We start from the raw sequence: 504,428 nt of genomic DNA on the forward strand, positions 1-504,428 counted from the left end.
ATGTTCAAATCAGTTTTTATTTATTTTTTTGGCAAGACAACTTCACAGGTTGTGTTGTATTCTTCCATCAGCAAGCGCATAATATCTTTTGTGATATTAGCAGCTGTTGCTATTTAATTGACATGTTTATTGATTTGAAAGAGAGAGACATTGACTGGTTGCCTCCCATATGTGCCACAACCAGGGTTTGAACCCACAACCTAGGTGTGTGCTCTGATCAGGATTCAAACCCATGACATTTTGGTGTATAGATGCTCCAACCAACTGAGCTACCCAGCTAGTACATTATTTAATTGATATTTAAAGCCTAGATCTATTTGTTCATCAGTGGTTTTAATTTATTTCTGATATCATAAAATTCACTTTTTAAAAAAACTTTTGTACTGGTCAGAGTTGTAATTAAGATAAAGATGTAATTAATTAAGAAAATAGTAATGGTAACTATGGCTATATGTCCCAACCTCTAATATTGTCCTACTTCACTTCAAAGATGTGTTCATTGATGGCTAGAGGGGAACAAATGTAGAAATAACTTTATAATGCTGTAAATGAAGGATGATTATAATATGATTTTCCCAGATCCTTTTAATAGAAATGGCTCTATGGGTTTTATGACATAATAAATAAGAAATAATCTCCTATATTGCTAAACACACAAAAAGTAATTAATAAAGCTTATCTACACTAACATCCACTAAATTTTTCATTATTTCTTGGCTTCAAATTCCAATAATTAAATCATACTAATCTCTAGCTTCTTTTCTAGGAACAAACATCCGAGCATAGTCTCGGATGCTGTGTTCTTTTGTTATCACTAATAAAATACTGTTATTTTAATTTAAAAATGACAGTATGGCCCTATAACTATACCTAAGTATTTTGAACTACTTTTCCAATAACAGTGATTAACTTTTGATGAACCAGTCATATCCCTCCATCCAGTTCCTGGTCAAGAAATAATGTTATCATCTGACAACTGGCAAAGATTAAGTCAGCTGTGGCCACTGCACTGGCTGACTCACCCAGAGATCTAAACCACGACCTTGACCTCATTATCATGCTGTTATAATCTACTGGGGAACAGAGTAAAATAAACTGAAGAAAAGCAGTAAAAAATTCTGCTATTTGTGGCTCCAAACCTACACAATGTACAGCTGTGTCCTTTCAGTAATTTTATTAGCAGGTGTTCTGGATATGGATGAGGAAACAAAGGCAGGAGATTATCTTGAATATCAAAGCTGATGATGTCTGTTCTCTGACTAGAAAAACCTCTACCGCCTGTGTAGTGACTGACTATAGGACAAGTTCAAATTCTTTAGCATAGTATATAAGATTGTAACATAATCTTGCCATAACCTATTTCTCCAGCTTTACCTCATGCTACAACTCTTTGACTCCCTTTCTTCACACTCCAGTAACAGTAATTTTTCTCATTATTTTGTGACTGTTCATATAATTGTGCAGCATATATTTATTGAGTGCCTATAATATACAAGACAGTTTAATAGGCCCTGCGGAAACTGGAGTAAAAAGCATATTCCTTGCCCTGCCCTTAAAAGAATTCATGGTCCAGCTGAGACAGACAAGAAGATAAATGTCAACAACACTGTGACAAGTGCTATCTGTGAGCAAGGCATGTACAGCGCCTGGGGCAAACAGGTAGGGGTAGGAGAAAGGAAGAAAAGAGCATACGGTGAAGACAAAGAAGTTAACTGGGAGGAAGGTTATGTGAAAGAGTAGAAAAGGTGATCTGTAAGTTGAGGGAACAGAAAAATCACAGAGATAAGAAACTATACATTTGGTGAAATGCAAGTAGGCTGTCATGGTTTAAGAGGGTGACGACGTGTTGGTAGGCTGGGCTGGAGATAAGGCTAGAGGTAGGCAAGGGCTTAATTCTAAATGAATCTATATTCCCTGACAGAATTTAGATCTTTTCTGTACCAATTTCTCTCTTTTGAATATTTTTCTTTCTCCTGCCCAACTGAAACCAATAATGATGACAAATCCTTTCCCCAGAAATTCATTGAATAAGTATTTGTTGGAATACCTATTATGTGCCATGTAGTTTTAGGCACTTGGGATACATTAGTGTAAATACTGCTTTACCTGCTTATATTGTAGTAGGAGGCAGCTGATGATTAATGATAAACATAGAAAATATTGCTATGGAGAAAAAAAAGGAGGTTGGATAAGGTAAATGAGGCTGGAGTGAACAGAAAGTGGGGGGGGGACAGGCTGGAGTATTAAATAGGATGGTAACTGAACACAAATTTGACAAGTGAACCAAGTGAATATCTTATCAAAGAGTATTCTAGGCAGTGACAACAGCTAGAGGAAAACTTAAAAGAAGTAGACGAGGCAAAAGAGATCATGAGGGACTTGGAGGTCATTTGAGTTTAGCTCTGAGAAAAATGGATTTTTTAAGGTCAAAAATGCTCCAAAGTTGTTGTTTTTTAAAAAGATTTTATTTATTTATTTTTAGAGAGAGGGAAAGGGAGGGAGAAAGAGAGGAAGAGAAACATTGATGTGTAAGAGAAACATCAGTTGGTTGCCTCTCGCACAGCCAACTGGCATGTGCCTTCATGGGACTCCACCAAGAGACCTTTTGGTTTGTAGCATGACGCCCAATCCACTGAACCACAACAGTCACCACAGGATTGTGACTAGTGGAGTGGTATGATCTGACTAATGTTTCAGGAGGCTTGCTCTTTATGCTGTGTTGGGAAAAAGACTATAGAGCTATAAGGAAAAAAAGCAGAGATCTGTTGGGAAAAAACGTAGAAATGCCAACCATTCATGTATATTTTGAGCAGAAGAGCTATAACGATTCCAAGCATTGTGAGGTAACCAGATATCTAAGCAATACTGAATCTGCAGTAAAGTCTAGTGATATGACTGTTGTAGTTTATGATTTTAGTTTTGATATGCCTCCTTTGAAGATTACTAGTAAGCGGTCCTTACTCGTGTGAAAATGAAAATCCCCAGACTCACAGGCTTCAGAAGCTTGTGTTCCTATAGGAAATGAAAAAAGTACTTGCATTTTGGAATTACTCTGTGGCTCATTAAGACCTTGAGAATTCAGTGAAGATAGCTTATTACTTACAAAGTTAAATAAGAACACAGTTTTTACTTCAAATATGTTCATATATTTGAGGGCTATGCCCAAGTAAAACATAATGCCATACATGACACAGTGAGATATCATTAAGATTTTAGGTAAAGTAGTATACCAGAATACACAAAACATCTCTAAGGTCCATACTGTAGTAAGATCTAACAATAGATATTTTGAAGTTATTTTATTTTCTTTAGTTCTGAGAATAGCAATTTTATATTAAATTGGGCCTACAACTTTGGAAATTAGTCCATTTAAAATTCTATGTGATATTCTAGCTATATGATATGTAACAACCTTTTATTTTGAAAAGGTGTATGAATCAGGGTAGAAGATGATTTTAAGATATTTTCACTCCTAAGGATTCTCTTTAATAGGAAAGAGACGAATAATTGTAGTAAAGAAACATAAAAAGGAAATACAGTAAGCGTAAGCTCACTCCTGCTTCAATTCTGTAACAGAGGTGTCTCAGTGATACCTGCCCATGTACATTGTATTTCATATGCCGGCATTGTCTCTAGGCTGGTGAGAGCCAGCGGGGGTGCAGGCAGACACGGCTGCAGGGAACCAGCATGCTCTGTGACTGGTGGAAAACTGTACAGGGCCCAAGATGTGACTCTCTACTGTAAAGGAAGCCAAAACTGCCCCGTTTGCACTTTTAAGTTCATATTTTATGTACTCAAAATAACTATACTATTTTAACCTCAGAGTAATATGTGTATTCTGGCCTCTGTTTCTGCTTGGGTTGATAGTTGGCTGGAGGATGGAGGTGGTGTTACTTCTTTAAATCTGGCTCAGAAAAAGTTGGATAAGGTAGAATATTCCACCCATCCTTTTTGATTATTTTTGGTTCTCATCTTCTCCCTTTTAAAGGAGCTCTTAGCTATTTTAGTGGCACAAAGGGTTTCCTTGGCTGAAGTCATAAACATGTATACTTACTGGTACTTGTCATTACATATGAGTAGAAATGAAAGTGTGACTTAGAAAACTCAACTTTTCAATTTTAGGTTAAAAAAAGTTCAGTCTCCCCAGAAGTGTTCTTTTTGCTCATTTTCCACTTCCCAGTTTCTCCTCCATTATCTATTTTGCACTGCACATAGTGTAGTTCTCAACCTTCACTATCCATTGTTCATTTGGAAAATTAAAAAAATATACCCATGACAAGGGTCTTAACCCCAGATCTAGGGCTGGATCCAGGTGGTATTTATAAAAAGTGACCCAGGTAATATTAATGTGCAGCTAGGGTTGAAAACCACTATGGTTTCAAGAGTGAAAATACCTAGGTTCTAGTTGTAGTGCTGCCATTTACTAGCTGGCTGATCTTAGTACCCAGTTTCCCATTGGATGATGAGATTGGATTAGAGATTTACAAAAATTCTCTAACTCTAAAAAAAAGCTGAGTCTATGGCCATACCACCTTGAACGCACCCGATCTCGTCTGACCACGGAAGTTAAAAACAAGATTAACTAAAATGAGATTCGTATACCAAGTTTGCTCAGCTCCAAGAAGATGAAAACCGAATCATTTGGAGTCTGAGCGTTAGGTTTGAATCACGTGAGTAATAATAAAATAAACACAAACTTTCCCCTCTTCCCAATTACAAGGCGTGTGAGAAAAGAAAAGCAAGCTCCCAAGAGACTTCTAGGGCTGCTTTGTCTGTCCCCAGCTCTCTTAAATTGGTAGCTAGTCAGATGGTACCAGGGGACAGAGGAAGGCGGGGCAGAGCTGACTCTTCAAGAAGGTAAATATAACATAAACCCCAAAGGCTTTACACTACTCATCAGACTATAATCTGGTCTGATATTCAACAGGCGAGTGTGGAAGGCGGAGTTGGGGTGTGTTCACGTACGGGCACCTTCCCCCACCTACTCCTGTCATCCACTGCGCTGGCCGAGAAGCACCCAGAAGCGGGGACGAGCCCTGGAGACCCACCCCCAGCCAGGTCCATCCCAGCCCGCTCCCTGCGCTGCCCCCACCAGGAGGGTAGTCGGACGGCACTCAACCGAGCCAGCAAAGCGGGTTTGCCGGCTCGGCCTCCTCCACCGAACGCACCTCCAGACTCCCACTGGACTCTAGTCCCATCCCCTAGCTTCTTTGCCTCGTCTCTCTAGACAGGGCCCGCCAAAAAAGGCTAAATACCCGTAGACCTAAGCCCTTGGCCCCAGCGCCGCTCACACTCAGCCTCCGGATCATTCTCGGTCCCTGTACCCTGACAGCCTACTACCTCCTCCCGGTCCTCACACCGCTCCCAGACAACCCTAGCTCTCCGGTTTCATCTCCCCACTTCCCTACGCTCTCTCTGACGTCTTCCCCTCAGCACCTCTTCGGGCTTTTTTTTTTTTTTTTTTTTGCCGCCAACCCTCAGTTTTCCAGAACTTCCTCACTGCACCCCGCCCCTTCCCGCCTGGCCCCAGGTCCTTGACATCACCTGAGCTTCCCACTCTCTCAAGACTTCCCTTCTCCACTCTGGTAACCCTTTGTGCCCCCCACCCCTGACATCCCAGGGGCTTCCCCCAGGCCTACGCTCTCCCTCCTTCCAGAACCCCGCCCACGACCTCAGGAGCCCCCCCACCCGCTCACACCTTTACCTCCCAGCCTGACACCCGGACGCACACCTCACCTGCTATTCCTTTCACAGACTGTGGGTTCCCCTAACCCCTGATCACACTTCGCCTATGGATCTGATACTCCCTCCACTTCAGTCCCCACGCTTTCACTTCTTCACTTTCCGACTTGACCCACTGGGTGCCCCCAACTACCCGGCTCACACCCCTGACTCCTCGGAAGCCCCCTCCCGCGTTCTCATTCTCCACACCCCCGCTCTTGGCCCGCCTCTTCCCTCCTAGCCTTCCTCGCGAGGCCCCAGCCCACAGATCGCCCTCGGCAGGGGTGGCCGCCGCCCGCCCCGCGCCCGAGGTGCCGGTGCCTGTGCCTGGGCTGCCGGGAGGTGACGCGGTCCCCGCGGGAGGAGCCCGGGAAGCGGAGGGGAGGAGGCGCGGGCAGCGGCAACGGGCGGCGGCGGCAGCGGCGTAGGGAGCGAGCGGGCCCTAGGCGCTGACTCCACGGACCTAAGGGGTGACGGCGGCTGAGGGACCCCGAACCGGCGAGTGATGAGGGAGGACAGGCGCCCGACCCTGCGACGTGTCGGAGGTCGCTGGGATCCGGGCGTTGGCAGCCGAGGGGCCCTGGCCTCGGGATTCTCCGCCGCTAGCCCCTGTCATCCCTTCTCCGCTTTCGCTTCTCCGCTCTAGCCCGGAGGGGTCTCCGGCGGCTCTCCCCGGCCCCGCGGCCATCTCCCTTTCTTTTCTGGAGGGATCTTTCCTCCACGGTGCCTGGGAGCCCTGTGACGCGTCAGTCGTCGGGACGGCTGAGCTGCTCCTCTAGGAAATTAGCCCCTGCTTCCTCACCACCTTCTCTGCTCCCACCTCGGTGCCCCTGCGGCTCGCGGGACGCTGCCTCCGGGCGCTCGGAGCGAGTTGCCGGGACTCCCCTGGGGAGCTGGTTCGCGGCAACCCCTTTTCCTTCCGAGGGGGGCGAGGTGGCGCGCGCGTGCCTCGCCCCCGCCGCGGCCGGACACACTCGCGCCCTGGCCCGCGCGCCGCCCTCGCGCCCGCTCCCTCCAGTCACCCCACCCTTAGTCGTCCCCGCCACCTTACTCCACCACCCTCCCCCGCCGCTTCGCGCACACCGCGTCCCGGCCCGGCCTCACGCTCGTCTCTCAACCCAAACCGCTCACTTGCCAGCCCTTCGCCCCCGGAGGCTGAGGAAACATTTCCCGGAGCGCACTCCTCAGCCCGCCCTCCCCCCACATCGCTCGCTCTCCCCTCCCCCCGCTCTTTCTTTCTTGGGGGAGGGGGGCTGTCGCCTGGGATTGAAGGCCATTGATTTGTATGTATTTGTCCCGGCGCCGGAGGCTGCCCCAGCCGCCCGAGCGGGTGCCGCCACCGCTGCCGCCAGTGGAGTTGCCTCCCAGCTTCCCTAGAGTGGTTAGGCTCCACCAAACATGTCGGCTCCTATCGGGCCGCGGGGCCGTCCGGCTCCCACCCAGGCGGCCTCTCAGCCGCCTCTGCAGCCCGAGATGCCCGACCTCAGCCACCTCACGGAGGAGGAGAGGAAAATCATCCTGGCTGTCATGGATCGGCAGAAGAAAGAAGAGGAGAAGGAGCAGTCAGTGCTCAAGTAAGGACCCAGCTCCATCTTCCCGCCTCCCTCCCTGCCCTCCGCCCCCACGGCGGCTGCCCTGCGGCCGCCTGCGCGCCCGGGATCGCCTCCCTCCCTCCCGCCGGTGGCGCCTGGCCCACGAGGGCTGCGGCCGGCGCCGGTGGCCGGGGCTGCTTTCTGGGTGTCAGGGCACGGGGGTGTGTGTCGGGGAGAGAGGCGCGAGGCCGGCTGAAGCGAGAGTGGCGAGTCTTTGGGCGTTGTAATTTTCCCGAGCGTCCTTCATGATATCCCCGCGAGCAAGTTCGGCTCCCGTGGCCCCGCCGGGGCGGGGGCTGAACCCCGGCTCCGCGCGTGCCTTCTTCTATGCCGCCGCCCCTGCGTGGAGGCAGTGACTGGGGCAATGCATCCAATATGGCCGTGCACAGGTGCTCTTAGTCCGGACCCGGGCGTAGGCGCGTTGGCCGGGGATGCGGACGCCGCCGCGGGCCGCACGTCCGGCGCTTCCACGGGGCAGCTCTGCCGCCAGCGCTGAGAAGAGCAGAGCTGGCCACGGTCACCGCGGGCAGGAGGGCAGCAGTGCGGACGAGGGCCCTGTGCTCTGCTGTGCCTCGGGTGGGTGTGCGACCGCCGCCATCTTCCAGCCCCTCCCCCTCGGCGCGTTCTAACTAACACCCTGCACTCTGCTGCTCTTCCTGTTGGCAACTAGTAAATCTATTTAATCCTGACGAGACTCCAGTTCCTACCATTACTGCAGTTTGGGATGCTTCCTTACCTTGTGAAGTTCTATTCGTGCTCACGGTCTAGGCTGCCCGGATTTGGCCGAGGGTGGGAGTGAAAGCAGCCGCCAGACAGCGGTTTAGCGGCGGTGTAACTTCAGCACTAGGGAACTGTCCAGACCGATAGCTGTGGCGTGGAGTTGCTTTCTTGTTAGTTTCTTGTAAATGTTTTACGGTGATTTGTTTTCTCAGTTACTGGGTGAAAGAGATTGTGCAGAAGATGTGTAACCTTTTTATGTTCTTCCAACTGAACTTTTCTCTTCTTACTTGAATTATTCACTAAGAGGTTAACTTGCACAGTTTATACGCCAAAATGGAATGGCTCTTTTGTGTTGTTAAATATACTTTCTTATGTCCTCCACAGAAACACACAATTGAAAGTGTGGAGTTCCTCTGTGAAGGAATTAACACCCTAACCTCTAATCATGTAAATTTTAAAAACAGGTTGTTGAATTCAATGTTCTTTAATACATTTAACAAGTTTCTGTCTATACGTATATTTCCATACTTTAACAACATTATTATTTCAGTTTATGATAAAAGTATCAATTATTTGTACGTTTGAGAAAAATATCATCAAAAAATATTGAAGGACTAAAGAGCAAATGTATTTCTGACTTGTTAACTGAAATAAGAAGAATGGCTTCTTCAAAGATTATTTCTGGGCTCAAGTCCTTTCTGGGACTGTGATTTATTAGTAGCTATGGAAATGAAAAAAAGATAAAGAGATTTAAGTAGATTATTGCAACTAATAGAAGAATAGAGCATTATTTTTAAAAGCTTTTTGAGCGTACTCCTAACTTCACTTTACTGTATATACTTAGAATACCAAGCTTTTGATGACTTAGATATTTAGATATATTAATATATATTTTTACTATATTGTTATAAAATTAGTATTGCCAAAGTGATGCTCAAATAAAACATAGTTTTATTTCTTTGACCCAGATATTTAAATGTAGAATGTTTTTTATTTATAGTATGTTAAGTAATAGTATTTATTGGCAAATTCATTATAGTTTCAAACCTATTTATTCTAATGAATAGAAATTAAATGAACTTTTGAGTACTGAATTAAGAATTACTGAAAATGAACAATATATTATACCAGAAAAATGTTGTGAAAGGGTTGGTTACTCAGGTGGATACACATTAATAAATTACACTTCTATATAAACCTGCATGCTGTCAGTACATATAATGTCTGATCATTCATGTTTACAATTTAGGTAGAAACGAACATTCTCTAAACATAAACAGTCTATGAATTTACATGGATGAAAAATCCATTCATATTTATTTTAAATATATATATATTTGCATTTTTTCCTAACAGTCTTGGAAAGGGTCTTAGCTCAAAATGGCCTACATGGTTTCAGAATTATTTTTGTTTGCATTTTAACAATAAGTTATTTGGAGGTTAAAACCATAATACAGTGTAAATGTTCTTTAAAAGTGCTTTTGTCTTTAATGAAATAATTGTAGGCAAGGAAAATGTAGAAAACAATAGACTTCATAATAGAATTATAATGAGAAATGAAGCATTTTCAAGAATTTGACAATTTATTAAATAATATATTATCAATATTGATATTAAGTTTTACATTGTTATATGTAAGAAAAAATACTAATATTCTTCAATGGTTACTATTTCCCATTAACTTTGAAGGGGCAAATATCTGGTTATGACTATACTATTCTTTGTTTCTTTTTAGTGATATCTATTTAATTGTATGTTACCATCTGTTCTGAAAGGTCCTGGACAAAGAGAAATAAACTGAAATTCAAAATCTTATCTGCTATCTTTTAACAATTGTGTTAGAAAAAGAGTTTGATGCGTGAAAAATTGAAACTTGGATGAAAATATTTTTGCATGATCTGTGAGTTTCAATATTCATGTTAAGTATTCATACAAAGTGGGTGTGCATTACAAGATTATATATTGGAGTACATGAAATATTAAAACTTATATTTACATTTCTATTTTATTCAAAAAGAAAGAAATTAAGCTTTACTGATACTATATAGATTCACAATATTAAGATGCATATAATTTACAAATAAATATTTATGTAGTAGGAGGTTCATGCCTGAGATATTTTTAATAAAGGAGGTGAGCGGTGATAAAACAGATTGAGACCACTATAGTAATTTCTTGCCTTAGGAGCTGGAACAATTAAAAAACTGTATTTATTGTTAGCAATTTCTTCCAAGCCTAGCTAAACCTATCACTGTCAAGTGAGCGAGACACTAAAATTTTGGAAGCATTTTTATTTACCTAAAGATCTCTAAATAGATCAATAGTTACTTTTGTTTATCCTTACATGAATTCCATTAAAATTTTTAGTTTGAATAACTCAATCTACCAGTAAATTCTAGAGTGCCCTTTTACTGATTAATGTTTTTAAATCTTGTCTTTCAAGACTAAACTCCTTGAGGGCAAGAATAAAAATGTACCCTTCTTTGGAGTTTGCATTTTACAGTATCCTTAACACCTGTGCATAGTAGTTACGTAATAAATAAATGTTGATTTAACTTGTGATAATGTCAATAAAGTAGTTTACCATTTTTGTTGGGAAAGTGGAGTATGATTTTTTTTTTTGAAAGAAAAGCATAATGAAAAGGTTTCTATTTTCCAATGAGGCTTTTTTTGTTTGTTTTTTTGGTGTGATACTATGGAAAAATATGAGGAACACAAACCCACTGAAATCAATAGAAAGGTATTCATTCAGTAAATATTTATTGAATTTCTACTGTATGCATGTCATAGTCTTTCGGATGAGATGTTTTTCTCACAAAGTAGAAATTACATGTTTCTTGACCTGAAAATTATCTTTTCGATCTCAGTTTAGATTTTCTGTTAATGTCAAAGGGATAATTTGCTCCTGATATAAAGGAAAATAATAAAAAAAGGTCCCTGATAGATCAACTTAATAATTTAGCTTATATTGAAAACAGGAGAGCAGTTCTACCTATTTTAATAACTCAGTTTTAAAAGTACTTTCCAAAGTCAATTTGTAATCTTCTTTATTTAATAGGTAATAAATAAGCGGTACAAAATTTCTTATGGTTTTTTAAGAATTTCTAAACATTTTCCCTAATCAGAGGCAACTACTATTGCCAGCTTATTGTAGTCCACCAGAAAATTCTATATATAGGAATAGATAGGAATATATATGAAATATTTTGTGTCTGTATATTTGTATATGTGTGTGCACATTCGTGCATGAATTTGTGTGTATAAACATAGAAAACACAAATGTATCCTGAAGTTTACTCTTTAATGAACACTTACTAATTTACAGCTACCTATTCATTTTAATGACTGCATAATATTCCATTTTATGAATATTCTCTAATTTCTTTAACTAGTACTATATTTTTGGATAAGTTAATTCTAATTATTTTGCTATTTGGAAAAACACTTAAATATCTTTGTATACATACCATTTTCAGACATGTGTGAGCATATCACAAGGATATGTTTTTAGGAATAGAATTATGGTCAAAAGGTCAATATATTTTGTATTTTAATAAATATTGCCAAATTTACTTTCATAGAAGAAGTATAGATAAGTAGCATATACTGGGGGACTTACCACATCATTGCCGACTCAGTGTGTGATAATCTTTGCCAATATTTTGGTGAAAAATATGCCATTGTAGATTTAATTGCTGTTTTCTCAGTGAGGGTGAGAGCCTTTTACATTTGTATAGAGCCTTTTGTATTTCTTTTTCTGTTGGTTATTTTTAGCGATCTGTAGACGCTCTCTGTCTTTTGTTTTGTGACCTTGTTTGTGCTTTTTTTTTACTGGTCAAGATTTTAAAAAATGTATTTGAATTTATTACTTTTTGTTTTATGGCTTGGGGTTGGTGATATTCTTAGAATGATCTTTCTCATTCTAATATTAAAAAAAACCTACCATATTTTCTTCTTATAGCTAAATGAAAATTTAAGATCATGGCATGTCAGATAAATGATGCAATGTAATCATGCAGACTTTTAAATAAAAATTGTTATACATGTAAATAACCATAGCCGTTACCATTGCCAGAATTGAAAACCTGTATTTTTTAAGGACTCAAAATGCATTCTAAAATTTTAATTGGCATTTTTATAAAAAAGTACCCAATAAGTTCTTTATATATATTCTATTTTAAAGTAACTGGGACAATTAAGTAATACTTTCTTGTTGTCAGTACTGATAAAGAACTGATTATACTGTGTGATTAAGAGGCAGGTAGTGGAAGCAAGGGCGATGGATCAGATGGACTTTGACCTGAAACCTTACTTTACTAATTATTAATAACTGTAAGGTCTGGCTTATGTTATTAAGCCCTCTGGGCCCGTGTTTCCTCATCTGTATTATCTCAGTAATACTAAAACTCTCAAGTCTCCATCCCACCCAAACTTTATCTTTCATTTGTAGATAAGAGCTCATGGTCAAGAAACTCACTTAAAGTGGTTCAGAAGGTCTGGAGCATACTGTTTAAATATGGAGATGAGTTAATAGAAGAGACTGGAGAGATGGAAAGGGTCAGAACTTAAAAGATTTTTTTCTCCTGTTTTTTATTGAATTTATTGGGGTGACACTGGTTAACAAAATTATACAGGTTTCCGGTGAACAATTCCACAACACGCCATCTGTACACTTATTGTGTGTTCACCACCCCAAGTCAAGTGTCCTTCCAGCACCATTTATCCCCCCATACCCTCCTGCACTTCCCCCTGCACTCCTCCCCACAGTCACCGCACTACTGTCCCTGTCCATGAGTTTTCTCTCTTTTATTTTTCTTGCTTAATCCCTCTACCCCTCTGTACCCTACCCTCCTCCCCCTAACTGTCAGCCTGCTCTGTATCTATGAGTCTGTCTCAGAGCTTAATATAATTTTTATGCTGGTCTTTCAATTTGGATTTAATCCTGTGTTCCCAGTGGGTGGTCCGTTGTAAGTGAATATAAATGGTTTTTGAATGAATGATTAAATCTGGAATCACCTGAGTGAATAGCTGCTAATACCTCAAGAAATAATTGTCCTTGGGATTTGGTGATCACATTTGTACGAAGTTTCATTGTTTACTTTTCTTGGACATGAGAGCTATTGGTTATGATGTATGGTATCAATTAAACTAATCGAGTGGTGGGCAAGAAATATGAAATCAGTGAGAACAAAATATATTTAATAAATATTATTTTTTCCACTTAAAAAACTTTTAATAAACATTTATTCAATGATGTGAGAGTTTAAGCCACCTTTCCTGGTGACAGACCCCTGTTTTTGCTATGGTGTGGAGTATTTTTCTATTTGAAATAGTAGTTGTTAACATTTTAGATAACTACCACCAACAGAAAATTCTTTGGGCAATGATGATGGTGGTATTGCAGGGGTAGGAAGCTAAGTGGACCCTCAGAGAGGATTTGTGGAATTGGATCATCTTGTAGATAGGCTTAAAAAAAAACCCACAGAATTTTAAAATAAAGGGAACTTCAGCACAGATATTTAAATGGTCAGTTAGTGCAGATGGTATATACCTTTTAGGACAAAGCATCTTTTACCAGGTTCAATGTTGATATCTAGCTAATACAGGATATAAGGAATGTTAGCATAAGGAATATTACGTAATGGGCAGTGCCGCTCTTCTTGTATGCTAACAAGAACAAAGGTAACATGGGAATGAAGTTGAGCCAAAGAAATGAACCAGGCCTTGACTGGGTAGCTCAGTTGGGGTGTCCAACCCATGGCCTACAGGCTGCACATGGCCCAGGATGGCTATGAATGTGGCCCAACACAAAATTGTAAATTTACTTAAAACTTTTTTTTTTTTTGCTCATCAGTTTTCATTAGTGTTTGTGTATTTAATGTGTGGCCCAAGACAACTTTTCTTACAGTGTGGCCCAGAGATACCCAAAGGTTGGACACCCCTGGTAGAGCATTGTCTACCAGGTTCCATCCCCAGTCAGGATCCTTACAAGAATCAACGATTGAATACATAAATAAGTGGAATGACAAATTGATGTTTCTTTGTCTCTGTCTCTCAAATCAATAAATTAAAAAAATTAAAAGGAAAAAAAGGAAATGAACCAGAAGATGTGTGTGATCAACTGTTTCTTCTGAGGCAATCTATACCTAAGATTAAATCAAAGAGCCTTTGCTCTGCCTGTATCTCATGTCTAATTTCTTAAAATATTTTCCCCTTTCTAGTAATATTCTTACAGTAAACTCTAGTCTATTTCTGTTGACATAATAATGAGGGCTTATAGTACCCCTGGAGACAGTCTTATTATAGTACCATACGTTGTCTTAGCTGAGATCTGAGAAGGAATATGTGGAACTGGAAGAAAGAAGTGGAAATTCAGGAGTATGAGACTAGTGTTCAGTTTTTATCTTAAGACTGTTCCTGTTCCACACAGGCTTTTTTTAAAATTTTTTTAATTTTTTTAATTTAAATAGATGCCTGGAGTTGGAGCAGGAATTGAAGGAAGGGACTAACATTCAGTGTCTATTATGTGCTAAGATCCAGGCCACAAAGCTTACAAATACCAGAACACAGATATGTACCTAGATCTTTCTAACTCCAAAACCCATTTCCTTTTCATCATATTGCTGTTTAGTCTTTTGGAAAACAGTTAAGAGCCCAGTGCTTAAGTGCCTGAACTTGGACAAGCTTGGGTTTGAATCCTAGCTCTGTTACTTGGTAGCTGTATATAAGTGTGTTTATCTGTAAAATGGGGATAATAACACTCACTTGAGAAGCTGTTATGAGGATTAATTGAGTTTGCCTTTGTAAAGCCCTTAGAATTCTTAGCACATAATAAATACCATAGAAGTGTTTGTTAAATAAATAAATTAGCTACAAGGGGAAAGTGTTGATAGCTATAGAGAATATCAATCTAGTTTATCATCAATAAATACTTTTATGAATCCCCAATTTCTAAATGCTTGTTGAAGGGACATTGTTACTTTCTTTAGTAAAGACCTAGATCTTCCAAGGTTATAAATAGTACTTCTTGTATTAGTTTTCTACTACTAACAAACTTAGTGGCTTAAAACAACACATTTATTATCTGACAGCTGTCTAGGTCAGAGTTCTAACAGGGGTCTCACTGGACTAAAATCAAAGGAACTGGCTGCATTTCTTCCTGGAATCAAAAGGGGGAGGATGTCTCCTTGATCATTCAGGTTGTTAAAAGAATTCAGTTCCTTGAGCTTATATGATTGAGATCCCCTTTTCCTTGTTGGCTATCAACAGAATGCTGTTCGAACCTTCTAGAGGCCTGTCTCTAGTGCTTAGAAATAGCCTTCTTCGTCAACAGGCTGTTGAGTCCTCATGATGCCATCTCTCTGACACTACTTCTGTGGGCATCTCTCTGCTCACCACTGGGAAAGTTTTTTCTCTTTTAAGGATTCATGAGACTCATATGATAGATTGGGCCCACTAGATATTCTGGAACAATCTTCCCTCTTAATCATATCTGTGAAATCCTTTTTGCAATGTAAGGATACATATTTATACTTTCCTGGAATTAGAATGTGAACACCTTTTGTGGTGGGGGGCTGCGTTCTTACATTTCTCTAGTGAGTGCTGCTAGATATAAGATTGGATATATGTTTTTTATAAAGTAGACATTGTGTTCTTATTTTAAAAAAATGTATTTTGTATTCAGAGACACAAATTTCAGAGTGATATCTTTGAGATACTATTTTACAATGCATTTTTCCATGGATTCATAATGCTTTATTGCCCTCAAATTACTGCCAATCTGATCTTCACTTTTTAATTTAACATTTTATTCCTGAATTAAAATGTTCTAACTGGGGTTAGGATTGAGGACCTGGGGACCAACAGTATTAATTGTTCTGGGCTCTGCACATAAGTGCTCTTCCTAACTAGTCATTTTAATTATTGTATTTATTTTTATAGAGGGAAGAATAAATAATATAGCCATATGACTAGCATAATGAAGTGTTATTGAAATCTTTCCAAATGCAGTCTTTTAATTATCATTTAAAAGACTCATCATAAACTTTATATTGCAGTATGACTAAATAAAGATTTGGATTTAATCTTTTGACAAGAATATGGTTTCTCTTGGAATGTTTGGTTGAAGGCCCATTTCTGATCCTACAATGTGTGCCTTTTTTTTCTTATGGTTATTAGCCTAGAAGTGTGACTTAATAAAAAGATACAGTATGCATTATTACTTAAACATTATGTTATTTAAAATATAATAAGGTGTTTTAACTTAAGTATATAAAATATTAAAAGTAGTTGTGAAATAAAGTAGAAAAAGAAAATAATCCAAGGTTGTCTTTCAAAAGTACTAATAATAATTCATGCTGCAGTATATAGTTTTATGTGATAGGATACACTAGATATTAGAGTTCTGTCAGGAGACAAACTGAAATAGTAGTTTAAACAGGAAAATTTTAATATAAAGGATTATCAACCTGTAGCACAGAGCAGCTCCCACTTTAAGGGTTGAGGTCCAGTTACCTAAGCAAGGAACAAACTTGGAAGAGGCCTCTCCCCTCATGGCTAAGGCTGAGATTCAGCCCTTGTAGGAGGGTGTGGCTATGGCTCATTGCTGTCACAGTATTGGGTAAACAAGTAGGAAATCATCTGTGGGGATGTCAGTGGGACTTGCTGAGAGGCTGGCAGGAGTGCTCAGGAAACTCACCAGGAAGCCACGTAGTGGGTTTCAGCAAGACTTGCTGGGATACTGTGTGGAGGGCTGCTTAAACTGTTGGAAAGATGCCTCATGGTTAGCCCTGCTAAGAGGGCGCGTGCCAGTGGGTGTTCTCTAATCTCTTGGCAGCCAAATATCTCAGGAAAACAGCAAGGCACCCAGAACTAGGAGTAGCCCCTTCCTTTAATGTCCCTCTAGCTCCCTCTACTGACAAAGCTTAACATTGTGCCATCTGGTAAAAGGGAAATGGTTCGAGTCCAGATCTAGTATCACGAAACAGGACAAAGAAGGGTGGATTTGGAGCTAGCAGGCAATAAATTTATAAATTTACAGTAGACTGTGTTATTACAAAATATCAGTAGCATAAAACAACAAAGGTTTATTTTTCTTCCTGCTACATGTTTTCTCTGGGTCACCTAGGATCTCTGCTCCATGTCACCCTTATTCTGGAACACACAGGCTGATGGAGATGCTAGCTGGAGCACATGAAAAGAGAGGCTGTGCTGAATAACAGGTTGTGTCTTAAAGTTTCCTCTCAGGTGAAATACAGGGTCTGGTACAAATAACACCCCCTTTTTATTACAAAATCTTTTATTACAAAATCATAAGCATGTAATTCTGTAACATAACAATATCACACTCAAGCCCACCATGTGAGATTTTAGGTGAAATGTTCAAATTAAAACTATAAATTATTATACCTATATTATTATCCTACCAGCCACACTCAATCAGGTGTTTATTCTGCCAGACCCTGTGTGTACATGTGTGTATATGTGTGTATGTATGTATGTATGTGTGTGTGTATCCAGCCATGTAATATGAAAAATAGAGACATTTATTAAAGAAGATACAAGAAACACAGTACATAGGACAATGATGCCTTAGTCCTCAGGATCTCACATAGTTCTCCCAGTCACCATCAGCAGCCCCGTTGTATTTTCCTGAATCTTATTGATGGCCTGAAATCTCTTCCCTTTTAAAGGTGATTTTAGGTTTGGGAAAAACCGGAAGTTGCAAGGCACCAAATCTGGGCTGTAAGGGCCTGAGTCCCCTGGGTGATTTGATGTTTCACCAAAACACTGAGCAGGACACGTGATGCATTAGTGGGTGCATTGTCATGATGAAGCTGCCAATCACCAGTTGTCCATAACTGTGGCCTTCTGAATCATCAGAATAGTTTCCGCAGAGGAATGTTGAAGCTTAATGCAAAATTTGATGCAGAATTGTTGCTCTACTTGCTCAAGTCGTTTTGAATGTGATGGCCACACAGTACACAAATTCATTCAATGGCATCTACTGCCACCACTGACTAGTAGAGTGGGGTCCTCATTGTTCATGCATGTGCATTCCAGTCCACTCTCCTTGGCTGCCAGGCTACATGGGTGTTGCACAAACTGGTCTCATTATATTAATTAACAAAGGCTGTACTTTTTCCAGACAGACTGCTGCTCACATTCCATTGGCCAAATCAAGTTAAATCAAGTTACTTGATCAACAGGATAGAGAAGTGCAGTTCTACCGTGCATGGACAGAGAGGCAGAAATATTTTTCAAAAAATAATTACAAGATTGACAAGATTGGCATTAGAATATTTGGCAATCCCTAGGATAATTATTTAAAGTTCTCCCTTTAAATTTTTATTTGCTTTGCAGTTTTTATGAATTTTAGTGAAAAATTACATCAACATAATTTTTTTCCATATACATATTTGTTTATTTTAGTAACTTTTACATATATAAATGTACTAAACTATATGCAAATTACTACAGTCTAACTCTTCAATAAACACAATCAAAATATAAATAAAACATGCATAGATAGGACATATGCTGACATTTTAATGGTAACCTCTGGTGAGGATGAAAATGAAATGGGATCGTGCTGCAATATTGTTTTTCTTAAAAAGAAAGAGTTAAATATGTTAACATGTTATAATGTGTTAACATGTTAAAATATGTTAAAACATGTTAACATTTGTCAAATTTTGATTGTGGATATACACATTATTGTTTTATTTTATTTTATTTTATTTTTTTAAATTTATTTACTTTTTAAATACATTTGTCTCTGCCTCCCCCCCACCTCTTTCCCTTGCCCCCTCCCACCTTCCCTCCCTCAGCTCTTCCCCTTTGGTTTTGTCCATGAGTCCTTGCTATATGTTCCTTGACTTTCCCCTTCCCTTCCCTTTCCCTGCCCCCGTCTTCCCTCTTGTCTCTGTTGATTTCTTTTCCTTTCAGTGTTGCTGGTCATATTTTTCTTGCATCTTTGCATTGTTGGTTAGGTTCCGCTTATAGGTGAGATCATATGGTATTTGTCTTTCGCCCCCTGGCTTATTTCACTTAGCATGATGCTCTCCAGTTCCATCCATGCTGTCTCAAAGTTTAGTACTTCTTTTTTTCTTTCTACTGCGTAGTATTCCACTGTGTATATGTACCATAATTTTTTGATCCAATCATCTACTAATGGGCATTTAGGTTGCTTCCAACACTTGGCTATTGTCAATTGTGCTGCTATGAACATTGGGGTGCATAGGTTCTTTTGTATTGGCGTTTTGGTGTTCTCAGGGTATAGTCCCAGCAGGGGAATCGCTGGATCAAAAGGCAGTTCCATTTTCAGCTTTCTGAGGAAATTCCACACTGCTTTCCATAGTGGCTGCACCAGTCTGCATTCCCACCAACAGTGGACTAGGGTTCCCTTTTCTCCACAGCCTCGCCAGCACCTGTTGTTTGTGGATCTGTTTATGATGGCCATTCTGACCGGTGTGAGGTGGTACCTCATGGTGGTTTTGATCTGCATTTCTCTGATGGCTAGTGATGCTGAGCATCCTTTCAAATGCCTCTGGGCCCTCTGTATCTCCTCCTTAGAAAAGCATCTGCCCAGGTCCTTTGCCCATTTTTTGATTGGATCGTTTGTCTTCTTGGAGTAGAGTCGAGTGAATTCTTTATATATCTTGGAGATCAAACCTCTATCTGTACATCAACATAATAATTGATGGTATTCTTAACTTGAGGTCAGTGACCTCAAGCCAGATAGTGAAGTTATTCTTCTGTGTAAAACAGTGAAGTTGAAAACAAATTAAAGCATTAAAGTAGCAGGAAAAATTTTTTTGAGGGTTAGATATAAACAGACTTGACTTTACACTTAAAATTTGTTATATTAATCTATGCTTATGTTATATATGAAATATGTGGAATGTCCTTTTATGCAGAAAAAAGTTTTTTCATTTATGGTCAGTCTTGGGTAGGGTTAAAAAACCAGATTTAGAGATCTGGATTAAAGTTTTGTTTCCATCATTCACAAGCTAAGTTATCTTGAAGAATCACCTTAAACTCTCTCAGCTCTGTGAAATGGAGATTGAAAACAGGTCCGAAATCATTTAACTGAAACTCATGATGCCAGATGTGTTTTAGAATTCAGTTGTTTTGGATTTTAGAAATGTAAGGTGCATATACCATATTGTAAAGTGCTATAATATGAAACTCTTTGCAAGGTCAGGACAGCAGCCCCTAATCAAAAATCAAACACGTTTATGTATCTCCAGTGAAACACAAAATATTTGTAAGTGGGTTAAATAAAGACAATCTAACACCTCATGCTAATTAATATCAGGAATTTAGGACAGAGTTACAAAATTCGTTTTCAGAGCTTTTTGGATTTTGGAATTATGGGTAAGGGGTTATGGGCCTGTGGTGGCCATTGATGGTATTATTCTCACCAGGCATTGAAAATAATATTTAATGGTAAGAATTGAACATTAGATTTTTGCTGCGGTTGGCTCACTTAAATAGATCAATATTGGGGTCTTGATCTCAGGTCATTTGGATTTTTAGTAAAAATGATTTAAAAGGTACTGTTGCCAGAAAGAGTTTCACATATGAAAAATGATCATGTAAGTAACTCTTTTGCTTAAAATATCAGTGTCTTCCCAGTGCTATCTGCATGCAGCCTTTAACTGGAGTCCCTCCTCTCTACCATGGAACACACAAAATTATGGGTAATTCTTTTTTCACTTTTGCCAGGTATGAGTATATAGCTATTACCATTGTAGATGCATAAGAGATAAATTAATTCATTTCATACAATGGTTGCTTTAGGACCTTAGAGGTTAATTCTCTTCTAGATCTCTGGTTGACAAAGGCAGGCAAAAGTATATAATTCTTAGGATGACACACAAGACCTGTGATGATCTGTCCCCTATTTATTTACTACTTGCGGTCCTGTTTTCTTCCCTTCCACTATGTATTTTAGCTAAATAATTACACTCCTTTACTTAGTGCTTTCAAACATTTTTCATATCATGCCACACACAGTAAATGAAAATAGACACATATGTCATGATGGGGTAAATTGAAAAGATTTGGGGGTATTTACATGGGACTTTCTAAAAAAAAATAAATCTCATGAATCTCATCTATTATATAATTATAAGCAAAACAAATGTGAAGTATTATGGAAGATAGTATATGCTGAATTGTAAAAACTTTTAAATAGTATCTTTCTGACATCTAAAATGGGAAAATTAGCTGGCCTCTGTAAGTACAACATTTGAAAAAAAATCACTTATTTTCTTAGTTTTGAAACATACACATAATTCCTGATCAAGATTGTTCAACAATAATCTCTTTAAGTTCTCTATAGTCACTGCTGATAAGAAATACTGTGTCAGTAATTGGTAGGAAATTACAGGAAAGAATTCTTTTTAAACAAAAAAGGTGATGGAAACTCTTATATTAGCCAGAATTTTGAAAATTCATCCTCTTTAAATTTTACTTCAATGGTGGTAATATTCTTTAACTGCCCTTCTTTTTCTTTTATTGACAAATGTAAAGTTGAAATTTTTTATAATGTGAATGGATTTCATGTCCACTTGAGCTGTTAAATATCTGTTTGTTTGTTTGTTTGTTTATTAGAGAGAGGGAAGAAAGGGAGAAAGAGAGGGGAGAGAAACATTGATGTGAGAGAAAAATCCATTGGTTGCTCCTCTTACCCGACTCGCGCCCAGACTGGGATGAACCCGCAACCTAGGCATGTGCCCTGACTGGGCAAACCAGCAACCTTTTGCTTTGTGCGTTGACGTCTGCCTGAGACACACTGGTCAGGGCTCCACTTGAACTTTTAAAGAATATCTATTATTTAAAAATAATGTTGATATTCTTTTTAAAGTATATACAATACTGGCTTTGGGACTCAAATGATAACTTTCACTAACCCTGGTGAATCATTTTACCCTAGTTTTTATGAAGTTGAGTTATTGCTTTGACTCTATACACTTTGTCATACTCATTAATATACATGGTTCGTGGAAAATTTTTGTTTATTTTAGATATTTGGAACTGTCAAGTAAGCCATTTTTTGAAACCAGTTATCAACTATTAACAAAATCTGTAAAGCGAGAATTACAATGTTAATCCTTCTATTTAGACCAAAAACTTTAAAATAAATGCTCTCAGCCTGGCTGGTGTGGCTCAGTGGAATGAGTGCCTGCCTGTGAACGTAAAAGGTTACAGGTTGGTTTGGGGTCAAGGCACATGCCCGGGTTGCAGGCCAGGTCCTCGGTTGGGAGTGTGCAAGAGGCAACCAATGGATGTTTCTGTCTTTTTTCCCTCCCTTCCTCTTTCTAAAAATAAATGAAATCTTTAAAGGAAATACTTTCATTTTGAATAAACAATGCACCAAAAGTACAGGACAGTGGAGAGTAGTATTCTGAACTCATTTTTGTTGTACACAGTCAAAAGTAATTGCTGTTGCAGCAGTTTGGGATTCATTGGATTCTTCTTTTTGAAAACAGTATTTAATGTGAAATTTGTATCTACAGGCAAGATTTTACAATAAGAACATCTCTAGGAATAAGATAGTATTATTTGAATTTCAAATTTTTCAGAATTTATACTTTCTTCTCTTGCAAATTTATACATTATTGCTACAATACTTTGTTTTAAAATCTTCATTTACTGAACTGAATATTTCATTTTTTGGGGTACAGTGTAAGACAAATAATACCTTTTTAGCTATTTCCCTTCAGGGGCTGTAATATCGGTTGTTAACTAGATTACTAACTGTAGATTCACTAATCTGCATTGAAAACTTAGTACTAAGTAACCTTCTTGGTTAGGGTTGTCTCTGTGTTCTCTCAAATGCTATATAATATGAATGTCCTCTCAAATACTAATAATATTGTTGCAAGTGCCACTTGTTCTTTTTCTTTTTTCCCTTTTGGTTAATTGATTTAAAATAAAGTTGGCAGTTTCCTTGCAGACTGGTAAATAAGCAGTTCTGCCTTGTGCTTTGTTATTTTTCATGTGCAGACACTTTAAAAAGTAAAATCTTTTACTTTCTGTTAAGGTGCTGATGTTGTTTATTTGGCTCTGTTGCTTTGTGATAACTTTTCATGCAAAAAAGACAGTTTGAGGAGGAGAAGAATTATCAGGATATAGAAATCCAAATTGAGATCCTTATTATATTGTTAACTAGTGACTTAAACTTTCACTTCAATAATTAAAGTTTTGAAAAATTCACAGTTGCTTTCCTGAAGGATTAAAATGGTTTTCAAAAAAAGTCTATTAAAATTTATTTAATTATTTAAATTACTTTTATTTTTAAAATTAAAGTAATTCACTATGACATTCTGTCATGAATGAGTCTCTTGCTAATTGTTAGCATCAAAAGCCAATTAAAAAGAAAAAAATAAAAGAAAGGAAGAAAAAGGAAAGAAGGACAAACAATAAAAAAATGACAATAATTTATGTTCTAATAGGGACATTTAATATGGGATAATGATGATGCTGATGAGGATAGTGATAGCAATTACACATCATTTATATGTTAGAAAATGTGAAAGTAAGGGCAAATTAAATTAAAATGAAATACTTAATATTATTGTATAAAATGAAGAACTCAATAGATAATAACACCATTGTGGTAAATGTACTAATTAGACTAGACCACCTGAGGTGATCCATTGGGAAGGCCAAGGAGAGATGCTACATGGTGCTGCTTTGACAAAGCCATGTATACTCTATACTCTCTAAAATAATTTAGAAAAAATTGATGTATTCTTGTACATGTTTAAGTTTGCATGTACAATTTTCCATTATGGCATACAGTATAGTAAAGATGATTATTTTTTGTTTAGGTATTTATTCATTCTTATTTTAAATAACTGTGTTTTGAGTGTCTCTGCCTTGTACTAGTCACTGTACTCATTTAGGAAATAGAGAGGAATAGGATGTAGTCTCTACACTTGAGGTGCTCAAAATCTAGTGGGCAAGAGTCATGGAAATGAATAATTAAGTACATTATAAGTGCTTTATAATAGTTATGTACCAGTTGTTGAGCTGAAAAAGAGAAAGAATAGGTATATGAATATGGAGAATTTAAGAGAAGGCTTTATAAACAAAGATAACATTCAAACTAGCTTTACAGGAAAATTATAATTCAGTATGTAGAAGAGAAGGACATTTTGGGGGAATGGCCAGTATATCTTTATTGCTAGATGCATGGAAGATGGGAAGAAGGGATGGAGAGATAGAAGCTAATTTGTGAGGGTCAGTTGTAAAGGACCTTGTATGTAGGCCTGGTATTTAACTGATATGCACAAGCACATCGTTATTAAAATACAGAGTAGGACAAAAGTAGGTTTATAATTGTGACTACGCAAAACAGAGTTTATTCTTCTGTTATTATTTATTAATTATCTTTTCCATAGGAACAATTACAAACCTACTTTTGCCCCACCCTGTACTGAATAACTGTCATGTAGACTGGTAAATTTTATTGAGAGAATAGGTTACCTAGAGATATTATCCAATGTAATAATCTGTAGAGGAGGATTATGGGTCTTGGTAACCTTGCTGGTATGAATTAATGTGGTCCTTGGGAGGTATGTGGTGGCTGGAGTGTCAGTGTTTGCCTGATATTCCAGAGTGTCCTGTTGTTGGAAGCAGTGGAGCAGGCTGCAGTGCAGGTAGTTTTGTGGAACCATTTTTTGGGAGGTGTCCTGAGACACCAAGGGTTCATGCCCTGTGGGAAACACAGGCATCTGTATATGTGCTTATGTGACAGTGACATGCAGGTGGGATGCCCAGCTGCCTTATAGCTGCAACAAAGTGCTGCTGGGTACCAGCCACTAATGACTGTTATTGTAATGAGAATGATGTTGGGAAAAGCTTGGTATGGTTCTAAATACTAAGTTATGGTCCCATTAAAGAGGCTAAAACTCAACAAATAATTTGGAAATTATTAAAATGACTATATCAATAATTTATTCTTCAACTGTTTTTTAAAAAAGATTGTATTTATTTACTTTTAGAGACAGGGGAAGGGAGGGAGAAAGAAAGAGAGAGAACCATTAGTGTGAGGGAAACATTGATTCGTTGACTCTTGTATGTGCCCTGACCGGGACTGAACCCGCAACCCAGGCATGTGCCCTGAATAGGAATAGAACTGGTGACCTTTCACTTTGCAGGATGATACCCACTGAACCACACTGGTCAGAGCTTCTCGGCAACTCTTATTACACAACAAGCAGGTATCTATATCTATATCTATAGTTTATTTGGAAATAATGTTAATCATACTAATTTTTTATGATTGTATCAGTTGATAAGTATTTAGATCACTTATCTTTGTATGCCATGTTAAAAAGTTTGAATTTATCTCATTGGAATATTTGATTAGAGTGAAAGGTTTTGAAATAAGAGTATGATAGGGTCTGTTATGTCAATAAATTCTACTGATTTAATGTCAGAAAATCTAACTAGTGTAAACATTGTCACCGGTGTATTTTCACTGGAACTACCATTGTCTTGTCTCTATATTATGTCTCTGTAGTGGGCTTTTCCTTGTATTGCTGCAGAGTGCCATCTTAAAAATCAAATTTAATTAATTCATTCCTTAGTTTGAAGGCCTCTTTAGGCTTCCTAATGCTTTGGATAAAATTCATACCACTTATTTTTGCTTATGAGGTCCTTCACAGTCTCTTTCTAACCTATCTTTCTAGCTTCTTCTTCCATCTCTTCCTTTAATAAATCTTTTCTTTCAGCTATAATAAGATTTTCACTGTTTCTGGAGACGTAAGGTAGGGAGGGAGCCCCTCTTATAAGGGAGATATGTATGGAATAAATAATTCAGTGAATTAATAACATACTATATATACAATATGTCCTGAAATATAATGGGACAATATCAGTGGTGCTTTCAATTAAAAACTTATGCTGGGATCCAAAATGGTGGAGGAGTAAGTGGAAGCTACACTAACCTCCTCCCAGGACCAATCTGGAATTACAACTAAATTGTAGAGAAATCATTCTGAATAACCAACTGAACTGTAGCTGGGGAGAAGCCTTATAACAACAGACAGAAGAAACCAGTTTACCACAACAAGACTGGGTAGAGTGTGCAGGAGGCACGAAAGGGCTGGCTGGGCTCCCAAGGGCTGCAGCTGAAATTCCAAAGGGATCGTTCAGCCGCTGGCGGGTCCCCCCTAAGAAATGTGGAATATAAACCCCAAGCTGGGCTCCCTGGCCTATAACACCATAGCCAGAAAAGAACCCAGATAACATCCAGCTGTGAAAAGAAGCAGGGTTTCTGTCTGCCAGGGAGAGACAGTTGGAGACACAGAGAGCCTCTTCAAGGGCCAACACAAAATTTCTCCAGAAGAAGAGCTAGATGAAATGGAGGCAAGCAATTTATCAGCTAGAGAGTTTAGAGTAATGATTATAAGATACTCAATAGCATGAAAAAAGACATAGAAACTATCAAAAAGAACCAGTCAGAAATAAAGAATGCAATCTCTGAAATACATAATATACTGGAAAGAATAAACAGTAGGCTAGGTGAAGCAGAGAATCGAAGCAGTGATTTGGAAGACAAGGTAGGAAAAAAACACCCAGGTAGAGCAGCAAAAAGAAAAAAGAATTTTTAAAACATGAGGAGAGCTTAATAAACATTTTGGACGTCATGAAATGTAACAACAAAGGTATAATGGGAATAAGAAGGAGAAGAGAGTGAGCGAGGGATCAAGAACCTATTTGAAGAAATAATGACTGAAAACTTCCCTAATCTGGTGAAGGAAAAAGACACATAAGCCCTGAAGCTCAGAGAGTCCCAAACAAGTTGGACCCAAGGAGGCCTACACTGAGACACATCATTATTACAATGACAAGGCTTAAAGACAAGGAGAGACTCCTAAAAGTGACAAGGGAAAAGCAGGTAGTTGCCTACAAGAGATCATCAATTAGACTATCTGCTTTCTTAACAGAAACATTTCAGGTCTGAAGGAGGTGGCGTGAAATATTCAAGGTGATGGAAAGCAAGGACTTACAACCAAGGCTATTTTATCCAGTAAGGCTATCATTTAACATTTAACGAGAAATAAGGAGCTTCCCAGACAAGAAAAAGCTAGAGGAGTTTTTAAGAGCAAACTAGTACTGCCTCAAATGTTAACAGATGTTAATGGGCTTGCCTGAAGAAGAAGAAGAAAAAAAAGAAAACCGTCTAACAATAAAATGGCACTAAATATGTGTCTGTCAATAATCACTTTCAATGTAAATGGCTTAAATGCTCCAATCAAAAGACACAGAGTAGCTGAAAGGAGAAGAAAATAAGACACCTGTATATGCTGCCCATAAGAGATACATCTCAGATCAAAAAGTACATACAGTCTAAAAGTAAAAGGGTGGAAAAAGATACTTCATGCAACTGGAGAGGGAAAAAAAGCTGAGGTAGCAGTAGTTATTTCTGACAAAATAGACTTTAAAACCAAGGCTAAAGTAAGAAGCAAAGAAAGGATACTACGTAATGATAAAGGGAACAATACAATAAGAAAATATAAGCGTAACACACATTTATGCACTCAACTGAGGTGAGGAGCACCTCAGTATGTGAAGCAAATCTTGATAGACAGAATGGAAGAGAGAAACAGAAATACAGCCGTAGTTGGAGATTTTAACACCCCACTGACCTCAATGGATAGATTTTCCAGGCAGAAAATCAACAAGGAGACACTGGCCTTAAACCACACACTAGGTAAAATGGTTTTAATAATATCTTCATAACATTTCACCCCAAAGCAGCAGAATATACATACTTTTCAAGTACACATGGATCGTTTTCTAGGGTAGACCACATGTTAGGACACAAGTCTCAATGAATTTAAGAAGATTAAAATCATTTCAAGACTCTTCTGTGACCGCAGTGTTATGAAACTAGAAGTCAATCACAAGAAGAACACTGAAAAACACACAAAGACATGGAAGCCAAGTAACATGTTATTAAATAATGAATGGGTCAACAACAAGATCAAGGAAGAAATCAAAAGATACCTTGAAACAAATGAAAATGAAGGTACAACAATCCAAAACATGTGGGAGACTGGGAAAGCAATCCTAAGAGGGAAATTTGTATCATTACAAAAGAGAGGCCTATCTCAAAAAGAAAAAGAAAAACCCCAAAAGCCAGAAAACCAAAAACACCCCTACAAAACAACAAAAAAACCAGACAAACTCAAAACAAGAAAAAGCTCAACTAAGCAATCTAACTTTACACTTACAGAAACTTGAAAAAGAACAACAAAGCCTAACGTCAATAAAAGGAAGAAAATACTAAAGATCAGAGCAGAAATAAATGAAATAGATGCTAAAAAAATGATACAAAAGATTAATAAATCCAAGAGCTGGTTATTTGAAAAGATAAATAAGATTGAGAAACCTTTAACCAGACTCATCAAGAAAAATAAGAGAGGACCCAAAAATAAAATCAGAAATGAAAGAGGAACAATACCAACTGACAGCAAAGCAATACAAAAGACTTAAGAAAATATTATGGTTTTTTTTTCCCCCATCTTGCAAGATGGCAGGTGAAAAAACTGAGAAGATGGATGCCAAGGAGAAGAAACCTGAAGCCAAGAAGGCTGATGCTAGTGGCAAGGTTAAGAAGGGTAACCTCACGGCCAAGATGCCTAAGAAGGGGAAACCCCATTGCAGCCCAAACCCTGTCCTAGTCAGAGGAATTGGCAGGTATTCCCGGTCAGCCATCTATTCCCAAAAGGCCATGTACAAGAGGAAGTATTCTGCAGCTAAATCCAGGATTGAAAAGAAAAAGGAGAAAGTTATGGCTACTGTCACAAAGCCAGTTGGTGGTGACAAGAATGGTGGTACCCTACTGGTTAAATTTTGCAAAATGCCTAGATGCTATCCTACTGAAGATGTGCCTTGAAAGCTGTTGAGCCACGGCAAGAAGCCCTTCAGTCAGCATGTCAGAAAACTGTGGGCCAGCATCACTCCCGGGACCATTCTCATCATCCTCACTGGGCACCACAGAGGCAAGAGGGTGGTTTTCCTGAAGCAGCTGAGCAGTGGCTTGCTACTTGTGACTGCACCTCTGGCCCTTAATCGAGTTCCTCTGTGTAGAACACATCAGAAATTTGTCATCGCCACCTCCACCAAATTGATATCAGTGGTGTGAAAATCCCCAAGCATCTCACTGATGCTTACTTCAGGAAGAAGAAGCTGCGTAAGCCCAAGTACCAGGAGGGGGAGGTCTTTGACGCCGAGAAGGAGAAATACAAGATTACAGAGCAATGTAAGGTTGATCAGAAAGCCATTGACTCACAAATTCTGCCAAAAAATCAAAGCTGTCCCTCAGCTCCAGGACTATCTCCGCTCTGTGTTTGCTCTCACAAAAAGGCTTTATCCTCACAAAATGAAGTTCTAAATTTCTTTTGAAAAACCTAATTAAACAACTGATCTGTTAAAAAAAATATTATGAACAACTATATGCCAACAAATTGGACAACCTGGATGAAATCCATAAATTCCTAGAAACATACAATCTTCCAAAACTAAATCAGGAAGAAGCAGAGAATTTGAATAGACAGATTATACCTAGTGAAGTTGAAGCAGTAATCAAAAAAATCCCATCAAAGAAAAGCCCAGGACTGGATGGCTTCACAGCTGAATTTTACCAAGCATTCTGAGAAGAACTAACATCTCTCCTTCTCAAACTCTTTCATAAAATTCAAGAGGATGGAAGGCTCCCAAACTCATTTAATGAGGCCATAATTATCCTAATTCCAAAACCAGATAAAGATGCAATAAAGAAAGAAAATTATAGGCCCATATCCTTCATGAACATGGACACTAAAATCCTCAACAAAATATTCGTAAACTGAATACAGCACTGCATCAAAAAGATCATACACCATGATCAAGTGGGATTTATTCCTGGAATGCAAGCTTGGTACACCATTCACAAATCAATAAATATGATTCACCACATAAAGAAAATGAAGGATAAAAACCTCATGATCATATCAATAGATGCAGAAGAAGTATTTGATAAAATCCAGCACCCATTTATAATAGAAATTCTCAGTAAAGTGGGATTAGAGGGGATGTACCTAAACATAATAAAGACCATATATGACAAACCCACTGCCAGCATCATACTCAGTGGGCAAAAACTGCAAGCATTCCCTTCAAGATCAGGAACAAGACAGGGATGTCCACTTTCACCTCTTTTATTCAACATAGTACTGGAAATCCTAGCCACAGCAGTCAGACAAGAAATAAAAGTCATCCAAATTGGAAAGGAAGAAGTAAAACTGTCATTATTTGCAGATGCTGCTGCCCTGTACGTAGAGGACCCCAAAGGTTCTACCAAGAAACAACTAGAACTGATGAGTGAATTCAGCAATGTAGAAGGATACAAAATTAATATCCAGAAACCAGTTGCATTTTTATATGCCAATAATGAACTAACAGAAATGAAAATTAAGAAAATAATCCCATTCACAATTGCTTCAAAAAGAATAAAATACCTAGGAATAAACCTAACTAAGGATGTAAAAGACCTGTACTCAGAAAATTATAAGACACTGAAGAAATAAGTAGAAGATAAAAATAAATGGAAGCATATACTGTGTTCATGGGTAGGAAGAATAAACATCATTAAAATGTCTATGCCACCCAAAGCAATCTATAGATTCAGTGCAAGTCCTATCAAGATTCCAGTGACATATTTCACAGAACCAGAACAAATATTTCAAACATTTATATGGGACCACAAAAGGCTGAGAAAGAAGAACAAACTTGGAGGAAACACGCTACCTAATATCGAACTGTAATATAAGGCCATAGTCATATCAAAATGGCACGATACTGGCATAAAACAGACACACAGATCAATGGAACAGAATACAGAGCCCAGAAATAAACCCACACCTTTACATTCCATTAATATTCAACAGAGGGAGCAAGCACATACAATGGGCTAAAGATAGTTTCTTCAATAAATGGTGTTGGAAAAATTGGACAGATACATGCAGAAAAATGAAACTAGACCACCTCTTACACTGTATACAAGAATAAATTCAAAATGGGTCAAAGACTTAAATGTTAGACCCAAAACTACAAAAATCCTAGAAGAAAATGTAGGCAACAAAATCTTGGACATTGCTCATAGCAATATTTTATTGGATATATCTCTCCAGGCAAGGGAAACAAGAAAAAATAAACAAATGGGACTATATAAAATTAAAAAGCTTTTGCATAGCAAAAGAAATCTTCAACAAAATAAGAAGACAACCCATAGAATGGGAGAACATATTTGCTAATACATCTGATAAGGGGTTAGTGTCCGAAATTTGAAAAGAACTTACAGAACTCAACACTAAAAAAATCAAACAACCCAATTAGAAAATGGGCAAAGGACCTGAATAGACACTTTTCCAAAGAGGACAAAGAGAAGGCCAATAGACACATGAAAAGATGCTCAGCATCACTAATCATCAGAGAAATGCATATTAAAACCACAATGAGATATCACCTCACACCTGTCAGAATAGCTATCATTAATAAATCAACAAACAACAAGTGCTGACAAGGATGTGGAGCAAGGGGAACCCTTTTGCACTGTTGGTAGGAATGCAGATTGGTGCAGCCACTGTGGACAGCAGGATGGAGATACCTCAAAATATTAAAAATGGATCTGCCTTTTGATCCAGCTATCTCACTTCTTGGAATATATCTGAAAGAACCGAAAACACTAATTCAAAAGAACATAAGCACACCTATGCTCGTTGCAGCATTATTTATCACCTAGTTATGGAAACAGCCCATGTCCATCAATAGATGAGTGGCTAAAACAACCATGGGACATTTACACAATGGAATCCTACTCGGCCGTAAAGAAGGAAATTTACCCTTTGTGACAGTATGGATGGACCTGGAGAACATTATGCTAAGACAAAGAAACAAGTTAGAGAAAGACAAATACCATATGATTTCACTCATATGTGGAATTTAATGAACAAACTGAACTAACTAGGAAAGTTACAGTCTCCTAGATGGAGAGCAGGATAACAGCTAGGGGGGAGGGCAGGTTGGGGGATGGACGGATTGAACAAAAAGGAAAAAGTACTCATAGACTTGGACAACAGTGTGGTGATTGCTGGGGAACGGGAGGGGGTAAGGGTCTAAATGGTAATGGAAAAAATACAATAAAGATTAAATTAAAAAATAAGAAAAACAAATAAAAACTTATACTAAAAACACCTTTGAAGAGACTGAGATAACATTAAAGGCACACAGGTCTCATTACTCATTTTCTTCAAATTTAATAGAAATCTTATGGAATTGTTCTGGAACACATGCTTCCAATCTGCCACCAGATTTTGCAGCAGGAATTTACATAACCATGCCATAGCTCATAATTTACTGTTTCACAATTTACCATATGTTTCAGTATTTCCAGTGTTTTCAAACACTCTTGTATTTCCCACCCTTTCCAGTTCACATTTCTTTTACCCTGGCTTTCCCCCACAGTTCTCATTCATTCTGTGATTCATGAATAATCTCTGCTACAGCCTTTCAGTTTAGAGTCAGTTTCTAATCTAGTTCTCTTTCCCAGACCCATTTCTAGACTATTATAAACAATGCTTAATCCTCAGTTTAGTACTCTTGATCTAGCCTAGGCTCAGGACTCTATTCCCAGTACTTGTTTTTTGTAGCTTTTCTACTTGACTTTTTACCTCTGTTCAAAGTTACTGGGGTCAGAAGGTTTTGATTTAAGAATTGGGCAATCTTGTAATGATATAAGATAGTAGGTTAAGGGGGGTACCACGTCCTACACAGAATCCCCCTGGGTCGCCACGGATGAAGGAAAATAAAATAATTTGTTCCAGACACTCTTGGTCTGCCAGGAAAAGGGGGTGGTGATTCCCTCTAATGGAGAATGCCCTGAGCCCTTCTGTTGAAGTGGCTTTTAATTGAGAAAGATAGGTGCAGGGGTATACAGCATGCATGCAAAGCTCATCAATCAATGTCACAAGGCTATGTTTACAGAAAACAGGTAGAGATCATAGATAACAATAGAAGGCACACAAGAGATTTACTTCAGGTCAGTGTCTGGTAGACAGGGTGGTACCCACTCAGCCCTGAAATCTGGGAAACTGATCACATTCTATGCTTGACCCCAAACATCAGTACTTGTTAACTTGAGGGCATTCTTAGCAAAGTAAGTTTCATAGGATTTAATACATTCCTTTTCCAGGCCTGATTGTCGCCAGATCCAGATTAGGGCTGTACGTGCCTTTAGTATTGTTACACTGACTCAATCAGGCAGGTGGAGCAGAAGCAGCCAAGAGGTAAGGAGACTTCTTTCAAATAGAATGAGGATCCTGGCCATGACAAAGACGAGGGGTGAGGGTCTTTTGCCCCTTCTCTGTGCCCCCCAAGTCCTTCCCTGATGGCCCCCATGCGACTGTGCCTGTCTTAGGTTGCCCCTGCCATCGAGGGGTCTTACCCATCACTGACTAACCAGCCATCCTCCAGAGCCAAGCAGGGTCTATTTTCCTAAGGCCTCCTTGCTCAGCTCCAGCCTTGGGGCCTTCTTGCCTGTCAGCAAGGCTACAGTCCCTGAAACCAGGAGGGACAGTTCCCAACAGTAGGTCTAGTAAAAATTCCCCTCTTGTTTTCATCTGGTTAGTATGTAGGGGAATTTCTATAGTCTCAATCTAATCAGTTAAAAGAGCTTTGTAAGTGGCTATATCTTTATGACTGCAAATACTGCTTTTTCCGCTTATTTTCTTAATCCTGTGCTTCCTTAGCTGGTTTCAAGAAGTCAAGGCAATACAATGTGTTTAAGAAGTATAAAGGAAAGGCTTGGCATTAGGCAATCCTGGGTAATATCCTAGTTTGCTAGTTAGTAGTTGTGTGACCTTGAGCAAATCAGTGTCTTGCACTCTGTTGCTTTATCTATAAATTGAGGACAGAAGTGTCTGTTTCATAGGATTATGGTAAAATGCAAATATAATGCACTCTACACATAGAATATATGCAATAAACTTTAATAGGAAAAAAATAGGTATTATAAATTTTAGGCTACTTTTTCTGCTACCAGCCTTGAGCTTTCTATCCTTATCTGAATTTAGATTCATTTGCTATGTAAAGGTCAGTGTTGAGGTTAGATGGTGAGACTAGTGTGAGAGGAAGTGAGAAGAATGCAGGTGAAATTCATCTGAGTATTTGTCCTTGAACATTTTCTTCACTGAAGGATTTTTGAGATTGTTGATAATAGCAAGTTGCCCTCTTTGGTTTGGAAAGTGGGATGTCTTTTTTTTTTTTTTTAAACACATGCTGAAAATAGTTCATCAGTATCTCAGCCTCACTTTACTATTGTCATTAGTAACTTGACAATTGTATTTTCAAAGTCTTTTCATAACTAAAAAAAGTAATAGTATTTAAAAAGTTGTTTTGTTCGTAAACAAACTGCTTATCCAAATAAGCCCTGCTATGGACTTATGTAGTTTGACAAGTATATATTTCAAGGCTGTTCATAACCTTTTCAAATTGATCCAAGGAGTAATACTAAATTTATATCAATTCTTTTCTTACCATCTTAGGTACTGAAATCACCATCTTTCACATACTTTCACCAACAGCATTGATTGTATTATATAGAAATAGAAAATTCAAAGACTATTCATTTATTTCAATTTTTATTATATAACGATAACAATAATACATTTTTTAAAAAGACCAAAATTCTGTAATCTCTTACCACCCTACACTGTAAACTGTTTGTTTTTACATATTTCATATATGTATTATATGTTTATATCATATGCTTTACATATGTGCTGGTATGGCGTATGAGGTCTGTCTGGAAAAAACCCAGCAATTGTTTATGAAACGAGAATGGTATGCACAACATCGATGTAACCTGGCAGCCTAGAAGAGTGGATTGGAATGCACATGAGTGAACAATGAGGACTTCACTGTACTAGTCAGTGGGGGTGGTGGATGCCATTGCATGAACATGTGTACTCTGTGGCTCTCGCATTCAAAATGACTGAGTGAGTAGAGCAACAAATTTGCATCAAATTTTGAATTAAGCTTGAACATTCCTCCATGGAAACTAACTGGATGATTCAGAAGGCTTTCGGAGACAATGCAGTAAGTGCAGTGCAAATAAAAGTGTGGCACAAACACTTCAAAGGTGGTCAAGAATCTGTTGAAAATGATCCACATTCTAGTAGGCCTGCAACAAGCAGAACACCTGAGAATGTTGAAAGTGTATATCTGCAATCAACAAAGTTTGGCGACTGATAGTGTGAGAACTTGAAGCTGACCTGGGGATTCCAAAAACTACTGTGTCCAAGATTTTGACGCAGGATCTTGGCATGAAATGTGTCATGGCAAAATTCGTTCCATGGCTTCTGCTACCAGAGCAGAACAGACATTGCGCTGCAGTTGCTAATGACTTGATTCAAATTGCTACCAGTGAACAAGATGATCATAACTGGAGATGAATGGTGGGTATACAGCTCTGATCTGGAAAGGAAGGCTCAGTTGTTCCAATGGAAGTCACCTGGTTCTCCACACCCAAATAAGGAGTGGCAAAGTCACAGCAAGATCAAGACCATGTTAACTGTGCTTTTGATTGGGAAGGTGTCCATCACAAGTATGCCCTTCCTGGACAAACAATTAATAAGCCGTATTACCTCAATGTTTTTCTTTAGTTGAGAGATGCAATGTGACAAAAATGGCTGCAGCAATGGGTAACTGGTGATTGGCAGCTTCATCATGACAATGCACCTGCTAATGCTCACATCTCCTGCAGAGTTTTTTTGTGAAACATCAAATCACCAGGTCATTCAGCACCCCTACAGCTCAGATTTGGTGCCCTATGACTCCCGGCTTTTCCAAAACTAAAATCACTTTTGAAAGGGAAGAGATATCAGACTGTTGATGAGATTCAGGAAAATATGATGGAGCAGCTGATGACAAGTCCAACGAAGGATTTTGCAAAGTGTTTTGAACAGTGGAAGAGACCCTGGGAGAACTGTGTGAGGTCCCAACATGCCTACTTTGATGTGGACTGAGACATCACTGTCCTATGTACTGTGTTTCTTGTATCTTGTATCTTCTTTAATAAATGTCTCTATTTTTCATATTACATGACTGGATACCTTCTGAATAGGCAGTGTATGTACAATTTTATATTCTGCTTAGTACTTTATTATAATTTTTTTTTACTTAAAAAGATATCAGTTTTTTTATGAATATATTTCTCAATCATCTACCTCATCACCTGTAACATGCCATGCATATTCAATTAAATGGATTCTCCTCTATTGTTTTTTAATACGGTGGAACATATCATTGCAATTACAACAACAAAAAAAATTAAACATTCTACTATTTATTTTTTGCTGTATGTTTTGCTTTCATCTTTGTTCTTGTTTCAGGCCAAATATGGGACATAGCCCTATATTCTGGATTCTAAAATTTTACCCAGATTAGGCAATAGCGTTAATAGCATTTCTCTGGGGATTTAGGGATAATAATAATGAGGTGGTTAATTCAAATTGAATTATACTTTTCCACTCTTAAAAGTATCTCAGCATTTGGGTTCCAACTTATGGGTGTAATGTTAGTCCACCATTTTTTTCCCTCTCCTTTTTCTCTATTTCTTCTCTCTCCAATTTCTATTAATTTTTATACATACCGACGTATTCCCTTAGAGTTTCCCTTCCATTTGGAAGTAGCTTATTAAGTAAAAACTTAAATGTACAGTTTTTTTTCCCAAAGAAAAACCTCCAATGTTATTTAAGAATATTTTTTCTACTCTGGTGCATAGGGTTTATTTTTTTGTTTTTGTTTTTGTCTTTTTTTTTGTAATAAGTTGTGGTTTAGTTGCTTTGGGTTCGTCTTTAGGGAATTTCTTTAGACTATGAGTTCACTTGAATCTGGATAATATTAAAATGTGGGTAAGAGCTTTATGGTGTTTACTTAAGAAAAAAGATAAGGAACACTAGGTAGACATTATAATTAGATTTCATCAATATTTTCCTGGGGTTTATATGGAGTGATCATCCTGATTAACAGATCCTCTTAAGATGCAGCTTTTTTTATAATAGCCTCAGTAAAATAGAAAAGAAAAATACTTTTCTTTTGAAATAGGGTTGTTGTGATTCTTGTGGCCCAAAGACAACTAAGGACAAGGCAGCTTCCATTTGTATGCCAAGTTTGATGAGAACGAGGGTGGGGCCACAGTGAAATAGTAAACCTGGTGGAACCTATCTTGTGTTTATCCTAGTTTTACCATTTGATACATTTTCCACATTTGTGAATGACTTCTTTGGGCATCTACTACTCTCCTACGTTTTAATCTTCTGTCCTCAATCTGTAGCACATTAGAGAAAGAATAATCAATCATTTATATGTTCCCAAATGGCAAATAATAATAAAATCTTAAATTTTCCCAATGATTAATTAAAGTTATAACCTTAGTTATTTACAGGTTAAACTAGTTGTTAATGTTATTTTCGTGTGGAGACTGAGGACAGGAACTGCGTGTGATGATGTATCACTATTCCTTTTTGAGGTTAGCACAGTGCCTGATATATGATAGGTGCTCAGTAATGACTTAATGAAGGAATTAAAGACACATTGTTTAAAGCATTTCAAGGTACCAATAGGAGTTATGAAGGGGTACAATGTCAGGGCATTTTAGTATAGTATTAGAAATACCCTAAAACCTGATCCTGAAGGCAAACCTGAGTTAATCATTTTGGTATAGCCAGAAATGAGGTCATGCGGTGTAAGAGTGTGCATGCCAGAGGGTGTGGGGAGAGTGAGCGAGGGAACGATAGACAGATAGATAGATAGATAGATAGATAGATAGATAGATGAAACACATGAGAGATGATTTACTCTTCACCACATAGGAGAAGGTGGTGATCTCTTGAATATTCAGTATCCATTCTGTGTTAATGTATTCCCTGCCAAACAATGCAGTTTCCACCTTCAATTTTAGATTGAGTGTTAATTTACTTGCTACCTATTATTTGCCTAGGAAAGATGTCATTAACTTTAATTTTAGCCATTTCTCTGGAAGAAGAGAGAGGACAGGAGACAAGAAAGTATGTGGGGAACTTGCATAGGAGGGTCTTGCCCAAGGACTGAAAGAGACTTGGTGCATGCATGTGTGTCTATGTATGATGAGTTAGGTTGAGTAATTCCGTGATCACTGGTTATTTTCCTTATCTCTATGTGTTGAATGAGGGAAGAGATAAATTGAAGATGGATCAGTAGTAGGCAGGAGCCAGCCAGATTAGACAGAGATTTAAATGATGTGACAAAAAGTTTGGTTTTATTCTAAATATAATGGCAATTTAAGGGTATAGGATTTGAATGTATAGATGTGGGGTGGGGTAAGTGGTGGTAGAGAGTGTTTTAGAGTAGGGCAAGAGAGGTACCAGGTTTTTGGTTTAAACAAGAGATTAATTTTGAACAAATGCTAAGTTTGGTTTGTGATCTCAAGTGAACAGATAAAGTTGTTGTCTCTTCTAGGCACAGCTAGTAGATTTAAAAAAGAATCTTTTAGGTGAGTTAAATATCTTGACATTGTCTTGTTATGTTCTGAAACATGTACCAAGCTTTTCTTGTTTATTATGGGATAATTATGATACTTTAAAAATGATACATGAAATAAACCTAAGGCTATGAATTATAATTTATATTTTAATTAAAGTTTTTACTTGCCTTGTTTTTTGGGCTAAGAAGATGTTGCTACTCAAGTGGTGAATTATGGTAGTGTTTATAAAATTTTTTTCTAGGTATTGATATTTGTAATTATAACAAAAATTAGATTTTAATAGAGTTATTATTTCTAAGGAACTTAATGTTTTTGTACTTGAACTCCTGATTACTTAAATCGAAAACATTCCAACATCTTTTGCCCTGAGTGTCATTATAATAAAAAAAAATGACATAGATACTATTAGTATACTTAAGAACTAGGTCAAGAAGAAAGAAAAAAAAAGAAATGAAGAGAGAGGGCAGAGAAATGGAGTGGATGAATGAAAAAAATGAGTGGACAAAAGAAACACAAAAATGGAAAAATAAAAAAAGAAAATGCCCATGACACTGAAAGTTGTGTAATTATAAAAAAAAAGAGTTACTTTAAGGATTTCAAACAAAGAGAATTTAATATAGGGAATTAGTTACAAAAAGTAAGGGCTGGAGAAGCAAAAAGTGTGTGATGAATTTACTGAAAGACCACCAACTTCAGGAAGCCATTACTTGTGAGACTAGAAATGAAAATGGTGTTAAACTGAGCCCATAAGTACTATGATGCTAAGATTATTGAAGTATTATTGCTACCTCTGAAGCTGCTACTTTACATCTAGTGATATAGACAGCTTGTGGTCTTGTTGATGATGCTGGACTCACCTTAGAAGATTCCAGAGCCTGCAGTCACCCACTGCTATCTCTACTGGAACTGCACTGCTGTTGTAGTAACCAGCATTTGCAAGGTAGTTATCTGGTGCTGCTATTGCTGCTGGAGCCAGAACCCATGATCAAACTTCTGCTGAGTTTCCTGGAATACTGCTGCTGTCTCTTCAGGAACTAGAAATAGACGGAAGAAAATAAAATGGTTTATCTTCTCCTGCCATCTAATTTTGACTAGTGTTTCCCAGTGGCAGAACTTAAGGAAACCAGCTGTCAAGGGTGTATGAGAAATATGGTCTTCTAACCCTCTGAAGTAAAAGGAGATCATGGAAGAGCAGGAATGGAACTGAGAGCCAACAAAGAACCAGCACAAAGAGATTATACAATTCTGATTCTTTAATCATAATAGAGAGAAGCATTTTTGCAACTTTTAGAGTAATGTCAAGGCTCTTCATTTTTTTTTTTTCTGATTGACAGAAAGATTACATTATAGGGACCTGTAGAAAACTTTTGAAAGTGAGGTCTCCATTGGGGTATCAATTATGTATTTTCGTTTCAAGCAACAAAAAATGGACCCTGGTTAACTTAAAAAGAAAATGAATTTATGGTAAGAGTATTGGATAGATCTCAGAGAAGTAGAGCAACTAGTCCCTGGAAAAGACAGAATTTGGAGAGCTCTTGATAGCTAGTTTTCCAAAACTAACGGATGGCCTGTTCATGGTGCTACTTGCTGTCTGTATGGATCAGCTTCACGATTTTCTTCTTAAAAGTCACATTACCAGTAGAGAGGCAGATCTGCCCCAGCTTTGATTAGTTGCCCACCTTTCATCAGAAGAGGACATGGCACCTTGATTTACAGCTACATCAAGAGCACTCAGTGGTTCAAGACTAGTTTATTAAAGGAATTTTCAGGAGTTAGAGGAGAATGGATAATAGGCAGGCAAAAGCACAACATATATATTAACTGTGCCTTGTTTTGGATTATCGAAAGGTAGCTCAAAACCATAGCCAAAAGTTCTTGAGCACTTAGTATAATCTCTTTTAATAATATGTTTGAGGAAGTTGTCATTATTATCCTCATTTTACAGATAAGAGGAATTGAGAGGTGCACTTCTGGTGATGGTGGATTAGGCAATTTGGACTAACTCTCCCACTGAGAACAACTAGAAAAGATGGATCATATATAAAAATCATCTGTTTGAAGGTATCAGAGAGCTAACACATCAGTGAAGACTATGGGGACAAGATCCTGGAGAAGAAGGAAACTCAAAGAGGTGAGCTGGGCATGTGAGGCTTTTTTTCCCTTAGGAGAAACTTCTGTTGCCAATAGAGGTGTCTGAGAGGCTAAGAAGCTGAGAAGAGCTTTTGATGCGCTCATGGGATGGGGCTCAAAGAGCAGCAGTTTGAGTTTAGGGTGACCCAGAAGGGAGATATCCTGCTAAATCCCCCAGGCCTGGGGTTGGGTCCCTGAAGTGCTAAGCCGTAAGAGTAAGGGTAAATCAAAAATAGGATGGTCTACTTGTAAATAAAACCTAGTCTCGAATCATTGATTGGATTAAAGATATGAGGATTGTTAGTGATTCTAGCCACCTGTTTAAACACAAGTCAACTCCTTTTGGAGGAAGATGATGTTATCTTAGGCCCAAATAATTTTTAGTTTTTTCATAAAATGTCTTACATGCACACAAAAATAGCCAGGCATTCTGGAGACAAGATGGTATGACTGAAACTAAGTGAAACAAAAGACTATAGCAGATGACTCAAAAGGGAGCCAAATAATGGATATTTCAGACACTCAGCCCTGGATTTGTGGCTCAGTGGATTGAGCGCCAGCCTGTGAACTAAAGGGTCGCTGGTTCAAATCCTAGTCAGGGCACATGCCTATGTTGCAGGCCAGGTCCCCACTAAGGGGCCCATGAGGGGCAACCACACACTGATGTTTCCTTCTCTTTTTCTCTCCTCTCCCCTCTCTCTAAAAATAAATAAATAAAATCTTAAAAAAGACACTCATTAGCTCAGGAAAAAAAATTAGTAGTAATATAGAATATGTGAACAAATGATATGCACCCAACACCTGCAGAATATATGTTCTTTTGAAGTGCACATGGAACACCAAAATTGATAATATCCTGATCATAAAAGATCTCAACAAAATCAGATAATAAAATTATACAGAGTATATTCTCTGAACATTACTGGAAATCAGTAACATAAAGATAATTAGAAAATTCCCATATATTTAGAAATCAAGAAATCCACTTCCAAATAACATGAGGGTTAAAGAAGAAATGACAAGGAATATTTAAAAATATTTTTACCTGAATAATAATGAAAACAGAACTCGTCAAAATTTGTATGATGCAGCTAAGGTATTTTGAAGATACTTGATAGCTTTCTGGCCATATATCATAAAAGAAGATGGATGAAAATGATCTAATGCATTTATTTCAGGAAAGTAAAATCAGAATCCCAGCAAATTAAGCCCAAGAAGAAGGAAGTAAATAATAAAGACAAGAGAGAACTCAATGAAGAGAAAACAAACATAAAATCAACAATGAAAAGATTAATAAAAAGCGGTAAACACCTGCTATCACTGATGAAAAAAAAAGAGAGAGAAGGTACAACTAACTAGTATCAGGAACGGAAAAGAAGACATCACTATAGACCCTATAGACATTAGTAGTAATTAAATGATATTATGATCAATTTATGACAATACAGTTAAAAATGAATTGATATGGACAAATGCCTAGAAAAATACAACTTAACCAAAATTGCTATAAGAAGAAATAGAAAAATTGATTTATTTTGTAACTCTTAATGAAATTGAGTCTGTAATTTTAAAACTTTCTTACAAAGAAAGCTTAAAGACCAGATAGCTTAGCAGACATCTCTGAACAGGAAGTAATGCTTGTCTTAAACTCAGAGAATAGAAAAAAATGAGAATAATTTAAACTTTATTTTGTAAGGTCAGCAAAACTTTGATACCAACACTTGCTATTACTTATTATAGAGAAGAATTATGGCTAAGTTTTGCTCAGAAATGTAGAAGAAAAATTTAAAAAAACAATTAGTAGAAGTCTATCAAGAAAAAAAAATAGAGCATGATTAAATTGGGTTTATTCCAGGAATATAAGGTTGGTTTAGCATTTGAAAAATCAATGTAATTCACAAAATCTGTGATAATGTCATCAGATGTAGAAAGTATATTTGATAAAATCCATTCTTAGCAAATTAAGAATTGATAGGAACATTGTTAATCTGATAAAAATATTACAAAGACTCTATAGCAAATACCAAACTTATGAGAGAGAAAGGGATTCGCCTTCTCAACACTTTTTGTGACTCCTAGCCAGTAAAAAAAAGAAATATATCATGTAGGGATTGGGAAGGAAAAAAATAAAACCATTATTCACAGATGTTGGTATGGAGAGAATTTAAAAAAAATAGATAAACTTTTATAATTAATAAGGATCTTAACAAGGTTTCTGGATGCAGTGTTAATGTATAGAAATTTATATAGAAAAGTATATTTTTATATGAATACAACACCAGAAAGTAAATCTAAAATGTAATGATTTACATTATATAACAAGAAATAAATCTAAGGAAAGATATCTAAGGTTTTCACACCGAAAACAATGAAACATTATTCATTTAGACAAATAAGAATGAAGTAATGTTGGTAAATTGGAATGCTCAGTGTTATTAAAATGTTATTTATCTCCAAGTTTGTCTTACTGATTCAGTGCAATCCCAGTGAAAATTACAGCAGTTTATTTTAATGTTTAAGTAAACCAATAAGCTAGTTCTAAAATTTATATGAAAATGCAAATACTCTACTAGATGTTAAGAATTATAATTACACCATAATTAAGACCTTGAGCTACTTGTGCAAAGGTAAATAGATGAATCCATAAACAAACCATAAATATATGGACACCCAGGTTTATGACAGAAGCGCACAGCAGAGCAGCAGGGAGAGATTGTGTTTTCAATGAATAGTGCAGGACCAATTGTGATATTGTGGTAGAAAAAAATTACTATTTTTCTCCTAGCATATTCTATATTCATGTATTAATCCCAGATGTGAATGTGGAAGCAAAATAATGAAACTTATAGAAGATAATTCAGGAAAACATCTTAATGATTTTGAAATGGGGAAAGAACTCTTAAAACAGGAGTAAAAGAGCAGTAATCATGTAGCAAATGGTTGGTGTATTGTGTTATATTGAATATAACTTCTGTTCATCAAAAATATCACAGAGTACAAAGCAAGTCAGAGTTAAAGGTATTTGAAAATTTGAGTAAAAACCATAACATGACTGGAAATACAGCCACAGTATCTTTTAAGTATATATTATATATATTTAGTATATATAAAAAAAATATAGTATGCTTTGTATCAAGTACTTTCCCTACTGAGCTGTTTACATTTTAAAATATATATAGTATATATTCATATACATATATGTATATGTACGTAAGTATGTATATAATCCATATATTGCATATATATTATGTACACATAATATATGTATATATGTATATATTATATACATATATGCATCTTTTAAATATATATTTATATATTTAATATATATAAAAATATATATAGTATTCATTGTATCAGATACTTTCCCTACTGAGCTGTTTACGTTTTTTTTAGTGCAGTTGCTCAAATGGGATCTTAGAAAGTTCTTTTTGCTGGTAAGGGATGTAAATTATTATATTAAATAACAATATATTTAGTCCAAAGAGGTTGCATTTTCCTATATTCTGTGTGTGACACTATAATAAAATGATCTGTATGTGTCTGTGTATTTGATAGACTCTGAGCTATTGAAAATATTTGCTCTGTTTTCTTTATTGCATAGTTTGAACTCATTGTTTGATGGATAAACGAATAGTACTGATTTAGGTTGGTAATGATAATACTAGCTTCAAACTAAAAACATGATTATTATAATGTTACAAAAGAGAAGTTCAGGGCCATTTCTGATTAGCCACCTCAATTTACTCACATATTGAAAAGTCAGTTTTTGCATTTTAATAAAAGTGAAACAAGAGGTAGCAACAGTCCTACCTCTTCCATCAGTTCTGTGGCCTTGGAGTTTCATACCTTCCTTCATTTGTAAAATTAAGAGACTGGGCTGACTGGTCTATCTCTGGCTTTTCCCACTTTTAATGTTTTTAATTCTATTATCAGAAGAATTTAACTTTTACCCACTTGTTGCATTATGAAGCAAGTGAAGTAATTATACTTTAGATTTTTAATGATTATTGAAATATAAAACTTGAGTTTTAATAGTACATGTCCAATTTCTGCTAATTATTTCAACATTGTATGTTCTGTGGTTATGTCTTTAAAATTGTATGTGGTACAGAAGATACTTTTAGGATCAATACTTAATATTTTAAATTATTTAAAAACTAAGAAAAAAATTGATCACACTTTTAACAACAGAATATTTGCTGTAATGTTGATTGGCTTTATTGGATTCAAGTATAAAATTTAGATTTTGGAAGCAGACAAAGCTGGTTTGGAATATTTCTTTCATCTATTAATAAGTTATTGTTAGTTTGTCCTTTAATAAGTTATTTACTCTGAGGGACTGTAATATAATGTGATTTATCTTGTAGTATGTTGAGAATGGAGTAAGAAACACATCAAGTGCCTGATACAGTGCATAGCCATAGTATTTTCAGTTAAAAATTATTTATTTTCCATTCTCTCTTTAACAAGCTGAGTGGGGTTCTCTACCTGAGGCTACATAAAGATAAGAGGACTAGAAGTCACATACTATGCAATATTCAATAATTAGCTAATGTAAATTTAGTCATAAATACATACAGTAAAGTATGATCATATGCAGCTATAACTAGTATGTGCTTCTAATGTTAATTTCCAATTATTCCTCATAAAGTTATGGTGAAATGCTCAGTAAAATGTGGCTGAAGAAAGTAGCTTTGTTATGGTTCCAATCAGATCTTTCATTTTTTGGCTCTTCATTGTCCACAAATATAATTTTCTATTTAATTCAAATCTACTTACCACTCATTACAATACAGAATTATGATTCATTAGATCTGAAATGTGGTCCTAGGTAGGAATGAAGGAAAAGTTTTCTAAGATGTTCTGATTTCTATATCTCTCACTCCATTGATGGCTTTTAGCTAGGGATTAGCAAATTACTGACCATGGGCCAAATCTGCTATTTTTTTGTATGACCTATGAGATGAGTGGTTTTTACATTTTTAAGTGGTTATAAATAAAGTCCCACAGGAGCTGTCATGATCATTTATGTCTTGTGTACGGCTGTTTTTGTAAATACCATAATGGCAGAGTTGAGTAGTTGGATTGGAGACCTGTATGTAGCACTCTTTTTCTCTGTACTGCTGCTTGATCACAAATTATGTGATGCACTTGAAACTCAACAGCATTATGAGTGACATGTGTCCAGTTGTACTGTGACATTTAGTCATATTTATTTTTTACTTACCAGTGCATACTCATCATGTCAAAACAAGAAGAGAAAAGTGGACTTCCGATGTGCACTTTTGCAGCACAGTGGAGTGTGGATTATTTTGTTACCAAATCAGATGATAAAGCATCATGTTTATTATGTATTGATGCTATAGTTGTGTTAAAATAAAACAAAATATGGTGACATTACCATATTAAGCTCCCATCATGATTTTCCCATGCAGGGAAAATTAGAAAATTTAAAATGGAATGTTTATGATAGCAGAGTTTCTTTACAAAAGTAATAAAATGAAAACATGCTTTAATCAAAGAAAGTTTCCAAATGGCTCATTTGTTATTCAGTCCATTTACCATGGTGAGTTATTTAAATCACATTTGTTTTGCTGCAGCTGAAAAAAATGTGTCCAAAGAAAAGAAACTTGTTTAAGACTATTAAGCTTTTCAGTAAGAATAGTTTTTCAGAGTTGAGGATGTTAGGAGTAACATCTTACAGTCAATTAAAAAACAAGACAAATGAGTTTGAATAGTTTTCTTTGGTCCTGCTGAGTTGACAGATATTATTGGTACTGCTCTGTTGTTTATTTGAGGAGTCAGTATTGAGCTGTGACTGAAGAATAAGCCTCTGTGAATAGTCTGTTTGGAACAACAAGAGGCAAGACCATTTTTAAAGAATGTAAGAAAACACAAATTCAGTACAACTTGAAGTGGAATCTTCTACGATGTGTTAAAACTGATAATGATAAAAATTTGTATGGAGTAGAAAAAGGCTAACTGGGATAAATTTACAAACCTTATGGAACTAAGACTTTTAACACCCATGGTTACTCACTCTGTTATTTATGAGTAAGTGCTTTGCAGAAAATAGTAGTGTCAACAATGAACTCAATTCTCTCTTCTCTCTCTGGATTTAACCATCAGTTACATTTTTGTCAGAAATGGAAACTGAATATCATGACTTGCTCTATCACAGAGAAGTTTGTTGGCTTACAAGTGGTAAAATTACAGTTTTTGAGCTAGGGCCAATGTTTTATCTGTCTCTACAGGAGAAAAACACCCGTAACCACTGTTACTGAACACTGTATGGCTTTGGAAATTTGTTTTTGCTGCAGAATTGGTGAAATTTCTGAGTTTAACCTGTAGTTACAAGGCAAAACTGTGCTTATCTGTTTAATTTATTATACTATGATACAGTCATTTTGATGATAATATTTATCACAAATAATTTAAGCTGCTTTTATGCTCCCTATGCTGTCAAAAGTTACAGCAATTAGTAGCAAGTTATCCATTCCCACCCAAATTTTCAGTGTTTGTTTTCCCCAGCTCCAGCTATGGTTCCAATAACATTTTTCAGACTTTGAGGCAGGTGCAAAAATTTTTCATGTTTAAAGATCCAATTGAAGAGCTACTATTCAACCTTAATCTTCAATGTAATGACATGCTAAAAAGCAAATACCAAGAGAAGACTAATTCAATTCTATAAATGTCCTTTAAGTGATGAATATGGTCAATATCAGAACTTAATATTTTTTTATCTGTGTGAAAAGACATAGCTAAGATGAAATATGTAAAGTCATGTTATAGATCATTAACAAAAGAACATTTGCAATTTATTTGGATGATTTAGAGTACTAACTTTGTATCCTAAGTAAAATATTATTCCTTCCAAAAGAATTCCATTATATTCTTATTAATAGACATATTATTCACTCAATTATTTTAATGTTGTCATTAAGAATTTTGTGGAAATGTGTTTCCTCTCTTGTTATATTAGCAATGCACATATTATCCTTAATCTTGCCTTTTGACCTACAAAGCCTAAAATATATACTGTCTAGCTTTTTACCGAAAAACTTTGCTGACCTTTGATTTAGGCCAGTAAATGCCAGGAGATACTAATTGGAGACCTGTACATTTTATTAGTTGTTTTTTTTTTTTTTTTGAGTAATCAAGAGGAATGTGTTTCTCTTTAGCTTGATGTATCCAGTTTGTTATTGTCTCCTTCTGGCTAAAAGAAGGTTTTTCCAAGAACTTTTGAATTTAATTTGTTTACAACTTCAGAATATTATTATATATGGGTGGTCTCAGTATCATCACATCCTTTTTCCCCCCTCCCCCCATTCTTTTCAAAGTGGGCCAGCCAGAAACAACTGTAAACTGTAGACAGAACTAAAACAACTTATCTTCATCATCAGCTCTGAGTGCCAGAGCTCCTATCTTCTAATGAAATTTTATTCTAGCATTGTGAGAGATCAGAACAGTAATGTCATCCATGGAAGTGTGCTCTTTCACAGGATCCTGAGAAAAACATTTCATGGACTCATGCATGGGAGATTGTGGTATGGCAAGATTTTTTTGGGTGGAGAACTGACCCATGTCCCATCTCCATCTGTCCCACCATGGAAAAAGTTCAACTATGTCTTCAAAATGGCCAAAACAATACCAATGTCCAGAGTATCTGTGCCATATTAAAGCTTAGTCTAGTCCAGCCTTTCTCTCCGTCCACCTAGTTTAGCTTGTGTTCCTGGCTGCCGTTGATTGCTGTTCTGCGGTATCCAGACTCCAGCCTGGGAGCCTGTGTTTTGAGTCTGAGGGACTGATGGTCATAGGACTGCTAGGGCCACATGGTTATGGAGAGAGAACGTGTGAGTGCGGAGAGGATGAATGCAGGTCACTGAGAGAGCTCTTCTTTGTTCCCTTCTTCTTTGTTCCCTTCTTCTTTGTTCCCTGGGGTTGGGCTTGGGAAAAGACCAGGAGCTTTATCAAAATAACTAATCACATTTCCAAGCTTTCACAGGCTTCTGATGGGGCCACCCCCTTGCTCCTTTCCCAGGTTAGAGTGACAGGCCTCTATGGTCAGGTACCTTCCCCTACCATTAACTTCTTTGCTTGCCTCCCCCTGCACCTCCCCCCCAACACTCCAGTATTGGAGGAGGGAAGGGTGGAGTGTTAATCCTTGTCAGGGCAATGCAATGATTCCCTGGGGAGTGTGAAGCTGTTGTCTTCTGTCTAAGCAAACAAGGCTTATGCTCCCCAGCCCATTAGGCTCCACAATGTCAGATTCTCTTGCTTCCTTCCTTTATTAATAATTAGCAAATACCTATGGTAACAGTAGGAGTAAGATTAGGTGTGGAGGGGTAGTAGAAACGCTTTCTCTTCCTTTGACGTGCACCTATCAGTTCACCCTGATTATTTCAAATAGTCTAGTAATGAGCTGCATTTCTAGAAAGCCTTATCTAAACCCATATTCTAAACTTTTGACTCTCATATTAGAAACTGCCAAGGCCTTGTTCATAAATGTGATTATTCATTGTGTAAGTGGCACATCAGGCTCAAATATGGTCAGGATTTTAATATTATAATGTTTAACCCCATCATTGAGCTGATCTACTTGGAGTACCTGTAGAGCTTTGCCAGAATTCACCATTAGGTTTTGACTAGGCTCCAGGAACCAGTGGTGAACCTTGGCCATCTGGTTGGCTTCTGTACTTTCTGATTTTACCAAACAGCAAGGCAACAATTTGGTGCATTTTGATTAATGATAGGTTTAGCAATGGGTGATGAGTTAGGCTTTTGGGTAGCTAAATGTGATAATATGAGTAGAGCTTTAACACTCTTCTGAATACTGTAAGCTCAGAGTGAAGGAGAAAATGTGAAAAGGCCTAAGAACCAAAGTTCAGGAAGGGACTAAAATTTATAGAGCAGCAGGCATGGTGCTAGATGTTTTACATGTATCATTTTATTAAATTATAGCCAAAAAAATCTGGGAGTGAGGTAGTCCCATTCTTATGTGATAGAAGAAACTCAGAGATCAAGTAATTCTATTTATTGAATTTATTGGACATTGGTTAATAAAACCATACAGGTTTCAAGTCTACAATTCAATAAAACATCTTTTACATACTGCGTCATGCACTCACCACTCAAAGTCAATCTCTTTCCATTCCCATTTATCTTCCCCTTTCCCTCTGGCTATCATAATACTGTTGTTCATGTATATGTGTCATATATATATCTATATATATAGATATATATTTTTTTCTTTTTTTGCTTAGTCCCTTCACCTTTTTCACCCAGTCTCCTAACCGATCTCCCTTCTGCCAGTGGTCAGTCTGTTCTATGTACCCATGCTTCTGTTTCTAGTTTGTTTGTTAAATTATTTTATTTTTTAATTTAGATTTTATTGATCATGCTATTATAGTTGTCGCAGTTTTTCCCTCTTTGCCCCACTCTACACAGTCTCTCCCTCATCCCTCAGGCAGTCCCCACACCATTGTCCATGTCCATGGGTCATACATACATATTCTTTGGCTACTCTAATTTCCTATCTGTACTTTACATCCCCATGACTATTCTATAACTACCAATTTGTACTTCTTAATCCCTTCCTCTTTTTTTTTTTGTCCATCCTCCTGACCACCCTCCCATCTGGTAACCATCAAAATGTTCTCTGTATCTGTGATTCTTCTGTTTTGCTTGTTTATTTACTTATTTTTTTAGATTCAGTTGTTGATAGTTATGTGTTTGTTGCCATTTTATTGTTCACATTTTTGATCTTCTTCTTGAAGACCCTTTAACATTTAATATAATGCTGGTTTGGTGGGAATGCATTCCTTTAGCTTTTTCTTGCCTGGGAAGGTCTTTATCTGTCCTTCAATTCTAAATGATAGCTTTGCTGGGTAGAGTAATCTTGGTTGTAGGTACTTGCTTTTCACCACTTTGAATATTTCTTGCTAGTCCCTTCTAGCCTGCAAATTTTCTTTTGAGAAATCGTCTGACAATATTATGGGGGCTCCCTTGTGGGTAACTAAGTGCTTTTCTCTTGCTTCTTTTAAGATGCTCTCTTTGCTATAACCTTTGGCATTTTAAATATGATGTGTTTTGGGGTGGGCCTCTTTGGGTTCATCTTGTTTGGGATTCTCTGCGCTTTCTGGACTTGTATGTCTATTTCCTTCACCAAGTTAGGGAAGTTTTTTGTCATTATTTTTCAAATAGGTTCCCAATTTCTTGCTCTTTCTCTTCTGTCTGGCACACCCATGATGTGAATGTTGGTATGCCTGAAGTTGTCCCAGAGGCTTCTTAATACTATCCTCAGATTTTTGGATTCTTTTTTCTTCTTGCTGTTCTGATTGGGTGTTTTTTGCTTCTTTATATTCTAAATTGCTGATTTGATTCTTGGCTTCATCCACTCTACTGTTCATTCCCTGTAAATTGTTCTTTATTTTAATTGTGGTATCCTTCATTTCTCACTGGTTCTTTCTTAGGGATTTTATGCCCTTTTCTATGCTGTTGAAATTCTCACTAAGTTCACTGAGCATCCTTATCATTAGTGTTTTGAATTTTGAACTCTCCATCTAGTAGCTTGCTTGTCTGCATTTTGTTTAGTTCTTTTTCTGGAGTTTTGTTCTGTTCTTTTGTTTGGGCCATGTTTCTTTGTCTCCTTATTTTGGCAGTCTTCCTATGTTTGTTTTTGTGTATTAGGTAGAGCAGATAAGTCTCCCAGGCTTGGTAGAGTGACCTAATATTGTAGGTGTTCTGTAGGGTCCAGTGGCATAGACTCCCTTACTACCCAGGCTGGGTACTTGAGGTGCGCCCCTGGTGTGGGCTGTGTATAATTTCCTGTTATAGTTGAGCCTTGATTGCTTTTGGCACATCCAAGGTCAGCCACCACCTCTGTTCTATCCAGGGTAACACAGCATAATCAACAAAGCAATCTTAGTGATTGCTTTGTCAAACAATTGCTAGGTAATTGTGATTTAGTAATTGCTAAGTCAAGCAATTGACTTAGTATTTTGGGTTTCTTTTTTTGAGGTAATTCAAAGTAGTAAGTAGTAGACTAAAGCCCCGGCTGTCTGACTGCAGTGTTTGACTCTTATGATACAGTTGATACAAATAGATACTTTAGCAAAAGGAAAAGGCTGATAATAAAAAGGCAGTTTGAGACACTCTGATTTCAGCTTCATCATATTGCATTTTATTGGGAAGCCCAGTTGTGCTTGATCCAAACTTCTTTTCTGGGAATGGAACTACAGAGAATATCCTGATCTTTTTTTTTGTCATTAGGCTCTAGGAAGAAGCTTTCTTAACTTTGTCATAGTAGAAACACACAAGAGCGCTTTTGTGAGAATGGGATTGAAGAGAGATTTTATATAAGAAAAAATGTAAAGTTATATGTATTTTTGTATATATGCTTTATGGTAGAGGAGGCTTGAAAGAGTCTGCATGGACTTAAGAAAAAGCAGTAAAAAAGTATTAATACAGTGTAGAAACTGTGAAATAATGTCAAGATACAAACTGGCCTGACTTTGAGTAATATCTGTTTTTGAATTGCAAAGTTTAGAAAAGATAAGACAAGTCACAATTTTAAGTGTACATAAATCAATTTACGTACTGTATTTAGGTATTGCAGGAGTAGTGGGAGAGGGTAATCTGTGCTCTAGCTCTTAACAATCCCCAAACTAAATGTGCAGCTTTGGGTAAGTTACTCTTCTAGTAATGTATAAAATTAAAATGTAAGATTGGAGTATGTCTAAGGTTTCTTCAGGTCTAAAATATTTCTGTGATTCTAAGATTTTAAAACGGTGTAAAAAGGATAACTTCTCTATAGAATGCTATTGTTCTAATGATACTGTCAACTCAGTGAGGATCCAGAATTCCAGTCTTATTCTTTTGTAAGTTAAAACTATGTCACCAATATCAATTATACTGAATGAGAATCAAGGAGACTAGGTAAAAGGCTACTGATAAACCAAAATCCTTATACCTTGAAGTTTCTATACTTCAGCATTTCCACTTAAAAATTTCTTGTTGCTAAGGATTTACCCCCAAATATGATCATGTAGCATTCTCCTTTATGATATATATCCACCAACCTCAATATTAGTTAAATAGATACGGTAAAAGTCTATGTAGAACAAAAGATAATTTTTGGTAGAGGGCAAAACTGAAAATGATGTTACGTTCTTCAGCTTTTAGGTTTAAAGAAATCTTTGTTGCTGGGCACTATGGCATGTTTCCAAGGCTGAGTGAACAGTGTGAATAGAAATTATAAAATAAATATATCACCTAGCACAGTTCTAAGCACATTAGAAGATATTCAATAAGTACTTATTAAATTATATTGATTTATTGGATTGTCAAGAACTTTAAGAGGTCTGAGATTTTTAATTCTACTTAAAAGTTAACCTGCCACAGTTTCATGGATGCTGGTGGAAGATGAGACTGTGGTCAGAGATGAAGGACTGAAGGACAGTTGAGTGTTTACTACAGCAGCAGTAGCCAGAGTATCATCATTTGCGCCAATTCTTTGAACTCCTATTCCCATAGAGTGACAGACATGGAGTTCCAGATTATATCTGCACATGTAGTATGTTACATTATAGGAGAGAAACTTTGAGCCTCAGAGCCCCCAATTTTTTTTGATGTGTAGTAAGCATGCCTGCTCTTTGCTCTGGTAGGAGATATTATCTTCCAAGGCTGCAGGCATATCTGCCCTTGGCTTTGGAGGCAGTTCTTATTTTCCAGATCTTTTTTTTTTTTTTTAAATAAACATCCTTGAGATGATAGTACAGAACAATGAGAAGTCAGTGTTCTTGTACATGAAGCACACTGAATAGAGACAACCCCAAGGAAAATCGTCTCCCAACAGGTTCTTTATTAGAATTATTGTTATATTAAAGAATGAAAAAGCAAATTTAGATTTCATCTTAGTTATCTCTATTCACTGAAATACTAGGAACTGATACACATGTGACCTTTATGTAAAATTCTTCAGAAAGAGTGTATTCTGAAAGCATTGTTTAAGTCAGTTCTTGAGTGTTAGTGAACACACAGTTCACATATTTGACTATGTTTAGTCTTTGAGTCAAGGAAGATGAAAAAGTAGCTCATATTTCAAGTGTGTTATATATAAAGTAATGAGGCTGTATGTCAATGTCTAGGGACTTGGAGACTGCTCAAAAGCACAAGATGCAATCCTATGAAATTTAAGATGTTTTAAATTTTAAAAATAAGGTTACTTTAAGACTCTCATTCACTTTATCAAATCCCTTAACGAACAGTGAAATCCCAGATACCATATTTTTGTTCTTTTGAAGTTCTGTTAATAAATGTAGATGTACTCTTTGTGTAAATAGGAATTGTTAGCAGTTTGCCTTGTATTGCTGGCAAACAACAAAAAACTACAAAGACTCATGAAAATAAATCAATAACCAAAATTACTATCAGTATCTTTAAATTCTTAAATGTGTTTTGGAACTTGACAAAGTTAGGTTGATTTTAAAATTTAGTGTAGTGACTCAGTTGCAGCTGTTTCAATTGGTCATGAGCTTTTTATACTGTTTGGCTTAATTTAACTGAGTACAGCTTCTTGCCATTTTTTTCCTCAGTGTAATCAAGAATCTGAAATATGCACATATTAAACCTTTAACTTAGTTGTTCATATTTAAGAATAACAACCCAATTATTAGTCTTATGAAGAGCAGTTTTCATATTCCTTTTATTTTAGATACTATCATCTGGATAGATAAAAATAATAGGAATTCCAAATGATTATGTAATTTTAAAATAAAAAAACCCATGCTCTTTGTATCAACATAAAAAATCCAGGCATATATCAGTAAAAGAAATAGTTTTCCTTTCACTAAGAGACAGCTACTTAAACGTTTGATATATCACCCAATCACTATGCTTTGACATCTAATTTATTTATTTCTTTTGTAATGATTAAAATTATTTACCTATTATAATTATGGTGGAAGTCAAGAGATACATAAATTATCAGTCCTGATCCATTGAAAACCAGTACCTTAGTCATATTAGCAATATAACAAAAAGGTATGCTCCTCTTGACTTAAATATTAGCTACTTGATAACAATAAAGATGAGTTAGTGCCTACCTGACTGGGTTACTCAAGATCTTTATATAGTAAGTGTTTCTCCTGGCTTGTTTTTATGACCTCAAATCACAGCCTATACTGTTGCACTGCAATGACTAAGTCTTGCATATTTTTGGTCTTACTTCTCCTTTATGGAGGAAGGATAGAACTTTTGTAACACTAAAGTTAATCTTTTTTTTCCCCCAACTCTCATCTCACATGTGTTTATTTGAAATATAATTATAGGGAAAAATGAACTGATTTTTAATAAATGCATCAGAACCTGTACTTTTGAACAAATATTTTATCCCTTAAAGTAGTCACCTTTGGGAGATTATGGGTTTATTTCAATATCCTGCCGTTGCTGTTCACTTCTGTAGGCATTAGGCATGGTCATCTTTCTGTAAGTATGATAACAAGAGAGAGAATGAGAGAGTGTGAATGAGAGGGAGGGAGGGAGGAAGAAGGGAAGGAGGAAGGGGAGAGAGACTGACTTTTACATGGTATAGTTCCATCTTCAGCTTTTTAGCCACATCTTTAGAGTAGCCTCATACTGAGGACTCTGTCTAGGTGCTTTTTGGCTGGCTGGGTCCTGTTTGGACTGTCATGTGAGACATGACAGAGAACATATATATATGTTCACTGTCTGTCATGGTTTTGGTTTGCATTTCCATAATGACCAATAATGTTCAGCATCTTTTCATGTGCTTGTTAGCCATTTAAAATCTTTCTTGAACAAATGCCTATTCAAATTCAAATTGTTTGCTCAGTTTTAACTGGAATTAGCTTTTTAATTATTGAATTTTAAAAGTTGTATATTTTTGTTTACAAGCCCCTTACTGGAAATGTGACTTACAAATATTTTCTCCCATTCTGTGGATTGTTTTTCACTTTCTTGGTGATGTTCATTGATGGACAAAAGTTTTAAATTTCTGTGTAGTCCAATTCACCTTTCTTTGTTGTCATTTATTCTTTAGTGTCATATCTATGAAACATTGCCTAACCCAAAATCATAAAAATTTACTCCTCTGTATTAGAGAGTTGTATTGTTCTAGCTCTGATGTTTATGTCTTTAATTTATTTTGAGTTACTTTTATATTAACTGATTTCATTATCTTGCATGTGGATATACAGTTTTCTTAGCGGCATTTGTTGAAAAATCAATTTATTTCCATTGGATTGTCTTGACACCCCTGTTGAAAATCAATTCATCACTGATATAAGGATTTATTTCTGGAATTTTAGTTCTATTCTGTTGATCTACATGTCTCTCCTTATGCTGGTCCTACTCTCTTTTGAATGTTGTAGCTTTGTAGTAACTTTTGAAATTGGGAAGTGAGCAATCTTATTCATCTTTTTCAACATTATTTCGGCTACTCTGGGTTCTCTGAATATCCAGTTGAACTTTAGAATCAGTTTGACAATATCTGCAAAATCCAACTTGGATTTTGGTAACCTTTGCACTTAATTAGTAGATTAATTTAGGGTGTAGTACTATCTTAATAATATTAAGTGTTCTTGTCTGTGAATATGGGATATCTTTCCATTTATTTAGATCTTCTTTAATTCCTTTTACCAATAATTTGCAGTTTTCAGTGTACAAGTCTTACATTTTTTTTTTGGTTAAATATATCTAAATATATAATCCTTTTTGCTATGTAATTATTTTCTCAATTTCATTTTTGGAATTTTCATTGATAGTGTATAGAAATACAATTAAGTTTTATATATTGGTCTTGTATCTTGGAATGAGTTGTAATCTACTCAGTTAAGACTCTTCTCAAATATCATCTTTCTGTGAAGTTTTCACTGATCCTTTGGAGGGAATGAGGTAAACCTTCTTTATGTTGCTATAAATCTCTACCCACACCCATATTATATAATGTACTTCTATGATATTTTGTTATTGTGGGTTTATATCCAGCTCTCTTATCTAAACTATGAGATTTACTTTCAATCCCGATGTTGTAACATACTTGTATGCTAAGTTTAGTGAAAAGGTTTGTCCCAAATATTTTTTGAAGTAATAAAGTTTGTGAAGGATTTATTTGCTACTTAATAATAGTAACATTAAAACTCTGTAAATCTAACTCTAACAACAAAATAAGGTTTATTTTTCAGTCTTTGAATGGCACTTGTTCCCTTGTCTTATTTATAATATGTATAGAGTGGAGTTTTGGGGGGAAAAGGGCAACTTTGAAAAAAATAAATTTCAAGATTTAAAAATTATGTCTTATTTCCTATTCTTTATTATTTATTTAACCCTACTGAAATGATTTTTTTTTGTTCTTTAAATGAGTTTACTAAATTCACATGCACATTTAATGTTTTTATGAATAACTCTCTCCTACTCTATTAATTCTCTGATGCTTGACTTTTGTAAGCATTTTTTTCCAGGAAAAAATTTGGGCAGGAGATGCAAATGTGTTTAGAGATGGAAAAGGTTAACAATACCCCTAAAGACTATGAGTTTCTTAAGGCAAGGAATTGTGTTTTATTTGTTAGTACAGCACCTGACACATAATAGTTAATAAATTCAGTATTGGATGAATATTTCTTCTTGTAAATCTTAAAGATACCTTGTTGAAAAAGAACCCATTTATTGAGCACCTATTAAGGGCTAGACACTACTTTAGACCCTGGGTTTTAATAGTGATTACAACTTTCACGGAGCTTTCCCTCTAGTAGGAAGTACTTAAATTTTCAGATCTAGCTCATAGTATTTGTTGACATAAGCTATTTTTTTTACTGTTTTTCTAATATTAATTACTCAAAAATAGATATTTTTGAGTCATTTTTAACTGTTTTCCTGCTAGTGACTAATTCAGTCTGCTTTAGATTTTTCCTTTTTCTTATCTATTCTCATTCATTTTCTTATCTGTTCTTATTTGTCATCAGTGTTATCTTTAAATAACCCAGACATGATCACTATATTATAAATTCCACTAAAGCAGCTCTCATGTGTATATATACTCTAACACAGTGGCTGATGTATAGGGGGTATTCAATAAATAGACACTGCATGAATAAAAGAATGTCACTTATGCTCTTAAAAATATCATAAATCTCTATTTTTAACAGAACAAATTTTAAATTTCTCAGTATGATATAAAAGTCCATGGTAATATGAACTTTTCCAACCTCATCTTTATTATTCCTCTTTTCTACTTTTCCCACACCAGTCTGTCACGGGGAGTGACGCATTGCAGGGAGCTTCTGGATCTGAGGGTCACTGTCCAGAGGCCAGCTGAGGAGGGAGCGGGGCTCTGAATCCCACAGAGCCCGACCCGGGATTGTCACAGATGGGGGGAATAAACATGAGTCGTCCCAAACACATCTCTGTTTGCCAGGAGAGAGGACATGGCTCTTCCCTCTAATGGAGAAGGCCCCGAGCCCCTTTGTCCAAAAGCTTTTATTGAAAGGGTTATCAGTGGGGCTAGGTAGTACAAATATCTCATTACATCAGTATGTTAATGTCAGAGAATAGATGATGTTTTGAAGAAAACAAATGTCAGGAACACACCGATATACATGGGTCTGAGAGAAGACCAGTAAACTTGAGAGTGACAAAGGTTTAGGGTTAGGGTCTATGAATAATGTAAATTTCCTTCCCAGCATGAGCTAGCTATCATAGATTTTGAGGGAGAAACAAAGCATGCTTTAAAGAATTTACTTGTAGGCCTGATTTCCCCTGGGAACTGCCAGATCCAGTTTAGGACTATCTCCAGTATTGTTTCAAGCCTGAGTCAGGCCGGGGGGAAGGAGCTGCCAAGAGACAAGGAGACATCTTTCAGATAGAATGAGGACCCTGGCCATGTCCAAGATGAGCTGAGAGGTGCGGGTGTTTTTGCCCTTTCTCTGTATCTCCCAAGTCCTTGATCTGCTGCCCATATCGGCTGTGTCTGGCTTAGGTCATCCCTCCTCTTGAGGAATCTTACCCAGCATTGACTACCAGCTATCACAGGGCCAAACAGGGTGATGTGAGGGAGGCAGGGGCTGCATCGCTGCCAGGGGGACAGGTTTTGTCTCCTCAGTGGCCTGTTTTCCCAACGCCTCCTTGATTATTTCCAGCCTTGGGGCCCTCTTGCCTGTTGACGGGGCTACAGTTCCTGAAACCAGACAGGGTGCTTCCCAACACCAGTCTTCTTGAGGTTTCCTGAAAATACTGTAACAAGACATTAGTAGAAATAGGATATTAATTTGAAGATTTGGCCGATTCTTAGTCAACATATATTACCTCCCAGTAGAGTTTTATTTAGCTCTTTATCCTCTGGGTATACTGAGTAAAGCTGCTTTCCTTTTGTGTATGTGTATATACTGCATCAACAAATTATGAAAATCTATTTGTTTGATATATGTGTATACATTTCCATTTATTTTGTGATTTAAGATGTTATATTAGTATCTTTTTTCTTTGACTTAAAAAAACATTAAATTAGTTTAAGGAAAAAAAATTATTGGCTCATATACCTAGGAATTCCAATACGTGACTGGAACTAGGGTCTCAAAAAGTGTCTTTAGGACTCTCTTTTCTCTGTTCTCCTCCTTTTATTTGTTGGCTTCAGAATATTTTTCTATCTGCTCTGCAACTGACAAAGCCTAACTTGCATATTTAGGCCACATGTCCCAATTTATCAATCTTAGCATGCATTTATAACACAAGCAATAATAACAGTAATGGTATTAATAAGTAATATTAAATTTATTTAATTCTTTTTACATGCCAGTTAACTATGCTAAGTTCCTTTTGTGTTTTTACTATCTTTAATCTTCTTAATAACTCTATGAGGAAGGTATTATTAGTAGCTACATTCTTAAGATGAGGATTTTAAGAGGCAGGCCAGTTAAGTAACTTGCTTAATCATCCAGCCTATTTAGTGGTAGAGCCAAGAGTTCAAGTCCAGGTGGACTGTGTGTGCTTATGACTACGCTATGCTGTCCACCTAGAACTAACCCAGGAAAGAATTCTGTTATCTTGCTTCAGTCACATGCCCATTTTCAGACCAATTACTGTATTCAAAAAAGAATGGTACCATGTTTACTTAGAGCTGACACCATTGGCAGCTTTATTGGAACCACATAGCATGGAGGAGGATGATTCCCTAAAGAAAGTGCTCCTGGGCATATAGAAAACAAAATACATCCACTAAACAAATATTTTGTTGACAGTGTTGCTTAGAAACAGAGTCCCATATTAAACATTGAAAGGCTTAGCTGCAACTGTCAGAGGCTAAGTGTTGTCAGTTTTGATTATAGACTATTTACATGTGTTGTTTCTGTAGGTGAGACCATTTGCTGTTAATATGTTGTTTGACTATTTATGAAAATCGTAGATTACAATTTTTTAAAATAAATTTCTTTGGGCAGTTTCAAAATACTTTATACTCCTTTGTATTTTATTTATCTACATTTTAAAAGAAATTTGATTTAAAAATAATCTTAAGACTCTTAATTGGAAAAAATGAAAATGAAGCAGATAAAATAATGACTAAAGATACTTTTCAAAATGTTTTTTAGCCTTCTTTTTTTTAAAAAAATTTAAATTTATTCTAGGTAAGACCTGGCTTTTTAAAGCTAATTACTAGAACAACTTGAGTGATTAAGGTAGAACTTCTTTTGCCTTCAAGCGGATTGGATTTTAGGTATTTGTATTATTTTCACTGGTATATCAATATTGTGTTTATTAATTTCAGGTTATTGCATCTTTCCCATAACTTTCCTCAGTTGACCAGCGAATCTTTGTTTTTTTACCCTATCAAAGCCTTTCATCTGCTTACTATAGGTAGGCTTCATTCTTTCTTGAAATGAACTGCTTACCTGTATAGCACTACTTAAGAGACAATACTTATTGGATGTTATTCAAGGAGAAATTGGATATCATATTTGCCTTAGGCTTATTCATTACATAAAAAGATATTTGGACAAAAAGTATTTTTCTAACAACCATAATAATTCTGATGTGGAGTGCTATTGTTATTCTTAGAGCACCGAATCTTAAGACAATACTTTTGTATACCAGTCTTCCCTCCTGTACTTTCCGCTAAGACTTTGTTATATAAAAACAGGTATCTCTTAGCCTAATATTGTTCATAGCCTTATCCTGAACAATTTCCTAAAGTTTGTTATGGTTGACTTGTTCCTATTTCTAGAGGTTCATTTTCCAATTATTTCTTTACTCCTTTGATATATAACTATTCTGATGTCATTCTCTGTCTATAATGTTTGCATTTATGACAATTTCATTCTTTCTAAAATATCTTTGATTACCCTGTAAAAATATGCTACTTGGTCCACCTGGTTCCTGCCACTTCCTGGCACTTGGCTGTTATACATTTGCTTGAGCTTCAGTAATTGTGACTGGCTGATTACCAGGAAGTCCTTATTTTGGAAGTTGAATGAATTCTGTTTGCCTAGGGGACTCTTTCATTTAAATGTATACTCAGTATACATTAAATGTATCCTTAGGATCTTCAGAGGATACAAAGGAGATAGGAGATATTTTTAGCCCCTGCTCTGAAGTACCTTTTAATCTAGACATTTAGCCATGTTATATTAAAGGCCTTTGATAAGTCACAATGTCAGAACTGTAGCCATCAAATCTCTGACAAGGAAGGGTCCACAGAGAGCCACCAGAATGCTTCCTTTTTAACTCTTAAATAAAAGTCCTGATTCATGTGATAATGTGGACTCATCCAGATTATGTAAATGATTCACACACATGAATAAAAGGACAGGCTATTCGACTGAAAAATGGGTAAGATGTGTGAAAATTCTAGATAAAAGAGGTTATACAAATGGCCAATAAACATGTGAAATGTGCTCAATATCATTGGTCACAATGGGAATGTACATTATAATCACAAAACTGAACTGTGTACCTATCAGAGTGGCTAAAATAATAATTTAAAAAAGCAATGCCAAGTGTTGCAGGGTATGCAATAACTGTAATCTGATACACTATTTCTGGGAGTATAAATTAATTCACCCACTTTGGAAAATTGGTAATATCCACTAAAACTGAACAAATGATAGGTATCTTATGACCAGCATCCCATTCCGAGGAATTTACCCAATGGAAATGAGTACATGTACAAACCAGAAGTCAAGAATATCCATAGCTACATTACTTGTAATGATTCTGTGTTAGTTTCCCATTGTCTGTATTAGTTTCCCATTGCTGTGTTATAGCAGCAATGGGAAACTAATTACCACAAACTTAGTGGCTTGAAACAACACAGGTTTATTCCCGTACAGTTCTTTAAGTCAGAAGTCTAAAATGGGTCTTACTGAGCTAGTCAGGGTGTTGGCATGCTGCTTCCTTTTGGAAGCTCTAGTGAAGAATCCCTTTCCTTGTCCTTTCCAACTACTACACAGTGTCCATTTCCCTTGTTTCTCATCCCATGTTTCATTGCCTTTTCTCCTTTTGCTTCTGTTTTCACATGGCCCTCTTTTCTGACTGTCTTGTACTCTTCTTATAAAGACCCTTGTTATTACATTTGACCAACCTGGGTAGTCCAGAACTATGTTGTCACCTCAAGATTCGTAATCACATCAGTAAAGTTCCTTTCGCTATATAACATTCACAAGTTCTGAGAATTATGATGTGGACATCTTTCAAGGGTCATTAGTTGGCCTACCACAATCCCCAAACTAGAAACAGCCTAAGTGTTCATTGAGAATACTGTATTTTTGTTGTGTATAATAGGCACCGATGTTTTTGGGCCAAACTTTCAGGGAAAAAAATCATTTTAATTCAAATACACCCCCCCCATTATTGTATTCCAGGGTATTATTTTTCATATGGATATTGTTATTGCTTTCTAGAGTTACACTTAACACATAAGCATAAATAAAAACATTATATAGAGACGGAATTAGTACCACCCATGTATAATGTGCACCCTTATTTTTTCTGCAAAAATTTGGGCAAAAAAGTGCATATTATACATGGCAAAATACAGTATAATGGATAATTATACTGTAGTCTGTATAATTGAATACTAAAAATTAATACAAATGAAAGAACTATTACTAAGAACCATGGGTAAATTTTTCACAAAAACTGTTTACAAAAGAGGCTAGATACAAAAGAATATATACTTTGTGATTTCCTTTATATAAAGTTCAAAAACAGGCAGAATTAACCTATAGTTATTGAAGTCAGTAAAATAGTTAACTGTGGGAAGTGTTAAATGACTGAGACCCATTTTTGGAGTGCTGGTAATAATCTATTTGATGATTTTTGTGGTGATTATACATGTGTAGTCACTTTGTATAACTTAATTGAGCTGTGCACATATGACTTGTGCAATTTTCTGTAAACATACTATGCTCCAGTAAAGAAACCCTGAGTAACTATGACTTCAAATTTTAATTGTTTGACTTAGGGGAATTACCATCTCTTTTCCAGTCAACTTTATGCAGTTAAATGCTTACTGATGAGGGGGCAAGAAAAGTGAGTTACATATAGTATTGAAATGAAATTCTTTGAAAATGATAATGAGAAAGAGAATATATATGTGACTCAATTAGAAAAGTAATTTTGATGGCATAGTGGCAGAATAACTAGAGGAGAGCAGTTTGAAAGAATATTTTGGGTTGGGATCCCCAGGAAATAGATTCTGAAATGAGGGTTTGTCTGCAGGAAGTTTATCAAAGAGTATTCTTGGTAAACGGAGGGTGAGGGTTTGCAGGGTGGGGTGAAGGAAGCAGAACTAAGGAGAGGGAGAAGTTAAGACTGTGATGGAGTTGCAAAAAGGCCTTAACCAGTACCAAGGAGAGAGTTCTGGAAGTGGATGGCCTTTCAGGGTTTCCCTGACTTGAGGCAGTGGAGCTGAGCTTTTGTATGTCCTCATGCCTGGGTCATTGCATGTGGACACATCCTGGGGAGGCTCATAAATTTGGATGAGGCAGTTCTTTTCAGCTGAGAGAAGTTTCTTTGGACGCATTCCATTGTAAGCTGTCAGCCAGCAATACTCTTTACAGCACTGGGGGATTGTGGGCCTTTATTCTGAAGGGCAATGTAGGCAGTGCACCACAGCATTCACTACAAAGAGGTACAGAGTCTATTAATTAACAGGCATTTTTAAAAGTTCTGGTGAAATAAAGCATTTAAAAAAATCAGGATAACCATAAGAGGGAATAATAGGTTAGGGAAATTATATAATGGATATATCAGATTTAGAAATGACCACATTTTAGAAGTCAGATATAACGAAGAAGTTGGATGTATGTTGATATCCTCTATTGCGGTTTGGGAAATAAAAGAAAAAGTAGAATTTAAAGTTAGAAAAGGAGTACCTAAATATATAAAGCAGATATTAACATGTCAAGGGAGAATTAGACAGTAATATAATAATAGTAGAGGACTTCAGTACACCATTTTCAACAATGGATAGATCATCCAGACAGAAAGGTAATTTAAAAAAAAATTGGGGGTGGAGGGTAGTGGGTGGGGGGATTGAGCAAAAAGGAAAAAGGACTCATGGACATGGACAACAGTGTCAACAGTGTGGGATTGCAGGGCAGGGAGTGAAAAGGGTTATGAGAGGCCTAAGTGGTAATGGAAAAGATACAGTAAAAAAGTAACACAATATTTTTATTCAAGCAACAAAAGAGGATTTCTTTTTAAACTTACATTGAAAAAAAAATTAGACTTAAATTACACATTAGATCAGACCTAGCAGATATTTATAGAACATTCAATTTAATAACAACAGAATACTCATTCTTCTCAAGTATACATGGAAAGTTCTCCACTATAGATCATACATTAAACCACAAAACAAATAATAAATTTGAGAAAATTGGAATCATATCAAGCATCTTTTCTGACCACAATAATGAAACTAGGTATCAATTACAGGAAAGAAATTGGAAAATTCAAAAATTGTGAAGATTAAACAATGTGCTCCTTAGAAACCAATGGCTCAAAGAATAAATCAAAAGGAAAATAAAAAACCTTGAGACAAATGAAAATGGACATAAAATATACCAAAGCGTATGGGCTGCAACAAAAGCAGTTCTAAGAGGGAAGTTTATAGTGATAAATGCTTACATTAAGGAAAAAGAAAGTGCTCAAATAAATAGCCTTACTTTACACATTAAAGAACTGGAAAAAGAAGAACAAACTAAGCTCCAAGTTGATAGAAGGAAGGAAATAAAAAAGATTAAAGCAGATGTAAATGAAATAGAGACTAAAAGACAATAGAAAAGATCAATGAAACTAACAGCTGTTTTTTAGAGATTAAAAAAAGGAGGAAAAGAGAAGGGACTCAAATAAAATTAGAAAGGAAAGAGATGTTACAACTGATAGAACAGGAATACAAAGGATCATAAAAGACTGCTGTGAACAATTACCCACCAGCAAATTGGATGTCCTAGAAGAAATGGATAAATTCCCAGAAACAGAACCTAACAAGAATGAATCATGAAGAAATAGAAAATCTGAACAGACCAATTACTAGTAAGGAGATTGAATAAGTAATCAAAACCTCCCAATGAGCAAAAGTGCAGGACCAGATGATTTTACTGGTGAATTCTTCCAAAAATTGAAGAGGAGTGAATACTTTCAAAATTATTTTACAAAGCCAGCATTTTCATAATATCAACACCAGAAAAGTACACTAGAGAGAAAGAAAGTTATAGGCAAATTTCCCTGATGAATATAGATGCAAAAATCGTCAACAAACTGTTAGCGTACTGAATTCAACAGTATTGTCATGGGCCACTTCATACTAGGGATATGATCTCAGAAATGTGTTGTTAGGAGACTTTGTCATTGTGTGAACATATGAAGTATGTGTTCACAACCTAGATGATATAGCCTACTATACATCTAGGCTGTATGGGATAGCCTGTTATTCCTAGGCTACAAACCTGTAAAGCATGTAATTGTACTGAATACTGTGAGCAATTGTACCACATGTTAAGATAAGCTTATCTAAACATAGAAAAGGTAAAATAAAAATACAGTGTAATAGATAAAAATGGCATACCTATATAGGGCACTTACCATGGATGGAGCTTGCAGGACAGGAAGTTGTTTTCAGTGAGTCAGTAAGTAAGTGGTTAGTGAATGTGAAGCCTTAGGACATTACTGTGCACTACCATAGACTTTATAAACACTGTACATTTAGGCTACACTAAATTCATGAAACAACATGAAGTTAAATCACGAGAAAGTGATGTAATCAAAAGATATACTAAAGATGTATGAGATAGATGTGCCACCAGTGTTATATGACAATACTGTATTAACAGCAGAATTTTAAAAATGTATAAATACAAATAGTATACTCTAAAACAATGATAAAATATAGTAAATTCATAAACTAGTAACACTTATTATTTTCAAGTATTATGTATTGTACATAATTTTATGTGCTATACTTTTAAAAAACTGGCAGTGCAGTAGGTTTGTTTACACCAGAATCACTGCAAACGCATGAGTAATGAGCTGCAGTATGATGTTACACAGCTACACTTAGGAGCTTTTTAGCTCCACTATAATCTTACGGGATCACAGTTGCATAGTCATTGACTGAAGTGTTGTGATGTGGTGCATGGCTGCATTAAAAGGACCATACACCTTGGCGAAGTGGGATTTATTAAGGGATGCAAGGATGGTTCAACATCTGCAACTCAATAAATGTAATATACCTCATTAACAAAGTAAAAACATGATCATCTCAATAGATGCAGAAAAAGAATTAGATGAAATTAAACTTTTATTTATGATAAAAACTCTCAATAAACTGTGGTTAGAGGGAACGTACCTCAATGTAATAAAGGTTGTATGTGACAAGCTCACACTTAAAAGCTTTCCCTCAAGACCAGGAATAAAGCAAAGATGCCAACTCTCACACTGTCATTCAGCATAAGACTGGAAGTAATAGCCAGAGCAGTTAGTCAAGAAAAAGAAATAAAAGACATCACATCAGAAAGGCAAAAGTAAAATTGTCTCTATTTGAAGATGACATGATATTATCTATAGAAAACTTTAAAGATCTATGGCCCCTCCACCAAAAAAAACTGTTGGAACTAAAAAAAAGCATGGATTAAGTAAAGTTAGAGGATACAAAATCAATGTACAAAAATTAGTTGTGTATATACTTACCGTTGGAGAGCGAAATTAAGAAAATATTTGTATTTACAGTTGTGTTATAAAGAAAACAATACCTAGGAATAAGTTTAACCAAGTTGGTGAAAGATCTGTATACTGAAAACTGTAAGACACTGATGAAAGAAATTGAAGAAGACACTAATAGTGTAAAATATTCTGTGCCTGTGGATTAGAATAACTAATGTTGTTAAAATGTCTATCCCACTAAAAGCCATGCATTGATTCAGTGCAATCCCTATAAAAATTTCAATGTCATTTTTTTCACAGATGTAGAATAAACAATCCTAAGATTTATATGGAACCACAAAAACAGCTAAAATGATCTTGAAAAGGAACAAAGCTGGAGGCATCCATCACACCTCCTGGTTTCAAACTGTATTACAAAGGTGGAGTAATCAAAACTGTATGTTATTGGCATAAAAACAGAATAGATCAATGGAACTCATAGAAAGCACAGAAGTAAACCCATGTACATATGGTCAATTAATTTACAGCAGAGGAGCCAAGAATGTATAATAGGGAAAAGACAGCCTGTTCAATAAATGCTGTTGGGTAGACTTGACAGCCACATGCAAAAGAATTAAACTGGTCCATATCTTACACCATACACAAAAATCAACTCAAAATGTATTAAAGACTTGACCATAAGAGCTGAAACCATAAAACTCATAGAAGAAATAAAAGGGGTAAGCAGCTTAACATTTCTCTTGACAATGATCTTTTTTTTTGGATATGACACAAGAGCATAAGCAACAAAAAGCAAAAATAAACAAATTGGGACTACATCAAACTAAAAAGTTTTTGCCCAGCAAATGAAATTATCAACAAAATAAAAAGACAACCTACTGAATGGGAGAAAATATTTGTAAACCATATATTGGATGAGGTGTTAATATCCAAACTATATAAAGAACTCACACATCTCAATAACAAACATATAAACAATTTGATTAAAAAATGGGCGGAAGAAGGGAATAGATATTTTCCCAAAGATGTCATACAAATGGACAACAGATCATGAAAAGGTGTTTAACGTCTTTAATGATCAGGGACATGCAAATCAAAACCACAGTGAGCTATCCCCTCATGCCTATTAGAATGACTATCATTCTAATGACAAGAGATAACGTACTGGCTCAGATGAGCAGGAAAGGGAAACCTTGAGCAGTATTAGTGGGAATGTAACTTGGTTTAGCCATATGGAAAACAGTATAGAGATTCCTCAAAAAACTAAAAATAGAAGTATATGATCCAGCAATTCTACTTCTGGGTATATACCAAAGGACATGAAAACAGGATATTGAAGAGATATCTGCACTCCCAATTTTGTTGCAGCATTATTCAAATAGCTGAGATATATTGAATAAATCTATGTGTCCATCAGTGGATGAATGGATAAAGAAGATACACATATACACCCAAACACATGCTCACCCATGTACATACACAATGGAGTATTACTCAGCCATGAGAAAGAAGGAAATACTGTCTTTTATGACACTATGGATGAAACTTGAAGGCATTATGCTAAGTGAGATAAATCAGAGAAAGAAAAATACTGTATGATATCACTTATGTGTGGAATGTAAAAAAGCCAAACTTATAGAAATAGAGAGTAAAATGGTGGTTACCTGGGGTAGAGCTTGGGGTAATTGGGGAGGAGTTTAAGTGTACAAACTTGCGACTAGAAAGTGATTTAAGTTTGGGGGGCATAATGCACAGCATAGTGATTATCATCAATTATACTGCATTACATACTTCAAAGTTGCTAAGAGACTGGGTGATAAATGTTCTCACCATAAAAAAGGAATGGTAATTATGTGATGTGATAGCTAATGCTAAGGTTGTGATTATACTACAATATAAATGTATCAAACCAACAAGTATTATACCTTAAACTTTCACAATGTTATATGTCAGTTATATAGTAATAAAAAACCCCCAAAATATGGGAAGTGGTGGTGGTTGTTTTTGGTAACCTATTTCCTGTTACAGGTTAATTTCAATATTTCTTTTAAAAACTGTATTGCAGTGAACATGCTTGCCACATTCTTGGGTTTTAGGGTATTTTGCAGCTTTTACTCCTTTTTTAGATGCTTCATAATCTTCTGAAATTTATCTTTAATGTAACTTATTTTCATATCTTTAGCAACCAATTGATCTTTCTCTCTCACATGAATGTTTCTCTCTGTCTCTCTCTTTCCCTTTCTCTCTCTCTCTCTCAAATCAATAAATATATCCTCAGGTGAGGATTAAAAAAATTAAAATAATATAAAAAAGAAAGAAAAAAACTTTAGTCATTTTTCAAAGATGTAAGCATTGCTAAATGTTAATTACTTTGTAGTAACTGCATAACTAATTTATTGAGCTATCCTGGAAATTTATTAGTAAAGAATAAGGAAAATGATAAATAAAAAGTTAGCTTCTTGTAATATGAATCAATGTATTTTTCAACTAAAACAACATACATATTTCCAGAGTATAGTTGTATGCATGAACTATTAAAGAAATTAGGAAACCACTTGGAACTGCAAAGAATTATAAAACAATGTAGCAGAATTTTATTCTAAATTCCGGCAGTAGAAAATTATCAAATAGATAATATGTTTGTGTACTCAGTAGAGCATTTTAATAAAAATAGGTCAGGATAATTGGTAGGAAAGAAGTGCTAATTAATAGAGCATAATAAACAAAGATCACCTTTTGTTTAATTGTAGTGAGTTGTAGTTGCATAAAAAGTTCTAGCTCTCTAATAGCCCCAGAGAACACACATAATAGCATGGTTCCATGCCTTTCTGCTCTCATGCGTGAGGCAGCCAAATGCCATCAGCCTTTTTTCCTTTCTGGCATAGCATATTCTTTTCTGTTGGCCTTGTTTCCTTTTGGGTGCCTGTATCTGCTTTCCCTTCTGGTTCTGGCTCCATTTAGCCTCCTGCTCCAGGTTCTGCTCGTTTTCCTGGCTCAGACTGTGTTTATATTCCATTCTCTGCTTCCTTTGTCAGCCCAGTAGGTCCCACACCTCCTGCCTCTCTGCCCACTTAATGTTCATTTCCTTTTCTTTGCTCAATATTTATGCTTACCTTCTGGCCTTAATAAACTTTCCTCTCCTGATTTACTCTTCTTTTCACTCCTTTACACATAGAATTACAATGATTTGAAACCAACAGGGCTACCCAACAACCTATTACATCTGCATGTATAAAAAGGTGGTTATAAAGGCACCTTAGGTTATCTGGCTATTTGGCTATTTATTTAACCTGCTGTCCTAAACATAAGATATATTCTGAAAGTCATGAGGAACTCATAAGATGTGGATTTGGCCTGAGGATATAAGGTATAGTTTATCTGTACTTACTGTACAGGAGTGTTTTTTTAAACTGTAGGTGATAAAATCAGTTTAGTATGAGTACAACTAGCAATTAAGAACAAAGATGTCAATGGAAAAGAATAGACTATATCATTGTATATTATACCCAGTAAGAATTGTTTCATGGAATTTTATTATATGTCTTTATATAAATATGTAAAATATTTCTTACTGTGGGTCAAGTTAAAAAATGTTTGACTGTCATTGTGCAAAAAATTTACTTTTAGCCTTGGCTGCCTTCACATGATACTTATTCAAAGAGACCACTCCATATGGTTATGATCAACTTTAGAAGCATACACGCAAAACTTTGAGACTAGGTCTGAACTAAGTCAGATTTACAACAGAAACTCTTGAATTCTTCCAAAATTTTTGCATTAGCCCTAGAACAACATTCTTCTCTCTGAGACGCCTGGCTCTGAACTTCATTTGATGAAGCTACTGTGGATTCCAAAGTGTAATTGAGCAGCATATGAGCATTTGAAGCTCTTTTGTAGCTCCTTTGGTCCTATACTACATTTGGAATTGACTAGACTAAGAAGAATGCACAGAAAGATTCATAGATATTGAAGTCCTACTCTTCTATTTATAATTTTTAAAAAATTGAATTTATTCAGATAATTTTTTTCAGGAAAATATGCATTAGGGGATTGTATACTTTGTTAGAACTAGAAATTTGAACTCAAGTGGGAGCAGTTGCCAACATATTAAGAACAAATAGTGTTAGAAGCAAAACCTTATTCCTATACTCTGTCCTGGTACCAGGACTTTGTCACCTGCCTGAGTGTGGAGTGTTCTTTGACATTATGATAGAACATGGTTTTCAGCATCAAGTCTTATTCTCAAAATTTTCCAGACCAAGTACATCTCTTTAATTGTTTAAGGTACAGAAAAAAATCTGGGGGTTCTACTACTAAATACTTGTTCTAAAACTTGAGCTAGAGTTGCTGCTGCTGCTTCTGTTTCTTCTTCTTCCTTCTTCTTCTTCCTCTTCCACTTCCTCCTTCTCCTCCTTCCTCTTCCTTTCTCCTTCCCCCTTCCTTTTCCTACTTCTTCTTCCCTCATAATTAGCTGCCGGTAGTATTTTAGCTACAGAGAGTTCTGTAGTTCTGTTGTCTGCTTCTATGAAGAAGTGAGACATCTAAGATAGGATCTTTATTTTTTACAAAAATTGCTATCTTTACCATTTAGGTATTTGATAAGAAAATATATTCATCTTTCAATTAAGAGAAAACCTACTCTTAGTCACCTGAGCTTTGACTGTTTTGTTCTTCCAATTTTTGCCAACAGTTAGGGAGAGACAGCTGATATGCAGGAGTTGTCTCGAAGGCATATTAAAACTTTTCCACCTTGTCCTCCTCTTCTTTATTTTCTTTTTCTTGAAAACAATAGTAACAGTAATTGGTAGTAGTAGTACTACTTGAACACTTAATGTAAACCAGGACTTTTCTATCTGTATTGTATGTATTTTATTCAAATGTCAACTTTGTGAAGTGGATACTGTTTTTTTTTAAAGTTAAAATTATTGGGGTTAATAATATTGGTTAATAACATTATCTAAGTTTCAGATGTACAGCTCTAAAATACAACATCTGTATACTCCATTGTGTCCTCACAGCCCAAAGTCTAGTCATCCTATCACCATATATTTGACCACCTTTACACTCTTCATCCTTACCCCAATTCTCTTTCCCTTGGATAAGTACCATAGTGTTATCTGTGTCTGTGAGTTTGTTTTATTGGTTTGTTTGTTGCTTTTGGTTTTATATACTGCATGAATGAAATCATATGGTTCTTGTCCTTTTCTATTTGATTTATTTGAGTTAGGATGATACTTTCAAGTTCCCCCTGTGTTGTTGCAAATGGCAGTATTTCATCTTTTTTTGTGGTCAGGTAGTATTCCATTATACTTATATATGTATTACATCTTGATCCAATTACCCATTGAAGGACCCAAACATTGTTTCTGTGTCTTGGCTGTTGTGAGTAATGATGCAATGAACATGAGGACAACACATATTATTTTTACGAATAAGTGTTTTCAAATCCTAAACAAGATACTGGTAAATTGATTACAACTTTACATTCAAAAGGTAATACATTATGATTAAGTAGAGTTCATTTTAGGGACTGGAAGACGATTTGACATATGCAAATCAATTAATGTAGTATACTATATTAACAAAATAAAAGATGAAAATCATATGATCATACCAATAGATATGGAAAAAGCATCCGACAAGAGGCAATATCTATTTATGACTAAAACAGTCAATCAAATCAGTTTAGAAGGAAAGTATCCCAATTTAATAAAGGCCATATATGACAAACCCTCGGCTCATATAATACTCAGAGGTAAAAAGCTGAAAGCTTTTCCTCTCAGATCAGGAACAAACCAAGGATGCCCACTCTGGTCACTGTTACTCAATATAGTACTGGAAGTCTTAGCTAGGGTAATCAGGCAAGAGAAAGAAGAAAAAAGGTATCCAGAATGAGAAAGCAGAAGTAAAACTCACTATTTGCAGATGACATGATTTTACATACAGGAAATCCTAAAGACTCCATCAAAAGACTAGAAACAATGAAAATACAGTAAAGTTGTGGGACATGCCATCAGTATATGCACTTTTGTTGCATTCCTAAATAGTAACAATGAATTATCAGAAGAAAAATGAAGAAAACAATTCCATTTACAATTGTAACCAAAAGGATAAAATACCTAGAAACAAACTTAACCAAGAAAGTGATGGACCTCTACACTGAAAACTACAAGCCACTGTTGAAATAAAAGACAAAGAATTGGAAAAAATATTCCATGTTCATGGATTAGAAGAATTAACATCATTAAAGTGCCCATACTAACCAAAGCAGTCTATGGATTCAAGATACCTATGTTGTATTTCACAGAACTAGAACAAATACTCCAAAAATTTATGTGGAACCACAACAGACCCTGAATAGCAACAGTGATCTTGAGAAAGAAGAACAAAATTGGAGGAATCACATTACCTGATATCAAACTATAGCACAAAGAATAGTGAAAACAGCATGGTACTGGCATAAAAACAAACATATAGGTTGATGGAACAGAATGGAGAGCCCAAGAAATGAACCCACGCATTTATAGTCAATTAATGGACAAAGAACATGAAACATACAATGGGGTAAAGACAGTCTATTTAAAAAATGGTGTTGGGAAAACTGGACAGATATGTGCAAAAAATTAAACTAGACCATCTTACACCATACACAAGAATAAACTCAAAATTGATTAAAGACTTAAATGTTAAACTTGAAACCATAAAATCCTAGAGGAAAGCATAGACAGTAAAATCTCAGACATTTCTCAGAGCAATGTTTTCTGATATATCTCCTCAGGCAAGGGAAAGACAAGAAAAAATAAACAAGTGGGACTACATCAAAGTAAAAAGTTTTTGCACAACAAAGGAAACCATCAACAAAATGAAAAGAGAACCACTAAATTGGGAATACGTATTCACTGATACATTTGATAAATGGTTAATATCCAAAATTTATAAAGAATTTATAAAACCAACACCAAAAAGACAAACATTCCAATTAAAAATTGGGCAAAAGACCTAAATAAACCCTTCTACAGAGAGGACTACAGATGGCCAATAAGCATATGGAAAGTTGCTCACCATCACTAATCATCAGAGAAATTAAAGTTAAAACCACAATGGGATATCACCTCACACCTGTCAGAATGGCAATCATCAATAAATTGGCAAAGAACAAGTATTCGCGAGGATGTGGAGAAAAAGTAACCCTCATGCACTGTTGGTGAGAATGCAGATTGGTGCAGCCACTGCTTTCCACAGTGGAATTACCTCAAAAAATTAAAAATATAACTGCATTATGACCCAGTGATTCTACTTCTGGGAATTTATCTGAAGAAACTGAAACTAATTCAAAAGGAATACATGCACCCCTATGTTCATTGCAGTCTTATTTATGATAGCCCAAGATTTGGAAGCAGCCCAAGTGTTCATTAGTAGGTGAATGGATAAAAAAAATCAATGGTTCATTTACACAATTGAATATTACTTGCCCATTAAAAAGAAGGAAATCTTACCCTTTATGACAGTATGGATGGACCTGGAGAACATTATGCTAAGTGAAATAAGCAAGTCAGAGAAAGACAAATACCCTATGTTTTCACTCACATGTGGAATCTAACGAACACAATGAACAAGAAAATAGTGATGGAATTAGATATAGAGGAGGCAGACAGCTGTCAGGGTTGTGGGCCTGGGTGGGGGATGGAGGAATTGAGTAAAAAATAGAGAGAAAAAAACTGATGGACCAGGACAATGGTGTGGTGATTGCTGTGGAGGAGTCATGGGTGGAGAGAGGTGGAGGACAGTGTGGGAGAATAAATGGTGTTGGAAGGAGACTTGAGTTGGAGTGGTGAACACACAATACAATGTACAGGTGATGTGTTGTAGAATTGTGTACCTGAAACTTACCCAGCAGACCAGGGCCTGTCTACGTGGTGCTTTGGTGCATGACCCAACAATTAGTGCTGGAAGGAGCAGATATTTATTTACAGCATTCCAACTTTGTGGGGGCTCAGAGTTCTTCAGCTCAGAGTCCTCCTTTCCCATGAGACCCAGCACTTCCCATGCTCCCCACCAGGCAACTAGCCAAAAGCATCCCCAAAAGTTTCCCATGCTCTTATCTGTGCCGGATCTGGAATATGTTGCCATCAGACTGTATAATAGTGCAGAAAAGCATGGGCCATGTTATTCGGGATCATGGTGAAACTGAGGAAAGGCACAGGTCTTAATAGTCCAGGTAAAATCCAGGTGTAACAGGTCAGGATCTTGCTAGGAAGTCCTTTGCAGCTAGAGTAGGCAATCACAGTAGCATCATCTCCTTTCTTATTAGTCCAGGCTGCATGGCCTCCTTCCTAACTATAAACTACATAGCTGCTTGCTTACTTCTCCCTTCTCTCTGCTCTCTTTCAAACCACATAGCAAAAGTTCCCTACTACTGACAACATGTCTCTTCCCTCACTATTACTCCCTACGTGGCCAAGAGTCCTCCTTCTCAAGCTGCATGATCAAGAGCAGCGCGAGAATGGCTGCTGCGCCTAGTTTAAAATCCTGGTGCCTCCTCGGGAACCTCATTTCCAACTCCTCCCACAAAGGGCTACATCTGCCAGCCCCAGTATCTTCTGCCTTTCTTGGCTGCCTTTGTTAGTCCAGGCAGGCGCAGAGCAAACCTCCAAGCTCTTGTGCAGCTGCAGCAAGCGCCTTAGGCTACATCATGCCTCAGAGTCCTGCCCATCTCCCTCAGTCTAAGCAGTCAGGCTCAGCTATTTAACATAACTCTAACATGAGCCCCTGTTACTGTTATGTAAAGTACTTCTCAACTGCCCCTTCCACTTTCTGCAGTCAAAGCTGTAGAGGCTTTGGGATTTTTTTCCTCTATATTCCTGGTGTGGAGGCGAGGTGTAGGGGGCTTCTCCAGTTTGGGGAGAACTCTAGCTCAAACACTCCGTTCTGAACCCCGTTCCACACCTGTTACAAAACCTGTATAATTTTGTTTACCAATGTTACCCCAATAAATTCAATTAGAAAAAAAAGAATTTTTACAGTGCCAGTAAGGAAAAGATTCAGATAATGAACCTTGTTAAATAGTGAAGCATGAACATAATCTCCCCATTGTTATTTAGAGAGTAAATTGCATTAACCAACAATCAAGTATAATTGGATTTCTTCTTGTTGATTTGTAGGAATTCTTTGAATAGTCTAGATACTAATGCTTTTTTACTGTTGCAGATTCTTCTTCCACTGTATTACCTTCCTGTTAATGATAGGTGTCCTATGTTGTCCATTAAATAGACATCTTTAATTCTAATGTCTTCAAAAGTACAAATTTTTACCTCAATGTGATTTTCAGAACTCTTTATTCATTCTGAGTCAGTTAGATGTTTTTCTTTATTTTTATGTTAGTTTTATAGTTTTATCTTTCACATTTAGTACTGTAATTTGAAATTTTTTCATTGAATTTATTGGGGTGATATTGGTTAATAAAATTATAAGCTTCAGGTATATAATTCTATAATACATCATTTGTATATTGTATTGAGTGTTCCCTACTCCAAGTCAAGTCTCTATTACCATTTATTCCCCTATCTACCCATTTCTACTGCCTACCCACCACTTTTTAAAAAAAGATGTGTAGCAGGATTTATCAAACTACAACCCACAGTCCATATTTGTCTCAAATTTGAATTTTTGTACAGCTTGTGAGTTATGAATGGTTTGATATTTTTAAATGGTTAATAAAATCAAAGAATAATAATACTTTGTGGTATGTGAAAATTATATGAAATTCAGTTTTTAGTATTTATAAATAAAGTGTTATTGGAATTCAGCCATGTTCATTTGTTTATGTATTGTCTATGGCTGTTTTTGTGCTAAAATGACATAGTTGAGTTGCTGCAACAGAGAATGTATAGCCTGCAAAGCATAAAATATTTATTATCTGGTCCTTTAAAGAAAATTTGCTGATCCCTGATGTAAAGTAAGAATATAATTTCAGTGTTTCCTTTACAGTGAGTTAGTTTCTATGATAGAATCAGCCAAAACATCCATTTTTTTTCTTCTACTGATCTGTGATACAACCTATTCTTTGAGTTTTATATGTTTGAACCACTATGGCTTTGTAAGTTTTGGCCATCAAACTACAGGGGTCCTTAGAAGTACCTTTTTGCAGTCTGCCTTAATTTTGTCTATCCTGGATTTACCCAATCACTATTTTTCTATTTATGTTTCTTTTCTCTTAGGCTTTGAGAAAACTCCCTCTCATACTTTTGTGTTGAAAGTCATCACATGATATTTATTTAATGTGATAAATCTGCCTAGAGGTCTAAATTTGGTGACCTCCTCTTGTTTCTTCTTTTTTTATTCAAGCTAAAAAAACCCTTCTTTAATTTTCATGATTGTAACAAGGAAGTGAATCAACATTTATTAAGAGCCCATTATATGCCACTCATTGTACTATGTGTTTTTATAATATTCCAAACCTATAGAAAGTTTAGAAAGTGATAAAACATACATCATGTATTTTCATCCATTCTTTTTTAAAATCTAACTACCACTGTATGAGGTAGCTATTTTAGTCCGTATTTAAAAAAAATGTTTATAAAATGATTAAGTAACTTGCCAAATGGTGAACATTGGAGCTAGTAGTATTCAAATTTCAATCTGCTTGACTCCAAAGCCTATACTATTCCATATAAAATTAAACTGGGAGATCAGTGTTTCTTTCTTAACCTCCAGTATGTCAAATACATCTTCATATTCTTTTTGCATCTTGTAGATAGAATACAGACACTGTCTTTATTCCTTTTAAGTTTTTCTAAAGCCTCATTTTGGGTTCTCTCATATGTTGTGACAGCAGGTTCCTTTGTTAGCCATCCTGTTCAGAATAAATAGCCTGTGCTATGCCAGCATGATTTATTGTTGCTACTTCCTTTCTTTATATTTTGAGTAATTTTATCAGGAGTATATAAAGTATTTTAGACATGTGAAAATGCCTGAGTGACTAGAATAGTTCACCTGGCTGCTTGGCCAACTGCCTGTGGACAGTGCTTCATTTGATAACAGAGAAGAGAAGATATGAGAACAAATTAGTTTTCTCAAATAAGATCCGTATACCCAATCTCATCAGCATTTCTACTCTAACTACATCGACAGAGAATTGCCAAAGGATATCAAAGGATCAGAGAACACACATATAAGATTTATTTCTGTTCTTTGAAAAACTCTAAGTTATTGTGATGAGGCCAGAAAGAACTTGTGTAGCTGAATGGATGGTGCTAATTGTAAATCTCTTTTCCTGGGGACTTTGAAAATGGATTTTATATCTGTATGTGAAAGTTTAATGTTTAAACTGCCTATAAACATAGGGTGTGCTGGATGGTTTCTTCTTTTTTTAAACCAGATGGTATCTTTTTAAAAAAAGAATGCTTTATTGATTATGCTTTTACAGTTGTCCCAATTTTTTTCCCCTTAATCCCACTCCGCCCAGTATCCCCATTCCCTGCAGCATTACATCTCCATCTTAGTTTGTGTTTATGGATTGTACATATAAGTTCTTTGGCTTCTCCATTTCCTATACTATTTTTACCCCCCTATCTATTTTGTAGCTACCATTTATGCTTCTTATTCCCTGAACGTTTTCCCTCATTCTCCCTTTTCCTCTCACTGCTGATAGCCCTCCATGTGATCTCCATTTCTGGGATTCCGTTCCTGTCCTAGTTGTTTGCTTAGTTTATTTTTGTTTTTGTTTTGTTTAGGTTCAGTTGTTGTTTGTTGTCATTTTACTGTTCATAGTTTTTATTTCTTCTTTTTCTTAGATAAGTCCCTTTAAAATTTCATATAATAAGGGCTTGGTGATGATGAACTCCTTTAACTTTACCTTTTCTGGGAAGCACTTTATCTGCCCTTATATTCTAAATGATAGCTTTGCTGGATGGAGTCATCTTGGATGTAGGTCCTCGCTTTTCATGACTTTGAATACTTCTTTCCAGCTCCTTCTTGCCTTTAAGGGTTCTTTTGAGAAATCAGATGATAGTTCTATGGAAACTCCTTTGTAAGTAAGTTTCTTCTTTTCTCTTGCTGCTTTTAAGATTCTCTCCTTGTCTTTAATCTTGGGTAACCTAATTATGATGTGCCTTGGTGTGTTCCTCTTGAGGATTCTCTGAGCTTCCTGGACTTGTATGTCTATTTCCTTAGCAGAATTGGGGAAGTTTTCCTTCAATATTTGTTCAAGTAAGTTTTCAATATCTTGCTATTCCTCTTCTCTTTCTGGAACCCCTATGATTCAGATGTTGGAACATTTAAAGTTTTCCTAGAGATTTTTAAGCTTCTCCTCATTTTTTAAAATCCTTGTTTCTTCATTCTGTTCTGGTTGAATGTTTATCTCGTCCTTCTGCTCCAAATTGTTGATTTGAGTCCTGGTTTCCTTCCTTTCACTGCTGTTCCCTGTATATTTTTCTTTATTTCACTTCGCATAGCCTTCATTTTTCCCTTCACTTTGCGACCATATTCAACCATTTCTATGAGCATCCTGATTACCAGTGTTTTGAACTCTGCATCTGATAGGTTGGCTATCTCCTTGTTGCTTAGTTCTTTTTTTTTGAGTTTTGATCTGTTCTCTAAGTTGGGCCATGTTTCTTTGTCTCAGTGGACCTGTTATGTTGTAAGGGATGGAGCCTTAGGTAAACACCACGGTGTGGCAACCCACTTTGCTGCGTTGTGATGCATTATGTGGGGGAAGGGTCAGAGGAGGAACAATGCTGCTTGCTCGGCTCTCACCCTGCTTTTAGTCACTTCCCCTGCTTTCCACAAACAAATTATGCCCTCTTAGGTGCTGCACTGGTGCTGATTCCCAGGTGGGCGGGCTTGTGTATGTTCGAGGATCCTGTGGACCCCTCCAACGGACTCTCTTGTGAGGCTTGCAATCTCGCTTGCTGCTGCAAGCCCCACAAGTTTTTATAGTCAGAGGTTTTGAGACTTTTATTTCCCCAGCTGGAACCCTGAGTTGCACTGTCTGTCTTGCTCCCCATTTGTTCCTCCTGGTTTATCTGTATGTGAATGTGGGGCTGCCCCATCTGCCAGCCACCATTTCACCTGCCTGGTCCACTAACAGCTGCCATCCCACGCTTCCTCTCCATCCTGGCTCTCTGTCTCTATCCCTCCTATCTGTCTGGATGAATGTTTCTTCTTTAATCCTCTGGTTTTTGGACTTCCATGCAGTTCGATTTTCTTGTAGTTCTGGTTGCTTTTGTTTTACATTGGTTGTTACCCTTTTGGTTGTGTGAAGAAGTGAAGCGTATCAACCTATATTTCCTTCTTGGCTGGAACGAAACCAGATGGTATCTTAAATATTTTTTACAGACTTAATTATGAGAAACTGTAATTATATTATAGAAAACTTAGAAAATACAGGAAGAATGAAATCACCCACAACCTTGCCACTCTAATCGAAATACTAATAATATTTTGATGTATTTCTTGCTTGTCTTTTTTAAATCTTATGCATTTAAAAAAGAAGCAAAACAACTTAGAGCAACTCTGCCAGATACTTTCTTAACATTTCTTCTGGACTCAAGAGTATGATTTATAGTGATGATGCCAAGGAATTTCAAAATGTCTATTTCTGTGTCATTGCATATATTTATTTAATCAGATACAGATACCTTTCTAACAGGGGCTGGTTTGTTGCTTTGTCCACCTGAACTATTAATTCTCATAATCTACTATGGAAAAATAGTTTTTCCATCTTTATGATTTCCCTGGTTTTCTTATTTGTAAAATGTAATGACCCTCCTCATTGTGAGCAATTTTTATATTTTTGAGAAACGTATTTTCGTAAGTCTCTAAAAATTAAATGGTAGTTTTTAAAAAAGTGTATATTGAAATAATATGTATTTTACAAAATATTCACTAAAATTAGTACTTTTTTACACAAAAAATAGCAGTGAAAGAAGAGTATGTAAAATATTAACCTTTATATCTCTAAATGGTGGAATGATATTTTTGTCATCTGTTTAACTCTTAAGAAGCTTTTTTTAGCCATAAGAAAGAATGAATATATTTGAATATTCTAAAATGAAAAATGTACACAATAAATACATCACTGAATGAAAAGAAGAAATTCTAAGATATGTATGTGACCCTATTTTTATTAAAAAACGTTTGTTAAACTATTTTTCGTTAAAATTATTGGAGTGTCTTTGGTTGATAGGATCATATAGTTTCAAGTGTACATTTCTATGATACATGATCTGTGTATTGCATATGTCTCCACCACCCAAAGTCAAATAATTTTCCATCACCATATATATGGCTCCCTTTACTCTTTACTTCCCCTACAGCCCGTCCCTTTGGTAACCATCACAGTATTGTCTGTATCTATGGGTTTTAGTTTTATATCCTACATAAGAGTGAAATCATATGCTTCTTAGCTTTTTCTGACTTATTTCACTTAGCATATTATTTTCAAGGTCCTTCCATGTTGTCTCAAATGGCAGTATTTCATCTTTTCTTATGACTGAATAGTATTACGTAGTACATATATACCACATCTTCTTACCCAATTCTCTATTGTCCACCATGCTGCAATGAACATAAGGGTGCATATGTCTTTTAGAATAAGTGATTTTGATTTTTTTCAGTAAATACCCAGAAGAGGGCTTGCTGGGTCACATGGTAATTCTTAATTTTTGGAAGAACTGCTATACCATTTTCTGTTGTGACTGTACCAGTTTACATTTCCACCAGCAGTGAGTGAGGGTAACTTTTTTCCACAACCTCTTTAACACTTGTTATCACCAGTCTTATTGATAATAGCCATTCTAACAGGTGTGAGGTGGTATCTTATAGTAGTAGTTTTGATTTGCATTTACCTAATATCTAGTGAAGTTGAACATCTTTTCATATATCTGTTGGCTGTTTATATGTCTTCTTGAGGGAGGCGTCTGTTGAGGTCCTCTGCCCATTTTTTAATTGGTTTGTTTGGTGTTGAGTTGTGTGAGTTCTTTATATATTTTGGATATTAACCTTTTTTTGGAGCTGTTGTTTGCAAGTATCTCCCATATGGTTGGCTGCCTTTTTGTTTTGTTGTCACTTTCTTTTGCTGTACAGAAGCTTTTCAGTTTGATATAATCCCATTAATTTATTTTTGCCTTTACTTTCTTTGCCTTTGGGGTCAAATTCATAAAATATTCCTCATGGTGAAGGTCTATAAGTTTAGTACCTATGTTTTCTTCTGTGTAATTTATTGCTTCAGATCATATATTTAGGTCTTTGATCCATTTTCAATTAATTTTTGTACATGGGGACAAAGTGTAATCTAGGTTTATTCTTTTGCATGAGGCTTTCCAATTTCTCCAGCCCCATTTATTGAAAAGACTTTCTTTTTTCCATTATATATTTTTGACCCCTTCATCAAAATTATTTTCCCATATACATGTGGTTTTATTTCTGGGCTCTCAATTCTGGTCCATTGATCTGTTTGTCTGTTTTTCTGCCAATACCATTTTGTTTTAATTATCGTAGCTCTGTAGTATAATTTGAAATTAGGTAGTGTGACAACTCCAGCTTTATTCTTTTTTCTCAGGATTGTTTTGGCTTTCAGGGTCTTTTGTGATTCCATATGGATTTGATAATTTTTTTCTATCTTTTAAAAAAATAACATGGGATTTTGATGGGGATTGCACTAAATCCGTTTATTGCTTTGAGTAATAGAGCCATTTTAACTATTGTTGATTCTTCTAATCCATGAACATGGAATATCTTTCCATTTTATTGGGTCTTTTACAATCTCTTTTAATAATTCTTTGTCTTTTTAGTAGATAGGTCCTTTACATTTTTTGTTAAGTTTATTCCTAGATATTTTTATTCTTTTGGTTGCAATTGCAAAAGCAGTTGTTTTCTTTTCCTTTTTTATTTTTGTTTCTTTTTCTGAGGTTTATTTGTTAGTATATTGAAAAGCAGTGAATTTTTTTTACATTGATTTTGTATCCTGCAACTTCACTGCATTTGTTTATTGTTTCTAATACATTTTTGGTTTATGGATATTTAAACGATGTTAATTCTTCCTATTTGTGAGCTTGGTAAATATATACTTTCATTTATTTGTATCTTCTTTGATTTCTTTCTTCAATATCTTATAATTTTTTTGAGTGCAGCTCTTTTATCTTCTTGGTTAGATTTATTCCTAGGTATTTTCTTTTCTTTTTTGGTGCAATTGTAAATGGGATTTTTATTTAGTTTCTCTTTTGCTAGTTTATTGGTGTATAAAATGCAACTGATTTCTGAATATTTATTTATCAGCTCTACTCAATATTTTATGGAACCTCTAGGGTTCTCTATATACAGTATTATGTCATCTGCTAATAATGACAGTTTTACTTCTTCCTTTCAAATTTGGGTGCTTTTTATTTCTTCTTCTTGTCTGATTGCTGTGGCTAGGACTTCCAGTAATGTGTTGAGAACAGATATCCCTGTCTGACTCTGGAGCTTATTGGAAACACTTGTAGTTTTTGCCCATTGGGTATGATGTTGGCTGTAGGTATGTTATATATATCCTTTATTGCATTGAGGTATGTTTTCTCTATCTTCACTTTGCTGAGAGTTTTTTTTTTTTATCATAAACGGGTGCTCGATTTTGTGAAATTTTTTTGCATCTGTTGATATGATCATACAAATTTTATTTTTTGTTTTTATGGTGTAGCACATTAATTGATTTGTGAATGTTGAACCGTTCTTTCATTTCAGGAATAAATCCATTTGATTATGGTCTATGATCTTTTTAATGTATTGCCAAATTTGGTTTGCTAATACTTTGTTGAGGTTTTTTGCATCTAAGTGCTATTGATTCTTAGCATTTCCTCTCATTCTTTTTACAACTTTACAAACCATGTGTTCTTTCATGTTTCCTTTTTCTATTAGAATCCTTAACATATTAACACTAGTTATGTTTCCCAATCAGATAGGGAAAAATCTAAATCTTTGTCATTTCTGAGTCTGGGTCTGATGCATGCTTTGTCTGTTCAGACTATGTGTGGGTTTGTTTGTTTGTTTGTTTATTTTGCCTTTTAGAATGTCCTATAGGTTTTGTCAGGTAAAATGAATATGTATAGATAGCATTTTTGAGTCAGGGTTTGTATTTATCCTACTAGGATTTACGTTGTGGCTACTCTTTTGTGTAGCTGTGGTGTCAGAGGCTAAAATTTCCTCTATTATCCTTATATTTTTTCTAATTTTTAAAGTTGCAGTAAAATACAGAAATGTATAACATACCACCTTAACCACTTTTAAGTGTACAGATCAGTTATATTAAATACATTCATAATGTGCTCCCTTTACCACCATGTATATCAAGAATGTTTTTTTTTTGTGCTGTAAAATTGCAACTGTATATGCCCAATAAAAAATAACTACTCATTTTTCTCTTCCATCGGCACCTGGAAACTGTCATTCTACTGTCTGTTTCTCTGATTTCAACTACTCTAACTACCTTATATAAGTACAGTCATACAGTATTTGCCTTTTTGTGAGTGGCTTATTTTACTTAACATAATGTCCTTAAGATCCATCCATGTTATAGCATGTCAGAATTTTATTCTTTTTTAAGGCTGCATGGTTTCCCTTTTATGTGCACACCATATTTTGCTTTCCATTCATCCATGGATTAACACATCCATGGATTAACACTGAGGATGTGTTTATTCTGTAGCAATTGTGAATAATGCTGCTGTAAACATGGATGTACAAATATCTTTTTGAAGTTCTTTTACTTTTTAAAAGTATATACCCATAAGTGGAATTGCTGGCTCATATGGTGATTTTTACTTTTTTGAGGAACCACTATACTGTTATCTATGGCAACTGTACCTTTTTATATTTTTACCAAAAGTGCACAGTCATTCCAATTTCTCCACATCCTTGCCAATACTTGTTTTTTTCTGTTTTGTTTTTTTTTAAATAGTAACCATCCTAATTACCGGATGTGAGGTGCTGTCTCACAGTAGTTTTGATTTGCATTTGCTTGATTAGTAAGATTGAGCATATTTTCATGTGCTTATTGGCCATTTGTATATCTTTTTTTGAGAAATGTCTAATTTCTAACTTGCCCATTTTGAATTTTTTTTTAGTTATAGAAGTTCTTTATATAATAATCACTTACCAGATACATGATTTGTGAACATTTCCTCCCATTCTGTGGCTTGCCTTTGTACTCTGTTGAGAGTGTCTTTTGATGCACAAAATTTTAAATTTTTTGTGCAGCTGAATTTGTCTATTTTTTTAATAAACTGTGCTTTTCATGTTATATCCAAGAAATCATTGCCAAATCCAGTGTTGTGCAACTTTTTCTTATAGTACTTTATATGAATTTTATAACTTTAAGTCTTTCATTTCAAGTTAATTTTTTCATACAGTGTTAAGTGAGAGTTCAACTTCATTCTTCTGCATGTGGATATCCAGTTTTCCCATGTGTTGAAAAGGTGGTCCTTTCCCCATGTAATGATCTTGGAAGCCTTGACAAAAAACATTTGACTTTATATGTGAAGGTTCATTTTTGGGGTGTATTCTATGCCATTTGTCTGTGTCTGTTTTTATGATAGTACCACACTGATTACTCTAGCTTTGTAGTAATTTTTGGAATCAGGAAGTGTGTGCCCTCAAGCTTCGTTTCACCATTTCAATACAGTTTTGATTGTTTGAGGTCCTTTGAGATTCCATGTGAATTTAGGATGAGTTTTTGTATTTTTGCAAAAAACCATTGGGATTTGATAGCAAATGAATTGAATCTGTAGGTCACTTTGTGTACTATTTGGATATTTATTTGTAGTTTTGTTATACTGTCTTTTTTTGGCTTTGGTATGGTAATGGTAGTCTCAAAGAATGGATTAGGAAGTGTTTGTCCTTGAATTTTTGGGACGAGCTAAAGAAGTATTAGTATTAGTTCATCTTTAAAGATTTAATATAATTTACCAGTGAAGACATCAGGTTTATGGCTTTCTTTGTTAGGATATTTTTGATTAATGATTCAACCTACTTACTAGTTACAGGTCTATTGATATTTTTATTTCTTTATGATTTCTTGGTGAGTTTTGTGTTTCTAGGAATTTGTCCACTTAATATAGGTTGTCTAATTTGCTGGCATACAATTGTTAGTAGTACTCTAACATTTTAAAAATTTCTGTAGAATAGTAGTAACATCCCCACTTTTGTTTATGACTTTAGTAATTTGAATATTCTTTTTTCTTTATCCATTTAACTGTTTGTCAATTTAGTTGATCTTTTCAAAGAACCATTGATTTTCTCCTCTCTATTTCATTTATTTCTGCTCTAATCTTTATTCCTTTTTTCTGTTGGGTTTGGGTTAATTACCCCCTACCCCACCCCTGGTTTCCTAAGTTTAAAGACAGGTTGTTGATATGAAATCTTTCTTGTTTTTCAGTGTGTTTGTAGCTATAAATTTCTTGTGTAGCCCTGCTTTAGATACATCCCATAGTTTTAGTAGACTATTATTTTTGTTTTCATTTGTTTCTGATTTTTTTTTGTTTTCTTCTTTGATCCATTGTCTTTAAAAGAGTGTAATTTAATTTTTATAAATTTATGAGTTTTCTGGTTTTCTTTTTATTATCTATTTCTTATTTCATCTGTTTGTGGACAGAAAAGATACTTTATATGATTTCTATATTTTAAAATCTGTGGAGGTTTAACTTGTGGCATAACATATGGTTTGCCCTGGAAAATTTCTCAGGTGCAGTTGAGAAAAATAAGTATATTCTTCTTGTTGAATAGAGTATTCTGCATATATTTGTTATATTTAATTGGTTTATTATGTCTGTGTGGGTGATTTCATGCTGACATTTGTTGATCTTCTTAAATATTTGTATTCAGGTCTTTTATCAAATTTAGAAAGTTTTCAGTCTTTATTTTTTCCAATATTCCCTCTGCTTTCTCTTTCGCTCTCTCCTTCTGGGATTCCCATATCAAGCCAGTGTTGGTTCACTTGTTAGTGTCCCACAGGCCCCTTTGAGTCTTCATTTTTCTGAAATTTTTTTTATGTTTCTCAGATTCGATAATTTCCATTGTTACATCTTCAAGTTTGCTGAGTTCTTATCCCTTCTCAAATCTGCTTTTGAATCCCTCTAGTGAATTTTTCATGTCAGTTATACTTTTGAGCTCCAGAATTCTTTTTTTCTTTTTTAGGTTTTATATACCTTTATCTATATTTTTATTTGTTCATAAATTTTCTTGACTTTTCCCTCTATTTTTTAATTCCTGGAGTATGTTTAAGATGATTGTTTTAAAGTCTTTGTCTAATAAATCTGCCATCAGGTTTTTAATTTAAGAACACTATTTTGTTGATTCTTTTTTTCTGTGTTTGGAATGTCCTTTCTTGTTTCATTGTATGCCTTGTGATTTTTGTTGTTGAAAACTGGACATTTGAATCTAATTGTTTAGTAACTTGGGAAATCATTCTTCACCTTCACCAGGTTTTGTTGTTTTCCGTTGGAGGACAGGGTCCTTTTAACTTTCCCTGGCTCCTGTAAGTTTTGTGCAGGTTGCTGCAGGAGTAGGTGCACAACTACCTGCCACAGGGCCAGGGGTAGAGGATGGGTAGCTGCTAGCATGCTAAATCTCAAATTAACCAAAACTATTTGCAATGCACAGTTCAAGCCTTTTCCTGAAGTTGAAAATCTTCAGCAGACTCCAGATTTCCAAATAGTTACATCAGACAGATTCTGCCATTTTCTAAGTGGGGAGACAAATTTCTGCTTCTTTTTACTCAGTCAACTTTCCAGAATACTGTCTTCATTGTCTTTATTTTTGTTGTTCTATTTTGTGTTTCCTGAGAGATTCCTTACTAAATAGTGTCTAAAACTTGCAGTTCTTTTAGTTGTAATCCCCCATTATTATTCAGGATCTCTACTGATGGTGGTGGTAAGGCGTTGACACAGGAGAAGCATTCAATAATCCTATAATTAGGTCTCAGTCTTTCAGTGAGCTTGAGTTGGGTATTTCCCTTCCCCCCATGTAGAAGGCTATAGGGGGTTGTAGTTTGGTATTTTTTTCTCCCCCACATTGATAATTAGAGGGATATGTAATTGGGTAGTCACCTTATTTGGGCTTGTTTGGTTTTGATGTAACCCTAGTTGGTTAGACGCTGGTAAAGTATTTTCCCTTGATTCTAAGATTTTTAGGAGAGTAGGGAGCTCTGGGAGTATTTCAAAGTTGGTTATTTTCCCTTCCTCCTACTGGAGATTTTTATCTGACCTTTTCAGTGAGCAACTGGTAGGGGCTCCAGGAGGTAAAATTTATGGATGTGCCTAAGACTCAGACACCATGGAATTTTAAACACTCCATCTAGTTTACACTGAGTCTACATCAATCGGTCAATTATAGTTAAACGTGTTCCTGCAGATAGTGGCTCCAGGTGTGTGGGCTTCTTTTTCTGGTCCTGTACTCGGTAAATTGTGAGACTCTGCTTGTTTGTTTCTATAGCTTTCAGGGCAGCACTTTGTCCTGTGACTTACATTCGTTATGGCTTTAAGAATTATTGATTTTTCAGTTTGTTCAGCTTTTTCTTTGTAAGGATGGGAGTAATGATTTCCAAGCTCTTTATGTATCAGTCTGGAAGCTAGGCTTCTCTTACACACTTATTGGAATGCAGAAATATAGGCATTCGTTGTCAATAATGTTAGTTTATTCTTTCTGTGAAGCTAGGGAGATCCCTGTGGGGCTGAGCACATGAGATCTTGTCCTCCCAGCCCTTTGATCCTCAGTAAAATGATTTGACCACCCCCTGCCCCAATAATGTTAGTGTATTGTCAAAGAAGTACATCTTCATATTACCAGTTTTCAAGTTATTATCGGAACATTAATTTTAACTATGGTCAGATACTTTGAGGTTTGATTTTATCTAAAATATTGGAAAAATGGAGAATAATTTTACACTTGTGATTTCAGTTAAAGACAGGATAAATGTTTATACTGCCATATTATGGTACATATTTTATTTAGGAAGCTGATGCAACTGTTTGCATATTTTATGAGTAGATATTTTACAAAGCCCAGAAATAATTCCTGAATTGGTAATCAAAATTTTTATGTCTATTAATTTTTTCAAGTAAAGGTTTGAAATGGAAAACTGATTTCTAAAAAATCCTCACTCAGGATTTTTAAAACACAAATATCATTTACACATTTATTTGAGGTAGGGTAAACTTGAATTCTTTATTTTGATGAACTGGTATGATAATCTTCCTTTGTCATTATCTATATGGGAGAGAACTTTTGTTCTAAAATGTTAAGAAATTTTTTGTCTTATTCTCAAAGAAATACAATGATAACTTCTCTAGATAGAATCCAATGTCACTATAGTTTACTAGTGTTTGTTAATATTATATTTGGTGTAAAATATAACTTTTTGTACTAATCCATTATATAATTATTTACATATGAAATGGCTTTGGCTTTAGGCTAAAAATATTACACTTTTTGAAGTATATGTAGAGAACAGGATTTTTTGGGAGTTAATATAGAGATATAGTTATTCATTGGAACACAAAGATGAATAAGGCTATAGCTTTTCATTTATTACTTAAATCATTAAAAATAAGAATACATTGGAAAAGAAAATCAATTTGATGTAAAGAGAATTTAATTTGTAGTATTAATATAACTTCCTAAAGAGAGTCCTAGATTTTGGTGACCAGTTTTAGTTACAAATTCTTAGTCTTTCTTTGGGAAAGTAAAAGCTAATCAATTCACCACTGGGTCCCAGGTTTACCTCTCAGGACCAGTCCTAAGCAAAGCGTGGAAAGCCAAATTTCAGGTGCATCACTACGCTTGTGTATGATCTTCACCTTTTAAATATTTAGTGCTCTTTCAGTGAAGCACTGAGTTGATTATATTTTAATTTCCTTTAACTGTTCCTTTAAGCAGTAAATATAGTCATTTGTAAGGCTTTAAAAATACATTTATAAAACCTTACATTTTATTTAAAATATTATGCCTTTGCTTCGATTTATATTAATGAAGAAATTTTAAAAATAAAGAGGAAATCTATTTATCTTCAGTAAACCAAATGGAACTGTGTTTAATGTGGTACCTTAGAATAATTATTTTAAAAGCATCAATATTAATATCAATAAAAATATACAGAAAACTTGATTAAATCATGAAATCATTTAAAACAGCAGTAGAGTTTTAATATTAGTTCTCTATTAAGAGTAAATGATTCAGCTTCTCTTTTTTCTTGTGCCGAATTAATTCAATTGTATAATTCCAATATATCGCAAAGCACTAAGCTTTTCCATGTAACACACCTCAGTTTTCATTTTTATATGACCACAAGTCTGTAGATAGACATTTCTTGCTAGTATAATGCACTCAGTTGTGCAAACTTATCTTTTTAGGGTCAAAGAAGAACACAAACCACAACCGACACAGTAAGTAAATGTATTGAGTGCAGTAGGCTTGACTTCTGTACCTTTGCCGTACTCTGCTTTCTGCACCTTGGATGGTATTAGCTTACTCTAATACTGGATAGGCTGCAACTAGTGTGTCTTCTGCTTTCTGACTCTCTGGCTTGTAAGAGAGCTGCCTGCAGTTTCTTACTTCATCCACATAATGACTGGATGTAGTTTTTTGCTGCCTGCTTTTGGACTGGTTAAGTGTTCAAACTTAATTTCCCTACATTCTGACTGCCTGGATGATAATTGGAGCTCACATTTCCATTGGCTGTAGCTTTTGTGCCTGTGTATTTTTATTATTATCAATAAGAAAACATTTGACATACACTGTTATTCATTTGGTTATTCAGTCACATTATTTGCTTATTTAAACAGGTGGTTTCCCTTTAGTGGGATCACTGAACTGGTAAATAACGTTCTTCAGCCCCAGCAAAAACAACAAAATGAAAAGGAGCCCCAGACGTAAGTAAGCTGATCTGTATAGACTAAATATTATCTCTGATAGTATAACATGCAAAAGAGTATGTTTAAAATACTGCCCTTGGAATACTATCCCATAGAAATGAAAATTGTTAGGTTACGAGTTTGGTACTTTAATCTGTAATTGTCCCATAGAAATCTAAAAAGAGTACAAGGGTAATTTATAGGGTGGTAAAAACAAAGAAATAACTCTCCCCCTTAGTTTTCATATAAATAATGTAAAATATATTTATGCAATAAAATATCTTTCTCCAATAATGCAATATACTTCAAAGTGTATTTCTTTCAAAAATAATTCCAGAAGACATTAAGAGGTGTTAATTCCCAAATTCAATATCTGGTCAATAGTTTTGGAAAGATTATTTTAAAAAAGGTTAAGCAGTGTTCTTTATTGTAATACTTCTGAGTTTCTAAATGTGTTCCAAAGGTGTTAGAACATACAATATTTACTAAACTTTCTTGACTACTGGTCCTCTTCTCACTGAACATTTCACTAGGATGGTGTATCATCATTTGGGAAAGCAGCAGTTTATTCTCATGTTGGCCTGAAACATTTAAAAAATGTCCATTCCATTTATTTTTGTTACTATTTAAGAAATTGTTCACACTTGAATCTTTTTTACTTTGTGCAGGCAGTATTATTTATGTTGTGAATTGAAAGTAACTGAAAATGTGAGAAAGACTGTGTATATTTAAATTCTAGTCTCCTGATGAAAACATCCATCTTACTCAGAAATACTCTTACCACCCAGCCTCTGTGCTTTTTAAAGTACGAGTTGTGTTTACAGAGAAGATGGTTTGGTTGTAGGAATGGGCAGATTGAGAAGGACATGATCACTAGAAGAGAATGCAAATAACTACCAGGAGCCCTTAAATGAAATAGAAAAACATTCACTTTTACCATGAGAATAATCTCCCCATACTTTATGTTACCTTGTATGCATTTTATTTAAAATTTTGTCATTGTTTCAGTTTCAACTGAAGTAAAACTATGTTGTGATATACTACTAATAGTTGATAGGTAGTTCTAAAACTGGAATTGTTGCTGTATGTAAGCTAGTTGAAGTCAAGACCTGTTTGACTTGTGTAGTCTTTTACCATTGGCATTGTGTGGATGCCAACTGATTTTACATTTTATCTTTTTATAACATAATACTGTGTCACAAGGAATAGAATAATTTTTTCTCTAGCAAAAATTGAATCAAAATGGCATACAAAGTCATTGTTTTGCTGAGTTTTTTACCTAAAGCACTGAATCATAACATAAAATAGTAAAATCAGTAGCAAAATACAGTTAGATGCAACTTTGCCTCAGTGTTAAATGACCAGTTACATATATCATGTTTGTGAGTTTTTGGGTAAAAACAAGAGACTAAACAAGTTTAAGGTTTATTATTTAGTGGATTACAATGGCTATTAAATAGTCATTTTGTTGGTAACTGTAAAAAGTGATCTATGTTGAAACAAGGTGATATTTGATTGGCACAAACAAAGATCAAGGCAAATTTGGAAAGAAAGAGCTTTATTTCAGTAATAAGTAGGAAAGAATAAGTAGATAGGAAGATGGTTGGAGAAAAGACGTACTTTCAGATGTTTTAAAACAGTAATTATTGATTAATAGAGATTGTTTCCATTAAAGTTTGTTGGATAACTCATTCATTCCTGTTGCTCTGTAATTTATACAGATTTAAAAATTAAGAATTAGTAGATTCTCTTAATAGTTACCTTCTTTATCTTACATTCTTAATATGGTGAAGATTTCTGTTATATTCTAGAAGCTTTCCTTTATCTTTCTGATCCACAGACCAGGTTACTTGTGAATCTTTATCTTCTCTGGTCAGAATTCTAAGACTTTTTTCAGAGTCATCTCATTTATTTCTCTCTTTGACTACCATTTTGTAGAACAACTTCCTATCTGCTTGCTTTCTATTTATTCATCTGATAAAGTTATTTCTGAGAGCTAAATTCCAAGTATTTATTTTAACTTGCAAATGTTAAAGGAAGGACTTTTTTTGTATTCTGTATAAACATTTCTGTAGCAGAACAATTAAATAAATATTCTTTCAGATAGAATTAAAAATCTAACATTTCCTGGACAATAATCTATATAAATCCCATTTCATGATTATTTAAAGCTATAATAATGTAGGTTTCTTGAGGTCTGTGTTTTTGGACTTTATTTCATAGTTTTTTAATGTAAGAGGAAGATTTACTAATTTTGATTTGGGTGATTCATGTGAAATTGTAGGTATAAATAGAAATATGTTTCCAAATTTGACTTTTCATAAATTTTGAGGCATAGAAATTGATTGAACCATTTTTTTCAGTTGTAAGTTCATTCAACCTTTGCAGAAATTTCTTAATATACACATTAAATCATTTTAATTTTATTTTGTCCTCTTTCATTTTGCCTTGCATTACAGTGTGCTTACATTCATCTCATGTATATACTTGTCTATATTTATCTATCCTTTCTTACTTATGACAGGACTGGGTCATATTTAATTTTTACTTAATTTAATGTTTTTGCTCCATCACATTAAATAGAACACACACAATACATATTTATTTATTCTTCATTAATTCAAGCATTTGGTAAGTACTTATAGAGATATTGGCTATGGTCCATGCATTATGCCAGTCAATGGGATAAAAAGGAGAGCAGAAACAGATAAAATAACCTCCATGGATTGTATTAAGCATAAGTCAGATAATCATATATCTTAATAAAAGGGTGGACTGTGGAAATGCAATATACTGTAGTGCTTTGAAAATATTTAAAAGAAGAATTTGACATAGTTAGGGATGTTAAGTGTTACCGCCCAAGGAAATGATATTGAAGTGCAATGAGAATAATGAGGAGTTAATGAAAGTGAAAAGTAGAAAGTATTATGGTTATATTGGCCTCATGCAGTTGTTGGGGAACTCGCTTTTACTTTTTTTCTGAAACAACATGTAAATCATGAGAATATTTAATGGGGGTCCTTAATCTGTTTTTTTTTAAACAAACTGGTGAACCCTATAGGTTCTGTATCAGAATAATGTTTTGAAATGCAGTTAAAATAAATATAAAATATAGTATAATAGAAGCAGTTACAAAGGGAGCCAAAGAAATTAAAATACAGGACTATGCATGGACTTTTTTGGGGTGGATTGCAAGTTAAGGTGGAAAAATTTTAGTTAAAAATTTGCCTGGCCATGTAGGCAGTTACTGTTTTTGAGGATTGTCAATAAATCGCCTCACTATGCATGTATGAGGGAAGACTCAACATTGTAAAGATGTCAATTCTCCTAAAACTAATCTATAAATGTAATGCAATTTCAATAAAAATTCTACCAAGATTTTCAAGAGAACTTGGAAAAGGATTAAAATATTTATATGGATGAAGAATGTTTACAAATAATAAAACAATTTTCAGAAGGAACAAGGAGGAAGATCCTTTTTGCCAGATATCAAAACAAGTTACAAAGCCAAAGTACTATACATTCTGGAATAGATGGAATTCTTTATTTTTCTGAAATCTTCCCTTTAATAAAAAGAAGTTGCTTTATTTTTGGCTCTTATAAAATCTATCTTAGTATGAGAAGCCCTCAATTTCTTTATTTTGAATTACAAAGTACTGCTTGGAGAAGACACATTATTCCAAAAAGACCTCAAACAATCATATCTATGCATATATAGAGTACGTTAGTCCCAGTATCTATGATTTTACTTTCCATGGTTTCAGTAACCTACTGTCAACCATGGTCTGAAAATATTAAATAGGAAATTCTGGAAATAAACAGTTTATAAATTTTAAATTGCACACCATTTCGAGTAGAGTGATGAAATCTCATCTGCCCCACTCAGTCCTGCCTGGGATGTGAATCATCTTTTTGTTCAGCACATCCACGCTGTGTGTTACCCACCCATTTAGTCATTTAGTAGCCATCTTAGTTATCAGAACTGTGTTCAAATAACCCCAACTTACTTAATAATGTCCCTAAAGTACAAGAGTATTGATGCTAGCACTTAAATAGCTAAAGAGAAGCCAAAAAGTGCTTTCTTTAAGTGAAAGTGTGGAAGTTCTAGACTTGAGGAAAGGGAAAAAAAAATCATATATTGATGTTGCTAAGATCCACAGTAAGAATGAATCTTCTATTAAATTGTGAAGAAGGAAAAAACATTTGTGTTAGTTTTGCTGTTTCACTTCAAACTGAAAGTTACTGACACCATGTGTGATAATTGCTTATTAGGAAAAATGGAAAACTCATCAAATTTGTGGGTGGAAGACCTGAGCAGAAATATGACTTTTTAATTACAGTGCATTGCTATGATTATTCTCTTTTGTTATTAGTTATTGTTCTTAATCTCTTACTGTGTCTGGTTTATAAAATAAACTTTATCATAGATAGGTATATATAGGAAAAAACAGTATATATAGGTTTTGGTGTTATCTGTGGATTCAGACCTCCACTGGGGGCATTGGAATGTATATCCTATGGGTAAGGGGGACTACTGTACCTGATAGAATTTGTGAAAGAGGAAATAAAGAAATTTAGCATCACTCTAGAAATTCATAATGGCTGGCGTTGGAAGTTGTAGTAAACAAATCTTTAAAGATTACTTTTAAAAAGTAGAAATGTAAGTTGTTAGTTTAAGGAGATCATGAAAATATAGCTATCAGATAAATGAGAAGACAGTCGCAACAAAAACCTATGTGACTGGGTATAAAATTGCCAGGAACAGCAAGGTTACCTTGAACTAACAGTATGAAAAATTAAGTTTTGTCAAAGAACTCAGAAGTGAAGAAAATTTATTTTGCACAATATTGAGTTCAGTGCGTTGCTTTAGTAATGATGGAGACATTGATGTCGAAAATATACATTAAAAATTTGGATTATGAAAGAGTTTTATGAAATAAGAAAATGGAAAAACCCATATTTCTAAATTAATATATTATTGTATATATCTCTTAAATATTCATTTGTAATAAAAGTTTTAAATTAAATATGAGTATATCTTTGACTTTTTTATTTATATCAGGGATTTGCAAAATATGGTCTGTGGTTCAAATCCTGCCTGCTGCCCATTTCTGTAAATAAAGTTATATTGGAACACAGTCAAGCTCATTTGTTTGCATATTTTTTATGACTGCTCTTGCATCCCACCAGCAGATTTGGGTATTTGTGACAGAGACCCTGTGCCCACAAGGCCTAAAATGTCTACTGTCTGGATCTTTACAGAAAACGTTGGCTGACCTCTGATTTACATCACTGGAAGGCTATATATTCAAGTTTACATATTTAAGATCTTTTAGACCTTTCATTATATTTGGAGTTTGGTTCTGACAGTGTTGTTCTCCATAATGTTCTCCAGGTCCGTTCATACTTTACCCAGAAGAAAGGGTAAAATTTTCTTTTTACTGCCAAGTAGAATTCCATTGTGTAAATGTCCCAAAGTTTTTTTATCCACTCATCTATTAGTGGGCTACTTCTGCATTTTGGCAATTGTAATTAATGCTGCACTGAACATAGGGGTGCTTCTCTTCTTTCGAATTAGTGTTTCAGGTTACTTAAATTATCAATCAGGTCCTATCTGGATGCAGTTTCTATATCTCTTCTTCCCACAATTGGGACCATTTGATCCCACCCTGCAACTTTGATGCTGCAGTCTCAGGATTACTATAGCTCTTATTTTGAAGGATTTTAAGTAGTTCTAATCCAGCACTTTGTAATAGCATTATTACCAACCTTGCTACTAATGTGAGTGGCCATCTTCTCCTGTGTGAAACAGGACTTCCGCTTCCCCGGAGGCACTGTATTGTAGCATAGTTCACTTAACTAGACTTACGCTTTTTGTTCCTGTGTGCCTTTTGGTAAGTACTTCAGTGTCTGTCCAACCAAAACAAAACATTGCTCTTTCTAATTTTCCTTTTCTGCCTTCTTTCTTTTTCTCTCAGTGAGGTTCAGCCATTTACTGAAAGGTATACCAGAGATCTTAAGTGTATCAACAGGTATACAGTAGAAATGTACAACCTATCTTACACAGTGAAAGATAAGCTCTGTTGTAGAGCTCAGTTAATAGTCCACTTAAAATTATGCATGTCTGGAATATGTTTTATGGGCTTGAACCTCCTGTGGTTTGTGCTAGTTTTGTGTTACCAAAGCCTGCCTTAAACCTGGTTGGAGATCATCAGGAAAAAACAAGTGTTTTATCTGAATTTACAAAAAAAAGTAAATATAACTGGCATGGCTATTTGAATTTATTGGTATTTGTGAAAAAGGGAGGTGTGCTTTGTGATTAACTAGATGTAAAGGCTCATTCACAGAGCTCTTCCTTTAAGTTACTTACTGACTTAAGGTTTGCACTGTGAAACTAACTTTTTAAAAAAGTCTAGTTTCTTGAGGTATCATTTATTTACAGTAAAATTAACCACTGTGACATAAACATTTCAATGAATTTTGAAAGACATACACAGTTGTAAGCCTACCATTATAATCAAAACAGAGTATTTCCTACCCCTAAAAGTTTCTTTTACCCACTCGTAATTTTATGCCCCTTGCCTTAATCCAGCCCCTAACAATCATTGATTTGATTTCTGTACTTAAAATTTTGTTTTTTCATTATGGTACATATACACAATGGAATACTATGCAGCAGAAAGAAAAAAAGAACTACTAAACTTCGCGATAGCATGGATGGAACTGGAGAGCATTATGCTGAGCGAAATAAGCCAGGGAGCGAAAGACAAATACCATATGATCTCACCTATAAGTGGAACCTAACCAACAATACAAAGGTGCAAGGAAAATAAGACCAGCAACACTGAAAGGAAAAGAAATCAACAGTGACAAGAGGGAAGGAGGGGGGGCGGGGAAAAGGAAGGGAAGGGGAAAGTCAAGGAACATATAGCAAGGACTCATGGACAAAACCAAAGGGGAAGAGCTGAGGGAGGGAAGGCGGGAGGGGGGCAAGGGAAAGTGGTGGGGGGTAGGCAGAGACAAATGTATTTGAAAAAATAAATTAAAAAAGGAAAGAAAGTTAAAAAAAATTTTGTTTTTTCTAGAATGTCATAGAAATGAAATCATATAGTATAGAAATGAGCAAATTATGGCCCATAGGCCAAATCTAGCTTACTGCTTGTTATTTGTGTAACTGGCAATTTAAAAATGGTCTTAACATTTAAAACTGGTTGAAAAAATTGTTTTTAAAAAAATTCTTAAATGATATATTCTCTCACTATAAAATCACATGAAATTCAAATTTATGTTCATAAAAATATTTTATTTGAAGATAGCTATGTTCCATTCAATTGTATATTGCCAGTGGCTGCTTTCTGGTTCATTTTTTTACATCCATTAAGGAAGTCTTTATCTACCCAAGAGTACAATTTTCTTAAATATTGTCTTCTAGAAATTTTATAGTTTTATTCATTATATTTCTGTAGTCCATTGATTATAGTTCTGTAGTATATTGAGTTAATTTTAATTTAAGGTGTGAGGTAGGAGTTGAGGCTCATTTTTTTTACACATGGATTTCCAGTTACTTTTTTACACATGAATTTCCCATTGCTTAAAAGACTATTTTTTTTTCCAGTGAATTATCTTGGAACTTTAAAAAAAAATGACCATTTAAGTGTTGGACTATTTCTGAACTCTGTTCTGTTTCTTTGTTATATGTGTTTCTCCTTTGCCATTGTCATATTGACTTGATTACTTGTGTAACTTTTATAGTAAGTCTTGAAATCAGGTATTGTGAATCCAATCTTCTTTTTCAAAATATTTTGCCTATTCTAGGAACTTGGCTTTTTAATATATGTTTTAGAGTTAGCTTGTCAATTTATTTAAAAAACTATGCTGAGATTTTGATTGGGATAACATTGAATCAATAGATTTATTTGTTGAGAATTGATATCTTAATATTGATGAATAGGTATATTTCTTATATTATTTAGATACTATTAGATTGTTTTTATCTGTGTTTTATAGTTTTTACCATAGAATGCCTGTACATATTTTGTTAGATTTATACCTTAGTCTTTTATTTGATGCCATTGCAGACTACTTATTTTTAAATTTTTTTGAAAGTTTTCCAATTACAATTGACATTCAATATTATATCAGTTTTAGGTGTACAACACAGTGGTTAGACATTTACATAACTTACGAAGTGACCCCCCAATAAGTTTGTTACCCACCTGGCATCATACATAGTTATTACATTATTGACTATATTCCCTATACTGTACTTTACATCCCCATGACTGTTTTGTAACTGCAATTTGTACTTTTTAATCCCTTCACCTTTTTCACCCATCTCCACAACCCTCCTCCTATCTGGCAACCATTAGTTTGTTCTTTGTAACTATGAATTGTTTCTGTTTTGCTTGTTTATTTAGATTCCACATATAAGTGATATACTATGGTATTTATCTACTCTGATTTATTTCCCTTAGCATATTACCCTCTAGGTCCATCCATGTTGTCACAAATGGTAAGATTTCATTTTTTTTAATGGCCGAGTAATATTCCATTGATTCCATTGTACATAATACCATAGCTTTTTAATTCAATTATCTGCCAATCAACAGTTTGGTTTCTTCCATATCTTGGCAATTGTAAATAATGTGAAACTACTTTTTAAATTAAATTTTCATTTCCAATTTTCTTCGCTAGTACACACTAATACAGTTATTTTTGCACATTCAACTTGCATCTTGTGACCTTTCTAAACTTATTTTCACAGGAGATATTTTGTAGTTAGTTTTAGATTTTATATAAAGACAATTATGTCATCTGCACACTGTTTTTTATTTTCCTTTCCAGTCCCTAAGACTTTTATTTTTATTGGCCTTGCTTGCTTTAAAGCACTGGCTAGGATTTCCAGTCCAGTATCAATTATGAGTAGTGAGAGAAGACAAGAGAATACCTTGCTTCATTTCTGATTTTAGGGGGAAAGCATTCAATCTTTTACAATACTGAATATTTGTAGGATTTTTTTAGATACTCTTATTTACAATACTGAATATTTGTAGGATTTTTTAGATACTCTTATTGTATTAAGGAAACTTCTGTCTACTTCTAGTTTGCTGAGTCAAGTTCTTTCTCAGCATATTTTGACATCATTATATGTTTCTTTCACCCTAATGTGTTAATATGGTGAATTACAATGCTTAAAATTATTTTAATTTAATCTTTATTGTATTTTTTCCATTATGGTTTAGTTCCCTTCCAGGGGTGTCCAACTTTTTGGCATCTCTGGGCCAAACTAGAAGAGAAAGTTGTCTTAGACATTGTCTTGTGTATTAAATACACAAATGCTAACAAAAACTGATGAGCAAAAGGTTTTAAGTTAATTTACAATTTTGTGTTGGGCTGCATTGATAGCCATCCTGGGCTGCATGTGGCCCACATGCTGTGGGTTGGATATCCCTCTACCCACCTCCCCCCAGCAATCACTGCACTGTTGTCCATGTCAATGAGTCCTTTTTCCTTTGTACGTTGCTTAAATTTAGAATGTGGAATGAACCTTGTGATCCCAGGATAATACACACACCTATATGTGATGTATTATTCTTTTAACTTATTTTTAGGTTTGACTTGCTAATATTGTATTGAGGATTTTTGCAACTTCTCATGAGGAATATTGTTTATAATTTTCTTTTCTTGTCATATCTTTGCAGGGTTTTGGTATCCAAATAATGTTGGCTTTAGGAATTAGAGAATACTTCCTTCTCTTCTATTTTCTGGAAAAGGTTATGTAGAATTGGTATTATTTGTTCCTTAAATGTCTGGTGGAATTCATTGAGGAAGTCATTGAGAACTGGAGTTTTATTTTTGAAAGGTTTTAAAGTATGAATTAAATTTATTTAATAGATACAGGAATTGTCAGGCTATTTCTTCTTGAGTGAGGTATGCTAATTTCTATCATGTCTTTTCAAGGAAATGGTCTATTTTTCATGTAAGTTTTAGAATTTATGACAGTCATTTGCATCATTCTCTTATAATCCTTTAAATTTAATTTTGTTTAATTGTGGAGTCTGTAGTGATTTTTTTATTTCTATAGGTAATTTTTGATTTTGATCATTGTGCCTAGAGTTTTATCAAATTTATTGATGTTTGTAAAAGAATAGCATTTGGTTTCATTGATTTCTTTTCTAATCTTTTTTATTCCATCTTCTACTTTTTCTTTTTTTAAGTATATTTTATTGATTATGCTATTACAGTTGTCCCAATGTTTTTTTCCCTTTTATTCCCCTCCACCCTGTACCCTTCCCCACTCTCCAGCATTCCCTCTGCCCCTCTTAGCTCATGTCCATGGGTTGTACATATAAGTTCTTTAGCTTCTCCATTTCCTATACAATTCTTAACCTCCCCTGCCTATTTTGTGCCTACCTATTATGCTTCCCTTTTTCCTCCCATTCTCCCTTTCCCCCTCTCCACTGATAACCCTCCATGTGATCTCCATTTCTATGATTCTGTACCTGTTCTAGTTGTTTGCTTAATTTTTGTTTGTTTTTTAGGTTTAGTTGTGAGTTTGCTATCATTTTACTACTCATAGTTTTGATCTTCTTCTTTTTCTGATGTAAGTCCCTTTAAAATTTCATATACTAAGGGCTTGATGATGATGAACTCCTTTAATTTGACCTTATCTGGGAAGCGCTTTATCTACCCTTTCATGCTCAATGATAGCTTTGCTGGGTAGAGTCATTTTGGATGTAGGTCCTTGCTTTTCATGACTTTGAATACTTCTTTCCAGCCCCTCCTTGCCTGCAAGTTTCTTTTGAGAAATCAGCTGATAGCCTTATTGGAACCCATTTGTAGGTAACTCTCCTTTTCTCTTGCTGCTATTAAGATTCCCTCCTAATCTTTAATCGTGGGTAATGTGATTATGATGTGCCTTGGTTTGTGCTTCCTTGGGTACAACTTCTTTGGGACTCTCTGAATTTCCTGGATTTTCTGGACTTCTGTTTCCTCCCGAGACTGGGGAGACTGGGGAGTCCTCCTTCATTTTTTTTTCAAGTAAGTTTTCAATTTCTTGCTCTTTCTCTTCTCCTGCTGGCACCCCTATGATTTGGATTTTGGAGTGTTTAATGTTGTCCCAGAGGTTCCTAAGCCTCTCCTCATTTTTTTTTGAATTTTTGTTTCTTCATTCTGTTCTGGTTGGATATTTATTTCTTCCTTTTGTTCCAAATCATTTATTTGAGTCTGGATTTCCTTCCCTTTACTCTTGGTTCCCTGTACATTTTCCTTTATTCACTTTGGATAGCCTTCATTTCTTCCTTAATTTTGTGACCAAGCTCAATCAGTTCTGTGATCATCCTGATTACCAGTGTTTTGAACTCTGCATCAGATAGATTGTCTATCTCTTCATTGCTTAGTTCTTTTTTTGGAGTTTTGATCTGTTCTTTCATTTGGGCCATATTTCTTTGACTGGGTATACCTGTTATGTTGTAAGGGGCAGAGCTTCAGGTATTGGCCAGGGTGGGGCAACCTGCTTCACTGCTTTGTGGCGCTGGCAGTCTGGAGGAATGTTTCTTTAACTCCTTGGTTGTTAGACTTCCATGCAGTTTGATTTTCTGGCGGTTCTGATTTTATTTTGTTTTAAAATTGGTTGTTATCCTTCTTTTGGTTGTGTGAGGAAGTGAAGCCTCTCTTCCTATGCCTCCATCTTGGCCAGATCCTTAACTTTCTGTTTTTACCTTTTTGAAAATATTCCTGTATGATACATACAAGTAGTATCATACTCCTGCCTATAGAACTTACTTTATATTCCTCGCATTTAAGGTCTTCTGAAAATGAATTATTTCAACATTTATTTGTTTGAAAGTCTTTATTTTGCCTTTAATTTTTTTTTTTGATGTATAATTTCACTGCATGTGGGGTTTTGGATTGACAGTTCTTCTGTTAGTACTTTATGTAGATGTCACTCCAAAGCCTATTAGCTTACATGGTTTCTGAAGGATAATCTATAATTCTTATCATTTGTCTCTTTACATAATGTGTCACTTTCTCTGGCTGCTTTCATAGTTTTTGTCTTTGGTTTTTAGCAATTTAACTATGATGTGTCTATGGATGTATTTGTATGTGTGTATATTTAGTATTTGTTCTACATAGAATTCTCTGAGGTTCATGTGCCTATGATTTGGTGGGTTTCATTAGTTTTGGAAAATTCATGCCCATCATCTCTTCAAGTATTTCCTCAATTGTGTTTTTTCTTTCTTCTTCTGGAGCTCCAATTTCACATATGTTAGATCAGCTTAGTTCTTAGATGCTCTGTTTTATTTTTCCTTCTACTCTTTTATAAAGTTCTTTTTTAGCTTAGATCATTTCTATTTACTTATTTTCAAGTGTACTAATCTTTTCCGCACATTTTTTTTCAAGCCTTTTCATGAGCTCACTGAAGAAATTCTTCGTCTCTGATGGCATGTTTTATACTTTTAGAATATCCATTTGACTCTTACAGTTTCATCTTCCTGCTTTAATATCCCATCTGTCTATGCATATTGTCTGCCTTTTTCTATATATCTTTTACCTTAGTAATTTTAATTACTTAAAAATCTGTGATAATTTCATTATCCTTGTCATCTCTGAATCTAATTATGTTGGTTATTTTATCTGTTTACAATGGTATGTTTAATCGTTGTTATTTCCACCCGAGTCTCATGGTTTTGGATCGTATTTATATTTTAAAGTGGGCATGCCTTTTCTGTCTGACCATTAGTGTTGGGGATTAAATGACCAATCAAATCAGGAATTTAGATAGGTTTGGAATGGGAGTGATATTATTACTAAGCAGAACTAATTATAGTTTCAAAACATTTTCAACTTTCCTTATAAAAACAATGAAAGTAAAAGTTATATCACTATTTATTTTTAACTAGAGTAAGTAATACCTTTTACTAAGTATGTTTTTTTCTTATCCTTTCACTTTGTCTCGAAAGTGAATCTTTGTATTACTTTTATTTGCCTGGCTTTATTTTGTAGGATCCTAATATTTCACAGTGTTCTTATAGCCAACTAGTGTCCAGACTGTTGAACAGATTTAAACAGTTAGGGAGAGCACTCATCCAGTGTGTTTCCCTCTGGATTCTTAAGATTGCTCCAACTGATATTCTGTCTCAATGATTTGAGTTTCATAGGTTTTGGCTTCACTGTGTAAGTCAAATTAACTCCCTTTATTTTAAAATTAAACTGTTGAAAAATAATTTGGTAAATATTTTGGAGTGTATGATTGAAAATATATTGCAAATGACAGGTAGAAATTTTACAATTATATTCAAAGAAATACCTCCATAAACATGTATTAATTTGTCCTTAAATTAATATGTATATCAGAAGGCAAAGTTGGTTGCAGCACTTATGATGTTATTCCATTATCAGAAAATTAAATTTTCATTCTTTTCTCACTCTGTGAGAAAATGATTTCATATCATTTTTTTGATATGAAATTGTGTCTACAGCTTGTAGTGATAGTTATTTTTTTGAGACCATAAGGAAACCATTTTTTCTTATCTGTTTTCTTGGCAGAAAACTTCATCAGCAGTTTGAAATGTATAAGGAACAGGTAAAGAAGATGGGAGAAGAATCACAGCAACAGCAAGAACAGAAGGGTGATGCTCCAACGTGTGGTATCTGCCACAAAACAAAGTTTGCTGATGGATGTGGCCATAACTGTTCATATTGCCAAACAAAGTTCTGTGCACGTTGTGGAGGTCGAGTGTCATTACGCTCAAACAAGGTACAGAAATGAAAATCACACATAATAATTCTCTTAGAGTTAAGCTTATTGTGAGTAAAATGTAAAAGTCTCCTGAAATTAATATTCAGACTAACCAATAAACAAAAACTTTTTCTAGCATCTACATTTTAATTAAAAGAAATTTTTAGTTTTTTTCCTGTGGGTTAAAATGTATTTGATTCATTGCCTATGTCCATTAGCTTATGACTATTAGCTTATGCTTTTGTTTAGAATCACAGAATCTTGGACTCTCAAAGTTGATGAATAAAATTTAGAGACCAAATGGCCTAACTCCTTTATTTTACAGGTGCAGAAAACACAGATCCAGAGAGACTAAAGTACATTTTTAAAATTGCAGAACTGATTGATATTAGAGTTGTGACACAGCCTTTTCCATTACTATAAATAATTTTATAAACTTTGTAGATATACTTTTCCTTTGGCCCCTGTTTTATTTCCTTTTGAAAGATCTTCTTTTTAGCTTTGAGATTCTGTGTTCCATAATTTTAAAGCTCTTAAAGCTACATTACCTTTTATTTTTGTCTTAACATTAATGAAATAAACATGACACAATGGAATTTTAAGAAGAAATGTTAAGGAGGTGTTTCACATTTGTACTAGATTTTTGTAGTTCATCCATCCTCTTTAGAACAATGTTAAGCTACCTAAATAATGTTTGTTGAAATTAGCAAAAACAGTTTTTTAAAATGTTTGTCTCAACAAGTTCTGTAGAATTTGCTTTTATGTCCTCACTAGTATCTTATCGATCAGTCCTTAGATGGCTTTTCAATAGTAAGCTGATATCTTTACATATATGACTTAGGCATAATAGTCCTAACTTTGTTCCCTTGTGAGATTTCATCTCTCCATTTTCTTAATTGCGCCTCCTTCTCATTGTTTTGTCTCTTTCTATTGATTTTTCATCCTTGTTTACCTGATTATGTTTCCCACAGCACCCCCCACCCCCGCCCATGAGTTGTATTGGCTAGAAATGGCAGTACAATTCTGAATAGAGGTGGTAAGAACAGACATTCTGTCTTATTCTTGATCTTAGGGGAAAAGGCAGTCTTTCACTATTAAAAATTATGTTAGTCATCAGCTTTTTATAGGTGCCATATTCCTAATTTCTGAGAGTTTGTTTTTTTTTTTTTAAACACCAGGAGTAAATGTTGGATTTCCTCAAGTGCTTTTTCTTCATCTGGAGAGCTTAGGAATGTGTTTCATTCTTTCTTTGTTAATATGGTGAACTACATTGATGCATTTTGATCAACCAACTCTATTTTGGGGTTAAACCTTATTTGGTTATGATGAATGATCCCTTTTCTATATTAATAGGTTTGATTTGATCACAATTTGTTTACAATATTTGCTTCTGTTTTCATGAGGGTTAGTGTCTGTAGTTTTCTTGTTATGTCTTCTTTTGGTTTTGATATCAGGTAATGCTGGACTGATAGAATGAGTTGGGAAATAGTTCCTTCCCTTAATTGTTTAGAAGAATTTGTGTAGAATTAGTATTACTTATCCTTTAGTTTAGTTTGGTAAGCTTTACCAGTGAACCATTTAGGCATGCCATTTTATTTCTTGGGAGGTTTTAAAGTACATTTTCAGTTTTTTTAAAGATAAAGGATTATTCAGGTTATTATTTTTTCTTGAATTAGCTTTGGTAGTTTGTGTCTTTCAACGTTATTGTACAGTTCTTCATAAGCTGTCAAATTTATTGGTGTAAAACTTGTTCACAGTATAGCATTATTACTCTTTTAATTTCTGTAGGGTTGGTAGTGATTCCACCTCTTTCATTCCTGGTGTTGGTATTTTGATGTCCTTTCCCAGTCTGGTTAGATATTTATCAATTTTATTTATTTATCAAAGAACCAGCTTTTGGTTTTATTGATTTTTCTCTAATGTTGATTTCATCTTTGATCTTTATTCTTTTTTACATTGGGGTTAATTTTTTTTTTTTCTGATTTTTAAGCTGGAAGCTGAGGTCATTGCTTTGAGACTTCTTTTCTAATATTGGCATCATATGCTGTACTTTCTTTTAGATACTACTTCAGCAGCATTCCAAGAATTGTGTTGTCTTTTAATTTTCATCCATTTAAAATAATTTTAATTTTCTTCTGTGATCCATGGATAATTTATAATTATGTTATTTTCCAAATATTGTGGTTTTCCAGAGATCTTTCTGTTAATGATTTTTAATTTAACACCATTGTAGTCCCAGATTATGCTTTGTATGCCTTGAGTCTTTTGAAATATATTCATACTTATTTTCTGGCCCAGAATGTGAATTATTTTGGTAAATGTCCTACATGAAAAGAATATATATTCTACTATTTTTGGGCAGAGTGTTTTTAATTGTTCATTAGGTCAAGTTGGTTAATAGAGTTATTCAGATCTACAATATCCCTGTTGATATTTTTTCCTATTTATTCTACCCGTTATTATGAGAGGTATATTGAAATATATATCTATACTTGGATTTATCTGTTTCTTACAGTTCTATTAGCTTTTGTTTCATTTAATTTAAGATCTGTTTTTAGGTGTATAAACATTTGGGATTATTATATCCTCTTAATTAAATGACCACTTTGTCACTATTACGTGACTTTCTTTATTTCCAGTAATACTGTTTGTCTGAAATAGTAACTTTGCATTATATTAATGTAGCTTCTCCAACTTTGTATTGGGTAGTATTAACATGGTTTATATTTTTCTATTCTTTTACTTTAAATTTATTTGTGTCTTCATATCTAAAGCACTTTTTTTATAAACAGCATATAATTTAGTCTTGCTTTGTTATCCAGTTTGACAGTCTCTGCTTTTTAGTTGGTATGTTTAGACATGTACATTTAATGTGAATATTGACACGATTATGTTTTATTATAACATTTCCTTTTTTTCTTACTTGTACCCTCTGATTTTTAGACTGAAAAATGGATTTCAAGCCCAGTGAAATTTGATCATGCTATTCTAATAAAGTAAAATAATAAGAATACAAATGTTTTATGGCTTAAAATTTAATTATAAAACTATTTAAAAATTAGGTTAGTAACCTTTTAAGAATCAAGATAAAATAATCTTTTGTTTTAATTTTGAGGTTCTTAGATGTGGAGCCATCTTTAAAAATTATTTAATTCTCTTGAGTACATTTAGAATAAATGAAGTAAAGGATGTATAGAAATTCCAATACAAGATTATATGAAATATTGCTTACATTAATTTCCTTTTAAGATGATATCCCCTTAATAAAAGCTATATATTTAGTCAAATTTGAAAAAATGATGACTTTATAACAGTATACAGGTAAAAAATTGGACATTTTCCAGGAAAAGGATGGCATTGTTTGAGAAAATTCGGAGAACCAAGTTTAGTTCCTGCCCTGGTATTGTGTGACATTTGTTTGATGTGCTACATCATGTCTTAGTGCTTCTGTGTTAAAATCTATAAAATGAAAGCATCATTCTAACTGATTTGTAAGGGTTTTTTGGGGGTTGGTTTAACATTTTATGATTTTGAAGTTAATACTAGATTACTTATGAAACTCTTGAAGTACCTGATAGCCAAATATTCTACCACTTAAGCAATTTTTAAAAAGAAATTGAAAAAATTCATTAATTCTCTGAAGTTACTGTGTCTAGCATATTGTGTGTTAAGCTTTGGTTCAATTTCCCTTCATATATACATACATATACATACATATCATAATATATATCATATGATATATATGTTTATATACATATACATATATATCATAAGAATGTTGAGGGCACCACTATATTAGAAAACTGTATTTATAGGAATTTGAGGAATAAGTAAAGCATGAAAACTTATCAGAATTATATAATCTACAGGACCCATTGTTAAGTAAATGGTTTCATTGGGTGAATTCTCAATTTCAGGCCTTTAAACTGAATAACCTAGAATGTATGAGAATATTTTTAGAAAAGAATTGTAGAATTTAAGACGAAGAAAGAAAGAATTGTTTCCTCTTATTATAGAACCCCAACCTATGCTGTTCTGGAACAGCTGTGGGGTCCGATTGCCTGCTGCCAAGAAGCGTGACTCCTAGTGTAAGAGTTTGGTGAAAGAGGGTTTTTTTAAAGGTTATACAGATTCAGAATAATGGTGGATTTCTGTTGTTAAGTCCCACTCCTTTTAAAACACCCCAGAACACATAATCCTGACCTCCTTTGCCAACCCAAACCAATTTCAGAATATGCCAGTCATAGGTACTGTCTTGTCTCTCAAAAAAAGCAGAAGTCTGCAGCTCAGCATTCCTGGTCACAGTTTAGCATTCCAAGCATCTGCCACTAATCCATGCTTGGTTAGGTAGGTTCCCACACTTTCCACTTCCATCAGCTGTGCTGCCGTGTTCTCCAGGCAGGTTTCCCAGTTGGGCCTCTTACTTTTACTCCAGATCTTAATCCAAAACTGCGTGGCACCTCCTTACTCCAAACTGTGTGGCACCTCCTTTCACACCAGACCTCATGGCGGATGGGATGGGGCAGGGCGGGGGCCTTCTACTTCCTTTCAAACCACATGGCTCCCTCCTTCATGGCTGTCTCATGGCTCCCTCCTTCATGGCTGGCCCGGGTGCTTCCTATGTAACCTCATACTCAGCACTATCAGTTCTGAAAGTCACGTAGACCTCTTACCCGAGTGACTTCACAGCTTACCTTCAGGAAAGACAAGGCTATCACCTTGCCATTGTTATGAAAAGTATCTTAAGCCATTATCATCCACTTCTCCCCTTCCCCCAACCGTGGCCTCTGGGGAAGTCTGTGCTATATGGGGGGTCCCTTTTGCTTTGCACCCTGTTTCACTCTCACTGATGTCAACCTCACTAATAGTGCAGAATAAATAGTGTAGTGACTCTGAGAAAGAGCACACTTGCAGAATCTTAGGGGATTTTATACTCCTAATGAATATTAGCATTGTGGAAAGAGGCACAATAATATCAAACTGAGCAGAAAGGAACACATTTTCACTGTGTAAACTTGTCTTGGAACCATATCAACGCAAGTTCTGAAGTGAGACTAAGTTTGAATCCCATCTTCAGCAGTTACTAGTTGACTTGTACAAGATGCTTATTAATCTCTCTTCCTCATTACTTCATCTGTAAATAGAAATAGTAGTAGTTATCTCACAGGCTATTGGTGAAGATAAAATAATTTAATTTTATATAAAGTAGTTAGACATGTACTTGCCACACAATGAGTGCTGTAGAACTGTTTTGCGATAATTTTCATGGTACTAGATTTCTTTAACGTACTATATATGTCAGCTATTATATAAAATGCTATCACATGTATTTTCTTAACAATTAATCATATTCATTTTATTAGGTTAGTATATTCCTTATTGCATACATAAACTGAGTCTGCCATAATGAATATGTATGTAAATTATATAAAAAAATTTTAATCTTTGAATTGAACCATTTAATCTTTTTATTTTTATGTTTTTTCTACATAGACTTAAGTGTAAAGTTGAAGGAAATATCTAGATGATTCAGGTTGAAATTCAATTTTAAAGAAAGTACATATAAATCCAAATTATATGTTTATAATAAAAATATTCCTCCATACTGTTATTATTTATATTTACATGAGATTTTAATCAGTCTTTGTCTTAAGGTCCTTGATAATATTTTATATTTGTACATTACCTTTGATTTTCAAGCAACTCAATTCCAATTTGATTATTAAGTTTAATATCACTTTTGCAAATACAGTGAAACTTCTGACTTGATTGTATTACTGAAATCTGATTAGGAGATATATTCATCCTTTTGTTTTAAACTTCTTCTGAAGGTTCGGCAGTTCAAAGAGAAGAACCATTTTGATTAGGGCAATCATCCTCATGCTTTCTTTTTCTTTTAACAATTTCCTTGGGGCATTTTATTTACTCTTTTAGCTTCAAATACTACATATATGCTGATGATTTACAGATACTATTTTACTAGCCAGATTATTTTTGAGTTCCAGATCCACTTATGTAGCTGCCTTCTGAGCTTACTAGGCACCTCAAATTCACCTTATCTACACCTGAATTCATTATTTTCCCCCAAATCTGCTTCTCATATGTTGCTCCTCCCCCAAGGAATTTTTCTCTTATCCTCCCTGTTGCCTAAGCCAGATTATGGAACTACTTCTCTACTTCTTCCTCAATTAAATCTTAAGGGGACTGACTTCTCAGTATCTCCTAAATCACTTCTTTCCATTTGACTTGCTACTACTATAATTCATACTAATCTGGCATTTGTTTCTTATCCAAAATATTGCAGCAATTCCTTGTTGTTCTCCCTGCTTCCAGACTTATCTCCTTCCAATGAGCTTGCACATTGCAGCATAGTGAACACTCAGTGTTCATTTGATAGCTAATATCATGTCTTATTTATAAATCATAGGGTAGGTTTTGTGTTATTTTTAATGAAGATATGATGGCATTAATATTTCATTATATATTTTAACTAATTTTTCATCTATATGTCATAGTTAAAATTGAAGTTGTTATAATCTGTTAAGAGGGATTAACTATTTGCAAATTTATTAGTTTTAACTTCAATTTTTCTTTCATTATTTTTTTTAGAATTTTGCTTGACTTTTTTTTTAAGGTTTCATTTATTTATTTTTAGAGAGAGAGAGAAAGAGACGGAGGGAAACAACAATGTGCGAGAGATACGTCGATAGGTTGCCTTTTGCTCACCTCCAAATGGGGACCTGGCCTGCAACCCAGGCATGTGTCCTGACCTGGAGTCGAGCCAGTGACCTTTCGGTTCGCAGGCTGACACTCAGTACACTGAACTATACCAGCCAGGGCCCAGTTTTGTCTTTTAATTAAAAAAAAATCTGCAGTGTGTTATCTTGTGAAAATGTTATGCTTCTGAGATTTTGCCAGACAGATATTAATGTGGTGAACCATGAACATTTTAGTTCCTACATATCATTTATAATCTAGTTACATATTCCTAACTATTTATATTCCAAACATGCCAGTCTTGTTTGTGCTTTTGTGCTTTTTGCATATGCCATAGTCTGTGCATAAAATGCTCTCTCTCACTGGTCTTGCTGACATTCTCTTCATCATTCTTTAAAGCCCTGCTTAAGTCACAGAAACCTTCTCTTAATCCTTTCTCCAAATCCTGGTTATTTTCTCTTCTATTTGTGTTTTCCATAATGCTTTGTTATTCCCTTGCTTTCAGAGAATATCTCTTTGTTCTGCAGTGATTTATCTCTCTCTTATTATATTTAATTCCTTGAGGTCAGAAACTGTCTTACTCATTTTTTTATACCTGAGACTTCTAGCATATTGTCTGATATATATATGAAGAATGCTGTGAAAATGATTTTTTTTTTACTAAATTGTTGTCAATAGATAGATGTCCTTGACTGTATGCAATAGCTTTTATATAATCTTTAGTTTTAACACTTGTAACAAAGCAGTTAAGAATACGGTATTGTAAAGAATGCAATTCTGTTCTATGCAGTAAGCTAAAATATAAGCTATAGAACTATATTGTAGACACTGTGTTGAGAGCTTTTCATGCTATTTTATTTAATTCTCAAAAAACCCTATGAAGTTTTGCAGAGTTTAAGGAAATTGCACAAGATATACAGCTAGGGGTGTTGTTTAAAGCTGAATTTCAAGATAGGGCTTTCTGATTGCAAAATTTGTCCTCTTTGTCACAAGTATATACTGTCACCCATAATTTACAGAAAGGGAACCTCAAAACACATGATTTTGACTTTTAATTGATGTAAGTTCTTATAGGAGGTCATTATTATTACATTATCACTTGCTATTTAAATAAAGGGAAATGCAATAACTGAGTTTAATTTTATTATATCTAAAATGTTCTTTTGACAAATCATGTATCTTACCATTTTTCATTTTCCACATTTATAATTTTAGGAAACTATGACCCAAAATTATCCATTTTCATCAGTAATTTATCTTTAATCACTTTATGACTTTTTTCTTTTTTGTAATAAATTTAGGAGACAAATTAATGGGACACAGATGACATTTAGGAGCAATATGCATAATTTATATAAAGATACATTTTGTCTACTTTTGCTAGTGTATGACGAAATTAAAGATAAACAGTGATGCAGTGTTTTACTATCTTTGTGCCTAAAGCTTTTTTCCTTAACATTTTTCAGTTTTTCTTTGAGTTAATTGAATGTTTAATTAGGATTTCATTTATGGAAAGGGCATTCTCCTTTTTCTAACATTTAGGTATTTGATTGCTGTTATAGAAATTATTCTTAATATATTTAGTATATAGTATGTTCTTAAATTTTTCCTCTTAAAATGTTTAGATTTCAGGCAAAATGTAATTAGACTTTTTTTAGAATTTTTATTTCACTAACAAACTTTTAAAAACTCTTATTTGTTTTGAGAATGGAATTAATTATTTCTTTTTTGTTTTGTCTTTTCTGTCCTTTCAAACTTGCTTTCGTGGATATTCACACCAGGAGGACAAAGTGGTTAGAGTCTTTTTTCTGTCTCATTATTTTCTTTCTTATTGCTGTTATTGCTGATTTTAATTTTATAGCTATATTTAATTTATATACTTTTAAGTGTTTTGTTGTAGTGCATGATAATCACAATACATTAAGATATTTTAAGCATGCTATTAGATTTTACTGAGAAACATATTTTATTATATGATAGATGAAAAATTGATTACTTGATTTTTAAAGAGGTTTGCCTCTTTAGAAATTAGCATTTTTAAGGAGATGTTATAGCATTATTCATTTTATTGAGAATTATTTTAATCTTTTGTTTTCCGAAAGTCATCATTGTACTGGTCATTGTGTTTAAAAGAAGTTTCTGAGTTAGTATAAAGATTGAATATTTGTAATAATGAATGAGTCAGAGTAATATTGAACATGGCTTTTTCTAAAGTATATATTTATAGTTTATTATAAGTATTTAATATATTTAATTTTTAATATTTTAGAAATTGATAAAATGTCTATCCTATACATTCATTTTAAATATTAGACATAATTATAATTTTAAAATACTTAGATTTAGAGGATTAAACTCTAGCTTAGGTTTTAACATTGTCAGTACTTGCCCTTAGAGGTCTGGTTGGATGTGGATTTGCTCTAGACACTGGTGACTTCTTGCAAATATAGATATAATCTTTCTATTCTGAATCTTTTTGATGAGTCAAACTAAACTTGAGGTCTTTTCAAGTATTCCCAAATTTAAATCGGCCTAAAACCCAAAGAGGATATTGTTTAGCTCAGCTCTTCTAAAGAGTGACTTCTTTTTTTTGTCAACTGGAGCCTTTTTATATTATTCTCATTCTTTAGTCACTAGGATGGGAATAGTGTAGGTGGTGGCAAATATTGAGGTTATTTCAAAATGAAATCTCTGAGCAAAAGAAAAGATCTTCAGGGTACCTTTTCTCTTTCTTTCTTTGTTTTTGACATATAGGAATTCTATTTAACGAGGCAGATTAAAGACTAATTGCTGTAGACATGTCCCAAACTATGCAGCATCCTCAATCCAGGGCAAATGCTCTGGAGAACCTACCAGCTTTCTACCAGCTAACCTCACTAGCTGACTCTCAAGTGATGCAATTCAGGCAATACAAAGCTTTTAGAATCTCTAGAGCTATTTTTGTGTCCAAGGTTAATACAGGATACATAATGACTTGATTACTGTCTGTAGTTTTTTTTAAATTGTATTTATTGGGGTGACATTGGTTAATAAAATTATATAGGGTTCAGGTGTAAAATTCTATACTACATCATCTTTATATTGTATTGTGTGTTCACCACCCCAAGTCATGTCTCCTGACAAGATTCTGTAATGTAGCAGTCTACATTTTAAATCAAGGATTGACTAACAGGTAAAGGTATACTAATCTTATGTGGATCTGGAACATTGCAAACGAAATGCCTCAGGCCTTTTTATGATACTCTTTATGCAGTACTCTTCAACAGAACTTTCTGTGATAATGAAACTGTTTTATATCTTCACCATCTAATACAGTAGGCTCCAGTCTTATGTAGCTATTGAACACTTGAAATGTGGCTAGTGTGACTGAGGAATTGAATTTTTAATTTTATTGAATTTTAGCTATTTTGAATTTAAATAACCATCTGTGGCTAGTGGCAAATGAAACTCCAAAGCCTGGATAACAAACATTCTATCTATGACTATTCACCCCCGAAGGCAATACCCGGCACTCATACTAGCAGTACGATGTGCATACTAGCAGTGGAATGAAAGCTGTACAGAAAGTAAGAAAGATACATTTACTAGTGCCAGTCTCTTATATAGCCAAGGAGGATAATGGACAAGGGACATCTTCCCAGAGGGCAGAATTAGGGAATAGGAATGACAACAGTCAAGGAAGAACCTCCTAAATAACTGAATTTGAGGTGGACAGATAGGGTAACCAAAGAAATTAAGCCATTGTTTACATGGAGATTACTGTGTGCTATGGACTGTTGACCACCGTATATTTCTTATTCTTCCTATTTCTGAAGGAGAGTTTTTTGTTGCAGTTCCCTCTTGTTTTTCTCTCCATCATTGTATGTTGGATGTGTTGGGAAAGATAATTTGTCTTTCAGTGTACAAGTTCACAATGATGCACACTCAACCATGGTAGAAGGATTTTCTCTACCTCAAAGATCTTGGATTCAGAGCTAGATTTTATGACTAGATGAGACTTTGGGATTATCTCCCTTTGGGAAGGGGTGAATGTGTTACATGTAAAATATATGTACAGAATATTGAATAGTTGAAAGGGCAGACTGTTCTAGACTCTGCTCACTGTCTATCCTAACAGACATTCTCAAGTTCTCTCTTATAATCTCCAATAGAAGGACTTGAAAAATAAAAAGAATTTAGCTCTCTTTGCAATTAGGAATGGCTGTGCGACACAGTTCTAGCAAATTAGATGAAGGAAATTTATGAGGGCTTCTGGGAAGTTATGATTTAAAACAAAGATATAGCTGGAGCTACCTTTTAACACACAAATGATGTCTTTAGCTTCACAGGCCATTTGTGAAGATGAGGGAAAACCAAGAGTATTTGAGTCATTAATCATGACATAGTTATGTTGAACCAATGATCTCACACAGTCGAACACCTTTCCCCAATGTGAGAAAAATACCCAACCCAATTTTTTTCTGTAACCAATAGTCACATTTTCTGTTGCTTATAGTCAAAAACATTCTTAGTGGAAACACTAGTGAATTTCCATTGTGTGCCAGGGGAACTGTAGAGACATCTAGAATTGTTCTTCAGAATACAGAAGTGGAGTAAAGATGTGCATGTTGATCATTGCCTTGCTACTCAGCTATCTGCTTTTGTCTGTATGTAATGTTTGAAGAATTAAGATCACTTAACACATCTGCTTATATACAAGGTCTGTGCAGAACGTATCCAGCCATGTAATATGAAAAATATGTGAGACATTTATTGAAGAAGATACAAGATATAAGAAACATTGTAAATAGGACAATGACCCCTCAAGTCCCCTTCAAAATAGGCACTTGGGACCTCATACAGTTCTCCCAATAACCATCAGATGCCCTGTGGTATTTTCCTAAATCTCATTGATGGTCTGGAATCTCTTCCTTTTCAAAGGTGATTATAGTTTTGGGAAAAGCCAGAAGTCACAGCGCGCCAAGTCTGGACTATTGGGGTGCTGAGTCACCTGGGTGAATGGATGTTTCACCAAAAAACTCTGCATGATGCATGAGCAGGCACGTTGTTGTGATGAAGCTGCCAATGACCAGTTGCCCATAGCTGCAGCCTTCTTAATCATCTGAATAGTTTCCATAGAGGAATGTTCAAGCTTAATGCAAAATTTGATGTGGATTCATTGCTCTACTTGCTTAGTCATTTCGAATGCAACAGCCACACACTATACATGCTCACTCAACAGCATCTACTGCTCCCACTGACTAGCACAGTGAAGTCATCATTGTTCACGCATGGGCATTCCAGTTCACTCATGGGGTGCCAGGTTACATCAGTGTCATGCAAACTGATCTCATTATATTAACAGTGGCTGGAATTTTTCCAGAGGGCCCTCTATGTTTAGCTTTTATTACAAACAGTTTCTAAAGTTCACATACAATTTTATATTTCCATCAGCAATATATGAAAGTTCTGATTGCACCACAACCTCACCAGCAATTTAGTGTTTTCAGTATTTTATTAATTTAAGTTATTCTACTGAGAGTGAAGGGGTTTAGTTTTTATTTTCAGTTCTTGAATAACTAGTGACATTATACATCATTATTGTTTATTGGTCATCCATATTATTTTTCTTGTGAAACGTCTGTTTAAATGTTTGCTGATTTGTCAAATTTTGTTTTGTCTTTTTATTATTGACTTGCGGGAGTTTTCCTATATATACTCTGAATACAACTATCACATATATGTATTAAGAATATTTTCCCAGTTTATTGCCCACCTTTTCATTTCTTAATGATATGTTTTGGAGAACAGAAAAATTTTAATTTGATAAAGTTCAATTTATTAACTTTTATGTATAGTTTGTGCTTTTTTAGCCTAAAGTATCTCTGCATACCCCAAAGTTGCAAAGATATTCTCTTTGCCATACTTGCTTGTTAATTTTTTTTCCTATATGTTAGAATCAATTTGTTTAGTTCTAAATAAACCAGATAGGTATTTTTTTAAAAACTAGGATCATGTTTAATTATGGATACATTTAGGAATAATTATTATTTTTATTATATTGTATTTATATATTTAAAATTAGAATATGATTTTTGATTTCTTTATTGCCCATTACTTCGCCCAGTAGCATTGTAAATATTAATTGGACATATTTCTCAATAATTTATTTTAAAATTATAAATGAAATATTCAATTTCTTTTTCTACCTATTTTTATATAGGAATATATTATTTTTTGTGTGTTAATATTATACACAGCCACCTTTCTAAATTATATTGTTCATCATAGTTTTCCAATTGTTTCTTTTGCATTTTAACAATGTAAAACCCTGTGACCTGAAAATAATAATTTACTTTCTCCTTTCTCATCTATTTTTCTTGTTTAGTTGCATTAGCCAGAACCTTCAGAACAATCTGAAATAAAAATATATTTACATATACAATTAAATTAATCTATTGTCATTTTGTTGTATTTTTAAATACAGTCAAACCTTGGTTCTCAAATGTCTTTGTTCTTGAACAGTTCAGTTCTCGACCAAGTTGTTCATGAAAACAATGTCTCGGTTGTCTTAACAAAAGTTAGGCTCTTGATCCTCTACCCAACAGCCATTTCATGCTGATAACTGTATGATCAGTCATGCATCTCTCAGGCAACAAAGGAGATTTCAGTTTTTAAACAGATTTTCTTCTTGAACTGTTTTCTGTAGTGAATTAAGTTCAAGAATCAAGGTTCCGCTGTATTTTACAATTGTATAATTACTTTCAAGTTTGTCCCACTGCTCCTGTGCAAACGTGTTTTCCATTTTCCCACTTTTGCTTAGAGATTTCTTGATATACTAATATTCTGTTTTATGATCTTTAAGAGTTGTAAATCATTCGGCTCTCTTTCTTGTTTTGTTACCTTTTGGTCAGCTTCAATTCTAAGAACAGTTACTTGAGGCATGTTAGTTATAGGAATTTGGCTACTAAATGGAGGAAGTGATTATTAAGATAGAGTTGGAGAGTATGGATAAAAAGGGAAATGAAGTTTTTAACATGATGTAAAATTCATATAGATACAAAAGAGGACAATGAAAAGAAAACCAAGCATTTTTCTTACTGATTTCTACCTTTATTTAGGTTTTTTCCTTTCATCTATTGACATCATTAATGTGATTTTTCTTCTTTAACCTGTTGTGTGGTAAATCAAAATCTTGGGTTTTCATAAGCAGCTTTGTGTCCTTAGGATAAAACTAACTTGGTTATAATATAATATTCCTAAAAACATATATGTATATGTATTTCTGAATTTTATTTGTTAATATTTTATTAAAGATTCATCCATCTATGTTCATGAAGGACATTATTAATCTTTATTTGCTGTTCTTCTATGTTCTTTTCTGGTTTTGGTTTTAAGGTTATTTTGACCTCATAAAATGAAATGGTTTAATTCCTTCTCTATGTTTCTGAAAGAATTTGTAGTATGTTTTTTCCCCAAGCATATGATAAAATTCATCAATAAGGCTAAATTGAGTTCTCTGTGGAATGTTACTCAAGGTTTGGCTCAGTTTTAGTTTTTGACTGATTTTAATCTGAGGCTTGATTTTTATTTGGAAATGACATTTTGGTATGTTTTGGTATGGGATTTTTGAAGCATAATATAATGGCTGCAAATTGACTTTTGTCACTAAAAATGACTCCTCTTCTGTGAAGGTTTTTTAGGGGTGACACCTAGTTTGAACAAAATCTTATAGGCCTTTGTGAACTGGAAGGTATTATAAATTTGGGGGTTTGTTTCCCGCAGATTACTTCTCCCATTCAGTTATAGGATAAACTGAATAGAAACCAAATTCTAAGAATAAGAGAGCAGAATATGGGACACTCAAATTGCTTTAAATAATCATTTATATTCTAATGTCTTAGTCTGTCCAGGCTGCTATAACAAAATACCTTTGACTAAGTGGTTTATAATAACACAAGTTTTTCTTCTCACAATTCTGGAGATTGGGAAACCTAAGAACGAGGCACTGGCAAATTCTGAGTCTGGTGAGGGCTCACTTGCATCTTTCCCTGTGCTCCTCACATGGTGGAATGGTGAAGGATTTCTCTCAGGTCTCTTTGATAAAGGCACTAATCCCATTCACAGGGGCTGTGCCCTCTTGACTTAATTACCTGCCAAAGGTCCCACCTTCTAATACCATCACCTTGGGGGTTAGGATTTTAACATATGAATTTCGGGGAAACATCGGTATTCAGCCCAGAGCAACTGGTGTTTTCTAGTCTTGACCTGCTCTCTAGAGTTAGATATCTAACTAACTCTCTATTTGGCATATCTCCTTAGATATATAATAAGTATCTCAAACTTAATATGTAGCCTGCAAAACAGTATCAGTGGCTATCCTGCTCCTTGAACTAATAACCTAGGCATTATTCTTTGTCCTTACTTGACAATTTGATTTTACCACCAGGTCCTGTTGGCTTCTCCTTTTAAAACATAGCTTTCTCTTTCTGTTGCTATCATTTTGCTCTAAGCCACTATAATCTCTCATTTGGACTCCTGAAGTAACTTCCTAATTAGTCTTTCTGCTTCCTTTATCCAACCCCCTCTCCATACTTCTGCTAGGGTAAACTTTCAAAATGTGATCAGATTATATTGTTCTTTAGCTTAAACACCTTATCTGCTTTTTCACACAACTTCTTACTGGACCATACAGGGAAAGGGAATGTATGATCTGGTTTTTATCCTTTTAACATCATCTCATACCAATCTCTACCTCATTGCTTTTTTTCCCAGGCATTTCTGTCACTGAAGCCACCAAGCCCTTTCCTACCTGTAGGTATTTACATATATTGTTTCTTCTACCTGGAATGCATTTTGCCAGCTTTTCACATGGAGAGCTCATTCTCATCTTTGATATCAATTCACCTGTCATCGCTTCAAAGAGGCCTTCTCTGACTGCCCTCTGAAGGATGTTACTCCCATTCAACACTTACTCTCTAGCATGTCACTTTCTAAATTTTCTCCAAAGCACACATGTCGGTTGTTTATTTTTTTACTTGCTTATTGTCTATCTCCCATACTAGACTGGAAGCCCCATAAGAAAAGAACTGGTCTTTTTTTGTCACTGTATGTCTCGTAAGCAGCAAAGGGTTTGGAGCCTAGAATATGTATTGAATAACTGTTTGTCAATTTATGAGTAACTAAATGATTAAATGAAACAGACAGTTTTCATTTAACAACAGTTTTGATATTACTAATTTTTTTCTGCCCTCAATCCAGCATGAGCAGGTTATATACAAAAACGTAAAATGAGTTAATTATTTTATTATTCTTAGAGAAATAACAGCATCATAAAAGCAAAATTGAAGTGGAAAGATTTTAAACTTGTCACTTTGATTTAAGCTTCAATATTATTTAAAATTTTAAAACTTGTGTCTTGCATGTCAGATGAGCCTAGATAAAACTGGCCTCAGGCCAGGTGATTCTTCCTCTGTTGACATCAATTTTCTAATTTTTGGTCCCATCATTTGGTATGATGAGAAATTAGAAATTAAAAGCAAACAGTTTAGTTAGAGAATGAAACAATCATGTCTAATAAAGACATGCAGTTCCCCACTCCTCACTGTGTATTTCAAAAGATTTCTTTATTTGTATCTCAGGGACTAGTTGTCTCCAGGAACAAAATATAGTATTTTCCTTAAGTCTGACAGTACTTACTGCCTCAGAGTCTATTTATCTATACAGAGTAGGTCTTTAAGTGCCATAATCTTGTATCTTAGGGTCTGTTCCATTTTTGAAGGATGTTCTTATTATATTGGATGGTGGAACTAGATTAAAATGGAAATAGACAAGAAGTATATGCTTCTGTTGGGAGCCCTCCAGTGCTTCATTAGAACAGAGTTTCTGGATCCAGGCTATGTAAGAGCCCACCGAAGTATAATGAACCTGGTAGCTGACCAAATTGGATCTCTAAGAATAGCTCTGGATTAGCTCTTGCCATGGACAGAGTAACTGATCTGGGTTTTCAGTGAATAGGTAGTGATTCCTCAGGGGCTTATATCTGCTAGGCAGGATGTGCACTGGAAGCTGGCTTAACTTTTTGTACAGAATTTATTTTTAGGTACTTATCATAAGAGAATTTGCTGAGTTGTTTGTGTGCCTTTTTAAAAAAACAGCACATTGGGATTGAGGGTGTGCTTATTTAGTTGAAGATGGCACCAAATAAGGCTAGTTTTAACTTGAATAGCATAGTATTAGAATTTATTGTGGTGATGAAAAAGCAGGAAAATGACTAATTAAAAGTTAGTGTTCACTAGCAATGCACTGAAAGTAGTCCATACAAGATCCAGACAGAGACAATGAAAATCGAAGGACCACTGACTTGATTAAGTTATTTGGTTTGTGGCGAAGACAGTGTATAGAGAAAGCTTATAATTACTATTGGGATTTAGTTACCATATAGCATATAAGACCATTCATCATTGGACTTATTTTTGTTATGTTCTCTTAAAATTTTTTTCATTGTGGTAAAATGCACAAACATAAAATTTACCATCTTAACCATTTAAAAGTGTACAGTTCAGTGGTATTAAATAAATTAATAATGATGTGCATCCATCACAATCAACCATCACCATAATGTGTTTTATCCTGTAAAACTGAAACTCTGTACCCATTAAACAATAACTCCCCTTTTCTCCTTCCCCTAGCCTTAGCAACTACAATTCTACTTTTTGTCTCTGTGATTTTGAATACTCTTCAGTACCTATATTAGTGGAACCATACTGTATTTGTGTTTTTGTGATTGGCTTTTTCACTTAGCTTAAAGTCCTTAAGGTTTATGTTGTAGCATATGTCAAAATTTTCATCCTTTTTAAGGCTGCATAATATTCCCTTTTGGTATACACCACATTTTGCTTATCCATTTATCCATTGATAGACCTTTGGGGTGTGTCCATGTTGTAGCTACTGTGAATAACACTGCTATAAACATGGTTGTACAAATATTTCCTCAAGGCCCTGCTTTCAATTTCTTTGAGTATATACCCAGAAGTGGAATTGCTGGCTCATATGGTAATTTTTAAGTTTGGGAGGGAACCACCAAACTGTTATCCATAGCAATTAAACCATTTTTTATTCCCACCAGTAGGATTAAAAGGCTCTAATTTTGCCACATCCTCACCAGCACTTACTGTTTTATTGTAATTAGTATAGTAGCCATCCTAATTAGTGGGAGTGAGGTGGTATCTCACAGTAGTTTCTATTTGCCTTTCCCTTCGATTAGTGAGGTTTCCCTGTTTTTCTGTGCTTTTGGACATTTGTATATCTTCTTTTGAGAAATGTCTATTCAAGCCCATTTTTGAACTTGCTTAGTCTCGTGGTCAGGAGTGAAGAAGGCTGAATGTTACAAAAAATAGCAGAGATGGCATTTCAGACATTGATCTTGAAAAGTGTTTATTTTGAGCCCCTAACTTTCAAAATACCTCATTACATATTTTTAAGATGACATCTAACATTTTCATCATATATTTAAATGGTTGCAAATGGTATAATTTCTAGCATACTATTAACACATTTTACGGTACAGCTGTTATATCCTTTAAAAATTTGTACAGTGGAATTAAAAGAACATCAGTTTGATAATTTCTATTATCATTAAAAATCAAATGAACAATGAACTCATTTGTAGCAGTTGGAAATTTCCTTTCTTAGTTTTCTTTGAAAATATATTTACATTCCATTTTCTTCATGGTATTTTATCTTTATGTGATATGTTTTTTACTAGAAGTCTTTAAAAATCACCTTCTTATATTGTTTCAATAAAGTATGTATATGAAGTTAATTATTTAAATATTTCCAATGACCATAAGGCTTAAAGTTTTGAAAAATTTCTAATGAATTGAGTTTAATTATGGTAATTATTAATATTAATAATAAATTATCTTCAAAAATTGTTTTATATTATATATCAGCTGACCACTCATTTAGGTCAGTATTAATTTACAATTGCTTAAAATAACATAAATACAAATTTAAATTAAAATCATTAAATACATGAAATAAAATTTTACTAGAAATTCACTTCTTGGTGAGGTGGATGGGACTGGTTTTCTTTTAAACTTTGTTCATAAATCCATGTATGGATATTACTTATTATAGACCAAGACAGAATTCAACATCAATTCTAGTTGTATTTGCTTTATTTTTATAGATGCAAGTACTGAGGACATTTATTCATGCTAATGACTAGATGTGAATATAGCTTTTGTTGCAACAATTGATTCAATTCTTTGAATTCTGTCCAAGGTCCGGACAGTGAATATAGTAATCTATCATTAAATAATTAAGTTATATATTAGATGACTTTTCATTTAGGTTTTTCTATAATTTATTAAAAGCAAAGAATTGAGAACACCAAGCTCACAGAATGTTTTATTATCCAGTTAGTGATTCAGTCTTTCAGTTTCCAGGAGTCATATCACAAAGCCTTTACTGAAACTTATCAAATGACTATTATTCTTAGTAATTTTTCACTTAAAGGCATCTTGTTTAAATCAATACACTAAAAAAGATTTTGAAAATGTTGATTAAAATCAACATTTAAATAAAATTATATAAACTGTAAGTATACAATTCTATGATACATACAATTGTATATTGCATTGTGAGTTTACAACTCAAAGTCAAATCTGTCACCATACATTTGACTCTCTTTACACTTTCCTACCCCCACACCACCCCTTTTTCCTCTGGTAACCACCGTACCATTGTCTATGTCTATGAGTTTTTGTCTGTGTTTTATGTTTGTTTATTTGTTGCTTTCAGCCAAATCATATAGTTCTTGACTTTTTCTCTTTGACAGTTATTCCCAAATATATATATACCCTTATGTTCATTGCAGCATTATTCATGATGGCCAATTACAACATATGTTGATAAAATTATTTTGCCTTTTCACATGCTTTAAATTATTTTTATAACCATCTTAAAACTGGATATTTAAGTCTTTCAGTTATAGAAAATATGGAACATATGAGCCATAGGCAAAGATAGTTCTTGTCTTCAAACCAATTAGCCAAATGAAACATTCTGAAAAAGTCTCACTTTTCAATTTAAATAAACATATTAATACACATCCTTTGATAATCTAAATGTGCTTTCTTTCTTAAAAAACATTTTTTCAAATTTATTTTTTATAGGGGAAGAGAGGCAGAAAGAAAAGGAGAGAAACATCAATGTGTGGTTGCCTCTCACGTGCCCCCCACTGGGGACCTGGCCTACAACCCAAGCATGTGCCCTGACTGGGAATTGAACCAGCAACCCCTTGCTTTGCACGCTGGCACTCAATCTACCGAGCCACACCAGCCAGGGCTATAAATGTGATTTCTTTTTTTTTTTCCCCTCATTAAACTCTTTTAATGGGTCTCAAAATTCTGTGACAGATTTTGGTCAAGTTGTTTCCATTAAAAAGTACTGATTTTAAAAACTAATAACTTAAAAACTGCCACACACAAAAAAACCAAATGGTCCACAAAACATTCTCCTTTCCTTCTGAAGGTTTTACTATGCATTGTAATCATTAGCCAGTCCTTTACTATTAAACTTAAGTGGCCAATTGAGACAAACAGTTCTGAGGCCGTTCTTCCACCACTGATTAAGACTGGGGTGGGAGGTATTGGGGATAATAGTCATTTAGCCTTCTGAGCTTTCTGGGCAGACTTGGTGACTTTGCCAGCTCCAGCTGCCTTCTTGTCCACTGCTTTGATGACACCAACAGCAACTGTCTGTCCCATGTCACGAACGGCAAAGCAGCCTAGAGGGGGATAGTCAGAGAAGCTTTCAACACACATGGGCTTGCCAGGAACCATATCAACGATGGCAGGATCACCAGATTTCAAAAACTTCGGGCCATCTTCCAGCTTTTTCCCAGAACGACGATCAATCTTCTCCTTCAGCTCAGCAAATTTGCAAGCAATATGAGCTGTGTGACAATCCAGAACAGGTGCATAACCAGCACTGATTTGGCCAGGATGGTTGAGGATAATCACCTGAGCTGTGAAGCCAGCTGCTTCCATTGGTGGGTCATTTTTGCTGTCACCAGCCACATTGCCATGACGAAAATCTTTGACAGACACGTTCTTGACATTGAAGCCCACATTGTCCCCAGGAAGAGCTTCACTCAAAGCTTCGTGGTGCATTTCAACAGATTTGACTTCAGTTGTAACATTGACTGGAGCAAAGGTGACCACCATGCCAGGTTTGAGAACACCAGTCTCCACACGGCCCACAGGGACAGTACCAATACCACCAATTTTGTAGACGTCCTGGAGGGGCAGACGCAGGGGCTTGTCAGTTGGACGAGTTGGTGGCAGGATGCAATCCAGAGCTTCAAGCAGCGTGGTTCCACTGGCACTGCCATCTTTGCGGGTGACTTTCCATCCCTTGAACCAAGGCATGTTAGCACTTGGCTCCAGCATGTTGTCGCCATTCCAACTAGAAATTGGCACAAATGCTACTGTGTCAGGGTTGTAGCCAATTTTCTTAATGTAGGTGCTGACTTCTTTAACAATTTCCTCATATCTCTTCTGGCTGTAGGGAGGCTCAGTGGAATCCATTTTGTTAACACCAACAATCAGCTGTTTCACATCCAGTGTGTAAGCCAGAAGGGCATGCTCAGGGGTCTGCCTATTTTTGGAGATCCCTGCTTCAAACTCACCAACGCCATCAGCAACATCTCAGGAAAGCACAATCAGCCTGAGATGTGCCTGTAATCATGTTTTTGATAAAGTCTCTGTGTCCTGGGGCATCAATGATGGTCACGTAATACTTGATGGTTTCGAATTTCCGTAGGTAGATATCAATGGTGATACCACGCTCACGTTCAGCTTTCAGTTTATCCAAGACCCAGTCATACTTGAAGGAGCCCTTCCCCATCTCAGTGGCCTCCTTCTCAAATTTTTTGATGGTTCTCTTGTCGATCCCACCACATTTGTAGATCAGAGGGCCAGTAGTGGTAGACTTGCTGGAATCTATGTGTCCAATGACGACAATGTTGATGTGAGTCTTTTCCTTTCCCATTTTGGCTTTGATTTAGTGGTGGTTTTCTTGACACCTGTGTTCTGGCGGCAAACCCGTTGCAAAAAAGGTAAATGTGATTTCTTAATGTGACAAAAGTTATGTATGCGTGGATCACATTTACTCATTTCTCACTTGAAAATATTTAACATTATATGTTAATATTATAGTAATAATATTTCCCATTTTAATGATAGCATCTGATACTCAAAGACTCAACTTTAGAGGAAGTTTCATAATATGAGTGTTCTCAATATAGGATTAAAAATTCTGGTCTTATCCATAAGGCTTTAAAAAATATTTTATTGATTATGCTATTACAGTTGTCCCACTTTCTTTTCTCCCTTTATTCCTCTCTGCCCTGTACCAAACCTCCCACCAGCATTTCCACCCACCCTCCCCCAAGTTCATGTCAACGGGTTGTGCATATATGTCCTTTGGCTTCTCCATTCCTTATACTATTCTTGATCTCCCCCTGTCTATTTTGTACCTACCAGTCATGCTTCTTATTCCCTGTACCTTTTCCCCCATTCTCTCCCCTCCCTCTCCCTGCTGATAACCCTCCATGTAATTTCCATTTCTGTGATTCTGTTCCTGTTCTAGTTGTTAGTTTGTTGGTTTTTTTTTTAGGTTCAGTTGTTGATAGTTGTGAATTTGTTGTCATTTTACTGTTCATAGTTTTGATCTTCTTTTTCTTAGATAAGTCCCTTTAATGTTTCATACAATAAGGGCTTGGTGATGATGAACTCCTTTAACTTTACCTTATCTGGGAAGCACTTTATCTGCGCTTCCATTCTAAATGATAGCTTTGCTGGGTAGAGTAATCTTGGATGTAGGTCCTTGTCTTTCATGATTTTGAAAACTTCTTGCCAGTCCCTTCTTGCTTGCAAGGTTTCTTTGGAGAAATCAACTGTTAGTCTTACGGGAACTCCTTTGTAGGTAACTCTCTCCTTTTCTCTTGCTGCTTTTAAGATTCTCTCCTTGTCTTTAATCTTGGGTAACTTAATTATGATGTGCTTTGGTGTATGCTTCCTTGTATCCAACTTCGTTGAGACTCTCTGACCTTCCTGGATCTCCTGGAAATCTGTTTCCTTGGCCAGATTGGGGAAGTGCTCCATTCTTTTTTCAGATAGGTTTTCAATTTCTTGCTGTTCCCCTTCTCCTTCTGACACCCCTCTAATTCAGATGCTGGAACATTTAAAGTTGTCCTAGAGGTTCCTAAGCCTCTCCTCATTTTTCTGAATTCTTGCTTCTTCATTCCATTCTGGTTGAATGTTTATTTTTCCCTTCTGCTCCAAATTGTTGATTTGAGTCCTGGTTTCCTTCTCTTCACTGTTGGCTTCCTGTATATTTTTCTTTGTTTCACTTTGCATAGCCTTCACTTTTTCCTCCATTTTGCAACCATACTCAACCATTTCTGTGAGCATCCCGACTACCGGTGTTTTGAACTGTGCATCTGATAGGTTGGCAATCTCTTCATCACTTAGTTCTTTTTTTTTTGGAGTTTTGATCTGTTCTTTCCTTTGGGCCATGTTTCTTTGCCTCATTAGACCTGTTATGTTGTAAGGAGTGGAGCCTTAGGTATTTGCCAGGGTGTGGTGACTCACATGGTTGTGTTCTGGGGGATGCATCAGGGAAGGAGCAGTGCTGCTTGTTCTGTTCTCGGCTGGCTTTCCGTCACTTCCCCTGCTACCTATAAGCAAATTGGGCCATTTGGTGCTGATTTCCAGGTGGGTGGGTTTGTGTACATTCTAGAACCCAGTAGGTCTCTCCATCAAACTCTACAGTGAGGCTGGGAGTTTCTCCCACCACCACAACCCCCACGGATTTTTACAGCCAGAGGTTTTGAGGCTTTCTTTTCCCATGCTGGAACCCTGGGTTGCACGGCCTGTCTTACTCCCCAGTTTTCCTCCCATTTTTTCTGCATGCAAATGTGGGACCACCTGGTCCGCCAGCCCCCGCCTCACCCACCCAGTCCTCCAGCTGCTGTCTTGACGTGCATGTCGTCTCTGCTCTAACTGCCCTCCTACCAGTCTGGATGAATGTTTCTTCTTTAACTCCTTGGTTGTCAGACTTCCATACAGTTTAATTTTCTGGCAGTTGGGGTTATTTTTTGTGTTAAAATTTGTTGTCTTTTAGTTGTGCAAAGAGGCAAAGTGTAGATACACTACGCCTCCATCTTGGCTGGAAGTCAAGGCTGGTGTTTTTTTGTTTTTGTGATTAATTACTAAATCAATTTGTCATTAAGATCCTTATATTCATTGCCAGCTCAGTCCAAAATAACCTGAACATCCATGTTCACATTTTTGAAATCTCTTTACTGGTTAATTCTTGGGTGAATCTCAGTGTGCCATATTTTAATCAGTTATACTGTTTTCAGTATTTCTGGGAATGATTGGAAATATCTATAGATTACTCAGTCTTAAAGTAATAATTTCTGTCTACCACAGTGGTTGCCACAATCTGCTGAACAAAGCCTCCTGTGATTTTATGAACTCTCCAAAGTATAGTAGTATCTATACAGGTTTTATAAAATTGTACTGATAGACTTACCAGCTTACATGTTTTTAGCTATTCTCTTGTGGAACAGAATAATAACTTTTTTGTCCTGTAAGATTTTCTAGCTTTAGCAATGAGCAATATTAATTTGTAAAAGTTCCAAAGCCAGTATTAATTACTGCTTGTCAGTTGCTAATATCCTCAGTTTACCTTTTATAACATTACTAGTTTTCTTTTGGGTTTGAATGTTTTACAAATATATCATGCTGCAAGAGAGATGATTTCATACACTTGTTTCACAATAATGTCTCAAGAATAGAGCCTCTGAAGGTCTCTCTGGAACAATGCATCCTGGAACGAATTGCATGTTATTAAATAGCATTAGTTTATTATTGGATAGCATATCATGAACAAGCTTTATAAGGTATGATCTACTTTATTAGCAATTAAGATATTTTTATAAAAAATAAGACCAGTTTACAAAGATAATATCAACTGCTTCTTACCCTCAAATTATATTTTTCAGTATTATTGCAATGAGAATTAGGTTTTTCATATGTCTTTTCTCAGTTTGTCAGGCAGTACGTTGTTTAGTCATGAGTATATAACTATAGCATCCCTAATGTTCTCTGAACACAGAAGAAAACTGCACATTAATTAGCAATTATTAGTGTTATTTGTTGATACAACTCTACTTATATCAATATGTAATCTATAAGTGTATGGTATATTTAATGTATTTATAACAGGAAGTAGTCACATATTTCTGTCTTCTCAAGCCATTTGCCAATTTTCTATAATAAATACTTTACAAATGTACTTAGAAACTAAGTTATAAAAATCATTATTACATGGAGAATGAAGTTGCTCACCTTCAGTTTCTATTCCATTGAGGTGACACCTGTGTCTGATTTGTAAATATTCTCTAAAATTTGTTAACTCTAGATTATCAACATGGAAAAACTCACATAAATAGTTGATTTACAATTTATCAGCTATCAAGATCATTAATAACAACTGAAGTTTCCTTTGTATCATTTCCTATAAACAATCACCACCTCTATTCCTGGATTATTTGTCTTATGGTTTTGTTGATATCTCAGATTCTTCTGTTTACTTATATCCTGCAAACATAATAGTATATGCTCTAGGAAGTATTTGAGAAAACACAATTAAATTGGTTAGATGGATCTAAAGATTCTCCACAAAGTATATACCTTTCCTGAAGAATTTTTATAAATGATCTTTACCAACCTAAGGAAATGATGCACTTTATTCTTATTTCTCTTACCAAGTTAAGGAAATACACCTGCATTTCTAGTTTTCTAAGAGTTACTTTGAAACATAAAATGATATTAAATTTTGTCAAATGCTTTTATTCATATATTGAGATAATCATATAATTTTTTTTCTTTAGTCTCTTATGTTGAGTTAACTAGATTTTCTGATGTTGTACCATCCTTACATTCCTGGGGTTACATGGTAGTTGATTATGATATGACATGATTTTTAGTTGTCTTGGATTTTGTTATTTAAATTTTAGGTTCTGTATACTTGTGAGTAAAATTGGCCTATGCTTTTCTTGTCTTTGGTCAGAATTACATTTGCCTCAAACAGTGAGTGGCTTTTGTTTTTATTAAATCTAACTTTATGGAACAATTTATATAGGATATGAATTAGTGGTTTCTTTAAAGTTTGGTAAATTTTCCTGGAAAACGGTAACAATTGGTATAGGCACGCTTTTTACATGCCTTTGGCTCACCTCATATGGCACGTGGAAATGGCTCCTGAACATACCAAGAGCTTCTTGCATCGCTCTTACTAAGCATTTTATGGCCAAAGGACTAGGCTTAACCTGAAAGGGAGAGACAGGATTGCCAATGAGCTAATAGTTAAATCCCCCTCCTCCTTGCCTCTTAGTGGGATGACTCAGACTAAGCTCCAATTGCCCTCAGACATAATCTGCTCTTTAGCTGACTGTTTATTGGCTTTTTTCCCTTCCATGTTTCCCTTCCCCACTCTTCCATTGTACTTTTTGGGATCATCTAACAAATAAAGAAAGTACTCTGTATTTAGATCTTTCGCTTAGGATCTGATTGGTGAAACTCAGAATAAGACAAAAAACATCTAGGCCTGAGATTTCTGTAGAAGTAGAAGAGGTATTTGAAGTATTTTTTAAAATTTATAATTGACATAACATAAAATTCACCATTTTAAAGTATACAGTAGTGTTTCTTTTAGCCTCTCACATATTCACAATGTTATACAACTATAACCACTATCTAATTCCAGAACGTTTCCAACACCCTGAAAAGAAACCCTGCACCCATTAGCAATCCCTACTATCCCCCATACCCAGGCAAGCACTGATCTGCTTTATTTCTGTATGGATTTACATATTCTAGATATTTCATGGAAATATTCATATAATATGTGATATTTTGTGTCTGGCTTCTTTCATTTAGCTTACTACTTTAAAAATCCATCTGTGTTGTAGTAAGAATTAGTACTTTATTCCTTATTATGACTGAATAATATTCCATTGTATGGATATACCACATTATTCGCTCACCAATTGAAGGACATTGTATTGTTTATACTTCTTGGCTATTATGAATAATGTTTCTAGGAACATAAATTTACAAGTTGTTCTGTAAACATGTGTTTTCAATTATCTTGGGTATTACATGGTAGTGGAATTGCTGGGTTATATAGTAATTCTATGTTTAAGTTTTTGAAGAACTGTCAAACTGTTTTCTACAGTGTACCATTTTATGTTTCTATCATCAATGTACAAGCATTAGTTACAATATCCTACATCCTTGCTAACACTTGTTATTTTCCTTTTTAAAAAATTATATTCATTCCATTGGGTGTGAGGTTCATTTGGGTTTAGTTACAACTATGATAAAATTTTTTAACTTTTTGAAATAGTTTTATTGAGGGTAATTATTTAAAAAAACCTCTGCACATTTAAATACAATTTGATGGGTTTGAATATATGCATACACCTATGAAAATAATACCACCATAGTCAAGGTGATAAACATACCTATCACCTCAAAAACAGACAAAGAGATAAGTAAATGTGGTTTTTCTCCTTCCCTCTCTGTAAGAGACCTAGTAAGATTCTAAAATCAATTAGGATACTTCAAAAGTAGGACCTTTATTGAACAAGTTTGGAAACCTCTGAGATAAACTATACCTATTTTACTTGCATTTAAATATTTAAGCAATTTTAGTGTACATAAAAATAATCTTAAAATACTTTATTTCTGCATTTTGAGTTTATTAAGCAAATGTTTTATCAGAAAAATATTTTATAATAATACTTGAATCTGGAAAATTATTTTTTATGAATTTATTTTATTAACTTTTACATTATTTTTTATTGTATTTTTTCCATTACCATTTATTGCCTCATACCCTCTTTTACCTCCACCCCCACACCCTCCCTGCAATCACTATGCTGTTGTCTGTGTCCATAAGTTTTTAATTTGTAAAGTTCTTAAAGATTATTTTTTTAGAGACAATTTTATGAAGCTCATAGTATTTGGATTATGGAAATGTGCTAAGCAAACAGAGATATAACAATTATTAATTGTAGTATAGTTATTGTTAATTGTTAATATATTAATTTTCTCATTCCTTGCACACACCTTGGTGTTTTCCAGGCACTTGGAATATAGGAGTGAATTAAAATAGACTAACATTTCTTACCTTGCTGGAGGATGTATTCTAATTAGGAGATGCATGTAACAACTGAGATAAATAAATTATAAAAAGTGTAAGAGTTCTGGAGAAAATTAAAATTTGAGATAGTTAATTTTGAGTATTTTAGTTTGTATGGCCTTGAAAAGTGACAGTTGAACAATGACCTGAAAGAGCTGAGGAGTTAGCATTGCAGATATTTAGGGTGAAAGCAGTACAGATTGAAGTAACAGCAAATACAAAGGTCCTGTGTCAGGACGATGCTGGACAGTTCGAAAGAAGAGCAAGGAAATCACTGTGGCTGGAGCAGAGCAAGTGGGTCAGAGTCGTGAGAAACAAGGTTAGAGTGAGATTGCAGAGGACCTTTGGGATCATTTTAAGAACTTTGGAATTTATTCTGAGCAAAGTGGGGAATAGTAAAGATTGTGACAAAAATAGTGATAGGATGTGACTTTCATTGTAAGACACTTTAAAAAGTTTGTTTTGACTGTTTTGTTGCAGTAGGTTAATGAAGAGGATGAGAAGAGGGTGGAGCCTGGGAGACAGGCTCTGAGGTTATTATAATAATTTAGGTAGGTGATGGTGGTGACTTAGATTAGGGTGGTTTGTGGCAGAGGTGGTGAGATGTCATCTCTATAGATATATTTTTAAAGTAAAACCAAAAAATTTTCTCATGGAATGTACAAGGTCTCTCCAGAAGGTATCCAGCCATGTAATATGAAAAATAGTGACTTTTATTGAAGAAGATACAGGAAACAGTACATAGGACAACAAAGACACCTCAGTCCCCTTCAAAGCAGGCACCTTGGGACCTCACACAGCTCTCCTGTTCTCCATCAGCTGCCCTGTCAGATCTTCCTGAATCTCATCAATGGTCTGAATTCTCTTCCCTTTCAAAGGTGATTTTAGGGAAAAGCCAGAAGTCATAGGGCCCCAAATCTGGGCTGTTAGTGGGGGCTGTGTCACCTGGGTGACATGATGCATGAGTGGGTACGTTGTCGTAACCAGTTGCCCATAGCTGTGGCCCTCTGAATCATCAGGATATTTTTCTGAGGAGGAATGTTCATGCTTAATGCAAAATTTGATGCAGATTCGTTGCTCTACTTGCTGTCATTTTGAATGCATCGGCCACATAGTACACATGCTCACTCATTGTCTACCACTCCCACTGACTAGTATAGTGAAGTTTCATCGTTGTTCACTCATGCCCGTTCCAGTCCACTCTCCTTGGCTGCCAGGTTACATCGATGTCACATAAACTATCCTTGTTATATTAACAATGGCTGGACTTCTTCTGGACAAACCTTGTATCTGGGATATGGGAGAAAAAGATACTTTTCATCATTTTTGGCTGGAGGTAAACTGGGAAGATGGAGAGTTTCCCTTATCTGCCTTGAGTGAGACTGTGGATAGAGCAGTTTTAGGGGAAGTAGTTTTCGCTGTTAATTTTGAGATGAGTCAAAATAAAAATTCACTGAAACTTACATGTAGACTGTACTTTTAATTTTGTGTTGTGATAGTGTTGTGATAAGTCATTCTTTTAGAATAGTAAATCTCCCTTGGATGGGCCAAACTGGACTTGCTTTACATTGAATTTGATTTAAAAATAGGTCAGACTACTGTATGTGCTTAGTGATGTTATTGCCTTTTAGCAGTTATAGGAGCAAGAAACACAATTTGCAAAAGGAAGTCCATGTAGTAGTCCATGGCTTCTGAAGATTTCCCTGAAGAAATCATGGAGGATCCCAAATAGTTTTGTCTGTTAACTTTAAAGTTTTTAATAATTACTAGAGAGAATCTGAGGAACAGGTAAATGAAACTATACTTTGAACTTTTTCTCTAAAAAATAACTCTTCCTTAAAAATTTTTCCTCCCCAAGAGTGTTCTCACGATTTCCACATCACCATATTTTTGTTAGTATTTCCTTTGTGTTGTTTGTAGTTTTACTTATAGTTCTCTTCAATTTAGATAATGCATCATCATCTTTACCATCTGTTAACTTTCATATAATTATGTTCTGGCTCCCTTCTTTTTATAAATTATCCTCTTTAGAAATAGGCATGTCCTATTTTTCATTTTATTTTATTCTTTGAAAAAATTTTATTGTATTTTTCCTATGACTATTTGTCCCCCTCCACCCATTCCCCTCCCATCCACTCCCCTGCAACTGGTTTTCATTTTAAAAGAAACCTTCTTGGGGAATATGCTTTCTATTTTAAGAAAACTTATGGGGGCAAGGGAAAGTGGTGGGGGTAGGCAGAGACAAATGTATTTGAGAAAAAGATAAAAATAAAGGAAGAAAACTTAAACTTGCTTAATTTTACTTTAAATTTATTGGAATTATTTTATAGTTCTATAATTTAAACATAACCTTTAAGTTCCTCTAAATGGTGAAGAAGAAAACTGTCAACTGATAGAATATTTGTATTTATTGAATCTGTAGTCAATTAATATGCCATGGAAAGTAATTATTCTAATTAATATTATCACATATTGTTATGTGAATAATGATACTCTTTCAACTAATTTTTAATTTTATTGAAGTTATGGTTTTAACTGAAACTTATTTTTAGGGAAAAAAGTAGGTTAACAAAGTAGTACAAAATGCAATCAAGCCTTTGGGACCAGTTTGAACAAAGTGCTATAGCACAGACTAGTGGGAAAATGTAATTATTGCATAAATGTTCATGTTTTTTAATCTTGCTGAATATACTTACTGTTGTAAAAGTTATCTTTTCTTGAAAAATAACTTAGAGAAATTTAAGCTTAAAATGCAATTCTGAATTAAAATAAGATTTAAAAGTCAAATATTTATTTTAGAGGCAATAATTACTTATTCTGATAGCCCTATACAATTCTTTTCAGTGATTAATTTTTGGCAGCCACTTCTGTGGTTTTCTGATAAAACTTAATTTAGAACAGAAAATTTTTAAAAATATCATATACCTTGATGAAAAGGAAAATAAAATCAACACTACAAAATATGTACAGTTAATTGGTTACCTTGGACATAATTGCCTGACTACTTTACACATACACATCCATAACCTCCCCCACAAAGTATGCCAAATTGTATTTTAAAAATTACATTTGTATGAAAATTCAGTAATTTGTTCTCAATTAACTAATATGTTTATGTTAAATACACATTGACTTTTAGTGTAATTATGAACATCAGTAAATATTTTCACTAGTCTAATTAACCTTAATTGGTTACTACTGTTTCATTCCCAGTTATGCATTCCAATCGTCTCCCATTTTTTTTCTTTTCCCTTTTGTTCATTTTGAAATATTTAATATATGGGAAGACATTTAGAGAATAATACAAGCCAGTTATTCAAATCTTAAACTATTTTCATATATGGTTTTTTAGAGATAAAGCAATTATCTTGAATACTTAATTATTCTACATATTTTTACTTGTATAGTTCAATTTTATACATATATGCTGCTAAACCATATACAGTTTTATTTTGCAAGGTTTTTAACTTTATATTATGGAACACTTTATTTTTCTGAAATTTCTTTAACTATGAGAGTTATCTTAAAAGTTAGATTTATCCAAATCTAATTCATTTATTTGACTGCTGAATATAATTCTTCTGCATGAATATGCTATAGTTTATTCATTTTCATGTTGATTTAGGTTATCTAAATTATTTTCTTAAGAAAAATAGTACTCAATAAATATACCTGTTCGTATCTTCTTGTGCCTGTGTAAGAATTTCTCTAAGGTTTCTGGATTATAAATTATATAAGTAGCCATTTCTGGTTTCACTAGATCTTGCAGAATGTCTCTCCAAACTGATTGAAAATAGTTTACAGTCCTGAGAGGAATGTTTATATTGGTTCCTCTACTTCTTCTCTGATGCTTGGTATTTTCAGACTTAAAATGTTGCCAAACCGATGAGTGTGAATAGTAACTCATTGTTTTAAATTTGTATTTTTTGGCTGATGTTTTTATTTGTTTATGGTCCCATTGGGTTTCTCTCTGGAATTGTGTATTCATTCCTTGACCTATTATTCTATTGTGATGTTTGTTTATTTCTTTTTCCTTTTTTTAAATTAAAATTTTTTGATTATGCTATTACACTTGTCCTGAATTTTTTCCTCTTTGTCTCCCCCACCACCCTCTTACTCCCTCAGGCAATCCCCTCACCATTGTTCATGTCCATGAGTTATGTGTGTAAGTTCTTGGCTACTCCATTTCCTATACCGTACTTTATATCCCCATGGTTATTCTGTAACTACTTGTTTGTACTTCTTAATCCCCTCACCTCTTCACCCGTTCCCCCTGCCCCTCTCCCATCTGGGAAATATCAAAATACTCTCCATAGCAACTACTCTGTCTCTGTTCTTGTTTGCTCAGTTTGTTTTTTAGATTCTATTGTTGATAGATTTATATATTTTTGCCATTATATTGTTCATAGTTTTGATCTTCTTTTTCCTAAATAAATCCCTATAACATTTCATATAATAATGGTTTGGTGATCATGAACTCCTTTAGTTTTTTTCTTGTCTGGGAAGGTCTTTATCTGCCCTTTGATTCTAAATGATATCTTTGCTGGGTAGAGCAAACTTGGCTGTAGGTCCCTGCTTTCCATGACTTTGAATATTTCTTGACAATGCCTTCTAGCCTGAGAAGTTTCTTTTGAGAGATCAGCTGGAAATCTTATGGGAACTCCCCTGTAGGTAACTAACTGCTTTTCTCTTGCTGCTTTTAAGATTCTCTCTTTATCTTTAATCTTTAGTATATTAATTAGGATGTGTTTTAGAGTGGACCTCTTTGCATCCATCTTATTTGGGATTTTCTGTGCTTCCTGGATTTGCATGTCTATTTCCTTCACCAAATTAGGGAAGCTTTCTTTCATTATTTTCTCAAATGGATTTCCAGTTTCTTGTTCCTTCTCTTCTCCTTCTGGCACCCCTTTGATTCAAATGTTGGAATGCTTGAAGATGTCCCAGAGGCTGTTTATACTATCCTCTTTTTCTGATTCTTTTTTCTTCTTGTTGTTCTGATTGGTTGTTTTTTGCTTTTTCATATTCCATACCATTGCTTTGATTCTCAGCTTTGTCCACTCTACTGTTGTTTCCCTATAAATTGTTCTTTATTTCAATTAGTGTATCCTTCATATCTGACCAGATATTTTTTATGCTGTTGAGGTCCTCATTAAGTTCCTTGAGAATCCTTATAACCAACGTTTTGAACTCTGCATCTGATAGATTGCTTACCTCCATTTTGTTTAGTTCTTTTTTCTGGATTTTTGATCTGTTCTTTCATTCGGGCTACGTTTCTTTGTGTCCTCATTTTGGCAGCCTCTTTGTGTTTGTTTCTATGTATTAGGTAGAGCTGCTTTGAGTCCTTGTCTTGGTAGTGTGGCCTAATATAGTAGGTGTCCTGTAGGGTCCAGTGGCACAGCCTCCCCTGTCACCCAAACTGGGTACTCAAGGTGTGCCTTTTTTCTGGCTGCAGTTAACCCTCCTCTTGCAGTTAAGCCTTGGTTGCTCTTGGATGGTCAGTGGGAGGAATCTACCTAGGCTAATCAGCTTTAAGGATTGGCTGTGGCCACTGACCACCAACCTCCACCCTCTGTGGAGGATCAGCTGTGCAGGAGCAGGGTGGTGGTGCTCTGATGTGGTCTGTAGCTGTCCATTGGCTGTGCTGGCCCTGGGGTTTCTCAGGTGGTGCAACCCCTACCTGTGTTTTGCCTGGGGCCACCGTGCCTGAGCTATAAAGCAATCTGAGATGGCTGCTACTTGTGCTGGCAAGCCAAGCTGTGAATCTAGGCTGGCTGCTGCCTGTGCCAGGCCTCGGGGTCACTGAGGCCAGCTGTTGCCTGTTTGAGAGGATTTAGGAAGTTGTACAGTATGAGCCAAGACCAGCCGTTCATATGGAAAAGCAGCTTGGGTGGGCTGGTAAGTTGGGTGGGGTGGAGTCTCTGGGGATCTCCAAGGTGGGTCAAACAGTGAGCCAGGTTGATGGAGTGTCAGATATGGTACCAGCTTTCTGGCTCCAGTTTGTCGGGGGAGGGCTTAGGAAAGGGACAGTGGCCTCTGCTTGCCTTATGCCAGTGTTTTTTTTTCTTTTTGAAATATGCCAGTTTTCATATATTCTGGATGCATATCCTTTGTTAACTATGTACATTGCAATAAAATCCCTCCCAGTTTGCAGTTTCTCTTTTTACTTTATTTTGTCTTACCACTATACTATTCAAAATGTTGAAACATCATGAGACAGTAGAATTTAACCTTTTTCTACTTTGTGCTTTTTATATTTGAGTTAAGAAATCTTTTGTTTTTCTGACTTCATAAAAATTTTCTTGACATTTGTTCTGAAAGTTTTGAAGTTTTGGCTTTCATGTTTTAGTGTGTAAAACATTTGGTATGGATTTTTTATGTGGTGTGAGTTGTGAATCTTTTTCCCCAGTATGGAGAAGCAGATACGTTATTTCAATAGTGCATTTTTTTCTCTGTTGAATTGTAATGTTAACATTGACATATATGAGTCTTTGTTATGCTCTATGTTCTTTTACCGTCTCTCTACCAATAGTACACTATCTTAATTTCTGTCACTTTATAGTAAGTATTGCAAGTCCACCTCAAATTGCTATTTCTCTTCAAAATTAACTAGATTTTTTTTTATCTTGGCTCTTTCATATTCATTTTAGAATTAGCTAGCCAAATTCCATGAAAAACATGGAATTTGTTTTTCATTGAAATTTCATTGAATTTTATGGATTTAATTTAGGCAGAGGGACATCTTTGTGGTGTTTTATTTTCTCATCCCAACAGACAATATCTTTTCACTTATCTAAATCTTCTTTTAGATACTTGTATATTATTTTTTCTTTATAACAGGTATTTATTTTTTATTAAATGTCTGTCGTATGTTACTAGTGGTGTATAGAAACGTTCTTTATTTTGGTTTATTCATTTTTGACCTAGGAAACTCTTTAAGCCCCTTATTACTTTTAATATGGATAAATTTCTTTTGGATTTTCTATCATCAAATGATGTTCACAATCAAATAGTATTAAGATAAGGGCAATTTTATTTTATCTTTTTTTCTTGCCTAGTGTGGGAGATTTACTAAGCTAATGTCTCCAGGACAGTGTTGAATAGAAATAGGGATGCAGGGGATCCTTAATTCATTCTGGACTTTAAACAAAATGCTCGGCTCTTCCCTTTTGACCTTAAGTATAAAATAGGATGTAGAATTTATGTAGGTGTCCTTTATCAGGCTTATGCATTACTTTTCTGTTTCCTGTTGGCTAGATTTTATTTTCACATGAATGGGTCTGGCATTTTATGAATGTTTGAATCATTTTTATTATTGATATGATGGCTTTTTTCTATTTTAACCTATTAATGTGGTGAATTACATTAATACATTTTCTAATATTAAACTTTTTGCATTTGTTGTAATCCTCTCTTTGTCATGATAGGTTTTTTGTGTTGTTGTTATTCATTAGGATTTGGTTGGTTAAGACTTTAAGATCTATACATTCATTTATATTTGTGCTATTGGCCTAACATTTTACTTTCATATTGTCAATGGGAGGCTGAAAATGTCCCCTCAAAAAATATCCATGTCCTAATTCCTGAATCTGTGAACAACCCTATATGGCAGGAAAAAAACAAACAATAACATCTTTGCAGATGTAATTTAATGAGGATCTTGAGATGGGGAGATTATCTGGGTGGGCCTTAAATGTAATCATTTGTATCCTTATAAAAGGGCAGCAGAGGGAGATTTTACATGTGTACACACACACACACACACACACACACACACACACACACACGAGAAGGTAATATGAACATGTACCATGGAGAGATCTGAAGATGTCATTCTTGAAGATTGGATTGATGCTGCCACAATCCAAGACATGCAGGTAGTCATCAGACGCTGATTGTCAGAAGAGACATATAACTGATTTTCCCTGGAGCCTGCTGAAGGAGTGTGGCCCTGTTGACACCTTGATTTTGGCCTTGTGATACTGATTTCAAATTGGGATCTCTGGTCTCCAGAATGCGAGAGAATACATTCCTGTTGTTTTAAACCACCAGTTTGTGGTAATCTTGTTATAGCAGCCATAGGAGACCAATTTACTGCCTTTTTCTGATTTGCCATTAAAATCTTTCTAATCTTATATATTGAGTTGGGGAACTTTCCTTTTTTCCTCTCTCTGTGATAGTTGGAATAACTTTAAGATGATCTGTTCCTTCAGTGTTTGGTAGGGGTCAAATGTAAAACTGTCTAGACCCCTTTCCTGTTGGTTGTTTTTTTTTTTTTTTTGTGAGATGATTTTTAAAAAAGTTTTCACTGTAGTTTTTTTTCTCCTCTCTCTCTACTGTCCCTCTCTCCCCTGAGCTAATATTATTTTCTAATTAACAGTTTTGTGATTGTCTTCAAGCAGTGTCTGGGTTCTCCAATCCAGGACCAAGTCTTCAGTAGTGAGCTGGGACCTTGCCTGCCTCTTGATAGTTAGTGATGTTACAAATTAATATATTAGTGATATTTTAAATTAACAATCTTTCACATTCATGGTTGTCTTTGTTCGGTATCATATTAGATGACTATTTGAATCTGTAGCTTGAACAGCTTTCCTACAGCATTTTTTTCAACTTTTATTAATGAAGAAAACCCTGGACATCAGGAAGTAAACTTGACTCCAGATTCTCATTTTATATGGAGCACTTTTAGTTCTGTTATTTGGAAAGAGCTATGCTCTCAGCCAGTGGTGCCCACTGCTTGGCTGCAGACACAGTGGACCTGTGGTTTCAGCTCTGTTTATCTCCTTTCATTTTGTTTCTTTTAATTAAATTAAATTATTTCCACTTTTATTTATAAGCTGTAATTCTGGGTACAGAAACAAAAATCTTTCTATACAAGCAGTGTTTATTTTAACAGAAATATATTGAGTTAAGATTTATATCATGGTATGAAATAACCAATATGTAGAGATAAAAATAGAGTTTAAAGAAAGTAGGAAGAGGGGTAAAGGCTAAGTCAATGTAAGAGAGTAGAGCTCACTATAATTTTTAATTCTCTATAATTTTTTGAGATTATAAGTGTAAAATGCAGTTTTTTTCCAAGTGTGTTTTGTTTTGATAAATAGTGCAGCTATCTAAAATTCTTAGTAATACTGACTTCATGGAAATATAATAAATAATGGTATTTTCAACTTAATTGTCTTCCATTTTTATTATAGTTCTCTTTCTTTTATTTAATATTTGGCATCTAAAATTGTCAAAACGTGGGAAATAGACCTATCATATTACATGTATTATGAAGCTGTTGGAATTGTAGCTTAATTATCTACTTGTTTCGTTTTCCTAACTTAATTGGTTAGTATTTGTAAGGTCATGGGAATTACATGCAATGATCTAAGCACCCCAGTACTCTACTTTAATTGGTTGAAACTGGGCTTAGTTTCACTCTTTTATGGAGCGTACTCCTAAAGTAAATGAATCCTTCCATACTTAGGACACCGTTAACTGTTTCTTTTCAGAGGAACTGGCTTACTACTAACATGCTATGAATAGTATGTTTAAGTTCAACCATAGGCAGCAGTGATTTTTTTCAGAAGTTACAAAGATTGTTCCTTTTTATTCTCTAAACTGGCTCTGTTCACTGGTTTCTGATATTTACCTTGGGCCCTTCTACTATTGGTGTTTAGTGCTATTTCTTTAGATTATTGACTTCTGTTAAATTTGCTATATAGGGTGGGGCAAAAGTAGGTTTACAGTAGTCAATATGTGAAACAGTTTATTTTTGTATTTTGATTAATTATTGTATTATTTTCCATACGAACAACTGTGAACTTACTTTTTGCCTCACGCTGTATTAAAAACTTGACACTTTTAAAATGATTTCTTTAAGTAACATCAACTTTGGATAGAATAAGCTGTTGTCATGTCCCTTAAAGACCCACCTTGGTTGGACTAGATTCCTTTTCTATCCTCTCTAGACTCCCACTCTACAACTTCTGCTCAGAGGAAAAGAATGAGTCATTTTATCAGAAACCTGAAGCTCCCAGGACTCCTTTCTCCGGGTGTGGGTCTGCTTCACATATTACCGATCCTTCCGGTCCTTCTGACCAATGCTATTTCCTCCAGCAGAACAAGACTGAGTTTCGTAAAATAGAGCAGAAATTTTATTCTTTGATAAAGGAATAGAGATGGATGAGGTCATGCTATAATGGCACCTTCTCCTCAACTGGGAAGGAGCCTTCTGTATTAATAGGCTATGGGGTGGAGTAATTAAATTTTTTCAGGCATGCATGCTTGCTCTTTTGTTACACTTGGTCTTTTACTCATGGTTCTTTTTGCACATGATGCCACATCATCATCTTGGTTTTGTGGCACCTTGGTCCTTGCATCCGAAATCTTTTTCAGTTCCTGTTACCAAGTATAGCTCATGACATAGTATAGGTATTGAGAAACAATGGGGTCTTTTGGATATTAGCCTAGTGACACATACTTTGGACTTAGGCAAATATTAATCTCAGAGTATAACGGACAGGATTCAAATTGCAGTTTAATAGATATACTTGAAGTTCCTCCTATTTTAGACTATTTTATCTGTAACCTAGCATCTTTGTTTCTTTTTTGCCACTGGGCAATAAATGGGTTAGGGGAAGCTATGCAAGGGTGAAATGGGAAGCCTGAAGCTCCTTAGTTCAAGCCTGAAGGTGTCTGGGGGAAATTGTTAGGTGTACAGAAAAAGTAAATCAAAGAAGAGCCTGCCCCCTTCTATTCTTGCACACTGTGGGGAAGGAAAGAGAAGACAGAGGGAAGACCAGTAGATGATCAGAGCTAAGCTCTTAATTCCCAGCTTTGACCCAGGAGGAGATGCATATTGGTTAAGTTGAAGGGCAGCGTTAACCCTTCTTAATATTTGAGGTTCTTGGAAGAGATTACCTCTCAGGATGCCCTAGCACCCATCTGGGGATGGGTACTTCAGAGTGAACTTGGCAGCCCATCATGGATATAGGTCAAGAAAGGGACACGATTAGCTTTCTAGAGCTGTCCTTAGTACCAAGTGGCATGGGAAAGACAAAAGTGGCTGTATGTCTGTGACATGACACTCTCTTCAGCTCCTGTAGTGAGAGATGAGGGATAAGGTGACTTTGCACAAGAGGCTGTGGAGCAGATAGCTTGGGCTATGGCTGAATGGAAGATTGTTCAGAGACTAAGAGGAGTAAGCAGTGTCTTCGGAGCTGACGTGAGATCAGGTCAGTAGTGGAGCACAGTCCTCTCTAAATTGAGAAGAACCAGATAAGAATTAGATGAGCTGCAGAGTTCAGCAGCAGAAGCCCTGCAGAACACCTATAACATTTTCTTGGAAAAGAGCAGGGAAAGGCATAGAAATATGAGAAATAGACGATTTATTCAAAGGAGGTATTTAGTACACTAAAATTTTGTGGGTGGCTTTAAAAGAAAATGGCAGGTATGTTTTTGTGGAAAATCAGATCAAAAACCTTTGTATGTTTTTTTCCTTTTTATTGAATTTATTGGAGTGACACTGGTTAACAAAATTATACTGGTTTCAGGTGCACAATTCCACAACACATCATCTGTACACTGTATATTGTGTGTTTACCACCTCAAGTCTTCAAGTCTCCTATCATCGTTTATCTCCCCACCTCCCCAACAATCACTGCACTATTGCACTATGTCCATGAGGTTTTTTGTTTGTTTGTTTGTTTATGAGTATGGTTGAAAGCCATAGTAGCCAAACAGAGAAAAGTTTGTAACAACCAAGACTTGAAAATGTTCCAGGTTGAAGGTTCTTCTGTACTGTTACTCTCTGCTAGAGACTCATGGAAGACATCATTGGGCTTTCCTGCTGCAGCCTGCAAATGTGGCTATAGCTATAGATGCCATGCTTGCAGTTCATGGGGGAATAAGAGGCAAAACTCTTGCTGCTTGTCTTGGGGTATCAGATGAAGCAAAATTTCTGATTTTTGTTTTGTAATCCAGAAGCCTATTATATGGAGATTAGTGTGATCTCTTAATTGCTTATGAAACATACTTGGAAAATTTTAACACTTTAAGGATATAGGCCAGTATTTCAACTTTTCCAAATCCACCAAGACAGGGTGGGGGGAGAAACTTGTAGATTAGTAGCCCCAAATACCGCAGATTTTTTTTCTTTTGAGAGACAGAGACACCTTGGATCTGATGATGGGAACACATTAGGGTAATGTGGTGATGAGCCTCCCTGAATTTCCAGGCCTCTTGCAGATTTCTTCTATCATCCTGTTTCTCTAAACACAGCTCAGGGAGAGGGAGGCATCAAGGGATTTATGATGTGAATGTATTCCTTTTGTAGTACTTATTATAATTGTAATATAAACAATATTTGTGTAATTATTTTATTACTGTCTCCCCCACTACACTGTACACTCCACAGCAATATCTATGTTTGTTGAGCTGTGTTTATCAGCTCTTTGTATAGTCTGGCATATACGGGCATTTAATGAGTATTGTATGAATGAATAAATAATTAATGAATTAATGTTAATAGTTTTTTGTCCATTTATAAATCAATAGATATATAATGGTCTGAATTAATTTTTAATTGTATGAATGAATAATTAATGAATCGATGTTAATAGCTGTTTGTCCATCTATAAATAAACAGATATATTATGGTCTGAAATAATTGTTACAGTTTCATCCAAGTTGTTAGTTATGTACTAACACTGAATGTAGTATTAATCTTTTAGTAGAATATAGTAGATACATTATATTCAATGGTGTGCTAATAAGTATTAATGACTGGCTTTCTGTAAGAAAAAGCCCTGATTTTTAGCCTTTTCCAATTTCAATAGTCTAAGTACATCCACTGTGGCTGCTTTCAAGCAACACACATTGCTTCATTGAATGTAGAGTTGGGAAGAAATGTGTACAGCTTGTTCTTAATGACTTAGTGAAAGCTGGCTCTGGATCAACAGTGAGCACATTTGTATGCTGATTTTAGTAATGGATGGTTCTTCACATACAAAGATTGTGCTGATGGTACACATTCAATAGAACATGTACTTTGAAAAGATTTTGAATTAGCTAAATGCTATCAATTGTAAAAGATACACTCAAAAGTCTCTATAGCTCAGCGCAGTAGATGTTTATTTTCTCACCTACATCAAGTCCACACTGGTGCGGCTGATCAGCAGAGTGCTCTCTTCCAAGTGCTCATTCAGGTTCCCAGCTTACCTTTTATGTGTGACTCCTTTATTTCCTAAGGTCTTGAATGAAAAGCATGATGGTAACTGAGAGTTTTCTAATAATCATGAGAATGGCCCACATCATTCCCTTTATAATCCATTAGTCAGAACGTAGTCATATGGCCATGGCCATCCCTAACTACAAGGGAGACCGAGAAGTGTAGATTTCTAAAAGGAAATAAGTTTAACAGCTAGCCGGGTTCTTCCACAGTTTCCTAGTCAGCTGGCAGGGTTAAGGTGATCAATTTACACTCTTCTCTGTCACATGTACACATTTATTAGCAGACTGACAATGAATAAAGGTAGAATTTAGTAAATTCTTTTTTCTCTGCACAGTTAGCTGTACCTTAGAAGCTTGACCTATGGTTGCATTAGCACCAGTCTTCAACTAATAATCTTGCCCTTCTCAAAATTACTGTTATTTATTACCTCTATTTAGATGAAAATCAGTTTTCAGAGCTTTAAATTCTTTTAAATTATTGTATGTGTTTAACATAATTTTGGTTTGTTTTTTTTTTTTGACTACTCAGCATAGCTATTACATTTACCATTTTTATTGATTTAAAGAGAGATTTTTATTTTCCTTAAATTTTTTTTCCCTTTCAACCAAAGATGACTGTGGAATGAAACATAGTAATGTGACAATTTTGGGTCATGAGTATTACATCTTATATTGCTATATTACTTAGAACAATTTGGCATATTTAGAATTGAATGTAATAATGCCTTATAATTTTGAATTGTATATGGCTTTGTAATGATAGGACTAGGCATTTTTATATTTATGAAGACCAGCAAAACTAATAGGTTCTAACCATGGTGATTTATAGGTATATAGCATTTATAAGATATTTTTAACAACATTCATAATAAGATGCATTTGGTGGTTAACTTTATTGGTTAAAAGGTTCCATTAATAAAACTGCTATTTCGTTTCCATATAAGTTAAATTTTGTTCTGTTGATACAGAATTTGCCTCTAATAGACATTAGATATTTCATAGCCAGGCAGTGAAAACTCATCTCATAGCATGTATGTGTGTTTGTATTTGTGAGCCATAGTTCTGTATCATTGATTTATAAGTTAAGTTGCTGTGTGTGTAAGGTGTTCAAGTGAAAGTGTCATTCCCTTTACTACTTGAAGTGAATAGGTTTAGGCTTTCTGAGCTTTAAAGATTAATCAACTATTAATCCAAGGGTGGGAGGAGATAGAAAAAGAAGAAAAGAAAGGTAATTGGGTGTTAGGATATGAGGATACTTGGAGCTAGAAGTTTAGAGGGAACATAGACACTAGTCAGAAAAAGAGCAACCAACATGTATATCCCAAAGAGTATGGGAAGAGTATTAATGCACAGAGGGTCTTTATCAGGAGTCAAACATCATACATCATGCCTTCCATTTATCTTATATTGCTATCCACTGGGTGTTAACAGGTGAGGAATATGAAGCCCATGGCATTTCCAAGTGTTTTTCTCCTTTTGGGTTTCCAAATGTTTTTTTCCTTTTGGGTTATGCAGAAATCATAGATTTACCTCGTTTGCACTGAGGTAAATTGGCAAACCTGATCGTGACCTTTGTTGGCCTTATCTAGTCACTCTGAGGAACACACTTGTAACTCATTTCACACGTTGACCTGGGAATCTCTGCCCTAATTAGTGGTTCTCTAACTTTATCAAGATCAGAATTACCAGTAGGATTTTGCAAAAACAAACAAACAAAACAAAAACATTTCTGGTTCCCACCTGAAACTTCTGATTCATTAAGTTTAGAGTGGGGGTCTGAGAATTTGCACGTCTGATGCGTTCCCAGGAGACGCTGGCGCTGCTGTTCTAGGGATGTTTCAAGAATCTCAGCTCTAGAAAAGGTTAAGTAACCTGCTTACCTTCTGATAGAAACTTAAGAAGCAGCAATGGCTTGTTTCTACAGATGATTATGATTGGCTGCTAATCTGTCTCTCAGACTCTCATTTCTGTTTCATTGTCAATTACAAGGCAGGAAGGATGTATTTTGGAATATTCTGAGTGCAAGTTATTCTAGATTCATAACACAGTATCATATAGCATATATTATCACTATCATGAATAGTAATTGTTTATCATAAACAGAAAAGTTGAATATGAAACTATTTGAACATTATTTTATGGTTCTATATTTATTTTTTTCACTTTTAATTTTATTAAATCTTTACTGTATTTTTTATATTATCTTTTAGTCCTCTTTTACTCCCTTCTCCCCAGCACTCACCACACTATCATCCATATCCATGAGTCTGTTTTCCTTTGCCTTTCACTTTTAAGAGGTCTGCAGTACCTTACATTTGTCACAAGATGGCATCGAAAGGCCGAAGGTTTCATTCGAAATTAGATTTTTGAAATTATTAATGGGTTAGATATATTTATATTTCATGTGTATTCAAACCAAAAGAAATTTGATCTATGAGTTTTTTTTTTTAAAATTGAGTGCAATTTTGGTATTTTCATATAAAAACTTTCTTAGTTATAAAAATAGTCACATACATTGATATTATTGATGACTAATTCTTTTGGAAACCTATGAAACATAAATCTTAATGTAATAACATCAAACATTTTATTGTCATGTATCCCCCGGAGGACTTCAAATAAATTCAAGTTAGCAAGCATTTAGAAGGTCTTGCTGTTCTATTATTTATAAGGTCTTATATACATATGAAGATATATACCCTATCCACAATGAGCTTTAAATTTAGTTGGGAAAAAAGAAATGTATCTACAATTCAAAAAGAGAACAAAATAATAAAAAACGATCAAATACAATGTATGATATTAACTATACAAACAATATGAACTGGAATAATGAGCAATTAAGCAAAAAATTTAAATGCTATTTTACAAAAATACCCTTGTATTGTTGAAAACACTCTTGAGTTTTTCTTTTACTCTGATTATCTGTATTATTATAATTTATTTAAACTATGAGGAAATGTTCAGCAGAATGGAGAACTGTAAAAATTCAGTATTTGACATAAATAAAATATCTGAACCACTCTCTTGAATTATGAACCCACCTTTTATTTTATGAATATGTGATTTTATTTTTTTCTGATTAATTGAAAATATTTTTCAAAAGATGGTGAAGATTTTCTAGTCACACAGATATTACTTATGATCTTCTTAGAGTCCTGAAGTTTGAAAACCATATCTAAATTAAAAAAATCAAGTATAGAATGGTATTAACAGTGTGTTGGGATTGAGGGAAAGGTGATATGCTATTTAATCAGTGTAGATTTTGAGTGTTGCAAACTGAACAAGTTTTTGAGATCTGTTTCACAACAGTGTGAATATACTTAACACTATTGAACTGTGCACTTAAAAAAGTGGCCTACTAGAAACTGTGAGCAATTAGTAGGTTTTTATTTAAGATCAGCAATGTTCCTAGCTCTATTTTAGCCATTAGGAGCTACTTAAATAAAACCCCCTTCAGAAGCCTATTATATAATTGGTGATAGAAGATTAACCTAATATACTAATATAGTAATCAACTGAAAGTATAACATATACTAGGCATTATGCTAGACATTTATTTTTTATTTTTAAAATTAAATTTATTGGGGTGACATTGGTTAATAAAATTATATTTTCAAGTGTACAATTGTATGATACATCATCTGTACATTTTATATAAATCATTTCTTAACTTCTGTCATCAAAACAATGCAGGAAAGTTAGTATTATCATCCCTATTTCCCTATTTTATCATTTAGGGAACTACTGAATATTCATATCTATAGTACCTTGTTGAAGGTTGCAGTTTCTAATCTTGGAGTTGGTATTTAGACCCAAGTCTGTCTAGCCCCAAAATCCATTTTCTGAAAACTACACCATGCTCTTAATTTAAATAAAAAATAATTAAAGAATACATATAAACAACGAATGATTTGGTTTTTTTCTACAACCAGTAAACATTGTCTATTTTATTATAATTATTCTGGCAAAATTAAATAAAGGACACGATTTAGTTAATGGTAGTTGTTCATCTGAATTACATTTTTACTTCAGAAAGAATAACCATTTTTTTGTTGTTGTTGTTGAATTGACTCTGTTTGTTTGTTTTTAACTTTTGGAAACACTAATTTCTTTTTCCTATGTATTCATGTGCAGGTTATGTGGGTATGTAATTTGTGCCGAAAACAACAAGAAATCCTCACTAAATCAGGAGCATGGTTTTATAATAGTGGATCTAATACACCACAGCAGCCTGATCAGAAGGCTCTCCGAGGACTGCGGAATGAGGAGGCGCCTCAGGAGAAGAAAGCAAAACTGCATGAGCAGGCCCAGTTCCAAGGACCCTCAGGTGACTTATCTGTACCTGCAGTGGAGAAAAGTCGATCTCATGGGCTCACAAGACAGGATTCTATTAAAAATGGGTCAGGAGTGAAGCACCAAATTGCCAGTGACATAGCTTCAGACAGGTAAACATTTTGCTTAATCTTTAGGTAAACATTATTTTTAATCTTCATTCCAAACAGAAATAAAAATACATGAAATGTTTAGGCAACGAGTTGTCTAAGTGTAATATAAGTGTCCATGTTTTATATAAATGCTGAAAGTGATGTTTAGGACTTGAGCTATTATAGGTTTGGTCAATCTTAGATTTGATGAGGCAGTTTCAGGTTATCAGATTTTCCAGAGTAAAGAAGTGAGATAGAACAGGGAACTTAGATAGGAGGTTGTTGCCATATGGAAGAAAGGGGCAACGTGATTGAAGAAGAGAGGGTCAGAAGACATGTTAGAGAGGTTGGATTGATAGGACTAACTGGGAGTGGGAGCTAAGAGAATGGGGAAGGTTAACAATGTTTCTAAAGATTCTGCTCTAAGTTGAAGGATGAAGTGGTTTTACAAGCAGTTAAATAAGATAAAAAGGTTTAATGAGTTTGATGTATCCACGGGCTAACTCTATTACCACTCTTTTGGTTCAGTTTTATGGCCTTCTTCACGTTAAAATTGTTAGATTTTTAAAAAATAGTATTTATGGTTCTTATATTTCTACCTTTGAAAGGAAGAGCATGAAAAATTTTCAAGGGAAGATTATTTTTCTGTTCCATATTTCTCTTTAGAATTAACAATTTTAAGGAAAGTCTGGTTTATACTATATGTATTGTCCAGCAGAGGCAGATAACGTTTCTGTGTGAGCAAGTATAAAGTCATGCATTTGTGGAAAAACAAATCTAAATTGTACTCATAGGGTGGTAGGTTCTGAGCAGTCAATTATGACAGGTAAGATAACTGGTAATCAGTAACGATGGTACCTAAAACCATCATAAAGATGTCTTTATGACGTTGCTAATGTCTTAGGAGAATAATAAAGTGATGGTCACGTCAGTTTCTTTTTGTTGTTGTTGTTTGTTTGTTTGAAAACTAGCAAAAGTGAAGCAGACAATATAATTCTGTCTTTGGGTAAAACCATGATGATTTCATGACTGGAATACTATGAACGCATCTCAGTGCAGAATCTCAGAAACTCAATAATTTTAAGGTAGGAAGATCATCTTAGGTTGAGAACTTAAGCCCACAGAGGTTTGAGGGTAGATAGTTTATTTGGGTGACAAGCCCAGAAACCACCTGTAGAGGAGTGGAAAACTACCCAGTTAGGAGAAACACAATACTGGATGCATTCCAGAGCAGTTTACCTCTTTTGGCAATTGTGTGTCAATCTTACTGGGACTTCTAGGAGACACAGGATATCATGACCTCAGTTATTCCACATGATCAGCTAGGAGGCTGGGGTATTTATCCATAACTGTCTGTTGTTACTAGTCTTGGCCTGTTCTGGCATATATATAAAAGTATTTTAGGATGGACTATATGCTTTTTGTACTGACACTGAATATCAAGATTGATCTTGCTGGCAGACCATAAAAAAAAATCACCCTTTCTAAAAAAGGATATAAATAGAATTTTGTTCCATGCCTCCTAAACTGGGTACAGAGGCATAGGTATCAACTTCTGAACTCATTCATAGCACATAATTCTGAAGTATTATTTCTTTTGTGATATTAAAGCTTACCACAACTTTGACAGTTTAAAAAAAGTTCCTTAACTCTTTTTTATAGGTTAGAAGTTAAAAAGTGAAATAACATATGAAAAGTACATACTTTAAGAAAGTTTGATTAAATTAATTTCTCCTTTATTAGCATGTGAAAAGTTATTTTGTTCAAAATGACTTCTTATTGCTATAGAGATGGCTTTGATAGCTACTTGAAAAATCACTATGCATATTCAAACATGGTTTAAGAAGTTGTTCCATAAATACCCCTATTTTTTGATATCCATCATCTTTTGAATCTTGTTTTTGGAGTAGATTTTAAACCTGAGCTCATAGAAAAGGATTTTCTTATGCTTCAAGAAGTATTTTTCTTCTGTGTATTATTCCCTTATTCTATATAACTATTCCATACCCTAGCCATTCCATACCCTAGTAATTGACTTCTGCAATTACTGTTGCTACTTTTGCTTGTGTGAATTTTATAGATATTTTCTGCAAAATAGAAATGTAACATATATATTTATTCCTTTAAAATAATAGCATATATATAGTATTCTATTTTTCTTTTTTCATTTACTAACATACGTTGGAGATCTTTCTTTACCAGTACATAAAAAGTTTGCTTCATCATTATTTTATTTTTATTTTCTTTATCTTCACTTAAGGACATGCTCATTGATTTTAGAGAGAGGGGAAGAGAGGGAGAGAAACATCAGTTGGTTGCATCTCTCATGCACACCGACTGGGACTGAACCCTAACCCAGGCATGTGCCCTGACCGAGAATGGGACGTGCGACCTTTCAGTTTATGGGATGATGCTCCAACCAACCAAGCCATACTGGCCAGGGCCATCACTATTTTTAATGGATGTGTCAAAATTATTTAGTCCCTAATGATATACACTAGGTTATTGCCAATTTTTTTTTGCTATTACAAACACTATTGTAATAAATAATCTCATGTGTATATGCATGTACTTATACCTTTATATACGCATATATACAACTGCATGTATATATGTATAATTTTATGTAAGAGTATATACTTATAATTTTGTATAAGGTCAAATCTATAAGATAAGCTAAAATTCCCAGAAGTAGATCATTTGGTCAGAGTATGTGCAGTTTTAATTTTTTATAGACATTGCCACATTGCTTACAATAGAGGATGTACCACTATTGGTTCCACTAAGTGTACAACAATAACACTTTTGATCTTTACCAATCTGGTGAAAAACAATACTGCATTATACTTTTAATCTTTCTCATGTTTAGATGAGTCAAGTTGAGCATTTTTGTATATGTCTAAGAACATTTATATTAATATTTCTTTTTTTCTTTTTGAACTTTCTCTTTGTATATCTTGCCCATTTTTCTATTGAGTTGTTAGTCTTCATCTAAATGGATACTTAGCATCTTCATTTATATTATGGAAAATAACCTTTTGTGGAATGGATTGTGTATTAGCTTTCTATTGCTGTAATTACCACAAATCTACTGGTTTAAAACAACGTACATTTATTATCTCACAGATTCCATGGGTCAAGATCAGGCTGCAAGTTAGCTGAATCCTTGGCTTGGAATCTCACTAGGCTGAAATCAAGGTGTTGCCTGGAGCTGTGATATCATTTGATGCTGGGGGTTCTTTTCCAAGCTCACTGATGGTTGGCAAAATTCAGTGTCTTGCAGTTATATGACTCAAGCCCTCAGTTCAAATGTCCCTCCACACAGCATGACAGTTTTTTTTCTTCTCTTCAAATCCAGCAGTGGAATATCTATGCTGCTTTGAGTCTTCTGGACTTCTGTCTCTGTCCTCTATAAACTCCCTTTTAAAGGGCTAACCTGCTCAATCAGGCTTACCTATGATAGTTTCCCTTGTAACTTAAAATCACCTGAGTAGGGACTTTAATTATATCTACACAGTCACCTCACTTTTGTCATATAATGTAACCTAACTATAGGAGTTATATCCCATCATAGTCACGGGACCTGTTCACACTTAAACATCACACAAGTGAGTATGCCAGAAAGTGGGATCATTTTAGACATCTACTTACCTCAGATTGCAAATGCGTTTCCCCAGTTTGTTACTATTTTTGCATGTTTTTTACTGTGGTGAAAATTCTTTTTATGACTATTTTTTTAGGGAGAAAAAATTCACACTTTTAAAGTATACAGTTCAGTGGTTCAGTATATTTATGAATCTGTGAAACCATCACCTCTATTTAATTCCAGAACCTTTCCATCACCCCCAAAAGAAACTCTGTTCTTGTTAACAGTCACTTCCCATTCTCTTCTGCCCTCAGCTTCCTGACAACCACTAATCTACTTTATATCTCTGTGGCTTTGCCTATTCTGGACATTTCATAAAAAAGTGGAATCATACAATACATAGCCTTTTGTGTCTGGCTTCTTTCATGTACCATGTTTTCAAGATTCATCCATCTTGTAGCATGAATAAGTAATTTACTTTTATGACTGAATAATATTTCATTACATGGGTATATGACAACTTGTTTATCCATTCATCAACTGATGGATATTGAGTTATTTCTACTACTTTTTGTCTATTATGAGTAATGCCGTTAATGCAAGTTTTTATGTGGACATATGTTTTCAATTTTTTTAATGTATATTTTGGATTATAGTCATCCCAGTGAGTGTAAAGTTTTTATCTCATTGCAGTTTTGATTTGCATTTCTGTAATGATTCATGATGTCATCATCTTTTCTTCTTTTATTGGCTATTTATATGTCTTCAGTGGAGAGATGTCCAGTCTAAACCTTTGTTGTGGCCCTTCACTGAGATAAAAATATTCCTATTATTTTTCTTAATACAATTATTACTACTACTATTATTGCTACTTTACTTTTACATTGTGAAACAACAATCTATCTGAAATTTATTAGAGTATAGTATGAGGTACAGATCCAAACTTAACTTTTTACCCATGATTACCCCATGTCTCACTATATTTATTGAGGGAGCAGTCTTTTCTTCCTACTGATTGAGATGCTATTTTTTATCCCATATTGATTATTATATGTTATGTATATTTATAGATGTTCTGTATTGTTCGATTGATCAGTCTGTCCAAAGCTTGTATCTAGTTTCAGAAATCCCATTTCCATTACTTAAGCAAGCCAAACTGTTGGTTGTTGAAAGCAAGAAACTTGGCAACATGAACTTCAGTAAAACATTTAACTTCATAGTTATTTAACTATAATATGCATTGTGGTGTATATTGGATTATGCAATGAATAAATTTTGAAGATGTAGGAAGGCCCTGGAAAGTGGAAAGATTTATGTTTTTACAGTAGTACTTCTTTCAGTTATATAGATTGAATATATTAGTGGCCAGATTAAGAAGTGAGAAGAGAAATAACAATTATGATAGAAAGGAAGAATGAAAGATCCTTTTCCTGTAATATATTGCTGAAAATTGCATTGTAAGTCAAATGATAAGGGATCATTTCAACTTTTAAAATAATTAGAAATAAACCTGTGTTTATTATTTTTGCCACCAGATGGCAAAGGTGCACCCTAAAAGCAAAACTTTTATTTTGTGATTATTTCAATAGAATTATTTTCAGAGATGGTTATAGACCAATAAGGGGATTAAATTGGCACTTGAGATTGTAAAAAATAGGACTTTCTGTGTAACATTGTTTTTCATATTGAAATATGATATTTATCCTCAAGTGTTTATTTCTTGTTCTGAGATCTCCATGTACCAGACTTGTATTTACAACTGGAGGTTGTATACTCTTACCTCTTTTCCCATAAGTACTTCAAAATCAAAATATTCTGAATCCAAGTGTCTATTTCCTCCCTAAGTAATGTCATCCCCTAGCCTTGCTGATTGCAACATCAATCATCCTGCTTCCTAAATTAAGATAGTTAGGTGTTTATTTTCTTATTCTCTTCTTATACCTAATTTCAGTGACTATTTAAGTTTTTGGCCACTTCCATCTCTATCTCTTGTGGACATTGTCACTGCCCTGTTTATGCATTAACTATGTTTACCTTTCTTTCTGGCTTTCTGCTTCCCAGTTTATTTGATTTTCTTCATATTCTTTGTTTCCAGATTTATGATTTTTAAGTACAGATATGTTGAAGTTAATTTTTTGCTCACTTTTGATGTCTTCCCATTTTTACTTAAAATTTAAATCCTTAGTTTTCTAAAAGAAACTAACATTAAGGACCTACTTTATTCTAGGCTCTGTGACAAAAATTTTCTAGCATTATAATTTTAATTTACATAACAATGTTGTAAGGTGGGGTTTAAGATAACTTTTGTATACTGAAATGGTTTCCTAAGATTCCAAGATTAGAGGAAGATATTCAACTGAAACAGGTTTTTTCTGACTCAAAATCCTATCATTCTGCATTCTTACTATTATCTGTCCTTTCAAAGCTCATCTCTCACCACGTTTTTTTCCATTCCTCCAACACAACCTACAATCTAGCCACAGCAGATAACTAATGAATTCAAAAATGTCATTCATTCTTAAAATATAAGTATTTTCTCATACTACCCCTCTTATCTAGAATTTTCTTCTAGCTGTGTTTACACTAATTCAACAAATATTTATTGAATGTTAATCATGTGCTATACAGATTACAAGATGCTGCGGTTATAGCAGTAATAGCAGTGAACAAAATAGACAAAATCCCTCAAATAGATTGCTTTTTAGTTGGAGAAGACAAAGGAATAAAAACTAACTGGTATATTGGATAGCAATGTAACTTGAGGCCTGTGCTTTCCACTGCTTAATTGCTTACTATAGAGGATGTAACAGTTTATACTTTTATCAATAGTTACTAGGATTCCTATTCTTTAACTCTTTAGTCAACACAATGCTTTAAAACTTTTGATCCTTACCAGCCTGATTGATGAAAAATGATACTGCATTATACTTTTAAGCTTATATTATTCATGAGTTAAGTTGAAAATTTCTGCAGAACTCCAGAGGGTGACATTCACTTAGATGTGAGTGACTCAGCCTGTAGTTGGTACCTCTCCTGCTCTAGCAACAAGTGCTGTGGGGGACAGTAATAGAGGGAGGAGGAAAAGGGATTTTGGAGGGAGTTGGTTAACAATTTTTAATTAGAGGTTAGGGAAGGCCTTAACACTGAGGAGTTAAGACTTGAGGGAGGTGAAGAAGTAAGTCATGTCTATGTCTGGGGGAAGAACACTCCAGAAATAACACGTGTCAAGATCCTTAAATGAAGGTGCACCTTGGAGTGTCTTCCTAAATTGTACTTTTCCTTTGAAGTCCAGCTCAAGTGTCCCTACTTACATGAAGGCTTCTCTTAATTTTTTCCAGCAAGAATTATATTTTTTGTTTATAGAGGTTACCTTTATATATGTAAGTCCTTAATTTATATTTATATATTTCAGCATTTACCACTGTCTGCCCTTTAGTACACTGGTTGTCAATGTTTCTTTTCCTCTTACTAAATTTTGAACAACTTGAAGCATATTGCCACTTACCTCTTTGTTTATGTTCATGCCTAGTTTAGGTTCTAGAAATAAGAGGTCCTCATTGAATATTAATTTAAATAAATTGAATTACTGAAATGACAAGTAGATAACCAATTGTTTCTTTCCTCTTTTATCTGTTACAATTGTCCTGTGTTTACAATTGAACATATTTAGAGAATCCAGTACTGTATTTTTCTCTGCCTCCTAGACTAATTTATTTTATAATGTCTTTGTAAAAATATGGTAACTTGTATAACAGAACTAAACTACTGCTTGTTACATATAAGATTGATCTCTAGAACTCTGTTGTTTCTTAGACACCTACAACAATGGTGGGCATGGTGAGTGCTTTAACATTTTTCAAAAGAAATTCTTTTGCCTCTTTGCTTTAACCTATCATATTTTAGCTTCACTTTAAAGAATTAGATTTAATACCTTGCTGTTTTCCATGTTCTTCAATCTATTTTTTGCGTAGAGTGACCTATATTCCAGTTTGTCAGGGCCAGCCCTGGCTTGTACCTGTTGTCCCAGCATAATTATTAAGAGAATACATTTCTCTCTCTTGGAAGATTTCTGTTTGACACCTAGTGAAACTACTGCATAGTAATTCTTTTACTTATGCAAAGTTCCCCATGGAACTGTATTATAGCAAATATTACTTCAGGTCACTTAGCCTACAATATTTATTGAGTGCATACTTTATTTATAACACTAGTTTATATAGAGAAGTATAAAGACAGAAGATGCTCTGTGGCATAAGAATTTAATAAGTCAGGATTAATTGTGTAGTTATATAAACTTAACTATTTGAAACTGGTAAAAACTAATATAACAAAATATAACTAAGAAATATATGGAACCAACAGGAAAATTTAGGGGAGAGTTTTTAAAACTTCAGAATTTTAATGAAGGAATTTTAAACACAAAAGATACAGCATGATTCAAAAATAGTAGTAAAACAACGCGTGTAGTACAGATATTCCTAGATCCTAAGTACCTTATTTTACTGTGCATAATACACTCCTGTGTATAAGGCTCCATGTTTTTGTCACATTATACATGGGATTATTATACCCATAGTATATAATCATTATACACATGTATAATGAGCAACCTTCTTTTTCCCTCAAAAATTTGGGCAAAAAGTACCCATTATACACAGCAAGATACATATATCTTCTGCCGCCTTTTTTTTTCATTCTCAGATGTAGTGAATTTTCTTAATAGTATTTATCAGTTTATAGCACTTCAGTGATCTGTGTGGTGCTCCTCTATTGTGTTATTTTTTCAAATCTTTGAAATATACGATCTTTGAATAATAAAACATTTTACACTGTATATATACGTGTTTTAAAGTACATAAATGATATGGTCTGGTACTTTAGGTCTCACATTTTTAAAGATTTATTTATGTAGGAATATCAGGCCATTGCTTCAGACTGCTGCATTATATTCTGTGGTATACAAAATAGAGGTCCCCACAGATGACCACATCTTGACCCTGGAACCTGTGCGTATGTTCTCTGATGTGGCAAAAGGGATTTTGCTGACGTGATTGAGGTTATGGAACTTGGGTGTGGAGATTATCTTGGATTATCTAGGTGAGTTCAGTCTAATCATCAGAATCCTTAAAAGTGGAGAACTTTTCCTGACTGGTTCAAAGAGATGAGGTAGAAAAGGAAGAAGAGAGAGTCAAGGCATAAGATGGACTTGACTGGCCTTTGTAGAGTCTGAAGCTGGAGAAAGGATGCGATGAGTTAATTCAGCAGCTTTAGTGGTTGTTTTAAACCACTGAATTGTGGTAATTTGTTATGGCAGCAATAGAAAACTAATACACATTTCCTAGTGTGTATTTACCGTATTTTATTTGACAGTCCATTAGTGATGGATGGCCTAAGCTTTTTGAAAGCTCCTCATTACTGTAAACATTGAATCAGTGTACATTCTTGTAACATGTCTCCTTAGGGACCTATGCAAGACTTTCTCTGTAGTCTGTATATCTAGATGTGGAATTAATATGACATATGGTATGTTTACTTCATTTCACTAGTTCAGTTCTCAGGAATGGCTCTAATACACTCTTGCTTGTACTGCTTCAGGGTGTGTGATTCCCCATATTTTGACTAATATTTAATATTATTCAGACTTTTGTTTTTTTGCCAGTCTGGTGGATATTAAGGGGCATTTTTTATTCTAATTTGCATTTTCTGATTACATTGAAGCCAAGCATTCATATAGTTGTTGGATCTTTGGGTTGCCATTACTGTGAATTGTTTATTTATATCATTTGCTCATTTGAAAAAAAATAGCTTCCCTCTTGGGAAAGCTATTTTTCTATAATTTTCTATAATTTTTTCTATAGTGTCTTTGTCAAACAGACATTCTTATTTTGATGTAGTAAAACTCATTCTTTTTTTACTTTATAGTTTGTGATATTTTAGTCATGATTAAGAGACCTTATTCAAAGATCCTAGAAATACTCTTACACTTTCTACTATGAGCTCTTAGTTCTACCTTTCTCATATGTCATTAATCACCCAGGACTTCACTTGTAGATATGAAAAAGCATGAATTCAAAGTTACTTTTCCCATGTATTGAGCCAATGTTCTCTGTAGTAGCTATCAAACAATCCATTTGTACCCCACTGGTTTTTGGCAGTACCTCTGTTACTATGTTCCTTTAAATAGTTAGGCCATTTTTGAGTTCTCTCTTCTATCATATTAGTCTCTTTATTCTTTGACATTACCACGCTATTTTTAAACATTCTTTGAAGATTTTTATAGATGATTATGTCTCCTGTACAAAAACACAACTTTATCTCCTACTTTTCAATTTGTAAGCCATTTATTCCCATTTCTAGTACTATTTTACTCGCTGGTGCCTCCACCAAAATGTTGAATAGAAGTGATGAAAGGGACATCTTTGCCTTATTTCCAGTCTTAGGGTAAGAGCTTTGAGTCTTTCACAATCAAATGTGATGTTAATTGTAGGTTTCTCACAGATGTCCTTTACCAGTTTGAGGGTATTCTCTTTTGTTACTAGTTTGCTTAGAATTTTTTATCATGTGTGGCTGTGGAATTTTTGACACTTGTTTTTTATTCTCTCTGTACTGAGATGATAATACAATTTTTCTTTTTTAGTCTGTTTATATAATAAATTACATTGATATTTTTCAAATGTCATATCAATCTTGAATTCCTGAGATACTTCTTTTGGCCATGATGTTATTATTCTGTGAGTATTTATATATTGCTGGAGTTTACTTGCTAATATTTTGTTAGAGAATTTTAAAATTTATATTCATGATGGCTATTGGTGTATTGTTTCCTTGTCTTGTAACATTACTGGTTTTGGTTTCCAGGGAATGGTGGCTTCATAAGACGAGCTAAGAAGTGATCTTATCTTCAATTTTCTGCCATAGTTTGTGTAGAACTATTATTATTTCTTCTCTAAATGTTTGACAGAATTTGCCTCTGATGCCAGAGGCATGGAGTTTTTACATGTGTAGGGTTTCTTGTTTGTTTTTTTTTTTAAATAACTAATCATTTAAATTGTTCAACAGATATAAAACTGAATGTTCAGGTTACTTATTTATTCTTGAGCATGTGGATATTCTTATAGTCTAGTTTTACAAGCCATGACAGCTGTATTCATTTGGGGATGTCTCACTAATTATTTGAAAATCATTTTTCTTCTTTCTTTTAACATGCTGGAGACAGTATAAGACATTCTGATGGAATACTTCTTTCCAACTTAACCTTTTGCATGTTCCATATATGATCTGTATCTTAGAACTATATTATATTCCAGTTGCAACTCATCTTTATATCTGCCAGTGTCTTTGGGATAATTTCAGTGGCTATTCCTCTATGTTTCTGCCCATATTTGGTGACTTTTTACTTTTCATGCAGAGACACTCAATCATAGTGACTAGTATTATTATTATTTTGCCTTAGAGAAGTTTCACCTTTTAGCCTACTATTACTTGGTTTGTCTTCCTTATTCAAAGTCTAAGGAAGTTAATTCCTTTAGCTATGACTTAAATATATTGATCACTATTAAAGTACAGTAAGTTCTCCCTTAATGTTGTCGATAGGTTCTGCAACTTTAGGGGAAACAATACATAACAAAACCAGTTTTACCATAGGCTAATTGGTATAAACAAGTTAAGTTTCTATGGCATCTCCTCAATATTATAATGAAACAGAAGTTGAATTAAATGAGATTCTTTGAGGACCTGCTCTAGTTGCTTCTCAGTCATACTTCAAATAACATAAGCCAATATCCATTCTTCTAATCCATGACATTTGATTGACTGAGAATCTGCTTATTACTATTCCTTGAAAGTGTCTATAAATTCATTTTTAACAAACTTCTTTTGAGTGTCATATATTCACTTGTAAATATAGTTTTGTTTTGGTATTAATAATTATATCAAGGAAAATGCTTTAGTAGTAAAATTAGAAGGAAAAGAAAGCTAGAGAGACATTAAGATGGGGGTAATTTGTTAGCAATTGGTTTCACTAGCCAGCAGCACTCTTTTTTAAAGCTTTGCTGATTGAATTATTGGTTAACAGCAAAATGACCATTTTTGAGACTCTTTAATTTATTCCAACACTAATGTGTATCTTGGATTACTCAAGTCATTCACACGTCAAAAGAATAAAATTTAATAAATTGTAACAGGTTATTAAATCATATTAGCGGATATGCTTATATAATCCTTTTCCACAGATATTTTACAGATCTGTTAGCAGTAGAAGTGTATGCATGGGTCTGCACGGTGAACTGTGGGAGTGCATTGCTTCTAGTTTGGCTTTTATGGCAATATTAATGTTATAGACTGACTTAGGGGATCTTACCCACCTATCCCCTTACCCTTTGGCTCTCCCAATATCCACCAACTGAAGCAGTTTTGATATTGGTCAGGGTGAGAGTTGGTGAGTGTAAAACTGTTTTTTAGATCTTTTAGTAAAGTGAATAAAGTGGTAATAAATGAAACTGGTTTGAGGTAAATACCTACTTCCATCTTGTTCACTGCATATTTTTATCTCCTATAGCTGATGTGATAGAACAGGCCTGGGATGAAAAAATTGGGAAGTACTGTTTGGAAGCTCAAAGGGGCCAGACATTTGATTTGTCTTGTTGAGTATTGAAGTTTAGAGTGCAAAAATAGTCTTCAAGGCTCATACAAGGTTTAGTGTATCTCACCAGAGTTAAAAAATTAGGGAGTTGGAATCAAGTTTTACAACAAATACAGATAAAGTTACATTTTTGTATATGATATCCTTCATTGTTCAAAGATTCTGGCATCTAAAGTTGTCAATCCATAATAACATGGATAATGGTAGTCAGCATCATGGCAGAGGCTTAGAATTCCTTTATACTCATACAGTGAAACATCTGTGCTTATATTTATCTGCCTTTCCACATGTTACTATAGGTAAACAATCCCTGATCTAGCTTTGCATAGAATCTTCCTATTTTTATCTACTTAAGAATGTAGCTTCTGCAGTTCACTAAAATTGTGAAAGTATCGGATTGTGTGGGGAATATTTCAACATTTATAAATGTAAACATTTATAGTTCAAAATTTCAAGCTAAATGATATGGAAAGCTGAATAACTTGAATAATTTCTTCAAATTAAATTTTCATTTTTATATTGGGAGCATAACTACTGGTTATTTGTTTTAAAATCAGAGCACTACTTGCAGAAAGTAAATTTTCTTTTTTTAATTATGTGTCATATTAAGAGGCAGCTTAGATTTAAATAGTGGTTCTCAAACGTTTTGATCTTGGGACTGCTTTACAATCTTAAAAATGATTGAGGACTTCATAGAGCTTGTGTTTATATGAGTAATGTTTACTGATACTACTATATTAGAAATAAAAACAAATTAAACACCTTTTTAATTAATTTAAAATAACAGTAAACCCACTGCATTTTAACTAATCATAACAAGTGGATAGAATTCCAAGTTGACCTGCAATGAGTTTACCCTGACCTCGAGAATGTATGGAACCTGTGACTTGCTTCTAGCTAATAGAACATGGCAAAGATGATGGGATAGTCACTTCTGTGATTACATTACCTACCTTGTATGAGACTATGGCCTTAGTCTGAAGCAGGAAATTATTCTGCTGGCTTTGAAGAAGTAAGCTACCATGCTGTGAAAGGCCTGTGAGAAGACCATGTTGTAGGAAACTGCAAAGAATTTCTAGTAGCTGAGAGCATCCCTGGATGATGGCCAGCAAGAAAACGGGACCTCAGTCTTAGAGCCAGAAGGAACTGAATTCTGCCAACAATCACTTGAGCCTGTAAAAGGACATGTAGCTCTAGAAAGAAATGTGGCCTGGCCGACACCTTGGTTACACATTTTAAACCATGCATGGACTACAGAAACTGTAAGATAATAAATGTATTTTTTTATGCCACCAAAGTTGTGGTGAGTAATTTTGCAGGAGTAGGAAACTAATACAGCATATTTTAAAAAAGAAAGAAAAGTTTAGTGAGAAAGTTGACATTATTTTACAGTTTCACAAATCCATTTAGTGTCTGATTTAGTGGAAGACAGCTGGATTCTTTTATTTCCTGTGTTCAATATCTTGAGGTATACATGATGTAGCCTCTGGAAATCTTCACTGTATACTCATGAGAGAATGAGAGTTCAAAAAGCAAATAGCATTTTAGTATTATTATGAATAGAGGTTTGACCTTGCAGATCCTCTAAAAAGTTGTGGGGACCTTCCTGCGGCCACTAGACACATTTTTTAGAATTGCTGGATTACATACTTTTAGTAGTCTACTGCACCATCACCAACAGAGTGTTCAATTATATACAGACAGGATTATGTAAGATAACCTAATCTATTCAGAACTCTCAGCTTCCTTGCTTATTTTTCACTTGATTTCTAGTTATGTCCTTGAGTTTGTCTATGTGGTTTATGTTCTTTGCTCCTCATGGAAACAAATGCAAAAGATCTTTGCTGACTTTCGTTTCTAGGAGAAATAGGTAGCAATATGTTTAATAGATAGTGGATTAGGATAAGGGTTTTCTTGAAAGGATCCTGGCAAAAGTGCAGGCATGGAGAGATTTGGTTTAAAACACAAGAAAAGTTTTTTTAAATGCATTTTTTTATTTGTAAGAAATTTATAGAAATTGTGTGATTTTAATTTTAATTATGTATATTCATTTTTATGTGTGTGTATGTATGCATTACTTAGTAATGATAATAGTGCATATTTCTATTGTGTTTTTGTTTTAATTTTGTGTGATATCTTTTATCACTAGAAATCCTGAAGAATGAATTAGTCTCATGCATCTCAAGATAGCTCAATTGATAAATTGCTTTTGCCCTAAGATTTGGGATACAGTTTTTGTTGCTGCTGCTGCTGCTGTTATTGTTGTTGTTAGGAACATTAGTATGGAATCATAAGATTTCTTCCTTAGTAATCTATGGCTTCACTACTTTTTTTCCAAAAATAATGTAGCAAAAATAAATAAGGTAGAGAATAAAAATTGTTCTTATGTATAATCAACTATTTTTATTTTTGTGATATATAATTATGTATTATTTGACACAGTTGGAAGTTTTAAGGTATGATTTGGAGCATTTTGTTTGGAAAGAAGGTATTTCAAGGTTGGTTTGAAGGTTATTGGTGGAACAATTCTCACTGCGCTTACCTAATTACACAGTGCTTGAACTGGAAAATTAAACTTAAGGGTGACCTCCCTTTCTCTACTGATGCAACCCCCTTCCATTTTTTCTTTTTAATTCTTCTTCTTTTTTTTTTAATTATAGTTCTGCCTGAGCAGTTTCTTTTGTTTCCTAGATATTAGTTTTCAATTTATTTTTCCTCAATAATATTTTCAAATATTTTATTGAAATTCCTATTTATATTATTTCTTAACTATCTTTGTGTTCTCTTTTTGTGCATGAGAATTGATTTCTGTTGACAGAGCAAGATTAACAAATTTTAGTTACAATTCTCAGAAAAAGTTTGTAGTTTTCATACAACCAAGACTATGGAATATATAGACTCAAAATTATTGTGATTTAAAGTAACTTTTTAACTGCTGTGATATACGAGGTCTGTCTGGAAAAAGTCCAGCCATTGTTTTAATGAGAATGGTTTTCCCGATATTGATGCATCCTGGCAGCCAAGGAGAGTAGACTGGGATGCGCATGTTTGAACCCGACTTTACTTGTACTATCAGTGGGGGTGGTAGATGCTGTTGAGTGAGAATGTGTACTCTGTAGCCATCACATTCAAAATGATTGAGTGGGTAGAGCAATGACTCTGCCTCACATTTTGTGTGAAGCTTGAACATTCCTATGTGGAAACTATTCGGATGATTCAAAAGGCTGCAGCTATTAACAATTGGTGATTGGCAACTTCATCATGACAACGTGCCCACTCACACGTCTCATCTCATGTAGAGATTTTTGGTGAAACATCAAATGCCCCAGGTGACTCATTCTCCCTATAGTCCAGATTTGGAGCCCTCCAATTTCTGGCTTTTCCCATACCTAAAATCACCTTTCAAAGGGAAGAGATTTCAGACTGTTGATGGGATTCAGGACAATAGGACAGGGCAGCTCATGGCAATTGGGAGAACTGTGTCAGGTCCCAAGGTGCCCATTTTGAAGGGGACTGAAGTATCATTGACCTATGTATAATGTTTCTTGTATCTTGCATCTTCTTCAATAAATGTCTCCATTTTTCATATTACATGGCTGGATATCTCTGGACAGACCTCATATATCTGAAATTCACTTATACAAATTATTTTACATGGTTAAAAGTTTTGAAGTATGATATAAAATCCACATCTGGAAAGTGGTAAGAAGCCTATTTTTTTCTGGTCAACTTTGCTTAATAAGATTGGAGTCATGTGGCTGGGGAGAAATATGAAAGTTTAATCTTTCTCACTGCAGTATTTCCTCCTTTTGCCTAAGTATATTTTGATGTAATGCTTTAGGCCATGTTTGTGTTTTATGCTCTCAAAAAATATGGGATTTGAGAATTACATTTACTTTCAAGGTCTGCATTGGTCTTGTTATTTATATTTTCACATCATCCTTTTGTTTTTACATTCTGAAACTGTTATAAACTATATAACTAACTTGCATTTTAAATGAGAACATCTATAAGGAGTTGGTGAGTGTCTAAAACATGGTAGTACTATATAAGGAGTACAGGCCTGTGAGAAGGAGGCGTGCATGCTCCTTCTAACTGTGACCAACCACTTGGTCAAAATGCATCTTCCTTTGTTTTGTAAACTGAGGGAGTTGATATTCTATTTTAAATGTGATAGAATTCCATTGTAAAATGTGGAAAGGTTATGATATTATTTATGTTTTTATATGGTCATTCAGTTGTGTGGAGAATGGTTTGTAGGAGATAAGAGTTGATGCAGACATGAAACATTTTCTAGGATAGACCATGTGATAGGACACAAAACAAATTTCAATCAATTTAAGAAGATTGAAATCATATCAAGTATCTTCTCTGACCATGATGGTATGAAACTGGAAATCAATGAAGAGAAGAAAACTAAAAAACACATAAAGGCATGGAGGCTAAATAACATGTTACTAAATGATGAATAGGTTAACAATGAGAACAAGGGGAAAAAAATCAGAAGCACCTTGAAACAAATGGGAATGCAACAACCCCTAATCTGTGGGATACAGTGAAAGTAGTCTGAAGAGGGAAATTCATGGCATTACAGGCCTATCTCAAGAAACAAGAAAAATCTCAAATGAACAGTCTAAGTTTACACTTAAAAGAATTTGAAAAAGGATAACAAACAAAGCCCAAAGTAGTAGGAGGGTGGAAACAAAGTTTAGAGCAGAAATAAATGAAATAGATTCTAAAAAATACAAAAGATCAATGAAACCAAGAGCTGGTTCTTTGAAAAGATAAGCAAGACTGACAAGAAAAAAAGAGAGAGGACTTAAATAAATAATATCAGGAATGCAAAAGAAGTAAGAACTCTCACTAAAGAAATACAAAGGATTGTAAGAAAATATTACTAATAGCTTTATGCCCATAAATGGACAATCTAGACAAAATGGATAAATTCCTAGAAATATACAATCTTCAAAAACTGAGTCAGTAAGAATCAGAATATCTGAATAGATTGCAATTAGTGAAATGGGAGTAGTAATCAGAAAACTCCCAACAAATAAAAGTCTTGGGCCAGATGGTTTTACAGGTGAATTTTTCCAAACATTCAAAGAAGAACTAACACCTATTCTTCTCTAAATATTCCAAAAAATTGAAGAGGAGGGAAGACTCCCAAGCTCATCTTATGAGGCCAGAATTATCCTAATTTCAAAACCAGATAAAAACACTACAAAGAAAGAATATTATAGGCCATTATTCCTCATGAACATAGGTGCTAAGTCCTGAACAAAATATTAGTGAAGAAGATCCAGCAATACATTGAAAAGATCATATACCATAATCAAGTGAGATTTATTCCAGGGATGCGAGGCTGGTACAATGTTCACAAATCAATAAACATGAAACACCACATAAACAAAAGGGAAGATAAAAAAAAACCTGATCATATCAATAGATACAGAAAAAAAATTTGATAAAATCCTGCACACATTTATGATAAAAACTCTCAGCAAAGTGGGAAATAGAGGGAACATACATCAATGTAATATAGTCTATATATGACAAACACACAGCCAACATCATACTCAATGGTCAAAAACTACAAGTGTTTCCCTGAAGATTGGAACAAGACAGGGATGTCCACTCTCACCACTCTTATTCAATATAGCACTGGAAGTTCTAGCTACAGCAGTCATATAAGACAAAGAAATAAGAGGCATCCAAATTGTAAAGAAAGAAGTAAAACTGGCATTATTTGTAGATGACATGATACAGTATATAGAGATTCCAACAAAAAAACTACTAGAACTGATATGAATTCAGTAAAGTAACAGGATACAAAATAAATACCCAGAAATCAGTTTCATTTTTATGTACCAATGATGAACTATCAAGAAAACAATCTCATTCACAATTGCTAAAAAAAGAATAAAATACCTAGGAATAAGTTTAACCAAGGAGGTAAAAGACCTGTACTTGGAAAATTCTAAGACAATGAAGAAAGAAATTAAAGAAGATTCAAATAAGTAGAAACTTATGACATGTTCATGGATAGGAAGAATTAATCATTAAAATGTCCACACTACTGAAAGCAACTCATAGATTCAATGCAATTCCTATCAAGATACCAATGGCATATTTCATAGAACTAGAACAAATATTCCAAAAAATGTATGGAACTACAAAAGATCCCAACTAGCAACAGCGATCTTGAAAGAACAAAGATGGAGGGTTTATGCTACCTCATATCAAACTATACTATACAGCCATAATAATCAAAATAGCATGGTACTGGCATAAAAACAAACATATAGATCAATGGAACAGAATAGAGAGCCCAGAAATAAACCCATGTCTTTACAGTCAATTAATAGTTGACAAAGGAGACAAAAACATACAATGGGGTAAAGGTAGTCTATTCAATAAATGGTATTTGAAAATTGGACAGTTATGTGCAAAAAATGAAACTAGACCACCTACTTACACTATACACAAGAATAAACTCAGAATGGGCTCTCCTTGTGGCCGTGGCATGAGAGTAGAGTACAAACTGCGGCAGCTGGAGTCATGGCAGGACATTTAGAAAGTTTATTCACCTCTTTGCTGAGTATTAATTGAAAGGCATGCTGCAGAAACTGTAAACAAAGGAGGTGTTATGCTTCCAGAAAAATCTCAAGAAGAAGTATTGCAAGCAACTGTAGTAGCTATTGGATTGGGCTCCCAAGGAAAGGGTGGAGAGATTCAACCAATTAGTATGAAAGTTGGAGATAAAGTTCTTCCAGAATATGGAGGCACCAAAGTAGTTTTAGATAACAAGGATTATTTCTTGTTTAGAGACTGTGACATTCTTGGTATGCAGACTGAAATAAATCACTATTGAAATTGCATCACATGAGGTGGCCCATTTCATTGAAGTACTGAAATATTTCATCAGGTAAATAATTTCCATGTCTTCTTTATAATAAACAAATGATATCCAAACTAAAATAAATAAATAAATAAACTCAGGATGGATTAAAGACTTAAATGTTAGACTTGAAGCCATAAAAAATCTTAGAGGAAAACATGGGCAGTAAAATCTTGGACATTTCTCATGCAATATATTTTCTGATATATCTCCTTGAGCAAAAGAAACTAAAAAAATAAATAAATAAACAAATGAGAATACATCAAACTAAAAAGTTTTTGCACAGCAAAGAGAACTACCAACAAAATGAAAAGATAGCCCACTGAATGGGAGAACATATTTTCCAATGATACTTTTGATATGGGATTAATATCCAATATTTATTAAGAACTTATACAATCAACACTCTGTCCCTCCCTACCCTCCCAAAAAACATCCAATTAAAAAATGAGCTAAGGACCTGAATAGACACTTCTCCAAAGGGGACATGCAGATGGCCTATAGACGTATTAAAAGATGCTCAACATCACTAATCAGAGAAATGCAAATTAAAACCACAATGAGGTATCACCTCACACCTGTCAGAATAACTATCATCAATAAATCAACAAACAACAAGTATTGGTGAGGATGTGGAGAAAAGGGAACTCTTGTGCACTGTTGGTGGGAATGCAGATTGGTGCAGTCACTGTGGAAAGAAGTATGGAGTTGCCTCAAAAAATTAAAAATGGAACTGCCTTATGACCTAGCAATTCTACTTCTGAGAATTTATCTGAAGAGAACTGATACAGTAATTTGAAAGAATATATGCACCCCTGTGTTCATTGGAGTGTTATTTACAATAGCCAAGAGTTGGAAGTGGCCCAAGTGTCCATCTGTAGATAAGTGGATAAAAAAGCTGTGGTACATTTGCACAGTGGAGTACTACTTGGCCATCAAAAGAAGGAAATCTTACATTTTATGGAAGCATGGATGGACCTGCAGAGCATTATGCTAAGTTAAATAGGCCAATTATAGAAGACAAGTACCATATGATTTCACCCACATGTGGAATGTAATGAACACAATGAACTAACAAGCAAAATAGAGAGACTTAGAAAGCATGCTGACAGCTGTTGGAGGTGGGGGGTAAGGGTAACGGGTGGGGGGTTGTAGAGGTATTGAGCAAAAAAGAAAAAAAAGAGAAAATCTCTTCAACTGGGACAACCGTGTGGTGATTGCTGAGGGAGAGAGATGGGAGGAGGTGTAGGAGGAGATAGGCAGGATAAATGGTAATAGATGGAGACTTGACTTGGGGTGATGAAAACACAATGCAGTGTACAAATGATGTGTTGTGGAATTGTGCACCTGAAACCTGTATAATTTTGTTGACCAGTGTCATCCCAATAAATTCAGTAATAAGGAAAAAAAGATTTGATGCAGAGAGAAGTTGGGAAGTCATTGAAGTCTAGAAGGGAGTTATTAGTAACTTGAATTAGAAGACAGAAAAGTTGATGGATTTGTTCTTCATTTAGAAGATGGAATTAGTAGAAATTACTTCTAATAGATTGGATATGTATGGTGGTGTATTAAAGAAAGAAATATCAAGGATATCTCCTAGATAAATCATGGGGTCTTTCAAAGATAGGAAAAACTGTGCAAAGACTAGTTGGGATGAGGAAAGTAAAGGTATAACATATAGAAGATATTTAATACCGTGGGCTGTAAGTCACCTAGTGAGAGCATAAAGATTAAAAACAGAAGTTTCCAATATAGTCAAAATAGACCCTTGGACATTCCTGACGTTTGGAAATCTAAGAGAGGATCTCAATGCCGGCAAATGACAGAAAAAATTGCCACCGACCAAAAGGAAAATCAGGAGAATATGTTTTAGGAACACAGAATAAAAATTGTTTAAGAGCAGTGGATCACATAGCATCAATGTTAAATGCTGGAGGAAAATCATATTAAGAATAAGAAGAGAATTGTCTTTGAATTTGGCAACATGGAAGTCATTGGTGAGAGCAATATCAGTGGAGTATTGCAGATGAAAACTTGATTGTTATAGATTGGTAAGAGAATATGAAATTGAGGAAGTAGATATAGCAAGTGTAGACAACTTCTTCAAGGAATTTTGCTGTGGAAAGAGCATAAAAATGGGGCAGTACTTAAAAGGGAATGTGGGATCAATGGAGGGTTTTTTTTTAAAGATAGGAAATGATACAGCAATAAAATCACTGGTTACTTGATTCACACATAAAATAAATGTTATTCATTAGTCATTACAAGTATCATTAGAACCAAGAGCTTTCTAAAATAGATTCAATAATAAATAAACTAGGTATTTTAGGAAGAAGCTTGTAAGAAAAAGGGTAAGCTACATGGAAAATTGATAGAATAAGTCTTCTTTACATTATTCTTTTCTACTTTCATTTGGTGCTTAATTACCTTCACTTATATATAGGTAGCTGGGTTCTCTGATTTTGACGTGTTTCCATTTTAAAGGGCCAGGCATATCTAATGGTCATTTTTTAAATTTGCAGGATTGGATCAAAGTACATGTAAGTTTGCATTAGTTTATTTGCGTAAGGTCTTTTGCTTTGGCTGAACCAAGACTAAAAATTTTGTTTGCTTACCTTTCACCAAGGGAGGAAAGGAGATTGATGACAGAAACTTAGAAGATACCTGCTCCCAGTCCATTTTCATGAGTCCTATGGAATGAATGATTTTAGTCTAAGAGAACCTGAGAATGTTCAGAATTGTTTTGCTTCAGAGATCAGATGAGATCGGTCGGGCACGTTCAGGGTGGTGTGGCCATAGACTCAGAATTGTTTTGAAGCAAAGGGTCACAAGCAACATTTATTCAAATTCCAGATGATAATATATTGTATAACACAGCGCTGATCATATCATTCTTCTTAAACTCTTTTATTGACTTCTAGGCCATCACACTCTCCTGATTTTCCTTCTACTTCTGTGGCTTCTCCTGTTCTCTCTCCTTTACTGATTTCTTCTTTACCTGGTGGCTTAATGTAGAATAATCCCCTGGTGCTTTGTCTAATACAGTGGGCCCTACCCTCACCATCACCTTCCTCCCCTCCCAATTTTGTACTTTTTCTTTGGGTGATTTTATTTTCTTGCTTGGTTAAATTATTACTAAGATGCTGATGCTTCCTGAATTTATATCTCCAGCCAAGAACTCTCTTCTGAACTCCAGAGTGACATACTCAATTGCATACTCATGTCTTTTTAGCTATTTTGCAGACTACTTAAATTCTACAACTCACCATCTTTCCCTTGCTTCTCCCTCAGTCTGCTCCTCCTTTAACATTCTTTGTCTCAGCAAGTATCCACTTGGTTACTTAAGAGAGAAATCTGAGAGTCATTTTTGACTTCCCTCTTGACCTTCATATACCACATCCCACCCCTGTGGCAAATCAGTCATTATGTCTTGTTTATTCAACATCTTTATTAGTGCTCCTCTATCTCCATCTTATTGAGATCACTTTAATCCAAGTCAACCACTCGTGCTTTGACTACTTCATTAGCTTTCTAATTGCTCTCCCTGCTTCCACCTGTAGTGAAATAATATTCTGGCATACTTATGGTATTTCCACTCTCCCATTTTTTATTTATTTATTTTATTTTTTATTTATTTATTTTTAGATAGAGGTGGAAAGGAGGGAGAAAGAGAGGGAGAGAAAGATCAATGTGTGGTTGCTTGTCACACACACCCTACTGAGGACCTGGCCTGCAACCCAGGCATGCACCTTGACTGGGAATCAAACCTTTGGCTCACAGGACAGTGCTCCAATCCACTGAGCCACACCAACCAGGGCTTATTCTCCCTTTTTTTTTAAAGATGTAATGACTAGAAGGAAATTGAATGAAAGAAATTGTGGATGGGAACCTTTGGTGGTCAGTTTTATTGCATAATATTTTATTATTCCCATATTTTGCTAAATATCTTTATAGTGGTGCCATTGATTATTATTTCTAATTTTCTTAAGATAACAATGTGCAGTCAGTATTTATTTCCTTGAAAAATCTAGAGACACTTGGAAGGTAGGTAGCTTAAGTATCTTGTGGATGGAGTTTGCAAACTTAGGTGTGAGTGCTTGGTGTCCCAAGACTATAAACATTCCTTATACTGTGGTTCTTGGTAAATGTAGCTATTAGAGGTGGAGCTGGATCTTATTCATATTCCTACAGCTCCCTGAAATTGTAGTTTTGCTTTCAGTAACTCTCAATAGTTATCAAAGGAATGTATACTCAGAACTAGCACTCCTAAGACTAGATGGGCTTAACAAATTGTGTTTTCAGAGATCTGGGTTCTTTTTCCTCTAAAAGGTGGAAGCTGTAGGTGTCTGAGCAGATAATAATCACTCTGGACATTTTTGTTCTTGAGCTTAAATCTAGCATTCTACCTCAGTTGCCTAACTCTTGCGTTCAATGGGAAAGATATTTCTGCTGCTGCCAGTTTGTAGGTTTGGGAACTACTTTGGTAAGAACTGCTGTGGCCTTGGACTGTTGAAGCAACCTTGTATTACCTCTCATAACAGTGCAGCTCAAGCCAAAGCACAGGAAGATTAGCCCTCACATTTCTGGTCTGAAAGAGGAGTCTGGGAGATGACAATGATGGTGGGACTTCATACATTTGTAGAGCTTTCTCTACAAATTAGATAGTAGAAACTGTAAGGAGTCTGTTCTGCAGCAATGGTCAAAACTAGATACAAAGTTCAAGCCCCAGGAAATACTACAGAAATTTTTTTGTACATGAGAACACAACTGAACATCAACATGTTTTTTAAGACTTACGAAAACTGTGTAGGAAAACTGTTGTAACAGTGTGACACTGTTACAGATGTCGCAATTCTCCCCACCCCTTTGCCCACCTCTGCTCACTCCTGCTCCCCTTCCCTCAGGGCATCACCACGCTGTTGTCTGTGTCTGTGAGTTATGCATACATGTTCTTTGGCTAATTCCTTCACCTTCTTTCATCTAGTCTCCCCTCTCCCCTCCCCTCAGATAGCTACCAGTCTGTTCCGTTTATCCCCACCTCTGTTTCTATTTTGTTCGTCAGTTTATTTAGTTGAAGCAGCTATATACTATTGCTAATGGATATAGTTACCTTTAGTGAATGCCCTTTTCCCTTTTTTTTGTTGAAATTTTGTCATCTGCCTTTTATTTCCTTGCTTATTTGTTATCCCTGAGGCGAATGGATCTGTGGTCTTGCCCTGTGAAAATATAATGCAGGACTTTCATTTGCAAAACATATTAAAAAAGTCCTTGCTCTCTGGACCGTATTTCCTCTAACCCTTAGATTTTAATCAGGCATATGCTTTAGATAGTCAGTGGAACAAAAATAATGCAATTGAAGAATTGTGCAGTTATTTCAACTATATAGTAGAATTACAGACCGGTATTTTAATAAAATGAAAAATTTATTTAGGATTTCAGGGATTTGTTATGGATTAAACATATATGTTATATTATTTCATTAATTGATTAGCTATGTTTTGATGTTTGCATGTAAGGGGCGTTTTAATAGAAAAGTTTTGATACTCTTAAAAATACAAAATAAACTCAGACACCTTTAAAACTATAAAATTTAAATGTACTATGAGTGATTGTGCCTTACAAGTAACAGGCTTAGTTGTTATTAATTTAGAAGAGCATAATTTCCCAATTTTGTTTTTTATTTTATTTTATTTTATTTACTCTGACTTTCTGTCAAATCTTTAGCTTCAACCACTAAGCATTTGTAAACTAAGACTCCTAAATAATTTTAACTTAAGAGCTTGTATATTTTTGAGGATATTGTAAACATGTTAGCACTGTTTTATTTTCTCATTTTTTCAGTGTTTTATAATACTAATTAAACAATTTGAGGTTTTACAGAATTTTAATAACTTATTGATAAAGGGAGGATACCATTACTAATAGATATAGCTAGGCACATGAAAACTAATAATCTGGTATTTGATTCCCTTGAGCATTGCTAAGCAAAAGCCAACAATTAATATGTTACAATTAATGGCTTCACTGTAATTTTATAGTTCTCTACCATAGATAACTTGGGGCTTTCCTTTAGCTAAGTATATCAAAAAGTATAATGGAAAAAAATGTGATGTTTTCACCTAGAGATAATCAGTACTAAGATTTTGGTGTTTATTCTTCTAGTGTCAGGTTTTGAACATTTTTAAAGTTTTCGTTACATATTTCAGAATATTTCTTAAAAGGTTCTATCAGTGTACGATCCTACCTATAAATATGATATGAGAGTACCCATTCTCTGACCCACAGGTCAATACTTTGCCAATTTAACAGGCAAAAATACATTACGTTATTATTTCTATTTGAAATCTTTTGATTTCTTTTAGATTGAACTTTTTCAAGTGTTGATTAATTTATTTTTAAATTAAATTTATTGGGGTGACATTGGTCAATAAGATTTATAGACTTCAAGTTTACAATTCTATGATACATCATCTTGGTGAAAAAGGTGCAGGAATTAAGCAGGAAAAACCCCCCATAAACTCATAGACACAGACAACAGTATGGTGATTACCAGAGGGAAAGAGGGATGGAGAGGTAGGAGAGGATAAAGGGGGCGTAAATGGTGATGGAAGGAGACTTGACTTGGGATCGTGAGGGCTCAATACAATATACAGATGATGTGTTATAGAATTGTATACCTGAAACCTAAATAATTTTATTAACCAATGTCACTCCAAGAAATTCAATAAAAATGAAAAAATAAATTTAAAAAGTGATAGCAATCTTATCACCCACTCACAATGTTTTCTGGATATTAAAAAATTAATTTAGAAGTACTTTATAAATCAAAATATTTTGTGTGTATAAATATTTCATAAATAGATTAGTGTGCATCTATAAAATTATTGCTTAAATAATGAGCAAAATAGTAGTACTTTTAGTTGAGGACAAGCTCATAATTGAACATCTTATTTTATAGAAGAACTAGTTGCTTAAAAATTCATCTTATAGGATATTTATTTTTGAGTCATTTAAGAGTTCACCATTAAAAAAACTTCTTAGTATATTTATGTGCCTATTTATTGATAGTGGTATGTGTGTGGAAGGGAAAAGAGGGAGCTAAGGCAAAAAAAGAAATCGTAGTCACTATGTATGGCCTTTAAAAAGGGACTGGATTGAATATTATTGACTTTTCTTTAAAAATAAATAAATGAAGATATTTTAAAATTAAATAAGAAATTAAGATGATGAAGTACATGTTTTCCAAATGTTTCTTTAGAAATATGGCATCACAAATGCAGGCAATCAAAGCTCTATGTTCTATCATATTTTTATTGCTTCATCATATCAAAAGAAGGACATACCACGTATTTTTAGTGTTCTGGTCTATGCAGCAGCTTGAACATTGAAGAGACCTATGTACTCTGTTGCTGGAGTTATTTATTTTTCAGGGAAAGAGAAAAAGGTTGAGAAATGCATAATTTCTTTTCTTTTTACCTAATAGTAACATTAAGAAGATACCTCGTCCCCATTTTTATTACTTCTTAGATTTTATTGCTGGCAGCCAGATGTGCTGAAACTCCTGACGACAGCATCTATTCATTGCGTGTTTTTTAATAGGCTTAGAGAAATATGAGTAGAGTACATGAAAGCAGCTCAGCTTCGCACTTCAGCTGGGAATGCCCAAAAAGCTCACTGCTGTTTTGAATTCTTGCTACAGTCAGGAGAAAGCCGAAAGCTGCACGGGTACTGAATCTTCTACGACTGAATTAGAAGAATAATGACTGTACAATTAACTATCAACCTCTGCTCATTTAAGCACAGTTTTTACAGAGCTCAGGAGAAATATGGAACTTGATTGGCATGTTTTTATGTGATGGTGCCTGCAAATAGATGACTTTAAAGACAGGTGGTAAGGAAAAATAAGAGAAGGGAGGAAAAAAAAAAGAAAGAAAATGCAATTTGAGACATTGCGCCAGGTCTGCAATTCTGTTTTATCTCATTTTCATGGGGTTTTTTCATCCCCACCAAATATTTTACAAAATGAGCTTTTTGGACAAACACTGAACAATGCAAGGTGAGTAAAGCTAAACTATATTTTCTTTTTGTATTGGTATTTTCAGAATAATAATCTTATATGTCTGTAAAAATTTTTCTGATTTGAAATGTTGGCATTATAAGGGTGTTGATTTTTATCAGAAATATAAAATTTTATGTAGTGTTCTTAATTGATTTTAAGAAGAAAACAAGCTACTTCAAAGCACAGAAAGCATCTTAAATTTAACTAGCTTGACCTCTGAAACATACAGACTGTTTCAATGATTTCATTTTCTAGTAAATGAAAGGACTAACTTAAAATGCCTGACATTTTTTTTCTTTGTGATCATGGCAGTGATTATATTGCATATATAGGGATGGGGCTGTATAATCATATGTGATTTGCCAGAAAATGTGAATTAGCAGGCATGCATTCTCTTTGAAGAACATGCGGAAGATATTTTCTAGGTTTAAGATACTTCTCTATGCAGGGTAGATCAATAATCACTTTTAAACAAGCTATATTATGGAACTGCTAATAATGTTTTGTATTGGATCGGCTAGTATGGAAGGATGTTTTGTTATAAATTCTATTGCTTTTCAAGCTGATTTATTTTTTTTGTGGTGAAGATTGTTAAATTATGAACATGTGTTTTAGATGGTATCTCTAGTTTACAGTAAAAGAGGTAGCCTATAAAGGATGCTTTTAAAATGCAGTTTTGTCATCCAGTTTTTCCCCCCTTTAAGTTGTTTGCCTTTTAAGAATTTCTAATGTTATATACCTAGTACAGACAAAAACCCCTTTGTAACCAAATGTAATGGAGCAAGACTGAGAAAGAAATGATAATGCATTGAAACCTTCTGGAAATTGAGGGAAAACTAAGAGTGCATAGACTATCAAATGGTTTTGCTCATCTCTTTTTAGGGTCTTTGAACAATTGAGGCAGCCTATTTTAGAGATTAAAAAATAACTACTAACAGTATGTGCTTTAATTTAGCAAATGTAAAAAAGGCTTAAAAATTTGTAGACATTTACAGTGTTTACCAATGATAAATATATCTCTGACCTTTCCATCGAATGTGGAACAGCATATTTCCTTTTTTATAAAATTTCAGTGCAGTTTTGTTCAATTAACTAATTTGATTTTTTTATATTTTGTTTTGGACTAATGTAAAGTGTATAATAGTATATGAAATGTTATATTCTATAATAGGCTATCTATATTTTAAGATAGTGAGTTTTCTTGTTTAGTAATACATTGTTTAAGTGTGTGAAAATATTCTGTATTGATTTAAATAAAAGAGGCAGTATGGCTTTCTTAAAAATTCCATGACCTGAAGCTACCAGAGTTTTAGGATCAGTACTCACGCTCAGTAAGTCTTTTCCTTGTTTGATTTCTCTCTCTCATTTTTTAATGCCAAAATTTATGTGTTTAAAATACTAATATTAGGGATGGGTATATATTAACTTTGGAAATTGTGCTATTAACAGCATGGTATGGAATTGATTTTAAACTAAATGTTACTAATTTTAAAGTATGAGAATAGCTGTTTTTGAGGTAATTGTATGCATCCCTATTACTACAGATTTGTTTTGACCTCAAGTTTCTTTTATTATTGTCATGCTTATAATTGTAATGCTCTCATTATTAGAAATTCTAGAATTTTATATTGCTGTAATTAAACAGTAAATTGTGAAGTTTCTAAGGATTCTACAAGACCAGTCTTATTTAACTTATTTTTATTTTCTACCTATATTATTGGAAATTACTAATTAATCAATAAAGAATGTATTCTGTTTTAGGGGAAAAAAAATCCCTGCTTATGTTCTTAACTTCTTGCTCTTATAAAAACACATATTTTTTTCACATGTAGATCTGTTGATCTTCATAATTAATCAAGTACTTAGTTTACTTATAAAATCAGTTAAAAGCAGTTTACAAACAGCTGTTACTTTAGAAATATGAATAGTAAAAATAAATTTATAAGAATATACAGTTAATGCCTCCCTCTACATATTTTAATATTTTGGTTACTCTGTTCAGATCAGACACAATGGTCTTTGAAAATTATTATTCTCCTTAGATTTTTAAAAAAATACAAATACCTAAGCATCAATATTTTAGTTTGCATTGAATGAGAAAGATGTAGACTGAAAAAAAACAAAAGTCATCTTTGAAGAAAGGAAAATGGTGAAAGAATGACTTGAGTATGCCATCAGAAGATGTTATCTTACAAGTTTAAAATTTTTTCTAAATAATGGGCCTTTCAACTTCATGGACTAGACATTATGCTCTTGAGATTTGAAGCATCAATTACATAACTTCACCTCTGGAAAAAATAATTTTGTTGTTATTGCATGAATAGTAATTGTTTGGACTAGTTCAATGGAATATTCAGTATTTGTATTGTGACATTAAATCACATCTTTAAACTGAAAATAACGTCAGGGAAATGGACAATTAGATCGCATTTTCTTCTGACTTGCTTTCTAGGAGAAATTACTAAAGTAGTACTGTGCATCAATTGTAGATAATATATTATTTAAAGGGGACCCTTTGAAATAGTTTTCTTGACACTTTTTCTGATCCCTAATATGTCCCTAAATCTGCAACTCAACCTTCATCAAGTTGTCAGATGATATGACAGTTTACTTTTATGACATATTAGCAATAAAAGATTAAAAATGAAAATTTCTCAAAATTATTACTCCAAAAGCATTTCCAGGTTCAACTTGTCACAGGAGCAAAGATTTTAAAGACATCAATAATATTTTATGTATTATAAATCACTAAACTGGAGATTAATATAGATTGTTGAGTATTTTATCTAATGAATAATTGAAATTTATTTCTGAGTGAGAATCATTAGAATATTTTAGACTTTTTGTTGGAAATCACGTAGCACAACCCTTATGTTTCAAACTGAAAGTTCTTAACTTACTCTCTTACCATTGCAGTTCTTGAGTAACATTTTAGTGCATACAAGAAGTGGTGGGATATCCTTTGTTCTTTTATAGCTAAAATGAAACAACTGTAGACTCAGCAAGAAAAAAATATCAGTGTCTGCATTATATGTCAATTCACTTAATAGGTTTTGGTGAAATGCCACTTTAACTTAAATTTTTCTTATCAAGTTTTCTAACTGTAAACTTATTTTCTCCAAACAAAGTTAATCAGGATACAAAGATAATTGCTTTTATTGCCAGTAGAAAAGTCCTCAAATACCAAATTTATTATGAAATCTAAATCTTGTCATCTTGTCTTTGGAAGGAAACATAAATATTAGGATGCTAGAAGGTATATTTTTAATAGAGTTCACTGCATTGAGTAATCAATTGCTTTGAACAATATTCAAAGGTGATTATTATCTTTTGTGATAAAATTACTGGAAAAATGTACTTACTAAGTTTTTCCATTTACTGACCTAGTAATTTTTCTTGTACAGTGAAGAAATATGTATTTTCCTCCAGATGTAATTATTTCTTTGTCACCAAATGTGTGACAGTGAATTTGCTATGTTGGTTGGCCACACAGGGGCATAATAAGACTGGATTCACTCAGAATGGGTATTAAAGCCAGTCTTTCTCTCTTCTGTATACATGTGCAGACTTTCATATTAAAAGATACACAGACTTTATATTAAATGTAAGGATAAAAAAAACAGTAGTCCAAAGTGTATTTGGATTTGTTGGTGTTTTGAATTATAAGTAAATTAACCGTAAGCAGTTTCTGGCTTGTCTGAACTAGTCCTAGTTTATGTCTGCTGTGTTCCATTATTGATTAGTAGTACCACTTTTCTCTCTTAAAAGTGTTTGACAATAAATTACAGGACCGCTCTAATTATAAAAAGAAAATGGAAAGCTTGAAATTACCTAGTGTAAATGGATTCTTTTCCCCTGAAACATTTCCCACAGTTCTAAAACATTAATGTTATCTAAGATAAAATTTAAATTTGTAAATAAATGTTTAATTATTTAGCCTGATAGTGTTTCTGGTCAGAAGTATTTAGTCATTTACATACCATTTACTATTGCTTTAGTTTATAATAAGCTATTGGTATGTGTTCAGGGTTTCTGGCACAGTCACCTGTTATTTATCACGGTACATTAATGACTACTTTGACATTGAAAGAATAGCATGCATAGTTTTCATAGCTCTTAGAGTGCAATATAAACAGTGGGTATTGTTTGCAGTTGGCAGGAGCACAGTGCAATTGATATATTATGATAGGAACATATTTCATTACTGTATTCTGAAGTATGGAGCCACCCAATAGTCTGATACACATGCTCACATGTGCACACATACATGTACATATTATTTATGTATATAAACCTTGTTAACTATATAATAATTATAAATATAAAAATTATATATTGTAGACATAAAAGGTTCTCTTAACAACTGTCTCTGTATTTCTAATCAAAATATGATGCTGGTAAATAGTCTAAGTATTTTCTTTAATGAAAAAACTTTTTATAAATCTATTGCTTTTGTTGGTGACTGACAGGTAAATGTTAACTATATTTTTTTTATTGTAAATTTTTATATGATTATAAAATATCTTCGAAAACTCAAAGAAGATAATTACTAGTAAATTTCTTTCTGTTTAATTCAGGCTCTACTCATTGAGTAGAAAATGAATTCATTTCATATGTGCTGTGACTGACCTCATATCCACTTACGAATTACAAAGATTCATGTAACCAGCAAGAGAATTCACAAGTAGGACTGATTCACAATTTGAGTTTGGCTTCTGAATTTGAGAAGTTTTAATTAAGTATATCAGATATGTGTACGAACCATCCTTTGGACAAAATTGAAAAAACCATTGAACTGTAAAATTGTACTTTCCTTAAAATTTAAAGGCTCTCTATTTTGCACTGCATTTTTTAAACCCTGTTTTTTTTTTTTTCCTTCAAAAATGAACTCAGTATGTAAAGCAGGTAAAAGTGGAACAGCTCTGGTTTAGAAATTGGAACGTGGGACCCACATAGGCTCTAAGAAACATAATTTTAGCTGATTTCTAAAATCAAACTCAGGGCTTCTTACTTAAACTCCTTTAAATTTTCCATCTCGCTGTGTGGCCTTTGAAATGTCAGAGATAGAAGTAATGGAAAATGGCAAGGGGAGCTGCCATGTTTAATTAAGGATTGATTTGTGTCTGACTTCTACAAATACATGGTTGCTTTGCCTTGTGTAGTGTTGAACACAAGGCTTATGTACATATATTGGGGCGACTACTTACTGGTTATGTGATATTGATAAAGGCACTATAGTGTGAGCTTCTTGAGTTAGGGACTGTATGTTCATTAACCCTTGAGTTTCCACACTTAACTCCTAGGGCTTCTTTCCAGTGAGTAACAGCTTCCCTCAGCTTCCACTCCCCTACTATAAATTAGCTCCATAGGTTCTAGAATTTCATATAATTGAAATCATATAGAATATACTCTTTTATAAAAGACTTACTCAGCATAATTTAAAAAAATCATACATGTTGTGGCATGTATGAATAGTTTTTTCCTTTATATTTATTCCTGAGTAATAGTCCATGTTAGGAATATACTGCACTGTTTTCATATTCTTTTTGTGGAGATATCTATATCTATATGCATCTATGTCTGTCTGTCTGTCTGTCTGTCTATCTATCTATCTGTCTATCTGTTGGATGAATATCCAGAAGAGGAAATGGGTTGCAGGGTAGGTTTATGTTTAGTTTTATGATTTCAGACCATTTAAAAAAAGGGTTGTACATTTTAAATTATCACCAGAAAAATGTTTGCAAGTTTTGGTGGTTCCTCACACTTCTTAACATTTGATGATACATCCTTTAAAGTTTTGTCATTTGAGTTTATAATGGTATCTCCTTATATTATTTTGTACTTGTCTAATGACTAACAATGTCAAGCCCTCTTTTAATATGCTCATTGGCTATTTGTACATCTTTCTTTGTGAAGTGTCTGTTTCAAAATTTTTTAAAATTAGGTTACTTTTGTTTTTCATTAATGAGTTGTAGATATGTGTCAGATATATGCTTTGTGAATATTTTCTTGCAGTCTGTGGCTTGCCTGTTTATTTTCTTAAAGCCTTAGATGAGCAGAATTTTTAATTTTGATGAATTGTAATTTGTCAATATTTTTCTCTTATGGTTTTAGTTTTTTCCTTTTTGTCAATGGTTTTTGTTTCTATGTGCTGTCTAAAAATACTTTGCCAATACCTAAGTCATGAAACTATTCTCCTTTATATCTTCCAGAGATGTATAGTTTTAGCTTTTCATTTTAGGTATATGATTCAGCACACATTAATTTTTATGTGTATGGTGTGAAGATAGAGGTCAAGATTTATATTTTTCCAGATGGATTTTCAGTATTTCATTAGTATTTGTTGAATAGAATTAAAGACTTTCTATACCTTATTGGATTGTTTTGTCACATTTATAAAGAAATAATGGTATAAGTGTAGTTCAATTTCTGGGCTATGTATTCTGTTTTATTGTGCCATCTGCCTATCTATGCAATACCCCAATATCTTACTTTTATAAGTAATATTGAAGTCAGGTAGTGTAAGTTTTCCACTTTTATTTTTTAAAAAGATATTCTAAATATTCTAGGTCCTTTGCATTTTCACATATATTTTATAATCAATTTATAATTTTGCTTTAAAACGTTGCTGGGTTTAAATCTTAGATTGTTTTGTATTTTTGTAGATCATTTTCGAGAGAATTAACATCTTAACAACATTGAGTCTCCCAATGGTATATCTTTTCATTCACTTAGACCTTTTAAAATTTATCTAGGAATGTGTCTTGGCTGATGAGATTCAGTTGACTGAGTGCCTGCGAACCAAGGTGTTGCCAGTTTGATTCCTAGTCAGGTCACATGGCTGGGTTGTAGGCTATGTCCCCAAGGGCGGGGAGAGCGGGGCTTGAGGGTCAACCACACAACTGATGTTTCTCTCCCTCTCTTTTTCCTTCTCTTCCCTTCTCTCTAAAAATAAATAAATAAAATCTTTTTAAAAAAAGTTAAAAAAATAAAATTTATCTAAGAACATTTTATAGTTTTAAGTATAGAAAGCTGGAATGCCATTTGTTAATTTTTTTCTTAAGTATTTTAAGGTTTTGTTCTTACTATAAATTGAATTAGTTTTTAAATTTTAGTTTCTAGCTGTTTTCTGCTAGTATACAAATATAATTTATTTTTAATATTATCCTTGTATCTTTGACCTTGTTAGATTTACTTATTAGTTCTAGCAGCTGTTTTGTAGATGTTATGATATCCTTTATAAAGTTATGTCATCTGCAAATAGAGACAGTTTTACTTCTTGTCCAATATTTATGCTTTTTATTTCTTTTTCTTGTTTTATTATAATGCTTAAGACCAGTTGTACAATGTTAAACAGAAGTTGTGAGAGTCTATTAGTTTATTAATAGTTTTTTTAAATTGTGAATGAGTTTGCATTTTGTGAAATGATTTTTCTGTGGTTATTGAAATGATCAGGATTCTTCTTCCTTGTTTTGTTAATATTGCTAATTAGTTGAGTTTTGAATATTAAACCAACTTTGCATTTTTGGGTTAAATCTGCTTTGGTCATGGGATATTATCAATTTTATATACTGCTGGATAAGATTTTCTACTATTTTAATGGATTTATTTATCTATGTTAATGAAAACTATTCTGTTTTCTTTTATTGAAATATCATTGATAGGTCTTGGCATTAGGTTTTTCTGACTCACACAATGAGCTGGGATTTTTTAACTTCTGCTGTATTTTGTCAACATTTGGTGTGGGATTGGTATTTCTTCCTTAAATATGTGACAGAATTCACCAGTGAAACCATATGGACATGAAGTTTTCTTTTTGTGAAAGTTCTGATAAATAACTTAATTTGTTCAATATAAATAGGGCTATTTAAATTTTGTTTAATCTTCGTTACTTGTGTTAAGTAGTGTTTTTCAAGAAATTGACCATTTTGTTTAGGCTCATTAATTTGTTGTTATAAATTTTTTTAGTTTTCATTCATTTTTCAATGTTGATTGAATCTGTATTGATAATCTTTCTTTTATTTCTGATATTGGTATAGTTGGTAATTTGTGATCTTTCTTTTGTTTTCTTGATCAGTTTACCTAGGAGTTTATAAAATATTTTTCTTTAGCATCGTTGACTTTCTCTATTGTTTGTCTACTATTTCACTGATTAATGTTTTCATACTAATTATTTTCTTTCTTACCATTTTAATCATTTTTCATCCTGAAGATCTAAGTTTCCATTTGATATACTTTCCTTCAGCCTGGAGAGCTTCCTTTCGCATTTCTTGAAGTGCAGGTATTCACTTATCTGTTTACTTTTATTTGAAAAAATTCTTTATATAGTCTTGCTTTTTAGAATACGTTTGTTGGTTATACCATTCTGTGTTGACAATCTTTTTTGCTTGTTTTTTTAATTTTTAAATCTTTTCTGTAAGGAAGCTTCCATAGTTTCTGATGAGAAGTAAGAAGTTTATGATGACATATCAGTGGAACTTTAAATTATTTTTCTTTTGTATTTAATGTGTTGTTTTCCTCAGGTTGCTTTCAAGTTTTTATCTTTTGTTTGTTGCACTTTTACTTAGATGTGCCTATATGTAGTTTTTATTTTATTTATCTTTTACCTAACATGATATTTTTCCCATTGTTAACATTTTTTCTATCTCCCCTTTCTTTTTTTCAATTATTTGTATTTTAGGCTTTTTATAAATTTCCCCCACCCCCAAATTCTTACATCGTATTCAATTTTTCTCTGTTACTTAGATTGAGTAATTTTCAACTTCATTGATTCTTTGATAATCTGCTATCAGACAGAAATTCACCTAGTGAATTTCCTATTTCAGATGTTTTAATTTTCTAAAATTTTCATTTGGTTATCTTTTGTAGTCACCATTTCTATTTCTGTCTTGGGATTTTTCACCTATGATGAGCATATTGCATTTACTTCCTTTAGCATAGTTATTATAATAGCTTTAAAATCCTTTAGTCTAATTTTAATACCCAGGTTATCTCTCATTCTCCACTGATGGTTTTTTTCTCTTGAATTTTTTTTTTTAATCTTGTGATGATAACTTTGAAGACTTACTCTTAGCAACTTTCAAATACATAATACAGTATTGTTAACTACAGCCACCATGCTAAACATTACATCCTAGGACTTCCTATCTGTAACTGGGAGTTTGTAGCTTTTGAACACCCTCACTCATCTCACCCCCCACCCACATCTCTCACCTACCCATTTCTTCTCATACTTGTCTATGAGTTTGTGTTTTTTCTTTTTGTTAGATTCCACATGTGAGAGAGATCATGCAGTAGTAGTCTTTCTCTTTCTGACTTATTTAACCTAACATAATGCTCTCAAGGTACATTCATGTTGAAAATGGCAAAAAAAATTTTTATGGTTGAATAATATTCATATATTTGAATATATATATGCCTACATACATATATAATCATGTACCTATCATAAATCATATTTCATGTATTCATTATCCAACCACAGACACTTAGCTTATTTCTACATCTTGGCTATTGTAAATAATACTGCAGTGGACATGGGAGTGTAGATATATTTTGGAGCTAATATTTTTGTTTCCTTTGGATAAATACTTAGAAGTGGAATTGCTGGTTCCAATGTTAGTCCTATTTTTAATTTTTTGAGTCCTATTTTTAATTTCCAAAGCTGCCTAATCAGTTAATTTACATTCCCACCAACAGTGCACAAGGGTTTCTTTTTATCTATATCTTCACCAACACTTGTTATCTTTGGGTTTTTTTTTTTTGATGTAACTATTCTAATGGGTATTGGGTGATATCTTATTATAGTTTTAATTTTCATGTCCCTAATGATTAGTGATATTGAACATATTTTTCTTTTGTGCCTGTTTGCCGTTTGTTGTTTTCTCTGAAAAAAATGTCTCTTTAGATTCTCTGCCTGTTCTTTTAGTTGGCTTGTTAGTATTTTTGTTATTCAGTTGTATGAGTTCTTTATGTATTTTGGATATTAACCCATTATCAGATTTATGATTTTGTAGATAGTTTCTCTCATTCCATAAGATGCCTTTTCATTTTGTTGATGATCTCCTTTAGTGTACAATACCTTTTTAGTTTGATGTTGTCCCATTTGTTTATATTTGCTTTTGGAGCCTTTACTTTTGGTGTCATATCTAAAAAAATCACTGCCAAGACTACTGTCAAGGAACATACTGCTTATATTTTCTTTAGTAATTTATGGTTTCAGGTTTTAAGTTGAAGTCTTTATTTTGAGTCGATTTTTGTGTATGGTGTAATACAGGGTCCAGGTTCATTCTTTTGCATGTAATTGTCTAGTTTCCCCAACACTATGTTTTGAAGAGACTCTCCTTTCCCCATTGCATATTCTTGGCTCCTTTATTATAAACTGACCATTATGCATGTTTTTTTCCTGAGCCCTCTATTTGGTTCAACTGATTTGTGTTGAAACAGACAAATATTCAATTATAGTTGGGAATTTTAACATTTTTCTCACTAAATATGGTATTTTTATGTCAATACCATACTGTTCTGATTATTTTAGCTTTGTAATATAATTTGAAATCCTGAAGTATAATGCCTCCTGCATTGTTCTTCTTTCTCAAGATTGCTTTGGCTTTTTGTGGTCTTGTGTGGTTCCATACAAATTTTAGGGATATTTATTCTATTTTTGTGAGAAGTGCCATTAGAATTTTTATAGGGATTGTTTTGAATCTATAGATGGCTTTGAGTAGTAGAGACACTTTAGTAATATTATTTCTTCTAATCCATGAACATGGAATATTTTTCTATTTAATTGTGTCTTCAAATTTTTTCATCAATGCAGTATATAGGTATTTTACTTTCTTCACCAAATTTTTCTCAGTATTTTATTCTTTTTGATTCAATTGTAAATGGGACTGTTTTCTTAATTTCTCTTTTTGATAGTTTGTTATTAGTACATAGAAATGCAACTGATTTTTTTTTATCCTGCAGCTTTACTGAATTTGTTTATTAGTTATAACAGTTTTTGGTGGAGTCTTCATAATTTTCTATATATAAAATTGTGTCATATTTAAATAGAGATGGCTTAACTCCTTCCTTTTTTATTTGGATGACTTTTTTTTATATTTCTTGCCTAATTAACCTGGCTAAGTCTTTCAGTATTATGTTGAATGAAATAGCAGGAATGGGCATTCTTTTTTTGTTCCTGATCTTAGAGGAAAACCTTTCAGTTTTTCACCAATGAGGATAATGTTAGCTGTGAGCTTGTCACATATGACCTTTATTAGGTTGAGGTATGTTCTCCCTATACCCACTTCACTGAGAGTTTTTAAATCACGAGTGGTTGTATTTTTGTCAATGCTTTTTCTGCATCTACTGAGATGATCATATAGTTTTTATCCTTTATTATACTAATGTGCTATATCACTTGGTTTGATTTGTGGATGTTGAACCACATTCATTCCTGGGATATATCCCTTTGTCATAGTGTATTACTGTTTTAATGTTTGTTGAAGCCAGTTTACTAATGTTTGTTTAGGATTTTTGAATGTAAGTTCATCAAGGATATTGGCCTGTAATTGTTTTGTGTATATTATAAAAATTTTTTATATCCCTACTAATTTTTATTTGTTTTTCCATTATTTAGTGAGAAGTGTTAAAATTCCCAAATATGATTGAATATTTATCTGTTTCTTAGATTAGTCTTTCCATTTTTGCTTCATTATTTTTTTCTTCTGTTTTGGATACTTATAATTCTTACTATTTTTAAATGAATATATTCTTTTACTGCTTTGAAATCTCTCTTTGACTTTGGTAATAGTTTTTCTTGGATTATATTTTGTCTGATATTATTGTAGTTGCACTGGCTTTTTTATGATGATTATTTACATGGAATATTTTTCTCATTCATATAAGAAAACCAGTAGGTTTCTCTGCCACTTCTGTTTCTTCTTTTCCTCTATAACTCCATTTACATATATGTTTGGCTATCTGATATTGCCCTACCAATCTTAGTTGGATGTTTATTGTTAAACACTGAGAACACTAGATTTGACAATTTTCTCTCTTGGTATAAATCTTCATTATCAGCAACAAGATGCTAACACATGAGTTGGAGTAAGATTTTAAATCCTCACAGCCTGTTGGTGTTCTATATCATTGCCTGTAGCTGCAGAAATGCAGGTGAGGCTTGTTGACCCAATCAGCCAGACATCTTCCTCCATCAAATCTTACAGATGGTTCAGATGTTTCAGAACTCTCTTAGCATAATATTTAAAATTCTCAAACTGCTTTCACCAAATTTGTTTGAATCCTTTTTGTGGTTACACTTGATTATACATCTGTAGACATTTGAGGATTGGCATTAAGAAATAGTTTTATGTCTTATCTGATACTAACATTTCTTCTAGTGCAGCTGTAATTGAAGTGAAAAATAAACAAAAACAAAGCCCCAAAGTGTTGGAAATTAGAATATTTAAAGAAATGGAGCTTAACTTCATTTTATGTGAGTTCAAAACATCTTAGTTTTCTATTGATTCTCATTATATTTTAAGTGATTTGATAATAATGCTTTTTTTTTACTTCCTTTACCCATGTCAAGTGAAAAAATAACATAGATGTGGTTTTTGTTTTTGTTTTATAAGTAAGAAATAAAAGGATACAAAAAAAGAAAGTATACCAAAATAGTAATAGCAAATGCTTTGGGTTTTATAATTTTAAAATAACTAAAAAATAAGTAATGTGACAATGAATTTTATGAGAATTAAATGAGCTAAAATATGTAAAGTATTTAGAACATGGCCTGAAAAATAATAAACATTAATTAATAGTGATTATTGATTATACCTGTTTTTATTCAGGATTTCACTCTGAAAGATTCCCTGAAGTTCAATTACTAAGTCAAAAGCTATCTTTTTGAAGACTCCTATTATTGTCAAGTTGCTTTCCTAAAAGGTTAAATTAATTCCATTTTCACAATAGACAAATAAAATTGCTTTTTGTAATTAGCATTGGTTGCTTTCATATTATTCTATTTTTAATTTTATTGGTTTTATAAAAGTTTCCAAAATATTTTTTAAAATATTTACTCATTTGTATTAGTTTGCTAGGGCTCCCATAACAAGGTACCACACACTGGGTGGTTTCACTACAAACATTCCTTTCTCTTGGTTCTGTAGGTTAGAAGTCTAAGATCAAGGTGTCAACAGGTTTGGCCACTTGCTGAGACCTCGCATAGTCTTTCCCACCTGTTAGTGCATCCCTGTTATTTCTCTCTGTGGCCAAATTTCCTCTTGTAAGGACGCTAGTGAGATTGAGTTAGGGCCCTGTTCCTAATTCAGACATTTCTACTATGGCAGGCACTCTTTTGCAAGCATGTTGATATTAGAGGAATAAGACTGGTCAGAAGGAAACTTGGTAGGTAGTTAAGTGAAAGTAGGTAAATAATGAAGATCTGAAAATACATACCACAAAGTAAAACAAAAATGCAAGAAAGAACAAACAGGGTCAGAGAGAGGAATTCATAGCCTTTTAAAGGATGTTTGGTAATTGTTGTCCTGCTTTTAACTGGATTGAGACAAACCTTGGTCCTAAATGTGATTCCATTATAGCAAGGGTAACAGAGGGATTTGGTGCAATCAAGTGACATAGATGTTACCTGCACTTCACCTCAAAGTTTATTATTTTTGATGTTTACTCTAACTTTATCATTTACTGCTTTTCTTCTTTTCCTGTTTTTTTTTTTAATTTGTTGTTTGAAATGTTACCTGACTTTTCTACATTCTTTTTCTTAATGCTTTTTTCTGTTTACTTTTCACCTTCGTTGAGACTTGTACAACTGTAGGACCAAATTTAGCTATATCTTTTAAATTTTAATCTGGAACCTTGACCTTAGTGTAAGTATTAAATTTTCCTAAAACCTTTCTTAGTACACTGAATATACATAATTTTCTTCCCGTGACAAGTTAAAAAGCACCTATTTTAAACAAGACAGCTATCAAGTACTTTTAATTTATTCTTTCAACTAATATATGCTAAGTATCTATAGTTTGCCAAATGCATTATAGGCACTGAGAGGGAACTTGGTGGAAAAGGACAGAATCTCTGTCCTTGGAGAACTTTTACTATGACATGTCAACTCACTACAAGGAAAATTTGTGTTCAGAGGACTCATTCTTAAACAAGGCTTTGGTCTCACTTTGATTAATTGAAAAGTTACTTGAGGTGACTGACTCACTTTTTAAGTTTGTAAGGACTTTGGGGCCTGAGGACTAGAAGTCAGACCTTCACTATTAACCTTGATGTCTACTTTCTTCTTGCTACCTTGCACTTGAAAAGTCCAGTTTATTAGCATTTATGCTTAAAGTTAGATAAAGAAAAAGAGGTGTCTTGGTGCAAGTTGCTTAGACACAGAGCCTGACAGGAATTCAGGTGTATGTGCTTTATTTGAGCTAGTGCTCTTCAGCCAAAACTATGAAGCAAAACTAGGAATGAATGAAGCATGGCAGGGAAGAGCTAGTCAAGGACGTGGACTCAGGTTACTTCTAGTGATAGGGGTGGGAGACTCTTGAGCATTAATATTTCCTCAGAGTTGTTCCTCCCTTCTATATACTTCTATCCAGTCACTCATTAGTGAACATCTATCCTGGGATAGGGCTAACTTCCTGGGCGAGAAGGCTGCCATCATTTGAAGGCATTTCTTTAGGAAACAGGGTTAGCTCTGAGCAATACCAGTCAGTGCTCACAGCAGCTGAAAGATGGGTGCACTCACTTGACAATGGTGATGCGGGCCTGGGCCTAAAGAGCGCAGCCACCACTAGCTTGTCTACTATGCTCATATCCCTTCACCCCTCTCTAGTATGTTTATACCAACTTGATAAATGGAATAGCCCCTGAACTCTCTGAGGAGCATAATCAGTGTGTTTTCCAGTCTTATATAACAGAATTATTCTATATGCATTTTGTTAAGTCTTTTGATCCCTCTCTTCACAATCTTCCAGGACAATACTAGCATCTCTATTTCATTTAATCTAGACCACCACTTTCTCAGCTTTCAGGAGCTATCTAGTTGCATATTAATACTATCTGCTGTGGTCCTTCAAGGGTTAAAGTCCTGTTAGCTGAGGACAGTTGCTGAAGGTGGATAGTCCGTGTCATTATAGTGGCCAGCACTCATAGTAACTGGGGGACTGGGAGGAGGATTTATAAGTCTGGTGAAGGGGATCTGGGAAGGACACTAACAGTGTCTACCATTGGAACAAAATTATGTACATCTTCTTGGGGTAAAGAGACTTAAGGACTGTGTACAGGTTTCAGTGTTTTACTGTATAATAAGAATTAGCTATTTTGTTTAGAGAAGAAGAAATCTATATATTTCATAGAGTAGTTAGGGAGATGAAATGTTGAAAAGGAAAATGATCTAAATATAAGTATTTACATATTACTTTGCTAAAGAGGATAAATATAGAAAAAGACAGTTACTGAATGGATTTTATACTGCAAAGATACTAGTTTTTGTTTTTGTTTTTTTAGATCCTCACCCAAGGATATGTTTATTGATGAGAGAAAGAGAGATGGAGATATGAGAGAGAAACATCGATCAGTTTCTCTTGCACTGTAACACAACCTGGGTATGTGCCCTGACAGGGAATCAAACCCACAACCTTTGGTGTATGGGATGGCAGTCCAACCAGCTGAGCCACCTGGCCAAGATGATATCAATTGTTTAATATTGGGAAATTTGCCAATATCTTATATAATAAAATTAATATTTCTTTCTTTTTACTCACTTTAAGGAATTTTTCTTTATATTCGAAGGTAATGCTATTGATGGAATGCTCACTGTTTAAATGTAGTTATTCAATCACATACAACTATGTACTACACAAATGGAAACATTTCTGAAAATTTTAATCTATAATGTGTATTTGTAGAGCAAACAAATAAAATACTATCCCACTTTAAGAAAACATTTTTATAACATGGGTATTTAATTTTAAAATGTAATATATGCTGCCCTGGCCAGGTAGTTCAGTTGGTTAGAGCATCATCTCCATCCTCCAAGGTTGCAGGTTCTATCCCTGGTCAGGGTACATACAAGAATCAACCAAATGAATGCATAAATAAGTGGAACAACAAATTGATGTTTCTCTCTCTCTCTCTCTTTTATCCTTCCTCTCTCTCTCTCTTTAGAATCAATAAATTAAAAAAATTTTAATTTAAAATGTAATATGTGGTATTGGTAATAAATTGTTAAACAGTTTTCTCATTTCATCATACTTGAAGTCCCTACGTCATTGACAACTCAGTAGATTTCCTCTGGTGCATGTGCCATTTGGAGTCTTGTTACAGAGGCTGCTAAGTGCACTCTCTTGGAGAAAGGATCATCTTCCAATATCGCTCCCTGGTGCCTGTTTAGTTCTCCAATGAATGTCAAAGACCAAATGCTCTGGTTTTTGATTGAGGGTGAAGAAACTGATGGCACCCTAATTTTGATCTTTTTGTCTTTTGTGGACAACTATTCTTTCTTCATTGCTGTGACTTTCTAATTTTACTTTATACTTATTTTTCCTGTTAACTGTAAGGGAGCAGTACTAAGGAAGTAGGCTTGGGGTTTAGTAGGTAAGTCATATATTTTTAATGTGAATGATTGAAATGTATTGGATCTTCCCTGTTGCACATGACTTCTTATCTGAAAGTATATTTAGAATCCTATATATTTTCTTCTTATCCAGTATCTACTGCTGTACAAGGCAGCTAATTCTTGAGTATAAAGTATATTAATTATATAATTTTCTATATTAAATCTATGTTGTCTTTGAGTGGGACAAGCTTTTGGTAACTTTTCAATAAATGTTTAAAAAAATCCTAGTTATTTATTCACTTTGTCAGAGTTTTGGAAAATTAATTTTTAAAGTCTTGTTATATTTTAGTTTTACATTATTAAATTATTTACTGTTGCATCTGATGTGAATTTTTATATTCAGGCATGAAGGGTGCTTAGAGAACAACTCTAATATTCATGTAAAGTTTTCTTTTTTTATGAAGTAATGTGTTAAATCAAAAGAGAAATAAAAAATGCATAGTCACAGTCAAATACTTATATGACAGTTTTGTTATTGATATTTTTTAGAGCCAGGGAAATTGATTTTAATATGGTTGTGAATTTTCTGTTAGCATATATATTTTTAGTAAGAATTATAAGCTATTTTTATTATATGTTTTGCCAGTTATATGTAAGTTGCCCTATAATTTTGACAATTCAAAAATGTTTGTAATGTCCATAAAATATGAAAAAATTGGTAATGTTATAAGGATGGTTCCTTGAAACAAGATTAGAATAAATAAGAAAAATCATGTAAGTAAAAAGTTATATTCTACATAGTTAGAACAGTGAGCTTTAAAACATGTGACTAAATATTGAGTATATGTTCTTTATTTTGCATGTTGAGAAAATAGTTTCTTAATAGATTTTAATATTCTTCCAGTTGCTAACTGCCAACCAGTTGCATATGTATCTGTGTATATGCCTGTGTGTATATAATGCGCACACACACACAAATGCAACCCAAAAGATGAAAATTAAAAGGATAACATGGCTTTGGTCTTAAATGAATAAAGCCAAAGAAATTATTTACAGTGGTATCCATTGTGGGACTTAATATTTACATTGTGATTTCATTTTCTGTATTTATTATAAAAACTTAAAAAAATTGAATTACAGTTGACACACAATATTATATTAAATTCAGGGGTAGAACATAGTAATTGGACATTTATGTAACTTACAGTGATTCCTCAATAAGCCTAGTACCATCTGACTATATACATAGTTATTAAAATATTATTGACTGTATCTTTTATGCAGTACTTTGCATCCCCATGACTGTTTTTTTAAACTGGTAATTTGTGCATCTAAATCCCTTCCCCTTTTTTACCTCTCCCCACCCCCAGACCCCTTCCAGCTGGCCACTTTCAATTTGTTCTTTATATCTCCCTGTGAGTTTCTGTTTTGATTGTTCAGTTTAGATTCCATATATAAGTGAAATCATATGATATATTACTGATTATACCTTAAAGACAAATAAAACATGAAAATGTAATTGCACTTTTAGGAAAATCATTAATTCTTTCATGATTTAGCACCACAGAGAGCCAAGAAAAGATCAGAGACATCTGGATTGCAGCTCCCTATCCCTTTTGTGTAGATGCTGCAAGGCAGATGGGTATTTAGAACAATCTTCCACTGCACTTTCTAAGATAGGACAGATACTAATGACATTTTATCCCCCAAAACATTTCCTTAGAGAGTGAAGAGGCTGATTTGACAGTAAGACCATGGTTGTAACTTCCAGTAAGACTAGATCCTGTTTTTTCCCTTATGGCATGTAGCTGGTTCACATGAAGGGACTCGGTCTTAACAGAATTAAGAGCCACAGCAAGTGACAAACAGAATATATAGTTTGGGTAGAATAGCAAAAGACTCATATAGGGAATTGTGAACTAACTGTAACAGTTTAAGTATCAATGAATTAAATTCACACAAAAATGGTTTTCTCTATTTGAATTTTGAAAGTAAGATGACAGGTACTATTACATTAGTAATATTTAAATTTTACAGTTACAAAGCATTTTTACATTCAAGCTTTAACTCAGTAATATGGCATACAGTAATTCAAAACTGTATTTTATCTGTGACTTTTGCATTAGAAGGGCATCCCAACCCTTTTTCAAAAATTTTTTTCAGAAGAAACTGATGTCTGCTTCACAATAATGATTTTCACTGTAACTTAAATTTTTTAGGAACAAGTTCACATGACATTTTGAAAAGAAGAGATAAAAGGGGGCACAAGAAATGAAGACAGTTGAAAACCTTTTACAATTTATCAGGATATGTGTAAAAGCTTTCATTTTTAAATAACCAGAATGGTGGTTCTACTTATGATAAATATGGCATATAGCTCATAGTAGCTATAATAAACATTAAATATTTCCATTAATAGTTTACTTTACCATCTTTAAGTCAGGTCTCTTTAAAAAGCCTTCCCAAGTAATTTAAGCTGAATTTTTTTTCCATGTAGGTATTCATATAATACCTATTGGAGACTTTCAATATTATTATATTAAACTTTGAATTTTTTCCCCTTCCAATCTGCAGATTCTCTTCTTACAAGTTTGATAGTAGCTAACAGATACTTTACACTGTTGTATACAATTTTACTCAGGGGAATTCATTAGTATTGATTCTGTTACCAAAGGTAACAGATAAAACATGAAGTAAGTAGTTATTTATTAATATATAAATCCAAGCTTACAAATATATGCTGCCTTTACTGAAGACTCTGAGGACATGGCTAGTGCCTCAGAATCTTTTATGAAGACATTTCTTTTTTTTGAAATAGATAGGACAGGATTTGTTCAAGTACTTTTTCCATCAAATGTGTATGACCATGCCCACTTTTTTCATATTTGTTTTACTCTTATGCCACTTTTTTTTCATATTCTAACATTGTTTTCTCAAGATTTAACTAATTTTTAATACAATACTTATCTAAAGGTCTTCATTTACCAGTGAAGTTTAAGTTTTGCTTTGGGTTATATTGGTGTATTTTAAGATGTATATTTACATGAGATTAGGTATTTTGGCCTTTAGTTTCATTTCACAGTATTTGATGATCCTTAGCTTCCCACCCAGAGGTCTGGATATTTATTATTTTTTTATTTTACTATAAAATTCTCATTATTGTACTCTATTCAATTTATTATTTTTGGAATTATACTTAATTGGAAAAACAAAATAATAGTCCGCAGATCACAAGGTGTGTAGACACTCTCTGTGATCTCACTGACTATTCACTATAACTCTCTTGTCACTCTATTCCTCTACTATAGATTCTTCTTTACTATAGTAGCTGTGAAATGAAAAGCTCATTTTTAAATTTTATTATTTTTTAATTGTAGCTTTAGGTAACCTTGTGACTGAACTCTGGACAAAGAGATCAGGTCTACAGTGCAGCCTCCCTAGCTTCTCTGTTTTTCCTTCTTGCCACATGCAAGAAATGCCTGAGCTGCAGTGTCAAAGTTCAGAATTGTAGAGCAATACAATATAGAGAGCCTAGTGCTTTGTTGACATTATTTAGTGCTGTACAAGCCCTGGACTGACTTCTTGTGCAAGTCAAATAAATACCTCTCCTGTCAAAAATGCTGTTTGAATGACTTTCTGGGACTTGCAGCCAAATGCAGTTTTAAATAATTATTAGATTAGCTTTTAGAGATGAGCTTCAAAAATGTTTGTATGTTACTGTTAAAACAGGGATGAGACATTGTCCTAGCTAGGCCTATGTGACCTTAAGAAAACATTAAGAAACATACTCAATACTACTTGGTTAACATTTTTAATGCCAGTCATGTCGAGCACAATGTTTTTTGGCTAACAGAAAATTAGGACATGTATGAAGGAATAAAAACAATGAGTGAAAAGCAATATCTATGAATTATTGGGCACTGCTTATAATATATTTTAATATATACTTTCTGATTTTGATTTTTAACATTAAGATATATTTTACCTGTATAATTGTATACTCAGATCAGACTCTACTTTTTTAAATGAAATTATTTTATACATTAAAAAAAAGTATTAAGAAAGTAACTTTATAGGCTTGTTAATTAAATGGTTAAACTGTTCCTATATAAGCTGGACAGTATTTCTAGTGAAATGCTATTTTATCCGAAAAGTTAGAACCGAAAATTTCAAAGTTTGTTGATAGTTTGTATTAAGTAAAAAATACAGGGTCAGTTGAAGGATTAAGAATCTGTTACTATCACAAAATCTACTAATTCTAGTATTTTATTCAGTTTCAAGAAATCTAGCCAATGCATGAAAACTAAGAAGGAAAACTGTGATGATTATTAGGAGGGATTAAACATAATCTTTTTTTAAAAAGAATAAAAAATTTGTTTATTGTATCCTGTCATTTCTACTAAAATCCTTTTGTATATAGGTTTATATTAGTAAAATAAATAACATTTGTACTTTATTTACATCTGTATATTTTTAGATAAAATATTACTAATGAATAGTTAAAAATTCTGGAAGAGTACATTAGAAGAGCCCAAATAATATAATTACTCTTTTTATATTTGTATAAATGTTCGTTTCCAGAAAGCCAAAAAAAACTAAGACTTTATTTCAACATAACCAGAAGAATATTAGTTTATAAAATTACCAAACCCTTATCATATAGTAGGAAGTTCAAGGATCTTTGAACAAAGGAAAATTGCTGATGACATTATTATGTTTATCAATTATTAATGTTAATTAAACTTTTATTTAAAAGTTTGTTATATATTTATAAAATTTGGTAGTAATCTTGGATCCTGTGTACCTTTAATTATAAAGGCAAAGCCTCTTTATATTTTAAATATTAAAATAAAAAAGTGAACTTTCTAATTTGTTTTAATATTAGGATACAGAAAAGCATGGGATTATAATGTAAAATTAGGAGAATTAAGTTAAAAAGAACCTTAGCACAGAGAATAGTTAGGTTCACCTTAACTCAGAACCTAGTTATCTAAAGTTATGGTTTATTTCTCCTACCTGGGTAGTGTAGTAAAAATTCTACAATGGTGTGTAGAGTATTATAGGATCTGGATATTTATTATTTTTTTATTTTATTATAAAGTTCTCATTATTGTACTCTGTTCAATTTATTATTTTTGGAATTATACTTAATTGGAAAAACAAAATAATAGTCCACAGATCACAAGGTGTGTAGACACTCTCTGTGATCTTACTGACTATCCACTATAACTTTCTTGTCACTCTATTCCTCTACTATATTTGTATAGTTATATATATAGATAGACTTAGAGGGCACCTTATTTTTTGATCTGAATCTTTCATTTTACACAGAACAGAAAACAGAAGTTGTCTAGAAGGGTATTTTTGTCATTTGTACATTTGTATGAATGGGTTCAATCTGAATAGTTCTGTATAACCTTCAGTTGAAATAGATAATTGTGGCTTGAAGAAATTTTCCGTATCAAATAAGCTTAAATAACTACTACAGATGGTAGGTTGGGATAACATGAGACTCTAAATAATTGTAATAGGATATCAAGTGTCTTTTCCTGTTGCTTTGAAATTAGAGACTGGAGCCTAATGTGAACAACAATAACAACAACAACAACAACAACAACAACAAAACATTAAGTTCACCATCACTAAACAAATGTCCCACCAATAATTACAACCCAGCACTTCTCTTAGTATTACCTAAAAAAGAGAAAAACTGGCAGTTACCTTCAGCCATCACCTTTAGGGGAATCTTCACTTTCCATAATATAAAAGAGGACTGGGGAAAGGAATGTGGGATAGAGGTTAACAGTGACCTTCTCCTTCCTTCCCTCCCTCCCCCCTCCCTCCCCCTCCCTCCCTCCCTCCCTCCCTCCCTCCCCCCCTCCCTCCCTCCCTCCCTCCCTTCCTTCCTTTCTTATTTTATTTATTTTAGACAGAGGGGAAGGGAGGGAGAAGGAGAGGCAGAGAAATATCAATGTGTGGTTGCATCTCGTTCACTCCCTACTGGGGACCTGACCTGGCCCACAACCCAGGCAGGTTCCCTGACTGGGAATCGAACTGGTGACCCTTTGGTTCGCAGGCCAGCGCTCAATCCACTGAGCCACACCAGCCAGAGCTTCTCCTTTTTCTATCACATTGGAAGGGAATATTCTCATTCTCCATCAAAAACCAAGTGAAGGGAATCTTTGAGCTACTTGTAGTGATTAGAGGTTGTGACAGGAAGAGGATGATACAATCCTATTCTGAGGTAATCCATCTACTTAGGTAGTAGAATTATTGATCTATTTATCTTTGTGCCTATTTCAATAGAGGGAAAGATAATTGGAAAAGGCATGGTAAGTAGGGGGGTGCATGAATAGAGTAGCCTGCATTTCCTTGTGTGGTGTGGATGTATAAGTCTGTCATTCATGATTGGCAGTTATGTAGCAGTAACAAGCAACTCTAAAATCTTAATGCTTATCATACAAAACTTTAACAAAAAAGTTTACTTCTTGCTCTTGATAGTGTGGTATAATGTGATGCTGTGGTAAGGGTGACTGACTCTCCAGAGCAATTACTTCCCACATGGTTCAGCACTAACAACTCTGTCATCTTGCAGTTGCACGACCTAGTACATGCAGGCAGAGGAAGAGAGACTGGAGAATTGGACATGGGCTTTTTACTACCTCAGCCCAGAAATGATACTTTCCTTCATAGCTCATTGGACAGGATCAATTTCTTGGCCTCTGCCAGTTGGAAGAGGGATGAGAAGTTCAATGTTCTGTGTGCCCAGAAGGGAAGAAAATTTGATATCACAGGACTCTAGCAATATCTACTACAATGAATTTCCTATAGTCAAAGTCGACATCATTGAAGGTGGCTATACTTGAGCAATTCTAGATGTCATTATAGAATGGGAAAGGTAGATTCAACAGAACTTAGTTGAATACAATGATTGGAGAAAAATAATAACATTTCATATTTATTTCCTGGCAAGCTGAGACAGCTCACTAAACTGCACACACAAAAGTATAGAGTGTTTTAAGGGTACAGGTTTGGGATTAAAACAAACTGGGCTGAAATTCAGGCTCTGTCATTCCTAATTTTTTAATTTTACTTAAGCTCTCTAAGTTTTACTTTTCTTACTTGTGCAAAAAGAATGATAATAGAACCTCTTCATGGAGTCGTTCGCGGGAGGTAAAGGAGATAGTATAGTAAATCACCGTGTATGGCATTTAGCAGATAGTAAGGTCAGTAAGTCTTCATGGCCACTGTTTTTGTTAGGCATTTGGGGGTTTAGAGAAAGGGTGCACAAGGAGTAAACTAAGGATAAAGAAAAAGAAGTAAGAAAATATGCTTGAGGAATAGTTTTTAATTTAACATTTCTTCTGGATTCATGTAAAGAAAACTGTTTATGCTCTGTGGCCTCTGCAGTACCAGTGGGCAGAAATACCCCAAAGTGACGTTTTTTATCACTGAGCACTTACTGTGTGTGAGGCTTGGTGTTAAGCACTGAATATGTAGTATCTCATTTAATTTTTATTACATTTTTTATTCTTCTTAATAGATAGGGAACAGAGGTCACACAACTACTAATCATAGAGCGACATTTAAAATTACTCCGCATGTATTTTGTTTTCAAATTGCTAATCAGATTTGCATTCTTTATAAGCAGCTATGAATATAGTACAGTTCCTTCTGAAATAAGACCAAAGAACCCCACAAATGTAACATATAATATCCCATGTATTATCATTATTAATTAGATGTATATGTTAAACATTTAAGTGCAAGTACTTTTTAAAAACTAAATCCATTATTTTTTATCTGTTGGTTGTCCCAGCTGTTTAACTGGCTCTAAGATTGACAGTTGTATCATGTACCTTTCATGTATGAGGGACCCCCCCCTGAAAAAAAAATTGGGATTATCTTCTGGAGGACAGGTGTCTTGTAGTATAGGCTTCTCTCCCTAGGTGAGTGGCGTTATTGTGAGAGGCTGCATTCAGCTTCAGTGAATTTTTTTTAGAGACTCAATGCATTTGCCCATTTCATGATGGTTGATTTACTGAGCACACCTACCTACACTGTGCTGACAGTTCAGCAGTTTTTTTTTACCAAAAATGACGTGGCCCTTTTGTCCCACCCTCGCTATTCACTGGATCTTGCCCTGACGACTTTTTTGTTTCTCCTGATAAAAAAAGTCCTCAAAGGGAAACGTTTTGCCCATGTGGAAGAGGTGAAATAAAAAATGGCAAAATCCCTATAAAGTCATCAAAATCTGTGTGTTCAAGAACTGTTTTGAGCAGTGGAAAAAAGTCTCAATAGGTGTATTGCATCAAATGAAGAGTACTTTGAAGGTAACTGAAGTTTAAACATGTAAAAATAAATACACATTTTTTAGAAAGAAATTTGGTATCTAGGGGGTCCCCTCTTATATGAGGAGTGTTCACATATAGCACAATGTTTAAGAGCCTGAAGAACCAGTGTTGATGTCCTCCAGACAAAGACAACTAGGAACACATCTCTAGTCAAACAAAGCAGGGGTTTATTTTTTGTGAAATGTGGAGTATCTCAGCAAAGGGAAACTTGCTATAGGATTTGGGTAGGTATTCGATAATATGGGGGAAGATGGAAAGAAGTGGGAATCTGTGTTGAATTGAATCCTCTTAGAAAGCAGGGGCAATGTGAGTCTCTTAATATTTTTCTAGGAGATGGGAAGAATGGAAGAGTGGTAGAGTTGTTACTGGTGAAGAAGCAGTAATCACTTTTGCAGCTTGGTCATTTTGGTTGCACAGTGTCTTTGCTTTTATTCTATTTAGATTTGATGATGCAATAGCATTGTTTTTGCCTTGTTCCATAACTGTCACAGAGAATTCTTGCCTGGTGTTGATATTCTGTGAAATTGTTTACATTTATCAGTGGCATACCAGAGCCTAGCTGTTAACAACTTGGCCAGCCCAAAGCTGATAGCTGTAAGGACAGCTTTTTCTCTTAGTAGTTTTAAGTTCGTCTTCTGTCATTTAGCAGCTGTGTAATTTTATGCAAGTTAAATAATTTTGGACTCATCATTCAGATTTCACATCTGAAAAATTGGGATTATGATAAATAATACCTTCTTTATAGTATTCTATTTTGAAAGATGAATGAGTGGTTACATGTAAAATGCTTAGAACACTACCTGTTACATAGCCAGGGCTCAGTTTAGCTAAGTCGTTGTTGTCATCATCATCATCATCATCACCATCATCATAATTATAAACAATAATTCATAATACTCTTTATCGCACATTAATTTATAGCATTAATATATTCAAGTACTTACATCCACTATAGAAATATAATCTACAAAGTCAACAAAGGTACTCATGTTGGCTAGTCAAGATACCTTCTCCTTTGTTCAGTAATGGAGAAACACTGCCAGATTCTTACTGTTTGTTTTCATTTATGAAATATTGGACAAGAGAACACACATATATTTTCCTACAAACCTTTTTTTTTTTGTTGGAGTGTTGCACCAGAACACTGAGGGTTTGATTCCTGGTCAGGGCACCTAGGTTACCTAGGTTACATATTCGATCCCCAGTGAGGCACATATATGGGAGGCAAATTATCAATGTTTCTCTCTCATCCATGTTTCTCACTCTCTCTTCCCCACTTCCATTCTCTCTAAAATCAATAAACATGTCTTTGGGTGAGGATTTTTTAAATTTTTTTAGTTAGTTAACTTTATTTATTTTTAATATTTATTTTATTGACTATGCTATTACAGTTGTCCCATTATTTTCTCCCCTTTATTCCCCTCCACACTGCACTGCCCCTTCCCCCAGTATTCCCCCAGTCCTTAGATCTCGTCCATGGGCCGTGCATATAAGTTCTTTGGCTTCTCCATTTCCTATTCTATTCTTAACCTCTGCCTGCCTATTTTGTACCTACTATTTACGCTGCTTATTCCCTGTACCTTTTCCCCCATTCTTCCTCCTCCCCTTCCCCTCTGATCTCCATTTCTATGATTCTGTTCCTGTTCTAGTTGTTTGCTTAGTTTGGTCTTATGTTTTTTTGTTTTGTTTTGTTTTTTGTTCAGTTGTTGATAGGTGTGAGTCTGTTGTCATTTTACTGTTCATAGTTTTTGATCTTCTCTTCCTTAGATAAGTCCCTTTAACATTTTATATAATAGGGGTTTGGTAATGATGAACTCTTTTAACTTTACCTTATCTGGGAAGCACTTTATCTGCCCTTCCAGTCTAAATGATAACTTTGCTGGATAGAGTAATCTTGGATGTAGGTCCTTGTCTTTCATGACTTTGAATACTTCTTGCCAGCTCCTTCTTGTCTGCCTCTAAGGTTTCTTTTGAGAAATCAGCTGATAGTCTTATGGAAACTATCTCCTTTTCTCTTGCTGCTTTTAAGATTCTCTCCTTATCTTTAATCTTGGGCAATGTAATTATGATGTACTTCCTTGGGTCCAACTTCTTTGGGACTTTCTGAACTTCCTGGACTTCCTGGAAGTCTATTTCTTTGGCCAGATTGGGGAAGTTCTCTTTCATTATTTTTTCAGATAAGTTTTCAGTTTATTGCTGTTCCTCTTCTCCTTCTGGCACCCCTATGAGTCAGATGTTGGAATGGTTAAAGTTGTCCTAGAGGTTCCTAAGCCTCTCCTCATTTTTTTGAATTCTTGTTTCTTCATTTTGTTCTGGTTGAATGTTTATCTCTTCTTTCTGCTCCCAGTCATTGATTTGAGTCCCGGTTTCCTTTGCTTTACAGTTGGTTCCCTGTATATTTTTCTTTATTTCACTTTGCATAGCCTTCACTTTTTCCTCCATTTTGCAACCATACTCAACCAATTCAGTGAGCATCCAGATTACCAGTGTTTTGAACTGTACATCTGATAAGCTGGCTATCTGTTCATTTCTTAGTTTTTTTTTTTAAGCTTTGATCTGTTCTTTCATTTGAGCCATTTTTCTTTGTCTTAGCAAGCCTTGGAAATAGTTGGAAGGAGCAGAGCCTTAGGTATTCACTGCAGTAGGGCAACCCAGGTCTCTGAGTTGTGACACTGTGTCTGGGGGAGGGGCCCAAGAGGGAACAATGCCCCTTGCTCAGCTCTCAGCCGGCTTTCAGTTCCCCTGGTACACACAAGCAAATTGGACCCTTCTGGTACTGATTCCTGGGTGGGTGGGTTGGAGTCTTCTTTGAGACTGGAAGTTTCTTCTGCCGCCGCAACCCCCACAGGTTTTTACTTTCAGAGGTTTTGAGGCTTTCTGTTCCTGCACTGGAACCCTGGATTGTGTGGTCTGTCTTGCTCCCAAACTGTTCCCCCTGTTTATCCTCATGCAAATGTGGCACCACCTGGTCTGCCAGCTGCCACTTCCCCGACCTGGTCCTCCAGCACTGCCTTGCTGGCTGTCCTCTCTGGCCTGGCTGCCCATTTATGTTTCTCATGCCAGTCTCCGCCCCTCCTACTGGTCTGGATGACTGCTTCTTCTTTAGCTCCTTGGCTGTCGGACTTCCATACAGTTCAATTTTTCTTGCAGTTCTGGTTATTTTTTGTTTTTAAACTTGTTGTTGTCCTTCTTTTGGTTGTGTGAAGAGGCAAAGTGTATCTACCTATGCCTCCATCTTGGCCAGAAGTCCCTTTTTCTTTTTCTTTGTTCTAAATTTTATTCATTTAGTCCTTTGAGAAAAAAACAACCGTAGTCAATTTTTGTTTTGCTCTTTTTCCTTACCTCCTACATCTACGCTGTCAAAAGTTTCAACAGATTTAACATTCTAAATATATTTTGCTTCATTTCCTCCCACTGCCATAGTTAAGGACTTCATAATTTCTTACCAGGATTGTTGGAATAATCCAGTTGCTCTTCCTACACTAGCGCCTGTCCCTTGGGTTAGCCAGCAGGTTATTGCATGAGTTAATTTGCTAACACAAAACATCTGATGACCTCCCCTTTGTCTACAGGATATAAGTACAAAATGGTTAGTGTGGTACATGAGCCCTTTTTCAGTCTTGACCCAAAGTTCATTTCTGGCCTTTTCTGCCATGCCTGAGCTTGATCCTAATTTTCCGTTCCTACTTAACTGTTTTCTGTATTTTATTTTTTGTGCTGTTTAAAATTCTTTGTTTAAAGAATTATGATATAATTATAATAAATGAAATAATGTGAAAGGGATTTTACATAACATAAAAGTCTAGAAAAATAAAAAAAATGAGAATAGTTTTTTATTGTGGATCCCTCAAAGTGTAGACTCAGTTGTATAATTTAGTGCCATCTAGTGGTAACTACTGTTTCCTCTATGTGACTGACTCATTGGGGAACTTTCAATGCAGTTTGATACCATTTCTCTGCCTACTGTCATTACTCTGACCATTGGATCTTTGAAAAATCATACAATGGTTATTTTTTTTAAGCTCTTAACATTTTCTGATTTTATAAATACACTTAAACTCTGTCACAGCATGCAACTCAAAACAAAGAGTGTAAGATCTGGGGGTGGAATGCTATATTCAAAGAATCTCAAAGATTTTCAGATGTCATTAAATTAAAACTTGAGTTTTGTTTCCTATTTTTAGTTTTTTTGAACAATAGCATTAATTCTAGAGTTGTAAATGACTGAGAAAGAATTGTTTTTCCTCCTTCACTCTCTTCCTTAATCAAACGTGACTGAACTCCTGCTAAATGTCAGGCTCTTTATTAGGTATTCTTTGAACTAATGAATTGAAGTATCCAGATGAACAGTGATAGCTCTTTGGCTAACCACTGCACTCTTTCCAGGTTGAAGGTTAGCTGAGCAAGTGGGGTGTAAGCAATTGTATGCTGGTAAATATTTGACAGTCAACTCTCCAAAGGGGATGGGGAATCCTGATTTGTAGAATTTGCAAATTTTCGTGATATAAATATTTCCAACATAGCTGATTTTAAGCTAACAGTGTGATGTCACTGAACACAGAGTTAAGTAGCCTCTTGGCTCCAGCGCACCACTAGGGAAGGAATTACAAACTGTGCTATATTCTTCGCTTCTTTCATTTGAAATCACTCTCCCCTTGGCTCATACTTTATTTTACAGCCTGCATGTGTTTTTTTGTTTGTAGACCTTTTTCACCTAGGGTAGCCTTTATTTACTTGTATTTTTTCTACAAGTGTCTTAGAATTCTCTCTAGGGACAAATCTCTCTCTGGCCTCAGCATTGCATTTGGCTATATATAGCAATGCATTTGTGATTACGTATTTCATAACCACAATGATTAAATAAAGGAGTTTATGTTTTTCTTATGTAAAAACAAATCTGGTGATAGCTCAAGGATGATACACCTGCTCAATGAAATCAGCAGAGATGGATGCTCTTTTTTTCTTACTGTCCTGCTACCCACAGAGTGTGGCTTTCAAATTCATGGTTAAAAGAGGGCTATTGAGTTACAAGTAACAGGACCACATTCAGTCAAACAGGAGGAAGAGCAAAGTGTATGCCAGTTGATCTATCTCTTTTCATTAGGAATATATAGCTTTTGTAGAAGCTGTACCTGGTAAACTTCTATCTAAATCTCATTGGTCTAAATCATGTCACATGGCCACCCCCAGTGACAAGAGAGCCTGGAGAATAAATTTTTTAGACAAGGCACACTGTTGCTCAGAATAAAATTACAATTCTGTTTGTAAGAAAGAAAAGAGATTAGATATTCAGAAGGCAACCAACAGTGTCTGCCACATTCTCTTTTGTCTTTGGTTCTGGTTCAATCCTACGAATTCTATAAAACTGTAATTCCTTACTACTATCTCATCAATTTACAGTTTCAGCAAAGTGTTATTCTGAACACTAAATCATCAAGTCCTGTGTTCACTAGAGCTGCTTTAACTTATAACCTTAGACTTTAATGTCTTAGGGCTTTGGTAGGATATCCTCCTCCCTTACTTCTATGTTTTCTTCTGTGTGGAGGGAAGTACACTGAAATAATATTCCTGGCTTCCCTGTAATCCCTGTTTTAGTCCACCCTTAAGAAAGAGAAGTGAGCATAAGTACCACTTTCTTTTGTTTCCCCTCTTTCTCTTGGGAACAGGCTGCTCACTGAGAGCATGCATTCTCTCCTATTTTTGCCTTTTTGTTGTTGTATTTTTTTTTCATTACCATTTATTCCCCTTATCCCATGCCTCCCGCCCTGCCCCCGCCAACAATCACCACAATTGTCCATATTTATGAGTTCTTTGTTGCTTGATCCCTCTACCCTCTAACCTATTTCCCAGAATAATCAGCCAGTGCTCTGTCTGTGAGTCTGTCTCTATTTTGCTTGTTAGTTAGCTTTGTTCATTAGATTTCACATAAGTGAAATCATGTGGTACTTGTCTTTCTCTGACTGATTTATTTCACTTAGCATAATATTCTCCAGGTCCATCCATGTTGTCACAAAGGGTAAATTTCTTTTTTATGGCTAAGTAGTATTCCACTGTACAAATGTCCCATAATTGTTTTATCCACTCATCTACTGATGGACACTTGGGCTGCTTCCAGATCTTAGCAATTATAAGTAATGCTGCAATGAATATAGTGGTTCATATGTTCTTTTGAATTAGTGTTTCAGGTTTCATTGGATAAATTCCCAGAAGTGGAACCACTGGGTCATAAGGCAGATCCATTTTTAATTTTTTGAGGTATTCCCATACTACTTTCCACAGTGGCTGTACCAATCTGCATTCTCACCAACAGTGCAAAAGGGTTCCCCTTCCTCCACATCCTTACCAGCACTTGTTTGTTGATTTATTGATGATAGCTATTCTGACAGGTGTGAGGTGATATCTCATTGTGGTTTTAATTTGCATTTCTCTAATTAGCGATGTTGAGCATCTTTTCATATATATATAGAGAGGCCATCTGTATATTCTCTTTGGAGAAATGTCTTTTCAGGTCCTTTGCCCATTTTTTAATTGAGTTGTTTGTTTTCTGGTATTGAGTTTTAAGAAACTAGACCACCTTCTTATGCCACACACAAGAATAAATTTAAAGTGAATTAAAGACTTAAATGTTAGACCTGAATCCGTAACATTCCCAGAAGAAAACATAGGCAGTAAAATCTTGGACATTGCCAGCAGCACTCTTTTTTTCTGGTATTTCTCCCCAGACAGGGGGAGTAAAAAAATAAACAAATGGGACTACATCAAACTGAAAATTTTTGGATGGCAAAGAAAACCATCAACAAAATAAAAAGACAACCCACTGAATGGATACATCTGATAAGGGGTTAATATCCAAGATTTATAAAGAACTTGCTTTAAGTTTTGTAGGGACTGGCTATAAAATAAATAGATCAGTGTTATCTGTGCCTGGATAGGAGTGTTTGTGTGATTGTGAGGCTTGGTATTAGAAAACGCACTTCTACATAGATAGAGAGCAATCGTCCAGTTTCAGTTTTATCAGCAATAGAGGTAGTTTTCTATCTATCTCTTGTCGATTTCCAAATTAGCTTAGAAGTTGGGTGGCATATAGTTTAATGTAAATTACTTTAGTTTGTTGCCTTTGCTGGTGGGTTGGGCACCATCCCGCAAACTGAAAGCTTGCCAATTTGATTCCTGACTGGGGCATGTGCCTGAGTTGTGGTCTAGGTCCCTCGTTGAGGGAGAGTGAGAGGCACGGGATTGATATTTCTCTGGCTCATCAATGTTTCTCTCCTCTTTCTCTTTCTCTTTCTTTTTCTCTTTCTCTTTCTCTTTATCTCCTTCTAAAAATGAAGGGATGGAATCTTTAAAAAATAAAAATAAAAAGCAGTTTGTTGCTCTTGCCTGAGACACATTGAATGTGATTTATTTTTATCATTTTCTACCCTTAAATGGAACAAATCATAATTATTACATGAAATTTAATACTAAACATGCAATCTTGTGATTTTTTTATCTCAGAAAAGATTTTGATCTCAAATTACTGTTTTTTTAGTATAAAACTGGAAATAACTTCAAAGAAATCATGTGACTACAGAGTACATAAGGGTCCCAGAGTACTTACTTTTCACAAATAAAAAACCAACTTGTATAGAAACAGAGTTCATAAATATTAGGACAGCTAATGAGAAAGTTACATGTAGACTTTAGAGTCTGCATCACAGATTCTGTTAGCCAAGAAGATTTCAGGTGCAAGTAATAGAAAACCCAAATAAAACTAGTTTAAAAATAAAGGGATTTTATTGGTTTACCTGATTAAAAACTCCAGAGGTACATATTGCGTCAGGTGGGGGTTGATCCTGAATTTCATATAATGTGGACCTAGTTTCTTCCTTTTTGTTTTTAATTGTCACTAAGTAGATAGTTATTCCATTTTGGGAAGCCTCCTCCAATTCATGACCCTAAAATGATTCCTAGTAGCCCTGAGAGTCACCTGAATCCTCAATCATAAAACAGGAAGTCTGTGGTCTCAGCTTTGTCAGACAAATGTCCTCAAGAGTCACTGTGACTGGACCAGCTTTGGTCCTTATGGTAGTCATTATTCAGGGATGGTAGTCTGTTAATCATGACTCACCTCTAAGGCAATGGAAGCCTGTTCAATCCAAACCACAAAGATGAGCATGGAGGAGACATTCCTTCTCTTCCAAGAAAGAAGGAAAATAGATGATAGTGAGCCAAATGACAGATATTCAGTATAGTTGTTTCCAGAGCACATGTTTTATTTTCTTCATTCAGAAGACTTTAAGTAACCCAAAATTTAATCTATTTTTAGCATGTTATATAACGCGTTTTTAGAGAATAAGCATGAATTAAAAGTTCAGCAAGTAAGTTCACAATGCGGTATTATTTTCTATCAGTTACTTTTAAGACTGCTGAAGAAACTTTGCTATAAAAAGTGATTTTAAAAAAGCACAACTTATTAGGGGGAATTTATATTAAAAATATGAATACATTCAAAAGAAAGTCCTAGTCCAGTCTGACTTGGGTGTCTCATCATCCTCATGGTCTCAGACATGCCTCTTTATTGATATCCCTCTTTTAATGTGGTGTTTAAAATAGATCATATGTTTTAAATAATATCAAATTACACAAAAACACTTAATGAAATTTAACAGCCTTCTTTAACAAAGCTCAGCCCCACCAGTGTCTTCCATCACTTTCTCTTTCTTCTATATTTGGGACCTCACTTCAGCAACCATCACTTTCTTTTTTTTTTTCTTTTTTTTGGTAAAGGAGTGTTAGGGACAAGCTGGTATGGTAAGAGCCTTAGAGAGCTTTATTACAGGGGAAATTATTTCAAGGAAAGAGCAGAATTATTCAAAAGAGGATATTTTATGTAAGTTTTGCTCTCTGGGGTGCAATGCTATTTCACCTCAATAAACCTTTCTTAAAATGTTCATCATGCTTAATATTTCTGTAGTGTAGATATACAGGTTTGGGGCCAACTTTATGAATCTGGGAATGGAGTGAAAACAATGGTATCCTGATATGTGTTCATATGCCACTTTTGAAGACTATCTGCCAAAGAGTCCATTTTATAGTATTTTACTGGTCTTAAAGTGTTAAGGAATCAAAATGTCTGTACTCAGACAAAACACACTCTACTCAGTGGGGCTGATTGATGCCTAATTTGAAGCCATACTGTATTGGGGTAGGCAGCTAAGGAACACCGACATACCATGCTGGCACGTAGATGTTAGGTGTTGTTTTCTCTGCCTGGGAAAGAATATTATGTTAACTGGAAGATAAATTTGGTTTCTCTAATTGATTTAATTGAGCCAGATAAGAATTGCAGATTAGGTAGAAATAATTTACAACAGTTCCTTCAGCTTAGTATCAAGATATATAACATGATATGTGTGTATTTATTGGCACATAAACATACAGGAGTTATATAGGAAAAAATATTTTACCACAAATACTGGTATAATGAAAATTCCAACATTTAAATGACATATATTTTATTTGTTTTTTTTTTGTCATGATAGTTGCTCCAAACAGTACTATATTGACTTGTCATCATGAATTCTCCAAGAAAAATCTTGTTTAGTAAGTGCTTTCTTTGTACCTGTCACTCTCTAAAATAATTTGATCGAGTTGTGTTCTCAGGCAGGTTAGTGACAGGCTAATTGACAGAGCTCTAGCTCTGTTTTTCAAAGATTCTTTCTGTTCTGTTACTAAGAAACAGCTTTTCTTTAACTCCTCATCTCTCCCTGTCTCAAGCAACACAATTTTCTCTACATCTCTGAAAAACAACCACTTAAATTCTGAAATTACTCAAAAAATAACAAAATAGCACAAAAAAGATTCAGTAGCTGGGAGAATAAAGAGGTTGATATTCTCAAGATTCATATATTGAAGGCACAACTTTTACTTATTTAATTAAGAGTAGTATTTTGGGTAATTTGTGAGTTTATTTTTCATGGTAAAATACAAATAATGAAAATAAGTAGTGTGAGTTTTGTAATAGTCATATATTTATATTGTAGATAGGCTGTCTGGGCAAGTGAAATTTATTTTTAATATAGTGTAAAAATACCCTGTTTATATAGCTTTATTAACTTATTCAATACATAATTATTGAGTACCCACTATGTGCCAGGCATTTGGGAATAAAGAGACCAAAACAGTGATTTCTGAATGAGGGAACAATAAATACAATAAAATATATGCCACAATTAAAAGGTGATAAATGATATGAAAAAGAAAATAAGGTAAAGCAGGTTAGGGGATTGGGACTGGGAGTGCAGGAAGTAAAGACTCAGATTGAAATATTAAATATGGTATTCAGGGTAGATCTCCTTGAGAAAATAGAGTTGAATGAAGATTTGAAGATGTCTCTGCTGACTAGGAGACGAGAAGATATCTCTCCTAATATTTGGAAGAACAGCATTCCAGGCAGAGGGAACTGCTAGAGCAATGGTCCTAAAATAAGAGCATACACGGAAGCTACTAGCAAGGCTGGATCTAAGTGAGCCAAGGGCGAGCAACAGGGAAGAAGGCCAGAAACCAATGGGTGACAGATCCCATAGGGCTTGTAGGCAAAATGGAGAGTTACTGAAGGGTTTCAAGCATATTAGTGATACAATCTGACTTCCAGTCTTGCTGCTGTGTTGAGACTAAGCTGTAGGGTTATGGTAGGATAGAGGAAGCACAGAGACCAGTGAGGATGCATTTGGGTTATCTGCAGGCGACCAGGCTTGTACTAGTGAAGGTGATGAGATGTGTTTGGATTCTGTATATAATCTAAATCCAGCAGAATGTCCTCATGGATTGGATGAACAACTGGAGGGAAAGAATTGCTATTAACTGAGATGGAATATGCTGCTTCCACTTAAACCCACTTAACTGTATTTTTCCACATTTTAACAAACTGTATGATTCTTTTTTTCCCAATGAGGACATAAACACATAAGATTAAAAATTGTATAAAGTTTAGTTTGCAGGTAAGGAGAACTTATTTTTTTTTCCTTTGGTATATACCTCTAAATGTGTCTGTTTCCTTTTATACAAAGAGGTTTCTCTTCTCTGAGTAACTGTTGTGGTTTTAACCCCTAACCAAAAATCTTTAAGTTGTCTCTTTGGAATGAATAGAAAAAAGAGGAAATAATGAAATAGGTATATTAAATCAATAATTAGAGTTCAATAAAGGAACTGTAATATTAAAAGAATATAGCCCTGGCTGGTGTGGCTTAGTGAATTGAGTGCTGGCCTGTGAACCAAAGGGTTGCTGGTTCAATTCCTAGTCAGCACACATGTCTAGGTTGCAGGCCAGGTCCCCAGTGGGGAGTGTGTGAGAGGCAACCACACATTGATGTTCTCCTCTTTCTCCCTCGCTTCCCCTCTTTCTAAAAATAAATAAATAAAATCTTTTTTAAAAAAAAAGAATATAAAGGTAACAGGGGAGAATGGAATAAAGTAACTGCGGTTTTCACTGATGATTATGTAAGGTAGTTGTTGGTTAAACTTAATTATATTTGTTTTCCCTCTTATTTCTTTTATCTTCTTTATATAATTTTCTATGAATCTTAATTTTTTTATTGTAGGATTGTGTCTCAGGCTGCCATAGACTCAGGCAAAACACATTAAGAAGAGGAAATAAAATCACTACAGGTTTAAATTATCTTCTAGTATAGAATGGTCCCTAGTCTTTTTTTTTTTTTTAATGGCAGTTTAGGGAGGTATAATAGTGAGAAAGGAGTAGCACAGTGGATTAATATAGAGCAGCATCATTTGAGCACCATTTTCTAAAGATTTGTATATATAAAGGTCTTCATCTTTTAAATATATGTTGAAAATATTGGCATAAATATAATAAAAATTAATTTATACTGGTTTCTGATCCATAAAATCTTTTGATCTTGCACCTCTGAAGAAGTCAATGGATACTAAAGATATAATTATTCCCATGAAATTTTTTTAAATCCAAAATTGGGTCCTAACAAATTTGAATCCATGAGAGTATTTACCCAGGAGATTAAAAAAAAAAAAAAAAACGCCCTCAAAGGACAATATAACCCTCAAAGGGTAGGAAGAAGGAAAACGGAGACCTAGTAACATCTGTAAAGAGTAAAGGGAAAGCAGTAGTGGTATTTGAAATACAAATGAGAGTCTGGGTGGACAGATAAGAGGAACTAGAAACCAGGTGAATGGTAGAGATGATTGGCAGCAGAGTGTGCATTGCAGTTGGGAGAACACTGCCAGGAAAACTCACTGAGGTGGTAAAAGTGAATGAAAGGAAAAGTAAAGAAGTATTGCTATTATAACATCAGCTATAATGTTTCTGAAATCTTCTGAATATATCAGCTTAGAAGAATCAGAATATTCTGTGGAATTCTTTTTCTTCAGTTTCTTATGAGCTTTGGGGTGTAAATGGTTGAATTTTATCATTGGTTAACATTCCTATAAAAATGAATTATCTTGAATTTATATTGTATCTGCTTGAAGAATCTACAAGTCATTATTAGGAATCTCAGAGGGGAGAAAGACCTTTATTCGTCCCCATGTTCTTCACAATCTCTCCAAGATCTATACTTAATTCTAGGAAAAAATTCTGTATGAATGCCTCACAGAAAGTTGAGTGGTTCTGCCACATATCCCTACGCCCTCATTTAAACTTGAAATTCAGGAGATCAGAAAACAGCACAGAACTTTTGCATCTCTCCCTACTCTTCAAACATTGACTTTTTCTGTTTTATTTAAGTTTATTTGGAATCACTTAAATATAATTTTCAGAAGTGTAATAGTAACATCTAGATAACTGGCTTTTGATAGAAAGCATCTGTGGTGTTACCTTCTATTTTAAATTTTTTTGAATAGAAGTATACGGAGGTTTAAAAAAATCAAAACAAGCAACTTCTCAGTTCACGGAGCACATTTTTTATACCATTTCTACAGAAACTGCTATTTTCTGTCTCATAACCCCTTTGGGGGAATGATCTCTTTCTAGTAAAGCTTAAGAAACTTAACCTTATTAAGTAAGTGAAAAGAAATTATGGGATAGACCTCTTAGAACCATCACCATCATTCACTTTCACTGTACATTTCATGGTTAAATAGTACAGTAGACTTCTCGATAACAATGTATTTTGCTATTTTAAAAATATTGTAGTTCATGTAGGAGAACATGGCTTACAAATTCTTGAATCTGTCCTTTTTAACTATAGTGTCCAGAAATGCTTTGGATATAGGATGCATTTGGTGTTCAGTATTGTGAGGCACTAATCAGCTAAAAGCCATAATCCTCCTTACAGGGTACATTCTTACTTGACCTGGAGCTATATACAGCCACATAGTAACAGCATTAAAGAATAACCTTTTCCTGAACAGGACCATTCCTAGAGGACTTTATGACTCCATCTGTGAATTAATATTGTTTTACGTGTAACTTTTGAGTAATTGACTTTTGAAATAAAATGATAGTAAGTGAGCAGAGACATTCAAATCATCTGATTCAGGATGGCTCCTATGATTTTGCTAGAGCTAGAAGGATTAGATGAAAGCACTGCCTGGCACTGTGTTAATGTATTTTTGTCAACAAGATGCTTCGTGCTCGACAGATGTGCATTGGATGAGCAAAAGGTAAAACTATAATAATGTGTTAAAAATTGTGATATGTAATAAGAGATAAATCTTTTTTAATGGTTTTTAATGAATATAAATGATTTGACTTGTAAAAGCTTTTTGTAAGCATTATAGGAATGAAGCCTATATATTTCATGTTTTAAAAAGACCATATACTTCTGTTAAAGCCTCGATTTGATGTCTTAACAGCTTCAAATTTCGCAATTTGATTGCAATGTTATGTTTAAACTGTATGATTAGCGTATCTTATTGAATTAATGAGGTATAACTTTAGCATATTTAGCAATAGCCATGCATTATAAAGCTTTAAAAAGATGGTCTTTTTTCAGATTATTGATTCTTTAAATGTTAGTTCTGTTCTTTTATTTATCAAATGACAGTTATTTAATCATCTCTATAATAAAGACTATGAGTAAGAGATTTTCATATACATAATACTTAACTATAATATAAAACTTGAATTTATAGAAATTTGTAACTTGAAATTCTTCACTTTTAACAATGATTTTTAAAATTTGCATAGGTCTTAAGAGTTAAATATATGAAAATTAAAACTTGAGTTTCCATCTAATTGTTCACTGTCCTTAAAAATATTTTTAAGTGTTTACTGGGTTGTATTTTTAGTAACTCGATTATTCTATAGTGTATGGTCAGTATTGATATATATAGATGGTATAATAACAGAAACACATAGAATGGTAAAGTTGTAAATATTAAAATAGAAACTATGGTAAAGCATGATGAATTAATATGCAGTATGTAAATTGAGACTGCTTTTTGGGAAATTGGGAAAGTGACTTGAATTAGAAAACAATTTTTTTATTTGGAGTTTCCCCATTAGTCAGTATAGTTTTTAGACATGGAATTTGAAAGAGACTAATTGGTAGTTTCTTGCTCAAACTATTATGTGCAATCAGTGTATGAATACATAGCTAGAATGTTTAGAAATAGATTGGTTAATCCACATTACAAAAAATTATAAACAATGAACAGAAATGCTACTGATTAAAGGAGAAATAGGATATTTCTATATGTGATTTTCTATAAACTTAAGATAACTAATAGAGTGAAAGAGAAAATAATTCTAACAACCTAGGTTTCAGTAAAGAGGTGAACAAATTATTAGGTTAGTATAAAGTAAATATAAAGGTATAGTGACATTGTGTCATTGGTAAGAAACAGGAAATCGATAGAATGTATAAGAGTAAAAATTAGAGCACTATATAATTTCACAAACATTTTATTCTAAAGAAAGGCGTAATTTTGGATTCTGCCTCTTACTTTCTGAGGGCTTTTGAAGGATTAAGTGAAATATAACATCTTAGGTGAATTGCTCCATTTTTCTGAGTTGTAATTTATGGGTTAAATACTATAAATGCTTCATGATTATTTAGAGAAGTATACAAATTATCATTATATTATTTTACTAATGAAATGTTTTCCAAGTGTTAATAGTAAATGCCGATGCTTGTTTATAAAGGCCAAGGGCGAAGATAGAGATTAGAGCTAGGTACTTGAATTTTCAGTAGTTCCTGAAAAATATAATATCTAAGAAATATAGCAGTTTTAATTAAAAAGAGAGTATATATGCAGTAGTTTACATTATATTTTTTTTAAAATTGTTTGACAGGATATTTTAATATTCTGGAGTAACTAGTATTAGATTCTTAATTGTTTGATAAGAATATTCTTATAATAAAATCTTGCCTTACCTCTAGTGTACCTTTAATATACAGTAAGGTATGTTAAAGCATATTTTTAAAAACCTAATTCCATGTTAACAGTGACAATAGTTATTCCAATTTCAGAAATCATGACCACTGTTCTATTTTTACTTAAAACCAATACAAATCATTGTTTAAGGTATGATATAAATGCTTCAGGCAAATTTCATAATCTCTACAATAAAGTGATTGCTGGATTTAATATTGAATTCAATTTATTGAAGGTATGATTTTAAAGAAGCACCTATATGGCTTGCTAAGGACTAATTATTAACATGCTTTTTACCACAACTGGATTCTATAAGTAAATATTCTTATTTAGCAATAAAATAGAATCAATTGCTTGTGTTATAAAGGCTTACTATTTTCACTTTTTACCCTAGTTACTTTCAAAAATTCATGTTAATTCCTCAAGGAATGAAGTGTTCCTTTTTAATTTTTTTTTTAAATTTTACTTCTGTCCTATAATACCCAATGTGATGTTAAGTATATTACTGGAAATCCCTAATTTACAAAGAGGTTTTATTCTAAATGTTTAGTTGTAAAATGATAGATACTCAAAATATATTTTACCAAAGAAGTAGTTTTATAAACAAGAGCTGGTTTTTGAAGACCAACAACAAAAATCAAATTAACAAATAAGAGAGCTAAATTACACTGCTAATAAAAATAGTTCCTTCCTTTCACTTGAGGTGCCAGTACTGTGAGGGGTGCACAGTAGGAAAAAGAAAGAACTAGACTATTTTAGCAATCAGTTGGTTTCAGTATACAAAAAAAGAGCAAGCCATGAAAAGTAGAGATAATTTAAGGGAGAATTAATCAGTTCTTTAATAACAGGTGTTTATTGAACACCTGCTATGTTCCAGCCTCCTTAGATACACGTTGCCTGTCCACAGGAAACCTCACATTTTGAAGGTAGAAATGTGTAAGAAGATTACCTAGAGAAGAAGTGCAGTGAGGGAGAAGGTCACCATTATGTTGAATTGTCTTCAAAGTATCCAATATTCTCCTTAACATTTTCTGGAAACTTTTACTTGATATTCTTGTACGGCCTTGTTTTTTCATATTTTACAGATTAAATTGTATTAACAATCTTAAGGCATGTTAAGTTATTTTGATGATTAAACTGTATTCACTTTTATTTAATATACATGTTTTACTTTTGACTTTTAACTGAGATCAAATATAATGGGGAATTGGAATTTGCCCCGTTTGGGAGCAATGAAACATTTCTAAATGAAGGAGTATGTAAAAAGGTCTTAGATGGCTGCTTTTAGGTGGGTGCTAGAGATCAACTACCTTGGAAAATCCTTGATTTAATAAAACAACAATTAAGAATTCAGATGATTTATATTTTATAGACAGCTTTGAATAAAATTTTTAAAAAAATAATAGCAACTTAGTGAGAAATCCGAAGTATTTCCAGTGAAGTTGAATTTTTTTATAAATGGGCTTTATTCAGTGTAACTACATATCCAGGTCTTACTTCAAATGTACCTTTTAAGAAAGACCTTTTGTATCAGAAGTTGCTTCCCTATGTCACTGTTTGGAATTTTCACTGTTTCAATTTTTAATAGTATTTCACTATATGAAAGTACCTTAACTTTGTTTATATGTTTACTGTTTGTCTCCCCGTTAGAAAGACAGCTTATTGAGAGCACAGACCTTACACATCTTTTCCCGGTTGCATTCCCAACAACTGGAATCATACCTGGCACATAGTAAGCCCTAGATAAATATTTGTTGAGTGAGTGAATAAATACTAGAGCTACAAAGGTATATTTGATACAGCCCTTTCTGGTTCAAAAATTTGAAGACTAGTGAACAGTACAGAATACTAATTAGGTAATTGGGAATAGAATGATTAGTATTATGTTGAGGAAATACAAAGGCACAAAAATGAGCTGATCTGGTCCATGGTAACAAGGTAATTAATATTGCTTTCATTTAACAAATCACATTTTATTTCAATTTGTATGTCTCCAAAATTCATACATATAGCTACATAATCTCCTATTCAGTTCACATTGAACTTTACACAACGTAGAATTCATTTAATTAAACAATATCTAAATGAAATTTAAAAAGCAATTTCCTTATATATCATATAAATCCAAGAAACAATAGAATTTTACTCTTGGAACAGAATAAATTTCTTGATATTAAATAAGGCTTATGAATAACTGCTGTATTTTTAGAGAAAAATGTTTATTAATTTAGATTTGAAAATATTATATCTTTTTTAACACACGAGTATGTTTGAATTCCTAACATCACGTCTGCATCTAATGGAGGTTAGGTGGTCAGTTTGAGAAGGAACTGATTCTTTGGAGTTCTTCAGAGTAATTCTTTTCTTTTCCTTTTTTTTTTCTTTCATTTTTTTTTATTGATTGATTTTATTTTTTTCTTCTTTATTTTATTTTATTTTAATTTATTTTTTCAAATACATTTGTCTCTACCTACCCCCACCACTTTCCCTTGCCCCCTCCCTCCTTCCCTCCCTCAGCTCTTCCCCTTTGGTTTTGTCCATGGGTCCTTGCTATATGTTCCTAGACTTTCCCCTTCCCTTCCTTTTCCCTGCGCCCCCTCCCTCCTTCCCTCTTGTCTCTGTTGGTTTCTTTTCCTTTCAGTGTTGCTGGTCTTATTTCCCTTGCATCTTTGTATTGTTGGTTAGGTTCCACTTATAGGTGAGATCACATGGTATTTGTCTTTCACCCCCTGGCTTATTTCGCTTAGCCTAATGCTCTCCAGTTCCGTCCATGCTGTCGCAAAGTTTAGTACTTCTTTTTTTCTTTCTGCTGCGTAGTATTCCATTGTGTATATGTACGATAAATTTTTGATCCAATCATCTACTGATGGGCATTTAGGTTGCTTCCAACACTTGGCTATTGTAAATTGTGCTGCTATGAACATTGGGGTGCATAGGTTCTTTTGTATTGGCATTTTGGGATTCTTAGGGTATAGTCCCAGCAGGGGAATCACTGGATCAAAAGGCAGTTCCATTTTCAGCTTTTTGAGGAAATTCCACACTGCTTTCCACAGTGGCTGCACCAGTCTGCATTCCCACCAACAGTGCACTAGTGTTCCCTTTTCTCCATAGCCTCACCAGCACCTGTTGTTTGTAGATCTGTTTGTGATGGCCATTCTGACCGGTGTGAGGTGGTACCTCATGGTGGTTTTGATCTGCATTTCTCTGCTGGCTAGTGATGCTGAGCATCCTTTCGAATGGGTCTGGGCCCTCTGTATCTCCTCCTTGGAAAAGCGTCGGCCCAGGTCCTTTGCCCATTTTTTGATTGGATCGTTTGTCTTCTTGGAGTGGAGTGAGTTCTTTATATATCTTGGAGATCAAACCTCTGTCTGATGTATCATTAGCGAATATATTTTCCCATATGTTTGGCTCCCTTTTCATTTTGCTGATGTTTTCTTTTGCCATGCAGAAGCTTCTTATTTTGATGAGGTCCCACTTGTTTATTCTTTCCTTTATGTCCCTTGCTTTAGGAGACATATCAGTGAAAAAATTGCTGCATGGGATATCTGAGAGTTTCCTGCCAATGTTCTCCTCTAGGACTTTTATGGTGTTGCGACTTAAAAAGTCTTTTATCCAGCTTGAGTTTTTTTTTGTGTATGGTGTCAGCTGATGATCCAATTTCAATTTTTTGCATGTAGCCGTCCAGCTCTCCCAACACCATTTGTTGAAGAGGCTATTATTGCTCCATTTCATGCTTCTGCCCCCTTTGTCAAATATTAGATGCCCATATAGACCTGGGCTTATTTCTGGGCTTTCTATTCTGTTCCACTGGTCTATGGGTCTGTTCTTGTGCCAGTACCAGATTGTTTTGAGTATAGTGACTTTGTAGTAGAGTTTGATGTCCAGTATTGTGATCCCTCCTACTTTGTTTTTCTTTCTCAAAATTGCTGAGACTATTCGGGGTCGTTTATGGTTCCATATAAATTTTTGAAATGTCTGTTCTATTTCTGTGAAATATGTCATTGGTATCTTAATAGGGATCGCATTGAATCTGTAAATTGCTTTGGGTAGTATGGACATTTTGAGGATATTAATTCTTCCAATACAGGAGCACGGTATGTGCTTCCATTTATTTGTGTCTTCCTTAATTTCTTTTTTCAATGTTGTATAGTTTTCTGCGTACAGGTCTTTTACATCTTTGGTTAAATTTATGCCTAGGTACTTTATTTTTCTTCTTGCTATATCGAATGGTATATTTTTTCTGATTTCTTCTTCTTCTATTGCATTGCTGGTGTACAAAAATGCCTTTGATTTCTGAATGTTGACTTTGTATCCTGCTGTTTTGCCAAATTCACTTATTAGGTTGAGGATATTTTTGGTAGAGTCTACAGGGTTCTCTCTGTACACTATCATGTCATCTGCACACAATGATAGCTTCACTTCCTCCTTTCCTATCTGGATGCCTTTTATCTCTTTCTCTTGTCTGACCGCTGTGGCCAAGACTTCCAATACGATGTTGAAAAGAAGCGGTGAGAGCAGACATCCTTGTCGTGTTCCCGATCTTAGTGGAAAAGCTTTCAGTTTTTGCCCGTTGAGTATGATATTGGCTGTAGGTTTTTCATATATGGCCTTTATTACGTTGAGGAATGCCCCATTGATTCCCATTTTGCTGAAAGTTTTGATCATAAATGGGTGCTGTACCTTATCGAATGCTTTTTCTGCATCTATCGAGATGATCATGTGGTTTTTGTCTTTTCTTTTATTTATGTGATGTATCATGTTTACTGAATTGCGTATATTGAACCATCCCTGCATGCCTGGGATGAATCCCACTTGATCGTGGTGGATAATCTTTTCAATGTATTGCTGGATGCGGTTTGCCAATATTTTGTTGAGGATTTTAGCATCTATGTTCATCAGCGAAATTGGCAAGTAGTTTTCTTTCTTTGTAGGGTCTTTATCTGGTTTTGGGATCAGGGTGATGCTGGCCTCATAGAAAGAGTCTGGGAGTCTTCCCTCCTCTTGGATTTTTTGGAATAGTCTGAGAAGGACAGGGGTTAGCTCTTCCTTAAATGTTTTGTAAAATTCTCTTGTGAAACCGTCCGGCCTTGGGCTTTTGTGTGCTGGGAGTTTCTTGATGACTGCTTCAATTTCCCCAGCTGTTATTGGTCTGTTCAAGCTTTGTTTTTTCCTCCTTCAGTGTTGGAAGATTATACTTTTCTAAAAATGTGTCCATTTCATCAAGATTTTCAAATTTCTTGGCATATAATTGTTCATAGTAGTTTCTGACGATCCTTTGTATTTCTGTGGTATCAGTTGTTATTTCTCCTCTTTCATTTCTGATATTATTAATTTGGGTCCTCTCCCTTTTATTCTTGATGAGTCTGCTTAAAGGTTTGTCAATTTTATTTATCTTTTCAAAGAACCAGTAAATGCCCCAATCAAAAGACACAGGGTAGATGAATGGATAAGAAAACATGACCCACACATCTGCTTTCTACAAGAGACCCACCTCAGAGCAAGAGACCTACACAAATTGAAAGTAAAGGGATGGAAAAAAATATTCCAAGCAAATGGGCATGAGAAAAAGGCCGGGGTTGCCATACTTGTATCAGACAGAGTAGATTTCAAAGCAAAGGCCTTAAAAAGAGACCCAGAGGGGCACTTTATAATACTTAAAGGAAGAATCTATTAAGAAGACATCAATATTGTAAACTTATATGCTCCCAATATAGGAGTCCCCAAGTTTATAAGGAAATTGTTGGATGACTTCAAAAAAGATATAGACAGCAACACACTGATAGTAGGGGATTTCAACACCCCACTGTCAAAATGGACAGATCTCCCAAACAAAACATTAATAAACATATTGTGGCGCAGAATGACACACTGAATCAAAGAAACTTAACTGACATATATAGAACCTTACATCCCAAAGAAGAAAAATACACATTCTTTTCAAATGCTCATGGCAGTTTTTCAAAGATAGACCACATGATAGGACACAAAGCAAACCTCAGCAAATTCAGGAAAACTGAAATAATACCAAACTTTTTCTTGGACCACAAGGGATTGAAACTAGAAATCAACCTCAAAGAGAAACTTCAAAAACTTGCAAACTCCTGGAAACTGAACAGTAGACTATTAAACAATGAATGGGTCAATAATGAGATAAGAAAAGAAATCAAAAAATTTCTGGAAACAAATGAAAATGAACAGACAACAGTCCAAAACCTATGAGACACAGCAAAGGCGGTCCTGAGAGGGAAGTTCATAGCAATACAGGCTTACCTAAAAAAGATAGAAACATTTCAAATAAAAGACCTAACACTACAACTTCAAGAACTGGAGAAACAAGAACAAATAAATCCCAGAGCAAGTAGAAGGAAGGAAATAGTCAAGATTAGAGCAGAACTAAATGACATAGAGGCGAAAAGAACAATTCAGAGGATCAACCAATGCATTACATTACAAATGCATTACAAAAGAAGCTGGTTCTTTGCTTAGTATTTTAGTAAGTAAATAAAAGTAACCAGTTAGTGAGATATGTTAAAATTTGCCACCAGTTAATTACATCTTGACAGGAGTATCTATTTTTTGCTATGCTTTAAGATTTCAATTAGGCATATTAACTTGATGAAGTTGTGGTATCAATATTATAATATTTTAGTCCCTAAGAAATGGAAGAGGGGTTTAGAATCATTTAGAATGATATATGAGTTAATGTGTATAATCTATGTCTCTCACTTTTAAGTGTAGACTCTCAAAGCATAAATGGCTATATAGGTTCAAATAATTGATTAATGTCAAGTGTACTATGAAACCCAGATCCCTCAACTTTAGTGTTCTGTTACATCACTACCATGCTAACATCTGTTTTGCTTTAGTCATATGTATAAAAAATGACAAAAAATAGTGAGTTATGCATAACAGATGTTATGTGTGTTAAACTATGAAATTTATTTGAGTGCTCTGTTTTGGTTGTATATTTTAAATTCTAGGAGTCTATGCATTTATCTAACAATTTAAACCTAAAAGACTTGTAATTTAGTGCTAAATGTTTTATATTTATGTGTAAATGTAAGAATGCAGATGTAAAACAGAAATCATATCTTATTCCTTAATCATAAAACATTTAGCAGAGCAGGCTGGTTCTTTCCTTTATAATATTTTTCCCTTTATGGTTCCAGGTTAGAGTCTACTCTGGTGATGCATTTGTGTGAGATTTGAAAGGTGGAGGAGATACAGATTATTGTCAAGCAGCAGTTGTAGGCAGGCAGATAGGCAGATGTGAGAGTCTTATTAGCTCCTGGGCAAGCTCCTGTTAATTGACCACCCTAATGGGTAGGCACTGGGTAATTGGTGGCAAATTCCCATAGACTCTTGAGATTCATAGCTGCTTCCTAATTACCATTTTCAGAACTTCTGCCTTTCTTTATTGTTCAGCTTTAGGATAGCAGTATTAACATCTCTGGCCTTCCTTTCCCTAGCTTGTTCAACAGCTGTGTTGTTTCTTCTCCTTCTCCTCCTCCTCCTCCTCCTCCTCCTCCTCCTCCTCCTCCTTCTTCTCCTCCTCCTTCTCCTCCTCCTCCTCCTCCCCCCCGCCCCCCTCCCCCTCCCCCCTCCTTCTTCTTTCTTTTCCTATTTTTTGGATAATTTCTTTTTTATTTATAAACCTTTTTAATTATCAAATTGATTTGGGTGATATTGGTTAATAAGATTATGTAAGTTTTAAGTGTACATTTCTGTGATATATCATCTGTATATTGCATTGTGTACCCACCACCCTTAGTCAAATATCTTCCATCACCACATATCTGTCCCCCTTTACTCTTCACTACCTCCCACCCCTGCTTTCCTTTTATAACCACCATACTATTGTCTGTGTCTATGAGTTTCAGTTTTATAACCTACATTTGAGAGAATCATATGGTTCTTAGCTTTTCTGACTGACTTACTTAGCATGATATTCTTGAGGCCCATTCATATTGTTGCAAATGGCAGTATGCCATCTTTTCTCATGGTTGAGTAGTATTTCATTGGATAAGTATCACATCTTCTTTATCCAGTCATCTAGAGAAGAACACTTCAGTTGTTTCCATGTCATGGCCACCATGAATAATGCTGCAATGAACATAAGGATGCATGTATCTTTGTGAATAAATATTTTCAAGTTTTTTGAGTTGATACCCAGAAGAGGGATTGCTGAGTCATATGGTAACTTTATTCTTTTTTGGTGAACCTCCATACTGTTTTCCATAGTGCTGTACCAGTTTACATTCCCACTAGCACTGAATGAGGGTTCCTTTTTCTACACACCCTCTCCAACACTAGTTATTACTTGTCTTGTCGATAATAGCCATTCTAACAGCTGTGAAAAAGCCTCTTCAATAAAAGGTGCTGGGAAAATTGGAAAGGCATATACAACAGAATGAAACTAGACTACAGTTTGTCCCCATATACAAAAGTTAATTCAAAATAGATCAAAGGCCTAAATATGTAAGGACTGAAACAAAAAATTACATAAAAGAAATATAGGTACTAAACTTATTATGGACCTTGGTCTTAGAGAAGATTTTATAAATTTGACCTCAAAGGCAAGAGAAGTAAAGGCAAAAAACAAATGAACTATATCAAGTAACAAGCTTCTGTACAGCAAAAGAAACCACAAACAAAAAGGCAATCAACCTAAAGGGAGATGATATTTGCAAACAACAGCTCTGACAATCAAGGTTAATATCCAAAATATATAAAGAACTCATACAACTCAACACCAAACAAACAATCCATTTTAAAAAATGGGCAGAGGACTGAACAGACACTTCTTCCAGGAAGATATACAAATAGTCAACAGATAAATGAAAAAGTGTTCAGCTTCACTAGCTATTAGGGGGATGCAAATCAAAACTACAATGAGATACCAGTTGTGCAGCTTCTGATTCCTGCACTAATACCTTTCCTACCTGGAAAACCTGGAATGACTTCTGTTTTCCTTAATGAACCTTAATTGATACATTGACAGACTGTATTCAGCTATGGAGGAAAAGGGATTCAGGAACACAGAAGAGACTTTAGAGTGCATGATCCCACATGTATCTTTTCTCTTCTTGCTTTTGGATAAAAAAACATATATTGTCTAACAAATTCACCATTGAGCTGTTTGATATTGGTTATCCTTAAATTTAACTGATCCTACTATTTAATTTTCTCCTGTCCGTGTTCTGACAAAATGTTCATAACAGTTATTCTAAACCTTCCCTGCCATCTTCAGCATCCCGGTTCCATTGCTTCATATGGCTAATGGTTGACATTGCCCAAATTCATGCCAGAGAAGAGGCCAATGTGAATATTTTGTTGGCAGAGAGTATTAATACTAAGTGTGACTGCAAGGTCCATCATGTTATACCAGTGTTAGAGGGGCAGGTTCAAAACAATATACAGTATATTCCTCTGAGACTGTAAGGAAATATGAGGGGTCAGATGTGAAGCCAGAGAAGAGTCATTAATCTTTAAGAGTCATTAGAGCTAGCCTTAATCTTAATGAAGATGGAATAAAAATAACAGTCCTTCCTGATTTCTAGGGGTTTTGTTATCAATAAATTATTGTTGGTATTTACTTAAATTGCTTGTCTTAAGTTATGGTAGTAAGGAAGGGTTGGAGAAATGACAATAAGATAAAGACTTAGATGAACCAATACTAGGAGTGATTTATAAAGCTAGATGAATGAAAATTGATTTTTAAGAGCCAACACTTAGCTTTAGTCAGAAAGTATTCAACTCTTGAGCCAAGTTAGTTTGGCTTCATTGTGTTTTCAAATAACTTTCAGAAAGGTGTCAAAAATAGAAAGAATAGGAGGTAGAATATTTTTTGAGCTTCTGAAGAACAGTTGGGAGATAGCTGAAGCTGGGAGCCAAACAAGGAAATTAGAATGAATTCTGTTTACAGCAGCAGAATTTGATGGTTATCTAATTTCAAGACATAAGTGTATTTCATATATATATATATGAGTATATATATATATATAGTGTATCAGGCATTTAATAACCACATCAAAAATAACTTAAATTTCCTATTTGAACTATTATAAATATAATGAATGTAAGTAAAACTTTTGTTTTAATGACTTTAAAATGAAATTTTAAAAAGTGAAGCAAAAGAACTATTTGAATTTATTCATCAACCTGACAGTGCATCAGTAAAATGTAAAATTATTTAAATATTGCTTTTCTCATTATCTCTTTTCTTTGATTACTTAGGAAAAGAAGTCCATCACTGTCCAGAGATCAGAAAAGAAGATACGACCAAAGGGAAGAAAGAGAGGAATATTCACAGTATGCTACTTCAGATAGCGCAATGCCTAGATCTCCATCAGATTATGCTGATAGGCGGTCTCAACGTGATCCTCAGTTTTATGAAGAATCTGATCATATAAATTATAGGGACTCCAACAGGAGAAGCCATAAGCATTCTAAAGAATATATTGTAGATGACGAAGATGTGGAGAGCAGAGATGAATATGAAAGACAGCGGAGAGAGGAGGAATACCAGGCACGCTATCGAAGTGATCCAAATTTGGCCCGCTATCCAGTAAAGCCACAGCCCTATGAAGAACAAATGCGTATTCATGCTGAAGTGTCCAGAGCGCGGCATGAGAGAAGACATAGTGATGTTTCTTTGGCAAATGCTGAACTGGAAGATTCCAGGATTTCTATGCTAAGGATGGAAAGACCATCAAGGCAAAGATCTATATCTGAACGTAGAGCTGCCATGGAAAATCAGAGATCTTATTCAATGGAAAGAACTCGAGAGGCTCAGGGACCAATTTCTTATCCACAAAGGACCACAAACCATAGTCCTCCTACCCCCCGGAGGAGTCCAATACCTATTGATAGACAAGACATGAGGCGTACTGACTCACTAAGGAAACAACACCACTTAGATCCTAGCTCTGCTGTGAGGAAAACAAAACGGGAAAAAATGGAAACGATGTTAAGGAATGATTCTCTCAGTTCGGACCAGTCAGAGTCTGTGAGACCTCCACCACCAAAGCCTCATAAATCGAAGAAAGGAGGTAAAATGCGCCAGGTTTCACTGAGCAGTTCAGAGGAGGAATTAGCTTCCACACCTGAATATACAAGTTGTGATGATGTTGAGATTGAAAGTGAGAGTGTAAGTGAAAAAGGTAAGCTATTCTGTTCCAATCACACGATTCCCTGCAAATTGATTAGATGAGCTTTTTGCTTTAGGTTGTATTTCTGAGTAAACGTTTAAAATTTAGATATTACTACCTTTATTTTAAGTATTTTAATGATATTGATTATATGAAGAAAATTTCAACTTATAAAAAGTGAGCATCCTCCATTGACTTTTTAAATTGGTTTTTGCTTTGTTTCTGAAAAAATTTCTTGCATCACTTGATGGCATTTTTTTTTTAAACCTATTAGTTATATAACATTTTTTGGTTTTCATTTTAAAAGTAACAATATGTTTACAGAACATCTGAAAAACTCCTCAAAGTGTAAAGAATGAAATATTGGGTTAGCCAAAAAGTGCATTTAGTTTTTTCTGTATGATGTCTGTAGCAGCGCTTAGTTGTCTTTAACTTCATTAGAAACAATTTTGTTAGATTGTATTGTGACAGCTGTCATATTAGAATGCATTTAAAAAAAAACTTGTCAAAATTGGTGAATTTTTCTGTAGCTATTTTAATATTGAAGATGGAAGAAAATGAGCAACATTTTTAGCGTATTATGTTTTATTTCAAGAAAGGTAAAAATGCATCTGAAATGCAAAAAAAGATATGTACATTGTATGGGAAAAGTGCTGTGTCTGATGGAATGTGTCAAAAGTGATTTGCAAAATTTCTTGGTACTATTGACATTTTGGCCAAATAACTCTTTGCCATGGGCTGTTTCTGCATTAGAATATATTTAGCAGCACCCCTGGCCTCTACCCACTAGAGACAATAGCAGGAGATACTGACATACTGAAAATACCCAAATCAACCAAGTTATTGGTGAAAATGAAAAATGTGCCTTTTATTTTATGGGAAAAAACTAAGTGGACTTTTTGGCCAACCGAATACAAGCTATCCATTAACATTTTCCCCAAATATAACCATTATTAACATATTGTTGTATTTCTTCTTTTTCCTATGCATGTATTCTGATTTTTTCAATTGATATCATGTCATTAGATTTTTCCAGGCCATTAGATAATCTTCAGAAAAATATTTTAAATGGCTGTGCTAATATTGCAGTTGCTTCCAATTGTTATTATGAATGGTATTATAACGGTCATCTTTATATATATATGTAATTTTTTGCTTATATTCAAGTATTTTACAAATACATATTCGTGCTTTGATTTTTTTGAAGCTTTTAATTCAGATTACCAACCTGCTTTTCAAAACGGTTATAACACTCCATACTCCTGTCATATGCTTTCATCAAGCAAATAGTCTTTAGCTTTGGGGCTAAATGCACCACATTTTTGCTTTTGAATAGACCACAAAAAAATGCTATCTCTTTGTAATTTTATTTTGAATTTGATTGTGGAGTTGAATATTTTGTATGTAAATTGGTGTTTTATATCTTCTGTGAATTATCTATTTATTCCTTTTATTTCTTCTGCCCATGTTCCTATTGGGCATAATTAGTTTTTATCTTATTGATTTATAAGAGCTTTTTATGTGGTTAAGATTTAACCCATTTAACTGTCTTCTGTCCCAAATCTATTTCCCATTTTGATGTTTATCTAATTTTCTTTGGTCATTTGAAAATATTGAACTTAATATGCCTAAGTATTTGCATTCTTTGGTGTTTTTTTTTATTCCTTTCATCTCCAGAAACTCTTTATTCATTCCCAATCGGTTAGACATTTAACTGTATATTTTCTCATGATTTTATTATTGACTTTTAACCTTTAACTTCTTAATCTTTCCATAATTTATTTTGGTGTATGCTGAATTACACCAGACAGGTGAGGATCTAACATGAATCCTTTGTACCACTCCCCTCACACACACACTTTTCTGACAATATTTTGAGGAATAATTGATTTCTTATATGTAAAAATGAATGGAAATTAATAAAGAAATTCAAGAAAGCAGCTGTGTGTGAAATTGATATAGAATTATTTTTTATTGTATGAAAAATAGTTAGGAATTACAAATGAGAGACAGTTTTCATTCTGAACTAAAACAGAAAATGTGATTTAAAAAGGAATAATAAAAAATAAGGGAGACCTCCATGAAGAAAGCTACAAAACTTGAGTAACATAAAGGAAGATTTGAGTAGAGATACGCTTCATGATCCTAATTGGGAATGCTGAATACCATGAAGATACATGTTCCTTTCAGATCATCTCTAGAGGTTAATAACATTTTAGTCATAATTGTAATTGGTTCATCAAAGTACCCTATTTCTGAAGTTAAACTGGAAGGTGTAGGAGGATGAAGAACTTAACTCTTCTTTCCTTCCATGCCTCTTAAGTTCATCGGCTGGAGTCCTATAAATTAGAATGACAAGAGACATTCTAATTAATAAGAGAGAAACAAATTTATTACCATGCGCATTGCACGTATATATGAGAACACTCAGCAGGGAAAAACTTAAAGGGGTTGTTAGAATTTGAGCTTTTATAACAAAAGAACAATACGTTTTTAGAAAGGGGACAAGACAAAGGAAAAGGACTTTCAACTTCTAGGGGTGGTGAATTGTAGGAACTAATGGAATGTAAAGGCTAGTTTTAGCAAGTTTTGTTATGTAGTCTCCATAGGTGCTTATATAAGGGTCAAGAGTTATCTCTAGTAGTTCACATCTGTATTCCTGGCAGAGAAGAAAGGAGGTCATCTTTCCAATTACATGTCCTGCTTTTAGGCAAATAGGTAGAATGATCAGAATGAAAACTGTCTCTCATTTGTAATTCCTAATTATTCTTCATACAATAAAAAATAATTCCATATTAATTTCACATGCAGCTGCCTTCTTGAATTTCTCTATTAATTTCCATTCATTTTTACATACAAGAAATCATCCATTAATTCCAAAATGGAATTAATCCATTTTGTATCTGCCCTCCTCAGTTGCTTTCATCTCAAAACAATCCTTTTGCCAAAGTGGCATATTACAACAAACAAGTGATGAAAACATAGAAATCACCACAAGCGAAGGGGGAAGAGATAAATTATTCAACCCGTAGACTTGGGGGAAATGCATATACAGCGGGGAGATAGTCAAGTTAGACTCTTATTTCATACAAGTTGCATTTAAGTTATAAATAAGAAACTTGTCCTTGTTAAAATATAAAGTTCTATAAAGAAACACTGTAGATCTCAATTTTGTCATAGAGCATATAGATATTTCCCAGAAGCTGCAATACTTTAAGTATATTTAGTAATCTTCAGCTTGATGATTTTCAATATTTACCTGAGTGTATCATAAAAGGTAAGAAAAAGTTTTGTTATACTTAGTGGTTTAGTTTAGATTCTGTTACATACTTCTAAATATGTATTTAGAAGTTTTTGCTAATTTTTTTGCTAAAGTAATGCCTCTACTTTTACCACATGAAGACAGAAAGTCTCCCTTCCCCCCCAAAAAAGAACCAGAAATTCATCAATCTAATATTTGAAAAACTTTTTATGTATGTTATCCTTCTAAGGTCTTATACATTGTTTCAGGATTTTGAAGTACACATAAAAATCTCACATAAATAAAAACCGATATATGAGTTAAATTAAAATCCTTTATAATACTATGTAGCAGAAGGAAAAGATTTATCAGACATGGAAAGAAACTACAGGTCACTCATGTCTTTATTATTTCCTAACTTGAGCTCCTAGTAAATACTCTTAGAGGTAGTCCTCCTTTTCATCTATTTAATGATTTGTTTCACAGAGTATGGTTTCTGCCAACATGTATTTCCAGTGGAAAATCATAACTTAATTCAGTTTAGGAAGAAGAAATAGATGTAAAATAACCTTTTCCTGTTTGATATTACCCCCAATAGTAGTATTCAGTGAGAAGTACCTATTTAGAGACTAGAATAGTCTCCAATAATGATTTGTATGTTTTGTAACACTTATCTCCTAACGTATAATGGTATAGTTTGCTTTCCACAAAGCTATATTGAGCACTTCCCCAAATTGCAATTTTCCTTCTTTGTTTTTTTATCTTTGTGTTATGGAAGGAGATGTCTTAGATTACTGATGTCACAGTATCTCTGAATTTGAATGTTGGACATGACTCCCAAAGTTTTAAATATATTTTTCACAAGCTTTAAAAATTACCACTGACTTTAAAATTTTACCTAATACCAATTTATTAAATAATCCAGAGCATGTTTCTCATCCTTGGTACTGTAGACATTTGGGGCTGGATTTATTGTTTTGCAGTAGTGTCTTCTGTATTTTAAGATGTTTAGCAGCATCCATGGCCTCTACCCACTAGGTGGAAGTAGGATCTCCACCCCGTTGTGACAGCTCAAAACATCTCCAGACATTGCCAAATATCCACTGTGGGACAAAGTCCCCCCGTCAACATTCCCCCACCCTCCATCTCTAGCTCCTCCATTTACTCCTCTTCCCTCCTCACTTTCAGAACCAACTGAGAGTCATAACCCTATTTAAAAAACAAACAAACAAACAAACAAACAAAAAACAGGGAGACTGGAATAGAAAACACCAGAGTGAAGTGTACTGAATAAGGATAATTAATCTGTAAAACATATTTTTTAGTGTTGCATGTACCTTATAGGCTCACAAATATGTATATATTTCCTGCTGTGGATCATGGCCAAAAATGATTTAAAGCTACTCTCTAATATTAGAATTTTGTGACTCACTTGATACTAGTGTTCCCTGCCTTTCCCGTTTCTATTCCTGGAGAAGGGTCTAGAGATGATGTTCAGTGGCTAATTGATGTATTGTAGGCACTATACTTTTTTAAATTTAATATATTTTAATCTTATTATGATGCACCTTTAATAGTCATGTTGCCAACCAGTTTCACCCAATTGCACAAAACATATCTAGTTTGATACTTTTTTAAGCACTAAGATCAATTGTGGAGTGTTTTAGTTTCCCCTGCCTTCCAAGTCCTTGTCAGACTGATTTTATTTTGTAGTTGCAGGTCTCTTTTTTTCTCAGTAAAATCTTGGGACACAGTGGTAGTAAATGCAAGAATATATGTGTATGGCAGTCTCATAGGCTGTAAGTTGTGAAATGTTTGATTCAAACGGACTCTAGTAACACAGTACACTGCTTCCTTGTACTATTTTTGAAAGAGGGTGAATAGAGATGTGAAGGTGAGTGATTCGGAGAGCAGAGACAGAATAAGAAGAAGAGGAGATAGATTGCAAACCTCCAGATAAAAGTGTAGGTCGTAAATATTAAATATAAATCCTAATGATATCAGCTTTATATGTCTGCATTTAGGTGTATATATTAATAGGGAAATTTATCTCGGAGTATAATATCAACTTTCTTATAATTTTTAATAATTTACTGTACTTGTTATAAAGAAAATTGGCTATTGAAGTGATAAGCACTGCACTTTAGAAATTTGAGGAAAATGGTGATTATGTTATGAGACCAGTCACACATGTAAGAATTCTGAACCAAAAGAACTAAAAAATTTTATAGTAATGGGAATATATAAAAATTTTTCAAATAGCATTTTATTACTAAGACTTTTTCAAGTAAAATTTTTAGAAGTCAGAGATTGATTACTTTTTGTATATTTACTCCATCTGTTGGTAAAATAATTTTATGCTAAACTATTATTCCAGCTATAACATCAGTTTTAAAGCTTATCTATGGAATAAAAAAGAACTTAATTGCACCAAATTTACATGGATATAAGTAGTTACTCTGTTGCTATATTAGGCAATATTATGAAATTATTTCATCATATCTTTTTAAAAAATAGGGTACTTTTCATAGGCAGAAAGATCAAGTTGCAAGTAAGTATTATAAAGCTAATTTCAGATTTAAAGTAATACAACACAACGGTAAACTAAGAAGCTAAACTAACTCAAAGTTAATTTGTAAAGTACATAGCCAGAGGGTAGATTTATAAATGGAAATAAAGGGGAATTTTTTATTTCCTCATAAATTGAAGCATATAAAATGTTTTTGATGGTAATTCATTCTCTTTGCAAAATATTTTCTTGTTAATTATGGATAAAACATTATGTTGAACATTTGCTTAAAGGAAAAGGATTGCTTTTAATGGGCACTTAATACCCAAGAAAATTACTAAGTAGGTATCAAGAAAAAAACTTACAGATTTCAGTTTGTAGGATATTTGAGGGGGTGCTTTATCTAGTTGAATAAAAAATTAAAATAAATATTTAACTATAGACCAATTGTTGTAAGTTTGGAATACAGAAAATGTTAACTTTTAAGTTAAAATGATGTTTTTGTTTAATAGAATTTAGTAGGTGATGCCTGGATAGTGTTACTTCATGCAGTTTTAAAAAGTCAATGTCATGCCAATAAATTTAATTAAAAAATTTGATGATGGAGCATGTTCAATGAATAGAAAAATATAAAGCTTTATAAAGAACTTAGTATTATTAATTGATGAGGCATATCAGAATAAATGCCATAATGATATTACAAGTGCTATACAAGCCAATTATATTCAAATTAAAAAAGCATTGAAATGGATGAAAAAAATGGGTCTAAGACTAATGAAAAATTTCAGGAAGTGTACTATAGATTGGTTGTTTCATTCATTCTTTATTTCATTTAACTTTAATATATTAAATGTCAATAATCTATAGTAGACCATGAAACATGAAATAATGAAGACATTTGCTATCACTGTAGTTGCAGCTTTGTGGAACCTGAGTAAGAACTTTAAATTTAAGTTCTATTTTTCAATTACTGTTTACATTCAATATTGTTTTTAGTTTCAGGCGCACAGCACAGTGTAGTCATGTACTTTTCAGAGTGCTCTCTCCAATATTTCCAGTACCCACCTGGCACTATTAACAGAATGTCATTATATAGTTATTACAATATTATTAACTAAATTTCCCATGCTGTACTTGATATCCCCATGACTATTTTGTAACTACCAATTTGTACTTAGTCCTGTCGCCCTTTTTTCACCCAGTCCCCCATCATCAGTCTCCTCTGGCAACCATCAGTTTGATCTTTGTATCCGGGAGTCTGCTTCAATTTTATTTTGTTCTTTAGATTCTATATATAGGTGAAATCATACAATATTTGTCTTTCTCTGACTTATTTCACTTAGGCTTATACCCTGTGGGTACATCCATGTTGTCACAAATGGTAGGATTCATTGGGCATTTGGGTTGCTTCTATATCTTGGCTCTTGTAAATAACACTGCAATGAACAAAAGGGTGCATACATTCTTTTGAATTACTGTTTTGGATTTCTTCGGATATATACACAGAAGTGTAATCACTGGGTCATAGGACGGTTACAGTTTTCATTTTTTTGAGGAAACTATACTGTTTTTCACGGTGGCTGCACCAGTCAGCATTCCCACCAATGGTACACATGAGTTTTCTTTTCTCCTCGTCAGCACTTGTTTGATTTGATGATAGCCATTCTGGCAGATGTGAGATAATTTCTTATTATATAAATAGTTTTAATTTGCATTTCACTGATGATTAGTGACATTGAGCTTCTTTTTATATGTCTATTGGCTATCTGTGTGTCCTCTTTGGAGAAATGCCTGTGTCCTCTGCCCATTTTTTAATTGAATTGTTTGTTTTCTTTTGGTGCTGAGTTGTCTGAGTTCTTGATAAATTTTTAATGTTAACCCCTTATCTGATGTACCATTGGTGAACATCTTATCCCATCCAGTAGTTTCTATTTTCGTTTTATTTGTGGTTTTCTTTGCTCTGCAAAACTTTTAAGTTTGATGTAGTCCCATTTGTTTATTTTTTATTGTGTCCTTTGCAAAGAAATGTATCAGGAAATATATAACTAAGAGAAATGTCAGAGGTTTTACTATGGTTTTTGGTCCTCTAAGAGCTTTATGGTTTCAAATCTTACATTTAAGTCTTTAATTCATTTTGAGGTTATTCTTGTATAGGGTATAAGAAGATGGTTTAGTTTCCACTTTTTGTGTGTATCTGTACAATTTTCCCAGGGCCATTTATTGAACAGACTGTTTTTACCCCATTGTATGTTTTTGCCTCTGTCATATATTAATTGACCATATAGGTGTGGGTTTTTTTCTGGGCTCTCTGTTCTGTTAAATTTGACTGCATTTGTGTTAGCTGACTCATCCAAGAAAATTATACATGTGTTCGGCTTGCCTTTTTTCCAGCTTGTCCTAGAATCTGCCTGTCTGTTTTCCTTTCTAAGATCTACCCATGAGAAGGGATTTTTGAGGAAATATTTGAGATGTGGAAAAGTATGTTTCAAAAGCAGAAGAGCAGTCCAAATTATTGCCTTTCATAAGCCCATTTTCCCTAGAATTGCCGATCTGCCTATTTTTGTAGGGCTTAGCTTGGTTAAGAACCCTTTCAGGAGCAAATAAAGTGAGCCTGACATAGTATACAGTGCATGCATGGGCTCCCACAATACAAGATTGATGTTAATCTTTTTAACAGAAGATCTCATGAAATAACAAGTAAAAGTTTACTTCATAAGAATCTAACATGCTCCTAATACTTACCTTTTGTCCAAATCTTAAATTACATAATTCGTGGAATAGAATGTTGAATAAAATTGTAAAAGTTTATGAAAATTGTGAATTTTAATGAATGACGAAGATGATAAATAGACTGTAGAAAATGAAGGATATTAAAGACATAAATTAACTAGAAGAGAATAAAAGGATGTTAAAATTCTGGGTTAACAATAAATGCTTATGAAAGGCATACTTTACTCACCTCAACCCAACTATTTTTTAGATATGATTATATTTTACAAAACAGTGCAGATATTCAGAAGTGAGTATTTTGAAAGTGTCAGCGGGTAGAGTTATTTTTTTTTTCTTACAGGTAATTGTACAAGTCCTTTTTTTTCAGTACATCTTGATCTTTACGTGTTGGGAATTTTTTACCATTGCTTTATAATTAAGGATACTTAGGATTTGAATCTCATGTCCTAATCTTGTGAAAACTCTGCCAATTTTACGGAGGAAAGAGCAAATATGTGTTTCTAATTTTGAACTTTAGATGTGTTTTCCCAAAGGAATAAAATCTTTTTCTTAGTTTTCCTCTCTGATAGTTGATTGTTGGTGTATAAAAATGCATCTGATTTGTGGATAGTTATATTTCATCCGGCTACTTCACTGAATTTATTTATCTGTTCTAGTAGTTTTTTGGTGGAATTGTTAGGGTTCTCTATATACAGTATCATGTCATCTGCAAATAATGACTGTTATTCTTTCTTTACAATTTGGATACTTTTTATTTCTTCTTCTTGTATGATCTCTGTGGCCAGGACTTCCAATACTATGTTGGATTAAGAGTGGTGAGAGTGAATATCCCTGTCTTCTTCCTGATCTTGAGGGAAATAAATGCTTATAGTTTTTGCCCACTTAGTAAGATGTTAGCTGTGGGTTTATCATGTACGGTTTTTATAATGTTGAGGTATGTTTCTTCTATTCTCATTTTGCTGAGAGTTTAATCATAAATGGGAGCTGGATTTTATCCAATGCTTTTTCTGCATCTATTGGTATGAATCATGTGGTTTTTATCCTTCATTTTGTTTATGTGTTATATCATGTTTATTGATTTACGGATACTGTACCAACTTTGTTTTCAGAATAAACCTCACTTGATCATGTTGTATGACCTTTTCAGTATGTTGCTGGATCCAGTTTGCTGATAGTTTGTTGAGGATTTTAATTATTTTTATCCTCACTGAAGGACAATTTTTTTTATTGCTTTTAGGGAGAGAGCAAGAAGGAAAGGAGGGGAGAGAGAGTAACATCGACAACAGAGAAACATTGATTGGATGCCTCCCATATGTGCCCAGACAGGGCATCGTTTGCTCCTGGTCTGGGGATTGAATCTACAACCTTGTTGAGAATTTTAGCATCTATATTTAACCGAGATATTGGCCTATAATTTTCTTTCTTTGTAGTGTCTTTATCTGGTTTTAGGATTAGGATAATGCCAGCTTCATAAAATGAGCTTAGGAGTCTTCCATCCTCTTGAATTTTTTTAGAATATTTTGAGGATAGGTGTTAGTTCTTCTCTGAATGTTTGGTACAATTTGCCTCTGAAGCCATTCTAGTCCAGGACTTTTGTTTGCTGGAGTTTTTGTTTTTTTTTTAATTACTGCTTTAATTTCATTAGTTGCGATCTATCTACTCAGATTCTGTGATTCTTCCTGATTTAGTTTTTGAAGATTGTATGTTTATAGGAATTTGTCAATTTTTTCTAGATTGTCCATTTGTTGGCATATAGTTGTTAGTAATATAGTCTTACAATCCTCTGTATTTCTTTGGTGTCAGCTGTTCCTTCTCTTTTACTTCTGATTTTATTTATTTGGGTCCTCTCTCACTTTTCTCTTGATGGTCTGGTTAAAGGTTTGTTGATCTTATTTATCTTTTCAAAGAACCATCTCTGGATTCATTGATCTCGTGTTTTTTTGTTGTTTTTAAGACTATTTCATTTATTTCTTCTCTGGTCCTTATTATTTCCTTCCTTCTATTCATGTTGAGTTTTGTTTGTTGTTCTTTTTCAAGTTTCTTTAAGTGTAAAGTTTGCTTATTTGATTTTTTTCTTGTTTCTCGAGATAGGCCTATAATACTACGAATTTTTCTCTTAGTATTGTTTTTGCCATCTTCCTTCACCAGGTTAGGGAAGTCTTCTTTCATTATTTTTTCAAATAGGTTTTCAACTCCATGCTTTTTTTCTTCTTGCAGCATCCCCATGATGCAAATGTTTGTGTGCTTGAAATTGTCCCAGAGGCTTCCTACACTATCTTCATTTTTATGGATTCTTTTTTCTTTTTGCTGTTTTGATTGGGTATTTTTTGCTTCCTTTTATTCCAAATTGCTAATTTGATTCTTGGCTTCATCTACTTCACTCTTGTTTCCCTGTAAATTACTCTTTATTTCAGTTAGCACATCCTTTATTTCTGACTGGCTTTTTAATAATGGTTTCAATGTCCTTTTTCATGCTGTTGAAATTCCCACTAAGTTCCTTGAAGTTCTCACTAAGTTCCTTGACCATCCTTATAACCATTTTTTTAACTCTGTGTCTGATAATTTCCTTTTCTTTATTTCATTTAGTTATTTTTTCAGGAGATCTCTCCTACTCTTTCTTTTGGAACCTGTTTTTTTTTTTTGTTTGTTTGTTTGTTTGTTTTTTTGTCTGTCTCTGCATTTTAGATGATTCTGTTTCTTTTTATGTATTAAATAGAGCTACATCTTCCAGACTTGGTAGAGTGGCCTTGTATAGTGTAGGTGTCTTGTAGGGCCCTGTGACACAGCCTTCCCAGTCACCTGACCTGGGTTCCAGGTGTGCCCGCATGTGGATGTGTGCACTATCCTGTTGTAACTGAGTCTTGATTGATGTTGGTTGGCATCACTGGGAGGTATTAACCTCCAGGCCAATTGGCTTTGAGGACTGGATTAACATAGCTTCTGTGCAGATGACCGTATGGAGCAGGATTTGATTCAGTGGGGCTCTGGTGCTTACTGAGTCTGTCCCTTGAATGTGTTGCTCATGGAGGTGATAGGGTTGTAACCTGGCATGGTCTGAAGCTGTCCACGCAGTGCACTGCCTCTTGGGCCTCCCTAGAGTTGCAAGGTTAGATGCTGCCTGTGTTCCACTTGGGCCACCCAGCATAAGCTACAAAGTGATCTGGAGATGGCTGCTACATGTTCTCGGTTTGGAGAGGCCAAGCTGAGATCCAGTGCCACTGCCACTAGTGCCAGGCTTAGGGCCACTTAGCAAGAGGTACGGGGTATGCAGGGGTCAGATATTGCTTGTTTGAGAAATTTTAGGAAGGTCTGAAGCAAAAAGGCTGTTTGTATGGAAAAGTCTCTCAAGTCAGCTTGGGTGAGCCTGAAGTTTGTGTGGGGGAGCATGAACAGTATGAACCAGGTTGATGGAGACTCAGACGTGGTGCCTGCCTGCCAGCTCTGAGGTTCTGTCAGGGGGAAGGCTCAGAAAAGGAACAATGATCTGTGCCATCACTTCTGCCTGGGAGACAGCTGTCCCCTGAGCTCTCACCCTGATGCTGGCCAATTCAGTTCCTATCTGTATGTCCCTGGTTCCTTTCAACCTGCTGCCCCATCACTCGAACTCAGAGGGAGTGATCTCAAGTCAGAGCATGTATCCTTGAAGGCCACTGCCTGGGACTCCAGAAGCCCTCTGTCTCACTCAGCCACAAGCCTAGCTGGTTTCTACAGCCAGAAGTAATGGGGTATTCTCCTCTTGGCACCGAAACCCTGGGTGGGGAGATATGGTATGTGACTGGGACCTCTCGTTCCTCAGGGGAAACCTCTGCAGGTTAGATATCCCTTCCAGTTTTTATCTGCCTCACATGGGTGTGGGGCCAGCCCATTCGCGTCTCCACCCCTCCTACCAGTCTTGATGTGGCTTCTTTAAATTCCTACTTGTAGGACTTCTGTTCAGCTGGAATCCAGGCAGTTCTGAATGAGGGCTTTTCTGTAGTGTAGTTGTAATTTTGATGCGGTTGCTGGAGGATGCGAGTACTGCACTTATGCCACCATCTTGACTTGAAGCCCAAAGATTTTTGTTATGCCACCCCTTTGTAGTAACACCCTCTCCCCCATTGCTAATTTCTGCTAACCACTAATTTATTCTCTATTTCTAATATTATCATGTAGAGAATGTTATATAAATGAAATCTAATGGTATACAACAGTTTGTGATTGTTTTTTAAATTCAGCACATTGCTCCTGAAGTTTATCTATGCTTTATGTATCAATATTTTTTTTTTATTACTGAGTAGTATTCCATGGTATGGTTATACCACAATTTCTTTATCTGTTCACCCACTGAAGGACATTTTGGTTGTTTCCACTTTTTGGCTATTAAAAACACAGGTATCTTTTTGGGGGGAATTTCTCTTCATATAAAGTATTAAGTCTTTTACCATTAAGTATGATCTTAGCTGTAGGTTTTGGTTGATATTCTTTATTTACTTAAGCAAGTTCTCTATTTCTTGTTGTCTTTATCATGAATGTTTTTCTGCATCAAGGAATGGGATCATGTGATTTTTCTCCTGTAACTAGGGAGTATGAAATGTCACACTGATTTTCAGTTTTCAACCAGTCTTACATTCCAACAATAAACTCCATAATGTCAGCCTGTATAATTCTTTTTTCATGCTGTTGCTGAATTGTATTTGCTAATATTTTGTTAAGGATTTCTCTGTCTATATTTATGAAGGATATTGGTCTACATTTTTCTTGTTGTTTGATATTTTCTTTTTCATTTTTTTCCCTCATTTTTTTCCTTGCCTTTCTCTGGGTTATTTGAACTTGTTTTTGAATTGCTTTTTTATTCATCTGCAGTGTTTTTGAGTGTATTTCTTTGCAAAGGTTTTGTTTGTGTGTGTGTGTGTGTGTGTGTGTGTGTGTGTTTACTCTAGGTAATATATTGCATATGCACAACTTACCACATCTTACTAGTTAGAGTGAAATGTAAAAACATAACATCAAATTATTTTATCTTTTCCTATTTATAATGCAGTTGTTTAAAATATTTCTTCTATATATGTCGAAAAGCACATCAGACAATGTATACCTTTTGCTTCAAACATCAGATATATTTAGAGGATAAGGAAAGCCTATTGTATTTACCCATGTTTTTACTTACCTTGTTTTTTATTCTTTCCATATATTTCCAGATTCCTTCTTTTTGTTACCAGAACTTCCTTTAGCCATTCTTTTAGGGTAGTTCCACTGGTGACAAATTCTCTTAGTTTTCTCTTTGTCTCAGATGTCTCTATTGCTCATTCATTTCTGAAAGATAACTTCATTATATTTAGGATTCAGGGTTGATATTTCTTTTAGTATCAGTAATTTAAAAATATCACGCCCCTTCATTTTGCTCTCCGACGTTTCTGCTGAGAAATCCACTATCATTTGAAATGTTTTTCTCCTTTAGGTAAGGTGTGTTTGGTTCTGGCTACATTGAACAGTTTGTCTTTAGTTTTAGTTTGATTATGATATGTCTCGGCATTGATTTTTTTGTGTGTGTATTTCTTGTTTGGAGGTTTATGTAGTTTCTTGAATCAATAGGCTTACATGGTTTGAAAATTTGGGAAATTTTCAGTCATTATTACATTGCCAAGTACTTTTACTTTCTCTTCTTTCTGGGACCACAATGAGATGAATTTTCTGTTTTGCTATTTTGGGGTTTTCACTTTATGAACCATTCATCAATACACATTTTCCTACTTTCTTGTCTCTCTGTTACTCTTCGGTTACTTCAATTTAATTTTAACTTTCATCATTCTATGTAGAGTGCTTTTCCTAACACCTTTCTTGATCTTTGTGTTGCCAAATCAAATGCACATTTTTCAGTTCCTTATTGTATCTGATGTGTAGAAGTCATTCAGTATTGTTGATTTCTCCTCTTGTTTTGTTTAGGAAACTCTTCTGTTTGGTTTTGAGACTTTATTCCCCCCCCCTCATTTTATTATCTCTTAAAGTTTTTCTTTGTCTCTCTCTCGCTTCTTCTCCTTCTCTTTCTTATCTTCATCCTCCATCTTTTCCTCCTTCTCTTTCTCCTTTTTTAAATCAAACTCTATATATTACAGTTCAGTCTGGATCCTCTCCATATCTTACTTTATTCTCTATTTCTAAATGATCTTCCTACTCCTATTTGTATGCTAGTAATTCCAAATATAGGTCTCCGGCTTAGACATTCCTTCTAAGCTTTATTATAGCTTCCCCAATTGATTTCTTATATTCCCACTTCAATAACTTATGGGTTTTTCAAACAACAACATATCCCAAATTAATCACCATGTTTAATAAATTGTAAAATGCATGTTTTTATTTTAATATCGATGAACCTTACACTTACATCTTAGATTCTATGAAATAGAGTAATTTCTTCCCATTATTTCTAATACAGTGTTCTTCTTCCAGTTGTCTCCCTCTCATAAGTGGTCTTTCCTTCTATTTAGTTGTTAATGGCAGAAACCAGAGAGCTATCTTTGATGCTTCAATCTTTCTTTATACTTAATTCTACCTCCCAAACACCTCTCAGTTCCCTCTATTCTTACCATATCTGTTGCCCTCACTACTCTGTTGTATGTCTCATTGTTTTACCCCATGCACTAGTGCTTAGCACAATGCGTAGCAAATGGAAGGAGTTTGGTAAATATTTTTAATTTAATGAAAGCACAAATAAAGTTTTAAAAGATATGTATGTGTAGACATAGACTAAAAAGAAATTTTTTTTTCAGATGTGAGGCAAATAAGGAATGTATAATTTGGGGAAATAGTCATTCTTAGCTGCCATTTATATAAATTATCTGACAAAATTATTTTAAAAGGAAATCTACATTGTATGAGTGTAATTTCTGAAAATTGAAAAATTTCAATACTAAGTAATCTATAATGTAAGTAAAGTTTATATTATTTATACTAATAGCTATTTTAGTGTGCATCTATTTTGTCACTTTCATACAAAATTTTTTTTGTGTGTATAGCCGATTCTTTTTTTTTAACCTCCTCAATGCCCCCGAATATTTTTAGGAAGTTTCAGCATTAAAAAACATTATACTACATTCCAGAAACAATTTAATTACTTGGCTTTTTGTTATAGTGGTTATTGGAAAACCACCTTTTAATCTTTAAAATGTTCTTTAACTTTTGGAAAAGAACCCATGTCTGTAGGCCAGCATGAAAATATACCATGAGTAACAGGCATAACTGGTAGCCTTTTTCTTTTTCAAAATATATAAGTTTTTCATTTCAATTTCTGTTTATTATTAGCCTTTTCTGTTCTTAAAGGACTTTTGTTCTGTAGGGTCTCTCTAGAGATCATAAGCTTTATATTCTGCATTGTATAAATTTTACTCATTTGATATCCAGGCTCTCTTGGTATGTATAGTGAGTGCTACAGACAAAGTTCTTGAAACCAGACAGTATCACACAGTTTAAAATGTTTATAATGTCTTTGTCTGTCCTTTCTTTCGCCGTCTCCTTTTACTGCACTCTTTTGTCTGTCTGACTCTCACAGGAGACATGGATTACAACTGGTTGGACCATACGTCTTGGCATAGCAGTGAGGCATCCCCAATGTCTTTGGTGAGACATGTGGAGCCTTACTATTTAATTTGTTATCATTTCACTTTTCTGTTTTTATTTACACCTTTGCATGTTTTCTTTTTTGTATTTTTTTTTTTATCCCACACCTGTAGGGGACAGTCAAAAGGGAAAAAGAAAAACTAGTGAGCAGGCAGTTTTGTCGGACTCTAACACCAGGTCTGAGAGACAAAAGAAAATGATGTACTTTGGTGGCCACTCTTTGGAAGAAGATTTGGAATGGTCTGAGCCTCAAATTAAGGACTCTGGGGTAGATACCTGTAGTAGCACAACCCTTAACGAGGAGCATAGCCATAGTGATAAGGTACTGAGATTGTGGAGCCTGCCTTTTAACCTGCTCATTTGGTCTTCGTTTGCTCTCTGTCACTCATTCAAACAGAACATAATAAAAGGACAGGGCATTGCAAGGGTCAATGTAGCATTTCTTAAGGTGCAGAAAAGAAAAACAAAACCAAAACAAACAAATCAAAATATTTTTTGCTTGCTTTGCTGTTTTTGTTGTTTGACGGCATACAAAAAAAAAAAAATAAATGAAATAAAAATTAGGAACAAAGGAATGTTTTGTCTATGGTCGCATGAAATAATTTTTAATGTTATTATAAAACAACAAATACAGAGAATATTTTGGATTGGCTTATTTGATTGCTTGTATATATTTTCCTTGGGATGAAAATTAAATGATTAATAGTTTGAATCCCAGGCAAAAGGGAGATAATTGGGTCTGTTTGCACAGAAAAAGTTGTTTTTCTTTTTTCCCTTTCACTGTCATTTTACTCTTTTGTTTTATTGTCACAGCATTTCAATGTAGCATTAATTAGTATTAGAACCACTGCCATCTGCTTTTGTATTTATTATTTTTGCTATTAGTGTGGTGAGACTTTTGAACTCTTATTACCATATAGATGTGATGATTGAAACTTGTCTTTTGCCTGCTAAATTTTGCATGAAGATATGCATGTTACTTTAAAATAACTGTGAAACTGTGATTACACAAATCACTTACTTTATTATTGACATGTAATTCATAATGCGATGGTGTTGTGATTTATAAAGGGCTTGGTTCTGCCCTGAGAAAGCGATAAATTCCTAATATTTTCAAGGTTAATTAACAATAGATACCATTGGATTATCTAATAAAATTAATTTACTAAATAGATCAAAGACCTGAAAGAATCAATGAACCTCCAAAAAGTGAGAAATGTAATCTATCCTCACCTTTGAATTAGACCTATTTCTCCCGGAATCACTTAGAAGCTTCCTGGGGCTTGTGTATTATTTGTAATTTTAATCTAGAAATCTATGTCAAGAAAGCCTTCATCATAGGTTTGAATTTTGTGTTTTATTTAATTTGACCTTTTAACTTTTATTGTAATAAGGTCTCTTAAAGTCTTCCCAACATGTTTGAAGACTGTATTTTCATTTTTAAGTGACTATCTTTTCTACCTGTGAATTTATTAATCTTCAGCATGTATATAATTAGAGTTTGAATATCTGTTCAAGGTTTCTCAGATTTTTTTAGAACTGTATTCCTTCAATATTGTGTAAGAGCACTGTAAGAACTTGAAGTAATTTGATTTTGAAAAACTTGAGATTATAAAATTGAGGTTGTAGACATAATGTCATAAGCCTCTTGATTAAACTTTTAAATGCCAACTGATTTGTGTAATCATAATACTTTGGAAGTCTGATATTTAGAGAGATTGCACAATAAGGGATCACTTGTCTTAACAGAACATTAATTTTTTTGTTTTTTGATGTACTATGTCAGCACCCTGTGACATGGCAGCCTTCTAAAGATGGGGATTGTTTAATTGGTCGAATTTTATTAAATAAACGTCTAAAAGATGGAAGTGTACCTCGAGATTCAGGAGCAATGCTTGGCTTGAAGGTATGTGATGAAATATGTAAGCTTTTGTATAATAACTTTCTACCTATACTAATTTAGTGAATTTTCTTTCCATTTTCAAGAATTCCCAAGTATTTGCCCTCATTATCCAATTCTGATTTTCCAAGTTTTATTTAAGAAGTTGTCATTGTTCTATGATAAATCTTGTATATATAATTTTGGCAATTAAATGAGTCATTACTGTAATCCTAAGTACAGTGCTCAAACTTATTTTACCTATACAGTTTTATTCAGTTACTAAATATGTAGAGTTGACAAATATAATGTTTATATCATATAGGAATATAATTTTTATATTAGTACAGAAAAATATGTGTCTAATTATGTATATGTATGTATAAGAGAGAATACTGTTTGAAGTCTAGACACTGAAAAATACTTAGGGTAAGAGATTTAATATAAATATTAATTTATACTTTACTATAAAATACCAAAAAGTTACTTGGTAATTACACCAAGCAGAGTTCTGTTTGCTTGGTGTTTTGTATTTGTTTGTTTATTTGTATGGTGAATTAAAAACTGAAATGAGAGAGAAGTAAATGTTTTAGAGTTAAGCCATTGCTACAGAAGTTTTCCTTTGAGAAATATTAGAAAATTTTGTGTGTAAGTGGAATTGGGCAACTAATATTTATTGGGTGACTGACATGTGGCTGACACTCATGTAAGCATTTTACATCTATCATTTTGTTTAGAGATAAAAAATAAGCTTAGAGAATTGTCATAATTTGCCCATGGCCACAAAATGGTAATGAAGGTAGTATTTAAACCCAGATCTGCCCAATATAATATGAGAACGGTATAGTATGGAGGTTAGGAAGTCTTGGCTTGATTTCTAGTTACAGCAATTAGGTACAAGACATTGGTCAACTAAACTTCTCTTAGCCCCAGACTCCTCACCTGTACAATGGAGATAATAATGCTTACTGAATTGTTATAAAAAGATTAAATAAAGCAATATATAAACATTTAATACAGTGCCTGACACATTATATGATTTCAGTAATAATTATAGTCAGAAATATTCTTATTATTAAATTTTATGTCAAACAATAAAAATGTTTTTAAAAAATTACCATAGAAATGTAAGTACAAAATATCTATACACTTAATTTTCAGAATAAATTTTGGAATAATTAGTATTAACTGAATTACAGCTGAGTTTAATTCACTGCAGTTTGGAAATAAATACATGGAATAAGATAAGTCAATTTTTTTTTTTAATTCAGATATCTTTCACTCAATTTATAAGAGAAAAAAACAACTATTTTAGTCAGTGAAGTTAGTTACTATTGTTTGCTTAGCTTGCTATAAAGCTGATATATTGATTGAATGGCAGTTGATGACAATCAAGCATTAATTTTGTAAGAGGCCACTCTTGCAGGTTCATCTATGGTTCCACAGCATTATTCGTAATAATTTGTTTTTGTTTTTCTGAGGGATGTACAGGGGAGGACAAAAGAATAAACAAGAGTTTATTCTTGTATTACTAATTATTGTATTATTTCCTATGTGAACAACTGTAAACCTGCTTTTGCCTCAACCAGTACATTTATAGAAACATAAAATTAAAAAAACTGGGATAAAAAAGTTCAGAAGTTCGCATTAATTCTGATGAAATTAAGTAAATTTTGTAATTTTCTCAGGAAAAAATATATCATCATCATGCACATTATCAATGTGCCCAGATTACTAATGAAATTTGGTAGCATACTATAATAGTAAGAATAACAAGTATTTATATTATTGTGATATTTGAAATGCATAACTAGATGTGTAAATTACATAGTACTGAAATAACATGTTTTAAGAAATGATAGAAGTTAAGAATTTTGTAATAAAGAAATTACAAATTATTATTTCTAAGGTATGCAACATTTTAAAAAAAATAATGGATTTGTAAAACATTTGGAACATGTAAAACGCTTACTATAGGGACATATGCTTAGTTCCTAATAGCACTACATTACTTAAAAAATATTTTTAGTATAGTAAATTATAGTTTTAAACGCTGTAAGTAGTCTAGTTATTTTTTACTTGAATTTTCAACCATGTTCATTGGAACAATATGTCTCTTAAAACTTTCCTCTTTTAAACAGGTTGTAGGAGGTAAGATGACTGAATCAGGTCGGCTCTGTGCATTTATTACCAAAGTAAAAAAAGGAAGTTTAGCTGATACTGTAGGACATCTTAGACCAGGTATGGTTTCTATCTTTGATTATTTATTTTTAAGCCGTTAAATTCAAGTACTTGTGAAACAGTTATCCTCATTTAGAAGTACTTTGACCAGTAATAAAGAGCTCATTTCACTTAAATTAAATGTATTCATTAATGGAAAGTTGTGCTATTATTTATTGAGTCACATTAGAGAAAAATATTTTTAGTTACTGATTTTTTTTTTTTTGCTTACGGCTATTCCTACTCTGTATCTAGTATTAACCCATTTTTTTTCCCTATAAACCTTTGTTCTTCTTTTGAAAAATTCCAACATAGTTTAGGAAACATAGTTCATGGATAAATACGTATTTCCTGAAATGTATCACTCCTTACCTCATTGGTAATAGATAGGAGAGATCGTTGGGTGCCTTGGAGAAGATTCAATAAAGTACTAAATATGAAGCTTTTTACAAGACAGATTAGACAAAGTGCTCAGACAAATGTATTTTGAAAAAAAGTAGAATGCAGAATCATGAAATCTACAAAGTGGCAACTGATTTTGATAGTTTTTAGAATTAGAACTTTTATTAGAATTAGAGTATCTATGTCACCAAGATGTTGACAGAGGTTGCTCCTGACTTTGCTCCCCTTCACAAGAAGAACTAGCAGTTATTCATGGACAAGACACAACTGAGAAAATCCTGGAAATCACAGATACTTTTTATGTAATTTTTTTCCTGACCCTTACTTTTTGGGTGAAATATACTAATCATCTTTGTCATCAAATTTTATGCCACTGGAGCTGTCCTCAGTATGTTTCTTATTTCATAATGGTTATTTTATTCTGTGGAGTTCATTGCAGTTTAAGATTGCTTTGTTTCTAGTGCATTTTATGGCATTAGATTTTCTTTCTAAGATTATTATTACTGACACACATAATAGGTGATGAAGTGTTAGAATGGAATGGAAGGCTATTGCAAGGAGCCACATTTGAAGAGGTATATAACATCATTCTGGAATCCAAACCTGAACCACAAGTGGAGCTTGTTGTTTCAAGGCCTATTGGGTAAGTTGGTTTGAGTACTTTTCATGTGTATGATGGAGTTGCCTACTATAAAACAATTTTTGATGTGCAATCCAAAAAGTCCCATTGCTTCCTAAAAACAAATTATTTTGTGAGCTTTTTTCTTTTACTAAAAACACCTTACCAAAAACTATGGCATCTCTTTATCTGATTATACAGTTAATTACAAAAAAGAAATATTTAGCTATTTATTATTTTTGTGTTCTTAATAGCTTAGTGGATGGCTAATGCCACGAGTAGAAGGGGATCATAGTAGCAATTGCTGTTAAAGGAAGTTTCATTAACTGTGGTCCTTTATATTATAAAAATGAAGATCAGCTATATTCTATGGATTTTATGCTTTTTTTCCAAGTGGAGATTTCAACATAGGACAGAGAGGGCCCAAGGACATATTATTCCCAGGTAGAGGGAACAATATAAGGAAAAATAGAATATCTTAAAAAACATTAAAAAGATAAGCAAATGCCAAATACTCTCTTGTTTTTATCATTTTTTAGTTATAGATTAAATCGACAATTTCCAAGAGTTGGCAGTATAGTTATTTGCATCTGTATTATGAGAATTACTCATTATATAGTAGCATTTCCTTTATAGAAGACTATGCTCTAAGCCAATGTAAAAGATATAATTAGAAAAAGCAATTAAACACAGTACACTGATGGTGATTTATTAAATGTAAGTTTGTAGGAAGAGCATTCTAGGGTGATTTATTAAATGTAAGTTTGTAGGAAGAGCATTCTAGGGTGGAGGCTATAGAAATTATTTTTAGTTGTAAAATATAATGCCCAGTTTTCACTCATTTAGGAAAAGGTTGGGCTATATTATTTTGTTCTCTTTTTATGATGTAGAAAATGACATGCTGGTAACTTGGTCTTTGAAATGTTTCTTTCCAAAGTAATGAATCTGCCACATGAAATAGTATCTGTTCTTTATTTTGTCTTTTCAAAGTTTTGTATTATGGTAAAACTGTACTGTATCAATTTAGTATATTAAGTATATTTCTTCATATTAAAAGACACTAAACATTTTTGTATAATGTCTTAAGTATTCTTTTATATAATTTTCTGAATGATCTTAACCATTAATATCTACCCATTTTGGCAAATCTCAAACAATGTGCATGTTTTTGGTGTAAATACATTTACAAAGGAATTCTATAAGTCCCAATAAGAAATACGTTTGCACTTTTCTCAGTGGAGTTATCACATTTAAAAATGTCAATCATATTTGAATATTTTAATTTTTGTTTTGGTGATATTATTTGCATTTTAACGTTATTGATTTAGAACAATAGCAAGTGAAAATAAAGAGTGGAATAAAATTACAATCTATCTATAAAACTTGTTGAATGCAGAAATTTTTTAGAATAGACAGTTATGTAGTGAGGCATATAGAATATAAAGTATATGTTTTTACATATCTGCTATAAATGTGTATAAATGTAATTTTTAAAAGTATTTGGTGTTAACCAAGAATACTTACATTAGTAATAGAGGCCTACAGTTTGTTTTTTTCTTATTTATATAATGCTGCTATCATACACAATTTTGTTGATTTTATAGTGTCCTGTTATAGTATCAGTTGATAATGATCAAAACAGCAGTTGCGTTGTTTCGACAATTTGTTTTCTTTTTCTGTCTTTTCAGAGATATACCTAGAATACCTGATAGCACACATGCACAACTGGAGTCTAGTAAGTTTCATTTATTATGAAGAAAAATGTTATTAATAATGTCATTCATTGGGGTAAAATGAAGTATATCATCTATTAGTACAAAGTAGGAAATATAATGATCTTGTTATCAAATATATAATCATATAAAATGAAAAATTTATTATTACATTATAATAGTAAAAAAATAAGAAAAAGTACAAAAGTCTGTAATACTTTAAGATACTTTTTTTAAAAACTGCAATCTTAATTACAATGCATTTTTAGATAGTTTTATTAGGTTATATTACAATAAACTGTACATAATGAAAATGTACAATTAGATACATTTTGACATGTGTGAAACCATCACAATAAAAAATTATGACATAGTGTTACTCTCTAAATTTCCCCCGCCTCCCTCCAAAATTTCCCCTAATTTTAAAATTTACTACTGTGTAACCTAACCCTCAGTAAGTGGGCAATTCTTGGGACAATCTAGTGAAATACACTCTCTCTCTCTCTCTCTCTCTCTCATATTTTTAGAAAATAAGATAATATTTCTGATTTAACATCAGAGTTGTAGTGGGACCATAGACATATTGTATAAGTTTATTTTAAGTAATGCTAAACACATATTTTTATTGTATTTGAGTGCTGTTTTAGATGTTAAACTAATGATTTTTTTCCAATGAACTAACTTTCTTTATTGATTGAGAGCTGAATAAGGGATACTGTGAAAGAAGAGAGAAGGGTTGCAATTTGAAATCGTTGTTCAGGGTAGACCACATTGAGAAGGAAAGATCTGGGCAAAGGTTTGAAAGACTGGCTGTCTCAGGGCAAAGCTTTCCAGGTACAGGGACCAGACATGCAATGTTTGGGAGGCGAAAAAGCCCAAGATGCGTTTAAAGAAAAGGAAGAAGGGCGATTTGGCTGCAATTGAGTGAGCAAAGGGGGGAATGGTAGGAGGGAGGGTAGAAGAATAGTGGGCAGTCAAATGGCAGACTTTATAAGCCACTGAAAAGGCTTTTACTCTGAGAGAAATCGAGAACTGCATAGGATGCTTTTGATGAGGGACTTATGTTTTAAAATCTGGCTACTATATAGAAAATATGTTAAATGGAGTTTAAGGTGAAAGCAGAAGGACTAGTGAGAGGACAATTTTAGTATTTTAGTTGCAAAATGTCGATGACTTAGACCATGTTGGTAGCATTGAGGTGGTTAGAAGTGGTCAGAATCTCTGTATGCACAGTAATTGAGAATATCCTATCAAAATAGATCTATTTTTAATTTTACATTACAATTACAAGTATAAAATTTTTAACAAATTTACCAGATAGGTGAAATCCCTTTGAAATGCCATAGCTCTATACTTTAAAATATGATCATATGATTTACTTGATTTAGTACCTTTGGCTAAGTAGTAAATCATTTTATCCAAAATAATATGATCACATGAAAATATAACAAATAAATATTAATATAATGATAATAATTATATATAATATTATCATTATCATTGCTCAATTTTATTGAGTTCCTAAAACAATCCTGGGGAGTACATATACATTTTATTTACTTATGTTACACCACTCAGATATTGTGTGAGCAGTGTAGAACAATTCCAAAATTGTTCCTGAGATGGGTCCTTTCTCAAGTTAGATTTAATCCTTTATTCTATAAAACCTGAAGAATAAATAGGTTTCTCCAAGGTGCAATTCTTAACCCCCTGTCTTTAGTTCCTCAATTAATTCTTCTCTTCACATGATTTTATTGTCATATACCTCCTAGGTTTACATATAAAAATTATCTATTATTTTCTTTTCATCCCTGTATGTTTAAAGAGTACACTTTTAAGTGTCTTCTTGTTCCTTGTGAAAATCTGAGCTTATTTTGTTTTTTACGATAAAGCCAGAACTCTTCACTTCTCAATATTGTAAAAGATATCACTGTTACTTCTGATCCCAAGGCTTGCAGTTTCCCCTTTACATTACACTCTCTGTAGAGGTTAATTTTATCCACATGTGCCTCCAGTTAGGGAGACACTTCACAGCTTAATTCTTAACACTAATGTCTACTCTACATTCGCTTCCTCCCATATATTCAGTTACCGGTTTTATATTTCTCCTTGGATGTCTCAGAGGTATCACAGGGTCTCTGTGTTCCAAAGTAATGTTTCCACTAATTCCGTTCTCTAGTGTTCTCTATCCCAGGGAATACCACCATGGGCCTGGGCAGAGAACAAGACAGACACATAAGGGACTGTCTTGACTCCATATCTAGTTACAAGACTTTAGATCTTAATATTATCCCCTCTCTTTCCTTTATATCACATATCTAATTAGTTTCTGAGTCCTCATTTCCTTATTTTATGATATTGTCTGAATTATGTTTTATTTTTGTAACCTTTCCTATTATTATTTATTGAATTCGACTTGTTCCTATTTTCCATCTCTCAATTTAACCTAAACTTTAAATAAGTGGTAAAGTCACCTTCCTCAAATGCAATTTTTATTACCTCATCCATAAGAGTTTAACATGGATATTTTATTAGTGCCAAAATGTATAACTCAGAATTCCAGGCACTGAATGCCCCCAGGATCCCATTACTTCCATTTTTGTTCACTTCCCCAATTTTTCCTTTCCCCCCATGTAAATATATTCATACATTATCACTTCTGAGTACTGCGGTTCTGCTTTTTCTGATATTCTTAATAGCTCTTTACTTCCTTTCAACCCTCCTAATTATATAGTCTTCCACATATGGTTAAACAATCACTTCCTGAAAACATTTTCATAATGAACATTACAGTACTGTTTTTAGTATTGCATGTTTAGAGCATCTTCAAATTGTTGATTTAGGTTTTGTTTTTTTATACCTAATTTTTTTAATGTTCTTAACATTATTCTAAATAAGAGTTTATTACACATTAACAAAGTAATATAAGTCCTGAGGTAGATGTCTATCTCTACTCTTATCGGCACAGAAAATGGTTCACCCTTGGTCCTAAGAAAATCCCTAAGCTCCACTTATGCTTCAGTAAAGTCCTCTAAGTACGGTTGGGACATTGTGGCTAAGAAAACAATGTATATAATGACATCCTGTGGATATAAAAAATTTAAGAGCTATGTGGTGAAAATTATTAGATAAGTGCCATTGTTATTACTCTTTATTATAATTACCATTTCAGGTTCTAGTTCATTCGAATCTCAAAAAATGGATCGTCCTTCTATTTCTGTTACCTCTCCCATGAGTCCTGGCATGCTGAGAGATGTTCCACAGTTCTTGTCTGGACAACTTGCAGTATGTAATCACTAAATTAATTTCTGTTTTTACAATATCAAATAATATTTTTATTATTTGTTGCTTGTTTTTTATTTTTTGTAAACCAAGTTCTTACAATATAATTGTGCTTTTAACCATCTACTTTCTCATTCTTGGTAAACTAAATGAGCGAGGGGGAGAATTAATTAATTGAAGTTCAGTTAGGCTGTGTGTTGGGGGGAGGGTGGCAGGGTTGAACAAAAAAAAAAGAAAAGAAATTCAATTTTAATTATTTACCATAATGCTTTCTTTATTAGCATTAGGTTTTTTGGAATTTAATGAATAGAATTTGTGAAGATCTCTAAAACTTTCTTTAGTAATATTCCAAAATTCAAGCTTATGATTTTGCTCAGTACCCTAAAATAACTGTAATATGTTATTAAACTTTTAAGGGAAATAAAAATTCTGTACTATACAAAAATGGTATTTTTGAAATAAAAATAAATATTTATATATTTTTCTGTGCTTTTTAACTTTAACTAAATTTTGAGTGGAGTATGAATTTTGCTCTGAAATGTAATCATACTTGAGATGCTTTTGTCAATAGTCAAAACTAAGTACGTGGATAAATATATAATTGACTACTGAGTACACCAGTTGATTTCATATTAAAAGATGTCTAATTTGAATAAAATAGTTAAAAGTTCAATTATGCATTTTATTTTCATTTTAGAAGATCTTTGCATGTATAAGCCCTCACTGTTTGTTAACTTCTTCATCTTTCTTTCACTTTTAAACCACTGAAAAATGTTAAAATTTTTCCAGTCACATTTTAGAAACATACCAATAAATTATTATACTTGAAACTATGGCTATTAAGAACTATTTAGATTCTCAAAATTCAGACACTAAATTTTGGATAAAAATTATAATTAAAAACCAAACTGTTTTGGGGCTGATATTTTAAGAGCAATAATAAAAATCTTTATTACATATCTCCCTTTATTTTGGGGGGGAGAAAGGGAAGTATACTGAATTTTCATTAACTTAAAGGAGGTACAGAATATATAAACAAAATTAACATGTTAATATTTATTGAAAAAGTCATTAGACATGTCTGTTCTGGGACTATTTTAATCAAAAAGATGACAGTTACAAAAAGTAATGCAAGAAAGAAAATTGAGATACTGTTAGGAAATTGTAAATGTCTTACTAAAATGAATTTCTTCTCTTTATTATTTTTCCTTTCTCTTTCATACACAGAGTGAACTTTTCATTTGAGGACCATGGTCTTTTTCATTTTTCTACAATAACTAGCATCTTTCTACTTATTCTTTTACACATATTGACAGTACAGATGTTGTCATTTATGGTTACAAATGTATATGTCTTTTTTGCCCACCTATTTAGGAAGTGGTAATAAATGTTAACTGGTTTTTTTTTTTTAATAGCTCTATTTAAATAGTTCTTTTTCTTTCTTCCCTTCCTTCTTTCTTTATCTTTTTCTTTTTTAAGTAATGGTCTGGGTACCTGGATGAGTCGATATATAAATAATTGTGTAGTTGGCTTTAGTTGGTGGAGGAGGAAGGAGTGAAAGTTACATTTTCACGGATGAGGAGGGAAGGGTAAGGAATGCAGTACAGGCACTTAAGACAAATTTTGGATTCTGCAATTTTTCCTCATGACTCAAAATGAATATGGTAAAAAAGCAATACTGTTAAAATATTTGGGGAAATATAAACATAAAAGTTTTACTTAAAAACACATGTAATTATATTAAAGTATAGTATTTAGGTTTATAAGGTTTATAAAAAATGCTGGTTTAAACTCCATGTAATTTTAATTTTAAATATGTACCATTTTATCATTTTCTTATTTTCCAATAAGATAATATTTACAAATAATGTTTGTTGTGGTAAATCTAGAAAGTACAGATAAATAAATTAAAAATAAAAATCACCTATAATCCTGTCACTAAAATAGAAACATTCATATACATATAATTTTTAGAACAAAATAGTAATAAATCTGTATATACTATTTAAAAACCTATTTATTTACTAATGTATTGTGCACTTTTTTCTTTGCTATTTAAATGCTATTTAAAATTATTTTAATAGCTATTTAATACTCCATTTTAACTTAATTTGTTAAAATAGGATATCTTGCTTGTTTCTAATTTCTATTATTACAAAGAACAATGCCATGGAAATCCTTTAATATAAATTTTGCATATTTTGTTATGACAAAATTCTTTTGTCGGGATAGCTCTCCAGAAGTAAAATTAGAATATGAAAGGAAAATTTAAAGTTCATGAAATCTGTTACCCAAAATTTCATCCAAAATGTTTTTTTACCAAGTTAAACTCTAATTATCTGTTTAAGAAATATATGTTAAGGTCTGACCCAAGTTCATTCATAATACTAAGAGCTAGGAATACAAAAGTGAAAAAGATAAACATGAATTTTACCCCCATAAACTTAATTTTATATTTATTCTTTGCATGCAGGAAAACATAGGGAAGATACTCATTGGATATAGTATTTCCCTTTATATTTAATACTATTTCTGCCAACTGGAGACAATTTTGGTTTGCTGTAATGATGCAGAGTTTGGGAAAATGTGCATCCACATATATCATACTTTGGGAACACCCCTAAGAACTCACAAGGCAACATTACAATTTCTATATTCTTCTATTTTATCTTTGGGCATTCTTGCTGTTGGTGAGATTTTACCTGGGCCCAATAACTTAACAAAATCATGACATGCTAATGCCTGAGAACAAAGATAATTTGTATAGTTGTGAACTGACCTTCCTATGTGTGTCAATTCATGGACCGATACTTTCTCAGATAAAAAATATAATTATAATGCAAATTGGTGTTTAAACTTTCATGCTCAAGGCTGTTGATGATTTTTTAAAAATTACACAGTATATTTCCTGTCCGTGCTTGAATTGTTTCGCTGCTTTTGATTATTCCAGGGCTTCACTATGAAAGTGCCTTTAATGTACTCAGTGAGATTGTAAGTGTGAGTTCATGTTTATGATGCTTGGACTGTTTGTTAGCCTTTTCACTGTCAGTACTCCCATATTTGATTTTTCTAAAAATTAGTGTTCTCCCATAATTTAGTAGATTCCTTCTTCAGAGGATTACTTTTATTAATTCTCTCAATATTTTAAAATTAATTTGCAGTTTTTGGCTAGTTATTTTGATAGAGAGTTAGGATAGAATATAGCCTTCAATTCTTTTACAAGTGAGACGTGGCTCAGAATTTTATTTTCTATAGGAATACACTGATTCTTTTTGGCAATCCTATTTTATTTTAGGGTATGTGGTTTATTTATAATTGCATTGTTTTTCTAACTTTAATATTTTTTACTCCATTTTTAGTGATAAACTTGTAAATGTACATATCCATTTTATATGCCCATTTAAAGGGACTAAATAACTGAAGAATAGGTATGCATCTTTAATATCTCCTTAGAAACTCTACTTTACAGAAAGTTTTTTAAAGTCTATAAAGATTTTTCTTTGAGTGTTTATCCTATGTGCTTTATTGTCACATCCATTGTTATTTCAGAACCATTGCTTAAAAGGAATGTCCTAAAGATAGTAGTGCAGTATGTAGTAGAAAGTGGTATTAAAAATGCAAATTAAATTGTGGTGGTCAAATTCAAATTCTTTATTTGAATAAGGCTGAATCGTTATGGATACCAGGTATTTTATTTTTAAAATAAATGAAGTACTATTAATTACAAGTTGCAATGAAATACATAACGGTAATACTTCACCATTCCTGAATATCTAGAATCCATATAGACAGAAAACAGCTTAGTGGTTGCCAGGAGCTGGAAGGATGGGGGCATGGGGAGTGATTACTTAACAGGTACATGATATTTTTATGGAGTGATGAAAAAGTTTTAAACTACAGGGAGGTGATGGTTGCACTGCATTGTGAATGCACTAAATGCCTCTGAATTGTACACTTTAAACGATTTATGTTATTTGAATTTCACCTCAATTTTAAAAAATAATTAAAAAATGATTTTATAGCCAAGTTTAATGTATAAACTTATGGGTGAAGATTAGGTTTAAATTGCCATAGATTTTAGACAGTTGATTTGAGAAACCTCTGAGTTGCTCATTTGAGATAATATTAGAAGGTTGAAAATTTTGCATTAAAAGATTAATTTATTTTAAAGTACTATTCTTTTTAAAGTAATCTTTTAGTTTATGAATGGGAGTAATATTTATTTCTATTGAAATTTTTGATCTAAAACAGATCAAAAAAAGAACAGGTGAAAGAGCAAAGAAAAGATAAAATCTATTTCTAAAAAGAGTACCTTGTTGGTTACTTCCTTTAGCATGCCTAGTTAATCTCTATGAATTTCATACATCCCTTCCCCATTTGCTAGAGAATTATCCACCTAGAGTCACGCAGACAGATGTCAGCAACACACTCCATATCTAAACATTTCTTTCTTCCTTTGGATATGTTTCAATACAAAAAAGAAGACAGCTTAGATTTGAGACTGCCTTAGTTTTTAAAGAGCGAGAATGATGACTCATGATTGAATAATAGTTTTTCTTCAACGTCTGCTTTCCTTTAGGTCTTAGATTTATGTCTTACAAAGTGTAGCGTAAGTTTAATGATAGCTAAAGTGGGCAGTAGTCCTGTTAATACCTGTTAACTCTTTCCATATAGCAATCTGAAGCCTTTAAGTACAATGTATACAACTCTTTGAATTAGACGAGATAGACAACCATAGGAAATGTAAGGAATGGAATGGAATTTTGGTGAAAGAAGCAAAATTAAATGTCTTGAAATCCATTTCCAAACCCAGAGATATGCATGTGATTTTGTTCCTGGTTTATCTGTTGACGTGTGTTAAGAAAGGCACAAAATTCTGATTATTTTGGGATCTTTGTTGGAAATGGTTTCAAATGAAAACAAAGTAAGTCAGAAGAGAAATGAAATTTGATTTTACTTAAAGAATATGAAATACAGTGATTTAATCAGAGGTGGGCTCTGTTTTCTACCTTTATACTATTGTCAATGAAAAGAAACATTCAAACCTGTGGAGAATTTTTGGTGAGTTTGCCAAACTGACCACAATTGTGGAGAAGCAATATCTCAACAGATTGAGAAATGCTCCAGAGAATGGTGGTTTAGCACCTTATTTTGTACATTAGAATCAAAGGAGGAGCCATAAGGGGGTTACATAAATTCCATTGGTGATAGATTAGGGAGGCAGGAGAAAGGAAACATTTACAGTTAGAACCCAGATAAGATCCATTGTAACCATGGTGGAAAAGTCCTTAATGTCTTTTCCAGTGGACAAAAATTTCGTAGTTGTAAGTTACGGTTTCTGAAGTCTTTGTTTCCTGGGAGCACATGTGAAATGTTACTAATTTATTAGTCCCTATAAGCTGGTTAATGAGCCCTTAATAATATTGTAGAATGTCTTCTTTTAGTAAAGTTGATTCATACTTTTCTTTACTTAGATTTACAGGGTGGCCGGTGACTATTTTATAAGGAGAAAGGCTCTATTTGCCATAGATTTTGCATTGAGGTGTATTATGAGGAAAGCTTTTGGCCAAGGTTGATTTAAAGCTTCTGAAAATTTACCTAGTTGAGTTTTAATTGTATTTTTGTATGTTCTATTAATCCAGAGAACTGGGGATGATAGGCACAATGAAAATATTGTAGACTAGGCCATATATTATATATGGACTGTATTGTTTGTTTAGTAAAGGAGTTCCTTAGTCACCAACTTAGAGGGAATTCCCTAATTTGGGAATTAATTTAATTTTTTAAAGTAATTTACCTACCATTAAAGCTGTTATTCTGCAAGGGAATACCTTAACCCATACAAAATTATAAGTAATACTTTTTTATATTTTGAGATGGTGGCATTTGGATAAAATCCAAATCCCATACCTGGGTTTTGAGGGAAGTGAGAAATGTTCTTGGGCCCCAAGGAATGATTATCCTGGGCTATAGTTTGGACAGATAGAACATTTGCTTTATATTTTATGAGTTTCAGTAGGAGAAAGTTTTCAGTAATATTGTTTACTTCATGAAATTATTTTTGAGGATTTTATTTTTAGCTTATGTACATGTTAAAGTACACTACAGGTAATTAAGCTTTTATAGGTAAGATTGGTTTCTGATTGGGTCCAAGCCATATCTGTGTGTTTGGGACAAAGATCCCCCCTTTTGTTGTCTCCCCTCCTTTACAGCTGTCTATTGGAACTATAAAAGAGTTTTTATTGATTTAATAGAAAACAAAGGACATTCGTAGGTTTGATTAATTTGGCTGTTTAATGCTGCCTGTCTAGCTGCATCAGCTAAATATTTTTCTTTTGCTTCCATGGTGGCAGCTTTAGTAAGCCCTGGAATTTTGATAATTGCTGATTGTTTTAATTTTTATATGACATTTAGTAATTTTGCAATTTACTTTACTTTTTTTTTAATGGGCTGCCCTGAGAAAATTAAGAAACCTTGCTGTTTCAACAGTATTTTTAAGTTGTGAGGTACACCAAAAGCCTAGCTATTATTAGTGTAAATATTGGCTATATGATTTTTGGCCAATTGACAAGTGTGATCTAGAAAAATTAATTAGGCTTGTTGGGAAGATTTTATTCAGGTAAATAAGAACTTTATTAAGTCTACCATGGAAGTTATTGCATATTCAGCTTGGTAACATTCCTGTTTATTTTTCACAGACGTTGTAAACCAAATTAAGTTAGCATTATTAAGGAGTTTTTTTTATAAACCATCCCTAGGAACAAGAATATGGTCAAGTCAGTTTGATTTTAGTAAGACATGTAGAGGCTGGGCCATTAATAAACATTTGGAATTCAACTGTGACAATATTTAGTCAAACCCAGAAATCCTGTGAGCTGCTTTTTTATTTTTTGAAAGAGAAAAAGATAGGATTCCTTTGAGCATTTCAGGGTTAATTAGTAGTCCATTCTTAGATAACCAAAGTATTTTATCTGGAATAAACAGAATCATACTTTGTTTTTTGATATGCTACTGTGTTTTCTGGGGAACTTAGTAAATTCCTAGAATATAAACTAAATTATTCACATAGTGGATTAGAGTGGAATTTCTAGGAAATTTAACATTATTTAAATTAGCTTTTATATTTAAGACAATAGATTGGACTTTTCCATATATACCTGGGGCATTATTGTCCAAGTAAACTTGTAATTTTTCCAGGTGAAAGCAAAGAGGTATATAAATAGAACATAAACATTCTTATTTTTATTTTGGCCAAGCTTCCCATGTGTCAAGCATTTTAAATAGGCCTAATTAGTTTAAAACTTTTTTTTATAAGGAGAGAGAATTAATACTTGAAGTATTCCAGGGCCCATTGGAATAACTCCAAGTCATTTCTTAGTTAAAAAGTCTTTAAACTTTGGGAAGGTTTGTCAAACAGTCTCAACCAAAAGATCATAACATAAACCTTTTTTTGTAAACTTGGGTAAAATAAACACATATTTCATGGTAATAACCTTAAAAGACATTAATTAAACTTAAACCAGATTTAATATTAAATACTGGGTCCAGACCACAGGATTGTGTTTAATTTATGTACGTTTTTTAATTTCTTTAGGCCAATAAAATACTACACCCTGATAATGCCATCCAGAGGCAGGAAAAAAAAAACCCCAACACACTACACATATTATGTAGACAAACACATTATATTAAGACCATACACATTAAGACCATACACATAATCTGAACTATTTTTCTAGAGAAGGGTAACTTTAGCTACTTAAGTTTATAAACATAAAACTTTAATGAACAGCTACAACCTTTAAAAACTTTCAAACTTTCATATTTTCACAAACCTTATTCATTCAGAAATAACCATTTTTATAACTTACTTTCTTCCTTTTCCCTTAAATGTATTTTTATTTTATGCCTTCTATTACCAAAAACATGCAATTTCTTTCTGACTTAATTTGAATTTAACTTTCAGAAACTTCAGTTTCCAGTAATAACCAAAAATAAGGAGCCAGTATTATCTATATTGACTTTTATGAACATATTTCATCACCTATAGAAACATAGTCTGTTTATTGGCAAGTACACTGACTTTCAGGAAATACGCCTTGAACAAAGACATTTACAAACAAGACACTCATTAACAGCTGCAAATCCACTCCACAGCCTTTCTTCAACAAAAGTCAAAGGCAGGCAAACCCAAGACTTGTCCAGCAGTCAATGTTTTAGCATTTCAAAATATTTGGACATTCAATAACTTTAATTAAAATTTACTAATTTAGAAAGGAATAGCTGAAATAAATCAAATTTATTTAATTAGATATGGTTAAGTTCCACCCCTCCCTCCCCACCCCCAACCCTTTGATAAGATTTGTCTTCCAAAAACTTTGCATTGTAAGAGAAGGTCCAGGTTAGAGATCTCAGAGACTAGATATTTGCATTTCCAAGACAGACTTTGGTTTCAGAGTTGTATAGGGGGGAGGATGGGTTTGTTGGCATCTATTAGCTTCAGGAGCCTTCTTCAGTTCAGAGGCTGTCCCTAAAATTTCTTATTAACTTTTAAAATAAAATTTCTTTGTGCTTCTCCTAGAAGCTTTTATTTCCAAATCAATATATACTTCTCGTTCATTCAACTTAGTTTTAGAGCTGGCATTTTCTAATTTTGCATGCAAAAAATTAATTTAGGTGCTGAAAGAAAACAGCATTTTGGTCATTTAAAGTTGGTATCATTTTTAGTTATGTTTTCCCATTTCTTTAATGCACTTGCAAGTCAAGGCTTCTTGCCAGAAGTGTTAATGAGGGCTGGGGTCTGGGAATTTCTGGCCTTGGAGGCACAATTTTCCATGTTAATTTTAATTTTATTTTGAGATCTGTAGAGTTTGCACTTCACATTTTCAAAAAGCAATACCATTGAAAAGCCAAAGTTGAAAACCAGCCACTCATTTTTTTTTTTTTTTCAGTCCTGCCTTAACCTGGGTTCTGTCAACCCCTTAACCTTAGTTCCATTTCAAGGATTTAAGTAAACAGCTCAAATAAAGTCAAGACTTCATACCTTAAAACAGAGAGGTCCAGAATTCCAATTGAAACTCACCCAAGTTTACCCTTTGCAGAACAAGTAGCTGTGAGGCACACTGGGCCCCTGCTGGAGCCCAGGAGTGGTCCCAGTCTGCAAGGTGGTCCTCAGTAGGCTTCTTTTGAGTCCTGCCACGATCACCAAGTTAATGTCCGTGTAAGAAACATTCAAACCTTAGAGAATTTTTGGTGAGTTTATTTGAGTCAAACTGATGACAATTGCCAGGAAACGACACCTCAATGAGTTGAGAAATGCTCCTGAGAATGGCAGTTTAGCACCTTAATTTATACATTGGAGACAAAGGAGGAGCCTTAAGGGGGTTACATGAAATCCATTGGTTACAGATTAGGGAGATAGGAGAAAGGAAGTGGGGAAACTTCTGGGATTGGATTAAAGAAAAAATGATAGACACATACTTCTTTTACATAGGTGGTGAAGGGATAGTTAACAGTCAACAATTAACATAATAACAATAACAATGAGAGGATTTGTGGTCTCAGCTTGTGCCCAGGGGGTTTGGGGAAAAAGGGAAGTTACCTTGAGATTCCAAAGGTATGTTATCATAGATGCAAAAAGACAATAGACAGCTAAAGATTGACCTTTGTTAGGGAAAAACACTGGTCTAGGACACAACTACTTGTCCTGAACTGCTTTTTAGTTAATAATTTTTAGTTTTAGACATCCTTTGTGGTTACTTTAGCTCTCTAAGTTTGTAAGGCTGCCTAGCAGTCCTCCCCAGAGCATGTCAGGTTATTATGTGGCCCTTTTCTTCGACACTGTCTTACCTTTTGTTTGAATATCTAGTCATTTTTTGTTGCTGTTTTCTCCTCTACAAATTGGAGATAATACTAACCAGTGCCTAGTGTTGTTGGAGGCAATAAAGTTGCAATAAACTGTCAGTAAAGGCTTGGAAAAATATAAAGAACTGTATAAATAAAAAATAAATGAGATATAGTGTTATCTTGAGTAGTACACAATAAATGTCTGAAAATATTGTTTAAATACTAGAACCTTGTATAAATTCTTAAAGTACGAGTCACCTAATTAATCCTGTGCATTCCAGCATACTTTTATTTTACTGTGTTTATTCTTTCAAGAATTAATATTAAGTCAATTTGGCTAATTTTTTTTTAGGTTTTTGTTAGAGATATATTTTGGAGAAGTCACACCATTACTTCCTCAGATGTCTTTTCACTAATAATTCTATAATGTATTTTTATCTGATTTCATTTTGTACTGGGATTTTTTTCTTCCTACTGTGTTTAAAAGGGTAACCTGCAATTTCTTGGCTGTTGGATTTTGTTTACACTCACACTTTCAGAATTTACAAGCCTGAATATGTTATTTTACATCCAGTTTTAATTCCTGTTATGTTGATTATATTTAAAAACCAGATTTAGGAATTCTAATATTTTATATATTTTAGTATTTTGACAAAATTAATTTATCCATTACATTGATGTACTTAATTTAGATATATATTGTCATGGGAAAGATATATTTAAGAGGTAGTTGTATGTGTTTGTTTTTACTTTGGTCTTTTAGTTCCAGCGTGTTGTCCTTTTGGTTTTGTTTTATTGCTTTTTTCTTTAATTTTGCTTACCAGAGCCAAAGCCTTAGTAGAAGAACAACGCCTTTTGTTCCTAGGGTTCAGGTAAAGGCCTTGTCTGCCTGATAGAAACTAAAGTTGTGTTTTAACCCTTATTTGTATGCTTTTGGAAAATGCATAGTAGGTAAACTTTTTTTGGTATGTTGCTCCAAGCCATGTTATTGACTTTCAAATCATTTTATGAGCCAGTTGTAAAATTCTGCATGGGGATTAAAATAAAATAAAAATTTAAAGAGACAATTTTTATTAGTGATTTTATATGATGAACTAAATACTAAAACTCCTAATGGCATTTAATGTAGATTCTACTTATATGTGTAGCATTGAAAGAAATAGCTAATTTTATGCTGTTGATTCTTGCCTTTATTATGCACAGTTGCTGTCTCTTTAAATCATTCATTATATCACTTAACATCTACATTCTTTTGCATTTTCCAAGCAACATCTCCTTGAGGAGACTGGCAAATGAATTTGTACCTTATCTAAAATACGGATTTTATTTATATTATACATAAGGTTCAACATTTGGAAAGTTGTTGAACTTTGAAAGAACAAAATCACAATCCAAATAAAATGTGTTGGGTTTTTTTGTTTACATTTCGTAATAGTAATTTCACTTAATTTTACTGTAATAATTGGGTACAAGTTGTTTGCCTCTTTTCATTAGGAAACCCTTATATGGTAATGTCAATATAGTTCGTTTAAAAAAGTAGTATTATGCTTCCCTTGCTTTGCTGCATGCTTTTTTATGTTATTAGTTTTGAATAATACTAATTTAGTTGAACTTTAAAAATTATAATTGTTCTAGTTAATGTTATATAATGTAAGATATTTCCTTGTGCTGCTCAAGTTCTGCTTAGGAAACTTAAAAATGGTTACATGGTGTGATGGTTTTGTTCAAACAATTAAAATGATAATGATTTTTATTAATGAAAATTAGGTAAATATAAAGAAGTATGTCATATCTAGAATTGTGAAATACATTTGTTATGTTTTGGGGAATCAACAGGTATATTAACCATTTGTTTTAAAAGCATAGATAAAGAAGTTTGATATGTGATAAAATAGCTAATAAAATGTGTTTTCATAATACGAACTGGATATCTATTAAAAACTTCAATGTAAGTCTCTGATAGAAAATGAAAATTGGAGCTATTGATCAAATGCCCAGCTTAAGACAGTTTATTGAAGAGTGTAATTTTGATAAAAAAATTAAAATAAAAATGTGCCTGTTTTATATCTATATATTTTAACACATATTTGTAAAGTATAATTTGACAAACTATTAAAGTATTATGAAAAATATGAAAGCCATATGCCTGTTTGTATAAGAAATGAATATTATTAATAGGTGATATTTTTGGTTTTCCATGGCATAAGAATATCTAAAAAAATACTCATATATATATCTCGAATGTTTTGCTGTAATGATTTCAAAGGAATAAACATATCACCTCTGGAGATAACCAACTACAAGTACTTAGTCTTAACCCCTTAAAAAAACCTCACAGAGATCAATAATTTTCTTTATTAATTATAAGCTTAGTCTAATAATGATCATTGTTGTTTCTTTATTTCTTAACTATAAATTTTAATGGAAAAAATGTATAGCCTTTTAGAATATTTTTCTCTTTAAGGTATCTAATATTGGATTTTTAATATCATGGAAATATAAAGCCATAAACTTTTTTATACCTGTAGACAATAGAGAATATCAGAAATTAATCTGGTTTTGATCACACATTTTAGAGGGCCCATGATGCATGTTTTATGACATCTCCGTTTCATCTCATATACACGATACTCTCGTATTTCTTACCTTTTGTTTTGGTTTTCCCCTTTTGTCTTTTCCCAGAATAGTTTAGTTTTTCTCCACTTACCCTCATCTGTTTCTGTGTTCTAATAATATTGTTATGCAAGCAAATACTTGCACTTTTTTCTCCATTCAAATGTAAGAGGCTTTTTTTTTTAAGTTTGGCCCCTTAATCTAAGGCCATGGTTCTTAAACTATAATGTCCATGAGAATCACCTGAAGGACTTTGTTAAAATTGTAATTCCTGCCCTGGCTGCTGTGGCTCGGTGGACTGAGTGCCAGCCTGTGAACCATAAGGTCACTGGTTTATTCCCAGTCTGGGCACATGCCTGGGTTACAGGCCAGGTCCCTACTTGGGGGCGTGCTAAAGGCAACTGATCCCTGTATGTATCTCTTGCATGTGGATGTTTCTTTCCCTCTCTTTCTCCATCCCTTCCCCTCTCTCTAAAAATAAATAAATAAAATCTTAAAAAAAAAAAAAAAAAAGGTAATTCCTGGACCCTATCCGATTCAGTAGGTGAGAGGTGGGCCCAGGAATTTTTAGCTTCTTCACACTGATGCAGGAGGTTTGTGAGCAACTGACTTTTCTAGCCTGTTTTAACTGAGCAGCTTTACTAGGAAAACTTCTTGTTACACAATGGCAATACCTGCATTAAACATAAGGACTTATAACAAAAAAGAGTAGTGATTACGATTTTTAAAGTATAAATATTTCTTTCTGTTGTTGTATAAGAGGGCTGATTCCATTTGACAAAAAAAGAAAAGCACATAAATAATTTTACATATTCCTCTGGACCATCAGTCTTCCTCTTCTCTTGCCCCCCTTCTCATTCTCTAAGATACAAAGTCAGGAACTCAACAAAGCCATGTTATCCTGGCCTGGACCTGCCTATCCTCATTGGAGAAGAGAGGGAAGGACTTGACAGGAGATGTATATTTAAACTTCTTATCTTTTTTATTGAATTTATAGGGGTAACATTGGTTAATACAATTATATGGTTTTTAGGTGTACAATTCTATAATACTTCATCTGTATATTGTATTGTGTGTTCACCAGCCCAAGTCAAGTCTCCTTCAATCACCATTTATATTTCCATAACCTCTTCTACCTCCCCCAACCCTCTTTCCCTCTGGTAATTTGCAAACATTGTATATTCAGATTAAAGAGAAAATTAAATCATTAACATATATGCACATACATACATAGATATACCATAAAACATATAAACCATAAAATACATACTCTATAACTGTAATTTTATTCCCAAATTTTAAATTTTTTATTCAATTTCAAGGTAGTAGTCAGGTGAGTTCTGAACCAACTTGGGGATCAGAGCCACAGTTATTATAGATCCTGACAGTAAAATCAGCTGGCTAGGTGTGGGAGCATGAAAAATATATGTGGGAGGTGACAGTTGTTAAGTTAAATGAATTCAGCAGCTGGATGTGAAGTTCCAATTCCTAATTAGGGCATAGGGAAATTATTCACATTTTCTCATCTCAAATTATAAAATTTACCCTCATTATTTTAAGGATTGTGATACATTTGCATCGCAAACATAAAAAAGACTTACCTATTCAAGAAATTTAAAAAATATTAATTTATTATAGTTTTGAATACAAACATAAGGAGTTTATTGACTAAAGCTACTAATAATTCCCCATTGCTTTAATCCTTGAAATGTCTTCTGCTGTGCAGTTACATAAGGCATTTGCTTATAAATTCCCTATGAATGGCATATGAACAAGTTACTATTTATTCAGTCCTGTTTGAGCATTTATTTTGCACTCACTATTGTGGGGGCTCCAAAATGAACTACAGTGATTTTTGCATAAAGATAAACACAGCAATCATTGTATAGAAAGTCCTCATTATGGTATTATAATTATTATATACATGTTAATAATCAAATTAGGAGAACAAAAGTCCAAGTAATACAGCAATCAAACAAAATATTTGAATTAATTCCTCCATTCATTGAAGTTATTAAAGCATATCCTTTTATTTTAACTAAACACAATTTACTAAGTGAAATTTATATTCTGTGCTAGTAGCAGTGTAAGAGAATGGGGTGAATGATAAATGATTGGAATATAAAAATTATGTTATGGTAGTAAATGTTTGAATTGATAAATGAATATTTTTGCTTTTCAGATAAAACTATGGTTTGACAAGGTTGGTCACCAATTAATAGTCACAATTTTGGGAGCAAAGGATCTCCCTTCCAGGGAAGATGGGAGGCCAAGGAATCCTTATGTTAAAATTTACTTTCTTCCAGACAGAAGGTAGGGATATAAGACAAAAATAAATGCTTTTTGAAATGAGTGAGAAATGTTAATAGTGGTAGATATTTTGGTTCTGTATTATTTGTTTTTTATCATTCCTTTCAGATACTTATGAAGTTTAACATAAGTATAATGATTTTTAGGAATCAAAATAGTGACAGTAAATGCTTTGAGATTGTTTTTAAAACATATCAGATGTTCATAATACATTATTTTCTTGCATATTTATTTCAGGTTATATGGATTATATCTTAAATATATGTTTCTATTTATCAAAATTTAAAATTATTAAAAATTATTTTAAAATTAAATTTAAATAAAATGTATTTTTAACACAAACTACAGAAACAAATACTAGAAATGGTAGTAAAAGGTACTCATCATATTCCTGTACAATTTCTACCTTCTTTTACTGAGATATTTTTTCTTTAAATTCTGTAAAATTAATGCATGTACTTTTTATTTCGTTACCCCATATTATCAGGGAAATTTACCATTGGGTCCAGAATTAGCTTCTTCAAGCATCATTAGTTTTGTGTCCTTGCTAATCAAAATAAATATTTTTTCTGCCCTGATTTAAATAGGGAAATTAGTAATGGAGAAATAATTTATCAAAAATTACCTATTCACTCTTAATTTCAGGCACATAAAAAATAAAAGATGTTATTCAATAATATCATGAACAAAGAAGGAGGTAATGGCTGCAAATGCTTTTTCCCTAGCTATTCTGCATCTCTGGCTGTCAGGGCTGGGTGTTCTCAGGTCTGGTCATTTTTTCTCAGATTGGAAGTGACTGGGGCACAATGTGATCATAAATATGTTTAATACAGTTTTAGACCATTATTTACTTAGTTTAAGTTAAAGTCATCCAGGTTGAGTGCCAAAGTATCATCTGAAGAACAACTTCAGCAAAGAAAAAGATGAAAGGAAAGGACAGTTATCAAAGACCTTTGATTTAGCTGATACACATTTTGAAGTGGAAGTTTTACTGGAAAATATGTCAAGGTGGCACGATATCTAAAGTTACTAGAAACAGTTTGCTATATAATTTTATTTTACAAAGTTTACTTGAAGATAGTTGTCTTCTAACAACTTAAGTTGTCTTTTGGACATGGATACACTTTGTACTGCAAGGAAGGAAGAGGACATCCATGACAAAACTGATAACTCGTGCTTAAAGTTCAATTTGCCTTATTAAATCGTAATTATATATGGTGTGTTTGAAAAGAACTTCAAATATATCTAGTCTCCCTCCCACCCAGTATAGAAATCCCTCCAAAATAGTCATTCTCTGAGAGATTTTTTCATTCCTTAAGAGGAAGTCAAGACTTATTCTTCTAATCCCTTTCAGACTGAAAAATAAACCATCCTTGAATTAGATAATAAGGTTCCCACTGAATGCTTGCTTTCTGGCTTAATGGAAGGAACTTCATCTCTTGACCAGGGTCTCATAATTCATTTTTTTAATGGATGGAATATAAGTAGATGCTTTACAAATATTAGTACAATTTTAGAAGGACTGGGCTGAGAGAAAAATCATAAATCATAGTTCCTGTGATTATTCCTATTATTTTGTTAGTTATTTTTATTTATAATACCAGTTATTTTCCATAAAATTGAATAGAGATAAAATCTCCTACATGGCTTTTCTTTCCAAGGCCTTAGCAATTAATAAAGATGCATTGTGATAAGGTGGCTTTCTGCTCCATTAAATATATATGATCTGTAAACATTTGTTTTTGATTATTTAAGTCAAATTTACATTAAACATTAAACCTTATGTTTACCTAGGGAAAGTTACTTAGGCCCCAATTCAGAGACATTCTGTCCCTTCTTAGTTCTCCCTGCTTTCTCTTTCCTAGTACTATCAGCACTGTGCTGTGCTGAGAGAATTTGTAGCAGTTAATACAGTTTGACTTGGAGTTCATTGTCCACCTCTTACATCAAATAGACTCTCTAGGTAACTTAATCTTTCCTTCTTAGATGGTTTTCTTTATTATTATTCAGCCATTGATCTTACTTAATAAGCTAGAGTAGTGAACTTCAAAAAGAATCAATGTTCCCTGAGGATATGGAAGAGTCCATTGCAGTTCAAGAATAAATATTTGAATTTTTATATATTTTATCTAATTATTTTAATTTCTGTTTTATATATTTATAAATGTATATAATATTTAGTACAACAGTATAGTAATACATGCATATAATTCCTAAATATATGTGCATATTATGGGATGCATAGTTAAAAACATTCATTTGATAGATACAAAAAGCACAGTAGCCTTTGAGGCATAAATCCCACCTATCTGGATGTTCGGCTTCCATTTCCAGCTCACATTTAAGAGCTAACTCATGTAAAAATAATTTTACAGTGTTTTAAAAGAACTGATAAATGTCAAATAGGCAAGTGTATACTTATTGTACACTCACCTATTGTTAGAAAATAACTTGATAAAATGTAATTACAGTTGCTCATTAGCTAAACTGTATGAATGTGAGGTTGTGACCATCACAGTTTACTAAATTTTTTTGTACAATAAGGCTTCTATAGTTTAAGTGAATAGTATATGTAGTGTTATTCGTTAATTAGCTTTTGGAGGGTTTCCAGTAGGGCAATATGTTAAAAAAATTTAGAAGTAAGTTTCTGTAGTCTGGGTTTATTTAGATTTTGCGAAAAATTGTTTTTAATTATCTGTCAGAGAAAATTTTCAGATTTATTGACATATTACTGTTATTAAGTCATATATATAACATAAGTATACAATTTATACATTTTAATAGTAATTTTAAAGATTATGAGATTTGTAATATATGATAAATTTGTGGCAAAACTTCACCTGACCCTTTTCCTGAGAAATTTTACATTAATAATTTTATGGCAAACAACATAAAGGTTTACATAGTTAGTGTATTCTAATTTTTTTTCATAGTGATAAAAACAAGAGAAGAACTAAAACCGTAAAGAAAACATTGGAACCCAAATGGAACCAAACATTTATTTATTCTCCAGTTCACCGAAGAGAATTTCGGGAACGAATGCTGGAAATTACCCTTTGGGATCAAGCTCGAGTTCGAGAGGAAGAAAGTGAATTCTTAGGAGAGGTACCTGGAATTATTTTAAAGCTTCATCTGTCTGTGTCATCTTGAATATATTTGCTTATATGACTTATATGACAGTAAAAATTTATGTTTTGAATATCTGAAAAGTAAACATAGTTTTTATAATGGAATGAATTTAGCTACTGCTTTAAGACAAAACTTACTGAGGTCATAAAAAACAATGGTCTTAAATACTCTGTGACAATTCTTGCATGTTTATTCTTATTGTAGAGGGCTCATTGTTGAATGATAAGAGGTTGGTTTGTATTTCACTAATAAGTTGCTGTTTTATAATGTGTGTATATCATCAATTTACTGAAGCAACTATACTACTTCTAGCTCAATCATTTATTCCTGTATTTTTTTAAGCCTTGTAATATACCCATAATATGCTAGGGACGGATGCTTCAAAGGTGAATACAGCATGTTCCTTCCTTCAAGGAATTTATAACCCACGAGGGTACAGACAAGTGAATAGGCAATTGTGATATAGTATGCAGATGCTGTAGGAATACATATTTGCTCCACAGAAAAAGCAGAATTTAGCAAAGTCAAGGGGAGTGATATTTCTGTAGAAGAAATAAGATACCAGAGTTGAGGGACTCTTGGACAATTGTATTGAAACTGGAAGAGAAAGTGGTAAGAAATGAGCCTTGAAGGTTAAACACTAAAAAGTTTGGATTTTATCTTGTGGATAATGGGAACAATGATAGATTTTAAAAGGAAATGGCTTCATTGCATTTGTATTAGAGAAAAATATTTTTAGTGTAATGTGGAGAACGAATTAATTGGAGTGGGGCACTATGAGAGGAACTGCTCTCGCTTTTAACACACCAAGTTATCTACTTTCAGCACTTTTCAATATGATTGGTTTTCCTAATTACATGGTAATTTCTTGGAAAAACCAACAAGACATAGAAATAGTATACTGGGTGTCAGCAGCTAAGGAATCAAAGAATAGTAAATCAGTTGCAAGGAGCATAATCTAGAACAACTGTCTGGACCTGCATTAGTGATACTTCTGCTTTCTCACCTGTGTCCTTGAGCAAGTTATTAAATATATTTCTGCTTCAGTTTCGTCTTCAACCAAGTGGAAATAATAGTGGTATGCAACTCAGGGTTAATGAGGATTAAATAAGTATGTGTATGTGTAAACATTTGGATTGCAGTGCCTATACTTTTGAAAATGACTAGAGAAAATTTAGGAAGAATGAAAGAATTTAACTGTTTTTGCTTCATTACCCCCCATACCTAATAACAATTTATTATTATATAGTAGTTCTCATGTACCTAAGTACAAAAACTGTCCTGTTTGCTCATGACCCTTAAAGAAAATAAAGAGTATCATTTATTTCTATGGACTGATTTCCTTTTTAAATTTATTAAATATTGATATTATAAAATCCATATTATAATATGGTTCATTTTAAAAATCCATTCTCCCTGTTTTGAATCCTTAGCAGCATGAGATATTGAACACAGTTTTATTTCATTCGTATTACAACCTTTTCATTTACCAGCTGATGTGAGATTAAACAAGTTCTTTTAACCTTTTTAGTCTTAATATTTTTTATCTGTAAAAGTTGACTAGCAAGACCAAACTAGTATTTTTTTCTAAAAATTAAGATAACATTTAACATGGTTTTTAATGCACATTATACACTTCTAATTTGGTTTTCTCTCCTCATTTAGAGTTTTTTGCAAAGGCTAAGTTAATGAATGAAAAAAAATGCTTTTTAAATTATAAAATGATATACATGTATTAGTTATTATTACCGACTTTTAATAACGAGTGCTATTTCTATAATAGTAATTCATTCAGTAGCCTCTAGTAGGTTGTTGGTCAAGGGTCTACAAAATAAATATCTTAGCTATTTAAAACTTTTAAATCATTAAGAAATTATAAATATCTTTTATTTAGTGATTGCCAAAACATATGAAAAATTTTGCAACGTGACTTCACTTTTGATCTAAGAGTATTACTATTATCATTATATTCAAAGTTATGAGACCATTTAAGAAAATTTCTATGTTGTTGGTGTATGATAGTTTTTTGTTTCTTGGCTTTGTAGATTTTAATTGAATTAGAAACAGCATTATTAGATGATGAGCCACATTGGTACAAACTTCAGACCCATGATGTCTCTTCGTTGCCACTTCCTCGTCCTTCTCCACATATGCCACGGAGACAACTCCATGGAGAGAGCCCCACACGGAGGTTGCAAAGTAAGTCTTTAGTAAAATTTATCATATCTGTATTGAATGATCTTCAATGCTATCTATGACATAAAATTTGAAGATATCATTAAGGGTATTAACATGTATTTCAGTGTTTTCATAGCTTTTATTGAAGATTTTTAAATTGTTTGATACACTAAAATGAGGTTATACATATAATATTCACTCACTATAGTATGACTCCAAATGAAACAGTTATTTAATTTTAGCTCTTAGAATCTTAAATATGTGAAAGAGAAGTAATATAGTATAATTTGGTCATGTAAGTATACACACTTGAAATTATGTTTTCCACTTTCATTATGCCAAGTATTTTAGGACTGTGTAAGACAGTAAGTATAGCATAGTAGTTGAAACCATGACTATGAACTTTACTCAGACAAACCTGAGTTAAACGAGTTAAACTTTGATTCTCTTATTTAAAGCCTGTATGACTTGAGGTAGGTCATCTACGTTTCCTCATTTTAAAAATGGAAATAATACCTTCTTTACAAAATGGCTATAAGAGTTAATCTCAGAGATATAAATTGATTTTATTGTTGTTATTATTATCATCATCATCAAGTTTGCATTTTACTCTGAATTATATGTATTGCAAACCATAAAACAGAATTAGATCAATCCAGAGAATCTTAAAGGAAACTCAGAAATGTTTTCCAGTTGAAAATGATTGGTTTATTGCTCCTACTACTCAAGTTTTTTTCCTGATGTATCTATTATTGGAAGGTGAGACGGTGCTTGCTGCTTTGGATAGTATTCATGGGATAATTTTATCTTCATGTAGTCATCATGTTCCAAGTTAAGCAACATTTTTGTCAAGTAGTGAAGAACTGAATGATATTAACAAAATTTCAGAAGTGTAAACTTAAAAGCATGAATGCCATGTCATTTATCAGTCATGGGAAGTATACCTGGCTACAAAACAAATAATTATTATATATGTGAATCACACCCTTCTGCTGAATAGAGTACTAAATTATAGATCAGTCAGCTATTAGTCAAACAGAGAATTAGAGTAAAGAATTATCTTTTCTCCTTTTAAAAATGTTCTTGTAAATGACTAGAATTTTATTTTTATTAGATATAGTCTTCTACACTTGGATGGTATTACTAAACACTAATTTTAGAGCATTCATTTGTTTAGCCTCCTCACATAATAAACACCCTCCCATGCTTATTTGCAATTGCCATTACAGCAGCATTTGTTGTAATAATGTAATAATTATATTACCATGAATTTTATGTGTATTAATTTTAGAATGTCTAATCTTTCTGGCCACTTTAATCTAGTCAGTACAGTTCTCTGTAAATCACAATGTAGGATGATGGATTACTACATGAAAGTTACAAATTAACTCAATATGTACTAATTTTTATAGTTTAAGTTTATAGGCTGTTAATGCTGGCCACCATTGCTCTTTCTTACAAGATTTGCACTTATCTCTATTTACTTCAGTTGATGTTGCAGTAAGGAGTAGGTTTGATGACTCTCAATATCTGATACTTAAATCTACCAACAATTTTCATTATTTTTTCCTTCCTAGCTAATTAGGAATAGTGTATATAAGGAACAATGAGAAGAGAGTACTTTCTAGTTAGCTGTATGTATCGTGGATTCCCATGCAATTAATTTAATCAGTTTTGCAGCTTTTAATATTTTCCATCCTCAAATGGCTATTGTTATTTAATCATTAATAATATTACCATGAGTACTATAATAGCTTTATGTTGTACAATGTTAAAGCTAATATAATTAACTCTCAGTATTTCTACATATGGCTAAATTTGGTGTTTTATACCTAAAATATTATCATAATTTATTAGCAATGTGTAGGCCTGAAGGTGGGTTAAAAATAGGTACATATGCATAAAAGAAACAAAGATTAGGAAAAACTACTTAGGAATAGTCAAATTATAAGGACATTACCACTGGCTAAGGATGTATCAGTCATCAATGACAGGTTCAGTTAGGGTATGAATAAATAAATATATTAATTACTTTAAAGGTATATTGATGACAGGAACCTTTTTTATGGTTTTTCTTTATAAAGAGAATAAAATATTATATTTACTAATAAATACGTTTTGTATTGTCAAAGGTGATTAACGTATTTGATGGTATATAATGCATGATCAGTTTTTAAAATGTGTAACAACCCTATATTTATTCCCCGCATCCAAATATTTTGGTAATTTAATCTTTGAGGCTGTGCATATCACTATGAAGCTATGACTTCTTTGAATGTACTTGATGTTTACTGATATCTAAAATAAATAAATGGCAATAATGCAATTCTCTTCTTTCCACTCATGGTTTCTTATTTTAAATGTGTAGAATCAAATGATTCAAAACAGTACTTCATTACATGGACATTAGTAATTCATAATTTTATTCACATATAAGGAAATATATTAAAATATTTATAATTACCATTTATATAACTATTTATAATAACCATATTCATAACATTTGAACTATACATGTTCAGAGATTTCTTTCATTTGATCCTTCATATTTGATTTGTCTCATATCAACCAGATTCATCTTCTTAAATTCTCAGATGTTAATTCTTTACTTAGTAAAATTTAACATTATCACCCTTTCACTTTTTAAAATAGAAAACATCATGCCTACTGTATTTTCATTCAGCCCTATCACCACAAGTCTCCAAAGAAAAGTGAATGGAAAAAAATTATTGAGATAAAATCAAAATAATGCTGGTGAGAGTTATAAGATAAAAGCTACATTACTTCATAATACAGTTTTCTCAGGATTTCAGCTATTTGTGGGAATTTTTGGCCAATATTTCTTATAATTCTCTACTCAATTGACATCTCTTTTTCTTGGATGACACTTACATATACATATGCATATCTCTTGCCATTAAAGCTAATTGAGTCTCTGTTTATTTTTTAATCTTTTTTCTGTCTTCAGTTTTGATCATTATTTTTATTCACCTGTCCTCAATTTGACTGATATTTTCTTCTACACTGTCCGATTTTCTGTAAAAACCATTCTATGAATTATTAAGTATACTATGTTTTTCCATTTTAAGTGTTACATTTGTATTTTTTCTTTTTTTTCTTTTAATTTTGGTTTTCTTACAAGTTTCTATATTCTTTGTGAAATTACCCTTTTTTATTATATATGTATATGTATGCATACACACATACATTTTAGAAATATTAAATATATAATATACATTGTATATATGAGATATGTACATAGTCCTATAAATTCTTTAATACATTTATAGTACTTATTTTAAAGTGTGCTAATTCCAACATTTTAGTCTTCTATGGGTCTACTTATATTTCTTTTTCCTTCTTTTGAGTATATATCACATGTATATGTTTTGTACATCTACTAATTTTTATTGTGTATTGGACATTGTGTTTAATACATTTAGAGACTCTGTTGTATGTTTTGAAGAATGTTTTGTTTTATTTTAACAACGGATCACCTAAAATCTATGGAAGATATGTTAGGGCAGTTCTGTTTTTGTTCTTTCCATAGTCCTAAGGCATAATCCTTTATAGCGTTTGTGGTTCTTAATTCTAGGTTATGACATTCCTATGCAAAGCCTAAGATGTTAGCCAAAATCCTATAATATAATGGGACTTAAACTCCAAATTCTGTATCCTGTGCATCAGGAAGTTGTTGAAATATCCTTGTAGCTCTTTAAGCCTTTCAGCTATTGGCTTTCTACTGGGTTTCTTGTTTTTTTCCCTCTGCAGTCCATCATTCAGGCAAGGATATGAGGGGCCATTGTTTTGTAAGTTTTGGGTCTCTCCTTCTCTGGCTCCCTCCTTTCTAGTATTTCCCCTGCAATTCTAGCTGTTCTGACAACTCTGAATTCTAAACTCTGATTCCTCAGACTAGTAAGACAGACTTTTTGTTTGAGTTATAACTCACCTGCAGTGAACCAGACTGGGAGGGCAATGAGAGGAAATACTGATTAAAATATGTACATTCCTCATTTCAAAGGTCATATCATCAATATCTGCCTATGTTTGCTTGTTCTGTGGTACTTTTAAACAGCTTTTTATTGAGATATTATGTCCATAATTGATAATTATTACTGACAGGAGAGTTAGCTTGTTTTAAGCTACTCTATCATTCTCAGAAGCAGAAGGTGACGGTTTTAATGAAATTTTTACTGAAGTATAGCATTCATACAGAAATGTGTATATATCATAAATATACCCCTGGGTGAATGTACACAGGGTAACCATACTATAAAAGTAGCATCTCCATCAAGAAATTGAGCATCACTAGCATTCCACCAGCTCCTCCTTGCTCTCTTCCAGTAATCATTCCCCCTACCAAGGTAACAACTATGCTGACTTCAGATACCATAGAATAGTTTTGCTCATTATTTCACTTGATATAAATGGAATACTCACACACATATATGAATTTTATAGAAATGAAATTACATAATATATTACTCTTTCACATCTGTCTTTTTTCCTTACCAGTGTGTTTATGAGATTCATCAATATTGTTGTGTATAATTGCAATTTATTGTCATTCCTATATACAGTTTCTTTTTATAAATATACAATAGTTTCTCCTGTTTTTAGGTATGCTGTGAAAGCTGTTTGTCTAAATGAATTTTTAGGCCTTGCTCAGAGGTAATAACTTTATAAAGGAGTTACTTATGTTGACTCTCAAGTCTGAACTAAACTATTTACAAATTTTGAAATAATATTGTTCATTAGCAGCCTTCCTAAAAGATTCTAATGTATAAGTAGCTAAAATCACTAGCTTTGGGAACTAAATTGTTTAATTCATATTTTAAAATGTTTATTGACAGTTTGCTTTTAGATTTTGGCTATTCCTAAGAGTGCTCTTGGGGACATTGTTGCACATGCCTTTTTGTTAATCATATATGTTCACTTTGCTATGAATGTATCTAATAGTAGACTAAATGGGTAATAGGCTATGAATAATTGTTAAAATTTCCCACATCTGTACTAATTTATACTTCCTGCAGCACTGAATGAGCGTTTTTGAGTTTCTCTACATTCTTGCTTTACATTTGGTAAATTTTAGTGCTTTTCACCACACATTCAGGTGGATGTGCAGTGTTATCTCATTGTGGCTTTAATTTGCATTTCTTCAATAATCTCTTCTAGTAATCTCTTCATAGTTTAATTGACCATTTATATATTATTCTCTTTTACAAAAAACCCAGTTAGATTTCTTGCCAATTTTTCTTTTGTTTTTTTAATTGTTTTATGAGCATTTTCATTGTTTAATTATAGCTTTGAAATCTTTATAAGTGTATTACACATGTATTCGCTAGAGCTAACCTTCCCACTCTTACATGGGAATTTTTTATCACCAGAAGTTTTTAATTTCAGTGTATTTTAGTTTTTGATTTTTTCTTTGGTGTGACTATTTTCCTGGTTTGATCTGTAAAGGAAAAATATTTATCTTCTTGAAGATCACAATGATATGTTCTTATGCTTTCTTTTTTCTAGAATCATTTTCTTTTTCCTTCTAATTAAATCTCTAATTCATCTGGAAGTGATTTTTGTATATTGTCTGAGGTAGGACTCAGAACTCATTCAATGTATGGATGTTTATTTAAATGACTGTATATGTAGTTCAGCTCCTGAACTTTATTCATTTCTTTTTTTGATGTCAGTCTTTTAAAACATTTTCTTATTTACAATAGTTATTACTTTTTATTAAGTTTATCAGGGTGATACTGGTTAACAAAATTATACAGGTTTCAGGTGCATAGTTCTACAACACACTCCAAGTCTAAGTTTCCACTTATCTCCTCTATACAGTTTATTTTCCAGTTTACATTCAGTATTATTATTTTGTATTAGTTTCAGTTGTATAGCATAGTAGTTAGCCAATGGTATACTTTAGAAAGTATTTCCCTGATAATTTTGTATCCAATGGGCACCATTCACAGTTACTACAATATTATCAACTATATTTTCTATGCTGTATTTTACATCCCCATGACTATTTTGTAACCTCCAATCTGTACTTCTCAGTCTCTTTACCTTTTTTGACCCAGCCTCCAGATCCCTATTGGAAGTTGATTCAACAGAATGAAGGACAGATAGGACAAGCAGAATATGAGCAGCACATTAATGGATGTAAACCAAACAAACCAATGTTTGTATTAAATGTAAATAACCATAATACTGCCAATTAAAAGGCAGAAATTGAAAGACTGCATTTTTTTAAAAAGGCAAAAAACAGCTGTATACTGCCTATAAGAAACCCATTTAAAATACAAAAACACAAAGAAGTTTAGTGGAAAAGATATACCACACTAACACTAATTAAAAGATATATGGAATACTTGTATTAATGTCAGACAAATGACATATTAAAGCAAAGAATATTAACAAGGAAAAAGGAGGTTATTTTGTAATAATAAAGGGATAAATTGTTCCAAAGAACATAACAATTTTAAACATTTAATAATAGGGATTCAAATTGCATAGAGAAATATTATGAGAGATTGTTAGACTGCATTAAAAAGCAAGATCCTGTATGGTATTTCAAAAAACTCGACAAAAATGACAAACTTTTAACTAGTCTGACCAATGAACCTTGAATCAATAAGTCATTCTACATCTACTGAAAAATGGAATAATTTAAAATATTCCCACAAAGGAAGTACCAAGTCATGATGGTTTTAGACAGGTTCCATCAAAATTTCGAAGAACAAATTTTTCACAATCTTACACAAATTCTCCCAGAAAATTTTTAAAAAATTGATTAATTCTTATTTTCTCATTGGGACAATGTAACCTTAAATAAAATGAAAATTCCTAATGAAATATCACTAAAGTTAAGAAACCTCTTTCAACCTGAAAAATGTAACTTCAGCAGATACAATTTTTAATGAAAAAATATTAGAAAAAATATATTTAAAATCTGAATTTAGAAAGGAATGTAAAAATTCCCTGCTTATTTCCAGTATTGTACTCACCATCATAGAAAGACAACGAAAAAAAGAAAAAGTCATTAGGATTGGGAAGAAAGATTATTTACAGAGAAAAAAATCAAATTAAACCACAATAAATTTATTGGGAGTAAAAAAAAAATGAGAGAGTTAAACATTATGGTTAATATTATTTTACAATAAAATTATATTTCTTTATATGAGTGATTAAGATAGAAAATACACTCTTAATAAGATTTCTTAAAGCATTGGAAATCATAAGATACAAAAGATAAAGCCAACAAATGTGGAAAGTTTGACCAAAATTAAAAATTTTATAGAGTTTAAGTGGAAAGAATTCCATGTTCATGCCTAATAATACAGTTCTATATGACATGCTAAATTTTCATAAGTTGATGAATTGATTGACAGCAGCTCAAATAAAAATTTCAATAGGATGTTTTTGTACAATTTGACAACCTAATCTAATATTGATATGGAAGAGCAAAGGGGTAAAATCCAGGATATGACAGATTTACTTTTTAATAATATAATGTTTATAATAACAAAGATAGTGAGTTTTTGTTTTATGGATAGACAGCCTGTGCAAGAAAAAATATAGAGCACCAAACATCCAGCAGATAGGATACATTTACTTACAACACATGACATTGCAGATCATGGAGGATTGGTGAAGATATTAAATAAAAAATGCTAGGATGTGTTATCTGTCTGCAAAAAGCTTGATTGCATCATTTCTCATACCATACATAAACTCTATTCAAGAGGGATGAGGATGTAAATGCTAAAAGAAAAATTTAAACTCAGAAGAAAATGTAAGAGAATATCTCTCTGCCCATAAGCTTAAGAAAAATTTCTTTAACAAGACACTGAAAACACTTCTTTTAAAAGAGAGGATCATTGCATTCAATAACCATTAAACTTTACTTCTTGAACTCATAAGAATATGAAAAGATGAGGTCCAAACATAAATATTGCAATATATTTAACTTCTATAGAATTAATAGCAATGTATATCAGGAGAGTAATCGACAAGATTTTGAAGGAATAAATATTTACAATTCACATACATTCTCTACACCCAAGCCCCAAGCTCACTTGCACGCAGACCACTCACGAAAGCTGATAAAATGAACTTCATTTTTATTAGTGTCATTGTTATTTTACACCAGACGCCAATCTGATTCCTGACCAATACCAAAAGCATGCCATCTTTATGCGCCATAGTACACCTGGCATATTAAACTAATCATTACCCTGTTCTTGAACATTTACAAGGTGAAACCCTGGTAGAAATGTAACAATTCTTAACTCTCTCAATAGCTTCATCTCTTTCATCCCTCCTTGCTCCTGAGTCTGTTTAGAATGTATATCCTAATTCTATGAGCCCTTATATGCCCAGTCCTTTGGGATGTTGTCAGATAATTGTAGTTTGCATATTATTTGGAGGTATAAAAGTTTAATATTTGATTAGGTCTAAAGTTTAAGGACATAAGGATTTAGAAGGAAAATAGGTCATTCAGTGGGACCACATGATCAAAACAGACAGGTTTCTCCTACCTAGCTATTAAAAAGAGAAAAATAAGAATTCAGAATTCAGTCCCTGGCAACAAAGACTCCTCCTCTCCCAAGAGGGCAGGGTTCAAAGAAACAAAAAAAGAAAAAATGTGTAGGGTATTTCTAATAATGGAGGGCATTCCTGGAGCATTTAAATATTGCTGCTCTACTCATCTTACACAGTATGAGCTCCCAATGTTTTATAAACCTACAGGAAAGCATTTATGTTCTGATAGCTGAGTTTAGTCTGTTAAATGAACAGCATGTAATGTAAGTAAACAAAACAAGTTTTTTTTGAAATAGCAACACTTTTATCATTAAATGTATTCTCCTTTTATTAAATGCTTTAAGACGCAATTCTACTGTGTTGAGCATACCTATTGCTGAGACACATGTAGAAAAAAAGAGATATTAGCAAGTAAAATATAAAATATATGTGTGGCATATTTCATAATTAAGTGTGGAAACAATCTGCTTTAGTCAGCTAAGTTCTACTTAATTCAGATCATGGCTCTTTTTGCCAGACCATGATTAACATTTAAAATTTTTTATACAGGTTTGTCTTGCAATGGAAACATACACATGGGGCTTCTGAATTATAATAATTTTCACTGTTTTGTCTTAGGCTCTTCCTTAGAAAACAACACAATTCAAAATCTAGATGTATTTGTCAGTTTGTGGATGGCTTATTTCAAATTTTCTTCTCAAAGCAATAGAAAACAGCTAAACTAATAAGTAAATAGAGATGTTTGAACTGTCTTAAATTATGCTTCTTCTCCCTGAGTGTGAAAAATAAATAATAGGGTATGCTTAATTTATTACACATGCATATTAGAAAAAGACACATGTTTAAATTTTGAAATTTATGTAGACTCAAGTACATTGGTCTAAAAACATCTTAAACTGATTTGACTTAGCTATTTTGACTTAGCTTTTGTCCAGTAGATTTTATCAATCAGCATCAAATCACTTATATATATTATTTGGTATTTAATACCATTTCAAGCTTTAAGCCATTTAGGAGGTTTATATATGTCAAGAATAATATACCTACATCATTAAATATGTATAAAAATATATTTGTGAGCTCATAGTGACTTTTCTTCTCTCTCTGTTTCTTGGTCATAAATTCCATTCAAAGCCCTTTCATTTACTTTTCAGGTTGGTGTGGGTATTTTTTTTCCATTGATGATAAGCGGTTTTAATTTTCGCTGTTTGCTTTGTAGGATCAAAGAGAATAAGTGATAGTGAAGTCTCTGACTATGACTGTGATGATGGAATTGGTGTAGTATCAGGTAAGAATTTCAAAATTATTTTATAGTAATGAAAAGGAAGTAATTCATTATTATTTACTAACAGATAGATAAATAGATAGATAAAATAAAATAAAAAATAAATTACTTACCTCCTCATCCCTCCAAAAACAACTTTATGGTAATTTAAACTCCTGAATAGTTCCAGTTGCTGGAACACTCGAACCAATTGTTAGATTGATTGTTCTTATGGAAATATTTTAGATGAGTGAATACTTATACATTTCCTATTTTAAACCACTAAATAATAAGGATTTCACTATAATTTTGTTATTGTATAGTAATTGAAACTTCTTTATATACTCTGCTAATAATATAAAAAAGAATTAAATCTTTTCGACATCACCGAAATATGTCAAATATTTGAATAAGCTATTTTGATATTTTTTTTGTTGTTGTTAAGTATCAGGTACAGCTACATTTTGAAATTATGATATTGTAGTTTAAGATATTTGCCTATTTATGATTATGTATTGTCTGATGATTTAAAATTTAGGTAAGTAATCTTTTTAAAAAAATAAATTTTGGAAAAATAATACATATCACACTCTACTCTCTTTTTTAAAGGTATATTTTATTGACTATGCTATTACCCATTTGTCCTATTTTTTCCTCCTCTTAATCCCCCTCCACCCTGCACCCCCCCTTCCACCCTGCAGCCCCCTCCCACCAGCATTCCCCTCCCTGAGTTCATGTCCTTGGGTCGTATATATAAATTCTTCGGCTTCTCCATTTCCTATTCTATTCTTAACCTCCCCATGCCTTTTTTTGTACCTACTATTTATGCTGCTTAATCCCCTACCTTTTCCAGTTCTCCCTCCTCCCTCTCCCCTCTGATCTCCATTTTTATGATTCTGTTCCTGTTCTAGTTGTTTGCTTAATTTGGTTTTTGTTTTTGTTTTTTTTTAGCTTCAGTTGTTTATAGGTGAGAGTTTGTTGTCATTTTACTGTTCATAGTTTTTGATCTTCTACTTTTTCTTAAAGAAGTCCCTTTAACATTTCATATAATAAGGGCTCAGTGATGATGAACTCCTTTAATTTTACCTCATCTGGGAAGCACTTTATGTGCCCTTCCATTCTAAATGATAGCTTTGTTGGATAGAGTAATCCTGGATGTAGGTCCTTGTCTTTCATGACTTTGATTATTTCTTGCCAGCCCCTTCTTGCTTGCAAGATTTCTTTTGAGAAATCAGCTGATAGTCTTATGGAAACTCCTTTGTAGGTAGCTGTCTTCTTTTCTCTAGCTGCTTTTAAGATTCTCTCCTTTTCTTTAATCTTGGGTAATGCAATTATGATGTGGTTTGGTCTGTGCTTCCTTGGGTCCAACTTCCTTGGGACTCTCTCTCTGAGCTTCCTGGATCTCCTGGAAATCTGTTTCCTTTGCCAGATTGGGGAAGTTCTCCTTCATTATTTTTTCAAATAAGTTTTCAACTTTTCGCTCTTCCTCTTCTCCTTCTGGCACCCCTATGATTTGGATGTTGGAATATTTAAAGTTGTCCCAGAGGTTCCTAAGCTTTTCCTTATTTTTTTGAATTCTTGTTTCTTCATTCTGTTCTCTTAATATTGTAAAAATGTTTCTCTTCTTCTTGAAAGTAAATTAGCCTAACAAATTTCAAGTGTATGACTATTTTACCTTGAGGAAATATGTTTTGTTGTATGTAAAACATGCCATAGTTGCATCAATGATTGAGAAGAATTTTTGTTCGGCAATTTTTGTTGGAGTTGTGTCAATTAACATACTGTCAGGGTACTACTTTTTAAAAATTGACTATCTTTTGGCCCTTATTTTTTCACTAATGTTGAACAATATATTAATTTACTATTTTAATAAATTACTATAAATAATATTAATTTACTGCAAAAAAATAATTCCCATGCATTATGGTTTGTGAATTAAAACTCAATAAAATGGTTTTGAAAAATATTTCCTATGGTCTCTATCTTGGGGATCATTACAATTTTTTTCCAATTGTATTCTATTCTTTTGATAAGTGATTTTTCTGCTTTTTTCTATTTACTAAATATCTAGTGACATCATGTTTTCTTTATTCTAAAAAATTTCCTGCAGGTAATTGAACTTTTTCATCTTAATGACATTTTGACACATCTCAAGTCTTTCATTTTCTCTTTTGAGAATGACCAAAAATATGATCACTTTATTATTTTTCAATTTTGTTAAAAGAATTGCATCTTTTGGGGAAAAAACTTTACAGGAATCTTTTGTTATTTAGAATTTTTGTTGTTGTCATTACCAAATAGTGTTTAGAAAGCCTGAAAGTTAAAGGATTTACCGTGGGTTCATTATTTTTCAACATCATAAAAAAAAATCATCCTTCTTTCAACATTATTCTTTCTGCCTATGGAGAGACTACATAGAAAGTCATTTACTAATCCATTGAGAAGAACAGACGACTGTGCAGTATCTTATAATTTGCTATTTTGAAATGCAATGTTATTTTGAGACTGTTTTAATAGTATACTTGAAAGTTAACATTTCAGAAACTGCAATTCTGTAATCCTGGTTTTGATGTTCATAAAAACTATAGAGATGACTTCAAGTTTTTGGATTCTGTCCTGTACAGAAATTGGAAGCCATCTTCATATTCTTTCTATGAACATCAAAACCAGGATTATGGTATTGTAGTTTCTGAAATGTTATTTTTTTCATAAGGTTGTAACTTCGGTAAATGATATACCAAGTACATTTACTTAACTATTATGATAACTAGGACTTAAGCATCTGTTAATTCTCTTATGAATTTTTCACATTTTCTTTTATGCTTTTTTTTGTTTTAAGATCCATCATTAAAACTAGTTTCAATGGAGAATAAATGTTTCAATCAATAGTTTATCAAGTAATTTGACTACCAGATCAAGCAAATAAATATATTCTCTGTGAACTTGTCCATAAGGCATTTAAAATGTGAATTGCATATATACATATACACAACACCATCTCTCCTCCTCCCCCATATTAATTAACATTTTATACAGCTAGTCAAAGTTAATACACCAGCAAATCTGTTAATACTCCCTTGCCCATATTCAAAGATTGATTTTAGTTGCAGACTTCATATCTGTCAAATTTAGAGTATCAGTTACAACTATTCATAACCCTTTTTAATCTATCTTGTCTTTTCTCAGTAATGAACAGTATTGGGTGCTTTATTTTTTTCCAACTTTGCAAGACAGGTATCTTGAAAATTAACTATTCCAGAATTAGTATTTTCCAAGGGCTCTTTATTTTGTGTATTCTGACTAACTCGAGTCAGGGGTAATTTTGATATTTGCATTGCTAATATTATTCTTCAACATAAATTGAAATTTTGATTGATACTGAAATTTAGGTTTCTCAGGGAAGCAATTCCAGGCATGAATATTTAAATTTTAAATTAAATGTATTGAAGTGGCATTAGTTAATACAATCACATAGATTTCAGGTGTACAATTCTATGATACATCATCTGTATATTGCATATTGTGTTTACCACCCAAAGTCAAATCTTTTCCCATCATCATATATTTGACCCCTTGATTTGCTACCTCCCCCCATGTTTCCCTCTCATATCTGCCTGGATTTTGCCCCCCATGGTATACTGAGTTGGGGAATAGTTATAAGCCAACTATTCTTTGAACCAGTCAACTCACTCTCCAGTGTCAATAAGTGAAATATATATAATATTAATCATAGCCACATAAAATTTTAGTATTATTTTCCTCTCTGACCTGAAACAATATATAGACCTAAATAATTTATTTTCCATTGGGAAGGTAGAAAGGGGTTTTAATAATTAGCTCTTAAAAGTCAATATGAACTTCTGATTTCCTAAGTTAATTGTCTATCTCTAGTACTCATTCTATATCACTTCAGAATAGTAGTTTACATTTTAATCATGAATATTATCTTAAAACTCTTTATTTCTTTTTCATCTTCATGTAACTTCATTAGTTGTGTTTTCTTTCTTCCTTCTTTTCTCCCTAGTCTCCCTTAAACTCTATAGTCAAATCTCTTTTCTCTGTATATATACTCTTATATTTACTCTCTATATAATATACATGACTCTTAAATCTTTACCAAGAGTTCTAATGCCTGTCTCAAGATTCTTTCCCACATATGTAACTTTGTGCCAACCTATATTCCTGAAATGCTATTATCTCCCCCTCTCCAAACTGGTAAACCTTGCCTTATGTCTCTCACTTTTAGTGATACACCCTTAACTTCCTAGTGGATGTATCAAAAGTTAAGGCACCTTTTTTCCCTCCTCTCCCCTCCTTCCCCTCTTCGCTCCTGTATATAATTACAAAATGTAATTGATTCATAATAGAGTGCCCTCAGACAAGTCCTTGGACTTGTTCTTTATCTACACTCACTCCCCTAGTGATGACATCTATTTAAAGTCCCGTTTTTAAATAACATCTGAGTGCTAAAACTCCCAAATGTCCAGTTAAGACCTCTTGTTTTTACTTGAAATTTTTATTTTTTTACTGCCCACTTGATGTCTCTACTTGGAAATGTAGTAGATACCTTCAACTCAGTATGTCCAAAACTGAACTCTTAATTTTTCTCACCATTCCATGTCTTTTGATGGCAATGCCATTTTTTGATTTACTTGTATACAATTTTGGATATCTTTTTGTCCCTTTCTCTTCCTCTTATTTCCAACATCAAATCTTTCAAAAAAATTTCCATATGTCTCTATTTCAAAATATGTCCACAATCAGACTTTCCATCATCTCCATTGCTATTATCCTGGTTTAAACCACTGTCACCTCGTGCCTGATTTATTGCCCTCTTTCCTTTCATTTTGTTATCAGCATAGCAATTAACTTCTTAGAATCACTTCATAACAATGAAGAGATTTTGTTTAAGAAAAATACAGGTCATGATCATTTCTGCTCAGAAGCTTCTCATGAGGTAAAATCACTCAAATTAAAAGTTTAAAATCTTTACAGTAAAATACATAAATTTCTTTTTTCCTGTTTCTAGATCTTGGCTATTATTATAAATAACACTGCAGTGAACATAGGGGTGCCTATATTCTTCTGAATTAGTGTTTGTGGTTTCTTTAATATATTTCCAGAAGTGGAATCGCTGGGTCAAAAGGCAGTTCCATTTTTAAGTTTTTGAGGAAATTCCATACTGTTTTCCCCAGTGGTTGCACCAATCTGCATTTCCACCAACAGTGCATGAGGGTTCCCTTTGCTCCACATCCTCGCCAGCACTTGTTGTTTGTTGATTTATTGATGATAGCCATTTTGACAAGCATGAGGTGATATCTCATTGTGATTTTAATTTGCATCTTTCTGATGATTAGTGACATTGGGCATTTTTTCATATGTCTATTGACCATCTATTTGTCCTCTTCGGAGAAGCGTCTATTCAGGTCTTTTGTTTATCTTTTAATTAGGTTTTTTGTGTTCTTGGTGTTGTGTAAGTTCTTTATATATTTTGGAAACTTAACCCCTTATCAGATGTATCATTGGCAAATATGTACTCCCATTCAGTGGGTTCCCTTTTTGTTTTGTTGATGATTGGTGATTTCTTTTGCAGTAGTGGGGGCGGGTACTTCTTCCGCCTCCCCTAATAGCAAGAGCTGATCTCACCGGAGAGCTATCAATGCCTCCCCTCCATGATATAGCCACACAACCCAGCACCCTGATTCCCAGGAAAGTTCCAGCTCTATGCTGTTGTTCAACTGAACTCAGCAGGCTGGGGCCATAGAGTAGAAGGGCAGGCCAAGCGATTCAAGATGTGGGAGGTAGCACTGGCTGTGCAAGAGAGGTGGGAAAGAATGGTCCCTTTCCAAAGCTACAGTTCAATCACTGTCTGGGCCTCTGCTAGGAGCTTCTCTGGATAAAGAGCACCCCATTGGTCCCTGCCGAGTGCAGCCAGCAGGCTCCTCTGCAGGACTTGAGCATGCAGGGTGGTGTCACCAGCAGTTGGAGGACTGGGCAGTGCACTCCCCAGGCTGGTGCTGTACCAATAAGAATGTTTGACCCTGGGAAGCTGACACCTGGGTCTCTAGCAGACTCTCGTCTCTCCCAGGTGAACTGAATCCCCAATGATATTTACCACCAAATGCCATGCAGGCTTTTTTTCCCATTTCTGTTGCTGTGGGTTAGGGGTCCCTATGTGGGGTTGAGACCCCACACCCATGGTGGGAGAGAATTTTGCAGCTCAGGTATCTCTCCAGCTCCTTGGCTGCCAGAGGACCATGAATGCCAGGACCAGCCCTTTCCATGGCTCCACCCTTCTTACCAGTCTCTATGTGGCTTCTTCTGTAAATCCATGGCTGTATTTCTGTTCAGATACCCTTCTGTTGGTTATTCAGGTTGATCACTATAATTTAGCAGGAAATCTGGTTTGGTCCCAGGACCAGGTGAGTGTAGTTTCTACCTACTCTGCAGGCATCTTGGAATATCTGGAATTTTTTATCTCCCTTTACCCTGTTCTATTTTCCTTATGGCACCTAATCACCTTCAAGGATATCATATAATATTTATTGAGCTTTTAATGATCTCTATCACTCTTCAACTAGAATTTAAGCTCCATAAGCGCAAGTCTTTTTTGTTTGTTTTACTCACTGTAGCACATAGAATAACATCTGGCATGCATATGTACTCATAAATATTTGCTGAATCAATGAATGTATTGATTCTTTCTGCGTAGTTTGTTGCCATTACTAATTGTCATATTCCAAAGTTGTGCCACTAGCTATATTTATGTTCTAGAGCCTCTACTGGGATCAGGCTGACACCACATTTTTTGCTTAGTTTCTTCTCATGCCCTCTTCTGCTCTTAGAATTCCTTTCTCCTTAGAGCATCCTTCAATTATTCATGTGCACCTAAGTGCTTGACTCTCTTGCTCTATTTTTAGGGAACCTGAGATAATACCGCAAAATGTTAATGTGTTAGGAAAAATCACATGTAAACCAATACTGTGTCTGAGTTTATTTCTGAAAGATATTGAAGAAGAACACTGTAAAATGCCTGGCAGTGTTCCTAGAACATAGTAAAAGATCAATTAATAGTAGTCATGATGAACATGATGAAGATAGAGATGGTGGTGATACTCTCATTTTCTCCTCAGAGATTTCAGGCTCTTGACATTACAAACCTTATGACATTTTAGATACATATAACTTGAATCAAATTTACCTTTACTACTTATTTCCCCACTGCTGCCCCACACTTGAACTGCTATTTTTCTACCAACTTAGAATTTCTTCTACTTTCTCTCAATCTGTCAAATATCAGTTGCTCTCAAGGACACATCTGAGTAATATAACTGCTAGTATACTTTATCTAAGTATGTCAAATCATAGGGTGATTTCCCTCTTCTAGTTTGTCATATTTTTATTCTCAGGCTTCTATTCATCTCAGTCCTATCACATACTATAAGAAAAGCAGTTCATATAGCTACTTAAGTGGTATTCAGAGTGCTTTCTAATGTAATAAAGTAATAACTTTAGACTTTTAGGAACTTTTGTGGTTAATAATTTTAAACATACATAGTTCTGGAGAACTATTTGATGCTCTCCTAGGTCATTGAAGAGATGAAAGTGTTTTTAGAATAAACAAGTATTTTATTGAAATTAATTGTGTATGTTTTACTCGACCAAGCACAGTGCCTTAGGATAGTAAGTACATAAATATTTGAATATTGGGCATTCTTTTTTAAATGCTTGTAAAATATTATTATGTCTTAGTATATGCTATGCCTTTAATATAGTCAGAGCCTTTTAGCTTTACCAATATTTTATGTTTTTCAGTAAAGTACAAAATACAATATGAGTTAGTGCATAGGTAACTATAATATTAATCTTTCCACCTTTAGATTATCGACACAATGGTCGAGATCTTCAAAGCTCAACATTATCAGTGCCAGAACAAGTAATGTCATCAAACCATTGTTCACCATCAGGGTCTCCCCACCGAGTAGATGTTATAGGAAGGACTAGATCATGGTCACCCAGTGTCCCTCCTCCACAAAGGTAAGAGAATATACACATTTTATTTGTAGGATACTATTACAAGCCTATTTATCATAAAATATCATTCATAACCTCTAAAAATAATAAATTCTTATGGAATAAGTTACTTCAGGAAAAATAAAGACACCTTTGGATAACTACATAATGAGAGTAATATTAAATATAGGCTACTTTTTAACTTTGGATGATCTACATATTATGTTATTGTTAAAGTTCAAAATTATAAACAGGACCTAGCTTTAAATCACTTATCAATATTGAGCAGATCTAGTTATAACCAACTAATTATAATCATATATGATAGAGATATTGAAAATTTAAGAAATAAGAAAAAATATACATATGATGGGGCTTTTAAATTAGGAACAATATGCAAAGAATTAAAAGGAATGCACAGGTAGTGGGAAAAATGGCTTAGTAAATCTGTAGCTCCAGGTCTTATGCCTAGTGGAAAACTCTAATCTATCCAGTTAAGTATGGAAAGGCTTAAAAGAGTAAGAGCCATGGAAATAATATGTTTGCTAATAAAAAATATGTGCATAATTCACAATTTATATACTTGCAATGTTTAGGAAATTAAACACTTAGAATGATATTCTCATAACTCTTACTATAAATGAATAATTGAGTTAGGTTTAAACTTGAAATTTTTCATTATAATCTTAATTTTATGCATGGTATTAGACCATATAAAAGAATCTGAGATTTATTATATTTATAAATTTAATTTATTTAATTTATAAGAATATTAAACACTTAAAACGTGTTTATTTCCATTAGACACTGAAGAAATTAAAAAGAAAATGTAATGTATTAAAACTTTATGAACATGGTGTAAAATTTTTGGAGATGTTGACTTAACTATGTTTGTCAATGGGACTAAAATTATTGAGTTTTCTGAAAAGTACTTTCTTAAATGTAATAGTTCCATCAATAGAGATGTAAGATTAGTAGCTTACATAAAAGATTTATTCTATCATGAATAAGAAGTAGACATCCAGGCCAAGAATGGTAGCTTAAGAAATCATCATTGATCAATTATAAAGACTTCAGTTTAGAGATTAAAAAACAAACATTCATTATCCCTAAAAATAGGATCTACAAATATATTGTCTATAAGCAACATGCATAACTCCTTTTTTCCCCACACAAATCTATTCCTCCAGCTGTTTTTTAATCATTGAATATTACCTGAGAGTCATATGTTAATAGCTTTGATAATCCTCATCTCTATCCTCATTGATATTATCTTAATTTTATATCATGTCTGTTCTAAAACTAACCTGACTTCACTGTTAACCTCCAGTGGATGTTTATACCATTAGCCAGAGATGCAATTAGTTAAAACAAAAAACTTGGACTTAACATTATAGTAAGTTTTGTTTTTTTCTACTATCTTTATTAATAACCCTTATTTATTAGTATAGTATATAATTGTGATTTTAAAATATTTAATGGATCTTACTATTTCAGTAGGAATGTGGAGCAGGGACTTCGAGGGACGCGCTCTACTACTGGACATTATAATACAATTAGCCGGATGGATAGACATCGTGTCATGGATGACCATTATTCCCCAGATAGAGACAGGTGAATATAATCAAATACTGTTATACCCTATAATAATTGCTGCCTTCAGGAAAAAGGTGTTACCATAAAATGTTCTCACCCTGAACTTGGGTATTTTTTATCTTAGTTTCTAAAACCTTGTTTCCTTTACAATGCCTACATTTATTCTTATACCCACATCATTTGATAAAAGAAAACAAAGGAACACTATATATACATATATATTTGTTTGGTAAGAAAAAAATAAAATTACCTTGCTCTTGAAATTTTGGTCCTTTGTTAAATGAAACCAGTAAGTTAGTAAATTTGCACAAGAAGTCATAATGATAGTCAAAATGAAAGCAAGATGTTTTATTATTTTTACCTTATCATAATTATTATATATAAAAATACATCCATGAGGTAATAGATTTTAGTCTGTTACATTCACCAGGGAAATCAATGTGACTTTTAATACATAATAGTGTTGAGATGAGTTGGTTTGTTTAAGAAACAAACACATTAACTGATTCATGAAGAGGTTTTTCCTCATGGCTTTCAGTAAACTTTTAAGCATCTTAAAGAATCATGTTGTTAATTGCTTTATTTGGAAGCATTCTCTGAATTGGCTCTATTAAATGTGACATGGTTGGAAGAAACACGGTGTTCTTCAATATATGCATTAATTACAACTAATTTTTGAAATTAAGCAAATTAACTTTCTAACTCATGGCTTGATTGTATATAAAATGAAAAATGCTATGATATTTCCCCAAACTATCAAATGGGTTTGAGATAAGGAAAGAAAACTATACACCATTTAAAGAACATTATGATAAAATAACAAGGGAACTCAGAAGTCTTTTTGTCATCCTAAACTAATATTAACAGAAATATTTGTTGGCTTTTAAGCCAACTGATAAGAGATGTTACTGTTGATATCCATAAATTTAATTGTTATGTCTAAATCTAGGGTTATACTCTATTCATGCTTATAATTTTCATTTTATTTTAGCACACTTTTACAAAAGATATGGAAGATCTTAGGTTTTAATAATGTCAAACCAGTCTTGGCTATTGAGTATAAAATCTAAGAAGAAATTAGAAAGTTTTCAAATTAGTATCTTAATCAGCATTGAATGAAAGTTAATATAGTATATTATTAATTTTCAGTTTGTTTGACTTTTTCACAGATATTTATGTCTTTAGGCATAATTATAGATATTCTACCTAGAAAAATTTATGCTTATCAAAAACAATAATAATGAAATATAACTCTGTTGGCAATATTAGAAGCTGGAAAGAGTTGTATTAGAGTGTGTGAATGAATGCTTTTGTTACCTAATAGATTTTTAATGAGTTTGATCTTTTCTGGAAACTATTTACTTAGTGATTCATAAGTTCCTTGTTTAGTGAAAGTTTAAGGAAATAATGAGACAGAAAAGTCTGAAATGATTTTAAATCCGTCATGTTTATGTTAAGTTTTTCTTTTAATGAAAATTGGACTTGATATCCTCTCTGAATACAATATGGTCTAAATTTTGCGGAGAGAGGAGTCGAATAAAATTAACTTACAATTATACTTGAACACAGAAAGTGTCACTATCATGCAAACACATAATATTGCATCAATATTTTAAGGCAAACGGCCTTAATGAAAAAATATTGACTAAGACTTTTGTTTACTTTATAACTTTATGAGTCTTGTAGTTTAGCAAAAATTTTCAGGTAATTCAGAGTTTTGGAGAAATTGATTTAAGTGATTTTATTACTCTCTTAGAGTGCCATATAGTACCAGATCATAATTACTGTTAATTGTGAACTGCTTTAAGTTCTTTTTGAAATAAGTATAATAGAAATTCACTTAAACAGGACTATATAACCATTTCTAATATATTATTTTTGAGTTATCTGTGCAATCCTTATTCATTAATGTGAGAAATCAAAAATACAAATGTATTATCCACATAGTCTATCAAAATATTAAACAGTAGGTTCTTAATTTCTGTTTATCCTAATATTCTAAAATATTTTAATAGAATGCATGTGAAGGCATTGTAATTTTTTTGTATTATGTAATTACTAAGAATACTCTCTAACAAATTTTCATGAACAGCATTTTATAGGGTCAATCAATCATATTGTTGATTAGAAAGTCTAAAAGAAAATTTCCAGTGTGGTAATTATGGGACAGGATGAGGGTAGTTTGAGGAGGATAAATGGTAATGGAAAAAATACAGTATTTAAAACCAGTTGAAAAGAAAGTCTAAAAGAAAATTTCCTTTGAAGTAGTAAGTCAATTTAGGTATTTTGCATGATGCATTAACCTCTCTTGTCCGTAAGAATTGATGCACTGGACTAGAACAGTATTTTATTGAATATTTTTTCATAACATTTGGAACCAAATGGCATTGAGTTTGGATTTAGGCTTTTTCCTACTTGCTAACCACATATCTTTGGAAAAATTAACCTCTTTAGAATTCGATTTTCTTATCTATATAATTATAATATTAGCACCAATTTTACAGGGTTTGGGGACACATTGCATGAGACAGTGCCTCCAATTGTGTAGTATACACTCAGAAAAATGTGTCTTATCTTTAATGTTCAAAAGGATCTTTTGTCTTACAAATAATTTACATTCTATGTGCTTATCAGTTAAACAGAAAAAAATGGATCAATTCAGATGTTTTTTAAAAAGCTGTGTAGAGAATTCAGGACAGGAGTTGGACCCTGAAAAATGAGTATGTTTATTCAGTCAAGAACAAGAGCAAAGATACAGAGAAAATATATATATATATTCAGAAAGACCCAGTATGCAGGATGAAGGACCTGGGGCCATGTTGAAAAGTTATCCATGAAGATAATGGCTTTTTTACATTGGCTGTATTGGGCGAGAAATGATGCTATTTAACATTAGTTTTTTGTACCTTGTTAAACTTAAGTGGTATAAGAAGGAGATATAGTATTCAAACGTTTTCTTACAGGTAACATAAAAAAAATCATATGTCAAAATTTGATTAGATCTTTATTTCTCTGTACATCTCACTCTTTTTATCATTAGTCAAAATCCTATTTTGCTTTGAAAAGAAAATAGGTTCTTTATGAGTAATTTAGAAACTTGGATGAAGGGGTATTAGCTAAAATGATTAGCAAGGGGCATCCTTCATATTCCTATTACTTTTGTATCATTGTTTCTCTAGTAAATTGTGACAAATACTACAACTAGGAATATAATTTTCTTGGGGCTAACTATGTGGCTTTAGTATGAGAAATCATTCCAAGAGCTTATTTGTTTACATGACTTAATTTACTATTGGAATAAGTATGGAGTACCAGATAATATTCCTGTAACATGTCAGAGATATCCTGCAGAAAGAATTATTAAGTTTATTTTATAGGCCAGAATTTTGGGGGTACATAGAGTTTAGCAAAAAACTTTCATGGCCAAAATCTCTTCTGAAAGAAACCTTTTATTGAGCCAAATGCTGGCCCGAAAGGGTAACAGATCCTGTACTATGAAGTCCTAGCTACCAGCAGCAGGGCTAGGTAGAAAAGACAAACATGTTCTCCTGGAGTTGACAGGTGGTTTAATGTTTCAAGGAAGAAAGGTGTTGTTTTGGGAGAACAGATAAGGGGCTACAGATCATGAGATTGGAAGAGGTAAAGTGAGGGCAGTTCTAGGATAGGTGCACAATCTGTAAGGCAGTGATATTACTATTGAGGATAGGTTTTATTGGTTGTGGGAAACAGTCCTGAAAGTTTGTGTATAAGCAGGATGCTGTGACATCTGGTAGTCACTACAGAAGTTGATTCAAAGCTCCATACATGTAAGCAGTCTCTTAGTAAGCCTACAGCTATTAATGGGTTAACTACTCTTGTCTCTTGCCCTGGCGAGGCAGCTTAAGTTGGTTGGAGCCTTGTTCAGTACACCAAAAATTTGCAGGTTAAATTCCCTGTCAGGACACATACCTAGGTTGTGGGTTCCATCTCCAGCCGGGATGAGTATGGGAGACAACCAGTGGCTGTTTCTCTCTCACATCTATGTTTGCTCTCTCTCCTCCTCTCTCCCTCTCTCTCTGAAATAAGCATATCCTCAAGTAGGGATTTTTAAAAAAACCCTAAAAACATATTCTTGTTTCTTTCTCTTACTCTCCACCCAGCCCATTGTAATTTAATGTAGGACATCTCAGGATGATTTTTTCAATGCTTTTAGCATAATAAGAAAATATATAATTAACGCTAGCAGAAAATTATTAATTCATAAACTTCCTTTTGTGGATTCAATTAATGCATTTATATTTTAAAAAGAAAAATGCCCTACTAAATGGATCTCTGAAATAGCTGACACACTTAAGCCATTTGTCTATTCTTTGTTAGGCAACCAGTTAGCCAAAAATCTCAAACCCACAACTAATTATAGTCTTCTTGGCCCTTTCACTTACCAAATATGAAGTGAAACACATCTCTGAAAGTTTGAAAATATAAAGAGAGTAAATGAAAAGAGAAATCAATTTATAAAAGTAATGCAACATTTTATTTACTACATTTGAGGAATATATTTTAACATACTGAAATCAATCATACTGAGTATATTTTAGGAACTACAGAGTAACAAAACATTAACATCATTGAAAGCAGAGCAGAAAGTTTTATATTAGGTTGAAACTGTTTGAAACTTAGCTTTGAAAAACTGTTACTTACCTAAGGGTATTACATTTTATCTTCTCATTTTTCAGTCTTTTTTGTGTGTCTGGTGGTTGGGCTAATTTAATATAATGGAAGGATAATTCATTATAAATATGATTTTGCTCTGTCTTTAAAGATTTTATTACTGATTAAGAATTGAAGTGTGTCGAGAAATTTGATCAGTGAATAGAAAAATTCTTTAAATAGTGATATTTTTATTATAATTTTAGAATGTGTAACTTCATTCCTTTTTGCTTTTCAAAATGTAGTAATTTTTCAGTTTTCTTTTTTTTCTTACAATAAACTGCTCTGCTCAATATTTTATAAGTTTAGAACAGATTAAATGCCATTTTTAATGTACCTTAGTTTATTTGTTTAATTCATTGTATATATTCAAGAGTCTTTATTGAAAAAACAAGTGGTCTTCTGTTCAAAAAGAAAATTTGAAAACTCCTGCTCCAGCCCTGTCATTTCACAAAGGTAGCACCAGATATTTAAATGGGCAAATGTCTTGCTCAAGCCTCACAATTAGTGTGCATTTTCTGAAGAGTCTACATGACACTAAAGCAGCCGTGTGGAGAGCCCACAAAGTAGCTGGAAATGTGCCGTGAAACCAAAGAGAAATTAAGGCTAAAGCAAAGTGAGAGTTCACACTACAAAAGCAAATAATACTATCCAATAAGAATGTATTGCAATATAAGGAATGTCGAGGATTAAATCTTGGGAAACCACTGCATTAGAGGAATACAGAAAAAGGGAATTCAGTAAATGAAATGGATAAAGAATAGTTAGATCCTGCTTCTTTAAGAAGTTAAGAGCCTGAATTTTGTATTAAGGAAGTTTTGAGTTTGAAATGGAATCCTGCTGCTTACTGTATGGCTAAGGGCAAGCACCCATAGCCTCGGTATCTCTGTCTGTCGGAATACTAGAACCTACCTCAAAGAGTTGTGAGAAATAAATGAAATAAAATAGGCAAAGGTTTAATGGAGTACCTGGCAAATAGGTATCTTAAATAAATACTGTTTTTATAGCAAGAAAAAAAGTGTTTCAGAAACCAAGAGAGAAGTATCAAGAAATAGAGGTTGAAAATCAATGCCTATCTAATTCCACAGATATGTGTAGTATGATGAGGATCAAGAAAAGATTAAAGGATTTTTTTTAGGATTTCACAGATAGCATTCGCAGGCTAGTTTCAAGAGAATTGTAGAGGCAGAAATCAAGGGAAGTCAGTACAATGGCAGGAGAGGGAGGCAAGTTTAGTTAAGGTTTTATTTTTAGGATTAAGTGCACTTGAGGGATGGTAAGCAACAATGAGTGAAGCAAGGTCGTGTAGGAAGTAGATTTACAAGTAGAGGAATTTCTTATTTTTGTGAAGGTGAAAAGGACAAATGAAGATATATATTTACTCTATATTTAGAGGTAGAAGAATGGAAGTTGAGAGAGTTCAAGTTGGTTTCCATTTTTTATGGAAAGATTATGACAATCTGTCAGAATTAAATGTTTTGGCAATAGGATTTTAAGAAAATAGAAAAGTTTTTTTAAAGTGCTGAAGAGAGAATCAACTACAGATGGGTCAAATGTCAGTGGGCTGCTTTGAGGGTTATGGTGGCCATGAGCCATGAAATGCAGCAGAGCCGATAACGTAATAAATGTAACAAAAATAGTGAATGGAAATATGGGTAGTATCCAATAAGTTTAATAAATAAAATTAATAATCAGAAATAATTTGAATCTGTTTTTTACTAAATGGAATTTATAAAGCCCTTTAATTATTTTTAATTATTGATAGAAGAAATAATTACCTTATAAATAAGTCTCTTTACTATAAGTATTAGCAATTGCCTCTTTTATCATTTTCTCCTTAAACTCTCTGGTTATTTTATTATTTTTCTCTTTTCATCTTTCCTTCTAAAAATTGGAAAGCATCTGTATTATTTAACATTTTATAGATTGTGCTGAAGATATTTGAGTAATTACTGATAAGGTTTTATTTTGGAATATAATTTGTTTAAACCTCAGTTTGTTATATTTTGTTGTGTTTTATTTTAGAATATTTAGAATAGTTTAACTTTTATCACTGACATATTATAATGGCTACTGAGTGGAAGGAGCAAGCTTTTCAGTGTCAATTTTCATTTGCTTTGCTTACTATCTGCTTATCTTTTTTTATTCTTACTTTTAAAAATTAAACTATACCTTTCTTTTCTTCCCTGAGTCTCATTTATATTCTTGTTTCTGCCATGCTTGCAGTCATTTTCTTACTCTACCTCGCTCCAGATACAGTCAGAGCATTGAACATCATCACAGGGATGGCAGGTATATTTTTCTTACAATTGAGTCTGTTCGTAGGATTGCATGTGTCTGTCTGTTGATATGATGTAATTCAATTCTACTTCTGTTTTTTATATATACATATGATTGTAATGAAATACAGATACATTATTTTATAAAATAGTAGAAAATAAAGCATATATAAACTCTGTAATTGTATCATTTCAAAAATACAGTTTCCTTTTAATGAGTTAGGATTATGTCTTTGATGATCTAAAAATTTAATTCTCCAGTAATTATGATTAACTTTAATTGCCTAGAAGGATAGAATAACAGTTTAATTACATTTGACTGCCCACCTTCCACAGCAGAGTTCGTAATTAGCTATTTAGACAACACTAGTTGATTTGTTTATAGCTTAACAACACACTTCCCTCTCTACTTCCACAGTCGAGGAGTCAGTACTTGAAGTGCTTAGGTTGAACTGATCAGATTATGGTTCCCTTGTCAAAGGTGGCTGTGATCTACTCCTTGGTCATCACTGTAGATGATTTTGGATCCATGGAAAACACTGGATCTGTGGGAAAATCTTTGTTCATTTCTCGTCTACCACCATTCCCCTTTTATTGAACAGAAATAATCAATTACATGGCATTTAACTAAAGAGAGGATTAACTAGCAAAAGAAGGGAAAGAAGACCTCTATGTAGCTTTTAGGGATTTAAGCCAGTTCAGTGAAACATTTTGAGCTCCTATAAGCAGAGAAGAGAGTTCAGCTAATATAAGGTGAGGAAATAGATGCTGTACTCACTCTGTCATTTCAAAGTGATTTGAGTTATGTGTGACCACTTTTATCCTATTAATTTAGTTAATTGTTAAAATAGTTTAAAAAACTAATGGGTAAATTTCTAAGGATTGAAATGATGTAGATAAATGTGGCAGAAAACATAGAGATATTATTAACAATATATTCTTAATAATTCAAATTTTGTGATGTCGTTCTGTAAATGTAATTGAAATTTAATGCCTTTCAGTTTATTATATGATAGAGGTCATTACTATATTTAATTTTCTTTTGTATTTTCTCAGTCCCTTTTTTGTTGTTTTGCTTCAATACTAAATATTTCTTACTTTGTTTATATCCCAATTCTTCCTAACTTACCTACTTGAGTCAAAATAATAGAACCCTCAAAGGAAAAGTGACCTCTTTATTCAGGATTATGGAAAAAGAATTAAAGTTACAACAACTTTCTAAGTGTCCAGTTTACCAGTCTAGATTTCAAGGTGGCGTTTACTATCATGGTACTACCATTGTCTGAAAATTCCCTTTTGGAGACTCAATATGTATTAATAGCTCCAAGTGATTCATAGTTTGACTATATAAAACCTGGAATTTTCTGAATGGATTGAAAGTAGTAAACTCAACATAGCACCCCTCAGTCTCTGAAGAATCAGATTCTGTGGTGTTTGTACCCCAAGATTATAAAATGTACAATTAGGCATGCCATCTCTTTGGAACAGATGAATAGAGGCTTAAGTAATGTTTGCTAAACTTCTTTTATATTCAAGAGACAAATATTAACTAATGTTAGAAATCAGTCTTTTTTCTTCTGGTGAGGTTATGCTGACCAATAAAAAATTAACTTTGATCTAGTGTGTATTATAAAACAGTCAACATTTAAACAAACATATTTAAAATGGATAGCATGCTACCTTTTATTAATACCGCTTTATTAAGATATATCCTTTATTTTAATAAATATTTCTTTTATATTTTAAATTTCACCCCAATACCCTACTTTTTTTTTTCCTAGTATTTATCTCTACTTAAAGCTATACACAGAGTATTAAGCAATCACTGACATTGATGGTGGGCAGGCTGATGATAGACTTTCTGTAAGATGTCATGGAGGAGACAACAACTAGGCTATATCTTTTCTTTTTCTTTTTCTTTTTCTTTTTTTTTTTTTTGCTATATCAAAGGAGAAATTGGAATTATATGGAGGTAAGGTAGGATGTCAGTGGAATTTTAAAGTAATTAGGAGCAAATTTGCTAAAGTAATAAACATGTTTTTGTACTGTTGGAGCATTATCCACAAAGCAAGGAATAGCAAGAAATGAACTTAGAGTGATAGAGGTGATCTCAATTACAAATAACTTTGTATTAGGTTATTCTGTTAAGGAACTTAGATCTAAGACTGTAAGCAATGGAAGTACTTTGAAGGCTTTTAATTAGGGGGCAGGTATAATAATAATTGCTCTAGAAACTCTGTGGGTGGTTGATTTGAGAGAAAATGTTATGGAAAAAGAAAAGTATGTATTGGGGTAATTTGCCATGGTCTGGGACAACAGAAACTCTTTGAGGGCCTGAACTAGGCAAGGTAGTAGATGGAGAGATAGAAAGAGATGAGAGATTTAATCAATTAAAATAAATAACACTTGGTAAATAATGGGTTCTGGATGTTGAGGTGGAGCAAAGAATCAAGAAATACTCCCAGTCTCATAGCTTGAGTAACTAACTTGGTGCATGTGGTGCCGTAGCAAAGGTAGGAGGTTGGAAATGTTAGAGGAGGAGTCAGTTTAGGTGAGGGACCAGTTTTCAGTAGTTTTGAAACTATTGAAAAGGCTAAGGGAAACCTCTAGCAAGGAGTCAGGTAAATACTTTTAAAGCTTAAAAAAGTATAGGGTACATAGAGCAATTTGGAAGTAGCTTCACTACCAACAGGAAGTAGACACAAGAAACGAAAGTGAAATCAACTAGGGACACAGCCCATGAAATGAAGGCTAAGGAGTTTTCCTCTGCCCTAGGAAACATTAACATTTAAGTGGTAGATAGAGGAGGAGAAGCTTCTGAATAGCATAGAGAAGAAAACATGAGGATAAGAATAAAACTAAGACAATAGAGAGTTTTAAGAAAGAACAAATAATTCAACAGTAAAAAATCATAAATGAAAAAACACTCATTAGATTTGTCATGAGGAGTCATTAGGGATTTTAGCTAAAGTGATTTCAGAAGGTTGATGAGGCAAAAAAAAAAAAAAGAAAGAAAGAAAGAAAGCAAGAGAATAGATTGCAGTGGAGGTGTGAAGGGGAGATAAGAAGGTGAATACACCAAAAGAATGTGGAGGAGAAATACTGGGTAAGGGTATGTAATATCAAAGTAGATTTCTTTCTTTTAGAATAGGAAATACATTGTATGTTTATAGGCTGGATGAAAGGATCCTCTAGTAAAAGACAGGTTGAAAATACAGAAAAAAGAGAGGATGATTAGAAGAAAGGTCATAGATTGACCAGAGACAGGATTGGGTTAAACATAAAGATGGAATATGTAAACAGAAAAATGTTCTTACTTACCTTTGAGACAGGAAGAAACTATATAAAATAATTGGAAATAAGTTTTTTCAAGAAAAGGATGGTAAATCGAATGTAATTATATTTGATGACTTCAATTTCATTGTTGCTGTAGTTCAGATTATGATGGTTGTTTTTGAGACAAATTCCTGAGGGTAGAGGCCTAAAGATTGAATATGATTTATTTGGTTGAAAATGGGAAAGTTTAAAGTAATCATTGGGTAAAAGGTGATGGGAACTGATTAAGTATAAGTAAAAAGATTAGTGGAGATAGCCACATAGCAGACACTGGAAACCATGAATTTGCAATGTGCCAACCTGTATGAGTGTATGCTTTGCTTAGGCAATACCCAGTTGCCTAGATATAGAGAAATCAGATTATGGCATTGAACCAGTTTTAAGGTTCTGATGAATGTTGGGATATTTGGGTTAGAAGGGAGACTGAAGGTTGATGTGGAAGTAGTGTAGATGATCATCATAGAGTCTTGGATGAGTACTGAGGGAAGACAAAATATAGAATATTAGAAGTATAAAAAGAGGGCAGTATATATTGGCAGGCATTGGTAGACTAAGGAATGAAGATCAAGTACAATGGGAGTGAGCTTCTGAGACCCCTGACAGAGTTAATGATCATAATCCACATTTGAAATATTGAAATTTAGTATTTCTGAGTTTGAGTAGTTTCATTAGATTTTAAGATCCATAGTATTTTGCCAGAAGTATGTGTGTGGAGGGGTGTCTGGAGCTGATACAGGAAAAACTTGATGATCATTGAAGTTTGAATGTCTTGTGGTTTGAGATTATTGAACAATTATCAGCATGAATGTTGAAATTTAGCATTACCATAAGAATTAGGGTAAAGAAGATAACAGATAACCAGTTACCCAAATTATCAATAACTAAGGAATAGTGATTGGAGATAGATATTAGCAACCTGAATTGAAATGGATGTTACAGCTAAGTGGCATGTTTAATTGAACAAAAATATGTGGATTATTGTGGGAGAGCAATGGCTTGTGTGTCTGTAGGGAGCTACCCTCTCCTGGATTCAATGGACTGTGAAATGTGAAAGAAATAAGTAGCTTTGCCTATAAGAGCTACACTGGAAGCAAAGTCTGCAAGTTTGAGCTTAATATTATTTAAGGTAGGGATATGCAGGGGCCATTTTGCAGAAAGGCTGATGATATGAGGAAGTTTGTTAACAATGAATAAGGATTCTTGAAAATACAACTGAAAGAATTAGAAGAGATTAAAGTGTTCCAGAAGAGAATGCAGGTGATGAAGAATTTAGAGAGAAGGTTTCAGGGGACAAATGGTCCTTACTCTTTACCTGATAACTAAGAATTACAGAGATAAGATGTTTGAATAAAAGTGATTTACCTCAAATATCCTGAGTTTATCATAAGTTGTTTTGTTGCCAAACTGGAAATTGTTTTGATGCTAGAAGTGAGTAAGGTTCTGGGAAGGATGTGACCTGGATCTACAGTAGTGCTGAGGGTGCCCTGAGTTTGAAGAGAAGCAGCAAATGGTCTCATCTCAAGGTATTTGGGGCCATGACTAAGACCTGATTAGAGAAGGGATTCTGACAAAGCTAGTAGAGTCACCAAAGGATGAGATTCCTGCATGGAATATAGATGTTTTCCAACAGGTACCCTACATGGAAAGTATTACTGAGAGCCCCTAATAAATGTGGTCAAATTCAAGTCACATTTCATGAACTACCCTCCATTTTGCCATATTCCTTTTCATTATTAATCTTTTTCTTTTCTCCTACAACTATTTTCTTTTCCATCACAGCTCATCCTCTTTTTGTATTTCTGATTGTAACCTCTCTTAATAGCTCTGGAATTTTCCTCCATTAATTTTTTCATTTTTCTTTTGCATTTTAATCTCTCTTACTTTAATGATTTTGTTTGTTTTCAAATTACTGTTGAAGTCTTTAAAAATACCGTCTTTCTATCTTGCCACACCTTTAAGCTACCTTGAGAATTCTCTCTCTCCATTATGTTTCTTGGATATGTGTTTTTACATATGCATCCTTGACTCTATCAGTTTCTAAGTTTTAACCCTTCATGGTTTGACCTTTGCCCAGCACTTTATTTTAAATTATTTCATCCATGGTTATTATATACTATATATTTTCCTTCTTGCCTCATTGCATCTGTCATTATTAATCACTTCTTGTTTTTCTTCTCTAGTGAAGTACTGTTCTGATTCTCATTCTGCCCCTTGACTGCTCTTGTCTCCTTCTCTATTTTTCATGTCCTTAACTTAGTGACCATATGTTATCCTCTGTCCTATCATTGCTATAACTTTAAGCAAAACTTCTAATTCCTCATATAGTGCCTGGTACATAATATGAACACCATAAATAGTATTGAACGAATGAATCAATGAATAGTGAAACATTAATACTATATAATTAACTTCTCAAATTATGTGATTTCTCTATCTAATTGACATTTAACTTACTATCATTCCCTCTCAAGAATTTTATTTCTGATTATAGATCATTATTTTATTTTGGAGGCTGGGAGTTTCAGGTGTTTTTCTTTGGTTTATTCATTTTTACATTTAATTCATATGGTGACTTGTCAAACATTAGTGTGAGAAAAAGAAACAAACATTTTTGCTATCAAAGAAGTTAACAGGCTTTAGAATCAAGAAAGCTCAGTTCAAGCTCTAGCTCAGAAAATATCTAATTGTGTAACTTTGTCCAAGTTTCCATGAGCATTAGTTTGCTTATTTATAAAATGAAAGAGTGGTTCATATGACCTCTGAGGTTCCATGTAATCCTAACATTCTTTTATATAATTCTACATAGTGTGTATATTCTAATACTGTACATTGTATACTTTATACATTGTTATTTATAATATTTTTCATCCATCCCTTCTTGATTTCTACCCCTAACTACAAATCAGCCCTTTCCTACTCTAGTTCATTCTATATACTACAGCTAAATTCATCTTCTTAATTCATTACCTAAAAAGTAACTTTGTTCAGAAGCTTTTTTGGTCATTCTAACTGATAATTAAATTGATTTAATTTTTATTTAATTAAATAAAATGTCTAAACCTGTTAACTAGGCATTTCAAATCTCCATAAACTGACTCCAAGCTAATTTTCCAACTAACATTTTTCCATATTCTATTTTCTGTTGTATCTAGCATTTCCATTTGACATTTTTTTCTTCCAATCAGATTTATTGAAGACAAAAAGTTCTACATACAAAGTGACCTAGACCTGCTGCTTCAAAACATGGCCTTTTTTACTAATATTTTGATGAATCAGTCCACAGAGTCAAAAAGCAGCTTACTGTAAAATTAATAAAAAGCACCCAATGCATATTAAATGAATGGCCTAAATTCAAACTTAATACCTCTTTAATATCAAATCCCCATGGAAGGCTGCTGAGAACTGATAGAAAACAGCAAGAGGCCATGTTATATTAATTACCCTAAAATGTCTCATTTAAAAATAGCATTAGACATTATTTTCTTATATTATGCAACTAATGTTCAGACAATCTCTAGTCATATGAGGTAATTTATCAAAATTATAATGCTTTTGCTGTTAATCAGTTTACTATATACAATGCAGATATAGGGAAGGAATTTCTTAGCCCATTCCTGAGATTATACTTCTTGTCCTCCAGATACACGTTCATTTTTTTAAAAAGATTTCAGCTTTATAAAGAAAAAAATGATAACTAATTCCTAAATATGTTTACTTTTTACAGGTTTATTTTTCCGGGAAACCAATTAGATTTATTTATGATGTTGTTTACAACATAAACATGAACTAAGACTGATTTAGCATAGACTATAAGATCTGATTTACATTCAATGACTATTTTCATTGATATATCTGAGTATTACTTAGAAACTTTGCATTGTGCTGGTTGTTTTTAATTTTTGGAGTACATTATTATTCTTCTCTCATGTTTAGAAAGATACTCTACATTGAGCTTATGTTGATTTGAAGTTGTATCCTTGCATTGGGTGGTGTAAGTGGTTGTAGAAAAGAATGTCCTTTAGCCTATGCTTCCTGTTATATTGCATAACTTCCTTGTGCCTTGATTTAGAAAAGGGTAAATAAGTAGCAAAAATGATGAAATAGGTAGAAAACTGTGTCATATACTTGAAAATTTTTTAATTTTTTAGAACAGCTATACCCAAAGGAAAAATGACTCAAAGGACAACTTCACTGGATCACTATAAAATTATTTTTTCTTTAGAAATTCTCATCTCAAAATCATATGCTATTATATTTTTTTTAAAGCTAGTGCAACAAATACTGACTCTTATTACAATTATTATCAGTCAATATAAATTAACTCTACTTGCACAGGGGCTAGTTAGCAGTAGCCTTTCCAAATGCTTGCAGTTTGGAATAGTGCCCACTAAATGTGGCAGAGCAGTAATCTATCTAGGTTAATGGCACATATAAAAAGTGAACTATTTCACAGAGACAAATGTATTTGGAAAAATAAATAATTTTTTAAAAAGTGAACTATTTCAAACATATATTAGAAAATATAAATTATTTATTAAAAAGATAGAATCATGACATATATTAAGTCACTTTTTGAAAGAGAACCAAATTATTTACCTAAGAATGATTTAAATATGTAGTTGAGTGGTTCCTAAACTTTTAAGTGGCTTGCCCTTTGGCAATCTTGTAAAACATGTGACTCTCTTTTTTTAATAATATTTTAAAGCATAAAATAAAATAAAATAAATAAGCAGGGTTGCAAAGGAAATTACTTATATTAAATTATAAACCTCAACCTAAGAATTCCAGGTAGGCACTAAAATATTTTAGGCATTATAAATTGTGACCTGTTATTTCCCACATCTCTGTTACTATTATTCAAACTTAATTGTTTATGTTAGCTTAAAATTAAATTCACTAGGAACTTAGGTGCAGGTTGTCAAGTTTTATATCTCAACCCTTAAAAAAAAAAAAAACTGCTGCGAGACTGGACATTATATATGAGACTAAGGCTTAGGTTGCTGCTTTCAATAATCTCAGCAATTGCCTTAGTCCTTATCTAGTAAGACCTTTGCTTATTCATTTGTGGGAGGAGGAGCTATCTTTACCTTCTATTGTGTAATTAAAATTTAAAATATGGCAGCTTTCCATTCCCCTTAACTGTGGTGGAGCATTTCAGGAAATTTCTTCTGTGGTCCTTTCCATGTTTTACTTAATAACTGATTTTTTTATTTCACATTGTGGAAGTCATGTAATTTATGAAACGGAGAGACAATATAAGTAAAATTTAAAACTGACTATATTCTTCAAACAACTTTTTCACTGAAAAGATATATTTTTAAGGGATATTTCTTAAGGAGTGACTTGTTTGTTTTATAAATGACAGTACCTTTTAAAGAATATAGAACATAGTAACACAATTCAAATGATTTTGCCAACTTCACTCACAAATCTGTATTTCAGTTATTAAAAAGTGTCAAAGAAGTGAAAATGTATATCCTAATGTTTCATTTTCCACTTGGGAAAATTGCTTGATGGTATCAGAATAAATCAAATTTTTTATAAATAAATGAAATAGACTAAATTTCTGTTTGGGTAGTCATAGATATTCCACTAAGTTTTGTTACTACATGTTCTATAGTGAGATAAGTCAATTTTTAACTTAAGATAATAGGAAGCTTGAAAATAATACAAATATTGATACTCTCCAAAAGGTTTTAAGGAACCTGAGATATATAGATCCCTTTCATTCTGGTTATCCATTGTAATGAGGATATTCAAAGATATGTACACTAAGAACATTTAGCAAATTATTGAGCATATTTATTTCTAAAGAGGTTTTCTCAAAAAAATAGTTTTTTGAGAATAAAGATAGAATTATGATGTTTTTAAAAAGATTATTTATTTACTTGTTTGTTTGTTTATTTATTTATTTTAGATGGGGGTGGGAAAAGAAAAACATGTGTGAGGGAAATGCAGATCATTTGCTTTGTAACTGAGGACCTGGCTGGCAACCCAGGCATGTGGCCTGACCAGGAATCAAACCAGCAACCTTTCAGTCCGCAGGCCAGTGCTCAGTCCACTGAGTCACACCAGCCAGGACAGAATGATAAGTTTTTGAACAATCAAGTTGCCTTGTCCCCTTTCTTTGACAAGTGAAGGTATATGTATTTACATTTAATCTCAATTTTTTTGCATATTCTGGATATGCTTATATAAATATACTAAAATTATCTTAATCAATTACATCATGGTGCATGGACTTAAAAATATTTAAAAATTAGTTGACATATATTATCTGATGAATTTAACGTATAAGATAATGATAAGATGCATTGCAGAATAAATTCAGTTTCTAATGTCATCTAATCTTCTGGTTTGAAATTATTTGCCATACAATTAATTACATATGGGGAATTCTGCTCTTTCTTATTTTTTTTAATATTTTGCATTTTTATTATCAAAAATAAGATTGAGAGAATGTGTAAGCAAAGTGGACATCCTTGATACATTAGTCTTGCTTTACCATGTATAATACATAGCCATTCCCGTTTCTGTGGTTACAGCTAGGTGGAGAGGTGATAATTTGATTTGAAGTGTACTTTGGATTATACATTACTTTGGAGTTCTGGAGCCAAAGCTAGTATTTTTAGGGTTATCCCATTTATAATGGAGATTGTATTTATGGGACACTTGTTAGGTGTAAAAACATTATGCTAAACTCCAGGGACAAAAAAAAAAATCAATAATGATAGATTACTTAAATATCAGTGCACTTCTTTCAACAAGGATTAGGATTTGATATTGATTTATTTGTGGTTAAGGAGATCAAATTGTTTCAGAACCATTATTATTTCAATCAATTAATAACCATTCTAAATAGTGTTGCTTGACCTCACCGCTAAAATGCACTCAGACAGAAGGCATAGATTGGCTGATTAACCAGTTTTCTATACAGTGATTTTTCTGGTGGACCATGTTTAAATATGACTACAGACTGCAAAATAGCTCTGTTTTCTTACAACATTTTGAGTGTTCAGTTCAAATGTATCAGTATACTATGATTGTGTTGAAAGTCTTTTTAACTCTTATTCGGTATAGTAAACAGCCTTAGGGACTTGATAACAGTGCTTATATGGTTTTTTCCACTCTTTTGAAAATATTAGGAAAACTCATTGAATTCTTTAAAATTGAATACTTTACATATTTCACATGTTCCAAAGGTAATTTTCACTTTGGAAGGCAGGCAGTTTGGTTTGTTGTTGATTGTAACTGAGCAACTTCTATTATCTTCACTGAGAATTGCTGTTAAAGACAGATTTTGGTTCCTTAGAAAATCTTAAAGTTTAGTGAGAATTTTCTTAGAATATGTTGGGGAAGAGAATTTTTCTTACATACTCAGTGACTTTAAACAATTACCTTTTTCAAAATCAGTTTGATGCATCATAACCAAATAGCAGAAGGGCACAAAAGATCAACTGAGCTGCTTTTTGACTAACGTTTCAGGGATTGTGAAGCAGCAGATAGACAGCCATATCACAGATCCAGATCAACAGAACAACGGCCTCTCCTAGAGCGGACCACCACCCGCTCCAGATCCACTGAACGTCCTGATACAAACCTCATGAGGTCGATGCCTTCATTAATGACTGGAAGATCTGCCCCTCCTTCACCTGCCTTATCGAGGTGAAAGATAAATCAATCAGACTAACTCCCCCTCTGCCCCACCAACACACCATTTTATTTTCCCAACAGCTAAATGGTCTCTTCTATCATCCTTGGCTGATCACTAATAACAGTTGATACTAACCTTTTCAGTGTAAGCACACTATTTATATTCAGTGGATATAATAGTGTGTGGCTACCATTGTAAAATGTTTATTAACTGTCCTGACTGCATTTGTTTTGTGATTTCTCATTTATCAGGAGTCCTGGGTAAATCCCCACATAATGCACCTCATAATTATCATGTTCTTCTCCTACAGAATGAGAAATTGTTTGTGTTCATTAGACATCACTGTTGGAATAATCATCATAACAGCAAATAAAACTAGGTTTTTAGTTTCCTTTATCAGTACTAATATCATATGTTTACCATTGTCTTCTTTAGCTAAATTTGAATTGTTCGGGGTTTATTTGTAGTTTCATCAGATACTTTCTAATAAAGGGGTATCTATTATAAGCCTGAGTAAAAATCTCTTTGGATCAAGGGAGGTATTTTAGAGTTAAGAGTTTGAAATCTGGGAGAAAAAAAAATGTAAAGCATTACCTTTTATTTTTTGAGCTACACAATTCTCCTCTTGCTTTTTGTATGGATAGAATATCAATTTACATTAATAATTTCATGGATTTTACTGTAGGATTTCCGTGCATGTATCTGTGTATGTATGCATATTACACAAAAGTTTAAACGTCTTTGGCTATTTAGATAATCATCCAAATACCCATATTGTGTCCTACTTTCCTAACCTTTTAATCAGCAGCTAAACTTCTTTTAAAATTGCATTTATGCAGCTGTCATATAAACCAAATGTATTTAAAGTATTTATCTTATTCTATTGAAAGTGAATATTAATGGTGTATCTTATAGGTCGCATCCTCGTACTGGGTCTGTCCAAACAAGCCCATCAAGTACTCCAGTGGCAGGACGAAGGGGCCGACAACTTCCACAGCTTCCACCAAAGGGAACACTGGAGAGAAGTAAGTTTTATTTCTAATTATGTCATATAGGAAATACACATGGAAGCTAAGGTGAATCAAGATTTTTTTACTACCTTTGTTAGTTTTCTTCTTTTGTTAATTGAATGCCTTAGCTGCATTTGCCAGTAATCATTATATATTTTGCATTAAAATTTGTAATATTTGCAGATAAAATAACATAACATTATTGCTCTTGTGCATTTTACAAATTTGAATTAATACATTTTAAAAAGTAAACTTAATGCTCTTATTTAATTAGCAGTTGGATGATATTTTTTTACTCAACTAAGTTTATGTAATTGTTGATAGTTACAAAAAGTTTATTAGTAACTAGCCAAATCAATTTTCACACACTGCAAAGGACTGGTTAGCTGATGCACAACAATGGTGATCCTTCTCAAAACTGGAGTACCAGAAAAAGGTAATCATGAATATGCAAAGAAAGATGCATGTTGTACTGATAATTTTAATACTTCAAATATTTTGCATAAAAAGCATTATTTGCTTACACATAGATGAACATACTCCCCAAACATCTATAAATTCTTGGTTAAAGGACCTCTAAAAGCATGGGATGATAGACTATAATAATTTTTATTGTTATTTTTGAAATGGTCCCTTTATATGGTAACTGGATATGCTGTGCCAAAAAAAAATAAATTAAATCACCATTTAACTTTTCTTTAATAGTTGATGCATTCTGTGCCTTTGGAAATTTCTGTTGTTTTTAACCCCTGTGCTTTGGTTCCCCTTTTTTTTTTTTTTTATTTCGTTTTTCCTAGACAATGAAGTCAAGGAGATAGAACCTTATGAAGGTCTGTACATGAAGGAGGGTTTGTTTTGTGCTGACAGCCTTTTCGGGGGGCTTTGTAAGCAAAAATAAACCCACTGCAATTGACATTCTTATATTGCATATATACGTAAATCATTCTATATACAGTAAAATTATATTTTATACTTTTTAAAAGTATGTAAGTAAAATTATTTTATTTTATGATTTCTAGTAAACTGTGCAACTTTTCTTTTACTTGGAATTATGCCAAGGAGTTAAATTTCTTTGATTCAGTCAAGTAAGAATGCAAAGAGTTTAACTCTTTTTAAATGGTGAGATAATATTTTCCCTTTTTAAAAAATTTAATTTGCCTTTTAAGCAGAATTCTATGTTTTCTGCAAGACTTTAACCAAAGATATCAATTGCAGTCTGTGTTTATGTCATCGAGGATGCACACCTAGTCTAGTTATAGTTATCATCATATATTTCATTTTGTATTTATGATGATCTTTTAATTATTAGATTTGGCTTTCTAGAAAAGGAAGTTGTTGAATTAGATAGTGATTGTGGTTTGTATTTCCTCCATCGTTTTTCATATTGTAGCAAGATTGCTTACAGTATATCAAAGTTAAATATATACAGATTTATTGTCACAGTACATTATGACTCAGGAGTCATGGTATGTGGTGTGTCATACATTTACTAGGACTATAAAAATTTCTCTGCTAATTATACAATTCAGAAATCGACTTTGTAACTTTAAAGAATTAACTGTTTTATTTATTAAATAATCTCCAGCACATAGAATAATGCCTGGTACATTGTAGACCCTCAATGGGTATTTGTTGAATGAATGCATGAAATATTTATTAAAAACTGAGAAGGCACTTCAAATAGTGTATAAAGCGCCACTAAAATAATCTTGTCATTCTATAACATTTGTAGTCAAATTCATATTCTGTAACCCATTCGTAACAAATTTTCAACTGTGTTGCATTTGGGCAGCAATACTTTTATTGCCTTATATAACTTGGAACAAATTTTGTTCTTGTTAGTTGTAGTAGAATGACTCATCAACTTCTATTTTGTGGTTATCTCTGTTTGCTATATGCCATGATTTTAAACAACTTAATGCTATTGTGACTCATGGTCTATTATGGGGACTGATAAAAAGATTTTAGCATCATTTCTATACATCTCAATTATTTGCATTAGAGTGGGGTATATAATTTTAAAAGTACTTTCCATAAGGAAAGTTCTGTAGTATGTATGTAATTTTTTTTATTGTAAGGTAGAATTTTGATGGCATATGAAGTCAGAAAAATAGTTTATATAACAATTTTGGTAAATACAATTTTAATATCTTTTATAACAATTGTCTATTGAAATATGAGTATCTACATTCTTTGTAATAACAAATATACCAGAAAATTGACATAGTGCTGATACAGAAAATCAGAATTGAAGAAGTTTTTAAATGGGTTTCTCAAAAAACATTCTATTTACTATTTGTTTTCTGCCCTATATATTCTATTAAAACCTGTGTTCTTTTAATATCCCTAATTGTGACTTTTCCATTTTTATAAATAAGAGAGAAGAGCCAAAATCTCCCCTATCCTTTCCAGTTTGAAATAAAAGACTTTCTTTTTATTTGTTTTGCTTAAAATTGTAAATGATTTTAAGTGCTTTTATAAATGTTGATATGAAGACTAGTAGATACATGGTCATGTAATTTTCTTTAGTTTTAAAGGATATATATAATATTTCTTTAGAAGTCTTCAGCTTGTAACTGAAGTTAAAAGTACAGAAGCCAATATAGACTTAATTGATAGTCTAAATCAACTTAATGTTTGGGTTATCTCTAAAAAGTTGTCAGAAGTTGTAATTTAATTATATTATTTTGGAATAAAAATAATGACATGTTATTTTTCTAATCCTGTACAATAGCTAAAAAATGAGCAAGTCCTAATTTAATACCTTTTTTGTTTTGGTTATATTTTAGTCTGTTAATTAAATTAATTTAAATCCTTATATATTGTTCTTGATGGTGGTAAAATGTCAGTCGTCCCTTTTTGTCTAAAAACCAGAGAAAATAGGAACAATATAATGAAAGCATAATGTACTAAACAACTGCAAGGCATTATTAATATTTTTAAGTTTTCCCCTAACTTTGATGTAGTGGCATTTTGTAATTTGTTTATAAAAATGTACCAAGTTAATAGACAAAGTTTTTTGTATACTTTACATAGTTTTCACATATTGCAAATATTTCAGTGGCCACAATTTCTCTTTTACAAAGCAAAGTCCTTATAAAAGGTGACAACATGATCACTTATTAAGGTATACTTTTTGATTCCAAAACATGTGAGAAACTTGTTAAAAATAATTTTAGTATTTTAATAATCACTGATATATCATGAGTAGTTTGAAATGTTTTGTTTCACTGCAGAGTAATACGTATACATATGTCGTCTTACTTATTTATTTTTACTTTTACTTGTGCGAACACAGAAGTTAATGAAGAAACTGGGCATGTGGAGGAGCAGGGGGGAGAGAAGCAGGGTGAAGAGGTCAAGGCAGGTCTGTCTGTGTGTCTAAAATGAAGAACTGAATGTTTTAGAAGTATGACTTTGTCATTTTAAATCTATAAGTACACAAAAAAGAACATTTTTCAGTACTAATTTTAAAATAAATTACCTGATTTTTAATGGAGAGATATTATATAAGCTATCTAGGTAACTTAACTGAATATTTAACTTACCCATTTGAACATTTTTTCTAATGTTTAATCAAACTAAAATGACAGACAATGCTTCAGACCACAATTTACACTTATGTTTCACCCTAGCTTTACACTTAGTTACTTATTTATTCAAAAATTTTAATTGAGTACCTACTAAAATCCTATGTTTTTCCATGTGTTACACTGAGTAAAGTCCTAGCCTCCTCTTTCAGGAATTTTGATTTTGTAGGGGCAAATTACAAGTAAATGTTGAGCAGAGTATAACTTCCAAATTTTAATTCTTAATACTTTTAGAGATTATCATCATTCTATTCATAATTTTTCCCCTAAAATAAAAACAATTAATTGTGGGTCCCTTTTCTTCATCCCAGCTCAATATTGCTTTAATATTTATTGACCTTCATAATTTTTCTCCTAAGAGTTCTCTTTCTAAATGGTTATGATGACCATTTCATTTTGGCGTTTTAAGTCCCTATTATAGTTACATATGATAGTTTTGTTTACTTTGTCAGAATGTTCCTGAAAGGATTTTATATCTTAAAATATTATACAATCAGTAAATATACTTACAGACTTTTTTATCCGACTTCTATTTCAGTTAAACTCAGTGTTAAATCCTAAACTTATCTAAGCTGTAATTTAAAAAAAAAATTAAATTTCTTTGAACAATGCAGAATAACTTTAGATCTAATTTTATCATTTTTAGCCCATCATCATTTTTTATTCATGAATAATAAGTTGTATTTCACATTCCTTTTATTCCGCCATTTAACATTGTGTGAAAGCAATGCCATTGTGTAAGTTGTGCATGAGTTGTATTTTCATGGATTCATTTTTCAATGGTGCATGTTGTGTAAGACAGAAGATCTCTTAAGCTGCAGTTGCTAATGAACAGTTACTATTTTTAATGTTATGCAGATGAGAAAAATCATCAGAGTACTTCTGATAATGAAAACAAAGGCAAGTTTAGATAGATGCATGTTTGTAGAAATGTGTAACTATCTCTGTTATGAATTTCTAATATACTAACTACTAGGATGACACATACCCTTCATTTTCCTGAAATGCTATAGCAATAACATTCTTATGAATACTGTAAGAATTAACTTTAATTTAGCTGTGTACTTAATATTTTCATAATGCTCATCTCTAAATATTTTATACTAGTTCATACAGTGAACATACGGTGTAGAACTTACAGTGAAAGGCTTTCACACTGTTCATGAATTAGCTGCCGTAAGGTCATTTTTTAGGGTACTGTTTAGGGACCTCAGCAATAGTTAATACCACTTTTTTCTTAACTTCGTTAAGACAGGGAAGCCCATTTGTTGAACCCGTTTGTTGCCTATACTTTATTCTCAAAATTAAGTGAGTGAATTACTTCAGTTCTCAAATTAGCATAAAAATATAACTATAATCTTCCTATTTTTATAAAATGACTCATTATTTCTCATTTTATTTTTATTTTTATGACTGTTTGTATAGGATAGGAAGGATGTCCTTTACTCTTGTGTTCATGAGTGTGAGATGTCATGTTCAGTGCATGGATTTGTTTTCCTAGTGTGTCATGTCACCTTCTGTGGTGTGCTTGATTTTTATTTGCATTGTTAATGGCATTAATAATTAACCACTATTGTCTGTTTTCAATGTTATAAAGACAATGAGGGAGAGACACCAAGCCCACCTAATAATGGGAAAAAAGGCAAGTGTAATATGAAGTTAATAGTGCCTTTTTATATATTAAACACTCAATATTGACTTTTGTGATGTGCATGAATATGCTTTCTTAAATTAAATATGCAAAAATACATGTGTTAGTCCCAATTTAAGTTATTTAATATTAAATGTGTCTGCTTTTTTTGCAATATATTTCTGAATGTGAAATTTGTCTTTAAAATATTTACCGTATTATTAGAGTCTGATAAAATCCTATTCTATTGAAATTGATGGCATTAAAATTAGAAGTTTTGCTTTGCTGGTCATGTTAAGGAATAAGATTCCGAGGAAAATAATAATAGTCATGTTGTCACACATTTAGAAAAATACAAGATATTTTTAAATTCAGAAGTTGTTTTAAAATTAATTAAATATCTTAAAGTAGAATTTTAAAGTAGATAAGGAAATGAACTTTACGAGTTCAACAATATTAAATGATACTTATAACATTTGTAGATTTTCACAGTTCTATATACATGAATTAAAGTAATGTGTAGGTGAGTAAAAAAGATTATTGATTTTAATACTTAGATTTAGTTTTCCTATAACTATTGATGATTTAATTCTGTTACCAAACACAACCAAGTTTTGTCAGAAAAGTAGGACGTTTATGTTTTGTAGTGATTTATAATGAAATATAGCCACACACATTGATTTAGAAGGTCAGCATTTAAAATGGTTACATCAAAAAATCAACATTCTAAAATTTTCTGTATTTTAATAGTTTGTTCTTGTTACTGGGCCAAATGAAGAAATGAATAGTTTCATGCTCTAGTATTGTAGTTGAAATGTCTTTCAGTCTTGAATATACTTTTTGTTTCCTGTTTTTATCTTTTATAAGTAATGTCTACAGTGTTACATGTAAGATCGAATTAGCACTAAAATAATTTTATAATTTTTTTAATTGTAGAGAGTTAATTATTCATTAATACCTCTACATGTATAAAATTCCTAAAACATGCTGGGATATTGTAAAAAGGCAAAAATAATATAACAAAATAAAATTAAATCAAGTATTATAAAATACAAATATTCTCTATAAAACAAAAAATATAATGAGTTCTCAATGTGTATTTACATATTTGTCATTATTATCTATTTCTTGACCACTATCATTTTGCTTAGTACCTATGAAAGGATATGTTCATGTGTTCTTAACTATGTCAGTGATCCGAAATAATAAATATATCTTCTTAAATGTTCAGTTAGTTATTAGGTTTCAACAAATGTTGAAAACATTTAATGCCATTTTATATTTAAGTGCATTTAAATATATCCATCTATTATCTGTTTCAAATAGTCACTAAGTTAATGATTTTAACCAGTGAAGCACTCTCAGCAGAGCTTTTCTGTGTTTGGTTGGTTGGTCTTGGTTTTTTGACATCTAGCTGACCCTGAATACCATTAAGTCTTTCACCTCTAGACTGTTCTGCTGTCTTGTTTCCTTTGATTTTCCAAGTAAATATTCTATTGACAATGATTATTAGGACCTCAGTCACACACACTCATTATGTATTTATTTTTCATGATTAATATCAAAATCTTCTCCACTGGAAACATCATTGTTATGTAGGCAATGCCTACATGTGATATAGTTGTACTAGAAGGGAGGTAATGAATAAAAGTTTGAAAGATGAGAACTTTGTATATTTTATATATGTTTTTGTTTTATTTAGTTTAATCTTTTCTAATCTCTCTATGATTAAAGTCTACCTATAATTAAGGTATCTAATATATCCTCTTGCTGTTTTCTTTTGGAAGAGACAAATTTACTGTTTATTTTGAATCTCACAGTAAAGTTCATGAGTAAGATTCCAGAGATTAAAAGGATGCTACTATGTTACTACCTCTACTGTATATTCAGAGAAAAAAAAAAAAAGGTAACTGAGTCCCAGCTGAAACCATGTGTTAGAAATGCCCAACCATTGGACTGAGTGGTGGAAATGCTACCTACCATCCTCTCTTCTGATTTAAATTACAAAGGGAGAGAGCTAGGAGGGAAACCATGTATAGTGGCTTTGAACACAAGTAAAGAAAGCACTTGAAGCTGGAGAGAATTGAGAGGAGTGTGAAATGATCACTAGATTTAGTGAGTAGGAAGTCATCATGTTAGCTTGCACTAGCAGTTTTGGTGGAGTCAAAGGAAGTAAAAGGCTGATTAGAGTGGATTTAAAAGAAGAGGAGAAAAAGGGAGACAGTGATTATAGACACTTTTAAAAATCTGGCTGTAAAAGGAAGAAAAGAAATAAAGATCTAGAGTTGAGGGTGTAGGTCAGGGGAAGAGAATACATGAAGGAAGCTGTGTTTAGTCTTTGTCTTCTAAATTCGTATCTGCCAACTTACTATGTAGAGCCATCTAGCCCTGAATCATCTGCCTGTAGTTTACCAATATATCAATTAGTGTTCTGTGGCTTAGCTCCTAGATTTAGAATCAAGACTTTTAGATTTGAAAGGAGCCTTATAAATCGTACATATCCTTTGTTGATAAAGATCAGAATTCTAGAGGATAATTAACTTCCTCTAATCCACACAGTAGCAAATCTCTAGCCTTGACTCCCAATCTCATGGTTTTATGTTCATGCCTCCCCAGATAAATGGCATTCCCCTTGCATGGGTTTCAGCCATTTATTTTATTTTAGATATTAGCTAATGGTTTAGTTCAATTTAACCATTATCTGCTATTTTCAATATAATAAACTAGGTTGCAATTGAAGATGCAATGATAAATAGATATGTTGCCTGCTTTGGGGGAGCTCCAAAGAAAAAAACACTAATAATATGCTAGCAAATAAAACACAGTGGGTAAAGTTATTCTACAGTATGTCACTTACATAAAGTGTCTTAAGATTGTGGTATATATTCAGAACTAACTTTACAAAGAGCAGGTACATTTCAATGGGGGTCTGGGTAGGTTTTCAGCCCAAAATATTTCTCCCACTACTTGTTGTAGTACTTTATATTCTACTATTTTCTAGTGGCTTAATTATTTTAATAATATAAAGCTTTAAGCTTCCCAGAACACTGAAATGTAAATACTCTTGAGGGAACTGACCTGAGCTGTTAATCACATGCACCTTTCCATTGGAGGCAAGTTAGAGTCTGTGAGTGGAAAAAGCCAAATGCGGGGAGAGGGATGCTAAACAATGTGATAGAACACTGGGTACCTTGGAAGGATGAAAATGACAGACTCTGCCTTGAACTAGCCCCAGCTTTACTCTAAATTGATAACATTACTTGCTGTGTAGATATGCTGAGTGTTTCCTTTGAAAAATAATTTGTTACATTTAAATTGCTTAGAACAATACTTGTCACAAAACAAGTACTGTATGTGTTACTATCATTACTGCTATTTCCTAGTGATTTCTTGCTATAATTTTGTAATTTTAACACACAATCAGAAAACTTTAGATTTAAGTCAAATTAAACCTGATTATAATTATAACCTTGAACCAATTATTCAATACATATTGTTTAGTAGTTTTTAAGAAATTAGTACCCTTGACCAAGCGGCTTGCATAAGAAACAATACCAAAAGGAAATGAATTTAATTGGATGGCAATATAAGGTATTGCATAATGTGCTAATACAATTGTACATGTTTCAATACATGTGAAAAAATCAATATGAAAGTATTTAGAGTACTTTTCTCTAAGTCACAGAACTGTTTAATTAGTGATTTTTCAACTGGTGTGCTGCGGGAATTTTTAAAACATGCAGTACCTGACTATTTAATCTTGGGCACTGACCTCTTTTCCCATAGATTGCCAAATAAAAAAACAACAGTCAATACAACAATAGCCATTTGGTGTGAATGAATCGAAATTGTACCTTTTTTTTTTTTTTTTTTAATGAGACAGGCGAAAAGTATAATATATTCCTTGGTTTGCCACAGAATTTTAGTAATTAGTTTGTGTGTGCCATAAGAGGAAAAAGGTTGAAAGTTGCTGGTTTAAATCATTAGGACTTTTCAATGAGAATTACTTTGGAAGTCAATACTTGGATCATAAACTCAGTTCTACTCCTAAATTTATGACACCTCAAGGCTTTGAACTTTTGTGGACCTCTGTTGTCTCTTCCATAATGATTTTAACACAAAACCAATTATTTTTGGATATGGGGCTGATAATGTCTAAAGTCTCAAAATAGTTTTGTTTCCAATTTATTAATGTTGTTACTGTTGTTTCTTTGGTTGGTTTTAGAAACTTAACAGATGAACCTCCTAATTTGCTGTAGTGAGTCAACACTGGTGGGATTTATAGACTAAGCCTTACCATAGTGCCTATTAAAAAATCTTATCCCTTAAGCTACATAATGAGACAGAAGGAAAAATATTTTGTTCCTTTAAGCCTCAATGTATGGTTGCCTACATTATTTCAAATATAGATAATGTTATAAATAAGAAATAAAGGAAGAGAAGAAGGAAGGAGAGGTGGAAGAAAATGGAGGAAAAACAGGTTACAAAAGAACAAAAGTAATAAAGTAATCTTGGCAGTCTTTGTAATGGATCCTTGCTTCTATAGGCATTCGAGGAGTTGGATAGCATTTGGGGTGATAGAGTATATCCAGGCTTTGTTTTGCCGCCTTCGTATTCTCATGAACACTTCTAGGGTGAGGAGAGCACCAGTGCCCATTTTCTTAATTTCCAAATTTGATTACTATCTCAGTAGGAATGGATTTTATAGTGGCATTGGTAGGTGTTTCTTAAATACAGCATTTTCTGCCAACTTAAACCAATGACTATTTGACCAAAGTTAATCTAGAAGAGATTCAGAGATCCTTTAAAACAACCAGGGATTTATCATATGTTTTTGAGCAGGATGAGCATTCAATTATGTCCGTGTTTTGAAATAGTACCTTGGTGCCAGTAAGCGAGATGGACGTGAGAGAGAAGAGATTGAGGGCATGTGACCATTAGTTATTTTGGTTATCCACTGTATGATGGCCTGAACTAGAGCAGAAACTATAATAAAGAGGAATAAATGGATTTTAAATTTTCTGTCTCGGTCAGACCTGTAAGATTGAGTGAACAGGCTGTGGAAGTTAATTTCTTGTTAAACAATTATTTTTAAATTTTTTCCTAACCTTTCCTATCCTTCCTGGAGACCATTCCTCCTGATTTTACTTTTTTCCCCTTTTTTGCTCATTTTATTTTTTCTATATGTCCAAAGCCTTAGTTGACAAATTTATTTAGAAAAGAACCCCCTTCCTCATTCCTTTCTGCAGACTTTAGCTGTTGTTCAAGCCTTATCATGGTTGACTTCCTAAATACAATTCTAAAGCCACCTTCTGTTTGTTGTTGAAAATAACATAGACTTGGGAAGGTGATGTGGTCCTAAAGGAGGAGCACAGGCTTTAAGACTTTGGCTCAGGGCCTGACTTTACCAGGTGCCAACAGTATGACTTGAGGCCCTTAACCCAAGTTAGTTCATCTGAGAAAAGGAAATCTTAGCATAGTTCTTTCATTTTCAATGTGTTCCTTTTAGAATTAAATGAGGTAATGCATGTGAAATTGTTTGTAAGCTAGGATGACTATTCAGTTCTTATTCTTATTAATCGGTCCTTTTTCTTCTACCAGTAGAAATCACCTGATAAAGGTCCTTTCTGTGTTCTATAGGAGCAGGTATGATGCTGTATGTGAAAGCACATTGAAACATGTAGTGTTGCATAAATACAATCTTGCTAATATAGGAATTTGTACTCTCAATTCGTAGTATTAGTGATATGGTGTAATGAAGACTAGCTGGTATATAGTTATTTTGTAGAAATGTGGGTTTTAAAAAATACCATTTAAAAAGCTCACCTCAAACTTAAGTGTTAGTGAGTAAAATTGTTCTTCAAATTAATATGTATTAAATTAATACTTTAGCTTTTCCATCTACAAATTAAACTTACAACAGAATATTTACTACATGGATTTTTTAAATCCTCAATAAAAATATTGGTGAAAAAATTTTCCCCCAGAACAAACTTTTTTCTGTGCTTAAATGGGTCATCTTTTGTATCTGAGAACTTTGATATATACTCTTTCAAAGTAATCTTATCAATTAAATTACATTATACATCTCTAATTTTTACTTTTTATCCACCATCATGAGCTAGAACTTTGTATTTATATTTTAAGATCTTTATCATTTAACAGTAAGAAAACTTACTTTTAAAATTACCACAATAGTCCTTTATAGAAAAGACTGTCTTGCTCAGTGATATTTTTGCTATTTTAGTTTAATGTAACTAAAGCAACTTTCCAACAATTTGAACTTTTTTCTGATATAAAACTACATTGCTTATAATTACTTTAAATGTTTCATTTTAATTGTATGACCTACAATATAAATTCAGAGAGAGCTAAGTATGGGTAGCTCTTAACATTGAATTTTTGAGTGATAAATGAATTAATGATTTGATAGTCAGTTCTGTTCTTTTCATGATTTTAGTTCTGTCTTGAAATAGAACTTGGGTTTTGATACAGGGTTTAATAATAGCCACATCTTCTAAATTCTGAGTGTCTTAATTTAATCATCTCTGGTATAGGTCCTCTTCCACAAAATCTGACTAATCGGTTTAGAATCAAAAGAAGCAAAAACAGCTCTGTAATTTCAGGGCAGAAATAATCTTAGAAATTTTCCAGACCAAATTTCTCACTTCCCTTAGTGTAGAGGCCAGAGAGGCTACAAAACTTGCTTAACGTTATGCACCTAGTTAAAGGCAGAAATGTTCCTAAAGTCTATCATTTTTTGCTCAGATTGGTAACATATCTATTACCTTTTTTAACAATCATTGATACCCTTGATCTTGGTTTTCCTTTTTGTTGTTTTCTCTGGTATGTATAAATTCATGGCTATGAGACTTCTTTGTCACCGGCATATAGTATTTTCAACAAATACTATATGCTACTTTTTGCTAATTTCACTCTGTCAACACAAGACAGATGACTCTATAAACAATTTATCTTCAACTCAAAGAAAGCATTTAAAAATTTTAAATGTTATATATTAAGGAATTTTTCTTCACACTTCAGAAGATGTTTTCTTCCAATTTACAGATAGGCTGAACCATTTCAAAACAAGCCATTTCTGCTCTACACTCTCAAACTTATTTTAACAGGAAGCATGCCTTCTATTTTTGGAACACCACTAACTTTATCAAATGATGAAAGGTGAAACAACTTTTCAAAATGACGAATATGTAGGATTTTAGAAAATTTGACTTTGAGCAACTCTGTGATATTCATAAAATCATATTGGGGTTTTGGGGAGTAGGTAATCAAAAGTGAAAGGCATTTAAAATTTAATAGTACTTTATTATTAATGAGCTTATTATTTTCCCTAACATGGGGAAATTAGTCTTTGGGGTTTTTTTGTGTGTATATTACTACAGATGAATTTTGATTAAGGAACAGATGATTCCTTCGTTCTCATAATTACGGAAAGCTATACTAGAGTCTTGGAATTTATCAAAAAACTTGTATATTCTTTAAAGGTCTTGAGATTTCTCTTTCCACTAGCAGTTGACTGAAATATAGCATCTTTATCCAGATTGGTTACCATTTAGAAATCCTGTATTGCATCTTCATTGGGTTGTTTACTAATTAGAAAATTGGGGTGTCAGCTACACACCCAGGTGTCACTTTAATACTCCCACTGCAAGAAATTTGTTTTCTTGCAGTAGCAGATTGATGTTGGACCAGTATAAAGTGTGTTATTATTAATAGCATTTCGTTTAAAGTCTAGGAAAGGGAAGACCTTATACTGTACTTACTGTAGTCAATGTCAGCAGTATAAGTAACCCAAAATAGTGGTGTATCCCAGAGGTGAAACATACTATAGAAGAGGTCAGTGAGCAAAGTGATGTGTTTCTCCTCTCCAAACTCAGCGGCTCACTGAACCATGGGCTTCAAATTAGTGCATGCTCATTCCAGTCACCCTAATTTCTGTATCTTCTACTTTAATACATATGGTGGTGGGATTAGTTTGGTTTTAATTAAAAAGGTTCCTTGTGCTTAAAAAAAAAATAGTAACTGTATCCATAATCATTTAATGTTTTAATACAGGATTTTTTTTCATTTTTGACAATGACTTCATCTTCCTAGTTGTTTTCTAGCTTCATATTATAAAATGTTAGTTTTTCATTATTTATGGCCGAAGAGGTAGATAAGGTATCAGAGATTAAAATACATGTAGATAGTAACCATCTACTTGATTTAGAGTGTAGCTTTAGAAACATGTGAATAAAAATATAAGCAAGTATATACTTAAGTGTTTATGAATGCTACTATAAGAGTGAGATTAAATGATAATCAGTGAACCTTTTGATATGATACATGACCTACAAGGTCCTACGTGATCTGTACTCCCCATACTCCCCATTTCCCTGCCTTTTTTTATTGTACTTTTTCCCTTCCCTTTATCTTCCGTATACAATTTTCACCACCCCTCCACCCCCTGCAACCACCACACTATGGTCCGAGTCCTTTTCTTTTTTAATTGACTCCTCCACCCCCTAACCACACTCCATTGCAGAGCTGTCAGCTTGCTCTCCATGAGTCTGTCTCTGTTTTGCCAGTTAGTTTGGTTTGTTCATTGGATTCCACATATGAGTGAAATCATACAGTATTTTGAAGAGATAAAAAAATTATATTTTTCTCTGACTGGCTTATTTCCCTTAGCGTAATGTTCTCCAGGTCCGTCCATGCTATGGCAAAGGGTAAAATTTTCTTCTTTTTTATGGCTGAGTTGTATTCCATTATATAAATGTATCAGTTGTTTTATCCTCGCATCTACCTATGAGCACTTGGACTGTGTCCAAATCTTGCCTATTAATCTTGTCTTCTACCCCTTTCCCCTTTGTTCACTCTGCTCCAGCCATGGAGACCTCCCATTCAAATCGATGTTGCTTCTCTAGAACATGTCAGACATGCTCCCCCTGAGGATGTTTGCAAGTGCTGTTCTGCCTGTACTGACCTCTCCCCAAATAAATGCATAGCTATCTCCCTCACTAGAATATACACTTTGTGAGAGCATGGATTTTTGTTTATTTTGATAGTTATTATATCCCCAGTGCCTACACATGCCTGGATTATCATAGTTGCTGAATATATATTGTTGAATTAATGAACATATGTCATACAACAAATAATTCTAGATATCTTAAATTAGCTAGGTAGCTCATATTCAATGATACCAAATTATTGCTAATTTTTTGAAACCATAATCTCATAGCACATAAATTTTTCTGTCATTTAATAGAAGTATTAAATATGGTAGTAAAATAGCCATTTTACCTTATATATTAAAATCTAATTTTTATTGATATGTGTAGAATGTATGCATTTTAATTTCATATATACATTTCATTTTACCGCAAGAAAACATTTGGCAAAATGTTCATTTCTGAAATAATTTAATGTTACTGATATCAACTAAGATAAACATGTATTTGTCATATCAGTTTCATTATCATTTTCTTCATACCTTTACCACATTTATTTTATTGGAAGTGAATTTTAGTGCTTTGGATTTTTGAACTCCATTTAAAAAAATTCAAATGTCACATTTATATATTTAAAATATTAACTACATATTACTGACAATTTATGGGAAAATTTAGGGAAAGGTCTTTTAAAAAATACCTGAAGTATTTTTTAGATTCTCATTATGAACATTATCTAATGTTTCTTACAAGCTCTGATTTTGTTTTTGTTGTTTGTACTAGAAGTTACATGGGAAGACGAACAGAAAAAGGTGAATGGTACAATAATTGATGACATACCATTGCCGCAAAAGAAACACCAATCTGAGCCAGGTTTGTCAGGGTTTGGAAAACCACTGAAAGCATGAGAGGATAAGCATTACATTTCATGCTTTTGAAATATGTGTGTGCTTGCATCTCATTTTTCTCATTTTGGTGTGAACTTAGTTTTAGAGCCTATTTAGATTAGAGTAATGAACACTTTATTTCAAGATTTATTTAAAATCTACATATTTTGGAAAAAAGAACAGTTATTTTATTAATAACATTACTTCTTTAGGAAAAATGACAAATATAAGCACAAATGGTCATTTATATATTTGGATGTTATGCTTCTAAAGTACCTGAATGAGGAGACACTTGACTTTTTTAAAAAGTAGTATAGTAAACTCAATATGTTGTTTAAATTTTGTTCGTAAGCCATTTCTTATTTTCCACTTCAAATTCTATTAAGGTATTATATCATATGTTGGTAATGATTTATTTACAATTTCTGAAGCTAAAAATATTGCCAACAGCAATAAGGAATAAGAGCATAATATGTGAATTTATTAGAGTCTCTTAAAACCTTTAATTCCACCAATGAATTGAAATGAAATGACTTTATTTTCCTCTGCTTTCTGTCATTGGGAGAGAGATGATTAGTAGAAGACAAAAACTTGAGCCAGGAGTAAAACAAAGAGAAGAAAAGTGCTAAGATAGTCAACTGAGTAATCAGTATTGCTTTTAATTAGTAATTGAATGAGAGTCCATCAAAAATTTCATTCAAAATTTTAGAATGCAAATGGAGTTTTTGATAATAATATTGAAATGGATGCATCTATAGTAACAGTGTTAATGTAATTTTATGTGGTGAATTATTTTCTGTCAGATTCTTAAAAACCCATATTTCAAAATCTGCCTATGTATAAATTAAACTAACTTATTAATTAAAATTAGTTGCTATCCCGTTTTATGCCAGGCATTGTGTTTGGCACTGAGCTATTGGAGTTGACAAGGCAGATGCAACAACTGCCCTCAAAGAGTTTACATTCTTCAAATATACATAATTTTAAAATAATTATACTAATGATCGCATTATTATAATAGTGATAGGGTGCTTTGAGAAAAAGTATTACATTGCATAAGTCTGGAAAAGGAAAAATGCCATAGTGAAAATGGCTTAATCTGTGATTTCTCTTAAGTGAAACAGTTACATACTGAAATTTTAATAAAATAAATTGAATTTGGTATGGAGAATTTAAGTAAACTCAAAGTTGTAAGAAAATATCATACATGGTTTTTCAGATCTTCAATTAGAAATCATTTAGTTTACTTGGAAAAAAGTAATATGTTATTATATATTATATATTTGTACACTTAAGGTGATTTAAAAAGTAAACAAAATATGTGTAAAATCTGTTTTTATGCTGTGATTTACATGACAAATATCATTACTGTAAAACTCTCTCCTTGGTATATTGTGTGATGTGGGTTATCCCTAGTCATGGGCTATTATTTATTTGTTTGTCCTCCTTGCCCTCATGTCTGATTACATTAATATGTGTGTGGCCATATATAGCTATGCTAATAAATTGTATATTAAAATTATGAAACAATGCAATGTTTGACTAAAAATATTTTTAAATCTCACAGACAAAATTTTAATTATCTCCTTTACATAATGTTAATTTGTGTATTCTTGTATATAGCTTTTTCTTTAATCACTTAAGCCCTCTAATTGAATAAACTGTGTATGCAATAGAGGAAAATTAATGTAATTAGAATGTCTTAATGTTATGGTTTAAAATGTTTATAGATTTTCTATTTTGCCAATTGTGCATTTTCCTATATACTAGGAGATTCCTGGATATTCAAAGCCTTAATGTCATGAGTAAGTATGCAGTATGCTGAAATCATAAATGCTATGTTAAATTTTAGTTTTCCATAAATATTATTGTTTATTCCTAAAATAAAAGTAAGATATGTAGGGAATATTCTTAATTATTGAAACTTTGAAGTGATATAGTAGGAGGAAATAGTGTGACATCATGTGGAGCTAATTACATTTCAATAACATGTTTATGAGCTTGGGCTTTATAGAGACATGTTTGGAGGCATTCTTTATTTTATATTTAAGTACATTTATGATCTTAAAAATCTGTCAGTTGTAATCAGTGTTTAAAACAATTTTCATTCACTGAAATCTAAGAGATTATCTTTCAGTATTGTCAAGTTCACTAAAATAATCAGAGGATATTTTAAAATAATATGAGGATATTTTAGTGAACTTTTGGAATTAGAAAATGTTTGGAAGGACTTAAACCTAAACCTGATAAGCAAAGTTTACTATGTGTCAACAGCATATATTGTTATCTTTTTCCATTGCTGTGTAATGAAAGTCTATGTAAGAACAATACCTGAGAATTTGCAATTTTTAGGATGTATAATAGTAAAAACAAACATTTAAAATTTTTATTTTAAAGATAACACTATAGACCTCAAGGTCTAAATGGCATTATATAAACTACAGAATGAATTAAGAAATATTTACATAAACTTTAAGTATTATAGACTAGTATCTCCTTATTTTGAGGAACAATCTCAACATCTGTGAACTAGGCTGCCTAAGAGAATAATCAGTAAAGGAGATGATTTATTTTCTCTGGGAAAAATAATGATATTTATCATATTGATATCTTTGGTGTGAGCATAAAATATAGGCTTATTTAAATTCAAGTGATTTTAAAAACTGGACAGGTTTTATGGATAATATTTACAGTAAGTAAATCACTAAATGTCTTCTTCATATGGTATGTAGATTAGATTTTGTTTTGGCCCTTAAATCAACAAAATATTTTTAACGCCAATCAAGGATATATGAGCATGGCAAATCTGTTGCTTATTTTTTTCAATGAGCAATCTGATTCTAAACTAGAATGTTGTGGTCTGTAATAATGCAGTGTTATTAAACATTGAAAACAAATTTTAAGCTATTGAATTTTATTATAATTTTCACTTTGAATTTACCTGTTCTTATAGTAATTAGAAATATGTCTGAGAAAGAGTGTATTTGTACATAAAGTATTTTATCTCATATTTTTCTTAAACTCATCTTACAGAGAAGTCTGATAGGAAAACTAAATTCAGTTAGATTGACTGAATGTTTTAAAATGGATACATATTTAAAAATGTTTCTCATTTCCTCTGAACACTTGGAAGTAAATAGTTCAGAATCTATTTTGAAATAGAATTTAAATGATTTCTAATATGTTTGATGATTAATTGTTCCTATTTATAAAAGGATTATCACTTTGATTTGTTATTTTCTAAGTGTAAGTTATGCTGTATTTAGGAAAATTTTGTACTGCCTTAGCTACCCTTACTGTAGTTACCCCAAAACCATTATGGTGCTACTTATCGTGCTGTATCTTGTCTGGAAAATATGTTTTTCTGAAAAATGGAGGGTAGTGAAACACTTTGCTGAGTTACTGTATGATTGCATGGTATTTTGAAAATAGAAAATATTCAGAGTAATGAGTTGCGTTCTACTACTTACTGTAACATCTTTTGTGCATAAGTGCCTAGATTTAGCATTATGTGATTTAGTTAATATATTAATTTTTAATTTTTTTCATCATGGACTTTTCCAGGTTATATTCTTTATGGCCATGTGACTGTGGAGAATGTAGGGAATGTTTTTCTTAGTTCTAGCTTGAAATTATGCTTTATAAAATTTATCTTAAGGAAAAATAAATATTGAAAGATGTACTTTATTAGATTTTATGGTTTAAAATTTTTTTCTTGAATTTTGAAGTAATGGACTTTATTTTCTTTTATTCTTGAATAGTTTGATATATGTTAAAAATAGAAACAATCTATTCCAGTGTAAATCAGTATTCTAAATTAGTCTTCTAATTAGATGCTATTCTAAACCATCTATGTAGAAAAAAGAATTGAGGTGTTCGTGGTCAATATTAGCAGGTTGGTAATTTCGAGTTATTTCTGGATTGCTGTAGAATTGATGTATTTTAATATTTTTTACAGAAAAATGATCCAAAGCAAATATTTTAAACAACATAAATTAACTGATAGAATTTTTAACTAAATACTACTGATACCCTTAGACATAAATATAGCATTCTTTGTTAACAAACATATTTTCCTATAAATAAAGTGAAATTCATGATTTATGAGTTTAAATTGCTCATTTAAAGTTGGTTCAGGTTCCTCTGAACATACAGATAAGTTGATAAGGCCAAAATTGTACCTAGTGGCTATCTATTTTTATGATAAATTGTGTGCAATAGTTTGAAAATCAATTATTTTAAACTCCCTCAATACATACTCTATTTTTCTTCTGTGTTTAAAATTTCATTACATATCAGACTCAAAGGATAGAATCAGAGAAAGCACAGCTATGATGAGGAGAGAAGAAATTTAAAAGATAAACTTTTAAATAAGCTTTTAAAAATATTGTATCTTGCTTATTTTAATAGGTATAATTTATTATAAATGTTCAATAATTTTGTGTTGCTAACAAATTATGTAAAGTTATAATTAGTTTAAAAATAAATTTGGATACTTAGATTGAGGTATTTTTCAACAGATTCTTTTCACAGTAGAGAAGTTTTAGTTTGAAATCAATAAACTTGGTAAACATTTTCTTTTTATATTCTAGTTCTGTCCTAATCTTTGTATCATTGAAGCTGTCCTACTATGTACAGTATTTTGCTGGGGATAATGTGCACATTTTTGCCCAAATTTTTGAGGGAAAAATAAAGATATGCATTATACTGGGTATAATGATTATATACCATGGGTATAATAATCCCGTGTGCAATGCACCCAAAAATGTGGGTGAACATTATACATGACAGAATACGGTAGATATTTATTTAGGCTTCATTTTGAAAGGTATCTCTCCTGCCCCCAATGTAAACATTCTAAGACTCCTGTGACCTTTAAAAAGCCTTCATAATATGATCAGCTTTTAATTATGTCAAAAGTTTTAATATGCACTTAAAGTTCTGAGGCTTCTCTTTCATTGTCAGAAATCTTTTTAACAAATGCTTGCTATTTTAGGATATATGTTTACTCTAGTACAATTAAACCTGATAATAGAACCAATTACATCTCTGTTGTAAATGTTGATAAATGGGAACATTAGCCAAATCAACAGAGTTTCAGAAAGTATCATACATCCTTGTTAAAAACTGTATTTATGGATAAATATGTTCTTTGTATGTGCCCTTTTAATTAAGTTGATTGCAGATTATTATAGTTGCTTGAATTTGATGTGTTCAGTTGAAATATAATACTTAATGCATTACATTGGTAAGAGAAAATTTTTTGATTAACACAAAATTTTACATAAAATCTGACATTGGTTCTCATGAACTAACCAAATCTCTTAATGAAAGTGATTATTTCATGTATCACTTTATCTTCAGTATATTGTTTTTATTTTAATGACCACTATGGACAGCTTTCGTATATTTAAAATGTTATACTTCTTTATTTGATTAAAAGCCCATTCTTTTCATAGATGGCACCTTGATAGTATCTTAAATTTAAAAATATTTGTTCAAAAATAACTTACTATAAGTTATGAAATGCCATTTGTTATTCATTATATTTTATAAGTGCCATCTATTTCAGTATATTATGTGGAAGTCTTTTATTTCTCTTTTGTAGTTCATATTGTAGAATTAATCTCCCTCCCCACCTCCCCACCACCGCTGCGAAAACTCCCCACAAAACTGTGCATTCTCTTTACAAAGTCTTTATAATTCCTAAGTCTAAAACTAAGATCCAGACATAATTGTGACAGTAAGGACACCAAAGGAAGGTTAAACTTTCACTCTCCTTAATCATTCTAACTGGTTATTGGTTAAATAAACCATTGGAAAGAGTTCTCATGAGAACTGTTATTAGCAGCACTGAAAAGTACAATGTTTGGCTGTGGCAAAGTAATGATTAAAGGAAAAGTAGGGGGTTAGGAAGAATAGCAGATTAAGAGGAGGTAATCTTAGCTTCTTAAGATTCACTGAGCTCTGTGATTCGTTACAATAATGTGTGAAATAAGTCTTTATATTTTATTACTATTTAAATAAGATATGGCTATTTAAATATTAGTTGACTATATATTTTTAAAGACTGTTTTAACACAAATAGTGTATAATAAAAACTGTAACCACAAGAGACACAAGAAATCCAAAATGTATTTAAAATATTTTTGGTATTAATGAACAAAATAAACTAACAAGCAAAGTAGGGGCGGACTCATAGAGCAGGCTGACAGCTGTTGGGGTGGAGGGGCAAGGAGGTGGGGCTGGAAGGATTGGGCAAAAAATTTAAAAAAGAGAAAAACCTCACAGACACAACAACAGCATGGTGATGGCTGGGAGGGAGGAAGTGTGAAGGAAGGTGGCTGAAGGTACAGAGGGCATGAATGGTGATGGATGGAGAGTTGGCTTGGGGTGGTGAACACAATGTAGTGTACAGAGGATGTGATGTAGAACTGTGTACCTGAAACCTATGATTTTGTTAACCAGTGTCACCCCAATAAATTCAATGAAAAGGAAAAATAAATATATTTGATATAACTGTAAGCTATACATTGAGATTTCATGATTTAAATGAATATTAAATCTGCTAATTAAAATTAAATCATTTCTATATAAGATTAGTTAAGATCTATTAATGAATCATATTCACATAAATGATAGAGAAATGATTTAATGGCCACTTTCACTTAGTAGTGAGATCATTGCCAAATCTGTAATTTTCATCCTTTCATACACTATAAATTTTGTATAATTTTTAAAAAATATTAAATTATTGGTGATAATTGTTACTGTGTTCTCACAAAAATAATAACATTGGTGAATGACTTGCCTAGTTGTAGCATGTACCTCTTTTTAAGAATATTCTAATTAAGTACCATGTAATAAAGTGTCAAGTTCAAGTTTCACCACGAAAAGATTTTTTATTTTTTTCCTTGTTTGACTTTTTATTTCACATGTTTTTATTGGGTCATATAGCATCTAGTAGAAAGAAAATTGACCTGGTAATCAGGAGACCTCTGTTCTATCTCTGGTTCTGCCATTGAACTTGTTTTGTGACCTTGGGTAAGTCACTTGAACTCTCTGTGTCTCGCTTATTCTCTATTATAAATTAATAAGTGGGTTGAGGAGAATTTTGAATTCATATAATATAAACATTGCTCCAGTGTCATTATAAAATAATCCAAGGTACAGGAACATATGAGGTAGAGAAACTTTATTTATTTATTGTTTTTATGTTTTATACAAAAGATATTTTCTTAGAGATGGAATATCTGTGAGCCGTTATTTTATCCAATTTATATTGACTTTATTTTAACGTGAGGAAACTATTGTAATAGTTGATAAATATATCTGTAGAAAAATTTTGCATAGACTAATGCAAGGTCTGATACAATTCAGCTAACATGATATTTACATATCTGTGATTTTTTTTCTGTCTTTGAGAAATGGGTGGACTGGGGATGGAAGAGAAAATATGGCATATATCATACTAATGTATAAGGGTGTTGCAGGAGGACAGTACTTTGCTAGTGTTCAATCCTATTAGTAGAATCCGGGTTGTACTATAAGTATGATGAGATTTAGTGTCTAATTTTGAAGAGTTCAGAGATGTGCTTGTATAATAATAAAAAATGTATTGTCAAGTTTCAAAATGTGTTCCTTTGTCAGTTCTCTGTATTCATACTAGGATTTCTCTTTTTTCTAAGAAAGAAATTTTGGTCATGTTTATACTTTTTCCTAGTGGAATGTTTTTATTTTCTCACTATTCAGGAAAAGAGATAAATTTGTTGTAGGACAGAATGCTCTCAAGTTAGAGTTCCAATACATCAGCATTCCAAGTACAGATTGATATAGTTTTCTATAAATCACTTAAAAACTATGATACAGTTATTGCAGAAGTGAATGTGTTTTCATTTAATAATTTTGGGGTACCTGATCCAAAGCTAAGTCAGTAATTAAAATAGGAGATTTCAATTTTTGTATTACATTGTTTATCTGTGTCAATCATACCAATACTAACTCACTAGTATCTTTGGGACAACTTTATTTTGAGTGCTGAAATTAGCATACATTTTCTGCTTTAAATCACTGTATAAAATGTTTTTTTTTGGATTTCTCTACTGGCAATGGGGAAATAATGTTTCCAAAGTCTGTGCCATGTCTGTTAGAGTAGGTGTTGGATTTGGATGGGCAAATTTGAATAGAAACGTTGATGATCCATTATGTGGTGTCTATGAGAACTTTTTAATAAATAAACATTATAAGGGAAGCATTATAAAGAAAATTTGCCTAAATTGAAGGTTAGTTTGAGTTTTTAATATTTAAATAAGGCCATGTGTTTCAGCTACTCTTCTTATAATGAATTTTATTATGTATGTCACTCTCCATAATGTTATGATAATATTTGTGTATCAAAGTAATTTAGTGAAATAGTGGCCTGATGGCCACACTTTATTTCCATGGTTGCACTGATCAGTTTGGGAAATTTAGAAGGCATAAAATCTGTTGAACTATGTGTATTGCTATTTTTGAAGATGTTTCAATTAAAACTTATTTTGTAGACAATAAATAAAACTTTTAAAAGCATTTTTCACAGATCTTAAATAGAATCAGTAATGTCTTCAACAATAAAGTCATACAAGTAACCTGGTATTCATTAATGATATCTCTCTTCCGCATCAGAATTCAAGATTGGCTGTCCACAGATAATGATAAACTTTTGAATCTTTTTTTCCTATACTAACTTTATTTTTCTGATTCTGCTAACCCATAGTAGCTTAACCAAGTCACCATCAGTTCTTCTGTAGTTCTTTTTCTTTTCTTCTCTTTTTCTTTCTTTTTCTTTTTTTTGGTTAAATATGGTGTGTGTTTGATTATATCTTCCCTACCATTATGCACAGGATTCTTTCTCAAAATGACTTGGGGCTCTTTCCTTCGGTGTCATTTTACCTTTTGAGTACATCCACTCACACCCATCTCCTTTGTCTATGTCTGTCCTTTACACGATGTGATCACAGAAGAAGCGGACTCCACAAGGAGAAGACATGCAGGTCTGTCTCTTCTACTGCTTTTCTTTTATCTAACTTGTCTTAGAAATTTTTTTACTCTTTTTTTATTCATTTAATTTTTCCTTCTCCTCTAATATAACAAATGTTAACTCTTGCAGCCATTTTCATTTTAAGTAGTTGTATAGTCAACTTTTATCAACAACTCCAATTAGATGGATGAAAATAAAATGATTAATTTTTGTGGGATATATACATATATTCAATATGTGTATTTTTCCATAGTTGAATATAAATTATATATATATAATCTAGCTATAGTCAGCTAGAACAAATTAAATTAAACAAATTAATTAAAATTTGGTCTTGAATTTATTTAAACTTAAGACTTATGTTCAACTTTTTTTACATAATAACAAAAGTATTTTATTTGTATCATGAGTTCAACAATGTGCTGGACCATGGAAAATACTAAACAAGCTCTCAATATCAGTGGGACTTTAAAATATGTGGGTAATATGTTGTGTTTGTCTGCCAACATAGATGACTAACAAAGGTATAAAGTCAAATAAAATTTATTTTAACTATATAGTCAAAAAGCCTTCATGGAAAAAGTAACATTTGAAACTTGAACATTCATTCAATACTCATTTATTAATAAGCACATGCTGTGTGGTACTTTTCTAAGTGCTGGAAATAACAGGACACAAAATGGCCCCCTATCCTGTGGGCTTTTCTAGTGTGGGTCTAACAATTAAACACAATAATAGTACAGGTAATATGATATATATAAGTGGGATTACAAAGTGTGATAATTTCTGCCTGAAAAACATAGATATTAGTTCAAAAAGACTTCACAGAAGAGATAACCATTGAGTTAAATGTTAAAAACTAAATGGGTGTTTGCCTCGTGTGTAGAGAACGTTTCAGGCAGAGAAAACGATGTAAGCAAAATGATTCAAACAAGTTCAGAAAAGTAGGCAGTGAGAGTTTTGAAGATGTAGGTTATTGAAGCATATAAAGTAGAGGAGGAACAAGATCAGGTATTTGTTTCCAGAAAGATTAGAAGCTATATTTTAAAAATTGTACCTGAGCAATATAAGCATCAAGATCATTTATGAGATATGGCATCAATCAATTAAGAGGTAATAATGGGCTGAATTAAGGTATCAACAGAGACTATTGGTACATGAGAAGTTATTTTAAAATGTAGAGTCTCTAAGGCTTATTAGATATTAATGATGCAGGAATAGAAGCCATTAAAATAAAAATCTCAGATGACTAAAATGTTTGGATAGATGGTGGTACATTTTATCAAGATAGAGAATATAGAATTTAGAGGGAAAATAAAATATTTGGTAGTTACAAAATAGTCATGGGGGTATAAAGTACAGCACAGGAAATATACTCAATTATATTATAATAACTGTATGGCGCCAGGTGGGTACTGGAAATACCGGGGGAAACACTTTGTAAAGTTAATGGTTGTATAACCACTGTGCTGTACACTGAAACTAATACAAAATAATATTGAATGTAAACTGTCATTGCAATAAATAAATACATAAATAAAAATTGAAAAGTGCAGTTTGGGGATTAGTTGAGTTTCCTGTGGAAAATTCAGGTATAAGTAGCTATTAGATGTGATTCAATGTACGGGTCTGAACTCAGGAGAGAAGTCTAGACTAGAAACATTAAATATTAGAGTATCCACGCTTAACTAATTCCATAAGAGAGAATGGAATTGCCAGAATCATTTGAGGAATAAGAAGACAGCCAAGATTCAAAATTCTGGGACCATCAACATTTATTTATATTTAAAGAGTGGATGAAATAACAAGAGTCAGAAAACTATGCTGAAAACAACCATTCAAAGAGAGTAAGATATCCAGAAAAGAACAGAATTCAAGGAAGGGAACTGTTTCAAGAAGGGTACAATTATCAGGAAAATTCCAGAGGAAGACAAATATGTTGTCAAATGATACAACTAATTAATAATTATCTTTGCCTGATTGGTTTCAGTAAAGTTGTGGAGGCTGGAAGCCACATTGAAGAGAAGGTAAGGGAGATCTAAAAGAAAAAAAAAATGAAGGTGAATGTGGAACAGGTTTCCTGATGGCCTGAGGATGAGACAGGGAATTCACCAGAGATGCATAGCATAGTGACAGTTTAAGTGAAAAACTTAAATTCGTGATGGCATTGATTCTCTAAGATTGTGGATGTAAGGTTGGAAGTTTGTGTGCAGTTTTAGTAGTAAGAAATAGATGAAGCCGCTCATTGTGGCGGGCAAGGAAAATGGTTAGCATGATGTCCGAGATAGACTAGGGAAGATCCTCTCCATGTTAAATCATGTGGTCTTGTTCAGATTCAGAGTTTTCCATGGACTGGGAGAGAAGGACTTCAATGAAAGAGTTGGATTATGTGGAGATATTGAAGGGAATGGAAGCAAATGGAAGATTATTTTCAGAGACTGATTTAACAATGTTTGGAATTCTGATGTGTTAGATAATTCCAAATAATGTAAAGATGCGGGGTTTGGTTTGGGGGGGTGGGTTTGTGAGACACAGCATGGATTACAGTTTGGGAGGTAAAGGAAAGCAACACACTTCGACACTAGGATTTTTACATAGGTATTGAAGTCACTGAAGACCTAAGGTTGATAGAAAATCAATAAAAATTGCCTAGGAAGTAGAGAATAACAGCTAGGAAGTATAATGGTATGAACATAAAGGAGTAGATTTTACATGAAATTAGAAAAGTAAACATGTGGAAGCAGCAATACAGACCTGAAAGAATGCTTAAAACCACTTTCAGTATTCTGTAGTATTTAAGGTATAGGATTTTGAACAGTTTCCCCTCAAAATGTCACTGGGGAAGGTAGTATTCTTGTTGAAGTGTCAGCTTTTCCTTCCACCTCCCTTCCACTAAGAGAGGAAAAGAGCATTCTGTGATGATATTGAGGATGTATAAGATTTAAGTAAAAGGAACAGGGTTTCAGAATCCACAGTGGAAAAGGGTAGGATGTCTGTCTCTAAGTAGTGTGGGGAGAATTAGAGAGAGAAGCTCTGATAGGTACATTGACAGAACAGATTGGAAATGTTTAAGAAAAAGGAATAGATGCTAGGAAAAGGGAGGAAAGTAAGGAATTTAAGCTAAGCTTAGGGAGAGTAAATTCAATAGATTGAATAAAGGAATCTTCATGATATGCATGCCTAACAATAAGAGGAAAGTAGTTGAGGAGTTTGAAGATGGGAAGAGGAGATTATAATGGAAGCAACCTTTCTTAAGAAACAAGTAAGTAGTATCTAGGACACACGTGAAATAGTTAAACTTACAGAGGGAAGAGAACTTTATTTTATTCAAATAATAGGCCCTAAATTATTTCCAATTGTTAACATAATTTGAAACCTTTCTTAGCGTCAAGTTTAAAACTGCAGTTGTAGCTTTATCTCTACAACACTTCCTTTTCGGCTGGCATGAGGAAGCTGAAGAGTGAGTTTTCTCAGATCTAACTGTAGACCTTTAATATTGTTATGTTAGGACTTGGTCTGTATCAATCAGCACTGAATTTAGGACTCCACACTGTCCTAAGCCTAGAGATAAATGAAGCCAAGTGCATTCTGTTTCAAAGGAAATAAAAGTAAAGAGGAAATGATAAAGTTTTAAGAAGAGCCTCCAAAAAAAGAAGGAACTAATTTTTAAAAGAGAAAGCAGTAAATTTTGTAACAAGCAAATTAACATGGATTTCACTTGTTTGAAAGTTACATGTGTTAAGCTTTTCAAAGCCTTACTGAAGTGTGTGACAAATAAAATGTAATATCTTTATTAAGCTATCACATCTCTAATGGATAATGTAAATTGGTATTTTTCCTCTGTTAACACAGCTTATTATTAATTCAACCCAAATGTGATGGAAACATAATTTCATCAGACTAATCATTTCCCTGACATATTAAAGTGTATGTTTATGTTTTATACCACAATTGTTGCATCTTCATTTGTATTAAGAGGTCCTAGTATAGTCACTGCAACATAATTCTACATAATGAATGGAGCAGTGGAGTTAGTCACACATTTTGAAGCAGCAAAAAGAAATTGATTTTTTGCCCTTGCAAATCAAAATCAAGTTTCTTTTAAGTAAGAAGTAGTGAGCTTTATTAAGGTTTACACTTTTCCTTCTTACTCTTATGAAATTTCATATGACAATATTATTTTTTTTAGATAATTATACAAGCCTTAGAGACCATTTAAAGAGAGCCAATGATACAAGAAATTTTTAAAATACTGTTTGGTAAGTTTTAGAAAGCAGCATCTGCTCATGTTTTTATATTCAAGTTTGAACTGCACAAATTTTCAGAATTACGTTCATGCCTTGGGTAAAGCATCTGATGATCTTAAGTGCTTTTGTAATACATAAGTTTTATTCATAAGGATATCTCAAAAATAAAAGATATTTTGTCAGCAATATTTCTTAGTAATCCCTTATATAAATTATTGTTACATTATAATAGCAATTACATTATGTTAATTAATTATTACATTATTATCATAGTTGACGCTCTGCTACGTCCAAGTTTTATAAAACATGTTAAAAATTACTTTTGCAGACTGATCCATTAATCTGCTAGGTACAAATGTTAATTTGAAAAGCTTAACAATTTAAGTTAAATAGATTCAAACACTTCTTAGTAAATATACAATGAGAAATAACATATACTTTGTGTTGTAATTTTAATGCTTTTAAAATTTTTTTAATTTTTAAAGATTTTTTCCGTTTTTATGAGATGTAATTGACATATAATATTGCATTAGTTTAAGGTATACAACATAATGATTTGAATATGTATATATGGTGAAATGATTACCACAATAAATTTAGTAAACATTCTATAAGTCATAATAAAATTATTACTTAACTTTCTGTTAGGGTAGAATAAGGTAAATTTTTCAAAATTAATGAAATTGTATTATTCTTCTTAGCATAAAAAGTTTCTCTTTTTTATTATATTTCTCCGATTAACTTGAATATTGACATTGACTTGTATTACTTCATACTTGCACTTTAATTCTTACCAGATTTGCTAGGAATATATGCCATATTTTGGTGCTATGTGCTTTTGCTTGACATTTTCTTCTACTTGTATGATGTCCTAAAAGATAAAGAGAAGTAACATCCATTTTAGGGAAAATTTAACATGTGTACACATTTAAATGCACATATAAGCTATAACTGAAATTTTCTACCATCTTTCAATTATTGATTTATTATCAGTTTTATCATTACACATTCTACCCATTTTATAGATATTCTTAGAAAATATAAATCTCAGTTCATAAGAAAGGATCAACTCTTCGTCCAGTACTATGCTAGATAGCTTAGATGTTACAAGAGACATGGTATCTTAGAACAATATTTTATATATGTTGCAGCTTAACATTTTAAGTAGTATTGTAACATTTTAACCAAAAAAAGTCTCAAATGAAATATGTATATGTTGATACATAAAAAACATACTACATCTTATAGAAAAGCTCCTACTGGTAAAGTGAAATACTTAATACTTAATTCTCTAAAGTGTATAAATACTCAAATATAAGAGAACAGAGTTAAGAAAAGTTCTTGGAACTTGAAATAGCAGCAATACCCAGACATGAAATAAATATTCCCTTAAGCATTTGCTCCTAGTGTGGGCGGCGTGGGAGAGATTGGAAAGGCTATTAGGTGCCACTCAAGGGGCCTCAGGAGCCCTAGTCCTGCTACTTAGCTCTGTGATTCTAGACACACAATTTAATGCCTTTGGGTACAACATCTCACCTTTAAAGGGGGAATTTGGAATACATTGTTTTTCAATTCTTTGTAAATATAAAATTCCAGTTTCATTGGAAGATGCATCCTGAATTTAAGGTGTTACTACTAAATTCTCAATATATTACTCACACACTGTGAACACTATAACATTCAGTATTATCTAGGCCTATTGTGCATCTTAACTCTCTTTCCTAAAATTTTCAGCTAATAGGGAAAATATTTGTTCCTGTAAGAAATGTTAGTCCCCGAAGCAGTATTAGAGGACAGACTCTGGAACTAGACTCGCTGATCAGTGCCACCACTTATTTGCTGTGAGTTTCTATGCCTCAGATTTCTCATCTGTAAAAATGGTTACAATAATACTGCTACCTCAAAGGATTGTTGTAAGGATTGAATTAGTTAATATTAATATATAATATGTAAAACACCTAAAGACAGTGTCTTTTTGGTATATAGTAAGCATTGTATAAGTGGAGGTATTTTATAAAATACATTAAAAAAACAATTTTTATTTTGGACCAGCTGTATTGAAACCCACACATTTTGATGTATAGGAATTCTTTCTATAGTATAGAATTAATTGTTTATGTTATATGCATTCCAAATATTTATACCAATTTGTGGCTACCAGTTTAGCAATAGCTGTCATACAAATCAGTGCATCTACATTTTTTATAATTTGTAAAAAATGAAAATAATAATATCTGTAAAGGACTTATTGCAGGGTTTTATCTGTACTAGATAATCTAAAAATGGTAGCTCTTAATTAATTATTACTAAAGCACTTATACCAAAAGATTATTTTAACATGCAGATATACTCACTGAACTCTTTATTTATGATTTATACTTGTTTTTAGCAAAACTGTGGGTTTTGCAGTAGGGTTTTGAATTTAAATTTAATATCTGAATAATCTATAAACAATGAGTTCAGATAACCTACCCATCTCTAGGACTGTTTAAAAATAGAAAATAATTTTAATGGTAGAGCTGAGCATGGGAATATACTTATTAACCAGTTTAGTTATTTATTTGAAGCATTAGAAACAAGACACACTACTTAATTTTAGATATTTAAAAAAAAATAACTATGCTACCTTTGAAGAACAATTGAACAAGTAATGTTTTATTCTCTATTGCCTTATAAGGTAGCTTGTTGGTGAGCAGTAAAGTATGACATTAGAAAGCCTTTGTGATCTTAAGTACTCTTAATCTCTTTAAGTTTCAGTTTATTCATTGGTAAAAGGGAATTGATAATTTCTGTGTGTGTGTGTGTTTACTGTTTATCAACAGAAGAATAAAACAAATGACCTACCAAGATAAAAAATTTCTGTTTCAAGAGTAAGGAAATAAGTGCCTAAAAAGGAAAATAAAAACTGTGAGCTGCCACTTTTCTCATATAGGACTGAAGTGCCATTTTTTTTTTTGTACTTTATTTTTACTGTTGACACTATTACAGATGTCCCCATTTCCCCTCCCTGCACCTTTGCCCACCTCCACCCAGCTCTGTCCCCTGCCGCCCCACTCGGGTCACCACACTATTGTCTATGTCTTTGGGGTATGCATGTGTATTCTTTGGCTTATCCATTCACCATCTTTCATCCAGCCCCTCCCTCCCTCTTCCCCTCTGATAAGTGGCCAAAGTAATATTTTTAACATGTTATGGATTATTCAAACTTCAAATTCGTTCTCAAGATATTCTAACACACATACAATAACCAATGATAAATACTAACACTCTGGTGTATGCATCTTAATGTTTATCATTCCATCTCTTTTTTATAGGCTATGTGCAGATGTATTTTATGATTACTTCTTTAAATTATGGTTTATAAACTCTAGTACTATATCATTTAATCTGTTTTATACCTATTAATTACACTATATTTTATATAATTTTCATATGTGAATGCACATGGACAGCACACTCCTCATTTATCATGGATGCATAGTATTCTCTAGATATATGATAAATTAAGTTAACTAGTGCCCCATTGTTGGACATTTAGTGTTCCTTTTCCCAGGCCTTCATGATTATCAAACAATAGTGCCATGAATATACATTGATTTATCTTTGCACATTGACTTATTTCTTTAGGAAAGATCCTGGGGAGTAGAATTTCAAGTTCAAAACTATGACCATTATAAAGTCTTTTGGTGCAGAGTACCAAATATGATGTATTTTTAAGTAAAACATACAAATAAACACTAATTTTTGTCAAAAACTAGTATATGGCTGTAAATAAGAAAAAAATAATTTTCCCATAGTTACTAGATATTGAAAGAATAGTTAAAATGTGCAGTAAAATTAAGGACAATATTTTCTTTCTGAATTGCACTGCCTTTGAAATAAAGTTATAACATGACAAAATATTAGATTCATACTTATTTAATGTTATTTCAGCAATTTCTATTCTTACTCCTGTGACCATTGAAAGACATCAACAACTTGTTTTTATAGTCTATCTTGCTGGAACTAGAAAATAAAAATAAATAGCCATGCTTTCTTCTCTGTAATTGTCACCTTGAAATGAGCAAATAGCAGCATACACTGATTATACATTTTTCTTTATTGCATTTAATTTGGTGCATACCTAAATGATGATTACATGAATTTGGCCCTTTCAACTTTGTTTGCATGGAATATGTGATTTCTGTCAGTCTCATTATTATTGTCTGGAATCTCATTTTGTTTTGTGCTTCTTCCACACTGTATTTTTTTTGAAGAAAAATTTGTTTACTAAGATTCAATAGAATAGTTATCAAATGTGATATTTTTCCTCTCAATAGTTTGGCAAAAAATAGTTAATTTTTAAAATATATTTCTACTATTTAAGTAATATACTTTTGTAGCTTCAGTCAGAAAAATGCTGTAGGTAATATTTTGTTTTATGTTCCAATTACACTTATTACATATCTGTATTTTATGAAAATTAATTAGATTTGTTAAAGCTACACTTTATATTGTTATCAATTGTTTGGATAGTTCAACAGAAAAGTTTTTGTTGGAAATCCTTCACTATTTTATTATTTATTGATTTTAAATAAAGAGGAAAGCAGAGAGAGAAATATCCATTTATTTCCACTTCTTTATGTATTCATCACTTATTTCTTATATGTGAGTGATCAGAGACTGAACCGGCAACCTTGGCAGATGGGGATGACTCTCCAACCAAATGAGCTACCTGGCCAAGGCGGAAAAATACTTCACTACTAATTAAAATTTAATATTGTACAAATGCCTTTAATTCTTAAATTTAACTAGAAAACCAATTTAACATGTACCCTTTAAAAGGTTAAAATTCGTAATAAATCCAATTATAAAATGCTAATGTTTAATGATGACTTTACAAGCTATTGATATATTTTTTAAAATAATAATAAAAGTGTGTTTTTTAACCTCAGATGTTTGGAGACATATCTCAGTTTCATGAAGATATAATCAAAGAAAAAGGAATTACAGACTATTTTCATTAGAAACTCTCATAATAAATTTTTCTATCTCAATTAAAGGAAGACTTTTTAAGCTAAAGCCAAATATTTACATAGAGATAAAAAGGAGTGGGGTGGGGAATTCAGGTAATATTTAAAAATTATTAAATTAGCTATGAAAATTTGTAGACTAACTCATATAGTTTCTGGATTTCAATTAAGCGTAATAATCTTAGACTTCCATGATGTCTGTAATTGTAGGTTCACTCATATTTTTCTGAATTTTGGGATTCTTTCTTGGAGCTTTGATATTAGGCTTAAGAGATTTTTCTCTTAAGATCCTCAGATTTAGGCATTTCATATAAAATCATAAGATAGATCACCGAATTGGTACTCCTATCATCCTCTGATCTTACTGTTTGACTTCATTATGAATTACGTTACTGCCAAATCTGTTTCTCTGCTTCAAAGAAGTTTGTGTGTGTGTGTGTGTAGAAAACTAAACTAATTCTATCGACATGTACTACAGAAATCACTGAAGGTGTCCTAATGGTCTTTGTAGCACACACGTAAATAGCAAACCTAAGCCACCACTGGCTTGTTGCTTGTTAATCTGACCATTTTCTACTACATCTGGATAAAAAATCCACCTATAACTTAAATTATTTAACTTGATTGCCTTACCAACATTATACATATGACTTTAACTTTCTGGACACATTAAGTAGTCTTTAAATTCAAAATTGCCATTGATTGATTTAAACTTACTGATTTAAGAACAAGTAAAACTCTTAAATGGCTTATATTGAAATTAAAGAGCTTACAAAATATGTGACATGATTTTAGAAAACACATTGAATCAGTATCAAAATATTGGATTTTAAATTATTTTAGTTTTTTTAAATAAAGATTTTCTTTTTAGAGAGGGGAAGGGAGGGAGAAAGAGAAAGAAACATTAATGTATGGTTGCCTCTCGCACGTCCCCTGCTGGGGACCTGGCCAGCAACCCAGACATGTGCCCTAGACTGGGAATTGAACTGGTGACCCTATGGTTCACAGGCCGGCACTCAATCCATTGAGCCACACCAGCCAGGGCAAAATATTGGATTTTTAAAATTAAGTGACACACAATGTACCGGGAATTTCCAATTTGAGAAAAACAAATATTTTGAGATATTTATAAATTTAATACAGCACATCTGCATTCTACTTTTCCTTTTGTCCTCTTCCCTAAAATATTCCAAGTTGATAAAATAAGGCATTGTATAACTTAAATGCAATATTAGGAAAGCCATTCAGACAATTTGAATATTATAGTTTAATACATTTAAATAGACTATCTCCTCAATAAATAGACCAAGTATATGCAAACTCTTGTTGCAAATGTGTTTGTCCAAGAAGTATGATTGTTCCATTAGCCTTACTAGCTTTTTATTACAATTTGAAGATGCTTTGATATTGAATTTGATTTTGAACATACAATAACTAATTTTTAGCATGCTCAAATTACAAAATCAAATGAAACCATTAATATGTCATCACATATAAGAATATGAATTTTAGAAATTCCTAGATAACTTTACCCTCCAAACCTATAAGCCAGTATTCCCCACAATGTGTTTTTGACATTGTTACAGCAAGATATTAACAGATAATAAGTGGGGGTTAGATTTCTGTGATGAAATGATTGTTCTTTACTGTAGAACTTTCAGAACCATTTATATACAAATTTGCAGTGTAAATCTTAAAGACTGAACAAAAATCTGCCTCTAACAATTTCACTTATTTTCCTCTTACAAAGGTACACCACTGGACATCAGTGTTGAATATTTAGAAATTATGTGTTTCTTTCTCCAACCAGAGAGTGAATACTTGCAATGATTTCTCTAAATTGTTTTTCATTCTTCAGGGAAAGAAAAAAGAAGACTGAGTTTGGTTGAAACCAAAATAATGTTATTGAAAATATTATTTCTAGGTTACTTTCATTAGAAAAAAGGACCAGCAAAGAACAATTAACTTGCTAGTGAAGAATTTTTTAGGATGGATACTTTATCAATAGGATACTGTCTTTGCCAAGGTCATTATTGTTTGTGGAGTGTTTTTTTAATGAGAATAAGTTGATAAAATACAGGAAAGGAATGGAATGGAAAATTTCCTATGAGCCAAATAATTTTGGAGAGAGACATATTGGATTACTGTCCTAAGGAGTAGCCTCATAGGAGAATTTTACATTGTAAGTGAAAAGTATATTTACCCACATTTGTTGACTATACATTCACTAAGGTGGTATCTTGAGATTTCATTGGTTAAGGCTTGAACGTAGTATTTTTCCACTTAGAGACCACTTATAGATGATGATTGAGTCTGGAGTTGAGAGATGTGTTTGAGATTGGAATTTAGTTGATAGCATATTTAAAGCATCTCCGTTTGCTGATAGCAAATACAGGTTAATATACTCTTTAAAACCATTCCCCACCTCCGCTCTGTTACCTGTTATAAATGATGTTCTGAAAGAAAATCATAAACTTGATTCTGTAAAATCTCTAAACCATTATTAAGGAGAAAGGCTCCCCCGTCCTCCCGCAAAACAACATTAAACCAATATATTTTAACTGAGGGATTGTCGAACCATGACCCACAGACCAAATCCAGCCCACTGCCTGTTTTGTAAATAAGGTTTTATTAGAGTACAGCCACATTCACTTGTGTATGAATTGTCTGTATCCATAGCTACCTTTATATTACAATGGGAGAGTTAGGGAAGAAACCATATGGTTTGCAAAGCCAAGGATATTTACTATTGGTCCATTCACTGAAAAAGTTTGCCAAGTCCTGCCAGTATATATCCCATAGTACCTGTAATCAGAAAGAATCTAATGTAGCTTTATAAGAGGTTGATTTCAGAAAATAGTCTAAATATTAGAAAATACATAAAAATGTATGGATCAATATGCATGTGTATGTATATATGTATAGGTAATGTATTTTATCTGTTGATAGGTGTTATTCATATTTAAAATACTATTTTCAAACTATGATATCAGCATGAAATTTTTTAAAAGAAACTTGTCAGACTCTCAGTTTAGCTAATATTCTTTCAATATACATATTTTTTGATGCTAGAATGGCTTTTTTATTCCCTTCTCTTGGATAAAATATACATATTTATCTGAGACTACTTCTAAGGTACGAACAATTCCAATTTTGTATTTTAATCAACTAACAGATATGATACTTGACTATATTTCACATTTATATCATGGAGGCACTCACTTGATTTTATGTGTCATTTAATTGATATTAGCATGATATATATATTCTCCATTTTGTAATTTGAGACATAATCATAATCAAATTATTATTAAAATGTTACTCTTAAAACTGATTGCCTCACTGTTGAAGAGTTGATTTAAATTTGCTGTTTTACTTAGTAATTATATAATGTAAGTAAGGTCTTTATACATTATTTTATTCAAGATTTTCTTACTCCTCTTTGAAACTTTTTCTTTCCTCTTTATACTACTTAGTTGATTTCTACTTAAAATTTGTTACTGTCAGGATTTGTCAAATATATGAGTGTTTTAGAATGAATATTAAAATACCTACCTTTAAAGAGGCATCATTTCATCCAGATATCTTTATTGCAGTTTTAAAGTTATGATCTTAAGCAAGGAGCATGTATACTTACATTCCTGTCTACACTTAGTGCTTGTACATTTACATGACACCATTTGTTATAGATACCCACTGGAGCCTACCAAGCTATGATTATTTTTCCCAGTCTGAATATTTGTAGTGTACAATTGAGATTTTGTTTTTTATTCATGAGAAATGGAATTTTCCTATATAACGTTTTTAAAAATCATAAATAACCTGGCTGGTGTGGCTCAGTGGATAGAGTGCCAGCCTGAGAACCAAAGAGTCACCACCAGTTCAGCTGCCAGTCAGGGCACATGCCTGGGTTGCAGGCGAGGTCCCCAGTTGGGGGTGTGCAGGAGGCAACCACACATTGATGTTTCTCTCCTCCTCTTTCTCCTTTCCTTCCCCTCTCTCTAAAAATAAATAAATAAAATATTTTAAAAAATCATAAATATACTTTTAAAGCACTTTTTATGTTTGCTAAGTTTTGCTAACAGAATTTAGTTATTGTTCTAACCAAAGTTTTTAAAGACCCTTTTGATATCTATAATTGATATGTTTTGAAGTAGCACCTATTATAGAAAGCATTAATCTTAATTTTTAATAAGCTTACCATCTCACTTTCTCACCTCCTTACTTTCTTTTTTCTGAAATTACTTCAGTAATATACTGTGTATCTTCTAAGTAGTACTATTCTAAGTGTTTCTTTCTTTATCCCAGTTCTAGAATGTTCAAGTTCAAGATATCTTGAAATCACATCCACATGTATGCTTAGGGCAACCTGTTTTAATACATGGGCTAATTTTATGAAATAGTTTCTAAATGCAATTGTAAAATTGTATTTGACACCAATTAAACTTACAACATTTCTTCAGTAAATAAATCAAGTCTTGATGAATTACAAGCCAAAGTTTTTATAATAATACCATTGTCAAATTTATGTATTGTCAGATATGTACTCCTTGACCTACATGTACCAGAAATGTTTTATATTAGTGAAGATTTGTTGTCTTTTTGTTTAAATTTCATTTACATTTTATTCAGATTAAAATTATTTTACATAGTTAATAATCATGATTTTGTTTGCCAAATGCATACTTTAAATATAAATAAGTTTACATTGAAATATACTCAATGCAAAAAAATTATACATTGAATTTGTAAGTACTACCTTGAATGAAAGTTATATAACAGTCTAGCATTTCTTCTTTTATACAGACTATAAGTAGGGCTCACAAATAAGAACTGAACATTAATTTTATGGATTTTTTTCTACTCGATAGGTGCTATGGATATAGAGGAGAGAAATCGCCAAATGAAAATTAACAAATACAAACAGGTAGCCGGATCAGATTCCAGACTGGAACAAGATTACCATTCAAAGGCAAGACATTTTTCTTTTTAAAAGTTGTAAAATCAATTAATCATATCAAATTGTTAGATTCTCTTAAACAGCTGAATGCAGATTAGTTAGACACAAACATATAATGCAGTGGCCCCATGATATTATTAAATTCTCAGATTTATAATGAATTTGTATACCAACTTTTAGGTATAGAATTTGCCTTATATTTAAAAATCATTATATAGGAGATTAAAGAAATGAAACTCATAAATGATCTGAAAAACAAATCTTTTAGAATTTTTCATTTGATGAAACCTATGAAGGCTCTAATACCTTCAAAATGTTTAAGCACTATTATCTTCTTATGGTTTTCCTACACATAGAATTATTTTGATTTTATAGTAGTTTAACTGAACCTGGTGTATTAATGAGGTATTGGAACAAAATACATACTTGTGAGGTATTGTACATAGTTCAAAATGTTTTTTTAGCAACAATCTTCTTAAATTGCTTTTTTGGAAATAAGCTGAGGTGCGAGGTTTACCATGGTAAGGAAAAAGTATTATTTCATTGCTCTTGTTCTTCATTGCCTTTATATTTTCAAAACATTTTAATAACATGATATTATTCATGGTCAAAGTCATGAAAAGACTTTGTTCCACTGTACCTATTTAAGATTTAATAAAAGAATGAAAGTCACAAACCTTATTCATAACATTTAGCTATTATGCATTTTATCACTTAGTAATTTAATCATAGCAATCATGTAATATTTGTGGTCTATTTATCTGTGTGTTAGAGAAAAGCAGTTTGGATTTTTATATCCTTAGGTGTACTTTATCCTAACCTACTAAACCTTCCCTTGCTCTCCATTACACTCCATTCTTTGGTAAAGTCAAGACTTAAGTAGAGCATAACTGGCTATGTTGGATATGCATTATGTGATAAGTAACACAGATTTCTTAGTTTCTCTACTATGTCATAGAGGAGGCAGAGAGTCTTACATCAGCATCATCTTTCAAACCACCAGTGTCTTCCTCAAATATACTGAATACAGACATAGAGAATATAGGATTGTTCATCACAAGACTGTGGCATATTGGAAATGGCACAGGTCCAAAGCCAAGAGAAGTAAATTTAAGACAGATAAAAATAGCTTTGCCTTTACTTCCCAGGTTCTGAACTCCTAGAAATTTTTCTCTAAAATAAAAATATGAATAACTTCAAATAGTTGTAGCAAATGTCATAGAAAAGTTTTATAATGATACAATATTTTAGATACATCACTAATCTTTTGAGCTTGTTATCAGAAATGATACCTGTGCATTACTAGGTACTTTCTTGGTATTTCTGCCTTGGACTGTATAGAGAGACCTGATTATATGTGGCCTCTGTTAAGCTCTAATCTCTCATTTATTTATTTTATATAACCCAAAGACTAAGGCATAATTCCTAATAAAATAGGATATTAAAACTTTTGTTAACATGTCTTCAGATAACACAAATTTATTTTATTTACCTGTTTATATCTCACTGCTTCAGAAGGAATGTAGATAATTTTTAAAAATAGATATGATACTCTCAACAGTAGTGTCAATGAAAAAATGAGTATCAAGGGAAAATGAAATCAAGACAAAACAAGGTCAAGCTTGTAAGCAAAATGCATAGTTTGGGATCCTAGGCACCTGCTATATGTGAGGCATATACTTTGACCATGAGCTTCCTAACAAGCAGCAAAGGCAGAAGGAGAAATTGAGTTGGTTGTATGATTTATATAGTTTGTACAATAAAAAAAAATTCTTAGAAGCAGTAGCAATGATTCTTCTAGTGGATAATACATGACAGAAATTTCTTGGAGGAGGATTGATTAAAGAATACTATAGGCATGACTCAAAATATTTTTCAGAAAAACAAGTTTTGATTCCATTCCAATTCATAAATAAATGAATGCTTGAGGCTTCAAATTTTTATAACTTTGACACTATTTACTTAGGTCAGAAGAAATTTTAGTCTTGGCAAAGGACTAATTATATTAAGCAGTATAATTTCCTAAACATTCTCTCAGGCAGTGGTTTTCACATAGCATCAATGTCACCTGAGGACTTTTAGAATTTAATTCTCTGGCCCCCCTCTAGATCTACTTAGGCAAAACTCTGGGGGTAGTATTTCTGTAGGGTAACAAGCCTACCTGATGATTCAGATGCCAACTAAGATTTAGGAACTACTGCTCAAAGGTGAGCTGCTTGTAAAATTTACTTCTGGGTAACTGAATGAGTTGACTTCCACTATTATGATTTTAAATTGAAGCCAGTGTTGACTGATAATTGTTAAAAAATGGAGACTTTGTTTTGGGAATGGAAAATCTGGCACCTTTACCAGGCCTCTCATGGTTTCTATCACCTGACTGTCAAATACTTATCATTCTGTTTTCTATTGCTGAAATTATGCCTTCAGCTTAGCCAAAAATGTAATCAACTCATATGGTACAACTTTTTAAAAGTGTTCACCACACAACTCTACTTTGTTTACTACAAATTTTTTCCTGATATGGAACTATCTTTATTGTCATCTATCTCCCCATCATTCCTAGCTTGATCTTCTTCTCTCATAGATCAAAGAGAAAAGTATAGAGGTTTTGTCATCAGTAAAGGACATATATATGTATATTTACATATATTTATTTATATATTATTTATATTTATACAAAATTAACTTCCATACCAACAGTTACTTTGATTAAAATTTTCGACAGCATTTCTCTTTTTAATTAGTAATGTTTAGTTTACTAATATTTCCATTATTTTCTTCCTTATTTTGATAACTTGTCAATTAAAATATTGCTGTTGACCTATGTACTATGATATAATTCTTGAAAAAAATCATTTAACTGATGAGGGACCGTAGCTTTGAAAGTTTATGTAATTTATCCAAATTTACATAGGCTCTAAGTCATGGGAAGTAATATTCATAGCTAATCTGGTTTTCAAGTTTGAGCTGTCTGAGATTATATGCAAAGCCTCAGGCATATGGAACATGTGCTATACATCTGAGCAATTTTCCTGAAATTCCAATGGAGCTATTAAGCAGTTTTGGTGTAATGTAATCGAGTATTAGTGAAGTTCTTTTTTAACGGCACATTCCACATTTTAAATGACATTGCCTCCCTGAATTTTTCTAATCTTCTGCACTGATAGTTTGTAAACAATTCTTACTAATTTGAAAATAAAATCTTTTTCGTATCTCACTTGGAAAGCATCTGTAGAGAGATGCCTATTGTTACTGCCTTTTAAAGAACATTTTAAGTAGATTTGGAAATTTAAAAGCAGAGAGCCTACATTTAATAAGAGCAGTAAAACGCATATGCAGATGTGGTTTATTTTTAATCAATGGATGATTTCTTGTTTTTTTCCCCCTCACATTAGATTTTAACTATGTAGCCAATGCACCCTTTCATTCCTATTGGTATTCTGCCTCTCCCAGTTTAAATGTGATTCTACTATTCTACTCTTGGCAGAAGTTTAAAGATCAACTTTTATTTTTTCTATAAAAGAGTTTTTTCTCTGCTCTTCATTTGTTCAGAAAAATGGGAAATATCTATTAATTTTAACAAAGCAAATTATAATTCAGCATAGACCAAATACCCTTCTGAGAGTAATATAATATTTAATTAATATAATTAGCAATAATTGAAAACCAAGCAATGTATATAGTATATCTGAAAAATAATATGGGAAATTGGTAACTTTATTTAAATATGCTTTAAATTTTTTAAATTAGTCATATTTAATATATTAAAATTATCCCAGAATATATTTTTAAAAGGGTAGTCCCTAATATTTTAACAGAGAATGCTCTTCAGTTCATTGATACAGTATTTATTTGGAACTCAAAGTTCAGTTCTCTGTAGAAATCATGACCTTTGAAAAAATGCTAGTAGTGTTTCCACAAAATCATCACAAAACTATCTTACCCCATTATAGCACTTAAAATTTTCTGTTTTTATTTGCCTCTCTGTAATTAAGTAATATAGCCTATACATTACTCAGAACTTTTCAAATGTGGACCGTAACCACACTAATTCATTTAACCCGTAATCTAATAGAATGAGTTAGTGCTGTGGGGTCAGAGGACAACACAGTGAAAGAAAGGGAAAGAGTTTATCTCCATTCATTGTGCTTGCCTGTACCGAGGCAGTCACCCTCTCACCCAGGCTTTTGTCTTTTCAGGACCTATTCACCAATTTCCAAGAGACATTAGGAAGAAAGCAACCAAACTAATTTACATTAACATATGAATAACAGCACACAAATAGTGTCATTTAAAAAAAAAAAAAGCCGTGTAAATAGAAATAAAAATCACATGATTGAATTGTAGGCTATATCAATATTAAAAAAAATTCAAACAGGCAAAGACAAAGTATTTTGGGCAAGTAGATAGCCACTGTTAACTAAGTTGTTTCCTTTATTAGAGCTTATTCTCTTCTCAATACTGAGAATATACATTCAATGCCAACCTTAAGTGCTTTAAATTGACTTTTAAGACACAGGCAATAGGACACTAGAAGAGTGGGGAAGCAGGTTGGGGCTCATTTCGGAGTGGCTGTGTATAGATATGATGTTTGTAAGTCAAGAGATCTTTAAAACTCCAGTATCATCAAAATGTGGCAGCAGTACAGGAGTTTACTGTGGCAGATGAGAGCACAGCTTGGAGTCAGGCAGACTTCACCTGGGTGACTTTGGATAGGTTAACCTCCAAATAGTCATTAGGATGAAATTAGTAGAATGCTCAATAAATGGTACAGATAATATTCATCATCATTATTATTTTATAATAACAACAGCAAATAGGCACCAGCAATGAATATGATTAGGTCAAAAAGAAATGGTAAAGAAATAACAGAGCTAATGAAAAGGGTTTCAGTGTAATTCACTATTATTGAATGTTTCCTTTATTCTCCAAAAGACTCAAGCAACACAGATCTAAAAGGAAAAATCAAATTTAGGGGGGAAGAATTTGTGAGTCTTCTAGGGATGTGGAGATTAAAAAATAAAAGGATATTGGAACCCAGTGTATGATGAGAAATTACAAACTAAATTACTGAAATTAAGTAATTATGTTATCAAGGTTGACATTAAATATGCCTGGCCCTTGGGGAAATGATTAACATGTATGTATATGGGAATGGATATTTAAAAAGAAATACTCCTTTATAGTGGTGACATAAACAAATCTGAAAACTGAAAAACTAAATTTATAAACAGCAAATTTTAAAATGTAAATTAGGTGGCCTTGTAAAAATTACTAAGATACACAAAAATATAGGTATTTATAAAGTGAAGAAATGAAAGATATGCTGTAATTTTACAGCAGTGATTGAAATAAAATGTTAGGGAAAACAGCTTTTTGCCTAAGCTGAAAAGTTGAGTTGCAAGTAGCATTCAACACCCCCCAGGAACATTGCAATTGAGCTAGGCCCAGTGCCCACTGCAGGAAGAGCTGCTGCTGCATCATTCTCAAGCTACCAAGAGAGCACACTATTCATCTAAAACAGATACCATTGTGCCAGTGTTAGATGGAATCATTTGATGAACAGAACTGGAGAATTCTAATAGGAGCAACCTCCTGTTAGAATTAATAGGAGTAACCCAATCTCTATCCTGCAAGATCCTCCAGGAGAAGGTTAAGATGCCCCATAGAAGTAATGATGCATCCTTTCTTGGTATAGGCAGTCTGCTATTTCATGAACAGAGGAAGGATTCAGATTCTCAAAAAAAATTCCACTATACTGGATCTGGCCAGATGTCAGCAGAAAGGTTTCATTTTTTAAAAAAATTTGGAATTAAGATCACCTAACCCTAGTTTTCACCCAAACCTGGTCAAGAAATATTATCAATCAATCTTTTTGCTGAAAATACTTTGTAAAATTTTTCTATTTTTGTGTTAATTTCTACCTAACCCTGCAATCAGATAGCTTCATGTTCTGTTGCAAATCTCAAGAGGAATTTTGTGAAATTGCTAATATGGGAACATAGGGAGGGGGAAAAAAGACTAGTTACATTACACAGAAGCATTCTTACTGCCAGATTTAGCTTACATGGCTCTGAGAAAGGGTGCTGATTCCTAGGTGCCAATGCCACCCCTTCATGGCCCGCGTCTCCTCCACTATCGGAGTATACATTTTGACCAAGTATTGCACACTTTAGATTGTTTCCTGGCTCTAGGCTGCTTGACTGCTTATCCAAGCCAACCAGTCTTCAAGCCTTTCATTAGTCACCTGCTGTGTACTTTTTTACATCATTCCAAGGTTGTTCCTTTACCAAGTATATTTATGAAGAGAAATAAAACTAGATTTTAAAATCTAGATAATTAAACTATTAATGTAAGAGCAGCAATATACAGTATGGCCCTAGAAGTGCAAGAGATATTAGTGGTAATCTTTATCAAGGCCTGATTTAAAAATCCTCAGTCCCACCTACAAAATCTACAGGTGGCTGTATTGCCTAATTAAAAGTGAGCCATGGATTGAAATGAAAAAGAAACGAGATAAAATCAGATTTTAAAATACTTTACATCCTATTTTTTTTCTTCTAAGGTGTTTTCTTGTTCATGTTTGTGAAGGTAGATTTCTCATTTATATTATATTAAAATTCACAAAACTAGAATTTAAAAGTAAATAAAAATTTTCCAAAATTTCTTGACTTATCTTTGAGATAAATAAAGGAGGAGATAATCAGTACATCAAGGGAGAAGCAGCTATTGCAAGTATAACTTCTTCCTATTCGTGTGCACTATGGAAACCGTAGCAGCAGCCACATCCACAGCACCACCTCTGAAATCTAGATGACAATAGCAGAGACAGAGGCAGTTTTGTTAATCAGGCTTCAGTTTATTTTTAGTGATTGTGATTAAACATAGACTCCATAGTAGTATTAAAAGTGTGGACTCCAGAACCAAATTGCTTGGGTTCAAATCTTACCTCTGTAACCATTTATATGACCTTGGGCAAGTTAATTAACATCTTTGTGCCTAGGTTTCTAATTGTATAGGACATGCTAATAATAGTACCTACACCATAGAATTGCTTTCAAAATTAAATATATATATATGTTACTCTTAAGCAGAGTTTGCAGTATATAAAGGTATAATTAAATGGTAGCTGTAATATGGTGATGATCATGATAATAGTGATGATGATGATGATGATGATGATGGTGGTGGTGGTGGTGGTGGTGGTGGTGTTGGTGATGATGGGAAAGGAGAAAAACAAAAATTGTTAAATTGTTTTCAATGGGTAACTGGTCCTTACTAAAGTTCTTGGTGGTTCAGGTTTATATCTGTTTCCATCAACATTCTACTATGTATATATAAATATATATTTAAGGTAATACTAAAAATAAGTGGGTGGAAAGAGAAGAAAAGTATACAAATTAATGATAATTTTAAAAGTCTAAAAATTGAATTGGGTTGTCTTATTTTTATTACTTTAGTCGAGTTTTTATCTACCCCAAATTATTATTCTTACCATTTCTGCTCCTTAGCTACTGGTAGTATTTAAACTTTAATTTAAAGGTAGATAAAATTATATTTACACATAATTTACCTATACTTGCACACACATGCACACATGCCCACACATCCTACAGCTCTGAGCCAAAGGAGAATTTCTTTTAGCTGACAGAAGCCACAACTATTCATTTCCTTTTTGTCTCCTAAGTACAAATATACTTTGCTTTACATGGAATTTTAGAAATTTTGTATTTTTATCTGTGATTAATCTTTGAATTTAAAAGTTTCTAGCTTTAGGGTTTTTTTCCCCCCTTAACATTTTGTATTAGTTTGCTAGGGTTGCCATACAAAATACCACAGACTAGCTAAAACAGCAGAAATTAACTTTCTTACAGTTCTGGAAGCCTGAAGTCCAAGATGTGTTGGCTGGTTTTGTTTCTGTCCAGACCTCTCTCCTTGGCTTGCATAAAACCACCCTCTGGCTGTGTCCTAATATGGGTATTCCTTAGTGTGTGTCTATATCCAAATTTCCTCTTATAAAGACACTGGTCATGTTGGATTAAGATCCATGTACATGATTGACTTTTATCTTTTTTATACTTTTATCTTAAATACCTTTTTAAAGGGCCTATCTACAAATACAGTCACATTCTGAGGCACTAGAAGTTAGGAATACAACATATGAATTTGGGGGTACACAGTTCACCCATAACATATCTCTTCAAAGTAATTAATGGTATTTTAAATTATCACTTTAATGCATTATGATTATAATGTGAATGCATTATGATTATAATGTGAATACTGACTTTTAGGTAACTAATTATATTATTTCAAATGTTTTGATTTCTTAAACTGTTACTTTTTAAAATTTTTTCCAACTACATTCTCTCACGTCCTAGCAGATAAAATATATTTAATTTTGTGTTTGCAAGTTTATTTTTAAAATAATTTTTCTTAGTCATAAAACCACATTTAAATTAAAATATGGCTTTCTTATCCGTAATTTTATGCTGACGTTTAAACATTGGTCCTTATTCTTTACATGTATTTGTGAATTGCAACCTTTTACTATATAACCACATATCAGGCCAGGAAATCTTAAAAAAAATTAATTATTAGGAAGTCATTTGAGATGACTAAGACAGCAACTTAGGTTGTAGAACACTATAAAATTATGGAAGAAATTTTAATTTCTCCTTTTTTAGTAAATATAAGGTTATTAAAAATTGACAAAAGAAAGAATTTTAAAGAATTTGCAGTCAGCCACCCACTTCTAAAAGAGTCAATGGACAATAGCTTTTATTGCCAAAAGCAATAATTTCTTACTGTATATTATCTAAGAACACACAGAAGAGACCATTTTACTTTCCCTCCAGCACAAAAAAAATTTATTCATTCATCCTTGCTTTCGTCAAGTGTCCAGAGTTACTGGCTTGCTAACAACTAGAATACCCTACAGGGGATACAAGGGATGCATGATATTGATCTCCGAGGGGAACGAGACCTGGCTTTATTGAATCAGGGAGGATGTGGGAAATAAGGATGGAAGAAAACGTGATAAATAGGGCAGAAGCGTTCCTTCCAACTCAAATTTTATGTAATCTAAAAGGAATAAGTATAGACATATAAAAATTACAAATATAAGAATATTCAAAGCATTAGGAATATGAAAACTTATAGACCTTCTGAATCTATGGCTTTTATCACCTACTAAAATACATATTTCTGTCTCATATAGTAATTCTTTACTTATTTCATATCTTTTGTACTAACATATGCACTTCTTGAGAATAAGGAGTATTTTACTCATCTTTGTAGTCTCTCCAGTGACAAGCATTTTGCTTTAGTTATAATAAGCACTCAAAGGGTTTGTGTGTGTGTGTAAATGAACATGAGCATAGATGTTAGAATGGCAGCGTGGGGCATATGTTTGGAAAAGGTTTTAGAGGAGGTAAATATTAAACATTTTGTACCATGATATGAATAAGATGTAAACTTTAGGAGGAAGTATGGATTGATTATTGCATAAGAGTCAAAAGCAGATTTTCTAGTGGGCATGTGATTATTGGTTTCTGTCTGGAGTTAATCATAATAGAGAGAATACTGAGAAATAGTTGGAAGATTTGGGTTCTAATTTTGATTCTGCCACTTAGGTGGTAAGACTTTGGATGAATTGCTCAATAGTTCTTTACAGCCCAGTTTTTTCTGTGTACAAATTGAAGGAACCCTGTAATTTATAAAGTGCTATACAAATACCTAGCACTTTGGAGACTACATTGAACAAAATCACTATTAGCACTTGTATTTTAGGGAGCCTCATCAGTAATTAAGCAAATCATTTAATCTCATAGCTTAATCTTTAAAATTAGATTTGAACTAGATTTTCTGTGTTTCATTTCCTTCATCTAATACTGTTTTTTAATTCATTGACTCAGAAATCTCTGATCAGTGTCAGACTCTCAATGGGATATATTCTCACAAATGATTGAATCTATACATTTTTAAATTAACATAGAATAATAGTTATGATTTAGAAAATAAATTGTATGCATAATGTTTTTGCCTATTATTTTCATGAAATAGTTGATAGCTAAGTTTGAATCAATACTTAATACACAACCTTTAGTCAATGAGCCTAATTATTTAACTAGGACATTGTGGAGCCACCTGCATCACTAATTTCTATTTAATTTGGCTAATTGTAATTTGAACACATCTACACTTTGATTATGTGATAGTTTTGTTCATGAGTACAAAAGTTTGTTGTAAATTTTCTTCAAATAGAAAGATTACAGATATTATTTATTAGCAAAGTAAATTTACTAATGTTTTCCTAAATGTAGAATTTTGATTATTTGATTTCATCAGCTTTGGAGATGGTAAAATAATACTTCAATTTGGAAACAATATAGCTAACCTTGAAATATATCTCATATGAAAAAAGGAACTTTTGGCTGATGATTACTTCAGGAAATAGAAATATTGTTGTAAAAGGGTATGGAACTTGGCCTCGCATGTGGGAGTGCCCAGTAATGGTATTTTTATTACTTATAACATATGAGGTAGGAGTAATAAAAAAAAACAACAACTGACAACTGAATTGCATTCTGATGGATGAACCAAAACTTACCAGTTCAATACAATGTCCTGAGTAACAAAGAAAATGCTGATTTTATTATTGGCCCTTTCAGGTCTCTTTATGCCTAAGAATACTCACAGCAAGGCTAACAGTCTGAAGGGGCCAGCCATATAAGAACATGTTACTTCTTAATTTAAGCTCATTTCCATTTTCTCCCTAGACTAAAACTAAGTAAATAAAAGATTACCTGAATTTTAAACTGAATATAAAAGCATTAGTTCAATAGGATATAAAACACCTTTTTATTCAAGTTAGTTTATATGATACTGCATTTTTTATCACTTTTAAGTTTCACTTGTTTAAAATCTATCCAAGTTGTGTTATTTTCATGCTGTTTTTATGTTCTGATTATGCATGTCATTTTAGATAGAATTTTTAAAATTCCAGAAAGGAAATAAAATCTTTATTTTAAAGTATATACTTAAAGAAGAAAACAGTATGTGAATATTTTTAAAAGAAATGACTTAGGTTCTAAACATCCTTGCCTAGTATCCCATTAAAAGTGAAATTGTGGTTCACAAAAACTCTTTAAATGAAAAACAATAGACTTTTATATTAACAAATTGTGTAAGTTTAGTCAGTTCACTTCTCTGACTCTCTGTTTTCTCATTTATAAAATGAGGAAGCCAATAAGAATGTCACTTTCACCTGTAAAATATTGTGATTTTTTTTTTAATAACTCAGTGATGAGCAATTAACTAAAGGTATGCTCCAACATCAAATAACATTCTTTGGGTTTCTTTTTAAGGGTGGTTATATGAGTCCTCTTTTGTATATCTGAACATATTTCGTAGCCTCAGGGGACAGTTAGTAACTTTCTCTTTCCTACAACTCAGAACTGCATACCTAGGTGTCTCTGAAGCTGATCAACTATTTATTCTGAATTCTGGTTCTGCAATATTAAAAGAAAAAAATGTCAGAGAGACTATCAAATGAATAACAGTAAAACAAAGGACTGAGTAAATGAGGAAGGAATAAAGGAAGAGAGGATGAAAAGAAGGAAAGGAGGGAGGGAAAGGGAGGTATAATTCTTCCAGTCTAGGAGTTCATAATCAAATAAGGAAGACATACATAGGTAATGCTCATGCAAAATAGGCTGTGTTAAGAGATATAATAAAAGTAAACCCTGCAAAGGAAGAGTGAGAAGAGGATTATTCATTTTGCTTGGAGAAATTTGTGGCTACATTGTAAAATAATACATGAGGTGAAGGAGCGATCAGGCAGAGGGAAATCTGAAGCAAGTTACAGAAGCATAAGAACGCAAGGCATGTTTAAGGAACAGTGATCTAGTGGTTCTTTAGAATGGAAATTCTAAAATTTAGAATGGAGCAAACTGATGTAAGAGTATTAGGAGATAACAATGGAAGGTTGATTGGGACAAGATTGTGGAAGGCTTTACATCTCTCTGTTAAAAATCTAGAATGATCCTTGTTACACTCATGGGCTTTAAAGTCACCAATATGAACTTACTCGTGCTTTTAGAAGATAACTTTAATGGTATACTTAAGATGCATTTGAAAGAGAAATTAAAGACAAGGAGTCCCATTCAGAAGCTATTGTTGTAGTCCAAGCAAGATCTAATTCTTATTCCTTGCCATGTTTTAACTGTTGGCTCCATTCAAAGCGGTTTTAATGCAAACCCAGTTGATGCTGCTCTATCTTCTCACACAAGGAATGAGAGTAGTGGACCTCTTCCAAATTTCTGCCCTATCCTAAATTTGATGGGTCATTGTAACTCTCCGTCCCTTTCAAGTTTTTCAACACTGGTAAAAGAGTACCTTGAGTTACTCTATTATTTTTAAAGTATTAATATTTTAAAGAGAACCCCGCTTTATATTTCCAATCCATTAATTTTTGTTGTGTTTCTACCTGCTTAAGATTCCCAGGACCTTGGTTCTACTTTCGGAATGCTAGATTGCCCTTCAATATCTGTAATATCTCTATCCTATATCCTAATAAAAGATATAAATATTCTCTAAAAATACAAAAATCATATGATAAGCCATATAATATTTAAAGATATTTATAAAAGACCAAGTACCAGGAATTCTTATGGGTAAGGAGAGTTTCTTTATATTTCTTAATTCTAGCTGGATATTACAGGTTTCTAATCTGAGGGCTTGGGGAAGCTTTTACTGGTGTAAGTATTTTAACAGTGATTCTTCTCTCTTCTGGAAAAATAAAGGGCTCATTGGTTTGGACTAGCAGCAGACAGTCAGTTCTACTCTTTCTGAGCTTGGATGTGAATGAAGTGTTAAGTATATCAGAATGAAATACTTTTATTAATACAAAGGGTCTGAAAAGAACCAACTTTGAGAACACTTCTTGACTTAAGCAGAGATTTCAGGAGTAATGAAGGGCATAAAAATGAATCTAACATCTGAAACCAATATAAAGTAATAGTGAAATTCAACTGTAATTTAAAAATTAAAAATTAAATAAATTTTTAAAAGTCAGTACTCACTAACACTGCCTAAAAAGATTTATTCAAGCTACTTGGATACATGTAAATTAATAAATGTCTGAGTGTTAATACATATTATCTGTAAATTTAAAGATAACAGTTGTCTTAGCTGTTGGGAAAAAGAAATGGCATAGAAAATATTTGAAAGTTGTTTGTAAACTATAAAAATTATTCAACTTTTAATAATTATTAGTGTTATGGTCACAGATTGTTACATTCCCTGGCTTAACTTTTCTTGTTGCTAACTCTAATTATAATTATAAAACCTAATGCAAGTTACAGCTTTAAGAATAAAAAATTTCCAAGTTAGGTTTGGTGTTATCCCACCTTAAATAAATCACCCAATTTGGTGTCAAAGAACAGTGACTTATTTTTTAAATGGAATAAGGAATTAGGAACTTATAAAGTTTTCATAGCTTTTTTCAAGTCAAGGTAAAATGTTTGAGATTATAGCCGAATGATGATAAAAATTGAGTATCACAATCTAGAGCTTTTTTCATTTTATCATGGACTATGCCTAATTATTATCATAATAAATATTGACTATGTGTCAAGACCTATGATCTGTTAAAATTTACATTAGGATCAGGGAAGAGACTTGGCCACAAGTACATAGTGACCTGAAAGTGGGGAAGCAGTTACATATTTATATCTTTCAACCTCTATTCCATAGTCATTATAATATACCTCCTCTTACCATTAAAATTAGATGACTGTATTATGGTTTTCATAATATTACTGGTTAAAGAATGTTTCTTTATACCATGAGGATAGAAAATATTTTTCTGACACAGAACAGTATGAGTGGCATATCATTCAGGGTTACATTCAAATGTTATTAACAAAAAACCTTACAAAATTATCTGAATAAATACAGATTATATTTTCACAAACAAGGGGTGTAAACAGCAGTCCTCAGCTAGTACTGCTTGTTTTTAGAGCGTGTGTTCCTGCTCCCTGTTGTTAGCGAAAGATGTTCATCCTCATTGTCACGGAGTGGCTCCTGCACAGCCCTGAGCTCACGTTTAAACTCCAATGCCAAGAGGGAGGGACGGATGGCCATCCCAAATCAGTGAGCCCTCTGTACTCAGAAAAGTAATTGCACTCTCCAAACCACCTGGTCCCCCGTGGCCAAGGCAGGAGGCTGCTTATATATCAGAGGCCAGACTCAAGTCACATGATCTCTCTAGTTATACAAGGGATCCTGAATGGTTTCGTTTGGTTTTGTTGTTGTTGTTTATTAAACCACCAAAATAAATCTGGACTTTTTTTTGTAAAGAACAAACAGAGGAAAAGAATATTAATAGACATTCAGCAGCAACTGTGACAAATAAGTGTAATAGACTCTGATTACTAACATGAAAGACCGAGGACCCATTCAACAGCCCCGGATAGCTAAAAATTAAGATATTTGTTTCTATAAAATGAACAAGCAATATTTCTCAGCTGAATAGAGTGTAGAATATTGGAGGGGAAGTCAAAGATAACTCACAGATTTTCTGGGTTTTAGTTGGATATTGAGCCTGTTAAATAATGCAGGAATATAGGCAATACAAAAACAGCTAGCTTGAGGTGAAAGAGAATAAATTTGGTCTTGGCCACACAGAATTTGATGTTCCTGCAAAATAACATATGGGAGATGTCCTGTTGGAATCTGGAAATACAGGTCTGAAGCTTGGGAGAAAAGTGTGGGCAAAAGATAAGGATTTATTTGTCATCACATGGTAGTTAAAATGGATAGATAATGAATTAGATCACCCTGGGGCAGTATGTATAGTGAAAAGAAAAGAGGGCTAAAGGTTAAAATTTTTCAAAAAAATAATTTAAAATCAGGTTAAAGGAAGCAAATCCAGCAAAGGAGATTAAGAGGGATAGTCAGGGAGATAAGGGAGAAACTGTGAAAGACATTATCTGAGAAGCCACACTGGAAAAGTTTTAGGGAGAGGACTTCAACAACGTTAGATGTAATAGCAAAATCAGGAAAGAAGAAAACTAAAAAGATACTACTAGCTAGTGAATTAGGATATTGTTGGGTGGGTGGGTGGGTGGGGGGTGTGTGTGTGTGTGTGTGTGTGTGTGTGAACAGTTCCAGTAAATGGTGGAATGGAATAGGTGAAAAGTTATGGGTTCTGAGGAGGACAGTGGTAAGTGCATTTGTAAATGCATTTGTTAAAGGCAAAAGTGTGATCTAGATCTCTAAGCCTGGGATTTCATTGCAAAACTCACATTTCTGTCTCTGAAAATTCTGAGAAATCAATGGAAATAAATAAAGAGTGACATTTTTCAAGGAGGAGTTTATTAAAAGTACACATAGAGTTCCCAGTGAGCCAAGCCTTTGGGAAAGTCATAATTGATTACTAGTAATCTTCCTCTACAAATCCTCCAGGAAAAACAATTGACCTTACAAAATTTCCTTCACACCAAGAGACAAAAATATCGGTCCCTAGGCTAATGGCTACCCTTTTTACAATTATGGATTTTTACCTTAAGCTGTTCTTGCTGGTTCATCTTTCACAAGATTTTGTGGATGACTTATTTACAGACCTGATGTACTATTGTCTTTTACTCATTGTGTCCTTAAGTCTGAGCCCTACGAACAATGCATATATTCCTAAACCCCATACTGGGTAGTGTGCACCAACTCTGCTCAGTGCCCACTTCATAACTTGAAATCAGCCATGATAGGAGTATTTATTCCTCAGAAATCAACAAGATATAAATCAAAACTTTTCACCCTTGGATAGCTGGTTGTTAAATATATACTAGCACCCTGACTATAGCCCACATGGAGAATGAAAGAATTAGGTGACTAAACTCTATTCAGCTGTCATCACAGTGTTTTATGCTCTTATTTGATACTTTATGTGGGAGATAATACTTGAGTATATAGCCAAGATGAAAAAAGCATTCCATCCATTTTTATTGAGTTCCTACTACATGCCAGACACTGCTCTAGGTGGTAGGAATATAAAATAAATAAGATAATAATTATTCTCAGGGAGTTTATAATCTAGCAGGATGGATGGATGGATGGATGGATGGATGGATAAATAGACAGGAGACATATATATGGTAAAACTATAAGAAAGACATGAATAAATCAGTTTAGGAATACTCAAGGTAGTGGTTAACTCTCCTTAAAGGAATTAAGGAAGATTTTTCTAGCTGGGATTTCATTTGAAGAATATTGTTTATAAGGCTAAACCTTAAATTAGCCCTCAATATTCTGGGGCCTTTCCTGTCTTTTCTGTCCCAAGCAAAGACCTTATCACACAATACGCCCTTTAGGAGACCTATCTAAACAAAATGATCTCTAACGAACATTTTTGCACAGTGCAGCATTCAGATTAGACACCGATAAGAGCCTTGGCTAGGACAGAGAAGAACATCATCTGGAAGTAATTCTTTGGAGAGAGTATCTGCAATTGTAGGACTATCAAAAGACAACAGCTATTCTCTCTGAATTATGATATGCAATAAAAATCAGATGTCAAAAAGGAGAACATCTTGTTTCATGATTCTTTAATTGACTGAAGTGCCAAGACTCCTTCTGCTTTGTTTTTGTCTCCCCTACACATTCTCTCTCTCTCTCTCTCTCTCTGATAGTAAAGCCCTGCCCAGAACTTCAGCCTCTCCTTTCTCTTCCAAAGATTAGGTTTGCCTTAATTTTTCCCTATCTTTTGATCTACTCATTGTATTTTCTCTCTGAATATGATATGAACAGTCCTACAAGTCTTCTTGGTGGTATAAAACTTGTTTTTTCTTCAAACCTGGGTTTTCTTACTGTCCAGTATTTTGCAATAATCAATTCTTGAATTAGAGCTTTAGACAGCAAATTAAAGTGTTCTGGTGAGATTTATTAAACTGAAGACTATAAATGCTTAAGGGAACTCTTATAATTCCACCCACATGTTTTGTCTGAGAAGTTCCTGTATAAAGCTCAAACAACCTGAGATGCTGTAGAGAAATCACTAGGAAACAACCTAATTAAAAACTTTAAATGAGTATACCGGATAAAATAAAAATTTTATTTTAGAAATTTGAATACACTTTTTTCCTCAGGATTACTATTCTAAAATTTTAATTAAAACTTTCAATAGAGCTTTTCAGATATGCTGTTACTTTCCACTAATGTTAGGTAAATAGGGCAAACATTAACTTTTCCTGGCCACTTAGAAACTCCTTAGGGTCTGGAACATCCTGAAGAATAATAATTTCCTGTAAATTTTTCTAGTTCATGATCTGCTTAATAATAATGTACAAAACATCAAAATGTTGTCGGGAAAAGCTTTCTCGTTCTCTTACAAGATTTTAATGATCTCTAATCAGAGGACAATTTTCAGCTGGGATCATGTAATCCTATGCAATAAATCTTTCTCTTTTTTTCCATTAAAGAGAACAATGATCATTCATTGTTCATCTGTCAGCCATGAACTAATGTGTGACAGTCCTTTGAAACACTGTTTATTGTGCAGTGCCAAGACGATACCAACTATTTCCTAAAGAAATGAACTTACGTTTATAACTCATTACCTTGGTATAATAATAATTTTGTTGCATCTATCTCACTTTTAAAGTATATACTTTTGCTTACCATACTTTAGGACAAGAAAAAAAACCCATTTAAGAAAAGCAAAAAAAAAAAAATTTTTTTTAAAGTACACTCCCGTGTTAGGTCATTTATTACTTTGATATCTGGGCTTTCTGTGATTTGTATATATGAAGGTGTTATAACTCTATATTTAAAATAAGTTCTAAAATTTTATCTATAAAAATATTTTTTATTTCTCACTTTTCATATTTCTCATTATGTTGATCATGTGTCTATTTGTAATGCAAGACTGAGCTATATTCCAAAGGTAAACATGCTTAGTTGTGTAACAACACCCAGAAAAATGCACCTGGTGCAAGCCTGGAGTAGGTGGCCGAATCGTCATTAAACTAAAAGTTATGTCTAGTTTGCATTTTTTCTTTATATGAATTTTTCACTGTCTTTGTTTAATGGCCTACTTTTTAGGCACTGCTAGGTGCTAAGTGCTGTTGGGTATTTTGAGTCTTTATTTCTCTTACTCCTTACAATAATCCTTAAAATGGGATTTATCCTTATCTTAATGGTTCAAAGGCTAAAGCTGAGTTTCAGTTAAATTAAATCTCAGACTTTTAGGAAGTAAGAGAGCTACAAAGATAAGGAGGATATTCTCCTAACCTTTAGGAACTTTTATTCTAATAGAGAGTTAGAAAATTAAACATGAACAGTCTTATACGCACACGCACACTTACACATACCCTATAACAAGAGGTATTGTGTGACAAATATGTATAAGCCATTAAACTATAGTATATTGAATCTTATCTTTCCTTAAATTTTGTATATCCAAAATTTTAGGTCACCAAACTAGATTATCTGAGAGGTCTTAACCAAAGATATGTGCAATGTATACCATGTGTGTTAAAAATTTTTTTTAAGTCTTAGCCTAGCCTGTATGTACCTATGAATCTTAGCAACAGGATCAAAAGTCATGACTACGTAAAAAGACAAAGGCTAGAGAATGCCAAGTCAGATCCTATCTACCAAATTCAAAGTCAAGTAAGCAGTTAGGATTCAGAACAAATTGGATAAGAACTAATCCAGGAGAAATAGGATACACAGGTAGCAGGCAGCCTTGCATACCAGGATAAAATAGGAGAGAAAAATGTAAAATAAAGCATCAGTGTCAGCCAAGAAGTGTCATATATCTCCTGCTGAAACAAAGCTCTTCCTCATCCTGCAGTTGGGAATGAGTAATTCCCTATAAAGTGATGGGTTGTGAATGAACCTGGCCCAAGGGGATGGGGAGCTCTGAGGACAAACTGGGAGTTAGTGGAAAAGTTTGGTTTAATATTTAAATTTTGGTTTATAAAAATATTTTCTGAAGCAAATCTTTTGGATTTATGTAGAAGTAGTTATATTTTTATTGTAGCATAAAGTGGTCTTAAAGTAATAAACTTATTGTTAGTATTTTTACTTAATACTAATTTTGTTAAAGACATTCCTAGAATTGATACTAAGCCAGTATTTAGCTACTCTCTAATCATCGTCATCATCATTATCATCATCATTTGTCATTTATAAAATACTTGTTACATGTTAGATATTGTTCCAAGTACTTTGCATACATTATCTTATTTCATTCTTGAGCAATCCTAGGAGATGGGTATGATTGTTATCCACTTTATAGCAAATAAGAAACTGGAATCATAGAAACAATTATCCCAAGATTGTATACGTAGTAATTAATGTAGCCAGGATTCAGACCACTGATTCAGTCTCACTCCAGAGCACGTCCTCCTAATGATTATAATATTACCCGAACTACCTCCTAGGGTTAAAATTTAGGATTTTTTTCGCTTGAATTTAGATGATATAATAATCCCATGAACAAAAGCAAAGAAAAAGATATAATACCAAAACTGCAGCAAAGGAAAAAATGTGATACCAAAACTGCCTATCTATTCAATGTTAAATTATTTTAAAAGATATAAAGACAGGCTGTTGTTCTTTTTTAATATAAATAACAAGAGAAAGACAAAGTGCCTCAAATACAGTACAGTATCTATTGAACAGTTTAATAGTTTTAAAAGCTTTCTTAAAACATTCACTTTTCACATAAATGAAATGTCCAAAAAATATATATAAATAAAAAGAAAGACTGCCATGTATGTCTCAGCTTGAAATCAAGTGTACTGTTAATACAGTTGGTGAAACATATACATACACAATGTGTGTGTGTGTGTGTGTGTGTGTGTGTGTGTGTTAAGATAGATAATGTTGACCCACCCATTTAAATGCAATCAGTGTCTGGCGATGGTTGAGGACATTTTCATTTAAAGTATGCATTTTTAGAATATTTTTAAAAAAATTTTTAGCTTGGAAAAGAATATCATGGGCTAAACATTCTCCAAATAAATCCATTGTAAATAAGTAATCTTCCTTTTAAAATAAAGCATGGGAGTTACATAGACAGTTCCTGAAAACAAAAAAAAGCAACATTTTTTTTAATTTAATTATATTCTGTGTGTTAATTGAGAATTTATTCAACGAAATGGAAAGTTAAAGTGGACTAAGATAGGCCAGTTTTTACCTAATTTGAATGTATATTTTGGAATTAAGAATTTGATTATTAAAATTTTATGAAGCCTTAGAAATAATCCCTTTATTTTTTACATTTGAAGAAAAAGATCACTTGTTATTCAAAAATATATAACTAGATACTGGAAAATTGTGGAGGAAAAAAACCGGATTGTTCAAATCTGATCTAATGTTTATGCTACACCCTACTACAATTCATTTAATCTTAGCCAAAATGTTTATAGCTAACATTTGCAGTGAATTGTTATTCATATAAACCTGTTTCTTAGGTAATGATTCTTCAAGTCACAGTAAATGGTTTCTATAAGGTAATATTGGTCTAAGGCTTTGTGAAATTTACCACTACTATGATTAAAGAAATCTCTGTTATAAAATTGACATATAAGGATATTTCAGTATTATGTTTGAAGTGTGCATAATTAAAGAAAAATTGACCAGCAAGTATTCTCTTAACCCAGTAATAGCCATCAGGAACATAATGATACTGGCTGAATTTTTTTTACATTATATCAGATGCCAGACATTTATTACATTCAACCCTTGAACAACACTGGTTTGAACTGTGCAGGGTCTGCTTATACATGTTTTTTATTTTTTCCAGTAAATACAGTAAATGTATTCTCATTATTTTCTTAATAACAATTTATTTTCTCAAGCTTTGTTGTAAGAATATAATATATAGTACATTTAACATACAAAATATTTGTTAATTGACGGTTTACATAATTGATATGGCTTCCAGTAAACAGTATGCTATTAGTAGTTAAGTTTTGAAGGAGTCAAAAGTTATATGATCATTTTCAATTACTCCAGTGTTGGAGGAGGGTTGCGGGGGCGGGGTATAGTCAATTTTTCTAACCTCCATGTTGTTCAAGGGCCGACTGTATTTCTAATTTTGAAAACAACCCTGCATAGAAGATATGATTATTATTTTATAAACAGAGCTTTAAAGGTTAAATGATTTGCCTAATTTTACTCAACATAGTAAGAGGTTTCCTTACTCCAGGTTTTCCAGACTTCATAGTCTATTTAATTTTTTACACCCCAATGTCATTAGTATAAAGCATTTATGATGGTTTTTGATTTACCAGAATATTTGAACATCCAGAACACCTTGCATCCTGGCTATGCCAGATAACTATCTGATCATTTCAATTCCAGGAAATTTGAATTGAATAAATAATAATGACATTTTCTAGTATTTCTAGGACTCATCAAAATTCCAGCAATCACTCAAAAAATTAAACTTTCTCTCTTCTTTTGGCTTTTCCAAAAAAAAAGTTAGTGTTTAATAATTAGATTTTGTATTGTCTCTAGGTTTTCAGTGAAGCATAATGGATTAAAGTGGAAATTGATGGCTACTACAGTTGGTATTTATAAGTTACAATGGCAAGTTTACTATAACTCTTTTTTCAAATTTTATTCAGAAATAAAAATATGCTACTTCCTAACATTAAGCCAAATATTTATTTCCCAGATTTTACCTAAATGTTCTTCCCTGAGGCCATTGCTGTTGTGAAACTATTTTAATGGCCTTCATTGAGGTGTGGTGAAAATGCTCTAATTGCCTTTGCTAAAAAAAAAAAAAAAAAAAAAGGTTTTATATAAATTGAATTTTTCTTTTAGGATAATTGCCATTCACTTTTGTTTTATATGCAACCAAGTGGGGTTTTGCAGTATCCTCTGTGGACAATAAAGTGCTGAAATAGGAGAAGCTAATAATTGCTTTGTGTGGTAATACTGACAACTTCTGCGTATTTGTCAATCTGTGTTAACAGTACCGATCAGGATGGGATCCTCATAGAGGGGCAGATAATATTTCCACTAAATCTTCGGACAGTGATGTAAGTGATATATCTGCGGTTTCAAGGACTAGTAGTGCTTCTCGTTTCAGCAGCACAAGCTACATGTCTGTCCAATCCGAACGGCCAAGAGGAAACAAGAAAATCAGGTGAGTAAGGGGACTTTTGCTGGAAGCTCTTCTAAATATATATCAGAAGGTCTTTATTTTTCTTTGGATAAACATAAAATTCTTTATTTCTAAAGGTTAATGTTTGTCATTAAGGCAATAAGAACTTCTGTAGATATTATTTTTTATTTTATTTTGGTTTACCTTTCAAACTTCTTGCACAAGCAAGTTTTATAGAACTTACAACAATTTTCTTACTAGATTACTTGAAATAATATCATTAGTTATTTTTTTAATGTCTTATTTTTTAAAAAGTAATTGTTATATATTTATTGAGGTTAAAATGACGGTTTTGTGAAGAATTTTGTAATGTTCTAAAATATAAAAAATAATATTTGGAGGGGTTTTTTTCCTAGCTTGAATATGTTTTGGTGATTCAAAAAATATAAGAATATTGCATTTTTTAGTAGGATGCTCCTTATCCCTCCTAAAACTCCTGTAAATGCATGGAAAAAGTCCTCGGCTTCTCAAAATTTATAAATGTTTTATATGTATGCTTGTATAATTTGTGATTTTCACCAGACCTAAAGATTTTATGGGTACCTAGTAACAATTTTTTCTTTTTACTTCTAAGTATCAAAAGAAAATTTTGTAATGAGGAGACCACAACTTTTTCCATGCAACTCTTTAACAGGAAAGTGCGATTTTAAAAACAATTATGATGAAATGTTGCTTACACAAGCGCTCCTCTGGTATACTGGAAGATAGTTTCAACATTTAAAAATTATAATTTTTATTTGTGTTTTAGTAGTTTTTGTTTCCTTTCTGTTTAATTTTGTATGCATTTTTTCTTACGTTTTCTTTCTTTTTGTGTTTATTTGCATGCCTTCCTTCGATTTCTATTGCTTTCAAAGGACAAAGGGAGTAGAAGAGGGAGGGAAAGAAGGGGATAAGCATGAAGAGATAGTTCATGAGGAGGAAGAGGTAAAGGAAGGAAGAATTGAGGAGAATGAGAAAGGGAAAGAGATTACAAAAACGTCTAATAATGAGAAAAACAGAGAATCGGGAGATGAGGAAAAAACACAAGATATACCTGAGCAAGGGAAAGAAAAAGAACAGTGGAATAAAGAGGATTTGCAAAGGCCATTCTCACAAGATGGTGACAGGTAAAATATGCTCATTTCTGTAGACATTTCTCGTTAGTAATATAGCCTTTTTTTTCCCTACCCCTGAAAAACTATTTTGCCTTTTACATTTGGCTCATTTTCTTGTGTTTTCTCTATTTATATTCTAATACAACTAATTAATGTGTTGGCAAATTACTATCAAATAGGTAAATAGGTTGATTTATTAAATAGTCTTTCATTTGTACCTACTAGTTCTGAGAGTCTGAATAACTGGTTTTCATTTAGGATGAGCTGAATCAAACTTAAATTTCCCTTTAGTTTTTTTTTTAACATGAGTTACTGTATATCTTCCCCATTTGTACAGTCAAAACCTTTTAAATGAAATTCTGAAAGGGCTGAAAAAATTTACCCTACTTTATAAGAAATATTACATACTGGAACTGAATTTTTAAAATGAGTAGCAAAATGATTAACAAGTAAGCTTTATTCTGTCTCTGGCTCTCTTGCCTCTTAGTTTTCTGGTGGGTTCTGGTGCAGTGTTGAGTCCTAAGAAGACTGCCAAACAGAGCAGCTGAAAAGGAAGGGTAGATGCCCCAGGGTTCATCAGAAGGCACACATAGTGGGTTAGGCCCCTCTTGCAATTCATTGAGTTAGAGAAACTGCCAGGAAAGGAAATTTGAACAAGGGATAAAAGAAGGGGGAAAAACACAGAAACAGCAAGTCATAAAGAATGCTTTCATTCTCATAGCACAGAGCACTAAAGGTGAAGCTATCTTTACAGTGGTATACTGAAGGTGAAATCAGCACAAGGATGCAGAAGAGTACTAGGTCTTCCGCCTGAGGAGATGAGGCTTCTCTAATTATGTTTATCTGAGACTGAGGATTGCAAATCTTGTACGTTTTGGAGGAATTGGAGTTTCTTGTATTCAATCTAGAATTTGATTTTGTGTTAGTAAAAGCCTGCTTGATAAGCACACCTTATTATAAGGCAAATTTTGCATTAAAATATCTTAATCCCAGTTTGTGTTTTATTCTAATTAATAAGTAATATAATTGGGACAGATGTTTACCCCTTGGGTGTGCAATTCAGTGGTTTAGTCTATGATACTTAACTATATCTTTGCTCTATGAGAGTTTCTGTATAACAGACATTAAACCTAATAATGAATGTTAAGGTAGGCATATTTTGTGATTTGAATCTAAACTATAAATTTCAGTCTTTGTTTTTTATTTAACTTTTGATAATTACATTAGTTTATTAGTAAAGACCATTTTACTGATTTGTAGGGCATAGGATCATTTTGTCATTAATTTACAGAGAAAAGAGAAGATGATGTTGTCCAATTTATCCTTGTAAAGATATACAATGTTCTTTATGTGGTATAAATGAAAACATGAGTCCATTGTTCTTTGCCTAGAGCCAAAAGCCTATACTGACATACCTGGCTTGGATAGAGGTTTAGAGAAGATTATAACCTAAATACCCAATTTTTAAAAAAATTATCATCTGAGGACATTTCTTCATTGCTTTTAGAGAGAGGGGAAGGAAAGAAGTTGAGAAAGGGAGAGGGAGAAAGGGAGATCAACGTGAGAGAGAAACATCTATTGGTTGCCTTCTCCTAGTGTCCCAACCATGGATCAAACCTGCAACACGGGTATGTGCCCTGATCAGGAATCGAACCCGCAACCTTTCCATCTAGGGGACGACGCTCCAGCCCACTGAGCCACACCACCCAGGGCCTAAGTTTCCAATTTTTAATATTACTTTCTTCATTATCTTCTTCAGGAAGGGAGCAAATTATTTTACAGGGAACAGGAAAAGGTGCTATATTTCTAACAATCTGAGTTATCAAGGCATTGTATTCAGTCTAAGTAGCTATAACATATTTCTGGGACTGTAAACTGAAGGAGCTCAGGCTGATCTCTCCTGGGAACATATATTCCATAAGATGGCAAGAGTGTCAACTGCAATTTTTGTAAGAAAATGGTGTTGTCAGACTGCAAATAGGATCTCGAATTTGCTTTCATTTCTTGGAATGAAACTAACAGTCTTTATTTTGAGAAAAAATATGTTTGAATACTCCCAGTGTCACTCTCTTTTCGTAGTTGTTAAAAATAATTGTACATTGTTTAAATGCTAAAAAACAACTTATGTGCCTATACAACATTATTGGAAATAATTATATTATAGAATACACCATTGACGTTTTATGCCTTTTCTTGTAATCCAAGTTTTTATAAACAAGAAAGGTTTTCTGACTTCAGAGTTTAAGTATATATAGTACTGTTACAACTTAAAGTTAACATAGTGACTACAATGAACACAATTTATTATAGTTGCTATTTTAATTACAGTTTTCAGATCTCATTGCATGGTACAGAATTATGTTTTCTGTGTGCTGTTAAGGCAAATTAATGTACATCTTCTGAATGTACAAGTAGAAAATGAATAGCAAAATACAGACTCAAGAAATTTCATTACAGTTTGACTATGTTTGTCCTAAGTTGATAATAATATATTAATATTTAGCTGTTTATATTTATACACATGTATATGGGTCCAATAAAATGCCCCTGTATCATTAACGATGATATGGTGAACTCTAGAAAATCTGGAATTATATTTGCCATTTAAAATGTTTTTCTCACTCTGTGTACATCTGTATTTTAAATTTTATATCTATTTACATTTGTTGATTATATGCCAGCCAGATACATGTGGTAAGCTGGCCCAGAAAAAAAGATGTTACGGGGCAGGAAGAAATCATTCATTCAACTATTTATTTAGAAAATTTCTCAGAGCTGTACTTAAAATTGGAAATGGAAGTTAAGTTAAATATATTCATACTTTTAAGCCTGAGAGTGAAGCAATTTCTTAGCCTTGGATGAATGGATGTTTAAGGGTAGCTCCATATCCAAAAAATGTTAAAATACCTAAACAAATTCACAAGAATTTTTACAAAAAAATTGGCAACAAAAGGGGAGATCTTAAATCTGCAATGGAAGATTTAAAAAACCCACAAATATTGAAAATATAGCATTGTCAAAATCAACAATTTTATAGCTTTGCCATCAAACTAGACTCTTAATTCATTCTTCCAGGCTCTTTTCTGGAGATATAAGACAAAAGAAAAATAATTCAAGAAACTCATTCTCTATAAGTTTTTCATTCTAAGACACTTCTGTAAGTGCTATGGAATTATAATTTATTTTTGGAAGAGATTGTCCTTGAGATATGGAAATTTTTTAAAGGAAAATAGCATCAGTTTAAATTTTCATGAATAGCTTTTTCAAGAGATTAAGCCATGTAAATTATCAAGCAAAAAGTTTTCATCTTTAGGAGGGCAATCAGAATAATTGTTAATGAAATATTTATTGCTGCTAATGTTATTTTTAGAAAATACATGTTTATGGCTGTGTAATATAACTTGATGTGTATGGCATGTGTCTGCCTATGTTATACCTTTAAAGAGAAGCAATATATTTCATGAAAATAATTGTGGATTAGGAATCTAAGATATTTGAATTCTCATCCTAACTTTGTCACATGTACCTACCCACTTTATCTGCCTGGGCTTTTTTGCTTGTCAAGTAGAGGAATGGTTGACTCATATTCTTTCCCATAGTTTAGGTAGATGGAGAACACAGAAAACAGCAAAGTAAGCATCTTCAGTTACACTGATGATTATTATAATGAACTCGAAATATAACAGGTTCTGTGACTAACCACTAGTGGAACAAATAGCTCAACATGAGTTTCTGTCATTCAGCAAATGTTTTTTAAAATTTAATCAGCCAGGATTTAATACTTCATTTATCAAGCTGAGCATTTTTGGTTTAGCACTGTATTTCTCAGTGCTAACCCATCCCAGTGGGCACACTGATGGACTGTGTTCTTCTACTGATGTGCCACCGATGGTTTGTGTTTTGTTCATTTCTTTCTTTTGCATTGAGGCTATATCTTCTAGTTAATACTATTGAAAACCTTAACAAGCACAAGAAACTTCTCCTCTGTTTATGATTGTGCATAAAAAGGGAACTTTAAAAAAATACTTGAACATCACCCTTAGATTTGTGATTCTGCAAGTTTTGGATGGAGCCCAGAAATTTATATTTTTTCAGTCAAACATCACCGGGGATAATGAAGGAGGTAGCTATGATGCTCTCCTTCTTTTTAGGTTGCTTGTATTTCCTCGTACATTTTAAAGTCAATTTGTCAACTTTTGAAAAAAAATTAAAGAGTAACAGGGATTTTGATAGGGATTTTTTAATTAATTATATCAATTCGGGGATTACTGCCACTTTAACAACATCATCTTCCAGTCCATGAACAGGAGATATTCCATTTATTTATTTATTTATTTTACTTTATTTCAATGATGTTTTGTGGTTTTCAGGGTACACACATTGTACTTCTTTTATTAAATTTATTCTAGGTATTTCATTTTTTATATTATTATAAATGGAATTGTTTTAATTAATTTCAGTTTTGAGTTGTTCACTGCTAGTGTATAGAAATGCAATTAATTTCTGTATATTGACCTTGTATCCTACAACCTTGAGGTATTAATTTATAAGCTGTAAGAGTTTTTCATTAATTCTTTAATTCTTCAGGACATTCTGGATAGGAGACCATTTCATCTGTAAATAAAGATAGTTTTAATTTCTCTTTCCAAGCTGAAAGACTGTTATTTATTTTTGTTTCCTAATTGAACTTGCTGAAATCTCCACTATTGTGTAAACTGAAATAGCTTATGGGAAATTCTTAAAAGAAACAGCCACATAGAATTACTTTATATTAGCTAGAAAAGCATTATTGAGGCGGTCTCCTGTGCCATTCATTCATTTTAAAATAGCCTATGTAAAGCTTTCATTTAAAATTTTATGAATATTTCTCTTAAAGAGTATATTAGCTTCACTGAAAACAAAACAATGCAGCCCATTCTATTTTCTCTTTCATTTAGTGACCCCAAAACATAATAATTTAATTCAATTTCTTAGACTATATTATATTAAAGTCATTATATTACATATCATAATTGTCATTTTTCTCTTTTGCCTCCTTAAGTTTTGTTTTTCTACTTTTATCTTATTACAGTTGTGAAATATATAACTTTTTGTTAAAACTGCCTCCAACGATACATGCTGCCAAACCTAGGTAACAGATTTCTTACCATGCATACTTTATTTAGAGTTTGACCCCATTGTCATTCTCTTCTTGAAATGTTTTTCCCTCTTGGTTTTTGTTTTTGTACACTCCCTTAGTTCTCCATTAATCCCTTTGGTCATCTGTATCTTCATGAGCTTTCTCTAAGACCCTTTTATATTGATTCTAAGATCCTACCTAAGCCCTCTTTCTTCACTCTACACATTCTACCTTGATGGTGCATTCTGTTCCAAGGCTTCACGTAGCATCTATACTTTGATGATTTCCAAATCTGTATTTTCAGCCCAGATCTATTTTTCTAATCATCTGCCGGACCTATCTAGTCTTAGGGACATGTCTGGCTGTCCCAGGGATGTGTAATCTACTTGTCTGTCCCAGGGACGTGTAATGCTCCACATGTAAAATTCTATTCATTATATCCCATATCAAACAAACGACCAGAATTAATAACCTACTCTTCCTTTGGTAGTCTTTTTTTCAGTTGATGGCATCAGTATGCTCCCACTTGCCCAAACCAGAAATGTGAGCATTAATTCTTTACTAATCCTTCGCTATTGAACACACTTTGCTCCCTCATCACCAAGTCTTGTAGAATCTCATGTTTAATTATCTGTGAAATATGTCCGTTTTTCCCTAATCCCATTTCTACTTTCATAATTTAGGTGGTTATGGTTTATGGAGATTACTAAATAATTCTTATCTTTAGAAATAATAAACCATAAATCTGAAGTCAATAATATAATAATGTAAAAAATGAGGGGTCAGTTACTCTGGGGTAGCTCATTTGTGAATTATACTTTTAAAGGGCAAATTTTTTAAATGTCAAATTAATTAGGTTTATTTGATATGTTAAATTATATGGGAAGCATTATCAAATGAGAAGCAATGATAAACCTTCTTAGGTTTATTTATTTATTTGGAGGCATGTTGTTAATATAAGTATTCTAGAAATTATATGGAATTCCTGCAAATCTGATGTCCCTGGATAATGTTTTCTGTCATAATTCCAGTTATTATCTTAAAAAGTTGTATGTCACAGAAATAACCAAATTTCCTTGCCAGTTCATTATAATAAACTTTCATCAGATCATTAACAGTTGGCATGTTTAAGTCGTTTGTCATTTACAGTTAGTTTTACCTTAATGCTTTTGCAAAAGTGGGAATCTTGGAAAGGATCATACCAAGTACTCTTTCTTTTTTTACATTTTAAAGAAATTGTTTAATTATAGTTTGCATTAAACACTATTTTCTATTAGTTTCAGCTGTACAACATAGCTGATAGACATTCATATAAGTTACAGTGTTCTCTCTGATAATTCAAGTGCCCAGCTGGCACTGTAGTTAGTTATTACAGTATTGTTAACTATTTTCCCTTACATTACCTTATGCCTATTTTATAAGTAACAGTTAGTGTTTTTTATCCCATCACTTTATTTCACCCTACCCTCCAACACACCTACCTTCTGGCCTCCATCAGTTTATTCTGTGTATTTATAAACCTGTTTCATTTCATTTATTTTGTTCTTTAGATTCTACATATGTGCTATCATCTGGTATTTGTCTTTGTCTGTCTGGCTTATTTCATTTAACATAATACCATGTAGGTCCAGCCATGCTGTTGCAAATGGTAAGATTTCATTATTTTTTAAGGCTGAGTAATAGTCCATTGTATATATACCACCAGTTTTTTATCCGTTTGTCTATCGAGGTCCACTTGGGTTGCTTCCATATATCAGTTATTGTAAATAATGATGCAGTAAACATGGAGCTGCAGATACTCTTTTGAATCAGTATTTTGGGTTTCGTGAGACGTATACCCAGGAGTGGAATTACTGCATTGTAAGGCAGTTCTTTCCAGTTTTACATTTTTGAGGAACCCCCACACTGTTTTCCACAGAGGTTTCACCAATCTACATTCCCAACGCAGTGCATGAAAGTTCCTTTTCTCCACATCTTTCCCAACACTTGTTTGTTGACTTGTTGATGATAGCTTTTCTGACACCTAGGAGGCGGTATCTCTATGGTTTTATTTTGCATTTCTGTGATGATTAGTTATGTTGAGCATCTTTTCATGGGTCTATTGCATGCCTGTATGTCATCTTTGGCAAAGTGTCTATTTAGGTCCTCTTCCCACTTTATAATTGTGTTGTTTGTTTTTGGCAATGAATTATCTTAGTTCTTTATAAATTTTGAATATTAACCCCTTATCAGATGTATTGCTGGCAAATATTTTGTCCAGTTCAGTAGGTAGTCTTTTTGTTTTCCTGATGGTTTTCTTTGCTGTGAAAAACAAAAATTTTAGTTTAATGTACTCCCATTTATTTATTTATTTTTATTTCTTCCTCTTGCCTAAGGAGATATGTCAGGAAAAAATATTGCTAAGGGGAATGTCTGAGATTTTTACTGCCAATGCTTTCTTCTATGAGTTTTATGGTTTCAGGTATTACATTTAAGTTTTTAATCCATGTTGAGTTGATTTTTATATATGGTATAAGAGGTTGGTCTAGTTTCAATTCTTTGCATGTATCTGTCCAGTTTTCCTAACACCATTTATTGAATAGACTGCCTTTACCCCACTACATGTCCTTGCTTCTGTCAAAGATTAATTGCCCATATAGGCATAGGTTTATCTCTGGTCTCTCTATTCAGTTCCATCTGTCTATGTGTCTGTTTTTATGCTAGTACCATGCTGCTTTCAATACTATATAGCCTTGTAGTATAGTTTGATATCAGGAAGTGTGATACCTCTCCTACTCTTATTATTTTTCAAGATTGTTCTAGCTGCTTGAGGTCTGTTGTGTTTCATACAAATTTTTGGATTATTTGTTCTAGTTCTGTGAAAAATGTGATTGGTATTTTGATAGGAATTGTACTGAATCTGCAGATTACTTTGGGTATTATGAACCTTTTAATGATGTTAATTCTTCCTATCCATGAGCACAGTATATGCTTCCATTTCTTAGTATCTACTTTGATTTCTTACTTCAGTGTCTTATAATTGTTTTGAATGTAGGTCTTCTACCTCCTTGGTTAAATTTATTCTTAGGGTTTTTTAATGCAATTGTTAAGGGGATTGTTTTCCTAGTTGCCCTTTCTGATAGTTCATTATTGGTATATAAAAATGCAACTAATTTCTGGATATTTATTTTGGATCTTGCTACTTTACTGTATTTATTTATTTCTAGTAGTTTTTTGTGGAATCTTTAGGGTTCACTATATATAATATCATGTCATCTGTAAACAATGTCAGTTTTGTATCTTCCTTTCCAATTTGGATGCTTTCTATTTCTTCTTCTTGCCTGATTGCTGTGTAGGACTTCCAGTACTATGTTGAATGTAAATGGTGAAAGTAGACATCCTGCCTTTTTCCTGATCTCAAGGGAAACACTTTTAGTTTTTTCCCTGTTGAGTATAATGTTAGCTATGGGTTTGCCATATATAGCCTTTATAGTGTTGAGGTACATTCCCTATATTTCCACTTTGCTGAGAGTTTTTATCATAAGTGGGTGCTGCATTTTGGGAAATGCTTTTTCTTGATCTATTGGTACGTTTATATGATTTTAATCCTTCATTGTGTTTATGTGGTATATTACATTAATTGATTTGTGGGTATTGAATGAGACATGCACCCAGGAATAAATCATGCTCAATAATGGTGTATTTTTTTAATGTACTGCTGAATTTGTTTTACTAGTATTTTGTTGAGGATTTTTGCATCTATGTTCATTAAGGATATTGACCTATAATTTTCTTTCCTTGTAATCAGAATAATTCTGGCCTTGTAAAATGAGCTGGATTGGGGGGATGGTCTCCCCTTTTATTGAATGTTTTGGAATAGTTTGAAAAGGATAGGTGTTAATTATATTTTGACTCTTTGGTAAAATTTACCTGTGATGCCATCCAAACCAGGACTTTTGTTTTGGGGGCATTCGTGATTACTGCATCAATTTTGTTTGGTTGTAATTGGTCTGTTCAAATTTTATGTTTCTTCTTGAGTCAGTCTTGGAAAATTTTATGATTCTAGGAAGTTATCAATTTCAGATTGTCAAATTTGTTGGCATATAATTGCTCATCGTATTTTCTGTGGTATAAGTTGTTACTTCTTTTTCATTTCTACTTTTATTTATTTGGGTCCTCTCTTTTTCTTGATGAGTCCTGGTTTAAAGCTTACCAGTCTTGTTTATCTTTTCAAAAAAACAGGTTTTAGTTTTTATTGATCTTTTGTATTGTTTTCTTAGACTCTATTTTATTGATGTCCCTTCTGATCTTAATTATTTCCTTTCTTCTGCATACTTGGAGCTTTATTTGTTGTTTTTTTTCCGCCTACTCCCTTTAGGTGTAAGGTTAGATTGTTTGAGGGTTTTTTTAATTTTTGGTTTCTTGAGGTAGGCCCAAATTCCTATGAATTTCCTTCTTAGGACTGCTTTTGCTGTGTCCCATAGATTTTGGGTCCTTTTGTTTTCATTTTCATTTGTCTCAAGGTATTTTTTATCTTTTTCTTCTACTCATTGTTAACCCATTTATTGTTTAGTAACATGTTATTTAGCCCCACTTGTTTGTGTGTGTGTGTATGTGTGTGTGTGTGTGTGTGTTCTTGTAACTGATACATACTATTGTGGTATGAAGTTGCCTGATATAATTTCAGTCTCCTTAAATTTACTGAGACTTATTTTGTATCCTAACATGTACCTGTCCTGGAAAATGTTCCACATGCACTTGAAAAAATGTTTATTTTGCTACTTTGGGGTGAAATGCTCAGAAAATATCAATTAAATCCATCTGATCTAATGTGTCATTTAAGGACCTTGTTTCCTTGTTGATTTTTTTGTCTGGAAGGTCTATCCATTGATGTCAATGGAGTGTTAAAGTCCCTGACTGTGGCTGTATTACTGTTGATCTCTCCCTTTATGTCCATTAATATTTGCTTTATGTATTTAGTTGCTCCTATGTTGAGTGTATAAATGTTTATAAAGGTTATATACTCTTGTTGGATTCATCCCTTTATCATTATGTAATGTCCTTTTTTGCCTTTTTATAGCCCTTATTTTAAAGTCTATTTTATCTGATATAAGTATTGCTCTGCCAACTTTTTATCATTTCCATTTGCATGGAACCTTATTTTCTATCCTTTTGATTTTAGTATGTGTGTGTCTTTCCATCTGAAGTGGGTTTCTTGTAGACAGCATATACATGGGTCTTGTTTTCTTATTTATTCAGCTACTCTCTGTCTTTTGATTAGAGCATTTAATCCATTTACACTTAAAGTGATTATAAATAGATACTTATTTATTGCCATTATATTCTTAAAAGGGTGAATTTTATGGTATGTGAATTATATCTTTTAAATTGCTCAAAAGAAATTCTCTATAAAAACAGGGGGAGAATCTATAATCTGTGTTATTTCTCTAATAATTATTATAAGAATAATATTGATAAAATGCAAATGATATTTTATTTATTGTTGAGATTGTCAAGCATCTTTTCTTTTATTACAATACTTCTTAAGAATCACCTCTTCCTAATGTATTTATCTCTTTTCTTAAATTCTTGCATACATTTTTAACATTGCTAAGGTGCTGAAGATGAATAAAAAACACAGACGTTTTTCTCATGAAAACGTGATGATTTTTTTCTTTTTTTTTTACAGTCCAAAATTTATCCTTTGCACATAAATATATTAGCCTAAAATTGTGAACTCTATATATAGAGTATTCTCAGTTTATAGCTAAACAAGCTATTCTCAGAAAAATTTAGGAAAATTACCAGATTAAATGTTGGTTCTCTATCATATTATCTTCCATGTGTGGTAGGATGTGCTTGCAACTTCACAGTTTTTTATAAGATCACTGAAAATGGTTGATACGAGTTTGTCTAACCTTTATAGGCTGACTAGTGGACCCTTTTGTTGTCTTCTATGATTTCTCTATCGTGAGACTTCATACATAACTTTTACATAAATAATGATTATCATTATTGTAAATCAGTCTTCTGTATCTTTCTTTCAAAATATTTTCTTTCAAAATATGGAGAATGAATTACTACAAGGTCCAACTGTCACATGTAGGTTCTTAAAAAATATTTGTTGAATAATGAACAGATAAATGAATACCCATTTCAGTAACTTATTTTAAATGACTTTTTAAAATTAGAATAGCTAAACTTAGATAAGATCCACTAATCCTTTAACTGCCATGAAATACTGTAATCATCATATTCTCTCTTCTTGATGTAATTTTTCTTGATAATGAATCACTCAAAATCTTAATGTTGTTCTTCTCTTTCATAGTCAGACTATTATACACATAAAGCAATAATCTATTATTGAAAGGGACTTTACCAATTATCTAATATTCTGAACTAAAGTAGGACCCCTCTTATATCAGTGATTCTGAAACCAACATCATAAAGAAACCACTACAGGAGTATTTTAAAAATAAAAGTTCTCTGCCCTTGACATGAGAATTCTGATCCTATATATAAATGTGATGATTCGTAACCCTGTACAATATCACTGTTTGTCCAACCTGCCTGAAGAATTGAGAGCTCTCTAACTATGAGAAAATTTGTAATATTCTTGAACATTTGGAATTATATCATGGTGATCACTTCATAAGGTATATAAATGTTGAATAACTATATTGTATACTTGAAACTCACGTAAAGATGGCATATCAACTATACTTTAATAAAATAATTTTTATTTTCTTATTTAAGAAATAATTTTAAAAAGGTTTTTCTTTTAATTGAACATATGTCTTGTGTACTCCTTTGTATTTATGATATATTTCACAACTTTAAAAATGTGGTAACAGGATTGGAAGGGAGAATCATATCAGGACCTATCATCTCAGAATGGAACCAAGTTGTATTTAACCCACAGTACATATAACCACTGTGTGTCCATTAGAAATACACATATAGATGTATATGATAATTCTTCTTTGATTGGTGCAGGTCTTTGTGTTTTTTGCAGTGCTTTAATGCTCCAATTCTAATACCAAATTGTGTTTTTTTCAACAAAATAAAATACTTCCTGTGTCCAAGTATATTGAGGTTCCCTATAACATATTTAGGCAATTCAGTGATTTTTTAAAAATTTACATTTCTTAATCTTTCTACCACAGTGTAATATACAATAATGAAATAACAACATAAAACTAAAAGTAAGACAAGTAGGACAGATACCATTTCATGATTTATTGTAGATATTTTCTATTCAATAGTTTTATAATTAAATATAATAAACCTAGTTTATTAAAGATCTGAACTTGTATCTAGCAAATAAAGTTGTTCTGATACTATAATGTCTAATCTATATCAAATTGTACCTCTACGGGAAAGTAATTTTCATGTTCTTCAGGTGTGTTCAAAATATTCTTACTGTTATTTTTAAATTATTATTTACCTTTAGGACAAAAACAACACATACCTAGGAGAAATTCTATCTTGGCATTTTAAATAGTATTTATTTTCACATACTCCATTTATCTCTGCTATATTATATATGCATTTCATTTGCTATATGCAGTTTTTTCCATTTGAGGTAATCATGCAATTTGATATTAAATCATACATATATCTTGCATTGAAAGCTTACAGATAGCTTCAAAATAGTGAAAATTTTCTGCTTTAGTACAATTTTTAAACATTGTAAGATTTTAACAATGTTATGGAAAAACTAAAAAAGGAAGTTAAAATGGTGGAGAAAAGAACAAAAAATATTGAAAAGATTAGTTAATATGCAGGGTCCAGCAGAATAACGCCATTGAGTGTGGTTGGTAGGGTACATGAATATCTCACACGAGATGGACAGCAATTTGAACATTTCACGTAAAATATCATATGGTGTGCTTGAGTGTAATATTGTTACGTTACAGAATTACATGCTTATGATTTTGATTACATGATTATGATTACATAAAAGGTTTTTAGATAATAAAAGGGGGCATTATTTGTGCCAGACCCTGTATTTTCTTTAAGAAATATATAAATTGTGCTATAAAGCATTTTTAGTAGTCTTTTAAGTAAAGTCAAACCTACTCACTGAGTATTTCAATCCATTAGAAATTTGTTCATAAATGTAAATAGCTAATATTCCTCTTAGCCATAGTAAGACTCTATAAACAAATTATTTATTTTGAAAAATCTGACAGTTTTTTTCTGAATTGACGGAATAGATATCTATACCTTAATCATCAGCAGAGTTGCTATGGAGAATGATGAACTAAAAACTCAATGTTCCTTCAATGTTTTGTTTTTGTTCAATTTTTATTTTCTTTTTTAATCATTTAAAATTTTCATTTACATAAATTTATAAGAAAATTTTTTAGCCCAATAGCTTTTAGGTTTGTGTTGAGGATTGCAAATTTTTAAACTATAATAATTATGAGGACACCTGTGAGTCAATATTTCCTCATGAATTAAAAATAATTAGATGCACTGTCCCAGAATATTATCACATAAATAGCCCATACTAATTTTTCTGCAGTGACAAATAGTAGTAGTAGTGCTAAGACTATAAGTGCACTTAAATCTGCCTTGAATTTATTATAAATCTTAAAATACGATAATGGTAATTAAATTCTTAAACTTTTAGCAAAATAAGTTGCATAGGCATATGGCTGCTCCTCATTTCTTCTTTGTAAGTAATAGTTGTCTATTCAAGTTATGTGTTTGTTCAAGTCAAGGATGAAGTTTCTTTAGTGCCAGACTGACACTAGCATGCTTGATGACTTCACTGAGTCATTAACACTCTTGGGTTCCAGTATTTGCATATTTATAATGAAAATTACATACAAAAAAAAGGGGGCCTTAATGATCCTTTAGCTGGTTTGGTGAGGAGGCTAGGATTTTTAACTTAATTCAAATAAAATCTTTAGCTGTTCCCCCTAACTGTATAGAAACAATTGCTCTGTGTATCTGCTATTGACCAACTAACTAGAAACAAACTAGAGCTATCCCATGTTTTACTTCCAAGCTTTGCCAGAAATAGGAAAGTGACCATAGAAACTCCTAACATAAAAGTAACTGAGATTTGTTCTAAAGGAACAAACTCAAAGTATTTTTTCCAGACTAAGTAAGTTTAATTTCTATGACTCCTCCAGCTACAATATTCTAATACTTGTCCAGTAAATCTCAAACTCAGAGTCCTAAGGGTGCCAAGCAAGTGACGTAAAGATGAAAACGAGGTTTAAGGACGAAGTCATGTTGGGAATTGTGGCCACCTGGAGAGCACATGCTCCCTTTAAGGAGAAACTGCCACTCAGCTTCCGCTAGTCGTGGGCACACAGGAATGCAGACAGTGTTGCCAGACCTGATGTTTCAGGACACAGAACCTCTAAATCCTATGTCAACATTGCACACAACTCTTCTGGCCAAAGAAAGTGTATCACAGTGGGCCAGATCCACTGGGGGAGCCACCTGTTTGACCCTGAAATAGTAGTTATTGTTGGAATAATGACCCTGAGTTACTAAAAGTTCCAAGTGATCAAAACAGGAAGAAGTAGTTTTCTTCATCTCAATCTAAGTCAGAAAACTGCTCCTGTGTTTTAGAACATTCTTTAGTAACATAAGTACCACAGATTGAACAGAATACTGTATTTTTAAAATACTCTTAATGATTAGAGAGAGATGCGCATATGTCAGAAACTAATTAAACTTTGGCTCTGCCTCATTTACCTTAGGTAACAATCAAAATATTGGGACATTATAGGGAATTGTTACGCAGAGTATTACATAAAGCCTTTAACAGATTCAAAGAGAAGAGTTGTGATGGAGTTTTAAGTATCTAGGAAGGGAACTAATTATAGAAATGCTAAAAAAGTATAAATACATGATATTGCCTATGTGGAAAACTTTTCTATATTTTATTTGACTACTAAGATTAAGGGAACATTAAATTAAGGTTTATTGGATTTTGTAGAAAATAGAAAACAGTTAAGCTGACTCTAAAAAATGGTGTTAATAAAGAAGCTCTTTAAAATGCAAAGTTAAATACTATTGTTGATTGGTTCTTTAGGGTTTATGTAATATACAGTGAGTAATACTGAGTTTTTATACTTTGAGCTAGTAGTTTTGGAATTTTGGAGATACTAAATAGTATCTTTTTTTCCTCATTTGTTTGAACTGATTAAGCTTGTGTCTAAAACCAAACATGGCATTACTATATTATTTATTATTTGTAAAGATAGGGAAGACTTAAACACCTTTATCTAACTTAAGTGTAAATAGTAGTCATAATTTATTTTTTATATTTATTTTTTGAGTCATAAAGAGCTTTCCTTATATTACTTTAAGTGTAATAAAGTATTGTGTGAATTTGGAAAAATTCTATGTACAGGGTTTGGCAAAAGTAGGTTTACAGTTGTGAGTACACAAAACAGTTTATTCTTGTATTGTTATTCATTAATTATTGTGCTATTTTCCATATGAACAACTGTACACTTACCTTTGCCCCACCCTGCACAGTGAATTACATAAGTATGTTTTAGAAATCTGCTCATGCTTCATCTTTTTTCTGATCTAGTAACTGAAACATACTTGTACAAGTTTAATTCAGCTTTGTCCAAAATTCATTATACATACATATTAATATTTAAATTATATAGATGATTTATATTGGGTTGACCAAAAGTCCATTTAGTTTTTTTCTTAAAATAAAAGACACATTTTTAATTTTCACCAATAACTTTATTGATTGGGTATTTTGAGTATATCGGTTGTCTTCTGCTAATGGCTTCTAGTGGATAGAGGACAGGGCTGCTGCTAAACATCTTCCAAGGCATGAGACAGCCCCACAGCAGAGTTATTTGGTCAAAACACAGTAATACAAAGAAGCTTTGTAAACCACTTTTCACACATTTGATCAGTCAGAGTACCCTCTCCATACACTGCACAAATCTTTTTCTTTACATTTCAGTTGCATTTTTACTTTTCCTGAAATGATAAAGCATAATACGCCAAAAGTGTTGCATATTTTCTTCCATCTTCAATATTAAAATGGCTGCACAAAAATTCACCAATTTTGATTTTTTTTAATGCACACTGATTTGACAATGCAATCTAACAAAATTGTTTCAAATGAAGCTAAAAACAACTAAACATTACTAGAGGTATCATATGGAAAAAACTAAACAAACTTTTTTGCCAAGCCAATATATGAGCACGTAAGTGCGTATGTTGGTATGTATTCTGTATTTCATGGGTATCTGTAATCTAATGTATTCAAATAAGCTTACTGTTTTAGGGTAATAGAACTTTTAAAATTTCTGTGGAAATTCCTTTGAAAGATAATATATCTTTAAGAATTTTCAGAGAATGTAATTATGAGCAAAGTATTCTTCACATTTTCTTTTGATTGCTCACATGGAGTATTTATTGTCTTGTGCTTTAATCAACAGAGCCCAATACTTTAATCTATATATTTAGCTGTGAAAGAAAACTGCTTGGCAAAATACACTTTTCCCATAAGTTAGAAGAGTAAAATTTGCAAATAATTTTTTAAAAGTCCAAATATTTGCTTATTCATTAGAGAGAGTAAAATTGTCCAAACGTTAGTAAAAAAAATAACTTTAAGTTAAAAAAATATGGTATGATGTTCATTTTTGTTTACTTCTAAATTTGATTTTTCAGTGTTTCTATAAAACAAAATTCACAATACAAGTATAGCACGTTTGTTTTGGAAATGGATTATCCAGTCCTACCTGACTGGTTCCTACAAATGAGTGCTCCGAGGGAAGCTGAATAAGGGCTGTTTTACCATTCTTGCCTGTCACATTGCTATAGTCTTGCTCAAAATAAAATCCTGATGAAAAATTACAGTGTCCTAGAGCCTGCAGAAGTAACATACCCTTATCTGTTACTTGAACAGTGAAATGAAATACATGTATGGACAGAAATTTTGATTGAGATTTATTGTTATGTTTAATTATTTTAGAGCTCTAATTTTTCTTAAATATAGTATAGCTCTTGTATTTTTAGACATATAGAGAGCACTTTGTGTTGAGCAGAATTAACATTAAATAATTTTATAGTTTATTTCCACATGTTAGAGTAAAAATTGCATTCGATTGGATAGATTCTAATTCCATTTGACTGTGAGCATTCTGTTAGACCTGGAGCACATATTTGCATTTCTTCTGTTTCTCAATCCTATAGAGAGCAAACCAGGTTATAATTAAGTCTCTTTCACCTAAACAATTCAGATTTAGAGTATTACATTATTTTAATACTAAAGCAATATTTAACTTGTAATCTTAACTACAAACAATAGGAGCCAGATCAAAATTTATAACTTTAAAAAATGGATGTTTAATAGTTTTGCTTTTTGCACAGTAATATAAAGTATATTTATAATTATTTAATTCCTCAAGTTAGTTATTTTAGTTTGTTTTTTGACAACTTTAATTAGATTTATTGGGGTGACATTAGTTAATAAAATGATATGTTTCAATTTTACAATTCTGTGATATGTCATCTGTATATTGCATTGTGCTTACCACCAAAATCATATCTTCTGTCACCATATATTTGACCCCCTTTAATCTTTACTACCCGTAACCCCCCTCCTTCCCTCTGGTAACCACCATACTGTTGTCCGTGTCTATGAGTTTGTTTGTCTTGTTTGTTCATTTGTACCTTTTAATTTTATATCCCACATTTGAGTGAAAGTACATGGCTCCTGACTTTTTCTGTTGGATTTATTTCACTTAGCATTATATTCTCAAGATCCATTTATGTTGTTGCAAATGGCAGTATTTCATCCTTTCTATGGTTGAGTAGTATTTCATTATATGTGTACCACATCTTCTTTATTTAATTATCTATTGAAAGACACTTCAGTTGTTGCCATATCTTGGCCACTGTGAATAATGTTGCAGTGAACTAAGGGTGATGTAACTTTGCAAATAAATGTTTTTAAATTTCGGTGGATACCCAGAAGAGGGGTTGATGGATCCTATGGTAACTCTATTCTTAATTTTTTGAGGAGCCTCCATACTGTTTCCCATAGTGATTTAGCAGTTTATATTCCCACTAGCAGTGAATGAGGGATGCTGGACTAGATAAGCATCAAGTAGAAGCAAAAAAGGGAAAAATTCAAGACTTTTACAAAGAATGAATCAATAGGGCTTGGTTATTTTTTGAATTACTTTATTTATTCAATACATATTTAATGAGTGCTAATTAAGGACCAGGTCCTGTTCTATATGCTTGCAATACCGGATTGAACTAACAGACAAAATCCCGGCCGTTATAGAGCTTACAGTTTGATGGAGGAGACTGACAAGTAAAGGATATTGGGTGTCAGATGATGCAAGTAGAAAAGGCGATAGTGCGTGACAGAGACAAAGGAAGTGGAAACAGGGCCTTACTGCCTGAGAGCAGACTGAGGATTTGAATCCAGGAATTAAGTGGAGGTTTAAGAATTCTGAGCTTTTTGTGGTGACTGAAATTAACAGGGATAAAGGGAATGGAGTATAAGATTAATCCTGATAGTCTTGAAGCTCATAATGGAGGTGAGCCTGTGTTTGCTGGAGTGAGTGGGGGCGGGGTTCCTTGCCGGAATACTGACAGCTGGGAGGCCCACTTCCTTCAGGCGTATGGTGATGGAGAGGGGAGCTGACACAAAGCAGCTGAAGTGCAGGGCTCCCTCTGGACCTGAATGTAGGGAGCAATGGGAAAGAAAGACGTAAAAATCTTCAGTATTTCTTTTTTCAGTATCTGACTGTTGAAAGGAAAATTGGGGAATTGCAAGTATTATTTTTGAACAGATGAAGAATAAAAGATTTTTAAATTTTTGAATTTTTAAAAGTAAGGCACAAAGTTGGCATGAAGGTAATTGTAGAGTGAATCTGCAGATCTCTATTTAGATATATACTTGAGGTTTGTTGAAAGGAAACAAGGAAATCAACATTAACTTAAGTTTTTAAAACTATGTGATAAAAATAAGGCATTAATTATACCACCTGAGATTTTTGTAAATAATAATCCACGGCAGATGTTTAAATTTTCTATTACTCTATGTACTTTTTGAATACAGTACTTGGCAATCAATAAATGACTCTTTTACTTTCAGAATACTAAGAAACATGAATCTAGATAAATTTTTTTGTACTGCTAAATAAATAAAGGAAAGAATACATGGTTTACCAAATGACACTATACTTAGGTATCTTGATTTTCAATTTGCTACGGTCATTGCATTATTGCCATGTTATTTTTGTATAATGGTAATCTTCCAAAAATGTCCGATAAATTAGAACACAGTGCAATGACATTTTCAAGAAAAGAAAATATTGCATTTCAATATGAGAGTATGTAGATTTTTTCCCATCTGAAAGAAGATATTTAGTTACCTTTTAAAAAGTATGTTTACTTTATGATCCTAACTTTCATTCAACTTGTATATTTCTTAATTTTAGTCGATGTAGAATCACAGGAAATTAAGGGAGTTTATGATAGCTTAGCAACTAAAAGAGCTTTTCTTCTAATCATAGGCAATAATTTTGAAAGCCTGGGTCACAGAAAAATCATCTGTATCCTTCAATTTAGTATGGAATGACCCAAATCCTTCCACTTAGGCAGTGTTTCTCTCATTTAAACAATAAATAGCTCTAAGAATGAAATTTTACACTAGTTGTAAAATAGTGCTTGAGAATTGATGAGTATGACAGACATTATTTATACTAAATTTTTATTATGTGAATCAAGGGAGAACAGTAGGCAGCAGATGATTTTTTAAAAAATCACATATTTAATGTGCAAAGTAGATCTTTCTGTTATTTCTCAAATACATTCCATGTAGGAATAGACTATAGCCAAATGTAAAACATTGGAGGAATACAAAAGTATTGCAAATGATGATTAACTTGTATTTTTTAACCAGTTTTAATATATAGGCCCAACAGTGATTCAGAGTGATTTGAATTATTTTCAAAGCTCAAAAGGCAAAATTGCCAAATGTTTAAAGTCTTCTGTTGTCAAAAATTATTTTAAATTTGACAGGAAAATCAGAAGATAGTAAAGTCAAAAATTTAATAAAATACACAAAGTACAATTAGCTAATGTCCAAATAAAATTTTCATACATAAACACATGACAAAATTCCAAAGTTGATTAATTTATATGTGGAATTATCAACCAAAGTGGACCTGTACCATTACACCAACTTATGTACCAAAAATAACATTTTATTCTTTACAAAATTTAAAGTCAGCCAGTGTAAAAATAAAAGAAAAATTGGTATACAGTATTATCTGTGCATGGGAGAAAAACACTTTTCCCCCCAAATCATTCTTAAGTATACGCTAATCATGATAACACAAGGAAGCATTAACATGATTCCAGATATACAAAGATTTCATTAAAGATAATTCAGGTCATTTTTAGCTAAATGGCTCTAAAAATGTGGGTAACTGCTGCTGGAATAGTGCTTTTCTATTAAAAGCCAACTTTTGTATACACCTAACCCCTCAGTTCCAGAGGCTCCTTCCTTACTGGTAGGGAGGAATTAGAATTTTGGCCAATTTTTTATTCTTTTTCTTATGTTTTACTGTGGCTTGAAAAAAGCAAGTCCACTCAAATTTTATTTACCATATTTTGCCATGTATGCTATGCATTTTTTTGCCCAAATTTTTGAGGGAAAAATAAGGTATGCGCATTATACATGGGTAGTACTAATTCCCTATCTATATAAATGTTTTTAATACTTATGCTTATGTATTAAAAATGTAACGCTAGAAAGCAATAATGATATCCATGTGCAGAATAACACCATGGAAGATAATCAGTTTTGTTTCTAAATATAAATAAATAAATAATTGAATTAAAAAATTAAAATGAAAGATTTTTTTTCTTAAAAGTTTGGGCCCAAAATGTGGGTGCGCATTATACATGGAAGCACATTATACATGGCGAAATATGGTATTTTTGCTGACAGACTCTTAGGCTAGATGAGCTAAGATGTGAGCTGATATAACAATGCCTGAGTGTTACTCCAGACTCCAGATTCAAGTACAACTTCTTAAGTTATGTCTTTCATCCCTACTTTAAAAAGCAATGGAACAGAAAAGTAATACATTATAAGACTAGATTTTTTTTAATGTAGGTACAGATCTGAGGCTTAAGAAAAAGATAAATCAGTAAAAATATTTGCTGACATCTCACTGCTTGCTTTGACTGTCTGCATATTGTTGAAGGTATAACCTAAATATAACACGCGGTTCCTGGAAAAGGGAAGGATTCATTAAGTGGAAGAAAGAAGGAGGCTGCTCCAAAGTAGCACAATGCTTTCCATGTTGGCTCAGGAGCAAAAACAGGGGAAACATCAGCACCTGCAGGCAGGCCTACATGGGGTGGAGGACTGTTGTGAAGTGTACAGATGGACAGAGATTAGTGGCATTTCTTCATTTATTCCCTGAACTTCTTTACCATTTGATGTCTTTTACCTTAATCGACCATGTTTTGTCTCGCATTCTATTTTGTCTTAACATTTTATTTAGCAAACTGGGTTATAAGTGGCTTTAGAACAAATGTTATGCCTTATATTTACAATTGACATAGCATTGACTCCACTGTCTTAAACATGGCGGATGTACAAATAAATATTTGTTAATTGGTTGATATCTATATATTTCTAAAACAGTTATTCAGAAGTTTTGTTTTTCTTATCAGCAAATACATATTTATTGATTACCAATATGATTTTGAAACATACCAGATGCAGCTTAAACCTTTGTATTTAATTATCCTTAACATTACTAGGAGCATTCATTCAAACAATGAATTTATTTAATTTACTTATTCAATAAATTCCTTCCTTCGAGCTATTTAGTGGCAACTATCAGATATGAGGCTGCTAAAATAACTGACAAAAATGAACTAAGTTTCATAAGAAGAGAGCAAACAATTGAAATAGAACTTCTATATTTGAGAAATAATAAAACATTGAAAACACATTATAATTGACATAAAAAATTCATAATGTCAAATGTAATGTTACCATATTGTCAGGTTCATGAGGTGGTCTGAGTGAACCTGTACAGCTTAGCTTGCTTGCAGGCTCGCTACTGGAACCCAGCTGACCAGATACCAGTGGCATTTTGGTGCCACCTGGCGGCAGTTGTCTACTCTAGTGAAAATACCAAAAATGTAGGTGATTCTGAACCCTGTGGCTGACTGAGACTTTAGTGGCACAGTCCAGGCATCCCCAAGGTGGTTTACCTAGCCCACGGCAAGAATTGGGGGACCTACTTTCCATCTCCCTGTTTCTTAAAATGGGCTTGAGAGCCACATCCCCTCACAGAAGATGAGAATTCTTACCCACCTCTGTTTGCCAATAGGTCTTAGGCAACTGTGTTAGATCTAATTTTATATTGTTATGGAGCATGTTATTGTAAGGTTTTTCTGTCTATACAGTTGAGAAAAATAAAAGCGCAGCAAAGTTATACAAGCTGATGGGAGGGAAACTAGGGAAGTCTTCCCAGAGGAACTCTTATTCAAGCAGAGGCATGAGGGAAAGATAGTGGTTTGTCAACTGGCCTCCTAGAAAAGAAGTGTGTTTATGAGAGGGGAGAAAAGTATATGTCAAGGCACAGAAAACTGAAAGTATGTAGGTATTCCAGGGTACTGCATGTAGTTGTGTTTTTCAGGAGCACAGTTTAAGAACGAAAAGAGGAGATGAAATCAGAATGTTAGGCATGGGTCAGAATGTCACTCACTTTGTGGGCCACGCAACATTCTGTGTTACTCTTTAGATGAGTCATAAAGAAATTTTTTCAGGAATTTTATTTGTAAAAGAGAACTATAAAACTCAGTTTTTTCCTCTGTGAAATAGAGATAATAGTACTTTACTGGGTTGCATGGGTTAGACAGAAAATATGTGAATTTTGCATAGAGTTCATTGCAAAATAAATCTTAGTTAAGTGGTAGCTTTTAGTGTTATATTAGTACTAATGTTACTATAATTAATGATCAGAGAAGCAAGGCTAGAGGCTTGTGGCTAATTTTCTAAATTCAAAAAGATATATTTTCTGTTTCAGTGACAATCAAATCCATGTATATATTTAAATAATGAAAGCTATTCATTTTCTTGTTCCATTTTGCATGTTAATATATATTTAGAGCTAAGATTAATACATTTTAATATATTTGTTTTCATAGATGAAATATTTATATTCTATATTACTCTAAGCTTATTAGCCTTAATGAAAAAAAGAAAAGAGCCTGCTTTACAGACTTTCTTTGGGCCATATTAGAATTTCTGTCTTTTGTCATAGAATTATATTATATTCTATACTATCCATTCCCTTAGGTTTGCAGTTGAAGAACTGAGGCCAGAGAAATCAAGTCATTTGTCTAAAGTCATATGCTTTCTAGTCAGAATTCCAGTCTCATGAACCTAGGTTCTTATTTATTAACCTAATTTTGCTATTAATTTAAAAGCATAGAACTACTTGGACAAAAAACCCCTTTATTTCCTACCTTTTCTCTGACCTGTTGTTATAGGAGGGCATGAAAACAAAAATGTTGACTGCATAGGCAGAGACAAAATAAACCTCTGACTGTGGGGACTGTAAAATCTCTAAGGTATGTAGGAGGATGGATAAGCACAATTACCACAGCGTAATGTAACACCTGTCTGTGAGGTGAGGTAGAGTAGCAGCTAGTAGCAGGTAGGTGGTAAATGCAAATCTGAAAGAATTGAGCAAAACGAAAGGAGTGATCTGAATATCTTTTTACCAAACAGCAAATGAAGGCTTACCATATTTTCACACAGGGTATAGTTGTTCTATTATGTAAGACTCAGCCAGCAAGTCTCAAAATAGGGTTACTGGATCTGCAGCTCAGCATCATATGGAAACTTGTTAGAAATGCAAATTTTACCCTCTCTGGACCTAGTAAATCTCAAACTCTGGGAATGGGCAGAGAAATATGTTTTCACAAGCCCCCCAGATTATTCGGATGCAGTGTGAAGTTTGTCACCTACGCTGTAAACTAAGTGGAATTTGTTTTCATTTTCTTGCAGTCCTGCTAAAGTGTGGTGGTTGGCACATGTTTTAGAATCAGACTATTGAGCTCCAATGCCAACTTTACGACTTACTAGCAGTGAGACCTTAGGCAAACTTCATTACCTTTCTGCACTCTACATTCTTCTGTTCTTATCAGTTGCCATTTCATAAGGTTATTCGGAGGAGTATTTCAAATGAGATACAATCTATGTGAAGTTCATGAGGTGAAAAAGTGCTTAACATTCTCCAGGAGTTTAAAAGAGGCTGAAAAGTAGTTTATGAAGAAAAATGAGATAAGATGAAACAGAAAGATGGGCCAAATCATGTCTTACAGAACCCTGGAGAATAAGGGTGGGTTCCTGAGTCCTGTGGAGGAATTGCTCTTTACAAGGAGGGACATTTTTGTTTGTTTGTTTGTTATGAGAAGGAGGAGAAATAATCTGCAGAAGCAATTAGATTTATAGACTGATACTTGGGAGATAAGAAAATTTCTTCTGATAACTTCTGCTTTATGGATTTTGGTTTTTTCCAAGTACAGTGAGAAGACATTGAAGACTTTTAGCAGTGGAGTGACATCACCCAATTTATGTTTTAGAAAAAGATTACTCTGGCTGCTATATAGAAAACAGGATATGGATGGTTCAGATGCTATTGCTGTTAAGTAGACAAGAGTATCACGGACTTGAATGGTAGAAGTTGGGATGGGAGAATTGGAAGAATATAGATCTATTTTAGGGGTAGAATCTGTGAGACCTAATGATGGATCGGGTATGGAGATAAAGGAAAAGGAGAAATCGAGGGCGCTTCTTGGATTTCCAAATTAAGCAACTTGGTGAAAAGTTATACTCTTTACCAAAACAGGGAAGACTACAGGAATAATTTGATTAAAAAAAATTAGGTTCAGTTTGGACACATCAGATTTGTGGAATCCTGTGTGACATCTGAGTGGTTATTACAAGTAAGCTATTGGGTAAACAGACGTGGAGTTCAGAAAATCTTAACTTAAATTTAGAAGTTTTTGGTGTGTCTGTGTGTGTGTTGATGTATACATTGGTATAAACATGTATATACTCATATATTACTTTTAAGATAAAGACATTTCTTCTGATAGCTTCAGTTTTTCCCTATGAAATAGAAGGAAAAGTTATCTGCTGGGAGGAAAACAAAAGGTAGGAGGTTTGAGTAGCAAGAGAAAGGAGTGCAGTGGTTATTGTGGAGAATGAGAAGTGCATGTGTAGAGTAACCTTTATGGTTAATGACAGTGAATTACTGTGGAATCAATGGGTCCTACTGATTTTTTTTCAACAATGCTCAAACACTGAGATGTAGGTGTAGAAGCAGCACGTAGTAGCTACATTCAACAAAGGGTTCTGCCAGTTGGATGTTATATGAGGAGGCGTGCTAAAATGTTAAAGGTATTTGCAAAAGAGTGATTGAAATGAGGGGCAATGAAATCTAAGTTAAATTTAAGTATTAGAAGAGAGCAGACAATCTGAGAAAAATTGTGGGAATCAAAGTTATAATACTGAGGATAAGGATACCTTATTAAACAAACTATAAAGAAAGGAGATAGCCTTGTAGCAACTCTGTGAATGAAGTTGAGGTATATTATAACCATTTTACAAAATAGGACAATTGAGGAATGAGCTATGTGGATTACTCAGTTACAGCATAAGCATGCAGCCAAATCATGAATGTGAATCTCCTGGTTAAATTCAAATGACTTCTCAGGTAATTATTTTTCTTACTAGATATGCAAATCATAAATATTCTTTGTCCAAGATGAGGAGTCATTGCCCTTAAAAGAATGGAAATCCATATGCCTAAATAAGTATTATAATAGAAAAATATATTGTTTATTTTAGAGCATGTGTCTGCCTTATCTTTATAACACTTATTTGCTAAGTATTCTTTTACTGCTTTATATTTTCACTTTCAATGTACTTATTTTGTTTTATTTGAGTGTCAGTTATATTATAGTTTTTATTTTTAATATTAAGTTTAATGTTTTGTCAGTGATAATTGATTGTCTTTGTAAGGTGTTTACATTAGTCCATTCTATTCACAGAATAACACTAATTTCATAATTAACATCAATAGGAAATTATAATTTCCATAGGAAAATATTTTATTTCAAACATTTTTGCTTTAATCTATGCCATTCTAAACCAGTTATCTAGAGCACCATTGTCCAATAAAATATGAGCCACATATGTCAGTGTAAATATTTTCAGACACATTGAAAGAATAAAAATGAAGTGAAAATAACTTAATAATACTTTATGTAACCCAATTTATCCAAAATAGTCTCATTTCAAATATCATTCTATATAAAAATTAATGATATATTTTAATCTTTTTAGAGAGATGTACTAAGTGTGTATATTACACATACATTGCATCTCAATCTGGATGAAGCACATTTCAAGCGCTCATTAGCCACATGTTGCTAGTTCTTATAGTACTGGACAGTGCAGCTCTAAAGACGTCATAAAGTATAATTCAACAAAGTAAAGTACTCAAAGTCAAGGTCTTTGTCCGTTTCTCCTGAGAGTATGGTCTAAGCAACCTTGGATGGGAAAGATACAGGTCTGTTGGAAGAAAGAAAGGATGGGGGTGGTGGTGGTGGTGGTGTGGTGTGTGTGTGTGTGTGTTTAAATAAATAGACTCTCAAATTGGTACAAAGTTCTGGTCTTTTTTTATACAACAATTTGATTGGTAATCCTATCTTTTAAATCCATAATTTTGTCATTAAACTTTTATGTGTGACTACTTATAAAAAATAGATATGACATAATTGTGTTTATTTATATAAATTTGACTTTATTTTTTTAAAGATTTTATTTATTTTTAGATAGAGGAGAAGGGAGGGAGAAAGAGAGGAAGAGGAATATCAATGTGTGGTTGCTTCTCACACACCCCCTACTGGGGACCTGGCCCACAGCCCAGGCATGCGCCCTGACTGGGAACTGGACTAGCCACCCTTTGGGTCACCGGCCAGCACTCAATCCACTGTACCACACCAGCCAGGGCTAAATTTTACTTTAAATGACTGATGATAAATCTTGGGCAATTTGATAGTTTCATTGCATAATAATTTATAACAATCATTCAAAAAGTTCTGAGGATTTATGATTTTTATTTTGAAACATAAGCATTTTAAAATGTAAGGATTTGCTCATGTAGAATTTAATAAATGTTAACTTTCAAAATTACATTTTTAAATTAAAATTTAGAATCTTCACCTACTGTTGGTTTGCAACATTATTGTTTTCAACATTTTAAATCAAAATTTTATAATAAAATAGATATTTAGTGCAATATAAAATAACACATACTTATCATGTGCTTATAATTGAATACTGTGTAAGACATGTCAAAGGTGGAAAAAAACCCTTGTTTTTATATTTGCATTTGTACATTCAGTTCATTATTTAGTCATTTAAATGTGAGTTTAAGAGAAGTGGCAGGCTATGTTTATTAAAGGAAAAGAACTTTTAATATATAAATACCCATAAAATCAGAAGTAACCTATAACGTAATATGAAAAGCATGTTTGAGACACAATATTTACAATTTGCTTTAATTCTGATCATTATTATTATTTTATCATGATGAATAGGTTCATTTGAAAATGAAAGTGTATTAATTTCATAAAGTGGCTAATTGTAATGAAATTAATAATATTCTTGAATATTATTGCTGTTAGTTTCAACCAAAACTTGAGAAAATAGTATGTTAATGTTTCACATGAACATTTTTGCCCCAAGTGTGGCCAGGTTCCAGTGGTGACTTCTTTTTGAAGACCTCTTCATTGGCTATCATTAGGTCTCTGATCTCACTGAGCATTTTTACCCAGTCTTAATAACAGGTAGCTAAACATAATAATACAGCACTTAAATTGACATTCTTTCCAGGGAAAAAAGGAACAATGGGAAAGTCTCAAGTTTCAGAGTTTAGAGGTGTTTTTGAAAAGGAGAATGATCTATAAAATAAGGAGACCTTCCCATTTACTCATCATTTATTGACACAATGGAAGAATAATTTTATTTGCATGGGTTGTATTTAACATTTCATTTAGTGCCAAAAGTGTCTGTAATATTTTATTCAATACCAAACACAGTATGACATTTTATAGATAATAAATGTCTGTTAAATTGAATTTACTTGTCTATACTACTGTATTATTAGTCATATCTGTAACAAAATCATCTTATAAATATTTTCATTGAAATAACATCTTTTCCAGTTTGAAATGACCAAAGGTATAGGCATTATTCACCTCTATGAAATCTGAGGGACTATTTCTTTGAGGCCACAAAACTTCTCTGTTTATGTAAAATAGGTGCTTCAAATAAATCTAGTAAGTTTAAGTTTCTATTTTTACTAAAGCCTCAATGTAGTTTTAATTGTAAGCGCATATACTAATTAGAGGTAACATTTAGCATGTGCTAATGCCATATATACATTTTTTCATGTAATCCTCATCACAGACTTGTGCGAGTTATTATTTTTGTTCGGTTAACTCATTTATTCAACAAGTTTCCTGTACACGTACCATGTGGCAGGCATTATTTTAAAACCTGGGATTTCACAGTGAACAAAAGAGGTATAGTCCTTGCCCCATGAGGTTTACCTTCTAGTGGAAAAATCTATAGTAAGTAGATGAGAAAACTAATGCTCAGAAAAGGTAAAGAAATATTCCCAAGGTCATGAGCTATTAAATGACAGAAATAGGACAGAAACCCATGTCTGACTGACTTTGAACCTAAATTTAGGTTTCACGTTGTGATAAAATTATCAGATTGTGTTGCCTTGGCTAAATCATATAATATTTTGATCTACCAAAGAATCAAGTATAATTTTTTTCCATGATGGACTATGCCCTAAACTTAAGAGAATTTGAAAAATATAGAATTAGAGTATCCACTCACCTCCAGCCTCCTCATCCATGGTTTCATTTACACTGTTTCAGTTACTTGTAGTCAACCTCAGTCCAAAATATTAAATGGAAAATTCCAGAATTAAACAATTCATAAGTTTTAAAATGTCTGCCATTCTGAGTAGTGTGATGAAATCTTGTGCCTTCCTGCTCTGTCCTTCCCAAAATGTGAATTGTCCCTTTGTCCACCATATTGAAGCTATATAATGCTACCTGTCTGCTCATTAGTGACTTAGTAGCCATCTCCTTAATCAGATCAATTGTCATGGTATAGAAGAACTTGTGTTCAGGTAGCTCTTATTTTCCTTAACAATGACCTCAGAGCACAAAAGTAGTAATGCTGACAACTCAGATAAGAGAAGCTGTAAAGAGCTTCCTTTAAGTGAAAAGGTGTGCAGATATAGGAAAAAACACATAGTATATACAGGGTTTGATAATATCCAGGGTTTCAGACATCCACTGGGGCCCTTGGGGCACATCCCCCCATGGATGAGGGGGACTACTGTATTTCATTATATTTGATATGCATTTCAAATGAAACCCATTTCAAATTTAATTGGTTTTTCTTGGAAGCTTGTTTATCAGTAGCTCTCTTGTAAAAATACCTTTTTGGGGGCAAACAATGTAAAAATCCAAAAATCATTTATTGATTACGCCAACCAAAGAAAAATGAAAGTATTGATACCTAAAGGAGCATAACTTTAGTCTCAACATTCTTACTGTATATTTTGCCTTGTGAAATGAGGCTAAAAATACAATACTTAATGTCTCACATATATCTTAGAAATTCTGAACATTGGGAAATGTATACTTTAGCTCCAGAAAAACCTGCCAGTGCTGCTTTTTTGTATAATGCATGGTTTTATCTCATTCTTTAAATATTTCACATTTATAATAATAGTAGGAACATTTTTAAAATCATGCAGTAAACTAAAAAGTTCCAGCGGACTTCCTAACCTTGAAAGGCTCTAGCATTGTGCATGCCGAGACATCATTCCAAAGCAGAGATTTGCAATCTCTGCAGGACCGATGGACTTAGAATCTGAAAAGAAAAAAAAAAAGCTTAGACTTCTAACAAGCTGAAGGCCTTCCTTTAATCATTCCAAGAAAAGGGTATATGTGACCAAGGACATTGTGTCAAAATATTACTGTCCTTACAATCATTGAAAGAAGTTTTTGTCTTTTCATGGTGATTTATGAGTGACATATAAAACAAACTCAAACTAGAGTAGTGATAGAATATTGTCTACTGCACAAATTAACACAATTTACTCCTAAAAATTTGAAGGTTAAAAGTACCCTAACAATGATCTCTAACATCCACATAAGCTAGGTTAGGAAAATGAGACCCATGGAGTAAAATAAACTTTTCTAGTAAAATATTAACAATGTGGTTTGGGATCTAGAAATTGTGATAATATAGTGGAATTTCAGTCATTTGCAAGCTATTGGGAAAGGAATTTTAGAGATTACAGACCTTTTTGGTGCTTCTTAAACTGTCCTAACTAAGCAGCAATACCCCCTTAACCACTGGGTACTGACTGCTGCCCACTATGGGACCCAGACCTAAGAACCTTACACAAAGCTTCATCACTAATGCCTATAATCAAGCAGGTGTTTTTGACCAAAAAAAATACTTTATTAATTAGCTAACTATTTTTTCTTAACTCTGGATATGAATTTTGTGTCATAGACACAAACACACCCTCCAACACATTTAGGTATTATTCTAATACATTATAGTATGTTGATGGAATGCATTTATATACAGTGCCTGCAATAATGTTAAAAATAATAAGTTTGGCCTTGGCCAGAGTGGGTCAGTTGGTTAGAGCATCATTCCATAACCAAAAGATTGTGGGTTCCATTCCCAGTCAGGGCACATAGCTGAATTGTAGGTTCAGTCCCTTGTCCATGTTTGGGCACATGCAGGTAGCAACCAATTGATGCTTTTCTCTCTCATCAGTGTTTCTCTCTCTCTAAAAGCAATGAAAAAATGTCCTCAGGTCAGGGGGGAAAATACTCAGCTTTAAATTTGTCATCTCCAGAAATCAAAGAATCAACGTGACAGACTCAGTTTTTACATACTCTTTAGAAAGAGCCTTTCTCTTGAGTGTTTAACAATTAGGGTTTCTTGATATTAGAGTAGGTCATTGGAATTTCAATTATAAACTATGACCATGCTCTTATACAGCCATATTTGCATTTTATATGCTACTTGTTAGTAAATTAATTAAAGGAGACTATGTCATACCATTTTGTATGCTATACGTGTAGGTGTTCAATAAACATTGGTTGAATAAATGATCACTACTTTACTAGCCTAAAATTGTAGATGGGCATTTGAGTAAGTGAAATAAAGCTTATTAAATCATAAATTAAGATAACAACAATTTTAAATTCCACATTTTAGGAAGAGTAATTAATATAAAGAAATGTTTTAATTGGGGGAACTTTAGACAGTAGCAGGGTTTCTTACACACACACACACACACACACACACACACGGAGCAGAACATGTCAGAATTCAAGAAATGGTACTTAATAATACAGACATCTGCTCAATGACTGGCAACTGGTACAAGCATGTAAGAGTAACTAGAATGAGAGGTACTGGGTTAGCTCTTGGCACCTGCTTCCAGGAACCAGCAGAGGGAAGGAAAAAGGAATGAAGCCTTTCAAACTTCTATAACTTTGGTGAGCTTGCCCAATTTCGTTGGGATTTTTTCTACTCTGCCATTATTACCATTACCTACTAACTTTTGAGCCTTATAAACCCTCTTTAGCACCACTTCCTAGCCCAAGGTATTATAAATGCTTCCACTCCTAAAATTATCTGTCTCCTTTCCATCCTTAAGTTCCTGTTCCTGGGCTGCAGTTCCCATACTCCATTGTATTAGTTGCTAGGCCCCAAGCATCTCTAAACACACAGTTCTAAATCACTTGGGTAAATTCTAACCACTTTCCCGGCTTTCAATATGCCCCATATTCTCACAAACTCAGAATTTGTCTTTGTCATGTGTTTTCTGTTTATCTTAACAGCCAAGCACTTAGCTCTATACATTCAAATCTATTAAATAACATTTTGGCCTGTAACCTTCATTTAATTTAATCACATACTTCTACACCCTTGCTATGCTGTTTAAGTCTTTGGGGAAATATTTACAAATATTTTACTTACCTTTTATTACCCTTTTTCCTAATGATTGACAATACTAGACTTTTTAAATATCTTCTAAGATAAAACTTTCAACAACTGTATCTCATAAAATAGATCACTTGCATTGGCAATTTTACATATTTTACTCTGAGAATAGTAAATATATAGTTTTCCATTGTTTTTCCTAAAGCAAAAGTTACAAACCATTCATAAAACAGTATGTAGAAATGTAGAAACACCGTGTTTTTTCCTGAAACTGAGTATCCTACGTCAACACCCAATACTATCGTGTAATAAACTCTCATGATTAGCTTGAAAGCCATGCTTTATCTTTAGCCTGAGCAATGAACTATGCGGGTTGAATAGTTTTGCCTATGTGAAAGAAAAAGGAAGGTGGTCCTTGATTCCTCTTTATATTTGTTTCATTTGTCTATTTTTTTTATAGTTTTTTCTTATTGCCAATACCTTTTGTGTTCATTTTGGGAAAAACAAAATAGAAAAAAATAACATATTTTGAAAGCATAATTACCAACCAGAGAAAAATAAGACTACTTTTAGGACATTGTTCACAGTGTATCCTTCTAGATCTTTTGCTATGTGTATTTATATGCTTCCCACTTTCTCAACTGACAAGTTACTTTTCTTCATTATTCCCTTTATTTCTCTCTCATGTAGGTGACTGGTAGATCATCTCATTAATCTGGGTTTCTTGAACTACTTAGTTTAGCAAGAGATGTTTCTTTATTTTTTTTAATATAAATTTCTTTTTTTTTTCCTATTTGTGCCACTGAAAAGCCTCTGGCATTTGAATTTGTCTGTGTCCCCTAGCATTAGGGTAAATCTCTATTTGGTATATGTGACAGCCAAAACTAAGCTGCAGATACGAACATTTGCTTCCTCTCTCCCTATTCTCATATCAAGAACATATTTTATATCAATAAATATTTATTTACAACAGCATTTTAAACGGTACATTCCTTTTCACTGATGAACATAACTTATTCATACATCCTTCACATACATACATACATTCAACTGTTACACATTTGTGGGGTTTTCCCGTGTGTGTGTGTGTGTGTGTGTGTGTTTTGTTATTGTAATCCTCAATAAATATCATTCTTGCTAGATCTGTACATATAGCTAAGTTTTTCCTCAGGATAAATCTTAAAAGTGGAATTGATAGGTTAAAAGGTAGGCTTTTTTAAAGGCTTTTGATGAATATTTTCAAACTGCCCTTCAGAAATCTATCTCTGAGACCACCAGCAGCATTAGAAATTTATTATCAATATATTACCAGACCATTAGAAATACTCTTTTTTAAAGTAATTGATAATGTAATGGGTCTTTGCTTTCTTAACCACAATGAGCATTCTAAGCGATCAACCATGTTTGCAGAGTTTGTATTACAAATATTCCATAAATCAAGAGCCCCAATACTTGAAAATTTTGGGTTGATAGTTGTTGCTTGCAACATTGTTTGCTTGTAGCTTTAGGTGACGTCCAGTGAGGTACATAAAGGAAACGAATAGTGATAGCCTCGCACCCGTCTCAGTCCCCTCAACACAGCACCCCAGGGCCACTAACTCATCCCCTGGTGATTTTGAAGTTTCAGGGAGACGAAAAGAATATCATCTTACAAAAATTTTAATAACCTTTTTTGTAGATAATGCATTATTCAAGATGCTAGGTTGACGAGAAGTGTACTTCTTTAAAACCGAACAATAATAAAAGTACTAACCTATACACTGATTTTTCACTTCCAGTTGGTATTTTATTGCATCCTGCTTGATTTTGGCCAAGCAGGATGCCCTTTATATGCAACCATGAAAATTAAAATGCAAAAATCACAAGGTACAATAAGCCACATTATGTGAGGATATCTTTGACTTCCTTGGTAGATAATAGATTAGGTGGGGAGAGTTTTTAGAAAATACATGTTAGGCTAAGAATTCTTGCATAACAGGAGCATTAGTTTACTGTAACTATCTAGACATATGTGATTATTTTCAAAGCCTTACTCTCAACCAAACTTTGATTTGTCTATGCTATGTCATGTCTTTTCTGATGGCAGCTTACTATGAAAATCTTGTATTGCATTTCGGTGTTTATTTGCTCTGCGTCCCAGGAACAAGAGATATGTACAGGAGCAAAATATTTACTTGTTAAATGGGACCTTATAGATATTTCAGTTCAAGATGTTTAATAGATGCTTATTGGATGATGGTGGTGGTGGTGATAATGAAAAAGGAGGAAGAGAATTTTTGGAGCTCTTATGTGTCTGGCATTCTGCTTAGCACTTTACTTGTGTTTTCAAACTTATTAAACAAGAAAACTAAGTTTCAGAACTGGAAGCAACTCTCCCAAGATCAGTCAGCAAAGCCAAAGAACAAACCCAGAATTCCTGACTCTTAATGTACTACTCTCCATTATATAATGCTGGCTGGCTATATGAAAACCATTTTAGACATTTTAACCTCAAAAATTTCAATATAAATTTATAATTCCAAATATTTATTAGTGGTGTTAAGCATTTATATAATACATGTTGAGAGGCTTTAACCTTTTTTTTAATCTATTGTCCATATTCCCTGATAATAATTATTATAATTTCCATTTGTTATATTTTTACTTCAGATATACTCTCTCTGTTCTTGAACATAAAATATTCTAATTTTATAAAATATAGGAATGTGGGGCTCAGAGCAGAGCAGTTAACTCTTTTAGAGGAAGTTAGTTAAGCAGCAGCAAATTTGGGGTTCAAGCCTTAGTCTGTTTGCCTCCAAAACCTGAATAGCAAAATCGTGCTTGAAAATGACCACTTTAAGGTTTATAAAAGCATATGCACTGTTTTCTCAGATTGCTCTCTCTCTCTCTCTCTCTGCCTATTTTCATTCCTCCTTGAAACTAGTGTAAAGGATAAAATAATATAACTTACTGTATTTTTTGAATATCACACTGAGCCTTCCCCCTCTTAAATACTTCAAGAAAATGTGCAGACATTAATAAAATGAACAAGTTGTCCTAACCTCTTAGCAGATTTTACTCTAGGATAAAGGAAAAAAAATTTTTTTTTACTAATACCAGGAAATTGAATTAAAGATAAGCACTTACCTCAATGGGTCAGTTTTCTTATTATCTTTTATATGAAGTATAAATATGTATCTAATGTGTTTTATTTTTAATTGTGTTTCTATGTGTTTGATTTACTAGAATCAAATTAAAGCAGAAACTGTGACTTTCTAACACTGAGTCAAAAATTGGTGCTATATAAATGAGTCTTCCATGTTTGCTCATCAGGCAGCTTCTGTCACATTTATCCAGGTTTTGGGGGACAACAAGATAGCAGCTTATTCAACCTCCTACCGCATGCCAATAATCATAGAAAAATCCGGCTCCTTTCTCCAGTTACTCCCACTCACAGTGTTACTCAAGCAGATCATCAAGCAGCTCACGTGCTTCATTGACTCCTTGATTGCTTTCTGACCATTGTCTAGAAAACAGATAATGATCTTTCTTTCTGTCAAATGAATGCAAGAGGAAAATATCTTTTTTTAAAATATAGACTTGTATCAATAAATAGGAAATCATATAAAATGAAATAAATTATTTTTCATTCAAAACTAATGAAAACATCAATCCCTGTTAGGAAATTTACCTATCAGAAAAACCTTATTAAGTTGTTTGTAAAGTGAAAAAAAAAATTATTTTAGAAGGCCACCCAGCAATGGATGCTGTAATTTTTGCCATTTTTTTGCAGGATTTTCCCACTTGCCTAATTTCTTTTTGAAGGCAATAGTGAATCACACTGGAGAAGAATGCTTTTGGAAACTTCTTCTGTATGCTATACAGCTGCCTTATTTGCACTTGTAAGACAGCATACTCTTAAATGAGCCCACTGATTTTTCATGAATTTTTTTTCATGCAAAATAGTGTCTTCTTTGACACCAGAAATGAAATCCTAAGTCTAATTTTCCATAGTTGTGTTAAGGTTTGTCCCATTCCTGAATAGTAAGGCCCATTCAAGACCATGGTATTTGATACATTTTAATTCTAAAAATATGTCCCGTAAATGATATAATTTAATTAAATTTCAGAAGTTTCATCTAAAATACCTTTTCTGTCTTTTCCTTTTTACTCTTGTCTTCATTTTTAATGATCCATCGGCCTACAGTGTCTTTACATCCAAAATGCAAAGCAGACAAATGGGCATCTCAGGGAAGAACATGACTAAAAGCACCAGCATCAGCGGAGACATGTGTTCGCTGGAGAAGAACGACGGCAGCCAGTCGGACACAGCGGTGGGCGCCTTGGGCACCAGCAGCCAAAAGCGGCGCTCTAGCATTGGGGCCAAAATGGTAGCTATTGTTGGTCTCTCGCGGAAAAGTCGCAGCGCTTCTCAGCTCAGCCAAACGGGTAGGCATTTTTACGTTACTTTTAACTTTATCTTTGTGTTGTAATTAAAATACACATTCTTTTTCTCTTACCCATTTTATTGCAGTAATATGTGGATGGTGACATGTTTCAGAGGGGAAGGGGCACCTTAAACTAGTCAACTTCTCTGAAAATATAACAGTGACTTTGTTTTTCAGTGATGAATGAACTGCTTTAAAGTAGACCTTGGCGCACTGTTCTTGAAAGGCATTTAATGTTTTTCTTCCTCAGGGAGAAGTTAAGCTCTGGTTCCCCTGACTGTGCTGATCCTTTGTAAAGATACTCTGATCTATGAGATGTTTGCTTTTCTGTAGCTTTCTCAAGTTGGAACCAGACAAATTAATTCTCATTCCCAGCAAGTTATGGTGACGAAGATGACATCTCATATTTTTTGTGAATTATATATTATTATTGCTGAAAACCTAACTTCATTTTCAGTGTGTAAGCAGCACTTAGAGTAGTATCAGTTTTCTCAGTGCCATTTTATTTCCCTGGTTAAACTTCAAGCAACAATATTCTCCAGCAGCAAAGATGAAGGAATTTTCTGCTGACGGTGAAGATACTCAAAGCTTTGCTAATTTAAAATTCAGTTGTGAAATCACATCTGCGAAAATAAATTAGATACAACACTCCTACTCAGAAAAGCCACTGTTAGCAATTAAGAAATCTGTGAGTCAAAGCAATGTCTTTTTTCAAATGGGTGTTGGTAGTTAAACACTAAATCCTTCGAATCTTGGAAATAATAGTATATCTTCTACTTAACAAACAAAAGCATATAATATGGTGTTTCTTTTACAGCAAATAAATTACAGGCAAATGGATTACATCTTGTTTATGTTTAAATACTAGGATTCTTGTACACAAAAGTCAAGATTTAAATGTGCAACACAGAAGAATTGAAACCTGCATTATTTCTTGGACCCGCCTGATCTCGATTTTATAAACTACATCAGTGATTTTGGAATTTGAGCCTTATGCAATAATATTATATTGAAATAGTTATTTGATGGTATTCCTTATAACCTGCCTGTAACTCCTTTATTTAATGATTGTTATAGGAATTTTTTATTTGGTGTTTCAAAATGTTACTATGCATTTTAATATAGAAATAGAAATTTAATTTATGAACATAAAGTTTATATTTAAATGATTTTTAATTGCTAATATTTATATATAATTAACTGTGTTGTGCTAATACAATGAATGTTGGCCTTTAGAAATTATTTTTTTATATTTCTTTGGCAGTTAGAACTTAATTTATTGCACTTTTCTCTTTAAAAAATATAAATACCTCTAAACCAAAATATAAATACCTCTAAACCAAAAACTGCTCTAAAAAATAAAGTCTATTAATATAAAAAAATAAGAACCTAAAAGACATTAATAAGACTATAAGTAACAGACTATATGGTGTTAAACTAAATAACTACATTCATACAGGGTTTTTAAAATATTGAGCACTTACTATGTACTAGGCACATGGAGAACAAAGAGGAATAAGAAATCATTTATAAGTTGAGTTGCTTGTAATGTGGTAGAAGATAGATTCTTAAATAGATTGCTTTTAGGTAATATGATGATGGTAAAACTGGAATTGTGTGTACCTGATTTAAGGCCTGAAAGGAGTGTGATTGTTAACCAGTATAAGACAATTTGAAAAGTGTTCCAGATAGAAACCATAAAAAATTATATTGAACAAAGACATGGAGACATGATATGTACAGGAATGACAGATAATTTTACCATAAAATGTTGGATTGAATGTAGCCAGAGATGAGGCTGTTAGATAAGTGAGACCAGATCATGGAGAGTCCTGTAGATCATATTAATTTACAGATTATTGGAAGTTTTAAAAGGTCTTCAGTAGAGGATTGACATGGTCACATTTGCATAATTTGTAGGACATAATTTACATAATTTCTAGGACATTCAAGCTGCTATTTATTTATCTAACAAATATTTTTAAAGCATGTATCACATGCTAGGAACTATCCTAAAGAAAACATGAACTAAAAAAGAGATTTTTTTCTTTGAGCTTATATTTTAGTGGGGCTACAATAAAGAAATAAACTGAAGTCAGCATCTGGTACAGTATTTTGGAATAAATTAGCAAAGCAGTACAATAATTCAGATAAGAGATAAGAGCCTGGGTGAATATGAATTAAGTCAGCTGCAATAAAATTAGAGAGAGGTGGAAGTTTCAGAGAAATTTATCAGAGCAAAATTATCAGTAGTAGTCAGCCATTCGATTTAGTTACTCTTTGGATATGGGGAGGTAAAGGAGAGAGAATTCTAAGATGATTTTTATGTATCTGGCTTGCCTCGCTGGGTGGATGTCGTACTGCTATTAATGGATATTGGAAGAATGAAAGTGGGGGGAGAGGGATGAGTCCTGAGCTTATGAAGGAGACCAAGAAGGCTGATCATGAGGAAAGGACAAAAACTAAGGAAGTACCGTCACAGAAGCTACGAGTATAGAAGACTTCAAGAAGAGAATGGTCAACATTTCGAATGACCTAGTTCATGTCTTTATAGTTTGAGTATAAATATCCCATATATCTTCCCTTCACAATATTTTTATTTAAAAAGTATGTATTGGTTGACCATACATTGAAATTCAATAACAACATCGACTTGGTTTTTGTGTACGAGTAGTTATAGGTTTTTAATCTTCAAGAACATCGTGATGTTTTCAGATTTAAGAAATGTAATCTTGTTCCCTATTATATCATATAGCTTCTTTCTATATATAGTGTAGTAGGAAACAAAATATTCTTTTTTTGTCGTTTTCAGTAACATTATAATGGCTCAAATTTTAACCGTTCTTAAAATGTGCAATTATTTTTACCTTTCCACCTACTAGCTTTGCCTATTGACAGTAGAATTCAGAATTGCTCACATTTTCCAGCTTATATTTACCTGTAAAATAGCAAACAGAGATTGTTTTGCAATTACTGGACTCCAAACTTTCAATGGGCTCCTAAATTCTCTGTTTGTATATGTGTATTTTATGTAAGATTTTTATGTTTTCTTAAGGAAAAAATTATAATCACAAGCTCCAACCATATTTAAAACTGAAATCTTCAAATTTAATCTCTAAACTATTGGATTACGTGATGGAATTCACAGCAGTGTTATGAAGCAGGAATTAATTACTGTTATCCTCATTTACCAATGAGGAAACCAAAGTAAAAAGAGGCGCACTGACTTCTCCAAGTTTACCCAGCTAGTTAGGTAGTTGAGATTTTAATCCAGGCGGTATGGATCTGGAGGCAATTCACTCTCAGTTAGTCTGTTACCATCTAGACCAGCACCATCCAGTAATACCTGTGGCAATGGCGGCAGTGATCTCTCCCCTGCTTGCCAATACAGTGTGGTAGCGCTAGCCACAGGCAGCTGTGGAGCACTTGAAATGTGGCTAGTGTAAGTGAGTAATTGAATTTTTAATTTTTTAAAACACTTTTAATTAAATTAATTTAAATTTTAAAAGGTACATATTGCTAGTGACTACTGTGTTCGGCAATACAGATAAAAAAAACTCTGGGGTTTTTTATTAAAAAATTAAATAAAGAAATAAGATTGCAGCTTGGGGGAGATAAAAACCAAAGAAGAGTTTTCGTTTCTTCATGAGAGAGAGGATACCTGTGGGGACGGAATAGGTGAAAGAGCTTTGGAGCCAGAGCTTAGGTGCAGGTCTGCTGTTATGACCTGTGGTCACTCAAGAATGTGTGCCCTTTTCGTCTTACAATAATTTCTAAGCTCTCACATTACTTTATGTTTACTCTCATTGTAACACAATAACTATAATCATTTATTTATTTGTCCATATCCTGGCTGGAGTCTTTCTAATTTTATATATCCTTCTCTGTATCTCATACAGTTTCAAATATAGTGATCTAAAACGAAAGACCCATGTACTCCTTGGGGTACATTATTAAATTCGCTGGGGGATGGAAATGATCACTTTTAATACTGATGCCAAGATCACAACTGATCTGAGCCTTGAATTGTGGATAATGTTTACATGGTGAAGATGCTGGAATAGGCCTAGACATTTCGGACATGAGCAGTATTAGACTCAGAGATACGGAAATGCAGTTTATGTATGAACAGAAAAGAGAGTATTTGACACATGGTGGGAGATGAGACTAGCAGTAGAGGTCAGAGCCAGGTTACAAGTAACTTAACATCTGGCCAAGTAGTTAGAACCATAGAGTTGACAATACGGAGCTATTGCAGGATTTGCAACAGGGCCATGATGAGCAGAGCTAGAAAGATTCTGTCAATAAGGAGGTCTAGAGTTCAAGAAGAGACAATTTTATTTGTTTAGAGCAGAGATGATGAGGGCCTGATCAATGAATATTAGTTTTCCATTGATGCCATAAGAAATTACTACAAACTTTCCAACTTAAAACAAATTCACTATTCTGTCAGGAACCTGGGTGAGCTTGGCTGGTCCCTCTGTGTCTCATTAGACCAAAATCAGAGTGCCACCAAGGCGGTATTTTTATTTGAAAGCTCCAGGGAAGACTCCATTTCCGAACTCATTCAGGATGGCAGAATTCAATTCCTTGTTTTTGTTGGACTGAGCTCCCAGTTTTCTTTGACCCGTGGCCCCCGTCATGTTTAAGCATACTGAATATTTCTTGTGCTTCTGATCTCTCTGAGGACCCCTTCTGCTGCATCTCTTCTGCGCTCTAGCTCAATAAAGTTCTCTCCTTTTAGGGGATCATGGAACTCGTTTGGGACCACTGAGATGACCCAAGATAATCTTCCTGTTTTAAGGTCCTTAAACTTAATTACACCTTTTGCCATGTAATGTAACATATTTTCAGAGTCTAGAAAATAGTGCATGGCCATTCTGCTTACCACAATGGTAACAGTGGAAGGAGAAGGAAAAGTAGGGAGGATCAAGAAATATTATAGATATGGTTTATGAAAATTATTATTTACATCCTATAGGCTTTCTGGGAGTCAATGCAAAATGGAAATAAAAGTTAATCTTCACAGATTATACTATCTGATCAAAGAACATGTACCAGTTATTAAGATATAAGCTTTTTCTTATTTAAAATTTAGAAAAAATTTATCAGTCATTAAAAAACATAATTAGTAATAGCATGAATTTTTCACTTTAATTTCACAACCTTGTATGTATGCATTATCACCCCCATTTCATATATGAGAAGACTGAATCTCAGAAAAACTTTCCTGATGGACAGATACACTCCAATGCTGGTACCCTTTACATGGCCCCGCTGTATATTTTATAATTAGTATATTATAACAGTATATTTTTATAATTCTTTTTGTATCACTAAGAGGAAAAATACTTTCTCAAAATAAATATTTCTCAGGGAACTACTTTTGATTTAACATAAGTTTTATTTAATTTAATTGGACAGAATTTTAAGATATAAATAGCCAAAGGCATTGTACTTGATAGCAATCACTGAAGACTTAGTAACTGTAAATCTTTAAACCATAAAGAGTTTAATTATAAACTGAAATGTACATTTGAAAAGAATTCTTTTAATTCTATTAAAGTAAATGCATTAAGGTTTTTGAGCATCAGCGTATAAACAGAAATGCGATTTTAAGGTAAATCCATTTTTAATGAAATTTCCATACATTCTGAATAGGTATATGGACCTCTAGGTCCTTTTTATTCAATTGAGTCCTATTCCAGTTAAACACTAGGAAGACTTCCAACGAGACAGTAGCAGATATTTGTTGGAAATTTAATAAAGGTCTAGCTGAACAATATAAAATTCTATGAGGAGTAATGGTAGTTCATTCCTCCAATATATGGAAAAAGGTGTGAGTGTTGACTCATTGTGCCCTTGGGCTTTGAAAGCTATTTGGTCTCAAAAACTTTGTAGAATGAAAAATACTAAGGCAGAATTCATCTTTTCTCTCTGGTGGCTAAGTGGACAAATTCTTCTAACTTTTTACTTTAGAGGAAGTTGATTTTTTTTTTTAACTAACACTTATTCACTGTCTTATAACATCTTAACATTATATTGTTACTTGGTAAATACTTATTGAATCTCTACTCTGTGACAGACACCAGGGTGTGTATTAACTGGGATCCTCCTCATATGGTATTTATGTTCCAGCAGGAGGGAGAGACAGGCCTTACCACAGAAAGTAATAGTCAAAATTACAAAGCTTGCCTTGATGAGAAAGTACCAAGTGACTCAAAAGCATATCATAGGAGGTACTAACCTGGTCTGGCTCATTTTCCAATCCACCCTGGCTCTTGTTGGATACTTTGCACACAATATGGTTTCAACAAATGGCCTTTGAGTGGTATAGAACGTTGCACGTGGTGTAAGGTACCTCTCTGTCTTTGTGTTTGGTTTGTTTTGTAATCTCTATCTTTATGAATATAGTCCACAGATAATCACCCTGTGCTGTCAGTCTATGTCTGTATTCTATTAAAAACAATTGAAAGCCACATAACCTTTTGAAAAGTTTGATTTAAATTCAACTGTGTAGGATCTGAATTTATGCACTATGTATATACTATGAGGGAAAGGGGCAATAGATTCTTGTTTAACCTAGATATATACTTGAAGTTGAAATAGTGGGAAAGTGGATCTAGTATACAAGGCCTGCCTGGAAAAAGTCTAGCCATTGTTAATATAACAAAAACTGTTTGTGCGACATCAGCGTAACCTGGCAGCCAAGGAGAGTGGGCTGGAATGCACATATGTGAATAATGATGACTTCACTGTATCAGTCAGTGTGGACAGTAGATGCTGGTGAGTGAGCATGTGTACTATGTGGCTGTCTCACTCAAAATGACTGAGCAAATAGAGCAATGAATCTGCATCAGACTTGCATTAAGCTTGAACATTCCTCCTCAGAAACTGTTCTGATGATTCAGAAGGCCACAGCTATAGGTAGCTGGTGATTGGCAGCTTCATCACAACAATGTGCTGTTCATGCGTGACGTCTCATGCAGAGTTTTTGGCAAAACATCAAATCACCCAGACGACTCAGCCCCCTATAGCTCAGATTTGGTACCCTATGACTTCTGGCTTTTCCCAAAATTAAAATCACCTTTGAATGGCAAGAGATTTCAGACTGTTGAGATTCAGGAAAATAGGGCAGGGCAGGGCAGCTGATGGTGATGAGAAGTGTGAGGTCCCAAGGTGCCTACTTTGAAGGGGACTGAGGTGTCATTGTCCTATGTGCAATGTTTCTTGTATCTTGTGTCTTCTTCAATGAATGTCTCTATTTTTCGCAGTATGTGTCTGGATACCTTCTGGACAGACCTTGTACTTCTCTTAGGCATGGAAGTTTGACACTGGCTTAAGAATGTAGTTTTTGTAGCTTTTAGTCCAAAAAGTGGTTTTTTTTGTTTGTTTCTGTTTTTGTTCTGGTATGTTGCTCTTGAAGCTTCATGATTCTTTAGAAAATGAGAGTGGGACAAGAGCTACTAGAGAAGTATGAGATGAGGTGAGGAAATATTCTGATAAGGAAATTATGGCAAGGCAACAAGTAATGCGGAAGTGTAAGAAAGCATAGAAAGATGTGGAGACAAGGAAGTAATCAGAGAAAACCACCAAGATTCCCCAGGGGGCTGTGCTCATAACTGAGGCATTTCTGCTTCAGCACCTTTCAACCAAACCCTGCTTTCCAGAGGAAATGTAGCACCCAGAAGTGGTGGAAGACCAGCCACCAGCTTCCTGTTATATCCCTTCCAGTCCCATTGGAATTTGAGTATCTCAATTCCTTCCCCTGTTTTGCCTTCCTCCTCCTCTACCAGCAGTCATTTTGTCCTGGAACTAGAGCCATCTGTGTCAAAGGGAAGACGACGACCAAAGGTTTCTGACTTGCTATCAGCCAGACTGAGCTCTTCATTTAACCAGTCAACTGTAAAGTTATCTTACTAGAAATGACAATTTGATAGAATTATATTTCATTATGTTAAAATAGGGTTCTTTTAAAAAATACAAAGAGTATATAAGAACCTGTGTTCATTTGACTTACTCATCTGGAAGGCTGTTCCCCTAAAATAAAGACAGTAATAATTGCTTAGTCAAATGAAAATACCAGTTTTTAAAATAGTAAATGTAATGAACAACAAAAAAGATGGCATAGTATATAACTGTAAACATGTTTGAAAGTCCATTTCTTTTTTTATTTTATTTTTTATTACCATTTATCCCTGCTATACCCTCTTCCACCTCTACCCATGCCCCTCCGCCTACAATCACTACACTGTTGTCCGTGTCTATGAGTATTTTTTCTTTTTTGCTTGATCCCCTCATCCTCCCTCTGAAAGCTGACAGCCTGCTCTCTATCTGTGAGGCTGTCTTTGTTTTGCTTGTTAGTTCAGTTTGTTCATTTGATACCACATATGAGTGAAACCATGATATTTGTCTTTCTCTGACTCGCTTATTTCACTTAGCATAATATTCTTCAGGTCCATTTGTGCTGTCACAAAGGGTAAAATCTTCTTTTTTACATCTGAGTAGAATTCCATAGTGTAAATGTACCATAGTTTTTAATCCACTCGTCTACCGACGGACACGGGCTGCTTCCATATCTTGGCTATTATAAATAACGTTTCAGTGAACATAGGGGTGCATATATTCTGTCAAATTAGTGTTTCTGGTTTCTTTGGATATATTCACAGAAGTGGAATTGCTGGGTCAAAAGACAGTTCCATTTTTAATTTTTTGAGGACACTCCATACTGTTTTTCTGCAGTGGCTGCACCAATCTGCATTTCCACCAACAGTGTATGAGGGTTCCCTTTGCTCCACATCCTCGCCAGCACTTGTTGTTTGTTGATTCATTGATGATGACCATTTTGACAGCTATGATGTGCTATCTCATTGTGGTTTTAATTTGCATCTCTCTGATGATTAGTGATGTTGAGCATTTTTTCATATGTCTGTTGGCCATCTGTATGTTCTCCTTGGAGAAGTGTCTATTCAGGTTCTTTGCCCATTTTTTCATTGGATTGTTTGGGGGTTTTTTGGTGTTGTTTTATAAGTTCTTTATAAATTTTGTATATTAACCCCATATCAGATGTATCTGTAAATATGTTCTCCCATTCAGTAGGTTGTCTTTTTATTTTGTTGATGGTTTCCTTTGCTGTGCAAAAACTTTTTAGCTTGATGTAGTCCCATTTGTTTATTTTTTCTTTTGTTTTCCTTGCCTTAGGAGATATATCAGAAAACACATTGCTACAGCAATGTCCAAGATTTTACTGCCTATATTTTATTCTAGGGTTTTATGGTTTGAGGTTTAACATTTAAGTCTTTGATCCATTTTGAATTTACTCTTGTGTGTTGTGCAAGAAATGGTCCAGTTTCATTTTTCTGCATATATCTGTCCAATTTTTCCAATGACATTTATTGAATAAACTATCTTTAACTCATTGTATATGCTTATTTCCTCTGTCAAATAGGAACTGACTATAAAGGTATGGGTTTATTTCTGGGCTCACTATTCTCTTCCATTGATCTGTCTGTTTTTATGCCAGTACCATGCCTCTTTGATTACTATGGCCTTATAATATAGTTTCATATTACTTAGCATGATTCCTCCAATTTTGTTCTTTCTCACAATTGCTATTGCTATTCAGGACCTTTTGTGGTTCCATATAAATGTATGAAATATTTTTTCTAGTTCAGTGAAATATATCACCATGATATCTTGATAGGAATTGCATTGAATCTATGGATCTTCGGGTACTATGGACATTTTAATGATGTTAATTCTTCTTACCCATGAATACAGTATGTGCTTCCACTAATTTGTATCTTCTTCAGTTTCCTTCTTCAGTGTCTTATAATTTTCTGAGTACAGGTCCTTGGTTAGATTTATTTCTAAGTATTTTTTTAAGCAATTGTAAATAAGATTGTTTTCTTAATTTGTCTTTCTGATACTTCATTATTGGCATATAAAAATGCAACAGATTTCTGGATATCTATTTTATATCCTGCTACTTTACTGAATTCATTTATCAGTTCTAATAGTTTCTTGGTGGAATCTTTAGGATTCTGTATATACAGTATCATGTCATCTGTAAATAATGACCAGTTTACTTCTTCCTTTACAGTTTGAATGCCTTTTATATCTTCTTGTCTGATTGTTATGGCTAGGACTTCCAGTACTCTTTTGAAAAAGAGAGGTGAAAGTGAACATCCCTGTCTTGTTCCTGATTTTAAGGGGAGTGCTTGTGGTTTTTGCCCATTGAGTATGATGCTGGCAGTGAGTTTGTAATGTATGGCCTTTATTATGTTTACATATATTCCCTCTATTCCCACTTTGCTGAGAGTTTTTGTCATACATGGCTGCTGGATTTTATCAAATGCTTTTTCTGCATCTATTGATATAAAAATCCATTTCTTATTTCTAACTGAAATAGAAAACTGAAATTCACTTTTTTCTTCAACAAAGTATAATATTTCTTGCTTCCAAACTATATAGTATGATGCATAATTTTAAAGTTGTACAAAGTCCTCTCTTGGAGTCACATTCTAGAATTAATTTCCACTTACAGTCAAATCTTTTTTTGTTTTATATTTTGTAGTGATGAAGACCAAGTGCTTCCCAGTCTGTGTATATTTGAATAATATTTCATATATTTAGATATGAATTAGCCTTATTATTCTAAGTTAACCAATCTCAACTATAATAAAATTTCCTCACAGATTTTTCATACTGTATTCCTCTATTTAATCCTCAGTCATATTTAATATTTCCTGAATGTGTATGTATTTTGTATTTGTCTTAATGTGTAGAAACTTAAACTGGAAAGAATTATAAAAATGTTTATTTTTTCTGACTTTTTCATAGAAAATTCATGTGTGTCAGTAAAATCTTATGATGTCCCTGCCTCATTTTGAATGAGAGAACTGTGTAAGTTTATTTAGTTTTAATTTGCTTTACCTTTTTGGTCCTTTATGGTTGTTCATTCTTTATCCCTTCTTGGTATAGTTTTAATTTTGTTCTTAAAAAGAGTCCTCATTAAGTTTTATTTTATTTCCAATAGGGCATTTTAATATACTAAGCTCAGTTAAAATTCCATGCATTTAAATATTTCTTAAAATTTTAAGTAGACTAAAAAACTAGCACTAAACACATTGATTTTTAACACGTATTATCAATTTAAAATATTCAGTTAGTATGACTGTGTTTTTAATAAAGGGTGTTGTGCAGGTACAATGGACTATTAAAAATGATACAAATCACAAACACATTCTCAAAAATCTGAAGATATATTAGGGAAGATAGGTAGTATAATTAGTAATACAAAATACTGTAAGATTTCAGAAAGATCACTTCTGACAAGAATTGGATTTTGGATGAATTTTTGGAAAGTTTATGAGTTGAGCCAGAATCTGAAGATTAAATAGCATTTTAGTGCAATAATATAGGAGTACATGTCAAGCATAGGAAACTTCAGCAGTATAGGGTAAGTTCAGAAAAGCATAAAATATGTAAGAGAAAGATTAATGATCTAATTTGACTAACATATTGATTTTCAAACACTTTTCTAAGTAATTGGAGCCCTTTTAATGTTTGGAAGGTCAGACAACACAACCTGAAAGTGAATTCAAAGGCAAGGGTGGCACACTCAAGGAACTAAGCTGTGCTCGGTGCACCTGAAACATAGATTACAAGAGAGGGAGCTGAGATATAAGGCTGAAGAGTTGGGTGGAGAACAGATCATGGAATACCCTAAAAGTCATGTTTGGGAAATTAAATTTTGACAGTTTTGCCAAAGCCAAAAAGACTAGAAGCAGGGAAATGCTTCTGGAGAGCTTTGTGGTGATTTTTCAACACAGAGTAGTGGCATGGACTACCAGGTAGTTTTGAGGAGGGAGTGTCATGGATGGATTTAATAATTTGAGAATCAAAAGAACTAAATGATAGATTAAAGGTGAGGGAGAGAGAGGAATCAAAGCTGATTTCTGAAAGTCTGACTTGAGCAACTGGGTAAACAAGTGGTTTTGCTATTTATTGAGATTAGGGAACCACATGACAAACAGTGAGAACCATAAGGTTACTCTGATGAATACAAATACTTACTAGTACTTACTGCATGCCAGGAACTTAGTGCTTCATATGCTCTATCTTCAGCGCATTATCAATTAATCATCCTAAATGCATTACCTAATTTAATTTTCAATAAATATTAGCTTCTAAGATATAAGAAGGCTTAAAGAGAAATTGGAGGTGTCAGCAATTAAGAAGCAAAGAGGAAAAAGCTCTAGTTCAGGGGCTGGCAAACTCTGGACCACAGACCACACATTTGACCACGCTGTTTTTTTTTCTTTTCTTAATAACTTTTTGAAAGATTTTATTCATTTATTTTTAGAGAAGGGGGAAGGGAGGGAGAAAGAGAGGAAGAGAAACATTGATGTGCAAGAGAGACATCAGTTGGTCGCTTCTCACACACCCCCAACTGCCCTCAACCAGGGACCTGGCCCGCAACCCATATGCCCTGGCTGGGAATGGAAGCAGTGACCTTTTGGTTTGCAGGCCAGCACTCAGTTCACTGAGCCACACCAGCCAGGGCTTTATTTTTTTCTTTTTTTGATAAATAATTTTTTATTTGATGAAGCTTTATTGGAACACAGCCAGACTCATTTGTATATGTATTGTTACTTTTGTGCCACAGCGGCTTGGCTGAGTGGGTGCCAGAGAAACTTGTATGACCTAAAAAGCCTAAAATATTTGCCATCTGGTCCCTTACAGAAACTGTTTGCCAAGCCCTATTCTAGTTTGATGCAGGTGGAGATACAAACATGATTTACCCTTCAAGATGAGAGAAAAAAAAATTATTTGTATGTTTCAACATAAATGGAATGGAGTAGTTGAAGACATAAGAAAGAAAATGCTTAAGTATGAAAATAGACTCCCAAACATTCTATTGGATAATTTTAAAATCTCAAAATATAAAAAAGGATTTTAAATGCCACTTAGTCCAACCAGCCTTCTACCTTCTGTTTAGTTTTCAGTTCTGTCAGACTCCATAAGGAGTTCTCTCGCTAAACTCACCACATCAAGACTATCCAGTCAAGAAGTTTGCTCCATTGTGAGAACGTGGAGTTTTCCACTAAAGTTGTGTTGAAATGTGATCAGTGTCCACACATTTGCTATCTAGCAGCTTTATTGTACTCTCAGCATAAAATGATAGCTGTCCTGTTACCACCTCTGCTTGTCGTTCACCGTTCAGTTTTGGGTTATTTTGTTTTTTGATTAAAATAACATAAGTATTTAAGATTGTAAAATAAGTATAACAAACATAATACTCACAAGCTAAATGAAACATTCTTTGCGATCAGTGTTGATTATTATTTCTCCACTTTATTCAGAATGCTATTGGAAAAGCTTTGTTTCTTACCATGTAACCTAGAGTTATCCTTTCAGGATTTTGGCAGTCTTTGGGAAATGTGATGCTGTCGTGGCAGTTAGGCAATGTTCCTTCAGATATGTGCAGTCTGGGAAGTGCTGTCTGTTGCAGATAATTGTAATTACGTTGATTCAGGCCTTATATGTCCTCAGTAACATTGTGTAACTTTTGTCATATGTCTTCTGGACATAGTTGATAATTTTATTCCTAGGTATTTTGTAACTTGTATTACCATTAGAAATACCATATTTTTTATTACATTTTCTAACTATTTTTAATGTTTATTAAAATGATTGATTTAAATAGTGTTTCAAATCTTGTATGAGGCCACTTTACTGACTTCTGATTAATTCTAATACTTTTTTCTCATTAATTCTAGTTTGCCCTTTAGATTTTCTAAGTGCAACCTCAGATCTTCTTAAAATAAGTTTCTCTCATCCTCTTGTGTACTTTCAATGTGCATCTACTCAGACCTATCATAGATTAATTAGAGCAGTGACTTGAGATATGTTCAGACATAATGTTGCATTTGTTCCCTGCCATCTTAGAAAATGGGTCAGTATGACTCTGCTTTTTAAAAAAGGGAGAGAGGAGAAGAAGCGGTATTTTTTTTTCCTTTTCAACCCAAAATCTGCATTATATGTCATATTGTCAAATAAGAAAGTAAAATTGTTTTCATTTGTATTGTATCCTGTGAGGCTCTTTGAAGCATAAACTTTAATCTATGAGTCATTGCTTTTTAAGGTCACTGCACTATTTAATGCATTTATATGACATTGGGTCTTTTGCCAATCTAAGGTCTATTTCCAGCTATCAGTATTTTCAAAAGCATGAGAAAGTAAATTTTAAAAATGAATTAACAAAATGACAGAAACAAGGACAAAAATAATCAGAAACAATATTTATTAAGGGCTTCTATGCCTATTGCATTCTAACTTTTCTCATTTAACAATGTTTCTGATTGAAAATGGATACTCTCAGACATCATGAGAAATGAAATTACTTTTCATCTAAAGTAGCATTTCCCAAGTGTATCCCACAGATCTTTAGATGTCAACAGATGTTAAATAGGAAAATAGTATTTATGGTTAAATAAGTATAGAAAATGTGGGTTAAACAGTTTAAATATGTGGGTTTTTATCAATTGAAGGATTTCATAAAGTTTATGTGCTTTGTGACTTTTCAAAAGGAAGATACACTATGTAGTGTCTCCCTGACTCATGTTGACCAAGTAATCCTTTGTCTATGAAGCATATCTTAGAATCAGTATTTTTTGAATACTTTGGAAAATACCTAAACATCTTTGAACTTAAATTGTAGCATGTGCTTTTAAGAAAACATAGAGTTAGAAGAAGTAGACAAAACACTGTCCTCTGATTATTCAGTTATATATCTCATTGATTTCTAGTTGCATATTTTATTACATGGATTGACTAAGAACAAAAATGGCCTTCTTGGCTGTTTTAAGTATCTCTAATCCATTCTTTAACTGATTCATGAAGACGCCATTCTGAATTAGCTGGGCAGTCATAAGTGAGGGGAGAAGTGTGGTCGGACAAAGAAAATGCAATGAAAGAGAGGAGCTGGGGGCAACAAAGGTGCAGGGATCTACCCAGCAGTGAATTGCTTTAATATAAATGGTACCTATGATATTAATGGGACTTGCAGGTTTGAAATACATCATGATGGTAAAACAAAGTGTGACTGTGATTATTTTATTTTCTACAGTTTTGAAATCCCTTTAATTTTTAGTTTTATAGAAAGACAGTTAGATTCTCATACATGGATCTGCATTCAGCCTGTAGTGATATGTTGTTTGGGTTGAAGTTTATAAAGAAAATGCAGTTTTAAAGACAAATAGTTGGGAAAAGGAGACCTCATTTTCAAGTGTCTCTAATGTTGTTTTTATGTAACCCGTGGGTAAATTTGAGGAACATAGAGCAAGATTTATAGCACAGATGATGGAAGCTACAACTACCAAAGGTGATAATTGAAAACAGTTTACGAAAAGGATCGTTTATTTAAGAAATAAAACTATTAATAAGCATATTAAGGGTAAAAAGTATTGGGAAAGAGTCAAACAGGACTCTAAGATTTCATTTAGATGAGTGTGTCCAAAAGAAATAGAATGTGAGCCACATCTGTAAATTTAAATTTTCTAAGGAGCCCTAGTTTAAAGGTAAAAGGAAACAGGTAAAATTAATTTTAATAATATATTTTATTTAACCCACTACATCTAAAATATTATTTTGATTTTTAATGAGTTATTTTACATTCAAATTTTTGTACAAAGTGTTTGAAACCTGGTGTTCATTTTATACCTATATCACACTTCAATTCAGATTAGCCACACTTGAAGTGCTCAGTTGCCACATGTGGCTTGAACCTGCCACATGCAGCTCAAACCTACCACGTTGAAAAACACTGGTTTAGACTCTACCACTTTGTAGATGTGCATCTTCTTGAGCCTTGGCTTCCTTATCTGTACAATAGAGATAAACTTCATTTCAATGGTTTAATATGAGGATCAAATTATAAAATGTATGGGAAGGTATTTTATAAATTGTTTACAAGTATTAATGATTATTTACTTTAATATACGTCATTGAACAGTTGTAGCTGTTCCAGAGATGCAGCTAATAGCACATTCTTCCTTTAAGCCTCAAAAAAAGAGAAAGAAATGAAGGCATTAAAAATGAATCCAGGACAATACAGAAGTAACTACAACTTCTACCTCATATTGAAAATTGATTTTGCTGCTCTATATTTTGTTTTGTCTGATGGAGGACAACTAAAGAAAACTAACTCTTTCATGTACTATTGGTACTTTTCCAAAGAATTATCAAAAGGATTGCTTTCTACATTAGAGTAGACATATTTTTTCTAACCATTTAATTCTCTACTCCCTATGACTTTGGGTGCCAAGATGTTTAAAGTTAAATTTGAAATTTAACTATAACAATTGAATAGGACTTTATAGTAGTATGTGTCTACTCATTTACATTTTATAATTTCCCATTCTTTATTTTACCATATTTTTTATTTGTCCTTCTTAAGTAAATTCATATATTTTGTAAAATCAGTAATGTAAGTAAATAGAAACAAAGGTGAAACTCTTTTAAAGGTTTTTAAGGCTAATAAGATTAACACTCAAGTTAGACAATTATGCATACTAAAATAATTATTTACACCAGAATGCAAGGTTTCATAATATCATGAAAAGAATTATTTTGAAAATAAACTCACTTTTTTAAAAAGAGAACAACCTGAGTTTTCAAGGAATATAGTAATAATTGTTAAGAAATACTACGTATAGTTATTTAAAAATTAAATTCTGGAAATCTCATCAAATATAAAAGAATATGATTTTATTGGAGGTGAGATCCACAATTTTTACCATAACGAAGTTTAATGAGGTGTAATACAATTAAATCTATAGTCTGTATTTGATAGTCTCATTAGTTATATGTATTTTCACTATTAAAAGACTTTGGGGAAAGCCGTAAGTAGTCTAAGTTCTGCAGATATACATATATATATATCTTTTAAAGTCTAGACTGAAGTTCAAAACTGTGAAAGAAACCTTTTTGATAAAATTTCCTATAACACTCAATAGCAGTCCTATATTATAGGGATCTACAGGGAGAAAACTACTGTTTCTTTAGTTGGTATTGAAGTACCTTTTGGGTTTATGAACATAATCTGTGAAGATTATGAAAACATGGAAAGTGTCCAAAACAAACAAGAAACAATGTGCTATCTATGTCATAACTTGTAGTCTACCTGGGATCTATAGAAAACATTTGTAATGTACTTTTTTTAAACAGGTTAACTATGCACCAGAGAAAAACAAGGTAACTATGCTATGACTTGAAATTAAGGCACATTGTTTCTGAGGCCCTGTGTTTTCTCAAATCTCAGTCTCCTTAGATTGCTCATACTGAATTAGATTATATGCTTCTCAAGTGCAAAGACTCCATCGTTTCTCTAAATTATATTCTTAAAGTATCTACGGTTAACCTTGTGTGTTATTATTTTTTATGTAATTTGACTTACTAATAAGTCAGCTAGATTAAAAACTTCTGGAGAGAAAATACCATTTCTTTTAACTGTTTTACCTACCTCATGACATCTAAAACAGTGCTTAGTACTTTTATTGGATAATGTGAGAGATATTACTTGCCTTATTGGTTATAAATACTTTCTCTGATAGTATCAAGATGAAAGCTCTCACTGACTGTAGTCCTAAGTCTTCACAATTTCTCATTTAATATCTATGTTGGGTAGTGTTTCCAAATAAACCAATGAAGTTTAGAGTGGTCTTTAGTAGTAGCAGCAGCAGCAGCGGTTGTAGTAGTAGTAGTGCTATTGAATTACTTCTTACTTTATTTTGGTTAATCCTAAAACATTCAGTAAAAAATTAAATAATGTGATCTATGAGGTCTGTCCAGAAAAAGTCCAGCCATTGTTAATATAATGAGAAGGGTTTGCGTGATATTGATATAACCTGGCAGCCAGGGAGAGTGGACTGAAATGTCCATGTGCGAACAATGACAGCTTCACTGTACTAGTCAATGGCCACAGTAGATGCCATTGAGTGAGCATGTGCACTGTGTGGCCGTCGCATTCAAAATGACTGAGCAAGTAAAGCAGTGAATCTGCATCTAGTTTTGCATTAAGCTTGAACATTCCTCTGCAGAAACTATTTGGATGATTCAGAAGGCTCTTTGGGGATGATGCAATAAGTGCAGCAGAAATAAAAGCGTGGCACAAACACTTCAAAGATGGTTGAGAATCTGTTGAAAGTGATCCACACTCTGGAAGGCCTGCAACAAGCAGACCACCTGAGAATGTTGACTGTGTACTGGCTGCAGTCACGAAAGATCGGTGACCGAGGTGACTCAGCCCCCCTATAGCTCAGATGTGGTGCTCTGCAACTTCTGGCTTTTCCCAAAACTAAAGTCTCCATTGAAAAGGAAGAGATTTCAGACCATCAATGAGATTCAGGAAAATACGACAGAGCAGCTAATGATGATGCCAACAAAGGATTTTGCAGAGTGTTTTGGAGAGTGGAAGAGATGCTCGGAGAGCTGCGTGAGGTCCCAGTGTGCCTATTTTGAAGGGAGCTGAGGCATCATTGTCCTATGTACAGTGTCTTGTATCTTCCTCAATAAATGCCTCTATTTTTCATAGCACATGGCTGGATACTTTCTGGACAGACCTTGTACTTTTAGAAATCCTTGGTAAATCAAAGATTGATTTGTGGAAGTAATAAACATGTCAACTGAGATTCGTCTACCTCCTTTTGAAAAGTACTGTGTTTAGGAACTCTGAATATGCTAAGAAGTCAGATTCTAGCCTGAATTTATGATAGGGAAGAAATAAACAGAAAAATCATGGTCCGTGGAAGAGTTTTTGTTTTACTTCTGTTATTTCAGGTATACTGATAGTAATAGCTAGCATCTGTCTTGACTGATGAGTTGTAAAATATTTCCAGTGGGAAACCTGGTTTGCATGAAGCATAGTTGCTTTGATTATATCTTTTTATGTGCATAAATAAATGAAAATGTGTTTAAATTTCTTTAGTTACATTTACATTTCATGTTAGTAACCTAATTTTAACTCAATAACCCCTGAAAATATAGCATAAAATCTTGCTTAAGCCAATAATTAATTATATTTCATAGTATACAAAAATGATTTATTAAACTTTTATGATTCTCCTTTCTGGTAATTGTGGGTTGGGTATAAATTTTTAATTACCTCTGATGTCTGTAACCTTTCAAAGCTGTCATTTTTAGTCTTCATCCTTTTCTGATTCTAATGAAGAGCAAATAACTAATGACTAAATAACATACAGGCGTTGTTTCCCAAGGGCCAAAGGCCATTCATCCCAGGTTTGCCTGGGCTGGTTTTCTCTGTAGCCAAAAGTCCTGGCAAAATTCATTCATGCAAACAGTAAACACTAAACTAAAAGAGAGCTTTCAACTACGGAAATATAAGTAGAGATTGAAGAGATTTTTGTTTAAACTCCAAATGATATAAATTTGTAACGGTTCAAGTTTTTTGTTTTCTTACTAAATATCTTCTTAGTTATACTTATTTCTACCACACTTTTTTAAAAATTTTACTTTTTAATTACAGTTTACGTTCAATGTTATTTTGTATTAGTTTCAGTGTACAGCGCAGTGGTTAGTCAATCATGTACTTTACAAAGTGTTCCTCCTGATATTTCCAGTACCCACCTGGCAGCATACCCGATTATCACACTATTATTGACTATATTCCCTGTGCTGTACTTTACATCCCCATGACTATTTGGTAACTACCAATTTGTACTTCTTAATCCCTTCAGCTTTTTCACACAGTCACCCACCCTCCTCACCTCTGGCAACCATCAGTCTGTTCTTCAGGTCTATGAGTCTGTTTCTATTTACAGGGGTCTCATTTCTAGCATTGCTAGAATTACAGGGGTAGGGATTCAGAGGTGGAGAAAAAGTAATTCCCTTTGTTTACAGGGCTGACAACCAATGTTATTCCATCCTCAAAATTCCAATAGCTCTTCATGGTATATTTAGCCTGTGGCCTTAATGCCCTCACCACATACACCCTGTTCTTTTAGGCCTTTTCTACTCATAGATTGCTGATTTGCAGGGCAGAAAGGTTCTCCACATAAGGTCAGGTGTTTTCCTTATCTGTATAAGAGAATATTTAATTTTCTGTCTCCTTGGCCTTTTACTTATTCCAGGACCAGGTCAGGATAAAAAAAAAAAAAGCCTCTGGAGCCTGAAAAAGCCATATGCCAGCATGATTCCAGCAATTTGCTGGTGTTCCCAAAATTTAGGAGAGAATATTATTCAAAGGAAAAAAATACCTTGAAGGAAAATGGAAGAAAGAACCTATTTCCACAGCAAGGTCTGGGGAAAAGAAAACATGGGAAGAAATAGAATTGGTAGACTAAGAATTAGAACAAAGCTCTAATACTCATCTCAATTCTCAAGTTAAATAATTTTAATATGCTTTCTCAGAGGAAATCAAGTGGTTGCCTTTGGAGAAAAGGTAATCTCTACAAAAGTTATTACATGATTCTTGCCTTTTCCTTCATAAACTTAATGAGGCAAACTTTTGGCAGAAATGTAAGTGTGGGAAATATATGTTCTTGTAAATTCCAAAAGAATTCACGTAGGCACTTAGTCCTTTGGTGTGTTGTTCGGGAATAGTTCCTCTTCACTGTGAGAATTTCTATTCAGTGCTTATAGTATGAACAATATAATAATGATAATCTATAGTGTGTTTAAGAATAAATCTCAGGGAACATAGACAAAGAATTTCCTGCTGTTAGTGAAATATCAGTGCAGAGTTAAAATAACCTAAGAAAATAAACCTGTAGGTGGACTGAACATTTCAAAGCTGGAGTCTTTTATTCTATCACTAGATTCGTTCAAATCTAGCTTAGAAGTGTAGCTATTTCTATTTAGATATGTACCTACTTGAAAACTAAATCTCTTGCTTTTAACATTAAAAGCAACACATTGTGTATTTCTTAATGTTTTCTTTGAAGATATGAAGTTCATTTATTTGGGTAAAGGGTTTTTTAATGAATTACTGTAAATGATATTTGTCAATAATTAAATAAGTAAATGTAATTCTATTTTAGGTATATTATTTATTATTTAGGAATCATGATATTTTGTAGAAGTAAGCCTAGCCAGACTCTTTAAACCTTTACTTTGATGAAAGTTACTGGACTTGAATATAAAATGCTTCTCTTAATAGCAAATACCTTCCAACATCACACATTTCTTTTTCAGAAGTTCTTATTATTAGACATTGAAATAATACAGAAGGATTTTTTAACATTTTTATTGTGACATAATTATGAACTCACAAGAACTTAAAAAATAATATGGAATGTTTTGTATATCCTTCATCCAGGTCCCCTCAGTGGTAGCATCCTGTATATATGCAGCACTATAATACCAAAACAGGGAACCTCAACTGGTACAATAACATTAACTACACTACAGACATTTAGGTGTGAAGAATGAGTGAGGTTATGTCAAGAAAGTTTTCCATATTTAGGTTTATGTGATAGATTTAGTTGTTGTCTTATTCTACTAGAGCTGCCATACAAAATACCATGAATTGGGTGCTTAAACAGCATGAATTATATCTCACGGTTCTGGAAACTGGGAAGTCCAAGATCAAGGTGCCAGCTGATTTGGTTCTCTGGTGAGGGCTCTATTCCTGGCTTACAGACAGCTGCCTTCTTGATATACCCTCTAATGAGAGAGACAGGGGGATAGATAGGGGGATACGGTGGGGAATAGTATTTCAACAAATAAATTTGAGGGAGACATGCAATTTAGTTCACAGTGATAGTGGAAGAATTTATCAAAACAGGGAATGCAGTTAAGGAGAGAAGTACCATTTCCATCTTGGAAATGATAGTTTTTGAGATGCTTGTGGAGGTAGCTGGGAAGCAGCTGATAGACCAGTCTAAAGTTTAGGGGACTGGGTTGGGCCACAGATATAAAATAGGGTGTCTAGGAGTCATCAAAATGGTTGTGTTGATAGAATTGGAATTGGAGCTTAACACATCTGTTCAATAAACAATGCTTAGTGGTTGATAATGAAAATTACAGAAAGAAGAGTTCAACTTGATACCCCATTTGTCAGGAAAAGTTCCATGAAAGAGGTAGGATTTTCAGTGGTTTGTTTCGATAAAGAAGGTGTGTGCCCATGTGTGTGTATAAAATCGTCTAAGTATAGAGTTGATACTATCTAAAATTTTATCTAGTGCTATCCTGAGTTAAGATTCCCAGTATCCGTTTCAGGTGTTTTCCTTTATTAGTAGGTTAATTTTAAGTGCTATGTATTCAACTCACAAAGAGTAAATAACAAACATATCTACACACCATTATATGCCAGGCATTATATCCTAGATAATCAAATACAAATAAGACATACATTTCCTATGCATGAAACACTAAAAATCTATCAAGCAAGTCAGATATAATGGAATAGTTAATATTTTAGTAGATGTTTTGAAGAGATGTGGTATCCCAATGAAAGTTTGCTCTATATGTGTGGGAAAGGCTTACAATATGTAAGTTTTTTTAAAAGAACATAAAATTATAAAGTATGATTCAGTTTTCATTATATTTAATTACAGATAAATATACCAAAATATAGTTTTATTCATTCAGGGAGTGAAAGTATGAGAATATTTTTTTCCTAGACTTCTTAGTATTTTTTAGGTTTTTTATAATAAACATGTCACTTTTAAAATTATATATTTTTAATATTCTTAGAAGAAAATATCAGCAGTTGTATGGACTAAGACTGCTAGTGAGCATGACTACTCTTGTAAATTACAAATACGAGCCTTTCAAAAGTGTATCTCCACTGGTTAACCGATGTCTACAAATGACTCAATCTTTCTTTTCTTTAATAGCTTTTTGTAAATTATGTTTTTGTCTTTCAAAAATAGACTGTGAACTGGCTGTGTAACAATTATTTATTTAAAAAACAGTAAACAGGCAGACTTTTTCATAAAGTTATCCTGCAGGATAGCTGTTTCTATGAGAATTAAAACAAAACAAAACAAAACAAAACCTCCAGTGAGTTTTCAAAAGGAGAAGAAGAAACTGGAAAAGAGCATTTTCTCTCTTTATCAAACATTTAAAGCTTTGGCATTAGAGAAACATGGCAGCACCTAAATACTTAGGTCTCTGACAGAAGATAGTTATTAGGCTTTTGTCATTAGGTCATCGGTCCATTTTCCTGGCCTGGGTATAAGAACAGAATGTACACACGCATAGGTGCTTCTCTTTACTTCTGATAATCTGACACTTTTCTGCTGTTGAACTGACCTGTTATTTCTCTAGATGTCTAAAAGAGTGAAATCACCAGAGGAAAGCAAGAAAGAAAAATGTTTTCTAATGTACAAGTATATTCCAAATGTGTATATATATATATTTCAAATATATATATTCCAAATATGTATACTTATATGCAACACATATATGAGCATATTCCAAGTATATTTTAAATATACACATTTGAAATGTATATTGTTCAAATATACACACACATTTAAAATATACATATTCTAACTAGGAAATTCCCTGTCCCTAAGGTGTTTATTGTAAGTCAATGACTCTTGAAGATGATACAAGATTCAATCAACAAATGCTGAATTCTCCCAAAAATGCTGAATAATGGCTCCAAAATTATAATTTTAGGTAGTATGTATTTTTGTTAATTATTAAATTATGAAACAAGTCAACTTTTAATCTGAATCTCTGAAGACAAAGGAAAAAGTCATTATTTTGACAACGTGGATGAACCTAGAGAGTATTATGTGAAATGAATTAAGTCAGAGGAAGATAAATGCTATATGATTTCACTTATATGTGAAATCTACAAAACAAAATAAGTGAACAAACAGAACAGAAACAGACTCATAAATACAGAGAAGAAACTGACAGTTGCCAGAAAAGAGAAGGGTTGAGGAGCTGATTAGAAAATGTGAAGGCATTAGGAGGTTCAAATCGCCAGTTACAAAATAGTCATAAGATATAAAGTACAGTGTAGGAATATAGTCAATAATATTGTAATAACTGTGGTGTCAGGTGTGCTAGACTTATCTGGGGAAATCACTTTGTAAGTTGTATAAATGTTTAACCACTATGCTGTACACATGAAATTAATATAACATTGAAAATCAACTGTAATTGAAATTATTTTTTAATTTAAAAATATATATAAATATATTAAAAATATAATAAAGATTACAAATGGTTGTTTTATGAGTCTGGAGTTCTGAGAAGAGGCCAGCCTGGAATGTCATGGCAGAGGGTAGGGGGATTGGGCGTCACCGTATATTTAAAAGAAAATTAAAGAAAAAAGTCAATAATCACTTTGATTCAGAGATCACAGAATACCAGAACTGGGAGGGACCATCTGATCTAATTACCCATTTGCTGATTGAATCCTCAATATATCCTAATATAATTGATATATAATCCTAATATAATTGATATATTATCCTCAAGCGTCATTGGCTTATGCTAAACACTTCAGTGACCAGGAATTCACTACTTAAAGAAAAGGATTCTTACTCCATCTTTCCAAGAGCTTTCAATATGATTTGAATCTGGGTCTCTATAACTTTTATCTGTTGGTCTAGTTCTACTGTTAGGACTCATGTAACTCTTATATGACAATTTTTCATATTTGTAAAGAAAGTTCTGATGTCCTACCTGAGTTTCCTTTTGAGTCTACCATTTTTTTCTCTACTATTTAAGTCTTCAAATACTTGGATTCAAATTTTCCAAATGTATTCAAGTTTGCCTATATTTCTCTTTAAATTGAGCACTGAAAAGTGAGTGAGGTTCTAAGTATACGGTGATTGTATTGATTCCCATGGATTTGAGATTATGCATCTATTTTGGCAGCCTAACAGCACATTGACTTTTTTGGGCACTTGACAGCTCCACCATTTCACGGATCATTTCACACCATTAAAAATAAGAAAGATGCATTTACTTTTATCAGTTTTTGAATTATTGTAGTGGCTTACAACTATTAAAAAGGCCTATTCCTCCACTGTCTCCTTTTCTCAAACATTTGAAGAATGTTACATTTAATCTTTTTTTTTTTTCCTATTGTGAGTTCATTTTAATCTCTTCCTTTTCTGGGATGCAAAACGGTAGGGAAAGGAAGTAGTATACAGTGTATTAATCAATCAATTTATACAATCGTTTCTTGACCAGAAGAGACAAAGACTTTGTCTCTTTTTGCTTTTTTGGAGTCTTTCTTTTAGCATGATCTATTTTTAACTATTTGCTACTTAAAAAAGTTGATCTGTAAATAGAAACATAGTCTCTATTCCTATGACACTTATGGTGGGCTACTCAAGACAGTAATAATCAAGCCTATCATTTCAGTTCTTATCTTTTGTAAAGGTTGTACCACAGCTGCTGCCTATGAAATGAATAGACTCCTGGGGGAAAAAATGTAGGTGTTTGTAAATTCCCATTTTTATGAATCAGCATAGTCTTCTTAATTGTGAAAACCAATCTTCTAATTCAGCTATTCCATGTACATGTGTCTCAGGACATTGGTTCATCAGGTCAGTAGGGATTTAGTAAATTGAGGCACTGTGCCTACTAGAGTGAGTTCTATGCTTTTCCAAGAAACAACTGAGCTCAAGACCAAGAGCTAAAGAGGTTTAGAGGGGAGGATATTGAAAATTACATCTAACACAAAAGCCAAAAAAAACTATTTAGAAGCTTTAACCATTCCAAAGAAATTATTATGTAAGTGCAAATTATTTTGCACTAATTAGTCTTTAACCCTAACCTGTTAATAATAAGCAATCAAATGGTGCAATGAAGATTTGTTAGTTTAGAGCTGATCAGTATAGATCTATGGCAAAATTCTATTCAAGTAAATTATCCTGTGACTTGGAAAATAAATTTATTTCTCAACAAGAGCAATTATGCTAGAAAAATATTTGTTGCCAGGAGAATTAAGCATAATGAAAATTTTCATTATAATATGTATGAGCCAAAAAATATAGCTTTATTATAAAAAGGAAGATAGGTGATGTAGTAAAAAGGGTTTTTTTTTTTGACAGGTTAATTCATTGGTAAGAGTTCTGTCAATCGCAGGCAGTTGTGAACAGGCATTTATGAGTTATGATGGGGAAATCAAGGATCAAGAGTATTGCATTGAAATGGTAGAGCCATTTCTCAGTATAATATATCTCTCTGGCAGTACATTATTTAGTTTTAAGTGAAATACTTTGAAAATGCATACTTTGAGAAACTGATAGGTAAAGTGCTGTTATGAATTATTTATAATGTTACATTACAGCCAGAAGGAAAACTTACTTGATAACATTTGAGACTAAGAAATTCCAGTGTAAGAGATCATAAAAATCTATTTTGGTATGAAAATTATAATATGCATACTTTAAGTTTTAACATTAAAAAAATTCTTGTTTTTGAACAGTAGTATCTCTTTAGCCTTCTGATATAAAAAAAGTTGAACACAAAAATCTTTATTCTTCCCACTTTAAATGTATTACCTAATATAAAACTGGTTCAGCAACTGCCAAATATGAGTATTACTGAAAACAAAATTGTTGCTCTATCTACTTCACTTGAGTGAAATATAAGAACTTACCTTTCTTGAGATGAAACCTGGAATTTAACACTGAAAGGATCCATGTGGAATTTTTTTTTAAAAGATCTTAAGTTCAGCTTTTGATTTTCTTTCAGATGAGCCAGCCCAGCATAAACTTATATGTCCATTCATTCCCTTGATAAATGTTCCTTGGATACCTACTGTGTGCAAGCATGATACCAGGAACTGAGGATACAGCAGTGAATGACAGACACGTGGTGCCCACCATCACGTAGATTATGGCTGTAAAGCCATTTAACGTGTATTCACACTTTGAAGTGGGTGAAAGGGAGCAATACAAATAAACACTCAAGGAACAGGGTGGAGAGGGGTCACACAGGTCCACACTGAGTGAAGAGTCTCAGCTCTCGCTCACTCTCCTTATTTACTTCCCTTTAATCCCCTTTTTTCTCCCTCCCTCTGTTAGAATAGTTATTTTAGTATGTTTAATATATACCTTCTGTGTATGTGCGTGCTCTTGTAAAATGTGCATTACTGTTTCTACGTATGTATTTATGCATGCATTTTTAATATACATTGTCTTTTTACTTTTCTCGTTGAGCATTATAGTTCTCAGAACATGTGTGTGTTACCTGTAGTCCTGCATTTCTCATTGTTGCATAGTACTCCATGGTATGCATTTACCACATTTTTTCTCTCTGTTCTTCCAATGCTGAACATCAGATATACTGCAACTCCTGCATGCACAAATAGCACTGAAATGAATATCCTCATATATCTGTCCTCATGAGCCTGGATGAGAATTTTTTTACATATATCTAAATATACCCAGAACTAGATTTATTGAGTTGTTCAGTGTGTGTTTAATTAACTTGGCCAGGTTCTGCCCCCTTCTTCACCAGACCGCCTGCTCTAGTCTATTTTCCCACCACCAGTGTAGAAGGGTCTCTAATCGCAACATCCGTGTCAACAATTGGCATCATTTCCTAATTTTTAATATGCTAGTATCAGTATTTCTGTTATTAGCATGAGCGATAATAGCAATGAGTAATTCCTCATTGTTGTATTAACTTGCATTTCCCTTATAACTAATGAGTTTGGAAATCTTTTCATACTTATCAATTTTTTTGTTTGCTTTTATATAAATTGTTCCAAACAATTTATATTTTTTATTGGGGTTTATATCTTAATCTTTCTGGCTTTCAAGACTTTCTGTTATTAATCCCTTCTTTGGTGTGAGATATTACAAAAATCTTCATATCTGTTATCTGGAAGATTTTTTTTTTCTATTATGATTGGGATTGGGTAAAATCTGGAAGAATCCAGAGCCTCTTAAAGTAAGACTCTTAACCATTAAGCAGTATGACCATAGTTCCTACAGGCTGTGAAGGTCTTTAAATGTCCTTTGTCACAGTAGCTGCATTGTTTCCCAGCCTGCTTAGAATAAATTTCTGTAGCAAATACTAATATTATAAGAACTCTCTTTTTTCAGATTGACAAAATGCTCATATATTCTACTTTTGTAGGGTTTTTTTTGTTGTTGTTGTTGCATGTGATTCTTCTGTAACTTCAGACCTCCCAAATTCATGTTTTGGAGCGATCTTTCTGCAAATATCTTACCAAAATTATGAGCAGTTAAGATTTCAGAGTTTACAAATACTATTGGGTATTATTTATACTGTATGATCATATAACTTTCCAAATCTTCATGGTGATTTATAATCAATGATGATTTTTCCCCAAAACACCTTTATATCAAGACCAAATGCAAAATTAACTCAAATGAAAATGTTTTTGAGGTATCACTACACATAAAATACTGCTAGATATAAGGTGGGGACATGAGGGTGAATGGAAATAAAATCAAACAAATGAAACAATAGTGTTCCTCTTAAAGTTCATAGTTGACTGTATTCACTCATTCATTAGCAAAAACCATTTATTGAATATCTAGCTCATGACACAAAAAGTGTCTGACCCATAATCAATATTAATAATTGATGAATCAATGAATGAATAAATATAATTGTAATATAGCTTGAATACTGTGTGATAGAAACAGACTCCAGAGTATTGAATCTCAGAGAGGGGCATCTGCCTAGGGAGATTAGGAATCATTCCCTGGGAGATACCTGAACATACGTGTAGAAAATGTCTAGGTAAGAGAAAATCAGAGAAGAAAGCACTCCAGGTACCCCGCCTTCACAAACATGCTGGAGCTAGGAGTGAGAGACGGGGAGAAGCCAGAGATAAAGATAGAAGCCAAGGGAAGGGAAACCACTGCATAGTTTTTAAGCAAAGCAGTGACATGGACTAACTTGCTATTTAAATAGATCACCTGGCTTCCTGAAGGATAAATTGGAAAGAACTTAGGTTGAAGAGAAATTAAAATGAATATTGAGGGATGAACAGTGCATCAATAAACAAAGGTGCAGGTGGGCATTCTGTGACCAACATACAGTGGTGTCTTTAACAGGCTTTGTATTTGCAAGACCTTGAATTCATTCCTAACCCTAGGGCTGGGAGGAAGGAAGCTTGAACTGGGTGATGTAGATACTGCAGAGCTGAGCCCACGTCCTGACTTGCAGTCTACAATTTGCTTTCAAGAGGAACGTGATAAACCTGGGCCCTACTTAGTGAAAGAAGCGAGGATGGGCATGACAAAGAAATATCCTAGAAATGGCAATATTCAGAGTCAGACTAGAAGCTGTGTTATGATGCTAAGGGTCCAGAGACTAAAGGTATGAGGAATCAAATAGCTTCGAGCCTCATAATAAAGGAATGGTCCCGGTAGCACTTAGCTCTAGCATAGCAAACAGGAGGCTTTGGACAAGAAGATGCATTCCACGTCCTACTGATAAATGGAACTGGAGGGAAGTAAGAAATGAAAAGTGTGCTGAGGACGGGGGAAGGGGGAGCAGGGAGCAGTGAATAGAGTAGTGAAGTTTGAGTAAAGCTGTTTGTGTTCAAAGAGTGGGGATAAAATTGTGACGTCTTTTGGTTGGAAGCCCTGAATTCCAAAATTGGTAGATTAGATTTTGTACTATCAACTCACTGAGTTTGCTGCTTTGTTGTTTTCCTTAGGAAAAAACCTGTTCTAGGAAAATGAACCTGGCAAAAATGTCCAGGATGGATTGAAAGGGAGGGACTGGAGGCAGAAATGCCAACAGGCAGGCTGTGGAAGAACTCACACACGTAAAGAGGGCTGGGGACAGGGCATAAGAACTAGAAAGTGAAAGGAAGAAATGCCTACACTATGTATCGTCAAATCTGAGTTGGTACGAGCATCAAGTCATTTTTATCACTATGCCAGTGTGTACTGGAACAAAGTTTTAATCCCAGCCTAAGAATTTACTTTTGAAATAACTTTAAGAACATAATTAAATATATTTGCTTTGTCTTATATTTTAAATATATGACATATAGGATCATAACTACATACTTAGATTTATGGAAATTTTAAATTGCTAGGTAGATCAATGCTTCCAACACTCATTTAGTAACAATGCTTACAGTTTCTATATTATTCCACAACAATCACCAAATTCTCAAACTTTAATTCACTTCAATTTGATATGTCATTAATAATATCTAGGAGACGGAGATGGTCATAGAAGCAAATGAACAATTAAGGATGTAAAGAACTCAGCATCACAGGTTTAAATGAAGATATTGGATTAAGACATTTTAAAAAATGCAAGATTTTACATTTCTAGTATATTTAATTAAGTGGCTAGAAAATTATACAGTTAATTTTTAATGTATCAGTGCTTTAAAAATAGCTATACTTATAGTACTCAACACTTCAGGTGATGAAAGCAAGAAATATTTTGATTTGCTTCCTAATGAGTGGAGGTGTGAAAGATGTATTTGAGTCATCATTTGCTTTGGTGAATCGGACAAGCTATAATTGCATTTTGTAGAACATTTTAAATATCAAAAAATGTAATCTGTGAATAATGATCTAGAATGCTAATGAAGAAAAATCAATTCTAAAAGCCACAATCCACAGTAATAGTAGTCAGATGATTCATTCACATTCACCACAGAAGCTGATTTTAGCAGTTTTAATTTAAAGGTACTTTCTTTTAAACAATAATTAAATAAGAATTAGAGTGTGCCTGTTGGTGATGAACAGCTCTTTTATCAGAATTTATTTGGATAAAATAGCAAACTAAGCCCTCATCATTGTGGTAAGCCCTGGAAATTCTAATAACATCAACAAAAAATAAAATCTCTGCCCTTAAGAAACTTAAATGCTTATGTATGTAAAGATGTAGTATCAGGTATCTTTTTTAAGAGACTATATAAATAATTCATCTTTGTTTAAACTGGAAGCATAATATACAACATTGATGTAGAAAAACCAGTTTTAAAACAGCAGAAGTAATTAGAAAATACCATTTGATTTATGGAAAATTACTTTGGAGTTAAAATTCTTTGATAAAAAGAAACATGGTTTATTGAGACAGCAAAATTGTATGAGATGTTAAAAATGGAGAATAGATCTACATAATGCTAAGTAAGTTATTTAAATTTTTAAAAAAGAGACTGGTGAAAGCTTTTGAAAGCAATGTAAAACTAAAGATTATAGGAGACTTAATTTATCTCAAAGCATATTATATTATTTTACCAAGGTGGCCATAATAAAATATGACAGACTGGGTAGCTTAAACAGAATACATTTAATTTCTCATGGTTTTGGAAGCTGAAAGATGGTAGATCAATGCCAGATAATCATAAAGAATAAATAATGTATCGGAGAAAAATAAAGATACTCCGAATTCTATCCCACAGTTTCCCTATATCCAAATGCTGGTAAATGATGATATTAGACTGCAAACAAACATTTTCAGAGAAAAGCTTTTTAAATGGTTTTGCCAAATTTTAAATATAATACATGTATTTGTGTATTTGGTTGCTTTTTAACTGTAGATCATACATCAAGACTTGAGGGTGTACCCCAGATGTCTTTTTACAATTTTTTGGTCAAGTCTGGGGAAGGAGGTTGGGATTTGAAATGCTACTTCATTATGAGGTTGAGTTGTAGGAGTTGCCAAACAGGAGAATCCAAGGTATAAAGCAATGGTCAAGGAGAAGCCTTACAAAATATTCCCTTACCTAGAACATGTACTGATTTGCCTTTCTTTGGAATTACTTGTATTTTTTAGAGTACCTCACTCTGACTGTTTTCCCAGGGGAATAGTCTTCTATTTTTTTTCCCCCTTTCTTTTCTTTTCTTTTTAGACCTGAGCTTCTCACCTTATTGTGGGAGTATAAATAAAATATATTATAATAGATGGAACCGTTTTGAATTGACTTTTAAGAGGGAAATATGTTTACTCTGTACTGTTTTTTTCTATTATGTTATTTCCTACATGAACTTCATATCCACAAGACAGATGTACTGTCACTATAAGACACTTTTTAACAGAGTGCCTTAGTGAGAGTCAGCTTATCATGAGTTGCTTGCTTTGCTTTCTAAGTTGGCCACTCTGCACACAATCTTCACTGGTTACCCAGTGCACTGAGCTGTGAATAGAACTACCTTCAGGCATCAGTTCACTTCTGCCCAAGCCAGGTGCTATTTGTCCTACATCTGTCTAAGATGAATGTTTTTCAAGGTTTTTGGTTGGGTTTTTTTTTTTTTTTTTTGCAAAATGCTATTTAAAATCTTGCAATTTTTAGTGCTTTGACAGAATCCATATTCTCTACTGCCTTTGGTTTTTAACAACTTTCAATGACTTTATTATAAATCTTATGCCTTCAGATAAAATGAAGAACAAGGTGCCTGCAACTTAAAAGTCAACTGGGCAGTTAAGTCAAGATATCTGTGAAAAACGTTAAATTTTCTAATTTTATGTTAGCAAGGTATCACGTACTATAAACAACGTATGAGGGAGGACCCCAAAAAATGAAATTTATTTATAAAAAATTGTATATTTATTTTTACATGTTTAAACTTTGGTTACCTCCAAAGTACTCTCCATTTGATGCAATACACCTATTGAGATGTTTTTTCCACTGCCCAAAATAGTTTTGGAACTCATAGATTTTGACACCTTTTAGTGCTTCTGCCATTTTTTGTTTCACCTATTCCACACTGGCAAAACATTCCCTTTGAGGACTTTTTTTCACCCAGGTAAATAAACAAAAAGAAGCCTCTAGAGACAAGATCGGGTGAACAGGGAGGGTGGGGCACGGGGGTCATGCCATTTTTGGTCAAAAACTGCCGAACACTCAGTGTGGTATGGACAGGTGCACTCAAAAATCACCTGTCATGAAATGGCCAAACGCATTGAAAGAGTCTTCAAAAAAAAAAAATCACTGACGCCAAACTCAGCTTCCCACAACAAGGCCAGCTGACACACTGACACAGATGGGTTCCTAGAACAGTCACCCAGAAGGGGAAGCCTGTACTACAAGGGGCCTGATCTCCAGAAGATAATTCCAGTCTTTTGGGTGTCCCTCATATAACCATTGCTATCCAACCAATCAATATATGATTCAGTTAAACAAAATGATAATAAAAGGAATTCTGTACTGCCATGTATATTGAAGTGAATACATAAAGCCTTGTCAGTAAAAAAATATAGAAGGAACAAGAGCAAGTAGGAACTAGGCTTAATTGGGGCTAAGGGAATCCCTCCGCTTTCCATGCAAACCTAATGTTCTTCCTGTCATGCTGTGGTATAAAGAGTAAATGAGCAGTGAATTAATAAATTAATAATGAATGAATAAAGCCGTTTAAATCATATACTTTTTATAAATATTTCATAGATATTGGCATTGGTACCCAAAACTTACATAAAATTTTTGGCTCTTGCTGTGTACAATGTACAGAATATTTACTCTCACAAAACCTTACAGTGCTGTTGATCTCATGATGCTATGTGAAGTTGCTACATGATATTCATCTAGAATTTCAAGGGAATTATAGTAGAAGAAATTTCTTTCTCTCAAGTGTTTGAGAATGCTCTTCTAACATTACTGTGAAGACCTTGTATAAGCTTATCTCACTGGTAGGAAGAATGGAACAGAATGTTGGAGAAGGGAGTTTTTCACATTTGAAAGTGACCCTTGCTACTAACACTTTCCTAGGGGACTGGAAAATGAAAGACCCTCGTGAGGGGCCCTGACCCTACCCAGGTCCAAAGATCCAGAAGAGGCATATATAGTGGTTATTATGGTCAGGTCAGAGAGACTTCTGTGTTCAGTTTCTTTCTCTCCTGTTTTCTGCCTACCAAACATTGTGCAGGTGTCTCTCTTCTTCTGTGAAGCCTTTTCTTAGCCCATCTAAGTGGAATTGTTCTCTCCCAATTTTACGTCACCAGAGTGCTTAGAATCTATCACAAATATGCTACTTACTCTACTATGTTGCATTTGCTTTTCTTGTCTGTTATCCTCCCTACTTCCTATTACCAGACTGAGCTCCCTGAAAGCCTAAGCCATGTCTTCTGCATATATTACCCAAAGGTCCTCGTAGTCTGACATGTGGTGCCCAATAAATAGCTCAATGAATGAGGAAATGAAGGAAAGTGTGAAGGCCATCATACATGAGGAAGGAAACTATCTGAATGACTGAACTACATTGATATTTCGTGCACCTCACTTTCCTTTTGTGCTAAAAAAGTTTCTCTACATGTCACTCTTTCTAGTCTGTCCACAGATTTGTAACTTATCTTTGGATCATGCTTGACCTTATTAGCATAATAGGTCATTTTATTTTGATGAGTATTTATTTTTGTTTTTCTTTGAAAATGGTATTTGACATGACTGTTTTAAAACTTGTATAGATGTATTTAGAAGGTATGAACATCCTTTCTCTAAATTTGGTATTTTTTATCCAAAATGTTTGGCTTATGATTAGTTTGACTCCATATCATTTTGGAAATATAATTTTGAGGATGGCCAACTACCAATAAATTACAAATTTCATGAATGTGTATTTACTATTTTCTCTGGAGGTTGAGGTCATGTGATTCTTTCTAAAGTCATATCTTTACACTGACTTTCTTTTTGTACACTGACTTCTAAAACTTCTTGAGGACATTATTAAAAATTTTGGATTCCTGGTGATAGCTACATGAAGATTTATATAAATATGCCAAATAATAAAGCCATGCTAAAAGTAAAAAGAACTACCATGCCAGAAGTTCCTTGTTACAGATGAAAGAACTGTTTTTATGGGCAGTCCCATTGCCATTGTTGGTATCAGGAGGTTGCCTTAAGCAGTGTCACTTAGTAGTTAAGAGTATTGTAACACCTGGATTTAAACCTTGGGTTTGCTACTTACAACATTGGACAATTATTTTATAATACTGGGCGTTAAAATCCTGATTTTATTTCTTAATAGGTTATATATGTGATTTTGGGCAGGAAACTAACTCTCAGTGTGCCTCAGTTTTCTCATTTATAAAATGAAGATGTTAATTATATTTATTTCATAGGATTGTGTGTTTATAAAATGAGTTGATGTATGTAAAGTTGTTTAGAAAAAAGCCTGGCCTATAGTAAGTAGGATGTAAGTTTAAATTATTCCACCAGCACATGAGATCCATGAGGGTTGCAGTCTTCATCCATTTTGTTCATTGTACCCTCAGTGGCGAGAATAGTGTCTTGCATGCAGTAGGCACTTAATATGTCTTTACTGAATTAATATGCATCACTTTTCTTGTCTGTAAAATGAGAAGTAGCTACTTAATAGGGTGTTTATGAAAATTAAATGAAGCAAAGTATATGAAGAATATAACATTAGCTGTCATCATTATCGTTATACATAAAGGGCCATAATTAATAATAGAATTCAAATATTAATTCTTTGCCTGTACTGTCTAGCTCTTCTGCTTTTAGGATTCATGACTTTGATCTTTAAAATTTTTCCCTTTTGTTCCTCAGTCAAATATTACCACTATTATTTAACCTGATCAATAAATTATTTTGCTTACTTCCACGGACATTTTCTGTTATAAGATAAAGGCAAATATGATAATAAATTTCATTACAGAAATAATCATTTAATCTTCCTTTTTATCTTTTCATACCCTAAACATCTTTTGATGTTGTCAACCTTTGTGAAAGTTTTTGGTTAACCAACTGCTAAAGTATAACATCTGCTATTCATCTTTAATTTTAAAATCTGTGTAAACAGCAAAAATACTTTTGAAAGCTGAAATTACAAAAGCTTACAGTTTATTTGCACCATATTGACATTAAACCAGGGATGGGAGAAAAGATTATATATTTTGAATTTTATATTCAAGTCAAGGATAATTCCCAAGACTATTAAGTAATTTTAGCAATTTGAAGTCAGTGTAAAAATCTTGACTACATGGATTTTAACTCTCATGACTTAAATGCAAAAATATCTTATTACAGCAAAAATATATAAATTTTGGGATTTTGAAACTTGGTTTGAATAAAACAAACCAAAACTATATCCAATGTAAGGAGGAATCGTCCAAAGTGGCAAAGGTATTGACATCATTGTGGAGACTGAGGTAGAGACAAATTCCCGTATTACCAAGAACAAATGTACATCAAGGGAAAGAAGCTGGTTCAATCTGCAGCATGGTTCTACAATCTACTCTGAGCAGCTCTTATCTTTTCCAGGAACCAGCCATTTCTGGGTTGATTGGAAAACACTAAATTGTGGCAGAATAACAAACAATAGGAGTACTTTTTCTATTTCTTTTTTAGCATATCCATGTCAGGACCTTACTATTTGCTTCTTCCCACTAGTTCTCAGAAGGACTGTCTTCCTCTTCTCTTCTCTTTGATAGTAGTTTGCATTCTCATCACATCACCTACATCATTTCTAGCTCAGAAAAGGGCAAGACTGCGAAAGGCACAACTATGTTCCTGACTGAACGGATCTGCAGCCTAGACCCTATGTAAATGCTTCACATAATGACCTTTTTGTGTGTTATCTTAAGTGACCAAGCCTCTATTTCAGAAATAAACTAATTTACCCTAGGTAAGCAAGTCATTTAATATTGTTGACTCTTTACTAGCTCACTCATAAAAAAGAAATAGTTATGACATTCTCAGGATTTACGTAAGAATTAAGTTGCATGATGGGTATGTTTCCTGTTCATCACATACAGCACTACGATAATACATGCAAGCTATCTCTATACATCTTTTCTTCAAAAAGATTATTTTTATATTCAATGGTAAAATCTTTTTTCAAGGCCACGTTTTACTTTTAGAAGGAAATTTGTTGTGTGTACTTATGACTCCCTTTTCTCTAATCTTTCAGTGAATAAGAAAGTTAAAAATAATTTGAATACTGCGGATTATAATGATACTAGAATTAATGAAACTATACAGTGGACCATCATTTGTGAGCTACATCCAAAACCATTTGAATGTATATTCTCATATGGAAGAATAACATTTCCAATCTTTTATCAGTAGTTCATATTTTATATGAATTTTAAAATTTATTTGGGAATGATAGTACTTAGAATGGAGTAAGGGATAATAAATAAACTTGGTAAAATATTTAAACCAGAAATATTATTTATATAATATTTATTATATATAAGAAAACAAAAGCATGGGATGAAAAAATGAACTGTAAATTTTCTCAACAGGTTCAGTATATTCCACAGGTTATTGAAGACTAGAGGTCTCTGGCCGTCATTGTGGTTCATCTCTCTGATACCTGTGTGTCAACGCTCTTCTTTTTCCTTAAAGCTCTTTTTCCTGAAATAAGGTGATTTTCTTCTGTCTTCTCAAGTTCTCCCTACTCCTCCTGTGCCATTCCTTCATCATTTACTGATATCTCTAAGGTCCTCACCATAGGGAAAAAACCTCAGAAAGCTTCCCAGGACAACCTTGTTCCAAAACTGCAAGAGAGAACCGATGCTCATGTAGAAATTGATGCATCTGGATTCCAGACTAATCTCTTTTTGGTGTATAAAACCAGGTCGTATCAAACCCGAGAAGGCAGGGCAAACAACTCAGGCATGACCGCTGATTCAGTTCTTAGGGGCCGTATCCCCATGCAGTCCCTGGAAACCCAAGATACTCCACTTCCAAAATGACTCTCAGCCCTCATTATCATGTCCCTGGATGCCAACTGAGCAGTCTGCAATCCTGGGCCAAATTGCTTTTCTGGGATTTCTCTATTCCAACCCCTCTTCCTTGATGCGTTCCTCTTGATCATAGCTCAGTAATCACGGGGGCACATGCACACACATGCAGACTTAATCATGAAACAGAAATACAACTGATGAGGAACTACGTGACTGTACTCTGATATTTTATTTCATTTCATTTTTAAAATGTTGATTAAAACCTAATAAGTTGTGGTCGTGACTCACTAAATCTTTTCTTTAATTAGGTGGCCAATAAGGAACTTTTAATTTCCAAAACTCTTTGATTCTCTTTCTTAAAATGAAAATTTTACTTTTATTCTCTGAATAAAAGCAATAAGGTATGAAAAAGCACTCATAGCATTCCTGGCTTTATCAGTGTTCTATTGAAATGCTGATATTTTAGGAAGGTGAATAATAAACAGAAAATTGAACTGAGATAGAGTTGTAGGAATGTTAATGAGAAAACACAAAGCCTCTCAGAAAAAAGAAGCAGAAAACGTGGATGATCCTGTCTAAGCAACCAAAAGTTGTTATGTGATGGTAATCTTGTCTGCACTGAAAGCTGACTAATTTTTATAAAGATTTGAGAGGATTATTAGTTGTATGCATTTTTTTTTTTTTTTTACCTTCTAAGTCGTGATGTCCAATGGCCAAAATCGTTAACGCACGTAGAAAGCCATGTGTGATCTGTTTGCATCTCAGCCTCTTATTTCTATAATCTCCTATCCTCACTACAGCTACCCTGGTCTCAGCTGTTCCACAGACACACCAGTGTCACACCTTATGGCCATTGCGCTGAAGGTTCTCTGCCTCAGTCACTCTCTTCCTCACATGGCTGAATGGCTAACTTCCTCAACTTGTATTTATTTATTTTTAGAGAGAGAGGGGAAGGGAAGGAGAAAGAGAGAGAGAAAAATATCAATGTGTGGTTGCCTCTCAACATGCCGCCACTGGGGACCTGGCCTGCTACCCAGGCATGTGCTTTGACTGGGAATTGAACTGCGACTCTTTGGCTCACAGGCCAGGGCTCAGTCCCCTGAGCCACCAGCCAGGGCACTTCCTCAACTTCTTGAAACCTCTGTTCAGATGTAGTAAATGAGGCCCGCTCTGACAGCCCTTTATATTTTTTAAAATTTTATGTATTTATATTTTTGACGGTAGTTGGTATTGTTTTATTTATTTTTTACTGTATTTTTTCCATTGCCTTTTATCCTGCCTATACCCTCTTCCACCTCCACCTACCTCCTGCCCTTCCTGCAGCCACCACACTGTTGTGGAGTCCATGAGTTCTTTCTCTTTTTTTCTTTTTTGCTCTATCCTGCCAGCCCGCCCCTCACCCCCACCCCCGAGCCCCGGAGCTGTCAGCCTGCTGTGTATCTATGAGTCTGTCTCTATTTTGATTGTTAATTCAGTTTGTTTATTAGATTCCACATATAAGTGAAATCGCATGTAATTGTCTTTCTCTAACTGGCTTATTTCACTTAGCATAATGTTCTCCAGGTCCATCCATGCTGACAGCCCTTTTTTATATTGCAGACTGTCCCATACCCCTTAAATTAAAAATTTTCCATTAACATTGATCCCCTTTTTAACACTATATAATTTACTGATTTATTGTGTCTCTCCCCCTAATAGAATGTAAGTTCCCAGGGATTTTTTTTCTGCTTTGATCACTGTTGTGTCCTGTTTACAAATGTACCTGGCATATTCTAGGAGCTTAATTAATATTAATTGATGAGTGTTTGAATCTCTCAGTATATCGAGCAAAGAACTGTACATGTATACTACTCAGGAAACTCATTGTATGAAAGAATCATTTTAGATTATATAGTTTACATTCTGCAAAATACTTTGAAATCCCCTATTACACATATCCAGCATTCAAGCTCTGATGTGGTTACAACTGGGATCATTGCACGCTACTTTGTCACCTCTCACTAGACAGGAAACAGAGTGAATGACTGGTTTGTCTAAAGTTACAAAAAAAGTGGGGCAGTCTTCTGACTCCTCTTAAAATGGAATTATGGTTGCTTTACGTTCTGGGGTAGAGATTTGTAGTTCGCAGAATGGGACATGTTATTTCACTTAATAAACTGTTTTGTTTCTGGTATGTCTGTGTTGCTTCCAAATTTATGTTAAGAAAATGTTACCTTATGTTTAGATGTTAAAGCATTAGGGGAGTTCAGTGTCATTCTTAGCAACACGGGTAGCAGATTATTTAATGCATTAAGAATGCATTAGAAATTCATGAAATGAAAGCAAAGTTGATAAATACCATAGTACTTTTTATTGCTGGTGCTTTTTCAGGCTCTTGATGGTTTAAAAAAAACTTTTTTCCCTTCTGTTGACTTTCTGTCCTTTTAATAAAGGAAGGGTAAAAATGAAAGCTATAATTCTGAGCTTTTGTGGAACTTGTTCAAAACTGGGAAACCTTTGTGTAATGATTTGGGGGGGAATTTCAGTATTTCCGGGCTATGCTTAAAGAGTGTTAATATGGTATGTGAAACTGAGGAAAGGGAAAGTGACTATCGAAACTGCGCCTGTTCTATTGCCCATCTGTGATGCCTAAAGTAATTGCATCGAATTAATCACAATGTTTGGCCTTAACCACGCGCGGGAGGAAGAAGCGGACAAAGCAGGAGCTCATCCGGCCAGAGTAGCCCAGAGCCCGCGGTGCGCCACCGCCACCTCCCCCACCCCACCCCGCTTCGGCTGCTGATTGGCGGGGACCACAGCATCAGCAGCATCTCCCTACGAGCGGGGGGCGGCGAGACTCCAGCAGCCACAGCCTCCCGGATACTCAGCTTCCTCCTGGCCAGACCTCGGACTTTGACTGCGAGCAACCGCGTCCTCGCCCGCCACGGCTTTGGTCTCCTCTTCCTAGCCCCGTCCCAACAAAGTGGAGGTCCCGGCTGCCAAGAAAGGCACTTCTGGTCTGGGCCGGGCCAGGGAGGCAGGGGTCAAAACCCCAGGGTCTCGCGGCACCATCTCCGCCTCTGGCACGCAGCGGTCGCCGCGCCCCAGCTGCCAAGACGCCTCGTATCTTGTACCGCGGGAAAAGCGGGACTTCGTCCAAGATGGGCCGGCAGGGCTTGGGGGGCGCCGGCGCAGCGGGGCGCTCCATGCAGCGCTCCCAGAGCCGGAGCAGCCTCTCCGCCTCCTTCGAGGCACTGGCCGGCTACTTTCCCTGCATGAACTCCCTGGAGGAGGAGGAGGAGGAAGGAGGTGAGATTGTAGTTGGCATTTCCGTCGGTTTATATCATAAAAGTCAGTGGTTGGAGGGTGGGCCAGGGGAGACCGGTAAATAGAAGTGTCCCTGCCCCCTGCACTCTCTGGGACAGTGCTGGGGGCGCCCCCAGAGCGCGCCAGCTAAGCCTAAGAAGTTCTGGCCATTGGTAGTTTGGAAAGCTCCGCAGGCGCCGACTTGGGAACCGCTTTCCTAGTGAAGTTCAATTGTCAAGTCCTTGGAAGTTGAATGAGGTTGTATACTGGTGGGAGGCAGGCGGCGCCTGCTCGGTGCACCCCACTTAGGCTTTGTTTACCGCAGTCTTGGTATTAGCACTTATCCCCGAGGACGGAAATGCTCAAAAATTAAAGATAGCAGCAAAACTTTGAAAGAGCAGCCTCAGCTGTGAAAACTCAAGAACCAGATGAGGGGGAGGAGTGGCACAATGGACAGGTCAAAGGTTGACAATACTAAAGGCAGTTTTTGCTGTGGAGACTTGGAACTTTGTTCCCTGGTTAATGCATCTGACCATTGGTCGTCGATCTCTGGTGTTTTAGCGATCCCTTTATAATTAAGCTAATGAGAAAAACAGGGAAGGGGACTTAACTGTTTTAAACTTCACGAAGTGGTTTCAAGTCATCATAAGTTTTTTTCATGTAAGGTTTAACAACTAACTAAAAATATAATTGGTCGATCGAAGTAAGAATTGACTGCTGAATAATAGCGTCCCAACATTTGAGATGCTGTTTATTAATTTATTGATATGCTCAGTTGTAAATTATGTTCATCTTTACCCATAAATACAGAACAGGGTATTTATCATCACCATGTAAACTCTATTATTGTACATGATAGGATTTATTTTCCTTTTTTGTGTGTGTGTGACCTCTTATCAAGAAATCTGTAGTGAGTCCTGATTTGGAAGATACTACTACCTGCTCTGAGAACAGGTAGAAATAAAGTTTTTCTCTATTTTATCCAATGGGAAACAATGAAGTGAAAGATGGAGGATTAAGAATAGTATGTCTGAAAGTGGACTTAAGAATAATTTGCTAGTTAGAACTATCCAAGTTTCTTCTAGCTTACTGTTGCAATATCAGTTTGCTATAGATCAATACAGGTTTAATACTAGGGTATTTTGCGAAACATGATTTTATATTTTTATACTAATCCTTTGCTGTTCTTGTACGCTTACATTTCACTTATTTTCTATAATTAAATGTTAAAAATTCAGAAAATATAAACAAGAAATTATAAAATCAAGTTGGGTAAATGGTTATAATTGTAGCTAAAATGTTCAGTATTGATTATTAGCGAGGCACTGTTCTAAGAACTTGACATGTATTTACTCTCTTAGGCCCACAATAACCTTATGAAGCAGTATATGCTTATATTACTCCCATTTCACAAATGAGGATACTGAGAGAGAGGTTCAGAAACTTGCCCAAGGGTACCCAAATAGTAGGTACGAGTTAGCACTTGAATGCAGGAAGTCAACAACACAAACTGCACTTGATCTAAGGCTATATACTACATTATTACTTACACATACTTGGCTACAATCAGACACCTAGTAAGAGGTAAAGCTAGAACTTAAACCTAGATGTGCCTGAAAATGCATATTTAAGTAAGACACATTATTATAGACTCATTTCTCCATTTTTATTTTTGTACCAGGTCTTCAGTCTTGAGTTTGCTTCAGGTATACTATTATCATTCTTCCTTAAGTTGTAATTAGAATTGGTGGATTTACAAAGAAAGTATCATTCTAAAAGCCTTTTTTGAGGCAAGAAAAGTTTATATAAATGTGAAGGTTTTTCAAAATTTAAAGTATGCATTTGTTTAACCTTGGCTCCTACAGACTCTTCCCAAAGGAAATTCCTACAGCTACACATGGATAAATTGGAACAGGTTTCTGTCCAGATACAGCTCCTTGAGTGGCCAAGACAAAATGTTCCATAAGGAAGCCAGCATTTTTTAAATGAAATATATAGGTCTTTACAGGTAACTAGAGAGGAGGCACTGCCCATAAATGAGAGGTCTTTCCACTGTCGTTGTACAGCCAAGAGAAGAAATCCTAACTTTCTTTTCTGATTTTGCAATACTCCTACCACCCTTAAAAGTCCTGAGATTTTTTAGGGTATTTCAACATACCCTACAGAGTTGTAAATGTTAGAAATCACTAGCCTGGAGTGGCACTTCTCTACAGGTTTTTTCCTATTGCGATACCCACAGAGGACACATGAAGTTCATGAGGGTAACATACTCTCATGAGCCTACTCAAGGATATGATGTTATAACTGTGAAACCCATTCTAATTAAAAAAGGAAATCCATCATAACAGATGAAAATCACACTGATTGAGAACAACTTGTCTAATAAGCAAAGTGGCCTAATAACCAGTGTGATTTGACTAAATCAACTGACCAGTTTAGTAAGCCAGTCTGGTTTTAAAGTTAGTCTATTTTTTCTTTTCAGAAACAGTACAGTAGCTAAATAATCTCAAATGTACTCTGTCTTCCAGTTCCATGTTCTCATTTCATTCTTGTACAATGTATTGAGACATTGTACAATGGAAGAAATGTCAAGAAATTTATTGAGAGACCATGTTCTTTTCATTAATTTGTTCATGGAGAAATATTTACTGAGGTTGTCGTATGTGTTAGGAGCTATGGTAGTCCCTAAAGTAAGTTGATATGCTCCCTACCCCCTTAGAGTTTACCACCTAATGAAGACAAGTATTAGTAGATGTAACTATGTAATTATAACTGCTCAAGCGTTAGGAAGGTGAAGTACAGACTACAATAACGGATGATAAGAAAGCCTAATTTAGGAGTTAGAGAAAGGTGCCCTGAGAAAGTGAGAATTAAACATGAATTCAGGTGTCAGTGATAGATCTCTGCCTCTCACGGGCCTCCTGCACACCTCTGAAAACAACTTGCCCAGAGTCCTCAGCTATTAAGTGGTCGGGCTATGATCTATGCCCATAATCTGGTTCTAGAATTTATAATCCTAACTGCTGTGGGTATTATTACTTCATTATTGTACTAGATTTTCTGAATAATATGCTATATTCTTAAAAAAACAAATACAATAATAATAGTTACCATTTACTGAACACCTTCTATGTGCCCCATTTCTTTGACTTTATAATAATTATTCAAGGAAGTTATTATTTCCATCATTTTACACATGTGAAAGCTGAGGCTTAGAGAAGTTGAACATGGCCATGGGTTATAGACCTCAATGGGCTGACTTCTATGAGGCTGACTAGGGCATTCCTGTAGGCAAAATAATTTGTGGTTGTTGATGGTCTTTGTAGCACCTGTTTGTAGGCTTGCAGTTTTTTTCTTCATATAATTTAATTTGTGGCTTTCTTATTCTTGAATATATTCCAGACAACTTTTCTCCTAATCTCTAAGTATTTTTTAAAATAAAATTAATAATAATAATACTTCACTGTATTTAACAGTTTGTTTACTGATTTTATCATTGAATCCTAAATGGTGTTATCTTTACTATATAAACTACTTAGCCCAAACATTGAATATATTTCTCTAATGTAGATTATTACAGTATATAGAGGTTTAAAACATTACAGGTAATTCTGAGAAAGAAGGAACCATTTCAAGGAAAAAGCTACCATTCTTAGTAAGAGAAGCAACCCCACAACTTCCCTCCCATAGACTCGGTATGATCATATAATGTAGGAAAATGGCACATTTCCTAATACTTGATAGGTCTGGTTTCTCACAGACTATCTTAATGCTACCTGTGGTTCTGGGCTAGCTATTCTTAATTAGTTATGTACATATAATTTGTGATGAATTTGATTTGCTTGATTTTATGGCCTGCCTTTGTAAAAATTAATTAAATAATTTATTTTTAATTGTTGGCACTGTTACAGATGCCTCCCATTTTCCCACTTGCTCTCCTTCAACTCAGACACCCCTCCCCCACCCTGGCCTTCACCATATTGTTGTCTGTGTCCGTGGGCCATGCATATATGTTCTTTGGCTAATCTCTACCCCCCCCATTCAAGATCTGTCAGTCCGTTCCATATATGTCTGCTTCTGGTTTTATTTTGTGTGTCAGTTTTGTTTTGTTTTTTTGCTTAAAATATGGCTTGGCAATCAAACAGAACAGATCCTATCAACTTATACTTAACTGAATAAATTAACTCATTTAATTTTTTTTTTACATGCCACTAGCTTGAAAATTAAATTAAAAGAAAATCATCAAAGAAACAGAAAGATTTGAAAAATCACCAGAAAAACTGAGGAAAGTTTCCTTGCATGTGATCATAAAGCTATGAGGAATTACTATAATAGGAACTAAATAGGCTATACTAAAAAGACCTATTTAATTCTCCCCCACTCTTTGAGGGGCTGTGGAACCAATAAGAAGAATATAACAGACATCTCATTCTAAGCTTGTGTATCATAAGTAATATGATTAATACTTAATGAGTAGCCCTATTTGATTAAAATGGAGCTTAACACTTTGCCCATGTTTTATTAGAATACAAAATTTCCCATACACTAAAGTGTAACCCTCCTAAGAACAGACATCATTCCCGGTAAAGTAGGTATCTTGTATCTATTAATAATAACCACATAGTGTCTCACCATTCTTTGCAAGCTGAATATCAGTATAACTGTCAAGATGCAATATCCATTATATTTATACTGACTTTAAGTTACATGTGAGCTGGACTTTTTAAAAGTCAGTGATCATAGGTTTGCAAATTGTCACAATACCGGAAGTGGGGGCAGGGCATGGATAGACAGTTATAATCTATATATATATCTTTTATTAGGGGATTTTTTTTCCTAGATTATGGTTGATTGTGTGTGATAAAGGATTTCATGATGAGTCCATACCATATTCAACAATAGCACAGTGTTTGTATATTAGATTTACATTCTAGACAGATAAGGTGAGGCAAAAGGTTTTGGAGCTAAAGAAAATAAATGAAGTAACATTTCACTCAGAGTGCTTATCATATATTTCCTTTTTAATCTAAACTTCAGAATCTTCACTGTCAAGTGCGCTGACAGTGCCCTTAAAGTAATTTAAAACTTTATTGCAAAGCTCAAGGTAAACTCCAGTTTGCTTTCATCCTTCAGAATATCCACTAAATTCAAAACTGGTAATGGGAACCACCTTTCCTATGGAGATGTCTTATATTTAATGACTCACAAACCTGCTAGAAAGCTGCAATGGCAACGTGCTCTCTGCTTTTCTTAAGTAGGGTCCTTATTATTGATCACACAAGATCGTTCTGTGTATTTGTTCTGTCTCATATTGTACCGATGTTTGATTGGAGAGGAGGGGGATTTACCTAAAGCTATGGATATGGAATACTATTTGAGCAATTGAAGAAAAAACTAACATAAAAATGATAGGATCAATTCTAGTTTTGATACATCATTTCTTAATATTTCAATTTTGCCTGATGAGACTAAACTGAAAGGACTATTTATTTTAGCTATTTCAGTGATCAGTTTTTCCTTTATAATTCCTACAAATCAGGAGCCAGGATGGTAACATCTATCAGTGAAACAGGCCAGATATAACACAGAAAGGGAAAAGCAAGGACTCTGAAAAGCTGGAGGAAGCCTTCCCGTCCACGGAAGAATGATAGCTACTCAGTTCTAGGTAATAGGTGCCAAATTGAATGTCAGCCCAGGCTTGGCTGATTTACTCTAATTTTTCCTCCTAAGAGAAGATACAAATCTAGATGTTTACTTAAAACCTTTAAATTTTAAAATGTTGGCTCCTAAATGAACATCTTTAACCATTACTTGGGCATACATACTTACTGACCAAATGTGTGCGACACTTTGGCAACTGCCATCACAGAAATGCTTCCATCCCAACTTTTCCCGGTTTTCCTTCTTTCCAGTCCTCCTTGTCATCCTGACAATTCAGGACCACATCAGCTCACCTTTGAAGTCATCTGAGTTTCCCAAGCTGCTCTCTACCTTCTGGATCTCCTCGTTCCTATCTAACATTATTGCTTCTGTATCAATCCCTTAAATATCATCTTTTTTTAAACTTTTTTATTTTTTTAAAGATTTTATTTATTTATTTTTAGAGATGGGGGAAAGGAGGGAGAAAAAGGGGGAGAGAAATATCAATGTGTGGTTGCCTCTCACATGCCCCCTACTGGGGACCTGAACAACAACCCAGTCACGTGCCCTGACTGGGAATCCAACCAGCCACCCTTTGGTTCACAGGCTGGCACTCAATCCACTGAGCCACACCAGCCAGGGCCCCTTAAACATCATCTTGATCTTGACACCAGTTTTCTTCTAAAATCTTCAGATTCCCATCTCCTACTAAGTAAAGCCTTTAGCTTGACAGTCAAAATGTGATGACTTGGTTCTTGCATACAGATAGCTTCCCTACCTTCTCAGGCCCTTAGGGGCCCAGTAAATCAATAAATCTAAGCCTTCGTGCTCTTTACCTCCAAATTTTTGTTCATGTCTTTCCTTCTTAGTCTGTTATTGTATGTGCATGTCTAATTGCCCTTCAAACCTCAGCTTATATCCCATCTATTCTATGAAAGCTATATTAGCTTCTATAGGCAGAGGAAAAAGTGAATGGACATAGAGTTAGACATGGGTTTGAAATACTACCTCTACCTCCTAGTTGTATGAACTAAGCAAGATAATTTCTTTGATCTTTAGTTTCCTCATTTTCATGTGAAATGTACGTAACAGTACCTATCTTGGACAGATATTGTGAAATAGCATTATTATGGTTACTATTCCTTTATGATCCTATATGCTGTCCAAAACAGGAAGCGTTAGTCACATTTTGCTACTTAAGATTAAGTTAATTGAAATCAAATTAAATTAAAACTTTAACCACATTTCAAGTGCTTCGTAGCTACACATGGCTAGTAACTACATTATGGGGCACTACAGAATAATGGAATATTTGCATCATTCACAAAAAGTTTTATTACACAGCACAGCTCTGGATACTTAATACCACTCATCTAGGACTTAGAATATATTGTCTTGGATTGCCATTATTTATTTACTATTTTACCTCACCTACTAAGTTGTAAACTCATATAATCAATATTTATTATCTCCCAAAGTGCCTTACACCAAACACTTACAAATAAGTAATGAAAGAATGAATGAACAAGTATCTGGTTGGTTTCTATGTGCACATGATGGAATTGAAAGAAGCTATTAGAGCTGGAAGGGACAAAATTGATTAAATAACTTTTCATTTTTACAGATACAAGAGTACTTGAGTGTAATATGTTCTTTGTGCTATACCTAGAAGTCGGGTATACTTAGCTCCATATAAACTAGGGCCATATTTTTCTGTTGTAAATTATAAATAAAAAGTATGCAATATGTTTTATTTAGGGTTCCTAGTTGCAATCAACAGAAACTGATTCTAGCAATTTAGGTGGAAAAGGTGTTTGCTAAGAGATATTGGATAGGTCGCAGAATCTCTAGGAAGGCTGGAGATCCTGGTCTAGAGGGTGAGAATGTTACCCCAAACCATACTGCAGAGCTAGCCCTACCAAACTACCAATTCTGCTTGACACAGGCAGATTAGAGTGCACAGTATCAACATTGACATTGAGTCACTGCATACTGCTAAACGACCACGCCTGTAAGTAACATGTTGTAGCCACTACCATCATTAGACTGGGAGCCTGCAGTGCCTCTGTTTCTTAGCTTCCGTAGCTTCAGATGCAGAGTTTGGGACAGGGATATCTGATGAACAGAACCTCTGCCATGTGCTCCTGCCCTGACACTTGATAAAATTATCTTTTACAATTGAAAGATGAGATATTTCTTATACATAAGAAGAGTGTTCAAATGCTGACAACAAATAGCTACTTAATAATAAAAAATAATTACCAGTGGGAGAAAATCATTAAGCTTGCCCTATTTACCTATTTTTAATTTTTTTAAATACTAGTTTGCTATTGATTATTTTCCTTCTTGCTCAATAAGCATAAGCAGACAAGAAAGGGGGAAAAATCTATGGAGAAACCTAAGGAAATAATATGACTCTCTTCATGTTAACTTTCTCTGCAGATTTGGCCACCCAGATATCCATGCACACTCTTATTTTGCGTAGAGAGCATAGTCAGCCCCTCCCCAGAAAGACAGCCTTAAAGAGTCACACATTTACTGCATACAGATTGAAATACAGGTTATTGGAGTGGTGCATAGTCCTCTCCCTCACATCCAGGTATGTATGGCTTTTCATGTTACAGTGACCCATAAACCTAAAGACAAATTATCTGCCTTCTATGTATCCATTTTAAATGGTACAGCTACAGGAGGAAAACCAACATAAAATTTTTCAACTTGAGAGGAGAAAATGCGAATCACAAAGCAATCACTCACCCAAAGGAATTACCAAATCCCACTTAGAAGTAATGGTAAAAGTTGAAAGTAGACTACATTTCTTGTTTATTCATGTGGCTATTTTGGTTCTGTTTTCTGGAAAGTGTTTCTTGGTCTTTTATTCTTCATAGTCACGAAGGTTTGTGTTGAACAGGAGGCTTCTTAGCTTTCATAGTCTGCTTGCTAGTGCAGGTTAGGAAACTCAGTAGTTATATTAGGGGTAGAATAGACTTTCACATGTGGGCTAGTAATGCTTTTTTCTGCACAGGTCCTTCAAAAATTCAGTAAGCTTGCAGTTTCTTTGGTTTCAGTCAATTTCAAGTGTAACTCCAACCAAACATCTCATTGGACAAAGACATTAAGCCTCAAGTTTCCGTTCTTTTAGTTTCTGGCCACTTTCTTTGTTCCCAGCTTAATGACAGCCACCTTGATATCATTTGAAAGCAATGGTTTTTGGCAAGAAGGCAGCCCCTTACTCCAATGTGGCCAGAAGGTTTTCCTGTTTGGATGACAAGTCCCCGTGTGTTTATACAGTTTTCTTCCTCCAAGTTTAGGGTAATTTTACATTACTTCATTTTTAAAGTAAGAATTTGTATAGCATTTTACACTTCTCAAAACTCTTTTACACAGATTGTGGTACCTGATCCTTATTCATCACTATTCATTAAATTCCACTGCATGTCATATATTCTGTGATGTAAGCTAAGTATGATCTTGAGTTTGCACAAAAGAACTCATGAGTTTCGGAAAGGTAAATTACCTGCCCAGAATTTGAAAATGGTCAAATAGAAACTTAAACTCATATCATCTAATTCTAAAATGGCATGCTCTTCTCACCGCAAATGTTGCCTCAAACTAGCTAGCTTGAGAGTTAACAAGAGGTTGGTGGCATTTCATGTCCGTTCTGGAGAGAAACAGGCAAAGGTGTCAAGGGATTGATGCATGACCAAGGGCAGATCTGTCAGTTTAAAAACGAGAAAAAGAGGGGTGGGTAGAGCAACTTTGTAAATAATTTAACTTTGGGTCAGGACTTGATGATTTTCAAGTGGGCTTTGACTTGATTCCCCTTAGCACCATATAGCAACATTAAATAGTAAGAACAAGAAAGTACAGTGGTACCTTGGTACTCGTCATTAATTCATTCCGGAACTCGTGATGGATGCCAAAGCATGTGAGTAGCAAAACTGACTTATACAAGTTTTAGCAAGTGCAATGAGTCCTGAGCAAGCACCAAGTGCGGAAATATTTTTTTCTCATCAAAATGCAATGAGTACAGGGTTTGACGAGTTCTGAAGCCGATGAGTACCGAGGTATGACTGTACCATAAAAATGACAAATCCCAAAAGAATAACAATGAGAACTATAATTTCTTATATTTAAATGTGTCTAGAATACCAAAATGATAAGCCTTAACTTTTATGGGAAAAAAAAGGAATAATCTGTAAAAGAGTGGTAAGTTTGGTTTTATTTCTTGTTAAAATCAGGATTAATAATTATAGGAACTCACGTTAAGAGTAGGGCATTCTGATCTTCTGGTGTACCCTTCGTTTTGTATGAAATCACCAGACTGTCTTTACCAGTTTGCATTCCCACCAGAAAAGAATGAGGAAGGTTTCTCTTCCTTCCACATCCTCACCTGTCTTTGGCGTCCTCATTGTTCTGGATTTTGGCCATTCTAATGGGTGTGTAGCGTCATCTCATTGTTTTAATTTGCATCTCCCTGATGACATATGATATGGTGCACCTTTTCATATGCTTTTTTGCCATCTGCATATCTTACTTGTTGAGGTATCTGTTAGGGTGTTTGGCCCATCTTTTAATCAGGTTGTTTTCTTATTGTTGAGTATGAAGAATTCTTTGTATATTTAGGATAACAGTTCGTTATCTGCTATATCTTTTACAAATGTTTACTTCCATTTGGATTGTCTTCTCTTTCTCCTGGCAGTGTTTTTACAGAGCAAAATTTTTTAATTTTAATGAAATCCAGCTTATCAGTTCTTTCTTTCATGGATCATGCCGTTGGTGTTGTAACTAAAAATTCATTGTCATACCCAAGGTCATCTAGGTTTTCTTCTGTGTTACCTTCCCAGAGTTTTATGGTTTTGCATTTTACATTTAGGTCTGTGATTCATTTTGAGTTAATTTTAGTAAAGGTTGTAAAGTCTGTATCTAGATCCATTTTTTTGCATGTGAGTGTCCAGTTGTTCCAGCATCATTTGTTGAAAAACTATCTTTTCTCCATTATTGTTTATGCTCTTTTGTCAGACACCAGTTGACTCTATGTGGGTTTATTTATATGTTTGAATTTTATCATAAATGTATGTTGCCATCATGTTTGTAAAGTCAGAATTTAGCAATAAAATTAACCTTTTTATATTTTTTATTAGAGAACAAAAAGCATGAATGATCTGAATTGCAACAATATTTGTGAAGCAATTTAAGTTTATTTGGACATGCAGGGAGAACATGGGATGAATTTTCAAATCATCAAATACTCTAGAATTAAAAATTAGTTTCCAAAATACTAAATGAAGATGAAAGCCAGCATGCTTTGAAAAACAAGAATAGACTTTGACACTGTTAGGATTTGGGTTCACATCTCACATCATTTGCCAGTTGTGTGAAGGACGCAGTCTCTTCATCTAAAGAATGATAGTAATAATAACCACCACAGGACTCTGTTCTGAGGACTAGAGATAGGTGGGTTTTATATCCAAAGTGTTTCCACAGCAGTAAGTCAAGAAACAGTAGCTCTTTATTTTTTCTTTATTTTCAATTTAGTAATTGAAATTTTCCCAACTTTTATTATGAAATAGTTTAAGTATACAAAAAAGGACTGGTACAATGAACATCCACTGTAGAGACTGACCAATTTTTAGTCGTCTTTATCTTTCCTGCCTCTGTCATCCCCCTCCCTTCACACATACATGTACGCAAACACGCACAAAATTTGGAATGTCGTGTTGCTGAACATTTGCGAGTAAGCTGCAGATATTATGATACTTCGCCTTTACAACTTCACCGTGTGTCTCCTAATTTGTTTTTTAAAATTACATAAACAATAAGATTATTAAAAACTCTTTATCATCTAATTATCTATATTTAGTTTTCTTCAGCTGTCTCAAAAATGTTTTTATAGCTTTTTATTGTGTTGTTTTTCTCCCAAATCCAGGATGTATTCAAGGCTCATTCATTACCCTTGGTTGTTTCGTTTAATCTAAAACAGTGCTTGCCCTTTTTTTAATGACTTTCCCTTTTGAAGAGAACAGACAAAGGTGTCTTATACAACAGAAGGTCCAACAATCTGAATTTGTGTATTTTTCTCTATTCCTTGTGTTTCCTATGAACTGGACATTAGGTCTGGAGACATGAATAGATTAAGTTTATGTTTTTGCAGGAGATGGGAACTTCACACATCTATCAGTAGACACATAATGCTAAAGGTTCTCACCCTTTGGCAGGCTTAGTTTGATCACTTGGTTAAGAGGTGACTGCCAGTTTCTTTTTATGAAAGTTCCCTTTATCATTACTAAGTGATCTTTGGTATGATGCTTTGGTAGCATGTGAATATCTTGTTCAAAAACCTCTCTCATCCAATGATTTTAACACTCAGTGCTGATCCTTGCCTGAATCAATTCTTAGATTGTGAGTGGTGATTTTAATTGAATTTTTATCCGAACCATAATTAAACTTATTTTAATAAACTATTTAAAAATATGTATATTAATTCCTTGCCTTTACATTTTGCCATACAACATAAATTAATTTAGTATTGATAACTTATTTTTATACGTTAATCATTCTTCACTTATGATAATTATTTTCTATTTTCCTATAGATGAGTATTTTTAACTTATTGTTTTTATGAAAAGTAAGTAGTTTCAATTATGAGTATATTTATAGTACATTGAATCATCATACTGTATATTAATTTTATATATGAAGAACAGACTAAATGGAGTTTCAAATGTAAAAGAATCTCAGAAATTAAAGACATTAAAAATCTATCTCCAAGAAGAGCCAAGGAAATATAATGACTAAATGTAATGCTACATCATGGATTGGGGGGGAAATTTCAAGTAAAAAAATAAGAAACCTAAATAGGGGCAATTAGGTGTAGTGTATACTGGAATGTAATGTATCATCTTCACAATTTTCCAGTGAATCTAAAACTATTCTAAAATTAAAAGTTTATTTTAAATGATTTTAATCAAATGTTTAAAATATGAATCTGAAGTGTAAAAACAATTAAAATTTCTTAAATTATCCTTATAAAATAAAAGCCATGAAAGCAGTTATAAAATCAAATATCAAACACAGTTTTTAGTAACAGAATGGTATTCAAAGTAGGCAATATTTTAATGACATTGAAAACGGGGAAACTTACAAAAACTTAAAACCTCTTAGTTATGTGGGAATGGAATGTTGTCTTATGGCTATTGTTCGTGTATCTGTGTAATAGGTTAGGTTGGGTTGTAGTAATAAAAATCAAAATTATCAGTAGCTGCACACCAAAAATTCATGTACCCCTTTAGCTGCATGTCCACTGAGCGTCATACTTGTGGCTATGCTCAGGGACCCAGACTGATAGAGTCACCTGTTGCTGTCAGCTTCGGCAAAGAGCAGGGGGTGCTGGGTAGTCACATAGGTGCTGAAGCTCCTGTCCTGAAGTTATAGGACCCAGTTTTGCTCACATTTCATTGGCCAAGCAAGTCACATGACCCCACTTTGCTTCAGAGACGGGGAGAAAAGTGAATATATTTAAACAGCCCTAATATCTATATAATTAGGACCTCTGCTTGTAGTTAACTGTAGTATAGCTTTTAACTACGTAACTTTCATAATAGTTGTAACAAAGCTATTGGAATAAATGAATTTGTGTTCAACTGAAACAATCTTGAAAATCAACTGTTGATTTTTATTAAATTTTATTGTGTTTTAATTGTTGATACAGATTCTGGATTAGCCCAAAAGAAATTGTCAGATATTTGTCCCCATTTTGTTTAGGCTTTCAGAGATTTGAATTATATTCATTACAGTGAGAAGCTCTAGTAAACATAAATACAAGTGCATAAGCTTTTATACACAAAAATAGTATCCACATATTGAGGACAAAATAGGTAAATAAATCAGTCACTTTCATGTCTTGATATAGAATCTATAGAAGCTGTGGTTGGAAGTTATGGCCACACTGGCCACCATGGAATTTGGGGAGAATGCTGGAGGCAATTCTTATACTCGAAAGTTTGAGGAATTGGAGGAGCCAGGTGGAAGAGAGTTAACGTGGAATTTGAAATTATTACTGGTTTTTAACGATGAAAACTACTGAAGAGGAACTAGCCACTCTGTACCTCAGCTTGGTCATTGCTGCAGGGAGGGAGAAGGCAAACTACGCAGTGCGCTGGATCCCTAAGACAGCTTCTGCAATTCTATGAGTCATTAATTTTAGAAATTCTAGTTTTAAATCATTTTTAAGCTCTTTATAATATGAAATGGCTTCTCTAAATTATACTTATTCTGGAAAATGGAAATTTTAAGTAAAATGCAAAAATAGTGTCTTATTAACTCAAAGAACATAAATGATGGTCAAAACTAAACATTAAAGTCAGTTTTCAGAATCTACCAACCTGTAAAACCCGTTTTCACAAGTCATTTTCCATAGTAACATCAAGAAAATTCGGACTCTAGAGTAAATGTGTCTGCAACAGGGGATGAGACCTTCCTGGTGAAAGCAAACAGGAGTGGGCTCCGTGGAGACAAGATTTGGCAAGAGGTCACCATGACTTTAAGTTTGGCATTTCATTGTGAGCCTCATCCTTAGGGGCTTAGAGGAGAGTTTCCAAATTGTAGCAAAGAGGATATTTTGGTTTTTCTTGTGAAGCCACTCAGGGTTTTCCGGTTTTCAGATATTGTGAGGGAAACTGACCCTTTGGTAGCTTATTTAGTCAAGTGGCTTTCTTTGAATGCACTAGGTGCCAAGTAAATGAGTCATCAGACTAAGCTGAGCAGACTAACAGGACACCTCCTGTGCTCTGCTTGCTGCCTATGCTGTTTGGCAAGGCAAGAGCTTGATTTTTACCTGTGGGCACCTTCTCCAAATGTATGTTGGCTTAAAATTCCTAGTAGGAGAGCGAGTGATGTAAGGACTCTGAAAACGTAACCTGGGCTTTGGTTTACTGGGGTATTTTTAAACATCTTAATGTACATATACACACACATTATACATGTATATGTATGTAGGGATATGTGTATATATACTTCTTAAAAAGATGTATACTTTTTTATCATGGCTATTGAGTTCTTACAAATAATTTCAGTTGGTCCACTTCCTATGGTTGCAATAAATTATTTTCATAGATCTCTCCATTAAAAAGTATCTAAAAAATTACTGTTGATTACTAATTATCAGCATATATTTATTAAAATAGCATCCATTTATTAGTTCCCAGCTGTGTAGGTCACATATGCCATGGCTGGGTTTCCTGCTTAGGGGTCACATGGCTGAAATCAAGGTGCTGGCAGGGGCGAGTTCTTGCCTGGAAGTTCTGGAGGGTAACCTGCTTCCAGGGTTATTCACATGGTAGCAGAACCCAGTCCCCTGAAGCTGTAGGGCTGAGGTCCCTGTTTTCTTGCAGTCAGTCAGCGGCTGGAGGCTGCTCTCAGGTCCTTTCTGCCGAGCCGCCTCCATCTTCCAGCAGCAGCAAATGAACACTGAATCCTCCTGGCATTTCGGGTCTTCCTGCCGGAACCTTCCAGTGAAAGCATTCTGCTTTTAAAGGACTCCTCTGTTAAGCCCACTCAGATAATCTCCATATCTTTAGGTTGACTGATTAGTAACCTTAATCACATCTGCAAAATCCCTTTCCCGTGTACAGTAACATAGTTGTGAGGCCATCTTAGAATTCTGCCGACCACATCGACCTTATGTAGACGTTTGGTGTCATATAGATTCAGTTTCAGGTTGAATAACATGACAGCATTTGGAACACTAAATGTGAATCACTGTAATGAATTATATTTAGGCTAAGTTATTTTTATCATGAATGTGATGCAAAGGATTTGCAATAGTGAAAAATACTTTTATGACTTTTTAAGTGTCTGTAAATGTATCAGGTAAAAGTATACTTAAAAGACATATTTTAAAGAGCTCTTATCAATGCCTAGCATATTGCCTGGAATTCTTTGGTTCCATCAGGTGATAGTGAGTACATTATCTTCCTTAATGTATGCTGTTAATCATGGTCTTGGTCATACACTAATGATACAAACTCAGAGACTTTAGAGCTAAAAGAGATCAGAGACCACCTGTGACCCTCGCCTCCACCTGCCTTTTTTTGTAAATGAGGAACCAGAGTCTCCGAGAGGGGATGTGACTCAGAGAAGGCCACAGAAACAGCTGGTTAGTGCTAGAGGTGGGCCTAGAATACATGTTTACTGATTCCCTATCTGCAGGTGATAGTAATAACAGCACCATTAACTGAAGATTTTCTATGTATCAGGTAATGATAGGTATGGTCAATGTCGATAAATAGTTAGACCTGACAAGAAGTAAATTATCACAGGTAATTCAGACTATCACCCTGTTGCTAGGGTGAGGGTGGTCTCTCCACCCCACCTCCCAACGTGGAGAGCCCTGTGTGATGTGGGCTCAGTTTCTTGTCCGACCTACCCCCACCATTACCACTCCACATGGTTCAGTTATTTGCACATCCCTCAACTGTCTGTTGTCACTCCTATCTGCACACCTTTGTCCATGCGGTTTCCCTCAGCGAAAGCACTCTCTTCTTGCTTCTTCTTGGGTCCTAAGCACTTTAAATATATTATTTTCCTTAATCCTCACAAAAATTCTATGAGATAGACATTACTGTTATCATTGCCATTTCAGTTTGAGAAAACTGAGAGGGTAACTTAATCACTGTTGGCCAGCTGGCACATGGCAGGGTGGGAGTTCGAAGAGAAGCAGTTTGACGCCAGGCCCTGACCTCTCCTTCACTGTGCTCCGCTCTTCCGCCCGGCCAGCTGCTCCTAACAGGCCTTTCACGTGCAGTGCAGAGGTAGCTTAGCGGCGTCTCTGTTGACTGCGCATGCTACCCATTGGTTGTATTCTGACAACAAATCCAGGAATATCAGAATTTGAAGTCTGAGAACTGTGCACAAACTCTTGTTCTGTCATTTTCTGTGTGGCCTCAGGGAGTTGTGTAATCCCCTGGGGACTTGGATGCTGTATGTATGAAATGGGATTGTTAAAAGTTCTGAAGTGGATGCATGTAAACAGCAATATGTAAACAAAAGCATTACTTGCCCATTGTATTGTTATTCTTTGAAAGCTGGTGGCTGGTTCTCATAGGGGATTTTCTCCTCACTTTTGCAGTGACAGAGTCAGACATTAAATGAAAAACAATAGATCTTTGACATTGCAAAGGCTATGTCCTGAGACCCTGAAGAATCCCTCCATTTTGAAAGTCGTGTTTCCTGTACATAATCTCATCCACGTTTTGAAAGCTAACAGAAGTTGTGCATCTCATTTGATGGTGACTGTTAACAGGGCCTCCTTCGCAGGAAGTGAGCAGCAAGGCCGTGTGAAGAGGCCGGGACTCAGTCCTGGGCCTGGCCCCTCACACCAGCCTCATACCTTCCCTGATTCCAGTTCACACCTGGGCAAATTTTGTTTTACTTTTTGATGTGGCCATTTGGGGATCACTTTCACATAAAATCATAAATATTAAATACCAAGATCTACTCTTCATCCCTGTCCTTTTTAAAAAACATTTTATCCTTTTTGTTGTATGAATTTTTTGCTATACCATTTGAAAATAAATTGCAGATACTATAACATTACAGGTGTAAATACTTAAACATGTATCTTGTAATAATAAGGACATTTTTTATAATACATGCCATTGTCTGTGTAGGAGAATGAAGAATTTTCTTATCCTGTGTAATATTCAGTCTATGTTCAAATTTCCCCTACTTGTCTAAAATTGATTTTAGAGTGTTTTGCTCTTACGGTTTCTTGTTTTTGTTTATTTCCTCTAAAATAAACCAATTCCTCTTAGCATTTAATATTTGTACCTCTGTGATAATTTTAAATATGGAAAAATTCACCCACCTTGTTAGTGTGTTTGTTTTTATGATATTAACTATTTTAAGAGACTAAGCCAATTCTCTTGAACAAAATCCTATGTTCTGGGTTTGTCCGATTTTTTTTTTTTAATTGTGTCATTTATCTTCTTGCTCTCTCCTCTGTATTTTTGAAAACTAGAAGCTGGTTCCAAAGATCTAATGAGAAACAGGTTGTACATTTTTGTTTGAAACAGCTTGATAGGGGATACTGTGTACCTTGTGTCAGGAAGCACGTGTTTGCCCCACTGTCCGTGCTGAGTTTGACCATCTGATTGAGACGGCGATAGCCAGGCCTCTTGGGTTTAAAGGGCATTTTTCTTTAACAAGAAGAACTAATCCTTGGAATGATTTTTTTTATTTTTTTGCTCATGTGAATATCTAATGATGTTAGCATCCCTCTGTGTGCCTTTTTTTGAATCATTTATTCCATTGGAGGTTACAAATTGATAATTTTAAAATGTATTTATTCCTTTTATATTTCTTAATGTTCCTCTGTAAGGAAGAGCTTCCTCTCCTCAATGGAGGATCCTTTATATCATCTTAAGTTCGTATCAGTACAACATGTTTATTACTTATCTCAAATATCAGCCTTGGATAATGGAACTGAGTGGGGAACTGAGTTGGGAACTGAGTTGGAAATGAGTCATAACTTTTATTTTGTATATTCTTTTTAAAGCATTTTAATGGACAGTAAAGTTGGAAGTGGAGAATAGATGAAATTTAAAGCAGTGTTTCAAATGGTGAACAAATATAAGAGGCTTGATGAAAAGGATTTCAACAAGTCACTGGCAATATCAGAAAATGATATTGATCTAAGATGAAATTATTAATACCAGGCATTAAAAGAGCTTATTAAATCCCAAAGAAAGCTAATGATAGGCATGGTCAATGTCGATAAATAGTTAGACCTGACAGGAAGTAAACTATCGCAGGTAATTCAGACTATCACCCTGTTGCTAGGGTGAGGGTGGTCTCTCCACCCCACCTCCCAACGTGGAGAGCCCTGTGTGATGTGGGCTCAGTTTCTTGTCCGACCTACCCCCACCATTGCCACTCCACATGGTTCAGTTATTTGCACATCCCTCAACTGCCCGTCGTCACTCCTATCTGCACACCTTTGTCCATGCTGTTTCCCTCAGCGAAAGCACACTCTTCTTGCTTCTTCTTGGGTCCCGATCTGCCCATGTTGCGAGCTCAGCTCAAATTCCCCTCCCTCTGTAAAGAAACCCCTTCCTCTCTGACCTCTCAGATAGCACTTCCTACCTCTATCACTTCTGCGGCACTTAACTCAGTTTCCTACTTGGAGGACATTACTGTCCAGGACCGAAAATTAAAAAGCTCTGTTTGCATGGCATTGCTGGGTTTTTGAATTCTTTTGAGAGTCTCTGAAAGTTACCAACAGATGTGAAACTGTTATCAAACAGGGCTGTCTCCTTTGTGTAGCTTTCTTTACCTTCTAATATCAATCACCCTACAAAAATAGGTTTTCATGTGAAAGTTAAGGCTACAATTGAGTTTTGCCACCTGTTCTTTGGAAAGAACACCAAGGCTTAGTTCTTTTACTATGACAAAAAGAAAAGAAAAAGAAAAAGACAGGTATAAATTAATCTTGCATTTAAATATTACAATAAAAACAAAGCTTATTTGATTTTCCTCAGGTTCAACCTTTTTGTTCCTTTTGTTACCAATTTGAACACTGCTTTAAATGGAAATAAAACAATGGTATTTTATGCTTCTTGAAGATTTTTGGAAAATTTCATCCCACTCAACAACACATTGTTTCAAATACGTTTTCTTTCTTTCTCCTTAATAAGAACCCTTTGTATTTGCACAGTTGTTTTCCTCTGAGGACCTCCAAGTGCTGGCTTCTATTTTTTGTCACCAGGTGGTGATGACAAAGCTGTCGCCCCTTTTGTTTTCTGTCTGTGCAGAAGCAGGGGGTAAGAAGCTGCGGAGCACTGTGCAGAGGAGTACAGAAACGGGCCTGGCCGTGGAAATGAGGAACTGGATGACTCGACAGGCGAGCCGGGAGTCCACCGACGGCAGCATGAACAGCTACAGCTCGGAAGGAAAGTGAGTGGGGCTGGCTGGGACGGCACCCTTCCTCGCTGCGCCCAGGCCATCTCCTCGGTCTCACTCTCTGCTTTCACAAAAACCAACTCGCACTCTGCAGCACCTTCTTAATTTTCACTGGCTGATGCGCTGTAAAGAGAACTTCTGCTCAGCTGCCGCTGAGAATTGTGACGTATCTGGCTTTTTAGATCAAGGGAAATAGGTCTGCAGATAAAATGTTTTGCTTTAATAGAAGGTGCTAAAATGTGACTTTCACAATACATGCAAACAAAAATTTTCCCTAGCTTGAAATAATACACATAAAAGCATAAAAATAATAAGCACTCATGCCATAATGTGAACAGTGTTGATTTTTAAGATTTTTGCTCTAAGACTTATTACTCAAAAATATAGAACACTGATACATACTTAGTTCCATTCAGTAACAAACAGTTCAGACAAATGTAATTAGCCAAAAAGGAATGCCACAAAGAGAATTGGTGAGCCATTCCTGTGTGTAGTTATCACGTAGCTTCCCCTTGAATCATTTGTACCCGAGATATTTTTAAAGCATTTATAAAGATTGTGTAGCATTGTCACTGACAAATTAACAGTAATTAGCAGCTGCAGATCAGTACGTGGGTGTGTAGATGACATTAACAGAGGAGAGTGGGGTTTCCTGCCTTCACTCTGTCGTCCCCATGGAAGCAGCAGGTGTTTGGACAACATGTATGTGGCCAGTTCACACGTGTGAGACCGCAGGCACTGCTGGCAGAGTATCAGTGTATGCCCTATGGGTCATTCGTCTAGCACGATTATATAAATACAAAAGATGTGCATGGTTTCCATGCATCTATAAGGTTATGTGGGATACTTATGGAACCATTAAAATGTTTGGATTAACTGTATATTTGGGCATTAAGGTCAGGGGAAGAAATAGATTTGGTGTTCAGGATGTCTCCAAAGGGATGGAGAGTCAAGTAAAAAGTGAATGTTCACTGCAAAGCACGACATCAGATGCGTTTGGGATATCAAAGTGTTTACACCGGCCCTGCACTTGAGATGTTCACAGTCTGATCGGAGAGCTGGTATGAACACTCAGAAATTCATTCAACCAAGAGAACCTAGAACTTCTGGTGTTCTAGGCCCAGAGCTACAAGTTGGCAATGTAAGCCATATAAGGGAGCTGAAATCAGTTGGTGGTTAAGACCATCGGCTTTAGAATTATATAGGCTGAACTTCTCATCTGGAGTTTGTTTGTTTGTTTGTTTGTTTGTTTTTTGGTTTGTTCGGGGGGTTGGTACTATAGAAACTTGAGTGGGTTTCTAGGCTTCTTTTTAATGAAATGATTGAGCTTACCAAGTATTCATTAAGTGCTTAACGCCCCAGGCATAGTTCTAGGTGCTGGAGATGTGTCAATGAACAAAACAGGAAAAAAGAAACAAACTCTACCTTCACCAGACTATAGTAGACAAGATAGCCATTAAAGAAGAAAAATTAGTAAACTGTCGAGTAGCTTAGGTAGTATAAGTTCTAAGGTGAAAAACAAAGGGAGAAAGACGATGGAGGGTACGGGTGTGGTTACATGTGGGGCAGACAGGGACGGGACACAGCTGAGTGAAAACCTGAAGGAAGTGTGTGGATACTGAGGGAGGAACATTCCACGCAGAGGCAGTGCGAGGCGGCCCAGTGGAGTGAGGACGGGAGCAGTAACAGACTAGGAATTAAGATATGGCAAACGGGTGGACAGTTTGTATTGTCTTTACAGATGATTGTAAAGACATTGCTTTTACTCTGAGAGGGATGAGAAATGACTGGAGGATGTTTAGCAGAGGGCTGACCGCTGACAGATCGTTCTGATTGCTGTGGGGGCAGAGAACTATGGTGGCAACAGAGAGAGCAATCAGAAGGCTGTTGCAGTGACACAGAGGATAGAAAAGATGGCTTGGACCAGAGTGGCAGCATTTGTGACGTCAGATTCTGGATGCATTTTGATAGCAGAACCTATAAGATTTGTTGGTACATTTGATGTGACTAATGAGAGAAAGAGAGTGTTTTAGTTTTCTATGGCTGCCATAACAAAAGACCCCAAGACTAGGTGGCTTAAACAACAGAAGTATATTTTTTCATAGTTCTGGATCAAGATCAAGGATTCAGCAGGGTTGATTTCTCCTGAGGCCTCTCTCTCCTGATTTCTCCTGGCAAGTGGCTGCCTTCTCACTGAGGCCTCACATGGTCTTCCCTCCGTGGATGCATATCTCTGGTGTCTCTTCTTTTTATAAGGACACCAGTCATATTAGATTAAGGCCCCACCTTTCTGACCTCATCTAATCTCAAGTACCTCTTTATAAAGGCCCTATCCCCAAATAGTCATACTGGGAATTAAGGCTTCAATATATGAATTACGGGGGGCCGGTGGGGGGCAGTGGTCCAGGAACACACACACAATTCAGTCTATACTAAAGAGGAAAGACTACGGTCCAAGGGAAAGTTCCAAACTAGAGATGTCAACCTAGGTAATGTCAGCATAGATGGTGTTTAAAACCATGGGCCTGGATGAGATCACCAAGGGAGTTGGGACATGGAAAGGAAAAGAGGTCTGAGGGTCAAGCGCCCAGTCTTTAGTGGCAGACTCGTAAAGGAAACTGAGGGAAATGGCCAAAACGGAGGACCAGGGCACAAAAGAGTTTGGGAAACAAAGTGCAGAAAGGGTTTCAAGGAAGAAACAGGGATTAATTGTGTCAAATGACGGTAAGCTATATTAGTATTAATTAATACAGAGTATTAGCAGTTGGATTTACCACTGTGGCTATTAGGTAATCTTGATCCAATTTTAGCGGAGTAGAGAAAAATAGAGCAAGGAAAACTTACCAGAATTTCCAGGGAGGGCGAGAGGAATGAAATGGAAGACAACACATGGAGACAGCTCATTCAAGAAGTTCCAGGAGAGGTGGTAGCCAGAGAGGGGAGTGGGATTAAGAAGGGATTTTTTTTTTTAAGTGAAAGAAATAATGGTATGTTTTGTGCTGGAGAGATGCGAAGTTTCTTCATCTGTAAAATGGGTTAAATAATAGGATCTAGCTCATAGTGCAGCTAAGATGATTAAATATGATAATGCTAGTTATGGAATAAGTGACTGGTATATACCCAGTGCTACTGATAGAAACCACAGTCCATGTCTCCAGACAGGGGAGAAAAAGACATATAAACAGAGGCCTGCAGTCCAGTGTGACAAGTGCTTCTGGTGACACACGTGGGCCGCCAGAGAGTAAGGAGGGCGAGCCACGGGAGGTGGAGTGGGGTGTTGGGATCCAATTAACGTAAGTGGCAAAATAGTGGCACCAACTGCTCCAGTCCCTAGAAGGGGCTGCAGGGAAACCTGAGCTGCCTGAATGTAAATGGGTTCAGGGTTTAACCCTGTATGTTATTTTGCTTCTAGTCTGATTTTCCCTGGTGTCCGCTTGGCCTCGGATAGCCAGTTCAGCGACTTTCTGGACGGCCTTGGCCCTGCCCAGCTAGTGGGGCGTCAGACTCTGGCTACACCTGCAATGGGTAAGAATTTCTGTCACATGATTTTGTTGTTTTTCTTTTAGATTATTAAAAACACATCCTCTAATTTCCCAGGATTTTTAACAGTATTATCAGAAGAAATGAGTATTTTATATTTTAACAATTAAAAAATTGTCAACCGGGTTTTTTTCCACTTAATTTATATGCTTTTAAAGCAAGTTAGCATTGATAAAATTCTCAATATAAATGAATTTTGGAAAAATAAATGGGCAAGGATAAAAAGATTTCAGCCAAGGCCTTTGGCACAGCGTTTTTCGTACTGCACTTGTGTACTAAGTCCTGTTTGCTTTTCCTCACACACTATTAGGTGATATTCAGGTAGGAATGATGGACAAAAAGGGACAGTTGGAGGTGGAGATCATTCGGGCCCGAGGCCTTGTTGTGAAACCAGGTTCCAAGACACTGCCAGGTAAAAGCAGAAGAGATTCTTCTATTATTGCTCATAATCCACATTTTGGAATTCAGAGACTTTGTTTTTTATTGGCTGCTAAAAACTTTGTTTTTAGATAATCAAGGATACTAACACGAGTCAATGATCTGTGGTAGTTGGCATGTTTATCCTGAGTGTCAGTGAGGGTAGACCAGTGGGCATGATGCACGTTGATCAATAGGTACATATGTAGTAGAAGCCACTGCAAAATAAAAACTACCATACTTAGGCAACTCATTTTGTACATGTCCCGAAGTAATTCTTTTACTCATTAGCTGGTGTTTCATGTTATTCTTCACGTTTACCTGGAACTTCGAAATTCTCCTTTGAAATCCTCAGGGTTCTGGAATTAGAATAAAAATAGATACAGGCCCAAAGTAGCATAAGCCTATGTATGCAGGACATTCTCATTGTAGGACCTTTACTTCCTGTAGTTTGTATAAAGAGAAAAAGGCATGTGCTGAGGTGCTGGTAGCGTGGGAAGGGCCAGACCCCAGCTGCACTGTGCAGAGATGTGCGTCATCAGATCTGATGTTCAGAACAGATAGTTACTCAGGAGTCTGAGACTTGGTTTCTCACCTCAGCACCTCCGCTGGCTGGTTGTAATTTTGATTCTCTTGACTTTGCTATCCTTGCAGAAATTCTAAATTATAATGTATATGACCTATTGTACAACCTTGCAGTGGTGATTAAGGCAAGTGTGTATATGAAGGTCTTGAAGCCAGTCAAGCCACTCTGTTGTAAGGATAAAATAATGTCTACATGCCTGCACATGCTTTTATGAAGAAAGAGTTTGTTAGATAAATTTCATATTATGGAATTCATAATTAGTCGCTCCTTCCCAGATAATTGGGACATATTACATAAAACCTCACCCTTGTACCCACACCACCATCAATGAGCAAACCCTTTTGTGTTTATTAGAAAAATTTGCTACCCAAAAAAGCCCCTTTTGAGTAATAAATAAGTGATTTGTGGGTGTGGATGAGTAAAACAGTATGGTTTCAAGTATGTTTAATTAGATTTAAGTGTTGAAAAATGAAAGATTAAGACATCTCCCTTGAATATTGTTAGGGACTAGAAGCATTTCACCCTATTTAATGCAGTGTTCAAATCTATATAACCAGTCGATGGCAAAATGTAATCAGTTCAGAGGCTGTGTCAACACAGCCTAAAACTCTGGGCTGCCAGCCCTTTCCAGCTAAGGCTCGCCTGCTGTAGGTGTCGCCCGTGGCTTGGGCACCCCATAGCCAGAGCTCACCCCTCACCTCTCCTCTGTGTTTTCTTTCCCAAGCACCATATGTAAAGGTGTACCTACTAGATAACGGAGTCTGCATAGCCAAAAAGAAAACAAAAGTGGCAAGAAAAACGCTGGAACCCCTATACCAGCAGCTATTGTCTTTCGAAGAAAGTCCCCAAGGGAAGGTTTTACAGGTATTTACTAAACTGTTTATCCCTTACATAAGAAATATTTTCATGGAGTCAAATCCTCTACCCAGTACCTTTACTTATTACCACATTCTTTTCTGTTCCTCACACTTGAAATTTTTGGGAAACTTCAAAGCAGTGGCCAGTGCTATAAAGCTGTAAACACTGTTGCTTCCTTTAAAGTGACGTATAGACTTGCAAATCCCCGTCACACATAAACTCCAGTTTTCCTGGACTACTTATAGTCTTCATATATCATGCAGTTTTCTCAGTGTACCTTTGGATTCTAGTAGTGAGAGACAACTACCCAGTAGTCAATGCAACCGTTTAACATGGTGTTTGATGTCAGCACGTTAACTGAATGTATTTTAGTTTACAAGTTTTTATGTACATGATTATACTGACATCACTCTCCTTTTTATTTTGCCAATAGATCATTGTCTGGGGAGATTACGGCCGCATGGATCACAAATCTTTTATGGGAGTGGCCCAGATACTTTTAGACGAACTGGAGCTATCCAATATGGTGATTGGATGGTACAAACTTTTCCCCCCTTCCTCCCTAGTAGATCCAACCTTGGCCCCTCTGACGAGAAGAGCTTCCCAATCATCTCTGGAAAGTTCAACCGGACCTTCTTACTCTCGTTCATAGCAGCTGTTAGACTGTCGTCATAGCAACCAGCGTTACAAAAAAATCACAGGTCGCTAACCCTGGTTAACACTGCATGCTTAATGTTGTGTCTTCTGAGCCTGTTTCTAGGGATACAAAGCGATCCTGTGTTCTCAGTGGAAGTTGCACACATTGTGCCCTAAAGAAGGCCCTCAGGTGAAAGAGCAGAGCTATGAAGAACTATCAGGTCTGGAATTCAATAACACTCAAATTTTGGTCCAATCTGAAGCCATGGATTAATCTCAAAGAATCAGTTAGTTTCATGCAACAAAAGCCCTTTTCAATGGCACCTTTATATTTTTATCGTTCCTTTTTCTTCATTTCTCTGACCCCAAAGCCCTGCTATGCCACAGAAATGGAGCTCTACAGCCATTAAGCCATGTTACACGTCAAGGAGTGAAGTCCTCGGAAGCATCAGGTAAAAAGCAGGAGACCAAAGAAGTGGTCCGGGACAAAACGTCAGCCCTCCCCGCACGGCGGCCGGTAGCGGCGGGTCCGGCGTGGACAGTGGCCGATGTCCGAGCTCCAGGGGCACGTCCTTCCCTAATGCCAAGATGTGTGGGACTCTGGAGAGCAATTCCGTGGCGACACTGTACTGAATGAAATTAAAGAAACTTTTTTTGCATGGACACAGATTAGCTGAATACTTAAATTATTTTCTTGGGGCTGCAACTTGCAAAAAAAAAAGAAAAAGAATAAAAATCAGCCATTTTCAACAATTTATATTATTTTTAAAAATAAATTTCACTAATGCATGGTTTTAAAAAGGGGAGAGAATGCAGCAGGGTGATACAAAGACACACCATGTTTATTCTTTAAACTATAAATCATAGTCTGTGTTTTGGCAGACATTACAAATGAAAATACTTTCTAGCAAATACTTAAAATTCTCTTTATGTGACAAATAAGTATATATTCACTTTATTTCGATGTTAAATATACAAACCTAATGAAGTTCAATATGTGCAAATTGTTCACATCCTCTTCTCACTTTTCCTCTCCTCCCTCTTTTAATCTTTTACTTTCTCCCTACCAGAGTGAACATTATACTAAAAAATGACAAGTTTTTGACCTGATACTCTCTTGTACCCCATCTTTGATTCAGAGCTGTAGATGTTTCTGAATTTATGAATTTCTCAAGGGAAAAAAAAATATTTAAGAGCTCTCTTTGTTTCAAGCATGTTGAAAAGGAATTCGCAACATGACTTGGGAGTACATTAAAGTAAGTCAGCATGTATTTGATAAAGAAGATATCTGAACTTTTGCAATCTATTGTACAGTGCATGGTAATTTTATTTTCACCTTCAAAATTTAGTTTACAGGAAAATTCTAAAATCATGTGGCCATTGTAATGTCTAATAAATTTGTTTTTAGCACCAGCATTATTCATACAGGGGTTAAAGTATTATTTCTAGACAGTCTTAGGTTTCGTTTTTTTAATTAATTAAAGCAATTTCTTTAGTTTCCATTTACTATGTGAATAGAAACACTGCTAAAAATTGGGAGCCCTGAGGCACAGGGCTGTTTATTAATTCATTTTTCTGTAGTAAAATTCAATTTTGCACAAATTATATTTCTAAAGAAATATAGTAAACATAAATTTACAACAAATAATTTTAAAGCTCCAATTTTTAGGTGACTCGAAGAAAGTCAGTCTGCCTAATAGTTCTTTGATGCCATCACCAAAAGTTGACACACAAATCCCCAAAAGTCAAACCCCTGCCTTTGATTTTACAGACAGTCGTTATTCCCATTGGGTGGTGCTGCAAGGTCAAATTTCTCTTAAGTTCCCCTGTGTAGAGGAAAAGTCACTGGTTAATGTAATAAACCACCCCTATTTTGTTTCTTTATGTGCTCTGTGATAACACATTCTCACAGGCTGATTTGAATTTCTTGCGAAACTTTTGAAATCCACATACCATTTCTTTAAACTAAGGCCATGCACAAAAATTGCTTTTTCTTTTTTCTTTTTAAATTCAGTGCTGACCATTAAAAACTATCATGCTTGATATGGTGCAAAAGTTAAAATGAGTATCACGAAAAATGCCTTCTCTTTATGTGGTGCAATATGAAATATACCGAGACCATGTCTTGGCATTCTGAGATCGGGTAAAGTTGTTCAAAGAATGAGTAAAGCTTTACTGAAATAATTTAGACATTTGTGTACCAGCAACAATTGGTTTAATAGACCTATAGTGTCTATACTCTCCCTTAGAATAAACATTGACCATTTTCCTGATACTAAGACACAGTCACATAATCTTTTGTGCATATTCCTATATAAATTATTTCTAATTTTAATAAGAAGGACATGACTGTATGGAATATTTGTACATACTCGTCATTATGCAGTATTTATTTAAAAGTTGGTGGGTTTTTTTTTAATTCTCACATGTCTGTACCTCGACTTGTGGTTTAGTCATGTAAATAGCACTACTCCAGTGACCATTGCCGCCCTGTACATAGTATGTTTTAAAAGTAAAGGGAATTCCAGTTGGGGAAAAAAAGGGCAGATTAGTCCTGTAATGAACACCAACTAATGTAAATCAAATTCATTCTGGTGATGGTATTTAACACTTTAAATAAAACATTTTCTTTACAGACGTTGTATGCATGACTGTCTCTGGCTTCTCCCCCTACACAGCCCCGAGCCTGCTTCAGCTCATTCCCTGAACACCATCATTTAAAGACAACGAAATGATCTCTTCTATCACCCCATAACAAAGCAGACTGCTGGTCTTAGTAAACAGCTCTCAGTAGAGCATTTCTTTAAAGTGCCAAAGGATTTCTGCTCACATCATTAAAAGTTGCTAATTTAAAAAAAAAAAAAAGTTGTTCCAGATTGGGTACTTTCTGACTAAATGACTCAGCAGCTCACAGTTTATGAGTGAAATGGGTGAGATTTCTGAGTCAGTGTGGCCTCCGCAGTTAGCAGACTCACAGAGAATCATGTGCGGACTCTGTGGTTTCCCGGGTGACGATGAGAGGGGTGACAGTTGACTTTGCATTTGGTTTCCACTGAGGTGCCAGCTCAGCTGTGGGGGGCAGGGATGAGTGCAAAGAAATAACAGGACCTAGATTTTTACCTTTATCACACTCATGAATGGCCAATGACAAAGGAAGTGCACTTGATCATAAAGGACAGAATGGGAGCCATGAGGTGACTCGAGGTGTAATGGTCCAGGAATGAAGGGACTAAGGCTAGGCCCGGGAAGTACCTGTGGGAACAACAAAGCAGCGTTGGAAATAAAGCTGGGACAAAATGTAACCACATGTATAAAGTTTAGGTTTTTAGAAGAATGTTGGCACCACTAACCAAAACAGAAAAGGTGAAGGAGAGGCATGTTTCAGGGTCAGGGAGGGGAATTATGACTGTAGGTACAGATATGTTGGGGTTATACTTCTTTAAGTAAAAAAGATTTTTCTATCTTGATAGCTGAAAAAGTGTAGCTTGAGTTTGAGAGGGAGAAAAAGTCCAATTGAGCTGTTGCATCAGTCAGGATAGGCCAGGTTATGCTGCAATAATGAGCTACACTAAAATCCCTGTAGCTTGAAACAATGGCCTATTTCTAACTCACGCTCCATGGCCACTGCTGTTCAGCAATGAAACTGTTCGTCCTAATTTCTCCAGGACTCGGTTTAATGGAGACTCATCTCAACATATTCTCAGTGATCACAGAGACTGGAAAGAGGAACATGACACACCAAGAGCCGGCTCATAAAACTGCTGCCTGGGAGCAACACATGGCACTTTTTCTCACATTTCAGCGGCAGTAGTGAGTCACATGATCATCCCTGAGATAAGGTGCATGGAGAGAAACAATCTACACGTGCTTGGGGCATAAGAACTGCCATTTGTGAACCACTGCCCTGACCCCTGTGACCACTATCCAGATGAGAGGTGATAAAGACAGAGCAGTAGATGCAATCTTTTATGTGAAGAAGAGGGGACAGCAAAGCTCTAAGGACAGAACCTCACGGAACACTTGCAGGGCAGTAGGAAACACACATTTATGGAGGCAAAACAAAAACACAGAAAAGCAAAGAGCTCTTCAGCTTAGTCTAGGGTCACATCTCTATGAAGCATCTCACGAAATTTCCACACTGTTAAATCTGGGAATAAGTCAAAGAAGCTGAGGCCAAGGAAAAGCCATTGGGTCTGACCTTGCAGGAGACATGGCTGACCTTCAAGAGCGCTGCTTCGGAAGGCATTGGGACCAGGTATGAAGCAAGACTGAGGAGGGAGTGATCAAAAGTGGAGGCCAAACATAAGACTGGAAAAAATGAAGGGAAAATAAGATGGTTGGTTGAGGTAGCGGCAAAAGCAAAGCTGCTTTGCTCAATGAAATCTGACAGGATTTCATTCGTTCATTCAGCAAATATTTATTGAGCGTTTACTCTTGCCAGACACAGTTTTAGGAGCTGGAGAGAGAGCAAGCAAGGTAAGTTTTCTGTTCCCATGGAGCTTATCTTCCGGTGGAGGCAGACCTATGATGAACAAGTGAACAAAGAAATGAATGAGTGAAAAAGATCATTTACAATTATATTTACTTCTTCCTTTCCTTCTAAAAGGAAGTGATTGGGTGGGTGAGGAGCGTGGACTGAAGGGCAGATCCTAGACTAGTCAGAACAACTTCTCAGGAGTGGGTGACTTACAAGCTGACCCCCAGAACAAGAAGCATCAGCCAAGCAAGGAGTTGGAGCTAGAGTGTTCCATGGTAGGTACGCAGAACTCTGATGGAAATACCAACTTCTCATAGAAAATAGGGATTAGAAGGAAAATTAAAAACTGCTGTGTGTGTGTGTGTGTGAATGTGAATACAGTAAATGAAGGTTCTAGAAAGCATTTTCTTCTCAAATGTATTTGAAAAAATAAATTTAAAAAAGATTATGAATTAAATTTTTTTAAAAAAATGAAGAAGAAGAAGCGTATGCCTTCTCCCTCAGGCAGCCCTCCACAGAACCAGCTCAGTTGTTTGGGAAAGATTGCTGCAGGGTAGAGATCTGCTGAGGTAGGTTCTTTCTCAGTGTTTTATATTGTACAGACTGTTTCTTTTCAAGGTTTTTGAACCAGCCCTCACTGGCTTACCACGAAATGCCTTTTATACTTGCATTCTCCCCAATTCCAGGTTTGCAGAATGCAGTCAAACATTCGTATAAGTTTTCCCTTTCTCACATGTCACTGTGGGTGCATGGCACATTTTCCTGGGTCTGCTCTTCTACTCACATGGGTGTTTAAAGGAAAATCTTTAACAAATCGGGGCAGAGCTCTATCACCGGTACCTGTGGCCTTAGGAGATGGGAGAGGTCATTACGGCCATACAGTCAGTATGAAACTACAACTGGAAAAGTACATACATTTTATTTGGGGTAAGCTGCAAAGAGATTACTTTGTATTAATGTATTTCTATTTATTCCTACTATTGGTTTATTGTCCCGGCTGCCCTCCCTTGCTGTCACATAAGCTCCATGCAGGCAGGAGCACCTGTCTGCTTGGTGCACTGGTGTACGCCCAGCTCCCAGAACAGTGCGGCGCACGGAAAAATGCTCAGTAAACACCGAGTGAATGAATGCATGTGTCCTGTCGCTGCGCTGGGACCCTGGCAAAAGGGAAGGCTTTCTCTGGGGAGTGCCCCAAAGGTGGTCAAGTTCCTGTGTGAGCTGTGAGGGCCGGCGGCCACAAAAGCCCCAGTGCCGACATCCAGCGAAAGCAATGGAGACTCAGGAGGACTGGGGTGTTTCAGCACCAGCGACAGAGGGGTGTCCCCCTGCAGGGTGCCATTCTGAGAGGAGGGAGTTAGAACTCTAGCATAAATTTAAAAATTCCCAAAATTATCTTTAAGGCCAAAATGGGATAACATGTTTGGAAATGCGGCCACAGCCACATTTTCCTGCATATGCTGTGTGGGGGGCGAAGCACTAAAGCGTTTTACGGTCCTTTTGTCACCAAGGTCTCCAAACCCGCAGGGGGTAAGTAGCATCCCCATTTTACAGACGGGTTGACCGCCACTTTGTGGACGGTTTAATCTGGCGCTGCTGGTGGCTAGTGCGGTCTGAGGGGAAGGCTGCAGCCTTCGCAGTGAAGGAACCAGGGAAGTGTGGGAGCCCAAGGACCCTCCCCAGGGGCCGACAGGGTCACCAGCAATACCGAGCGGGGCCGGCAGAGGGCGCGGCTGGGAGCGACAAACTGAAGTCACCGGCTGTGGGCCCCGCCGCTTGGTCCTTCACACCGCCGCTGTGTTTCAACACGCCACCAATTTGGGGAAATCTTGGGCCATGAGGGTTGGAAAGGCAAGTGCTGCTTTCAGTACCTGTGCCGCGAAAGGAAACGGGCTCCGAGCCGAGCTGAGCACTGGGCAGGGGGACGTGGGTGGGTGAACGGGACCCTGCACAGCCATTGCCTCACTCACAACCCGCCCTGGGCCCCAAATTTCCAATAAACAGAGCAGGGAAAACGGAAGAGGATCAGTGATTGTCAAAAGCCCCTCCGCTAAGTCTAATTTAAAACAAAAAAGTTGTGGGTGGTCATTATGGGAAGGAGACCCTTTCTCTGCAGGGCTGGAGGTGGGGGTGGGCGTCAAGGACACACTTCAAGAGAGAGGATGGGCCGTCTGCCCTCCAAGGAGCGTCCCCTCTCCTCCCCGGGGGGCCAGGAGGGTCTCGCATTTTCCAGTTCTCTCGGTGTTGGACAGGCTGGGCGCGCCATTCTCTTCAGCAGGGCAGGACCCAGAGGAGCCTGGTCAGCACGGGCCTGTGTCCTCCCCGCAACGCTGCAGCCACGCTCTCCTCTTTGTCCCCATGTCCCCATGCCTTGGCAAATTTTGAGTGCTCTGTCAGGATGTCGGCTGGGGGCCATTCTTTGGTCTTTGGCATCTTTCTTGGTCCCCCTCAGTGCTGACTTGAGGGGTCAGCCCCTTCAGGGCCAGCGGTGTCACCCCGTGCTGTCTGGGGACTGGCACCTGCACCGGCTCGGAGAGCAGAGGCCCAGCTTGAGACTGACGCCGGCGGGCCGCGGCTGTGTGCCTCGCCCGCTGGGGGCAAGGTGCGCACTCGCGGGCTAACGCCCTGCGACAGATGGTTCTGGGCGCCGGCCTCACGCTTGGCTGCGCGCTCCCGCGGAGAGGACAGCCAGCGCGGCGCGGGGCCGGGCGGGGGGGGCGGGGCGGCGGTGGCGAGGGGCGGGGTTTGCTCCCAGGGAATTTGTTTCTGTGGGTTTGAAAAGCTGAGGGGTTCTGGGACCTTTGGAAGACGGATGGTTGAGGGAGATCAGCATCCTGTGTGCAGCTTTTAAATTCCCTCCCAGGCAACCTGAAGGTATACTGTGAGAACAGAGGAAATTGGCTCAACTACTCGCTGTGGGAGCGAGAGTCAGAGGAGCCTGGTGGCCTCTGGTGGCCTCTGGTGGCCTGTATCTCCTCTTTTCCATCTTGGGGAGCTGAGCGCTGCCTCTGGAAACACTCTGACCTTTATCAAATATGAAGATTTCTCTCCTCTCAGCTCCCATGCTACCTATTATTTCACTTCCATTCAGCTAACATTTACCAAGTCCCTACCTTGTTCCAGGCAAACGAAAATGGAAATGACACATCACTCTTGGGGACTTGGAGGAGAGACAGACCCTTATTAGCACACTCACAGCGCATTAATATATACTGCCTTAAAGTGTTTGTTTATCTGTATATGCATATACGTATACATTATTTGTATATTTGCTTATTGTATGTGTATGTGTGTGTGTACATGTAGGAATTGGTTTTCTCATTAGACTATAAGGACTTTGAGCATAGAGCTGTATCTTGGTTTGTGATAATTCCCAGGGTGTAGAGTATAAAATAAATGTATATTAACTCTTTTTGAAATTGAAAGGAAATGAATTTGAGGTGGTAGAATGCTGTAGTCAGAGCATCTCCTGGAAGAAAAACAGCAAATTGTTCGTGTTTTTTACAGCTAAGCATTCCTGGTTGGTTGCACTTGTACTTTTTCCACTTGAACAAAACAGAATCAGCTAAAACAGGACAGGATCCTCCTGCTGATCTCAGGACTGCATGGTAGGCTGATCATTCCAGGCATTCCTTTTCAAGGCAGCTAAATTGCCCCATAAGAAGCTATGAGGCCTCTGGCCGGGTGCTCCGTTGGTTGGAGCATCGTCGGGTACATCGAGGCTGCAGGGCACATTGCTGAAAGCAACCAGCTGATTGCTTCTCTCTCACATCCGTGTCTCTCTCTCAAATCAATAAACATATACTCGGGAGAGGACTAAAAAGGAAAACAAAGAAGCAATGAGAGGTCATCTTAAAAGGGAAAAAAATTAAGTTAGATCACTATGTCATACCACATACAAACATAAATTCCAGATGGAGTAGAGATTGAGATGTGAAAAGAAAAAGTAGATAGAATATCTCTTTGTAATCTTGCAATAAAAAGTCTTTTTAAACAAGACAAAATAAAAAACAAAAAACTAGAAGGCTTAAAAAGAAAAATTGACTGATTCGAGCATATAAAATTAAAAACTTCTTTAATAAAAAAGAAAAAGTACTTTTTAAAAAGCCACCAAGTAAGTGAATATTTTCATACTAAATAGAGATCAGTAAGAAAAGTTTAAAAAAAGTAATCTAAAAGAAAAAAATGGATTTAAAAAAATGACATAAACAGAAAATTTACAGAATACCAATGGCCAAGAATGGATAGCTTTAATTGTATCTCTTAGGCTAAGCCTGTGTTTTTATTGCCATTAGTTTGTTTTTGGCAACATTGTAGCAAAATTCATGTTGCTATGTCATTTCATAAGATAAGGCACTATCTTTGACTTAAATCTTTTTGGGAGACATAAGGAATTTTACGCTTTGGAGATATTTTACCTCTTTGCAGTCATCTAGACTCCAGATTCCTCATTATGACCTAGAAACAAAAGGAAAACTCCTCCAGGACCTCAGCTTTGAGAAGCCAGCAACGGAGGATGAAAGCCACAGATCATCGCTACCGAGGCAGAGCCTCCCAGGCACTGCCAACAATGAACCATCTCTGATTGTCACAGGGATTCAGTGTTCTCAACAGGGAAGAGCTCAATTCCTTGGTGACTTAAAGTAAACAAAGAGTTTATTTCAGTACCAGTGATGTTTCAGACCTTCCTCATTCAAAGGCAAGCTGCCTTCAGATCCCACATACATTCTCCACACATAAAGGCATGCTGCCTCTGTGTCCCCAGGCGCGAGAGACCTAAGCACACCTACCTGTCCTGTTGGCAGCTTTCTTCTCCTCTGGTGCCACTTCAAGGGTAGATACCCACAGCCATCCCATATGCTGCCTTGGTGGACCGGGCACACAGGCCCAAGGAAGAAGTTGGAGAAATGTATTTGCATATATATTAAAAGGGATGTTAGGAGAGCTGGGAAGAGACATTTTAAGAGAAAGGTGATGTTGAGAGACATTCTAAGAGAAACGGGAACAGTAGTAACGGATAATTAGCTGAAAGGTAAAGGTGCAACTTTTGCTCAGTGTGACAAGAAAGAAAACTAAGAATTGGATTAGGAACTACCTGGGAAGGTTGCTGGTCATGTGCCTGAGGTCGCTAATATCGCCTTTTTGTTAACTCCTTGTCGGGGGTCAAGGGCCCGCAATGTCAGCGGCCCAGGGAAGTGCCCTGCCGCCCCCGGCCTTTCTCTCCTCTCACTCGAGTGTGCGCACCGTGGCATCCAAAACTTATTGCTGACACATTTGGGACTCCTAATGCAAGTTTTCTCTTCTTATTTACTCTAACAAGGTGTTGAGTGCTAAAACATGTGTCTTGCTCACGGTCCCATCTCATTAGTGCAAATATAATGGATAAATCATTCTCTCTCTTGTTTTGCTTATTGCTTGCAAATGTGTGAAGGAACCCATCTCTCTTTCTCATTTCACATCTTCCTTAACATAACATTAAAACTGCTTAATTACATAGATACATAAAATTTATATACTGTATATGTTATTTAAATATGCACATATAATATATATGTTATATATGTGAGGGAATGTTTTATAATAAATATAAACTATATAGTACAGCTATTGTGGTGATAGCCGGGTGCAAAACAGCTTCAGCAGCCGGGGAGGTCAGCCAGCACAGCACTGAAGTGAGGGACCTCGGGGGCGCCGTGTGCCTCCCTTGGGCCGAGGAACATCGGAGCCCGAAAAGATGGCTTCAGAGTGCAGAGGCAGATCGAGAGCAACCACAAGCACTTCTCGGTTTTAAGCAAGTTACATACACTGAAAAAGGGAAAATTAGAAAAACAAAAGCCAGCGCAGCCCTTGGAGGCAGAGAACAAGGGCACTTGTCTGTCTTGGATTTGGCCAAGTAAGCCCCTCTCCCGACCCAAGCATTGTCATTTAGGTGACTCTGGTCTATAGCACCACAATTTGGCATAAGCAAACACTGGCTTATACTCTCAACCCAAGCCTCAAAAACATTTTTATTGATAGAGTTGCAGCAAATATATATACACAAAGAAAAAAAATTCAAAACAGAAAATGAAACAATATTTCATGTTTAAGAGTCAGAATAAGAAATAAACAACAGAACTACAAACATTCCAGATACTGAAATTATCAAATAGAGAATACAACATGTTTAAAGAAAGTTAGAATTTAAAACACAAGGAATAGCAGTCTATCAAAGTGACAATATCCAAATTAAATTTGAAAAACATTCAAATAGAACTTACAGAAATCACAACTATAATAAATAAAATATTAATCATTGAGTTAAACAGCAGTTTGGACATAGCTACAAAGAGAACTGGTGATGGGGAAGATAGGTCTAAATAAATTACTCTAGGGGACAGGGATCCAAGGAGATGGAAAATATGAAAGAGTGGTTAAGAAACATTTAAGATAGAGCAAAAATGCCAATATACATCTAATTAGAGTTATAGAAAAAGAGGACAGAGATAACTGGTGAGAAAAGTGTTTTAAAAAATGAGAACGTACCCTACTAATGTGAAAGGTTAGTAAGGTGGGAATTGAGTGTGGGTATATGTACTGTGCACTATCCTTGTAATTCTGTAAATCCCAAATTGGTCCAAAATGAAGTCTATTAGCATACTTCCTCTGCACCGAAAATTTTTTTTTCCTCAAATACTGTTGAGACACAAATCTTCAGATTTGAGAATCTGTATAACTTCCAAGCAGAATAAATAAAAAGTTAGGCAAAATAAAGTACTTGGTCACATCACAGCCAACCTGCAAAATCAGAGGCAAAAACATCTCTCAGACAGCCTGTGAGAAGGGAGAAATAGCTACAAACAAGTCACAATTAGACTGGCTTAGCAACAATGGAAGTCAGAAAAGGGTAAGAAAATATCTTCAAAATGCTGAGATAAGATAACTGTCAACCTAGACTGATATCCTTAGCAAAACTACTTCTCAAGAACAAGGGAAAACATAAAGATATTTTCAGATAAACATTGAGGAAGTTAACTTCCAAGTTGTCACTTAGGGAAATTGTAAAGACTGTACTGTGAAGAGAAAGAACAAAGTTATTCCAGAAGATAGGTCTGAGATCTAATAAAAAAGGGTAAGTAATTTTTTTTTAATTCTAAATTTGGAAAAATCTACATTAATGTTATTAAAAAGAATACCTAAATTATGAGGTCAGAAAAATAGCTAATGCTCCCTCTAGGGAAATCCTTCACTGCACCTCCTGGCTTCTGGTGGCTCTCTGGCACTCCTTGGCTCGTAGACCCATCCCTCCAGTCTTTCATGTTCATGTCGCTGTTTTTCTGTTTGTCTCTATGTCCAAATTTCCCCATTTTATAAAGACATCAGACACATTTGATTTGGATCCACTCCAGCAACTTCATTTTAACTTGATTGCCCATGTACAGACTCAATTTCCAAAGAAGGTCCCATTCTGAGGTCCCAGAGGGTAGGATTTCAACTCTTGTTATTGTTGTCATTGGGCTGCTGGCCAGCAGAGCATAATTCAACCCATAACATGATTCTAACTGATGGTTTTAATCTACAGACTTCACCATCGGTTCTAACAAGTACAGCATCTTTTCTTTCTACCTCTCATCCTGTCAAACCTCCAAAATCAATGCTGTCCATGGTTCCATTCACCTGCACTTTTTATTACGGGCAGGATTATGTCCTCCCCAAATTCCCATGTGGGAATCCTAACCCCCACTTCAGAATGTGACTGTGTTTGGTGATAGCCTTAAGGGAGGTGATTAAGTTAAAATGAGGCTGAGTTGGCTGTACTCCAACAAGACTGGTGTCCTCATAAAAGGAGAAAATTTGGGCACAGCGAGAGACACCAAGGATGCACACACACAGAGGAAAGACCTTGTGAGGACACAGGGAGAAGGCGGCCATCTGCAAGTCAAAAACAGAGGCTTCAGGAGACACCACGCCTGCTGACACTTGGATCTCGGACTGCCAGCCCCCAGAACTGTGAAAAAAATGTTGTCTAAACCAAGGAGTGGTGGCATTTTGTTATGCAGCCTGAGCAGATCAATCCACTGCGCAAGCTGCTCCCCACTGCCTGCGGCAATGCTCCCGGGCACTGTCCCCAGGCCTCACTCCCTCTTTCCCCACATGGGCTCTTCCTTGACTGACGTGTCTGAAAACCAGTGTGTGAAGTCCACGTAGCCATCTCCTCAGTTTAGGTGGGTAGGCACGGGCACCCACGGAAGGTTTCTTATGCTCCCACCAGCTGGCCCATGTGGCCTTTGTTGACACAGCACCTGCGGCTGTGATGAGGGGCGATGAGAGCAGAAGAAGGGATGGGTTCCAGCAGCTGGTTCAAGACTATGCCTGGGCACAGAGAAGGGGGAAGAGGACCATGTGCACATCAAGTGCACTGCAGAAGGTGAAGCTTGACTGAAAAGCGCGGTTGAGACTTGCAATTCTTGTGTTCATTCCCGTAGGTCCAGCAATGGAGGGAGCCATCCCTCCTGACACTCTCCTGTGTCCGCATTACCTTCAGGCGTTGGGTTTCTCCTGGAAACGGCTTCCTTCCCTTTCTGGATATCCAGGTGACCCCCTCCCCCAGGGGGTTTTCCTTCCTCTTCTGGTTCTCCCCTCGTTTTCTGGCTTTTCCTGCGTAACAAGAGTTATTCCTGCAAAGAGCGTTGAGGGTGGAACATATCACTCTTCTGGGCTCTGTGGACACAGCTGGTCGAGACTGACTTCTTGCATTATGGAGACAGAAGACAAACAGGAAAGCGATCAGAGAGCAATGCTCTGGGAGTCAACATGGAAGAGGAGAACGCACTGGATTGGGGACGGCTCTGGACTGGTGGCCTCCGGTGCAGCTCCGGCGGTGGGGATGTGGGTGGTCGTTGACCGATGATGATCGATGACACTATTCATGAGGCTGAGACCGCACTGGGCACACCACAGAGTTCTGCCATCCTGGTTCTAAGTTACCAAAATGTAAACAAGGTTGCTTATCTGAGCCAGACAGAGGATGTACCCGGACCTGGTTAGAAAATGAACAAAAAGTGCCCCCAGGTCCCATTTCCTTTGCCTTTTTAGAGAGGATTTTTAGACTTCGCAAAGCTTTCTCATCAGGCCTTTGATAAGAAATGGGATGTTGTGAAAGGCTGTTACCTAACATAACAAAACCAGGGGATACATACTTAACCTACCCTGGGACCTTCTTTAAGTCCCAGACATGCAGGGACATTTGAAAAGTGACTTGGGATCTGAAAGCCAGACATTGTCCCTTAGGCCCCAGAACGAAGTCCAGGGCAGCCCTCTCAAATGGGGCCCCCCTTTGCCAAGGGGCTGAGAGCAGGGGGATGCAGCACCCCGGGCCTTACAGGGGTGCTCTGGGGGGATTCTGTGGCAGCACTTTGTGGGACAAATGCAAGGGATGGGGCTGGGGGTGATCTGGGGAGCACAGGTGGCGCCAGGCACAGCTGGAGCCTCAAGACACCCCCCGACCCCAAAATGGCAGGAGAGAGAGTTTGGCTCTTTCACAAGCCCATGAAAGTTTGGTTCATTCCAGGGCCAACACACTGTCCTTCAGCTCAAGAAGTGACTTCTTGGTCAATTGCTTCTTTGGAGGGTCTGGCTACGATTTGAAATGAAGCAGCAGTTCTTATAACATCCTGCCATAAATAGAAGCCTTTTTTTTTTTTTAACCCAAGCAAAATAGTGAGATAACTTGACATTTTGCAGGCATAAATTTAGAACAGATAACAGAAATTGAATACCCACGTCATAAGCTGCTTCATTTAAGCACAGCACACACACCCAGACTGGGTTTCATGGGGTTTGCATCTTGACAGTGCTTCCTCCTTTGCCAAAATTTTAAACTCTTAAGGTGGCTAATGAACATCAGCCTGAGAATGAAGCCACCTGACCTCTAGTCTTGGCCACCACATGGCTGAGCAAAGGCACCCCTCTGGGCCTCAGTGAGCCCCTCTCTAAGGACAGAGTGTTTTGTACAACGCCTGGCTCCTGTGCCCAAAGGGCATAATCCCAGACGATCACAGGTAGTGGTCAGGATGCACCTCAGTCTTTGGGAAGACGTGGTAGGGAGATTTGTGAGATTGCCATGGAATCATGCCTAATACCGGTTATTCATGAAAGACGCCACTCACCGAGCGCTCTTCCCATGGGCTGGGTACTGTTGGAAGCCTGGTTTGTCGGTCTTAGTTCTCCTAGTTCTCATTTCAACCTTATGAGATACCAGCACATTACCAATGAGGAAACTGAGCTCAGAGAGGGTAAGCAGCTTGTCCAAGTTCACAAATCGCTAAGTGGGGAGCCAGGATACAAACTGAGGCCTCTGAGTGCACCCCATTGTTACAGCCTTTGTGTATCAGCCCTGAGATCTTCCCACCAAGACCAACATGGGTTGCTGAGAACGGGACAGAACCAGTAACTGACCCAAAGGTGATTCCTCATTAGGGTGTTTGCCTCTGGGGCTGTCCCAGGGCTGGGGAGAGGGGGCTTGTCCAGAAGCAGGAGGGAGAGAAGTGGTTGATTCAATTCAAAAAAATAAATAAATAATTGCCTCATTGTCATGAGCAAAGGGCAGTGTTGTAAAAGGTTTCCTTTTGAGGAAATTGCATAGAGCTTAGAAAAATTAATCTAATAAAAGGAAAAGAAGAAAGGCAATGGGAGCCCAATGATTTGAGTACAAACATTCAAGTTTAGAGCATCGTTTCCCCTTTAAATACCTTTTACTCCCCTTGGTGGGAAGTCCTGGGACTTTAGGTTTGTCTCAACTCTCACGCCAAAGGCTGGCTGGGATCGTCAGGCAGGACCATCTGTGCTGGAATAAGGCTTCTTCCAAAGACCTGATTTTGATTTTCTAGGAGCTATACACCACATCATATACTTTAAAGAGGAACTTCTTCACTTCTGTTTGTTGTTTTTGTCCTGCCTAAAGAAGTGCCTGTCTTTACCAGAGAGTAGGGAGGTGGGTTTCGGGGGGCACCCTTTACCTTTTGTAGGGCTCGGCTATAGGACCCAGAAGTGCAGCCACCCAGCCAGGCCTGCTTGCTGGCTGTGTCCGAGGACAAAACATGCCATCCAGCGTGAAATATTTAGCCAAAGCCAGTGGGTCTACTCTCTCCAACCCTTTCTTGACTTCCTCTACTTAAGAACTAGAATGAATTCACCTAGCTTTCTTTGGATTTTCTTGGGGACATTTGTTTGTACTGATTGTATTAATACACACATATATCAGTAGTTTCAAACCTTTTGTCACCATTTTAGTCCAGTTAATAAATATGTACAAGGCGGGTACCAGGGTGATGAGGAAAGGGGGGAGTTTGGCATCACAGAGAATTATGAGAGTCCCTGAACTCCAGAGGCTTGCGTTCAAATGAAGTAACCATCTAATGTTTAAATAAATTGATAAATAAACACATGGAGGGCAAGAGGGTCGTCCCTGTTGTTGGAGCTGAACTATTAAATAAGACTGAACTAGAGAATATTGTTATAAATAACAGTAATAATGACACCATTTATTGAGCATCTAATACGTGCCCGGCAACAGGCTCTGTGGAGGGCCAGGGTCACAGAGTGAGAAGCGACAGAGCCACTGCCTGAGCGCCCATCCCGCGCTCATGGTGCCCCTGACGAGGAAGCGGAGGCACAGGCTGGTGATGTGACTTACCCAGGCGTGAGTGCCAAACTTGCCAATGAATGAAGCAAAATTGCAGAATGAATGAAACGCATGGAGTCTGAGGACCTGGGTTTGACCCCTTCCTGCAATTTCATATTCATGACTTTAGGGACCTTGTATAACGACTCTCTGTGCCTCAGTTTCTTTATTTCTCCAATTTTCATAGTACCAACCAACTCTTGTGATGTTGGATGGGAAGGTCCTCATTAACACTCCTAGTGTGTATAAAAAGTACCATGCACACGAACGGTGTCAATTTTAACTGCTGGCAAAGCAAGGCCTGTCATAGCTACTGGTGAACTGAGAAATAATGCTTCTGGGAGGCGGCATAAAATAGGATCAGCTTTAACCTTTGTACCTGGCCAACAGAATCTGCATCTCAGTCCCTGGGCTGGAGGCTCCTTGGTTCTTTGGCGCCCTGTTCTGGCAGCAGGCAGAGCGATAACTTGAATTCCCAGCAGCAGCCCCTTCCCAGAGCCCAGGAATGGAGCTACTTCCAGCTGTATGGAGCATCGTTTTCTCTCTAAGTCCCAAGGATCAACAGTGAGGTTTCCCTGACCCGCAGAACAAAGCTCCTCTGTCTGTGGAAAGAGATGCACACAGAAACCTAAGATGTCTTGCTTGCTTGCTGGCCTCTCCTCATGGCCAAAGGCCCCAGACCACTGCAGGAAGACTCATAAAGGGTTTGCTGGTGTGGCAGCCAGCGGCCCTGACACCCTAGCCTCACTTCCCACGTCAGCAAGGCCCCGGAGGGCAGCGCTGGCGTGATCCCCACGTCCATTCCCCTCTGCCTAACTGGCCCATAACTGCGGCTGAGCCCCAGAGGCCGCGGTTTTGTTGAGTTTCATAAAGCAAGTGCCCTGTCAAAGAGTGCTGAAGAAATCTCTAAGCTGTCTTTCAGAAGAGACAGTAAGCACCTCTGTGTCCCCCTGCATGCTCCGCAGAGCCGACTGTGTCCCAGCAGTGAGAGCCACGGCCGGGCATCGAGAGCTTGCTCTGCGCCTGGCTCTGTGCTTGGTGCTTCTCCTGTCCTCCCAGGCAGCCGTGGGGAAGGCTCTGTCCTCGTCATACAGGTAAATGAATTCAGGACCAAGGAGGTAAAGGGCAGCTCACCTGAACAGAATCAGGATTCAAAACCCAGGCCTGCTCCTTCTGTCGGACTTTGTTCTAGGTCTGCAAGGCTAAGACTGGGATTGGGTAGTGCCCCAAAGTGGCCTAGCACTGGGGGGATCCAGTCCGTATCTCTAGGAGTAACTTTTTTTTTCTCTTTTAAAGATTTTATTTATTTATTTTTAGAGAGAGGGGAAAGGAGGAAGAAAGAGAAACATCAACATGTGAAAGATACATTGATGGGTTGCCTCTTGCACACCCCCAACTGGGGGCCTGGCCGGCAACCTAGGCTTGTGCCCTGACTGGGGATCAATCCAGCGACCTTACTGTTCGCAGCCATGGCTCTAATAGTAACTTGCTCTATGTCTGACCCTGTGATTTACCAGCAGTATTACATTAATTTTCAAAATGATCCAATGACATCAGTACCAATGTTACCCCCTTTTAGGGAGCAAGGGCTCTGCGAACCTCAGTAACTCATCCACAAGCCACAGCTATAGGGGCTGAACTAGGATTCAAACCCAGGCCTCTCTGAGCACAAAGCCCCCGGCTCTGACCTATGTGCTCCACTACCTGTCACGTGGTTTCTCAACTTTCATCTTAGGAGCTCATCCAGCCGGAGCTGCCCCATAGGGCAGTGAGGAGAAATTGAAGACAGGCAGGAAAAGGGTAAAGGGTCTGGGGAAGGCCAGCTTGGGTCTGAGCTCTGCATCTGTCCCTGCTGGTTGTGAAGTATGTGCCAGGCATTGGGTTGGTGTGCTTAAATTTATATCACATGGCTTAACTCTCAGAACAACTTCATTGAGTAGGTGCTATTATGTACATTTTATAAATAAGGAAATTAGGAGCTACCTAGGTAAGTGAATCTCCTGCAGTCACATAGCTAGTAAGCGGCAGAGGCTGCGTGGGAATCCTGGCTCCAGACAGTGTTTGAGAAATGGTTCTTCCGGCAGATACTACTGGTTGATTGACTTGACAGATGGTCCCACTCCCTTATTCTTGGCACCTCCATTATAAAGGATAATCGCTGCTTTTCTCGGCCCCTGTCCTGGCGAGTGGTGGTCTCCTGGCCCTGTCCTGGGGAGTGGTGTGTCAGCAGAAGCTCATTAGAACTTACAGGGAGGTCCTTGCTCTTTCTGATGAAAGGGATGAAGTCGTTGACTTCACCTCTTGGTTAAATGGATCCTGGGCCTTGAGTAGCATCAACCATCTCATAGCCTTATAAGAAAAGCTGAGAGCAGCTGGCCCTGACACCAACGAGCCACTGGACCGACACAATCAGCTACTCAGCCAAACACTTCTTGTCATGTGCACCAAATGCTCCCCTTTGTGTTCAAACTTCTGTGAGTCTGGTTTCTGTTGCTCACAGCCCAGCAGTCTTAACTGATGCAGGTCCCCACAGGTGAGATTGAAACGTGGCTTGTGATCCCCTGGTCATGTTGTGTCTGTTGATTAGTAAGTACCAAGATATGAATCCATGCATTTACCAGGAATACAGCTCTTGGGTGTGACTGTGAAGCTCTTGGAGTGACTAGACTCATGTAATGTTGTGTTTCATTCCTGCAAACTAACATGAGTAAAGGGCAGATGAATGGGCAAGCCTGGCATGTGAACTAAACTCGATGGGCTTTCAGGGAGTAAAGTCGTCAGGGGCTGCAGGTCCTCTCTAAGACCTCACTAGAGCCCCCCGGACCTTGATGGAAATCTCCCTGAGAAGGGTGGGGGGAGAGCAGAAGTCAAAGATGGCGACCCCGAGAGATAATTCCCAGCGAGTGCCAAGAAATGTGCGGTTGCTGGTGACTCTGGGTGACACCCGCCTTGCTCCTCCACTCTCTCTCCATCTGGGTGCATAATTGACAATTTAATGCAGAGACAAAGAGTGTAGGCTTCAGATTGTCGGGGTTCGAACCTCAGTTATGAATACAATTCCAATCATGAAAGTTACTCTTCATATGACCCTGGATAAGTTACTTAAACTCTCTAAGCCTCTACTTCTTCACCTACAAAATGGGCTAATAAGGTTTAATTCATAGTATTGTCAGTCATGAGGCTTAAATTAGACAAGACGTGTTGTATGCATAACGTGGGACCTGGTGTATGGTATATAACTGATAATGTGGGTTATTGTTAGGGTCTTCAGCGGGAGCAGGTAGCAATTTGTCTATGATGCTTTTTTTTTTACCTTTTACCTTTAAAACACCAAAAAGGCACCTTGCTCCCAAGCCCACTGCTCTTTGCAGGAGGCCTGCAATATTGGCCATCTTGCCCATATATTGTTAACTCCCCTTGAGGTCAGAGAAGCAGGTGGCTGGGATGCATGGCAGCCAGGACTTCGGCCAACAGGCCAGTTGAAGGTCCTGGCCGGCAGCCTGGACTTAACCAGCATCGACGTTTTTATACATAACAAGGCAAACGACCAGGGTCAGGTCAAGATGGGAGCAGGTATGCAAGGAGAGAGGCAGCCTGTGAAATAGAAAGGGGACTAGCCAAGCACCCTCTGAGGGCCACATTCAGTCTTATGATTTCATATTGGCAAAAAACCAAAGGCCATCAATTTCTCTCAACGTGGGACAACGTGGATTACCACCTCCTTTCACACCCCAAGTCTGGGCAGTCTTCCTATTAGTCGAGAGAACAAGCTATAAATCTCCCCATGGACGTGAGTGCTGGGCACACCATGCACTCCGCTGTCTCCCCTGTTTCCAGAAAGGCTGGATGGATCCTTCCCCTCCCATTTATTTCTGCCATTAACGCGGCGCAGTAGAATTTCAACAAGACAGAAATAGAAGACAGAAAGGTTGGTCCTGTCAAAAGCTCTTAATATAATTATGAGAGTCCAACCTCCGCAGGCACCCCCCACCCTAGGAATAATTAGGCTGTAAGATGCTGGGAACTGAACTGAGGTGGGGGGGTGAGGTGGGAGGGAGGGACGGCAGGTCGAGGACACTGTGATTAGCGCGATGGCTGCTGCTTCTCTGCAGGGGGGATGCTCTGTGCCGATGCCGCAGCCCTGCGGGCTCCCTGGGAATTCTGCAGGTTCATCAGAGCCCCACTTAGAGCTTGGATCATCCCAGGCAGCAATTAGTGGCTCTAATAGTTTCAGCTGAGGCATTATAGCTGCCCCTCCCCCCACTGCCATTCCCTCTGCTGAAGGTTAGTTATGTAGAAATGTGCCCTCATCACCCCCCACACCACAGCGCTTGTGGAAGGTGGCCAGGGGCACTCAGACCGTGGCACCAGGCTTTAGGATTAATGGCCTCAGGGGCAGGCCCAGCTGGGGACATCAAGGCTGCCGGCAGGACAGCAGAGTCCCTCTCCCTTGAACATTCGCGTTGTGTTTAGTGTTTAATTTTGTCTCTGAAAGGCAATCTGTGGAATGAAAAAAGCAGTCCCCAAGGTCCATTGAGCTCTCTCTTCTCCAACTTAATTTCCATTCTAATGTTTCTGTAGCTCCCACCGTGGCAGCGTTGTTCCAATTCTGCTGCTTGCTTCCCCAGGGGCTGCGGCTTTGTCAGGTCCTGTGCCGCTCTATTTCAGGGGCTGGGGTGGAATTAAAGCGCGCAGGTGTGGACAGAAGGGGCCCCGGAAGGCCAGGCGCCCTGGGCACCGGCTCCCCAGGGATCCTTCCTTCCTGGCCCCAGAGGGGGGCTGCCCTTCAGCACTCCTGGCTGCCCCTGGCTCTGGAGCATCCCTTCTACATCTGGTGGCCAAGTGACAGAGGCCTGTGCTCTGTATGTGGGACAGACTCCAGTGCCTGAAAACTGTTCCTTCATGATTCTGCGTCTGGCCTCTGTCAAGAGCGGTGCAAGTGCAGCTTTAAGAGTCACCTCGGTTTAGCCTTTGAAAGCACTCTCTATGCTGAGCTTGCCTTGGATTGGAGTCTCAGAGCTGCCACTTACCAGCCGCGTGACCTTGGGCATATTCTTTGATTGCTCTGTGCTTTGGTTTCTCATCTATAAAATTGGCTACCAACAGTACAGGACCATCATTAGCATTAAATGAGTCAATAGATATAAATTGCCTGGGAGAGTGCTGGGCGCACGGCTGCAATCGGCTCCAGCAGGTGGTGGCTGTAATCGTGATTACTGTTCCTCATCCCTCCTGGAGCTCGCCTGGGTGCGGAGGCTGGAGCTGCAGTCCCGAGCATGCCCAGCAGGGGCGCCCTGCCTCTCAGCAACACCGTGCCTGAAGAGGGTGGCTGTCACTGCTGGGTCCACCCGAAGCCAACTGCTTGGTACCCACATATTGGATTTCACTGGACAATGGATGCTTCCATCCCTTCACAGGCTCCATCCTTATCCCTCCAACCCACCTGGGCTGGTGACCCCTGGGATATTGTTTGAGGAGGGTAGGCTGGCAGGGAGGAGATCACAGGAATTCTGATTTTCATCCTCAGAGGGTTCAGTCACTGGGCCGAGGTCCCTCGACTAGCAAGTGGCATTGCAAGGGTTTACATCCACATTGACTTGAGTCCCCTGGGCACATCTGGGGGGCCAGCTCTTTTGCCAGGGACTGCCCTGTGCCATTCCGGGCTGTAGAGTGGTGAGTGTGTGGATGAGTCCACCAGTGAATCTCAGCAAATAGAGGTGAGGCTGTTTCATAACCTCCAAAGGTTGGAGACAGTCCAGGGGAGAGACGCTGGCCTACTTTAGAGGCTTCGCAGAAGAAAATTCCCAACTTCTCAGACACGGGATGAGCTGCCACCTTCAGGCCAAGCGTGGATGGCAGAACTTCTTAAAATGCTCAGCCACCAATTTGACCCCAGTGGGACCCAACACCTCACAAATCCATGCCCCTGCCCACGGCAAAGGACCCTGAAGACCAAGCCCGGGCCCGAGCCTGCTGACTGCCACAGTGGCCTCGCTTCTGGGCATGCACGGATAGACCCTCTGACTCCCCAAAAATGACGTCCCCAGGCAGGAGGACACATAGCTGTCAGCTACTCCTCTGCATTTTCCTCGCCTGCTTTGTGGCACATGGTCAGCTGCCTGAGTTAGTGGCTGCCCCGCCGTGTAGAAATGCTGAGTGCTGGGCTGCAGGCTGCACTCAGCCCCTGACAAGCTGGGTGATGTCAGCTGAATCCCAGGAATGGGGCTCTCCTGAAGGCTGGGCTTGGGTGCGGGCTGAGCAGACGTCCATGTGAGCAACCTGCCAACCTAGGGCCTTCGAGGCGTGCCCCAGCCTCCTCCATCAAAGAGGCCAGGCCCTCTGGTGGCTGTGACTCTCTCTCTGTTCACCAAGCAGGTGTTTTAGGCTGAATTTCCCTCGGTCAAGGGTACATCTGCATTGTCCCCAGCAGACCAGACAGCCCCAGGTGATTTAAAAAGCTGTCAGAGCCTTGGCTATTGGTCGTTTTCCAGCTGCAGTCTCCTCGGGTCCTAACTTTTCCTGAAGTCCCTGCCTGCCAGTCTCAGAGAAGGTCGAAGAGCTGGGCCCTTCCGTCATAACTGTTCTGTAGCCTTCACTGCCCTGTGAAGAAATCCATCCTCCCAGACCCCTACAGAAGGGGCAGGGGGATGTGTCGAGGAGAGAGCTTTGCTCTGGGGCCAGATCTGGGCTCCAGAGCTTGGGTGCTGTGGGGCCTTAGGTGAGGGACAACTCTACTTCTCCAGATGCTCCCTGCACAGCAAGGAGAGCAGTGGCCCCATTACCTGTCATCAGGTGAGCAAACTGCAATGCGGGGAGCCCTGCAGCTCAGGACATTGCACACACGCCCGGCTCCTCAGCTGCGAGCTAAATGGTTTACTATTAAGCCCATGACACCCAGGCTGCTTGGCGAGTACGGCAGTCGTCTGGGCGTGGGGTCCGGCAGACTGGGCTTGTTTGAAACTGAGAAAGGGACAACTAAGCCTTGAGCTTAGGCACGCACTGAAAAAGACAGCAGCAAAATCCAGAGCTCCCCTGAGTGGAAGAGAAAGGCATCGAAGGACATTTGGGACAGGAAGTGAAGAGGAAATGGCAAAGGTGCCACGAAGGACTTGCTTGTTTGGTCCTTTTGGCCAAAGATGACTCATCCCCAGGCAAGTCCAGATTCTGGAGTTTCCTGCCCACCCCCCTACACAACCCTGACCCCACACTTTGCAGCCCGCTCACAGTCCATCGCTCATGGCCTCGCTGTTTGTAGTGGCAGCTGGTTCTCTGCGCCAACCCCTGAGAATGCGCATGATCCTATGTGCTAGGAGGATGAGGGCAGAAAGATGTGGTCTGTTCAAGGCTCCCTGGTGGTTCCGAGGACTGGGGGGATCCTATGGAAAAATGAGGATGGGTGTGGGGAGCAGGCAGAACTTGCAGCTGGCTCACAAGGCTCCTGGGGCACCCGGGAACCCCGCCCAGGCCTCTCTGCTGGCACAGCTTATGACCACGAAAAACGTGAGGAGATGGGCAGAGAGGTGTGCGACAGGAAGGCCAGGCTGTTGGACACATGGATTCATCCTCTTGGATCTAGGGAGGTCTGCCGGCTGCGAGAGAGGCTGGCCCCACAGAAGAGCCTGGTCCATCGAGGGTCCATCCAGCTGTGGGGCCCATGCTGCCCCCCTCGGGGACACCTACAGACAGAAGGGGAGGTCTCAAGGAAGAAGGTGCAGGACACCGTGGAGGCTGAGCCAGCTGCCTGTCTGGGCTCCTTCCTGTGTCAGGGCAGCCTCACAAGGAACCAGAACCCCTGCCCTAATTCTGCTCCATGAAGAACATCACAAATAGAATTACAGAAGAGACATGTTGGTGCCTTTTCAATGCTGCACACATAAATCAGGCAATTTCCCTGATACCTGAACTCCCCCTCCCACCATGCGATTTGATTTAATTATTCATAACCACCATCAGTAACTATGGATCCTCAAGGCCATGAATGAGGCCCCTGGCGTTGGGCTGAAGGCCCTGAATGCGCCTGGGCCGCCCCAGCCAGACGCTGTTCCGAGCTGTCAGGCGCCACTTCCCCATCAGTACTCCAAGCACAAGACCCTCCCATCGGTCATTTCTGCCCTTATCTTATCGATCCTTTAAATAGCAGGCAGTAACAATTTATTAGCAATTTTCCAGAGTCTCTGCCTCCTGGCTAGATTTTTTTTCCATCTTGAGAGCTGAAGTAATATTTCTTCTAAAGCTGACTCTTTTCAGAGCACTAAGGGTGGCCACTCTGAGTGAGCCTACAGAGAAGGAACCGTTAGATCAAGACTCTATTTCTTGTCTCCCTGCTTATTTAAGGAAAAAAAAAAAAAAATCAGTGGTTGCTAGTGAACAACTGTGTGTCGGGGGGACCTACAGAGACCAGATGAAAAACAAGTAATCTTTTATTTCAGTCTTATATCGCAATCTTTATTTCCATCTTTCATTTCCCCTTATAGGATGATTTCTAAAAGCGAGGGAAAAGCTGAAAGGACCGCGGCTCGCAGACCGAGCTGGGGGCGGGGCCGACGTTCCCCACAGCCCAGCCTCCCAGCTCTGCCCTCGTGACTCAGGCTTTTGGGGGGGCCTTAGTGTTACCCTTAGTCAAAAGTAGCAGAACAAGAAGCCGCTTGTCCGTTCGCTGAGCCATACGTTGATTCAGGGCCCCTCTCCTTGAAAATGAAGAACTGCAGGGAAGGCGCTGACCACTCACCAACGACGCGGCGCTGGCGGCCACCGCGCCCCCGGGGGGTACCCGCCTGAGGTTGGAAGGAGAAATTGGACCGTAAGGAGGGGCCCAGGCGGCCCTTCTGGCTAGTCAATCGCCCGCCCCAGACAGGAAGTCGTTAGAGGCTGGGGTTCGGTAAATTCTTGTATCCCATCCTGTTGATGGCCCGAAGGCACAGAGGCCAAGATAAGGCCAGCGACTCAAAGCCCCACGGGGGGCCAACGCTTCAGGCTTTCAGGCCAGAATTACAAAGTCACACGAAGCTTCCCAAAGGAGGGACTCAGGCCCCAGAAGGGCCCTCCTCTATTGTCCTCTGCCGCTTGGTCCCTGGTGGCCAGTACCGGAGTCGATACGTACACCAGCCACCAGCTCCCTGTACATGACCTGTGCCAGGCCCCGTGGAGACGATTTACAGCCCTCGTTCAATTCCCATGGCAGTATTTAATGTCATTGTGCCCAGAGTAAAACAGAGGGCTCAGGAAGGGTAAACTGCTTGCTCAAGACCACAGGACCAGTGACTGGCTTCAAGCGCAAATCCATCTGCTTTATTATTCACTTATTTTCGCACTACTTATTTTTTAAAGATTTTATTTATTTGTATTATATTAATAGTAAGTTATTGGCTTATACATTTATATGACTATATATAATTAACACAAAGCTTTCATATATTCGTATAATTGTATAATCTATTAAATTATAATTTTGTAGTTAACGGCTTATTATCGTTAAGGCTTTTATGTTATTTACTTTTAAATAGGCAAGAGTACATGTGGTTCAAAATTCAAAAGACATCAGAGGAATACGGAGAAAAGCCCTGCTCCTCAGCCTGTGTCCCTCAGCCACCCAGGCCCCTCCTCAGAGGCAGCCAGCTAATTTGTTCCTGGTGTCCCCCTTCAGAGACAGCAAGATAGCTAAAAATAACAAGCCTATATATTCTTTTTACACAAATCGCACATACGATACATAATCTGCTCCTCATTTTTATTTCCAATCAGTATTTCTTGGAGATTATTCCATTTCAGCATATAGAGAGCCTCTTCATTGCTATTTATGGCTCCATGGCATGAAGGCGCCGTATTAAATTATGTTCTAATCTCCAGAGGCAAATGCTTTTCCACTCTCTTGTTTTATATATTTATTTTAAAAGTTCCATCCTCCATCTAACTGAACGTTCCCTTGGTCTGGGTGCATTTTCAGTGCTGGGAAGCAAGTTGTCCTTGCAGGGAACAAGCGGCGAGGGGTGCTGGGCCCCAGGGCCGGCTCTCCGTCGCTGCTGTTGGGCAGGGTCGCTGCGCAGCCTCAGTCCCGTCCACCCCACAAACCTCAGTGCTGATCTGCCGCGAAGGCCCCTCAGCCCAGGCCGTGGGACTGGTCTCCTCCTGT

At 34.4% G+C, this 504,428-nt stretch overlaps 1 protein-coding gene and 2 pseudogenes across 19 annotated transcripts; 2 read left to right on the forward strand and 1 right to left on the reverse strand.

Annotated features, from left to right (window-relative positions):
• Positions 1-7,056: 7,056 nt before the first annotated feature.
• RIMS2 (regulating synaptic membrane exocytosis 2) lies at positions 7,057-480,754 on the forward strand. Of its 19 annotated transcripts, XM_054590373.1 has the most exons (32): positions 7,057-7,295; positions 90,309-90,341; positions 90,741-90,827; positions 104,358-104,568; positions 149,887-150,197; positions 227,842-228,767; positions 244,942-245,150; positions 246,615-246,734; positions 248,849-248,948; positions 249,849-249,972; positions 251,637-251,683; positions 254,833-254,945; positions 265,613-265,660; positions 269,584-269,714; positions 272,645-272,816; positions 274,886-275,039; positions 284,779-284,847; positions 292,704-292,860; positions 294,334-294,450; positions 301,348-301,413; positions 312,222-312,401; positions 313,306-313,415; positions 314,198-314,230; positions 337,461-337,493; positions 351,611-351,711; positions 373,692-373,864; positions 411,397-411,638; positions 471,979-472,120; positions 475,539-475,651; positions 475,977-476,078; positions 477,394-477,533; positions 477,961-480,754. In XM_054590373.1, the coding sequence occupies exons 1-32, from the start codon at positions 7,120-7,122 to the stop codon at positions 478,177-478,179; spliced, it is 4,959 nt and encodes a 1,652-aa protein (XP_054446348.1). In that variant the 5' UTR covers positions 7,057-7,119; the 3' UTR covers positions 478,180-480,754. The 19 variants fall into 19 exon arrangements, with proteins under 19 accessions (XP_054446348.1, XP_054446347.1, XP_054446334.1 ...); XM_054590372.1 differs by lacking the exons at positions 90,309-90,341; positions 90,741-90,827; positions 244,942-245,150; positions 265,613-265,660 and adding an exon at positions 244,761-244,828; XM_054590375.1 differs by lacking the exons at positions 7,057-7,295; positions 90,309-90,341; positions 90,741-90,827; ... (2 more) ...; positions 244,942-245,150; positions 265,613-265,660 and adding exons at positions 176,971-177,357; positions 244,761-244,828 and having other exon boundaries at positions 337,464-337,493.
• Positions 28,591-29,463, forward strand: LOC129084267 (60S ribosomal protein L6-like; annotated as a pseudogene).
• On the reverse strand, positions 124,917-126,321 carry LOC129084266 (elongation factor 1-alpha 1-like; annotated as a pseudogene).
• Positions 480,755-504,428: the final 23,674 nt, after the last annotated feature.

This window comes from Pteronotus mesoamericanus, unplaced genomic scaffold (assembly GCF_021234165.1).
Source record: "Pteronotus mesoamericanus isolate MK-2021 breed Mesoamerican mustached bat unplaced genomic scaffold, CSHL_Meso_final scaffold_174, whole genome shotgun sequence".
In the NCBI taxonomy this organism is placed as follows: domain Eukaryota; kingdom Metazoa; phylum Chordata; class Mammalia; order Chiroptera; family Mormoopidae; genus Pteronotus; species Pteronotus mesoamericanus.

Excerpts from the sequence above, each read along its gene's own strand:
- RIMS2 (XM_054590373.1), top strand. The coding sequence starts at position 7,120 with ATGTCGGCTCCTATCGGGCCGCGGGGCCGTCCGGCTCCCACCCAGGCG. Across the intron at positions 313,416-314,197 it reads AAAGGGAACACTGGAGAGAA|ACAATGAAGTCAAGGAGATA; the intron begins GTAAGTTTTATT and ends CGTTTTTCCTAG. Across the intron at positions 314,231-337,460 it reads GGAGATAGAACCTTATGAAG|AAGAAGCGGACTCCACAAGG; the intron begins GTCTGTACATGA and ends ATGTGATCACAG.